Raw genomic sequence first — 498,063 nt, 5'->3', positions numbered from 1 at the left:
CCACTGAGGGACATCAGGTTGGCTGTTTAATTACAGCAATTAAAATATGTTCATATCAACTTGTTTGTGAATGATTTCCTGTGACTCATTGGTTTTGTTTCACTTAATTTTGAGTAAAATAAAGTAATATTTTACCTTAATCAGCTAAGATTTGTAGCCTAGTGCTCAGTTACTGTAATGTGCAAAAGACTGTTAGGCATTTAAACAAAATAGGATTTGAATTAGTGAGGCACTGAGCTTTAAAAAAGAAATTGCTCTGTGTGTGAGCTATCTCTGCTTCCATGAAGACATCTGGAATTTCTGCTTACTCTGCATATTTGGTGGTGTGGAACAACTCTAAGTGTATTATTTTTGAAATATGTCAGCTTCCAGTGGCACAGGAGAACATAATGACATTGGCTAACAGAATTTCCATCTGCAAATCATGTCTCAGGCAATGTTACCCTGCTGGTGGAGAAGCAGCTGTACTTTAGGATGTTTTAAAACCCTTATAATAAGGGCTGCTTGTGTAGATGGAGTCATTTCCCTGTGGTGCCAGTGGCTGAGGTGGGGATGGCTCAGTGCTGAGTGCTGGATGTTTCCTGTCACTTCTAAGGAAGAGCTGATTTTTTTTTTTCCCCAGTTGGATCCAAGTTCAGCTTGCTCAGACTTGGGGTGTTTGATGTAACTTGAAGCAAATCAGCTTCCATCAGCTCATCTGCTGAAAAAATGAGAATTTTAAGAGCTGCCTCAAATCTGACAATTGCCATCTCTGACAGGTTGTTCTGTCTCTGAAGTGAGCACAGTTTGTGCAATGCTGATATAATTCCTAGTTATGGGAGAGGCTGGGGAATGGTACCAGCAAAAATTCCCATCTCACATCCCCTATTTGTCTGGGGTTTTCCATGGTGTGTGCCCTCAGCTGCAGGGGATGGTGGAGATGATGCAAGCAGTGAAACTGGGGGGTCTGCAGGTGACTGCACAGTTTATTCTCCTTTTCCTCTTGGAAGGGAGATGACCTCGAGCTTGGCATCCCTCCAGTCCAGGTGTAGTGTTGCTTCAAAACCTTCCCATGGTATTTTTGCCTTCCTTTTATGCCTTTAAGAGGTGAGGGAAAAGCAGCAGCTGAAAAGCTGCTGAGCAGAACATTCTCTAAATTGCAATTCCAGAAGCTGTAAAGGAAAAAAGACCCTCAGGTGACCTCCCTGTGTTTGGTTCCTGCTTGTACAACTTATTGTGTGCTGTAGCATGAACACGTGCTTTTCTTGGAAAAGCAAAATAAGAACAAGAGAGGGAGTATTTACAGTAAACTCAAAACATGACCTGGGCTGCTTGTGGAAAAATTCCAGTGGGCTTCAAATCTGGAGATGCTTCCTGGCAAATTGTGCAGGTGCATTCTAGGGTAAGGGTGTTTTCAGAGGTGTAAGCTACTAAAACGACTGGAAACTGTGAAAAGCCAACTTAAAAGTTTGAGAGATACATTTAAAACAAATCTAGACCTGAAGGGGGAAAAAAATAACCGTGGCATTGACTGTCTTTGTGATAAGGTCTCTGAGATTTTTCTCAAATAATTAGTAGGATATAAATATATCAGTTCAAAGAAATGTGCAAATCTCTAACAAACATTATTATCTAGAGGCTTACTTTTTATCTGCATTGTTTCTTGTGCATCCATGGTTACTTACTCTCCCAAAAGGAGAAAAAAAACCTGGCTGTTCCAAGGTATCGTGTTTTACCTCTGGCTAGAGCTGTGCTATGGGTGAAAGTTTTTCTGCATAATCTATCCTGGGAAACGGTCAATAACTAAAGCAGAGTAAAAGTTAATTACCAGCCAGTTAGTAAGGCCATTAAAAAGGAGCCCGGGGGAAGAAGAGGCTCTGGAGATAAAAAGGAGGTGAGAAGTGAACACTTGGCAGTAGGATTGTGTGGAAAGGGAAGGGAGTAATTCATGTCCGTGAAATCAAGGAAGGCAGAAGTTTAACTCAGCGGTTAAATATCTGCTAAAGACCTTTTAGTTAAAAAAAAAAAAAAAAATAGATCAAAGTTCTGTTTGGGTTGAAAGGGACCTTAAACATCACCCCATATTCCCTCCCGTGCCTGGGCAGGGACAGATGGCACAGAGCAGGGCGCTCCAAGCCCTGTCCGACCTGCCCTTGGTGCCCTACAGCAGGAGCACACTTGGTATCTTTTTACTGAGCAATTCTGGGAGTGCCCGAGAAGATCCCAATTCCATCTTTTCCAATCCCTTTGTCAGGAATCCCCGTGGCACACAAAGCAGCGAGCATTGCCTGTTCTCCAGGAGGATTCCTGTGTCCCACTGGCTCGGTCACGGTGGGATGTCCCTGGCTGGTGGGACATGGGTGGGACACTGGGACACTGCCAGCTGGGAGCCTCTGCACATTACTTTTGCTGTGTTTAGCAGCAAAAACAACGGAATGGGGATGATGGGGCAAAAACTGGACTCGGAGATACTTGAGTTAATTTAGTGCTTTGCTAATGTGCTTTTTAGTATGAGTTTAAGTGCTTGAGAAGGATGCCTGGATCTTGTTCTGCCTAGGTAAGAACTAGCCCCATTCTGTCACATAGTCTGTATTTTAATAAGCCTTGTGCAAGGAGTTTGTGCTCCACAGCAGAGCAGAGGTGACCTAAGAGACTTGTGGGTAATAATTCATATTCTGTAATAATGAGCTTTCTCTTACTCTCCTTCCTGCTTCCCATCTGCTTTAGATTTTTCACTGAGTAGAAATTAGAGATTTTATAGACCAGAATTCAGGTTCTGCTTGGTGTCATAAAGAAAAAACATTTGCTGTGGGGTGTGACACTTGACCTGCTGCTGCACTGAAGGTGCACTCCAGGGAACTGAGGCTATCCTGAACAGGAACAAAATACTGAATTTAATTCTGGGTGTTTAGGTAGCTCCTCAAAGCTCCACTGGCTCACTAGACAATTGCAGTCTCAGTATGGGATGTGTGGGCAGCCCCTTCCTGCAAAGGGAGACATTTCATCCTGCAGCTCCAGTGGGATGAGATGCATGGAAATCACAACCACAGTGAGCTCTGACTGCTGATGGTGCTGCTGGGGTTGAACAGGGGGAACACAAAGCACTGGAGCCTTGGAATGGGCTCACTGTGGGCAGCTTTTCCAGATGTAAAGGCTGAGTGCTGCCAGAGCCTGAAGGGTGAGGAGGAAACAAAAATCTGGGAGAACTGGGATTTCCTCAGGCAGCAATCTGTAGGAGACCTGCAAAATAAGTTCAGGCTAGGAAGGGCTGCAGAGCCAGAGCTGGGCTGCTGTGGGACTTGAGGGACCAAGGAGAGAATTCATTTCAACATCTGCATGAAAAATGCTGTGGGTATTTCACTGATGCTTTATTCCCAAACCAAGTGAAGGTGGCACTTTGGGATGTGGTTTAGTGAACCTGGTGGGATTCAGTCAAACACTGGACTTGATCTTGGCAGCTTTTCCCAACACTTGTGAGTCTATGATTTTAATTTTTTGGAAAGAATCTATCAGCTGGCTGATAATTTAGACCTGAGCATTCTGGATGTGACAAAAAGAAATATGGAGCCTGAAAAGCAACAAGAGTTTTGCAATGAAGAAGATTTCCCTAAAACAGCTGATGTGAAACAAGTGTAGCTGAGAAATGGCATTAGGGAACAGCCATAACTTTTTTAAAGCATTCTCTAATACAAATTAGTCCAAAGAAGTAATTTTAGTTGCAAGAGCCCAATTAAGCCTTGTGATGTGAACAGAAATAGCCAGCATAGAGCAGTAAATGAGGCTGTTCTAGTCCTGAGCAGAGCTCAGGGGGTGCAGAGCCTGCCTGTGGCACTGTCCTGGGCTAAATCTTCACCCTGGGCTTCAGGCAGGAGGATTATGCACTTGCTACCTTTAACTAATGCAAAGGTGAGAATAACCAAGCAGCTTTTGGGTGTGCAGGTACAGCAACAGGTGTATCTTCAAGATTTAGACACTTCCAAGTTTGATTTCTATCCCACCACAGTTTTATTAGTTGATTTTATTAAAAGATAGTTCAGATATGATAACAGAAGTGAGATTTATGGGAAAGGATTGTAACCTTAGCACTACAGAATGTGGAATTTGTTGTACTGGTTTTCCTCTGCTTGCCCTTGATGCACTATGGGACTGGAGCTGAGTGAATTTCACCCAGAATTTGGGATTGAAGGTTTGTTTCTCCTTGTGGTCCATTGCTGTTATTGCCAGTGTTTGGGTTGAGAAGTCTCCTCTATAAAAAACGAGCTCCATGGCTGGAGGTGGCAGCAGTTGGATGCTGGTGGAGCTTTGGGAGGGGGGACCCTGCTGGGCTGGTGGCTCCTCTGGCCCAGGAGGTTCTGATCTCATTTCAGCTGCTTCTTTCCTCCCATGTTTGATGACAAACACAGAAGCAGATGCTGTGAGCATTTCAAACAGCTGCTGAGCTCTTTGTGGGTATCAGTGCTCTACCAGAGTGCAACTCAGCAAATTCATTCTTGAGAGAATAATTTTTTATGCTGTGATGATGAACAGGTTTTGTTGTTATGCTTCAGAAGCAAAAACACAATCCAGGAGTCTTTTTCATCTTCTTTTTGGGGCTTTGGGGTCCCTTTTGGTGCTGAATTATTTTAGTAAGGCTGGTAGACAGCTGAGCTTCAATCTGAGCTTTGGGCCATGTTTTGTGCTCTCCTCTGTGGGGAAGAAAAGCACAGTGCATGACTTTTCCAGGCTTCAGTTTTACTGTCCTACATGGAAACTCATGTTCCAGAATAAACACCAAAAAAATGAATTTCATTTGTGATAATGCATGCCCAGCACTCCTAATCCCAAGGGAGGGATTATTAAACTTGCATTTATTCATTGTTAATGCTTCTCCAAAGGTGATGAGATTAGTTATCTTAGGAGCATGAGGTAACTGTTGTTTTTATTAGTTCCTGGCAGATGGCAGCTGGGTAATGAATGTGGAGGGAGTGACAATTCACAATCCCAGGAGTTCAAAAGAGAATTTTTGGTCTCCAGAGGGTGGAAATGGGTCTGCTCAGCATCTGTGAGATTAGTTTCTGCTATCCATAGGAAATTCTTTTAGCCAGGAAACCACAGAGTGGTGAAAATTACTACTGAATTCTGCATTTCTGGCTTCTCTGGGCTTCACAGAAAATAAGTGTTCTTTCTTAAAAAGGGAAAATCGTGTTTATTAACTATGAAGTTTAGTGTGAGTTTTAGCTTTGTACCAGAGGAGCTTCTCTGGACAATGTTTGGAGTGATCAGCAATAATGGGTTTTTTTCCCCAGTCAAGTACTGAATTGGAAAAAATTCCACATATGGGAGGAAACTATCTGTGGTCATTCTATGGAAATAGGAAAACATTACCTTTTCCTTTCCTCAGCCTATGTAATTAGTTTAATATTAATTTAGTTAATTCTGTCCCTCCATCTCAGCTGTGCTGTGAATTTCTCCCTGGGCCAGTCACACTCTCAATACTTCACAGGAATTCCAGACACAACTTTTTTCCAACCACTTCCCTGTAATTAAGGTGAAACATTTTATTTTCTTGGTGAATGGGAAGCTCAAATCAATTTCTAAAACACTTTTCTGTATCTCTCAGTATTGTTTTTGGGGTAGCATTATAGTTTGGGAGAGTTTATGGTCACTGAATGCCAGTTCCACTTCTTCCAGGGATTTTTCTGTGTCTGAATCTGTAAAAACATGATGCAGATTTGCATTTATAAAGTGCAGTAAGGTCCTTTTAGAAGAACAATGTGTTGCAAAGCAGCATTATGATGATTAAAAAAGATTATAATCTTGAAAATACCTATCTAGAAATAAAATTGAAAATAAACCCTTTTGTGTGTGGGTTCAGAGAAGAGGATTTTTCTTAGTCTGGTGACTCCATTAGTTTAAAGCCCACTTCCATGTAGCCAGCCAAGATTATGCCCCCAGAGCAGATGTAGAGTTTGGAGTCCTGCTGAGGTGAATCATCTCTTCAGAGCTTGGGTTTGCTGGCAACAAAAGGAAGGAAACAGCTGGAGAAAGCTGTGAGAGGCTTTTGGGGGTAGGCTTCCTATAGATTATGCTCTTAATTGCTCCAGCTGAGCACACAAGAAGAAAGGCAGAGCCAGGGGAGGGGTCTGGATAAAACAGGTCCTTTCTGGAAGCTGATTATTGCCCTTCTGACTAGTGTGCTGCTAAGGGTGAGCTCTGCTTCTGCATTGCATCATTTAACAAATGAAAATATCACAGCAATCTGCCCTGGCCACCTTGCACTTTCTCAATATCTAATTGCTATCCAAACTCTAGGTATAAAACTCATTACAGATTTCTATTTCCCATCTCTTTTAGTGGGACTGGGCAGCAGTTCTTTGTCAGGCCAGAGATCCTGAACTTGGACTGGTTTGTGCTTGGTGTCCTTAACCCCCAAAGGCAGGAGGATTAATCAGATGTGCCTCATTATCTCTGAACACCTGGGGAAATAATGAAAGGCAGGGACTCTAGCTGTAGCTGTTGAGGGTACTCCTTGCAAATAAGAGAACACAACAATAATTCTCCAGGATGAAGTCCCTGTGATTTATTATGGCTGCATTTCTGTCTGACACAAAGCTTTCTCCTCCATGCTCAGCTCCATTTTGTGGTAGTTTTGATAGCAGCTTTAATTGCTTTCACTGAATGAAGTTTCTAGAAAAGTGTGTGGGGAGGTGGGGCTGGATCTGTGAGCCAGAACCCCGCAGCTGAGACCCCTGAGACAATTCTCAGGGCAGGGCAGGATCCTTGGGTGTGGGTTGGGAAGGTGCTTGATGGGCTCCATCTCTCAGCAGTGCCTCCCTGCCTGCATTTAGGAATTTGGGATGGGGTTCAGCCTCCTGTCTCATGGGGATGGTCAGGAATCTGGGACAATATATTTTGGGGAGCAGGACATCAGTGCTGCATTTCTGTATGTAACTGTGGTGGGTACAAATCCCTCTTCTCCTCCCCTCTGCTGTGTGTCTTTGGGACTGCTTTGTACAAACAGTTTACTCAGTGCTGAGAGTCCTGTATGCACATCATTAATTTCTTCTAGTATGGGATTTGTGCTCAATGCTTTATTTTCCTATAATAGCCAATAAATATTCTAAGCACTGTGCTAAGGAGTATTTTACAGAGTGATTTCTCAACCTTTTCCACTGAAGTTGTTCTAGTTATTAGGGAAAACTCAGTCTTTGAGAGAGAAGTGATGGAAAAGAGTGATAATAGCCAGTGGGGTAGAGGACTCCTGGGATGGACAGAGAGCCTGCATTCTAATTGTGTGTCTGGATATTTATTTATGCAAAAAAAGAACAGGTTCAGCAGGAGAAACAGAACAAGGTCTTCCTCTGAAGCATTTTGGAGATTCTTTGATGCTGAGTGATTGTGAGAGAAGCAGCTGGGGGGGTGTGACCCACCGAGGGCAGGGGTGGCACCAACCCTGGGCTGAGCCTGGGGAAAAGGGGCTGGGGGAGCTGGGGGCAGCAGCTCTGCCTGGGTGGGTCACCAAGAGCCCTGTCCCAGCCCACCCCAGGTGAGGGGTTCTCCTCTCTCACCTGTGCTGGGGGTGCCAAAGAAGGAACTGCCTCAGGTGTTGGCTTTGAGGTTTTACCTGGGGATTTAGATCAGGGGATCACAGAATCATTCAGGGAGGACCTGCAGGATCATCAAGTCCCAATACCAGTGTTGAATCAACCACATTGTCAACTTGCACATGTTCCTCTTGATTTATTGAACACCTCTAGGAATAATGACTCCACTGCTTCCCTGCAGAGCCAGTTTTCCTGGATTTCACAGCAGTGTGGTCAGAAGGTGCCTATGGATGAAATGGCTTTTTGGCCTAAGAATTCTTATTTCATCCAAACAATTCCAGTAGAACACAAGTTGCTTTTTTAAATCTACAGTTGGTCAATTTAGGTTTCAAAGCATTTGGCAAACCAAAATAACCTTATTCTTCTGACCTGAGCTCAGAGGTCATGTCCTGTAGGGAACAAATGCCCCTGAGTGTTCCCCTTGTACCTTGTCCCCTTGGGAAGCTGTTTGTGTGTGGGAAGAGCTGCAGGAGCAGTAAATCCATCCCTGTGGAGGTGTGGGGGGTGTTTGCAGGAGCACAGAGCATGGCTGAGTATTTCTGTGCTGAGCCAGAAATATGGCAGCCTCAGGGAAAGCAACAACAGGTTTTTAAATCCCAGCCTTTTTTAGAAGAGCCTGTAAGTATTCTCAGTTTGTCTGAAACCCTAAATCTGTGCCTCACTTAGCCCCAGCCCCCAGTGGGGGAATGGAGATCAGTTTACATAAGTTTTTGTCACTGAAATGTGAGATTTATGCACTGTAGTTAAATCAGATTTACGGGACACCATTAACTCTGAGAGAGTGACCCAGAGGATATAAAGAAACTTCAGCTGAAGAAATATTTTATTTTAGTGTCTGGAGGAGTTTTACACCTGACAGACACTTGCACCCTTGTGCTGCTGAGAGTTACAGCAGCATATTTCTGGCTGTGGAGTTAATGAGGTTGCTTGAGTGCATTTGAAATTCTGTGGCTGGAATTTGGCTGCAGACACCAGGTTAACACCTCCCCACTGGAGCTGGGGCTCCAGGGCTGGCAGGATTTGTTCCCTGGGCTGGGAACACCCAGGTGTCCTGCTCACAGGACCTTCACAGCCTGAATTTCACAACAGCACAGTTGGTTTCAACACAGTTTTTATCATCAGCAGACACCAAATAGTCTCAAAGTGTCCGTGGTCCTTGTGGTGATGTGTGCAATCAAGGAACCTGCTGTGATTTAACAATGGAATACTTGTGAGCTGCAAGGGGGGAAAATCCTTCCCCAGTTTTCCTGTAAACCAGGAGCTTGATGGATCCCATCATCTTTTGTCCTGACACCTGAAGCTGTGGGGGTTGATGAAAACTGTGATTATTTAGAAATACACCTGGAAAGAGCCTTTCTTCTTTCTGCCCCTTCTTGTAGGCCAGAGAGGTGCTGGTTATTCCCTTGTGCCAGCCAAGTCTGGCAGCTGTGCCCAGGGGCTGTGGAATATCCTGATCTCTGTGGCTTTTCGGGGCTGAGCTGCTGTGTGCATGATAACTGTGAATTAATTATTGTGCAGCATGCAATTCCCTGTTTATCAAGCAAACATCTTACCCTTTTATTTATTCTTCAAATTAGAAAGCAAGTTACTTAGGGCAATATCCTTCTTCTAGAGTAAAAATTGCATAATTCAGAGCAGAACGTCCTATGGAAGAATTGTGATCTATGGATATATGTATTCATTCAAGACAGATTTAAGTCAAATAGGGTAAATGATTAAATTGCATCAAAAGCAGCTGTGAAATTTTATGAGTAAAAGAATGTGTGTAGAATGATTATAATCATGAGACAATGACAGAATCTTTTGTCATGATATACTGATAGTGTCCATGAAAAGCTAAGAGAGATTAGAAAAGTTGCCAAAGCAGAAATTAGACTGCAATTATGGGTATATTGGCAGGGTTTGGGGCTGGAGATAAGGTTTTAAATCTTACAAACCTCTGGTATTTACAGCAAAATAAATAACCTCATCTGAAAAGGCAAAGCAAATCTTGATTAATCCTGCACAGTGAACAGGACATGATTCAAGATACTGCAATGAGGTTTGTCATCATTTTATTCAAATGTGACCTCCTGGGAGAAGCAATAAATCCAGCAGAGTAGAGCATTTAACTTCAAAAAGCACCTGAGAGGCTGTTTAGACACAATTTTAAAGGAACAACTGAGAGTATAATGTTTTCAAGCATAATGATTTGAAAAGGACACCAACAGCATCATTAGAAAAGGAATGGAAAGAGAATAGAAGGAAAATGTAACAAACACATATTCTGATTAATTTAAAACCATAAGAAAAGCTGAAAAATTTCAGGAATTCTCAGCCTTAATGAAAAAAGACAAAGAAATCACTCTGAAGACTAGGCTTTACCTGCCTGGCACTCCTGTTTTAACAGATAATGGATGCTCAAGTACCAAACAATCATCCAAGTCACATTCAAGGGAAGGAATGTGACAGTAGAAAGAGCAGGGCAGGATTTGCCTTGGCACACTGTGGGGAAGTTGGGGAGGTTCCCTCTCACTCCTGTTCCTGTGGGAATAGTCCCAGGAACTGACACAAATTGATGTGTCAGGAGGAGATGGTCAGAACAGTCAAGAAAGGAACCAAATGACAGCAACAGATGGCAGCAGCCTTGGAGAAAAAGGAACTTCAATGTGGGCTATTAAGTGTGGAGTGACCTGTCACTTAAATCAGCCTCAGTGCCACAGAGACAAACAGGATGTCCTTTATGAGAGAGTGGGAGAGGTGATGTGGGAACCACAGGTGTGGCTTCTGTACCAGCTCACTGAAAATAAAGATTATTGGACACATAGATAAGCATGAAATAGTAGGCAGACAAAACTTTCTCAGGGATTCATGCCTGGCAAATCAGATTTGTCTGAAGGAGTTAATGGGTGTGTGGCTAGGAGTGGTCTTGTCAATATGTGTACATTAATTTTTCACAGCACTTTCAGCAAAGTCCCTCCAAAAACAAAGGGTTTTTTTTTGTAGTGTGGAGTGGATTAATAACTTGCTAGTAGATGGGAAAGAAAATAAGAAGCAAAGTCTGCATTTGAATTGAGGAAGGTTTCTGTGTGTCAGACCCCTCAGTTTTTGGATTTGTGCTGGTCATTTTGTGGCTTGATCAGCTTCTTCCCTTACCTGCTCTGTCAGTTCCCAGGTGTTCATTTTAAGGCCTGGTGATGATATTTGGAAAATCTCTCTGGGTGAGATGATGTTAATTGCAAAGTGTATTTTCTGTCACGATGAGTTGCCAACTTTAAAACTATTTTTAAGTTGTTTGTGGGCAGAGGGTAAACTGCTTCCCACCATTTCAGGGGATGAGCAGCTCTGGATTTCTGGTGTGAGTGTTCTTGTCCCACACTCAAGTGTGTGTTTATTTGTGCAGTAGACAGATGTGGTCATGCCTGCTGCAGTGTCACTGCTCTATGGAGACATCTCCAGAAAAGGTTTCTTATTTGAGCATCAGGTATTTGCAGCAGCCAAACCAGTCTAAGTATTTTCACTGTGCTGGAAGAACACAAATGAGAAATTTGCTTTTATTAAAGGAAACTGCACTCTGCAGGAGCCAAGCATGTCCCAGCTGCTCCTGTTCCTCTCCTCCACCCCAGGCTGGCACAGCCTGCAGGGCTCAGCAGGCTCACACAGCCAGGAGTGAATTTCCTGGTGGTTCTGGCTGTGCTGTCCCTGTCCCCCTGCAGGGAAGGAAGGGTGGCAGTGCCACTCTGACAGGTGGGTGTTCTCTGAGCTGGGGCAGTGCTGCCCCTGCCCCCAGCCAGGGGTGCAAGGCTGCAGCTGGTTTGAGCAGGGACCTGCTTCTCCCCAAGCTGTGCACAGAGACATTTCCATGAAACTGCACACGCAGCACTGGGGGTGTCAGCAGAGCTGGGCAGGAAAATATGGAATATATGGAATGCACAGCTCCTTGCCTGGGTCACTGCACTGCTGCCTGCACTGTGGAACCATCACAAAATCAGCAGTGCTGCTGTCACCCCCTGGCCCTGGAAATGGGAATGTTGTGACAAACTGTGTGTTAAGGCGTGAAAAGTTATTTTTAGCTCTCCACCTGGAATAAAACACCTCGTTTGAGTGTGGCAGGCTAAATATTTTCTGACACTCTAATGAACAGCCTGGCTGACAGAAGGATTGTGCTGCTATTAATAGACCTGTACCTGTCTCAGTAAGTTCTAGGCACCTTTATTTGGAGCTGTGGGAATTTCTAACTGAACAGGCAGGAGGTTTGGATGAGCTGAGGAATCCTTGCCTGGGAGGGTGGGGAGACCCTGGCACAGGTTCCCAGAGAAGCTGTGGATCCCTGGCAGTGTCCCTGGACAGGGCTTGGAGCAGCTGGGCAGTGGGAGGTGTCCCTGGGATGGATTTAGGGGATGCTCTGAGCAGTGGAGCAGCAGCACCTGAGATGAGGCCACAGGACAGAAATCACACAGGTCCCTTGGAGGAACTCTGCCAAAGGTTTGTCCTTGAACATCTACATCTCCTCAGATGAACACTTCATTGTGCTACACACAGATGTTTTCTGGCTTTCAGGGTTTGTCCTTGGGGTTTCAGCAGCATGTTGAACAGAAATGTGAAAACTTGATTATCAGCAATGTCTCTTGGTCATTCTGTTGTCTTTACTTAGCTTTCTTTTCCTAATATGTTGCTAATATGTGTTTAATTTTAAAAAAATCTTATTTTTTTGTTGGCCACTTCAGCCACTGAATCCTACCATCCAGTTCTAGTTTATTGCTGTAAATTTTCATGCTTTTTCCCTTTTTTACCATTAAAAGAATTAGAAAACAGGATGTGTATTTTTTTTAGCTGAAGACATGTGTCTAGTCTTTTCAAGCTATCCAGCTTTTTTCCATACTAAAAAGTTGATAGTTAATCCTGTAATATTTCCAGATTTCCTGACCCCCTGCTCTGAAGCAGTGTAGCTCTGCACATCCATAGAATTAAACTTGGAACTGGGGAAACTTGGTGTTAAGTGAAGGAGACTCCAGCAGAGTGAAAGCTGAGGCAGTGTTCTCTGGAGCAATGGATTTTGTGTACAATCACTGCAAGCTGTTGTATTTTGTATTCCAGTTCTTTATTAAAATCATTTTCCTTGCTTGCTCAGGGCTATATTTGACTATCTCCACTTCATGGAGCCATGCTCCCAATGCAAGCTAAGCAGGGGAAAAGAAACCTGATGGTGCATGCTAAAAATTGGATATTAAGCCATAGGACTAATTTTAGTTTTGAAAATTTATTTTTTTGGTTTTGTCATAAGAGGCTTATTTTACCTGACTTCAGGCTTCCCACACAAACTAAGTGAGCACAGTGTGGAACAGCTTATTTTAAGGTGGAAAAAGTCATTAGCTGTCTCCTGCTGAGACCTTGCATTGAGAAAGCCAAATTATAACTCACTGAAGTTTAGCATGAAGGAGAGGTAAATGATTGTTTATGATTTCACTGTTTCCTGCTTGCAGCTCTCAGCCTTGTTAGCTGAGCATGGCCCATGACCTGATGGGGCAGGAGCTGAACTCAGGGAACACTCAAATTAAACACTGCATCCTCATTTCACTACAGAAAAACACAAAATGCCAACAGTTTCAGGGTCTCTGAAAGCATCTGTACCTGCCTGAGCAAATGAGGGGCTCCTGGGGGCCTCAGGAAATAGCTCAGGATGCAGTTTCAGGGATAATATCCCGTTGCAATTAATGGCTCGATTTTTAAAAAATTTTTTTTACAATCTCTCTCTAGTTATAAATGTTTCAGGGCTTCTGGGAATATTTCATAGGAGTAGTTTCCACAGATTTTTATTAGGTCAACTGTATATTTGTCCAGCATAGCAGAAGTAGGTAGAAAAAGATATTAAAAAAACCCCTACTTGTGACTCTTGAAGTTTTCATGCATGAAGGAAGATTTTATTCATAATTTAAATTGCAACTGAGTTTTTTCCACTGTCACTAAGTAAGGGCTCCTCACTGCTCTGAGAGCAGATTTCAAAATTCAGGTATTTATCCTCAGAGCCCCTGTTTGTTTCAGGGGGGGATTCAGGGATTCTGTTTGGGTTTCAGGTGCAAGTCCTGTGCTGCTTTTCCAGCCAGCCCTCTCTGTCCTGATGGGACATCCCTCTTCTGTGGGGCAGGCAAGAGGAGCTCTAGGATGTAAAGAGAGTTCTAGAATCACAGAATTAGTCATGGGATGTTAAGTGTTGCAAGAAACCTGAAAGCCCATCCAATCCCACCCCATGCCATGGGCAGGGACCCCTTCCCTGTCCACATTGCTGGAGCAGCCTGAGAGAGGATTTGGGAACCTGCAGCTGCTGGAAACCAAAACACAACTGCAGACAGAGCTGTGATTAAGCCCTAGTTTGGAAATGCCATTAAATTCAGCTCTGAGCTCCTCCTGTGTGGAGCACAGGCAGAAGTGCTGCTGCTGTTTCATCTCTTCAGGACAGACAGATGCACCCCAAGTTGGAAGAACAGCCAAAAATCTCTGAATCAGCACTTGTCATTTACATGGGGAACAGAATTGCTTTTGTTCACAGGGGTTCTGCCAAGGCTCTGTGCAGCACTGAGACACTGCATCCTGTAATACACAATATTTTCATAAAATGTATTCTTGGCTTCTTTAACTGTAACCTGAATAGGAATCACAGATGATTATGCCTTTTAAGCATTTCTTAACACTTTTTTTGTGCAGTCTCTGGAGCAGCAATTGGTGATATAAACGAGGGCATTAGCACTCAGACCACAGTAACAGTGTCATTAAAATGCAACTTCTGAGGTGCACCACTTTAAATTTGCCTCATTATATGTGCAATTAAGGAACAAACAATAAAATGGCCATAATTTTTCTGCAATTTCTTATCCTAACTGCCTTTTTTTAAAGCTTAATTAATGTTAAAGACAAAAAGGAGGGAGTGGTGGGCTGAGCCCAAGTTGAACAAGCAGAGCCATCCTTTGCAGTGATGGATGAGCCCTGCCTGCACACAGCCTGAGCTGCTGTTTGCTGTGGCAGGAAAAATGGGTTCCTCTTTTAGATCCTGCCTGTGCTTTATCCCCCTCACTGGAGAAGGAACTCCTTGGTGGAGTAAGGAGGGAGAGATCCTCACCAGAGCAACATTCCCACTCCTCCAGGGAAACAGGAGCAGAGCTCTGGAGTGGGTGCTGCACATGGTTCTGCTCAGACAAAATGTTAATTAACATAATAATCACACTGAAAGTCTGGTTGTGATATACACGTGCTGTTATTTGTGTGTAAATTTGTAATCTGTCATTTTGGGTTCAACCAAACACATCCACTGTGGGTTTGGCACTAAGGAAAACCTGCAGGAGGGTCTGGTCTGGAGCCAGAGCTGTTCCAGCAGGGATAAATGGGGAAATCATTTTTTTTAAATCCAGATCTGTTAATTCTCTTTAATATTCACTTAGAATGCCATTGCAGATTTCCAGTATAGACATTTTGAGGTTATTTATTGCTGATAACTATTGTTTGAATAGATATTGACTTGGCATTGGTTGAGGAGCAACTGGGAAAGAACAGGACAAGGATAATTGTGGCATCTAACAAGGAAAAATTCATGTGGGAAGTGGGACATCACTTAAAAGCTGGTGGCTCTGGAAATCATGTGGAATGATGCTGTGGTTTGGGAACAGGAAGCAAATGATATTGGGATAATTGGAACTGCAGAAAGGAATTTCAAGTAGGGCACAAACAATTGCCAAAGGTAAAACCAGGCCATAGGATGGTTAATGCTGCAGATGGAAAAGGCCTGAGGAAGATTGGATAGCTGGAAATACTTGAGAAATGTTCTCTGTGTAATTAAAAAGATGACCCAGGTGCATTCTTTTGAAGTTATGGAGAAACTTGGGTGATTGCTTTGCAGATAGCAAGGTAAATTTATTTTTCCAGCTAGTCATGTTTACAGGAGATTTTTATCTGGTAATTGTATTTGTCTGCAGTGTGCAGATTGATGGGGAACTGATCTGCTTTTCCTGGGAGCTTTGGCAGGTGCAAGGTGTGACTGACACACTGATTTTTCAGGTGTTGCCTTCAGGAGCTCCCCCTCCCCAAAACAAAGAAATGAGAGAGAAGAAATAGGTGAGTTTGCAATTATTATCAATACTGATAGCTGAGTATCAAATACTCAGAGCATCAAGCAGCATTGCAGTGGGGATATTGTCAGATATTTCCTGTGCTTGGTTAAATACCCAGACATATCTAAATATTCAGAAATGAATGTACTAAACTCTTTGTAACCCTTTAAGTGCAGAATGAGGACTGTGGAGAAGGAGCCATTAAAATTGCACAGACAAAAATACCTCCTTGTCATGGACAGGGTTTGATAATTTTGTTTCTTTGCTGAAGGGGAAAGAAATCAACCAACGGATGTAGGCTCAGGTACTAACTTTAAATTAGCTTAACTTGCTGATGCCTTAAGACTGGGGATTAGTGAATTTAATTATGGGAGCCAGGAAGCACATTAAGATAACATTGGGCCTTAAACTAAAACCCACAAAGCAATGAAATTAAAGTTGGTGGTTTGTGTTCCATCTTTATAATGTCCTTGCTGTGCTGTGTCACAGGAGGCCCTTCCTGCCCCTTGGTGAGGACTTTTGGGGACTTGTTTTAAATGAACAAGTGACCTTTGTGAGCTTTTCCTGTTGCTCTCTTAGTGTCACAATGGACTTAGAATAAAATCTGGTTTGCCCAGTGGTGCAGCTGCCATGGTCAGGTCATCTTCTCATTCTGCTTTGTGCTGTTACAGCCCAAATCAAACCTGAGTTTTGTGAGGGCTTCAGCAAAGCATGTTTGACTTTCTGGTGAGGACAGGTTGTTAGTGTTAGACAGAATGTGTGAGGAAAACCAGATTTTATTCCTGCTTTGCTTCTGCCTTCCTGCTCAACGTGGTTTGCTGTTTATTACTGGGGTTTGTATCTGGGCTTTGTTTACTTTATATATTTTTAAGAGGGACTCAAGATTAAACCACTTCAAGGCCACTTTTACAAAAAGTTCTGGTTCTGAGTCAGTTTGCTGATGAATTATGCAATATTGACCTTCTTCTCTCCAAAACAGGATGATGGTTTTTTCTTTCACTTGTCTGTATTGAAGTCACACACCCCAAAATCACATTTAGAGATCTCTTAAGTCTCACAAGGCTTCTGGTTTAAGATGTGATGTTAGAAATTAGAGCCTGAAGTTGACACTTGGGATTGTCCCAGCTTGTAAGATTGGAAATGGGACAGTGCCTGGACATTGACTTCTGAGTTCAGCAGAGGTTCAGCATTGGTTTCCATTGTCTTTCAATGAGAGATTATTCAAAAACCTCCTTTCCCCACGTTGTTTGTGCTAAAGTTGTCTTTTTATTCTCTGCTTAGCATCCATCTCTTTTTTTTTTTTTTTTTTTTAGTGTGTTTAAAAACTTCTAATGCCAATCAACATTTTATTCCCTTTCTGGCTGGTGGCTCTTCAAGGACCTTGTGGAAACTACAAAATATGCAACTTTATTCTCTTGGCATGCAAATTTATTCTGTTTTCACTGCTCGTTTCAGGGTAATTCACTTGATTTTTTTTTTTTGTTTCATTTTGTTCCAGATAATTAAAAAATGTAGAATAGTTTAGGCGGATGGGACAAAAAACACTTAGGTCATTCAAAAAACGAATTAGTCAGCCTGGCAGGGAGTGCAGGAGAGCAAAGGGATCATCCCCTGCTGGGCCAAATGGCTTTGATCCTTCTGGGTGTTCAACAGTGCAGCTCCAGCCTGAGCTTTCTGTGCTTCAGGCTGGTTTGGGATGCTCCTACTTCTGGGACAGTGCAATTTGGGAATGAAAACATTTTCCTTTCTAATTAACAGGTAATAATTAAAAATAGGAATTAACATTCAAAGCATAACTTACAGTATTTTACCATTCAAATGCAGAATTGAGTTTACAGTTCAATTTTAGAGTAGGTTTGGTGATCAGGCTCTTACCTGGTCCATTCACCTGCTGCTGGCAGGTTTGTGTCAGGATCTTTTTGGTGCCTGGTCCTTGGAATGTTTGGCAGTGTCTGCCTGAGGGGAATCTCATTTTGAACACTGCAGATGTTCCCTTGCTCTGTGCTGGTGGCTATTTTAGGGTTTGGTTTTTAGCTGTATCCCTTGGAAGTCTGCTGGTTAAAAGCTGGGCAATGAATCCCAGAGTGGTTTGGCTTGGAAGGGATGTTAAAGACAATTTTGTCCCAAGTCCCTGCCATGGGCAGGGACACCTTCCACCAGTCCAGGTTGCTCAAAGTGTTTCCCTGCTGCTGTGTGAACTTGGGGATCATCCTGAGCCTCAGAAATCCTTCAAAACTGGTTTAGTTTATTTGGTTATTTATTGATCTGCTTTTGGCACTTGGTAAAATGCCAGTTTTTAGTATTAGCTACTGGCCTTGTTTTATTGCAACCTTATAAAATTTTATTGTTCCTCTTCAATGTTGAGAATGTTTTGCCTAGAATGGTTTGGATATTTTATGTTCTGCCTTAACCCTTAAAACTCTCATTGTGGGAGATTCCCTCTTGCAGTGTTGGGAATCTTTTTAAAGCCTGTGGTGTGGCTGGAACAGTGCTGGCAGGAAAGGTGTGATGGCATTCAGAATTCCTGCAAATAAAAGTTTAATTAAAAGAAAAAGTATCAGCCCCAAAAATTCTCATCCAACTCTTGTTTTCTAAAGTGTTGTGACAAAATATTTTAGGAAGTAGAATATTTTTCCTATTAATATCTTGCTACTAATTAACCTTGTAGTGAGGAAAAAGATACAGGAGAACATCTGGCCTGGGAATTGTTGTCCTGGAGAGCACTGCAGGGTTTTTGTTAGAGCCAGATGTGGGGAGAGGTGCAGAACCCATGAATAAAGAGTCTCCTGGGTATTGATGTGCCATTGCCACATGCAGGTATTGATAAAAATCATCTGTATAAATATGAGTAACTTTGCAGACCCTCATTGCTATAAACAGGTTTGTTCTTAAGACATCTCTTGGAAGAATTCCAGCAGGATCACCCTCAGGGCTGGTACATGACTCAACAGTTCTCTCAGATGAGAGCTGTGAGAATATTTTGTGATTAGTTAAATATCACGTAATTTTAATTAGCCCAGCTATTCTCTATCCATTTTCTTGGTATTTAGTTTTCATTCTTTACCATGGAATTGTCATTTACATTTTTGTTGTCTCCTTGTTTCTCAGTGAGGTTGATTAATCCCTGTTCTGGTGAGAACACTCCAGCAGAGCTCTATAGAATTTTTCCTGTTGCAGCTTAGTCCTATTACTGCCAATTTCCCCCTCTTTAGCTTGACCTGTTCCTTGATGAAACAAAATATTTATGATTTTAAGACCATAGAAAGCAGTGGTGGTAATGGTGTGTGTGACCTCTGTGTCACAAAAGCTGTTACCTTTTACTGGCTGAAATAATTGCTTTGCTTATGTTCTGCTGGAAAACTGCCACGTTGTATGGATCAAAAATTACTAAAGAAATGAAAAAGAAAGGGCTTGAAAACAGCTATTTAGATAATGTAAGCTGTTATTCATTATTTAAAGTTTGGGTTAGAGTTTCCTGTCATTATATATGGAATAGTTGACTTTCATAATGCCAAATTGGGTAATAAAAGATTAATCACTTGGCAAGAGCATAAACTCTAGGAGACAGAAGTGGGTTGTGACAATGTTGAGAGGAAATGGTTTGCTTGAGTTTAGTTCTGATTGTGACTGACAACTTTTTGTAACCAGTTACAAAGTTTTAGTGTCAGCCAACTTAGAGAGCTGGGTTTAATTTTATTTAACTCCATGTAGATAACAGGAGACCTGGCTGCAATATCCAGAAATTCTCCGGAGTGGGTGTCATCCCAGAGTTAAAGAAGCTGACAGGATAACCCCATCCACATCCTTTCTGCCCTTGGAGCAGAGATAATATGGAGGACTTTTACTTTAATAAAGGATGTAATTATTATTTGTGGCGAGTTGCAGCTGCTATTAAAATTCCAGTCTAATTCAGCTTCCATTTATCAATGAGCAGAGAAAGTCAGCAGACTCTGTGCCCATTTTTCTGCCTTGTGATGCTCCATATTTCTCCTGGTGAAGTTAATTGGGAATTTCACGTGGGTTTTCCTGCTGAAAGCTGGCACTGCTTCCCTTGCACAGAGTGGCCTCAGCAGCACATTGGGAAAACAGAGGCTTCTGCTTCAGTTTTGTTTTAGGCATTTCTTATCTCCAACCCCTGCAGTCCTGCCACAATGGCTCTGGAATTCTTTGTGTAGCAAATCCTGGCACCAGATCTAACATCAGCTTTTTCATTGCTCACCTTCCATGGCATAATCAGGATCCCCAGAGCAGAGGGGTTGTCTCCTGCCCAGCAGCAGCTTTCAGCTGGCTCTGAGCAGATGGGAGCAGGAAATGAGGAGCATGGCAAAGATTGCATGTCTTGGATTCTTTGTCATAAATTCATCTGAATGCTGAGTTGCTGTGTGCATGCACAGAATCAGCCCTCATCTCATTTTAGGAGCATGATTTGTTTTATGTTTGGCATCTCTATGGCCTTTGGCTCGTCCCCTGTGGCAGTAGGGATGGAATTTAATTTTTTATAGAGCTTAGTTTGCTTTTGTGTATTTCTTTGCAGCAATTAGTTGGTTTAATTTCTTATCTCCTAAGAAGTTGTTACTGTTCTTAGTTCTCTCTTGTTTAATCCATGCTGCTCTGCTGCAAATGTTATCACTGCTATTCAGAGGCAAGAAAGGAGTTTCATTGGCACTGTGATATGAAGGGTCAGAGATCAAACTACTTAATTCACTTTTGCATTGTGTTACACCAGGATCAGGTAAAACACAAGTCTCAGGACCAGTGCTGCTGTGTGTCCTGAAGTTTGGGTTGATTCCCAGGGCTGTAACACAGGGCCACTCAAAATTCTTGTGGCTCCAACAACTACTTGGAGATGGAACAACTGGAATTCAGTAGTGCTAATCAAGGTCAAGAGAAAAGAGCTCTCTCTTTGCAAGCAGCAATTTATTAGAATTGGAAAGCAAAGTTGTGACCGTGGAAGAAGTGAAAAGAGAATATGACTTAGGGGTAGTGTCTGTTGGCAGCTTTGGGTGGAGTGGTCAGGCACTGGAAGGTGCCTGGTGGGGGCTGGAGTCTGAGTGTTTAATATGGATGTGGCACTGGGGACATGATTTAGGGGTGGTGGGATTGGATGATCCTGAAGGTCTCTTGCAGCCCTGATGGCTCTGTGATAATTACATAGAAGCAGTATTTGCCCAAATTCATCTCATTGTCCAAAGCAGCTTGTCTGAGTTATGCCCCACCTGAGCTGGCACTGGGGGTTGTGCTGATGGGGCACCTCTGCAAATGTCCCTTGTGTGACTTCTAGGAAAGCCCTTGGGGATCAAAGCCAGGGTTGGCACCCTGAGGCACCTTCAGGGCTCTGGGGACAGCAGTGGCCTGGAGTGACCAGCTGGCCAAGGTGCTGTGAGTGTCCTGCAGGGGCACACTGCCTCAGGAAATCCTGATCAACAAACACAGTTTGTTCAGAGCCTGTTAATTCTCCATTTGCTCAGTGCAGAGTGAAGAATATTACACAACGTGACCAAATATTCATACAAATAAGATCTTAAATTGTTTTTCTCCTCATGCCACCTGTTCTAGCAGCTAAACTAATGGAGAATTTGATCTTGTATTATTAGTTGGAAATGGAAACAAATGAGCTGGAGCTGTGTGGCAGTGTTTCCATCCCCTGCCATCCATCCCAGGCAGGTCTCTATTTCAGGAGCAGGGGCACTGCAGGCAGCACTGCTGCTTGTGGGCAAATGTTTGCCTTGGTGCTCATTGATCCTGGAAATGGTGATGGAACTGAGGCTGTGCCTATTCCTGTGACTATTTACTTACTTTAAGTTTGCAGAGGCTGATTGAACCTGAAGATAAATAGCATCATATTTCCAGTAGAACTATTGCATTCATAAATCCTTGGTTATTTTCTCTCTTAAATTTTCATGTTCTGTAAAGAAAAGATGGTGGATGGGGTAACTGAAATGTGGAACAACTTGTTCAATCATCAACAGCTTGTTCAATCAGTTTCCACTGATTTTCCTGGGGTGGAATAATCCTTTCTTCCAGTAATTCACATGCCTCCCTTGTCTGTGGCTCCCATGTACCAGCCTGGGGATATTACTTTAAGGTGCAGAATTACAGTCTGAATAATTTCAAGTACAAACAAGGCATTTCTTTTCCAATACAAGAATCAAGGCAGCTCCTTGCACTGAGGGGTTACTGGAGGTTTCATAGTGGATTTAATTACCAAGATGACAATTTTCATGCCTTTTGTTGATTTGCTGTTGCGTTCTTGACTCAGCACTGGGTGCAAAGTTATTTTAAGGCTGATGCTGGAAAAACCCTCTAAACATACACCTGTGTGTAACTGCTGAGTACTGAAGCATTTTGTTTCACCAACCCCTGTCACTGAGGGTTTGCCTGTTAACAGGGGTTAGTTACAGCCTTACAACAAGTTGGAGAGTTGGGTATGAACTCAGTGAGCAGCTGGGACTGATGATTGTAAAACTCAGCAATTAATTCCCATAGGACCACAAGGAGAGGAAGATCAGAACAGTTCTGTGTGAGAAGCTGAGGTTGGGTCACGTTTCCAGGTCAGTGTTTTGTAGGGCAGCTTGTAAGTGCAGCCAGCTTTAGAAATCCCCAGCCTGGTGTGGAGTGAGGTTTGAATTGCTCTGCTGCCTTTTATATATAGGAAGAGCCATAAATGTGAAATAGTTAGAGAAGAATGTGACAAGCAGCTTCATCACTCTGCCTGCTGAAAGGGAGCTGGACCAACAGTTCAATAATACATCCACTTTTGTAGTTATTAATGCTGTAATTACTCATGGTGTGAACTGTTTTCTTCTCTGTGGGTACAAGGAGAAGGACTGATGGTGTTCAGATGCTTTTGTTAAAAATGCAGCGTGCTGAGCATCATTTTGTACCTTCTTAAATCACTGCAATATCCTGGCAGTGTTTGTACTGGGATTTGTGCAAAACTGGAGATTTATCAGTGCTCTGTGAATACTTAATAAAAATAATGCTGCTGCCTGTACCTGTTTGGTGTCTTGGTCTGAAAAGTTCCTTGCAAAAAGAGACAAGTCCAAGACCAATATTTCTTGGAAATGTTCAGGCATATCCCTTTGGGCTGTGTTTTTATTGCCCCTTGTTAATACACTGAAATGGAAATGTTCTCCTGTCTTGCAGAGATCCTGTTCAGAAGAGCTGCAGCTGGGAAGTTTTGTGGATGATTAATAAAGGCACAGACTTGACTCATGTTTCACTCAGACTGTGCCAGAGAGGAGAGTGTGGAAGGGTAAAAATTAGAGAGCTTAATTATCAGAAGCTTCTGAAGAAGCTGTAGATTTGAAGGCCAAGTCTGAGCTGCTGATTTGCCATCAGCAAACCTGCATTCCTGCAGGAGCAGTGAGCCTGACCCTGCAGGTGTCCCCTCAGCCTGGCAGAGGCAGGACAGGGGGCTCAGGAGGGTGTTACTGGTGGCAGATTTTCCATCTCATCCCTGTGGCAGCTCTCTGGGTGTTTGCAAAGTTGTCAGCACTGTGGTGACCTTTTGTCCTGAGCCAGCAAAGCACAAACTTGCTTTGTACCAGTTCTCTGAAACACCTCACATGTTTGTTCCTCTAGGAAAAACACAACCCAACAATCTCCCTTTGAAAAGCTGGGGCTCTTTCCATGTGTTACACAGCCTTAAGAAGAGTGCATTGCTTTAAAATGCAATCCTTCAGCAATCTGAGGAGGTTGTCACCACTGCAGCCTCACTTTCTCTCATCAGATGGTAGCAAATGTTCTGTTGCTTTATTGTGGAGCTTGTCAAAAGGAAGTGCAATTTCTCTTGAAAATATTCTGCCTAGGAATAAACACTGCTTTTTCTGTTTCCCGTATTGAAACAATTGCTCAATAATCCCATTGTGTTCCATGTAAGTATCTGGTGAACTTAAAGAAATCAAAGGTGCATATAAAAATTGTCAAAGGTTATATTTTCACTTGTTTTAACTTTTCCAACCTGAAGTGGGACCCTTAAGGTTTAAGTCAACTATAGTGTAGATGATTTGGAATGGTTTCATGGGAATATCAACTATTTTGACTCATCTCCATGCCTTTGGTTTTACTATTTTTTTTTTCTTCCTGACAGTTTGCTAGAAATGAGAGTCTTTGTCATTTTTTTTTTTTGACAGGGGTTCTTTTTAATATTCCTGATCTAAATGATCTAGTGGAGAAAGTCATCTCATTGTAGAGAAGGAAACTTCTCTCATAATTTCACTGAATAAAGGTCAAGGATTGGTGGTTTTAATGGAAAAGAGAAAGGAATTGTGAAATCTCCTCTAATATTTGTGGTTGGTCTCCAAAAGGAAAGGTTTAAGCTACATATAATTATCCTTTCCAGGTTTTTGAGTGTGTTTCTTTCCTCTACTTTTCTGCTTTGTGATCTTTCCCTATTTATCTGCATTTGAACATCCACCAATAACTTTTTGTGCCTGGTGCAGAGAGTGGGATGATTTTCTCCTTCAAGCCCAGGACAAGGGGGATGGCCAAGGAAATTAAATGACTCCCTGAGAGGAAACAGCACACAAAAAAATACCATTTTTTGGTTCAGGACAATTGGGCCATGTCAGAATCTGTGAGGCTCCTGGGAAGATGTGAGAGCACAGAAAATGAGAGCAGAGGTTTTGTGTGGAATTCACTCGGGAGGGAAATGGTGGCACTGCCCTCGTGGCATCCCATAAACCTTGACTGGGATATTTGTCCCCAGGAGCAGGGGCTGTGTCACTCACCCATTGTCCCTGTGTGGGAGTGGAGTGTCTCCTGGAAAAGGACTTGTTATCTGAAGTGCCATCTGGATCCTCCCAGACCTTGTTAGAATGTCTGCCTGATTTTTATCTGTCACAGGAAGTTACAGGAACAGGGTTTTTAAAGCCAAAACCAGAATAATTTGAGTTGTGTTCAAAGCATGGGATGTTCTGAGATGTCAGCAGGAGCTGGTGCTGAGATTCAGGTGTCTCTGGAAGAGAGGCCCCTGGACAAGGGCAGAGCTGAGAAAGTGCCTTTAATCTCCTTTTCATCTCCCTGAAACTTGGAATTCTTTGTTTTCCTGCTGCCTGTGCTCCTCAGAGCTGCTCTAAGGCAGTGATGCTGCAGAGCTCCTGCACCTCTGGGCTCTGTCCCAGCCCAAATCCTGGGAATAATCTGCATTTCTCACATGAGCTCTGTGTTGACAGCAGTTATAATTTAATGGGAAAAATAATTTCCTCAAACAATTTCTTAATTATCTGGAGGACAAGATGCTGGTTACAGGTGATAATTTTTATTGAGCAGTAGCTGCAAAGTGTGAAATTACAGAAATGCTGATACTGTTTGATCTGTTCACATTCTGTGCACCTTGCTATGGACCAAATTCAATAAGTAGGGAAAAATTAGTGTTAAAACATTTTGGGCACTGCATGTTTAATAGGAAGAACATGCCTAAGGAAAATCTTAATTCAGTTATTAATTTGAATTTAGAGTACAACTAGAAATCCAGCAGAACAGTAAATACTGGGTTTGGAACTTCAGTGTGCTTAATTAATATTCTTGATAAACCTTTTTTTTTGAAAATCATCTAATTGTAAGAACAAAATTACTTAAAATTTCGCTGCCATTTTTCCTTTGAAAGCAACAGCAGAATGTGAGCGAGGTAGCAAACAGAAAATTGTTTTGACAGTGTCAAATACCAGAGTTGGTGCTGAAGTTAAATCAGATTTTAATTCCTCTCTCTGCTGAAAGTGAGCAGATCTGTTTGTTCACCAGCCACTTAGCACATGACCTTGAGCAAGGCTGTGCAAGGGCTACACTTTTGGAATAGTTGTGTCTAATTAGAAGAATTTTATTCTGTGCCTTGTGGGGACTTGAATCAGGATGCTGGAAAAACACATTGCTGGGGCTCTGTGTCTGAGAGGAGAGCCAGGATCTCATGAATAAAGAAACCCTGGCTGACCTTGGCCACTCACTTGGCAAGAAGCACAAATGCAAATTCCAGCAGATGAACTTGTGCTCGTGGGTTCCATCCCAGAGTTGCCCCAGGGCTGGCAGAGCACTGGGAGCATCTTCAGGGCTGGTGGAAATGTTTCTGGGAGAGGTTTGTGCTCTGCTGATGTTCCACAGCTCCTGGTTTTCTTTCCTCACCCTCACCTTTTTTACTGCTTTCCTGGCTATGTAAAATATTCTAATGCATTTCTTGCATGTCTCAAGGAGAACCTGTTACTACTATTTAAAACTTGCAACCAGTGCTTTTGCTGAACAATGACAAGTGTTGTATTTTGTTATTTTTGTTTTGCTTGCATGATTTTCAAACACAGCAATTCATTCTGGTTCTTAATTGCTCAAATAATCTCACCTCACTGATCTCCAACAAAGCCACCAGACTGACACTTCAACAAATTGGAAGTTCAGTGTGGAATAAAAGCTGGTGACAAAACCTGACTCCTTGTTTGGAGGCATGAGATTTGTGGTGAATGTAATTTAGCTGCTGTGAAAACCAGAGAAAAACAGAGCAGGACCTGTCAGAGCTGATTTTGGGCAGGAATTGTTCCCTGGAGGGTGGTCAGGGTGGCACAGGGTGCCCAGAGCAGCTGTGGATCCCTGGCAGTGTCCCAGGACAGGCTGGACACCCTGGGACATTGGAAGTGTCCCTGCCATGGCAGGGGTGGCACTGGGGGGGGGTTTAAGTCCCTTCCAACCCCAAACTATTCCATGATTTGCACACACAGGGATCAGGGTGAACCTGGCTGCTGCTCTCCCTGCTCTTTTGCACATGGAAGGAGCTGTTGGTGAAAAACCTTTTGGGAAGGTCCGAGAGGTAACTGGGGCTGACAAATCAATAGCAGAGCATTGCAAGGACACAACAGAATATGGCACAAAGGAGAGCCCTTCCTCCAGGGCCTCCAACCTAATTATGGAGCAAATATGGAACTGTAGCAGAGACTGCTGAGCTTCTAAAATTCTGTATAAAAGGTACTGTTTTCTGTTCAATTAATTAATAGCAGGTTTTGGGTTCTGTGTGGTTGCCACTTTTATTGCCAGGTTTATTAAATTCCTTGCTACCATAGTCATGGCTTTAACAGACCTTTTCTTTTTCCCCTCTTCAATGTGATTTTTGTTATTGTTGGGGATTGTTTTAATCAGCTTAACTACAGGTGCAGCACCTCAGAATCCTCATGGGGATCAGCACCCTGTTAGACCAAGTGCTGTCATTAAAGGAACAATGTGTTATGTAGTGAATAAATTTGCTTTAGTTATTTATAGAACTGAAACTTCTGGTTCCAGGGTCAGCATCTGTTTTGCTGTCTGTGCAGTGAGAACTTTAGACCTGTTTCAGTCAGGCAGTTACAGACAAACTAAGCAGGATAAAAATTCCACTGATATTTGAGGTAAGTGCTGACACAGGATTGCTGCTGTGCAAACCATGCACGAGCTGGGTTTGCAGGTAAATCTGGCAGGTGTTCTACACTTAGGACACACAACCTGAGCTCTCCATGTTTCCCATTACCAGCAAAATTCCCATGTACCCAGTGATGCACTTGTGGGATTTTTGGTGTGGGTTTAGGAGTGGGTATACAGTGCTGTGTTCACAAGCAGCAGGAGCCTGATCCATCTGAAAGATCAATAATGAAGATGTTCCCAGTGGAGCCTGTGTGCTCTGAGGAGCTGGTTGTGGTTTCACCTAAGAAAAGTGTAGCAGTTTTAGGAGGTACAAACAGTTTCAGTACCCTTGAAACAAGAGCAGAAAACAGCAGGAGCTGTCTGCCAGGCTCCCAGGAGCTGCTGGACTGTTTGCAAATGCAGACTGTGTTTTGTGGAATAGGGGCAGAGGGCTGGCAGGAGGCAAAGGTGTGGATGTCAAAATCAGTGATCACCCAGGCCAAGCCAGATCTCTAAAGCTTGCTGGACACCCTGCCTGTGCTATCCCTGCAGGGCAGGGGATCAGGATGGACACTGGACACCCTGCCTGTGCCATCTCCTGCAGGGGCTCAGGAGGGACACTGGACACCCTGCCTGTGCCATCCCCTGCAGGGGCTCAGGATGGACACTGGACACCCTGCCTGTGCCATGCAGGGGCTCAGGATGGACACTGGACACCCTGCCTGTGCCATCCCCTGCAGGGCAGGGGATCAGGATGGACACTGGGCACCCTGCCTCTGCATGCAGGGGCTCAGGATGGACACTGGGCACCCTGCCTGTGCCATTCCCTGCAGGGCAGGGGATCAGGATGGACACTGGACACCCTGCCTGTGCCATCCCCTGCAGGGGCTCAGGATGGACACTGGACACCCTGCCTGTGCCATTCCCATGCAGGGCAGGGGCTCAGGATGGACACTGGACACCCTGCCTGTGCCATCCCATGCAGGGCAGGGGATCAGGATGGACACTGGACACCCTGCCTGTGCCATCCCCTGCAGGGCAGGGGTTTCAGGATTTACATCATTTCACTCCCAATAAGCCACCCATGCTTCTCCCACTTGCTATCTGTGTGCAGGCTGCAGCAATTACACAATAAAATGATTTTTTCCTTACATAATGTTCTACCTTCCACAGGAGTGAGGGTGGATTTTATTTCTCCCCCCTTTTTTTAGCTTCTCTAGAACCTTTGTTCTCTGTAAGGAGAGGAGAAAGGGAGCAGCATTTCAGCAGAAGAAAGAGGAGAGGCTGGTGGAGAGTCTGTGGTTCAAGCAGCTGCAATTCTGGCTGTCTGCTTCCCAACATTTGGAAGCTGGGCTGCTTCTGTATGCAAATACTGTTTGAGTTAATAATGATTTCTGGGATCATAACCACTGCACTCAGTGGTAGCTAATTCTTTGCTTCTGAGAAGGATGTACAATCTTTTGTTACTGGCATTATGTGATTGGAACGCAGCAATTCATCTCCTGACAAACACAGCAGTGCTTGGAAATATTGCTTGTATGAGTGTTTGTATGTGTATTTGTTTTGCATTATTAATACATAACCTTTTTTCAGCAGCTTTTAGTGAATTACCAAGTCTTGACAGCAATAATCATATTTACTTGGCAAATCTTTCTTTTTCTTTTGAATCCTGCAGTGTCCTTCAGAGTTTTTGAGCTCTCATCTCTTTCAGTGCTGTTATATTTGTAGTGCTGCTTTTTAAAAATGCTGAGGTCTGAACTTCATTCTCTAAATGTAGAGAACACTACCAAAAGGGCTGGTTATTTTCTTTGTGAACTCTGGATGGAGTCAAAGCAGTGAGATGATTGATGTGCCCTTTTGGAGTGCTTACAGGTGCTCACTGCTCTATAACCCAGCTGCTGCCAAGTGAAGGTTGGGGCAGGGGTGAAGTCAGAGCCTTGTGCTTCTCCCCTTGCTCTGCTTCTGCTGAATCCTCTTTCCCCCTCCAAATACAAGGAAACAATTTCTCTTTTTTTCCTTGCATTAGCTGCTAATGAGTGGGCTCACTGCTGAAACCATCTGAGCATCTGTGGTCAGATGGAATAAAATAGATCAGGAGACCTTGAGCCCATCAAACACATTTCTACAGTAGATTCACAGAGGAACAAATTGGGTGCTTGCAAAAGCAATTCTTGACAATCAGAGTGCTGGTTTGGGTTATTTAGTAATTGATAAGCCAATGGCCTGAACTCTTGTTTGAGGATATTGAATTGTTGTTAAGGATCTCTGTGGAGCTCCTTGACACTCTCATCAGGATTCCCATAAAATACATTAATTAATCTGCAAAACCTGAAGTGTGCAGGTATTGACTGCCTGCTTATACATCCAGTCAAATAGGTGTTGCCAATTTAGGTGTCTCCAATTTATCTCCCTGAACTGCATGTGCAGAATTGCTGGTGTGTCACCCCTGAAGGATTTGTGGGGCATTGCTGGGTTTGTGGGGATCACCTCATCCCCCAGCACTGATCTCTTTTGTAGGCTGAACAAAAGGAAATGTTCCTTTGTGAGAAGAGCTCGCTGACAATGTGGGAACCTCCCACTCTGCTCTGGAAGCAGCCAGCTCTCCCCCCCAGTGTGGAGGGGACACAAAGGAGCCAGTCTCACTTGAGCACCTAAAACTGCCTTCCTAAAGTTCACAATTAGAGTTGTGATCTTTCATAAGATCTACAAAGACTGTTTTATTCTTCTGGAAACCCAAAACTCACTTGCTTTTGATGAGGGTATGTCAGGAGCAGCCTCAACCCCTCCATCATTTGTCTCTGCAGTTTTAGGAGCTCAAACCACATTTGGACAGAGTTCTTTAAAAGCAAATTTCCAGACTAGAATCTGATTTCAGATAATCTAGAAAGAAAAAATCATGAAGTTTTTCCCTCTGTCCATCCAGAGTAGCAGGGGAGGTCTGGTGTGGGCAGACCTCTGGGACTGCTTGTTTCTAGCTGGATAATTAATCCTTCTGCTCCTTCACCTGCACCATGGAGCCTTTTGGTCTGCCATGGAAATGTCTTTCTAGGGAATTGAATTACAGAGCAAATCCCCAGTCTGGATGTTTTTAGGGAGCTTTCCCTGGGGAGCACTCTGGGATTTTCCACCTGAACCTTGGGAATGGCTCCTGGGCTTTCTGATCAATGAGCAGAAATTATCTCCCTCTGGATGTGATGGAGAATGGCAAGGGAGGGTGTTGAGAAACCTTCCAAAAAATGTTACTGCAAAAATAAGGATGACCATGCTAATGAATAGTTTAATTTTTGCAATAACTCTAAAATGATGTATGATTTTTGGAATTATTTTAACAACAGCACACAACTAAATCAACACAATAATTAGACTTTTGTATAAAGATATTTTAACTGGAAGATTGCTGGGACAGCCCAGGCAGCATTCCCTCTGTATCTTGGAAAACTTTGGGAAGGGAATGAATTTGTACTTTTCTGGGTAGAACATGGTCATGATATTTAGATTATAATGCAGAACATGGTCATAAACTCATTGTAGATGAGTTTTTTTGAACTCTCATCATTATTATCAGGCCCTTTTGCAAATCTTATTTTCAAAGTGCTTCTACAAGTTTTGTTCCTGTATTTTTCTTTTTGTTCAGCTCTGACAGTTGGTAAACACCACAGATAGAAGATCCAGTAAAGAGACAGATGCTGACTTAGTGGGTTACACAGTTTGAATGACAAACCAAGATCAACAGATCATTATTTTTCACAGCAAGCAGAGAGGAATGGCTGATTTCAGTGCCAACCTGTGCTGATAGGAGCTCTTGTGCTCCAGAATGCAGCACAACAGGAGCAGCTCTCTGCACTATTCCAAGCTTTGCTCTGTTTGATTGCAATTACATTTTTGATATTCAGGCCACTTCCAGTTTGCCACTGCAAAAAGGAGGCTGATGACCTCATCTGCTCTCACTCGAATGAGAATAAATTGTTCCATGTTGTCAAGTAATTATTTTAATTTTCTGCATTCCTACAAATTTTTGGCTTTATTCCCAACTTATTTATCTGTTTAGAGCAGGTCAATTAAGTGTAGGCAACGTTGTCTTTTAATGTTATCCCTTATTTTTAAACACACCCTAAATCTTGATATAATTTAAAGTATTCTGCTGCAGTTGCACATCATTTCATGCCTTCAGAAATCCCACTGTGTCCCCAGCTCCTTAAGGAAAAAGGTATTTATTTATTAAAAGCATGTAATTCAGAACAAATCCAGGGACCATGGAGAGCAGCTCTGGAGACTTTTCCCAACTTTCCAGTGGCTCGAGGATGTGTCAGATGCTTTCCAGTGACCATCTTGTGATACATAAGGACACAGTGATGGTGTTCAAAATTTTGTGATTATGAGATGGATTAAAGAACCATGTGGAAATGCTAGATAATATTTATTTAACGTTTTTGCTTGACTTGTGAGGATTGAGTGGTAATTGGTTGAAGGAAATACTTATTTCTGTTTCATTGATCATATGTTACCATCATCAAATCTGTTCTTGTGAGTGTTTTTCACATCTCTCAGCCTGGTTTTCTCTTTGCCTTTGCTGGCCAGCTGATGAAATGCATACACTGGCTCAATTTTAAACCCAGTTTTTGACTTAATTCTTGCAGACAGGAGCTGAGAATTTAGCTCTGAGCAGCTGGTCCAGTGCAAGCTCCTGGAAAGCACAGCCACAACCTGCCAGTAACTCAGGGAGCTGCTGCTGCCTGTAAATCTGTGCTCTTCAGGAACTGCTCCATTGCTCTCCAGGAGAGCAGACACTGCCCTGTAAATCCTGTCACCCAGGAGGGGCTGTTTGACCTGGCTGCTCTCCTGTTCTGCTCATCCATTCTCAGCCCCTCGGGGTTCTGATCAAATGAGGCTGTGCCATGGGACTGTGTAAATTCAGCTGGCTCTTCTGGGACTGCCTGTTACCTTCCCTGGCCTTGGATGTTCCCTCTGTAAATGATATAACAAAACATTAATCTGGCTGTGGCACTGCAGGGTCAGTGCCCCAGCAGCTCCCAAATGCTGTGAACAGAGGGATTGTCCTGCCCTGACAGTGACACTGGAGTCATTTACTTGTGGTAGCAGAAAGGACTGGAACAGATGTCATTTCAGCACAGGTGCACCTGCTTTTCAGGCACAGACAATAAATTGTGTTGGCAGGTGAGGGATTTGAGCCCACACATTGCCATGTTGTGCCATCAGATGATTCTTGGCAGAATAAATCTGGATGTGGAGTGTGAAGCTCTGGCTGGGGAGCAGAGCTCCTGACACCTGAGGAATATCCCTGTGCCACTGCAGGCTGTACCCATGTGAATCCAACTGGCTTTCCCTCAATCTCATCTTGCTTTTATTCCTTCTAAGTAAATGACATTTAATTTAAAAATCCTTAATACTTGGAATTAACCATTAATTGGATGAGCTAGTTGGGTGTGTTGAGCACCAATCCCATCTAAAGTGAATGAGCAGTCACTCACCTTCTGTCTGTCGATCTTATACCATTGCTCTTAGAAAATTTCTTCTAATAAATAATAATGGCTTTCAGGCAGAAAAATGTGTTTGTTGATAGTGTAAGTGGGCAGGAGGATGGGCAGCCAAGCTGATTTCACTTTCACTGCTGAATCACTGCAGCCATCTTCAGAATGCTTAATTAAACCCCAGGAAAATGATTGAAAAAATTAATTCTCTATTGTAGTTTAGATGACAGATTATTGAAGATGTTTTGAAGAGGCCATAAATCTGGTGCTGATAATGAAACCTTTGAACCAGAGGGTTGGGGCACATCAATACTGATCAATGGCCAGCTGGACAAACCATAAACATCAAAAACCTTGGAACTGGGAGGTGGAACTTCTGAGCAGCTGCTGAAGTGTGTGTGCTCACATCAAACCATCCCCAAAGTCTGAGGCAGGAGGTTGCAGCCCAGCCTGCTGTGCCTGTTTCCCTTCATTTCTGGATCCAATCTTGTCCTGCTGCTGCTGCTCTTCCTCCTCCCTGGGCTCCAGGCACAGCTCAGAGTCTCCTCACTTGGCTTCCAAATCTGCTTTGCTCTGCTGCAGCCCCTCTGAGCAGAACTCTGTCTGCTGCAAGGAAAAAAGGAGAAACCAGTTGTTGGTGTCTCAGATACTGTGATTTCAGGCAAAGGCAGGGTGTAAGAAGGGCTTTTCCTGATGCTTGTGAGAGAAAACTTGTCTGCTTGTGCCTGCAATACTCTATTCCACAGGGAATTTTTCTGGTAGATTTGACAGCTTGTGAATCTGTGACATTAGTGCCAAATCATCCTGGTGACTGTGCACCTTCCCAGATTTCAGTGTGGGTACAACCAGCAGTGCTTCCACAGGCTGTGAGGGTTGGAAATCACTTCCCAAGTCAGCAGTTCAATAATTGCATGCTCTTTGAAGAGAGCAGAGTTTTTTAATAAGAAATAGTTGTAAGATAATATTGTATTTCAAGAGATGTTTTGTCAGATCTGAAATAATGTGACAAGTGGCCCAGGGACCTTTCAGTGGAAGGTGTTGGGAAGGGAGTTGGAACAACATGAGCTATAAGGTCCCTCCCAACCCAAACCATTTATAATTATCTGAAAGTACTCTGAAGGTGATGAAGAAACCAGCCCCTGGCTTTTGGAAGAAATCTTACTCAGTGTTGTGGGTTTCAAGATCAGGAGAGCCCTAATGCAAAATGAAGAGATGACTTCAAATGCTGTAGTGGGAATGAGGTGTTTTCTACTCTTTTGATTATGGTGCTGATCTGAATAGAAACACCCAAATCCATTTTGATGTGATGATTGGAAACAAAGCTAACTCACTTTCCAGAAGTGCCAATCATACCTGAGGCAAATTTATTTCCTTCTGTCATAAAACTGTACCACCCACTGGAATTAAGCCCTTTTTCCTTTGGTGTGTCAGGTAGGAGAGTTCTTGAGCTGAATTTCAAGGGATCTGTGTCCCTTTCAGTATTCAGCCTGAATTTTGGTGATATTAAGATGCACTGGGAGTTTGGCAGTGACTCCTCATTATAAATCTGTGCTCATGAGCCCTGGTGTGCACAGTGAGGGTCTGTACTTGCAGAGCATATTTGTTTTCTGTTTTTCAACCTGCTCAGATTCAAATGTAACTCTGTTCTTCTCGCTGTTTTAACTTGATTTCAAACAGTTGGAACAATCAAGCCTGTTGTAACACAGAATGCAAACCGTGGCTGGAATTTGCTGGAGGAAAACCCTGCTTGATGCTTGTCCTTTGAAGGCAAAACTTTTTAAGAGTTTTCAGAAGTTTGCTTTGATCTCAGGTTACAGAATCCCAGGATGAGTGAGGTTGGAAAAGCCCTCCCAGAGCACTGAGTGCCACGTCCTTGGGCACCTCCAGGGATGGGGACTCCAAATCCCCCTGGGCAACCCTTTTCAAAGCCTGATCATCCTTTCCATGGAGAAATTCCTCCTGGTTCAGCTCCAGCCTGAGCCTTCCCTGGCACTGAGGCCATTTACTCTTCTCCTGTCCCTTGTTCTCTGGGACATCTGAGTTTTCCCCCAAATCCCAGAATGGTTTGGGTTGGAAGGGACTTCAGGGATCACCTCATTCCACCCCCTACCATAAACAAGAACAGTTTCCATGCCTGATGCTCTGTGCTCCCTTTGAACACCTGGGCTTGCATTTGCTATTCAGTGAGAGCTGAAGGGTTTTAGGCTCTGCTCAGCTCAAGTTTAAGCTCAATAGCCAGGCTGAGCCCTGAGCACAGGGATTCTGGTGACCATCAGTGGCTCAGCTGGTGTGGAGGAGGATTTTCAGGGTGTGTGTCCTGGGGAGAAATCAGCCTGCTTAGTGTGGCTGTTCCTGCATGTCAGCCTAATAGAATCAGGAGACATGGCAGGGAAATAATTGCATTCTCTTTACTAATGAAAGAGCCCTTCAAGTCACCGATGGTTTTACTGCCTTAATTGCTTTGCAGTGGCAATATTCAGTGCCTTTGATTTGAGTTTTGTAATAAGTTACTTGGACTTATTAGTTCCTGTGTGAACCAGGCGAACTTTTATGCAATTACATTTGAAATGTGCTTAAATACATAAGGAAAAATAAAGAAAAAAGGAGGGAGGGGAAGTAATTAGTGGGCAGGATGGATGTGCTGTGGGGAGATCCCAAAGGAGCCCAGAGCTGGGGTTTCAGCTCCTGCTTGCTCCTCTCATGGTTTCAGTCCCATGGCGGCTTCAGCACCTTGAGGTCTTCTGAAAATTCATCCATTTATTGAAATAAAAGTTGATGTAGAAATGAACTCCCACTGGGTGAATAGAGGAAAATTAAAGAGCAAAAAGAAGTCACAACATTTTTAAACTTTGCTTTTTCAAACCCTTCTGTTGGTTTCCGAAATGTGATTTTTTTTTTGAACTGCTGTTCCTGTTCCATCACTGAATTCTCAGAAGTCAGTGCTAAGCCCGAGGTGTATGTTCAGCTTAACAAGCTGTGCAGTGTGTCTCACTAGGCTGTACCTTTCTGCCTTGGCCAGCTTGTCATTCCATATTCCCCCTGAGCCTGTTCCCCATACATCAGGAAGGATTCCATTCTGCTGGGTTTTGTTCAGCTCTGTGCAGAGCCCAGGAACAACTGCAGGCTCTGCATTTCCAATTGCTTCTCCTTTCTCCCAGTCTCAAGGCTCTTTGAGATATCCATGGGGTGCTACTGTGCCAGTGGTGAACTGCTGGGTTCAAAACTGAAGGCTGGCATTCCAGAACATTTTTATTTTTAGATCCTCCTTCTCTCACTCTTGGATGCTGTTCCTGCCCTCCTTCAGCACCATTGCTTGCCAAGCCGTGCGAGGCAGCTTCGAGCTGACATCCAACCACAGCTTGAAATGTGCCTTGAAATCTGTTTTAATTAGATATGAGCCATAATAATTTAATTACAGATCCACCCACTAAATTGTCTGTTTTGAATTGGAGCAGCCACTTTGTGTACAGAAACAGAAATGTTTGGAATCGACACCTCACTGACTTCATCAAGGGCGTTCAAGCTTGGAATCAAGTCCCAGGGTTCTGTGGCTGTTTAACCTCTAGCCACTAATTATCCACAGCACTTGGAAAATCTGCCAGATTTATCTCAATACCAGTCAGCTCTGCTTTAACTGTTTGCTCCTGAGGGAGGGGATGTCTGGGACATCTTGCTCTGAGGATGCTCCCAAGTGCAGGGATGCTGGTGAGGAATAATGGCTTGGGCTTGACAAGTGTCCCATTGCTTTGTGGGCCTTTCCAATAAGTATTTCCTGTTAGTTTGATTTAAATATCCATTTAAGAAGGAGTTCCACCCTCTAGTAGTGTAGATGGAGGCTGTGCCCATGTGGATTCTCTGCTGGGAGGGGTGTCTGGGTGGTTCAGTCACCTGCTATTGAGCTGAGTTATTGCTGGCAAATTGGCCATCCACAGAAAGACTGATGGAGGGATTATTGCATTCATATGAATTATACAGAGTGGGCTAAACCACTTGGAAACTCAGGATCACCAATGCTGTGTTGTTACCAGCAAGGAGTGAAGCCCTCACTGAGTTCAGAGCCAGGCAGGAGCAGCCAGGTCAGTTTATGTGAACTTCTGGTGTGATTTTGCTGCAAAACCCCACTTAGAATGCTCTGATTAAATCAGCCACTCAATCAGTGTCTCTGTGGTAGACACAGAGCTTGTTGGAGTTAGTGAGAGAGAAGTGGAATAGCCTTGGGGAAAACACCTGCAAGGTGGCCAAAGTGACTGCATGAGTGTCCCTAAAATAATGCAGTACAGGAAAGATTCATTTCATTTCTTCTGATTTACTTAAAACTGATTTTAGGTGAATTCTTGAAGGGCTTTGTATGTTGAAACTACAGTGTCTGATACAACCATAAAAACATTGTGGTTGATAGCACAACTTTTCTTTTTCTGGTTCCTGCTTGTTATCTTGTCAGCCTTGTGGTGTGGGTTCCTCTCACTTTAAAGGTAAAAGATTAAAGATAATCTTTACATTTGGAATGGTTTTTAATCTTCATATTTACAGATGAATAGGCTTTAGTTTGGTGATTTTTTATTTTTAACTCCTAAGTGCTTAGTTTTTCTAGAATTGTTGGACAGTTACTGTGATGAAATCCTGTTAATGGAATTTCTTAAGGGTTAGCAGTTAAAGAGGGAAAACTGTAAAACAACAACAAAAATCTCTGTCAGATACAAGCTCCAAAAGAGGATCACAGGATCCCAGGGTGGTTTGGGTTGAGAGGGACCCTAAATCCCCCCCAGTGCCACCCCTGCCCTGCAGGGACACTTCACTGTCCCAGGTGCTCCAAGCCCTGTCCAGACTGGCCTGGGACATTCCAGGGATCCAGGGGAGCCACAGCTGCTCTGGGCAAGTTGTTTTGTATTGTTTCAGCTGGTAGATGGAAAAAAATAATCTTTTTTCCTCACTTTTTAAAAATGAGCAATTCTTATTAAAAGCTCCTTTCCAATCAGCACTGTGGTGTTGGGAATCAGGATGATTTAATGATGCATTTGGTCATCAGCTGCTGCAGGATTGGCCCAAACTGTTCATGTCTGCTGCCTCTGAAGGAGGATGGGGATAACATCTGCCAGGTGCTTCTGTTGCCTTGGCTACCACATCACTGAAATGCCATCTCTTTTATTGGCATTAATGAAAATCTGCTGGGATACACAACTTTGCATGATCTGCACTGATGTCTTTGCAGTCATTCCCTGTGTTCAACATTAGCTGGAGGGATTTGGCATTTTGGGTGCCAGCACCTCTCCAACAGGATGAAAATGGTTAAAGATGACAAAAATGTTAATAGTATCTATTTCTATTAATAATCCTTGAGTGACATGTTTTATTGTTTGAATTTTTCCTTCCATGACACTAATGTGGCACCAAGGAATTTTTTTCTCTGAAAACTGAAGTGTGAGTTTCTTAGCAAACACCTATAATTAGGTCAGAGTTTTATAAAAGGCTTTTTATTTGCATAGAATAGCATTAATTTTGCATTCCTCTATCAGATAAAACACGGAGAAGGAACAAATAATTTATTCATGCAAAACTAACCCACATGAATCATTTATTTACCTCTTCTGGTAATTTCACAAGCTCACTTTTTATGCATCAAGCTGCAAATTAATCAACATTTTCTAGGAGTTGATTTTGTCCAGAAAAAAACCCCAAGGTAATAATGACATAAGAAGTTATTTATGTATGGGAAACCATCCAGTGAATTTGGGCAAAAAGTCTGTGTGGTTGTTTTAGGCTTTTTTGGTGCTGTTTTTTGTGGGTGTTTTTGTTATTTCATAAGGACAATTTGGACTCCAGCCCCTGTTGAATCTTCTTTTCTAGGTGTGCATGAAATTCATAAAATCTCTTGGTGAATTTGGCACTTGCAGGTCCCACTGTTTAAACACTATTGCAGAGATATTTTTTTTTAATTGAAGAAAACCCTGTACAGCCCAGGGGTGTTTTAAATACAGACTTATTTTCCTCCCCACTGTCAGAAATTTTGGCTCTGGTGGCTCCTGGATCTGCTGTGCTGCACTTCAGAGTTTTAGGGTTTATATGAAGTATTTTTGTTTAATGCTTTGAGAGTCTCTCACATGAGAGACTAGAGAACTATTGCAGATATTCAACAAGTTTTTTTGTTTATTTGAACTTTTATAACACAGGTTTTTGTATCATTCTCCACTATGATCAGAGTCATTTCCTTGCTCTTCTGTCCCAACCCTTGGACCCTCGATTGAGGGCAATGCAAACAATCTGATGTTCTTTATGATGGATAATTGGATTGGTGACAAAAGCACTTTAAAGTTTATTGCTCTTCACAAGGCCTAGTTTCAAGGGTAATTAAACATCTCATTATATCTGGTAATGTTAATTGCTGTTTTAATTTTATTTGTACACTGACATTTGCTTTGGCTAAAAATAGTGTTTGTAATTGGGACTGAAAGGGGGAACTGGGGAGAGAGATTTATGAGCTTGGGAGTTATTGGGAATTGGGGAGACACCTGTGTCAGAACAGAGCTGCCTGTTCTGACTGGTCCAAAGTGTTGATTATTCAAAAATGGGCATTTTAAATGATCCAAGCCACACTGTGGGTAATTAGATTGAAACATGGTTAACACCTTGCTTGTGTAGCTTTAAAAACATCACATTTAAATATCATATTTAAATCCACCAGTGTGCCTAAAACTGATATCAGCAGGTTCTTCTTCCTCCTCTGCAAAGGTGTTGTTTGTGTCATTGATGCCTTAGGGTTTTAGGTTTTATAAGTATGACTAAAATCTTGCAGCTCTTACAAGTGACACAGTGATTTCTGTTCCCATCCCATACTTCCATAGAAAGAGAGAACCAAGCTGAATTACCAGGGTTTGGTAGACTTGAGCTGAGAAAGGAAAAAATGTTAATATGTACTTGAAAGCCACAAGGACAACATGAAACAGAGGAAAATGCATGTTTGGAAATAATTTATTTGCTTTCTGAATAATTAAAAAGTCATTGTGAGGTATGTGATAATGTAAGTCTTCAGCTTGTTGACTATGCTAATTTATTCAGTGTATTAGAGTTGCCAATTAATGTTCTCCTAACAATGTGCCAATTAAACATTCTTGCATTTTATTAGCAATTCCTCTTAGTCAGTTCTCCTTGAGATAAACATTACAGAGCAGTTTTCACACGTACCCAGGTAACCCTGGGCAGGTTCATTTATGGGCACTGCTGTTTGTTCCCTGGCATGGGGCTGCCCCTGGATCCCAGGCCAGGCTGGGGTTTGGGGTTTGGGAGGTGTCCCTGTCCTGGATGGGGTGGCACTGGGTGCATTTAATGTCCCAACCCAGTCTGGGGTTCTGTGGCTGGAGGAAACACCTTTTGAAAGGTGAATGCTGATAATTCCCAGAGGAAATTGCAAATGGCCCAAGCCATCCCCTGTGTGTTCATTGGGATATTTGTAAATGACCTGGCTGCCCTCAGTGCTGCCACAGCTGCTGGAGGCCTTTGGATCACCTGCTGTGGTTTTGCAGAGTCTGTTCTTGCTTTGGACAAGTTATCCCAACTTCCAACATCCCCAGATACAGGATATTGTTGGATGGCACAGCAATTCCTTCTCAGATGTGTTTTGTAGCCTTTGCTGCTATCTGGGGGCTAATTCAAGCCTCTGAAAGTGGGAAATTTTTATCTGCAGAGGCACTAACAAAGAATTGGAAAAGGAGAGCTGAAGCGAGTTTCTTAACGAGGTGCCTGTAGCAGGAACAACAAGGTGCTTTTAATGATGGCTTTTCTGCCTTGACTTGCAAAATGATTCATCAATTGCCAGAAATATTCCTGAAGAGGTGCCTGCTAGGTGAAGGATGTATCAGCATCTCTCTCAGCAGAAGCAGCACAGTTTGTGCCTCCTGTTGTGACCTTTGGGTGTGGGAGCAGCTCAGCCCTGTGCATGCATCACACACACCTGTGCTTTAATGGCTTCATCTCTGCACATCTCCAATGAAAAATAACTTTAAGCTTTGTTTTTTGGGGGTTTTTTTAGTTTTTTTTTTTTTTTTTTGTTTTTTTTTTTTTTTTTTTTTTTTTTTTTTTTTAAGTGGTGTTGAATTTAATACACATTTCACTGGATAAACTTCAAATCAGGTTGTTCCTTTGTGGGAAATGGAATTGTGTGGCTCTGGGTTAGCAGCCCCCTCTTCAGAAGTGATGGAGTGAGAGGTGGTTTCATGAGAGCACAGGAATTATCTTAATTGACAGAAATCATTTGCAGGACTGTCAACAGAATATTGCTCTAATCTGCTTTTTCTCTTTCGTGTAGGGATTTCTATTTCTTTCTAAGGATTAATGCAAATCACACATAATTGCAGATTTTGGAGGTGGAGGAGAGTCCTTTTGAGACATTAAGCAGTGTCAGATTTGCTCCTTCACATAATCCTTAGGCTCCCTTCCATGGAACTGTGTGAAACAGATGCAGGGAACTCGTTCAAAACGAGTTTCAAAGTTCTTGCTCAACCAATTTCTACCACTGAGTGTATTTCCATTGTAACTGGGAGTGTGGCTCTCAATGGTAAGACTCACTAATCTCCTTAAATAACCTAATGCTTAATATGATTGTGTGAAAGAAATCCAGGAAAGCGAGCAGCAATTAAAGCTGAAATACATAAAATCAGCTTTGTCCTTAGAAGTCAATTAAAACATCACCAGGACAAAGGAAAATGCCTGGCTGGAAGATTTATCATCCCAACAAATCCTGTATTAGACACAAGCAGTTGATCTGCTATCAAACATGGCCACAGTGACAGGTGAGATGATTGGAGAGCAGCTAAGTGAAATTATTTCAGCCTCTCCACTCACTGTAATTCCTCAGCACAAACTCTGGATGAGGAGCTGTTGGTGTCCTCAGCAGGGCCAGGAGCTCTCCAGGGTTTGTGGGCTCAGGACACATTGCTGAGGAGCCTCTGCTGAAACTGGGGCACCTCAGATGTTCAGTGATTTACAGTCTTGTGAGGAGGATAAACTGCACCCTGCAATGGCTCCTGGCTATGTCTGTCTCCAACACTCCTATTTATAGCTGCAACTTTGAAGCTGATGCAGACTTAAAAAAATAAATTAAAAACCAGCTTTTTCACTGATTCTGAAAACTGCATTAATATTAAACAGCAATTAAAAATCTTTATATGGATGCAGAGGAACACCATGAAGACATTTAAAGAACAAAAAATGTCATCCAGAAGAGGATAGTGCTCAGTTAAGGAGTGGGATCTGCTGGCTGGGGGCCAAGGCAGGCAGCACATTCTACGGCAGAAATTCAACTGCAAACCCAAAAAGTGCATCTTGGGCCTTGTGATTGAGGGTAATACCACTGCTTTTTAACCTGACTTTTTTTTTTTTTTTTTAATAATGGGGAACAAGCTGTCTCTTAAAAGCATCCTTCAATTCATCCTTCATTATTTTCAACTATGGAAGGAGGGAGCTCATCATGCACATTCTTTAAGAGATGTTCCCAATTCCTGTGATGGAAATTTAGAATATATTCAGTAAATAAATAGAATAGCATTTAAAAGCTGTGGTCTCACAGCTAATTTATGGGAAAACAGTGGGATGAGGTGTAACTAAAGGGCTGATGGTTTTAATTGCTCTGCAGCAGTGATGCCTTGAGCTGGAGCCAGAGAATTCTGTCTCCCTCCAGTGTGAGAGAACTGAAGGAGTCACCATGAACTTCTGGCTGTTAGAGCAGCAAAATCTTTTATTTCAGAGGGGCAAACACCCACCTGAGTGTGTTACTTTGGGGTCTTTTATCTGGAAGTGTCATCTGTGCCTGTGTTCAGTTACCACATTTACTGCCCTTGAAAAAGAGAGCAGGGTTAGATGGAATATTGGGAAGGAATTCCTCCCTGTCAGGATGGGCAGCCCTGGATCCCTGGAATGTCCCAGGCCAGGCTGGACACTGGGGCTGGAGCAGCTGGGACAGTGGCACAGGGTGGGATTTAAGGTCCCTCCCAACCCCAAATTATTCTGGGATCCTGTGATTCTATGAATGCACAACTGCTTTGCTTTGTTAAATAGAGAAAACAGTTCTGTTCAGGGAGGATTTTTGAGGAAATGAAGGAGTTATGCTGCTTTACTACAAATTCATTGAGCCACAATTTGTAGCTTTTAGTGTGAGGTTAAACTGTAGGCAAGAAAAACTAAATTCTCTTTAAAACTTGAGTTAAGGCTAATTTCTTACTCTGAACTGGAACAATGTACTTAATACTATATAAATAAAACTAAATGAAAGATTTTATAGGGCATTAAATATTTATAGCACATCAGCTGCCCTAAAAATGCATTTCCTTTCTCTTCCTGGGCATTTCAGTCAGCTTTTCATTGCCTGTGACTGGTTTATTATGGGCTCTGATTTCTGAGCAGGCATTACAGATGCCCTTAAGTTTAAGTGAATGCATTTGTGGTGGTAGCTGTGTGATGACTGTTTTACTCTGTAAATAGACTATAAATTATGTATGGAGAATTTATGAATTAATCTATAGCATATATCTTGCACTCATAAATATTGTAGAGTACCTTGTAGCCTCTTTAGAGCTCTCTGGTGGAGATTTTAAGTGCAGGGTTTTCCTGCTGTTCTCCTGTATCAGGAATAAGTAGTTTTGATTTTTTGCAGGACTATTTTCGTTCATCTTTCACTCCTGCACTTTGCCAAGTGCACAGCAAAATTGTCCAGTGTGTCTAATGGAGCAAGGGCTATGCCTTGCTTCACCTTTCTGTTTTGAAAGGGAAATAAATCATGAGGTTCAGACCTCTGGAGCTGTTTTTCCATTCACCTGGCTCCTCTGAATAATAACAGGTTTTCCCCAGGCAGCTAATTATGGGGTGAGATTAATATGGCAGCAGATTGTAAGCACAACTGAAGAGCTCAGTAACTAACTATTAAAACACCCTTCATGTCTGTCAAGTGCAGCACTAAAACCTTCTGTTCACTGGGAATCAGCTTTTTGTGCAGTGCTGTGCACTGAAGGTAGTTTAGGTAGCTGGAGATGCCCCAAACCCACCAAGCACACCTCAGGTGCCTCTGTAATTTCCTTTTCTCTTCAGTTATCTGGGTAGAGAGCTGGGGGCTGTCACCTCCAGGGTGGAATCAGGAGCTCCAGAATGAGTTTGCAGCCTGGCTTAGCCCCTGCTGAGCTCTGCAGCCCTTGCAGGTGCCCAGGGTTGGGAATTCCAGCTGCCCTGAAAGAGCCCAGCAGGAAGATGCTTTCCCTGGAGGGATGTTGGTGTGGGTGCTGCTGCCCCAGGGCTGCTCTGGCTCAGGAAGTGCCAAGAGGGAATCAGGATTGGGGTGTGTGGCTCTGCAGGGACATTCTCTGTGCTGGCACAGAAAGGAGAGATTGGTGCCATTCCCTGATGGATGCTTGGAGCTCACTGGATGTGTTTCATTCCATCTCTTTCTACATTCCACTCCTCTGTTGCTCTGTAGCCTCCAGCTCTGTTAGACTCTCCTAATGCTTCCCACTCTGGAATTTGTCATCAGCCTGGCAGTGCTTTGCTAGAAGAATTTCCTTTATCCCATGCTCTGTGCCAGGAGTCCAGGGAGGCTGCTGAAGAGCAGGATGGGCCCCCAGCATCCAGCAAGAGTCAGCACAAGGACAAGGAGGGCAGGAGACTTGTTTGTGGGGAGCAGGAAAACCAAATGTGGCTGTCACTGTGCTCTTTGCAGCAATCAGGCACAGAATCCCTCCAGGGATGCATGGCAGAGTAAGTCTATTGATCCATCTGGGTTATAAATTCAGGAGTATCACTGGAAAGATTTATCATACCCTTGACTTACTCACAAAGATAGTTGAAAATGGAGCAAGGCAGGTATTAGCAGTACTACAGATTATTCTTTTTTGTATTGTAGTTCTAGATGATTTATGTTGGAGCAATAGGCATTGGAACAAGAATTAGATGCCAGAGGGATTTGGCTTGTCATATTGCTAGGAAAAGGGGATAGATTTGATTTATCTGTAGAGGTTGATGAGCATAGAAAAAGGCGCAAAGTGAAATTCTAGCTCCAGATTTCCTCAGAAAATGAGGAGTTGGGAGGAAATTGGAGCAGGGCAGGTGCCAGCAGAAGGAAACCCCAAAGTCAGAAAGCAGCTCTGGCTCTGTGCTCCTTTGCTGCCTTTCCACTGGTGCCAGGAGCCCATGGTGGGATTGACTTGGTGCATTTGTGCAGCACTGGCAGCTGAGCCTTTCAGAGGGCTGTGCTGTGAGCAAGGACTGTGCATGGAGTCCATTTATTCAGAACAGATTTCCTGGATGTGCAGAATGGGGAGTTTCTCTGGCCAGTTCATAATCCTTGGAATTCAGGGCTTTGCTAAATCCAACTCCTCGTTCTGCAACAATGCCTTGAATAGAGTGATTGTTCTTTATCCTGGTTTTCAATTCCAGCTGTAAAACTGATCTTTAAGTAGTGCTTTTCTTAGTGCATAATGGAGGAAAATGCTTCTTGAAATGCAGGATTTTTTAAAAATGGCCATTAAACAAGGAAAGAAAGTGCAAAGTGCAATTTTTGTGCTTTGGGGATGGATCTTCAGTTCTGCCCAAGGAGATGTGTTTGCAGGAGCTCAGCCCATTGTCAGCAGCCCCTTTGCTCCTGGCTGTGCAGGGAAGGGTGTGGGATTCACAAAGGACTCAGGTAAACTTCCCCAGAAACCCACATTTGTCTGTTTTGCTTTGAGCTTACTAAACAAACCCTCTATTTGCACAAAGCAGTAATTTTGCTTCCAGCTGTCTGTTTACTAAGGAATAACAAACACTCCTGGGTAGATTTATCTCACCACACAATTCTGCAGGTACCCTTGTTTTCATGTCTGGGGTCTTCTGAGATCATTACCTAATTTCTAGAATATTTTTCTTTATGCATCCTGAAAATCAATGTCTGCAATGGGTTGCATCACCAGCAGTGAAAAGTGGGAAGAAATGGCAAATCAGTGCTTGTTTTCCAGACCCAGGAGAAGGGGCTGGGTGCACCTTGGACAGATTTTCCTTGGAATTTATTCAATATGTTGGTGCAGAGATGGATGTGGTGAGGTGAGGGGCTGTTTGTAACTTTGTGCCTACAAGACTTGGGGAAAAGATGGCTGGATAAATGCATAGCCTCAAGCTAAAACATGGTTTTCTGTTATTTCCTTCAGTCAAGCTTTAAAATACATTTCCATCCTCCAGGATAAAAATCCATTTCATCTTTAAAGGAAAAGACTTCTAGTAAATACTCTAAAAATTGTGCATTTCCTTAGAGCTGTGGAGAGCAAAAATCAGGAGTTCAGTTGGATTCAGGATTCAAATTCCTACTGATTTTAATTGAACTATTGCTGTTTTCCAGAGTACAAGTCAAAACAGCCATCAGCTCTGTGTGTTGGTGTTAGAGACTAAAAAAAGGCAAAGTAGAAGACAGGGATTAGCTGGGAGAACATGAATCTGGATTTCTACCTCATGCCTAGGAATTTTCAGGAATTCTGGAAAAAATGCAGGAATTCACTATTAGAAAAATCTGTGGGATGAAAAGGGTCCATCCAGACTGCATGAGGATTTATCCACTGGGATAAGTGCACATAGCTCTGCACCTCAGACAGGATTGTGTGTTTGGAAATGGATCTGTTATTGGTCCATGAGAAAAGTGATTGCTGAACCTTGAAACCAAGTTTGGTGAAACTCCAGGAATGCTGAGTAAGGAAGATCTAAAAAGCAAAACAAATATTATTAGTCTAGTAATGATGAAATAGTTGAGTCTGTTTTCCTTGGCACCTTCATACACCAATCTTAGAGGAAAACCTTTCCATGAGCTGCAGTCCAGAGGGGAATATTGAGTTGCTCTCATTCTCCACTCACTCCATCAGTTCCCCTGCAGCTGGAAAGGGCTTGAAGGTTGGAATTAAAAAACAGGTGCACATTGAGGGAATAGGAGTTGGGAAAACAGCAAATAGGATGTTCTCAGGCTCTTTTCTGACCCTGGACTGAAGCAAAAGCAGCAATAAAACACAATTAAATCATGTATTGATTTGTGTATTGGAGAAGAGTTTTCTCTGGAGCTACAAGCATGATTTCAGATTCATTTCTCTTGTAATTCAGCACAGGCTAAAGGACACTGATGTTTTACAAACCGTGGCATTCCAGCATTAGTGCAATCAGACTTTAAAAATGTTATTTCATTAAATGGCGCTTTTGACTTTTAATAATAATAATGTCATGAATAATTTAAAAAGAGAGTCTTTCTCATTTGCAGGGAATATGGAGGAGAGTTATTCATATCCCAGGCTCTTGGGAAAATGCAGGGAATTACTGTGGGGATGACAAATTGCAGACAGCTCAGAAGGCTGAGGTTTTCTCTGTATTTACAGAAGAGAGGTGCAGAGGGGCTCAGGACTGCCCCAGGAAGGATGGGAGAGGGAGTTCCTCTGTAATATCAGAGATGAAACTGCAATTTTGCAGTGCCTGACAAACCAGCTTAAGCTGCTTCCCTGTCCAATTAACCAGCTCCTCACTCATCCATCACTCACTCCCTGCTCCTCGTGGCTGCAGGATTTGGTCACCTGCCAGCCAGCCTGGGGAGCACACCACTGCCTGAGCTGCACAACTATTTCTGGAGGTGAAACCTGGCTCCAAACTCGGTGCCAGTTCTAGTGAGGATGCCAAAAGCCTTCAGCTGGCCTCGGTGACAGGAACAGTGCAGCAAGGAGTGCAGGGCTCCTGGCTGTGCTCCAGTGTGGGACAGGCACTGGTGCTGCCTGTGGAGCTGGAAACCTGAGCTGGGGCAGGGTTTGACTCTGAGGGATGCTCCAAGGCCAGAGTTCCCCTGGGGTGATGCAGTGTGTTGTCAGGGGATCCTGGCTGCTGCAAAAACAGCTGCACTGGAGCTGGATGAGGTGTAGGATGTGCAGCTCCCTAATCTGAGCTTGGCAGCAGCAGATAAATTGTAAGAGAGCTGGACACGAGGTAACTCCTTTTCCTTCTGATAAAGCTTTTGAAAGAAGTTATCTTTCAGAGATTTATACTCTCTTGCAGAGGAAGAGGCAGTGCTGGGTTTAATCCTGTTTTCCCACTTACACAGAAATTTAAACTGCTTGATCTCTGCTTGATGGAGTCCTGCTCCCTGGCTGGAGCTGCTGCAGTTCCAGCCTCTCCAGCAGGGAATGATGGCCCTGCCCAGTGTCCCAGCTCTGGTGGCAGTGGGGAGGGATGTGGGGTGTTGGGGTGAGGGCTGGGAGGAATCCCTTCCCAGTATCCCATCCATCCCCACCCTCTGCACTGGGAACACACAAGTCCTGTTGGACTGCTCTGCTCTTGGGGTTACCCACAGCATGGAACAAATCCAGCCTGTTTCCTTCTCTTTTAGAGCTTCATCCTTTGGACAAATCCAGCCTATTCCATCCTTGCCATCATGAATTCCCAGATGATAAAGTTCCCCATAACACTCCCAGCCCTCTGTTTGGCAGCATGAAAACCTGAGGTTCAGTAATTATTTTTCAGGCTGCATTTAGACCTTTTTCTGCTTTGAAGGACATCAGTGTAATGAGGCTTGATGTGTTCCCCCTGTGAGGGGAAGGGTTTGGTTTATAGGCTGTAAAATGAGGGCTCTTTCAGGTGTGCTTTTAATCCACATCCCTCTACTCCAGGGAGAGACTTCTGCCATGGTTTTACCACCACTCTTCTTGCTGTTTAGCATATTATTTTCTGTAGCTCAAAAAGGGAAATGTGAAGGTGGCAGACAGAGAGGTTGCAGCATATGGTATCCAAATAAAATACTATTTAAGGGTGGTGTGAAACAGAGAGGACAGACAGCTGTCCTGGCATTCTAGCTCTTTTCTGTGGTGGGAATGCTATAAAATCCTCTCCTTTTGGCAAATTGATGACATAGGAATTTCTTTGTCTATTTTTATATATAATTTATGCATTGAGTATAAAAATATGGATTGGTAGGATATTGTCATATCTTACTGGTGATCTGCACTAGTACAAAAAAGGTGCATTGATGGAATGGAAGCAGAGGAACTGAAAAATATTTTTAGTCAGTTTAAAATCACACATTAAATTTTGTCCATTTTTTCTAATTATTTTTAATGAACTATGAAAAGTTCTCCACTGTAGCACTGTGGAAAGTATGAAAAGGGAATCCTTAGGCTCTTTCCTTACTAAGCTGTCAAGATATTTTTGCTGTAGGTGCTGCTGATTTTGCCTTCAGCCCCTGACATTTTGTAATTAATAGCTAAGTAGTTATTAGTTATTATTTAATATTTAAATTCAGTGGAGGTATGAGGAGTGCCAGGCAGATCCCATGGCTGGCCTGAGCTGAGCTGTGGTGCTGTTGCACAGACAATTGTTCAGCTCTGTGATGGGAAATTATTCCAGGTGCCCCCAGGGAGCACCAATGAGAGGATGAGCAGCTGCTCATGCAGATAATGCTGAAATTATGAAAATATTAAAATGCATGTGATAAAATCTTGGTGCCTTCTCTGTGAGATAAAAGCAGCCAGTACAATGCTGAGCCTGTTCAGCTTCTCCACAACTCATTTGAATTGTCACAAAGGAGAGGCAATAGTAGAACTTGGATTCCACTTGTGTTTTTTTAGAAATGGCACATTGTTCCACCCTTTTCTTCTAATATTTGTCTGCCCATTCAAGAGCTCTTCTTCTCTGATCTGAAGTAACCTTCTATTTCTCAGCTTCATTAGCTGCATTGTTATCACAATAACAAATATTTCGGGGTCTTCCATGATTTCTTTATACTTTGAAATTAGCTGTAACTCGTTATAATCTGAAATATTTGCAGATTGCTCCATGTGAAAGATGCTATTCCAATAATAATTTCCAGCCTGTTGCAGCTGCTCCTTTATGAGGGTGATGCTGAAGTTCAATTCCAGGCTGGACAGGACTTGGAACAAGCTGGGATAGTGGAAGGTGTCCCTGCCCAGGGCAGGGGTGGAACAAGATGAATTTCAGGGTCATCCCAACCCAAACCAGTCTGGGATCCTGTGATTTCCAGAATAACTGACTTTGCTTCATTCCATTGGTTTAACCTACTGCAAAATAGTCTGATCTCTGAAAAAATCTCAATTAACTGGAAGCCTTATTGTATTTGATCAAGATCTCAATCTCTTTTAATATGAGAATTTATTTTTTGTCTCATTTTTTATTAAATATACCTTTTTCCCTTATTTTTGCTGCTCTGCTCTATTGTGGAGGAAGATTAAACTTCCAGTCATCATCCTGACATTTGGCCTTTACTTATCTCTTGCTAATTCTGTCAGCTTTAACAAAATTGTCTTATTTCCCCCATGCTGATAGACAGTGGAGGTCCTTCAAATTATTTTTAAAAAGGGAGGGGGACGAAGAGGAAAAACCAATGACCTTTAATTAACTTTCTCTAAGTTTTCCATTGAAGTGATTCATGTGTACCACAGAAAATTTAACTGGCTAGAGATGTGGGAACTGGCTGTTAAATGTATTTCTGTGTGATCAAACAAAGCAACTTAAATAGAGCAGAGGTTTGAGGTGGGTGTCACAATGTCATAATAAAAATATGGGTGGTATTTCCTGGTTCACTTTCTGTGTGGGTAAACCCATTGAGTATTATAAACATTGAGTATTAAGGACTCTTATTATAAAGGTTATTGAAAGATAAAAATGCTGCATTCCAGCAGAGGAATGGTTTTATGGAAGGCCAGGGAGATGGAAGAGCAACCAAGAGCTAAAAGATGGAAGGGTTGTATTTTACCAGTGAAAAATCTGAGATGGGAAGGGAGCAGCAGGAATTGAGTGCAGGGCTGGGGCAGGGGCTGTTGTGCAGCTCTGCCTGGGAATATCGTGCACCATTAACTTGAACAAAGAAACGATTCCTGTAAAAACACTGGGTTGGTTAATTAAGTGGGGAGTCATTAGCTGCTCCTTTCCCCCAAGGACAGGAGCTGTTTGTGAGCTGGGGATGCTGGGCATCAAGGGCTGTTTGTTTTCCTGGCTTGGGTTCCTCTGATCCTTTCAAGTAAAAATAAAAAGATTAAACAATCGGGAGCGAGCTCTGAAGTCAAATAGAAGAATGAAGCCTGTAGTAATGAGAAGGATTAAATCTGCACAGAGCCTTCCTTGGGCTGTCATTCTGAGCATGGCCAGATGTTCCCAGTGGTGGGAGCTCCACTCTGAGCAGCAGAGTCAGAAACTTTTGCTGGGAGTTTGCTGGGAATGCTGCACCTGGGTGTACCTGGGGTTTACCTGGCTGTACCTGGGTTTTCTTGGCTGTACCTGGGTTTTCCTGGCTGCACCTGGGGTTTTCCTGGCTGTACCTGTGTTTACCTGGCTGTACCTGGGGTTTACCTGGCTGTACCTGGGTTTTCCTGGCTGTACCTGGCTGTACCTGGGGTTTACCTGGCTGTACCTGGGGTTTACCTGGCTGTACCTGGGTTTTCCTGGCTGTACCTGTGTTTTCTTGGCTGTACCTGGGTTTTCCTGGCTGTACCTGTGTTTACCTGGCTGTACCTGGGTTTTCCTGGCTGTACCTGTGTTTACCTGGCTGTACCTGGGTTTTCCTGCCTGCACCTGGCTGTACCTGGGTTTTCCTGGCTGTACCTGGCTGTACCTGGCTGTACCTGTGTTTTCCTGGCTGTACCTGGGTTTTCCTGGCTGTACCTGGGTTTTCCTGGCTGTACCTGGGTTTTCCTGGCTGTACCTGTGTTTACCTGGCTGTACCTGTGTTTACCTGGCTGTACCTGGGAGTCATTTTCTCCCAGCCCCAGCAGAGCCCAGCCTGCTGAACACTGAGCTGCCTCCTTGCACACTCCACTGCTCATTTTCATCTGCTTTTCTCTTTTGTTCTGTGCTCTCTGTGCATTGGGAGTGACTTTGGTATCGACCACATCAGCTCGGGTGAAATTTGTACTTTAAATTCCAGCTAAAAGTCTAAGGTGACTTCACTGGTTTTTAATGGGATTTTTGTCAATTATACTGAATTATTTATAGGACTGCTCAGACAATCAAGAATTCCCTGTGGGAATTTCGAGTGTTTTCAGCAGATTGGAAATCTGCTGTTTTATTAAGGCACATATCCAGTGGACAAACAAAAGGCTGTTGCTCCTTCATTAGGAAGCCCCTTGTTTAATGAAATTTTGCCTTTATTTCCTGTGGCCTGTTTTGCTGAGGCCCAAACTCCATGAGGCAGTGAGAGAACACCAGTTCTGTGTCTTCTGCTCCCTTCTAGGCCTTTAATCACTGAATTTCACCTGATTTGAGCATAATTCTCCCTTAATCTCATTTGATCTGAAAATGGATGTTTGGAAATCCTGATCCTGAAAGGTCTGTTATTAAAAATACCCAAATTGTGCAGCACATCCCAGAGATGTCCTCAGCACTCACTGGTGTTCCCAGCTCCTCAGCTGCTCCTTACAGGACTTGGGAGTGTTATTTCAGCACAATTTTCCATCTCTGTTCCTGAACTGCACAGCTCCTGAGGAATAATAATAATCTGATGAGGGTGTGCAAATGGAGTGATGAAAGCAAACAGATGAAGTCAGTGACAGCACATGGTGCAAGGTTGTGTCTCTGAGGTGTGAGATAATGGGGAGAGATGTGAAATACAAAAGCATTTGGAGGCTGGAGGAGAGAGAAATATCAGCCCTTGTTAATGAGCAGGCTCAGAGAACAGGGACAAAATCGCTGTTGGGAGGATCCACAAGCTGGAGATGTTTTATTCTGGGTTCCAGCCTCTCTAAACCAGCCCCAGCATCTCCCCAAAAGCCAAACAGAGGTTTTATCCAGGATCAAATATTTGAAATAAGGGTGGGCAGGGCTCCTGCTCAGCCTGGCTGAAGGGTCATTCCTGTGCATGTTATTAGAGTTACCTTTGAATGAATTTCAGGGACCTGTGGGCTTCATTTATCTCACACTGGGGTTTTGAACTCTTAGTACTCTTCATGCAACTTCTGTAAGTTGCTAATGATATTTTCTTTAGCACAAGAATGTCAATGAACTAATTAATCAAAATAATAATGTTTAGGAATAAGGGTTTTTTTCAGAAAGTATTGGCTGCAAGGAATGTCTCAGTTTGGCTGTATGGAATTGATGAATAGTCAGAATTTATTAATTTGGATGTTAAATGTTGCAGGAATCTGCACATAGAAATAATAAAATAATCCTGTCCCATAAATCAGCAAATCTTGGGCAAAGTCTTGCTACTCTGTTACAAAATCTGTACTTTTTTTTTTTAAAATTTTTTAATTTTCACTTACCTTAAACCTACAAAGACTCATTAAATGCACAATAACCTTTAGAGGCAGCCAGGGAGTCTCTCAGGCATCCAAAAACTTTAGTTACCCAGCTGAAAGGTAAATTTCCCAAATGATCACAATCCATGCTAGTCACTTTTATTCCCAATTACTGCTAAAAAAAATAAAAATCTCTTTATAGGATGGTTGCTCCCAATGCAGGGAACAGATGAAACGTCAGAGGATGTAAAGAGTGGAGTAGAACAGTGAGAACTCTGCTAATTAAATAAAACCTGAAGGGAGAGCAATTCCCTTGGCCTGGCTCTCATTCAGTCCAGTGCTCTCCAAAAAATATCCCAAATATCTGAACCCTACACTCAGGGCAGCTACAGAGCACAACCAGGTGTCATTTTGCCTTGACTTTTATAAAAAAATGGGATCATAAAACGACTGTCCCACCTAAGTTCAGGCTGTTACTGCAATAAATGTTTTCTGAAAATACCTGGAAAATTTTAGTGTTCAAATGCTCAGGTACTGGGAGCTTTAAGGTCATCACTGTGGAAAGGAGATTTGCTTCTTAAAAAAAAAGTTAAATTAGGACATTGCACACACCCCAAAAATCAAAATTGCTTTGGTGGTGCTGAACAGTGTTACATCTTATCCACAAGTTACAATACATGAAATATATTTAATTGGTGAAAAATGATCAAATGTTACTGGTGAAGGTGCCTCTTCACCCCAGCATCACTAAATTCCTGACTCTTACCTGCTTATTTACACCAAATAGGGGAGGTCTGGGCCATTTTCTTATCTGATTTTATTTGAAGCTAATGAATAATTTCAATAGGTTGAAGTCTGGAGACAGTTTTGAAGAATTCAGTTTTCAGGATTCCACTTAATCTGTTCATATTGTCCTAAAAATATTTTCCCACACCAGCCAGCCCCCAATATTAAATATGCATTTGTGCCAAGCAAGTGCTATTTCCCATTTATATTCAATAGAAAGTTTAATTTAGATGTTCAAATATGATTCAGGGCAGATTGAAGGTGTGACTGCAGAGAGAGCAGGGCTGTGTTGTGCTGTCCCAAAAGCAGCTCAGGGAAAGAGCTGGAAATTGCACCCTGGTTTTTCCTTCTCTGCATTCAAAAGAATCCCCCCAAACCATGGTGGTTCCTATCTGTAGAAATAAATAATTTCCTGTCTGTGTGCTAATTACACTGAGCCTGCCAGGGAGGGTCTCACTTCCATGGGAACAGCATTCCTGCTCCAAGGGGAACCTTCATCCTCCCTCTGGCTGCCCCCACAGATCCAGCCTGGGATTCCATAACACCAAGAAAAGATGGGAAAATTGAATTTTAGCAATTGGCTAATTACTGCCTTGCTTCTTGTGTGCATTTTATCTAATTGATTCAGAAAATGGAGATAGTTCACCATGAAACAGCATCAAGTGTTTGTTGAGCTGCTCCTGACAGTGACTGTGCTGGTGCAGTGGTGGTTCTGATGACAGATCCTTGCTCACTGACACTTCCCAGGAGAGGATGCCAGGAGATGGATAATTGGACATACTGGAACCACCTAGAAACTTTTATATCATTTTATATTGAAAAGATAATGACTATTTTTGTCTTGAAGTGACCTAAAACCTGTAGAGAGGCAATGTGCCAAAGCCCATGGAAGTTGGGACTTGTCTGCCTCCTGACAGACATTTGTCAGAGGATTCCACATCAATTTGGGATAAATTTAAATGTGCTCCTGGCTGCATACTAATTCTGGGTATTAGTGCCTGTGACAGCCTGGCTTGCATGCAGAATGAAAGCTTGTGCTTATATCTGGACAGCAGCATTGCATTTCATCAAAAATGCAATTAAAAAATTAAAGATTTTTAAAAAGTTGGGATCTGGAGTGGCTCAAGAGAGATCACTGCAAGCCCCACTCTGTGGGCACTGGGACATGGGCCAGTGATGAGTCACTGGTTGTCACTGGGTTGTATTTTGAACAGCCAGCCCCTTTCTCCCAGCTGTGAGACACAGAATTCCAGAATGTTTTGGGTTGCAGGGTCCTCCCAGCCCACCCTGGCGTGGGCAGGGGCACCTTCCACAGCCCAGGCTGCTCATTCTCCTCTGTTGTGGTTGCAGTTACTGATCAGGAGTTGTTTCCATCTGGTGTGTTTTCAATCCACTTGCTTGTGCCATTAATATTTTTAGCTGCCAAAAGCAGAATGATTTTTCTTTGTCAGTGGGAAGGGAAGAAAAAGGTGCTGCAGGACCAGGGGATGCTGAGGAAATGGGAGTGGAGGAGATCCCAGTGGATCTGCTCCAACACACTGGATCCAGTGCTTTGCTTTGCCTGCAGATTTTGGGACAGGTGGAAGTGGAACCTTTTGTGGGTAGGGGGTTGGAACTGGCTGTCCCTCAAGGTCCATAGAGTCCAAACCCTGCTGTGATTCCTGGAGTGTCATTCTGGGCAGCAGCAGGTGCTCTGGCATCCCCTCAGCCTCCAGGGGATGCTTTTCTGCCTCTCCAGAATGACATTTCCCTGGCAGGAGTTTGTGCAGGGTGTGGCACAGGGCAGCTCGACCACCCAGCTCAGGCTCACTGGGATCACACTGGAGTTTTGGGATCCAGCAGCCCGGGCTCCTGTCAGCCTCCCATAAATCTGAGAATTCCAGCAGGTTGTAAATCTGTCAGGGAGATTGTCCTCACAGATCCATCACAGTCACAATGTCCTGGTGTGTACCTCAGGCAGCTGAAAAAAATCCTGCAGGCAGTTCTTGGATATAAATCCCAATTTTGGCTGTTTCCAGAGCAGTGCAGCTCCTCCAGTCCTGGTGTGGAGGTGTGGCACACCCAATACTGGTTCCAGCTGGAATTTTTGTACATTTTTTAATTTATCTCTAGGGATTTTTTTATTTATACATTTAGAAGAATATAAATATTTTCTATTTATGTGTAGTTAAATGTCTTGTAGTGGTGTAACAAAGTTTTCTCACTCCAGCCAGGGCTTTACTTCTCCTTGTCCCCTGGAGATTTTAATTACTGATGGGATTTTCACTCATGTGAGGTTTGTCCATGTGTCCTATGAGCCAGTGTTAGCTCATTTTTATTCCCTATTTTTCTGTGTAATTGTAATGGATTTTTTTTTTTTTTCATAAAAAGTCATTTTATACCTGGGGCACTGAAGCTTGATGATATTTACACATTCTAGCTCTTTTTGAAATGGCAACTCCATATACAAAGCTCAATTCTTTTTGTTAGACTGGGTATCAGGAAAGGTTGTTGCCCCAGAGGTGCTGGGCATGACCCAAGCCTGCCAGAACTCCTTCCAGCTGATGATTTTCCATGATCCAAACTTCCTCAATTTTCCTTTTCAGTTCTCTCATAGTGTAAATGGCACTAAAAGAGAGGAGATAAAGAAATATATACAAAGTCAAACCAGAATTACTGTACTGAGAGCACTTTTCCACCTGCCTCACATGACAGGAATATGTATGTGATTTATTGCTGTTTTCCATGGAAGGACACCATTTTCCTGGGTAGAATTACAATTGAAGCAGCAAGAATCTCATCAGTCACCCAGCCATGTTTCTGTGACACGAACAACTTGCAAGTCAAACACTGAAATCTTTATTTGAGCAGAATTGTCCTTTGTCACAGTGCAAATTGTGTTTGAGTAAGGAGTTAATTGCACAGTTGCTAATTTTAACAAGGAATCGTATTAGGGTAGAAGCTGTCACAGGTGAACTGGAATCAGCAGGAATTTATATTTTGGTGGGTGTTTGGTTAATCTGTAGAAAACACTTTGGGATTCTTCACACCCAGATGTGCAGCCCACTCCAGCAGGTTCACCACGGCAAATTCAGAATTAATAAAAGTCTGAACAGTGGATAGACTTAGGAACATTGAAATTACAAAGGAGATTTGTTACTCGTGGGCATTAAATACAAACCAGAGAGCCTGGAGCTGCTCCACCTTCCTTCCCTCCCATCCCCAGCATTCCACAGCAGTTCTCTCAAATGCTGGAGTATTTTCAAGGTCTATCAACCTGGAAATTATCTCTGGTTTTTCTGAGATGCAGCTTTGCTCCCTAACAGCAGTTTGACTCCTCTCTCTCCTCCCCAGTGAGGTTTGTTCCCTGCTGAAGGGAGAGGAACCATCATTCCAACAAATCCTCACAGCAGGATTTGGGATCCTTCCTGCCCCCAGCCCTGACTCACTCACCTCCAGTGAAACGATAAGAAATCTGTTTAGCTCTGAGTAGCTGGAGTAAATCAGGGACATTGATGTGCTGATTGAGAGGCTGGAGCTTTTCCAGGCTTCATCTGCAGGAGGAATTGGTGAGCATTTATTTGCCCTTTTGTTCCTTGACAGCTTTGCTTTCACTCGTGGCAGAGGTTACAACAATCACACGGACTATTGGAAAAGAATTAAGATTAATGATTTCATGTGTAAACTACTTCTCCCCACTCAGAACGTTAAGGGATGAGAAAATGAAGCCTTGTCTTTGAGATGAGATTTCCAAGGCCCTGTCTCCTCAGAAGGGGAATGGAGATGCTTTCCAGGACTGAGGAGCTGGTGCTGGGAGTGCTGCAAAGGGCTGAGCTTTAGGAACCTCCCAAGGACAAGGATCTGGGGCATGGCAAGGAACATGCAGCAGAAGGAACTTTGGGCTTTAAAGTGTTGGAGAATATTTGGGCTCTTTAGATGACAAGACCTGAAATATTATTAACCTTTTAATTCTGTGTATTCAGTGGCTTCTGCCACCCAGTGCTGATGGTTTCTATGCTGACTTCCCTAGAGAGATAAGAAAACTTGGTATTAAATACTACAGTACCTTGTTTTGCATATGATTTGAATTATTAAATGGCTTTTAAATTATTTGCTGCGGGCAAAATAGTAAAAGTATCTATTTTATCTTCTATCTGTGCTGATCATTGGAGCTTGTGCTATTAGGCTCGTGTTTGCTGACTGGATAAATGTGAGGGGAGAATCCAGTGAGAGATTGTGAAGCTGCTCTGTTTTCTGTGTCAGGGGGATAAAAAGGCTCCTTGCCTGTATTGACACAGGTCCTGTTCTTTCTGCTGGGGGAACTGGAGTGTTTGTGTCTCTGATTTTTAATAGAAACAGGTGCCATCCTTCTTACCTCAGCAGAAGGAGGAAGGGCAGAGCTGTGTGTGGAATTTCTTTGCTCAGAGAATGAGTTTTTATTGTAATTGCATTTATAAAGTAGGCTGTAGGTGCATGAATGAGTTATAGATGAAGTTTAGGTTTAGCTTTTTGTTTCTACTTGGTAGCCAAAGGTCAGCAGAGATTCTGAGAGATCAAAAATGCTCAAATAAGAGAAATAAACAGGAAAGGCTTAGAAAGAAAGAACATGCCCTCATTACATGGTTTGTGACATCTTTTTTGGTCCATTTTTTCCTGCTTTTTCCCTGGTCTCTGTGTCTCAAGGCAGTTCCTAAATGAACTCAGAGGCAGCTCAAGAAGGCTGTGGAAATGAGCTGGTACCTCCAGCAGCAGTGCAGCTCTTATTGACTCTGGGAAGATAAGGATCAGGGCCCCTGTGCAAGTTCAATTCATACAATTACATGGAGGAGAATGAATCTCTGGGGAGAGCAAACTAACTGAGGATTCTTCCAAGATGGGATTTTCAAACTGGGCCAAAAGGAAATTAGGTGTCCAGATTCCATTAAAATATAACTGAAGCTGGAGCATAACTCTCCCAGTCTCTTCTGATAAACAGCTCAGCAAAAGTTCATTGTGGGTGATAACCTTGAAGGTTTGTAGCTCCACTATCAGCATTGATATGAAAGAATGTGGAAACCACAGACTCCACTTGTCTGAAGGGTCCCGAGGGATGTGTGACAGCAAAACTTCCCCCTGGGGGAGGACAGGCAGCAGTTCAATAACTGCTAATGGCACCATTTCCCACAAAAGCTGCTTTAAGCTGCTGTTTAGGGACCTGCAAACGGCCTTAAATAGCTGCTGCCATTGCAGGATCTCCTTGGGAGTGATGCATTAAACATCTGCACCTTGCTTTAACTGTGCCCCAGCCGGGCTGGCCGGGCTGAGGAGCTGCTGTGTCTGGTGTTGGAGTTTCTGCAGGGCCAGGAACAGCCGGCTTTTCTGGGCTGTGCTCTCAGCCTGAACCTTGATGTGGCACTGCAGATGCTCCTCCTGTCATCTCCCTCCTCCTCTGTGTATTTTGATCAACAGAATATTAGCCTGTGCTGGATTGTGGCACTGGGGTTCAACTCTGTTTCCTATAAAAGCTAAACATCTGGTTTTGCTAAACATCTGCTATGAGTCCAGCCAAGGGAGATGCTGTTGTCAGTACCAGATTCATTTATTTTTTTTTTTACAAACAGCCATGGTTTTGTTTCAACAAAGAAAAGAGATGCAGTAAAATTGATTATTATGGAATCATAGGTTGGTTTGGGTTAGGAGGGACCTTAAAGCTCATCCAGTGCCACCCCTGCCATGACAGGGACACTTCCACTGTCCCAGCCTGCCCCAATGTCCAGCCTGGCCCTGAGCACTGCCAGGGATCCAGGGGCAGCCATAGCTGCTCTGAACAACTTGGTTCAGTTATTATTTACTCTATGCATAATTCTGAATAATTATTATAATTCTGGGGAGACAGCACAAGGGAGGCACGGTGGGAGTAGAGCTGTACCCCCACCTGCTCTTTGGTTTTCCTGTTGTCAGGTTGGAGGTGAGTGGATGCAGCTCTCTATAAATGCATCCTGAGCTCCCACCACGAGGCCAATCAGAAAAACTTGGTAATTCTGAAAAAAAAGAATTATAGAATCATGGAATATCCTGAGTTGGAAGGGTCCCACAAGGATCACTGAAGTCCAACTCCTGCTCTTCTCCCTGGGTATGTAGAGGGTCATGGCATCTCTGTTGGAATGGAAAACTGGGGGCCAGAGAAAGGAAATTAGGCAGCAAACCTCTTCACCTTAACCATTCTGTATCTCTCCCTTCCCTGCAGTATTTTGGAGGTTGGATTTGGCTGAGTGCTCAGAGTGGTTTCATGGTGAGCACCAGCCCCAGGAGGGATTTATGGGTCCCTGTGAGGCACAGAGAGAGCCCAGCACTGAGGGATGGGCTCCTGAAGGGACCTGGAGCTCCCCAGCAAGGACAGGCCACACTAGGAAAAACTCCTCTTTAAAAAAACCTGCCTGGAACTTTTCCTCCAGTTGTGAGCAGAAAGCTGAAGTTTTTAAAGTTTTTGGTTTTTTTTTTTTTTTTAACCTCTAATCACTGCAAATCAGTGACTCCATTGAGGATTATATGATTTAAATTCCATTCCCCTACTCCCATAATGGAGATAAAAATTATGGTTTCAAGTGATTTTTGGGAAAAAATATCCATGGTTTAAAATCCCACATAAAATGTTTCCCAGCTGCTGAGAATTTAAGGTTAATGCTTCCAGATGCACCCAAGAAAAATCTCATTTACCTGATTTTGAACCTGTCACACCACTAAAGTTAATGAGATATAAGCTCTTAAGTAATTTAGTCATTCTGAATGTTTTACTTAATGATCAATTCCAGATTTTCCAAATTATTTATTTTCATGTATTTAAAAAAAAAAAAAAGTTATGATGCTTTTATTATGCTTCAACATTCCTTTGGTCTGCTTGGCATAACTCTCCAGCAATACAAATTTAATGGGAAATCTCCTGCACTGGGTGGTGTCCCTGCCCCTGTCCCACCCTCCTGTGAGCTTTTCCCCCTGTGCACACCCACCCTGATGCTTTGAGGGATGGTGAGATGGACACAGGTGTGCCCAAGGGACTCCTGTTCCAATGCAGGGCACAGCTCTGGTAGCCAGAACAGCCCTCACTTGTTCATCCCACTGATTTCAGAAATTTCACTGCAGTGGTTTGTCCTCACACTTATTTTCAAGGTTGGCAGCACAAAGCAAAAGGAGTTGCCTGATTTGAACTCAAATGCTTCTTTATCACTGTTGTCCCATATTGTCAGGGAATAGGGGGCAAGTTTCTGCCCTTCTCTCTGAATCTCAGAGTCCCTGTCCTATTTCCAATTTCCCCCTTTATGGATCCAGTGGTGCTCTTTTCTTTTACTGACTCAGGACAGGTTGTGAGAAAGCATTGGTGAGTTTGTGCTCTTCATTCCAAGAACATGTCCTGGGTCAGTCTTGAAAATACCTGCTCAATCCAATAAAATATGATTTAGGTGAGATGAAAAGTGGATTTAGCTAAAATACTGCATCCCACACTTGAGTGAGTTATTTACTCTTCAGGGGACTAAAATATTTTATTATTGGGCAACCAAGGAGAAGTAACAGTGTAGAAGTTTAGTTGGGTATGAAATATCTGCTCTTACACAGCTTCTCTGAACTGTTAACCAAAGGAAAGCTAACAGTGTCCAGTCTCAATTTTTGTCTTCAGTGAAGACTAGATGAAAACACATTTGGAAGGCAATTAGAGTATTTTTATTTTTGCTCACAATAAACTGCAAGCACAATAAAACTGCTAGCACAAGGTTGAAGGTTATTTACTACGATTATGTGCCACATGTGATTAATCTCTTCCCCACTTTTTATTCTTTTCTCAGCAAGATTTTAAATATCCAGGGGGATCCCTACAGAATTCTGCAGGGTCAGATTAAAAGGCTGAGAACAGTTAGCACAGGTGGCTGTGTGTGCAGAATTCACTGCCTTAACAAGGTGCTTCTTGTGAGCTGCATCTCCCTCCAGGACTGCCAGCAGCAATCCTGCACATCAGCACATCCCCAAGAATCTGTGGCTGTTTTTGAGCCATTTTCCCCTGCAGCCCTCCACCAGCATTGCTCTACAAAGATGACAAATGGCAGAAAAGAGAGGGAGCACAGGGCCTGCTATTCCCCAGTGGAAAGGAACATGTTAAATGTTCTTCCCAGCACCCTGGGCACTGCTGAGCTCCCTGTGGAACCTGCCTTTGTCCCCCTCCATGGCCATGTGTCCCTGTCCCCTTGGTTTTCAGCAGTGGCTGTGCTGCAGCTGCCCAGATTTGCAAAGACAGCCAGAAAACAGATCCACACCCAGCAGCTGGTGTGCTCTGTCCACCTGCACAGAGTGGGCAACAAGAGCTTGCCCAGCAGGGAAAGAGCCCCAGATTGTTTGGGATCAAGGATGGGAGGTGGGAACAGGGGGAGGGAGAACAGGATGGTTGTTGGAATAAGCACAGGTCAGTTTATGGTCACTGAGGAACCAACAGCTTGGACCCAAAGTGTTCTTCACCAGCTTGGTGGGAGGTTCAGGCAGAGCTGTGAGATCTGGGAAAGTGCTGCAGGGAACTGAGAAAGGGGCCTTGCTTTGCACCTTCTGCCACCTGCTCAGTTAATTATTTTCCAAAGACAATTTTATGATGTCATGCAAGCTGCAAGCCAACATTCTGCAGCCAACCTTGTCCTCAGTGTCCTTTTCTCTGGCTGGAGTGAATCTTTGCTGTAGAAGAGATCTTGGTTTAATTCATTGTGCCTGCAGCTTTAAGGCTAGAATAGAATACAGACAAGATGATAATTATTGCTCTGAAGCTCTTGTGGAGAAGGCAGCGTGAGGAAATGTCCCATTAACATTAAAAACAAATCCAGGAGAAGGTGATGAAGAAATGCTTTCACCCTGTTACTTCTCCATGATCAAAAGACACTTGCCTAACCCCAAAATCTAATTGTCTCATGATTAAAAATGTATGAGACCTCCAGAACATAGAAAAGATTGTTGTGTAGCAGCACAAATACTTGATTGAAATGCATAATTAATACCCTCACTCAGCCTCACGTGAAAGGCAGGCTGTCCAAGGGATGGACTCACATTTTTGTACCAAGGCAGCTGACTGGTGAAATAATGCTGGTGACTTTCCACTTCTAGACAAGCAAAAAGAAATTTGAAGCTCATCTGTAAATTTTCATGTGTCTTGGATATATTTGAGAAGCCAAGGAGTTAAAAAACTTCACACAGCCTCAGGCATATCCCTTATTCAAACAATTAACTTTGACTTACCAACAACTTCTTGGGTGTGTAAAAATGTGTCAAAATGGCACATTGAAAGTGGTCATGAAGTGTAGAAAATGCTGTGCCTGCTGCTGAGGGGTGAGGTGTGACCATGTGTTCACCAGAGCCCATCCTGCTCGTGCAGAACTTCAGGGATTCAGAAAAAACAACACTTCCATAGGGTCAACTGTAAATGATGCTTTATATTGTACCCAGTGCACACAGAACACTGCTGCTCTTTCACCACAGCAATCAGGAAAATACTCAGAATCCAGTTTAATTTTAAGCCTGTAAAAAATACAGTTCAGTATTGGACCCAATGTAACTGTCTTGGTAGTTTTAATCTTAATTTCTGCTTTTGGAGGAACATTAATTCAAATAACATTTTTTTTCAAGTATATTCCAAGATTCAACTGGTTTATTTTAGTTTGGTAGCACTGAGTTTTTTTTTTTTTTTGTCCTAACTGATGGTAATGACAGCTAAATGTCAGCTTCATTTCTGTCTTAGCTCAGAATATAAACAGAAAAGTATACAAAAAAAGAAATGTCCTGTTACTCTGTGAATTCTTCTTGCTGTGTACCCTATGAAACAGTTTTGATTCTGCATGTGACTCTCAGTCCAAAAGCCATGATGAGACATTTTTCTCAATAAATTATTTTCCACATTTTACCTCTAGTGCAGAGAAAACACTTCTATTAACATAAATGCATAAAAAACCTGAACCTGGAACTTCATTTAATCAAGAAAACCCCCCAGGATATTTTTATATAACATTTTGGATGTATATTATGTCAAAACATGATCACCAGTCAGACTAGTGATATCTAACCCCAATACATTATTGTGACTTCTAAAATAAAAAAATCAGAACAAAACTAAATTTATTATAGCTGTGCCTTCATTAAACACCGTGTGTTGGTGATTTAAACACAACAAAACTCTAGTAATTCTTCAAAAGTGTCTACTAAATAGAATAAAAAGAATAAGAGAACAATTAACATTTAGTCTGTTACATTAAAAAACTGGATGTACATACTCCTATTGCCTGTTAGCTTTACCTAAGCCTTCAACTACTACAAAAAAATAATAATAATAAAAAAAGGAAAACTCATTGTTGAAAATCAAAAACATTCAAATCAGTTGATACAACATTACAGTACAGTCAACTAACATCATTCAGGGTCTCCTTTTCTCAGGGTAGAGTCCTCAGACCAGGGTGACAAACCTAGTTCACTGCAGGTCCAAAACTGAGGGTTAGCTCGGTGCCATCCTCCCCTTGATGGCTCTGGGAGAACGGGGCTCACCAGCCTCTCCTTTTCATTCAGCACTGGAGTTAGGACAGTGTTAAATTTAGCACAATAACTAAAGAAAAGAAAGGGAAGATAAAAAAAAAAAGAATAAAATAGAGAAGTGGAAGCTAGGTGAAGCTGCCATTTGTGTCAACCCATTGCGATACGCTGTACTAAAAAATCCTGAAATATCCACCTGTCCTCACCGCTCTGCCACGGACTAGCAAAGTCAAAAATACAAAAGTCTTCAACTCGTCGTTTTTGCAGAATAAAGCAAAAAAGTCTTTGTGCTCCTTACTACCAGAAGCAAAATATCCTCTGAGTTACCACATGTAATAGCTTCTGGATGTGTCCACTTGGGTCGGCTTGGTCTCTGCAGAGCCATCCTTGTCCTTTTCACTGTCACCTTCCCAGAGATTAATAAGTGGAGGGTAGAGCTCGTTCAGGGGGATTGAAGAGGTCTTTTGCATATATTTTTTCAATGAGTGGTGGTAGTTTTTCCTCTTAAACCTTTTTGCAATGTAAACGGAGACGGAGGCGAGGCTGATGACAGCAAACATGGATCCCATCACCGCCGCCAGGGCTGTGCTGGTTTCCTGGTCGGAGATATCCAGCGCAAAAGCCGCGTTTTTGGTTGTGACGTTGACGCAGGATCTCTGTGTTTGCTGATGGATGTTGGACACTGTCAGACACACTTCGTAATCCGTGGAGGGTTGTAAATGCGTGAGGTTGTATTCGTGGACGTCCACCGGGACCCTGGCGGTGTAGGTGATGTGAGGGTTGTCAATCTTCATGGTGGCCGATGACCATTTCAAATTGGATGTCATGACGTTGGAATTGACTTTCCAAGAAACCAGGATGGAATGGGATTCAGCTTGTTTAACGTAGATCTTGAGGACCTGGGTGCCATCCAGGAGCGTTCCGTTCACCCGGATGGTAGCGACCCTCGTGTCAGCCCCTTCTATGTTTTGAGCGACACAGGTGTATCTCCCAGAGTCCTCAACCTGGATGTTGGAGATCTCCAAGGTGCCCTCACTGCTCAGCTTGTATTTGTCAGAGAGGCTTTCCACGGTGACTTTATTGCCCAGAGGAGTGACCCAGTAGATTTCTGGCTCGGGTTCTGCCATGGCCCTGCAATCTAAAAACACCGTCATACCGACGTCCAGGTTCAAGTGATTGGGAAAGGTCTCGTGAGAGATCATTGGAAGACATTGCTCGTTTGAGTCCTGTATCAGCACCTCCTTCACCTGCTGTCCCCGGTACTCCGGGGGCATGGCACAGAACATGGACAGGGGCTCCATGAAGCGGATGTTGGTTTTGTTGGAGTTGATCCAGTGGATGACGCAGTCACACCTCAGCGGGTTGCTGTGGATGCTGATCTCACGCAGGTTGGGGAGGGATTCCACTGTCTTTTGGTAGACTGCATTCAAGGCATTGTTGTTGAGCATCAGGCTCTCCAGGGCAGGGACGTTGCGGAAGGCCAGGCGATGGATGTAGGACAGCTTTGGGTTGTTGGTGGCTTCCAGCTTTGTCAGTTCAGGCAGGTTGTCCAGCGCGTACCTGTCCACAGACACGAGTTCTCCCATGTTGTTGATCCCAAGCTCTTTCAATCTGAGCATGTTTTTAAAATCCCCTTCTTGAATTTTATGAATTGGATTTTTGTTGAGATCCAGGAATTTTAAATTGGGGACTTTCTCAAGTGCAAGCTGAGGAACTTTTACCAATTTGTTGTCATAAAAAGAAAGACTTTCAAGACTATCCAAGCCTACCAAGGCGTTGCCTGGAATGTCTGTGAGGTACATACCTGCCAAAACTAGACTCCTTAAGTTTGAGAGTGGTTTGAAATTCATATCAAGTATTCCAATCACTGGGTTTTCTCCAATCATGAGAATCTCTAAGTTGGGAGTCGAATCAAACCAACGGCTGTCAATAACCTTTAATTTGTTGGAGTTGAGGTGTAATCTCAGAAGATTTTTCAGGCCAGAGAATGCGTTTGCAGAAATACTGCTGATCTGGTTGTGGTTTATGTAGAGCTCCTGCAGATTGCAGAGGTCTTGCAGGCAGTAGTCAGTCATCTCCGTGATCTGGTTCTCCTCCAGGTGCAAAGTCGTAAGCTGAGTGAGATTGGAGAGCCCAACATCTCTGATACTCGTGAAGTTATTTTGTGAAAAATCCAATTCTGTTAAATTAAAGAGCTGCTGGAGTTCGTCTGTGGTCTTGGCAATGTTGTTGCTTTGTAACAGAAGGACTTGAGTGTCACTGGAGAGGTTGCTGGGGATTTTTGTTAACCGCAGGTCGTTGCAGTCGACTGTGGTGGCTTCCCTGTAGGTTGACTGTGGTGTAAACCAGGGCCTGATTTCACAGACACAAAGCTGTGGACATTCATTGCTCTGTATGGAAGACTCAGTTAATGAATTCATTAACAATTCTAGCACCAACTGGCACACAGTTAAAACAACTCTAACCTTTGCCATGCTGGCCAGGAGGGGCTTCAGCTCCCCGGCCCCCTAAAATCCCCAGGGAGGAAGAGGGTGATCCCCTTTCAAGCAGAAAACGTAGAGCTTGACGTTTAAGGTGAAAGGCTTGGACATCCAGAAAGGTGAAGGATGATTTTCTGAGTTTACTGAAGTTAAGAGATGCTCTGAGGACCCTCAGCTGCTCCTCAGTGTTTTAGAATCTTCTGTAAATCACTGCCTGAAGATGGTCCTGAAAGCAGATTAGGGTATATGTTATGCTCAGCTCATATACAGCTCATCCATTATTTAGTTTCTCCAACCTTTGAAAGAAAATATCTGAAAATAAGCATTATTTTTACAGTATTCTCTAAAAAAAACCCCAATCCTGTGTAGATAAATTATGTAGGGTTTGGAACTCTCTCCTTCTTGGAGTTTACATGAGAAATCTCTCTGAGCGAATTATCTAAAATTAAAACTTTGGGATGGAAACCTTTCAGTTGTACCCTGCAGGAGCTGTTAGAATGGCTTGGGAAGGCTGAGGGTGGAGGATGTGCTGGTGACACAGCAGGGTCTCAGATGAGTGTCAACACCCAGTCCCTGTCCCCAAGGCTCAGATTTCAGGCAGGGGGAATTAAGGCTCAGGAAGCTGCTGGTTTAGAAGTTTGAGGCTAAATGTTTATGAACTTTGCCAAAATTTATCCCAGTTAATCAAATCAGTTCCAGATAACGGCTTAGATTTAATCCAGCTCAGCACCAAACAATAACAGTAAATTTGATTAAATGAATGTACTGCCCTTATTTCAGCTGTCTGTACTGCATTGTGATTGTATGAAGTGTTCACCACAGTTCCAAATTGCTGTGTAAGCCCCACATTTGTATTTGCTTAGCCTGAAGTTGTTCATGCAAGAGTGCATTTAAATTAACCCAGCTGTGTCCAGGCACCTCAGAACATCTGGTGTATTGTGAGGCTCTGAACACATATTCCAGGAAAATCTTGTAGTAAAATCTTTCTCCTTCTCACTTCAGAAAATCATTTTGGTGAGTGCAGCTGAGACTTCTCAAACAAAAGCTTTGGGTTTTTATGTAACTAAAATAATCAGGTTGTGCTGTTCCCTGGAAGTGTCCAGGGCCAAGCTGGATGGGCTTGGAGCACCCTGGAAGGTGGCAGGGGTGGAACTGGATGGGCTTTGAGGTCCCTCCCAACCCAAACCACTCTGTGGCTCTGGGATAGCTGAGAGAACACAGCAATGGAATCACATCTTTTTCAGTCAGAACATAGCAAAGCTTCAACCAAGTCACAGCCCTCAAAAGATGATGGTATATAAAATAATAAAACTAAATACAGCTTCTAAAATAGGTTTAAAATACTCCTCTGGATAGTGGTGACAGGAATCCCATTTGTACAACACTTACTTCTAAATCTGATCATATTAAAAACTGAAATTACTGTGTTTTATTTTAGATTGCTGTATAGTGCGGTAGGTAGAACACACCCAACAGAATTTTTATTATTTATTTTTATACTGTTATCCTGTGGCTGTGCTTTGGAGGAAGGGGAAGAGGAATGGGACCCAGAATACATTTGACCCTCTTGAGTCAGATTTTCTCTCTGGTGACTGAGACTTGAATGAGAGCTGAGCAGAGAGGGGAAAACCAACTGTAGGACCAACATTCCTTCCCAAATAACCTCCACCTGATGGAAGAATTGCCCAAAACTGTATTAAAAATAAATCCTAACAGCTGTAATAGTAGAAACTGTGTGAGCAGGGAGTGATGAGGGGCTGGCACAGCCTGAGCTCTGCTGACTCTGATGGATGCTTCCCTCCACAGCAACACATTTGTATCAGACCCAAACCAGCCAATTCCAGGAAAATTGATGGGATCTGAAGTTTAATTGATTTAATTGCAGCTTTTCAAATGGCAGGGTTTTGCAGTGAATAATGCAGGTGGTGCTTTCCCCCAGTCACAGTCCCAGGCAGGTACAGGAGGTGCCCTGAGCTGTCCCCTCACACAGGACATGTCCCTGCTCCAGCTCTCACCTGGCCCAGGGAGCATTGCTCCAACATTCCTGCCTGTGGAATTTCTCCTGCAGCTTCTCAGTGGATGAAGAAAAGAGACTTGGAGCCTTTCAAAGCTGAGGGCCCTAATGTTGTTTTACTACTGCTTTAGCCCTGATGTAGCTGTATGAATCATGTAGTGCTTTAAAAACCAATCTGCCTGAAAAACACTTCAAAGATTCTTTTAAAATATGTAGGAGCATGTCTAGATGCTGCAAAAAAGAAATCTAATTCGATCTTTTTTTGTTGAATATTTATATCCTCTTACTGTCACATTACAGTTATTGTTCATCCTTGCTAAGAAGGCATTTGTGGGTTTATTGACCAGAGTTCTGAGTTTATGATCACTGTAAATATATGACTTTACAAGTTCTTAGTGGCTTGTTCTCTTCTGTAGCTATTTTTCTACTGCAAATGGATTTAATTTTCTTTAACTGGAAATGTTCTTAAGAAACAACCTGCACATTGCTTTCCTCAGTCCCTCCCAGCCCAGGGCAGCTTGGATGAAGCTGGAGATGAAATTCCAGGTTAATCAGAGTGAATTCTGAGCAGCCCCAGCAGGAGGGACAACCCAAGTCATGGGGTTTTGGTTTTAGCTACTTGTGCTGTGTAAAACCCCATCCCCATCTGGATCAAAGCTCCAGAGCCAGCAGGGCAGCCACCAAAAGCCATCCCTCTGCCCCAGGATTCTCAGACACCTCCTCAGTGTTTGGTGTTGCAGATTCTGGGGGTGAGATGCAAAGCTTTTAGCATTCCCTGCCTTCCTTCCCTCTCATTTGTGAGATTCATCTTTTCTGCTGTTCCAACCCACAACAGCAGTTGTAACAGCTGGTAACTTGATATCAGCAGAAATAATGGTTAATTTAATGTGAGAGATATGGAGGGAATTATTTTATTCCAGGCTAATTAAATGCATTTTCCATGGCAGTGCTCAGTGCCCAGTGCAGCAGGAATCCACATTTCTGTCACCAGCAAACCCTCAGCAGCTGCTGGGGTGTTGGATTGTTCCTGCTCCCTGAGGGCAGAAACAGGAGCATCCTTCCTGTCTCCCACCCTGGAACTGCCATGGGGGGATCTAACTCTTCCCTCTCCACTAAGTTCTGAAAACTGGTTCATAGTGAGAATTTGAGTGAAATCACGAGGGTGGGTGTTTGGTGATGGAGTAGAAGATCCTTCATTTCAGCTTTCCTTGGAAAGAGGGGTGGGTGGGAAGAGGTGTGCCCTGGCAGCCATGGCCTTGCTGGTGGCTCCTAAAGAGTTTGGTTGTTTTTTTTTAATGGAAATAAAATCTACATTTAAACCTTCAGTGCAGGAAGAGGAGAATACAAAGGGACAAGCATGAAATAAACTGTTCATTAAAAGTGTTCACACTTAACCTGCCAACTAAAAAGAACAGACATTAAAATTTTTTGCTTGGTAATAGGAAAACAAAGTGTTGTCACTTCCCTGACAACTGTATTAATGGTCACTATTAAAATTCGCTGAAAAGAGCAACAATCTTGTTTGCACATGGATATCTGGATGCATTTTGAAACAGTGATGCTGCCACAGCAAATCCTCTCCACAGTTACGTGGTTCATTCTTGCAGAATTTCTTTTATACTGCAGTAACATCAGCCCAGATTTTGGTCAGCAGCCACCTGCACTGAGTGTGCCCAGGTAAAAGTTGGAAGGATCAGATACATGAAGAGATTACCTCAGGCTGAGACAAGCAATTTATTCTGCAGTTGCTCAGAGCCAAAAGCACACGCTGATTCCCCTCCCTCTGCAGAAACATTTTCCCAGGTTGAGCCTCAGCACCTGAGCTGTGTGCTGGAAAATTGTGTTGTGCTAATGTTCTGCTAATGACTCGTGCAGCTCCTGCATTCCCATCACCATCCTGGGGAAAGTGCTGCTATCCCTCAGGAAAACCTGCCTGCTGCACCTGCCTCAGGTGGGACAGCCCTGCCCAGGGACCTGGAGCAGGAGGAGAACTGGGGGGGTTCAGGTGGAACTGGGAATTCAGGCTGGGATCAGTACAGATCCAACTGTGCTGGAACTGGGAAGGGAATTCAGGCTGGGATCAGTACAGATCCAGCTCTGCTGGAACTGGGAAATGGAATTCAGGCTGGGATCAGTACAGATCCAGCTCTGCTGGAAATGGGTAGGGAATTCAGGCTGGGATCAGTACAGGTCCAGCTGTGCTGGAACTGGGAAGGGAATTCAGGCTGGGATCAGTACAGATCCAGCTGTGCTGGAACTGGGAAGGGAATTCAGGCTGGGATCAGTACAGGTCCAGCTGTGCTGGAACTGGGAAGGGAATTCAGGCTGGGATCAGTACAGATCCAGCTCTGCTGGAACTGGGAAATGGAATTCAGGCTGGGATCAGTACAGATCCAGCTGTGCTGGAACTGGGAAATGGAATTCAGGCTGGGATCAGTACAGATCCAACTGTGCTGGAACTGAGGAAGGGAATTCAGGCTGGGATCAGTACAGATCCAGCTCTGCTGGAACTGGGAAGGGAATTCAGGCTGGGATCAGTACAGATCCAGCTGTGCTGGAACTGGGGAAGGGAATTCAGGCTGGGATCAGTACAGATCCAGCTCTGCTGGAACTGGGAAGGGAATTCAGGCTGGGATCAGTACAGGTCTAGGCTTTACTGGAACTGAGGAAGGGAATTCAGGCTCCCTCAGGGAGCTCAGGCTGGTTAAGGCAGCTGGGCAAGTGCAAGGAAAGGGTTTTGTGTGAGATAAAACCTGCCCTGCTGTGCCTTTCAGCAGGGCCTCTGCAGTTCTGCATCCCCACTGTCCATGGATAAAACTGGGATTGGGGCTGTGCTCAGGTGAGCCAGCACCTCTGGCCAGGCTTTAGAGGCAGAGGAAATAGGAGCACCCTCTAAGCCACAGCAGTGAGCTCAACACTAAACCCAGCCTAAAACCAGCTTACTAAAGCCAGGCTTGCTCCAGCCAAGAGCATCAGTGACCTTGTACATCAAGAGAAAAGAGAGTTTAATAACCAGGACATTTCCAGCCAACCCACGGGATGGGCTCCTTTCCCAGGAATTAAATTTACAAGTGCAATCCTGTGTATTTAGAAAAACACTGAGGAATCATGCTTGATAACAAGCCTTTTATAGTGAGGTTTTTAAAGTCTCTAGTGTCATCAGGAAATAAGCTATTTACAGGTCTGAATTGTGGAAAATACAGAAAAAATCTGGCTGAAAATAATGACAGTTGAAAAGAGCTTGAAAAAATCTGAACGTGGGAGCTGGGTATTAAAAGGAAATACAGAAACAAGGGTCTATAAAACATGTAATAATGGCATAAAGCCTCAAAGCACATCCTCAGGGATTTATAATATTTAAGGTTTGGAGTTTATTTTCCCTGCAAATAATGCCTACTTTTTCTTGTCTGTACTCACATTCCATCAAAATAAAGTCTGTGTTTAATTTTGGGGAAAGCTCTGGTGAAAAGGTGATTTGCTGTATCTGGAGACAACCTTAGCATGCTTTATCTGTGTTCTTTTGAAAAATACTACTCTTATCTCCACCAAAGAACTGCAAAGAGCATCCTATTCATAACATCTATGCTGCAGAAGCAGCATATTACAGCTTGGAAATTTGTAATTTATTTGGGCTTATTCTTAAGACTTGCATCTGATACAGTATTTTTCATTAAAATACTGAAGCAAATTTGCAGGAGAGGGAAAAATGCTTTTCATTCATGGACTGCTCTGGAGTGCAAGGGGCTGGATCCCCTGCAGGGAGCAGCCATTGGGTATTGATGGCCCATCAAATCCACCATAGAATTGCACAGAATTGCTTCTGGCAACTGATGGGAAATCTCTCACAGATTACCATTAACCAGGCATATTAGAAACATCAGGAATAACAGGGGGGCTTGCCAAACAGTGGGTTGTCAAATTATAGAGGCTGTTTGCTTTAGGAAAGGAAAAACCTCATAAACCACTTCATAACCTTGAAACCTGCAAGGTGAGATGTGTTTGTGCAGCAGGAACACTCTTATGTTAGGAACACAAATTATTATCAGCTTCCTTACTGCATTTCCCTTCATGAATGAGTTTCACCCTGGGACAAGATGGGCTGTTGTGTTGTCCAGGACTTGCTTTCACATCCTGCTACAAGGGTTCAGTGGGAAAGCAAAGCTTTGATTGCATTTGATGGAGAAGAATCTCAGCTGTGACCATTGTTCTCGTTCCACACCATCAGCAGATAAATTGCTTGATTAGATCAGCATTTCTGAGAGTCTTCCCACTGCCAGGGTAAGACCCAGTTCCCTGAGACCTTCCTTGCAGCTCTTCCCTTCTGCCTGATGTGCAGGTGATGGAGAGCAAACCTCTGGGATGTGCTTTCCTTTCCCCTGCACTGCCCCATCCCATCCCCAGCCCTCTCTCTATTTTAAATGCAAGGGAGAATTGAAACCTGATTGGTTTTAGTACAGTATCTAAAATTTCCAGAGCATAACTAATTTGGGAAAACCTCTTCCAACTACTTTTTTGCATGTCATGTATCTGCTGGCTGATGAATGAAAAGGGACCAAAGGTAGAGAAATTCTGCTTTTGGCTTCTGACCATATTTGAAGAGGAGAAATGGATTGAGTTGTGGCATATTTGGATCTCAGAACCATGGGGAAGGATCTGAGCATGAGGGGGCACCTTCCCTCAGAGGATTTCAAACAGAGCAGCTCAGAAAATCTCTGCTTCTTACTATCTATCAAAATCAGCACAATTCAAACAAAAATATAAAAATAAAAAATGACAAATAGCATAAAGAGATTGGGTTGGATTTTGGAGTAGAATTCCCTTTTGTTTTTTGACCACTCTTAGAGCCAAGGAGTTTGGCCAGTGGAAGCAAAGTGTTAATAGTAACAAAAGGAGCACACGAGGAATATTTTTAACCAGGAGAAACAGGGATGCCAGAACTCCAGAGGATTTTCCTGAACTACCAGAAAATCCTTTTCCTCCTTTTGCTGACTGGCTCCTGGCAGTGTGATTATTTTGCTTCCTACACAGTTCTAGATCAAACTCCAGTTCTGTGAGTCACTCAGGATCCCCCACAGTTGGGAAAGACCCTGGTGTGTGTGGCTGTTACTACCATAGAGGATGCCAAAAAACCCAGTGCTGGAAGCAGTGCTGATAAACCCCAACCAGAGGCAGTCAGGAGCTCTGGAGGTGTTTATAAATCTGGCTGCAGGGAATGCATAAAGCTTGTTATTAAAAATTAGATGTGCGTGGAGCTTCAATTGCTTATCTTCAATCAAGGAAAAAGTTCTTTTTCTGGTCTTTGTTACATTCTGTTTTGATAATTCTGTTTCCTGGGGCTGTAGTATGTGTTAGCTTTTCACTTATTGGTGATGAAGTTTGAAACTGTATTTTACTATTAGCCTAGATCTATATCTACACAGTTTGTACATGTAATGTGCTGACACAGACTTCAGCCCTTAGAATAAAACAGACTTCTATTGATTTTCTTTTCTGAGTTTTATGCTTACAAAATCCAATTCTCTGTTTCTGAGCTATATATATTTAAATGTTAATAGACCCATATATTGAGTTGGCTGATATGGGAAGATCTGATAGGAAAGACTGTGAGCATACCACTAACAAAATAAATGGATTTAGCATGGGAGGTGCTGAGATCTAATAGAAAGGCTGTTAGCACCAAGACAAAGATCTGGAACTCAACCAAGCCAGGAAGGGACAGAACTAATTCCATTAAGTGGTCACAGATTTGGGTTTGGAACTGCTCTGAAGCAAGGCTTGCTCTGACCTGAGAAAAAGGCTCTTTTCTCTCCAGTTCCACTGCTGTACCCTGTGACCCTCTCCCTTTCCAGGAGTCTTTCTGCATTTCTGCCACATGAGATATGTGCTCCCTCCACTGTTTCATTCCAAAATCACTCAGGCAGCACTGCCTGATCAGGACAGGACACCCCAGAGCCTGCATTTAACCACTTCTCTTCCTCTCAATATCACCTGAATTCTGATGCTTTATTCCATGCAGAAAAGTTTTATTTTAGACATTCATGAGATTAAGAAAGAGAGAAAATCCATCCTAAGGAATGTAGTGTGTGTTTAAGAACCTTTAAACTGTTCCTTGAGCTTTAGTTCTCAGCCTGCCCATGGTCACATCCCAGATTTTCCATGGGTTGTTTCTTTCATCTGAGGTGCTAAAATTTCTGCCTATTGCAGGAAGGAAGCTTTTTCTTCTTAAAATTTTAAGTTATTGATGCTTTATAGATAAAATCTTTACCTAATTACAATGATTTATTTGGGCATGGTGATGTTTAATTTGTATAAACAGACTTGTTGCACTTAAAGGGGACAGAAAGAGAAAGGAAAACAGATTTGTCAATGAACTTAGAAAAAAACACTGACCTGGTTTTACTTGGTGCCTTTTACTACAGCGAGCCCATTTTAAAGACCCGTTTTCAAGCAGCAATTTAAAAACTTCATTTTTGCAACTGCTTGTTCACCTATGGCTAAGATAAGTTATTTTTCAATGCATTTACAAGTCACTGGTGGCTCTCTGGAACTATCAATATTTACTCTATTTCTGTTAGACTGATGGATCATTTGTAATTTATAAATTTAACAAGGCCAATCAGTAGCTCATCTGCATCCCAGTAATTGTATGCAGCACATTAGCAAGGTATGAATTTATTAGATAGTTTTGGACTTGCTTAATCACATAAGTGATATGATGCATGAAATAAGAGAAAATGAAGGATTCATTATATAAATGATAAACATTTTCAAATTATGAAAAGACAATCCAAGCTTTGATTGATATTTTATTAAAACAAGGTAAAATGTTATCCTACCAAACTTTGTTCGGATAAGCTCAGGGAATCTCTCTGAATAACTTTTAGGTGTTTTGTAGAAGTTCCTTAGGATGTGATCTGTCAGATGCAGGGTGGAGGAGGGACCCAGAGAACATGTCCCATGAATTAAACAGCCACATGGCTTCCCCAGCCCTTGAGGGTTCTCTTTGGGAAAGGATAAAATGAGAGCAGTGACCTCAGCTGGGATTCTCTGAGGGCTGGGCTCTGGCTCATCTGCATTGCCACAGGTGGAGCTTCTTTCTCCAGCTTGGAAAAGTGTTTGTTGGGCATGGAGGGACCTGGTTTTGGTTTCAATCAGCCTGTGGGGTGTGTGGGACTGAAATGGGTGTTTGGTCAGGAGAGCAGACACAGCCACACCTGCCTCTGACTCACCTGCCTGGCACAAACCAGCCCTTGGGGGGCCACCAGTGACTCCCAGCTGATCTCAGGGTGGATGTGCCCCTGCAGTCCTTTGGGAACTGGGCTGCACTGGGACAGTGGGACAGAGCTGGGGGTGTCCCTGGGTGTGGAGGGACCCCAAAGCCAACACCCCAACACCTGGCAGGGGTTCTGCTCCCTGCCAGCCCCAGAACAGCAGCAGGGTGGGGGCTGCACCTGCCCCAGCCCAGTGCTGGCTCACACTGAGGGGCAGCCAGGCAGACCCTGCCAGGCACCTTTGGGGGGCTTGGCTTCCAAAAGCCCTTGGCTCCCCTGTTCTAATCCAAACTGACAGATGCCCAAATTGCTGGAATCACCAGAGTTAGTTAAATTAAATACCTGCAAATGAGATGCTGACTGACAACCTCTGAAATTTCTCACCAAAACCCCCAAGTAAGGTTTGCCACTGTGTTCAGCTGCTTTGGGCTGGGAATTGTTCAGGGAAAATATTGCCCAGTGTGACCACTGAGGACTAAAGGGCAGCACCTCAGAAGAGAAAATTATGTAGTAAGGCTGTGTACCCAATAAAATAAGGGAAAGAGCTGTTTCCCTGTGGCACTTTTATAACTCCAGTGCATTCTCACTACAGCACCCTGTTAAATATTTCAGGCTTGTTACTTAAACTTGCTTTGCCTCATTGTTCTGTTAGTTAAAAAGGGAAGAAAAAGGAAATACTCCACTGCAAATACTCAATCTGTGCTCCAGGTAAAAACCAGGTCCTGTGCTTTTAATAATTCAGCCTGATGGAACATCAAGGAAATGCTGGCTTGTAACAGCAAATTAAGGTCTTATGAAATCGAAGGTGAAATTATAAATAATTTTTGCAGGGAAAGTTAAGAGCAGAGGCTAATTCTTGGCTCAGAGATAGCACAGACTTGTCCTGCCTTTACCAGGGGGAGAATTAGGCCAATCCAAAATAGGCCAATCCAGTATTTTTCTTCAGTGCCATATGTAGAAAAAGCAAAGAATAAGAGAGTGGGGTTCAGAAGAACTTTCAGCTGGGGAGCTCTCAGCCCTCCATGGAGGCATGTTCAGCTCTGACCTTCTGGAGCCCATTTAGTGAAGGACTTTAATTACTCAGCTGCAGGAAAAGAATCAGACTGGCAAAGTCTTTGAGCAACTCGAGCACATCTGCACTGATTGTTTCTTATCAAAGTGGTCCTGTGAGCTCAGACCCTCCAAATCTTAGAGAAACACCCTTATTATATTTAATAATTGACTACAAACCAACAAAACCAGTTCCTAAGCCAGCTCTGTGATTTTCTTGGTTCTTGCCCATCTTTCTTCCCACATGTTAACTGCAGAGACAAAAGAGAGTACAGGGATATTTGTAGTCCTGGATTTCTGTTCTGGCATGGGGCTCTGGCTCCATCCCACCTCTTCACCCTCCCAGGAGCCCCCCAGGCACTGCCAACCCTCCTGACACAATCAGCAGAAAAACCATCCCAGCTCCAAAGTCCCCTTTTGTGCAGAACTCACAAATTATTTTTGGGACAGATGTGCATAAGGCCTGACCCTGTTAATGACTTAACTGCTCTGGAGCCCAGCCTGGAATTCTCAATTCTGGGAGCATCAAGGGTCTCCAGGCTGGCAGCTGCAGCTGGAAGGGGATGCAACCCAGGCTCCCTGTCCATGAGCCTGATACAAACAGAGAGGAGCAGGGCTGGATTTATGTGCTTCCAAAAAAACTTTACATAGATTTTCTTCAGTTCTGTGTCTACAAAATGTCTGCCAGGGAAAAAAATCTGGAGCTTGGCAGGATGAAGCCTCACACGTGTATTGTTCGTGTAGCTATGGTAACCTACAAATGCCACCAGTGTTTCCATTTCATACACAAATGAGGGGACAGCTGTGGGGACCACATGTCTGCCAATGGAATAATATATGTGAACTAGGATGGCTTGGTCAGAAAATTGCAACTCATCTATATTAATCAGGGCTTCAAAGAACAGGCACCTCCGTGGAGGCAAAGTGCACAGGAAGACAGAGGGGATTTGTATTTTGGAAAATTTTGGCTCCTCTGTAAATATTTGCAGCATCTTGCTACTCTGCTGGTTGAAAAATAAACTAATATAAACACTGTTCAACCAGAGCTATTCTACAAACATCACTCAACTCTTTTCCTTGGATTTTGTTTGTTTGTTTGTTTTTATTGATGCCTGATCTGGACACAATGCTGAACCTGGGACCAGGCAAGTCACTCACCTGGGGGAGGAGTAGCTCCAAAAGAGACAATGTGGCTCAGAGCTTTGTGAACAAAGCCCCTATTTTCACTCATTGATATCATTAACAGAAATAACACCTTCAAAAAACTCATACGAGAAACTAAAACAATATTTTAAAATACTGCTTAAACATGGATGAGTCTCATCCCTAACAACACACAAAAAGAAACCTGCAGACCCACTAATGCAAATAAATCCCCTTTCCAGTGACTATTAAGCTCTGCAGGCTTCAGCAGCAGCAATACTTGACCGCTGTTATGATTCATCCAAGGTGTTTTAAGCGTCCCTACAAAAAGAGCCGAGGAAAGGGGATCTGCCGCCCTCCTGGCAGCAGCAGCAGCCGGATGCAGCAGCAATCCAGCAGGGCGAGCACGAAAAGTTTTCCTGCCTTCTGCAGTGCCACGTTACTGTATCGGAGCGAAACAAAGGCTGCAGCATCCCCTCCTCCGCCCGCGGCACCCGCGGAGTCAGGGATGGTGATGATGAGAGCTTTAACCACTGCTTGTTGAAATTATCCCATTTGCTCCACGGGCTGCAACCAATTACACACAGAGAATCATGGAATTATAGACTGGTTTGGGTTGGGAGGGACACCTTCCACTGTTTTCAGGTGTTCCAAGCTCCAGTGTCCAGCCAGTGCCAGGGATGGGGCAGCCACAGCTGCTCTGGGCACCCTGTGCCAGGGCTCTGTTCCCTTTGAGGTCAGGCTGAACAGAAGTTTCTTTTTTCAGCTTGAATTTGGATGGGCTCAGCATTATTTATGGCAGTAAAAAAAGGTCCTTCGCAGTTCACGTGAAAAGTTGTTATCCTTCTATAACTGTCCAATTTAATGCAAAATCCTATTTCCTTCGGTGATCAGTAATAGTGTTATCGTGTCTGTTCTAGGCAAATGGAAAAGGCTTTATGGTCATCACAGTAAGTGGTCTAATAATGTCCAAAATGCCTACTGGGAGAGATAATTTTATATGGACTACATAAAATGTTGTGCAGGTAACTTTTACCTGCCGAGGTAAAAGTTGAACTGAAGCTCCTGTCCTGGAGCAGTGGCACAACAGAGGCTGCAGAGCAGAGGGACAGGGACCCCAGGGGCTGTGCCCTGGCCCAGGGCTGAGCAGGCAGAACCCTCCTGGCCCTCTTCACTATTCCCATCTGGGGAGCTTTGTGCACTGCTTTGTCCCTCTCAGTGCGTCCGTGTTTTAAATTAATTCCATTCTGACTTGCAAGACTTTGGGATGCAGTTTGGTTGGATTCTTTGGACAACAACAGGACTGACACTGGGTGCCTTGGGTCATTCAGAGCTCTGTGATGTCCCTGTGGGTACATCTGGGCTATTGATCAGAACAGGTTTATGATCTTGTTCAGAAATACTGGGTTCCTTTTATGGGGACCCTTCAAGTCCGTAAGGAAAAGACTTAAAGGTTTCCAAACTAGTTTTTATTGAAGGGACTCATTACTCGGGAGCTATTGCACAGCTCCAGGACAAGAACAGAAGCATCCTCTGTTTGATCTCTCACCTTTGGACAACATCATTGTCTACTTTGAGCTTGTTACTTTCCTTTCCATCGCCTGGTGGGAAATGCGCACCGAGCCAGCACCGGGGGAGAGAATAACTTGGGGGAGAGCGAAAATCGCAGGCGAACATCTGTTGTGCGGCCCCGGCAGGGCTGAGGCGGCACAATGCGCCTCGCTGCTGTGCCCCCTCTCCCAGGGAACGGGGGCCGGCCCCGCGCTCAAAGGGCGCTTTGACACGGGCGACAAAGGGGCGGCAGCGGGGCCGGTGCCTTTGTCCGCCAGCCCCGGGGGCAGGGACCCCCATCCCGGGTAAGGGGCTGCCGCTGCCCCGCGCTGCTCCCCGCACCTTCTAGGGACCGCACTTCGCAAAGAGCCCCCGCGCAGCGCAGGTGCGTGAGCAGGACCCGGAGCATCCATCCATCCCTCCATCCATCCATCCCTCCATCCCTCCATCCCTCGCCCTGCGCTCTCCGGGGCCGGTCCCGCAGCGCCCCGCGCACAAAGCCGCGGCCGCGGGAGGAGGGCGGCGGAGCCGCGGCCCCGCTCACACTGCGCCTTTATGCCGCTTTCTGAAGGGCCATTGTCACACTGAAGGCTCCTTGTCTCCTCGCATTCCTCCGGGTGAATGGATGAGGCAGGACATCTGCCGGGATCCGCTCCCATTCGCATGCAAATGGGGGACGCGGGCAGCGCTGCCGCACCGCCGGCACCACCATTCCCCCCAGAATCCCCGATTTACCGCAAACCGGCCCGGGGAACAGCGGAGCACCCGACACAGAGAGCAGGAGGAGGAGAGCGATGCTGCAGCCGAAACCCCGCAGCCCCGGGGCGGTCCCGGCGCGGTGCGGAGCCACCGGAACCCCGCAGCCCGCGGGGACTCCGCCGGGGGCACCGGGGGCGCGTCCGCCACCGCAAACTTTGCTGTGTCCCCGGTCCGCAGCGCACATCGCCGCACCGCAGCGCACGCTCCGCAGCCCGAGCGCAGCCCTCGCACCTCCCGCAGCCTCCGCTCCCTCCCCCGAGCCCGGCGGACGCACTCACCGCCGGCCGGGCGATGCCGCGGGTGTCCCCCGGGGCTGCACATCCGCCGCTGCCGCCGCGGTGCCACCGCGCCGGGATGCGGGAGCGATGGACGGATGGATGGACGGATGGATGGACGGATGGATGGACGGATGGATGGATGGACGGATGGACGGATGGATGGACGGATGGACGGACCGGTCCCTCCGTGCCCGCTGCCCGCCCCCAGGACAGCGGAGCGGTGCCGGTAGCGGTGCCGGTGCCGGTACCGGAGCGCGGTGCCGCCCGCTCTGAGCCGCCGCCGGCGCGCACCTGGGAAGGCGCCGCGGGTCAGCTGACGGGCCGCGCTCCCATTGGCTGCAGCGCGCGCGGCACCGGCCGCGGGGCGGGGCGAGTCCTGGCCCCGCCCCCGCGCGGCCCCGCCCCCGGCCTCGGTGCGCGCCACGGGGCGGCCGCGAGCGTCGCTCGGGTCCGGGTGAGCATCCCTTCCTCGGGATGCAGGGATACCATCCCTTCCTTGGGATGCAGGGATAGCATCCCTTCCGGGGATAGCATCCCTTCCTTGGGATGCAGGGATAGCATCCCTTCCTTGGGATGCAGGGATAACATCCCTTCCGGGGATAGCATCCCTTCCTCGGGATCCGGGGATAACATCCCTTCCTTGGGATCCAGGGATAGCATCCCTTCCTTGGGACCCGGGGATACCATCCCTTCCTTGGGATCCAGGGATAGCATCCCTTCCTTGGGACCCGGGGATACCATCCCTTCCTTGGGATCCAGGGATAGCATCCCTTCCTTGGGACCCGGGGATACCATCCCTTCCTTGGGATCCAGGGATAGCATCCCTTCCTTGGGACCCGGGGATACCATCCCTTCCTCGGGATCCAGGGATAGCATCCCTTCCTCGGGATCCGGGGATAGCATCCCTTCCTTGGGATCCGGGGATAGCACCCCTTCCTCGGGATCCGGGGATAGCATCCCTTCCTTGGGATCCGGGGATAGCATCCCTTCCTTGGGATCCGGGGATAGCATCCCTTCCTTGGGATCCAGGGTGAACATCCCTTCCATCCTTTGGCTCGAGGGTTACAGCACCTTCCATTGTCCAGCTTTAGGGTTAACAGCCATCCTTCCCTAGGCTTTGGGGTTAACAGCCATCCTTCCCTAGGATTTAGGGTTAACAGCCCTTCCATGGCTCAGCTTGGTCATTAACAGCCCCCTCCAGTGGCACACGTGTCCCTGGCACTCTGCAGGTCACTGGGGCTGGCATGAGCAATGTCACCCTCACCATACATGACCTGTGTCTAAGACAGAGCATGGACCTGCTGAGTAACTTCCCACCTGCCCTTTGAATCCTGCTTATAAATTTTTTCAAACTTCGTTCACGGTGACACCAAGATACAGTGAGAAAGCACTGCAGCCTGTCAGGGTTCAAACATTTGGGTTTCTGTGCTCGAGTCCAGAGGTGCTGGCACTGCCCAGGCTCCCCAGGGAATGGGCCCCAAGGCTGCCAGAGCTCCAGGAGAGTTTGGAGAACCCTCCCAGGGATGCCCAGGGTGGGATTGTTGGGGGGTCTGTGCAGGCCAGGAGCTGCACTGGGTGATCCTGGTGGGTCCCTTCCCACTCAGGATATTCCATGATCCTGTGAGCCATAACAGTCATTTGAGCCTGAAATTCGAGGATTTAAAGCTGTGTGTGTCAGCCCCCTGATATGTTCTCTTGCCTGTTCTCTCCTGGTTTTGTCTTGTCTCTATTTCCACTTACCTTAGTTTGAATTTATTGACTTACACATTTCCCCACGTGTTCTTCTCCTGACCTTGGTCTTCACCCACTTCTCTGGCTGAGTTCCCAGGGTGCCCTGGCTGAATCCTCATGTCAGATCTTAGGTGCAGCTTTAGTCTGTGCTAGACAAGGACTTTGTGGCTGAAGCTGTGGCAGTGATATAAAAATCAGCTTTTTTTCATATCATAAAATCTTTATTTTCTGGCTTTTTATTATTCACTTAACCAACAGAAAGTAAACCCGTGGCAGGATGGTGCTGTGCTGCCTCATCCATGTGCCCTTTATTAAGATAATGAAAATTCTCTGTTCCTCAACAGGCACCTGTGATGCTTTTATTGACAGACACCCCAAAAATCACATGGGACATTCTTCACTCTCCTGCACAAAGCATTGTAATCCTATGGGCAGAGTTTACTGAGCACAACCTGGGTGAAAAAGGCCCTGCTGTCCATGACAGGCAGAGCTCAGCACCTCCTCCAGGCATGTCCTGAAGTGGTACCTTCTCAGGAAATTATTTTAAAGATTGCTTTAACACTTTTTAATATGAGTTAACAATAAGTTGAATATGCAGCAAATACGGTTTGCAGTTAATGCTTCAGATTTCCTCCTGGGGCTATGAATTTTTTTCTGAGAGCCCAGAAGGTCACTTGGGTAACAGTAAAAGTGAAGTTTTTCATACATAAGGAAATTGAATTTTCAGAAGGAACTCATCAATGTTGTCCAAAAAGACCCTTTTCCTTTCACAGGGGCTGTTCTGGATGTTCCTTTCCCATCAATCACTTACTCCTGATGAGCAAATAATGCAACAGCAAATGTGTCTTGGAAAACCCAGTGTTTTGAACAGCTTCAGGTCTTTGTTTCAGGGCAGGAAATTTATTTTCACTTTCTTAGCAGAGTAGCTCCATCCTTGAAAGGCATAAACCTGATGGACCTGAAACCTCCCTGCAAACAAAAAAGGAGGAGAAATACAGCAAGCATTAAAATTTTACAGTCTTAAGCTGGTGTCTTCATTTCTAGGCAGTTTTCACAACATCAAAACACCAGGAATGATAATAATGTTGAGATGGAAGTTAAAACATCTTTCATTCCTACAGGCTGCAAATGTGTTTTAGTGCAGGGAGGAGCCAGATGAGTGGATGGTTTGCCAGGGGTTCCCCCCAGGCTCTGAGGCTCCAGCAGCTCAGGAGGAGATGCTGAAGGACCTCCTGGTCTTAGGAAGGTTTGCACTGGGCTGAAGGGTGGTGGATTTTCCTCTCTGTGTCATCCCTCAGAAACTGCTCGAGGAACCATCTCTGCTGATGCTTTTCTGTCAGGCAGAACTGAGTACTCTTCCAAACATCCCTGCTCAAGCAGCCTTAAAAGAGAAGCTCCCAGGAAAACAGGAGATTTCCCACTGTTTGAGCTTGTTGATAACCTGTTTTGTTCTCCTCTCCTCCTGTGCCCTCTGGCTCCATCCCCTTATTCTTCCATTGTCTTTACATTCAGCTGCTTTCCTGGTTCATCTCTGTCCCAGAAGTGCTGTGAAAGGAGTGTGACATTTGCTGCTGTTCCTGTGCCCACTCCTGTTCCATCCCTGGACCTGTTTGCAGCTCTGGGACAGAGACTTGGTTTGGATCTGTGCAGTGCCTGGCATTTTGGGGAGCAGGCCTTTAAACCTTTAAGAGGGTCTAAGTAACTTAAATAATAGAACAATAGAGCCCTGAGTGACCTGTCACACACATCCCTGCCTTTTCTCTGGAGCAGACATCCTGCCATTAAGCTGCTTAACATCCTGAGTGTGTGCATAATCCATTTGCCTGAACTGTGCCACAGGATCCCAGTGTGCCATTCTGTCCAGAAATACAAACTGGGAAGTGATAGCAAGTGGCAATGACAGGTACAAGGGGCACCACTGGAAATAAAAGAGATTTGCTACTGGACAGGTGAAAATCCTGCTCTGTCCAGACAGCAGCAGGTCCTAATGGTTGGGAGAGACTCTGGCTGAAGACAGATGTGTGAGTTAAACAGAAAGAGGAATTGCAGCTTGTGTGTTGTGCCAGCAGTTTCTTGGTGAACCCAGTGAGGTTCCTCCTCACTCAGGTTTGGCTGTGGACACTGATTTTCAGAATTGCCTGAATGTGCTGGATTTATTCAGAAAGGTACCAGCACAGCACAAATTACCCACGAGGAACTGTGGAATGACCAATTACCTCAATAAGTGGCTCTTGGCATAATGCATTCCCAGTTATGCATGTGGGTGCAATAATTGCATGCACAACTGCTGTGAGTGGCTGGTGTGAGCAGCACCAGCAGCACAGGGCTGCTCCAGAGCCAGGGATTTCAGGCTTTGTTTGGTCCTGGGAAGATCCTCCCCCCTGGGTCACTCCTGGAATTGCCTGTGTGCTCCATGAGAGGTGAGCCAGCTCTTGAGCAGCAAAGGCTGGGGTGGTTCACCCTTCTGTTTGTGACAATATGGAGGCAGATGGGAAAATCTGGATGGTTTTATGTAGGGAATTCTGTAATAAGGAGCTGAAGCAACACCCAGCAGTGTTCCTAAAGCAGGTCAGTCATTTCACTCGCTATTCCATCTCACTTCTCTTATGTATTATTAATTGGGAAGCTTTTCCTTGTGGTTGATGTATCTTTCCCCAAATGATCTGTTATGTGAATGTTTCATTAGGAGGGACTCTAATCTCATTTCATCACTTTGCAAGGAACCCCCCCAAAGCTCCTTAGAAAGCCAAAGCTCCTTAAAGACAATTGAGGAGTTTCATTGCAAGCCCATCATTTGTGTTTATTGCAAGAGCCAATGTGATAGCACACAGAGCATGAAACTCCTGTCCACCCCAGTCCTGTGTGTGCTAATGGGTGAACGACCATGGGAACATTTCTTTGCCTTTACTGAGAGCAGAAGTGATGCCCTGTCTGCAGTCAGGCCCTGCTGTCCCAGCCTGCAGCAGAGGTGCTGCACAGCTCTCACACCTGTGCCTTAACTCGGGTTTAAGAGCTGGATTTGCAATTCTTTATGACATCTCTGGGCAGCAGAGAGTTCTTCCTTCCCACCCTCTCAGCTGCTGCTCCCCATATGCCCAGCTCAAACACCAGCTCCCTTTCTCACCCTTCGCTGTCCACTGTATTTTGACCATGCCAAAAAATTCAGTATTTCTTTTAAAGTATTTTTTTCCTGTTTCTGCTTTGTTGAAACCTTCTTAGTGTGAAATTAACTTGGGAATTCCTGGATCTGATGAGGAATTGAGCTGACATCTGTAGCTCTACAGATCTGCTCTGTAGAGAGAAATCCCTAATTGGGTGTTCCTTGGCAAACTAAGATTTTTTTAGCTCAGCAGTTCTGTGCATTAACATTGGATTTCACATCTCAATGATTGTGGTTTGAGGATTGTTTCCTGATTCGGTGTGAAATAAATGGAATTCCTCTTCAGTATGTAAACCCACATATTTAATATCTTGACTGTATGTTTGCTGCATAGTGACATGTTTTTAAAAAAAAAACAAACACACCAACCCCATCCTATCTACCTCTGAGACAAAGGTCTGTGCTCAGGAAAGAGCAGCATGAAGGGCAAAGGTTTGTGCTCAGGAAAATGCAGCATGAAGGTGAAGCAGGTAGAGCAGCTGCTTTGTCCTTCCCACATGTGGGGAAGGATCAGAGGCTGCTGTAAATCCATTTTACTCAAGGAACCAGTGATGTGCAACAAAAATCTTGTGCTCACGGTCAATGGATACAATGGGAATTTGGAGACTTGTATTAATGAATATATTGTGTGTGCATTGGGGGCTGGGCAGGTATAGTGGTAAGTCTGTTTTAACAGAAATAATTTTAACTGGAGGTTTGTCCCCTGTGTGTATGGGAGTAGCCCTGGGCTGGGATGCACACAGAGGGACCTGGAGCTTTTCTGGAGTTACAATTCAGGAGAAATGAGGGCTCCCAGGCTTTGAAATTCCCTCTCTTTTCTGGTGTGGATGGAATCTCAGTGCCCACAGCCCCATGGCCTTTCCCCCTGGAGGAAGCACAGCTCTGAGAACTGTATTTCACATGAACTGTAGCTCTATTAATACAAAGATAAACAGAATTTAAATTCAGTTTGACCTTCTGTGGCAGCTGTGACAAAGCGTGGCATGTTTGAAGTCTGGATACAATTATTTGGAATTGCTAAACACCACACTTCAATCATGACCTTTAGCTGGCACTGAGGCCAGAGGAGGGCCCTGATTTTAACTTCTGAACTGCAAATCACCCCCTTGGAAAGAGACTTCAGAAGCCATTATAATCACAGGCAAATGTTTGAAAGTGTGTGGAAGCTATAAGCAAAATATTTATTTTACACACTTGTCTGCATTTAAGCCATAAATCTGTCTACTATGGGAGTGTTTTACTGGTATAGAGAAGACAAGTAAGCTGAGATCATAGCAGACATGTCCTATAAGGCTTTACTGAAAATCATTGCTTTTTAATCCCTTTATCCCTGTTATTTCCTACCACTGTGAAAATCCAGCAGCAGGGAAAGCTGGCACAGTGTAGGACAGATGCATAATATGTAATGCTAAGCAGGGAAAAATCCCTCTGTTTGTCTAATGCTCCAAACACATTAGAAATGTCAGTGTTAGTGCTGGGTGTCCTACATAAACACAAATAAATTATCAATATCAGCTGAGTATTGCAAACCTTGTTGGATGTAGTGTCTTGATACCAATGAATAATTTTCTAATTAGTCAGAGGAAAATGTCCCTGCTCATGGCAGGGGGTTGGAACCAAAAAGTCCAACCCAAACCATTCTGCATGACAATTAAAATCACCCAGAAAAGTTGACCTGCATTGTTTCCATGAACTGCAGGTACACATGAGTGGTGGCATAAAGCTGACTTGTGTCCTTCAGGTGTACAACACCTTTGATTCTTTATTTTCCTTGCATTGTTTTTTCCCTGCACAAGCACTGAAAACCTGCTTAGGCAGTGGGATTGAGCTGGAATTTCCTGAGGGCATCTGGAAATGTTCAGGTGCACGATTGCCTCTGTGTCTCCACATTAAAGCCTCCTCCTGGCTGAGCACAAATTGAATCAGCTGAGCTGCATCCTCTCTGTCTGGAGGAGAGGCAGCCCTGGCAGTGGGCTGGGTTTGTACAAGGTGAGGATGGATGAGTGGAAGAGCTCAGGGAGGGCTCCTGGAGCAGCAAAGGCTCCTCAGGTTTGGGGAAAATCACTGTCTGCAGGAATTGTCTCTTCCTCAGCTGTGCCCTTTGAGAGGGGCTGTTTGGAGATGCACTCAGCAGTAAGTGCAGCTCTGTCTGGGAGAGATTGTGTGAGCAGCAGCCATGGTTTGATCCCAAAGGGAATCACAGAGATTCCAGCTCCTCCTGCCTGGCTGGGACTGAGCTCAGCCCAACCCAGCTGCTCCTCATTAGGGGCAGCCCAAGCCTTTGGCTTATGGAGTGTGGAATCAGAAGGATCAGAAATGGTGTGTTGGTCTCTTGCTGCCCAGAGAAGCTGTGGCTGCCCCATCCCTGGAGCTGCCCAAGGCCAGGCTGGGTGGGTTTGCAAATCTGGATGGTGGCAGGATGAGCTTTAGGGTCCTTCCAATCCAACCATTCAGGGATTTTATGATTCTGTGATTCTCCTGCTCTCCCAGGGAGGAGGTTGGATTGATGGGCTCTTCTGACATGCTGAGCATAACTCAGTTGCTGTTGGAATCAGAAGTTTTATTGTCCAGGCAGGAGAGGTGCAGCAGGGCCTGAGCTTTCCACCTGCAGGGACAGGCTGGTCCTTGCACACCCAGCCCAGTGCTCCCTGCATCCACCCCCTGCTCCCACCACTCCTCTCTCACCAGCCAAGCTTACCAAACTGCTGTTTATACAGTTCAGGCTGCAAATTGGAGCTAATTAACATGTGCACAGCCTCTTCCCATGTTATTGACCATGGGGGACAAAGCCTTTGAGCTGCCTCTTCCTCTCTCACCCTGCTAATGCTCCCTGTGATTTCCTGGCAGCTTTTCCAGAGCAGCTCCCAGGCTGGAGCACAGCTCTTCCAAAAGGGCAGCTGGAGGGACACAACCCCAACTGGATAAATTAGAATTTATCTGATCTTTTAATCTAGGGCAAGAGAACATATGGAGCGTTGTGGCAGAGTCAATTGAAGATTTTGACAACAAAAATATGGGTTCTTTCAGCCATAATAATTTAAAACAATGCTTCATTTTTGTGCTGCTCCTGACATACAGTAGAGACTGTGAGAGACTGACAGGTTCTGGGGCTGTTCTCATCCCACTTTAAAAACATGGGCCTTAGGAAATAACTTTGTACCCAACCAGCAAGAAGATTTCCAATTATTTTACTAAATAAATACAAGTATTCTATAAAAGCAGCTGTGACTCTCAGAAGGTATTTTTCCATGAGGTAAAGTCAATCAAAGGGAATGTGCTGCTTTCAGATAATGTTGCAGGAATAAATGCTCAGAGCAGAGCTGTGGAATCCTGGAGCAGAGAGCCCTTGGAGCCCCCTCTGCCCCTGGCTGCCCACAGCTTCCTGCAGCTCCTGCACTGCTCCAAGATTTATTGAAGTGTTTATTTCTTTATTCAAAGGGATAGTGGCACTTTACAGTCCATCAGTGACTGTTGTGTTGTGCTTCAGCATCTCACAGTCCCCATTCGTGGCAGAGGCTGATGTTGGATCATGTTGGAATGGTTTGGGCTGGGAGAGACCCTCAAAACCCATCTCAGCCCCCCTGCCATGGCAGGGACACCTCCCACCAGCCCAGGCTGCTCCAGCCCTGTCCAGCCTGGCCTGGGACACTGCCAGGGGTGGAGCAGCTTGTCTGGGCAGATCTATGGAGAACCAGCACCTCCAGAAAATATATTTTGCCAACTGCAGAAGTTTGTGGCAGGGCTGAAAGCTGAACCCAAAGATTTGGAGTTCCCAGTCCAAGCCTGGCTGATCACCCAACCCTGGGAGTAATCACAATCCATGGAAAGGTTCTTTGTGTTTGGGTGGAACTGTGGCCATGTGCTGCTGATGCTTTTGAGCAGAGCTGCCTCCCCTGGACCCTGTGTTGTGCTGGGCCATGGGGACTGTCCTTCCTCCCAGCAGGGTCACTGAGCACCCACACATCAGGTACTGTCACAATCCTACCCCAAACCCCTCCACTTCTGACCTGGAAATCCAGGCAGGGAAGCCCACAGGAGCCCTGGTTGAAGATGAGGAATGCCAGAGCCCAGGCCAAGGTGAAACCCAGCAGAATGGTAAAATATCAGTGAGTTTCCTGTGTGTTTTAAAGCATTTACTAGAATTTAACAGAGCATTATCCCTTGCTGAGGAATGATAAGATAGCTGCAAGAACAACTCCTATACACCCTACTCCTATAAAATTGAATTGGTTTCATATATACTAAATTTTAAAGGCCTTTTAGACTTATGGATTTATTAAAAAAAAGAAAAAAAAGGGTTTATTCTTGATGTCTTGAGCACATTATTGCAGTAACCTTGCTGCTGGACCACAGCTTTGGCACAACACACTCATCCATAATGAGGGACTGCCTGTTCTAGGGAGGTTTTATTACAAAAGAAAGTGCACAAGTATATTAGGAAGAAAGGGGGAAAACAGAGAAGTCTATTTTTTTTGGCAAAGCCTTGTATTATAGATCTCATTTCTCTGGTTGCAGCTGCCTTTAGGCACCCATTTCAGCAAGCTGCTCTGTTCTGCTTAGCTCTAGATGCTTCCCAAATTTCCTCTCTGGTGAAACAGGCATTTGTGCAGGTTCCCCATAAAAATGACTGATTTGGGTTTTACCAGGACCTCTGGCTCTTCTCCACTACAAGAAAGAATTGCATTTATAGAGAGGTTTATCAAGATGGGAATAGTGAAACAAACATTTTAAATGTCCAGCAGGATCCTCTGTCTCCCCCCAAACAAGCCTCCCTGGGCAGGAATTTCAGCCATTCTGGAATGAAAACCTCCTGGAAGGAATCTGTTTCCCTGTGGGACTGCCCAGCTTTCAGCCCTGCTTCTGGGGGAAGGTAAGAGAGCTCTGTTTTCATTTACTATTTATGAAATGTGCATTCCTATTGCCAAGTGACCACAGCATTCGGGGCTTTTAAGAATCTGCAAATGAGATGAAGCTCATTATTCTTTAATGTGAAAGGGATTATTGCAATGGGAGTGCAGGGATGTGTAACCTCAGAGATGCCTCTTGCTGGGGGATAGATTTTGAGGCTTTTGCTTCAGGAAGCCAATAAAGAACACAGAGTATTTCCCAGTCATTCTGCCCAGCATCTAAAAGCAGTATTTATTAGGAATAACATTAAAGGGGATGTTTTTTTTAATTGCAGACTGGGACTTGTAGGAAATTGCCCTCTCTGTGTGTGCATTTTACTGTGCAGTGTTGAGAGAGATGCAGGAGCACGTTTCCAAAACAAATCTTTTTATTCATAAGCAAAAATTCCTCATTATCCATCGCTGCCCCACACATCAGAGCTGATCTCAGGGTCCTGAGGGACAGCAAAGGCTGGAGGCACAAATGCAGTTTTTCCCTGGGATTGCTGGGTGCCAGGGCTGCCCTGCAGGTCACACACAAGGTTCATCCACACCCTGAGGATTTTTCAGTGTCTGTGTGAGACAGAGCTGTCAACAGGTGGCAAAGGCACTGCAGCTGCAGAGAGGGCACCTGATTTAACAACGTGTCTGAGGCAGCCCAGGCTATGGCACAACAGTGAATTTAAGGGAAATATCAGAACTTTGCTGCATGTGGGAAGGATCAAGGGACAATGAGCAATTGCTGAGCAGTTTCTGGAGCCTGGGAGTCACATCCCTGCTCCCCCAGCAGCCTGGGATGTGCAGGGAGCAGGCACAGGGCAAGAAAGGCAGCAATTAGCAGAATATCCCTGGGGATTTGCTGACCAGCTGCCAGGGAACACACACTTGCAGTCCTTAGGTGCCTTTTAAGACCCCAGACTAATTTCCTTCCCCGTGTTCCTGCTCTCCTGAGCTCATGCTCCACAAACACAGTAATTGCAGGCATTTGTTTTGAGCCACACAAGCCTGAGCTCCAGAGCAAGTTTTATTTACTGCAATTATATCTGGCAGGTAATTTCTAGTAAACCCAGGGAAATGATTAACCTCCCACTAAATTCATGAACAGAAAAATAGGGCAAATTGATCAAATGAGCTGTTTCCTACGTAATAATAATAAAAAAAAATATTACAAATATAACATCCTGGAACAGAAATAGCTCTGATGAAACCATAAAGACAAGCAGGAACCTGCTAGAGGCATCTGTGCAGAGTTTTTAGATGGGGATTCATTTCTAGCTTATCTCCTAACCACGAATTATTATTATTTTACCCATTGCTGGTGGTGGAGCTGCTTCAGCTGTGCCCATACCTTGTGTGACAGAGTGACCTGGCACTGGGCTGTCAGCACTGCTGTCAGGAGCTGAGCTGCTCCTTCCTTGGGCACTGAAATAAATTGAAGTTGCACTACAGAGGTTCAGGTTGGATATCAGGAAAAAAATTCTTCACTGGAAGAGTGGCTGAGCACTGGAATGGGCTGCTGGAGTCACCTCACTGGAAGTGTTCAAAAAGTAGATGCTGCACTTTGAGATGTGGTGTGAAGGTTAGATTTGATGATCTTCAAGGTCTTTTTCATCCTTAATGACTCTGTGGTCTTGGGTGATAAATAGCACACTGAAAGAAGCTTCCAGAACCTCCACCTTAACTCTGTCTTTTATGACTTTTAGGTACATTCCCTATTTCCCAGTATTTCCACATCATACAGAGTTGTATCTCTTCCCTCTCATCCAGGCTCCATCCCTTTGAGTGCTTGACCAAATTCATGATGAAATAAATTGTGTATATTTTTAAAGTTTATTCTGCTGCTGAAACATTGCACAGAAATCTTTTGTCTGTTCTGAAACTTCTGACAAATCTTTGCTTCTTTTAAAATAACCTTTGAAATGTTTTTCATCCAAACGAGTGAAATAGCAAGAATAATAGATGTTGTAGGATTTGTGGCCACTATAGTTTCCTGCCTCTCCAAATGCTTTTGGAAATGCTGATTGATTTGTAACAAAGCTTGAAATGTCACCAGGAGGAATGAATGAAAAATACACTGCTCTAATATATGTTCAAGTTGAAATTGGCTCAAAGTTTTAACCTTTGGATGTTCTTTTTTCCTTTTCTTCCCTTTTTTAACTTTTCACAGCAGTCAAGGAGTTGGAAAGATAACCAGGAACAAAATGCACAGAGAGGAAATGAATAAATTATGCTCTTATTTTTGGCACATTTACAAGAGAGACATTTTAAAACTCCACTTCAGTGACAAAAGAAAGGATTGCTCTACTTAAAATAAAGCCTGTTCCCTCTGGTGCAGAGGGATGCTGTGCTGGGGTGGATCCCTGGATCAATTCTGCAGGTGCTTGAGAGGGGGAAAAGCCCTGAGTGTGCCCCCAAACAGCCCAGGGGGCTCTGCTGGGGCTGCTGTGAGCAGGATGGGATCATTGCTGCTTGGTCAGTGCTGGGGATGTGCTGGGAGAGCAGGAGCCTCTCCTGGCAGAGTTTCCTCCCCAGCTGGGTTTGTTGGTTCAACTGGCAGTGCAGTGTCTCAGTGAGCTGGGCTGTGTTTGGGCAGCAATAATAACAAGGCTGTGCCTGCTCTGGGATTTGCAGTAATTGGAACTGCAGAATGAGGTAAACATGGTTTGGAACCCATTTCAGATCCAGCACTGTGACCCTTCAGGGACACTGAGGCTGCTCCAGGGCTCCTCTGAGTTTTGTCCCTGTTCTCCCTGGTTGTGCTCCAGTCCCCACAGTGCTCAGAGTTTGTCACTCAGGTTAGAAATGTCTGCTGCTTTCTAGGGTTTGCAGCTTTCCTTTTTCCTGATGGATTTACTCTCTGGAGTACAAAACATAACACCAAAAGCCCTGGGAGCTGTCTGACTGTGCTGGGAGATGTGCAGCAGCTGGAGCTGCAGTGCTGGATGTGACTCCTTGGGCCTCACTCTCCCACCTTCCTCCTCACTAACCACTGATATTTGGGTATTTGCTATTTAAACCCTTAAAGCCAAGCAGAGCTGGGCAGTAAGTGGGACCTGAGTGTATTTTGTTAACATGAGACCCAGAGGCAGCTGCTCCCTGCTGGCAGGAGCTCTGGGGTTCCAGCTCAGTGCTGCAGCAGAATGGTGCAAAACTGCTGACAAGTGTGGTGTTCCAGCTTTGGCCCAGGGTTTTGTGGGTGGAAATCAGGACCCTTTTCTTCCTCCAGCTCCTTCTCCCCCTGTACCAAGAGCTGTTTCCTGTGGTGATGCTGTGAGGAGAGATGAGAGGCAAGAGATGCTGAGCAAAACCAGGTAAGGCCAGGAATAAAAACTGCATGTTCTCAAGTTCCAGTTCACTCCAGTATCCTGAAGCTTGCTACCCACTGGAGGAGGGGTAACCCCAGCTGAAACTGGGGTGTGTCTGTGGAAGCCAGAGTTGGAGGAAGGTCAGGAGGGAGCTGCATTGCAAATGAATGAAATGAATCCTGGAGCAGTAATTACAGGGCTCTCTCACCTTGTTCCTAGACATGGTTTTTTTAGCAGAAAAAAGGCTCAAGATGAATCCACCTATCTCATTTCGGCCTCATGATGTGTTTGTTCAACATAAAAAATCGATGTTGAACTAAAATTTTGTGGGGAAGGAGAAGGTCTGTAGGGATTACATTCCTGTTCAGTGCAATTTCATGTTTTACTGCTGCATAGCCTGGCTGGTTAATAAGGTCTCCTTGAATGGGAGTCTGTATTATTGCTGTGCTGGTGTGTGAAAATCAATCCTTGCAAATTTATTGGTGGCCACGTGCTCTCTTTGCTATTGTTGTAATTGGAGCTGTTGTTGATTGACAGCAGCCAATAACCAAAAGCACTTTTGCAATTCTGATCCCCATCAAACAGCAAGGGCAGAGAGTGTCCCTGTGCCTCACTCTTCCCTGGAGCCTGGATCATTCCACAGATTACTGGGATGAAGAAATTTATCTGGAATTGAGGGGAAGCAGCTGGGATGGCAATGGAAGGGCTGTGCCTTTGGCTGAGATATCAGGATAAAATCCAAATCCATCCCTTTGGGTCAATGAAATCCTTTCTCCCTGGATCTAACACGAGCCCATTGAAGCACCTGGCAGGAATTCTTCCTCTGACTTTGTGTTGGGATAATGGAGAGTTAAATGATAGTTTTGTACTTGGCTGGGGAAGGGTGATAAGGAGAGGAAAATTTGCATCCTTTGGAAGCAGCACATCCATTCCCTGGATTCCTGTCTGGACTTTTTATCTGATCTGGAGAAGGAAAAGAAGATGACTGCAGAGAAATCAGTGTGCTAATGTTCTGGGAAGTCTGAGGCAGAAGCAGCCTGCTGGAAGGGGATCAGCCCTGGTGATCAGAGCTCTGGCTGAGGGATTTTAGGAGCAGCCAGGGAGCTCCTCTGGAGGCACCAGGCTGGCCCCAGGAGGCTCCATCCCCCCTGGCTCCAAACCCTGTCAGGTCACTCATGGCACCTCATTGCCTCTTTAGCTCCCAGCATCTGATTGGAAAGGTTTGATTACTGAATGTGAATTGGGATTAATTTGGTTAGGGCACCAAAACTAATGGCATTTATAGGAATTAGTTTTGGATATCAAAATGTAAGTCTGAGATAAAACCTCTGCCTTTCTTCTTGTAAGACACACCTGCTATGGATTTGACCTATAGGAACTCAGTTCAGTGTGTGGTGCTGATGAAAAACAAATTTACCTGCATACATTAAATTTTTCTTCCTTTGGCTGATAATCCTCTGCATGTTGGCATCCTGACTGCTCTAAAGATTTTTGAATTAATGTTGAAATTATTCATTTGGGTGGTAGGAGCATCTGTTCCAGTGTTATATCCGTGTCTGGTATTTCTTCATTATATATGGGATGGTACACTAGAAAGGCACTTGAGATGCAGGTTATAAAAATACCACAAAGGCAGGGAAGGCTTTTACTGGAGAGTGCTCTGTGAATTCAGATGCATTTCATTTAGGAACAGTCAGCTGGGGGTCAAATTGGGAACTTCCAAGGGACAAATGACCATCCCAGCTCCAGGCTTAGGAGCTGTTTTCAGGGCTGACCACAGAACCCTTCAGCTCAGATTAAACCCCAGCCCTCCAAAGACAAAAGGCTCATTCTGGGTGTTGTGAGCTGTAAATCACCAGGCTCTCCTCAGCTCTGGGGTCAGCTATCAGGTTAGGGTTAAATCAGCATCCTCAGGAACCCATTTTACTCTTGATCCTCTCAATCCCTGCTGGGGATAAAAGTCATATCTTTAGTTATCAAATGATGGCAATGGCTCCCTTGGCTGTGTTCAAGCCCAGGTTTGTGCAGATATTAGATGAATTTTCAGAGGAACAAAGTGCTCAAGAACTTGATTCATGGATGGATTTTGGCCTGTGTTTTATAGGTCTTCAAGGAACCACCAAAAAAACCTTTTTTTCCTGCTCTGTGCTTTGAAGTTTAACCCTGTGGTACAGGAACTGTTGGCAGAAACTCAACTCTGAAGGAAATATGAACCATTTGTCAAGGAAAGGAGCAGCACATATTTCAGCCCTCCAGCCCTGCAGGCTTTCAGATATTACCCAATAAAACAAGCTCATCCACTCCTTCTTCTTGAAACCCCAAACCTAATTTGAAGTCTGTTTTCTCTCTAGAACTCACCCTGTAACTTTTCTGCTCCTGGAAGGCATCCCAAGCCCAGCAGGTCTGGCTGGGTGACAGCCCTGCCCCTATTGCCCCTCTCTGAGCCCCAAATCCCCACCAGGAGCATCCCCTGCCCTGTCCCCACTGCTCCTCATCCTCATCATTCCAGGCTTGCTGCTGGTTTGGGGAGAGGCTCTCGGGGCTGGGAAGGGGAGAACAAAGGAGGAGGAAATGGAAGAAGTCTGAGGATGAAGACTGGAAGGGATTTTGGGGGAGGGTTTCTCATCTCTCTCCACCTCCATGTCTCCTGCAGGATGCAAAATGCACAGCTGAGAGCCACTGATCTCCACAGCCTGAGGTTTTCTTGGCTGGAAATCCTGATCTGGGCCAAATTCCAAGCATTTGCTCATTTAGATGAGTAAATCTAAGAGAAATTAAAGATGAAGATGTATTATCAGTCTTAACTTCTGTGTAATACTGCTGCATGCCTATGATTTTGTCATTACATCAGTTCTTGAGATGTAGGAATTGCTCACAGTAATTTAATTCTCACTCTGTTTTATTGCATTCTTGTGTTGCTTCCTTGACCCTGGGTCTCTTTGCTGAGGTATAATAAGTTTTTACAATTTCCCCTTGAATATCTGTGTCTTCAGGAATATCAAACATGGCATTTCCACTCCCTTTCACGTGGACCCAGCCATGAAAAGCCAGGACAGGGACAGTGCCTGGAGTGAGGCACAGGCAGGGTGGCTGTGGGGGTCACTCTTTGAAAGCATCTTTTAAAGTAAATGGAATTTTTTATCCAGCAAGCTCTAACTTTCATGCATTTGTTTTATCCCAAGCCAGTCTAAGTTGATTCAAAGCAAAATATTCTCACCATTTTTTTTGGTGGGGGATGTGAATTGATGTTTTAAAGATCTTGAGAGTTGTCAGGAAGTGGCAGAGTCCCCATTCCTGGAGGGATTTAAAAGCTGTGTGGATGTGGCACTTGGGGACAGGGGTGAGGGGTGGCTTGGCTGTGCTGGGGATGGTTGGGCTCACTGTGGGTGGATTTCTGAACCTGAATGACTCTGTGATTCTCTGTAATGGCTCTGGTTTCATGATATCCTTAAATATCCTTAAATGACCCCTCCTGTTGCCACTGGCAAAGGCAGGACAGGCTGCTGGGTGGCCACTGGGCTAATCCAGAAGGACTTTTCATACATTCTTATTTTAGCATCTGCAACTTGCATTCTAATAACTCTTCAGGCAGTGCTTTGGCCTCCTCCCCAACAGGGTGTCCCAGCCTGCCCAAGAACTGCAACATTTGCTCAAGGTTGTTTTGCATCCTGCCTTTCATCAAGTGATGCACTTAATTAAAATCTACACTCCACTGGCAGTGGTGGAGCAGAGCTGAGTTCACATCCTGAGTTCTGCTCCAAAGGAAAACACTGTGGGAAATTGTGTATTTTATATCATTGGTTAATAACTGTGGGTATTGGAGAGCAGCAAAATATCTCTGACACCCTGTCCTTTAAACAAAAGGATTTAAAGATTACCAGGCCATTAGGAACCCCCTAAATAAGAGAACAAATAGAGGCTCACAGCTCCTGCTGTGCAGCTCAGAATGGGATATTTGGCACTTTAGAGTTTTCCAGGCAGTGCTTCTGAAAGGTGTCACTGAGCTCCTCTCCACCAGGTGAGAGCACCAGAGCTCCCTGCAATCCCCAGGGATTGCACACATCCCAGCCAGGGGGAGGGATGCAGAGTGGGGGCAGCTGTGGGAAATGTTTGTGTTCCTGGAGAACCAGAGCCACCCCCAGAGCCCCCTCAGGGTCCCCCAGGGTCGCTGGCCACTGCACAGGGACATGTCCCCGAGGTGCTCAGTGACTCTGCACTGTCCATCTGTCCCCAGCACTGTGCAGGCACCTGGCACTGCAGCCAGTGCACAGCCAAAAGGATCCTGGGCTGGTTCTGGGATGGGGCTGATTCTCTGGGAGCTGCTCTGCATCCCTCAGCTGAGCTTCATCCCCTCCCTGGGGACAGCAAGGGCTGCCTGGGTGCAGCACCATCCCTGAGTGATCACACCTGCAGGATCCTCAGGGCATTCCAAAGGCTGTGTGCCTGTGAAAATTAACTTATTCCTGACTGTTCCCAGCTGATCTTTAGATGATCATAAGCCTAAGTGCAGTTTGTAAACCTGCTCCTGCTGGCACCTGCATGGATGCTGTCTGTGAGGTTCCTCCCAGGGGCTCTGACTGCTGTCTGGAGTTTTTTAGCCCAAAATATCTGAGGGCTGGATGGATTCTTTATTTCTCTCACTTGGCTGGGATGAAGCAAACGCTGAGAGCTGCCCAGGCTGAGCCCAGGGACAGCCCAGGAGCTGCTGGGCAGGGCAGACACTGGGGATATAACCCCAGAAATGATCCCTTCCTCCTCCAGCTTCAGCTGGGGCTTGGAGGGGCTTGGTTTTACTGTTTGCTGGCCCTGGCAATGCTGATGTGCTTGAGAGGCACCCTGGAGCCCTCTGTCCTTCCTTGGGGTGCTGAGTGCTGCCTCTGCAGGAGCAGGGAGCTGCTGCTGCACTCAGGTAAGGCTTGGAGCCCTGAAGGTCAATGTGATTTCTGGGAATAAGGAAAACAAGTTTGTATTTTGGCTGGCAGTGAGGGGGATGCCTAGAAAGACATTAAAAGCAGCTACAGGGAATCTGCTGTGCTCCTTGCAGCTTCTGAATTGTTGTGCTATTAATAATATCCATGGGGCTCCCACCCCTCCCTGCAGAGGATGTCAAGGAGCTGTAGATAACCCAGTGTTATCAAACTTGTGCTGCCATGCAGAACTTTATAGGGACCTGTGCATTGATATGCTGGAAGTAAGTACATTATTAGCAAGGATTTCATGCAAATGAAGGGTTATTGTGCTGTAACACTGTCAGATCATTACAATTTTCTGGTTTAATAACTCCTTGAAGGGACTTTAAGATCCCAAGTGGAATTTTAGATGAAAGGTGCCTGTTCTCTGCTCTCTGTGTCCCCCCTGCCTGGCTGGGCTGTCCCTAAATGTGGAATCTGTGCAGTCCCATCCATGCTCTGTGTGTACAGAATCATTTTGGTTAAATAGAGGCAGTGATATTCTATTCATTTAAATATTGTAACATCTGATACAGCTGCAATGCTCTGATATTAATGGCCCACTTGAGGCCAATCCTTCTTCTCAAAGGGCCTTTGGGTCACAAATTCATCATGCAGGTGTCAGGCAAAGACTTATCATTCACTTTTTTTTTTTTTTTCTGTGAAGGACAGATATTGATATTCTCCCAAGATGTGGAAATAGATCCCCTTATCAGCAGTGCTGAGATGCAGGCTGGGAGCAGAGGAATCTCCTCTGACCAACAGCCCTGTGTAGTTCAGGCAGCACTCAGGGAATGCTCAGATTCTACAGTTTCAGCTCAAAAATTTGTATTTTTGTTGAGTTTTGTGTTCTTCCTTGCCTGTATCCAGCAGGAGATGCAGTTTGATCTGGGGAATGTGAGTTCCCACGCCTTGCAATCCCCTGGATGTGAACTGGAAACAGGGACAGATGTCTTGGGCTGCTCCAGGAGGAGCAGAGCAGGGGCTGCTCCTGGGCTCTGAGCTGGGCTGGGCTCACATCTCTCCTCCCAGTGAGACTCTGAGTGAGTGCTGAGGCTCCTTGTGCCTCCTTTTCCCACCTTTCCTTCCATGTGCAAGCTTCTTATGCCAGCCAGGAGTGCAGTGGGACAGAAACCCTTTTTATTTACCACTGTGCCACATCCAGCCCTTCCCTGGTGACAGCAGGGATGTCCCATGGGTGTCACCTCCCCAGGACCTGCTCAACACCATGGATATCAGTGAAAACCCAGAATGAAATGCTCCTGCTCAGCTGGGTGCTGCAAAACCACAGGGAAGGTGGAAAGTTTCCAGGCTGGAAGCTCCTGAGAGCTGTGGCAGGGCTTGCTCCCCTCTTTGGGAGGCAGCAGTGCCAGGCTGATAGAAAATGCAAGGCAAGGGATCATTAAAAACCCCAGTCTGGGTGGTTTTTGGGAGGCCCAAGGATGTTCTCCTGCACTAGTGCTCCAGGTCTGCTTTAGAAAGTATCTAGTAAATGCCAGGAAAATTAATGCACTGCTTTTGGCTGCTGGGGCTGCAGTGATGGGTGACTTGGAGCAGCAATGAGCAGGTCCTGGTGCTGCCAGCTGAGGTCTGAGCATGATTCCATGGGGCAGGATTGATTGATTTTCCTTGTCTAAATTATTCACAAGCTTAGTCATTGCTTTTGGAGCTGATCATTTCACTGGGGCTCAGGACCTGCCATATCATGGCTTATAAGAAGTTTAACCATTAGTGAAGTTTTGGGCAATAAATCACCTTGGTGCTGTGCTGCTCCTAAATGTCACTGGAGCTCAGTGTGGCTGAAACAGGAGAAGCACAGGGGACTGGAGCAGCTTCCCAGAGAAGCTGTGGCTGCCCCATCCCTGCAAGGGGCAGCTCTTTCCCACCTTTCCCTTCCCAAAGCCATGAGCTCCCTGCAGGAAGTCCCATGAAATTATTTGAAATGTCTGAGACAGCAGAGCCTGGACTGGTCTCTAGGTGTTGTATTAATTTCAATACATATAGGAGTGTAATTCTGGTGACTTCACTGTGCTGTGAAACACATGCCTGTTGTGCTGGGCTTTGGAACTTTTGGGGGGAAGTTTGATTTAGTTCTGAGTCTTGGTTTCATGATCTCACCCAGGCTTTAGCAAGTGAAGGGTGAGGTTGTGTTCACCTGAACTCGAGGCATGCCTGGGTGTGGAGTCACCCACAGCAGCTTCCCCTGCTGTGACTGCAAGCTGCTCAGGGCTGGTTTCTGCACTAAACAGAAGGTCCCTTTAAAGGAATTTATCTACTTGGCAGCAAAAAGGACATTTAAAAATGCACTGAACAGTGTGTAAGTGGGATCCCTAATTTAGCAGGGCGCTGGGGGTGTGTGAATGTGCCCAGCCCTGCTGTCCTGCTGCTCATCAGTGGGATGCTCCTGAGTTATCCTGGGAGAACCTGGAGCACCCACAGCAGCCACCCTGCAGCAGGGAATTCTGGTGATGTGCAGCAATCAAACCCAGCCCCAGCCTGTGCTGCAGGCTGCCGTGCTCAGCTGCTGGGCTTGGCTATGCCTTTGCAAAGCTGCATTTTGGAGGTGGGTACCTCCAGAAATAGTCCAGGGAGGAGGTGCTGCTCTCAAGAAATGGGGTTTCCCTCTGACAGCTGCTCTGGGATCGGTGCCTCAGGCTGATGGAGCAGGAGGGGGGCTGCTCTGCTGCTCTTCCCCTCTGAAGTTGTTGCAGTTGTCAAAAAGTGCTATTTTTTTTCCCTGGCATACGGAGCAGAGCGTGCCTGCCTCCCAACGTGACCTATATAAAAACAGAGTCAAAGCTATTATTGTTCCCTGCTGGAGGTTCTGTGTTTCTAGGCTTAGTCAGAAAAAAACCAAATCCAGTTTTTTAATGGACAATGAGCACGGAGAGCAGAATGCAGCCCCACCAACCCTCCTGCCTCTGTCAGGATGCAGCTCTGGGAAATGCCCTGCAAATTCCTTTTCATGCCAAAGCTCTGAGCTGGGCTGTTTTTTTTTTTTTTTTTTTGAGTCTTTTTGGTTTTTTTCTCACAGTAAAAATAATAATTTTCAAAAAGAGAAGGCTCTGGGGAGACCTTAGAGCCCTTCCAGTGCCTAAAGGGGCTCCAGGAGAGCTGGAGAGGGACAGAACACAGGGAATGGCTTCAGGCTTGGGTGAGACACTAAAAAAAAATCCTCCCTGGGATGGTGGGCAGCCCTGGCACAGGTACCCAGATTTTCTGTGGCTGCCCTGGATCCCTGGCAGTGCCCAGACCAGGCTGGACACTGGGGCTGGAGCAGCTGGGACAGTGAAGTGTCCCTGCAGGGCAGGGGTGGGATCAAACGAGCTTTAATTCCCTCCCATCCCAAACCATCCCATGATTTTCCCCATTGCTGTGTTTGCAATTGCAATGTGTTTATTAGCACAGAGGATTTCTCCTGACAGTTTAATGGTGCTGATTCAGCTCTCTCATCAGAAGAAAACTGTTTGCTCTCCACCCAGAGCAGATGTGCTCGTCTGGATGTGAGGAACTTTTTGATGGACAAAAACTTTTTGATCAGGAGCTGATTCCCAGAGAGGTTTTCCAAACCCCAGAGAAATGAGCTAAAAGGGTAAAGGGCATTTCTACTAATTCATTTCTGTGTGTTCAAAGGGAGGGAAAATGAGGGGAAGGATGGAAGTGAGAACATTTCCTTAGCACCCATGGAATTGCTCTTTAATATTGGCGTTTATTGTGTCATCACAAGAGGGGAGTGGGGAACCTGCAGCAAAACTCCCTCACAAGCTTTGCTGTAAATCTCTTGTCCTCTCCCAGCTTGGGATGTGTTTGGAGCCCCTTAAGCCAGTTACACATTTACCTTAATTCCCTCTAATTTCCAGTTGCTCATTCTGTTTTATTATAAAAACACTTTTAATGTATATATATAATTACAGAGCACTCAGTAACCTCCACTCTGGTTCTGAGTGGATCAAATTCCCCTTGCACTGAGAAATCCAATCCTTCCTTTCTCATTCCTGATTCTCCTGTGATGTTATCATTTAACCAGAGGCTTCACACCAAGTTTGTCACAATTTCTCTGCCTTAACTCCTTCCCTTCCTTCATGGTCCCTGTCACAGTTTTGGAATTTATTCTGGCACAACATTTTCATCCAGAGCCTTGACATTCCTTCAGCTCTTCCTGTTGTCTCTGCATAATTAAAGAAGTTAAAATCTGCAAAGATGGACACTGAATCAACCCAGAGAGATAAAGATGTCTCCTCGTATTTATTTCTCCTGCAAGATATATTCTTTATAAATCCTTCATGGCACATTAAATATTGACTCTCCCTTGTCTCAGAGAACAAAATAATTGTGCATCCCCAAATTTCTCCTTCGAAAGCACACGATGGATGGCAGTGACACTTTACTCAATATTTAATTAAATCCAGTTACAAAAAAAAAAAAAAAAAAAAAAAAAAAAAAGAGAGAGAGAAACTGCCTGTGATATATGAGGAAGCAGGAAATTCAAATGTAGCAGTTTCCTCCAGGATGCTCTGTGGAGTGTGGCTAGCTCAGCTATTAGGGAACAGAGCTTGGGAATGCATCAGAATTTAGGAACTGGGAGTGAAGAATCAGATTTTTAACAAATCCTCCCTGTAGCCAATGCAGATGTGGTGTTTAACTGAACAAGCCTTGCTCTGATGGCCTGGGATGATCCATGCCTGCCTCTGGGAGCTCCTGGGAATTCCATCCTCTCTCAGCCTGGTGTTTGCTGAGCATGGAGTCTTCCAGCCCATGGGAAAGGTGAATTTTTCTGATGTTTGAAAGGAAATAGAGAAGCATAACTCATGCTGGAGCTCTAAGTCACCTTAAATTTTCAAATTCCAATAAATCAGCAGCAAGTGCAGCACACAGGGAGGAAAGTTTCCAGGAGCTGCAGTTGTTCTGGGAAGTTTGGCACTGCTGCCACCCTCTCCTTGGGCTGGATGTGCCCTGGGTGTTTGCCAGGGCTGATCCTGGAGCTGCCTTTTCCAGGGCTTTCCTTGCAGGAGAGCAGCCCAGAGTCCCACCCTTGGAGCAGAATATTTCAGCAGTGTTTACTGAGATGATTTTCCCCACCAGAAGCAGTTTGTATTCCACAGGGAATGGAGCTGGGATGCTGGAATGGTCTCTGGGTCTGTCTGTGCCAGGGGTGCAATGTCAGGGATTTTGGGCTCCCTTCCAACCCAAACCACTCTGGGTTTCATTTGGAAAAAAACTCAACCCAGGTGATTCCCATAAACCAGCAGCAAGGTGAGGCACTGAGGGGCTGCTCCAGGAATTCATGGGAGGGTGTGGAGACACAAAGGGCAGCTGAGAAATGCTTGGGATAAATCCCTGGAATTCCAGGCTGAGCTCTCATCTCACACAAATAAAACCAGGCTTTGTGTGGTAGGTGGAACACAAGATTGGCTAAAACTAACATTTCACTTCCTTTTCCATCACAACACCTTGCAGGGAGTGTTTAAACAGTGGAATAATGTGTAATATTGAATGGAATATTCTCCTATTCTTCTTCTCAAGTGGAAGTAATGAATTAAAATAGAATTAATAAAAAAAAAAAAAAAAGGAAGAAATATTCCCAGTGCTGCATCCTTCAAAAATCATATATTGGGACTTAACAAAACACAGGATTAACTTCAGTCTCAGTATTTTAGAATTTAATAAAATTTGGTTTCAGGAAAAGGTGGGGATCAGCCTCTGGAGCATAACCAGACATTAATTTGAAACTTTTCTTCCACTGCAAAAGCTTTAAATGTGTGTTTTCCACAGAATTTGTTTGGAAAAGACCTTTAAAGCTCATCCAGTTCCCCACCCCCGCCATGGGCAGGGACACCTTCCACTGTCCCAGCTGCTCCAGCCTGGATTTGGACATTTCCAGGGATGGAAATGTTTCATTTTAGGATAATTCTGTGATTAAACAGCTCCTGCTCCCAGCAGGGTGTCCCTGTGGCAGCTCCACCATTCCAGTGCAGTGGTTAAGGAGAGCAGGGATGCTGTTCCTAATAAATAATCCCACTTCCCTGATGTGTTAAATTGTTAAATGAGTGACCCAACTTCCTGCAAAGTGTGTTTTCAAACCACATTTTATTCCTGCAATAGTGGCATATGCTGAAATCTGTGGGGAGGAACTCAATAAAATGCTGCCAGCCTGGGAGTTTGTTATTTATGGCATTTTTGAAGGTTTTCATCTTTCTGGAGCCTGGAAGCAGATGGACTTCTAACATCTGATTTCCCTGGATCCTAATTAAAGCTGGAAATGTTGATGTTAAGAAATTAAGTGACCATTACTTAATTTTTCTCCCATTAAGATTTTTTTTAAAAACTCTTTTTGCTCTCTCCCAGACTGTGCTGACTTGTTTGAATTCCCAATATCTCCATCATGTTTTCTACATCTTTTTCCTGTTTTCTGCTGCCTTGTAACTGCTCAGGTCCTGTGAGCTGCTCCCAGTGCTTCCAGAGCAGATCTGCTGCCCTTTGAGAGCAGCTCTCCAAACAAGAGCTCGTGTCAGAACTCATGGAATCCACATCTTGAGCACTGGGAATGCAGCTGAAATCCTTAAAGTGAAGAAATTGAAATAAAAAATCTCCTCTTCCCAGTACTTAGCCTGGCTGTTTACCTTTGGCTGCCCAGTGCAGCTCTGGGCATTGTTTGTACAGTGGAATGTTAGAGGCTCAGGATAAATATTTAGAAGTTTTCAGGTGTGACTGGGAAAAATGGGAATCCTTTGGGATAAGCAGGCTCTGGGATGTGTCCCTGCTCTTGCATCCCTTTGAGATCTGGGTGCTGATATTCCCATCCCAGTCCTGCAAAAACACAGGCCCTGCAGGGAGGGGAAGGAAAACAACAAAGAAATTTGAATCTGCTAAGAATAATCCCAGTCTGGGTAGTTTGCAAACAGCCAGGGAAGTGTGGAATGAGTAGGAGCAGCATGGCTGCTGCTTGAGTGGATTTTTCCCTGCACTCCAGATGATTTTCCTGATTTCCTGTGGGTTTCTCATGCCCTGCTCCAGGTGCTGGCTGCTCCCAGGTGAGCTTCCCACCAGGATCTCACTCCAGAGATGGTTGAGCTCTGGAGATCCAGCACTGAGCCCAGCTTAACCCAGGAGCAGCAGATTAACTCCCACAGGCTCCTCCAAATCTCCCCTTGCTGGGATCTGCCAGCATCATTTACAGCCCCCAGTTTGTGTCCTCCAGGCTGACCTCTGAGCCTGCCTCACCTCAGCTGAACTCCCAGCATCTGACTGTGTTGATTTGGATTTTCCTGACTGAATTCTCACCATATGGCGTTTCCTCTGCAGCTCCAGCCTCTAGAAACTGCTCACAGGTGCAGGGAGCTCACTCTCAGCCTTTTCCCACCATTCCTGTGCCCCAGTGAATATTTTTATTGACTATTTTTATTTTTTCCTCCTCAGCTCTTGGTTGTTTGCTGACTTTCACTTTTTTTTTTTTTTTTTTTTTTTTTTTTTGTAGCAGCACACTCAGGGGCTCTCCCTGCTAACACAGAAAATCGAATAATGGCTCAGGTCAGAAATATTCCATTTTATGACCTTTGCAAATCCTCTTTGCTTGTGGGTTTTATGGGATAAGCTAATGCTTTACTGAGAAATGGTCTCAAAGCAGGGCCATTAAATGGTGCTTGTTTTTGACCTGTGCCATCCTTAAGTCAAGAGTTTCCCAGCTTTTCCTGCACACGTGTCGGGCTTTTCTTCAGCTCTGCAGCTGATACATTTCCATCAGTTTGGGTCTGTCAGGGAAGCAGCTGAAGGACTCTCAGGCATGAGATTCATCCTCTGTGTTCTGGCACAGCTGATCTGCAGCCTGGCATCACCTGGAGCAGGATCCAGCCCAAGGGTGGGCAGAGGGAGTGTGGGTTACTGGGGGCTGCATGTCTGGATTCCTTTTCTTCTCCAGACATGTTTGCACCTGGATTGGAGAGCCAGGTTGGACTGGTTTGCACCATTCCCCCTTGTCCTGATCCCATCCTTTACCCCCAGTCCCTCTCCAGCTCCCCTGGAGCCCCTTTAGTCTCTGGAAGGGGCTCTGGGCTCTCCCTGGATCCTTCTCCTCTCCAGGCTGGACAATCCAGCCCTCCCTGATCCCTGCTCCCCAGACAGGGACTGAGGACAGCTCTGAGCTCCTTAAGGAGGATGAGGCTGTGTGTGAGGATAAGGATCAGCTGCTCCATGGAAATGAGCTCAGGGCAATGGGAATTATGATACCCAGGGCAGGAGAAGGGCCTGGAGTGCTTAAAATGCCTTTATCCAGCTGCCCAGCAATCCCAGCTGTGGATTATTGAGAGTTGTCACGGGAATTTTAAGTGTAATTCCAGGGATTGTTAATGGATCCACATCTGTCAGAGGTGCTGCCCTGGGACTGGAGTCTTCCCACAGGGAACATTTCAAACTGGAGTCTCCCACAAGGAATTCTTTCATTTTCAGAAGGGGGCAGAGGCAGCTGCAGGTCAGGGCTGGACAGGCAGGAGAGAGGGGCTGGACTCTGAAATAAATATCTTATTGCTACTGTTGCATTGCAATAGGGTTTATAATTACTAGTAACTTCAGGGATAGGCTTTTAAATAAAAGTTCTGTTTTTTAACAGTGGTAATGTGGTGATTGCTAAGGAGCAAAGTAGCAGTGGGGAAGAGAGCAGAGCACAGCTGGGAGCACCAGCTCTGTCAGCTCCTCATCTCCACTGCCCAGGATCTGTGGCTGCCTCTCTGCCAGTTCCTGAGCACTTCTCATCTTCCATTCCCACTGGATTTATTCTTGCAGCATTTCTCCTATTCCCTTCCTTTCTGCCAAGCAGAATATAGATGCTACTATACTCTTAAATTGGAGTTTTGGTAAATGTGGAATTAAAGCAGAATTAATTCCTTTCCCCTTAAATGTTATGTTAGCATTTCATTTATTTATATATAATAGCAAATGGACTCATAGTAGAGATTTATGTGTTTCCTGGGAAGACTGTTTTGGTACAGTTTATTGACATAAACTGGAATCATTAGAGATGCCTCTTTTAACTTCTGTACTGAAATTAAAATTAAATGATCAGTGCATTGGCCAATTAAGAGAAGACATTTGCAACTTCAGTTTTCTTTTTCAGTGTAGCTGGAAGTCACAGGGCAGTGATGGTGGTTAAATATTGTGAGAAATGGACATTTTAATTCTGGTGATGAACTTGTGAAATGAACCCCCCAATCTGAAGTTTAATGAGGTTGCTGGGGGCTGGGGGGGATGTTCTCCTTTGGCCATGGAGCACCATCCAAGGGAAAGCTGCTCTAACAGGGGCTGATTTGGACTTTTATTCAGCAATTCAGTTGAAAGGGGCTATTATGTGTTATCACTTCAGCCTGAAATGAGTGCCAGTTCAACTAGCAGGGAGTGAATTAAATTGGATTGCAATAATGCACATAAAACACCCCTGTAAAACCCAAAGTTAAATGCCCTTTTATTGGGGTGTGGGCCATTAGGTTTGTGGAGAGAATTGTAAAATCCTGCAGAAAAGCATCCCATGGCACTGCTGGCTCTGGCTCCCCCACATTCTCTATTTTTGCCCAGGAAGGTGCCCTGTGCATGAGGATTGGATGGTTTGTGTTGGGCTGTGCCATGTCTGGCTGGCATCACAGAATCCCAGACTGGTTTGGGATGGAAGGGACATTAAAGCTTGTCCAGGGCAAGCACTGAAGTTTTCTCCTCAAATAAAACCATTAAAATTGGATTCCTTGGAGGGCTCCCCATCTTGGACTGGCAGGTTCCTTTCAGGGCTCTCCCACTCCATTGCTGGAGAAAACAGTGTAAAACTTCATTTTACAAGAATGAAGTTACTGAACTAAGTCAAATAACTGACAGGGAAACAAGGAAATCACAGCTTGTTTGTAAATTGTTTGTAATTAGATTGTGAGCATAGAAGGAGGCTCAGTTTCTTGAGTGAATTATTCACAATGAGTTATTTATTCAGCCCTTTTTAGTATCAGATTTATAATAATTTCTTTTTTTTCCTCTGTTGTTCTGTTCATTTAGATAGCTGCTTCCTTTGTGGTTTTTATATTAAAATTTCTAAGTATAATAAACAGTGTTTCTTATTGCAAACATCTATCTAGAAGGCAAAAATAAAAACAAAGAGGAGTTTAAAAAGAAAGGGAAAATGCACTATGTGTAGATTTATATTTATTGAGTTAAAACTTGCAGACACAAACTGAAACAGGGTCTCATTTATCACCAGACTTGGTTGCATCTTTAAATAACCTCCTTTTTATCAAAATATCTTCACAACATAATTCATGGAAGTAGCAATTTGGCAGATTGAACTATATTTTTTTGAATTGAATCTCTGTTCTCTCTGATTTAATATTTAATAACGAAAGCATATCTGCTCATGAACTAGATATAAATGACAACTCTTCTATGTGGGCTGATTAAGGGAAGAAAATTCTGCAGGCAAAAAGTATTTCTGTTTTCAAAGGATGCTCTTAAGCTATTCAATTCTTATTCCTCTTTGAAATTTTCATAATAGTTTGAACAACCCTGAATTAACAAATGTAAATGAGTGTTTTAAATCTTAGTTTTTAAATACTTACCTAGACAACTTCAGAGAAGGGAGTTCTGACTTCTTGCAAGGAGATGTTTCTAGAGAAGATCCACAACTCTTTTAGCACGGCAGGAAATGTGCAAAAATTTTAGTTTGGAATGAAATATTGTGGAATCATGGAATGGTTTGGGTTGGAAATGACTTTAAAGATCATCCCATCCCACCCCTGCCATGGCAGGGACATTTCCACTGTCCCAGGGTGTCCCAGCCCCAGTATCCAGCCTGGCCTTGGGCACTGCCAGGGATCAGGGGCCTGCCCACCCTCCCAGGCAGGATTTCTTCCCAAAATCCAACCTAAAACTGTCCTCTTTTAGCTTAAAATGGAGGGAACAAACAAGGAAAAAGATTTATTGCCTGGCTATGAAAGCACAGCCTGATATTTATGGTCGTTACCACCTTGTGCTTGTAAAAGAACATTTTGGATTTGTGATCATGCAAATCTGGGTAAACCTGGGGATGGGGGATCAGCCCATGTCCCCTCCTCAGCAGGGCAGGGGTGGCAGTGGCCAGGAGCTGCCTGTCCCTGTGCACACATGGAGCTGCTTTTCTCTGTCAGACAATCTGATGTCCTTCAGCCTTCTTGCAGCCCAGGTTTCTGCAGGGTGGCAGCAAGCACCCAGAGCTGCCCTGCTGGTTCCTGTGCACGTTCCTGGGAAAAGGGAATGAGCCACTGGGAGGGCTGGGACACCATTCCCTGCCTGCTTGGGCCCAGCTCAAACTGGGGGATTAAATGTGCTTGCTGATAGAATTACACATCATTTAAAATACAGCAGTGCAGTAGTAGTGGCAGTGTTAAAAAACAAAGAGCCCTTTGGCTTCTCCATTAAGCTGACAAAAAAATAACAGAATAACAACTGCAATTTGCTTAATGCACAGCTACCCCCTGCCCAAGGCTGGCACTGCCTGGTACCAGGTTCTGGTACCAAACTTGCTCTGCCCTTCTCTTGCTACTGCCTTGGCATCTCTGTTTGAATGCAGTTAGAATAAAGCAGTTAGAATAAAGGGATTGCTGCCTCTCCCTTCCCAAGCTGCTCCTGTTGCTCTCCTCCCCATCCTGGATGCAAAGTGCCCACTGCAGCCTGCTGGAACACCTCTGAATCTTTTTTGGGGGTTCTGTTCCCTGCACTTGTGGTTATTCCAGTCTTCCTTCAGCATTTAATTGTTTCCTGCATCTTGCAGCATCTTCTCCCAGGCCTGAAGGGCACTGTGGCATCATCTTCCCCTCTTCCATATCTGGATCACAGGGTTCCAGCAGTGACAGAGCTGGGAGTTGAAAAATGCACAGAACAATTACCTGGCAATTTATTGCATGTTAATTAAATGTAGTGATCACTTGGCACTGGTGCAATCTGCAATAAACTCCCTGCACTGATGGCACTGGGGGGATCCATGGGACCATTCCTGCTGCAGGAGGCTCCTGGGATGGGAATTTGCTTTCAAGAGCAGTGGTGAGGTTTGGGTTGGTGGGAAATTGGGAGATTCCCCCAGTGCTGGGCACTGAGATCAGGCCTTTGATCCTGGGATGGGGTTTGGGATTCTCATGGGAAGGACATGGAGGGGCTGGAGCCAGGGAAGGGGATGGAGAAAAGGGGCTCAGGGGGAATTTCTGGCTCTGCACAACTCCCTGACAGGAGGGGACAAACAGGGGGTCAGGCTCTGCTCCAGGGAACAGGGACAGGACAAGGAATGGCCTCAGTGGTGCTGGGGAGGATCAGGGTGGATACTGGGGAAATTCCTTCACTGAAAGGGTATTGCAAGGACTGCCCAGTCCAGTCCCCAAATCCCCAAATCCCCAAATCCCCATCCCTGGAGGGATTTAAAAGTCATATGGATGTGACTTTTGGGCACATATATAAACATATTTATATATCTCCAGACAGATATACATGGACATATTTATATTTCTAGATCAGTTCTACATCCATGGTATGAGCAGCACTGTGGCTCTGGCAGCTGACACCATCCCACAGCCTATTTTTGCATCCTCAGGCATGTGTTGTCTGTTAAAAAACCCTGAGAAAATAACAAATAGCTCTTCCCAATAATCCTGGGACAGGTGAACAATCTAATCCCCAGCCCAAATGGCCAAGGGAGATGTCTGGGGAAGGAAAGTTTAAAATGAAACTGTTGCTGGGGAGAAATGAAAGCTTTGGGTTGGGAAGTGTAACAAGACTTGTAATATGAAATGAAAATCAAATTTAGCAAGGCTAGCACTCATTTCATGGGGTTTGGGTTTTTTTTTTTTTTTTCCAAACTCCCAGAACCATGAAGTTCTTTGAGAACTTCAGTGATCAATAACCCATTAGAACACTGACACCAACTCTGAACCTAATTACCAGGGCAGCAGGGCTTACCTAATGAGTTCTTAGAGTTACTGGAAGGGGCAAAATGTGTGTGGGTTAATATCCTCTTTTAAAATATATTTTTCTCTATGCACCTTGATCTTTTGAGCACAACAAAATTCAGGCTAAAAAGGAGGATAATGAGACTTGTATCAAACCTCAAACTTCAAGTGCAGCATCTATTTTGCTCTGCTTGGAGAAAATTCTGGTTTTCTGGAGGATTTTGTTTTACTAAATCTCACTTCAATTTCTAAATGAAGCACATGGGTGTACAAATTTTTTATTTTCCTTTCTGTATATTACATATATATATTTACGTAATATTGTATATATACACTATAATATACATGTATAATACATATGTTAGGTGTGTATAATTGCATCCTATCTTCTCTTGCTTTCATTTTAAATACCTGTGCATAGAAATGCATTTCTTGTAGAGGAATGACAGGTCCAAAAATTGGAGGCATCCAGGCTTGATTCCAGCACACCCAGGGGTGGTGGAGTCTCTGCTCCTCAGCTTGCTGTTGTCTGTGCTGATTGAGTTCCCTTGGATGTTCTCATCTGAATTTTTCCAGCATCCAGCAATTTATTCCCCTTGCAACTTCCAGGGTGAGACTGGAGAACCCTCCAGTACTGATATTTTTTCCTAAAAAATAATCAAGCCCATATAATCAATTCCTGCTAAACTAGCTGGAGCATTTTTCAATGTTCAATTATTTTTGAGGCAGTTTTTCTCTGAACTAATTTTTTTAAAATTTAATTTAATTTAATTTAATTTAATTTAATTTAATTTAATTTTATTTTCAGTTGTTCTTCAGGGTTTCTTTTTAAGCAATGAGGAAGAGGAATCAATGCCATGCTGGTGTCCTTAATGCTCTGACAGGGTTTGCCTGGGAGAGGGGGAGGTCTCAGTGAATCCCAAAAGATCCCAAAGTGATTTGGGATGGAAGGGACCCCAACCCCATCCCATTGCAGCCCTGTCCAACCTGGCCTTGGACACTTCCAGATATTATCCCACATTTAGAGATGCAGCCATAAATTACCTCAGCACATGGATGAGCCCATGACAATGAATTTGTAACTGCCCCAAAATGCTAACCCAGGAAATTCTTCAATTCAGCTCTTCCTCCCAGGAAACTGCTTTGTATTTGTAAAGAAGCAAAAAATTCCCCCCAATTTCAGCTATCAAAGCTGAATTTGCCTTCTAAGGTTCATTTAATCACCACAATGGCTTAGTTAGAGAGAACACTGCAGAGGGGTAATTTATCTTTATTTGTCAGCTCCCTAGGGCTGAGTTCTTTTGAAGGGCAAAAGTGAATAGGAGGTAAGGATAAATTGTAAGCTGTCTAATTTTTGACCTGTGATTTTTTTTCCAGACATTCTGTTCAGGGAGTTTTTGAACAGTGGTGCCAGGAGACCATGGGTGAACCTGTAGGGTGTTGCCAGATTGGGATTTGGCTGAGCCTGTCGAGTGTTTTACACATTTTAACTGAGGAAAAATGTGTAGAGGGTTTAAGGAGGACAGGAAGGAATAGAGTTCTTTGCAGATTTTCATAGGCAAGGTGTGGTAAATGAATTTTAGCAATAAAAATTGGCTTGATGAGAGCCCATTTCCCTCAGTTTCAGTGTGGCAGAAGCACAAGCCCACCAAAGTCAATGGAAGGAATGAAATCCTATAGATTTCCAAAGGGTCTGAATCTTATCTAATGGAAATTTCACTGAAGACAACTTGCACATGGCCTGACTAATGTTGTTGTAAGGAAAAGTGCTTCCTGCTGTGTGTTTAAAACCATCTCTGTTGTGTGATTAATGCTGACCCCAAGGAAAGCTCTCCCTGCACTCACTCACCTGGATGTGTCCCAGCACTGCACCTCCAGGGGTGAAACCCCACCCAGAAATTGTCATTGCAGGAGGAAAAACAGCATTTGGGCACAGCTTGTTAATGTTTCTGTCAATTACTTTGCTCCTTTGTGGTGTTCTCCAGTTTTTTTTTGTGGTTGTGTTGTCCTATTCTGGTGCCTCTTTCCAGGTTCTGCTCCAAGCACTTCAATCAGAACCTTTTTCCTATTTGGTTTTTAAACTGAAACTTTCTGAATCTCAAATTTACAAGAGCAATTTCCAGTCCCACTGCAGGCAAAGCTAAAATTCAATTCAAGTCAGGCCCTGGTGGAAATCACCCAAGAAGGGTCACTCTCCATGGGGCTGGTTTGTGATTTCAGGAGATCCCTGATGGACAAGGGCTGGGAACTGGTCCTGTGGAGGTGAAATGAGGCAGGTTTCACCATCCTAAAGGTGAAATCAGGCAGGTTTGACCATCCTGGAGGTGAAACCAGGCAGGTTTACAATCCTGGAGGTGAAATCAGGCAGGTTTTACCATCCTGGAGGTGGAATCAGGCAGGTTTTACCATCCTGGAGATGAAATCAGGCAGGTTTTACAATCCTGGAGGTGAAATCAGGCAGGTTTTACAATCCTGAAGGTGAAATCAGGCAGGTTTTACCATCCTAGATGTGAAATCAGGGAAGTTTAACCATCCTGGAGGTGAAATCAGGCAGGTTTTACCACCCTGAAGGTGAAATCAGGGAAGTTTTACCATCCTGGAGATGAAATCAGGCAGGTTTGACCATCCTGGAGGTGAAATCAGGCAGGTTTACAATCCTGGATGTGGAATCAGGCAGGTTTTACAATCCTGGAGGTGAAATCAGGGAAGTTTTACCATCCTGGATGTGAAATCAGGGAAGTTTTACCATCCTGGAGGTTTTAGAATGCTGCTGGTTCCCAGCCAAGCTGCTGGGCTGTGTCCCAGTGGGATTTAGCAGTGAGGTGCTGGATGCAGTTCTGCTGTCTCACCCTAAAATTCCCTGCCTTTATTCACAGTAAGCCAGACAGCTCCAGATTTCTCATATGAACTCAAATGCCACCTAATTCCCATCTCCTGCAGGAATTGGAAGTCTACTTAGAGGATTAATTTGACTTGCATATAAAGCCTGTAAATTGCTGTCAGAGCTCTGTGTTTTAGGTAGCTCGTGTCTGTCTCTGTTTCATTATAAAATGAGGCCAACAGTAAATTTTTTTCATTCCCCATGAAGTGTATCTGGATATTTGTGTGGGAAAACTTCATCTTGAAATTCATCTTTATTGTGACTTGGCAAAATGCAGGGAATGATGCTTCCCAGTGATATGATTTTAAATCCAAACTCATGCTTAATTTTAATAAATTGTTGATCACATATGGCATTTTTGATTGTCCTTAGCAGAAATTGTTAAAAATCCATGAGAAGAAATGGTTTTTTGCCAAGACAGAAAGATAGCAATAATAATAATAGTAGCAATAATAATAGTTTGAATTAGAATATTAGGCTTTGATTAGAGGCAGTGCTTTGTAGTTAGGGCTCACAGGCTTGCTCTGCCATATTAGAGCATTTATTTTACATTTTCTCGTTGGTTTTTGAATTGTTCAGCTTGGTCAATGGGATTTTAAGAGGTAAAAATCATCCTGAGTGCTTCCTTGAAGAGGAATATTCAGAAGGCAAATCTAAATGCTTTTTAGGCATTATGATGGCTCTGGATTCTTTACTTCCCTTTTCCATTTTTCTCTCTGTATTTCATACTGTGTTAATTTGTTACCAAGGCATTTTGGTGAAATAGCAGGGATATCTAAGTTAGTTCCCCTTGTGTTTATGGGGAGGATTCAAGCAGAGAAGGGTGAGCAGCATTTGCTTCTGGCACATGGTAAATGCCAAATTTCTGGTGGATGCTTGGTTTTAAATTGCCCCTTAAAGCAGGTTTTATCCGTGATGGGCAGCAGGCAGCACCCCCAAATTTCCACTTTAACCAGTTTCATTCTCTTTATGTGAATTCTCAGTTTGCTCCCCTCTCCCAGATGTTCAGAGGGGTCTGAGCAGGGAGGGGAAGAGATTCCAGATGCCCTGGGAGCAGCTGGTGGCATAAAATGAGCTGCTCACCCTGGCATCAACCTGTCACAAAATAATGCAAATTGTCCTCCTTTTATTGGTTTCCTTCCTGCTCTTTGCCATGAAGTTTAGGAGAGGGTGAAAAGAGACAAACCTGGAGAGGAGCAGCAGCAAGAGGGGCTGTGCCATGCCCCAAAGCTCAGCCCTGCTGTTAAATGGTGCCAGAAATAAATATCTTTGTTCCAAGCCCTGTTTCAGGTTGCTAAGTGACAGCAGCGTGCTTGCCTTGCACATTGCTTACCTCCAGAGCAAGGCAAGCAATGGTTAAAGGCAGCATGGAACTGAGAGTGCAGGCATTAAAGAGATAATTAGATTTTTATTTATTTATTTATTTATATTAATATATATATATATTTAATTTATTTTTATTTTTATTTTTATTTTTATTTTTATTTTTTAATTTTTATTTTTATTTCTTTTTTTGTCCCATATCAAGGGCAGGAGCAGGAAGGGTGGTGAGTGCCTGACCATGTCCTTTTCCATATTCCAGAGCTGGGAGATCCCATTTTCACCAGGCCATGCTCTTGTCTCTTCCCTCTGAATGTACAGGTTGTGGTGGGAGTTACTCAAAGATGTTTTTCAATGTCTTGCTGCTGTTTTTCATCTTTTCTTCACTCCCAGAAATCCAGGTATCACTGTAAATGTTATTTTAAAATGCTGCACTTATTCCTCCCTCCAGAGTCTCTCTCAAAAATCAACATTTGGGTGTGTCTCATTTTCTTCACTCTGATTTTCTTGAATGGTAAAAAGATGAAAACAGAGATTTAAAAATACAATAATAATGAACTAATAATTATCCCCAAATGGTTTGTTAAAACCACTTGGGCTCATCCCAGTGATCTTTAGCAAGGAGAGCAGGAATTCAGGGCTGAGGGACAGTGGAAAGTGTCCCTGTCTGGAACTGGATGAGCTTTAAGGTCCCTTCCAACCCAAACTGGGATTCTCTTTGGAGATTTGCTTTTTGGGAGCATGCTGGGGGTAAAAAAAGCAAATCAAGGGGGTGATTCCTCAGCTCTTGCCTTGAATTTGGTTCAGTGATTTAATTCTCTGGGTGTGCAGGGGAAAATGAAATGTGCCAGATAAACATCTCAGGCCTCTCATGGTCCCCCTGGAGTGAAAAGGACTAAAATAGGATTTTTTTAATAAAAGCTCATTAACAGTTCCTATGTTAATTATGACAAATATACATATATTTCCTAATCACAGGAGAGTGCTATTCAAATATAAATAATTCCTTCTGTACAGCAAGCTTGGGAGAAAAAAAATAAAAATAAAATTGTCAGATATTTTCAGTCAACAGCAGTTGGCTCCACCAAGCTCCTCGTCAGCTGTGATGAGCTATTAGGGGAATGTTTATGGACACAGCAAAAATAAACTCCAAAAAGCATCCATCATCTTTATTGCCCCTTTCCAAAGTGAAAGGGGTTATTTTCTTGCTGGACAAGCTTGCAAGGGACTGATGGAACCTGGGAAGACAGAAATAATTGACAGGGTTTAGTGTTTTTCCAGACATGACATCAGGGTTTGATACAAGAAATGGGAGATAATTCATCTTCTTGCAGCACTCAAAATGCTTTGCAAAGGCTTCAAACCTCAGAATTCTCTGAATTGCAGGAATGCTTTGTGTTATTTGGGTTTAATATAGGTCTGAACACCCCACTCCTACCTAAAAAAAAGGAAATTTTAGCATCCCAAGGTCATAACTGTTTGCAAAGTCGAAGGGCTTTGTCATTTCTGTGACATTTGGGATGCTCTGGGTTGATTTCCAGAAGTTTCCAGAGGTTTTGTGCCTCTGAGGCAGAGAGCTCTGTGGTGAGGAGAACCCTCTGCTCTCACCTCACTCTCCACCATCAAAGTGTGCACAGGTGGGGCTGAATTGGATTAAATTTCATCCCTTGATCTATTAGAATTAATTCTCTTCAAAAGGCTGAAGTTTATCAAGATAAAAATCCCACTGCTCCAGGCTGGGGCTGTGCTGGACCCTGTTAAAAATCCCAGGCACAAGGAAGGTGCTTAAAATGCACAAGAATTGAGATGCAACTTGGAAATAATCATTATATTGCAGGTTTGTGCTGCCATCCATTGTGCCTCATCTGATGGGGTAATTACCACCATTACAGAACATTTTAATTACAACACTGACTCAAACTTCATGAAAGTGCCTGGCTACAAAAAGGATATTAAATATGCACAGATATACTTTTTTCTCCTCATATTTTCCTTCCTTTATGTTTTGCTGTTAACAGAAACCAATTGTGCTGTCACATCCCCTGCTTGTTTACAAGTTTCAAGGTTTTCCCAGCATTGTGTGGAAAAGAGAAATATTTTCTTTCCAGTCTTATTAGATTATCAACAGATGCTCGTTTTATAAAGTTGCTTTGAGAATCTGACTGGGCAGAGAAGCTGTTTGAGATGGTGATCCAGCAAACTGAAAGGGAAAAAAACTCCAAATTTGAGTCATTTATCAGATTTACAAGGGTTTGCTCAGGGTGAGGTTAGAAATGATGCTGGTCTGTAAAGGCAAAGAATGGTTCAGAGCTGTGAGTGTTAACCTGAAACAGCAGAGCTCAAATGGAATCCTGCACCCCCTCTGAGCTTGGGCTGCACCTGAAAACAACAGTGCAGGAGATAAATCAGCATGAATTTCCTGGCTCTGGGAAATCCTTGCTGGGGAGCTGTGCAAAGCTTTAAAGCTTTCAGCTTTGCTTTTTGCTGCACCTTTTGCTGAGGATTCAGGTGGAATTTGGCCATTTTTGATCATTGTCCTTTTGGTTTCAGGCTGGGTTCATGATCATTTTTGCTGTGTTGTGCTTTTGCTCACAGTGCCACACCCCCAGTGTTGCCTTTACAAACCATCACCCCTAAAATCCCACCTGCAGCCCAGCCCAGCCTGAGGGCAGGAGCACAACCAGGTGGGCACAGGGAGAACCCCTGGGGTGGAACCAGAACTGGACACTGAGCCTGGTGACTGGTGGTCCCAGGTGTGGATTGGGGTCCCAGGTGTGGACAGGTGGTCCCAGGTGTGGGTTTGGGGTCTCAGGTGTGAATTGAGGTCCCAGGTGTGGATTGGGGTCCCAGGTGTGGATTGGGGTCTCAGGTGTGGATTGGGGTCCCAGGTGTGGATTGGGGGCCCAGGTGTGGATTTGTGGTCCCAGGTGTGGATTGGGGTCCCAGGTGTGGATTGGGCTCTCAGGTAGGGATTGGGGTCCCAGGTGTGGATTGGGCTCTCAGGTGTGTTTTGGGCTCTCAGGTGTGTTTTGGGCTCTCAGGTGTCCCTGGGCTGCAGGGCAGGCTCAGGTGAGCTCTCAGTGGAAGCTGCAGACTCAGGTTCAATATTGACTCAGAATATTTATCAGTTGCTATTCATGAGCCCCTGCTTGCTCCAGGAGCACTGCTGCATACCCACAGGTATTTCCCTTTGATGTTTCTTTAGCCTTTATGATCAAAATCTGCCTTGTGCCTAAAACATTCCTTGCAGAAGGTGCTGAGCCCATTTGTGGAAAAGAGTTGGATTTTCTGATCTGCCACCCCCAAAGCAAGCTGGGTGAGCACCTCTCCCTGTGAACACTCTGCATAGGGAGGCCTGGCTGGAATTTTAAAAAGCTTTTTTTATTTTTTTTTTTAAATGAAAATCCAAGAGCTGGTGCTGCACTTGGCTCATTGGTGTTTGGGCTGGTCTGTAGAGAAGGTAACAGAGACCTTGGAGATGTTTTCCAACTTAAATGATTCTGGAATTCTGGTTCCAACCCCCTGCCATGGAATAATTCTCACTTTTGTGTCCTCACATACAGCCAGGCCAGTCATTCCAGCAGATTGCTGAAAAGCAGCAGCACCTCTGGGCAGTGTGTTATTATTTTATTGTTATTTATTTTTGATTTGCTCCTTTATTGACCTGGAAAACAATTTTGGAGAGCAGCTGGTACAGGTCTTGCCATTGAATTTGTAGCTGCATGGGGTTGGTGTGTGATGAGAACCTCACCTGATGTAAAAGATGCCTTTGATATTCTTTGTTATCTCTCTGGAAGGTTCAGATTGTTCTTAGGGAAATGAAGAACAAAAATATGCACAAAGACTCCATTGACTCCCTGGCAATTACACTCCAGCTCTTTTCAGGATCACTTGGAAAATTAATTCCTTAAGACATGCCTTAAACCCAGAAAAGGGTTTCCTAAGAAATTAAGGAACTGGTTGGCAAAAAGGAATTAAATCCATTATGCCAGCAGGAAATAAAGATTTATGGCCATGCAGTTTATGGCAACCATATTCTGTGTCTCACAGCTTTACTAGGGAAGGGGTTGTGTTCAAATTTGATGGATTTTTAAGGAGAATGATAGAGAACCTGTTTTCTGTGGGAATTCAGTGCAGTGTTGCCTTGAGAAGTGCCCATTTCCATTCAATGTCAGCATTGGCTTTGATGGAAAAGCAGCAAATAATTATTTTGATTTGAGTTTCACATTTCAGTTATTTTTAAAGAGTTTGGGGTCTTTAAAAGGAAAACTGTTTAGTGCAATCTGCTTTTCTTTTGTTCTTTGTATCCTCTGAGTTCCTCTGGCTGGAAGTTTCCAGGCTGTGTGAGGAGTTTGTCCAATTCCCATGGGTGCCTGTGGGAACCCAGAGTGAAAATGAAGGAGGCAATTTCTAAGAAATGGAGAGTAAATGGCTCCATACTTCAGATTCTGTATTATTCTAATCTTTTCCCAGTGTGAAATTCTCACTTCAAGTTTCATGGGAACATCTTTCCCTTAAATACAAGTCCTTACTTTAGCTTTTAGTGGGGGTATTAAAAATATGTGTAGGGAAGATAACACTTTGTAGCTGAGTAGTAGCTATTAGGGAGAGAAAAATCTGGATTTGAATGCTGATCGTTTGCAGATACAGAAATTGTACCACCTGCTGCTGGAAAACATGGAGCATCCATGAATATTATGGGAAGTGCTGTGGCAGCTGCTGCAAGGGGGAGGCTGGAGCAGCTGCTTACTAAGCAGAGTGGGGAGAATATCAGCTGAAGCTCTGGAGGAGACAGATCTTCAGTTTTGCACCTTTATTAAAAGTTTGTCCAAAATGCCATCCAAAAAAAAATGCAGAAAACAAATGTTAGTGTGCAGAGGACTTGCTGAGCTTTACCCACACACTGCTGCAAGCATTTCTCACTTTTCTCCAACTCTCCCTTTTAAACAACTGCCCAGAGGTCTCTGCACCTTTGCAGTGCCCACACAGTGTGTGGCTGTTTTCCAAACAGGAATTCCCAGGATGGAGACTCCCCTGGGTGCTCACCCTTTGCTCTCAGAGCTTCTGATCCTGCTCTGCAGCAGCCCTGAGCTGCAAATCCTGGGATGTGCTCAGGGCTTGTCAGGTGAGCTGCTCCTGAGAGCACCTGAATGCATTTCCAAAGTAATCCCCTGCTAATTAACACACAAACTCCTTCGCTGTTAATAAGATAAATCGGTGTTGTCTTGATCTTATGCACAGTTTATGGTAATTTTAAGCCCTACAGAAAGTGGCTGCTTCCATGAACAAATGGGGATAATTAGCTGGAGATAGTTATTATGCAAATTGAGCAAGCTGCACCTTTGAGTGGAAGTGGATGAGCAGGTTGAGCATAATGCCCCAAATTTGGATGCAAATGGAAAAGCTGTTATGGCATAACCTGCCCAGGTTGTCCATGCTCAGCATCAGCTGCAGAGATTAATTTGGGAAATGAGCCTCAGCCATGAGCCCAGGCTGTTCTCCCTCCCTGGGTGGGAGCGTGGCTGGGCTGAGCATCCCTGGCACTTTTTTTGACCAAAAAAATCTCATTTCAATTAAATCAAAAGGTTTGGGCAAGTATTGATCTTTTGAGGTTTATTTAGAAAATCTTTACTATCTGGATAATATTCAATTTGAATGTTTTTACTGTAATATCTTTTCATTTAGGTTTATTTAGATTTTTTTTTTAACAGCCACATAAATACTATCAATAGCTGAAATGGGTAGGAATATTGTAAAACTGAAACAATTAAAACCTAAATTAATTTTTTTCCTTGGTTTTTTTTTTGTTTTTTTCAGAGCTCACCTGGACATCTCATGTATCTGCTGATTTGGAATGAAGTGTGCCATCAAATGTAGGACTGCTGTGGGGCTGGAGGAGAATCTGAGCCAATTCCCTTCCCTGTGAGTGTGTTCTTAGACTCATTTCTTTGGGAGCAGTTGGAATTCTGTTCATCTGGGCTGTCTCAGCTTCATGGTTGCTCTGAGTAACCAGGAGCTGATGATTAATTAACACTGAACACAGTAATTGATGGCAACCTGCTTCAGACAGATCATTCCTGTGAGAGACTTCAGCTCTGCTCTTGCTGGCCCAGAGTTTGGGACTCCCAGAATCCCAAAGAATCCCAGGTTTGGGGTTGGGGTTGGGGTTGGAAGGGGCTCTGGCAGCTTCACCTGTGCAGGTCACACAGGATCCATGCAGGTGGGTGAGAATGTCTCAGGGAAGGACACTCCACAATCTGGGCATCTCCTCCAGGGCTCTGCCATCCACAAAATCATCTGGTTTTTTCCACATGTTCAGCTGGAACTTCCCATGTTTCGGGCTGTGCCCCTTGCCTTTTGAGATGTTGAGTCTTGCCCCTTCCTCTTGCCCTTAAAATATTTGTGTGCTGATAAAATCACCTCAGTCATCTCTTCTCCAGAATTTGGAGTTTCTGTTCCCACAATGGTTTGGGTTTTCTGTTCCCACAATGGTTTGGGTTTTCTATTCCCACAATGGTTTGGGTTTTCTATTCCCACAATGGTTTGGGTTTTCTGTACCTACAGTGATTTGGGTTTTCTATTCCCACAATGGTTTGGGTTTTCTGTTCCCACAATGGTTTGGGTTTTCTGTTCCCACAGTGATTTGGGATTTCTGTTCCCACATCTTGCCTGCGCCACTCAGCACTCCCTGATTCCCACTTGGGGCTGGTTCAGGCTCGGTTTCCCCCAGTGCAGGACCTGGGAATGCAGCACAGACCCAGCCCAGGATCCACAGGAGCTCCTGGATTGCTCCATCTCCATCCACAGCAGCTCCTCCACCCATGCCCCAACCCCATGCAAATCAGCACCAGCCTCATAAATGTGGAATAAAAATGCCTTAAGATGCTTTCTCTGCACAGGGAAGGCAATCAGAGGGATGGAGGGTACAAATGAGGGCAGGACATCCCAGGCTCTTGTTCCTCCTCCCTGGGGGGAGGACAGAGGAGTTGTATTTACATTGCACTGTGTGCCCTGACTGTCAATATTGTGAAGCTCCTCCACACACCGATGAAATCTCCACCTGAACTTGGTCAAACTCTTTCATCACTCAATCTTTTGATTATCAGTGCAGGAAAACCCTCCCCCCCCCCCCACATTTCCATAACAATAGCACTTAATGACAGGAGATGGTGAAAATCCAAGGTCTAATTTTATCCATGGAAATAAAGATACCAGACGTCTCTGGCAAAATATTTGAAACTTGTTTTAAGAAAAGATGTTGGTGGTGAACAGATGGCCCCGGCCTGCCATCCATATTCATGAGTGCATTGATTTCATTATGCCTTCCCCTAGGAAACTCAGCTTTTATAAGTCTGCCTGGCCATCAAATTGAGCAGTCAGGAGCCCTCTGTCACAGCTCTGTTGCTGTAGAAATTGGGGAGAGTATGTGAGAGGCTTTAGCACTTTTGTCTTGACTTTTATCACCCAGCACCTGTTGTTTGGGGCTGCAAAACTGAGATTTTTATCAGGTGGAGCACACGTTGGCTCTGGGTGCAGAAAGTGCCACGTTCATTTTAACTGAGTGACTTTAATTTTGTGACATCCTTGTGCTGTTTAATAACTTCCAGAGGGTTGAGACCTACGGGCAGTGAACCCTGAGCTGCCAAAATCTCTTTGGGGAAATCCCTCGTGCCATTCTCTGCTTGATACATTAATTGCCCAGGATAAATCTTGCAAAGCAGCGATCACTTAGATCACAAAGGGAAATAAAACATCCAGGCAGAACTGCAAATCCAATCTGAAGTGTCTTTTCACAGAGGGAAACACGTTGTTAAGCACTTGTGAAAGCTGGGAATGTTCTGAGAATTGTTTTTAATCGACTTTGAAGGCTTCTATGTGAAATTCAGGACTTTTAAAAGTTTTGTCCAAAGAGAATTTATTTTTTCCCTTAATTTTGTCCCTTTCCCAGTAACACCTAATTCCATTTGTGAGGATACACACTGCTCTCTGTAAACAGTGACATTTGGCTTTGTTTTTGGTACATTTGTGCATCCCTGCCTGGAGCTGAGCCACCTCTGCAGGGTGAAGCCCTCGAGGTTCCTCACAGAAAGTTGATTTTCCAGGCACTGATTCAGCGATGGCAGAGCATCCCTGGGCAGGGATTGGGGTCCAGGATGGGGAGATTCCCGGTGGGAGCAGGAGGACCCAGGGACTGATTGATGGATTCCCTGCATTCAGGACCCACCTCTTTTTTAAAGGCAAGTTTAGCAGCTGGTCCTTTGATTTGCAAAATGAGATTTAGTTCTAAAGAATAGACCAAGACTGAGGGGATTCTGTAGGTTTGGGACTTGGGATTGCTTTTATCTTCCTCTTTTTGTCACTTCATTCCTTTCATTTGGGCCAGAAGTATTTTTGTGTGCTCTTCAAAAGCCGGGCTGCTGTTGTACTTGGGCTCCAAAGAGCCTTAAAAGTGCCATTTAAATTCAGATCTTTTGCAAAGCTTGAAGGGAGAAGAGTTTTTAAAATGTTTCCCACTTGGACATAATCGATCAGTAGCAGGGTAAAACCCAGAGATGTTCTTTTGGGGCCTTGGATGAATGAAATTACAGCTGTGTGACACAGTTTAGGTGTCAGCTGAATGAAGAAAGCATTTGACCATGACAACAGAATGTCCAGGTTTTTATTTTACTCTTTTTCTAGAAATAAAAAAAATAGGGTTAATATTCTCCCACTTGGTTTGCTGGATCAAGAGTACAGTTTAATTAAATAAAATGAGCATAACCACCATTTTTTTTTTTGCATTATAGAACTGTCAGTTTAGCTTTCAGCTCCCAAAGGGTACTCAAAGGATCATTTAATTTTAAAATGATTGTATCCTTGAAATAGCTTAAAAGGCAGTAATATATTTAATCAAAGGAGGTAACTGGTAATAGAAGAATAAATCATTCATGCATATAAATAGCAGGGCTCCCACGGGGTGGGGAAGCCAACAGGGAAAATATTTGGGGGTAAATTGTTTTCTCTGGTCCTCTTCTGCCTGTATCTGTGGAGCTAAAACACCTGAGCTGGTCTGACACAGAGTTGTTTTATTTATATATTAGATGAAACAATAAGCCAAGCAAAAATATTATCTCTATTGTTATACATCAGTTATGTGTGCCTGTATTAATTAGTAAATAGAATATTTTGTCTATGATAAAATAATGCAGGAGAATTTCTCCCAGCAGTCTGTTGTGACCAGCTGGGGACTCTGCTCCCAGATATTCCCAGGCAATTGAAGTTAACATCAAGTGGCACTTATTTATATATTTTTATATTCTATATTAATTATTCTACACATGATAATACAATACAAGAGGTTTCTCCCTCAACCTCTGGGGCTCCTGCTGTGCTCCCAGCTCTTCCCAGGCAATTGAAGTTCCCATCAAGTGCAATTAAACACCTGAGCCACTCCAAACCTGTAAATCTTTTGACAAAACACCCACCACGAAGTTGTTCTTTGTGCATCATCTGTAATCTGCAGATCTCTGGGGGTGCCACTCCTGGGGTTGTCCCCTTTTGCTGTCACACCTTTCCTGTGACACCTCTACCTGTTTTTAATTAACACTCATGGTTATTACATCCATAGGAATTCCCAGAGACAAGGAAAACTCTATTTAACCAGAAGGGATAATGCCACACCTGGCCTGAGTGTTTTGTCCAAAATCCAGAGGGTCAATTTGCTTAATTGATTAAGCACAAATGCTAAAAACTGCCCTTTCTAGGTTATCTCCTTGAATGAAGTTACTTTGTCAATTCAAAGGTTTTTGCAAAGTGATTTAATGAAAAATTAATTTCTAGGGGAAAAAAAAAAAAAAAAAAGAAAGATGGCAGCTCATAAATATAAGATTGTCCCCATCTGTTCGTGGTGCATGACTCAGGGCTGTGTTCATGCACCTGGGTGAAAGATGAATAACTGCAGCTCGTGCCAGGAGAGCTCTTCAGCAGCCTGGCATCAGGCAGGTGCCTGAGCAAGGTCGTTTAGGATTCCCATACAATAGAAACTTGTTAGAAATGACATTTCAGAAGTGTCACTGCCTCCCTGGGAGCATTAATAGGAGAGGAAAAAACTCCAGTGGGCTGAAACACCTACGTGTGGAAAGCACTGGAAGTGAAGAACTTTAATGTTTTGTTGATGCTGAGATCTGGATTTGGTGTTCTGGGTGTGCCCCATCCCTGGCAGTGTCCCAAGCCAGGCTGGACACTGGGGTTGGAGCACCTGGGACAGTGAAGTGTCCCTGCCATGGTGGCATTGGGGGGGATTTGGGGTCCCTTCCAGTCCAAACCCTTCTGTGATAACAATAACAAGAACAAGAAGAGAATTGTGGTGGCAATTAGAGATCTGCAGAACAGGGATGGCAATTCAGGCTGAGGGTTCCTGGGTTTCAGCTTCCTCCTCTGTTTTTCCCCATCCTAATCTGTGTAGCTCCTTTAGAAGAGAGCTACATTTCTCCAGGCTCCTATTTTTAAATACACAGAAGTTGTCTTAATGAGAAAGTGATTTCATGGGTGAAAATCAAGCAATTCCATAAAAGAGCTGAAGAAAGTTGCTTCCTGCATATCCACCACATTTCTTAAAGCAACATCCCCAAATGTGGGGACGTTCTGTAAAATTCCAAGGCTGTGGATGCCACGCTCTGGGTGATCAGCCCATTTTCTGGGATCTCCAGTCCATATCTGCAGCCAACAGCCCCAGCCCAAAGCTGCCTGCCAAACCCTTTGCCAGAGCCTTCCCTGTGTGTGGAATGAGCTGTGGCAGCTCCTGTCCCTCCCAAGTGTGGGAGATGTTGTTCTCCCTGGCATATGTGAGTGGGAGAGTGGGAAAAACCAGCCAAAAAGCTGCAATGGCATTTCAAGTTAACAAAGCTTGCAGGAGCCATCTCTGATCAAGCAGATGTGGGTTAAATCATTTAAATTTGCTGCATCCCTTGCCATAGAAAAGGGTAAATTTTCTGCAAGTTGCTGTGAGGTGACTTTGGTTTGGTGGATTTTGGAATCTCTGGAGTTGGAAGGAGCCCATGAGGATGGAGGGATGTGGCTGTGCTGTGGGGTTGGACTGACAAGCAATGATTGATGTGTGCTGGCAGCCACCAGGAAAAAGTTCTGCTTTATGCATTCAAAGAGTTTTAAATTTAGGGTTTTTTTCAGTTTACCACTCCCACTCCCCTCTCTGGGGATAAAAAGGAAAAGCACATGGAGGGCAGGGACTTGTTGCATATGGGGGAATTGATTTGGAAGAAGTTTTGTCCATTTTTGATAATTTCTGGATGTCAGAGTGTTAAGCTGACACTTCTTGTAAGGGAAAAGGATTCTGGTGGCCACAGTTTCTTTGATTTTCTTGTCTGGCTCCTCCAAATCTGCAGCTCCCACAGCTCCTCAGGCAGATGGGATTTCACCAGTTTCTTGCTCCCTGGACTGGGAGGTTCTGCCAGTGGACTGTGATTTCTGCATCCTTTGAGGGAATGGCCTCTACAGACATCCCACATCCCATCCCAGGAAATCAGTAAATAAAATCATCTCTTAATTTAAAGTCTTCAGCAAGGAAAGCTTTTAAAGAGATGCTCTCAAGTGTTTCTCCATGGAAAATGAGAAAGGCTTTTCCTCTTGGCTTTATTCTCACTCAGCTCTGTCCCAGCAAAAATAAAAGCAGCTTTCTGCATTGCATCCTCATTTACAGAGCAATAAAATCCCAAGAAAAAGCAGCAATGCTTCATAAAAGTACAAACAAAGCAAATAGAAACCTCTCCTGGGATGTGTCCAGCCCTCAGATCATTTGGAAGGTGCTCAGGAGCTGTTTGGGATGGTTACATTCCAGCTGGTAAAACAAAAATCAATGGATGTGAAATGAGTTAATACAGGTGGAAGTTTTTCCCTCTGGGCACTGCCAAAGGTTTTCAGGGCAGAATTTTCCAAATCAACTTTGCATCTGAGGCTGATGATGGTTTTTCTTGTTCCATTAATGCAGAATTTGGTTCTGCCTGTGTGACATCTCTGATGTGCTGTGGGCACAAGGGCCCAGCCCAGGCTGCTGCCAGGGGGTGGTTCCTGATGGATCAGGTGTGGTTTGGCTGTTCCTGATGGATCAGGTGTGCTCAGGTGTAGTTTGATGGATCAGATGGTTCAGGTGTGGTTTGATGGATCAGGTGTGGTTTGATGGATCAGGTGGTTCAGGTGTGTTTTGGCTGATCCTGATGGATCAGGTGGTTCAGGTGTGGTTTGATGGATCAGGTGGTTCAGGTGTGGTTTGGCTGGTGATGGATCAGATGGTTCAGGTGTGGTTTGGTGGATCAGGTGGTTCAGGTGTGGTTTGGTGGATCAGGTGTGGTTTGATGGATCAGGTGGTTCAGGTGTGGTTTGATGGATCAGGTGTGGTTTGATGGATCAGGTGGTTCAGGTGTGTTTTGGCTGATCCTGATGGATCAGGTGGTTCAGGTGTGGTTTGGTGGATCAGGTGGTTCAGGTGTGGTTTGATGGATCAGGTGGTTCAGGTGTGGTTTGGTGGATCAGGTGGTTCAGGTGTGGTTTGATGGATCAGGTGGTTCAGGTGTGGTTTGGCTGTTCCTCCAAGCCCAGTGGGACCATTCCAAGGCCACACCTGGGCAGTGCTGGTGCTGCAGATGCTGCTGGGACAGGAGCTGACCCCAGGAATGCTCCTCCTTACCTGGATAAACCCTGGCTGCCTCCATCCCTGTAACTCATTTTGTGTTCCCAGCCCAGTGCAGTGTTTTGTGCTAGAGCTGCTCTTCCAGCACACTCTGCTCCTCATCTGGGGAGCCCTTGCAAATGATTGAACATTTTAATCTCTTTCCTGAATTTCCTCACATGGATTCCAGTGATGTGCATCCAGCAGCAAGTGGACTATGATCCAGAAGGGATTCAGGGCTGTGGAACAAAGCATCATTTCTTTTTCATCTTCATCTTCTCCTGCTGTATCCTCATGGAACTCCATGCTGGGCTGTTCTGAAGCATCATTTCCCCAGCTCTGTTGCTGGAGGCTCCAGCCCCAGCCCTGTGCTTCTGCAGGAGCTTCCTGAGAGGCACTGCTGGTGCTGCCAGAGGAAATCCTTCTCTCCAAATCAAATTTCTCAACATTTTTTTTCCCCCAGAGATACCAATTTCACCTTTGTATCACTTTGTCCTGCAGACAGCACCCCTGAGTCACCTTTGTGCAGGTGCGTGTGCTTAGAAAATGAATTTATTGTTGCATTATTGAACGTGGCAGTTGGGTTATTTCTCCCTCCAGCCAGGGTCAGGGTCAGGGTCAGGGTCAGGGTCAGGGTCAGGGTCAGGGTCAGGCAGGGTCCTGAGCCTCAGGACTGGAGCTTGCCTGGCCCTAATCCTGTGGTGTCCCAGTCTGAGGTTTCTCCTTTGCCCCCAGATCACCCCAGAGGGACATGAGATGGTTCAAACCCTGGTTCTCTCTGAAGCAGCCAAAGAGAGATTACCAAGATGGTTTTCTCTTGTTCCAATGATTGTTTATTATTTCTTATCTCAGGCACCTTTTGCCTGGCCAGCAGGGTCTGCTCAGCCTGGCATCCATGGTGGGATCTGCCTGCTGAGGGCAGGGCTGATCTTATATAGTTTGTACCATGTATTACATGTTTACAACAATTTTACCAATACAATACAATTTTATTAAATGATCCAGCCCTGACTCCATCCAATCCAAAAGTGCCAACGTGTCACCCAGCATGGATGACATGGAGAAGAAGGAGGAAAAGGTGTCCACCCCCAAATTCTCCATCTTGGCCACGTGTCCCTTATCATAAACATTCCAAAAAACCTATTTATATATGTACTCACAATCTAATTTACACTTTACTAATTTTGGTAGCTTGTTTCCATTCCCTCTGTGTTGGTAATTTCCCCCAGGGGTTGGAATTCAGTGCCTGTGACACCAGGGTCTCACTCAGAGTCTTTGAGACCCTCACCAGGGGGGTTTTGAGACCCCCAAGGAGGGCAGGGGTAGCCCTGGGCTCCCACGCTGTGGTTTCTGTTTTCTGTCCTCCCTCAGAGCCTGTCTCCTCAAAGCTGTGCTCACATTGCCAGCTCAGAGAGCTGCTGCCTCTCTTGGGCTGCTTCAGGCTGAGTTTGGGTTTCTTTTGAGTCACTCAGCAACAACAGCTCGTTCTGCACTAAACTCAGTGGATTTACTTCCCAAACCTCAGGTTTATGGAGTTTTACTTCCTAAAACTTGCTAAACCTGAGTGTTGCCCCATTGCTGATCCCTCCCTGCCCTGCCACTCCTGCTGGCCACTGCTCTTGGGCTTGTCCTTCTTTCCACCTTCATTTGCAGGGCCTGTGAGAATAACTTGTGGCTCTCTTCCTGCAAAATGACACTTTGCCAAAAGGAGAGACAAGAACTTGCTTAAAAATGCAAACCAGGAAACTTTCTCCAGTCCAACACAATGATTAACTATCCCAAATTTACATGGAATAATTGCAGCCTTTCCTCCACGCTCCCACCTTGGCATTGTTCTCCTGAATATCACCTGATACATCTTTACTATCACGACACTTTCTTAATGCACAATTAAAATTATAACAGCTTTTACAACATTCTCTATAATTAAAAAGCCAGGCTTCCTCTGAAATAACAACATTCTGGCAAGTGATGTGGCACAGATGAATTATTTTGAGGCAGATTATGCTGGCAGGTTGGGCTGTGCATCAGGCTGGAGAAACAGGACACATTCCTTATTTGTTATCACTTTTCCTTTGTGCTTAATGCAGATTTGTCTGATTCCAGCACTGCAGAGGGAAACCTTGATTTAGGAAAGTGTTTCAATAAAATGACAAATTCAAAGATAAAATCAAATTTCTGCTCCCTGCAGTTGTTGAGGTGGGAACAAATGTTGGCTCAGAATTCCAAAGACAGATAAAGACAATATAGCTAATTAAAAATGGCTGTGATTAAGGCAATCTTAGCATTTGTGAGGGCTGGGGGAAGCAGCCTCGTGCCTGGTTTCAGGGCTGGGCAATGCCTTGGGTGCTGTTTTCAGCTTCCCTCTGCATGTCAAAATCTTAGTGAAATGAATTTAGGTCCAGAAAATCTGTACAGTGAATAAAGCAGCATTTATAGGTGGTTCCATACTAACAGGGATTTTCCCAGTTCCACCCTGCTTTTACACCCCTTACAAATCTTTATTCACAAAATTCAATGTCCCTGGAATCCATTCAGGGTGATCAGCTGTCCTCATATCCATCTTTATATCCATCCTTATATCCATCTTTATATCCATCCTCATATCCATCCTTATATCCATCTGATCTGGGAGTCAAAATAAATGAAAATAGAATTGAGGCACCATTCATTTGCTGGATTTTTAAATTTTTTCTTTTCATACAAGGAATCAAATCCCATTTGACCATTCTGGCATAATGGATTAAAATAAACCACAACTTATTTTGCTCAGAAACCCACTCTGGTTCTTTTGCCTGATACAGACACTCAGCTTTTCTCTTAGGGTGGAGTTGATGAAGTATATTTTGCTGCCTGATAATTTAACTTCCCTTATTCCACGATGGTGCCAAGCAACATTTTAAAGGATTATGAGTTTCATTTTTGGTATGGGTGTCTGGAGAGCATGTAGAGCCTTTATAATAAGCTTTAAATCTAAATAAAAAGTTAAGTATATAGCACTTTGAGTCTTCAGAGCACTAGAATAGATTTATTTAATCATCCTTTATGAGCCAGGCCAGCAGTTACAGCCTCACTGGGGCTGAGGGGGGAATTTCTCAGGAGAAATGTCCCTGTCAGGAGGGACCCCATGAAATGACCCCATTTGCCATCAGAGCCAGCCCTGCTTTGGGCTGTTCCTCCTGAGCCTGGCAGAGATCTGCACCTTTCCCTCATCCCAGGCAGTTCTGTCAGGCTGAATGAGCTGCTGATTTATCAGCTGGCTCCCAGCAAGGTTTGGGGGTGCAGCTCCCACCCTGCCCAGAGTGCCAAGGACAGCAGCACCTGGGCTGGGCTGTTTAATCACCTCATGAGAGAATGGAAACAGATACTTAATGAATCAAAGTGCACTCAGATTAAATGATCAGAAATTCCTAGTTAATCACCAGAAAGGAAACTAATTAAATTACCATTCAGCTTTTATGGGGGCCTTGGGATGGTAAGCTGAAATAAGTCCCTTCAATCACTTTTTTCATTAGATGGGACAGGCATATTCAAGGTTAGTGAAGATAAATGCGATGTTCTTTGCTTGCTCTTGAAATTATAGTATTTAAATAGCATTTTATGCTTCATCACCTAATGCTAAACCCAAAGCAGGCTGCAAGGAGAGGCTGTGGCAGAGACAGCTTAGCAGGGAGGCACAGGGAAGGAAGGTGAAAATTTGGAATACACAAATCCAGATTTCAAAGGCTTTCATTCAGTTATCACTTAAATTTCTAATTGCATTTTACCTTCAGGAATAAGGTGGGTAAGTGGCACTGCCAGGTGATGGGATGCAATTCCAGCACTGCCCCTGGCCCTTGGGAAGCACAGAGTGTTAAAGGTGGTGTGTGATATCTGCTGACTCCAATGGCCACCAACCCTTTCCATAGCCAAAAAAGGAGGAATTATTAAAAATAAACGATATTAGCAGCAAAAGAGCAAATTCCTTTTTTTTATTTTGGCAGTTCTGTGTCCTTAGAATCTTCTCCAGTGTGGGGACAGAGCCTGGGCAGGTAGGGCAGGTCCTTGCTCCCCAACAGGTGCCTCCTGCTTTCCTCTGCATTCTGGGCTTGGCGTCCCTCCCAGATATTCCCACCCTGAAGGAAAAAACTCCTGGGAAACAAAAGCTGCTCCTCAGCCCCAGGAGGTGCTCCCTGAATGGGAGGGAAACCTCCCCATGCTTCAAAGGCAGAGGTAAATCCAGCCCTGGAACACAGAACAGCCCCTGGAGAGAGGGAGAAATCTTAGTTTAAGCACCAGTCTGTGTATTTTGGTATTCCTTTTTTATTTTCTTTTTGTTATGTTTCTTAAAGCAAACCTTTACAGGCTCACAAAAGTGACAAAAGATCCAGTGATATCCCTTCAGTTCCCTGAAAAGGAGGATTTTCAGCAGAAAGTGAAATCAGTGAAATCCTTTCACTTTCTTTCTTAGCTTTTTAACAACCATACCCGAGGTTTCTGACACCCAGAACTTGCTTGAAAAGTTAAGAAAAGAAAACACAGCTGCAGGTTTCAAAGCAGGGCACAACCAAGTCAAAATAATCTGACTATAAAATCTGGGGGCTTTGCATTCACATGGAGGTTTTCCCACTAAGGGAGATCCTGGGAGAAAAGGTCATTTAGGTTCCTGGTTAAATTGGTGGGGTTTTACTTCAAACCATAATAAATGTCCTTTTGTGGTGAATGATTGACTGTGACAATATTTGCCAGCTGAAGCCCACAGAGCCTTGAAGTGTTGCTGATTTTGTTTTCTATTAATTTGGGTAATTATGTTTACTTTGCCACTTGGGATCGTATCATCATTGAAATAATTAGTGCATTTCCAGATACTTTGATAGATCTAAAAATTTCCCCTAAAAGCCTTCAGATACAAACAGGGAGAACAAGAAAGGAGCATAATTATATTATTTTTCAATTTAAATATTTTTAGATCAGTATCAACACTGCAAGGGGGAGTGGCACGTGGGTTTGGAGTGGAGCTGAATATTCCTGGCTGAGTTACAGAGGAAAAGAATGACTTGTGTCCTTTGAGAGGGGATAAATGACCTGGAGGGTGTGGGAGCCTAGGGCATCCCCTGCCCTCCTTGGGGGTCTCAAAACCCCCCTGGTGAGGGTCTCAAAGACCCTGAGTGAGACCCTGGTGTCACAGGTGCTGAATTCCAACCCCTGAGGGAAGTTGTCAGCACAAGGAGAATGGAAACAAGCTGCCAAAATTAGTGAAGTGTAAATTAGATTGTTAGAACGTACATAAATAGGTTTTTTTGAATGTTTATGATAAGGGACACGTGGCCAAGATGGAGAATTTGGGGGTGGACACCTTTCCTCCTTCTTCTCCATGTCATCCATGTTGGGTGACACGTTGGCACTTTTGGATTGGATGGGGTCAGGGCTGGACCATTTAATAAAATTGTATTGTATTGGTAAAATTGTTGTAAACATGTAACACGTAATACAAACTATATAAGATCAGCCCTGCCCTCAGCAGGCAGATCCCACCATGGGTGCCAGGCTGAGCAGACCCTGCTGGCCAGGCAAAAGGTCCCTGAGATAAGAAATAATAAACAATCCCTGGAAAAAGAGAAAACCATCTTGGCAATCTCTCTTTGGTTGCTTCAGAGAGAACCAGGGTTTGAACCACTTCATGTCCCTCTGGGGTGATCTGGGGGCAAAGGAGGAACCCCAGAGTGGGACACTGGGAACCTCTGGAGCAGCACTGGCAGCTGGAGCCTCCCCCACTCCTTCCAGCTTGGCCCTTCCCACGAGCTCTGGAACCAGGGAATGGCTCCAGATGTTCCTCCAGCTGCTGGGGCTGGGAGAGGAACAGGAGCTGCATCTTGCTCACTGCTTCCTTTGGAGAGAATTGCTCTTTTTGTCTGCTTGGGAGGCATTCTGGAGGGTTTTTTTCCTCCATATCTTTTGCTTTGTAACCAGAGCAAAGTATTCCTGAAGAGTTTGAGTGAGATCATCACTCTGGTTCCCAAGAACTGAAGATATTTTTGGGTCATGAGGGGTTATCCATTATAATCCATTAAAGAAACTCCCCATACACTTGTTGCAGTGAGGGGGAGAAACTTTTTGGATGCAAATATCATCTTGGACTCACAAAGATGTGGCTGCAAACCAGGATTTGTGTGGCCACAGCCTGTGCCTTTAACGAGGGGGTTTGTGTGTCCTTCATCCACCCTCAGTAATGAGCAGGGAGCAATTAGCAGTGAGTTAACTCAGCACTTTGTGCTGACCCCGGGGGATGCTGCAGCTTTCTTCAGCATTTTCTCCTCTGGAACTTCCCAAGGAGAGCAGAGCCCTCAGGATTTGGGGAGAGGAGCTGCAGAGCATGTGCTGCTCCAGCTGCTCCAGCTGTTCCAGCTGTTCAGCCCCCAGCTGGGTGGGACATGGTGGGGGCTCCCTGAACCCCTTCCTGGGCTTCATGGAATTAGGGAATCAAAGGTGGAAACCTCCTTGGAACTTAAGAAATGAGGAGATCCCAGCTGAGGATCCCTCCCTTAGAGTCGTTCTGAGGACACAAAATCTCATGAGTTACTCATGAAGTTAAAGTGAAGCAGGATTGTTTTGCCTCATGATTGAATTCCTTACCTGGTTGGTTTTTCCCTGGATTGCTGAAGCTTTGTTTCAGTTTAGTTGGAAATCATACCAGCAGAACATCCCTGATGAGCTGAGTGCCTTTTCCCTGGTGTGCTCTTCATTTCAGAGCAGTGGTTGTTCATTATGGCAGAGGCTGAAAATGATGATTTCTGTGTTAATGACATTGTGGAGGTGCCAAAAATAATCAATGTCCAGGAACACACTGGTAAAATCCCAAAGCAAAAACCTGTTGGTTTAAAGAAAGTTAAAAAAACCCAACTTGGATCTTCATCTGATGGAGTTTGCATAATGAAAAAGAACAATTAATAAAAAGGAGCAACCCAAAGCAGGCAGAGTAACAGATCCACATCCCAGCAGGCCCTAAACCAGGCTGCTTAAAATGAACCTTCTAATCTGCATTGCAGCTCTCATGTTTAATATTCACAGGGGCCAAGGGGCAGTGCAGCCTCTCCTGCTAATCCCAAATAATCTCTTTCATGTTCACTGGGATCTTGCTCCCAGTTACTGAATTAATTGCAGCATGACTCCCAGTCTGATGGGTTTTGGAGCTGCCTCCCCCATAGCTGGAGGCTATGGCTCGTGTTTTAGGCTTTTGATCATGTAGTGATTATATTGTCATCATTTGGGGAACCTTCCAGGATCCTGCTGGAAGGCCTGATTAGTCTAAATTAAGATATATGGAATGAAAAGTGTGCAGGTAGCAGAAGTTTCCAAGGAAATGATGTTGGAAAGTGCTGGTGGTGTCAGTGCTGCTCTGGAGACTGTAATTCACTTGTTTTGTTTCAAGGCACCAAGTCAGCTTTGGGGAAAAAAATAATATTGCAAAAAAGGCATCAGAAGGTGGCTGTAGGTGCATTCTGCAGAGCTGTGGTACCTTATTTTGTTAATGATTGTTAATTATGCAGATGTAGGTGAAAACAATTGTACATTCTATGCAAATACACTCTGTCCCCCTGTTCTACAAGTGAAGTTTTAGTGGAGGCAAAAATAAAGAGACTGGAAAAAAGAATTAAAAAAAACCCAACAAAGCTAAATATTCCCTAAATAAATTGCAATAGCAAAACATTTTGAAGCAATCAAAATGTTGCTCTTTAAAACCTGGAGACTGGCAGTGACCCACAAACCCACATTTTGTGCAGAAAATCCTTGGGGTTCTGCCCCACCTGCTCTCAGGGGAGCTGGGGAGAGGAAGATGCTCTGGGCACTGAAGAGTTGCAGATGCTGATTGGAAAAGCAGATTTTTCCCTTGGGTTGCTGCTTCCAGCCAGGAACAATAAGGAAAATGGATGATCTTGAGCAGTTATATGCTGGAAGTGCCTCATTTTATTTTATTTCCCTGCAGGAAAAAAAAAAAAAAAAAGATATTTTCAGGGGAGTAAGTCTGTTTAGGAGTCAAATCCTCCTGGACAGAAGCCAGCTGGAATCTTCCCATGTGGTGAGGAGGGGTGGAAGCTGCAAGGCTCCCTGAGGTCCTGCTGCTGTCACTGTCACTGAAATTCCAGCTGAACTGCCAGGATCCTCTTGCTGTGTGAAGGAAACTGGAAATGCTTCAGCTGGAAAAGGATTCTGCAACTGGAGCCTGAGGGGGGTGAAGAGGGAGATGCCCAGAGGGAGCTGTGAGTGGAAATTAGAGAAATCAGAGAAACCCCCAGGCTGCAGGGGCTCTGTGACCCCTTCAAGGGGCTCCCAGGAAATGCTGGTTGGTGGGACCTGCAGAACTGAGCATTAATAGGTGACTTAAATCAGAGTTACTGGAGGGGTCTGTGTGTGGCAGGGTCTGTGAGCCCTGGGAGAGCACCAGGACACCAAGTTCATGGTGGTTCTAATTTCCATTCCTAGGGCTCTCCTAGAAGAAAACTTTCTATTCAGCAAACAGGACACTTGAATCCAGCTCCTAAAACACACCCAGTTCTTGCTTCATTAACTGGAGTGAAGTTTAAAGCAAAGTTTCCCCTTTCCTAACATATAAGGCAAGTAGGAAAAGCCTTTTCTTTGCACCTAAAATTTTAAATTGGCCCCAGACCTGGTGTGATTAATGGACCTGGAGGTTTTGGTGAGTGAATAAATCACAGAGCTGATGTTTGAGGAATTGCAGACAATCATAATGATGAGTTTCATAAATATCACTTTGCTTTTAGCAGCACAGGTGAAGGTGGTTTGGTTCTGAAGGGATTGATTGCAGCCTGGGTGTGCAGGATCCCATTGCTGAGCACTGAGTTTGGGGATTTTAATCCAAATGCCCCACTTGAAGCAGCTTTTCAGCTCTGCCTTCCCTCTGCTGCACCAGCCCTGGCTCACCCTGACCTTCAGAAGAGGGGCTGGAGGTGAGACCCTGCCTGTGAGACACCACAAAAAACAGCTTTTCCCTGCCCTGAACAGAGCCCTCCCTGAGCTCTGCTGAGGACAGACCCACGTGAAATATCCCAAGTCATTACATTAATTAGCTAATGCCTAAAAAGCTCTGAAGTGGAAAAGCATTAAATAAATAGGCAGCAGTGTTAATATTGTTTTTTAATAAATAGAAGAGCACATTCCATAATGAAGGCTTGTGAGATGAGTATGTTTCTTTGTGTAATATCCCATGGCCCTTCACTACAGGAGAATTAAATAATAACTCATTATGTCAAGCTTAGACTTAAGGCACTGTACAGAGGTCAGGCTTTTATTTTCCTCGAAAATAGGTTAAAAATTCAGGCATTTTTCTATTTTTCACTTCAGGAAGATGAAGGAGGGCAGCATGACAATGGTCTGCACCTCATACCCACTGCTCAGATACATAATGGGGCTGGGAAGCTTTTCTAAAAACCACTCTGGCCCTGCATTGAAATTCTGTCCAGCTCCCTTGGAATGAGATACAAAGGTGGATAAAGAAATCTGGATCACACAGATAAGCTCCCAAAGTAAAGCCCAGGCACAATAGAGTGAAAAGCAGGAATGTTATGTAAGTGCATGATTTTAATTGAAAAGGAAAATGTCCTCACCTTTTTTGGGAGCTGCTTCTGACATGGATTGTGAGGGAATGGGAAAACTGAGGGTTTGCCATTGTCTCCTGCAGAGATTATCTTGCTTCTTCCAGTCAATAGGATGTCTTGATTTACTGAACTGAAACTTTGGGGTGCACTGCTCAGCTTTGGGGTCTCAGGGGGTTCTGTTCCTGCACTGACTTGGGGTCCATCCCTGTGTTTGGGACAGGAATTGCAGCTCAGTCTTTGGAGAGAACTTCTTGAACTGAAGATCCACCAAAAACCTGTTTTGCTGGGAGGGTAAAGACTCCAGTGGGATTGGGATTCTCCATCCTCTCTCCTGACAAGCAGCACCCACTCAGCTCCAGCCTTACCCAAAAGATGAGACAAACTGAGCAGCAGCTCCATTTCCATCACTCCAGTGACCTTTAGTGACCATCCCAGAGAGCCAAGGCTCAGCTGCAGGTCACCTTCCCAAACCCAGGCCCCTGAGGAATTGCTGTGTCTGAACCTGTGTCTGACCTGAGGGAGGCAATCAGCACCTGGAACTGCTCCCCCACAGCCCCAAAGATCACAGTTATTTCAAACTATGCCCCATAAATTCAGTAAGGTGACCCAGGAGTGTTCATTAGAATTTATTTTAGCCACACTTATTGTCACTTAAGAGCCCAAACAAGGAGTGATGGTTCTTGGAGCAGTAACAGTAAATTCTGGTTACTGCAAACACAAATGCCTCATTACATCCAGTCAAGGTCTATTTCCCCTTTACAGCCATAACTGCAGGAAAGCATTGTTTTTAATTTATGGAGAAGGATGCACAGGAATCTTGGCTTCCCTATTTACATAAACACCAGAGCCAATTAATCTCCTGAAAAGGCTCCAGAGGGGTGGGTGGAACATCCAGGCTCATTGCAGGATGCTCAGGGCATCTCCCTGGGGACAGCCCATCCCTGGGTGCTGCCATGAAAATCTGCTACAGAGACAGGCACAAACAGCAGGAAAATGCTCCATTCCCTCCTTGAAGTGGATTTTTATGCTCTATGATCCTTTCAGTAAAAGCTCATGCGTGGATTTTCATTTGCCAAAGGATTGGGGTGAAACTCGTGTCAGAGAAAGAGGAACAGCCCAGGTAGCAAAACCTGCTGCATTTTTATTGCAGGATTATTTGTCTCATCTCCCCCCCACCCTGTGAAATGCTCTGTGATTTACCACAAAATCTTTCAGCCCAACCCTGCAGCACCCAGGAGGGAGCTCAGGATGGGAAATGAGCTCCAGTGTCAGGATGAGCCCTGCTGGATAAGCACCTTTTGCCTTTCATAGTTTATTGTGCTCCTGATAAATTACCCACCTCTATTCTGCTGAGCAGCCTCCTGACCTCCAGGTTTTGATGTGCTGTGGACAGAAGAGAGGGAGCTGCAGCCTGCATGGGCACAGAGCAAATACTGATAACCAGGGAACAGCAATTTTTTTTTTTTTTTTTTGTTTCATTCCTCTCAAAAAAAAACCTAATTGTGCTCCACAGATAATTAATTACATCAAGTGAGCAACCAGGCAGGTCAGCAGAGAAAAGGAGCCAATTAAAGAATATTTAGATGCTGTAAATATTTGGAAAGCAGTGGCTGTTCTGTAAATCTTTGCAGATACAGCAACTTTTGGCCAAAAATCCTTTTTCTCAAGCTGTTGCCTGAGCAGGGAGGAAATGCTGGTGGTTTTCAGAGCTCAAAGCAGGACTCATGTTCCTGAGCAGGGGGAAGATATTTTTCTGTCCATTGATTGAATTTCACCTTGAAGTCCTTGAGCAATAACAGGAACAAACTCCAGGATGTTACAGCCAAACCTCCTCTTTGCACATGCTGACTCTGTCTTCTGAAGGAACTAATTCTTGCAATAATTCCATTTTTTCCTGCTGTCCCCTAAAGGTTTTTTCAGCTCAATCCCATCCACATCTCAACCTCTTTTATTGTTGCTGCAAGAGATAAATTTTGGGTATTGCAGATATGAAATATCTGATGCTATTTTTTGATTCCTTGCACATGGCACAGCTGTTCTTTGCCCTCTCTAGGATTTTCAAGATCAGGAATTCAATGTATCTTTCAGGGCACAGCTATTTTTTAAGAGGAATTTTCCCCATAAAAAGTGATGGCACTAAAAAGTGAGGAGTTCTTGCCACCTCCTTGGAGAATCAGAGGGGAAAAAAAAAAGACTTTTGGATTTTTGTGTCCAAATTTGAATGTGTGATTTTGCAATGATGTTCTGTTTGCCTGGAGAAATGAAATCAATGGAAAGCAGCCTTTGGAAATCAAAATGAAAGGAGAAATATATTTTTTTTTAAATCTCAAGAGTTCTTCAAATTGTTGTTATTTTAGAACTTGTTTATTTTTTAGAATTTTACAGATTGCTGGTTTTATTCTGTACAGCAAACTTGTTATTTGGGGGCTATTGAAGTGACAAATTCTTGTTTTTTCAACAAACTGTAACGTTTTAAAAGGCTCTGTTTCCAAAGGATTTGTGTTGTAAAAAGGATTTTGCATCTTGTCCAACTATTTGTGGTGTCATTCCCAAAAATCTTCATCCCCGCCCTGACCCCATTCCAGCTCAGTCAGTGGCAACTTCTCTGTGCACACAGGGCTGGGGTTTGCTTCTAATTTTTAATTTGATTTATGAAAAAAAAAAAAACCCAACAACAAAACAAACAGTGAAATGGATTTTTTTTTAGAAAAAAAAATATTTTCTTTAATGGTTATCAATAAAAGTAAACAATCAATAGCAGGAAAAAAAAAAAAGTGGAGGAAATACATGGAAAAGATTGAATTTCCTTGTTCTACTTGCCAGTTCCAGGAGTGTTGTGTGCAGGTGCAAAATTAACAAATGTCACTTTGTCCTGAAAACAGTGCCCTGGAAATGAGCAGGAACACATTCAGTGCAGCAGGGAAGATTCCCAAAATCCTCTTAAATCACCAACAAAACTCCAACTTTTGGCACTTCTTGAGTCTTTGCCTCCTGAACTGAGTGGATGCAAATGATTATTTTGCTTTTTTTAGTCCCTGTAAATAATTGCAGTGAATGCAGATCATTGCTCTGCTCTGGGGGGTGGGTGCATCACACACCAGAACCATCAACCTCCTATTGATTGATTCTTTGCAGTGGACCTTAAAAATCCATTAAGGAAGAAATTAGATGATGTGAATTAATTCTAAATCCTTCGTTGGGAGGAGCAGCTGAAAAAAAAACCCAAAAAAACCTTTTCAAAACCATTAATCATAACTGCAAATAGACTGCTAACTTTAAAATAAACTTTACAGTAAATTGGAGGACAAATCCAAGGGAGGTGTTTAAACTCCTGTCCCAACATGCACTGAGGGTTTTCTCCAGTGTTTTACTGGATCTCTTTTTAATTTTTTTTTCAGTTTGCATTGTTCTGATAAGAATATGCTGATGAGCAGCCATCTGTGCCAACACTGGAGCAGCTGATTGCTGTTTAATAGATAAGAAATGGCAGCACTTTGGAATAAAATAAAATAATAAAAAGAATAAAATAAATAAAGCTTGTTGTCTCCTCCCAGGTAACACCATTAATCAGGCAAAACTTTGTTTGGAACAGAAAAAAATGCTCTTTTTGAACTCCTCAGCCATTATTAATCATTAAAATTAATTTTTCTTGAGCAGGTTGGACACCCCCTGCTCCCAACAACATCTCAATCTTAGCAAGTTAATGATTGGACTTGATGTTCTTCCATTCCCTTTCCAACCTAAACTTTTTATCAGCTGTGGATCACTGTGGACTATTTCCCCTAAAATTCTAAGTTCTTTCCCAGTGAGGAAAACCAGGAATTTTCTAAAACATGAAGGTGAACTTGAAAAAAAACCAAAACAACCCACTGCAAATATTTTCTTTGTTCCCCCAGGTCCCATAGCCAGTAAATTCATCATTGCAATGAGTGAAATAAAGATTAATCCTTCCCCAGGCCAGAACTCCCCGTGCCTGAGACAATCTGGAACTCCCCCCTTCATTTCCAGGTGCTTGCTAAATTCATTAGTGCTTGGTGGAGAATAAAATTCCATGTTGATTTTATGTACAATGGTAGGAGCCTGCAGTTTGAATCCCCTAACAGTGTTCTACACTGATCATTAATTAGAATTATTTATATAGAGAAATTTGGAATGTCATTCTGTGGACTGCCTCAAAATCTAGATTTTCTAGATTTTAATTTATTTTTTTTAGATTTACATTCTTGCTTTTGCCACAAGCTTTGAAGGACTGCATATAGCAGCAATTATAACACAGCACCCATAGCAGTGATACAGGAAAAAGGATAGGACTATTAAGGCAGAATTTTATTCCTTTAGAGATTTGCTTTCCTTAATTTGCATGGAGCTGTCTTTGATTAAAAATTGCCTGTCACAGAAGTAGCTCAGTGATTTTTTTGTTAGCAGTCATCATTTCTCCTAATGAGAATATATTTTATTCAAAGGTATGTTTTTATTCATTCGAAATGTTCTCTTTATTTTATTTATTGCTTGTAACTGAGTGTATTCAATTAGAAAACTGTACATCCTGCTGTGCTTTAACTGTTGGTAATTGAGCTGCTCTGCTGCATTTCTGTGCTGCAGGTCTGCTTGGCCAAGGAAGATGGGTGGGTTCTTTATCTGGAATATTTTTGTGCAGTTTTACCCTAGAGAAGCTGAATTCCAGTCTCAGAGTCCTTCCAGCCAAAGGACAGCATTGCTGTGCAATGGGCAGAGCTGGAAATGGATTTTTTTTCCCCGGTGTTTGGGTGAGGTTTAAACTTTTCCTATCAACTGTTGTCAATAGCATTCAGTTATAGCAACAATTAAATGGAAAATGTAGGGGATGGTCTGGGAGGGGTCAAGCAGAATTAACAGAACTCTGTGAAATCCAGGACCCTGCTGGTTCAGAACTCTGCTCTTCTCTGGGGTTTTAATCCTCTTAGTAAACAGATGAGAAATGAGGCAGTTCCAGCAAAGGCCACCTTTACTCACAGCTAATTTTGGGTCTCCAAACTGCCTGCCTGGGTGCCACCCTTCTTTCTTTGTGTGCTGCCCTTGAATAAATGGCCAATCTCTCTTCTCAACTGGACATTTGCACTGGGAGTGGGAGCTGTGGGTCAGAGAATCCCAGAATGGTTTGAGTTGGGAGGGACCTTAAATCCCACCCAGTGCCACCCCTGCCCTGCAGGGACACTTCACTGTCCCAGGGTCCAAACCCCAGTGTCCAGCCTGGCCTGGGCACTGACAGGGACCCAGGGGAGCCACAGCTGCTCCAGGGCTGCCCACCCTCCTAAAATCCTTCCCTGTGTCACCAGTATCACTCCTCAGGACCTTGATTTTCCTGCTGTTATTGGAGGTTTTTTAGTATTAGACCATCAAGAGGCCAAATGGCTCTGCTGTGGTCACAGCTCTGAGTCCTCCTGCACACCCAGCCCCAGGAGCTGTGGAACATCTCCATGAAATGGGAGTGTCCAGGGAATGGCTGGGATCATTCCCTTCCCACCCAGCCTCTGTCCTTCCCTCCCTGTGTGGGAGCTGCTGCCCAGCCCCAGCAGAGGGAGGTTACACAAGAGCTGCACTGCAGCACCTGGGCCTCACCCTTCCCTCCCCATCCCTTCATTCCCCATCCCTTCATTCCTCATCCCTTCATTCCTCATCCCTTCATTCCTCATCCTTTCCCTCCCCATCCCTTCATTCCCCATCCCTTCATTCCTCATCCCTTCATTCCTCATCCTTTCCCTCCCCATCCCTTCATTCCCCATCCCTTTATTCCTCATCCCTTCATTCCTCATCCCTTTATTCCTCATCCCTTCATTCCTCATCCTTTCCCTCCTCATCCCTTTATTCCTCATCCCTTCATTCCTCATCCCTTCATTCCTCATCCCTTCATTCCTCATCCCTTCATTCCCCATCCCTTTATTCCTCATCCCTTCATTCCCCATCCCTTCATTCCTCATCCCTTCATTCCTCATCCCTTCATTCCCCATCCATTCCCTCCCCATCCCTTCATTCCTCATCCCTTTATTCCTCATCCATTCCTTCCTCATCCCTTCATTCCCCATCCCTTCATTCCCCATCCCTTTATTCCTCATCCCTTCATTTCTCATCCCTTCATTCCTCATCCCTTCATTCCTCATCCATTCCTTCCTCATCCCTTCATTCCCCATCCCTTCATTCCCCATCCCTTCATTCCTCATCCCTTTATTCCTCATCCCTTCATTCCTCATCCTTTCCCTCCTCATCCCTTCATTCCCCATCCCTTCCCCATCCCTTCCCCATCCCTTCCCCATCCCTTCCCTCCTCCCATTCCCCCTGCAGCAGTTCCTGGCAAAGGCACTGCCCAACATCCCCCCTGCAACAGGTTGTTTGCACCAGCAGGGCTGTGTTTTGGTGGTTTATTTTAACTTGGCTATAAATACTCCGATGAATTTTTAATGCAAGTGCAGAATTTAAAGCAGCAGCCACTGGATTTGTTCTCCAAGTTCTCTGAATTCTCTGATGGGTTTCTTAGCACAGCCACCAGCAGCAATTTGTCGAGCTGTTTTTGCAGGATCTGTTTTTGTGGTTGGTAATGGCTATTGACTACTTCCTACACTTTTTTGTTTATTAGCTCCCAGTCATAAAATTTGTACAGACAGTTGCTTATGGCTCGACCTTTACAAGCTCATCCCAGAGCTCTGCCCAGCGTCCTAGAAAACTGTCCCTGCTAAAGCTCTGGAGTTGTTATTTAAACAGAGCTTTTTATAGACTTGCAATCTGCATTTCCCAATGCTGAGTGCATTTCAAACATGCTCTGTGTCAGGCAAATTGCCTTGATTTGGGAGCTTGGGGAAGCTCCCTGAAGCCTCACAAGGCTTTGTTCTCCCCAATCCCAAGAGATCTCAGCAGATCAGGCTCTTCCCTGGATTCCTGCTGGATTCCTGCTGGATCCAGCTGCAGATCTGTTCACAGATATATTTCTCCCATAAGCTTTGCTGCCTCCCAACCCTGATGGGGTTCACTGAAGGAAGTGGCCAGAGCAGCATCTGCCCAGGCTGCCCCAGCAGCTGCCCACAGCTGGCCAGATGTGCTGAGAAGAGGTGGCACCACACCAGGTGAGCTTCAGCCCCCAGCTCAGTGCCAGCAGCAAACCCTCAGGGACACCTGTGGAGAGCCTCCCCTGGCTCCTGAGCACACTGAGCACTTCTCTCAGGGAATTCAGAGCTCTGGCATTTCATGCTTTTGGGCTTTTTTAAAGGCTAAAATGAAAGTTTTAAAACAATGTTCTCATGCTTGATGTTTAAACCTCACTTTTTTAGTGCAATTGTTCCCACTAACATCTAAAATTCATTATAAAAGAGAAAAACAGACAAGTGGAATTGAGCAGAGCAGCCTGATTATTGATATTCTGACATGTGTCAGTTTGAAGCCTTTTCGAACACGTTTTTGGTTCTGCTCCAAGTGCAGTCATCCCAGTGTTTCTTAAATGTCCAGAAATACAAAACAGGAGCACAGAGAGCAAAATAAACCCATTGCAGGCTTTAACCTCCGAGTTCTTCTGAGAAATATGGGAAATGCAAAGGAAAATGTGTAGAATTGTATTGGCAAAGTATAAATAATCACAAGATGCAGAGAGATCTGAAAGAAATAACTTGCATGATTTTCTGTCAAGTTTTGAAGGTTATTGTGACAAATTGGACGAGTTCTTTGGACACTTGCATTGATCAGTAGGAGATTTTGGAATGCAGATGGCACTATGAATATAGGATGTTATTTCATCTCACTGCTCTGACAGCTGAAGGGAAATGGTGAAGGCAGAAAAAACCCAGGATGAATTTTTCCAGGGCCAAATTTCCATTTTGTGGAGTTTGGATCATTGCTTGGATAGTTTCATTTTCTCACATGCTGAGAGGGAAGAGAGGCTCATCACTCCTCCTATTTTTCATGAATCATTAAACAATTAAGAGGTGAAATTAGCAGTGGGAAGTGATGGGAAACTGGGGACACCAATTGCTGGGTTTATGCAGAGCATGGAATGTTGGTGCTGCATGTGCTGGGCTGCATTTTTACTGTCTTGGATCTCTCTCCAAGCTGAACAAGTAAAATCATTGAATCAATAGGGCTGGAAAAGAGCTCCAAGGTCACCAATTCCAGTCTTTGACCATCTTGTCACCTGAGTTAAATCAACAAGTGCCACTTCTTGGTTTTTTGGAACACTTCATGATGACTCCACTACCTCCCTGGGGAGCCCATCCCAATGTTTCACCATTCTTGCAGTGAATAATTTTTATCCAAGCTGCACCTTCCCTGGCCCATCTGGAGACCCTGTCCCTTGTCATCAGCTGCATGAAGCAGAAATCCCCATTTTCTGTCATGGTTAGGGGCACATGTGTCCCCTGCCCATACCCATTGTTTGTAGAGCAAGAATCTTCCACTGGTTGGTGTCCTAAGCATTTCTGAATCTAAATTCTGGTTTGTTGGGGTTTTTTTTGGTTTGGTTTGGTTTTTCTGTTTTTTTTCTCTCTGTGCCCCCACAGTCTCTCAGCCTTTTGTTGTTCCATTTTGTTCCTTATGTAAAAGAGGAGCCAGTGTGGGTTCCCTGCCCACGTTCTGCTGGAGGCTCAGTGCTGACCCTCTGAGTGGAGCTCTCCTCTCCCTGGTGCAAAGCTTTGCTGGGAATTGGTTAAGCCTCTGAGTCAGAGGAGTAATGAGTGCTTCTCCACAGCATTAAAAGGCAGAGAGTTCCCAGGGCAGCCAGCATCAAGGAGCTTGCTTTGCTCTAAAGAGCTGGATTTGCCTTTTCCTGAGATGCTCCCTCATTCAGCTGCCTCAGAATGGATTTCACTCACAAGTGCTCCCTCTTGATCCATCTGTGATTGCCTCCTGCTCCAGAGCAGGGCTGCAGCTCCAGCTGCTTTAACCCAGCCACTCTCACTCGTGGTCATCTCCAACTGCCCTGGAATCCTGGAATCTCCATCTCTGCCTTGGAATCCCCCCCTGCCATCCCAGGGATGCCAGCTGGGATTTCTGGGCTCCCTTTGGTAACCCTGGGCTCCTTCCCAAATCCCTCTGGGACACCCCAGAGCTCCAAGGCAGTGCTGGCTGCAGGGGTGACACCAGGGCATTGCAGTAATTGGCACAAAATCCCCCAAATGCCAGCGTGGAATTGATGCCACTCTTTGTCAACTGAGAACTAAGCATGGCTTAACTTTTATGTTTAATCCATAATGAGGTATTGATCTCGTGACAGGAGCTGCTCCCCAGGTGCTGCCCCCAAAGTTTTTATGTCTTGATAGACACCAATCAGGTACAGGATAATTCACATGTGCTAAAAAATCAGGATTGTCTCCAGGAAGAAACACAGCCTCTCTCTTCCTGGAGATTAAGGACATGGGGATTTAACTGCAGTAAAATTGACTTGGTTTTTTTTTTTTTTTTTTAATTTTATGTGGCTTCTGGAGAACTAAGCACAGATGATATTTAAATGATCTTAAAAATAGGATTATATCTCTAAAAAAAATTCAAAAGCAGAACAAAATGAGCTGCCTTCCCTCTGAAGGCTCTGTCTGCAAAGGTCCCCAAAGCTGTGCCAGCCCACGGCTGCTGAAGGCTCACAGTGAACTCCAGCTATTTATAACTGGGAAATTGTAACTGGACCCTTGCTGGATAAACCCTGAACTTGAGGATTGGGACATTTTGTGGTTTTTCTCTGGGCTTTGCACAGCCCATCACAGCAGCTCCTTGGGGCTGGAGATGGTGTGGGGGGCTCCCATCACATCTCTTGTGCTGCTGCAGGGGGGCTGATGTGACCTTGGAGTTGTCTGTGCACCACCACTGATCCCAGAAGCTTCTCTGAGGCTGAATCTCAGCTTTTCCTTGAGCACAGTTTGTGCCTGAATTGTCCACTGTGTTTAATAATCCAGAAAAAATTTGGGACTATGTGAGCAGTTGTTTATTTCTTTATTTCTAACAAAAAGTCTGCAGTGCTGCTTGGGAAGGTCAAGGCTGTTTGACACTGCCAGGATGCTGGTATTCTTGGAACAACCATCTGTTCAGAGCATGCTGAAAAATCGGTTTGTGACTGCCCAAAGTCACTTCAGCTCATGAATAAAATTAAACAGAAAAAAAAAAATGTACAGCAGTGTTTTACCATCAACAACAGAGAAATTTCCATCTGGAAAAATCAGTGTTCCTGTCCATGACTGCCCATTTTTGTCTGTGAGTGGATGAGTGAGGGTTTGTTCATGGATTCAGGTGTTCTTGGCCAAAAGAAGGACATGGATATTAAACCCCTGGGACTGTCAGTGTGTGACCAGAAGGAATTGCCCACCTGAGCTGGAATGAATTGCACAATGGCAGGACAGCCCCAGAGGTGGCCCCAGGCTGGGAATTCCCTGTGTGCTGCACCCCCAGCCCAGCCAGCAGCTCTTTCCCTTCCCCTCTGCTGCATTTGTACATTTTATGAAATTGTGTAAACTTTGGCAGACTCAGAGTCTTTTTTCCATGTCTTTGTTCCTTTTCATTTTTCTCCTGGCAGTTTCAGTATTTCCTCATCTCTGCTTTATTCTTTCTAATGATTTTTTATCAGCTGCCTCATTTTCATCTCTCACTCTGTTCTTCATCCCTTAAGTCAGGATCCAAAAATATGATCCAGTGACTTCTGTGGGTTTTGTGTTTTGCTGGTTGGCCCCAGAATGGGCCACATTTTGTAAATTATATTTTCCAAAGCAAACTGGACCAGGCAGGGATGGGTCTCTGCTCCCTGGGAACAAAGACAGGACAAGAGTTGCACAAGGGGAGGTTTGGATTGGAAATTAGGGAAAATTCCTTCCCTGAAAGGGTGGTCAGCCCCTGGACAGGCTGCTTGGGGAGGTGGTGGGATCTCCATCCCTGGAGGTGTCCAAAGGATGTGTGGATGTGGTTCTTTGGGGCTTGGCAGGTTGGAATTGGTGGGACTCATTATCTTGAAGGACTTTTCCATTGTTCTACTCACACACCAGCTTTTCTCTGTTTTCGCTTTGACAATTTGAGATTTTCTTGCTGCTTAAATTAGTGAAAATATTTTTCCCTTGAATCTAGTGTTGATTAATCTGTGTTTTCCAGGTGTGACCTGTGGGATATTCAGAGCTGCTTTTTGGACAAACTTCCTGATCCAGTGAGAAAATCCCAGCTAAAATATTGGAGGCTTTGTGTAATGGTGTGGCTTAGAAAGGCCTGGAAGTGTCAAGGCCAGGCTGGATGGAGCTTGGAGCAGCCTGGGATAGAGGCAGGGCTGGAATGTGAAAATCATAAGCTCTGGTGAGATTTTGTATATGGCAGGCTGCTGGAAATTATTAACATTACAAAAAAGCTTTCTAGTGTGGGAAGTTTCATTAAGAGTTACATCTCTGAGTTCAGTCCCAATTTAATAAGAGATAACATCTCCAGCTTCTTAAAATTTAATTTGATAGTTTATGAAGAAAATAATTAAAGCATATTGTGGCATCAGTCACTTTTTATTTCATAGAAAGCCTGCATGAAAAAAGAATCATTCGTAGAGCAGAGTTTATATTGGCCTGGAATTTCATTAGTCCTTATTGACAGAACATCCACTAATCCAAAGTAAATGGGAAGGAAATGATGGAAAAAATAATAAAGAGTAATCTTGACCTCGAGGCTATGGAAAATGGAAGTTGGTGGAAAGTTTGGAGATGTTGCAGCTCTGTGGGGAAAGATGTTTCCAGTTCCTGATAATGAACTGTGCTCCCATCTCTGGGAGATAAAGAGATAAACCAAGAGTTCTGGGGTTCTCCAGTCACACCAAACAGTGCACGTGGCAGTCAGAGAATCCTGGGCTCAGTGCAGTTGGAAAAGATCCCTCAGGCCATCAAGTCCAACCATGTCACACCTGGGGGCAGGTGAAACACACAGAACCTGTGGGATGTTCTCCAGAGCCCTGATTCCTGGAGCAGGACAAGCTGCTTATCCCCTCTTGGCAGACCCTGTTAGCTTTTCCCACTGACTTTCCCTGCACAGTTCTGCTTTGGGAATCCAAAATTAGAGCACCTTTAATTTTTTTTTTTTTTTTTGACATGAAACTTTTTGTGGCTGTCCCCAGGTCTCTGTTCACAAGTGCCTCACCTGCAGGCTGCACCAATAGTTTTCAGAGAGTGTCTTGAGGGCTGGATTTGCTTCTGGAATGCTTTTAATCAAACTATTTTTCCCTGTCACTTTTTTGGACACTTTACAGCTTTCAGTGACTGCCTTGAATCAGGTCCATAAGAACGTCTGACAAGCCAAAAATAGATTAATCTCAAGCCTCTGCTACAATTACCACTTGGATTTCTGTATCACTTACTGCCTAAGTGGTTTACAAGCAATTAGAGGCTGAGCCTTGGAAGGAGCTGAGCAGGGGGAAGCAGAGCAGGAGAGATCAGAGGCAGCACCCAGCCCTGTGCTCAGCTTTGGGAGACTTGTCCCAGGGAATTTAGGCACCAAAGGCACTCCAGCCCTGTCCTAGAATGGGAGTTGGGTTTAGCTGGGCTGGAGCTCTGCTGCTGGCAGCCCTGTGTCTGTCCTCACTGCTGGGCTTAGGCCAGGTAGGTGGGAGGACAGAGATGCTCGAGGCATTACTCAAGTAAAACCAGCACCTGATAAAGATTGAGGATGTGTTGGGAAGTTTCTTGGATAAATCAGTTAATCCCCTCCCTTGTGCCCAGCAGATCCAGTGGGAGTGACAGAGCCTGGTGCTGTCACATCCATGGCCTTTCCTGGGGTGTTACCCTGAGAGCTGATAATGGGAACATGAAATTAAGCATCACCTGAGGATTGTGTGCAATAAAGCAGCTGGGAGGCTGCCAGCACTCACAAAGAGATCCTCAGCTCTTTACATCCAAGTTTTCATAACCAGTTTTATTTTTGGATTTCCATGGGTACTTTGTTTAAATACCTGGAAATTATTTTGGTGAGTGATCTCCTGTTAAATCAGGATTCTTTAGAATTGGGGGGCTGATGGGTCCCAGTGGCCTGTGGTTATTTTAGCTGGATGCAGGAAGGGCAGTGCTGGAATTTCATGTCCCCTAAGGTGTGTGACCAAGTGAGAGCTGCTCAGTGGGATGGGATGGATGAACAACTTCCCACCAGGGATGTGCCTGGAGAGGCCACAGGTGAATTCCTGAGTGGTGCTGGTGGGATTCAATCAGAATTTGGGATAGGAGAGCTGCATTAGTGAGGCTGGGCTGGCTGGAGGAGCACACAGAGGGGAGTGGGAATGTGCCCTGAAGAGTGCAGCCCATGGAAAATCCTGATCCCAGCTGGAAAACTGGAACCCAGCCCTGCAGTGCCACGTGTGGCTGCTGGGCAAAACCTGGACACTGCTTGTTTAAACCCCCTTGAACAACAGAGACTTTTAAAAAGCAGGATTTTGTTCACTTGATAAGATGAAATTAAATGTGACATAATCTCTGCCCCCAACTTTGGATGGTAAAAGGCAGGAAGAGGATCAGAAACCTCCAATTCCTTCTGGGGGAGGTGCCAGCAATAATATATGAGCAAATATATATTTATATATGTATATATTGCATGCTATTCAGAGAAAATCTTCAACAGAAAACTTCTTTATCACCAGTGATGCTCCAAATGTGCTGTTTCACAGTTGAGCAGGGTCACACCATTATCCTGCCTTTTCTTCCCAGAAAATTGCACTGTGCAGCACTATAAACCTGAATAATGCAATAATGTTGGAAAGACATGTTATTTTTCCTTCTAGGTTGCTTAATTAATTTCTTTCACTTCTTTTATACTGTTTGATGAATATTATTTCAAAGTACTGTCAAAGGGAATGTGAGGAAGGAAAAATGAGCCACCTACACACTGCTTCTAATACAACTGTATCACTCTTTGAAAAACAGGGATTTAATAAAAAATAGGTGTTAGCCCATCTGCTTGACAGGGAGTATTTGGAATTGTCAGGCATGTTTCTACCCTAATTATCTTTGTTGGGCCATTTTGTAAACTGAGAAATTCCCCAAGTTAAATAAAAACTCAGAGACAGGCCAGGATATTAAAAAACTCCACTTCAAACACCAGAATAAAATTGTTCTTGTTTGGGTTATTCCCTCCCACCCAGAGACCTCTCACAGCATTTTACCATGAAAAGCAAAATGGGCACTTCTAGGGGTTTGTTTGGAGGTTATTGGGCATCTCTGGGGGAAATCCAACAAAAGTGGACAAGTGTGCAATGTTTCAGTGTGGGGAAAAAGCCTCCAGGTGGAATCACTGAGAGGTTTTCATGTCCCTTCATTGTGGTGATTAAACTGAAAGGGTAAATTGGGGATGATGCTGATGGTTTGGGTTCTGTGGGTTTGGGGTGTGTTCTCAGAGACACTGACACAACAACAAATCCTCTGCAGTGGTTTGGAAGGGGCAAAGGGGTGGTTGTGGGTTTTTAACACAAGGATGGAGCTCCCTCAGCCAGAGGTGGCACCAGGGTGGGTGCAGGAGGACCCAGGACCCAGGCTGCACACAGAGATGAAGGCTGGGTTATTAAAATTTAATTTGGCAGATTCCTGAGCTGGGGGTTCCAAGTCAGAGCTTTCAGGCAGGTCAGCACACCCAGCCTGCACACAGTTAACAGCACTCTTGACTTAGGGTAGCTGCTGCTCCCAGCCTGGCTGGAGGGGGCATTCCCTCCCTCAGAATTCTGAGGGAATAATTTATGGGAAAAGTTTGTCTTTTTTCTCATGTTTGTATTTCCCATTTCAAAAATCTGTGATGAAAAATTTATCAAAATAAGCCTTTTTCTTTAGTTCTTTCCTGAGACCATAGGAAAAGCTGCTGCTGCCTAATTGGAGGTTCCCAGAACCATCTTTCTCCTGTGAATACACACAATATTCATGTTGTACATATTTGCTGTAGATTGAGTGGATTTCTTCTTCAAAACTTGCTGTGCTGATGAATGCTTCTCCTAGGAGAGTTCCCCTTTCAATATTTGTGGAAAACGCACAAAGGACAAGGACACAGTTGAAGTCTCTTAATTTGCAAATGTATCTGAATATTCATGATGCCTATTTTCATATTCATCCATTTTTCTCCTCTTGTTTTAAGGTAGAACACATCTGTAACAGCTTGTTATGGCATCAGAAATGTCAATGCTGGGGAAAGCAGTGCAAGATTGATCACAGAATTATTGAATGGGCTGGGTTGGGTTGGGTTGGGCTGGAAGGGACCTTAGAGATGATCTTGTTCCACCCTGAATTTGCCAGCAGAAATCCTGCTGTCTGCCTTAATAAACTCCTGGTTCCTGGAGGGTGATCCCTGCTCCAAGTGAAGGGCAGAACAGTGACAATTGTGGTCAAGCACAGATGTTGGAGGGTCACTGTGACCCCACAGCTGCCCCAGGAGCTCCCTTGGAGATCTCCCTCCTTTAGAGATTCCTTCTCATCCCTCACTGAGCTCAGCAAAATTAAATCACCAAGTGTTCAAAGAAAGGACAGCATGAAAAGCACTTTGGATCCCCTCAGAATGAAATTAATTTTCCTTTGGACCCTGAGCTGCTGGAGGCACTGCCTATCCTCCCTGCACAGCCTGTGGCACCCAGCACCCCTCTCCTTTCATCTGCTGCCTCTCAACAGCTCCTCAGATTGGGAAATTCCCTCCCACATCTTATTTGAACAGTTCATTCCCTGAGAAATTTTGCCAGCACAGATTACTTCTCTTCAGGACTGGCAAACACTATTTCTTACCTGGTGGCTTATTGGGAATACAATTGGGAAAAAAAACATGATAAGGTTTTGCAAACAGCAGGATGAATAAAGGGAGGAGGGAGATTTTTTATCTCCCACCCATTAGCTGCAGACAGAGGCAGTTCCTGCTCTGATTATCTCCAGTGTGCAGTTTTTCTCAGGGGAGCTGCTGATTTAGCTGGAAAGCATCGAGTGTCACGGGCTGGTGGCTGCACAAGGTCACAGTGCTGGCACGTGTGAGGTCCCCACTGTCCCCTGTGCACAGCAGGACACACCTCAGACTTTGTTCTCCATGCTCTGTGTGTTCTTTCCTCCTTGAAGGCACAGATGCTCTTCCCCCAGAGTGTCCCCATGTGTCTGGGGTGACCCAGAGGGATTCCCTGGGGCTGCTTTAGTGCAGCAGCTCTGGGACCTGCTCTGGCAGTGCAGGAAGGACATTCTGCATCCCTGAGATCCTTCCAGATCCTCTCCAGAACAAGAGGCCTCTCTGGACTTGCAGCCAGTGTTTATTCTCCCTCTCTATTTCAATTATCTAAATGTTTGTATAATTCAAAAATTGGTTTCAGCCCAGCAAAGCTCCCGACCTCACTCTGAGTTTTGTTTGCTGCAGAGCCCTTTTCTAGTTGTTTCTAACAAAGAAACAACTTCCTTATTGCAGGATAAAAGCCCATCTAAGAGATAAGCTGTCAGGAGGAATGTGGCACTCTGCACCATTTCTGGGCATTCAAACTTCCATCTATTTTCAAATATTTTGCAGAGCAGCCAGCACCTGGTGTATTGATTGTGCCATTAAATCACACTGAGCTCATGTCTGAGAGAATTTTGGGATTACTGTGCCACCCAAACCCTGGCTGTCACTGCAAGGCAAAAGAAGAAACATTCACTATTAACATTTTCCCTCCAGGTTCACTTGCCCATGCCCTGTCTGTGTGGCACTTGCTCTGGTGGGTGAAGCCTGGGCTGCTCTGCCTGGCACTGAAACTGCCCTTAAGGCTCCCTGAGATATAGAAGAAGACAGGGATAACAAACCCTTCCTGAGCAGCCAGAACAGAACCCATTAAGCTATTGCAAGCCATGCAATTCAATGGCCCTGAAAGTATAATTTGATTGTAATTCAGGAGGTTACTAAAAGGAAATCCATACCAGGCTGAAAGATAAGCAAAAGCGAGGAGTGTATTTAGTGGAGTGGTGAAATGTGAGGTGTGGAGTCCCTTATCTCCTTTGTCTGCACTTTATCACCACTGAAGGCAAGTAAAAGGGGAATAATATCTGCTTCACAAGAGAAGATTGGATTAAGTTTTCCCAATGGTCTTGTGGGAGCTGTTTCCATTTTGCTCCTGCCTGGATTAGCCCAACTCCTTCAGGCTGTTCCACATCTCTACAAAAGGTCCTGGCAGGTGGAGGGGAGCATGGTTTGTGTGCTGGAGGAATTTGCCTTTGACCTCTAAAAAGGAATTAGGAGACCTACAACCTCCTCCCTGACTCTTACTGTGAGATTTCTTTCTCAGATCCCTTTTTGTAAGGGCAACTTTTTGTTCAGCAGTGTTATCTCTTGCAGGTGTTTGTTAGAATCATTATTTGTGAGAAGAAACCTGGGTATGCTCATTTCTTGCTGATATTCCCCTCTCTGCAAAGACCTGCCTGACTCACTGCATGACTTGGAAACACCCCCAGGTATTTTATCTCTCTATTTTATCTCTCTATTTTATCTCCTGCTCCTGCTCTGAGCACTGAAAGGATGCTGCTGCTTCTGCATGGTGGGATCCAGTTCCCATCTACCTGAATTCCATTGGAGTGGGAATGATGGAGTCTGGCTGAAAGGGGGCTCTCAGCCACCAGAGTTTGTTTCCTTAAGTTTGTTGAGTTGCCCAGGCAAAGGCTGATAATGCTCAGGAGATGATTTTATAGTTCACACACATTTACTGCCCAGATATTTCCATTTTTTCCTTAGCCTTTTTCACATATAACTTGCTTTACAAGCACATGGGTGATAAAGAGAATGCACTTATGGAAGGTTCTGTGTTCATTCCAGGGATGGCTCAGCTCAGAAGAAACGATCACAGACAGACACTCATCACTTCCACCCAATTCCACACTGCTTGCAAATGGATCAGGGGAAAAACTCTGCAGCCTGTGGGCTCTGACAGGTACCTCCAGGAAGTTTATAACTGAAATGAAGGGCTGATTTCCCTGGTTTTCATTTGGAGGAGGCAGACAATGATTTTTTGCTCACTCATGGCCAGTGCTGACCAGCACAAGTGCCCATTCCTGCCAGAGCTTTGATTTTCAAGGATCACGTGTTTCTTTTTCTATCACTTTTCTTATTTCTCTCTGGTTGCTGTTGTAACTGCTGCATCTTCTTTGAGCTCCTGGGCACTACAAGACATCTCCTAGATGTTGAATCTTGTCATTTTTGATAAATCTCTGTGAAGCACAGAGCTCAACTGAAACTGCAGCTCAGCATCCTGAAGTGCCAGTTCAATCTATTTCTAGCCTTGGAAAAAAAAATAGAAAAGGGGGGCAGCAAAAACCTCACAGCTTTATAGCAGTAATAATGGTGGGAATGAGTTGGTTTTCAGAAAATAATTTAATCCCTGGAGTACTGAAGATGGGTTTTGAGTGTCAGAGCCTAAGGTAAGGCAATGTCCTCTTGTTGTGGCTTCTATTAAAACAAAGAAACTTTTTCCCTCTGAAAGTTCATTAAAGTTCAGTTTTATTTTACCATTTTCCAGACTGAAACCACAAGTGGAGGAGCCTTCTGGAAATCTGGGGATTGGTCTTGCCTCAGCACACCTGGGCACTGCCCTTCCATTGTTTTATGTGACTTTGGGATCCAGAGAGATTCCTTGTGCTGCAGGAGAGGCCAGATGATTTAAGAGATGATTGATTACACACCAGGAGAGCTGGAGAGGGATTTTAAACACAGAAATGGGGGCTGGCTGCCTCTTTGCAGCCCACAAAACCAGGAGTTTATGTCTTAGACTTTGAAATTTCTTTTTGGTTTCACCTAAAGAGGACAAATCTCACTCCTGCTTTCACAAGAATGCAGCAGCTGGCACCACATTAAATGTCAGGTGAATGGCACGGACAATGAGAATTAGAATTTGGCAGCAGTGTGTGCCTGGTGCTGGGGAGCAGAGTTATTTCTCACAGATGCTGATCAGCAGCTCCCTGAGAGGCTGATGTGAGGCAGGGCAGAGTGTGCCAGGGTAAAACCCATCCTTCTGCTCCTGCCTCTCCATCTCAGGCACATTCCAGACTCTGCTTGAGCTGTTTCACTGCAAACACCTTCTTTTCACCTGTTCTTGCCCGTGGGTTGCCTCTGTGCCTGCACATCTCTTTTGTGTCTTTGGGAATCCCAAACTGTTCAGTTTGATGTCTTGTCAAGGTTCAGGCCCTTCAAAACATATTTTAATATTTGGGTTGTTTCAGGTTTCTTTCCAAATACCTTTAATTGCTAGAAAATCTGCAACCATATCTTTAATTATGTAGGATATCCAGATTTACAGATAAGTGTGTCTAAGTGCATTTAAGGCAGGAATTAGGAATAAATAGGATGCCCACCTCTTTAGCATTCAACTTCACTCTTCCTAACTGCCATCTTCATTTGTACTCTGGTTGTGACATAGAAATCAATGCCCCCCCAAATGAAATTGCTTTGTCTAATAATCCTTTGTGCCAGGGTTATCAATAGTTCATTAGTCTTACTTTGCATCTGTCAATAAAAGGTGGAATTGAGAAAGAGAGCTCAAGGAAAGAAGTGAGTTCATTCTCTGTGGAAGTGTCTCCCACTCTTTGGCCCACTTGATTCCAGGCTCAGGGGTGTAGTTGTACACCCAATTTTTGTTCACTTGAAACACCTTGGAAGCTTTCACAGCTTTTCATTTATTCCTGAGAGCCCCAGAGGGGTTTAGAGTCTCTGAGCAATCCTCACACCATGAAAAGCCACGAGTGAAAACCTCCCACAGCAGCACCAGGAATGATTTCAGCTCTTCTCTTTCAGCTGTCCCTTGGGTTCTGCCATTCCTGCCAAGGCCAGTTGTCCCTTGCTGCTCAGGACTTGGTGTGGCCCTGCCCAGGTGACAGCAGAGCCCTGCCTGGCCCAGCCAGGTGCTTCTCACTCCTCACCCTGATTTATGGAGCTTGACAGGAGTCAGTGGATGTTATCCCAGCAAGGTGGAACAGCTTCAGGCCATGGCATTTTATTCCCAGAACCTTGCCAAGTTCATCTGAGCAGCATTTTGTGTTGTGGTGCCTCTCACCCTGTGTCACTGAGCTCTAACAACGTGCCAGGGTCAGTGTAGGAGCCACTCTGGGTCCAAGTTGACCAAAAACATCCCAAACCCTTGTACTGCCAGTTTTTTATTAATTAGTTACAACTCTGACAAGGTTAACAAGCGAATTGTGTCATTCATTAGGTACCAAATAATTAGTGATGGCTCCTGGGATGCCACCTGATTTCCTTCATCCCAAATTTTACCTTGTTACAGCAGGTTTTCCAATGATCAGCATGCAATCATTTCACAACTCACCAAACCAGTAGATGTGGAGCAAAACCCAGGTCTGGCAGGTCTGTGGAGCAGAAGGAGATGGGGCTGGAGCTTGGCTGGGGGCACTGGGCTGGCTCCAAATGGGATTTGTGGTCTGGGGGGGTTCTCATGAAACCTGGGGGCTGAGCAGCTCCTGCCATTGTCCTTCAGCTCAGGAGCCTCCTGGGGCTGTGCTGGGATGGGAGTTGAGTCAGCACATCCAGGAGAAGCAGAGAGTTTATTCAGCTCCATCCAGTGACCTCAAGGGAATTGTGGAGTTAGTTTGGAAAAAAACCCAGCTGGAAGAGCTAAACCCCTCTGGCCTTCTGGTGCTCCAGAAATGAGTTCCTGAACTCACACAGGCCATGTTAAGTAGAGCCAGGGAAAAGTTTTGGCTGAGAAACTATTTGTCAGCATATTGTTCCCATGAATGTTTCATGAAGCCTTTGATTCCTTCAGATTTTCCTGCTTGGAGAACATTGATCATGGTTTTGGGTAACTCTGCTGCAAGAAAATTCTTCTTCCAATTTATTTTATGTCCTTTTCCTTTTTGCCAAAGGATAAGGAAGGGAGGATTGCTAAGTTATAATGTCTACATTATAAGAAAAAGAAACTATTTTTATTCCACTACTGCTGAAAATGACAATGAATTTTAAAAATTACAAGTTGAAAACAATAATTTATTTTGAAATTCCCTATGAGGTATATTTGCCTTTTTTAAAAAAAGTCAGTTTTCTTCATATGTAGCTTAGAAAGGTGATCTGATAGCATTGGGTTGCAGTTGGAAAAAAAAAATTGTACATAAAAACAGGGTGATTTAGAGCTGCTTCTTGTGTGACAGAGTTTTGGATCAATATTTCATCACAGGAAGTCGGTGCTGTGACTTTGAGTCTGGCTTTGGTGGCACAGGGAAGCTGCTCTGCTCAGGTGCCACTCCTGCCTGCTTTCCTCTGCTGATAAAAGTGAGCAGGGAGAACCAAAGGGAACAAAAAACACTCACAGCTCTCCAGAAAAACATGAGAGGATGAAAAGACTGTGGTTCTGTTTGAAAGGACTGTGGTTCTGTTTGAAAGGACTGTGGTTCTGTTTGAAAGAACTGTGGTTCTGTTTGAAAGAACTGTGGTTCTTTGTGCAAGGATTGTGGTTCTTTGTGCAAGGATTGTGGGTTTTTTGCAAGGATTGTGGTTCTTTGTGCAAGGATGTCTCTTCCCTCCTGGCTGCCCCCATCGTGTGCCTGGATCCCAATGCTGGGATGTTTCCCCAAGGGCAAACATTCCCTGTGATCAGCTTCTCCTGCACTTTGCCAGCTGCAGAGTGGCTGCAGGGACAGAGCAGTGTCACAGGCAGGTGGGGCTCTGGGTGATGCTTGTGATGAATGCAAGGAAATCTGCATTCAGGAGAATCAGAGATGGGGGAATTTCTAATCTTTGCTCTGCTCCAGGCCAAGTGCAGATGAGATTCTCAAAGATGATTCAGTGAGTCAGCTCAAAGTGAGATTTCCTCAAGTGTGGTGGATTTTTTTTGAGTAGAACCTCTCCAGAGCAGTGGCTGGAGTGGCCTCTGGGGCTGCAGAGCTGTGTGCTGGGGCAGCCACAGGCAGGACAGAGCCATGGGAAACAGGACAGTTGGAAGGTCAGAGGATATTTGGCACATTTATCACTGTCTGCTCCTTGCCAAGCTCTTCCAAACCCTGACTGCAGCTCTGACTGTCACACTGTGTTTGGAGACAGACCCAAGAAATGACTCAGGGCCCATCTGTGTTGCCAAATAACTTCACTGTTTGCTGCTGGTGTCTGGCTGTCCATGCTGGCTGCTGCTTTGGACTGAGACAGCTCCTTCCCCCCAGCAGGGACTGCTGGCCCAGCTGCAGAGTCTGTCCCCATCCTGCCACCATCTCAGCTGCCCTGCAGCCACCCCACATCCCCATCCTGCTGCAGGGGGCTGGACTGCTCAGGCTCCAGCAGGGAGGTTTGGCTGCCTGTGCAGCTTTGGGCATGGAGTGACAGGACAAAGGGGAGTGGATTTTGGGCAGGAATTGTTCCCTGTCAGGGTGGGCAGGGTGGCACAGTGCCCAGAGCAGCCCCTGGATCCCTGGCAGTGCCCAGAGCCAGGATGGACATTGGGGCTGGAGCACCTGGACAGTGAAGTGTCCCTGCCATGGCAGGGGTGGCACTGGGTGATATTTAAGATCCCTTCCCACCCAAACCATTCTGGTTTTTCAGGCCCCACTTTAGTTCTGAGTTACACAGTTTTAGTAGCAATTTAAAATTTACAGCACCCACTGAAAGTAACTTTGGATGGGAGCACACAGCTTTATTACTTTTTTCATAGTTTTATCAACAAATATAGCCTTTCCTAACAGCCTTTCTACCCTCTTGCCTCACAATTTATTTTTGAAAGGGCTATAAATAGGCAATGCTCTGGATTGGGTTAGTTCCCCAGGGAAATAAGTGCATGCCACTTTTATATTGGAGGTTAAATTCTGCCAGCCTTATACTCACTGAGGAGAGCATTAGGGGAGGTGTAAGGCAGGGAAGAGCTTGCTACTGTGTACAAATGTAATTTCACAAAGTACACCAATTGCATTTTTAGAAAGCTGATTATAGGGTCAATTTATTTTGTCAAGTGAGCAGTAATTAATTTTATAGATCTTAAAGGGAGTAAACTCTAAACTCTGCTCTGACTTGGACCTTGACATGAAAATAGAAGACTTGTGTGTGCTGAGCTTTCAGAGATGCTCTCAGTGTTGGCTGAGTGATGTGATGGTGAAAACCTGTGACCATTTTTGGGTGTAGCCACTGGAGGGGCTTTATCTTCCCTAACTGTACCTGAAGGCTCTTAAAAAAAAAAAAAAAATTGCTTTTTATTCCCTTAATTCTGTCTGGCCTCTGTTTTTAGGTAAGCCCATCAAGGTTTACCCATCAAGTGTGACTCCCTTCTCTCTGCTGCTCTGGGGGCTGTGCAGAGGGATTCTCCAGGCAGGGGGACAGGGTGTGTGCAGTGGCAGGGCTGTTGTTCCCAGGGATGCTGACAGCTTGTCATGCAGCACGAGCCACTGGCTGCTGCTTCAGCTCTGCCATCTGCTGAGGTTGCCCTCTTCCCTGCCTACTCCCCGTGCAGGATTTGGGTTTTTCTCCATCCTGCTGAGCTCCCTGCACAGCCCAGCCCCTCTGCTGGGGCAGCATCAGGAGGCTGCTGAGCAGCCTGGACAAGGTGGTTGTTACCCACCCACTCCTCACTGGGAAATCTCTCTTGTTACAATAAAGAAAACAAAGTGAGATGTGAGGAAAGTGGCATCCAGTCTCATGTGCTGGTGAGACAAAAATCCCTCTTCTCCCTGGCTGTGGGAATTGGACTCAAAAATTCAAGCAGACTTTCAGCCTGCTGTTGTGTGTAATGTAATTTATTCCTCTTTCATAACGAAAAAATGTTTGGATAAAGGTGAAAAAACCTATTTTAACCTGTTTTGATGGTTGGTTAAATGACTTCAAAAGTCTCTTCCAACCCAAACTATTCTATGACCCTGCAGAAGGTCGAAAGAAAAGCCTGGCAGATTGAATATTTTGAAGGATGCTATTCCTACTTCGGTTTAGCAATCCAGCAAAGGAGAGAACAGCATGACTGGAGCTGAGGAGAAGAGTGGGGAGAGTGAGTAATGAGCAGGAATGAGCAGCAGCACCTGCACAGCCAGCCTGAGGCCATGGCACTGGGCACAGCATGGGGAGCACCATATGCACTGCCAGGCTGAGAGCAGCAGCTCACACTGCCCTGCAGGTGGGGGGACAGCCCTGCCCTTGAGGAAGGTCAGAGAGAAGAGCTTTGCAAGATGGGCAGCTCCAGAGTGCAGGGTTTTATTTAAAGCACAGTGGGTTTGTGGTGGGGAGGCACTGAGGGCATTCCCAGGGTGCAGGAAGGGCTCTGGCACAGCCATGGGATTTCTTCAGGGGACAAATGGGGATTGGTAGGGTTGCAGGAAATTTGTAATAAAAAGAAACCCAGCAAATGAAGCACTTGGGGTACAGATTTTGGATAGCTCCTGTTTTCCTCTGGTCACTATATTCATATTTTAGATAGTGTTTGAGGGAATGATTTCAAGCAGGGATGTGGTTGTAAACATGCTGTTGCCATGTTTACAAGCTATGTAATGCTAGTTTTATACTACTAAATGGATCTTCTTCCTAATTTTGAGTTTCCCTGATTGGCTGGGTCTGTTCCACTCTGCATAAAATAGAAGAAGACACAGTGTGTGATAGATTTAACAACCTGTGGGATGCAGGGGTGAAATCCCCTCTCCAAGCCAGGCAGACAGGACATTATTGTCATTTCTGTGTTTTGTTTTCCTTTGTTTCAATTGAATACCTCTGGAGGATGAAGGATGGGTCACTTCCCTGACTTGCTTTCCTGCCTAAGTCAGGGGAAGAATTCAAGGGAGAATTCAGAGTGCCCTGAGATGTTGGACAGATCATCCCCTGCAGGATGCCCCTTCCCAGGATTTCAGCCTGGTGAACTTGCTTCCCCCTTCAGGTCTCTGCCTTTAATAGAAACATATTGAGGGTTTTTGGATTCCCCAAGCATGTTAATTTTATTTTTGCTTGGTCAATACATTGGAAGTGCTCAATGCCAGGTTGGATGGGGCTTGGAGCAATCTGGGAGGTGACAAGGGGTGACAAGACCTTTAAGGACCTTTCCAACCCAAATAATTCCATGTTTTGTGGCTATATTGAGAGCTGAGAGCTGGAAGTCAGCAGGAATTTGCTGCTGGCACTGGGGGGTGGAAACAGCCCCTGACATGAAGGACATCAGCACCCCAAACTCAGGTAGGACATGAGGGCTCAGCTGAAAAAGCTCCACCAGAATCACAAATCTTTAAAACCCATTTAGTGGTGACTGCAAAATGTTTTGCATAAACTCCTTTTCTTCCTGCCTAAATGTGAACACATCCAGATCAATCACTGAGCTCGAAAATCTTCCTGGTTCTTTTGTGAACATCCTGCTTTGTTATTCCTTTCATTTGTCTTGCACAGAACGAGCCAGCACCGAGAAAATAACTTATTGTGGATGATCAGAAAGACCTTTTTTCCCTTGCTTTTCAAACTAATACACAGAAATTGAATGTTGTCTGTACACAGAGCTGCTGTTTTCCATATATAACCAAGGTGTCACACAGCTCATTATTTCAGGGAAAAAAATCAGTGTCAACAACCAAGGCTTGTGGCTGTCGTTGGGCTTTTTAAAAGCAAAAACGTTTGATCTCTTGAAGAAAGAAAAGGAATCAACTCCTGGATTTTAGATTTTCTTTTCTGTACTTGGTCTTCTCAAAAAGCATCAAAAATTGAAAAATCTAAGGTGACATCCTCCGTTCTCGTGGCCCCTAATAGCCAGTCACTCCACCAATTTCCCTAAGTTTATCTTTAATCTACTTTTCCCAAACTAATTAGGGACTGAATGTCTTTGGACTGATTTTCATTTTGTCTTGAGTTATTGTGACATCTTTACTACAAATTCTTTCTCAGTCTAATTAAATTCCTGCAGCATAAGTGTCATTATTCATATCATCACCTGTGGTAGCCTCAGTCTCCTGAGGAGGGACTGACTCCCTTTTCCTGCTTCATATTTGAAAAGTTTGGCTTGAAGTAAGAACATCTCCAGGCTTAGCACAGGCAGGGAATCCATTAATATCTAGGAATTCAAATTGATGGGGTTTTATTAGAAACATCCAAGAGTTGTGCTCTTGTATTAGTGTTCAGAAGAATATTTGAAACTCTGCCTTGCTGTGTGCCCTGGGGTGCAGAGGCTGAGCTGTGCTCTGAGCCCTGAGTGCCAGGGCAGCCCCAGCACACCCACTCAGCCCAGAAATCCTCTGCTCTGCAACACCCTGCAAGGGCTTATCTGCTAAATAAAACCCAAATGAGGAATGGTGATACTTAATGAAATATAAGTTTGAGGATTTCACAAAAGAAATCTGCTGTCAGTGCTTTAATTTATTAGGGGAGAGCTATGTGCAGATGGTATATACAGAGTTATTTCCTGACTGTACTCCAGAGTAAGTTGATTTGTGGTTTAATGACTTTTATCAAAATGAAATAAGCGTTTGATCTTTGGATTTGATCTGGCTATATCTGCAGCTGCTACACCACTCCAGCAATTACTCCAAACTGGGCTTTGTGCCCAGGCAAATGGAGTTTGTCCTTGTTTCATGTCTCATTGACTGTCCTGATAATACACACAGTGCTACTGTAGGTTTTTTTCTTCCTCTAAATTTGATAGGTGTGAAACTAAGAGAGTAATTCCCTTTTTATTTTAGTATCAGTGTTGTTTTATTATAATCCGTTCACTACTCTGGTTAATTTTATCTCGAAGCTGCTCCTAACTGAAATTCAATACAAGAATGTGTAATTTTCTCCACATAATCCTGCTATGCCCTTCTACAGAGAAACAAGAAATTCATTTATGAATTCTAAATCTCAGACCCCTCGTGGTAATCTTCACATCTGTCCATGTGGTTCAGGGATGAGTTTGTAGTGATGTGTTGTGCACCCACGCTGGGCTAAATCCACTCCTAATGCATTTCAGTGGAAGGCAATAGAATTTATACTTGGAATCAATTTACCCCCATGTATCCATTTCTGAAATAGTGGGATTTTTTTTTTTTTTGCTGTTGGCTAATTAATTCCTGTCAGATTGAAGCTGTTAAGGTTAGCAATTCTTCTTCCAGGATGATACTTTTACTGCTCAGGACACGATTTGTCCAAGTTCAGCCTCAACAACTCCTGGTGGGAGATGGTTGTTCTGATGAAGAGTTCTCAGGGCTCTCTGCTGCCAGCTGTGACTTGCTGAGCAGCATTTGTGAGCTGCTGGGGTGGCTCAGCCAGCTCACCTGGGCACAGCAGCAGGAGGGAGCTGCAGGTTTCAGGTGCATTCCCTGCATCAGGGATGCTGGATGAAGATGTTCTGGGAGCAGCTTTGGTTTGGAGCCAGCAGCTCTGAAATCTGTGATTCTCAATGGTGAGGGAGAAGCAGGCAGAAGGAATTATAAAACCAGGGAAGGATTTTTGTTCTCGCCCTTTTCTTTTTCTTGCAGTCACTTCGGGATAAGGCGCTTCACGCTTTGCGTGGCTGGAAGGTAGATTTTAAATTGTCTCTTTTTTTTTTTTTTTGGCTGGATATTTCTTAGAGATAAGCAATAAAAATGGCAATAACTGGGAAGTGACTGGTGGATGAGTTGCCTGGAGATCTGCAGTGCTACCAGAAGCTCTGTGAGAAGGCAGCTCAGCCTCAGATCTGGGGAAGGTTTTCCTGTGCCAGGGTTGCTGCTGCATCTTTAGCAAATCAAACTCCTTGCACAGTACTTGCTCCTTAATCCAGGAAAATTAAACCACCAGCCATAGCTACATTGTCCAGCCATCTGCTCTCCCAGGTGCTCCCATGCCTGAGCAGAGATGGAGGGATGTGACCTAGAATCCCTCTGCAGAGCTGGGATCATTCCCAGCACAGTCCCAGCCTTCAATCTTCTGCATGACATCAGATAAAGTAAACACCAAGATTTGATGTGAGAGCATATGTCCATTGCATAATTCATTAGAATTCTTCTCCACAACTATTTTTAGATATTTTTCAATCAGAAGTAGAGAGTGAGGATTATTCAGGAACAGAAAAAGATAAGAAAATGATGAAGGGGCTTAGGAAGATGTCTAGGTACTTCTGGGACTGAGATCTGGACATTTAGCTGTGTGTGTTTGGTTTTTAAATAATTATTTCTGTCCTGGACAATTCCAGTCTTTCACGACAGCTTGGTAGTGGGATGGTGTAAATCCAACAGCAGAACAGGAAACCTGCTCCTTTTCTATTCAGCACTGCTGCTAAAACCCTGTCAGGCCAGACACCACCCCCAACACTTCAGACTGTATCACTCCATCACCTTGAATGAGGTTATTCCAAATTTCCAAACACTAAACACCTCCAAAACCATTTCCCCTCTGTTTTGAAAAGCATCCACGGAGTGTTGGTGGGACACAGAGAGCAGAGCTGGTGGTTTCCCTGCTCAGGCTGTGCAAAACACATAACACACTCCTAACTGCAAATCATCACAGCTGCCACAGCTTCTCCTCATGTGTCAGAGGCTGTGAGAGCATCCAGGGGGTGTGAACACCTGGGCTGCTCCTGGGTTCTCAAATTCAGGCAGAACCTGCATCCTTTGCCCAGCCTCACTTCACCCCACACGTGCAAGAAAGGAAGAAAAAATCCTAGGAGAATCCAAAGGCCACGTTGTACAGTGAGTCACTGATGAGGAGGGGAAGGAGGAGTTATTTTGAGGCTTTCCCATCTTGCCTATTGCTAGGAGACAGTTCTGGGCACACAGAGCTCCTCAAGCTCCCACAGCTGCCTCCTCGTGCCACAGGGTCCAGGGGGAGACAGGGGGAAGGAAATTGGGAAATTGGGGTGGGAGCTTCTCTTCGTTTTTAAATCCTCCCGAGACAAATGCAGAGTGCAGTGGAGGCAGGTGCAGGTGCCAAGGAGAGCAGGGTGCCTGGAATGTCACCTCAGGCTGAGCTGGGTCACTCAGCTTTCATGGCCTGCTCTCTGCAGGGAGTGGGGAGTGATGTGGTTCCACCCATTCCCAATTTTTGTAGTGCTTGGGAAGGTGCAAAATGCAGCAGTGCCAGCCATGTGTGGGCTTGTCCCTGGTGATCCATGCACAGCATCCCCTGCCAGCACTCCAAAGGGCAGCCCATAATCAGCACCAGCCTCACCACCCCTGACACCAGTGTTTAAATTCTCAGTTCTGACCAAAATTATTCCCTGGACTCCCAGTTTTCAAAAGACACCTAAGTCTGGGCTGCTTGAGGCTGGGGTTGTAAATGGACAGATCTCCTGGGGTTGTCTCATGGGCAGGCAGAGCCTGCAAAAAGCCAAAGCTGTCATGAGAACATGGGAATTTGTCATGCAGAAGGGAACTGCTGAGACAACTGTGGGATATCTCACACTGTATTTGTCACACTAATGCCAGATGGCCAGGAATGGGATCCCCCACGTTCTCCTCCCAGTCTGAGAAGACAAGAAAATAAACAAGGAAAATGTCTGTGCTGGTGGCATCTGTGGGCTCCCTCGTAAGGTGAATCACTGCTTTTGATTGCTGAAATAATTAGGATTTCTTTCTAATTGGATTCCCATGTTAACCCTTCCTGTGCCACAGATCCCAATCATCCTTTTAGTTCCTGGTTCCTTGGAATTGCATGATCTTTAAGGTCCCTCCCAACCCAAACCATTGTGGGATTCTGTGATTTTGTGGAAAATGAGACTTGGCAGCAATTCCAGGCAAGGACATTTGACACCAGCTGGGCTGTTGGTGTGGATCCCATCCCTGTGCTGCTCCCATCACCTACAGGACCATCCTGGGGGTGATCAAGGCTCAGCTTCCTTCCAACTACAGCACAAGAGTGTAGGAATTACAGGAGAAGAAGCAGAGCAGAAATCTGTGGAAATATTTGAGTGTGGGGTGCTCTGCAGTAGGTTTTATCCCTGAGATCCCTGCACTCCTGCCATACATATGAGCACATGCATTTATTTTAAAACTCTTACATGCAGCATTTCCTACCTGGCTGGTGCACCAAAGCAGATTTTTTCCTTAGCAAATAAGGGAAAGAGCTGGGTAAGTATAAATGTGTGTCTTAACAGCCTCGTTTGTGCCAAAATTGCCAAGTAAATCAGATGACAGGGGGCTGTGAGTACTCATGTCACATTTGGGCAGCAAAGCCCACTGCACACAGCTTTCATTACAATATTTCTCTCAAGCACAGCCTGTCTCTCATGTTTTTCTGAACATTGTTTAAAGAACTGATGAAAGGGCTGAAAACTTTTCCAACTTTCCTTTTCTTGGGTCTCTTCAGCTCGAGTCTTTCATCACTCAGTCAATAAACAGTGGAGGACTCTTCTGAACTGCAGAGGGAGCGAGGAGGAGAAGGGGAAATTAATGATATCACCAAATTGAAACTCTTTCAAGTTCCCTTTAATTGCAGAGGGCACGGGGAGCTCATTCAGTTTTAATTCTCTGATCTCTTGCTGTCCCCAAGGGACTGATCTGCCTCTCCTCCCACGCGATTTTCCCAGCTCGGGTTCCTGCTCCTTGCTCAAGGCCCTTCCCTGAGGGATTTTGGAACAGCAGCCACAGCTGAGGTGACCACACTGAGGTGGTCACACTGCCCTTGGGCACCACACAGAGCTGATCCTGCTCCTTCAGGCCCCTGGTGTGCACTGGGGATCACAGGATCCCACACTGATTTTAGCTGGAAGGACCTTAAAGCTCATCCAGTGCCACCCCTGCCCAGGCAGGGACACCTTCACTGTCCCAGGGTGATCCAAGCCTTGGACACTTCCAGGGATCCAGGGGCAGCCACAACTCCTCTGAGCATCTGAGAATATCCAAGAATATCCAATATATCCAAGCAGTCCAAAGTTCAAAGAGAAAACAATAAAACCTCCAAGAACATCTCAAAAAATTGCTGCTGTCCAGGCTGAAGGCACCAAGCATTCCCTGGCTGTCTTTGTCTCATGGGAAATATCAGTGCAAGGGGCTGGAAACTGCTCAGAGAGCCATTCCCACCGTGGAAAAGCCTGAGGATTATCATCACAACAGGTCCCTGGGCAGAAACATGAAGCATAAAGCTTTAAATTCAAGTCACACTGATAAGAATAACAAATAAAGAGACCAAATTCCCTTAAAAAATGGGATTACAGAGGCCGTGGGGAAGAAATATTTTAAAGGAAGTTAAAGAGAAGTTAATCTGCTTTTATGTAATTTGTTTTTCTATTCTTCCTGAACTGGCTTGCTTTGGAGGCAGCTGCTTTCAAGGTTTACAGCCATGCATATGGCTGGGAGGGCTGGAATTGGCAGCCCCTGGCCTGACAGAATAATGGCTAACTGGAAAAATGGCTGGGGAGATAATTTACAGATGATAGGACCACATCAAACCCAGTGAAACACAACCCATTCATTTTTACAGCCTCCAGATTGCTGCCTGTTGTGATCCATCCCTCCCAACAGCTCTCCTGTCACACAGCCCATCCCTCCCCTCCCATGGGACAGGATCCCATGGAAATCCTCATTCCTGGAGAGTTGGACATGGGCAGGATCCCATGGAAATCCTCATTCCTGGAGGGTTGGACATGGACAGGATCCCATGGAAATCCTCATTCTGGAGGGTTGGACATGGACAGGATCCCATGGAAATCCTCATTCCTGAAGGGATGGACATGGACAGGATCCCATGGAAATCCTCATTCCTGGAGGGTTGGACATGGACAGGATCCCATGGAAATCCTCATTCCTGGAGGGATGGACATGGACAGGATCCCATGGAAATCCTCATTCCTGGAGGGATGGACATGGACAGGATCCCATGGAAATCCTCATTCCTGGAGGGTTGGACATGGGCAGGATCCCATGGAAATCCTCATTCCTGAAGGGATGGACATGGACAGGATCCCATGGAAATCCTCATTCCTGGAGAGTTGAGGTACCTCCAGCCCCCCCAGCTGGGGGGGGGGGAGAGCAGGAAAGCACTGCCCAGATGTGGGCAGCTGTGTGGGCATGGACAGAGATGGACACTGGAGCCTTGGATTACTGTGACAGGGACAGAGCTGGGTGCAGACTGGAGACAAGGTTTGCACAGCTCTAATTTCAGTGGGATGAAAGTATTTTATAACTGAAAATTCAGGTGGAAAAAGGTGTAAATTAAGTCCTAGAACCTGTCCAATCCCTGTGTCACTGATGAGTAGGACCACAGGTTTGAGTTCCACTTCCTTTCTGTTTTCTCTGTTTAAACTGGGAACAAGGATTAATGTTTGAGATTTTACTATTAAATACCAAATGCTATCAAAATCTCTGAATCGAGCCCTAAATCCTAAAAGCTTTATACTTTTCCCCAGAATTACACCAGAGTGTCACCTTTGGAGCTGTGCTGTTCTTTGTTCAGCAGTAAATGAGCAATTCCTGGAGAAATCCCAGTTGGGGCAGTCCTGGCCCTCCCTTGGCCAAGCCCTGAGTGAAAGGAGGATTCTCATGGCTGAATTACAGAGCCACTAAACAAAATGGAAATGTTGATGTTCACTATTGATTTTATCCTTTGCTGCTCTGGAATGGTGCTAGTGGGAGCTGTTGTAATCAGATTACCTTAAAATTTACAGAATGAAGTGCTTAATTTATCCCCCCTTTTTCCTTTCCCAAAGCAGTACAACAGGAAGGGATCAGCTGTGCTTCTTGTAGAGCAGCTCTTCTCTTTTTGCTTTTCTTGCTGTGTTTGTGCAATTCATCTTTTATCACTTTCAAAACCTTTTTTTAGAACATTTTGCATTTGTTATATCTCCTCAAGTAATCGCTGATATTGGTTATGGAATAGAATAGACTGTGATTGTTGGAGATATAACTGCAAAATGTTCCCAATTTCTGGGAATATCTATTGAAAACCACATTTACTAAACATCCATCTGCAGCTGCCTGTGCAGTCAGGTCTCAGCCCCATATCTGGATGTCTTTGGGATTCAAGGCAGCCAGGCTGATTCCAGTTTAACTGAGGATCTGGGAAGTGCTGCATTTTGAGTGATATATCCTCTCATAATCTGAGAGGTTAAATGGTTTTTCTGATTTGATTCTTTACTGCCTTCCCCATTTCCCATCAGATGAAACGGGCTGTGAAATGACAGCAAATGCAAGTGGCACATTTGTGTGACTGCAGCAGGGGAAGAGGAACTGGGCTTTAATTGCCCTCATTAGCCATATGCTGTGTGCAATATCAGTGGCAATTTCAGGGGCAGAGTGGCTGAGAAGTCCAGCCCCTGTTGTTATCCCTGTTATCCCAGGCTGCCTGTGGGGCTCTGACTCAGGACACAGCAGGTCCTGCCAGGAAAATGGACCTGCAAGCTCTGTCCCTTGGCTGGGCTCAGGGAGGATGGATGAGCATGAGCAGACAATCCCAGACTGGTTTGGGTTGGGAGGGACCCTAAATCCCACCAGTGCCACCCCTGCATGGCAGGGACACTTCACTGTCCCAGGTGATCCAGCCAGGGAACAATTCCTGCCCAAAATCCCATCCAGCCCTAAATTCTCTCTGGTCCTTCTCCAGCTGAACCACTTGTTCTTGCTGTGTGCTGTGTTCACACCCATGTGGACTCTGGCTCTTCGTCCTCTTGAGCCCCTGGTGAGCACCTGATCCTGAGCAAAGCACTCAGACCAGGCCACCCCTTGTGAAAACACGGAATTCTTTAGGTTGGAAAAGGTCTTTGGCATCATTGAGCCCCACCACAAAGCAGCACTGCTCCAACTGTGCTGCCACCCAGGGATGATCAGCCTGTGGCCCTGCCATGATCCCCTCCAAGTGCCACTCAGCAGAGGAACCTGCCTTTCAAAGGAACAAGACTTTCAATCTCTCTATTTATCACATTTAACCCTCTCCTTGCTGTGTCCTGCTGGCATTCCCTGCCATTCCTGCAGCCTGATCCCAGCTCTCCCCATCATTCCTCTCCCTGGCCACCACTTTGGAAGGAGGATGGAGATTTTTGTGGTTTAACAGATGGCAGCAAATCTTGATACCTGCATTTCATAGCCTGGCCCGTGGGGTTAGAGTGATGTATTTACTCCAGCACCTCAAGTCAATGAATTACATCCAACCCTGCAAATGGTCATAAATATGATAGTCTGTGTGAGCTGAGGTAATTGCCTGCTTTATATATGTGTTTATCTTCCCTGCATTGCATACACAATGTGCATTATGTCAGGGAGATGACAAAGAGCAGCCATAATGCTCCTCAACTGCATATTTCTTCTTTCTTTATGGCTGAGGCTTGGAGTTATCTTATGCATAGTTGGCTGCAGTGCTTTAATATAAATTAACATACTTAGAAAATGTCAAGGAGCATTAATTGACAATTTCAGAGGCCTACCTTGCTAAATAGCAGTTCAGTTCTGAAGCCTGTCCCTGCAAGCTTCATCTGTGGAAAATAATGCTTGTTCATGAATGGCTTCTGTAAGCTGGCATTAATTACATGGCAGTGAGTGCTGCTGTCACAGATGGTCTCTCTGTAAAACCAGGTGCCAAAAATAAAGTTTCAAGTCCCAGGAGGGAACTTCTGAGCTGGCTACTCAGCACTTTGGAAAAGCAGGGCACATCATTTTGTGTGGAAATAGCGACTTACTAACCTAATTCTGGACCCACTTCTGGCAGAGGATTGGCCTAGATAAAAATATTTCACATCAGCACCTTCCCCTGCACCTCAAACAAGGGGATCCATGGCAGAACCTGGTGTGGCTCTAACAGGGATGACACTGAATATTCCTGTAGACAAAAAGTGAAACAAGCTGAGGTTTTTTTATCCAAACAATTAGAACAGTGCTGGTGGTTGCTCTGCTGCCCTCCAGCTGTGTCACAGCTGGGAGCAGCTGGTTGGTGTGGAGGTGCTCAGCTGAATGTTAATTGTTGATTAATATAGCCCTGGGCTATAAAACCCCAGTTTTTATTTTTTTTTTCATGCATCAGGAAGGTGCTGCTCTCTCTCCAAGGTTCCCTGCTCCTCTTCCCAGCTGGGATCAGGGCCAGCTCCACAGCTCCTGGGAGCTTCCCTGCCTCCCTAAACAAAGTTAAGCAAGGCTGAAAGATGAGATTTGAAGGCATTTATTGATTTGGCTTTAATATTCTGTTATTCCTTTCCCATCAATAGACTATTTGCTTTATGCAGTGCACTGTGGTGTAAGTATATTCCCAGAAAATGATGCACATAACGTTATCTCCAATGAGAGCATATGGATATGAGATGAAAGCTGGGCTGTAAATCACTGCAGATCAGGAGTGGAAGCAGCATGCAGGCACTCTGAGCTCTCCCTGCTCTGCTCCTGGGCTGGGGTGGGAAGGGCAGCCCCTGCTGAGCACACAGGGCTGGGTTTCCCTGGCACCACTGGATGCTGCAGTGTTTGGGGCCCAGAGCTCTGCAGTGATGGGTTTCTCTGGAAACTGGCTGGGAAAGCCAGGACTGGGGGGGACCTGCCCTGTGCCCCCTGATTTTACCTAGCTGGGGGTTATTTTGGCCAAATACACCCTTCTTTCATGATTTCCCTCTTCTTTTTTTTTTTTTTTTTTTTTTTTTTTTTTTTTTTTTTTTTTTTTTTTTGTGCATTGTTGCTGTTGAAATACTTCCTGTGGTCCCCAAGTTAAGTCCTCCCCTGGGATCAGGGCAAAGCTGAGCCTAGAACTGCCCTCCTGGACTAACAGCAGGTGCTCATTGCCCTGACCCCCCTGCCCTCCTCTTCCTGCTGCTTTTCCTTGCCCTCCTCCCATCCCTGTGGGGATACAACCTCTCTCTTCAGATCCCACACTGGTTTGGGGTGGGAGGGACCTTCAACCCCACCCAGGGCCACCCCTGCCATGGCAGGGACACTTCACTGTCCCTGGACACTCCAGGGACCCAGGGGCAGCCCCTCTTCCCTGGACAGCCCATCCCATGCCTGAGCACCCCTGTGGGGATTCCCATTACACTTGTAAACACAATCCCAAGGATCATCTTTTAGTTCTCTTGTTTGAAACCTAAAATAGATATTAAAAATAGCTTTAAACCACCTGCAAAGCAACTGCTTCAAATTAAATTCTGTGATAACCCCAAAGGGGATTTAATTGAGAACAGACCAGAGCAGGGAGATGAGGAATTCCCTGGGATGGAGCTGCCTCTGTTCCTCTGTGTCACCCCAAATGTTGGACAGTTGGACAGTTGTTGCTGTTCTTGTCAACCTTTCATTTGTGTCATTCCCCTTCCTCCAAGATCTCACCCATGGCAATGACAGAACTTCAGCCCAGCCCTGAATTAAGGAAAAAATCCTTCCCTGTGTTCCCAGAGAGCACAGCCTGGCTCTGCTGGGCTGCTTGGCCATGAAATTGCCCATGAAATGGGAATCTATTGGTTATCATGCTAATTAGTAACCCCACAAGTTTATTTAAAGGTCACTGGAAAGCCATGAGATGGGAAAAAAAGAAAAGTCAAGAAGCCATAGGGGGTTTGTGTAATTTAGTAGAATGTTATTGCTAATATTTAAGATGCTTTCTGATGTGCATTAAATTAATAAGGGAGATGAAGGAGTGTTTTAATATAACTTAGTGTGAAAGTAGCCCTCAGAATTTATTTTATTCATAGTTTTTTGCATCAAAGGCCCTATAATGATTAATTTTCCAACTTACAGGTTTAAACAGCAAAATAAGAAATAATAGCTCCAAAGTTGCTTTGAAATACTTAATAAAATGGTGTTTTTAAAGCACTAAATGGCTTCCTAGTGCCACTAGAACTTCAAAGAACAGTATCCTCTACAGTATTTCTATTCACTTTTCTGCACTTTGCAAAGCTGACTCACTGTACAGGACATGGAAATATTTTCAAGTGGCCAAAATCAAGGTATTGTTATATCCCAACAAAAGCCTGGGCTGAAAACCTGCACTGAGGGCCTGGCAGGGCAGGAGTTAATTTGATGGTGCAGAAGGGTCTTTGCCCTTCCAGACCCCAGGACAAACCCAAAATGCAGCCAGTTGTTAAGGGATGGCTGCTGCAGGGGCACAGAGGGACTGACACAGCCCCAAATCCAAATTTTGGTGGGTTTTTTTTGGTGGAAAATACATGTTTTTCCATGGACAAAAAGCATCTTCATGTCAAAGCCAAGGGGTGTAAAATCAGATGTTCCAACCTGGAGAGTGCCCAAGTCTCCCCTCAGTGGGTATTGGAGGGAGAGAAATTCCTCCTGAGATGCTCCAGAGAGAAATTCTCCTTAAATACTGTAAAATAAGAGCAGGATTTGGCCCCTTTAGCTCCTGGGGAGGCAGAGGGCAGCTGGATCCAGGGCTCAATCCTGCTACAGGAGGGATCCTAATTGTAAATTCAGGCGTGCACAGGATTAATTGCCAGCAGGTGCCAAAGATAAGAAATTCCTCTCTGATCTGAGCAGGGGGTAACTGAATATTTCCCTGTATTGTTCTGTTCTTACCATTGTTCAGGGGGACAGAAAGTGAAAATCTACGTGAGGAAATGGGAAAAACAATTTTGCTGCTGTCAGAAAAGGAGAAAATGCAGCACAAGGCTTCAAAGGGGAGAAATTGTTAATTAGGAAATTAGTGCTTGAAAAAAAATAAATATATAAATGGGGAGGTCAGAGAGCTGGGAAAAGCCAGCCTGTAGATTCCTGCCCTGCCCTGAGCCAAGGGTTACACAAAACCCCAGCAGTTTCCTCCTGGTGTTGTGGGAAATTGAGAGATCAGCAATTAGTGGAGGTGCTGATTGACTGGTGGCCATGCCCAGCTCCTGAGCCCTGCCAGGACATCCTGAGCTCTCTCCTCAGGAGAGCCTGAGCAAGCCTTGAATGAGGGGCTGGCCCCTGTGGGCAGCAAAAAAACCCAAGGAGGGTCTTTAGAAGGTGATTCCTGCAGCCCCCAGGGCTGGATTGTCTGGTTTTGTGTTTTTAGGTGGCAGGGAAAGGGATTCCTGTTGTAGGAGCAGGGCATGGACTGAGGGAAGGACCCTGCTGTCCCTGGGGAGCATCCAGAAGGGGAATTGCTGCAAATGCAGGTTTCTGTCTGCTCTCCATGCACACAAACAAACCCAGGGAGGGCACTGAGGAGTCAGCCCAGGTGTGGAGCTGTGTCAGGGAGGCTCAGCCTGGAGATCAGGAGGTCAGGAAAAGGCACTGCCCAGGGAATGGGAATTCCCAAAGCTCCAGGAGCCTTTGGGCAGCACTGCCAGGGATGCCCAGGGTGGGATTGTTGGGGGTCTTGATGGTCCTTGTGGGTCCCTCCCTGCTCAGGATATTCCCTGACTCTGAAGGAACTCACCTGAGCAGTCTGGTCAGTTTGGAGAATTGAACCCATCACAGCAGGAACAGCCAATTAGAGAGGAATGGATTAAAATCATGGAATGGTTTGGGTTGGAAAGGACATTAAATATCATCTCATTCCAGCTCCCTGCCGTGGCTCTTGCAGATCCTCAGGACACACAGAGTGCAGCGTTTCAATCATCATTTCACATGTGACAGAAAAGTCATGGCACCCCTGTAATGAAGCAGAGCAGGGCTTGGAATAATTAACTGCAGTCAGAAATAATTAATGATATGGTAAGTGCCACAGTTGGGGCTGTTCCAGTGGCCTGGGGTGCCTGAGGCAATGGTGATGCCCTGGGATGTGCTTTGGTACATAAATCACAAACCAACGTGGCTTTAGGAGTTTTGCTGGCACAGTCATTATTTGGGATCCTCTCTGCTGATTTACCTGGTTGAAAATGGCCAGTGGGTCTTTGGGGCTTAGTTAAAATAGGAGAAAAGTGTTGTTGAAGGCTCCTGGCCCATGTTAAAAAAGGTGTCCTTGTCCATGGCAGGGGATGGAATAAAATAAACTTTAAGGTCTTATCTGACCAAAACCATTCTGGGATTTATATGACCATGCTTGTCCATCCTCCCTGAGCCCAACCTGGTAATTCCTGTAGTGCAAAGCTTGTAGGGTTCATTTTCCTGAGCACAGGAGGCAGATTCCCATCTGGGAAAGTTTCTTTTCCTTTCTTGCTGTAAGAGGAACGTGCACTCAAGCAGAATTTGAAGTCACTGGCAGAAAATAAGGCAGAGAGAGCACAGGAGGGAAACTGGAGGGACTGTGCAGGTGTGAGGAGTGGATGGAATAGCAATGAAAGAGTTCCAGTAAAGACTGGGAATATGTACCACTGAAGAGTAAAAGATAAGCAAAGCAGAACATGCAGGGCTGACAATATTCCAGCCACAATAAACTGTGTGTGATAGGGCTGGGGGAGAGCTGGGGACTGACAGCTCCCTAATCCTCTGCCAAAATCCTGCACAAGGCCAGGGGGAAGCACACCCAGCACTGGGGCTCTGAGCAGGGGCTGCTCCAGGAGCATCCCAGGGGGGCAGGTGACACCCAGAGCCAGGACTGGCAGCAGAATGAGAATTAACTCCACTTCCAGCTCAGCTCAGCACCTCTGGTGCTCTAGGTGCTAACTTGGTCAGGTTATTTTAAATAAGCAAAGTAGGTTATAGTTGCTAAAAGGTTATTTATTGCAAAGCAGTTTTAAAAGGCATGCAGAAAAGCAATGGCAGAAGCAATGGTAAAAGTAAAAAGCAAAAGCTTTGGCAAAAGTATTAACTTTTTTCAGTATATACTTTTATATAGGATCTTTTCAACAAGCTAAGACACAAGCTCAGACTACTATTTATAACTTATCAGAATTTTAGTTTCTTAACACGCCAAGTTTTGTATAAACTACACTTACAACTTATCTTGTTCTATCTGAAAAATGTGAGCAATATTCTTACTACAGCTCTATTATGTTTAAGTCCTGTCTACAACCATGGAGCATCTACTGAAAACATTAATATGTAGAATTTGCACTTCTACTCTGACATCTAAAACTTTTACTTACTAAAAGCATTAGAGCTCACCCTAAAACTTACTGACTTAAACTTAAACTTGTGAGAGGCTTATTGTACTTCAGCCTATCCAAAGGCTTTAATTCAATCCCTGCACTCTGACTCTCCCTGAAGGATTCAGAGAATCCCCCAACCCACTGACTCCTACAAGGTGGAAGTGCTGACACTGCTGATGGACAATTTTGGGTTTTGTTTTCTGCCCAGAGTGATGTTGGCCTCAGCCCATCTGCTCCCAAGGAATAGCAATGGTTGCTTGCCACAGGGATCAGTTTATCAATATAACAGGGTCTCTGTGGGCTCAAATAAATGAGAATTTCCTGTGGGTGAGCATGTGAGTGGCAGTAAATGGCATCTAAGAGAAGATCTGCACTTTTTTTTCTTGAGGAAGAGGAGACAGGAGGCTCTTGCAGGTGGACTTAGGCAAGCTGCCAGTGCCAGGAAGGAAAGTGATAAATGGATGTCCTGGAAAAGCCTGAATGGAGGAATAATAACCATCAGCAGCAGAAGACATTGAATGAGATGGATTCTCACCTCTAGAAGCTTCCTATGTTTATTATTGATGGCACTGCAGGTTTTATTTCTTTGCTTTTTGTACTTCTCAGTACAATCTGGTCAGGAATTTAACATGGCAAGGCAGGTGATGGAAGAGTTCTGGAAGGAAAGTGAAAAATGACATAAATGAGCTGCAACAACAGCCCATTTCTGGCAAGGACTACAAGGAACTGGAGGTAATCCTGAATGACAAAGGCTTTGTTTTCCACATTATCACTAAAACATCATGGAAAGAGTCTCAGGACAGGGTTTCCATGGGATTTCTGGTTAACTGACCCTTTTTTCCCCTTCTCCAATATCCTAGACCTGATTTTAAAGGTAACTGAACACCAAGAAGTTTGGATTAGCACATTAAAATTTCACTGCTCCCCTCTTCCAACTCTTCACTCTCTTCAAACTCCTTGCAAACTCTTGCACATCTTTTCAACTGGGAATTTCTCTCCTGCTGAAGTGGGTGCAGTGGGATCTCAGAGAGGGAGGCAATGTGCTGCTGAGTAATGGTGATTTTTTCAGGAAATGAATAATTTTGGAACTTTCTAAAGGTCACTTTAAGTTCCCCTGAACTTTAATAGTTGGTTATATGAAATGAAAAGAGAGAACTCTTAGTCTAGATAACTGTCAGTCGGGTGAGATAACCTGAGAAAGGCTCTGGCAGGTCAAGGCACTTCAGTGACAGTTTTTGGGAAGAGAGCAGCCAGCAGAGCTGCCTCCCCTGATGGCTGTCTGAAATAGAAATTCCACCTCTCCCTCTTGCAGCATATTTAAGTGGAAGTTCGCTGCCCTGCTGGGCACCTGGGTGTTTAAACTGACCTCTGAGCCACACCTGAGCCACCCATGGCACAAAGCATCCCACGGAAAACCAGGGACACCTGCAGCCCTGCCTACCCAAGACTGCAACTCAAAGCAGCGCCATGATGTTTCCTTTTGTTACAATCATTCCAATTCCAGCTATGCAGATTATTTTTTTTTTTCTAATTCTGCTCCAAATCTGCACTGATTGCCAGGGATGAGAAATGGATTGGGTTTTCCACGGTGCTGTGCTCCAGGTCAGCTTGAAAGCACGGGAAATGGCAGGTTAATGGCAGTTTAACACCAATTAACAGGCCACTTTATAATAGATTAGCATTCGAAGTCTGTTCAATGGGTAATTACAATAATTAACTCTCTGCACTGTGAACAGAAATTTGGTGCCTCTGTTTTCTGTGTTTACTCTGGAGAAGGCAGTGCTGGAGCAGCCAGCGTGGCAGGGACACTAAATTTGGGCTTCATCTGGAAATGTGACATCCCCAGGTGCAGGGGACTCTGTCAGGGATGATTTTTGGCTGAGCAGAGCTGAGATTTATTGTGCTGCTGGGAGAGGCACCTGTGCTGCACATCCTCTGATGGATTCCTCACCTCCTTGGGCCAGTTCTCAGCATTCAGCACTTGTAGCCAAAGTCAGAGTCCCAAATAAATCCCCTCCTGTTGGCAGCACTGATGTGAGGAGTGTTTGGTAAGAGGAAAATCCATCCTGACCCTCAAAAGGTCTCAACATGCAGCAGAATGGTGTCCTAAATTCTTTGGGAAAGCTCTGAACCCTTCAGGGAATGCAGTGTTTTCCTGTGGGGCTGGAATCAGGGCATGGAGGCAGAAGGAAGGAGCTGCTGGCTCTGGGTTAAAGGTTGTAAAATCTCCTTTGTATTTCTCGAGTTCCTGTTGAGTTGATGCATCTCATTTAATTTCATTGACCTTATCTCTTAAATACTGTGAAATCTGCTGAGAAATGCTAAAGGTGAGCTCTACTTGTGGTTGTTTCTTAAATATTCAGGCAGGGGCAGAGCTAACACAGCAAATGTAGCCTGTGTGTGTATGGCTTCACTGCTGCATTAATTAAATGAATTAATAAAACCACTGGATTGTGAGGCACCAACCCTGGGAGCCACAACCCAAATCCCACTGCCTCTGGGGAATGGATTCCAGCATCATTCAGGAACCAGGATCTGTTCTGGCTATGGGGAAAAAGGGATTCAACATCAAAACTGGGATTTGAAGGTAGAATTGTGTTGCTCAGGTTGTGTGGCTGTTCCAGGTACAGTGATCAGCCAGGCCAAAAGCAATTTAGGGAAAAAGGATTTGGTAAAGGGTTCAAAATTCCTCAGTCCAGAGGGAGAGCCACTGTTCTGAGAAATCTCAGCCTTGTTCAGAAAATTAGAAATTTAGTTCCCTTCAACACTAATAAGAATTTTTTTTCCATCTCCTGCCTGTTCCTTTGGTGCTCAGCAGAAGGGGAACCCTCTGCAGAGCCTCTTCAAACACCAATAAATCCTGCCAGGCACTCTGGGGGTGTGGAGCAGCTGTTTGAGAGCACAGCTGCTCACCAGCCCCACTGTTACTCACTCCTGGATTTTTAGAGCCAATCTCTCCCCGTGCCTGTGTTAAAGAACATTTTCAATGCCCTGGGTGAGCTGGGGATGTCTCCTGCCCTCAGCATCCCTGAGTCCTGGGGAGGAGCTGCTGCTCTGGGACTCTGAGGTGTGTCCCTGGTGGAGGAGGGTTTGATGGGCTGGAAAAGAGCCAATTGTAGCTGCTTGGTATGGCAAAGATAATAATGTTATTTAATTTTAGCTGTTCTCATCACCAGGATGGGTGTGTGGCACTGGGGTGATAAAGCAGTTTGTGACCAGGGAGATGTTGGTGATGGTCAGCACCTGCAGAGGAGCAGGTGAGCAAATGCCAGGGGCAGGTATTAACCCTTAATAACCAATAACTCATTGCTGCTGGCTGATATTCCAGTGGGTGTGGGTGCTGTCAACACCTCACACCTCCGAGCCCTGCTGTGATGAAAAGCTGCAGAGAAAACTCCCCAGCAAATATCTTCATAATACTTAACATTCAATGGAGCAAAAGGAGAGTAATGAGCACTGCAGCCATCCCAGGTTAGTAATTACCGCCGTCATTATTAATTTTCCAGAGCAATCTCGTCAAATGAGTCATTATTATCTCAATTCCTTAGCCAGGACTGATTGATTCTTTCTCCCTGTTGTGACTAATTCCATATAATGTCTGAGTACAATATAGAACCATAGAGCCAGTGGAATTAGAAGGCAGGATAATTCTAAATAACCAAATCCTTTGCCTTCAGCTCTGTTTAGATCTGATGCTTTACACTACTCAATGGAAATAAACACCCCAGTCCTGGCACTGCCTACTCTCCCCAGCCACTGGAATTCACTGGAACAGGGATTCCTGTCAGCCTGGGCTCTGCCCTGTGTGTCCCAGGGCTGGATCTGTGCTGGCACCAAGCAGGAGCTTCCCAGACACAGGAGCAGCTCTGGAGGAAGTGTTGGTCACCCTCAGCTCTTCCTGATGCCAGTTTGGACCATTTTAAAGGAAATTTTTGTTGGTTTGTCTGTCTGTGCAGGGTTTTTTGTTTTTGGTTTTTTTTTTTTTTTTTTTGGAGGAGGAGAGGCTGTAAGTGATGTTTTTAGCTCTGTCCTTTGTTTCTGTTTGCAGTTGAGTGTCAGCAGACCTGAGCATGAAGAAGTTCAGTGCAGGACAAGGAGAGGGGTAGCTGTGGGGATGGGAATGGGGCTCCTGCCTCTCTGGCAGGGGTGAGGCAGAATTACCTTTCAGACTGGGAAAGGAGGAGGCTGCAGAGCCAGGAAGAGCAGCAGAGGAGCTGGCAGGGGAACCCTCAGCACTGGAAGTTTCCTTTCAGGCCAGGAAGATGTGATGGTTTAATGCTGAGCCATGGGGAGGGGTCCCTGTCCCTGCTCTCAGCCTTGGCTTTGCCTCCCTAAAACCCTTCTTTGCCAGCAGGGATTGTGGCTCTGCTGACACTTGAAGATATTGGTGTAGGTTGCTCTGGATTGAATTGAGGGAATTAAAAATATTGAATTGGACAGTAAATAAAGAAGGAGAGGTCATTGCCATCCAGCACTCCTTTTTTTCCTGGTTATTTATTGAGGCAGATCCACTTGAGTCCATTAGTGCTGAATTCAAAATTCACTTCACAGCCCCAGGAGGCAGAACTTGCCTGTGCCCTGACAGCCTCTTCCCTGGTGGGTGTCAGGATTGAAATCCAGTGGATTTCCAGTGGGATTCTGTGTTTGATGCTGTCCATGGCATTCAGCCAGGTCCAGCCAGCCCAGTGTCACCACCTCCCCTAATGGCTGTGCCCTGTCCTGTTCCTCCAGCTGTTAAAATTTCAGGATTTTCATATTTTAATAGGTGCCACCTTCTTAGAGATTTCTCTGCTGTAAATTCCTGCTTATTCTGATGTTCCTCCCTGTGTTCAGCCAGCAAAACAAACTGGGAGGGTAATTTATGTATTATTTCTCTTATTTACAGTAAAAACAGCACCCTGTTTATAGTTATTAATTAGATATTTGCTAGGCTTGAGATGCTGAAATTAAAGTTGAAATTGAAGTGATGGGAGGCTCCTTTTGGGCACAGTGCTGTAGTCAGAGGTGGCACCTCCTGTTAGTCACAGATGGGCCCAGAGAGGAGCTGAGCTCTGCCCAAACCCTTCCTGCATCCAGGGATGGGATGGAATCAGAGAAAACAGTCTGCTAAAGCATGGATTTATGGGAAAAACAAGCTGAGGTTTGGCTTGGTACAACATGCCCCCCAGTTCTGGTATTATAATAATTGGAATATCAGCTAAAGTAAATGCAACTTCTTGCATCCAGCCACGCTGGGAGATAAATCTCTGTGTTTTTATAATAAATGTTGCTTTATGGCAATCACCATATGCCACCTCTGGTCCTGTTTGGAGTGTAAATCATAACAAGTGTGGATCCTAAAATGCTTTATTGTCTTTTTATGGCCACATACGGCTGCTGCTCCTTCCATTTGTGATTAATTTTTTTTAATGGTTCCCCCTAGAACCTAAAAAATAATTAAAGCTAATGAATACTGTGTGGTGACAGTAAAGGAAGGAGCATATTGCATCTCTTCTCAGTGCTCAGATCTGATCAAAAGCAGGCTGGAGCTGTGAAGTTGTGACACTGACATTTTGTACTGAGCTGCCGACCACCTCCTGAGACCAAAGGATGACTTTGGGCAAGAGCAGGAATTAGAGTTTTCATTGTTTCACAGCAATAGTGCTGAGAGGGTGGAATTAAAAGCACTTGAAGTCACAATGTTTATTTCTTAACAAATCCTCTTTAAAGAAATCCATCCAAGATGTAAAGGATTTTAAGACAGATTTTTTTTCTTCCCTTTGTCCTTGCCCTTGGGTGCACAAAGTGAGATATTCTATGCACTGGGACTGGCCAAAATACTGATTTTAACCCAAGACAGAGCACATCCCCTTTTCCTTCCCAACCTTCAGGTGTGTGTCCATGCAGGCTGGGTCTGCACCTCAGGGAAATGCCCAGCTGTGGCACATCTGCCCTGCCAGAGCCTCCCCAGAGCTTTAATGCCACCACAGCTGGGACTGCTGCCTCCCAGCCAGGGCTTTTATCCCCACAATCTCTGCACTCTGATTTTTATTTTTCCCCTCCCAAGTGCATTTGGGTGTTGAACTTCTGTGTGTTCTGCAAGGGAAGCACAGCCAGCGTTGAGCACTCCTTAAAAACCTTGAAAATTCACTCCTCAAAACTAATATTTGTCCTTAAAGGCTGTAATTGGAGTGTGGGGGGTGTTGCTGTGCACGTTTCTGCCTCTCTCCAGGCTTCCTGCAGCTCACAGGGGCTTTGAAATGAGACTTGAGGGGAATAATTGACAAGCAAGTGCTGGGCTGGGGTCAGAGTGTCAGTGCTGCAGGAGAAACCTCAAAGGTCCCGTTCTGTGGGGGACTGGCCAGGGCTGCAGCTGTGGGGGCAGATGGAAAACAAAGTCCCCAGGCAGCTCCTGGCATGGTGTCACCTCCCCCTTCTCTGCTGGCTGTGAGCACACAGGCTTGGGATTCACTGGGAAATTTCCATGTCTGATTTGCAGGTCCTGGGTGACATTGGATCCTTCATCCTCCTTTCTTCTCCTTCTTTTTTTCATCTTTTTCCTCCTTCTCCTGTTTCAGCTTCAAACTTTCTACCTTCCCATTTCATGGCCAGTTCCCAGTTACATCAATTAAGAATTTTCTTCTAGAACAGCTTTAATTACCAGAGCAAATAAAGGATAATTAAGAATTCCCATCATCTGAAGAACTGCTGGGAGAATGAGTTGCCTTGGAGTAAAGTCACTGGTGGAGCCCTAAAATTGAATTCCACCTTCTGAATTCCAGTTTGACATCTTAAGCTGGATTCTCTTGCTTCCATTTTATGATTTATATTGATTAATTTCTAAGTTATATGAGTTTTAATTGGTTAAATCAATTTGTTTTGCAAGATAAAACCAGAACTTTAAGAAATAACTTTTTAATTTATAAATGTTCATTCCAAAGGGAGAACCATTTATAGTCAAAACCTGAAATGTGTAAGGAAAAGGGTCACTGAAGTCATTGTCAAGGTAATGCCAGCTGGTCAAACTTTACTGTCCTGGTTTTTTTAAAAAAAAACTTTGATGACCACAGAGTTGCCATTTTCTGTAGTAGGTTGCCCATGAGCTTCCCCCTGTACAGTTGTACAGTATCATGAGTTAAAGTGAGCCAAATTAAACTGTTGTGGCATATCAAAACAGCCAACAAAGGCAGGCAGCTTTTTTCCTGAACCCCCTGAGATTTATTCTGACAGTTTGCAACTCGATGAAATGGATAATGGAAGTCCCTTGTCACAATAACTCAGCTTAAATGTATTGTTGGATTAATAGACTCAGTTATCCACTCTTCCAAGGAGAAAAATGACTTGTGGTTTCAAATCAGGCCCTCACTCGTGGCATCCCATCAAATTAACCAAACAGGCCAAATTTAAACTCCTGGCAGAAGGCAGGCACTCTATGAGTTGTGTCCTAAAAACCAGTTTATTTATTTTTAATAGTTTCCAATTGCCATGGCAACAGCTGTGGGTGACACACACAGAGGTGGTCCCAGGGTGATGGATGTCCCTGTGCCTGCAGGAAAAAGCCACCCTGGTCTTGTCACTCCATCCTCTCTGCTCCCTGAGTAAAGAACCTGGTGCAGCCTGGACAGGGGAGGGGTCCCTGACAGGGAGGGTGAGGTGATGCCTGCAGAGGCTGACCTGGAGCAGAGGCTGGGCAGAGTTAAAGGAATAAATCAGGGATTTATTACAAACCCTTCAAAGGATTCCCCTTGGGCAGTGCAAGAGCCTGGCCATGGCTACACCCAGGATGGACCCTTAATCACGAGTTTCACACTTTTATCAGTTTTGCTCCATTTCCCCATTGGGGTTCATTGTCCAATCCCAGCTCCAGGCTCTGCAGTCCCACCCTCCCAGATTCTCTCCTCAATTCTCTGTTTGCACTTTTTGGGGCTGGAGCTGCAGCGTGTCCTTGGTTCTGGGGCTGGGGAAGGATTGTTGTGTGACTGAGCTGGGAGGAGAACTTGGGACACTTTCTATGGAGTGCAGAGTCACTAATGCAGTGCAGAATTGGGAAATACAAAAGCTCAGACTGAAGGCACCACTGGATGGGCTTTAAAGCCCAACCCAAACCAGCCTGGGATTTGTGTGCAGGGCCCAGCTGTCCCTCACTGCACCAAGATGGATGTGATGGATATTTATATAGGTCAGCTGTGGGTTTTCAGAGGAGTTTTGATTCTGTTCTGTTCTCCAACCCCAGTGTGAACCCACAGGTGAGCAGCAGCCCTTCAGGCACATCTGCAGGGTGCATTACCTGCACATCTGGAGAGGGACACACTGGCTTGCACAGCTGTGGGGCTGCTCTGATGTGCCATCAGTCCCTGTGGGGCTGCTCTGATGTGCATCAGCTGCAGGTTTGAGCTGTGGGAGTCTGCCAGGGCTCCTTCCCCAGCCTCCCCAGGGGAACCTGGCTGTGAAATGTGGGATTTTGAAGTGGAAACCTCTGAGAGCTCCAAGGCAGCAGTTTCCCTTCAAAGCCCCTCTCTGCCTGTGCTCAGCACCTCTTGTGATGTAGCACACATTGTCTCCGCAGAAAGTCAGAAAGCTTCCTAAAAATCTCATTTTCTTCTCTTAATTAGGCAGTTTCCCCAATGAGCCGTGTGGGAGTCGATGGGGAGGGTGGGGATGTTGGCCCAGCCCAGCCCCACGGATGCTGATTGATGAAGCTTCAGCTTTGAACTCTGGATTTCCCCTCTGAAACATGGAATAAATAAGAGACACAGAAGAACTGAAGGCAGGGAGGATGTGTGGCACACCTTGCTCAGGTCAGTGGGGTTTCCACCTCCATGTTCCCTTCCTTGTGATTCCTTTCAAGCCTATTTTAATAAATACCATCTGCTACCTGCCCCTAAATCTGGCTGAATGTAAGGGGCTGGCCCTGAGGGGATAAAACCATGCCCAGCATGAACACAAAGCCAAGCCACTCATCTCCAGGTGCTGGTTGTCCATAAACCCCTCCAGACAGAAAGGGAATGAAGCACAAGAGTTCCTCAAGGGGGATGCTTTGAACTAAAAAAGGGCAGATTTGGAGTTGTTAGAAGGAAGAAATTTTTTACAGTGAGGGTGGGGAGGTCTGGCACAGAGCAGCTGTGGCTGCCCCTGGATCCCTGGAAGTGTCCAAGGCCAGGTTTGCACAAACTGGGACAGTGGAAGGTGTCCTGTGGTCTGCCCAGAAGGTCTGGCAGGGTTCTCCAGGTGGCTGGGTGGAAATTGGAGCCCCCAGCAGAAATGGTGATGGGAGCATTCAGAGGAGCCTCCTTGGAGCAGCAAAACTGCTGAGCACAGCACATCCCTGAAGCACAGGGAAGAGCTTTTATTTTAAACTGTGACCATGAAACAGGAAAAAGCTTCTGCCTTTTGATTTTTGCCTTTAACATGTTAAAATAGAAGCACCTGCTGGGCTCATTAAATATGTCTTTTTATTCTCTTAAATCACCAGGGTAGAATTTGAATTATTTACTCGGTAAACTCCAAGCTGCATTCATTTGCATTCTCCAAGGTTTTTGTGCATTAGCTTTGGAACCTTTTTCTTGCCACCTTTTGTTCAGTGCCCACCTTGGCTCCCTGAGCAGGATCCCTCCCCTTGGTGACTGCAGGGGTTTTGTGAACTTCAGAAGCAGTGAAATGTCAGCCAGTGAATTATGGATCAGAATACAGCACATCAACCACCCAGCATTGTTCACTTGTGGGTCTTTGCTTGGGAAAGCAGTAAAAAATCCCTGCATTTCTCCTCTGCTGAGATGTGGGGTGGTTGTTTTACATGCTCCAGAGTAATGTTAGCAGGGCTGTGGGGGGATGTGGAATATTTTTGTTTAAGCAAGGCACTTCAATCAAAGCTTCATTCTCCTGTAAACCCAATTAGCTGCAGTCTGCCAAGTCAGCTTGGCTGTCTGCAGGAACTGTGTGAGGCTATGAATAATTGCTAAACTCAGCTCTATGCTCTCCAGGAAATGCCAGGGGGCTTTTGCTACCCCCAGACTTGGCTCAGAGGTTCCAGCTGGAGACACTCAGAGCCCATCAGTGAGCTGGAGCAGGGCTGTGTGTGCAGAGGCTCATGAGAGGCACTGCTGCCTTTGCTCTGCAGCACAACCCAAATCTGGGCTCTCCCAACACTCAGGGGTGGCTCCAGGAGGGGCAGGATGAGCTGTTCCATGGCTGCAGAACAAACCCATTTCTGTAGGAAAACAGTCACTGTGCCCTCCAGGAGGAAAATGAAATAAATGCTCTGAGAAAACACGAGGAAAATGGGTCACCTGCTTTGGGTGAGGAAGTGCACAGGTGTTCAGCTGGATTCCAGGTGCTGCTTTGGGTCACTTTGGACACAGCTCCAGCTGGGATGGTGCCACTGGAGTTGAGGGGACTGGGCTCTTTGGGATCCTGTAGGAGGGAGGAAACAGCCCCATGCTGTCCCAGGGGGGCTCAGATTGGGTATTAGGGGGAATTTCTTCATGGAAAGAAGGAATTGTTCATTGTCAGGCATTGAACAGGGCAGTGGTGCAATCACCATCCTTGGGAATGGTTTAAAAACCTGAATGTGGGATTTGAGGTGTGAGCATGGAGCTGCTGGGTTGAGCTCAGAGGTTTTTTCCAGCCTGGGTGACTCTGGTGACACCAGAGGTGTCCCCCAACCCCACACAGGCAGGGAGGGCACAGAATTGCCTCCAGGGCTCCTTCCATGGATATTCCAGTCCTGAGGAATGTGCTGTGACCAGCTGGCACACAGTGTGGTGGTTTCAGCTTGAAACCAGGCAGAAACACCAATTTTGTTTAGTGGTTTTTGGTTCACTAAGTCGAGATTTCTCAAATTAACTGTTAAATAAAAAGTTTTTTCCACTTAAAAACAAAAAGCAGGTATGTGTAAAATTAGAATATAGATTACTTTTGTAGTTAGCTGACAATATGGGAATAAAGGGGGGAATGTCCTGGGGTGACTTTATGATGCCTGTGTCCCTAATTGTCTGTTCTACTTGTGCTGCATGTTAAATTCTGCAACTTTAAGAATATTTCCTTTCCTCTATAGCAAAAAATAAATTAACACAAACCAGCAAATACAGGCTGCATTTCCTCAGGTGAGAAAGGCTGAGATTTTTGGTTGTTTCCTTCCTCAACTGCAATGGGCTTTTCCTTGGATATTTACTTGTCTTTCTACCATGCATGCAAAATTTTTCCCATTTTTCCCATTTTTCCATTCCCATCTGTGGAGAGAGTCACCCATCTCACTTGGGCTCAACTTTGATGGACTGTTAATGTCCCTCAAGGATGTCACATTCCAGTGACATCTTCAAGACTCTCCCACTGTTTTCTTCCTAAAATTTACTTCTAAATTTAATTTACTTGAAGCCTAAGGTCCATCAAGTGATGCAATACTCCGTGTGATTGGTGAGATGTGTGACAAGATTTCAACATCTCCAGAAACAGGCTGGGTGCTTTGCAAGGTTTTTATAAGCTCAGTGTTAAAAGCTGTTTGCACTGACACGCATTTAGGCAGAGGATTTTTCCCCCAGATATGGCACTGTATAAACTATCACAACATTATCCCCTTCTTCTGCAACGTCTGCCAAAAATAACTCTCGAAAAACCGAAAAAACTTGGATATGAAAATATTTTTACTGCAGGGAAAGGAGTGATTTGGGCTGATTTGATGGCAGCAGGTACAAGAACAAATTCCTGTTTTGACAAGAATGCACCAGGAGGGATCCCAGGGATGCAGCAGCTGCAGTGGGTGCCACCCTGGCTGGGGACACCCAGCTGCCCTTCCCACTCACACCCCCTCCCCACCCACTCTCTGAGCAGCAGGTGACACCTGAGAATAGAACATCACCCACAGGGAGAGGCTTTTCTTGAAATAGGAATGTCTGGAGAGCTGTGAGACTCCCAGAAATCTAGAGGGGGGGTTTTAATCTTAGCTCGTGCTGTGGGATAATCTAAAAAAAACAGGCACAGCCCAGTTCTTCTGAAAAATGCATTGAGGGATCACTCCTGCTCCTAAATCTGGGTGTGAGCAACCCCCCAGAGCCCAGGCAGAGTGGGTGGGAATGCAGGGACAGCCCCAGAAACAGAAGGAATTTCCAATACTACTTGTGTTAATTAGAATTTCCAATACTAATAGAAGGAATTTCCAATACTACTGGTATTAATTAAAATTTCCAATACTAATAGAAGGAATTTCCAATACTACTGGTATTAATCAGAATTTCCAATACTAGTGGTATTAATCAGAATTTCCAATACTAATATAAGGAATTACTAATATTACTGGTATTAATTAAAATTTCCAATACTAATAGAAGGAATTTCCAATACTACTGGTATTAATCAGAATTTCCAATACTAGTGGTATTAATCAGAATTTCCAATACTAATAGAAGGAATTTCCAATACTACTGGTATTAATCAGAATTTCCAATACTAATAGAAGGAATTACTAATATTACTGGTATTAATTAGAATTTCCAAATACTAATAAAAGGAATTTCCAATACTACTGGTATTAATCAGAATTTCCAATACTAATAGAAGGAATTACTAATACTACTGGTATTAATTAAAATTTTCAATACTAATAGAAGGAATTTCCAATACTACTGGTATTAATTAGGTGTAAGAGAAGTTTTCCTTCCATTTGTTGGAATTCCTGGCAGATTCTGGAGTGTCTGTGTGTCAGCTCCAGCTGGGATGTTCTGGACAGATCCAGGGAAGTTGAAGGGAGCCCATCCAGGGCAGGAGCTGCTGCTCCTCTCCTGCAGCAGCTCCCTGAGGCCTTTTACCCATTTTCTGTTTTTATGGCACTGCTTAGGGTGAGTTTTTTTGAAAGGACACTCAGAGCCTAATTCAGGTTGGGTTTTGTGTGGGGACTGGATTTAATGCACTGAGCTCTGGAATGGGAGAACATGTGGAAGCTATTTCAGATTTGCATGTACAGAAACACAGAGTGCTTTAAATGCAATTACAGGGACTCAGCTCCAGGTTCTGCATTGGGGTGTTTGAGTGTGGCAGCTGGAAGGGATCCTGCAGGGGGAAAAATGGAAAAGCTCTGCCCTGTCCCTTCCTGGAGTACCCCAGGAGCAGACAGGCTCCTGCAAGGAATGCCAGGCATCTCCTCATGGATTTTACAGGATTTGATGGGATCAGAGCAGGGAGCATTGTTTGCTGGGCTGGAGCAGGGGGAGCACAGCACAGACATGGGGCTGTGCACAGGAATCCTGGCAGCTGGGCTGACCCTGTGCCCAAATGAAGTGTGGTTTGCCCTTTGCTGGGCAGAGCTGGGATTTTGGGCTCTCTGCAGGCTGCAGAACCTGCAGGTGCTGCCCCAGGCTTTGGCTGCAGCATCCCTGCCCCTTTTGGGAGGCAGAGCTCCTGTGGGGCTGCATGAATGGGGACAAGTGGAGCTCTTGGAGAGCGTGGCAGTGGTGCCAGGGCTCTGCTGGAGCCAGCCCTGAGTGCTCCTGCTGTCCCCAGGGCTGCCCCAGGGGAAGGACACTGTGCCCACTTGTCACTTTTAATGGCTCCACTCTGCTGCAGCTTACAGCCAATTAATTTTATGAATCCTATTTGTAGCTCCCCTTCCTCCTTATATAATCCTCATTTGTTTCAAATGAGCAGAGAGTGTGCCCCTGAGATTCTAAACATACTTCTTTATTAGTTCAAACAGAAACTGTTACCTACAGAAGCTAAACTTAGCACTAATGTATGAAATGAGATGAAGAGTTCCTTTTAAATCCCCTAGCAGGTGTTAGATAACAGGGCTGGGAGGGGAGCACAGTGAACAGAACTTTAATGGTCCTTTGGGTTTATTTCTCCAGAAAGAAACAGATCAAACCCCAAAATGCAGGCACTGGGGGGTGGGTGCACAGCAATCAGTCCCACTCACCAAGGCTGGGCTCCCTCTGCCTCAGGAGCAGTTTTACAGCTGATAACCCCTCCTGAATTGTCTTTATCCTGTCACACCCCAGTGTCTCACCTGCTGGTGCCCCAGGTGGGATATCAGTCTCCCATCTCCAAAATTCCCTTCACAGGAATTTTGGGGGTTCATCTCCCAAGGATATCAGGATTTGTGCAGCCCAAAGTGTGACAGCCCAATTGTTGAAGGTATGGAAGGTTTCAACGAGCCAAGCTGGAAAACGTTCAGCTTTTCTGAGGATCAGAGTTAGGGAGCAGGAGGAGGAGGAGAGGGAGGAACCATGGCACAGTGCAGGGAATTCTGGCTTTGCTTTTACACCCTCCAAAATCCACATCCACAACTCCTGCCACAGGGTGACATCGCTTGGACTTCTCAGAAGGATTTTCATCCAGATAATTTTCTGTGCCATGAGCAGAAAGGAGAAAGAGCAGAGATTCTCTGTGGGATTTCTGCCCTGGGAGGAGCAGGGCTGGGAAAAACTGGGAGTGTGGGAGAGCTGGGACTGCCCCAGGAACAGGCTGGGAGGAAGGGGCTTTTTGGGGAGCATTTAACAAGGTGATTTTTGCCATTCTCCAGCCCAATTTACAGCTGGCTCTGTGTGTGTGTCTAAGGCAAATTCCTGACTCCATGAGCAGCTCTTCCTGCAAAAGCTGTTACTGGAATTAAGCTGCAGGAGGGTAGATGAGAAAAAAATTGCTTTTCCTCATAGGAATATGAGGGTGTTTGTCAATTGCTCTGCATTATGAGCCCAGCACACTCCAGGCAGGGCTGAAAAGTGAGGACCAGATGAAAGGATGGAAATGATCACTCAGGTAGCTCGGGGATGTGGCACACACTGTCACCATGGAGATCCCCCAGCATCTCCTCCCAGCAGGGCTGGGAGCACTGGGACACATTTGGCTTCTCATTGCTCTGGGAATGCCAAACCTGCCCCTGCAGTGATGCCCAGCAGGCCTGCAGTGGTTCTGGATACCTGGCAGCCATGTATTGATCAGGTGTTGGATATTTAGATTTTGGTGTTTCCAGGGGGTGGGGTTCAGTGTTCAGGGGTTTGTGGCTGCTCAGGAAGATGGGTTTGGCTGCTGGATGAAGCAGGATAATGTTTGCTGTGGCTCACCCTACATTCCTTGTGTTTTCAGGTATCTGTACACTCATTTTCCTGGATTTCTGACCTGGAAAGCCTCTCTGCACTGCAGTACCTGCTCCCCAGGTGTGTCAGCCCAGCCTTAACAAAGCTTTAAGCCAAGGAATCCAATCAGATGGAGCTTTTTAGCTTGTCTGTACAATCACCCACTTGTTTGGATATGGCTGGAATTTTCCAGGAGTTGGATGGATCCAGTCTCTGATGGATTCAGGATTTCCTCCTTCTCCCATCAGCTCAGGGTTGGCAGCAGAAAGATGACTGTGGCTTTAAATGACATCAAAATGTGGCTCTCATCCTCCTGTGCCCCTAAAACAATTTAGTGCCACTGTAATTATTAGCATTCTCATTAAGAAGAGTTTAGCTGAAAACCAAGACACAAAGATGCAGTGACTTCATCAAATCCAGATAAAGCAGGTTCCTAATTCACTTCCATGCTCTGAAATAAATCCTCAGAGCATCAATTACTGTATCTCTTGTAAAGCAATTACTATCAGCCTCCATTGCTCCCCTTTACACATTTTAATTTAATCATTATTTTTGCTTTAAAATACAGGGTAAGGAATTTCACAGTTCCTCAGGAAGAACTAAAGCAGACAACAACAAAAAAACCCTGTAAAAAGCAGAAATTACTTTCTTTTGTAATCAGGTTGATTAGACTCGTGTATAATCATACACAGCAGGTGGGAAGATTAACATTTCACTAATTCCTAGTGGTCATTACTGCAAGGAAATTTAATCTGCAGAGTTCACAAGGATTGCAGTTGCATGCTGGTAAAGCTCATTTAAAAGACAGAGCAAAAACAACACAACTTTGTATTCTGGAATCCAGTTTTCCTCTGAACTCTTTTGGCCTGCAGGCAGTACACATACACCAGGATCTTCTACTTAATTGAGAAAAAGATTTGTATTGATCAGGCCCACTTAACAAGCACATTCAGACTGCTCCTGCTCTCAGTTACTTGGTGGGGAATGCAGGCAGACCCCAGAGGCTTGAGCTACCTGACCAAATAGATATTTTTACAGCAAATGCACTTTTCTCTGTGGGGGTTGCACTGGTACAGAACACTGAGACTCAGTTCTCATATTTGGATCAATTCAGAGTAATTCTGCTGAAGTTGAACAACTTATTAATTTCTTCCTATGAAAACAAAATGTGACATAATTATTACAATCAGGTTCTGCTTCACTAACCTGGATGAGGGTTACTCCAAAATGAAATGCCCAGCAGCTCACAGTGAGCAGGTTCTGGTCACCTGCCCCTCTAATTCCCAGCAGGAGCTTTTCCAAGCACATCCAGAGCTGCAGCTCAGGTGCTCTGGGACTAAGCTGGGAATGCTCCAGGGGATTTTGGATGGGAAAATCAGGGTGACTGCTCTGCTCCCCACCTGTGTGGGGTCAGGCTGGTTCTGTCTCCCACGAGGGAGATGAAAGGGCAGAGGGAAGGCAGGGCTGAGCCTGAACTGGGCAGGAATTCTGAGTGGGAGGTGAAGCAGCTCCCAGGGAAGCAGGAGCTGATTCCTTGTGCTGCAGATCCCAGTGCACACACCTGCAGGAGGCTGGAGAAGATGGGATGGAGGAATTCAGCCTGGGCACTCTGTGCTCCCTGTGGCTGGAGTTGGGTGCTGTTCCCACAGATAAAAACATCTCCCTCCAAACTGAGCAAGAGGCCACTGAGCATATCTCTGATTGAACACTGAATTTACACCCCACAGAAGAGCAGGAGCTGCCCCTCCCCATCTGTGGGTCCCAGAGATGCCCAGGAGCCTGGGGGGGCTGCAGCAGCACAGGACAACGTCAAGGAGCTGACACTAACGAGGATAACAAAGTTAATGAGCAAACAATGAGGCAAGTTAGGCCATCAATATGCAGAGTAACTGCACCCCTGAATCACTGGGGATCTGCTGCTTTAATGATGCTCCTCTGAAAGCCGTGGCCCTGAGCTATTTCAGACCACTACACTGAATTCTGGCTGACGCTTATCAGTTTATATGCAAGGAAATTTATAGCACAGAACTGAAATGAAACAGTGCCTTGGACAGGGAAAAATGGATTGCAGGTGCAAACAAGCATGAAATGAAAATCTACTAATGAGTTTCCATTAGCAGCTAAATACATAATCGAATAATTTTTAGCCAACATAGAGCAATGAGAAAATCAATTTATTCCTCCTAAGTACTTCTCTATGGATTGATGCTCTAGCACAGCTCAGGCTGGTTTTGTTAAGTGAGAGCTGAGCTTGGGATTCAGCTAAAGCAGAGCATGGCTTTGCTTCTGCTGGGTGTGAATGGAATGCATTTTCCTTGGAAACCCTAAATAATATAAAGTAAAATAGATATAGTTATCTATCTGAAAGCTAAAGAATAAAACATTCCAGGAAAATGGAGCAGCACTGGCACATAATTAACTCAGAAATATCCATTAGTGCAGTAAGGCTTGTTCTTCACTGCTCTTGAAGCAACAGGATCCTCAATTTCCTTTTTTTTTTTTTTTTTTTGTCTTAAACAGCCTCTGGCCTGGGTTCTCTTTGCCTGGTGTTTCACACCTGTTTCAATTACAGGAATATTTTTCTTGAGGTCCAGCTGTGGCTGCCCCTGGATCCCTGGCAGTGCCCAAGACCAGGCTGGACACTGGGGCTGGAGCACCTGGGACAGTGGAAATGTCCCTGCAGGGCAGGGGTGGCACTGGATGAGCTTTAAAGTCATTCTGGGATTTGTGTACAAATTCAATATAAAGCACACCTCAAAACCCCTTGTTTTTCCTAAGAACCTGTTTTATATCTGGGAACTTGAAGCCAAAATGAGCTGTAAATTGTCTGGATATGGCTGGAATTTCAAAAGCTTGCTTAACTCACTTTGTCTAAGAAAATGCCCATATTTTGGACCCATCTAAAGGCAATTTCTCATTTCCAGCTGGCTTTGTGTCAAACCTTAGCATGCTCTACAGCAGGCAAATGAGAAAATCAGTATTTCCACATCTTTCTGCAGAGCTGGGAGTGCTGGGGGAGCCTGGAGATCCCCACGAGGTGTCCCTGAGTGCACCCCTGGATGCCCTGTGCAGGTGAGTGGGGACAGGTGAGAGACCAGCGACACAAAAAGCCAAATATTCATTAGGATAAACCCTCTCTCCACAGCCTCTTCAGCTGAAGGAAGTGTATCTTCCTTCCCATCTCCCTCTAAAACTCTAAATGAGAAACAAATAAAAATTTTATCCCCTTCCATAACCCCTGTATCAGGCACCATCCTTTATCTGCCACCAGCTGGAAATCTCACATTTTCATTGCCTGAATCACCAGATGCATTCATCAACCCTGACAAATGCCTCCAAACCACTAAATCACACCACTCCATCTCAATGGGCTACATAATCATTGTCAGGCTGGCAATAAATCTGGGAATATCTCTGTTCCACACTCCAATATCTCCAGAGCTTCTAGCAGGCCTGAGAAACTGCTGCAGGAAAACTGATCCTAAGTTAAGTTCAAGAGTTTAAGAGTTTTTCAGTCCCTTAAGAATTTGATAATGAATATCTATCAGGCTGGTTTATTTTTAAGGAAAAAAAAATATTCTTTTCTACCCACAAGAAAAACTCATGAACTAAGATTTTTTTTTTCCAAGAATAAGGCTGTATCTTAATAAGTACAAAAAATATAGGAGGGGAAAATTATTCCCTGCTCTCCTGGGGAGCTGCCAGTTCTGTGGCCTAGTATTCCAAAGGCAGGGATGCAGCACAGGAATATTCCTGCAGCTCCCAGGGGCAGGGATGCAGCACAGGAATATTCCTGCAGCTCCCAGGGGCAGGAATGCAGCACAGGAATATTCCTGCAGCTCCCAGGGGCAGGAATGCAGCACAGGAATATTCCTGCAGCTTCCAGAGGCAGGAATGCAGCACAGGAATATTCCTGCAACTTCCAGGAGCCGGGATGCAGCACAGGAATATTCCTGCAGCTTCCAGGGGCAGGGATGCAGCACAGGAATATTCCTGCAGCTTCCAGAGGCAGGGATGCAGCACAGGAATATCCCTGCAGCTTCCAGGGGCAGGGATGCAGCAGAACATCCCTTCCTGGCTCTGTCTGACAGGACCTGCACCCCAGGGCAGTGCCAGGACAATGCTGAGGCCATCACAGGTCAAACTTCAGGATTGCTTAAAGAAGGGAAAAGTTGGGCTATGGACACATGAGCAAAATGCCCTGAGGATCCCATAAATCAGCTGAGCTGGGAGAGCCTGAATTGATAACTTTAATTAACGAGCTCCTTGTTCTGTGCCTGCATTCTGGGGAGGTTATCTGCTGCCTCAGATAACCTGGGTTTATCCAGGGCCACACACACACATCTTCCCCACTGGGCCATACACTGATTTTACTTCCAGGGAGCTGCTGCTCCACAGACAGAGTTTAAATACAGATTTAAATCACAGAATCCCAGGATGGTTTGGGTTGGAAGGGACATTAAAAACCACCCAGGGTCACCCCTGCCATGGCAGGGACATTTCCACTGTCCCAGGTGCTCCAACCTGGCCCTGGCACTGCCAGGGATCCACAGCAGTGCCAGGGCTGCCCACCCTCCCAGGGAACAATCCCTGCCCAAAATCCCACCTAACCCTGTCTTCTGGCAGTTTGAAGCCATTCCTCTCGTCCTGTCACTCCATCCCTTGTAAAAAGACCCTCTCCACCCTTCTTGTTTCATTTTAAAACAGAAAATGCAGGAATATAAACATTTCCTCTTCAATGATTCTAACCACAATTCAGAAGCCTCGTGTCTGTGTGGAGGATTGTTATGTGGGTATGTAGGAAATCTTTGTTTTCAGTTTATACATGAATCTTGATGGTTTTAAAGTGTATTTACATGCAGCTCTTTTCCTACACATTGTGCCCAAAGCAAGGATCCCACTCACTGCTCTTACAGCATTTCCTTAGCTCTCTGCTGAGTGCTATTTATTGCATTTTTAATTTTGAGTCTGGTCAAAAAAGGAGACTTGCCTGAGATTTTCACTGGGGTTTTGGCACCCAGCTCCCCTTGAAGCAAACAAAACCAAACAAAACAACCCAAAAGATGCTGATTTTGCAAGGATGCAAAAAGCTGTGCTGGTATCAGTTGTGTCTCTGGAGTGATTAAAGAGCAAAGGCAGTGCTGTGGAACCAGCCTGGGGTCTGGGCTGATCTTCCAGAGGGATTCCCTGGCTCAGGATCTCTCCATTGCCTGTAGATAACTTCCTCTCCTATTTCCCCCACACCATCTGATTTACTCCAGTGATAAATCCAAGGTGCTGTATAAACATTTATTTCTTTGTCAACCCCTGTTTGCTGTTAGAATAATGCCCAAAGCTGGGGCCTGCTGTGGCAGGTGACAGGTGAGAAGGCAGTGTGCTTTCCTGGCTGTGCAGCATCTGTGAGAGCAGTGACAAGTCACAGCCCATGGCCAGCTCCTCACACTCTGGGGCTGGGATTAAACTCTGAAATGCTCCTCAGTGCTAAGGACTCAGGGTAATGATCCTTAATTTCAGAGGAATTTTTAAACTTCTTTTTTTTTTTTTTTTTTTTTTTTGGTCCAGGTTTACCTGTCAGGCTGAAGAGAGACAAAGTGACAGCTGAGCAAGAGGCTCCCTTGGTGTGAGGAGCTGGGCAGGAGGGGATTTTCCTGAGGATTATGCAAGAACATCTTCATTTCCCAGGCAGATCCTTAGGTAAGGGTGCAAAACTGCTGCTTTACTGCTGTTTTTTCCTGTTTTCCTGTGTTTTCCTGGCATCAGGTGGGATTCTCCTCTTCAGTGAAGCCTTTGGCTGATGGAGGGAGAAGGATGGAGTCACATTTCTCTCTGGCTTCCAGGAGAAAAGGAGGGAACAATCCCAAACTCTTCTCCAAAACTCAGAGAGCTCAGTAGGTTGAAATGACCTGATGAAAACCCACAGCTCACCCAACAAAATCAAGTAAAGAACTTTCAGCTTACTCAAAATGATCCATGGATTTAGACAAAATTTGTTGAAGTCTCAACAAAAAGGAAAGAAAATTACCAGAAAAACCAACAGCTTTGAGATGTTTCTGATTTTTGTTTGAAAATGGTGCTTCCATTTCAGAGGTAGCACCAGCAGTTCAGAATTTACTCCCAATTTAACCAGTCACTGTGGTGCTGAAATTCAATAAAAAGGTAAAACTGGCTTAGAAGCTGCTTTTAAAAATCCTGCTCCCTCTTTTTTGGAAGCCTGGAAGGAACATAAAGTGCAGTTCTCAGCAGAAGGATGTAATTGGGAGGAACTGTAATGGATGGGGCCGTGTTCCTCTTTGAAGTTCCCATTGATCAGTGCTGCTGAGACAGTTTTTCTAATCCATAACTCAGGAACATGAAGGAATTGTCACTTAATTCTTTGGGTGTTTGTGTTTCACCTCCTAAGAAAACAGATTCTGGCCTTGATTCAAGTAGTTTTGTGTAAAGTGGGGAAGAATCACCCAGTTCTAGTGGAGTTTTTTTAATATAAATTTTCCTCCTGTTAACCAAAACAGTTCTGTGATTTCTTTTTTACGTCTGACTTTGGTGTAAGAAAACTCCAACTAATACCTTCTGCTCCAAGAATGTGCTTTCAGCCAGTGGAGCAGTAATTAAGAGATGATTTCCTCCCTCTTCTCCACTGGAGAGGCAGCTTGTGTTGAAAAACCAACCCTTCACAAGGAGGCAAAGCCATCTGTCCTCTCTCAGAGGGAAGAAATAATTTTTTTTTATGCTCACATTAGTCAAACCTGTGTGTAATAACTCATTTCCATAAGGAAGGCACCCACTGGGATGAATTCCCATGGCCCTGATGGACACAGCTCTGATGGCAAAGCTGCTGGGAAGATCAGTTTGTTCCAGCCAGATGCTTGACCATGGGCACAGAATCCCTCTGGAATTGTGGAAAATAAAAAAAGATAAAGTGTCCTCGTGGTTAAAGTGCCACTTGTACTGACAAAACACCTTCCTGCATGGCCAGGTCATGATCTCTCTGAATTTCATTATCTCAGCTGAAACCAAACACCCTTAGCAGCAATTTCTAAAGAGAAAACATTGAAGACTTTGAGGATTTCACAGGAATTCCTGCTGGATCCATGTCAGTTCTGGATATGAGGGATCCTGGCTTGGAGAAAAGGGGGAACACTCAAACCCTGGGGGCAGGTACTTGAATTCCTGACTCTGTTTTGATAAGAGAAGGAAAAATTATGCTCCTGCTTGAGGAAATGATGGTGATCCAGAATTCAGAATAACAGTCATTAATAAATAATGAGGGAATTTGTGAAGAAAATGAATTTTTCAAGGACTCTGAAGAACATATTTGGAGCTGAGGTGTGGAACCTGCAGGCAGAGAACTACAACCTCCATCCCACTGCACATTGATCAGAGGTTTGGTAATTAGCTGCTTCTAAAATGGCTTTTGCAGATGATCTGATATTAATGAAGTGGTTTGGAGCAATACTTTCCACTGGTTTGTCCTGGTTTGAAGAAAAAGAAGGAAAATGGTGATTTGTTCTACCAGACTGTCTGCAAGCAGCAGTTTTGTAAGGCTGATGCATTTGTAATGTGGGTTTGTCCTGCTGCTTTTGCATCTCTTTATCAAGGACTGACTAATAATTCTTCCTAACAGCCTTTTGGGTAGTTTTGGCATCTATTTTTGCTCAGAAATCTCCTCATCCTTCTCCCTTTCAGAATCCTCTCAAATCCCTCTCCATGCTCAGACACTTGAGGACAAGCTGTGGCCATTGTGTAAGTGCAGAGCACAATCCAAATGGAAATGGAAACAATTAAATATACATGACAAGCAGGTATTTAGACAAGCCTGGATTTCTTAATGGTTCATTTCCACCTTTCAACTAAATGAAATGTTGCTTTCATCTATTTTTAAAGGAATGCCTATTTTCAGTCAGGAGCTGCTCTGCTCCATCTGCTCCTTAGATGGTTTTGCTCCATCCCAAGGACAGCCCCACTGGCTGTGTCAAAACCACGAGATTTTCATGGCACCAGGGATGAAGATTCACACAAACCAGGGCTCTGCTGCCTCCAGGACCCTTTGGAAAGTCAAGTCCTCTGTAATTAACAGTTGTTAATTCCTGTTAATGACATGGTCCTGGCATTTATGGCATTATTTTGGGACCTGCTTCTCCCAGTGCCCCTCAGCAGCTGGAAGCTTTGAGGGCTTTGAGAGCTGCCTGTATCAAACCCATTCCTGGTAATCCCAGACCCTGTGCCTGCTGAAATTCCCATACCTATGGCTGGAATTCCACTTTCATTCCCATATCTATGGCTGGAATTCTGCTTCTATTCCCATATCTGTGGCTGGAATTCTGCTTCTATTCCCAGATCTGTGGCTGAGCAAGATGACAGGAACTTCTTGGCAGTTGTTCTGCTCCCATCTCATTCTCATGAAAAATCAGGGACTGGGACAACAAAAATTTAAGGGTTTTTGCTTCTTAATGATAGGTAAAATGATGGGAATAATGAGAGAAAAAATTGCTGCAAAATGCAGCACTTGAAGAAGATATTTGCATATCCCTGTCTCTTTTGGGTGGTTGATGTGGATCAGGGATGTGTGTCCTGTGATGTAACAGGTACTAGGGTTGGAATTCTGAGGGAGATTTCATGGATCAAAGCCTCACAGGCAGGATGGGTGCAGGTGCCCTGCTGCCCTTGGGCATTCCTGGCTCCACAGCCCCTCCAGAGGCAGAACCTCTGCTGGAATTCCCAGGCTGGGAGATGAATATTCCTTGGCAGCTTCCCACCAGTCCCTATTGATCAGGGCAGCTCTGCCCTTTTGTTTTGTGCTGAACAACCCTTGGAACTGAGACCTGTCAGGAGCTGAGGGACTGAACAGAGCAGGGTGGAAGGAGCAGGGCCATAAATTCCCAGGAATTCATGGTGTGGTTGAGGCTGGGGAGGAACAGGCTGCACACAAACAGCCCTGCCATGCACATCCTGATCAATGTGCTGACAAATATCCTGCTGTCCCACTCAATAATTCTGCAAACAGGCAGAATTTAGGAGGCAAGGCAAGGCAGAGGGCTCCACCTGAAGTGATGTACAGATGGGAGGTATTGTGGAACTAATCAGGAGTGAATGGATGAGCTGTGTGGCTGCCTCACTGTTTATTCCATATATCTGCTGCTAAACTGCATTCAAAGGGCTCTAATTGAAAATAGGGCTGCTTGACATTTCTCCAGTGTGTGCTCTGAAAAGACAGTGCAATATCTTTTCCTAGGGATAAATGCAGGAATTGACAGGAATCCAGGTCAGTACATTGGTGCAGGAAATAAGGAACCCCCTGCAGCCCCACGACTCCACCAGGCACTGCCCAGCACCTTGCACAGGGCTCTTGTGCCCTGCAGTGCCAACCAAACCCTGCCTGAGGATCCCCCTCAGCTCCCCAGGTGTCCCCAGCTCTGTCCTCAACACCCCCTGCTCCTCCATGCTGGAGCAGGGGGTGTCTGCAGAGGGGCAGAGGTGATGGCCAAAGGGTTTTAATGTTGCTGGTAGTGTTGGACAGGAAATTCAGGGAAAAGGAGATGTTTGAGGGAGCTATAAATTTGGGTGCCCCATCCCTGGACTGTCCAGGGCCAGGTTGGATGAGACTTGGAACAGCCTGGGATGCTGGAAGGAGTCAGGGTGAGCTGTAGGTGGAGGGGATTTTCCCACTTTGGGACACTGCAGAGGGAACTGGCTTTGCTGGGGAGGGATTCTCACTGAGCTGCCTCTGCTGGGTGAGCTGGGAATTTGGGGGAGGTTTGGGGGGGTGACAAACACACTGTAAGGAGAAACTCGGAGTGACACTTGACAACTCCTCTGTTTTGTGCATTCCAGAGGAATTTGAATTGCATGGCATTTTTTCACTTGCAAATGTTGCAGACTTGTTATTTTTCCTTTTTCCACATATTTTAAGCTTATAGCATTGCATAATTTTTTATAACTCTGTCCTTGTGGAGGAACAAGCAGAGAGCAATATCTCAGGAATAATTCCCTTGCAACAGCAATCTGCTTTTGCTTGCAGACAAAATAATCCAAACCATGTTAATAGTTTTAATTTCCAGTGGTGTAAAAAGCTGGTGCTTCTGGAAAGGTGATCTTTAAACCTGTGGTAAACTCAGATGCCTCCAGAAGAGCTCTGTGGGAGCTCCAGGTTTGTTTAGTGGAGCAAAATATTGGAGCTACAAGATGGTTTGGGAATACTTTATGGAAGAGCAACTGAGGGAACCAAAGCAGATGTTAAACTGAAAGGACTGAACTGGGATTTGGTCCTGGGCTGGCTGAAGCTAAGGAAGGGCAGGAGAAGCCAAATATTTGAGGAGGGCTGGAAGGGAATATCAAGCAATGGCAGGAGATGTTTAGATTAACAATAAACAATTGCTGAAGGCAGGGATTAAGAGATCAGCAGGAGAGAGATGTACAAAGAAATGAAAGGGGGAGAAACAAGGTTGTAATGAAATGCTGAGAGGATGTGGCCAGCCTGTGCCAGTGGGATTAATCTCTGTGCACCAGGGATCAGGGGCTCAGGGACTGTCCCCAGCTCCTGGGGCAGGTGACATGCTCAGGGCAAGCAACAAGCTGCTCCAAACTGGTGGTGGAAAACACAAGTAAAATTGAAACTCATAAATGTTTTGGTGGGGAGGAGGAGAGAAGAAAATGTGGGTTTTTTTCTTAATGCCAGCTGGCACCTTGTCTTTCATGGAAGAGGAGGAGGAGGCAAAAGAGGAGAGGGGGAGGAGGTTGATTCTCCCATGGGAGAGGAGGAGGATGGAAAGTTGCTGAGGAAACCATTGGATTTCCTGGCATGATGTGATGGGGGAATTTGACCATCCCTCGATTGCAACAAAAATGTCTCTGCACAAAATTCCATTTAATCCTGGCTCAGAATAAGTCAGGAGAGCTGAGGGAGTTCTGTGCCCTCAGAGAGGAGTGGGAATAACACAAGAGTGGCCTTTGAGGTCCTTGGGGGCAAGAGAAGGTGAACAGAGCATCCCTGCATCCAGTGGGACGTGGCAGTGACACAGGGGGGACAGCACAGGAACAACTCTCTGGAATTGTTTTCCTTCTCTTGTCACTGCCCTCTATTTCCACTGCAGGAAATGGACACTGAAAATAATCAGCATCTCTTTTCCTACCATTTCCAAACAAGATTTCCAATTTCTGGGAGCCTCTGCCCTTCTGGAGGTGCCCCCACACCATCTGCTGGTGCCTGGCTTTGGCATTCTGGGCTCCTGGCAACCCCCCTGAAGCATTTCAGTGGGAAAAGCCCCATTTCCCCCCTTCCCTGACTGTTAATGGCCCCATTCCCATCTCTGCTGTGTGCAGTATAAATCCCACTTTAGCTCTGTGAGATCTTCACTGGGCTCTGTGGGCTATTGTGCAGTCATTCCACTGCTGCTGGGAGCACTTGCAGCCTTTCCTATTATTTGTCTTTATTCTAGGGAATAAATGCTCAGCATTTGCTGCAGATGTGCCTCTCTTACAGAAAAAAAATCCCCCTCAGCATCAGAAATTAGCACAGGCACAACAGGCAGAGGTGGAAACACTCTGAGAATGCCACACTGGCTTTTCCCAAACTCCAGTGGTGATGCTTTGGATTGACATGATCCAAACCACTGTGGGGGCACAGTGAGGGATGGGGTGTCCCTGCTCCTCAGCTTCCCAGCACTTGTTTTTCTGGACCTTCTGTGTCCAGGAGATCCCCCCATTGCCACTCTGGCTCCTCTCTGGTGTTTTATGTAGAAAATGAAGTTGCTGTGCAGTGTCCAGTGATGGGTTTAACGTGCCCTGGGATAACACTGAAATGTGGAACAGCAAAGCAAGCTGGGAGGAACCTCTCACAGTGAGGGGAGAGCACACTCATTTACTAAAGTACTTCAACAGGAATTAAAATAAAATTTCCATTTTCCACACTCTCATTCTGATCCTTATTGTCATTAACTTACTCCAAAGCCCACTTGGTATTTCAAACTGGAGTAAATCATTGTGTCTTCCAATTAACTTCCATCCTCCAGACAAGATAATGGGACTGATTTCATTCAACTCTGTTGTTTAATAAACATCCAAACAATTCTTTATCTCTGAGCCACGCAGAAATGTGCACTTCTGGTGTACTGAGCAAGGTAATGGGCAAAAGGAAAATTACTGGAGAGAATTCATCTTGGGTTTGGTTTCTCAGCTCACCCTGGGAGTGATGGGCAAGGCCAGGGAACAAGCTGCTCTCCCAGCAATATTCCCATGGAGAAAGTATTGCTGTATTACAGCTCCAAATGCTGGGATTTTTGGCTGCCTAAGCAAAGGCACCACAGGGGTCAGCTGGAGGCTCAGCAGCCCAGAGGAGGCAGGGATGTAGCAGTGAGTATGAAATATGATTATTTCCATGCAGGAGAGGAGGCAGGGATGCTGGGACAGGAGCACTCGTTGTTCTGGGATCAGCCATGGGCATGTGCAGAGGGCCCAGCTACATTTAAGGCATAAGAGGCATCAAAAAGTGATGTGAGCTGAACAGAACTGCAGCCACAGAATCATGCTGTTAAATTTTTCAGTGTTTAAAAACTGAGGATGTGAAGGGGCAGAGCTCTGCTGCCAGTGCAGAAGGACAGTGACCCCCAGGGAGGGTTTGTACAACTGGCCCTGCTTACAAGGCAGGCAGCACCTTGTAAACAGTGAATTATTTTGCTGCTGTCACTGCAGGGACACTGGCCTGAGTGCTGCTAGATGACCTGGAAAGGGACATTAACAGAGAGGAAATGTCATTGTGCCTGACCTTGCCTTTTGGATATTCTCTCCAGGAGAGTTTGAGCAGGTGTGTAATGAGGGAGAAGGACTGTGGTGTCACTTAGCACAGAACCAGAGCCTGGTTTGTGTTGAGAGGGACATTAAAACTCATCCCATCACCCCTGCCATGGCAGGGACACCTAACACTGTCCCAGGCTGCTCCAGCCCCAGTGTCCAGCCTGGCCTTGGGTCCAGGGGCAGCCACAGCTGCTCCAAACCTGTTATCAAACTCTTGACTCTGCAATTTCAGCCTCTGTGGCCTTTTCCAGCTGAGCCTTTGAAATGAAATGGGCTCCATCCTTTCCAATATCAGTGTCTTTGAGGAACACAATCTCCTCAAAGGATTCCTGCAGCATGGAAGAAAAAAGACTGGATTCCTTGAAAGCTTTTCTAATTTCTGGCCTGGAGCTGGGCTGTGGTGTGTGCACCCCAAGCTCTGAGATGGAATGTTCTGGTTGGCATCACCCACAATCAGCAGCATTGGGCTGAGCACTGTGGAAATCCTTCTGCTCCCTTTTATGCCTGACAGCAAAAATGAGAGTTTATTCCTGAACTAAGGAACTCCAGCCCTGCCTGAGCTGAAGGAGGCATCTGCAGAGGCCAGGCTGCAGTGGAATGCAAACAGGGCCATATTGGCAAAAATGAGGAGTTAATTTAGTGGTGAATGCTCTGATGTTTTTCTCCCAGATGTGTTTGCAGAGCCATTAAGAGCTGTGTTTAATCTCAGCTCCATTTGCAATCTGATGCACATTAATGGCACTGGATGGCTCTGCCCCTCCAGGAGAGGCTGGCTGAGCTCTCCTGGCCAGGGCTGCCCTTGCAGGGACTCTGGAGGCAGCTCTGACCCAGCCCAGGGCTGAGGGCTCTTCATGGCTCTGGGTACCACACCTGCACTCCAGCATTTGGGACTGAATGAAAACGTCCCTGAATTAGTAATGCTGTTTTTATTTTTAAGGTCAGGCAGGGTTTTAAAAAATGAATCATGATTTTAGGTGATTTCTTTCTGCTTGGATGCTCAGAGCTGCCTGAATATTGTCTGTTAAAGCTGCTGCAACTTCTGTCTCTAATGGAGGTGCTCACACTCACTAAACTGTTTGGCAAACACTGGCTGTCGTGGCTCATCCTCCTGATTAAATCCCATATTTGCATTTCCTTGGCTATACAAAGGAAAAGCAAATCAGCAATGAATAGCACAGTTAGAGCAGGAATAACCAAACAGGGATGGAGGAATAACTGCTGGTCTGGAGATGCCACACTGCAGAGCCAGCCATGCACACAGGGCCTGTGCAGCAGAGCATCCTGCATCCCTGCATCCCACAGAGCATCCTGTATCCCACAGAGCATCCTGCATCCCTGCATCCCAGAGAGCATCCTGCATGCCTCAGAGCATCCTGCATCCCACAGAGCATCCTGTATCCCACAGAGCATCCTGCATCCCTGCATCCCACAGAGCATCCTGTATCCCACAGAGCATCCTGCATCCCTGCATCCCACAGAGCATCCTGCATCCCTCAGAGCATCCTGCATCCCTGCATCCCACAGAGCATCCTGTATCCCACAGAGCATCCTGCATCCCTGCATCCCACAGAGCATCCTGCATCCCAGAGAGCATCCTGCATCCTGTATCCCACAGAGCATCCTGCATCCCTGCATCCCACAGAGCATCCTGCATCCCACAGAGCATCCTGCATCCCAGAGAGCATCCTGCATCCTGTATCCCACAGAGCATCCTGCATCCTGCATGCCTCAGAGCATCCTGTATCCCTGCATCCCTCAGAGCATCCTGCATCCCACAGAGCATCCTACATCCCTGCATCCCAGAGAGCATCCTGCATCCCTCAGAGCATCCTGTATCCCTGCATCCCACAGGGCATCCTGCATCCCTCAGAGCATCCTGCATCCCTGCATCCCAGAGAGCATCCTGCATCCCACAGAGCATCCTGCATCCCTGCATCCCAGAGAGCATCCTGCATCCCTCAGAGCATCCTGAGCCACCTGGGGAGCAGGGTGGCCCTGCCCATCCCTGCCAGGTGTCCCTGGGGCTGCACTGATGACAGGAGCACTGCAGCTCAGCACAGCCTGACCTTCTTGAGTGGGGTTTCTGTTTTTGTCCTTTTCCTTCATTTCATCACAAGGATGTGAGGGACAGTTTGCTGTTTTAACACTTGGCCCACTATTAGCTAGGGAAATCTAGCAGATGTACTTCATCATCTCAAAGATATGAGCAATCTCCAGCACTCTGGTTAATGTGGGGAGATTGACTCAAAGCGTTTTGCTTCAATGGCTCTTAAGAAATTCACAGTTCATTTCCAGTCATTAAAATAATTAGTGCTGTGCTCTGCCTCCTCTGAGGACAGAGCTGTAGGGCCAGCTGCCCTGGCTGGGACTGAGGGGCTGAGCTCCCTCCTCAGCCTGGGGAGACCCAGGGGAAGGCCCAGCTTAAAGCAGGACTTGGGGGCTTAAATGGCTTTGAGGGAGCACATGAAAAACTGCCCCATTTGTTTTAATGAGGCTGCTCCTGTGATGGAGAGGGTTCCATAAATAAGGGATTACAGGACTGAGCCAAAACCAATGGTGAAGGATTAGATGTGACTCATGGGATGGTGAAAAGTTTTACTGGAGGCAAGGGAAAAAAGTCTGTTCTTTGCTGGATCCCATTATGTATCACCTTCACCCCACAAAGAGATCTTGGAAAATAGGAGTTAACCCAGTGATGCTGCTCAGGACAGGGAGCTCCAGAACTGCACTTCTCTCTCAATGTTGTTTCTGTAACCAGTTCTTATCTAAAAGTCTTTAATCTTTTTGGAAAAAGCAGAGGTATTATTGCAGTTCTGGTGTCTGGTAGCAAGATCTGGCAGGTGTTTCTGTAAATAGGTTTGAAATGGATGGAATTTGGCTCAGGAGAGGGTGAGCAAAGATTTTCTGTTCATGTGCAGTTTGGGGAGGTGAGGTTTGTAGGGATGGAGGTCTGGACAGTGTGGGATGGCAGAAATGGGATATCAGAGCCAGGGCAAAGGGGCTGCAGGAGCATCCTTGGGGGCTGGAAACCTGCCAGCTGTTCAGGCTGAACTCAAAGCAAATGTGAATCAAAGTGAAAACCTCTCTGTTTGCTCCGTGACAGGGCAGGATGTGAGGGGCAGGACAAGGGGAATGGCTTTAAACTGAAGGAGGGTGGAATTCCATTGGATACAGGAGGAATTCCTCCCCTGGCAGGGTGGGCAGGTTGTGGAAAAACAAGAAGTAATAAAAAAGGCTGTTGAGACACTTATCCAACACTGAGGGAATTTTCAGAACAGCTGTAGTTGAGTAATTATGAGCAGAACCCTTGTTTCCACCGAAAAAAAATGAATATTAGATTATTCCCTAATGATAAGGATTATTAAAAAGACAAAAGCTATAGAATAATAGACATTAGCAGGTGGATCTATTTCCAAAATCCCTGAAACCAGACTTAAATCTTGGGAGTTATTCCTCACCTTTAGCAGAGCTCTCATCAGTGCAGTGTAAGCCCCTGGGCTGACACTCCAGATAAGTACATGATATAGCTGAGCCCTAAAACTCTTAACAGAAAATACATCAGGACTTACTGTAAAATTTCATGGAGGATTAGAGAAAATATTAAGTCAATAGTTCTTTAGTTATTAGGGGCTTTTAAGGTAATCAATACTTTCCAGCCATGTTAGTGCCTATAATGATAAAAGATGACATTAATATCTAACTTTTCCTTTTTTTTTTTTTTTTTGGTATATTTATGTATATCCTTCCTTTAGACACTCCTGCTAGAATCAATAGCTATACAAAGAATATGGTTATTTTTAAATGGCATTGATATTGATTCACCTGTAACTGCCAGTTTCAACTGGAACTTGATTTCAGGTAAAAAACCCTCACTTTTTCATACAACCTCCCTAAATCTTTGGAGTACCCCTGCCTTTGCTTCTAGTGATTTTCACATTTAGCAGTGTGCTAATGCAGCAGAAACTATTTTAGGATTAATAAAATCCTAAAAATAGGATTAATAGGATTAATTCTAATGTTTCTTTGGAGTTACATGACATTTTATGTCCTCAAAGCATTGTGCAGATGTTAATTGAATTTAATTGATATCATTCAGTCCCCAAAGTTATATGCATGCAGTTATTAATGGTTTAATTATTTTGTCAATGGAATAGATTCTTTGCTTTTGATTCTGCTTTAGGAGATCCAGACAGTCCTTAGGCTGAGTCCTTTTTATTCAGGTGACTCAGGAATGTTGGTCCAATGATAAAATTTTGGCCAGGGCATCCTCAGGAAGGGATTTTCCCCTGGTCAGCCCCAGCCTGAGCTCTGAAAGGAATTATTCCTCCCCAATCACTGGGCTGTGCACATGAAGTGTTTGGTAAATCCATGGCCAGGCTGTTCCTGCAGCCTGGGGAGAGCTCTCAGGGAGCCATGGGATGGTTTGGGTTGAAGGGAGATGAGAAATCATCTCATTCCAGCTCCCTGGGACTGTCCCAGCCCTGTCCAGCCTGCCCTGGACACTTCCAGGGATCCAGGGGCAGCCACAGCTTCTCCCCACCCTCACACTCACGGATTACAATTTAATTAGCACTCAAATTAAAGAATAAAAGGATCTCTGAACAAGAAGCACACAGACCAGTCCTCCCAGTGGGAAGCCCTGGCCCCAGTGCCTGCTCCAGGCTGCTGCTGATTCATGTCTGCCCTGAATGGCAGCAGCCTTTAGTTCTTTCCTAATTAACCAAATCATGAACATCACCTCCATTTCAGTCAGGAGGGATCTCTGCTGTGTTCCCTGGGTGCTGCTGACAGCCAGGGGGTGTCAGGGATGCCACAATTCCAGCTGTGGAGTTCCAGCAGGGCTGCTGGATGGGCTCCTGGCTGAACCTGCCTTTTGCCACTCCCAGGGAAGTGCAGGTTTGTTCCATGCAGTGTTTGCTCAGCTCCCAGGGGCTGAGGAGAGGATATATTGAATTATGGCACCCAGAACTGCATTCTTTTGGCTAAATTTAAATAACACTGGACTACCATTTTCATCTTGTTTTCGACCCAGCTGTATGTCTGCACCCAGACTCTTCCAGCAGGAATTTCCCTGGGAAATCAGCTGCCAGATACCTTAAGATCAGCAAAGCTGTTCCATTCTGACCCCTTCTAAGAAGATGGAAGGAGACCTCTCAGGTTTGAAAATGAAAGAAACTCATATTTAAAAATATCCCTGAATTCACTGCATTTAGAAGCTTTATTGAGAGATGCTGCAAAACTATTCCCAAAAATGGTTAGAAAGAGCAAGAGGGTGGATGCAGCAGGAAACCACTGGACCATTGATGCTCAAACCAGTTTCCCCAGTGGCTCTTAGGGCACCAAGCCCTGGATATGGAGCAAATTAACCACAGCACACTCAGGGAGTTTCCAGCAGAGAAACCTGTGAGTGACCCCCAACTTCCTGGAGCAGCATTCCTGGATGCCAGGGTTAAAATCCCACTGTGACTTTGCCAAAGTGCCTTTTCCCTGGCACTGTGAAGGGTCAGGGTGGGGCAGGGAGGGTGGCTCTGCTCTGGTGTCCCTCCTGGTCCCTCTGCCTGCCAGGGCACACCAGGCTCCTTCTCAACTCAGCCTTCTCCAATTCCCACTTAATAGGGCATTAAAAGGGAATTACTGTGTTTTGCATCTGTGAAAATGGCTGGTCTTCTTCCAGTGGAGTGTCAGGCCCTAATGATGGAGTCAGGGAAAACATGTCAGGTCAGGCCTCTTTTCATTTCAATCCCAGCTTATCAGGGGCAAGAACAAACCATAAAGAAACCACAGAAAACATTGAGCTGCCCTCCCACAATAGATCATTTGTAAAGCTTTCACTCCAGCTTTCCAAAAGGCCATTTAGCTTAATAGTCTGTCCCATTTTTCATTTCCTTATGCTGCAGGTGCTGGGGGGATGATTTACAAAAGAACAATGGAATGACATTTTACCTGACTTTGGAAATTAATTCCCAGCAGTCTCACGCCTTTTGTGCTTCAGATTTGCCTTCCATAACACAGAATGGGTGGTGAGATTTTGTAACAAAACAATAGGAGATTTCAAATGACAGAATACATCCAATTTTCCATCCAGCCATCATCTTCTAGAACCATTAGTAAATTGTTTGTATGGCCATGTTAGTAATAAAAGATTAATCGACTGATTGAATTTTCAGAAATTTAGGCAAAGGCCAGATGAATTGGCCTCCATTCTGGTGTAATTAAATGCCAAAAAAATTACATGTGCAAAATACATTATTTAAAAAACACTCTGAAGAAAAATGCCTAGCTTTATAAGACATATTTAGATAATCTGTATATTTAAACCTACAATATCTGAATTATATGAAACAGAATGAAAAGGGGGAAAATCTATATCTCAGTTTGGTTGTTCCTGTTCTTATTTCCACTGATCATGACAGGTCATTAAATGAAGGTCAGATCCTTGTGGGAATAGTTTGTTGGCTTCTTCAGGATCTTAAAACTTGTGAGGCATGAAATCAATGACAAATTTTAGGGCAGTATTAGTGTTGTAAAATGCAGAGCATCCAGTGATTCAGAACATTGTAGGAAATCACCTGTTGGGTGAATGGCCCACAAAATATGATCTATCGCTGAAAATCTCCTTAAACACCCAGCCAGTGGAGGAAATTAACTTTAAGTGGGACTTCTGTAGTAGAACTTCTGCTTTGATGAATTTGTCATGCTTGGTGGGTAGTGATACTCAACTAATAGCTTAATAACCTCACTATTTACAGGCAATTACCCCCAAGAAGGAGCTCAGATGGGATGAAAACATCTGTTTCCTTCTGGAATCCGTGCACATCTGCCCTTAAACAAAGTGAAAATTTGGTGTGAGAACTCTTAAGGACTGAATTACCAAGGTTTTTCTGCAGTTCTGCCTTCTCTGCAATTAGATAACAGCTTAAAATCTGATTACTGAGTTCTTTTTCACCTCTCAGAATGCACAGGCACAAGCGAGCTCTGTGTTGAGAGCTGATTTGATGCCAGTTAAATATTCAGGTAGTCCTCTGCAGGCACTGGAAATCAAATACCTGAAACATCTTGTGCAGAGTGAGAATTTCCATGTTTCTGTATCTCCCTGCCATTCCCAGTGGAGGTTCTCACTGTTGCTTTTTCCAAAGCCCTTTAAAGCTGTTAGTGAGTTCAGAGTTTCACTGGGACGTTCTCTCAGGTAGGGGAATCCTCTTGATGTGCTGGTTATGCTGGTAAAGAGAAAATACAACCCTGTGAGTAGTTTTGTACCTGACAGAGGCTGCCTCACAGCAAGATCCTTTTTTCCTTCCAGCAGAGACAAAACTGGCAGCTGGAAGGATTTGAAACGAGGGGGAGCTGAGGAATCTGAGCACCTCCGAGGTTTTCCTGAGCTCCCAAAGGGATTGGGATGTTCCAAAGGGATGGAGACTCAGGTTCTCCTGCTGGGAAAGGCCACAGAGAAAACTGGGAAAGTCCTGGATCTGCATGGCTGCAATGTGTGTGACAGCAGGGCCAGGCTGGACAGGGCTTGGTGGAATTAGAGAATTTTTAAAGTTCCTTCCAACCAAACCATTTTATGCTTCTATAAAAATGAGAACTGCAAAAGTATAAGAACACATCTAGAGAGTGCATTCCTCAGCTGCCTGAGGCAGAAATCCAGCAGACTTTGCTATTTATGACCATTACATGCAGGTTATGTCCATTACATTTTAACATGTATTTTTTTCCCCCCATCTTTGCAGTGCACCCACCTTTGGATCAGAGTGATGCAATACTTTTAAAAATAGATGAGAATGATGCTAACAATATATTTCAGTCCAAGAAATGGAGAAACTCTAAGTAAGCAGCCTGCAAACAGAGTGTGCTCAGTCTCTACTATAAATTTCAGTAAGTTATGATGTTAAAAACCCAAAAAGGTCTTGATTTGCAAGCCTTTGTGTTCTTTCTCTCCCTGACTCAGTGATAGGTTTTCACTGCCATCATCTGCAGAGGTTACTGGACTTCCTCCCAAGACAAACTGCAGGCAAACTTCCAGGGTAAATTCCCAAGATTCAGGACAATTGTTAAATGTGGCTGTATTAACTTTCCTCAAGCTCCCTGAGTTCCCAGTGCTTTTCCTGCATGTTTAATGGAAGGAGCCTGCTCTAAATCCACAGTGAAAGAAAAAACAGTACTTTAAACTCATACTTAGTGCTCTGTGTTGGAAACTGAAGTGAGATTTATGAGCAAGCTCCCTCTATCTAAATGCATACACACCCATTTACATGATTTTACATAATATATGGGAACAGTTTGTTGGGTAATATACACAGGGATAAAACCAACACTCTGTGCACTGTGAGAAGGGATCACTGCAGTGAGCTCTGCAGAAACTCCTGCTCAGACAGGGCTGCTTGCATCTTCTTGGGAAATAATGTCCAGAATTGGATATACATTGAACTATAAATACAATGAACTTGCTGGCAGGCCCAGCAGGAACAACGGAGAAGGAAGAAGCAGTGTTATAGTTTGTAAAACTCACTGAAATCACTCTTGTTTATGCTGGTTAAAATTTTGGGCCCCCATTAACACAAAAATGACTGAAATTTTGTCATCAAAAAATTAAAGGAAATACCAAACCCTTATCTCTGACAAATCTTTGCAATGGATGCATGAGGTCTGTGCTAACCTGCACCTCAAAGCTGCAGACACATCTCAGGTGATCTGGGAGCAGAGTCTGGCAGCTCTGGATTTACAGAAATATTCCTCAAGGGCCCCTTTGCCATGACGTCCCTTTCCAGAAAGTGTAACAGAGTTTTCCCCTCACTTTTCATTCCCTTTATTGAACCACATTTGTGTTTATAGCCCCATTTGCTTTCCCTGCCATGCTGTCTGTCACTTGTGTGCAATATGGGTTTTGCACACTTGCCAAATAGTTTTGCTGCTTGGCTGAGGGTTCTCTGGCAGGAGAATTTGCCTCTCTGCATAGTAATGGGCATGTTTGGCTAATGGGCCCTTTGTCTGGAGCCTCCTGCATATTCAGAGCTGCTCCTTTGTCACCAGCCTGACCCAGGCAGCAAATATTAAAAGGAATTGTAAATATGCCCTGTTCTCACTGGGATGCTGGCTGAAGCAAGGATCAGCTTGCTGGGATAAACTGGTGCTGGGCTGCTCTGCAGCTTCCCAGCAGCTGCCCAGGCTCTCTTATTCTAGAACAGCTCTGCCCATCACTGATTCTGATGCTTTTGGAGTCACTTTTCTCCGTGGTTTGTGCCCTCTTAGAGTACATTTAATACTGGCGTGGCCAGCTGTGCTGATGTGATTTTGGGATGGCACAGCTGGTAACGGGGTGTGAGCAGAACTGGGCTGCTCGTACAGTTAGAGAAGGAATTCTTCCTTTCCCCTGTTTGCTGGGGACTGGCAGGTAACACATCTCCTTAATTTGTGCAACAAAGTGCTGACAAAGAGAGCAGCAAGTCCAACTGGTCACTGGAAAAAAACAGGAATTTCCATGGCCATGTGGAAGTTTCAGTGCTGGGGCTATTGGTAAGAAAGTGGCTTCATGGATTTTTTGTAACTGGTTTGTTTTTTTTTCATGTCTGGAGTATAGATTTTCTTTTTGTCCTATAGCTGCTTGCTACTGTCAGTGTTTAATAAATTGTCTAAAGGTGGGGAGTCACATTTTATTTCAGAATACCTGCAGGAATTGCTTGGTTCTGCCTGGAATAGCAGGTTTGGGTGGACAATGAGCCAATATATTGGCAGGGCAGAAATCAATGGCACAAGTACACAGAACTTTTACCAGTTTAATTAGACTCTCCACACTCCTTTTTAAACAGCCTGGTCAAAGCACCATGTTGCAAAAAAACAAACCCTCATTTAAAAGGATAACATTGTAAGACTTTTCCATTGTTTGCAGTGAACTCTCTAAAAACAGAAGCCCCAAAGCTCGCCGAGCAGCCCAGCTGAATAATTCTGCCAGAGAAAGCTGCAAAAGGGGATGCTACAGCACCATCTAGTGCCTCTTCTTCCAGCAATTTCGGGAAGTTTTGAATTTTCCACTTCATTCAAGGATGTAGGTGGGGACGAGGGAGTATATTGGCTGCTTAGGCATTGACAACTTCTTTTCTCGACCAGTGTGGAGAGAGAAGGGAGCTGAGGGATGGAAAGGAGCTTTGGAATTTCACACAGGGAAGATTTCAGCGGCAGAGCTTGCCAGAGTTTGGAGAAGGGGCTCATAATTTATAAATTCTTCAGTTGTTCAGCCTAACAAAATTTTTTTTTTTTTTTTTTTTTTTTTTTTTTTTTTTTTTTTTATTGTGGTAAATAATCAGATACAATACCCTGCAATAATGTGTATTACACTGAGACAATGCAGAAAAAGTTATGGAATAATAACTTAATCGTTTAAGTGATTACTGTATTTTATATATGCTTAATGTATCATCAGGGGCATGTTCATGCTCGTTTGGCAAATGTGGTATTGATTGTTGCTCTAAAGGCCCATTCAGGTCAGTATGGATAATGATTGTTTGGGAATTTTCCACCCACAATGGTAAGGAAATTATAGTGCTATTTGTATTTTAAATGTGATTCTCTAAGCCACTTTAATTCTGATCTTAAAAAGTCTAAAAAATTAGTGTTTTGCTTTCTGGCTAATCGTTGGTTTGTTCTGTCACTGATGCAGGGAGAACATTATTGCTGACCTGAAATGGGAGATACTGAAGAGAAATGCAGAAAGTGCAGAATTTTTTTCCCTTAAAAAATAGAAAAGCCTTTTTAGGGAGAAAACAACAGGGCTAAGATAGAGGAATTGTGAAATGCTCAGGAGCATCGTATGGGTTTAGTAATTTGTAACAAAGAATGCAATAAAAAATTCAGCAATAAAAAAGTAACATTTTAATGGAGAAACCCCAGGGCCCCGATATGGCTTTTTGGAGGGTTTTTAAAGGGGAAGGAAATGGCAATAAATAATGAGACAGTGTTTGTGTGAGGGCTGGGCAGTGCAGAGGTGTTTGTGGGGTGCACCAGCCGGGTTTGAATAATTTCTGGTGATGCCACCAAACAGGACACCAGGACAGGACACCAGGACAGGACTCTGCTGACAATCTCCACGGGCACAGGGCACAGGATTGTGTCCAGACAGGGAGGGGACCCCACACCATCTCTGAGCATTTTTTATAGGGCAGGAAAGAAATTTGTCCTCATGTCCAAGTGAACTCCTGGGCATCAGTTTGTGCCCCTTCCTCCTGAGCCACTGCTGGGCACCAGCAAGAGGAGCCTAGCTCCATCCTCTTGGCATTAAATTACTCAATTTAATAACTAAATTACTAAAATTTGTGTGATAAAATCTCCTTCCAGCCATCTCAGAGTCAAAGAACTCAGACTCTGCTGACAGCGGAGATGCTCCGGTGTCCTCAGCACCTCCCCGGCCTTTCTCTGCACCCTCTCCAAGTCTTTGTTGTGCTGATAGATTTTAATTTTGAGTTTAGTTTCCTTTCAGGTAAAGCAGGAGCTTTACCCCGCCGCGGATTTTATTTATTTATTTTATTTATTTTATTTTTATTTCACTCCCAGCCCCTTTCCCCCACAGCCGTGAGGCGCTCCGGGGACCCGCCGCAGATGTCACCCGGGATGGTTCTGTTGTCCCCATCGGGCACGGCAGAAATGAGAGACAAACTCTCATTATTCAGCAAAATTTAGATGGTTTATTTTATATAGACAGAGCAAGGAGCGCTGGGGAAAACGCGAGGGGTCACCCCCACTCCATACTTTCACCCAACTTGGTTGGCAGCTCCCTTTTTATAGGATGGTTTTCCATCCTATAATTTATAGTAATCAATAATTGTTATTGTTTTGTTGTAGTAATTCTGCAGGGTAAGCAGTGGTGCTCAAAGAAACTTTCAAACTTCGTGGGACGGCTCTTGGGACAATTGGTCATGGAACCATCGGGTCTTGGTAGATAAAAAACAGAAGTGGGAATTCTGATCTTTAGCAGATAGTTTGCGATTGATTACACAAAGGCAGGAAATCTGATTCTGCAAAAAAACCCTTTCAGACTATGGAAAACCCTTTTCTTTTTCTTTTACAAACTGGTATGCACAATATTCATAATAGGGAGATTTAAACAGAGTGGGTTGAATCATCTGTTACCCTTTAACTAGGTCCATGTTGTTTTCTTATTTTACGTATTCTGGTTTATACAAACTCCAAAACTTTTATGTTTAACACGAATCATTTATAATTTATCATTTTTTCATTATCACGGCAGCCGCCGCACCGGGGGCTGAGGGGGAACCATGGGCCGGTTTGGGCGCCGCTCGGCCCCGCTCGGGCCCCGCTCGGGCCCCGCTCGGCTCCGCTCGGCCCCGCTCGGGCCCTGCTCCGGCCCCGCTCCGGCCCCGCTCGGCCCCGCTCCGGCCCCGCTCGGCCCCGCTCGGGCTCGCTCGGGCCCCGCTCGGCCCCGCTCCGGCCCCGCTCCGGCCCCGCTCGGCCCCGCTCCGGCCCCGCTCGGCTCCGCTCGGCTCCGCTCCGGCCCCGCTCGGGCCCCGCTCGGGCCCCGCTCCGGCCCCGCTCGGCCCCGCTCGGCCCCGCTCCTGCCCCGCTCCGGCCCCGCTCGGGCCCCGCTCCGGCCCCGCTCCGGCCCCGCTCGGCCCCGCTCCGGCCCCGCTCGGCCCCGCTCCTGCCCCGCTCCGGCCCCGCTCGGCCCCGCTCCGGCCCCGCTCGGCTCCGCTCCTGCCCCGCTCCGGCCCCGCTCCGGCCCCGCTCCGGCTCCTCCTCCGCCCGCCTCCTGCCCCCGCCCCGCCGCTTCCCAGGCTGCTCTCCGGGTAAACAGCGATGGCCGCCGAGGAGCGAGGCGGAGAGCCCCGAGAGAACATGGGCAACCACCTCCAGCTGGTGCCCGGTGAGGGCCGCGCCGCGCCGGGGGCACCGCGGGGGAGGCGCCGGGCCGGGAGGGAACGGGGAAGAGAGAAGGGAAAGGAAGGAAGGAAGCGGAGGCGGAGAGAAGAGGAAGGAAGGGGAAAAGAGAAGGGAAGCGAAGCGAATCGGGGTCGGGGAGGGCCCCCGGGCGGAGCGGGCAGCGCTGCGGGCCCACGGGGCTGAGGGCGCTCCCGGCCGGCGCAGGGCGAGCGAGGGGCCGCGGGCTCTGCCGGGGCTGCTGCCGGTCCATGCGGGCCGGGGATGTTCCATGGAGTTCGTGGATATTCCCTGCAGGCCATGGGTGTTCCATGGAGGCCGGGGATGCTCCATGGAGGCCATGGGTGTTCCATGCAGGCCATGGGTGTTCCCTGCAGGCCATGGGTGTTCCATGGAGGCCGGGGATGCTCCATGGAGGCCGGGGATGTTCCATGGAGGCCATGGGTGTTTCCTGCAGGCCATGGGTGTTCCCCGAAGGCCGGGGATGCTCTCTGCAGGCCGGGGATGCTCTCTGCAGGCCGGGGATGCTCTCTGCAGGCCGGGGATGCTCTCTGCAGGCCGGGGTGTTCCCTGGAATTCGTGGATATTCCCTGGAGGCCGTGGGATGTTCCCTGGAGAAAGGGACAGGCGATCACGGATCCCTGGGTGAAAAGCACGGTGAGGTTTCCACCAGAGCGAGCAAAGCAGGCACTTCTGTGCACAGTGAAACCCCCAGGCTGAGAAAAACCCAGTTCTGGGAAGTGTCAGCGCTGTTTTCCAGGGAAAATAAGCCAGGAAAGCCGAGGTGCTCGGGGTTGCAGGGCTGGCTCCGTGTGCTGCCCGGCTTATCTGTCACACACAGCCGTGTGATTCCTCACAGGGAATTATTATCATTATTGCATAATAACGGGGTTCTCTGCATGCCTCTGACAGCAGATCGAATGGTTTGGGAAGCAGAATATTTCAGAATAAGCATGCAGGGGAGAAAGGAGCAGGAAATGCTGCCAGCAACCAGCATCATTTCCCATGGCAGGAAATTCTGTGACCTCTCTAGGCTTGGATGTTTTCAATAATAAGAAAATATTTCCTGAATATTTTAGGAAATACAGCCTTAATATCACTGCAACATAAGCAATTTTGGCTGAATATTTGAGGAAATACAGCTTTAATATCACCTTAATAAGTTATTTCCTGAATATTTTAGGAAGCACGGCCTCAATATAACCTTAATATGATGTATGTGTAACCTTGTCCCTTCTCCTTAAATGAGTGTCATATTTCCTCATTTCTGCACAAAGGCATTGAGAGTGGGTTGGGCTGTGTTACTGAACCAACACAAGGGAAATGTGATTTTTATTATGCAGGGGAGCCTTCAACTCTCACTTTTCACTTCTTCCTGTGTGCTGGAGGTGCTGCTAATCCTGGAATTTGAAGATAAATAAAACCCAGTAGCTGGGGGTGTAAAAGCTTTGGCTTGTTTTGCCAGCTGAGAGGGAAGAGGAGGAGAGGGAAGGTTTGCTGTGTTTTGGGCTGGCTGGTGCTGCTGCAGTGAAATGAGTCATCATCCCTCAGCCAGCACCACACAGCAGCCACTGTGAGTTTTTTGGCAGCAGCCAGCAAAAGTTTGCAGGGCACAAATTCTTTCCAATCAACTGCTGCTAATTCCTTCTGTGTTCAGAAAAACAAGTGGGACAGCCTCTGCCTGTTAAAACTGCTCATGATGGATGCAGGCCGATGGGAGCACGTGGAAAAATCAAAATATTTTTTATTCCCATCTTGCAGTGATGCCCCAGAACCGAATAAAAACTTCTTGCCCTCCCCCTCCATCCAACTAAGCAAAATAAAGGCTGTTTTGGACATCTTAAACATTTTGTAATTGTTCGTGGTTAGGGTTGCTAATTGAATATAAGAAATTTCATATAGATGTGGGGTATTTTTAACAGTCATTAGGCAGATGGTGTGTCACTGCTGGAAGGACTGTAATTAGGAGAGTCTGTAACCTCCTTTCTTGCTGAAATAAATGCAATATAGGATGGATCTGTAAGAGCAGGTTCTATAAACTATGAACTGTTTAAAACATAAGTGAGGTGAAGCAGAGGTAAGAGCAGTGACTAAACATTTTGTGGGAGCATTTAACAAATGTGTCTGGAGGCCAAAGAGGGGAAAAAAGGTTCTCTAAAATCAGCCTTTAATGTCTTCTTCACTGTTCTCTTGTCCTCCCACTTAGAAATAGTGAAAGTAGTTGTGCTCCCATTTCTGAAGGAAAATTCTTTGCTTCTGCAACATCTTTCTTTCTTTGAGATTTCCCTGCAGAGCCCTTCAGGATGAGAGAACCCCTCCACTTTTTACATTTTCAATTCTGGATTATATTTTAAGAAGATATTAATTGCAAAGGCAGGCAACTAGACAAACTATTGTAAAAGTGTTTTTTTTCCATCTTGCAGTAGCTTTCAAGGTCTAAATGATGTTTTTCAGCACCCCTGGGATTATCCATTACCCAGCAATTCTTGGTGTAAGAATCTTGGAGATTGGTTTATGTTAACATGTAGTTTAGACATAACATGGTGTATAAATAATGTTTGTGTTCAAAGAAATAGAGTCAGTTAATTCAGTGACTGATAATTTAATTGTCCTCTTGCCTGAAAATTGCTTTAGAATTGGCTAAGAAATGGGAAGGAAGCAGTAGTTTTCAAATACTATTTTATATGTGAAATCACTTGGTGATTTGCTCCCTCAGGAGTTCCTTTCTGGGTTTGTGTTTGGTGTACACACAGCAGAGGCTGACAGCAATTAAATTGTCTAAAATAGCAGCAGGAGTCTCTGCATGAATACAGAATTTCCCACTGCTTCTTACTCACTTGCAGTTTGATTGTTGAGGTTTGTGCAGCCTCAGACACTTTACTCAGCATCCTACAAGGAATGAATTTATCTGGATCCTGGTGTGCAGACAGAAAACCTTTAGAGCTGAGATAAGGAAGTACCACTGCAGTGCAAACCTGAACTGACAGCCTTTGTTTATTGTTTGCTTCCAAAGGAAGTTGTTCTTTAGCCTTTCAGAAATAAATTACCAGCTTTTGACTCTTTCTATAGAATAATGATTTTCCTGTAACAACAAGAAAATTCTTTTCCTCTGGTTTATTTCCCTGTGCAAGGCTGTAGCCTGGGAATGCTGAATGCATTTCCCTGATTCTCAGGTTTTTCTCATTATCTCAGTCTTTGCTGATTGACTTCTACTCAATATTCTGTATGTGCTTTTCAGTAGAGAGCGAGGAAGAGGATGACAATGAAATGGAAGTGGAAGACCAAGATGGTAAAGAAGCTGAGAAGCCAAACATCATTAATTTTGATACCAGTTTGCCCACATCACATATGGTATGTTTTTATATATTATCTCTTAAATATATCCTGAAGGGATTTTAATGGGTTTTGTATAGTTTTGCTATATTGTTGTTAAGCCTCAAGCTTTCATAGAAGGTTGGAAAAAACTTAAAGGGATGCCTGGGCAGTGATGCCTGGGCAGGGATACCTGGGCAGGGATACCTTCCCCTATCCCAAGGAGCTCCCAATATGCAGCCTGGCCTTGGGCACTGCCAGGGATCCAGGGGCTGCCACAGCTTCCCAAAATCCCATCCAGCCCTGCCCTCTGGCAGTGGGAGCCATTCCCTGTGTCCTGGGCACGGAGTCTCTCCATCTGTCCCGTAGCTCCTTGCGCTACTGGAATTGCATCAGCCTGCAGCTTCCTCCAGGCTGCAGAAGCTGTGGCAGCAGAGCAGCTCCGTGTGTCCCTGTCCCCCTGAGCCCCAGCCCATCCTGAGTGTGCCTCCTTGCAGTACCTGGGCTCGGACATGGAGGAGTTCCACGGCAGGACGGTGCACGATGACGACAGCTGCCAGCTGATGCCGGTGCTGCCGCGCGCCATGGTGATGCTGATCCCCGGGCAGACGCTGCCGCTGCAGCTCTTCCGCCCCCAGGAGGTCAGCATGGTGAGGACTTTGATCCAGAGGGACAGAACCTTTGCTGTGCTGGCATACAGGTAACAGCCAGGCCTTGCTGGCATGTGCAGAGTCTTGGTGGCACGGTGTCTGTGGATGCCAGAGCGAAAGCAGATGTTGCATCAGTTCCGTGCTTGGAGCTGAAATGGTTTAACAGAGATTGTTCCAATGTGTGATGGCAGTGTAGTCATCTCTTTGTGGGGAGAGACAGCAAGTGCTGATCTGCTTCCCTGCTGGAGCATCAGTAACTGTTTGTTCCAGCTTGTTAAAGAATAAGCCTTGACCTGAAATGTAAAAGTCACATTCTTGTTTTGAGAGCTGTATTGTTGCTTGTTTTGTGTGTGAATTAACAAGCACTGGTAAATGTTTCACTGTGGAGTTGGGAGACAGGAGGTGATAGAAAAGTGGAAAAGAGAGAAGCTGATCAGGGAATGTTCCTGTCTCTTCCCCCTGCTATTTACTATGGATTAATTGTGTGGGAGGTGGGAAGAGTTCCTGTTATGAAGTAAATCTGAAGAATGTTGGTGCTTTCAGTGTCTGCACTTGAAATGCTGACGCACTGGTGTCATCCCTGTGCTCCCAGAATGTCTCACCTGGACCCTAAAATAAAACCAAGTCACCTGGCAAAAAAAAGCCAACCAACCAAATCAATAGAAGCTGCTTTATAATGGAAGAATTATTATTGTGATGAGTTAAGTGTATTTCCCCAAAAATTGCTTTTTTGTTCAGAGCAGTCATGTACAGTCAGTGCAGGCAGACTGGAGTCTGAATTAGCTGTTTGGAGGGGGGGTAATTAATTTAATTCATCTTTAATTCTTTACTTTTAGTAATGCACATGAGAGGGAAGCACATTTTGGAACCACAGCAGAAATCTATGCCTACAGAGAAGAGCAGGAATATGGAGTGGAAACAGTCAAGGTGAAAGCAATAGGAAGACAGAGGTTCAAGGTGCTTGAAATACGAACACAGTCTGATGGGTAAGGAAATAATGCAGTTAATTCTATACTCAAGTCAACTTTGATAGCATATTCCCTTATTTTTTATATTCCAGTTTGATAACTGATATTTAGAGGCTCTTCTCACTAGTTTTAACATATTAGGTAATTAATGCCTTTTTCCATTTCTAAAAGTGATCAAGATCCTGAACATGCAGTAGGAATATGCTGAGTGTTCCCTCATTTTCAAGTCCTTGGCATTGTGCTCTGCTCCACTGTCACTGGCCAGAGCTCCAGGCTCCTGCACTGATCTGGGAGCATGTGACAATTCTTAGCACAATTGCTGGAGCTTCTGTAATATTTCCTGCAAAGCTTGTGAAGCATTACTCTGGAGCTACTCACCTGTACCCTGCATTCAGCATTGCTTTGGAAAGAGGCCTGGGAGCAGCATTTCTGTGACCTGCAGCTGAAGAAATGAGGAATTGCTGTGCTGTTTACTCTCTGTTAGGCTCCAAATAACAGGCTGGATGTTACAGCTTAGGAAAAGCCCAGCTTGGACACATGGTGGCAGTGCTTGGACAGCAGCAGCAGCACCTTTGATACTGGGAATTCACTGTCCAGAGCTCCTTAGCAAGAATAGCATTTCCATAATTCTTGGTATTTCTGATCCCTGAGTGCTTCTGGCACAACATAATCTTATAATTTATTGTAAGTTACCAGTTCAGTGCTGTCTCTGTGAGAAAATTGTAAATTTGTAATGACACACCCCTCCATATTTCAGGATTTCTGCTGCATAATCCTGATAAAACATGAAGTCTTTCCTGCTGGACATTATTCTTAATAGCCACATAACATATGCTGAGGTCTTTGTGGAAGAGGTGACCTTTGATGCTGGGATATTAAAATTTGATCAGAGTCTGTATCCTGTTTCTGCTGATTCTGACCTCTAGCTGAGCACAGCTTTTGTGGTTTGAAGATAGCAAAGTGCATTTCAGCTGAACTGAGGCATTGAGATGGAAGAGCTGGTGATTTATGCCAAAAGTAACTTGAGGAGACAAAAACTTAAATCCATAGTGCTGAGATTGTGGAACATTCAGCTGTGTTGCCACTGCCAATCTCCCTGTACTTCTGTCCACCACAATTCCAACAGATCTGTAGTGCTCTAAAATAAAAAGAACTTGAGGTGGAATGGGTTGTTGTTTACATTCTCTAGTACTGTGGAGTGATTCATCCATTGCACCAGCCTGTTTTCCTATAAGCAGTAAAATCCATATTTTAAAGTGAATATATTTGAGAAAGCATTTAGAAAATGAGTGTACACCTGATTTTTTTGTTTCCATTTCAGAATCCAGCAGGCTAAAGTGCAAATCCTGCCTGAGAGAGTGCTGCCTCCCACCATGGCAGCAGTGCAGCTGCAGTCCCTCAGCAGGTGCCACGTGCTTCCCTCTTCCAAACCCTCCTGGCAGGACAGAGCCATCAGGCAGTGGTGGCAGAAGTACCAGAAGGTGAGAAGTTGTTCTACAGCTTTGCTTAGTTTGTTTTTGTGTATTTTGTCTTAATTTTTGATGGCATCTTGAGAATCAGTGTTCAGTTCCATTTGTAGAGGAGGAGGCACAGCAGGGAAGGCAAATTCCAGGCTCCTGCTTGGAATCACACAATGGTTTGGGTTGGAAAGGTCCTTAAAGCTCATCCATCCCATGGGCAGGGACACTTCCACTATCCCAGGTGTCTCCAAGTCCTGGCCTGGGGCACTTCCAGGTTTGAGGAGTCCACAGCCTCTCTGGGACACCTCTGCCAGTTTCTAACTATTATTTATTCCATTGTTTTGGTCACTGAAACAGAAAAGTTACCTTGAAATCTTCCATCTCTGTACAGATCTTTGGAACTGCCTCCAGAAATTAATACAGAGTCCTGGTAACTTAACTCATGTTTGGATTTGCTTTTTTTTTTCAATGGTTTTGAACTCTTGCACCCTCAAAATCAAATAAAAACCCCCATTGATAACAAAGAGCTCTTGATTCTCAGAGTTCCTGCCCAAGTTCATGTGAGTTAATGAGCTCAGAAACACTGGGCTGTGGGGCTGGAATCCCTTTCCAAGGCTGATTCTGTCAGGTGAAGCTGAAATGAAAAACCTGGGATGCAGATCCAGAGCAGGGAAATTGTCCTGTTGACCTCCATCTCTCTACTGGTGTAATTTGTAAATGAGGAGAGTTGTCCTCCAGGGGGAGATTAAAATTCAATTTGTACATATTTGCAGTGCAATATGATCTCCCTTTTTGAAAAGCAATGTAGTTGTGTTGTGTGCAGCTTTTTAGACTTTTATTAACTAAAGCTGTAAAGTTCTGTGTTCAGAAATCACTGGAGAAAATTGGTTAATTAAGGAAATGACATTACACTGGTGGAAGTTTGGTGGTTCCAGAGACAGCTGGTGAAGACTTAGGAACAGATGCACTGTAAATAGCACTTAAATTTTGAACTGTCTCCATTTCAGATAGATACCCTTCTGAAAGACATAAGTTTTTATTAGGAAACATCAGAAATACCCTAATGCAGAGACAGGTTTAGTGACACAATCCATGTGTGGTCCTGTTCAGAAGGCTTAGCCCTCAGTACATCTGAAAATGGGTTTGGAAGTTTCACAGTGAAGTGCTGGTCCTGATGGGGATAATTTCTTGTATCTTTAAATCAGGTCTGTCTCCCCTGTTTCATTTTTTTTTTTTTAAACCAAACTTGTCCCTAAAATCTGATTTTTTAAAAGAATAAATATTTGTGGGTTTGGTTTCAGAGGAAGTTCCACTGTGCAAGTTTGACATCTTGGCCCCCCTGGCTCTACTCTCTCTATGATGCTGTAAGTTCTCCTTTGAATCAAATAACCTCCAGTGAGCTTTATAGCTGTAATAATGAAGTATGGGATAACATAAAAGCTTACATTTTGTTGGCTCATAATTTCCATTTTGAAGCATTTTATATTCAGTGTGATAGGAAAAGATCAGAAAGGGCTTCCCTCTCTGTGGTTCCCTCCTTCTTAGAGCAGATGTCTGGGAGGGATAGCAGAGATTCTGTTTCCTTCTGTGTTGTCTCAGAACAAAACCAGTTAAAATATATTGGTACAAAGTGATTCTTTAATTATTCTTCAATTAAAAGATGCTGTCCACTTAGGGAAAAGAGCTTACTCTACATTTTGCTTCCCTTTTGGTTTTTTCCTAAGAAGAAAACAGCAATACCTATATATTTAAATTAGGCTTTTCTTCTAACAAAAGGAAACCTTGATGGAAAGAGTCAAGAGGCAACTCCACGAGTGGGATGAAAACCTCAAAGATGAATCTCTTCCATCAAACCCAGTAGGTACGAGATTCTATGAACCCACATTTCATTTTTTTTTAACTTCCTTAAGAAACCTGTGGTGAACAGGAACAGCTGGATTATTTCTCTGTGAATTCTAACAGACCTGCTGCTTTCTCATTTCTAGATTTTTCTTACAGAGTTGCTGCCTGCCTGCCCATTGATGATGCTTTACGTATCCAGTTGCTCCAAATAGGCAGTGCTGTGCAGAGGCTCCGCTGTGAGCTGGATATCATGAACAAAGTGAGTAGCTCTTCTTTGCTGCCCATCAAATTGCCAAAAAAAAAAGGGGGGTTGCTGTTACAATCTCCTCCAGAAAGTATGGAATTGCCAGCTAATCCTTCCAGATTAATTTGGGTGTTCTGTTATTTCTTCAAAAGTTTGCTCGAAAGGAAAATGGTTTCTCAGTGCTGGATTATGTTTGGGAGCAAGCAAGAAACATAATTCAGTGGAATGGAAAAGAATTAGAATTAGAATTAGAATTGGAATAGAATGGAATGGAATGGAATGGAATAGAATAGAATAGAATAGAATAGAATAGAATAGAATAGAATAGAATAGAATAGAATAGAATAGAATAGAATAGAATAGAATAGAATAGAATAGAATAGAATAGAATAAGGATAGAATAGAATAACAATAATTTCTTTTGTTGGAAGTGTTTCAGTGTGGCACAGCACTTTCTTAGCCAGGAGATGGTGCTAGAAGTGCAGTGTTGTTAACAACCATCACAGCCCCACACTGACACCACAATTTAGCATCATTTTGCCATGGAAACTTGTGGATTTTGTAGCAAAATCTTCATAGTATTGAGCATAAATGTAAAGATTGGACTAAACTGATCTTTTTTGTAAAAGACACATTTATTTCTTAGGCAATTCCTTGTTAAGATGTTCAAAAACTTGTTTCCCTTCCCTTCTTTCCATTGCCATGGCCTTGTAATATTCTAAATGTTCTATTTTTGTGTAACACAGTTCTTAATAATAATTGGTATTTTCTAAATAACAATATTGTGTTTGTCTAATGGGTACAGAGCAGTGGAAATGTTGCCTGTTTGCCTGAAAAGTACTGTCATTAAATTCTTGCCTGTTTCTGGGGAAAAGTGACCTGAGGGTCATTTTTATAGTGATCATCTTTCCAAAGCTCATGTACCAGAAATTTAAAGAAAGGAGACAGAAACCTTCTCTTCCAAATTCTGAGGCAGAAGTAGACAGTTTTTTGCCTGAGGCTGTAATCAGGCTCAATTTCACTTATCTTTTCTGAGTTGAAACTCTGGAAACACCCTGATACTCAAGTGCTGCTGACAACTGTTCATGTTCAGTAATTATATATTTTCTATAAATTCCAAAGAGACAGAAAAACTGAATTTACCCTCATAAATTTAAGCTTTTAACCTGTACCCAGAAGGTGTTTTCTTCATCATCATGTGATGTTTTGGTCTGTAAATTTAACTGTTCTGTATTAGTGTCAGAATGGAGAGTGCATTATATACTCCTATATACAGTTTATTTAGCTTTTTACAATTTATTTAGCAGCATTTTGATCCAATCCAGTTTTTTTTTTTAGCCAGGGTTCTTTAAGGTACCCTGTTTTGTTCAGAGTGCAATTTCCAATAATAAAACTGATCCACTTTCCTTTGTGATACCAACTAATGATATTGTACTTTTATCAGCTTTCCCTGCTGTTAATTCAGTTATTTTAAGGAGTGTTCCTGACTCCAGGTGTTACACTGTGAATTGGGAGTGCTAATTTCAATCATTAGAGAGTTTGGAAGTGGAGCCATGGAATAAAATAGTGGCTCATTTTGGGGGGAATTTCACAGCATTACCCTTAAAAAATACAAAGTACAAGTAATGCACATCCTGCAAATGAATGGGAGTGTTCTGCTGAGCTGATTTAAATACTGCTTTTCTGGGCAGTGTCAGTGATGAATTGTTTAGTTTGTACTTTGTAGAAATTGTTGAAGATGGATGAATCTGTGATAATCTCCAGGAGAGAGATCAATATGTTTTACCTGTTTTTGTGAGGAAATTGAACCCATTGATCTACAGTACCCTCAAATTTAAGAAAGACTTAATGATTGCATTTGTCTCATCTGCCTTTTCTGTGCTGTGCTGCAGAAGAGCAAAGGTTGTTTTTTTCTAAATTAGCCTTTAGAGACCTTAAAAGGTTGGCTCATTTATTATCTTTGTGGAGTCAGATCCAATTCTCTGTGTGTGGATCTTTTTGTGAGGGGATGATAGGAAAATTAGGTCTTTTAGATAATAATTAATGTTTAAATAAGTAAAATGCACAGAAAAAATATCCCACATCAGATGAACAAAACAATTGCTCCAAAGTCTGTTCTGATGGGCAGAGAGAGATGTTTTTCATTATTTCCCACTGCTGACATACATCTGGAAATTAATAAAATTATCCTTTGTTTCTCTTTCCCAGTGTACATCTCTCTGCTGTAAGCAATGCCAAGACACAGAAATAACTACCAAGAATGAAATATTCAGGTGAGTTTATTACTCTTCATCTTGAGCAGCTCCTTTTGGTCACAAACATGGGCACAGCAAAGCAGATTAAATCTTAAAACTGCTGGGTTGGCCATGGCTCCAATACAATTGAAGTAAATATTTATAGAGAGTTTATATTTGATAACTTTTATTTTTTAATACAAAGTTAGGAAATCTCAGCATTTCCAGGTATATTGGAACAGAAATTGGTGTTGTGCCACACCCCCAGCACCTTGCACTAAACAATTGGAAATCTAAATCACATAAAGACTTTTTCATATTTCTGAATAAAGTTTTTAATATCCCAGATTTGACTTCTCAACACTTCATTTCTATGTCAGCAGGCCACAAGAGCAGATGGAAATGCACTAATTAGGGGATGTGAACAGGCTCCCAGGATGTTGGCATGCAGGGAATGTTCCTATTTAAACCATGAAATGTTGGGATCCCTTTTTACTTCTTAGAATTTAAGGATTTTCCTGATAAGTGGCCCCATTCTCTATTTGCCCTATACAATATCTCCCATATTTAACTACAATTACATTTCCCAAATAATTGCTGCTGCTGTCAGCTTGTCACTGCTTTTCATCCTGGTGAACTCCCATCAGCCCATCCCCTCTGATAGTGGCAAGGTTAAAAGATGCTTTGGGTTAACAAAGACTCCCCACAGTTTTTCTTTATGATAAGGAGCTGATGGGGTAATTAAAAGCCATTTCTTATCTTCTAATCAAATAAAGACACCACAATTCCTGCTGTGTCAATATGATCAACTTTGAGAAGATGCTGAGATGTTGGTGCAATAAATGAACATTTTTTTCTTACTAATAAAGTTGCATTTTCCTTGCTTTTCTTGGAACTTGCTGGTTAAAGTGATACACAGGATGAGTCTCTCTGTACTTTCCTGCAATTCTGAGCAAATTTGAGCAATGATATTTTAAATTAGCATCTATTTCCTTTCAGTTTTTCATACTATAATTCAAGGTATTTTTTTCCTCTACTAAAAGTGGTTTTTTGTTGTTGTTGAAATACTTTAAGCTTATCTGGCAGTTTTTCCTCTGTTGATATTTGCCATCTTTTGGGGCTGGATTTTTTTTTATTATTATTATTATTTTTATTTTTCTTTGCTCTCTGACCAAATTCCTTGTGTTGCAGCTTATCCTTGTGTGGGCCCATGGCAGCCTATGTGAATCCCCATGGATACATCCATGAAACCCTCACTGTATATAAAGCTTCCAACCTGAGTCTCAGTGGAAGGCCCTCCACAGAGCACAGCTGGTTCCCTGGGTAAGAGCAGCACTTTTTTTATTAGAAAATGACCTAAATTGGCTTTTTCTGGCAGGGTGGAATAGTAAATATTGAGTTTTTCAGGCACGTGTCATCATTTTGCTGCTAAAAAGTAAGGAAGTAAATTTAGATTTATTCAAAATGCAGGATAAAATGGAAAAGAAAATCACATAAAATATTGCAGAATTTAATATTTTTTAAATGGGGAAATACTTAGAGTCTAAACTATTTAAACCATGTTGTCTGGAAATTTCTTTATATGTAGTTTTATTTAAAGTGCAGCTGTTTTCAGAACTGTTTTCATACAGCTTTAGTGCAAATGAAAACCAGAATACATAAATGCATTTAGTCTACTGAATTACATTTTTATATCTAAAACCTGAATAAATGTTACATGAAATGAAAAGCTAATAACATTTCTATTGATCTGATTATCTTGGATGTTATTTTAATAAGAAATAATTAATAATGAGTCTGCCTCTGTGAGACAGTAACAGAATTAAGTGTTTAGATTTAGAAGTTTGACTAATAATAACAACAGGATTTTTTTTCCTGGAATATCACACAGAACTAAACAGTGACTTGTAGGATGTCTGGCATTTCTGTCACACATTTTAACTTTTCCCTAAAGAAAATTGGAGACTTTTAATATCTGGAGTTAATATTGCTCATCCTTTTGTGTTTTCTCAGCTGTTTTATGATGGCTTTGAAATATTCATGTTCTACCTCATAAAACTGTTAGAGAAAAGCTCTGCTGCTGTGGAAGTGCAGCAGTCCCTGTTATTTGAGAAGGGCAAAAATCACTTTCATTCCCATTAAATAATTTACTCTGAGAAGTTTTCTGAGCCCTCTTTAGGGTTCTCAGCATTTTTCACTGCTGGAACCTGGGACAACAAAAAGATTTGGTTGCTTCCTCTCTTCAGAGAGACAGGAGAAGCCTTTGGGGTGGGATGTTTGTGGGTTTTTTGCTTTATTTTTTGAAGTTTGCAGGGTTTTAGATGGGAGCTGGGCACTGGATTCCTGAGGATTCTTTGCAATGAATTGGTGCCCAAATTCAGTTTGGGGATTGTCACCCAAATTCTGTTTGGGGATTGTCACCCAAACTCAATTTGGGGGTTGTCTCCCAAACTCAATTTTGACACTGCCACCCAAACTTAGTTTTGGCACTGTCACCCAAACCCATTTTTTGGTTGTCACCTGAACCCATGCTGTGTTGTGCTGTCCCCATGTTGTGCTGTCCCCCATGCTGTGCTGTCCCCATGCTGTGCTGTCCCCATGTTGTGCTGTCCCCATGCTGTGCTGTCCCCATGCTGTGCTGTCCCCCATGCTGTGCTGTCCCCCATGCTGTGCTGTCCCCATGCTGTGCTGTGCTGTCCCCCATGCTGTGCTGTCCCCATGCTGTGCTGTCCCCATGCTGTGCTGTCCCCATGCTGTGCTGTGCTGTCCCCCATGCTGTGCTGTCCCCATGCTGTGCTGTCCCCATGCTGTGCTGTCCCCATGCTGTGCTGTGCTGTCCCCCATGCTGTGCTGTCCCCATGCTGTGCTGTCCCCATGCTGTGCTGTCCCCATGCTGTGCTGTGCTGTCCCCCAGCCCATGCTGTCCTGTCCCCATGCTGTGCTGTCCCCATGTTGTGCTGTCCCCATGCTGTCCTGTCCCCATGTTGTGCTGTGCTGTCCCCATGCTGTGCTGTGCTGTCCCCCATGCTGTGCTGTCCCCATGCTGTGCTGTCCCCATGCTGTGCTGTGCTGTCCCCCAGCCCATGCTGTCCTGTCCCCATGCTGTGCTGTCCCCATGTTGTGCTGTCCCCATGCTGTGCTGTCCCCATGTTGTGCTGTCCCTATGCTGTGCTGTGCTGTCCCCATGCTGTCCTGTCCCCATGCTGTGCTGTGCTGTCCCCCATGCTGTGCTGTCCCCCAGCCCATGCTGTGCTGTCCCCATGCTGTGCTGTCCCCATGCTGTCCTGTCCCCATGCTGTGCTGTGCTGTCCCCCATGCTGTGCTGTCCCCCAGCCCATGCTGTGCTGTCACCCATGCTGTCCTGTGTTGTCCCCCACACCCATGGGTGCTCTGCAGCCGCTGATCCGTGCTGTCCCCCACACCCATGGGTGCTCCGCAGCCGCTGATCCGTGCTGTCCCCAGGTACGCCTGGACCATCGCGCAGTGCCGGCTGTGTGGCAGCCATGTGGGCTGGCGCTTCACGGCGGCGCGCAGGGATCTGGCCCCGCCGCGCTTCTGGGGCCTGACGCGCTCGGCGCTGCTGCCGCGCATCCCCGGCAACGACGAGGAGACGGAGCCGGAGCCGGGCTCGGGCTCGGGGCGCGGCCGCTCGCCGCGGCTGTGCCTGTGACACCCCGGGACAGCCCGGGACACCCCGGGACAGCCCGGGACACCCCGGGACGGCCCTGCCCGCGCTGCTGCCGCGCATCCCCGGCAACGACGAGGAGACGGAGCCGGGCTCGGGGCGCGGCCGCTCGCCGCTGCTGTGCCTGTGACAGCCCGGGACAGCCCGGGACAGCCCTGCCCACCCTGCTCAGCCAGAGCCCCGTGAGACCCCGGAGCCGGCGCAGGCAGCGCCCTGAGCTCCTCCTGGATCTGCAGGCGACACCTGGAACCTCCGGACACGTTGGGACTGGACTTGTGTCGTTCCCGCTTGCAGAGAGGAAGGGGGATGGAAAGTGAACTGCAGCCGAAATCCCCATAGGCAGAGTCTGGCCGATGCAGAGGTGCCAGGATGGTAGAGAGCAGTGAGCTGCTGTGGAGTGTTTGCCATAACACACTGACACCTGCTGTGCTGACAATCCCCCTTCTAACTCTGTCAAATCCTTCAGGTTTGCTGCTTGTGCTGTTTCTCAGCTTTTTGCTGAATAACCATGGAAGAGAGAAGCAGCCTGAGAGTTTCTGGGTGCTGGAATTGCAGCTGCCTCCCAGCATGGAACCCGTGGGGAAGTGTCTGTTCCTTACAAGTTGTCTCATCTGTTTAGTCCATTTGACTTCAGAAGTCTTGAAATTTTAAATTATTGATAAGAAGTGCACAGGTCAGTCCCAGAGGGTAAACAGCATTGTCATGTTCTGTTCAATGTGCTTCAATTGCTTCCCCAAATTATTGCTGGTTATTTTTCCAGGGGAGATGTCCAGGGGTTTGGGAAGGACTCTGAAACACCCCACTGAGGTGATTTTTAAGTACTGCTTGTTGTGACAAAGGGAAGGAAAAATCTCTTTTAATTAATTTTGTTTTAACTTTCAGATCACAAAGCAAAATTTCACATTATCACCTTAAAAAGAGCAAAAATTTCCAAATAAAACAGAAATAAAGGCAGTGCTTTTTTATGGGGAGGTCTCCTGGTAGATCTTTGGTTTGGTTTTTATTTTGTCTGTGCTCCACAAATTGGTTGCAAACTGGGACAGCTTTTCCCACTGATTTATTATTTTTTTCCTCTCAGAATGCACTTTGATGATGGAAATGAAGATTTTTTTTTTTCAGTGGTTTTGCACATAAACACTTTGTTTTTCGTGAGAGCTTTTATCACTCACTCTTAATTTCTTCACAGTGATGTAAAAGTAGTCAGGGGTAAGACAAGAGCCAGTGGTTGTTCTCTGCCAGGCTCCAGGCAGGTGGAGCAGGGACAGATCAGCTGAGGGCCAAGGCCAAGGCTGGCACAGCAGGAGCTCATTCCTGATTCCCAAGGCACTGAGGAACCTCCAGCTGGAAAAACCCCAAACCATGGACTTGCTGCTGGGTATTTGTCATGCCGGGTATGTAGAGATTAATTGTGTAACTCAGGTTTAGTTCTTTGAAACTTTCTACCTCTGTGCTGCTTCTGTTCTTCTCAGACACATTTAATTCCCTGTGCAGTGCCCTGACTTGGCAGTGACCTGTGCAAAGCAATATTTGGGATGTGGCTCTGAGCAAACAGAGGGTGATGATGGCTCATTTTCATCCAGAAAAGCTCTGGGTGTTGATAATGATTGATTGCAGGCTTGGAAAGCCAAGCAGGGTGTGAGAAGGAAACTCTGAACTCTGGAGCCAGGCCTGGCTTTCCCTCAGCCCTGCACACACAGCACACCTGGGCTGTACCTTTGGCTGGTTTTGTTACTTTTCCCTCCAAGTCCCTCCTGCCTGTTGTTCTGTGACCCTCAGTGGTGGCAGAAGTTGGACCTTCTGCTGCCTTGGTGTGACCATTCACTGGGGGCTGGGGAAGGGAAATTACAAAATGATTTTCTTAAGCTGTCACTGAACTTCTAAAGCTTCAGTTCTTTGGGGTTTTGGCTGATTCTTTTGCATTCTCAATTAAAAATGGCAATGATTTAATCCAGAATAAGCATGTTTTTGGTGTTTTGCCTATACAGTCAAATGTAAACTGATACAATTGAGGTAAGTCAGGAGTAAATTGACACTAAATTTTATTGATGATGCTGTTCCATGTTAAGCTGTGTGGTGTTTGCTGTATTGGGATCCATGACACTTCCCAGGTTGAATCCAGTCCTTACAGGAGGCATCAGAGTATCCAGCACTCCAGGCTGTGCACTTGGGGAGGTTCCTTCCATTGGTTCATATTCTCCATGCTTTTCCCTGTTTGAAGAGAAAAAACATTGCTGGGAATTTGGGAAAATTAGGAACATCACTATGGAAAAATACAGCAACAGCTTAGGAGAGCTAATTAAAGGGAAGAGATTTTATGAATGTTTACTACATTCACCCCATTGATTGGCTGATGCAGGAGTTAATTAATGCAGTGGGCAGGACTGAGGGATCACAGGATTTCCAGCACAGACTTGCTCATTTTCAAGCATCACCAACACATCCAGTCAGAGCCTGTAACTTGGCAAGTTTTCATTTATTTTACTTTCATTTTGACAGATGGGTAGAACCACTTGTACACTGGGTCTGAAACATTTCAGATACTCATTTGTTTTTAATTAATGCTGTTTTTGGATGTGCTGCAGTTCATTTGTTCCTCTCTCTGTCACCTTTAATTGCTCTGTAAACTGCTCCAGGGGTAGCCCAGTCTCTGCTTTAACTCTTCCTTCTCTCTGCCTTTTGGCACAACTTTTCTGACCAATCTTGTGGCTTGCAAATACTTGCAAAGAATAAAATTCAATTTGTTTCAAAACTCACCTGGTTTTGCTGATTGTCAGGGTGGGAAAAGGAAACATTTGGCTTTATGATGTGTTTTAAACAGGTTGGCTCCAAAAAGTCAAAGTTTCACTTCCAAGTTTCAACTGGCCCAGGACAGGGAAGGTGAGGAATGACAGGGGAGAGAGGGGAGGTTGTCAAGTCATTAATTGTGAGTATCATTTAATTAGTCAAGTAATCTGCTGGAGAGCTTTACTTGACCATGTCTGTATCAAACTTCATCTCTTCCCTCCCCCTTTGCTATTTTAATACCCATACTCTATAAAGGAGTGTTTATTTAAACCCAGCATTTCTCCAGATCCCAAACTTCCACTGCTTGCCTGAAATCCTGACTATTTTTTATTTCATGCCTTTCATTTTCCTAGGAATTAATTTTAGTGGAAAAAGAACCAGAGATAGTGGACAAATGAGAAACCTCAAACCTTTCAAGAGGTGTTGGAACACAGGTGCTCCCTGTGCTGAATTCCAAGGACTGTTCAGGGAGGTGCTTGTGGAATCATCAGGTTTTGCTGGTTTTTTGTGAGCCCTGGAGATTTGTAGCAGGATCCTCTGTGTCATCAGTGAGGGATCCTTTTACTGACCAGCTTGGCCAAATAATCTCCATTTAATTTCTACTTACTAATAATTAAATTGGCTTTGAAATGATTGATTTAATAATGCACTCTACAGCAGCTGTAACTCTCTATCCTGTGTAGTAAATAATCCTGATTAAATTCTTTTCAGGCTAATCATTACCAGCATCAATTAAAATAAACCATTCCTTGCTGTTCCCATGCATGATTTGGATTTTCATCCTTAATCCTGGGGGACAAAGTTGTGCAGGGGTTCCCTGACAGCAGAACAATCCTTTAGACTTGAGGCAGGGATTAAATCTGGGAGCAGGACTGGATCCAGGCACACCCAGCCCCTCTCAGGGCTGGAAATTTCAACTCTGCACTCATGGGAAGATCTCCCTGCTAAACTTTGGACACAGTATCCATCTGGTAGATGCCAAGATCATAAATTTCAAGCTTTTGTCCTTAAAAATCTTCTCTCTAAGGGGAGTTGGACCCTGACAGCAAATTTGGGTAAAAATTAAGAGTTATTATTTTACCACCTCCACAGCCCTTGCCCTAAAGCTGATTTTCACTTTGGTGAAGTCTTTAAAAGACTCTCTTACAACCCTGAATTTTGTCACTCTCCCTCCCAAGATTTCAGTAGTTGCACAAATGACACAAAGGAGGTTTCCCATTAATCACCTCATTAAATTAAGCACCATCCTGTCCTTGTGAGATTTGCCTTCCTAACAAACAGCCCTTCCCTCTTCCCTTGCTGGCTCCCACAAATTCCCAGGCACCTTCAGGATAATTTATTTAAAGAACCAGACATCCCAGGAAAATCAAAGGCAGCTGGGAAGTTGTGTGAAAACCCAAAATACTGATTTTTTTTTTTCCAGCATTGTTCCAGTGTTGCCACCTAGTGTTGCAAAATGATATCCAAGGAAAATGAAATCCAGAGGAGTTTATTTGTTATCATGGTTCTGTAGGAAAACTTCAACCTGCAACAAGATTTATACACACAAGAGCTGCTCTCAGATTTTTTTTAACAGCACACCAAAAACCCCAAGGATAGGAAGACATTCATAAAGACCAGGAATAGCTCTGCTCCAAATCCCCAAATTCCCAAGGCAAGGAGCTGGATCTCCCCTTGGTAATGTTAATTAACATTAATCATCTGTCTCACACCTGAAGTTGAAAATCCAATGTAGAACCTTCAGCAGCTTGCTGTGGATTTAGTTACTCAGTGATAAACTACTGGAAATTCATGATACTCACTCAGCCAAGTCATCCTTTAAATCTAAAATTGATTCTAGAGTTCTGAAAAATAAAAATAGTCCTAGAAAAGAGCCTGGTTTTCCAAGGCAAGGCTGTTGGGAACTGCTGGAGTGAGTATTTTCATCTGTTATCCAGCTTTAAGTACAAAAAGAGTTAAGGTAGAGCCCATTATTTCCTAGGCACATAAAAACCTCTCCATGATTTTTGATTTGCATCTAGAGGATGCAAACAACCTTTTGGGGGGAATTTTGTGATTTTTTTTTCTTGGATACAGAAAGAAGGAGAAAAATTTTGCCATCACCTCTCATGCCCTAAGTCATGACAAAGCAGTAAATATTTATCAGTAAAAACAGCAAAGAGAGGTTGAGAAGGTGGACTTTGGCAAACAGTGCTTGCCACTATTACAAAATGAGACCTGTCCTTGCAGGAGTCAGGAACTGGCAATGAGAATGTTCAATGTGACAAATGCTCAGCTGGCTGGGAGAGGCTCAGTTCCACTGGGATCAGGGCACACTCAGTCCTGTTGTTATTCCCTTCACACCTTCTTCAGGCAGCTCAGCAGTTCCTCTTTATCCATGTGGTAGCCACTCTTCTTCCACTCATCCCTCAGCTGCTGCAGTGCTGTCCCAATGTCCTTCCCTGAGGACACCCCCATCTTCCTCAGGTCGTGGCCACTGACAGGGAAGGAGGGCACAGTCCAGGCCTGCATTTCTCTCAAGAGCTGCTCCTCTCCTTGGTACTTCAGGAGCTCAAAGATCTTGGAGTTGGTGTTAGCTTCCCTAGACTAAGAGAAAAAAGGAAAAAAAAAAGATGTGAAACAGCAGAAACAGCTCCAAGTGTGCTCAGCACTGTGCTATTCCCTTTAGGCAGGATCTTGGAGAAGCTGGGACTATGGAAGCAAGGCCTTGTCCTGTCTCACAGGGGGTAAAACTGAGTCTTGCAGGCTCTGGGAGATCCTTGGATACTCTCCTGGATCCCAGCAGTAGCTGCAATCCTTCTCCATCACCTTTCCTGTGGCACACAGGGGACTGGCTCTTGCCCTCACTATCAGGTGCTGCTCTAGAAGTGCAGAATTCACCTGGAACTGACCTGATTTTGCTGTGGAAGAACATCCCAGGCTGCCTAAGGAACACCAAATTGTACTGATTTTCCATGCAGAGCTGAATTTCACAGAAAAAAAGCCAAATTCTCCTTGAGGTCCAGCTCCTGGTTCATATTTCAGCACAGCAAACTGCCAGTCCCAGGTAAGGTCACAAGAAACTGAATTTTACATCAATCCAAAAATTGCTCCAGAGCACAGGGTGCTCAGAGCTGCTAAAATACAGTAGGTTTGTTCTTTAGAAATGTCTTAAATGGAGTTCAGCTCACTGTGAAGCCCCAAATGAAGCAATGTGAACTACACTCACATCCATCAGGAAGTCCTGGTATGGTCTAAGTGCTTCTGGCCCTGAGGCTTTGGTTAACTCCTGCCTGTGCTTCACCAAAAAAAGGCCAAGGTTTTTCTCCTCCTTGGAGATTTTCAGCCTCAGGTCCAGGTTTGTGACATCATCCTTGCCCTTGAACAAGGATGTCAGGACAGTCATGGGTTTTGGAGATAGGTTTTGGATGTTTTTAGTGACTCTGGCAAATTCCTCTAAATTCCCATCAAGTGGTAACCCTAAAAACACAAACAGTGCAAAGAAGTGTTAATAAGAGAAGCTGGTGTTGGCACAGGATAAAAATAAAATCTCATTTCTGTGTAAACCCAAGTTTGATCTCAATTTGCCACAAAATTCTTTCTGTATAAGAGACAGGAGTAGGAAATCAAACTTCATTCCACTTTACCTATGTACTGGGCAATATCCAGCTCATACATAAGTTGAACCAAATGATTGACATGGTTTCCAGTAAGAATTTTTTTCAGTTCCACCCAAATCCTTTCTCCTGATATTCCAGCCAAGCCTTTGGCATTTTCTCTAATTGCTTGCAGTGTAATAGGCTCATGATCTCCAGGTTTCTCTGCAATTCTTCCATAAAATCTGTCAAATGAAACCCCTGGATGTTAGATTAGAAAACTGTTCCACTTACAATCATGAAATCTTTTAGGTTGGAAAGGAAATATGACAACTTTAACTCTTTTTACATCACTGATGTCTTTCTGCATATTATGTATCAAGGAAAAGCAAAATCTCTCACCTGAAGTATCTCAGGATTCTTAAATAATCTTCTTGTATTCTCTCAGCTGCCTTCCCCACAAATCTGATTTTCTTGTTTTGCAAGTCTTCATAACCATTAAAGAAATCATAGAGAGTCCCATCCAAACCTAGAAAAAAATGAGAATTTCCAAATGTGACTGACACAATAAAAAAACCACTCTCATTTGGAAATGAGTTGTGTGAGTTATCAGATCATCTCAGGTATTTATACAGAGCTTTGACACAGAGACAGAACTCACTGGCAAAACTCAAATTCACTGCTTCACCTACAAAAAAGAGTTTTTGAACTGTACCTAAGAACATGGAGTTGACAGTGAGATCCCTCCTCTCAGCATCCTTGTGCCAGTCTGTGGTGAACTCCACCTCTGCGTGCCTCCCGTCGGTGACAACGTCTATTCGCAGAGTGGTAATTTCAAAATTCTCTTCGTGGAGCTGCAAATCCCAGACACTGTCACTCAACACAACCAGGAAATGAAATGAAGGGCAAAAAATGAAATGCTCATTTTTTCAGCTCTGTTTGTGTGCTGTGAGTGCACGCATGCACAGCAATGTGTGCAGTGTTTTCATACAGAGTTGAGAAATAGGAATTTCTGAGAATAAATTTGTCATTATTTATTCTATAGAGAGCCTGGAGGAGATGGACTAAGAGCAAAGTAGAGGAAACAGAACTTGAGAGGAAATCAGGAGCAGGAAACATTAGGATCATGTGTGGGCAGCCAACATTATCTTTTCTGGTGATGACACAGCAGCATGAATGGGTTACATGCATTAAAATATAATGACTTGAATTCCACAATGAATAATCAAAAAACCACTCCAGGCTTTAAAACAGGGTCTCATTTAAACTCTTGCTGTGATACTTTAACAAATAAGAACCAAATTTTCTACTGGACATGCTGCACATCCACAGACAGGTAGAAAAGATCCCCACAAATCCCAAACCAACCCTGGCAGTGATGGTTCCGTGTTTTTCTCCTTTGTTATTGATCAGACGAACCCCAGCTGCTGTGAACATTTCCTTCATCTCTGCTGGTGTAGCTGTGGTGGCAAAATCGATGTCTTGTGGTGTCACCCCGCTCAGTAAATCCCTCACTGCCCCTCCTGCTATTCTCAGCTCATAGCTCTTCTTCTCAAACAGTTCTGGGAAGGGAAACCAAGCAGAAATAAACCCATGGCACAATCGGCTGCCTTCTCACAAAATTATTGTCACAGATGTAGCAATAAACACTCAAATATGCAGGAAGCAGCAAATAACTCGCAGCTTCATGCAAAACGCACTAGTTGGGCACCCATAGGTATTTCCCCTGTCATTGGGATTTATTTTTCTGAAAACATAACCCTTGGCAGGTCCTGGGGACTCTGGGCTGGAGATCATCTTGAACACTCACGGAAAAGAATTCAGATTATTTACGGCAGAACATATTGAACCGTGAACCCAGATTTCTCAAGAGAGCATGATGGAATCGGCCTCCAAAGGGGAAAAGGAGCTCGGGGACACTTTTTACCAGGGGATGGAGTCACAGGGCAAGGGGAAAAGGCGATAAGGTGGGGAAGGTTTGGGAGTGAGGATCCCAACCGAGGGCCCGGGATGGAATTCCCAGAGCAGCCTGGCACTGTGGAAAGTGTCCCTGCCATGGCAGGGGTGTCCCTGGCTGGGTTTGCGGTGCTTCCCGAGCCGAACCAGCTCTCGGTGCCGCTCTCGGTCCCGCTCTCCCCTCAGGGCCATTCTCGGTCCCGCTCTCCCCTCGGGGCCATTCTCGGTCCCGCTCTCCCCTCGGGGCCGCTCTCGGTCCCGCTCTCCCCTCGGGGCCATTCTCGGTCCCGCTCTCCCCTCGGTGCCATTCTCGGTCCCGCTCTCCCCTCGGGGCCGCTCTCGGTCCCGCTCTCCCCTCGGTGCCATTCTCGGTCCCGCTCTCCCCTCGGGGCCGCTCTCGGTCCCGCTCTCCCCTCGGGGCCGCTCTCGGTCCCGCTCTCCCCTCGGTCCCGCTCTCCCCTCAGGGCCATTCTCGGTCCCGCTCTTCCCTCGGTGCCGCGCTCGGTCCCGCTCTCCCCTCAGGGCCATTCTCGGTCCCGCTCTCCCCTCGGGGCCATTCTCGGTGCCGCTCTCCCCTCGGTCCCGCTCTCCCCTCAGGGCCATTCTCGGTCCCGCTCTCCCCTCGGTGCCGCGCTCGGTCCCGCTCTCCCCTCAGGGCCATTCTCGGTCCCGCTCTCCCCTCAGGGCCATTCTCGGTGCCGCTCTCCCCTCGGTGCCGCTCTCCGCCCGCCCTCCCGCACTCACCGGCCACGCTGCGCAGCCCCGGCGTGAAGAGCGCCTGGAACTGCGGCGCCTGCAGCCTCATGGCGCCGCCGCCGCTCCCGCCGAGCCGCCGCCGCAGCAGCCGCAGCCCGGCCCTGCGGGGCACAACCAACAGCTCAGCCCACATGGGCGGCACGGCCCGGCCCGGCCCGGCCCCGCGCCCGCACTCACCCACAAACACACACACGGAACCGGGACAGCGCCGGAGCGGCGGCGCCGGGAGATGAGCTCAGAGCAGCGCCGGGAGATGATGAGCTCAGAGCAGCGCCGGGCTGGGAGCGGCTCCGCCTCCGGGCCGGGTTCCGTGAGCGGCTCCGCCCCCGCTCCCTCAGCGGGGCCGGGAATGATTTATAAAAACCCTCCCAAAATCACAGAATCACCATCATGATCATCGAATTCAGCCCGTGCCTAACACCTCAACGAAAGCACAGCACCAAAAAACCCTCCCAGAATCACAGAATCACCGTCAAGATCCTCGAGTCCAACCCATCCCAACACCTCAACCAAACCGTGACACCCAGTGCCACAGCCAGTCTTGTCTTTTTTTAAATCATACCCAGGGATGCTGGGTATGATTACTGCCTCCCCAGGCAAAGCATTCCAATACTATGTTATTTTTTCTGTGTAAAACTTTTCCTAATATCCAACCTGTATTTCCCTTGGCACAACTTAAGGCTTTGTCTGGTTCTGTCAGTGCTGCCTGGAGAAAGGGACCAACCCCCCTGACCAAATCACCTTTCAGGGAGTTGTGAGGAGTGATAAGGTCACTCCCGAGTCTCCTTTTCTCCAGGATAAATCCCAGCACCCTCATTCATTCCTCACAGGGTTTGTGTTCTAAGCCCCTCACCAACCTTGGTGCCTCCTTTACCATGGCTTAATCTCGGTTTAGAGAAAGGATTTACAATAGGTAAATTATATTAAATTATAGCAGGGGGAAAACCTATAGTTTGGTAATGGCGAAATAACTGGGATGGAATTGATGGGTTTCTTCTCCCCGATGAGAAGGAATTTGGCAGCATTTAAGTGCTTGAATCATTGAAATCACAAAGGCATCATTTTGGAAAAAGCCTCTAAGATCACCAAGTCCAGCTGGTCCCCAGCCCTGCCAGGTTTGCCACCAAACCCTGTCCCCAAGTGCCACATCCACACAGCTTTAAATCTGCCCAGGGATGGGGACTCCCCCACTGACCCAAAACCCCATCCTGTTCTGTGAGATGAGTGATAATCAATTATTTACAGCTATTAATGTGCACTTGATAATGTGTAAATGCAGCTGAGACCGTGCCCATATTGGATTACACCCATTTTCACCAATTTGGCAGGAGCTTTAATTGTATCCTGAGCCCCTCCAAGCTTGTGTCACCTGCACATTAATAACTTTGGTTCCAGGTTGTTAATGAGGGTGAGTCATTACACTTCTTCTCCTCCTTTCTCTAACTCCATCACATACAGCTTCACTTTCTGCTTGGTCTCCCTTTGGGTTGGGTCCTGTTCCCTCTCCTGTTTGTGAGCCTGCATTACCATCATAGAGTCATGGAATGGGTTGGGCTGGAAGGAACCTTGAAGATCATCTTGTTCCAACAGCCTGCCATGGGCAGGGACACCTTCCACAAGCCCCTTCCATCCCTGAACACTTCCAGGGCTGGGGCATCCCCATCCCAGCCCCTCTGGGCAGCACAGAAATTATCCAACCCGAGGGATCACAGCTCAAAGCTCTCAGCACAATATTAGGAAGCTGTTTTTGCTCTGATACCCAAAATGCTACTGCTGTCTGCATGGCTGTATGGCCAGAGCTGTGGACAAGATGGCATAAAAAACTCTGGACAAAACATGCACACTTGTCCAGCAATGCCTGGGTTTGATTTTCTAGGAGTAGAACAAATTTGGATATCAGCAGTGTGGCTGTGGGTTATTTCTTTGTGATCAGTCATCACATTCCTGCTCTTGAAAACTCATCAGAGAACTCTCAGACCATTGCATATAATTAATACCCAATAAATAAAATAAACCCATTTATTGTGCTTGCATGGAGCCTCCCACCCTGTGGTTAAGTCCACAGTTCCCTTTTTCGAGGCGTGCTTATCTCTCTTCTCCCCTGCCATCCCCTCTGAGGTTCAGCCCTGCTGGCACTGGAGAGGCAGAGCTATAAAAGAAACCCCCAGGAGAGGAGGGGAACAAGCAGAGCCAGCTGCTGCCAGGACTCTGAGATCCCCAGGTAATCCCCAGATAACCCCCCCTGCTTTGGCTCTGCCTGCTGCTCGCTCTGAAGGCTGCAAAGCTCCTGCTTTTAAAGTGGGGAAAGCACCTGGAATCTGCTGCTCCTTCCTGGCTTGTGAGGAATTGGGATGTGTCAATGTAAGGGAGGAAATCGTTCCTGTTAGGAGGCTGGTTTTTGTGCTCTGGGTTTCTGCTGTCCTTTTAAAAGGAGTATATCCCTTTTACCCTCAGTTTATTATTTATATAACCAAAACATAGTCAAAACTTTGTCCTGAGAACTTATCATATCCATTTTTGTGAAGAGCACAATCCTCTTGTAGCCTTCCAGTTACCATCTTTACTTGCATACACTCATTTTGCTTCTCTTTTCAGCAATTTCTCCTGTGACACAGGATATCACAGACTGCAGCCTGTTCTCAGGGGTTCTGGTCTTACAGGTGCAGCTTCCAAAAGCTGTGCTTTCAATCTTAGTCTGGCAGCAAGAAAAACAGCATTTTGGAAAATGAAGCAAGAAGAAATAAACTGAAAAGAACAGGATAATAATTTAGGATTTGTATGAATTGCAGTAATGTTTTATATCCAGGTTCAGGTCAATAACGTGCTGCACAGAAAATGTAAGATCTATTATGCATGCTTTTAGAAGGACAAAAAAAAGATCTTTAGGATCTTTTTGCAAGTGTAGGGAAAAGAAAAAGCAGAATCCTTAACTTTTTGTAGACAAAAACCAAAAAAATCCACAGGTAGCCAAACCCACTTTAAATAAAACCAAGTGAGAGTCAACTGTTGCAGTTGTGATAATGCCTGAAACCAACACACTGACATTATTCACTCAGATGTGAATGCTGAGCACTAACAGATCATGAGGCTTTAAAAAGATTTTTTAAAAAACAATGTACTGAAGTAATTGTTTTGGTTTTTTTTTAAAGAAATAATGAATGAATGCTCTCAGCGGTGAAACTAATGAAGCTTCTTTCCCAAAGTTGCCTTTTATTTTCATGGATGTGAGGATAATGAATTTTTACTTCTAAACAGAGAGAAAAGTTATTAGAATATTTAATAGTCTCATCAGGTAAATGAAAGGATGTTTCTTGAAGCAGCAAAGAAAGTCTGATGCCAGTAATTTGTGCAGGCATAAATGTGTGCTGTAAAGAATATTTGTCCCATTGTCTGTGATTTGCTACATTTTGGGAGAACCAAAATACCTGGCCAGGATGTCATTCCATAGCCCAATGTACAAAAAATCAAACTCTGGCTCCTCAGGAATAATCCATTAGCAAACTTCTGAGTTTTCAGCTGGCCTTGTGCACATTTGGGCTGTCAGGAAAGCAGAGAGGCACAAAATGTGAATATAGATAATGAGGGGACTTGGACATTAAAAACACACTCTACTGTAGATGATGTGTCATTTTAATGAACTCAGCACTCAGACTGCATTTTGAAAAATAGTTACTGTACAGCAGAATTATTCCAACTGTGATCAGTGGGAGTGCTTCCAGTCCCTGGGTTATTCCTGCTCATTACCATTGGAAAATATTATGTTTGCCATGTGAGCAATTGCTGCAGTGCCCCAGGGAGGTGGGAGATTGGGCTGGGAGGGTGCATTTCTCTTCAGCAAGAACATTTTGGAAAGCTGCTGTTCTGAATGCCCATATTTATATGAGGTTGTACATGAATGATTACACAGAGATTTTTATATCTTTTTTCCTCCCACTAATTCATGAAACAATCCATAGGAAAATGCTGGGTTTAAGCATTAAAAATTGTTGTTCATTTAAATTAGAAACAAACAAAGCAGTTTCTCTTACACCCGATAATTAACAGTGGAGAATTAGCCTTGAGGTGAGCAGTGACTGTGCCTAGAGAGCTTTATTGGAGGAATAACTAGAAAGCAGCTACTTTATATAGAGTGGGAGCTAAAAATATAGTTATTTCTGTTCTTGGAGGGAATGGGACTGTCCCCAAAGTCTGCACAAACCTGACTCACTTTCCATGGAGAAATGCTTTAATTCCATGGATGCTCTGAACATCCCTACGTGAAGGTTTGAACCAGCAGCTTTCCAGAGAGGGCTTGCAAAGGGAGCAAGATGAACTGTGCTCAGGGGTACCTATATTAAATTTAGCTCCCACAAGAAGCATTTTCCTGCAAGAAAAGAAGAGTTTACCCGTGCAAGGCAGCAGTTTGATCATGGGCATGGATCATGAACCATGGTTGGGTGTTTAACCCTTGGGCTTGTGTTCATTTTTAGCTGCTGTAAAATGCTGAGCAGGCTCGTGTGCTGATGCCTGGCAGTGCCCACCCATCACCCAGAGATGTTGGCCAGTGGGATGCAAGTTTTCCTGCTCCTCCTCTGGACAGCAGCCACCCCTCAGGGTGCAGGAGGTGAGGAGGGGGCTGTGCTGGCTGCCCAAGGTCCCTGTTAGTGCTGGGCACTGTTCCACATGTGCCAAAGTCCCTGGATGCCATTTGGCAAGCACCAGGGATGGCCACTGCCCTCCTGGCCCAGACTGTCCCCTCAGCTGCTGCCTGGTTTGCTTTGGGAGGAAAGAATCTCAGCTCATGGGGACACAGCTTGTGCTGGGGGTTTCTGAGCCTTTATGGGGCAGTTTCCTGCTGCAGTGTGTGTGCTTGAAAACTCAACTCCTGGGCATCCAAGGCTGGAATCACAGGAGAAGGGAAGTGGGGGCTGATCATGGAATCCCAGAATGGTCTGGGTTGGAAGGGACCTTAAAGCCCATCCAGTGCCACCCCTGCCATGGGCAGGGACACCTCCCACTGTCTCAGGGTGCTCAGAGTCACATCCAGCCTGCCCTGGGACACTCCCAGGGTGCTGGTGACCCTCAACTGCCTTGGATTTGGCAAATAAAGGAGGGCAGGCTCTGAAGGACTGGGGAGGGGAGCAGATTGATTATTTCACTGCCCTGCTATTTATGTGCTAACATTCCCCCAGCATGAGATCCTCCTCATTTCCATGGGAGCCCCAGGAATCCTTTTTGCCCTGTCATTTTAAATTATCATTCCCATCCTTTTATGCTTTCTTCCATTTGTGCTTAATTCCTCTGTTCATCATTTTGGTTCTACTCTCAGATACAACTTCTTGTGGCTGTCAGCCCTCCCACTGAAAGCCCCCCACGTTGCCCCCTCCTGCAAGATGATGTGGGTGAGAATTGCCCATGCAGTTGATCACTCCATCAGCTCCATTTCTTATGTCTCTGTGACAATGAGGACCAAGATGAAAACTCTAATTAACAATCCAAATCTAGTACATCATAGTAACTTTCAAGTTGAAATTGTTGTAAAAGCTTGATTTTTTAAGCTAAGTTTTAACAAAATCTTATTTGATGGGGTTTGGTTATTTAAATTGTTTTTTTTAAATATTAGCAACATTTGACAAGGAGCTGTTGAGATAATATAATATTGAAATTAAATGATTTGCTTGTACTGCTCACTGCTTGCAAAGAGGTATTGCTCTAAACAATTCACTGGATTGGACATTCATGGATATTTCTATTTTCTCCCTTCCAGTTCAGGTTTTGCCACCTGTTAACTTCACCCTCACAGTCTCTGCATTAGCACAGGTGCTGTTACACTGGGAACCAAACCCTGCTCAGGAACAAAACAACTCCACCATCAGATATGATGTGGAAATCCTGAGCCCTGTGCAGGAAGAGGTAAGAGAAAAAGTAAATCAAGGATCCTAAGAAGTCTAAATCCCTGCTATTCTCTTTTATCTAAACACATTTGGGAACTGCAGAGATTCCCTCCCAGCCATCCTTGTGGACACAGCTCTGCTGGGACGAGCCTTGGGAATTGCAGTGTTCATCATTTCAGTACTGTCCCTCCATTCAGCTCAACTCACTGAACTCTCCCCAGTGTCTGGCTCAGTCTTTGCAGGTCCCTTATGTTGCCTCCCATGCCCTGTGGTGTTTATTTGCTGTTTCTCTTTTCAAGTATGACACCAAGAGGACTCGCAGTGTCCGAACAGCAGCGCTGCACAACGGCTTCTCTGCACGGGTGAGGAGCCTGCTGCTCCAGGGGCACCTCCAGAGGAGCAGTGCCTGGGTGGAGGGAAACCTCCCACCTCTGCCAGGTGAGGAAACAACCAGAGAAGGGCTGGATCTTGTGTTCTGAGACCAGAGAAGAGCTGGATCTTGTGTTCTGAAACCAGAGAAGGGCTGGATGAGTTCTGAGACCCAGGGCAGGGCTGGATCTTGTGTTCTGAAACTCAGGGCTGGATGTGTTCTGAAACTCAGGACAGTACTGGATGTTGTGTTCTGCCCCAGCCCATGCACTAAACATAAAAAGGTGATGGGTTTAGTTCTTTAAAATAAAAAATACAGTGTTTTCTGCTCTACCTGCTACTAAAAGATTGAGTCCAGCCCTTTCTCTGCTGCAGCAGAGCCTGGGGTGCAATCTGGAGGTGCAAAGTGTCAATAATTCCTATAAAATGTTTAACAATGCCTTGCTAAGGCTGAGCTAACCCAGCATGCTGCACCTGAGGATGTTGTTGCCTTGTTATACATGAAATTTGTGGTTCTGTGTGAGCTCTTCCCCCCCTGCTCAGGAACCTGCATCCCTCCCCACCCTGCCTGAAAAAGGGGAGAACAGCCCCACCTGTAATAGCCCAAACTGGAACCCAGGTGTTTTAGCAGCAGGAACTCTGATCCTTGCAGGGAATCATTCCTGCTCTGTCATTCCTTGTCTCCCCAGGTGCTGCAGACACCTCTGCCACCAACGTGTCCTGTGTCACCCATGTCACCACCCCTGGCAAAGTCTCTCTCTGCTGCACTTGGCTCCCTGGCCGAGGGGCACCAGAAGACACCAAATACTTTCTGTTTTACAGGTTGGTGTTTGCTCCTTTTGCAGCCCAGCAGTGAATTTCTTTCAGAAATGTCTCACCAGCATTTGAATTTAGGTATGAGGCCCACACTGAGGAATGCCCCACTCACAGCAAAGACAAGAGGAACAGGAATACTGAGTGCAGATTTGCAAATACTCAAATTAAAGCTGGAGGGATTGGTAAACTCATTGTCATTCACATTAATGGCTCCAGCCAACGTGCTGCAATCAAACCCTTCCAGCAGTTATTTAACCAAAATGCCATTGGTGAGTAGGAATACATTAAAAAAAATATCAAAAATGTCTAGCAGGATTGTCAAAATGTGAGGAAAGTCTGTTGGACTGAGTGGTTCTTGATGCAGGTGAAAGGAAGTGTTGGTTTTGTATTGCCACCTTAAGGAAATTGGAAGGAAAAGTTGGATTGTTTTAGCTAAATTTGATTTTAATAATCTCTTTTAAATTATAGAATGGCAAAACTAAAAGCTAATAAAGGCAATTATTTATTCTGTTTGTTAGCCAAAGCATTATTTCCAATATTAATTTTCAGTTGATTTAGTCAATATACCTTAAAACACAAATTTTATTACCTTTAATTTTGCAGCCTTTCTTTAAGAGGAGTAAGAGATGGGCTGTTCAAGTTAATCCTGTCCTGTAAAGGAAGGCATTAGAGTATGCAATAAAATGATTGTCTATCATCTTTCATCCACACAAATAATTTAATTTCCCTCATTAGTTCATGCCTTTTTCTTTTTTGGTAAACAGATAACAGATCTCTTTTTCATGACTTCACTAAGAGAAAAGATCACATATCTTCTTCTTAGAAATCATCCCCATAACAGCAGCTGAATTCCTTTGGATTTCCTTCATTTTTCAATAACTTTCCTGGCTACATCTGCATTTTATTTTTCCTGGAAATGAAGTTTTTTCTAACTGTTCTATCATTAATTTAATACTTCTGTGAAAAATTCATTTAATAAATTCCTCTTTCCTCTGTAATGTAATTTTCCAAAACTTTTAAATGGATTTGCCAAACTGTTTTCCTATAACTATTACCAGCAATGTAGTTATTCCTCCTAAATCCTTATCATTTCAGTCCAAAAAGGGAAATAAATTCAATAATTATAGGTCCTAGCTGAAAACACTATCAGGCTATAAAATGCCGCAGTTTTTAGTATTTAAACTTGTCTCTATAAATACCTCACCAGTAAAGTTTTCTTTTTGCAGAGAAAGCAAATATTCCCAGAAATATCAGCATATCCCTGGAGCAAAATGATCTCCTGGCCATGTGGGAAAAGCCAATTTCTCCTTTCCATGAGGAATGTTTTGAATATGAATTTTCTCTCATCAACCTAAAGTCAGGTAACAAGCAGGTAATTGCTCTCCCAGCATCCAGAATTATCCAGAATTATCCAGAATTATCCAGAATTATCCAGAATTCCTGTCCTCTACAGCTGGAATTTCCTTCCTTTTGTCCTCAATACATTTTAGATCTGCAACCAACCATCCCCAAGGAGCTTGGGAAAGCAGGACAAAATTGGATTTATTCAGTTTATGCATCTGAGTTCAGAACAGTTTTTTACCATCTTGAAAATGCTGCATTGAGAATCTGGAGGGGAAAATGAGGCATTTCCCAGGAATTTTTCTGGGAATATTGGTGTGTTAGAGAAAATGGAGCTGTAAAAATGGAGCACTTACCTCCAGAGCAAGGCCAGCTGCTCACAGTTAATAAAAGCAATAAAAAAGATTAATAAAAAGAAAAAAAAAGATGGTTTAAATTTGTTTGGGTTTTTTTGTTTTGTTTTGTTTGTTTGTTTGGGTTTTTTTATTTTGGGGTTTTGTTTGGGGTTTTTTTTTTTGGTTGTTGTTTGGTTGGTTGGTTTTGGTGGAGTTTTTTTTGGGGTTTTTTTTGTTTTTTTTTTTTTTTTCTGAATGACTGGGACCTAACCAATGTCTAGCAGCACAATTTTTTTTTCCTGACAGATGCTGAAAATCTCCTCTAACAGCTTCCAGCTCCGTGTGGATGGCAGCAGCAGCTACTCCATCAGGGTCAGGGCCAACCACAACCACCTCTGTCGTGCCAGAGGCTTCTGGAGTGACTGGAGTGAAACTTTTTATGTTGGTAAGAAAGAATTCCCATTTTCCCATTTCTGGGGAGCTGCCTGACCAGGAGGGTGTGCAGCATCCTGGAATTCTAATAGGAAACAGGAAAACTGGGATTTGAAGGAAAAATCTGACTTTAAATCCATTCTATTAAAAATAAATTACTTGCAAGAATATTTGTTTTGGGGATATTTCCAGAGATTGTTTTAAATTCAAGGCTTTTTCTTGCATCTCTTCACTTTTTTTTCAGGTGTTTCTCTGCCCTCATTGTGATGTTCATGCTGGAAATAGATATGAGAGACTGTGCCAGCCATTAATTCACTGAAATTATCTCACCCCTTCAATGCTGAGGGAACAAAAAGAGCATAAAAAGATCTTTTTTTGTCATCCCCATTGCTGGGGAGCAAATTCTGCCTAATCAGGAGCGTGCCCAAAATCCCAGAATTTTAACAGGAAACAGGCAAACAGGGTTTTAAATTTAATTTACAGAAATTATCTCACCCCTTAAATGCTGGGGGGGAAAAGGAACATGATTTGAACATTTTTGGAGCCTGATCATTTGCCCCAGTGTGTTTTGCATTTTCTCCTTGCTGAACCAGTTGTTCTGGAAATAACAGTTCCTTTATCACTGCACGTTATCAACTGTTTGTGCTTAGACATCCTCCTTTGCTCTTATCTTTGGAGTTTCTTAACTTCCTTGTTTTCACTTAAAAAATACTCTCTTACACACTCCTGTTTACTACATTTCCCCTCTTGTATCATGAATTCAAATTTTCAGTGGTTTGGCTCCTTTCTCCAACACATCCCCTTGACCTCCCCACCTGGCACAAAGAGCAAACATGGAAAATTCATTGTGATGGCAAAACAAAGTTGCTCTTCCCTAAAAAATTATTTAAATCTTAATAATATCCAAAGACAGGACCACTTAATTCAGTTTCATTCATGGGAAGGAGTTTCCCAGCCACTTTTCTGTCATTTACATCAAAATAAAAGAAAATTGTTGTTGAAATCAGAAATTCAGTGCCATGAAAACTCTTTCTTCTTCTAGGTATTAAGTCTTCAAAATCTGCATTATAATTTGTAATCTGAATACAAGCACATTAAACTGATGAAAGAGTTACAATATTTAAATTCCAAACAGATTTCAAATGATCCCTACTAAAATAATACATTTAATATCCTTTTTTTTTTTTTTTTTTTTTTTTCCTTGAAATTCAGGGCAAAATAAACTGGAGAATTCCATAGCCTGGATTCTCACCCTGCTCTGTGTGTCCATGTCCTGCACATTGCTGCTTGTTGCTGTTCTATGCAAAATGTAAGTATTGGCATTTTTAAAATCAGAATGTAACTCAGCACTGGCTATTCAACAAGTGTGGGGGGATGTCACAAGGTTTTGCTTAATTCTGAGAAAATTTTTGCAAAGCAAAAATCAGACATAAATTATCAGTAATAACATTCAGCAAAATGGGTGGGGGTAATAGATTTATTCAATTTAATCTTATACAACAAACCTATATATTGAGTGAGGTGAATTTGTTAAAATTTGTTAAAAATCTGTTTTTCCCTTATCTCATTTCTTCACTTAAAAGCACCTGATTGGGTCAGTGATTTCCCCAGAAATCTTCATTTATCCCTGGTCAAAGCTGCTCAGAGAGTCCCTCATGGCCAAAATACCCAGACCCCTGGTGTTTGCTTTGAATATTTGAAATATTGAATTTATTTTTAATTACACTGAGGCTCTGGATGCTATATAGTAAAGGCCAAAACTCCCCAAAAGTGCAGTGAGGAAGGCCAGCTACACTTTGGATTTGTGTCTGTGACAGCCAAATCATAAATGATGAATGAAAGGATCCAATTAATTAGAAGTTTCTCCCTGAAACATGCAGCAATTAGCAGTCCACAATAAACACAGCTCCCCTTAATGGAACTGCTAATTCCTCATTCATTTCTTTGTTTTTTTTTATTTATTGGTCATCCTGATGCATCCTTGGCTGATTTCCTCTCTGTGCTGTGTTTCCTTTATCCAATAAAGGTTTTGTGTGCAGGGATGTTCTGAGATAACTGGGATGAGCTCTGATAACTGGTATGGACTGGGATGAGCTCTGATAACTGGTGTGAACTGGGATGAGCTCTGATAACTGGTATAGACTGGGATGAGCTCTGATAACTGGTATGGACTGGGATGAGCTCTGGTAACTGGTGTGGACTGGGATGAGCTCTGATAACTGGTGTGAACTGGGATGAGCTCTGCTAACTGGTATAGACTGGGATGAGCTCTGCTAACTGGTATGGACTGGGATGAGCTCTGCCTGTGTGGGCTGTTCTTAGGGCAGCTGAATTAGCAGAGCTCTGCTCAGGAAGGCTCAGATGGAGCCCCCAGCAGTTTATTCCTTGTCCCCAGCTATGCAGCCTTGATGTCTTGCTGAAAATCCCCAAGTTTGTTTTCCTTCCCTGATTCTTTTCTGGATTGCCCTGGAGCTGGAGGCCTCCCCTGCTCCAGCATCTTCTCCAGCTCTCTCCTCTCTCTTTGGGACAGCAGAACCAACACCATTTAGCAGCAGTCACACTGCTCCATGTTTTCCTGTGCAGTTCTGCAAGCATTTGAATATGGATCACATACAGGTGGAGAAATAAATCCAGGGTACAATTCTACTCAATTTGGAGATGCTGTACTAAAGCATTTTATGATTTTAATCCAAATTTCAGGGAGCTTTTCCAGGTTCAGTTGCTTGCTGCTGCCTTGGCTGCTTCCAGGAGTTTCTCTCCAGTATAAAATTCCCCAACACCCAAAGGTTCATTACTTTCTGTCTTTGCCAATGTGATGAAAATTTTACCTCCCTGTTACACTGAATTTCATGGAGCTGCTCACCTTATTCCACCCTTCCCTGCTGCTCCTTCTCCTTCTCTGATCCTCAGCCTGCCCTGGGAGGATGGGGGGAGTGTAAGAAGATGAAACACAGGCTTGTACCTGCAGATATTAAAAAAAGAAAAATCGAGCAGGTTTCCTAGATCACAGTTTCATTAGTACTCTCTGTTTTTACTGCTCTTGAAAATTCATGAAGTGCACTCTGCAATTCAAGCCACGGAATGGTTTCAGATTTCCTGCCATTTGCAGCCATTATAAGGAATTTCATTACAGCAAAGAGGTCTATAAATTTTTCTGTGTACTTGCAGGCACCAGGGATAAAGCCCAACATTTGGGAGGAGTGCTGCAAGGCAAAGGGCCCCTCTGGGACTGTTTGGGCTGGTTTTTCCCTTCACTCACTTGCAGAGGCTGATGGGGTTAGAGTCTTGATAAAAACCACAATTGAATGTTCTCCTGGTTTGCTCTCTGCCTTTAGGAGTGAGCAGCTTCTGTCCTTCCCTGGGAATAGCATTTGCTCCTGGAGGTGAGCCCAGAGGAGGATGGAGTCACTGACTTGCTCCCCTTAGCTGGCCTGAGGGCACTCAGTGCCCTCCACACCCCAAAATCAGTGTGGCCATCCGGGGACCCCCCTCTTCTGCACCCTCAGCAGTCCAGGAGCAGAGCCCCAAATTTGGAAAACCCCACAGGGAATCTCAGGGGAGGGACCCTGACACAGAGCTAAAACAAACACCCAATCTCAGAGCAAGGAGAGCTGCTTCTCCTGCTGGTTTCTCTTTGTTCATCTCTGGTTTTTTCATGTCACAGCCTGTGGGAAGGGTGGAAATGTCAGAAAGACACAGCACAGAACCTGGAGACCCTGAAATGCTGATTTAAGGCACAAGGGGTGTGTGCAAGGCCTGAAGGTCCATTCAGTGGTAAAGGAAAGGCTGTGCCTTCACCTGTGCAGACACAGAGATAGCTGGGATGCTTTTTGACAAGATCTTTAATGACATCACTGTGACTTTTCAGTAACCTCCAAAAAAGAGCAGAATCATTCTGAGGGCACCACCCCAGCAACTCCTCCCTGCAAGGACCTGTGGGGCAAAGCAGCCCCCATGGACACACTTCTGCCTCATTTCTCATGGGAATTTCTGCACCCTTCCTTAAGTGCTGCCCTTCCAAAAGTGATGTGGAATTCATGCTTTTTGCTGCCTCAATAAATAATTTTGATATGGCTCCATCAAAATGGTTTATTGGCAAACAGCACGACGAGGAACACACCAATTCCAAGTAGAACCAACTCTTGTTGGGTGCTTTGCACAGCAGTGGCATAAATCAGAGCTGGAATGAGCTGCAGGTGGAATGATGGGGTTTTGGTCAGTTTGTGGGAGCTGGTGAAGTGTTGGAGGTGTGAAGACAGCAGTGCAAAGCTGCTCTGGGTGAGGCTCAAAGGGCTGTGACCTTAGGAGGAGAGCTGGGAGCAGTGGAGATGATGGAGGGGATGCCAGGGGCTGCAGTGGCAATATTGTCACTCATCCTGCCCCACTCTGAGCTCCAGCAGCCCCTTTCCTGCCCCAGCCCAGTGTGGGAGCAAACAGCCTGGCTGCTCCTTTGTGGCTCTGCTGAGACCAACAAAAAAAAAAAAAATGCAAATATCTCCCCAAAAACACTTCACACCCTGTTCTCTCTCCCCATATTCCCATTTATGGCTGTACAGTTGCCTCACAAAGCCTCATCCCACAGCAGGGGGACATCCCATAGCTCGTGTCTGTGGGGTGAGCAGTGTGTGCCCATCATTGTAACCTTCAAATCAGCAGCAGCTCAGCCAGGAAGGTTCAGCTCCAAGCTGACAGAAAATATTGTTCCTCCTCACCAGGAGAACAGTAATAGGATAAAGGTAAACTTGGCAGAACTCAGGAAGCTTCTGGAAGCAGAATAGTCCTAAGAACATAAGCACTGAACTAGCAGAATCAGCCAGGGGGTTGTCACCAAATAAAGGGGCAGAGGAGCAGATCTGCCCTGGGTCCCCACCCTGAACACATCCCTGCTTCTCCAGAACAGACCTGGACACCAATTCTGGGCTGAGTCTGCACTCAGGCCAAGTTCCCACTAAAACCTGCCCCTTTGGACAGGCTCTGTCCAGGGCTGGAGAGCTTTGGCACTGGGATGTGAGGGCTGAGCTCTGCATCCAGGTTCCCTCTGCAGCAGCTGCAGTCACAATCCCTGTGCTGTGAGCCCAGCCAGGCAGGGCAGGGAGGGCTCTCAGGGTGCTGGCAGGATGAGTTATTACAGCTCTGAGCAGAGCCATTTGCTGCCAGCCATCCTTGGTGCCTCCCCTGCCTGCTCCCAGCTCCCAAGGCACACAATTATTTGTGGTTGCTCTCCCACCACGAGGCACTGGCAGTTTGTGTCCAGAAAGCAAAGCCTGAGCAGGAGGCAGCTTGTCTTGGCTGTCCAAAGCAGGAACATGACAGCAGAGCCCTTGGGAAGAGCAGGAGCATGAACAGACAGCTCAGAGCAATTCCCTTCTCTGCAGACAGCCCCAAAACCCTGGCAGTGGTTGGGATGCAGAGGGAGAGGCTGGGGACAACCTCACCCACCTGCTCCTTGTCACCTGCCTGTCCCCAGGGCCCAGGGGTGTCCTGTGGGCAGCAGCACACTGCCCAGCCCCAGTGCTGCCTGGAAAGGCTGACCTGGAACAGGGACTAGGCAGAGCAAAAGGAATAAAATATTATTGAAAGGGTATTATTTATTGAAAGGGTAAAATAGGGATTTATTGAAAGGGTTAAATAGGGATTTATTGAAAGGATCCACCTCGGGCAGTGCAAGAGCCTGGTTGGGGCTACATCCAAATCAAATCCAAAATAGATCCTGGTCATGAGTTTTACACTTTTATAAGTTTTGGTTCATCTACACATTGGGATCATTTATCCAACCACAGCCCCAGGCTATGAAGTCTCAGCCCCCTTTCCCTCACCATTGTTTCTGATTTTTGGGTACCAGTTATCCTTAATTCTCTGTCTAGAAAGGAATTATTTTGTCCAACTCCCCTGTGAAGAGAACTCACCAACACCTAACATGAAGTTTCAGAGTTACAGACCAAGCAGCAGAGATTCTGAAAAATATAACAGCTAAACCCCAAGGCATCACCAGTGAGGACCATTATTCCTGACTGGAGGTGCTGCAGGCAGAGCTGGCTGCTCCTGGGGCTGAGCTGTGCTGCTGCTGATTTATTTCCCTGGGTCACTCATCCCCCAGCAACTCTCACATCCTTCCTCTGCTGTTTCTTACAGAAATCACGTTTGGAGTAAACTGTTCCCACCAATCCCAACACCCAGCAACAAATTCCGAGACCCTTTCCCAATTGACTATGAGGTAAAGTAGCATTTTATGTATTTAAATTTATTTTTTACTAAAACGAATGCTTGTGCTTGTGTGTTGCTTTTTTCCTGTAAGACTGAAGAGCAAAGAGAGTCAGAGAATCATTAAATCTCAAAAAGATCTCCAAGACCATTAAGTCCAACCTCATGCCCACTAAATAATTTGAATTTAGCAATTCCTGAGGCTGTTTTTTCCATCCTCACTGCTGGGATGGATTCTCACCTCCCTTCCTTTGCCCAGCACAGGTCCCAGTGTGCTGCAGCTCTGGATCTGGCTGTGTTTGCAGATGTTGTGTTTTGGGAAGGGTTAAAATGAGCAGGAGGATTGAGTGCTGTGCTATGTACCCTGAATTCCAGGCACACCTGGGGCTCTGCCTTGTGCAGGGAAATGCAGTTTCTCCCCAGCCCAGCAGAGAGCTCTGCCTTGGCAGACACTGATGCAACTCCTGGAGAGCTGATTTTGTTCAGCCTGACAATTCAGAATGTTTTGCTCCTGCTGTTAAGCTGGACTTAAGCCTTTCTACATTGGTGTTACTTCTGATAAATACCTTTATCTTACAGATGAGATAAACCCCTCATTTTCTGCTCAGGGGAGGGGATGCTCAGCACTTTGATTTTCATTTGTCCTCTTGGAACAGGGGTTTGATTTTTTGCATATTGTTCTTACTCCATGGTCTGGTTGAGGAAACAGGCTTAAAAGATTATCATATAATGTTTGTTTTTAATTCAATGGTGTAAAATAACAAGACTTGGGGCATCACAACTAAGAATATGAGAAACAGCAAACATTAATGCTGCAGCTAGAAAATGTGAGCTTGCAGAGGCAGGTTCACATTCTGAGAAGCAGCTCTGCCTTGTTTTCAGTCCCTTTACTCAAAGTGAGCAGGCTGGGCAGTGGCAAGGAGAGGTGAGGATGTGACCCAGGTCCCTGCTGAGGTCACAGGGAAGATGTTTGCTGGTGACACTGAGTTCCTAAATTTGGTGTAAACAGGGTGATGAAAGCCCTGCAGGGTGCTGGCCCGTGGGAACCTGCTGGTCCTGCTGTCACCTGGCTCCCTGCAGGGCTTCAGCCACTGCTGCTGCTTCCTCCTGAGCCTGCACCCTGCTCTGGGCAGCTCGGGCAGGGTGTGCCCCAGAAAGGGCTTTGCTGCCTTGTGTCCAGAAAATTCCCCAAACCTGATCCCTCACTGAAACAGTGGCCAGGCCCTGGTCAGGCTCCCCAGGGAAGTGGTGGAGTCACCATCCCTGGAAGTGTTAAAAAACCTCTTGGATTTTGGATGTGGCTCTTTGTGACAAGATTTTGTGGGTGTGGTGGGATCTGATTGAAGGTTGGACTTGATGATCTTGGAGGTGTTTTCCAGCCTTAATGATTCCATGGTTCTGTGCCCTCCAGCTCCTCCTGGGCTCTTTGTCCTTGGCCACAGAGGGGTGGCCACTGTGGTAAAATGTGGCAAATGGGGAATGTGGGGGTGCAGGGCTGGAGGGACAGAGGATGAGCAGCTCTGAGAGTTCAGCCAGAGGGTGAATCCTCCAATGCTTCTGAGCTCCTAAACCATGAACCATTTTGGGTTAATCCCTCTCTAAATGCCCCAGTTTGAGCTCCTAACTCTCCCCCAGCCCAAGCCTCCCTGCCAGCCCCAGCCCCAGCTCCAAGGGGTGTTTGCTTTGCAGAGAGCACGGACCTGCACCAGCTCCACAGAGACCGAGGTGTGCAGCCTGCCTGAAGAGCTCTCCTGCAGTGTCCTGGATGACTCCGTGTTCTGAGAGGTTCCACAGCATCCCCACCAACTCTGGAGAGCTCTGTGCCACCTCTCTGTGTCCCTGTCCCCAGTGGGGAGGAGAATTTGCCTCCACCAGGTGCCTGTTACCAAACAGAAAGTGCCAGCTCAAGCAGGATTTAAGTTCATGGCACAAGGAGGACAAAAAAAAAGCTTGGAAAAGAATGGATTCATTTTTTTTCTGGTTGGCAGCTCAATCTTTTGGGTGTTTGCTTTACCTTGCTCTGACACCTGGAGATGCAAACTGGGCTTGGCACAGCCCTGTAGATGCAGCAAGGTGATTCTGGCAGTGACCAAGAGGGGCCAAACACTGGGAAAAGAAGAAAAATGTTTTTCAGCACCCAATTCTGTCACCCCAGTGCTGCACAACAAGGCCACCATGAGAGCAGGGACACTCACCTGGCCTTTGCTGCTACACTTTGTAATGAAACTGTGAATTTCCACCTGGAAAACATCCTTGGAAATGCAATTCCTGGGCCAAGGCAGGTGTGAGTGTGCAGCCAGAGCACCCTGTGTGTGCCTGGCCAGTGTCCTGTGCAGAGTTTTGGGATGCAGGGAAGCACCTGGGCTCAGCTGAGCTCAGCTGGCCAGAGCATGGTGCTGATCACACCAAGGTTGTGTTTGATCCCTGTAGGGACCACTGGACTCAACCCCTGTGGGTCCTGTCCAACTCAGAATATTCTGTGATTCTCTGTCTGTCTCAGGACTTCACAAAACACCAAAAACTTTTGGATTTTGTAGGTTAAGACAAAAGTTAGTTTGCTTGTGCACCTGCTGTGCAGTTAGAGCCTGGCTACTCCTGGGAGCAAAACTGTGCCTGCTCCTTCTGTGCACCCAGGTACCACATTTATATTTCAGTATAAAACAGTTTCACCTGTGTCCTTACACTCCTGATGAGGGAATCCTGCTGGGGTGGCTGGGATCCCCTGCCCAGTGGCTCCTTTCCCATCCAAGGCTCTTTTCCAGGCTCTGACATCAGCTGGCAGCATCTGCAGGAGGACAGCAAGGGATTGTTTGTGCTTCCTGCCACGAGAGATTAAAGCTTAAGTGGGGGAAGAAAGGGAAAAAAAAAGAGAGAAATGGCATAAACAATAAACTTCCTCAATTGCACAGACAAAACAAACCAGCCTGGGAACAGAGAGTTTGCAAATGTAAAGAAATGTGCCAAGGACTCCTGAGCCTGAGAGCTGGGCTCCCCCTGGGTGTGCAGTCCAGTCATTCTGAAAATCCAAGCTCAATATTGCAGCCTGGGTTTCTTTGCTCTCTGTTGTTCCATCTTGGATGAGCTGGGGTTGAGGCAGCCTCATTTCTGATTTATTTCCCTGTGTTCTGTGATCCTGTGGGGGAATTCCCAAATAAACCTGTCCCAGACCCCAGGCTTTGACCTCCCTGGCTGAAGTCCTGGTCTTGCAGAATTCCTTCTAATTCCAAGAAACCTGCTGTCCATGGAGCTGGCTTAAACATGTTAACAAAGAATAAAAATAAAGATTTGATCCAGCCAGTAGGTTCTTTGGAAGGTGCCTAAAGAAATGGAGTTCCCAGGTACTACAGACTAAAAATAATTATAACAAATGAGCCAGTTCTCATCTGGGTGAAGTAGCATTGCTCCATCAAAATTAATGCAGCTCATTAATATAACATTTGTGCCTCCAATGTCTCTCCTTCATGTGCTTTTAATGGATTTGAGGGCCCCAACTTCAACACTCTAAAATCAGAATTTCATTAGCAAATTCCTAAAAATGAGACTGAAGAGAATTCACTTATTGGAATATATTTTATGGCATGCCTTCAAGTGGCCTAATAAATAAAGTTTCTATGTAAAACTCCATTCCCATTAATGGCAAGCTATCGCAGGGATGAATGCAATATATTTCAATATATTTTTGCATGTCAGGTCCTTGGATGGCTTGTACTGGTGCTAGTAAATAAATCCAAGCTGGTGGAAAGCAGGAGGAGCTGCATTTCCCTGCTCACCTTTAGTGGCAGGGCTGTGCTGGGATCTCACATCCAGCCCTTAAATCCCACAGGACAGAATTATTCATTGCTCATTTCTTTCCCTTCAAACCCAGCTCCCAACCCCTCATCCCTGCTGCCTCCAGGAGAGCAGCCCCAGGAGCTGCTGCTCTGCTGCCTCTGGAAATGGCAATTTTACTTTTCCTCTTCAAAATGGAATGGTGCTACTGGGCTGGTTTCTTTTTGTGCAAAGTGCAGAGAGCACCATTCAACTCCTGCCCCTGAGAGGATCAGAAATGGGGCTTGGGTGGATTTAGTGGTTTCAGGCTTGCTCCTAAAATCCTCAGGGATGCCCAGGATAAGCAGAAGCAGTGCCTGGAAGGGTCAGAGATGCTCCTGCAGCACCATCCCCATGAGCTTGGACAGCTCCCAAAACAACCTCAAAACTCTACTAAACAAACCTCAAATTCACCTGCTCATAGTTTGTGATCAGTTTGGGGAGCTGAATTAGACCAGAGGTCTATAAATAGATTTTTTCCCTGTGTTTTTATGTAGTTTTGATTTATACCAACCCTTGTATCTTCACATCAGTGACAGTCGCAGCAGGCTCTGAAGGGAAAATTCTCACTCAGCAGAACAAAAAGTGGAGGAAAAAGGCTCCTGGAAGACAGGTATCTTTACAAATGACAGAATATTTATTACCAATACCTTTAAAAAAAGATTACATCTGCTAGATCACTGATAAATATCATTTACACCGGGGAGAAAACTACAGAAGCTTTTATTTTTTTATTTCATTTTTCTTGGTTTTGTGAAATTTTTTTTTAAGGTTTTTCTTATTTTATTTTTTTTTTTACATAGAAGTAACCATATCAAACTAAGAAAGGAACACAGCTTGAAATACTGACAATATTTCTCTGGTCAACACCCCTGACTTTTACACAAGTGGAATCCTGATTATGAGTTACTGAATAAATATATTTAGAAGGTCTAAAAGTTAACTGTATTATTTTGTAAGCAAAAAAGACAAATTACAGGCAAATTCAAGCTATCAGGAGAGGAAAAAAAAAAAAAAAAACCAAACCAAACCACTGCAGAGCATTGAAAGTTGAAAATTGTATAGAAAATTCCGTTGCCTTTTCCAGCGTTATCCCGTCTGAACTTACAAAATTCCCTGTAGTAACAAACAGTCCTTCTCTTGAGAAGAATGGTTCCAGTGTGGATATTGTCATTTTCTGGTGACTCTGTTCTGCCTCCAGGTCTGGGAAGAGTTTCTGAGGAAAGGCAAACTTCCAGCAGGGATCTCTGGGGATTTTCCCACTTTCCCCTGATTTCCCACTTTTCCAGGCTCCCAAGCGTCGTGTGGAGAGTGGAGTGACCAGGGATGAGCAGTTGTGTCCCCAAGAACGAGCCCAGAGCAGCTCAGAGTGTTCTGATTTCCTTGGAATTGATCCCCAAACGTGGGGGATTTCCTTGGAATTAGATCTCCAGAGGGTTGGGCTGGGAGCACACCCAGGGTGGGACCGGTGGCCGTCCCCTGGCAAGGTCACAGCTTTGCAGGATCTTCATCTCCCACCCAATTTGTTGCTAATTATGATCAACACAAAGCAATTCCCTCCTCGCTGCACCGTGCTGGAATATTGGCTACGTGTCCTGTAGTCCGCAACCAACCAAAAAACCACGTGGTTTTCCAAAATTCTGCTCTTCTGGAGTGTTTGGAGTTTGTGCTGCTCAGAGCTCTGGTAAAAGGTGTGTGACAAGCACTGGGTTCAGCACAGGAGTAGCCAGTGAAACTCAGCCTGTTACAATCTGGGTCTGGATCAGTTCTGCCCTGTAAAACTCTACAGTCAACTCCAATTTGCCAAGAACAACTTGGAACTCTCCGTTGGAAAGGAAAAAATCCCAAACAATATTTTCGTGATAATGTCGTCCGTAGCATTTTATAGCAGAGGAGAAAAATTAATATCTACATCATATGTTAACTTTAAAAAATTCTATAAAACACTAAATATATAATAAAAAATATGCATATAAGGACATATGTAAACTGCTTTGGTAACATCATATTACAGATGTTTTCAGTGCATTGCAGAGTTTCCAAGGAAACTTCAGACAAAGCTATATTTGCTTTGAGGAAGTACTGTATAATGCCATTCCTAAAGAAGCATAAACATTATTTTTTTTTTTTCCAGTAGTAAGATGTACTCAAACCACAATATTACTTAGTACTGGGTGTCTCCAAAACAACTAGCTAAATGTTGCTTATATTATAAAGAAGAAGTCCTGGCTGTCACTGTTGTCATAAACTGGAGCGGGCTGTGAGGGAGATCATGATTGTGCTGAGGGCTGACAGGGTGCAGGCGCTGGAGGTGGACGAGCCCGAGCCTCTGGCATAGGCATCTGACAGGAGAGAGGGAAAAGGAGACAGAGGTGAGCACAGAACAGTCCCTCAGCTCTTCCTGAGCCCACCTCCCCCCAGGTTTAAATTCCCTTTCTCAGATAAAGCACAGCCCCCATGCACAGCCCTCTCCTCCTCTGCATGGGCTGAATTTTTGGTTTCATTTCAATTCCTGCCCCCTTGTGTTGAGGCTCCTCTTGCAGTTCTATTATTTCCCACGCTGCCTGTTGATCATTATTTGGTATTTTTTCTCAATTGTACCATATTCCAGCTGTTTTGTGTGACTCCCATCCCAGAGGAGCTGTGTACCTGCTCTGTGCCCCCTGTCCTGGAGCCAAATGGGAGCTGGCATTTTCCAGCTCCCCTTCCCTGCCCTGTGCTGCTGATTCAATTCCTCTGCATGGTTTGCACAGCCATGGTAGGAAGAACTCTGCTCTCACCCAGGGCTTTTTTACATCACTGATTTTAATGCCATATTCCTGCATTGCAGAGGCTCCTGATTTAATGCAGCTTATAAAATGAGACATTATTAATGGAAGATGGGACATGGAGATTTTGTAAAAGCAATGTTGTGTAATAAAATACTCGTGGTGTTTGTTCTTCTACACCACCTCATTTCCCTAAATAAATATTTATGGACCCAGCACACAATGGGATATGGCTGTAGCCTTACAGATTTAGAAGCCTCTGCATCCTGTGTTTGGTTAAAGTGAATTGCAGTGAAACAATATTTCTGGAAACCCTAAATACAAATAGAACTACTGAGGATGGCATTTCTTATGGCTGAATCTTGCTATTTGGGGTTAAATCAGAACAGGGGGCTGGAATACCTTCTGTGGAACCCCATGGCACAGAGCCCAGCCCCTCCCATCCATACTGGATATCTTTGAGGTTGGGATTTACCCTCCTATCCTTACTGGATATCTTTGGGATTGGGATTTGCCCCTCCCATCCTTACTGGATATCTTTGGGATTCAGATTTGCCCTCCCATCCTTACTGGATATCTTTGGGATTGGGATTTCCCCTCCCATCCATACTGAATATCTTTGGGATTGGGATTTGCCCCTCCCATCCTTACTGGATATCTTTGGGATTCAGATTTGCCCTCCCATCCTTACTGGATATCTTTGGGATTCAGATTTGCCCTCCCACCCTTACTGGATATCTTTGGGATTCGGATTTGCCCTCCCACCCTTACTGGATATCTTTGGGATTGGGATTTGCCCTCCCATCCTTACTGGATATCTTTGGGATTCGGATTTGCTCGCTGCTGCTGCCGTCGCCGCCGTCGCTGAAGGGTTTGATCTGGATGATGTAATCCTCCTCAAAAGGCAGGGACAGCTCCACAGAGGTTTTGTTTGTCTCTATGACAGAGGTGCTGCCCTGCCTGTTCCACCTGTACAAAACCTGCAGTCGAGGGAGTAAAAACTTTATAGAGGTCAGGAACTCCTCATTATGCTTTTTCTGGAAACTGAGTTGGGATATTTCATGCAGTGCCAACAATGGTTTCCCAGAATAAATGACTTTTGTGAATGACCTTGTGAGCTGTGGGAGTTGTACTAATTTGTATCATAAATTGTGACATAAAATTCAAGATTTCTAGGCAAAAAGAAGAAAAATAGGCAGAAAATAAATCCATGTGGTTGTGCTACCCTTAGAGTAAGTTAAAGGAGAATGTTTTAGAAACCGTCTAGATGCTTTTCCAGGGTGATGAGTCTCCCTCTTTCAGCTGACTCCTTAATTTGCATTTCAAACCTAAAATATGTAGTGAAAAGCTGGTCCAGATTGCTGAGGTTCATCTGAGGCTTGGGCTAAAAACCCCGAGGAATTACTTATTTTTGATGAGCCCATGCAGAGCACCAAAGACACTTAAAAGTTGGTGAGGAATTGAGGGGAGCTGGCACAGGCTCTGCTGGCATTCCACCTGGGAATAAAGCATGGAGCAGGGCCAGGTCCTTCCCTGCCTCAGGCTCTGGTGGGAAATGTTTGCACAACTCCAGCCCCAGGGCAAGGTCTTTTTGGGCTAAATGAAACCCTTGTGGAAGGTGATGGAGCTGAATTCTTCCCAAGGTTTCTCTCTAGTTAAATTATGTCCTATTAAAACTGCTTCTAATGAGGATTCTCTTTCTTCTCCTCTTGGCTTGGCTTTCTGAAGGAAATGGGAGCTCTTAAAAAAGCATTTTATTTATCTGCAATCAAGGAGCCAACTACAGGCTTTGGGAGGGCAGGAGTGAAATCCTGCAGGTGGGAGCTGCAGGAAAAATGTGCTCATGTACACAGGGCATGGCTCTGGTTCTAGAGGAGTGCCCCAGCTCTGAGCTGGGAAATCATGGAAACACTCACTTTGTAGCCTCTCACTTCTGACTCGTTGTCCAAGGCTTTCACCTGGTCCCAGTTCAGGATGATCTTGGAGTCGGATGAATTCCACACGATGTTCCCAGGGGGCTGACTCGGTGCTGCACCAAAAAACAGACAGCACCACGTTAATGGGGAGAATCAATTCCCAGCTGGATCCCCTCCAGTGCCTGGGGAGCTTCCAGCAGCACAGCTGAGCCTGCCCAGAGCCCTGTCCCTCTGGAAAGCCAAGGAGCTGCTTCACTGATCTGTGTCCTCACGGTCACGGCAGGTGTGACACAACACAAGGCTTTACATGAAAAAAGGATTCAGTCAGTTGCTCAACATGCCTGAGACCAGAGCAAAAAAAGCCCTCTTGAACACTGAGATAAATATTTAATTTCCCTGCACAGCTGCGATTTCAGTTTTGCATGCTCTGCTTGCTTAACACGGGGAAGAACCTCACGAAAAAAAATTAAATAAAAACAACTGAGCCTGGCAAATCTACACAAAAACCTGGCAAGGAGAAGTCTGAGAGCTCCTCCAGCCTCAGGGGAGCTGGGGGACGAGAGAGGGGAGCAGAGTCTGGACTGTGCCAGGGCATCCCTGCCCACACTCACGTGGCTTTTTGGTGGTGACGTTGACAGCGGCGCTGGAGGGGCCGGTGCCGGCCGTGTTGTACGCCCTGACTGCCAGGTGGTAGAGGGCATTGCCCCTCAGGTTGCTGATTCTGGTGGAAGTTTGGTTCCCCACCGTCCGGATCCTTTTGGCGTTCTCCTCCTTCTCGTCGTGCCGCCAGCAGCGCACCTGGGGGCAGAGCAGGGCTGGGGCACTGCCCGGCACCCCTTGGTGTCACCAACCCAGACCTGCTCCTGGGGACACCTCCTGCTCCCTGGCACAGTGCCCTGCCCTGCTGCAGACATCCCTCCCCAAGCCTGGCACCTCCAATCTCCAGCCACATCCACACGGAAAGGTGGAATTTTCAGCTTTGTGGGAGAATGGTGGGATTTTTAACCTTCTGAGAAAAGGGAGATTTTCAACCTTGGGAGGGGGAGGTGGAATTTTTAACCTTCTGAGAAAAAGGTGAGATTTTCAACCTTGTGAGAGAAAGGTGGAATTTTTGACCATGTGAGAGAATGGTGGAATTTTCAACCTTGTGAGAGAATGGTGGAATTTTCAACCTTGTGAGAAAAAGGTGGAATTTTTGACCATGTGAGAGAATGGTGGAATTTTCAGCCTTGTGAGAAAAAGGTGGAATTTTTAACCATGTGAGAGGAAGATGGGATTTTCAACCTTGTTGCAGAATAGTGGAATTTTTAACCATGTGAGAGAATGGTGGAATTTTCAATCTTGTGAGAAAAAGGTGGAATTTTTAACCATGTGAGAGGAAGATGGGATTTTCAACCTTGTGGCAGAATGGTGGAATTTTCAGCCTTGTGGCAGAATGGTGGAATTTTTAACCATGTGAGAAGAAAATGGGATTTTCAACCTTGTGAGAGAAATCTCTGTGCGCTAAAGAGGCAAATCCACTTCAGGAGCACACCCATGGCAGGAGGAGAAGCACGAGGACAGCTCAGTGTCCCCTCAAGGCTTGCTGCTGGAAGAATCCTGTTTTCCATACCTCATATCCCTGTATTCTTCCTTTGTGCTGGTTCTCCCACGGGGGAGCCCAAGAAACTTCGACGTCTGAGGCAGAAAGGCTTCTTGCCAGAACAGTGGTTGGGGCTCTCGTTGGCTCTGGGCAGTTAGAAATAGAAGTAAGACTTTTCAATTCTACATTCAATTAGTCCCAGACATCAGGGGATTTATTTTCCTCATTGCATAAGGAAGGAAGCAAACAAACGTCCACGTTTCAAACCGATGGCCTGTCAGGCTGTGCTGGGCCTCTCCCTCAGAAATAATAAGATGTCATTACTAAACTCAGCCCAGGATACCATGTACTGTAATTAGGACAAGAGGGAACATTTTCTAATCAGTGGGCATTAATTCATACTAAAATCTCTGCGGAATTCTTCCCAGATTACACATCACTTTTCCATTAATATCAAAAGATTTCATTACGATTAATGGTATTTTAATGACTATGAAAAGAACTAACCACAGTTCTCCAATTCATTACAAATCAGAGCAAGGCCAAGGCACCAAAGGATGTGTCAAGGTGTGTTGGAGTCAGTGAGTTGGGGGATTCTCTGAATCCATCAGGGAGGAATCAGAGTGCAGGAATTGAATTAAAGCCTTTGGATAGATTGAAGTACATTAAGCCTCTCACACATAAAGCAGAAATTTAAGTTTTAGTGTAAGCTTAAATTTTAGGATAAGTAAGTTAGTAAGTTTTAGTGTGAGCTCTAATGCTTTTAGTAAGTAAAAGGTTTAGATGCCAGAGTAGCAGTGTGAGTTCTAGTGAAGGTTGAAAAACATATTAATGTTTTCAGTAGAAGCTCTGGGACCATGGTTGTAGATATAATGGTTGTACAACCACGGTTGCACTTAGACATAATAGAGCTGTAGTAAGAATATTGCTGGCATTTTTCAGATAGAACAAGACAGGTTGTATGTGTAGTCTATGTGTAACCTTGCTACAAACTGTAACTTCTTCCTATTGTATCCATAAGAAGGAGCTGGGTCTAGCATGTGAGACAAGCACGAGGTTCAAAAGAGGCTCCTTGCCTTTTCTTTATTGCATGGTGGTGGCAGGGCAAAAGAGAGAGAGCATCTCAGGTCTTGCCTTTTTCTAGGAAAGAGTCAGGGAGGGGATTTCTGGCTGTCTGCCAATCGGATAGGGACAGGAGGGGACAGGTAAGACCTTCCTTATACCTCTGGTATCGGATTACAACATCACTGGTGTGGAATTTTAATAGGTCAAGGAGTGGTGGTCCGAGTTGGTGTCTTAGCTTGTTGGAAAGATTCTATATGAGTTGGTACTTGGGAGAGTTTGTCCTTTTCTGCTTTCCTGCCAACACCCGAGAAGAAGACAGGAGCTACTGCAGCAACACCAGCCCCACCGGGACCTCCAGCAACATTCTGAGACTCCAAACTAAAACCTCCCAAAGGTGGAGGCCCAAACCCTTCCAGGAGCAAGGAGGGCAGAGGAGGTGCTCTCTACCTTCCTCCGCCGAGTAGACGACGGCGACGGGGCTGAAGGAACCTTCTCCCTTGTTGTTGTAGACGCCCACCTTGACCTCGTAGGGCGAGAAGGGCGGCAGGCTCTCGTTGCGGAACACGTAGCGCGCGGCGTCGGGCGAGGCCACCACGGTCTGCATCCAGCTGAGCGCGCCCAGCGGCCGGAACGCCACCACGTAGCCAAAGCCTCCCCCGTTCTGCAGCTCCTCGGGCACCGTCTGCGGGCACACACACCCTCAGCTGCGCCTCCGGGTCTGACTCGGCTCCGCCGGACGCGCCCCAACGCTGCTCTTGGGAAATCTGGAATTTAGCTAGCCCGACGGAAGCAATTCTGGCTTTGAACTTAAAGGGAGTGGTTATCTGAAACTTAAATAATTGATTTCATGTTTGCTCGGCTGTGCTTGCAATGGGAAAGGATGAAACGAGGGAGCAGAACCAAAGGAACGTGGACAATGCAACCAGAAACCCATTCTTTGGAAAATTGGACTATCCCCAGAAATTGTTTGTATTGTCTTTAATAGAAGAGGTCAAGAGTTTAGGGTTACTTCCTCCTTTTAAGACCCCTCCCCACAAAAACTTAATTTAAGAAGTCAATCAATGCTTATTAGCTATTCAAGCTAATTATCATAGGAAGCAAGGGATGGGAGGGGCTATTATGAATATGTATTTGTTTGAATCCTTTGCTAATAAATCGACTTTGTGATCACCTGTGATTTTGCAGTGTGTATGAGGATTACCTCACATAAACATTCACTTTCTAACTTTAAATAGTTAGAGAGTCTTTTGTCTGTCACAGTTGAGTATCAGTGTTAAACCAATACTCATATTTCGATAATTCAGCACGAGAAATTCTGTTTCTTGTTTGGACTTGGATGTTTATTAATTCTTGTCTATGTTACAGTGAGTTCTACAGCACTTCTAGTTAGCAAGCTAAAATTGGAGACGTGTCTCTCTACAAGGTCTTTAAAGGGCCAATCTGTCCAATTAAGAACTAACACCTAAATTATTTTTACTTTTAACTCAATAACCAATCACCTGTGACCTGCAATGCAGAATTTTTTATCCAATTACAGAAGTACCACCTGGACCTATGAAGAAGAAGGTGAGCAAGAAAGAAACCTCTGCCCTAAAACCTCTATCTTACTTTCTATTGCTATATTCCCAAACCTTAAATCCTAAGTTTTCCACCATGTGATATTACACACTCCTATTCAAACTACACACCCACAATTCCAGTTCTATCACTCAGTTTTGGAAGCCTCATGTCAAAACCAGTGTTTTCTTGGGGTCAGCACAGAAAGTTTAATCCTCCCAGTTTCCAGGGTTCCAACAGTAGAGATTTTATAAAATAAAAGCCTTATAAAATATGGTTTGGGCCCTGCTACTTTAGCTAAGCTAGAAATAGCTAGTAAGTTCCCATAAGGAAAAATCATAAGAATGAAGGCAGTTAACACAACAACCTATCCTAGTAAGAAAAATAAGTTTGCACCTGCATAAAGTATAAATCTATTCCATGAGAATCAGTGTAGAAGATAGGTAAACAATCCAAAAATAAGGAGTTTTGACAGGCAGAATGCCATTTACTGACCAATGAATTGAGTAGCAAGAAAACTACCAACTGGAGTTAAACATGAGGTCTATTAAAACTATATAAAAATGAGTCCTGTGAATAAAGAATTGGCTTTTCTGCATGAAGAAACTGAGTCTTGTCTGCACCTAGGGGATTTTTCTTGGTCTCTTTGTTCATAGGCTGGACTTTATCTAAGAGGTCTTTTCCAGCCTTGCTAATTCTGTGATTCCCTGATTCTGTGATTCTGTGAGCTCAGCACTGGAGATGGAGGTGCAGGAGGTCCCACATCACATCCAGCCTGCATCCACCCCATCCTGCCTGCTCCAGAGCCTTTCTGCTCCATGAAACAGGAGGCAGCACCTCCAGAAGACACTTCTCCTAAAGCTTATTTCCTTTCCCTCCCTGGCTGGATGGGGTCTCCCATAAATTACTGATGTAATTTTAGGCTTTGTGAAGAGCCTGAGGTTTGCTGGGGAGAAGCAGGGACACAGTTCCTGCTTTCCCAATACACCTGCAGCTGCTGTCACACCTTTGGGATCACACATGAAGCCCCAAAGAACACACCTGGACACACTGGCACTTCCTACTCTGAGCCATAAAAAAGCTGCACTAAACCCAAAGGTTCCAGTATGAAAATAAATCCATAATTACAGGTCCCACTCCCTGAGATGTGCATGGAGCTTCAGCACTGGTCACTAGTGGTGACTGCATCCTACTCTGTATTGTAAGGCTCACACAAAAAGGCCTCTGGACATTTAAAAGAGTAAAACCACTCTTCTATCAACATATAAATTCTATTTTGTGCAAATTACATCTCGAACCAATGGCTGATGTTCTGGCCATGTGTGTTTTTGAAACATATTGCACTATCTTCAGGAGACACGGCGTAACTAATTAGTCCAACAGAGGAGGAAATTTAGCACATTGAGCTGTGTGGTGAGGACAAAAACCCATTTATAGGTTTTTAATAACCTCAGAAATATCTCTGGTGATTCATTCTGCCAGCTGGGTCAGACACAGTGCTAAATGGCAGCGTTAGCATGTCTGGGGGAGCTCATTATTGGCAGAAATGTGCCAGCTGCATCACATCACAACACGGAATAACCAGCAGACAGTGGCTGAAGTTCTAACCCTGTCTGCCTTAAGGAATATTGAACATTTCTCATCCCTGCATCTCCTCTCACTGGCTGCAGTGAAAGGCAGAGTGCCTCGTGCTGGCTCTGAGCTGTTTGCTGCTGATATCCCAGAGAGGAGGAGGGAGGAGCTGGGAGCCAGCACAGCAATTCTCCACCAGGTCAGGACATCCCAAGCCTGTTTTATCCCTCAGGAGGCTCCTGGCCATCCACATTTTGCCATGTGCGTGAGCTGGGACTCAGGAGGAGCTCAGCTGGTGGCAAATCCTGCTGCCCACTTCCCTGGGGCTGGGGTGAGCCCATCCTTCAGCTCCATCTGATCAGCTGGGCTGTTTCTATCACACTGTCTGTGCTTTTTTACTGCCAACCCTTTGAAATCCACACAAGGCTGGAGTCAGACTCACCTCCCAGGTAATGACCAGCTCAGACTTGCTGCCTCCACCTCCGCTGACATTAGCTGGGGTCACCTCAGGGACTGCAAAAAAAAAGAAAGAAATGCAGAAGATGGATGTGACAGCTTTGAAACCCAAAGCCCACATGGAGATGGAACAGCAGAGCACTGCTGGCCTTCCCCTGCTGGTGCCAGAACTGTTAAAATGACTAATTAGCCATGGCAAACAGCACATTGAAAGTATGTCAATAATAGTATGTTGGTGAAGGAATAGCAAAGACTTATGAATGCCTAGCAAGTAGTTCTGAAACAACAGATGAAATAGAGATGTTAGCAGTATTTGACATAGATACTGAAAATAGTTATGTTAAGGTTTGAGGCCTCTTTGTTTAAATAATGCCAAATGCCACACATGCCAAAGAAGCAGCAGACATCCTGTCCCAAGCCTGGCAGGAAAGGTCTGAAGATAAGGGCAAAGCCATAAAACATGATAATTTAGTTGTTCCTATAGGCTACATGCAAATATTAGGAAATTAATATATTGTATTAGATTGGTTATTAGAAATTAGAATATTCATCATGGAAAAATACTTATTGTATTGCAAATGGAAAATCCTTCTTCTTGTCTCTTGTCTCTTGCCTCTCTCTTCTCTCATGGCTCTCTTACTTCTTACCTCTGATCTCTAACCTCTCTCTAAGCTCTCTCTTATACCCATGCCTTATAATAAAATACAACCCTGAAGAACAGAAAATAATAAGCTCCTGAGTCTGTCCAGCAACCCCCCCACAACAGCATATTAAAAGTATGCCACTACCTTGTGCATTGTTTAATTTAAACATTTGTCCTCCATTCAAAAAGGAGTTTTATATGGGCTCCACCAACAGAGGAGCCACCTGGCAGCATTTCCCCAGCACAGAGGGATCTCCTGGCAGGATTTCCCAGCACAGAGGGATCCCCTGGCAGGATTTCCCAGCACAGAGGGATCCCCTGGCAGGATTTCCCAGCACAGAGGGATCCCCTGGCAGCATTTCCCAGCACAGAGAGATCTCCTGGCAGCATTTCCCCAGCACAGAGGGATCTCCTGGCAGGATTTCCCAGCACAGAGGGATCTCCTGGCAGGGTTTCCCCAGCACAGAGAGATCTCCTGGCAGGATTTCCCAGCACAGAGGGATCTCCTGGCAGGGCATTCCCAGCACAGAGGCATCTCCTGGCAGCATTATCCAGCACAGAGGGATCTCCTGGCAGCATCTCCCCAGCACAGAGAGATCTCCTGGCAGTATTTCCCAGCACAGAGAGATCTCCTGGCAGTATTTCCCAGCACAGAGGCATCTCCTGGCAGCATTTCCCAGCACAGAGAGATCTCCTGGCAGCATTTCCCCAGCACAGAGGGATCTCCTGGCAGGATTTCCCAGCACAGAGGGATCCCCTGGCAGGATTTCCCAGCACAGAGGGATCCCCTGGCAGGATTTCCCAGCACAGAGGGATCCCCTGGCAGCATTTCCCAGCACAGAGAGATCTCCTGGCAGCATTTCCCCAGCACAGAGGGATCTCCTGGCAGCATTTCCCAGCACAGAGGGATCTCCTGGCAGGATTTCCCCAGCACAGAGGGATCTCCTGGCAGCATTTCCCAGCACAGAGGGATCTCCTGGCAGGATTTCCCAGCACAGAGGGATCTCCTGGCAGGATTTCCCCAGCACAGAGGGATCTCCTGGCAGCATCTCCCCCTGGCCAGCAGCACTCACGAGCTTCCTCAGTCCTCCTCTTGTCCGAGGGGCTGCTGGGCTCCCCGATGCCGATCAGGTTGGCGGCCACCACGCGGAACTCGTACTCCACCCAGGGGTTCAGCCCCACCACCGTGGCCGTCAGCGTCCTGCCATCCACCAGCTGGGGCACTGGGGGGACAAGCAAACCCTGCCCTGTTCAAGGCAGCTGGGGGGAGGCACAGGGAAATCTCACTGCCTCAAAGGGGAGGGTTAATGCAAATATCAAGGTTTGATAAGTTTTCGGTCTTGCTAACATTTTGCTGGTTGTAAAGAAGTGGAAGAGGCAGTATTAAAACCCTTTGCTTTTAGCCCAGAAATTCCAGCCATCAAAGGGTTTCCCCAAAATTGCCACAGTTTGGAAACACAGTGTCAAGACAACGGGTTTGGAGGGCCTTTATTTTTCTCTTTTTAAAATACACTGTTGTCTCTGTTTGGCCACTGGAACAAAATTAACCTCTGATGGAATGAGCAATTACATCATGGGACTTTTCCCTCTATCAGGAAAATAATTCTCCTTAAAGATAGGCTGGATGACACGGGCTGTCCCTGAGGGATGTCTTTATAGACCACAATTACTGCTGTATATCTCCAGCACAGCAACAAGAGATAGGAATTCATTCTGTTTTCCCTTAAACATTCATGAGAAAAATGGGTGAGTAATGGCACTGCTTGCACCCTAAATCTCTGGCTTGCCAAACCTAAAACTAGTTAATAAAAGCAGTGCTGTGCAGCCAGGGAAATTGCTTTTCACATCAGAGCAGCCCCATGTGGGTGCTGAGGGTGGGTTTTCCATCCCTGCAGCTCCAGGTGAGCTTTACCTGTGCCTGCCAGCCCAGTGTGGGTTAGTGGAAAAACACACAATCACAGGATGGTTATGTGCAGGTGCTTTTATTGAGGAGCTCTGGAATCAGGGTACAAACCCAAATCTGAATCTGACATGGATTCCAGATGGATGTGTTTTTATACCCTTTTTGTTGCATAACTGTATATTAATTATTAAACCCATATTGCTCTATTGTATACATTGATCTTATCCAACCATGAATTCTTCTAATTTTCATCAGGACCCCCAAACATCCTTTCTCATGATTCTTGTTAAGATTTCACAGTTTCTCACAATTCTTATTACAACTAAACACTAATTATATCCAATTACCAAACAATCATTATATTTTACAATCACATTATTTATCATGTGATGAATACACAGGTGCAGACAAAGCTCAGTGTTTGTTCCCAGGGCCTGGTTCCCTTTCCCAGCCCTACCACACCCAACCTTTCTTTCCACCCCCTGAATCTATTGTACACAATTCCCATGTTTATAAAAATTTTAACCCTCTGCTGTCATGGGTGCTGAGTGTGGGTTTGCCATCCCTGCAGCCCCAGGTGAGCCTTACCTGTGCTCAGCCAGCCCAGTTTGGATGCTGAGGGTGATTTTTCCATCCCTGCAGCCCCAGGTGAGCCTTACCTGTGCTCAGCCAGCCCTGTGTGGATGCTGAGGGTGATTTTTCCATCCCTGCAGCCCCAGGTGAGCCTTACCTGTGCTCACTGCCTGCCACCCCACCGAGAAGGGCGTGCGTGCCTGCACCACGTACATGGTGATGGGGCTGTGGTTGTCTGCCCCCGGCCTCCAGGACAGCTGGGCTGTGGTGTCAGTGACCTCATCGATGGTCACAGCCTCAGGGGGACCTGGGGGACCTGTGGGATTGCAGGAAAAGCTGAGTGACTCGGGGAAGAAGCCCCGGGTTCATCTTCTCCTCCTGAGGACAGAGGTGAGGGGTCCCTGGGGCAGCTCCAGCTCTCCCTGCCTGCCTGGGAGCACCATGGTGGGAGAGACCAGCATCTTCTGCCCCACTGCTGGGGTGGTTTTAACCAGCAGACCCCTCTGCTGCCTGCCATGGTGCAGGGCTGCCTGGGGATCACAGTGCTCCCATCTCAGAGTCACAGAAGGGTTGGGGTTGGGAGGGACCTTAAATCCCATCCTGTCCCATGGCAGGGACACCTTCCACCATCCCAGGCTGCTCCAGCCCCAGTGTCCAGCCTGGCCTTGGACACTGTCAGGGATGCTCCTCTGGGCACTTTGTGCCAGTGTTTTAACACCCCTGATGTTTTTATAGAAGCCAAGGGTAGCAGGGACAGAGCAGCACCCAAGTTTGCCTTCCCCACAGTTAACAAGCAGGAAAGCATAAATCATATTTCTCAGAAGGACACAGACTCAGGATAATTAATTACAGCTCTGTTAAAGTCAAGCTGACACATCACCTCTGCATGGTAATGAAGAGATCTCAATATATCAGAGAAATCACTAAATCATGTTTATTCTAAAAAAGAATAACATTGCTTGGCAGAAATGCTGCCAGTGTCTGGATGCTGCTCATGGCACAGATGAGCCCAGTGGGTGCAGGGCTGGCATCCAGGGCTGTGCCAGGGCTGTGTGGGCTGGGTCTGTTCTGGGAGCTGTGAAACTCTTCACAGCTCTGGTTGATGCTGTGAACCCCAACATGCACTCTGAGCTTTTTTTCTCTGATTAATTACAAGATGCTGGGCTGCCTCTGAGCCCAGGGACTGCACAAGGCAGGAAAAAAAAATTAAAAAAATTCTACAACAACACCAACAACAGTAGCAAAATTCAAATACCTCTTACAATCAGGTCTGCAGCAGCTGAGAGCTTGTCCACACTTGTTTGCACCATGCAGACGTATTTCCCTGCGTGCTTCAGCTGGATGCTCCTGATCATCAAATCACCAGCTGAATCCTGCTGATAAAGTAGGGAAAAGTGGTTACAATTACTTTTTAATGAGCCCTAAACATCATTATCACATGAAGGACACTGTGACTAATGGATTTACTTTATGCTGGCTGATGAAAACATCAGCAATGTGAGCCATGGTCTGTTAAAATAACGGGAATCTGCCTGGAAGGTGAGAGAAGGAGCATCCCTGAAATTCTGGCTCCTCCAAGGAGCAGGGCTGGGGTTGTTAAGCACTTTCCCCACTAAAACCACCTGACAATGTAGGACAGGTTCACTCTGATTCCTCCTTTTCCTCTCTGGATATCCAATTTTTACCCTCTCAGGTTGTGTCTCTGTCTCTTCTGCAAGAGACACAGATTTGGAGATATCAGCAGTGGATTCATGGCTTTGTGTCCCAGCCAGCATTTTGATTGCCCAGCATTTTTCTGCTAAAAATCACAAGAACAGCACTCTCTGAGGAAATCTTGCATCACACACCAGCAGTAATTTGTTTTCCAAGTGCATGTCTGATTAACTGTTGAATTGAACTAATTAGGTTTCTGGATGTATTGGATGCTGAGAACCTCTCTCAGTTTCTCTCCAGACACAAAACATTCAATACATTGGAAATCTCAGGGTAACCTCGTGGTTGTGGCCTTTGGGCTGAGGAATGTTAATAAAGTTTGTAATTTTAGCTCTGTGGGCCAAAACAGGAGCAGTCACCCTGAAATCCATGGCTGCTGCTGGGAGCCCTGGGCATCAATCTGTGAGCTCATCTTTTAATGATTTTTTTAAAAAAAGGAATAATAGCAAGGCTTGGAAATTGTATCTCCTTTTCCTTTCAGCAGTAAAATTCACTCCTGACAAAAGTAAATATGGAAACTGTCACTATGCCTGAGACCTAAAACCCTTCCCAGTTTTCTACCTCTACTGAAAATTTTCCATTTCTTTCCTGCTTTTTCTTGCTGCCTTCATCCATTTCCTTCTCATAGCACCCTTTTTCTACATCACCCACTTTGTCAGAGTTAATACTTACTCCTCCAACCCTTTCAAAGTGATCCCCATCCTTCTCAAAGTCTATCAGGTGCCCATTGAAGGTCCAGGTGAACACAATGTCCAGGGAGTGGTCGTGGGACACCTGGCAAGGCAGGACAATGCTCTCTCCAACTGTGACATCCATGCTGAAAGGGGACACCATGACCCGGGTTGGATCTGCAAACAACAAAGAAAGGAGGGAAAAGAAAGGATTATTCTTGTTCTCCTGAGGAACAGGAGGGCTGAGAGATCCTAAACAGTGATCACTTAGGGAGGTCCTTAAATCAAAAAGTGAATTATTCCATAATTGGGTTGATCTTTATCTAGCTGTTGGATTAAAACACTTAATAAACCCTCCAGAATCCTCTTCCAGCCACCAGCCTGATGAAGAAGGAGGAAAAGAAAAAGCTGGAAAATAATGCAGCAGATGTGAAAGGCTCAATTAAAACTTTTTATCAGAGATTCTCTTACTTGAATCTTCTCACTTCAAAGAGTTGTTTCTCACTTATACATTGCTCACCAAAAAGCTATTCTGTTGTTCCTAAATTAAATGTCAGATTTCCAAAACTGGGATAGAAAGGGGGATTAAAAGCAGGATTTTTTAATCTGGCCATGCCTGGAAAGGCAATGATCAGGCTGACATGGTTGTTATGGTGTTTATTGAGAACTGGTCAAAAAAAAGGGGAATTAAAAGCAGGATTTTTTAATCTGGCCATGCCTGGAAAGGCAATGATCAGGCTGAGATGGTTGTTATGGTGTTTATTGAGAACTGGTCAATAAAAAGGGGAATTAAAAGCAGGATTTTTTAATCTGGCCATGCCTGGAAAGGCAATGATCAGGCTGAGATGGTTGTTATGGTGTTTATTGAGAACTGGTCAATAAAAAGGGGAATTAAAAGCAGGATTTTTTAATCTGGCCATGCCTGGAAAGGCAATGATCAGGCTGAGATGGTTGTTATGGTGTTTATTGAGAACTGGTCAATAAAAAGGGGAATTAAAAGCAGGATTTTTTAATCTGGCCATGCCTGGAAAGGCAATGATCAGGCTGAGATGGTTGTTATGGTGTTTATTGAGAAATGGCCATGCTCTGATGGATGGTTTCACATCTCCAACCCTTTCCTTGGGCAAGGAGAGCCCCATGAAGGATAAATGTAAATAATGAGTGATACCAACAGAGCCTTCCACAGCCCAGAACCAGAGCCTGGGTGGTGCCAGCAGGGCCATGCCAGGGAGGGTCCCAGGCAGGACATTCCCAAAGGGAAACCCCAAACCTGGATCTGTCAAACACAAAGCTCCCCTCTGACTCAGACTGATCCCTCCCTCCAGCTGGAGCTCCACAGTTCCTTTAATTCTCTATTTTTCACTCCATGTGAGCAGAGTGGTGGCACAGAAAGATGAGCCATGGCACATTATGCAGACTCCAGCTCCTCATCTGTGCCTGTGAATTCCCTCTGCCTCCAAAGTTAACATTTCTCTTCCATTTCTGTTGACAAAAATGCAGCAATTTTTTTTCTACAGGGCCTCAGAGGAAATGAAAAGGAGAAAAAAAATATTGCTTAACAATGAGACCAAAAGTCTGAAAATCATACAGAGATAGATATTTTTGCTTATTCCAAAAATCTACTTTGCACTGCTGTCATGCTAAAATAATACCAGCATTACTCAGCTCTGGTGCACAACACCAAAATCTAAACTACTTCTTCCTGAGCCTATTGCCCAACTGTTGAATGCTCTGCTAAAATAATAAAGATACAGCAACACAGAAATGGACTGGCAGAACTACTCACAGAAATCCAGGGGATGCAAAGCTGTTCCTGGATTTTCAACCTTATCAAAAGTCTACAGGAGGTGGTGAGAAAGATTTTGTTGCTGTCTATAGAGATTTCAGATCAAGTCCTCAGGGACTTGGCTGCATTATCTTGGACAAGTTTAATTTGTCTCCGTTTTGTGTTCACTTCTGACCAAACAGAGGAACTCTTAGAACAGCTGCCATGACACTTGATTAATCAATTAATTAATACATTAAATATTTCTATGGTGTGTATAAACATGAAAAGAATGAAGAATATAAAGACTATAAATATACAGAATATATCATTATATGGAATTTTAGAATATAGAATAGATTCTAGAATGTAGAATCCTAGTATGTAATTTGTATTCTAAAATTCCATATGATTACGTTGTAGAATATATTAGATACATAATATATATAAAATATTTTTCATATGATAATTATATTCTAGAATATGGTCAGAATATTATAGGTTTATGTATTAGAGGTTTATATAAATGTAGAGAATATGAAATATAATGGAATTCTGTGATTTATATAAATGGTATCAAGAAAAGGGTGTTTGCTGAGGGCCAGAGCAGCTCAGCACAGCTCCTGCAGGTGCTGTAGGAACTGTGAGTGCCTGGTGCTTCCAGAAATTCCTGCAGGTTTCATGGAATCATGGAATCATTTGGGTGGGAAGGATTTTTTAAGGTCACCAAGACCAACCATTCCTCAGCCCTGTCCCCTGTCCCCAAGTGCCACATCCAGGGATCTGTTAAACCCTCTGGGCAGCTGTGCCAGGGCTGGAGAAACCTTTCCAAGGGGAATTCCTCCTGCAATCCATGAGGAATTCCTCCTGCAATTAATGGGGAATTCTTCCTGCAATCCAAAGGGAATTCCTCCTGCAATTAATGGGGATTCCTCCTGAAATCCACTGGGAATTCCTCCTGAAATTAATGGGGAATTCCTCCTTCAATCTACTGGGAATTCCTCCTGCAATTAATGGGGAATTCCTCCTTCAATCCAAGTGGAATTCCTCCTGCAATTAATGGGGAATTCCTCCTGCAATCCACTGGGAATTACTCCTGCAATCCAAAGGGAATTCCTCCTGCACTTAATGGGGAATTCCTCCTGCAATTAATGGGGAATTCCTCCTTCAATCCAAGGGGAATTCCTCCTTCAATCCAAGGGGAATTCCTCCTTCAATCCACTGGGAATTCCTCCTGCAATCCAAAGGGAATTCTTTCTACAATCCACTGGGAATTCCTCCTGCACCCCCAGCTCAGCCTGGCCCCAGCAGGAGCCTCCCTGGGGTGGCAGGGGCTCAGTGGTGTCCCTGTGTCCCTGCACACAGCAGGAATGTCCCTAGGTGTCACTGGAGGCTCAGGAACAGCAGGGCTCTTCCCTGGAGGATGCTCTCTGCCACTTCCATGGTTTTTCAAGAGGCTCTGAGGTTAGCTCTGGGGATGGAGCAAACCCCCCAGCAGGGCTCTGGATGCTCAGCCCTCCCTGCTGGGGAGCACCAGGGTCACCCCAGCTCATCTCACCTCCCTCAGTCCTGCCTGAAATCCCAAATTTCCTGTGTCACCTCCCTGGGCTTTACACTTGGGGTCTTTCTGCCTGATTAAATGGATTGGTTTATCCTACAGGAGATTTTAGCAAAGTTTCCTTTCTTCCCATCTGTGGGAAGGCTGGAACTGCTTCTCTTCTTTATCAGCTGCCCATCATCAGCCATGAGTGCACCTTCTGACTCTTTGGGGATGCTGGGATGCATTTTGGGGATGCTGGGATGCATTTTGGGGATGCTAGGATGCATTTTGGGGATGCTAGTATGCATTTTGGGGATGCTGGGATGCATTTTGGGGATGCATTTCCAATTGCACCCCCCAGGCTGCAGGACTGGGGGGGTCACAATGAGCCAATGTGCCTGGGAACAGCCCAGGGTGTCCCTTGGGAGGGAGGATTTGTTGAGGGAAAGCAGCTCTGTGTGGGTCACATGGATCTGCAGGATGTGACACGGGCTGCAGTGGCACCACACGAGTGACACAAACCTCAGCAGAGGCTGACACTCACAGAAAATGCTTTTTATATATTTTTTTTTCTCCTTAAAAAAATAGGTCAGAGCAGAGCAGCTTTGGAATAATAAGGGAGAGCAGGACACAGTGGCACAGATTGTGTCTCCCACTGAGCACAGGGGTTTTTCCAGACCCCCCATCCCATTCCCAGCCTGGGGGCTGTGAGCCTCTCCAGGGGATGGATCCAGGGGGGTTTGCAGGGAATGATGCCCCAAACCCCCAGCACACCCTGGATCTGTGGTGCTGAGGAGCTCAGGGTGTCTGACTCTCACAAAGAACTGGGAGGTGCCCAGGAGATGCAGCTCCTGCTGGAATTGGTGCCATTGAGCACCCAGAGCAGATTAAAGAGGGGAGGGGGAATATCAGCATTTCCAAGGCTGGCTGCAGCTAATACCTAAATGCTTATTTTCTATCCCAGCATACAGGAGGAGGTCAAAGGAAAAGGAGCAGAAGGGAATCCTCAGCTTTTTTCACATTTAAAACCCTGAAGAAATCAACACTCCCCTCCACAGCCCCCAAATTAGCAATTCTTTCAGGCTGTCCTAGTTCCAAAGGAAATTTTCCAGAGATTTATTCCTTCCTTTCTTCTTCCAGCCTTGCCCTCACCCAAGTTTGCACTTCCATGCTGCTGGGAAGTGAAGGGGAATGTTGTACAAGATCCTACAGCCATGGAATTGAGTGCAAACTTCAGCCAGCTTTGAGGTCTGCAGTTCATGTCCCTTCCCTATTTTGCCTGGGTAGGGGAGGTCTGTTGGAAATGCTCCTGGCTGCTGATATTCCTTATGAGGACCTGGGCAGATAAGCAGCAATTTCCAGTTTGATTAACCAGCTAATTACCCAATTCTCTCAGATTAGTGTTACAGTGTTAAAGATCCAGATATATTTTTCCTTATCTGCATAAACCATTTCCTGTACAAGATTTTAAGATGTGGTTTTTTTGTAGATGAACTCTAACTCAAGCATTTGGGACTAATTTATCCTGTTTTTTTGTTTTTGGTTTTTTTTTTCAATACAAGCATGTTTACCAATTCCATTTTGGCTTTTATCAGCAGGAGTTAATAAATGCATCTCAGATCAATGTCCTCTATTTGCAATGACATTTCACATTATTGTATTGATTCCAAGGCAAATCATGTCTGGAGATAATAAAAATCAATCCTGGAGGATCTGGTTTCTATGAGCAACCAAAGACTCAAAGTCCAATACATGAAAATACTCAAATGTGCTCTATTTTTTTTTTTTTCCTGTTTGTGAATGAAATATTTACCCAGGACCATAAAGTCAAAACCTCTGAGAGCTGACTGGTGAAACTTCTGGGAGCTCTGAGTTCTCTGCCATCAGACACTGAGATGTGCAGGAGAGAGGAAAATACAACTCTGAATTAAAGAGATTAAAGCCCAGTGAATGACTGCACACATGGAGGAATTAGCAGAGCAAGTTACAGCTGAATAGATTGAGTACTTCATGGGGCATGACCAAAATTGAGATGAAAAAGAAATGGGGAAAAGGTTAAGTATTTACAGCAATTGGCCTTTAAAATATCCCACCTGTGAGCTGTGATGAGTCACACAGACACTTTCAGGAGCAGGCATTTGGCTTTTGTGCCAATATATCTCTTTTTTCCCTACAATCAGCTATTACACACATCCTTAACAGAGGATTCTGCAGCATTTCCACCCTCTGGTGTGTACTGTGGCAGTTCAGCCTAATAAAATATAATCCTATTAAAAGGAGACACTATCAGTTTTGAAAAGGGACTTTAGGCCTGGGACTAAAGTCACTTAGCTCTGATTTTAGAAATATTTGTGATTAGTGATGAGAGCTTTCCATGTCATCAGGCAGCACTGATGTCTGCAGTGAGACAGGGAGGGAGGGATGAACATCTGAGCAGAGCACAGCCTCAATCCAGCAGCACACAGGGCTGAGCTGAGCAGGATCCTCATCTTGTCTGCCTTAAATCCCCCCACAGCAGCGTGGGGATGTGGGATTATCCCAGCTGGGAGCCTGAGCCCCTTTGCCAGGAATTTCCTGGAGGAGGCTTTGGCTGTTGCTCCCTGTGATCTGTCCCTTCCAAGAGCAGCAGTTCCCTCCTCAGCTCCACTTCTCACAGATGGAAAACTCTCCCAAAAATTGGTGGCAGAGTCTCTGTGCCAGGAAGGAATGTCCCCAGTGCCCAGAAGGGAGCAGGCACTCATCAGGGGATTGCCCTTTCACACCCCATCTGCATCCTTGGGGTGGCTGAATGATGAATAAATGAACAATAACCAATAGATGAAAGTTAATTTCCATCTGGAAACAAGGATGGAAGTGCACAGGAGGATGCTGGGGAGGGCTGTGCCATTAGAGCAAATTCAAAGACAAAATACCTGAAAATACTCCAGTGAGAGTGCAGGGAGTGAGGAGAGCACCCAGTACTCCACTTTAACCTCCATTTTACCCAGTGTAATGCAATCTGATCAAATCAAGCTCTCTCCTTACAATTGTCACAAAGCAAATCACATGTAATGGGCTCTGGAGATGACAATCAAATCTGTCACTCAGGGAAATTTCTTCTTGCTCCTGATTGCACCAGGAACCTCAAACATCCTTCTCCAGACTAAAATAAAACCCCCTTCACTCCAGAGCTGCCTCAATGACATCTCTGTGTTTGACAAACGATGCAGGGCTGGTGACAATCCCTGTGGATAACCCAGGGAATTCAAGGTGTCACCTTTTGTGGGCTATGGATTGCCACGAGCTGATATCAGTCTTCTCAAGTATGGAATAATCTACTGTCATTGCAGGCATGATGGCAGAGAAGGTTAATCAGATACAGCAGAAATCATATCTAATCTGTGACAAATTGCAAGTCACCCAGGGATCAATCACTGTGATTGTACCACAAACCAGGGGAATTGTGCAGATGGGAGCCCATGGACACTGTGCCCAACAACATTTTGCCCCTTGGAACAGTTCACCCCCTGGAGTTTGTTTGTTTGTGGTGTTTTTACATGTTTTTAATAGTGATGATCATAAATCAAAAAGCAAAAATACATCCAGGCACTCAAACTGCAAAATCATGGAGTGGCTGTCACAGCCTTTGCATTTTTAAGGCACAAATGTGTATTTTTCCTTTCCCACGTGAATTCTATGCCTCTTACCCACCCTCCTCATCAGCACCAAGATGTTTGGAATAAGCTGCTGTGCCAGAATAAATCCCAAATTAAGAGTCATTAGGAGCAGATGCCTCTTGGGCTGTCAAACTCACTGAACAGCCAGAAAATCCCTGGCTGGGCTGTCCCAGTGAATGCTTAACCATCCTTAATGTCACACAGATCAAGGCTTGGCTGTGTCATCCCTGCCTTGGGATAAGCCAGGCTTTGTGTCCAGGACATTTATCAAGCCCAAGACATTCATCTTCCCACTGTGGAAAGGGAACTGGAGGAGAGCACCTTCAGATACCTCTAAAAACAGGACAAGTTTTACTATATTTTTACTTTTTTTTTAACAACTATCCGTTTTAACCTGTGGCAAATACACATTATCAAAAAGTACCTGCAAGTTTAACTCAAAGAAAGCACAAGAGCTGCAAATCTCAGGATGTTCCAAGTATCCAAGGAACAGAACCAGGCACCAGGGAGACACAGAAAGCAAAAGCAGGAGGTGATTTCAGCTCTTATTCCCATGGGGAGCCCAGCAGGGACCCAGCCCCTCAAACACCACTCTGAACATCGAGTCACAGCCAAATGGGAACAATTAAAATCAGCAATTCCATCAGAAAGAGAATTAGATAAGCAAAAGAGGAGGAGTGCCAAATGAAGAGGAAGGTTGCTGCAGTGTGGGCACAGACTTGGAGGAATTGGGAATAAAATGAATTCTCCTCCTCACTTTCTGTCTGACCTTGAGCAAGTCATTAAAAGTCTCTGCTGCCTTATTTGCCCAGCCTGTAAAATGGATCAGGCCTTCATTAGAAACTGTTTTGTCTCTGCACCACTGTGCACAGCAGATATTTTCATTTAAGATGAACTTTTTCTTGCATCCCCATCGAGACCTCGTGTGACGCCCAGACACCCATTACTGAACAAACCCTGTGACAGGGACCTGCCAAACAAACACTGGAACAAAACTCCCTGGGCTGGAAAGGTCTCATTTGTTTCCTGGTGGAGATGAGATTGGCTCAGGGTGCCCTGTGCTCCCTCCTAAGGAAGTGACTCATTCTAATTAGTGGCACACAGAGAAGACAAACCTCCCATTCTGGGGGCTCTGCTCCTGCTTTGCTGCTGATGTCAGGGGCAGGGTGGAGGCAGGAAGGATCACAGGTGAAATGAAAATAACAACCCCCAAGACCATTCCTCATTAGAACTTGCTCAGAATCCTCAGTGCCTTCTCTGCTGAAGAACTCTTCCCCACAGAGCATCATTAAAAAGTGTCCCTGACATTTCTGCTGTTCCCTGGCATTCTGCCTCAAATTAGCCACGAGTTTTTTTCTTATGTAAATAATTCCAAGGCCAGGATCAAGATGCAGATTGCAAAGACACACACAGGGAAGGGGAGAACAGCAGCTCCACCTCTCCTGTCAGCCTGGAGTCAGTGCTGGGGTCAGTCACAGTCTGGAGTTTCCTCCCAGACACTCCCACTGGGGCTCTCTCCTGCAGGCACTGATTTCATTGTCAGCTGCTCAGTTCAGCTCCCAGGACTAATGGATTTTTACAGAGACTTTTTACTGTGCCCCTAGGATGGGAACTGAAATTTTCACTGCTGAAATACTGCTGATTTCCTAAATAAACCCTATATTCACAACGAGCCTGGAAGAAAACACAGTGCTGCAGCCTACAAATTGGATTGGTTCTTCATGGCCCACTTAATAACTTCAAATGAAAGCAAAAATTCATATTCCAAGTGTGTGGGTGACTGACAGAGACAAAGCCAACCAAGCCAAGCCAGTTCAGTGATGGAACTCCATGCATGTCAGAGTCCACCTGCTTCTGAGTCAGGAACATTTGTATTTTGGGATGAAGACAAGAGACTCCTGTCTCCATGTCATCTCTGATGGGATTGCTCATAATCTTGCACTATAAAAAAGGGAAAACCAGGTTGCAGGAGTCCTGAATATTGAAGCAGCTCCTCCCTTTCATTCAGCAGTGCTGTAGACACCCCCAGATGTCAGTCCCAGGTTTATCTGGCTGCCACTTGGCTTTTATCATCTGATAAGGAACTCTGGGCAGCCTGCTGGCAATCCAGGCTCAGGGAGAAACACTCCCATCAGCTCAAATCCTCGGGTGCTTGGCTCTGCTAAGCTGCTTCCAAAAAATGCACAAAAGGGATTTCCCCAAACCCTGTCCCAGATTCTTGTCTGCATCACTCTCACACTTCCTCCTCCTGGCACAGAAAATGTGCTCTCTAAACTCTTCCTCTGCCTCTTTGATGTTAAACACATCGCCCTCAGGCCAGTCTGCTCTGAGTTCAGGGATATAAAATTCACTTTTTTGTTCTGCCACTCTGCTTCCTCCATCCTCACCTGGACAGGGACCTGCAGTCAGTGCCCAGTGCAGCTCATGCTTGGAGCATCTCCCCATCCCAGCACACTGAATTCCTGGGGAATTGGGGACACCTTCCCCCACTGCCACTGCACTGCTACCATCACCTCACTTCTCTGCTTCAGTGCTTTCCCTCTGAGCATCCCCCTCATTCACCCAGGACTGCTGGAATTCCCATGGAGCTCCTGCCTGGAGGTTCATTCACTGCTCTGGAGGAAGGACAAGCCCCCTGTCCCCTCCTCTGGGATCAAGACCAAGCTTATCCATCAGTGCACTAAGCCAGGCTCAGAGCCCAGGATCAGCCAGGATCAGCCAGGATCCCATGAAATGCCAAGCACAACTTTAAATGTGAAGTGCAGCTTCACATTTCCATGTCATGTTCCATTTGCTGTGAACCAGGGCAGTTCCACAGAAATAAAAGCTCAAGGAGAGAGAGAGACTTTCCACTGTGGAAATTCCAAAGCTGCAGGGGCTGAGATCTGATCCTGGGGATGGTGCAGCAACTTGAATTGTCAAACAGCAGGTTGGGCATGAGAGAGAACATCCTGAGCTGGATGGAATCACCTTCCCCTGTCCCAGTTTGCTCCAAGCCCTGTCCAGCCTGGCCTTGGACACCCCCAGGGGTGGAGCAGCCACAGCTCTGCCAGAGCCTCACTGCAAAATCATTAGTTAATTATGATTGATGTCCAATCACACACATAAACACACTCTCACTGCATTGACTTGGATTTAAATGTGATCTGTGGCTTTGTTTTAACCAGGCTGGGATTTCATTTGTATTCAAAAGCTGACAAATATTTTAACCTTTTTGAAATGCAGCGTGTTAAAATAAATGGAGGAGAGTTGATGAAAACTGTTAATTAACCTGCTTTTGTCTCATTAAGGGGCTGTGTTTAACCTATAGGTCATCTCCTCTTGCAGCTGATGTATGGATCAGATCTTCAGTGATGAGCTGAACAATCCAGCCTTTTACTAACAATGGAAAACTCCTGAACCTCCTGCTTTTTTTGGGAAAGGTCAGAAAAATTCCTAAAACAAATGTGCTGAGCTTTTAAAGGCATTATTCTGACCTTTTTTTTTTCTGTGGTGGGGGAGGTTGCAATAATGCTGACCCTGCAATACATGCTGGGTTTAAGGTAAAAATACAGAACAAAAATACTTTTTATTTCCCCCCTCTACAGGTTATTCAGACATAATGGTTGAACTTCTCTAAAAATATAATTTTTTTCCACTCTATGTGCTGAATCAGGTGTATCTATAAGCACCAGCACTTGCTGCAGTGTTGATTCCATTATTTACCCTTTAGCAAATATCAGTTTTTAGACCCTTGATGTGCCTGAAGGTTGGCTGGGGCTTGGAAGGACAGTGAGGAGAAATGAGAATGTGATGGGAGGGAAGAATCTGTGGCATTTCCCAAATCCAGAGGCAACATTTCCCACCAGCTGCACCTCCACACAACCACACAGGAACCTGGGGAAGCTGCTCCAGGGGAGTCAATCTATTTGTATTTCTGCTTTGAAAAATATCACTCCAATAATGCTGGGGATTAGTCCAAAACTGGCACCAGAGCAAGGCAGGAGATCTATGCTTTTTAATATCAAGCTCTTCACCAAGATGACTTTTATCATGTTAATGGCTAAATCACACTGATTGTGGAAGAGCCAAAATGAGGCAATTAGTAAGGTCTGTGACAGACACACGAGGTTTGCACTGGGAGCCAGATGGATATCTTCAATATATTTCTTATTGTCTGCTTGTGGTAATATGTTCAATTAAACTAAATCAGTACTACAGAAGAACCTCTGAATTGCCTGAAAAAAAAAATTAATTGTCTGCTGCAAATTTAATGAAGCTTAACACTTGTGTTATGTTTACAAGTTTTATTTGTTATGAGCAGTAAGTGCTTACAAGAGAAAAAGAAACTCTGGACTTACTTCATTCAGCCAGCCCTGAGAGCTGGTGTTTGATTTGATTCTATTTACATCTCTCTGCCATTCACTGGTTTTGTCCTCAGCAGCTCACTGGGGTTTTTCTTTCCCCAGTAAGAGACTGAGAGCTCTGGCTGTGCTGCTCATTCACAGTTCTGTGATCCAAGCCCTGCTCAGATGTTTGGCCACAAACCTGTGACAGGACATGTCCCCAGAGGGCTGCTCACCCTGACCCTCAGCATCATCCTCATCCTCAGGGTGCCCCAGCCCCTCCCTGCTCACAGATCCAGGGAACCTCCTCAGCTGGAAGGGGCACACAGGATCACCCAGCTCCTGTTCCTACAGACACCCCAAACCCCACCCTGGGAGGGTTCTCCAAACTCTCCTGGAGCCTGGGCAGTGCTCAGCATCCTCTGGGGGAAGAACCTTTCCCAAAAATCCAACCTAACCCTCCCTGGCACAGCTCCAGCCATTCCCTGGTGCTGTCCCTGTCCCAGAGCAGGGATCAGTTGTGTTTGACACATTCACACTCAGAAAATCAGAAGCCAAAATTGCTTCTGAGCAGCCCAGGGAGGGGAGGCTTTGGGGAAAGCTCAAGAGCACAGGAGGCATCTGCTGCTCATTTTGCCACCTCAGAATAACCACAACCACTTTGCTTCAATGGAATGTCAGGAAAACAGGGATGCTGAGAGGATCCACAGCAATTTCACCTCCCTTGGGATGCTCTGATTTGGGTAATGACCTCAGATCCTCACCTGAACACAGCTGGGAGGGAAAGCAGATTTTGGGAGGATGCACCTGCCAGTGCTGAGACACCTCACACCTGCACAGGGGATGTGGGTCAGCACCAACAGCAACCTTGGGGCTGCAGTCAACAGGGAACTTGCCTGAAACTCAAAAAACCCTCGATTAAACCTCGTGTTCCAAGTGCCACATGGAGAAGAGCTCCTGGAATCCTGAGATTCCAGCTGGATTCCAGCTCCACCAGCAGCTTCTGCTGCAGGATTCCCCTCCAGGGCTGGTGGAGATGAGCAAAGTGCAGCTCAGGGGCTGCAGGGCACAGGGAGGGAGGGACAGCCCTGCAGGATGCTCAGCTCTCATTTATACTCATTAATCCTCGTGCCTTCACACACTGCTCTGGGTCATCATTTTACTTAAACCCAGCAAAAGAGCCTTAATTGTGTCCTAGAAATAATTGGTGTCAGTGGAAATTGTCCAATTAGAGAGGAATATTTTCCTTTGCAATTTCACGGCCAAAGATTATGGCTTTCCTTGTCAATTGTGAAAATCAAGCCTGTGCTGCTGGTTGTGACTCAGAAGTCAAGAAAGGTTTTTTCCTAACTCAGAAATAAGTTTTATTTCTTAAACATGAGAATTTATAACATGTTCTCATGAATAAATCAGAGCCTGCATGACTCCATGGCACTCTCTGAGCTTTTTTTGCCTACAAATCCCTGATTTGGAGATTCTGGAATATAAGTTCATACCCTAAATTGACTTTTCCTCCATGACATTTAAAAAAACCCCATATTAGACTTGTTAAGGAATATTCATTCATGGCTGCACTACATATAAAAATTGTGTTCAGCACATGCTAAAACAACATTTAAGAATAAGGAAACTTCTTTTGACGGTTTCAGAGTTGAGTCTTTATCTTGGTTTTGACACCAGCTGAACACAAACCTCATGTGCTATCCAGGAAAATTACAAAAAGCCAGAAAATATGGACAACCCTCCAGTGCTGCTCTGGGATTATTCCCATAAACTCTGCCTCTCTTTTTTTTCAAAATATATTTTGTGCTTTCAACAGCAGGTGTCACTTAACCAGATCCCTTTTTTAAGGGCTGACACACAATCAACATTAATTTAAGATTATGCTGAACAATGAGAAGAGAAAAATAAAGACTTTGCACCACCTTAAGCACTGCAGGAACAGAGAGGCCACTCATGTTGCAAAATGACAACCACTAAACCCAGAATATGGATGGGTGGGGTGGAAAATGCCTGCAGCACCTTCCTGGGACAGCTTTTCCATAGGAGCAAAGGGGGAAAAATCAGGGAGGTCTGGAGAGGGCTCCTGGGAATGTGGGCAGGGCTGAAACAGGTCAATGGATTTCAGCAGCTGCTGTAATTTTCCCTTGGTTCATGTTAAAAAAAAACCTACAACATCTTAATGTGTGGTTAATTCTTCCTGTTGGAGAAAAAGTCCCACTCCAAGGAATTGATAACCCAGTTACCCCAAAATCACTTCAATCTCAACAGAGCTGAGGACAGCTGGTACAATTCACAGTTACTGGAATTCACTGATTAAAAAAACCCCAAAATTTAAACCAAACCCCACGGACACGAGGCAAGCACAACACAAATTCCAAACAATGGAGTTTCAATTCTGATCAAGTGATGTTGAAACAGAGACAACCATGGGGGGCAGGAGGGGACCATCACATCCCACTGCCACTTTCTGCAGAAGGCAAATGCTGTGTCCTAAAGGGCTGGAACAAGCTCAGCAAGAATTCCAGGTTTAAAGGCAGCAACATCTGAAGTCTCTGAAAAGTTACTCGATAATGGGCCAGAATTTACAGTATTTAATCAATTTTAACTGCAATGCAGCACTTCAACGTTCACACAGAGGAATAGGCTGGGAATGAAAAATGTGCTATTTTATAAGAAATAATTTGAATCACTGTGCTGGACAAAATCAAGACTATCAGTCTATTCAAGCGTGAGGAAAAAAATAACCTCCTGACATTATCTTTGTGTTTTTTCCTGCTAAAGTGACACTGATTCCAGCCAGGAAAGTTCTGCTTTTGCTGCCTTGAGCCCTCCTGTGACAGCCCAAACGAGAGGAGCTCACAGCAGCAGGAAAATGTTAAAGGTGCATCATAATTAAACAGGCAAATGAAGCCATTGGAAGTTGCCCTTGTCAGGGAAGCACCAACGTGAGCAGAATTGCTGCACCCCCACAGGAACAGGCAGGCACCAACTCTACCAAGCAGTCAGAGATAAAGTTCAGTTAAAATGTACTTAAATAGATGTGTTTAGATGCAGAGATGGATTTACAGCTGAGCCCTAAGCAGATTTTGGGAAGCAGCCACAGGTGTGAGTGGTGGGACCATGATCCATTCACCTCCAATGTCCTCGAGCAAAGCTGATCACAGCTTCAATAAAAGTGATCTGCTGCATCCCCTCCCAGCTTGTCTGGGATGTGCTCCCACATCCACCTCTGTGGGTCCCTGTGTTGGGTTGATGTGGCCAGAAATGTGAATTCTGTCCCCATCTGTTGAATCCAGGCGGGGCAGTGACCCTTATCTCTGTGGGAGATATCTCCTGCTAATGGGCCATCTTTAATCCAGCTGGGGCAATCATCTTTATCTTCCCACAGCCCATCCTCCCTCCAGGAGATATCTCCTGTTCATGGCCAGTGAGTCCCAGTGCATGACTGATAAAATTCCATCATCCCACTGGGAGATGCTCCAGCCAGGGGAGGAGCCAAGCCTTTCCTACCCAGAGAAAAACTGAGATTTTGGACACCAAGGCACCTTCTTTCCACTGGATTCCAGAGGAAAACCAGACCCTTCCACATCATCCCTGGAGCTTCAGAGGAAACTGCACCTTCTCCAGGAGCACTGCTCCAGCTGAACCACATCTGCCCCTGCAGGAGGATGCAGCACCATGGAATGGGACTGTGCCACCACCCTGACTGACTGACTGTGTCAGCTTGGATTCTGACTCTGGCAGGGTTGGGATTGTTCTTTGTAATACTGCATTTCTATTTTAATTTTCCTAGTAAAGAACTGTTATTCCTAATTCCCATCTCTTTTCCTGAGAGCCCCTTAATTTCAAAATTATAATAATAATTTGGAGGGAGGGGGTTTACATTCTCCATTTCAAAGAGAAGCTTCTGGCTTTATTGGCAGACACCTGTCCTCCAAACCAGGACAGTCCCACTGCTGCTCCAGCTGGGATTTCAGCACAGGAGTCTCTCCTGGTGCTCCCCACATCCCCAGCTTTCATTACAGCTCCTTGAAATCATCTTCCTCCTTCAGCCAGCTGATATCACTGCATTAAATACAAATAAACTCATATTGTACAGGCTGTGCCTGTTTATTCTATTTGTCATTTAATCCCCTGGTACTCAGACAGCCTCTAATCTTTCTGTGTGTTGGAAGAATTGAACATTTAGCCTCAAGTACAGGAAAAATTGAGGGAACAAGATGGAAAATTAATATTTATATAATACATGGAAACACACACCATGTTTTACAGAGCTCTGAACACTGCCTTAGAAAGAGCTGCTTCTTCAGCCTTACAAACTCAATCCTGCTTTTTAATTTAAAGGTCAAACTGTACAAGCAAGTTTCTCAGATTTCAGGTCTTGGAGGCCAAGAGGTTCTCATTTAGCACCAGCCAACAGAAGAAACCCAAAGCACAACTGCACTGCTTCAGAAAAACCACTGGGGCTCACCCAGCCTGACAACAGAATGTTAATACCCAGCCCTATGGGCACCTGTCAGGATTTGAAATTTTTAAACTGTCTACTCATGCATAAAATGAATATTTATTCATCTTTCTCTGGTTGTTTGCCAGGGAGTTATTTTAAGCTCCTTGCTCCTGGTGTAACATATTCCCTTCCTCCTCTCCCATCCTTGCCCACACTGTCCCTGACATTGTCAGCATCTCTCCCTGAGAAAGGAAATAAAAAAACCCAGAAGGACAGCCTGCAGTATTATTGGAAGAACACAGGGAGGTTAGAAAAAATGTCTTGACCTTCACAGTTTTTCACTCAATGACATAAGAGGAGTTAGAAAAGAATGCAAGCATATCTTAAGGTCAAAAACCACATCAGCTGTTAAATTAGTCTTTTTGTACACCACAAAACTGACTTAAAATAAGGAATTCACTCCTATTTCTGGCCAAGCTCACACATGTTTTACTTAGGGCAGAGAAACTCAAGCATTTCACTCTGTAATACAATATTTTACACAGTTCATTTGGAGTTCAGAATAGTTTCTGCTCTTTTATACTTTTTATGGGCCACACTTTGAAATTGCGTTTCTCAGTTTGCTGTTAATATCCACATCTCGGGCTTAAGAGTTGATTCTCTGCTTCATGCACATGTGTCACTGCCATTAATGCAAATGGAATGGAGTCAAAACAGAGCACTGAGGGGGAAAAAAACCCTCACTAATCCTTTATAACCTCAGTGGGAACAAAAGTGATTTGTGGAGCACGGGGAGGCAGAGATCAGGTACAACTGCTGAGGTTTCCCTGGGAGTCCCAGGGTATTCCTTGGGCAGTGGGAGGGAGGAAGGATGAGCCAGGAGATAAAACCATGGCTTTGGAATAACAACACCCAGCCACTCCTGTTTCCTCAGGAAAAAAAATAAAAGTTTTTTTTATGGTGGGAGAAGCAGTCCCTGAACTGCAGCTCCTGATTCTCCACCTTGGGGTCTTGCAGCACAAGGAAAACAAGGAGAGCTCAGATGTGAAACCCTCCCCTGCTTCTGTCCCTGGGGATTGGGACTGGGGCTGGAACCTCACCCTAGGAATGGGAATTGGGGCTGGATTTGCTGTTTGGCCCCCCAGTTTTGCTCTGGGACAGACAGAAGGCTGCCCAGGGAATGCCCCACTTGGAAATTGGGGTTGGAGCAGCCTGGGACAGTGGAAGTGTCCCTGCCCATGGCAGGGGGGCACTGGATGGGATTTAAGGTTCATTCCATAATTTTGATAATGGATAAAGTAGTTTGTTTGTCCTCCCTGAGCAGCCCTTTCCTGGCTGTTTGCTGCAGGTGCCTCTTAGGACAACCTAGATTAGGAAAAGGGAGAAACATCTACAGAGACCTAACTCTGGTCTTCACTTCTCTCTGTTCTTGTTTTCAGTGGCCAATGTGGGCAAATGCCACACAAAGGACTCAACCCCAAATTTATTGGGGTCCACTACATGGTTCAGAAAATCCCAGACTGGTTTGGGTTAGAAGAAACCTCTGGATGTGATCCAGCTCTAAAACACATGGATTAAAACCTGCATTGAAACACTTGAAGTGTTTCCTATATACCACAGAAAGAGCTGACAAGGAGTGCCTCTGAGTATGATCCATCACTGCCAATGTGTGGGAGAATTAAAACTGACAGCATTAGAGCTTTTTGATTGATTTATCACTTTGTAATCAATGTTTCCTGATTTGCTATCCAATATAGGTTTTTCCCCAAATGAGAAGGAGATAGAGAGTGATTTCAAGGGTAATAACCTCAGTGTTCATGGCCTATAATAATTAATCAGACACTGGACTACTCATCAGCAGGGCGAAAATTAATTCAACACATTTGTCAGTGCCTCTCACTGTTTATCAAATTATTCCTTTAAATATCTTTGTCCAATTATTCCTTTAAATATCTTGGTCACATCACAGCTTTCACTTTTGAAAACAACATTTGACAGAACACGAATGAACGCTGGGAATTCCCGAAAGGCAGAAATGCAGCCCTGGAGGAGGAATAAAGACAATAAATGGGATTTTGTGGCCCAGGCAGGCACAGTACCAGTGGTTTTAGTCACCTTTGACCAGCAGGCTGCCCGTGCTGCTGGCTGTCCCAAAGTGGTTGGTGGCCACACAGGTGTAGCTCCCCGCGTCCGATTTGGTGACGTTGACGATGCGCAGGCTCCCGTCATCCAGCACAGTGATTCTGCAAAGACAGCACACACACCACCTTTAGTTTTCTGGTTTTTTAAAACCTCCATGAAGCCCTTTTGGGTGTGCACTAATTGTGGGTGGTGTGAGCAGCAGCCAGCCCTGCCCTGCCCTGCCCAGGAGCTGAGCTTGGGTCCCTCCGGCCGCGCTCCATAAACACTGAATGCATCATTTACAGGATTTTTCCGTGTCTTTACCCCAGGGTAATTTTCATTTACACATCAGCAGCTCCTGTAGGTTTTCCATGGCTCTGTGCTTCCATACCCAGCCCTCTCTCCATGGCAGCACATGGTGTCCTGGCTCCATGGCAAATCTGCACTTCTGCGGGGCCAGATGTGCTGGGGCCAGATGTTTCATTCCTGAGGTTTTTCCAGCAGGATCAGGGTTTTTCCAGCAGGATCAGGGCTTTTCCAGCAGGATCAGGGCTTTGCACTGAGGGCACCACACTGCCTAGCTCCCTCCCCACCCCTCTGTCCGTGTGTCACTCAGATAAATTCGGGTTTATCTGCACTGGTGCTTGCAGGTTCCATGCCCTGTGTCCCTGCCATGCTCTGCTCACCTGCACATTCCCCACCTGGACAGGGGGGTTATCTGCAGTCTCTGGAGGGCAGCAGGCAGGCGAGGATGGAATGTTAATTCCTGGGTGATCCCAATCCCCTCCAACTGCTCAAGAGCACTTCAGGCTCCCCCTGTTCTCCCTGTGAGATTTGCCTCTTGTTATGGTTTGTTGGTTTTTTCCTGCTCTAAGTCAGTGAACACAGAAAACCTGATTTTGCCCAGTAAATCCCATTGGAACATGAATAACTTGTGCCCTGTGGAGGCATCACCTAAGGAAACTCCAGAAAAACCTTTTCCCACCCTAAAATCTTTTTTACCTCCTCAGAATCACATCCTGCAGCACAATCTGCTTTCTCACCTTCAGCCATAGAAAATCTTGTATTAATTCTTGCTTGTCCTGCTCAATTATTTCCCCATTTCACTGAAATGAAGAAACCTTCCTGCATCCTTAATGCCAACCAAGTGGTCTGAGAAATTGGGAGGAAAGAACCTCAGCAACAGCACAGGCAGAGCTCAGGAGGGTCAGGGGGCCTCTCCCTCCTGAGGAAGATTTAGGGAATCAGCTGAGTAAAGTCCCAGCCTGAGCCAAGGCACAAAGTCAAGCACCAGGGTCACCCTGGGGCTCCTGCCAGCTGCAGCCACAGGGCTGGGCAAGGTCTCCAGTGGCACTGAGGAGTCCTCAGCTCACCCAGGGAGTGCTGAGGGTGCCCTGTGCCATCCCACAGGTGGGCACACACCAGCTGCAGAGCCCCATTCTCAGAGCTGCTCCCACAGTGTGGGTGAAGAAGGCACAGGGTGCTCTGAGAGCATCACCCATCTCTGTCCTGCCCCTGCAGCCCCCAAAGCCCAGGGCACTGGCAGAGAGCAGGGACAGAGGTGACATTTCCAGCAGGAGTGATATCAGTGGGAGCCCCTCAGCTGCCTCATGCTCTCCAAATTGTTGCAGTCAGCAATTCTCACTGCTGTCATTAATTTCTGAGGGATCCCAGTGTCACTGGCTTTGCTCCTGTGGCAGTTTGGGCAGCTCAGTAATTGGAGGGGAGCAGGGGGAGCCTTGTGTCACCCCTGGGCACAGCTCAGTGCCTGCTGCATCACACCTGGGCTGCAGGGGCCACCAGCAGCTCCCCAGGAATCATCTGCTGCTCTTAGCAATCCCAGCTCTTCAGGAGCCTTTCTGAGAGCTGAAGGTGCCCTTGGCAAACATTAACACTCCAGTCAATGTCAGCCAGGGCAGGCTCAGCACTGTGCCCCACCAGGCTCTGCCCTCCTTCCCTCCCTCCACACTTCTGCCACCCCAGGAAACTCAGGAAAAAGTGGAGGTTTCGATTATTTCTTTACACTTGAGGTTTTATTTTTAGTTTTTTAGGCTTTATTTTCAGCCATATGGCTGAAAGCTATTTACTGGCTAATCTCTTCCATAGATCATTTTAATTGTGTCTGTTGATGAGGCCAGATTTAATTTCAAATTCTAATGCCTTTTCTGTCTCTGTCTTTCTCCTGCTATTGGTTTCCTCCTCAGCTGCCTTGATTCCCAGTGTCAGGCTGGTTTTTGGCTGATGTGGGTTGCCCTGGAGGATCAGGACAGACAATCCTTTGCACATCTCAGGGAGCTTGTGCTGGGTTTATTTTCTTCCACTAAGCTGAGCCTGTGCTCCCAGCTTTGCAGCCTTTAACATCTTTTAACCCCAGGATTATTACCTGGCAAAGAGCTCAGACCTGCCCTGAGTTCCCCAAACCCCTTCCCCAGAGAGCCCCCACAATGTTTAATTCTCATCTGGTCCCTCAGTAACTCCCTGCACACTCCTGCCAAGGAGCAGCATTAAAAGTGACAGATAACTGTACAAGTTAACTGATTTTTTCCAAATAAATCAGACCATTAAAACCTCTCTGACTCATTGATTAGGAGGCCTCATGGTTATGTGGCTCTTTTTGCTGAAGCTGCTTTTCTGCAGTGAATGTTTTGTCCTCTAATCTGAATCCAATGTGTTAAAAGTTAACAAATAATTATTTGAACACTTGGAAATTTGTTACAGTTAGTTGAGAAAGGAGGAAGGTCTCTCACTGATACTGCTAATTCCCAAAGTTTCTTTGCAGACTTATCTGCATTAAACCAGATGAGAGGCTAATTTCAGGCCACTGAGGTTCTCAAACTGCTAATTGGCTCGAGAGCAAACAACCCTTCAGCCACAACTTTCAGCAGTTTGGGTGAAAAAGTTCTTCCAAGACACAAAGTTCAAGCTGAATGAAGCCCTGCTTAGTGCTCTCTCTGCTCTGAAATACACCCTCAACATGTTTTTTAAACAGACATAAAAGCAAACCCCATTTCCCATAAACACACACATCAGAACAAAGTGCTGGCTGCTGAGTGTGCACCTCTTTAAACCACTGCAGACTTGAAAAAGGAGCTACTGACTTGCCATTAAATGTTCTGGGTTCCCTGACTCTACTAACAGCAGTGTTAACAATAAATAAAAATATAAATCTCTTCTTGCACAGGTTAATGAACTGTTCTGATGTTAACCTGGCTCGTGGTCACTGCTAATCAGAGAAAAATCAAAGAAGATAAAAATATCCATTTGGGAAAAAAAAAAAAAAAAGAAAAGACAATTTAAGATAGTTTAGCATCCTTATAGGATGAAAGGTCATCTATTTTAAACACTGCATTTGTAAGAAAAATCTGGGGGTCTATGTTGTCAGCTGAGATTTCAGGTCCACAGGGAGCAAAGATGGGTCTGAAATTAGGAGATAAAAGCATTGCTTGCTTCCTAAACTGAACACTGGCTCTACTGCAGCAAGAGCTGACCTTGTCAGTGTTTTGATCAAAACTCTTCTGGGGATAAAGGACCTTTAAAAATGCTGCAAACATCCCTCCCAGCCTCCCTCAGCTCCATTCTGCCACTGCAGCAGCAAAGGGAAGAAATTGCTGAAGCCTTGGCAGCACCCTAAAGGATCTGAGAGGCACAGGGACCCCAGAGCAGCTGCTGGGACAAGGACAGGGGAGCAGCTCCCAGTGCCAGGGATGGCTGGGATACCATCCCACAGGGATCACAGAACAGTGGGATATTGGGATATCCATCCCACAGGGATCACAGCACTGTGGGATATCAGGATATCCATCCCATAGGGATCACAGAACTGTGGGATATCAGGATATCCATCCCACAGGGATCACAGAACTGTGGGATATTGGGATATCCATCCCATAGGGATCACAGAACTGTGGGATATTGGGATATCCATCCCACAGGGAACACAGCTCTCTGGGATATCAGGATATCCATCCCACAGGGATCACAGAACTGTGGGATATTGGGATATCCATCCCATAGGGATCACAGAACTGTGGGATATCAGGATATCCATCCTACAGGGATCACAGCACTGTGGGATATCAGGATATCCATCCCACAGGGATCACAGAACTGTGGGATATCAGGATATCCATCCCACAGGGATCACAGAACTGTGGGATATCAGGATATCCATCCCACAGGGATCACAGAACTGTGGGATATTGGGATATCCATCCCACAGGGATCACAGAACTGTGGGATATTGGGATATCCATCCCATAGGGATCACAGAACTGTGGGATATCAGGATATCCATCCCATAGGGATCACAGCTCTCTGGGATATCAGGATATCCATCCCACAGGGATCACAGAACTGTGGGATATTGGGATATCCATCCCACAGGGATCACAGCTCTCTGGGATATCCCATAGGGATCCCACCTCTCTGGCTCAGGCAGCCACACTCACTCACCCTGAGTGTCCAGGAGCAGCTGGAGAGGGATGGGAGAGCTCAGGCAGACCTGGAACAGTGGCAGCAGCAGCAGCAGTGCAGAATCACTGCTCTGATCCACTGGTGCCTGTTCCCAGCTCAGGATCCTCCTGCCAGCTCTGCAAATCCCTGAGTTACCTCAGCCTGGATGGAGCAGGGCAGCTCTGATTCATGGGGCTCACTGCAGCATTCCCAGGAGCAGAGAAATATTCCTCAGGCAGCAACATATGCATTTAGAGACAGAAATTGTCCTGTCGAGCTCAGGAGGAGTTTTATCACTGAATTTCCAAAACAGAGATCAAGCCTTTACTTGGAAGATAAATGAGAGCAGAAATCTGCCCAAGTCCTGGAGCACATCTTGACCCTGAGTGTCAGTGCCCACCTCCATGGGAATCTGACCTCTGCCTCCCAAAACGTGCCTGCTGCTCAGCTTGGGCTCCTGCTTTGCCTGAATATTCCCCTAAAACCCCAGACTCACAGGATCCATCAGAACATCTCTCTGGAGCTGAATTAAGAAAACCTTGTGGCTCCAGGAGGCAAAGCAGCAGCAGTGCAGAGCCAGGCACTGACCTTCCCGTGGGAATTACTCCCCAATTCCCATTACTCCCCAATTCCCATTATTCCCCAGGTCCCACAGCACAGCCAGCTGCCACAGCAGGTACCCCTCAATCTGTCCCTCTCAGCTCACTCTCTATTTTCCTGTTCAGCAGGTGGAAACGTGGGATCTGGCTGGAATAGGAATGGAGTACAATCAGTGCACAGGGCAGCCTGGCTGTGTGTCCCCTTCCCTTGGGACACAGCACAGCTCCAGCACTGCAGATCAGAGCTCAGCACTCCTTGGGAGAAAAAGTGCCCAGAATTACAAAATGTCTTCTTTTTTTTTTTTTCCTTTTTTTTTTTTTTTTTTTTTTTTAATGGTTTCATTAGCCCTGCTGCAATGGAATAAGGTATTTTGTTTTCATATCTGATCATTTTAGCATTTTAATTTATGGAATACAAGCATAACTACCCTTGCTTTCACTCTTGATTAAACACAGGCAGCTGAGATATTTCATGCTCAGCCGAGTGAATATTTTAAATATTTTTTTCCCCCCACGAAACAATGCTTAGGATGTCCGATCCTTTTTTCTATTACAGGGAGAAAAGATGTCTTAGAGCAAGCATTTAAATGAATGTCAGCTGGAAGAAACACACACTGAGTGCAATTTGAGATAAAACTACCATTGATCCCTTCATGTACAGCCTTTGTGGCAGTGGTGACGTGGCTATTGAAAAGAGACACTGGTGCCAGAGTTCTTCTGAGAGATAATCCATCTTCTGAGAGAGGATTTGGGTTAAATGTACCTGTGAAAAACAGTGTATTTCAGCTGGCATGATGAATGGTCTATTGTTCATCCTCCTGCCTGGGCTGGGGGCTGGAACAGAGGAGAAAGCAGAAGCACCAGGCAGCCCTGACTGCAGTCTCAGCACTGTATTTGTTCCCTCTCTTCCCAGAGTTCCTAGGCAGGAATATCTAGAGCAATTTTTAGCCTAACAGCAACTTTGCCTCATGCCACAACTCCAGGCAATTGCATTATTTATCAAATTATTTCTGTTTCTATCAGACGTCTCTGTAGCTGTTTATTACCTTTTAAATAATGCTTGCCATGCAGTGGGGGTTATTAAAATGATCTCATGGATGTGGTACTGGCCATTAGGCTATTTTGGGCAAACAGTGAAGTTTATAAATCCTGGATCTGTTCTACAGTCAGGATAAACCTAAGGGATGGGCAGGATGATCCTGTGTGCTGGAGCACCATGAATTTTCCATCTAAACTCCCACTGAGTGACTCTCCTACAGCACCCACCCTCCCACACACCTGCAGCTTCTTGTCCTGGAGCCCCCCAGAGCTGCTCCAGTGTTTATTTGTCTGTAAGGACCTGTCTTTTCATGGTTCACAGAAGAGCCTGAGATAATTTAGAGCCTCTGTCAAAGCCCATTTAATTTAGTGCACGTCTCTCTCTCAGTGAAGGCAGCAGCAGATAAGTCCTGCCTTATCCATGACAGCTGACAGGCCTCTTAACACCAAACCCCTGATAATTAATTTTCAGGTAAGGACTATATTTGCTCTGAATAAACTCAGGTAAAATCCTGTTGCATCGAGTTCAGTAGAACATCTCCCACTCCCCAACATGGGGAGCCATTCCCCTTTGTCCTGGCACTGTCTGTCCATGGAAAAAGTCACTCTCCCTCTTATCATAAAAACCTCTAAATAATATTCTGAAGAGAAAGAAAAAATAGGACATATTTTGCTCAGATGACTATTTTTGATATTATAGTAGTGGAAACATCAAACAGCACACCACCACTGAATTCAGCATCAGCTTGAAGCACTCATGGATCTGGCATCCTGAGCTTTCCACAATTTTCTTTTTCCACCAATTGTTTATCTGCAGTGATGGAGCAGTCTAAAGCAAAAATGCTGCACCCAACCATTATTAATATCTATAAACACAAAACTTGTGGTTTGTCATCATCTTCCCTTTGGTCTGTACATTGTGAAGACAAGTCTGGAAGTGACAGAACCTCGTCCCAATGGAGCAGGGAGGCAGAAGGAAAGGAAAAAGCATTTATAGCTATTAGAGACTTCATGTAGATTGTTCAGAGATGCCTGGAGTTATAATTCAAATACAAAAATATCCCTAGGTTATCTAAGAAGAACAGTTCTCTGGAAAATATCTTCCTTAAGGGATGCTGATAAGGAGGAAACAAATGAAAACCAAACACAAGAACTGGGAGGGACCCTGAAGGGAGTGAGGGGACTGTGAGAATCTCAAATAATAGAAACCTTTCTGCCTTCTCTCCCCAATCACTCTTCTTTTTTCTCTACACACAAAATTAAAATAAATACAGTCAGAAAGCCCATGCCATCAAAATAAATATTTGAGCAAGCAGATTTGAGTAAAGCAAAGGCAAGCTTTGTTTTTACAGCAGATTTCATTCCTGAGACGTGGCAGTGATAATTTGATACGGGAAGGTTCTGCAAGTCTAGAAGGGTCTGATGGTGCAAAGAGCCAATTTTCTGTGGATTTTGGTGGGAAATGAAGACCACCCCCATGGGAAATGGCCCTTTTGACACAGCCCATCCAGCTGAAGTTTATTTCACACACAAATCTGACTTTTTGCTATAAACCATATGATGGCACCAGAAGGGACAGGCACACTCCACACAAAAGGCTCAGGACCTGGACCAGCTCTTGCTGGTGGCATGGAGGGGAAAAGAACACTAAAAAGCACCTCATGAAAAGCTAAACCCTCCCTTTCTGCACAATTAGCCAGCAGAGACAGCTCTCCACATCCTCCTGTGCTCACAAGGGAGGAAAATCCTGCCCAGGCAGCAGCAGGTGCTGCAAAGCCACTCCTGCTTTCACTCTGCCTAATGTTCAGTGGAATATTTGCTGTGCTCATTGTTCCAGGGCACTGGCTATAGCCCAAGGCATGGAAATTAAATGACTTCCAGTCCGTGGAGAGGGACAGTGGAAATCCAAGGAATCGTGTTTGGAGTGCAGCATCCAAAAACTCCTTCCTGAAAAGGAAAAGCCTTTACCCTCCACCTACAGCCAGCAGCATGGAGGTTTGGAGAGCATGACAATCAGAGGGAACCCCACTGGAGCTTGTAAAAATTATTCTCTTATGAGGGAAAAAAAAAAAAAAAAAAATCCATGCAGGATTTTCAGTGCATCAGCTGCTGACACAAAGCGTTTCTGGGAGCGTGCGTGAGATCACAGCAGAGGCAGCAAATGCACTCTCAGCTCATTTGTTCCAGCTGATACCACCCGAATTCAAGCCCAAAGGCACAGTCTTTCAAAGATAACACATCTTTCCCTCTGGTTCCAACAAAAAGTGCCCAAAGTACAAAGAGAAATTACACACTCAGCTTGTGATGGACATTAACAGGTTTGTGAGATCCGAGGCCACATTTACATCACTTCAAAATGATGTCTGAATGGCCATCAAGAATGTCACCAAGTCTGAAATGTTCATTGGGAATCTTTCTGCCCTTTTTAGAATTTCCCTGGATTCTAAAAGTGCATCTCAAAGTATGGCCCTAACTGCAAAATCATTACCTGCTTGCTCTCCACCATAAAAACACCCAAGAGAAGAAACATTTGATAATCATTTTTTTCCCCTCAAAATGCTACAGACATACTAAAATCATTATCACTGCTTTCCTCAGCTGGAGGACGAGCAGGAAGTTGCACATCAATTCCAAAGTGCTTTCAGGAGAGTGGTGAAAGGCATTTCTTTGGCAAGCAGAGGCTGCAGGGTGTGCTCACCATGGAGCAAACCCCATCCTGCTCCCTCCAACAGCAGCACTGTGGGCAGGGACCAGCTCCCTCCTGGAGCAGATTTACACAGGAGGAACAATCTGTGTGTTCAGCACTCAGAGATGAATTCAATAATCATAAAATCATCAGAGACCTCAAGCAGGAACAGCAGTAGGTGACACATTTCTTTTAAGGGCATCAATATGGGGCATGTCTGGCTGCTCTCCAGAGTTTGGATTCCTCTGGGACACAGCTCTGGATCATTTACCTCCTTCACCTCTGCAAGAGAATTCTGCTTTTAAAATTAATTCACAAGCACTGATGATTTCTCTTGACCCCCTGTGACAGGTTTCTCTTAAGGATATCTTCATCCTACATTTAGCAGATCACAACTGGCTGCTATCCAGAGGTCAGATGCCTCTGGAATAGATTTCTGGATCCTTCACTCTCTCCACCTCTGCACAGCTCTGCTTTTAAAATCAATCCACTGAGGTAAAAGGCCTTTGACTTCTCTTGACCCCCTGTGACAGGTTTCTCTTAAGGATATCTTCATTCTGCTTTTAAGGATGTCAACACAGGACATGTCTCACTGCTGTCCAGAGGTCAGATGCCTCTGGGACAGAGCTCTGGATCCTTCACTCTCTCCACCTCTGCAAGCAGAATTCTGCTTTTAAAATTAATCCACAAGCACTAATACAAAATCCTGATGATTTCTCTTGACTCCCTGTGACATCCTACATTTACCAGGTCACATCTGGCTGCTATCCAGAGGTCAGATGCCTCTGGATAAGAGCTCTGGATCCTTCTTCACCTTTTCACAGCTCTGCTTTTAAAATCAATCCACAAGCACTGAGGTGAAGCCTTTTTGCTTCTCCTGCCCCCTGGGGCACAGCAGCCCTCTGGGTTTGGTCTGAGCAGGGCTCTGAGCTGCTCCAGCAGCAGCACAGGCTGCAGTGATGCCCTACACGTGTTTCACTGAGCACTACAGCCACAGCAGGCTGCAGATCTGCTGGGGAAGCAGGAACAGGTTGCAGGAGGCTGTCACTGCACAAGGGACAGGCTCATTCCAGGAGTGCCAGCTGAAACCTGGCAGAGGCTGGGGCTGCACTGTCAGAGCACTCAGCCACAGTTTGTGCCTGGAAACGGGAAATCTTTTCCTGCTTCTGCAGCAGCAGATGGAAGAAATGGAAATTTTAGGGATCAGCCTAATTGTTGATGCATGCAAAATAAACCAGCACCAAAGCCAGAGTCTACACAAATCTCTAACCCTTCTCAGGTAACCTTTAGCTGGAAACATTCATAGAATCATTAAATCAATTTTAGGTCAAGCCCTCTAAGAACACTGAGTCCAACTGTTAAGCTGGCACTGCCAAGGCCACCACTGACCCATGTCCCCAAGTGCCACCAATGGGGGACATTAAAAGGATCTTTTAAATCCTCCAGGGGTGGGGACTCCACCATTGCCCTGGGCTGGACAAGCCTTTCAGTGCCAAAACCTGCTGTGATCATAGAACCACAGGATGGTCTGGGCTGGGAGGGACCCTAAATCTCATCCATGGGCAGGGACACCTTCCTCAGAGCAGGCTGCTCCAAATCCCAATCCAGCCTGGCCTTGGTCTCCCAGAACAACACAGAGCCAAAACCACCTTCTGCTGCCAACAGCCCATGAACAGGGGGCCATCAAGGACAGCTTTCCAAGACTCCTGACCACCAAATCCAGTGGTTCATTTTATTCTCTTTCTGCAGGAGATTGGTTGGACTAAGTGGAGAAGTCAGTTATTTCAGGTGTTGCAATGAAGCAGAGCCATCTCGTGCCAAAGGAAGATGAATGCTGGGCTGTCAATCCAAACTTCAGAAAGCCATTTGCAGGGTGTCATTTTTCATTTCACCTGGGCAGGATGTAATGCAAACCCCACAAGTTATTGATGGTTTGGTTACCTGTCTGCCTTCAACAAATTGCACAGGTGCTTTATTAAAAAAAAAATAAAAATGCAAAGAGTCAACACAATTAATGCAGAGCAATGATGGGAAACATCCTTTGAGGTTTTCTTTTCTGCTGAAGTGTCACTGGGCTGTGTGTCCAAAAGACACTGCTGGCAATTCATCTCTCAAGTAATCAGGATAAAAATATCACCATGGTTTGTACCCTGGCAGCAGCCTGGGAAAGATGTGCTGTCTGTCCTCTTGCCATTTTCTTTCTGGCTGTTTAAAGTAATTAAGCACTAATTAGGAAGTTTGAGGCAACAAATATAAAACTGGATTTTATACAACTTTTTGTACTCCAGACACGCTGGAAGAATGGGACAGAAGCTTTTCTTATTCCATTTTAACACTTTTCCTCCTCAAAATGATGTAACATCCACATGGATAGGTTAAAATTCCTGTGCTAAAAGAATATCCAAATGAGGGGCTCCATAACTGGACAGCCTTTGTGAGGATGTGAACTCTGGAGGAAACCATGGCTCAGTGGACAGTTCTGAAGTGCAGAGGACAGAAAAAAAAAAAAAAATCAGGTGAGAGCTTTCTGCTTTTCCTTAACAGAACCACTCCAGCTCCAGCTTTTCCTGGGCATTCCCAGTGCTCTGTGCCAGCCAGGGCACCAACTGTGGCTGCCCCATCCCTGGAAATGTCCAGGCTGGATGTGGCTTGGAGCACTTGGGATGGTGAAAGGTGTCCCTGCCCTGGCATCCACACCAGGATGAGTTTTAAGGTCTCTTCCAACCCAAACCATTCTGGATTCGTGACTTTGCAAACTGAATTACCCTCCTAGACTGTGCTGGCTCTGGGCTATGGTGCAGAGAACAGTGAAATACCTGGGGAAATCTGGAGCCAAATGACTGAAACCTTGGGGCAGACCAGCAGGTTTGGGTGCCAAATCCCAGCAGCTGTCTGGAGGAGCAGCTCTCTCCCCTCAGAGCTGAGTTACCCAGGCACTTCCAAACCCTCCTGTGGCTGAACTCTGGGAAAATGCCACCATGTGCTGCTTCCCTGTGCTTTTGTGGGTTTGCAGCTACAAAACAAATGACAATTTTTGGTGCTGTAAGTGCTGGGGTTGTGTGTGTGAGCTCACACATCACAGAGCTTGTCAGCACTGTGAGATAATGGGAGAATTTCCAGGAGGATGGTGAGCCTGCCTGGAGTATCTGGGTCAGATCCTGCTCTAACAAAGTGCACCAAGAGGGTCCCTTCATACAGAAACTTGGTTAATTAAGATAACAGATGTTGCTATTACACAAGTTAGAGGGAATGCTTGTTAATTGGACACTTCCATATTCTTTGTTACCAGCACAGAACATCATTTGGGGTTTTTTTATGCATTTCTTTCCTAACAATTAAACTGTATAAACAATGCAGGCACTGGAAAAGAAACAGCTCTAATGATGTAGGGGCTTTACACGAAGAAGAATGAGAAAAGAGCAATTTGTTTTGGGGCTTAAAAGCACAATTGTTTTTCTGTCCCAGCCTGAGAATTTGTCCTGGTGGCACGGTAAATATGACTTCCAATAGCTCTAGGAGAACATGAGGAATTAAGACTGTTGTGTACATATTTTAAATAAAAGTTGTCTTGCTTTTCCTGCACTCTTTCTTTTTGGGGAGCCAAGGAGAAGGGGAAAAGTGGGAAAAGAAGAGAAACATGAATCTGCTCTTGAACCACACAAAGCTATAGCTTCACCTCTGGGAAAAGCAAATTCTCACTCTGTGAGGAATAAATAAATGGAGTTATTGCCATCAGGGCATGAAAAATGAAAATCCTTTTGCCCAAGTCCAAAACCAGACCTGAGGAAAGAGGGAAGACTTGCAGGGGAAGAGATGCAGACCCTCCAAAACCCCTCCCAGAATGGGTCAGGCTGGAAAGGATCCCTGCAGGTCATCACATCCAACCTCCCTGCCCAGGCACATCCCCTGCAGCACAGCATTCAGGATTATTTACTCCAGACCAACAAGTAAAATACATCCCTCGACCAATCCCAGGAGAAATATCCTTAATATGCTCCAACTGAGCAGCCTCTGGTGCTGAGTTATTAAATTCAGTTCCCTCTGTGCAGTGCAGGGACAAAAAGCCCCAGTTTGTTTCCCCAGGAGCATCTCAGCCCTGGTGTGAAACCCCTGTCCCATTGACCAGCACCTGTGGGTTTGTTGGGACACCAACCTTGTTTATTGGGCTGTGGAAAACTCAGGAACCATTCCCACCAGAAAGGCACCCCCTGCTCCTGAGCCAGCTGCCCTGGGAATGGGAGGATTTTAATCCTGCCTCACCTGCTCCTACTCTCCCAGTGATCCTGGGACGAGCAGCATCACCTGGATAAAGATATTTCCCACACAGGGTAACACTGGCTTTGCACTGGAATGGGAAGATCAAAGATGGAAAATGTTCCCTGAAATAATCTTTATTTCCAAACAGCATTTGCAATACATTTATATCTGTGCTAGAGCAGTTCCTATATAAAATTTACCTTCTGGAGTCAGGCCCCCAACATCATTCTGGCTCAGTTAGGCCTCCAAGGCAGGATTTCCATTATTATGGAGATGAAGTGCCTTTAATGACTGCAATAATATAATTGTACCCCAGGGCAGAATTCCTAATAACACAATTGCACAGTTCTCAACCACCAGTAAGAGATGCCCTCAGGCCATGTGATTCATTAGGTACAGCACACACTACCTCAGCCTCCAGAGAAGAATATGAAACCTAAACTGATAAAGCTCTTTTCTTTTTTTTTAACTCTTTTCTCTGGGCAAACATTGAAGAACACTCTTTGTTTTGCCTCCTGGACAGCAGGAGCCTCCAGAACCAGAGTCTCAGCAGCAAAAACCAAATGTCTCCAGCAAGGAATTTACCATCCCACAGCAGCTGGAAAGCCAGAAAAGCCCCAGGAGGAACTCTGGAGTGATTTCCATGGCAGCACCAGGCTGAGCATCAGCATTCAGAGGCAGCAGTGGCACAGGAATGCTGCTTTACCTCCCCCTGGACCATCCCCACTGATGAACCTGCAGCCTGCAGAAGGACCCAGATGCTCAGTTGTCTCTCTGCTACTCCCAGCACCCTTTAACATCACTTTAAGCAAAGATTTCATTGAAGTTTCTTCTCCCATTCCTGCCTAAAAGTTGTTTCCTGTCCTAGAAGAAGAGATTGCAACAACAGCTTTTCCTGGCATCCTCCTCCCCAGATTTCAACAGATTTTTTTCCCTAACACCACAGAGGAGGATTTGAAAAGCTGACTTTTGAATTAAAAAAAAAAAGAAAAAACAATTATTTGGCCAGGCTGAGAAAGCCACCTTCAAGTCAGGAATTGTCAAATTCATTATTTACCCCAAATAATTCCTGTTTGCAGGACACTGAGTAATGTACCTGAGCTGTGCCATTTGCACTGGAGGCTTTTATCTCCTGGGAATATATATATATTTTTTTAAACAACAATTATTTAGAGCACTGCAGAGGCAAAATATTTGGGTTTTTTTTGGAGTGCACCTATATCAGGTTCTTGGCAGGGAAGCTTTAATAGCAGACAGAGATGGGATGGGCACCATGGGAACAGGAATCTCACCCCCAGCTCCCTGGGATTGAACACAGGCTGTTTCCTCATGTATTTGCAAGTCAATTTTGCAAAGCTATTAATGACAAATTTAACTTTGATTGCTGGAAGTCCCTGGGTTAGTTAATGAAAGAAATGGTTACTTTAAGGCATTACCTCTCATTTTCTCTCAGGATGTCTTTTCCTTTCTTCCAAGAATAAGTAGGTCTGGGGGAGGCTTTGGGCTTGCACTCAATGATGACTTCACCTCCCACTTTAACAAGGGTGAACTTCTTCAGCAGAGTTTTGGAAAAGTCTGGGCCGATGGCTGGAAGCAAAATTGACACAAATCAGATCAGAATTTCCTCAGGAAAAAAAACCAAATCAGACTTATTTGAACATGGTGAAATTTCAGGGTGTTTCTTGCTTACAATTCCTAAATTATTGGACTTTATGAAGGGATGTCTGGATGGGGCAAACAGACACCTGGGTGCTTCTTTCACTGCAAAAAACACTTGATTTGTTTAAAAATGTGTGTTGAGTTAAAAACCTGAGAAACCAGTAACCCCACCATGCACTTCTTACTGGGACAGCTCCCCTAGAACCCCTCATGCCTGAGGAGTATAAAATATAAAATATATTTCCTTTTTCTGTCTCAGGATCACCCTTTTGTCAGGCAGGGAAGCTCCCACCAGCACAGAACCCATACAATTAATCAGCAATGCTATTATTTCCAGAAAAATTGACACTTTAATGATTTCTATTCAGAATTACTGCCTCAACTGGGTTATTTATTTAAATTCTATAAAGGTGGGAGACAATGACACAGCCACGTCCTGAACCAAGCAAGACCAGGCAGGACTTGTTGGCTCCAGGGCACAAAAATCATCTTTTGCTGTGTTTGTGACAAACACTCAGATTTCCACTGAGGTGACTCCAAAGCCCTGCAGCCTCAGGGATGTCTTGGCTTCTGATTCTGCCTCAAAGGGGCTTTTTATGGTCCCTTTCTGGGCTCTGAGGCAGCTCTGGCATTGAAATCCCCCAAGACAACCAGGAGTTTCATGGTATCAAACAGGTCAATTTAATTATTTTAACATAGCTCAGAGCAAAAGGCCCATATTTCATTTTTTTCATTTTGTTTTTTTAAACATTTAGCCTAAAAATTCTGTAAGACAAGACTGCACCTCAAAATACCTATTTTACCATGTCCAGGACCACTGGATTCTGCTTTTATTTAAAGACTCCAGGCAAGAGAATTGGCAACAATAATTGAGAAGAATCACTCTGAGAAAAGCTCAGCCTGTAATTTTCCATTTCTCTCTTTCATTTAATTTTGCTGTAAGTCTCACTTGAGATGATTAAACACCACTAGTAGCAAGTGCTTAACTTCAGGACCTTTTAAAACAACCATTTTAACACTCAGATCTGGTTAAAAGCTCCAATTTCCCAGGGAGGGCTCAGGATGTTGCCTTGCTTTGAAACTCTGGTGAAAAGGCAAACCTGCTGCTTTCCTTTCAAAATGTGCCAAGTTAAATCACAGATGCACAGGAATTTATCTGCAGGACACCATTTGGGTGCTTTTCCTGTGACAGACAGAAACAGAGCTGCAGAACCCAAGTGAGAAGTTGGCCAAATAAATATTCCCTGACAGGTTTATCTGACCTGACTTCAAAATCTGTTTTGGTTTTTTGTTTTTAATTTTTTTGTGTGGACACAGGGACACCCAACACCAAGGATTAAACTTCTCTCCTCTGGAAACATCTCCCTTCTTCCCAAAGGTCCATTTTTACCAGGTTTTAAATAGACAAGAAAAGCATCAGTGGGTTTATTTCGATTTCTTTCATGTCCAATAAATCTCAGCATTGTGAAGTCTAATTTATTGAGCATTATCTTACCTTTCTCCAACAGCAACACAGACAATCCTTCAAATGAATTTTTTTTTTTTTTCTATGCAGGCATCTATCACTGATGATAAAAAATGACCAATAATTGAAAATCCCATAGCTGGAAAAAAACCTCATGCTTCATTCTTTAGCATAAATCAGGGAATCTGCTACTGAACATTTGGTTTGAGAGGAACTAAAGTGTTATTTTGTAATCAGAAATTGTGTTTAACCCTTTGTAACTACATCCCTATGCTGCCCAGGGCTGCTGCTCATGAAAGAACATGGTTTGGGATTGAGTTGCACCTCTGGGATGGTCCCACCCCAGCCCTGCTCAACCAGGAGCAGCTTCAGGAGGTTGCCCAGGGCTGTGGCCAGTTGGATGTTGAATATCTCCAAGGACAGGGATTCCACAATATCTCTGAATAATTTGTTCTAGTGCCAAACCAACTTCAAAGTATAAAAATACTTAAAATAGAAAAATATTTAAAATAGAGAAAATATTTAAAATATAAATAATATAATAATATAATATAAAAAATAGGTTAAAAAATAAGTTTTTTCTTATTTTAAGTGGCATTTCCAGGGTTTCAGTTTGTGGTCATCACCTCCTGTCCCAGCACTGGCACTTCTGAGAAGATCCTGGCTCTGATATTTCTGCTCCCTCCCCTCAGGTATTTCCCCACTTGGATTCACATGATTCTCCTGGTTTTCTCTGGGAGGAGCAGGGCAGCAGTGCCCAGCACTGTGGGGTGGAAGGTGTTTTTCTCTGGAGCATCCTGGTTGCTGTTAGCTTGCTGGAAGGTCCCTCCAGCCAGGAGGTTTTTCACCATGAGCAGAGTCACCTCTGCAGCCAGGACAGGGCACTGATGGTCCTGGATGCTCTGAATGAAATGCTCAAGTTTCTCCATAAATAGTTTAACCTGCAGGAGGGTGGATGCACCTGCCAGCTCCTGGAGGAATATGGGAATAAATATGGGATGAAGTAAAAACCATCTGCTCTCTGCTGTCCACTGCCTCAAGTTTTCCTTTCACACCTTCCTTAAAAACAAATCCTCAGTGATCCCATTTTACTTAAGATGCTGCAGCTGGGCAGAGTTTGCTGAGGTTTTGTGTTGGATCCAAAAAATCTGGGGTTTTCTGGCACTGATTCCCTGGGGAACACTGCTTTTGACCTGAGGCCTTGGAGAAGCTCCAAATTTGAGTGATGGAGTTAAAATCATGAGTGTGCAGGCAAATAGAGGTGTGTGATTTCACATGGTGAAGGGTTTAAATTTGAGGTTTTTATAATACAGTGATAGGTATGGGGCAAGATGGAGGATTTTGGGTGCTCATCTTCTTCATGGTTTCAGGCAGTAGTTTCTGGTTGGTCAGTCAGTGCCACACTGAGGGTCCTGGGAATTTAATTATTGGGTTAAAAGTGTAAATAATATAGGTGTTAATTCTCTATTGGACTCAGCTATTGGACTCTCTATTGTTCAGGAGCCCTTGTAGCAGCTGGATCTTTGCTTCCAGAGGAGGCTGGAAGTGCTGCTGAACACTCTGTACTTTAGCTAAAATTTACAAAACAACCAAGCCCGAACATGAGAAAATCCACTTCCATCGTGCATTTGTCAAGCCTGGCAGTGAGAGAGACTGAGACAGAGCAGTGCTGGGGTGGGGCAGAGCTGCTGTGTGCAGGGGATGCACTCACCCACCACGCTGAGCTCGGCGCTGGCCAGGATGGCGCCGTGCCGGTTCTCGGCCACGCACTGGTACATCCCCGCATCCGACAGGCTGACGTTGGCAATGGTGAGAGAGCCCTGCTCCAGCTGCAGCCTGCCCTGGGGAACGGCACAGCAAACTCCAAAATGAGCCAGGAAATGCCTCCTCAGAGCACACGGCCCGAGGATGGTGTGCTGTGTTTCATGGGCAATGCCAATTATCGACAGTGGGAGGGATTTGAAGGCTCCGATTTATCTGTCTGCCAGCCAGGTTTATGTCAGGCTAGAGACTAAATGGCAAAACCAATATGGGAGTTGGTAAATGCAATTTAAATTAGAGGACTTTCCCTTGACCCCCCTCATTGATTTAATACCCAAAGCATTTAGATTAATATTCCTTTCAAGGAGGTAAGCTTGAAGGAAGAAATTCACTTCTGTTCCACAGTGGTGCATCACTGCCACCCCATCCTCAGAACCATTTAAAACAATGGCATTTCCATGGAATCACAGTCATTAAGGCTGGAAAGGACCTCCAGGATTAGTGTCCAACCTTTGCCCAAACACCACCATAGCAACAGAACTATAGCACATACAGGTATTTCTTGGACACTTCCAGGGATGGGGACACCACACCGCCCTGGGCAGCTCCAATGGAGAAATTCACTTTTTCCATGGAGAAATTCCTCCTGATGTCCAAGCTGCCCTTCCCCTGGCACAGCCTGAGGCCCTTTTGGGTGTATATGGCACTGCAGGCTGATTGCCATCTCAGCCAGCACAGACAGAAACACTTAACATCTTCTGCAGTTTACTGAAAACAATGCAAATGCTAATAATTTAATGATGCTTTACTTCATATCAGGCCCTAACATGATTGAAGAACAAGACCATCTGCCAGTGACCAGCGTGAAGCAAGCAGAATTAGTCTGTGGAGTGAAAGACCAGGCTGTCATTTGTCCGCCTGAGGATATGGAGCTCAAGTTATCAATTCTAATAAATACACCAAAGTGTTCCCTCCCTCCCCAGGAGTTTGACATTTAAAAAAAAAAAAAAATTCTAAAATAAAGAGCTATTGGTTTTCTCCTTGGCCTCAGGGCAGAAATTTAATGTTTGTGCAATTTTTATCAGGGTTTGATCAAATCGGGGCTGCCATGTCCTTTCACAGTAAGTGAAGGGGAAAAAGTGCTGGTTCCTGTGAGATCAAAGCTCTGGTGACTTGGCGAGTTTGTGGTGACAAGGTGGGATCATGGGCTAGGTGATGACCCTCCAGGAGAGGCTGGGAACACCATTAACCACCAGCAGGAGCACCAAGGTTTCATTATCACTTGAAGTTCACCTAAACATCATAAATTAAAATAATTATTTTGGGGTGACATATTCCAAAACCCCATTCAGCCCATTCCTTCTTCTTCTTTCCAGCCTTAGGTTTGCATCATGGATGCTTCATTTTGGGATGAGGAGCTCTGAGTGCAGAGCTGTGTCCCTGCAGGGAGTAACAGGAAGGAACAGGGGATTTTCTGTGAGGATGGGGTGCCCAGAGCAGCTGTGGATCCCTGGAAATGTCCAAGGCCAGACTGGACAAGGCTCAGAGCAGCCTGGGATAGTGGAAGGTGGCACAGGTTGGAACAAGATTGTTGAATCCCAGAAAACCTGGGGATTTTGAGCTTTCTGTGCTTTCTGGCATTGACCCCCTGGAGAACACTGCTTTAGACCTGAGGCCTTGGAGAAGCTTCAAATTTGAGTGATGGAGTTAAAATCATGGGTGTGCAGGCAAATAGAGGTGTGTGATTTCACATGGTGAAGGGTTTAAATTTGAGGTTTTGATAATACAGTGATAGGTATGGGGCAAGATGGAGGATTTTGGGTGGTGACTCTTTGGGTGCTCATCTTCCTCCTTCATGGTTTCAGGCAGTAGTTTCTGGTTGGTCAGTCAGTGCCACACTGAGGGTCCTGGGAATTTAATTATTGGGTTAAAAGTGTAAATAATATAGGTGTTAATTCTCTATTGGACTGTGTAGTTTTAAGAGATCTTGTAGCAGCTGGATCTGTCTCCATTTTGCTCACTTCTAGCTGGTGGCTGGAGCTGCTGCTGAACTTTCTGTACTTTAGATAAGATTTACTAAACAACCAAGGCCAAGCAGGATAAATCAGTTTCCTTTGTGTATTTTTTAACCCTGGCTGTGAGTGAAGGCAGAAGAGATTCCAGACAAACCACTGATGAAGTGGTGCAAACACCTCCCACCCCTGTTACACACCATGACCGTGACGATCCCTTCCACCCCGAACCACTGGCGATTCCGGCGCGCCTCCACCCTGGCCACCCCCAAAGCAACACAGGCAGCCTGAGGCGAGGCAGGGCACCCCCAGTGCTGCCCCAGGGGCTCCAGCAGTGCCTACCTGTGGCAGCAGGGGCTCCCCATCCTTGAGCCAGCGGTAGGAGGGCTTGGGGCGGCCGCTGGCGCGGCACTCCCAGGCCACGCGCTCCTCCACGGCCGCGCGCACGTCGGCGATGCGCTGGGTCCAGCTGGGCTGGGCTGCAAGGCAAGGCAGGGGCTTGGGGGGACTGCTCTGGGCTGCCCTTGCCAGAACGTGCACAGGCTGGGCTCCATAACCTCAGCACTTCGTATTCTCATATCTTTGTATCCTGCAGTTCTTTAGCGTATCGCCCCAAACTCCATATCCAGTCACTGCTACTCTCCCATCTCACTCAGACACAACAATTCCTCTCCAGGCTGGAATCAAGGACACCTCACTGCCTCAGGGCCAGAGATGGGAACAAAAGTGAGCTGGGGAAGCAAACCTGGGGTAAATCACTTCATTACCTGCAGCTGTAATTGGGAGATTAACCCCCAAAATGCAAATAGACCAAACTTATAAAAGTGTGAAGACCCATGACCCATCATCCATTTTGGGTGTTGCCCCTGCCCTAAGTGTACCTCCCATCATCCATTTTGGGTGTTGCCCCTGCCCTAAATGTACCTGAAGGCCCTTCCAAAAATATAACAGCTTTTTATTCCCTTAATTCTGTCTGGCCTATGTTTTCAGGTAGCCACAAAAAGGCATCAGGAGCACTGCTAAATATTGCTGTTCTTCCTTGAGCCCAGTGCTGCTTTCTGGAGGTGGCACAGGCAAGATCAGAAGCTGCTTTTATTTATTTTGTTTTTTTTAGTAAAAACCTTTAAAGAAAAAGAGTGGATTCAGAAATCCTACTCATCCTACAAAAACAAAGCTGTAGTTACACACCTGGTCCTTCAAATAGAGATCTTCCTCCTCAGGGTCTGTATAACTTGGGCTTCAAACCTCTAAAATAAAATTTAGTTCCTGACTTCAAAACCTGTTATTTAGAACTAGTTCTGTACTGAAATTGAGGATATTCCAGTAACTCTGCATGGTTACAGGCACTGCTTCAGGCCCAGGCTCTCAGCCTTGTCTTGATTGTGGCCAGATCTCCACGTCTTGTCAGGAATTAAGAATCTTTGGACCAATAATTGTACTAATGACACTGAATAAATCTAGGAAGGCCACAAGCAGATACTGGAGACAGATTTTGGTAGAATTTGGTGAAAACGAGCACTGGCAGTTTGCAGCCACTTGTGAGATTGTATTTTTTACATAATTTTATCAGTTTGTTCTTTTTAATTTTTAATAGAGTTTAAGTTGAGCCAGATTCCACCAAATTCCACTAAACTTGCCATGTGGTTTTGAAGACCACACATAACCTTAAACTTTTTAAAGTCACCTTGTGTTCAGATATAGCTGCAATATACAATACTATCTATTTAAGATCTTATTATTAATAGTATATTATTATATTATGTCTATATACTTTTCAGAAAGTCCCATTGAACAACAGAGTTCTGTTTTTTTTATGGGCATTTGCCCTGTTTTGATATAAGATCATCTGCCTTAGCAGGATGGTGTTACCAGCAGAGGTCTCCAAGAACCTGATTAATACTTTTCCTTGTGTAATCAGATTAAAGTAAAAAATAAGATTCCTCAAAGCCAGGTAACAACTTTACACATCTCCTTTGGAGAGGGACAGGGGGCTAAAAAGGATAAATTTGAAAATATCCCATGAAAATGGCAAATTGGGATGATTATACCCAAAACAGGGCTATGCCTGTGATGATGGGATGCTGGAAATACAAATTCAGAGATCTCAGGTTGTGTTTAACCTCACCCCTGGCAGCCTGAACGTGCCTACAAAGCAGAGATGGGAGAGTTTTCCACAGCACCTCAGCTCCAAGGGACTTCCAAAAAGAAAACAAAAAAAAACAAAACAAAACAAAAAAAACCCCCAAAAACCCCCAAAACCACAACAAAAGGTGAACTGAGAATCATGGCAATGCAGAAGCAAAAGGAGAAGTGAGTGGTGTTTATTTCTCTGGCTGCCCCTCCTGCCCCTGTAATATTTTAAGCTTGTTTATTGTCTGTCTCTAAAGAGAGAGGAAAAGGAAAAACCTTTAAATGTAGGAAGATGAAAGTCAATTCTGTCATCTGGAGTAAGAACTTGAACAATTCCATTGAGCTGAGCAATTGCAACGGGTTCAGTGGCTCAAGGACATTTGCAAATTACTCATGAATTTACATATTTACTATTCTAACAGCATCCAGCTCATCATTTGGAAGGGAATTTTATGATCCCATGAAAGGAGCTCTATAAAACCCACACACATCCATTTGCCTTTTTTTTTTTTTTTCATTTTTGCTGCGCTGTTTTACAGATTTCCCACATGAAAACAAAACTTAAAAAAAAAAAGAAACAAAACAAACCTAGACAAAACAATTGGAATTAATCTGCAAATCAAGAGAAGCCATGAATGGTAAGCTGTGCTCTACAATCTAAGTGTGTGCTGTGGAAAAACAGAGATAACTCCTGTGGAGAGGAGGACAGAAAATTCAGAATTCGTCCTCGTTTCATCCAGACTCCCCAAATAAAGGAAATAATTTTCCCCAAATAAGAGAATTTCTCTCCAAAAGGCATTTTTTTGGGGTGGTCTGTGGGCTGCTCATCCCAACTCCTGCCCTGAGTGCTGAGATGGAAACGTGCAGTGCTGGAAGCTGCCACCCCCAAATTCACATCACCCTTTGGTGCAGCACCCACCGGCCACACCCCACCCTAACCCCCTCCAATTTTAATTTGCATGCTGAAATTTTCAATCCCAAAGCCATTTATGGTGCAGGCAACTCCAGAAGGAGCAGCACAGGTCAAAAAATCCTCTCGGGGAGAAGCTCTGAGTCGTTTGTTTGGCAGGAGTTCGTTCTCTGCTGCTCTTTGGGAGCTTTTTCTAATTAGGTCAAGCTCTGCTCTCAACAGTTCAGTGCAGAGAAAAGCTCTTGGCTTCATCTTGGGGAATACTCAGGGGTTGGCTCACGCTGCAAATATGTGTGAGCCACCAAAGGAGAGTGGCCACAACCTAATGGAATTTGACAGGAGCCCACTGGGGATCAGAGCGAGGGAACACGACACGAGATTTCAGGCATGATAATTAAAATAATTCAAATAAGGGAATGAAACCAGCTCCTCTCTGCAACATTTTCTGGTATAGTGATGTTCTTGGAGATAATGACAAGATTTAATTTGTGACTGGGGGAGAAAAAAAAGGTCCTTTGGATCGTTTCAGCAGCGATGAACAAAGAGGAATTATTTTAAAGGGAATATTTTGGCCCTGCTTGGAGTACTTAAGAGAGAACTGGCCTTGGAAACATCCTGGAGGAAAAATCTGGAAGCTGATTAAGAATTCATCTGAGTTGCAAGCAAAATTCATATGCTAAATCTATAAAGTGAAAGAAAAAGCTTAGAGATATAAGCACAACTCTTACATAAGGATTGCTTTAAAGAGAAATCTCCCCCTCCTAGGAGATGAGAGCTGTCTGGAGTTTGGACTCAGGGGGACAGAAGAAAAGTGATGGAAATAGTGAGAAAAAAACCTGTTTACCTTTGATCACCTTTCAGTGTTCACCAGCACAAAGTGGGACAGTTAAAACCAGGTGAATAGGAAAATATAGACAAATATATTCTTACTTCTCTAAGACAAAAAAGGCCAAGGGCAGCCTGTCCTTCACTGTAATAATTTAAAAGGCAAAAATAGGAACTGGAAATCATGTCCTAAAAGCTATTTGAAAATGAAATGACGTGGCAGGTGATGATGCATCACCTCAGAAATGAGTAACAAACCCCCATAAGAGAGGGAGAAATATGAGAAATAAACCTGTAGGACTCTGCAATCATCTGTGAGTTCAAAACAACCAAAAAGACTCAAGCAAATGAGGTGCTAATACATATCCAGAATCCAATTCTCTGCTGGTGTGTATTGATTTCAGTGTTCCTAAGCCAATTTCTAGCAGCTGATGACCTGGTGCAGGCTGTGTAATTCATCATTAATGGCAGATGAAAGGCTGAATGACTTGTCCATTACCATCTCTATTCTAAGGAGATTGAGACTGAGCCCAGGATCAGAGCAGTCTAAAGACCTACAGAAAGCCAAGTGTAAAAAGTAAAAAACAACAACAACAACAACAAAAAGACAACCAGATGGGAAAAATAGATGAGTAACTGGAAATAAAGAGTGCAGGCAGTGTGTAAGGCTTGTGCAGATAAATTTCTCCCCAGTTTTTGTGGGTGTTTCTGGCACATCCACAGGGATCCATCCTCATGGGGTTATTATTTATTTTTCATGCTGCCACTGAACTGCAGCTGCTCAGGGGTGTAAGGGAGGTGGGGGGTGTTCTGTGAGCAGCCTTCACATTTTATTTCTATTTCTGTTTCACCCTATTTGTATTTTTGCTTCTCCTGATGGAGAGATGTTTCTCCAAGAAACAATGATAATAATACTTGGACTTGTTCTGAATCTCCAAAAATTGGATTTCTCTGTAGGCAGGGTTCCAGCAATCCCTTGAAAAGGAGAAGTTGATAAGAACACATCTGTGCTCTGTGCAGGAAGTTGTTCTGGGTGTAAGACTTCCCCTGGGCAGCAAAGGATTCAAATCTCAGAGTTATTCCTCCCTGTATTAACTTTTACCTGTTTAAAAGGTGACAACAGGGTTTTCTAGTGAGTGATGCAAAAGATTAATAATAATTTAGTAATAATACAATAACATACTTGCCCTATTTACAGGAATTGTCTTGTATTTTTATCAGTCCAGAAACTCATTTTATTCAAATTTTCAGCAAATTATTTGTGATTTGGGACCTAAACTGAGCAGACATAAAACTGCCTGATTTTCACTTGTGCAAATTTCCTTTTACACCTCTGGCCATAATGAGGAGCATAATCTGATTTACACCTGAGGCTGTTTTACAGAGTGGCATAAAGTGGCTTTTGCCCAAACAAAACACAGGCCAGCTGATGAAAGGGGGACTCTTTCCACTGCAGAATTAAGGAGCCTCACAAATTCCTGGTGGGACTTGGATTTGAGAAGGATTTAATCTGAAAAGGGGCCCAGGCAATTAAATGGGTTCTGCTGAATATCTCAGAAAATGCTGCACAGGGCTGTAATTAGTGACAGAGAAGTCTGTCTGTCTGCTGATGCAGATGCTGCTGTGCTGACACTTTTGGAAAACATTTGAGCTGCAATTTTCTCCTGCTCTCCTTGGCTTGCCAGAGCAGGAGAGGATGGGAGATGCTGGAGCAGCACAGGTGATGCTGAGCCAGCACCTGCATCCCTGCTGGCTCAGACTGAGCTGCTTTGGAGCTGGGATATTTCCCAGCATGGATCTGACTGCAAAGCCAGGGACAAAATCCACATTTTGTGTCCAAATCCTGGCAAACAAACATCCCCAGTGGTGGTGCAGCTCCTCAGCCCTCCCCTGTGCTGCCACTCCCAGCCCCACTGAACACATTTACATTTGGATCACCTCCACCAGCAGATAGTTTTCATGTTTTCTGTTATCCAGGCTAAATATTTTGTTGGGTAGGGGGATCTCAAGATGTTGCATTGACTCATCAGAGAAGGGAAGCAGAGCTCAAGGAGTTCAGACCCAGGGATGAGCAGCCTTGGGGTCACCAATATCAACAAAAGAAGATTGGGCTGAAACAGCATCTAAACTTACAATGAATTAAACATCAATAATAAATAAGCATCTCCTTGATGCTGGTTTTATGAACAAGAAGGCAATTTCTTTTTAAATTAGCTGGTTAAGGTAATCTGTTTACTGTACTTCTGCCAGGAAAGAAAATAATTGTTGGCATTGCTGTTTGCTCAGGATATAAATCTTAGCCCTGCGGAGGGTTAGCAAATGTAAAATTTATGAGCAGCCAGATTAAAAATACAATCAGGTCAATGGGAGTGCATCCCAAAACACACAGCTGAGGGGGTGGAGGGGCCTCACTGCAGGGAGGAACTGGAGAAACTGGGAGGAACTGGGAGGACACTGGTCCTGAGAACACTCAGCCAGGCAGCACCAGCAGTTAGAATTGCAAAAAGCTGGAAAAGAAGAAGCTGTGCAGACAGAAATGATAAATCAGGATCAGGGAATATCCTGAGCTGGAGGAAACCCACAAGGATCAAATGCAACTGCTGGCCCTGCATGGATAACCCCAAGAATCCCACCTGGTGCCTTTGCCAGGAATTAACCTGAGGCAGGGACAGCAGGGAGAACAAAAAGATTCAGCAAGGAAATGTGTCATTGAGAGTTCCATCAGCCAAGGAAACAGAAGTAAGAGCTGTAATTGCATTAGCAGGAGCATGTTTCCATGGGAAGGTCGATCCATCAAGGGGGACTCAGCCCTGGAACAAATGTTAGTGGAGTTAGTGAAACACAGCCTGGTGCAGGGGCTCAGAGCACAGAGGATGCGCCCAGAATGGATTCTGCATGTTTAATTAACCTTTTCTGCTGCTACCAGGATGTCAAACAACTCCAGTGTCACTGATATGCCAAGAGAGGAGAAAGTAAACACTGATACAAGAGTGGAACACAGCAGAAGTCAACCTGCCCTGACTGACTCCAGCAGCACAGAGAAGCTGACAGTGCTGGGTTATCTACACTCACCAGGCTAATCTCAATTTCTTTTTCTTCTCTTCTTTTATTTTATGCCATGCACAGAGGCTGATAGCTGGGTTTAAAGGGGTGCTGCTATTAGAGACCTGCAGAGCACCTGAACCCCCCCTGCTTTGGGCTGCAAGGACCTTAAATCCCATCTAATCCCACCCCATCCATGGCAGGGACACCTCCCACTGTCCCAGCTGCTCCAGCCCCAGTGTCCAGCCTGGCCTGGGACAATTCCAGGGATCCAGGGGCAGCCCCAGCTGCTCTGGGCACCCTGTGCCACCCTGCCCACCCTGATATAAAAAATTTCTTCCTCAAATCCATCCACACCAGAACCTTTCAGCACCTCCAGAACATTTCCCTCTGCAGACACCTTGACTTGGACCAGCCTTGACCTTCCAAAAGCAACTTGAAAGCTCAGCCACCATTACAGGTGTAGTTCAACAATGAAGTAACACTTCTCAACTTAAAAAAAAACCCCAAATTATTAAGGAAAGCTATGTTCTTTCTCCCAGGTTTTGTATAAACTTTTGTATAAAAGTTTACAAGAAGTTACCTTCCCCTAAAAAAATTTAGTGCCATGCAAAACTCCAGAGCCCAGAGTACAGAATGAGAGTTGTTTCTTTTTTTAGAGATCTATTTTCAGTACTGGCTTCAAAACACAAGTTATCCTAAAAAAACAACTATTTCCCTGGAAAACCACCACCCTGAGGACAACGAGGTTGATATTTTAGTGAATTATCTTTAAAACCTGCAACAGGGGAGGTGTCTGGCTGGGAATTCCTCCACTCCCAGGGAAGAGATGGAAAAACTTCCCAGCATGACAGACTGAGAGCAGGACACTCCTCTTCCCAGAAAACCCGAGTTTCTCTGCTGAAATGCCACCATGGGTGTGAAAAGCAGCACGAGCCACAGTGGCAGCTTTTGTGTAGGATCCAGAGCAGTAAATTCATTACAGCAATGAGATTATAACTCAATATATGCCATGGTGGGAGTGTTCCAAAGCTCCATTTGCTGCTTTCCAAGGAAGGCAGCCTTAGCCGTGGGTAGAGCAAAAAAAAAAACTGTACAACTGATGAGTTTTTAATTTACTCCCCACATGGGAAAAATCAGGAGAAACAGCACAGAAAAAGGAATCTTTAAATCATCTAATTAAAAAAATTAAAACCCGTTCAAGTCAACCCCAGATTTTTTTCCTTAACATGAAAGATTTCACTTTGTTCTTGCTCTTTCGCTGCTTTTGAATGTTTTCTCATTTTATACTTCCCTCAGTTTTAAAAGGAGAAATGTTCGTTTGAAATTGAAGCCCCCAAAGTTCTGATTTCTAAATGAAATGTCTTTCAGAAAAATTTTCAATTTGAAAACATCCCTACTTTTTTTAAAAAAAGTTACATTAGCCACCAAATTCAATTCAGTTTTGCCAGAAGGGTTGGTTCCCAAACTCTTTTTCTGTGGCAAAATTATTACAAATCAAAAACCATTCTCCTCGTCTCTGGAGTTCAACCCAATCTTCCCTGCTGACAGGAGCTGGGCCCTCAGGAGCATTTGGGGGAGAAAACTCTGAAATTTTGTCCATATTTTCTATAAAGAACAACAACATGAGATGGGAAGAAGGCAGCAACAAAAACAGGATTTTTTTGATGCCCTGGAGGTCTCTGCACACCTTTGGAGGGTGGAACCTGCAGCTTCTCTTTTCTAAAATATCTCAAACAGAACCTGGGTACCAAACCCAGCCCCTTGTGCCTCTAAATCCCCTCCCTGCAGCCCCCACTCAGGTAAAGCCACACCTGGAGTTTGTGGGGCTGCTCCCAGCAGGAATTTGGGGATGAGCACCAGGATCAGAGGGATTAATGCACCTTCTATTTGACAGAGCAGCCCCAGGAAGCTGCAATTTGACATTTGATATTTGACAGTGCCTGGCTCAAGGATTCTGGTTTCAGTGAGGGAAGGGCAGGTGCAGAAATCCTTTGAGGGGAGAGAGCTCTGCCCTGAAAAGGTTAAATCCCAAATCTCCCTGTTGTTCAATCACTGATCCTCTTCAAAGCAGTTTTTAATTGGTTATGAGCAATTAACATTTATCCAGGAAAGCTGGGGCAGCCCATACATCATAAATCCCAAGCTGTAACACGAGGATGCTCCCCCAGATTTCCTGCCTTGCCCTCCCCAGCCACCAGAAGGCAAAAAAACCCCTTTCCAAGCATTTCCAGCACGTTTTCATGCCAATGTCCTTCTGGGGATGTGTTTTGTTCCAGCTGCTCTGATTCTCAATTAATATGCACCACCCAGCCAGGTTTTATTTCCAATTCCACCCTTCTCGAGACGTGAAAAGAAAGTCGCATCAGAAACCTCCACAAAATTCCATCCTCACCGGCCGCAGATCGCACAGGTCATGCTCACCATAAAATGTCAGCTGTCCTCGTGCCACGTTCCTGCCCCTCACATTTTCAGCCAGGCACTCGTAGAGCCCAGCATCCTCCTGCTGGAAGTTGGGGATCTCCAGCAGCGCGCTGGAGCGGTGCCGCCGCGCCTTCCTGGGCAGCTGCTTCCCATCCGCCCTCCTCCAGCTGATGGTGGGCACTGGGCTGAGGGAAACAGGGCAAAAAAAAGAGACTGGCAGAGGATGGAGAGCCTGCTCAGTGTGAGAGCCCTGGCACAGCACCCAGAGGGTCTCTGATGTGGGTGGGTTATGTGTTATGGGGATATTAATACATTTATTGTGGTGTATAAGCTGGAGGTGTTTTATTATTAAAATGCTGTTTTGACCCTTTGGGGTTCTGCTGTAAAAACATGTGTATTTTAGGGTGGGGAGGGCTTGCCCAGAGCAGCTGTGGCTGCTCTAAAAATGCCCAAGGCCATTGGGGTTGGAGCAGCCTGGGATGGTGGAAGGTTTCCCTGCTGTGACAGGGATGGGATTTAAGGTCCCTTCCAACCCAACCCATCCATTTTGTGATGGTTTTTCCTACCAGTCCCAAATTTTGGAAGTGTTGCCAGTGTTTACTCCAACTCCCAAGCCCTGTGGCTGCCACAAAAACTGGCCACAAGTCACTCCTGCTGAGGGAAGTTGGTCATTAGGAACTGCTGCAAACTGCACAAATCCAGCACCACGAATGTGAGAAGCTGCAGGAACAATAATTAACAATAATAATGGATCCAAACTTACTTGCCCAAGGCAAAGCACTCCAGTTTCACCGTGGTTCCTTTCGCAGATGGAACAGTTTCTGGGAACTGCACTTCTATTTTGGGCTCATACTCTCCCATCACCCCTGGGAACATAAAGGAGATGCTAAGGCTTGGTTGAATTTCAGCAGTAAATTCACAAGTGTTCCCGTGCTAGCACAGAGCTGTTCTATACATCATTACTTGCCCAATTAATCCATTCATTTTAAACATGGCCTGTTCCTAACAGCCGTGGAGTGTGGGCTCTTCTCCCATTTACTGCCAGAGGAGGAGCTGAACCAACTCTCCACACCATCTGCCAAAGATTAAAATCTCTTCATGGCTCTGTTGCTTCCTGCTTTTGAATATTTAGGGTTTTTGCAGGTAACTTGTGAAAATAAGGGGAGCAATAATCAGGGAGGTTCAGCATCTTCTAGGCAAACAGCCATCAGGAAAAAAACTTTTAAAACCCCTGGTGTTAACAGAGATATTTCCACTCACTTCCAGGTTTTCAGTGTACAGAGATCATCTACTCCTCGGGTAATTTCTCTATTTTTTTACTGCCCCAGTAAATCACGGAGCGTGGCAGCCTCTTTATGAAATTGTGTTTAAAAATTTGTGCACATAAAAAGGCCATTATAGCCCTGACAAATGGCTCCATTTCCAGCCACTGCACTGTCTTAAACCCAGCACATATAATCCCACCAACAGTGATTATCAGCTAATTGATGATTGCAGCTCAAACCTCAACAGTCCTGGATGGGGGCCAGGGAGGAAAGGAGCTGAGGAATCCCAAAAATACAGAATTGAGCCTGCAGGGACACTGGGGCACATCAGAGCTGCTCATGCTGGCCTGTGATTGCTGCCTGCTCTTGCTTTTCACACTGGATGCAAGAAAATCTTGGTTTTTCCTTGAATTTTCCAGTAATAAAGCTGGAAATGCTCAGTGTGAGGCTTGCACCACATCTACCTCTGCTTGCTGACCTGAATGTTCTCTGTTCTGATGCAACAGCAGGTTATGGCATCTCTCTTCCAACACATTAATTTATAATAAATTATTCATAATTATATTAATAATATATTTATAATTATTTAAAATATACCATAGAATATTATATAGATAAGAGATTAATAGATAATATCTTATATATTAAAATTGTTTATAATATGAAATATCGTATAAATATATTGTCTTTTATCTATTATATAATATGTATTATATAGTATATATATTATGTAATATATAATATGGAATATTGAATATATAATTACATATATAACACTATAAATTTATAATAAATTATAGTCGTGGCTGCACAGCCTCAGTTGTAAAAAATCAAATGCATTTATTAAAAATATGGATACTCTCCCCATATTCATGTCCTGCCCAGCACATGAAACAGGCAATCTGTGATTCTGTGGTGACATTCCAATATTTACAAACCAAAGAAGAATTAAGTGGCACATCACTCATTGGCCTCCTGCATATCAACACTGAACCCTCCAAAAGCTAAAAATCCTGTTTTCCCAAACAGGACCTGCCAAATCTCTGTAATCTTGCTGAAATTTCTCCAATATCTGTGTTAAATATTTCCTGGGTGAGCTTTAATCAAGCCAAGAAGTGCCCTGTGGTCTCCCCATCAGCTGATATTAACTTGTTGAGATATTTTCCCCTTTCTCTTCACTCCTTTTATCATTTATTCCCATTTCTTTGCCTTGGGCTGGGTGTGGAGAGCTGAAATCCCAGGGGGTGGGAATGGTTCCCTGGGACAGCAGCTCCAGCCACCACCCCCCTCAGCCCTCACTCCAACCACTGGAAAATTGGGATTTGTACCTGGAGAAGTCAGGATTTGCACCTGGAGAAATCAGGGGTTGTACCTGGAAAAATCAGGATTTGCACCTGGAGAAATCACAAGGCTCCTGCTGAAAGGACACTCTGCCTATCCCCATAAATATGTACAAGGCATGAAGTGAGTCCTGCTGTCTCCTCTTTACTGGAGCAACATCAGAGCAGCTGAGACATTTCCATCCTGAATCCAAGAGCATTTCCATGCAGAAAATCCTCATTTTCCCTGCTGTTCCTGAGTGATTTAACATCTGTGCAGGTGGCAGGGATGGAGGAGGAAATAAAGAACTAAAGCAGACCCTGGGCTGTGGCTTGGAGAACATTCCCAGGTCACAGCACAGCAGATGCTCCATGTGTTGGCATTCCAGAGGCTTCTGCATCTTTCTTCCAATTTCAAGGCTTAAAAACGTTCTTTGGGATGAAATTCAGGATTCCAGGGGGAGGTTAATTTGTCTGAGGATTTGATCTGCATTTCCTGACACCTGTGAAATGCTACAGTTTAATTGGCCCATACAGCTGCTGCTGATGGCAATTTCATTCTATCTTGGTCCTTTCCCACTGTTACTGTTTCAATCCTGCTATTAAAAATCCCAAATTTTACAGAGAAATAGGGAAGCACTGGAGGAGCAGCAGCTCTCAACACCTGGATGCTCCCAGCAGGTTTTGGAGTGGGATGGGGCAGCCACAGCTGTGCCAGAGCCTCCCCACCCTCACAGGGAGGAAATGGGATTGGGAATTCCTTCCTGATCCCTCCCTGCCTCAGCAGTTTAAAGCCATTCTTCTTATTCTAGAGTTTGCAAAAAAACCCAAAACCAACCAAACAAAAAAACCAAAAGACCACATTATTGGACTATTTAAAAATATTATGCCCTTTGTCATCCATGCCATGACTCCCTGTGGACTCAGAGGGATGGATTTGCTGCTGTGTTTGTAGGAACACAGAATTCCCTGCAAGGGAGGGCAGATAATGGAGCAGAGCTGGAAAAGCAGCAGCTCCACCCTTCCCATTCCAGCTGTGACAATTCCACATCACCAGCAGCATCTCCCACTCCATCCCAGGGGTTGTGTCAACCTGATGGGCAGGAGGTGCAGCAAGAGCCTGCATTTTCCAAGCAAGGAATTTTTGTCAAATCCCACGAGGTGACAGTGGATCTCCTTGCAGGAGAAGTTGCTAACATTGCATTTCTATTCCTGGAACAAATGTCCCAACTGTTAGCTTTTAAACAGAGACATTTTAATTAATTTTAATTGGAAATTAACATGCAAATGTATTTTTCTTATCTGCTCCAAAATGACGATGATACAGATCAATTGTCTGTGTAAATTTAGAAATCCTCTTTTGCTTTCTTCTCCCCTTTTCTGTATTATTCCACAGACCACTAAAAATAGCACTAATTCTGCTGGGAAACACAGGCTGAGCTAACAGTTCCCGAAACAACAAAGTGCCTTTGTTCACTTTTGGGCTGCATAAAATGAGAAAAACTGGTATATCCAGACTCTAAAATCTATTTTGTTTCCTGTCTTTGGCCAACTCCCAGTGGGTTTTCCCTTTGTAATTATTGCCTGACTCTGAGAGTCGCTCCAGCAGTGGGAAGAGCAATTTCAGCTGTCCATGAGTTTAAACCACAGCTCCAGCATCACTGTGAGGGTACAAAACCATGAGTGGGGAAAAACCCTGAAGTCCAATATAAACATCTCAGTGTGCTTTTTAATTTCTGGGTGACATCTGTCACTGCCTGTGAGATCTTCTGAGCCTGAGATCCTCACACCAGGACATGAAGGTGGTTTAAAGTTCAGATTTTTCCAGCTGGTCACTGAAGAAGTTTCAGGAGGCTGTTCTCTGAGATTTTCAAGGTTGTTTGTTTCTTATCTAAGAATTTCTTTCTCTAGCTAACAGTTTGAGATCCAGGGCAGACTGTCTGCCAGAGGGCAGGACTTTTATACTACAAATTACGTACCTAATATTTACAATTACTTTCCAACACATGACAATTTTATTACACTGTCCAAATCTGTCTCAGACCAACCAAAGAATTCCAGGCTGGCACTCAACATGGATGGCATGAAGAAGAAGAAAGAAAATCCACACCCCAAACCTCTCCATCTTAGCTCAAACTGCCAATATAAAAATCCAAATCTGTCTCAGACCAACCAAAGAATGCCAGGCTGGCACTCAACATGGATGGCATGAAGAAGAAGAAAGAAAATCCACACCCCAAACCTCTCCATCTTAGCTCAAACCGCAAATATAAAAATCCAAATCTGTCTCAGACCAACCAAAGAATTTCAGGCTGGCACTCAACATGGATGGCATGAAGAAGGAAAAAAATCCACTCCCAAAAATCTTCCATCTTAGCTCAAACCTCCAATATAAAAATCCAAATCTGTCTCAGACCAACCAAAGAATTCCAGGCTGGCACTCAACATGGATGGCATGAAGAAGGAAAAAAATCCATGCCCAAACACCCTCCATCTTAGCTCAAACCACCAACATAAATATCCACTTTCCTACCTCCTAACAACCTAATTTACACTCCACTCATTTTTTATGACTTGCAATTCTTCCTGTAACATTGGTAATTTTATCTAATGACTTAAACTGAGTTTCCACGCGTTCACGCCAGCCTCCTGCACCCAACCCAAGGAGCAGCCCCAGGGGTTGGGAGGGTCGTACCGTCGTTCCTGAGCACCAGGGGCGTGGGTGGCCCCAGCACCCTGCCCTTGGTCACCGTGCTGGTCACCACGCAGGTGTAGTTGCCCGCGTCCGAGCTCTCCACCTTGGCAATGTACAGGTTGCCGGTCTCCTGCGACACGAAGCGCCGGCTGTCCTGCTGCACGAAGATGGGGAACTCGTTGAAGATCCAGGCGTAGGTCAGCTCTGCAAGCAAGGGAGAGGCTGTGAGCAGGGAGGCTGCAGAGGGCAGGGAACTGCTGCTGCCGCCCCTCTGATTCTTACCTTTCAACCTTCTCCGTGTTCTCTGCTGCCGTTTTGGTTTTTACCTGGTTTTTTCACATATTTCGTGATGCCGTATTGGTTTTTACCTTTTTATCATCTCTGTATTTTCTGCTGCCCCTCTGCTTCTTACCTTTCAACCTTCTCCGTGTTCTCTGCTGCTGTTTTGGTTTTTACCTGGTTTTTTCACATATTTCGTGATGCCGTATTGGTTTTTACCTTTTTATCATCTCTCTATTTTCTGAAGCTCTTCTGGTTCTTACCTTTCAACCTTCTCCGTGTTCTCTGCTGCCGTTTTGGTTTTTACCTGTTTTTTTCACATATTTCGTGATGCCGTATTGGTTTTAACCTTTTTATCATCTCTGTATTTTCTGATGCTCTTCATATTCCCTGTGTTCTCTCATTTTGGTTTTTACCTATTTTTTTCATATATTTTGTGATACTGTTTTGGTTTTTTACCTTTTTATCATCTCTGTATTTTCTGATGCCCCTCTGCTTCTTACCTTCTAACCTTCTCCATGTTCTCTGCTGCTGTTTTGGTTTCTACCTGGTTTTTTCACATATTTCGTGATAACGTTTTGGTTTTTACCTTTTAATTATCTCTCTATTTTCTGATGCTCTTCTGGTTCTTACCTTTTAACCTTCTCTGTGTTCTCTGCTGCCATTTTGGTTTTTACCTTTTTTTTTTTAATATATTTTGTGATACTGTTTTGGTTTTTACCTTTTTTCTTTCCTATATTCTCTGCTACCATTTTGGTTTTTACCTTTTTATCATCTCTATATTCTCTCTATTCTTTACACACCTACTTGTAGCTTTTTATCATAGTTTAACATCTATGTTTTCCTAGGCATAAAGACAAAACAAATTCCAATATTCTCATTAACTGGGCAGGTTCCTAATTGGGGCGTTCTTGTCAGACATGCTCATTTGCAGAATCTATAAAAATTGTACATAAATCATGAGCAGGGTGCTTCCTCAGCCTTTTCCACCTGATGAATTTGTGCACTTAAGGATCCTGACATGAAGGTGCCTCTTTTATCACCCTATCTGTGTCTGGCTCATTTTTTTAGGACCAGAGAAAAAGGAATCATTACAAATGCAAATTTCCAGCTGTGACACCTCCCAGCCCGCACACAAATCTGATATTCCTGCTACCCTCCAACTTCCTCCAGAATAAAATGCATTTCACCTTTTTGTCATGAACATTCCAGCCTGCCCGTGGCTTTGCTTTCATCCTCCCTAATTAATTTTTTTTCCCCCCTAAAGCCAGTTGTGAGGAGGATCTGCCGAGTTGTGTTATCACCCACTGGATGTTTTATTCCTCGGGAATTTCTGACTCAGCAGAAAACTCAACACTGAATTAAGCAGCTGTAATCTTCTCTGTGACTAATTAGACAGGGCTCTGTGTTTTATAAGGCACCTTTGGAAGTTATTTGAGCCATAAAGAAGAAGTGAGAGGTGCTGCAGAGGCTGTGAGGGAGGTTAATGCAGCCTAACCCTGTTACATCTGCCTGAGCCAAATACCCAAACACACTCTAAGAGCCTGAAGTGGATGCAAGACTGCTGCAGTTTTCTAAGGGAACACTAATTATGCTAAAAATCATATTCTTATTTTAATACTCTAATGACTCATGGCTGTAATTGACCTCAACTACCATTAGGTACTTTGGAAAATATATTCTGCCCTCACATCCCACTGCTCCCAGCCAGAAGAGGCTGAATGCAGACTTTTGGCCTTTATTTATTTATTTGTAACAACAGGACTTGAAAATGCCTGCTTAGACTTTTAGGAAGAGATGGTAATTCTGTTTATGAGGGAATATCTAATCATCATATTTACACATGTGCATCTCATTAGAAGGAACCTCATGCTGATGTCAAGAGGATACTCAGAGCAAACAAGGTACCACTTCTCAACCAGCTCATTATTTTCTGCAAGTAGTTAAGTTTGTTTCTTTTTTTTTTTTTTTTAGATTTACTCTCACTGAACAATTATCTTGCTACTCCAGCAGCAGCCAGCACCAGGCAAATAAACATCCCTGCCCTGGGATGCACAGAGGTGATAAAGTTGGAGTGACTCTTCACACACAAGGTTTGCAGCAGAGCCCCCCTGAGCCCTGCAATTCTCTACTCACTGTGGGAATGGAGAACTGACCACAGAAAAACAGGGAATTTCTGGATCAATCCTGATCCTCCCATCCTCCCCCTGGAGGTTTCATGGGTATAATCACACCCCACACTGGCTTTTCCCTGTGAGCCAGGATCACTTTAATTACTAAACCCCCTCTAATTTCAAGGTTAAATATTTCCATTGCAGTCCATGGTTCTGTGCTTGTGGGCTAATGATCCCTTTGGCTGAAGGAGTTCTCATCTCTGCTGGTGAGAGCCATGGAGAGCCCTTGTGCTGGCATTTTCAAGACTTTCCAACCCTTTCATCACTGTAGGAGCTTTTCCTGGGCTCTGCCTCAGTGACAAAGTCTGGGATAATCCTGTCACTGGAGCTGGGGCCAGGCTGGAAGCCCTGGGTAAGCAGGGCACAGGAGGCTGAGCAGGGGGAGGAGGCTGGGACCCCTCCAAAAAGGTGGAAGGAGATAAAGGAGACTCATTCCTAGAGGGAAAATACGAAAAAATATCAAAACCTCCCCCCAAGACACCTTGAAACTGTTAATTTGGCTGTATAGTGCTGAGGAGCACAGCAAAGAGCTGAAGGTGCAGCTCTGCCTTCCTATTAATGCCAGGAAGATCCAGCTGCACAAATGACACAGAACTGGACATTAAGAGCAGTCCACTATTGCTTTATATATATTTAAAGATCTTTAGAACAGATTGCTGTCTAATATTTAAGGGTTGGAAGCCCTGGGTAAGCAGGAGACTGTGCAGGAGGAGGAGATCTGATCAAAGGCAGAAACAAATGGGATCCCTCAAAAATGAGGAACCCAGTGCAGGGGGAACTAAAGAAGACCCATTCCTAGAGGGAAAAAAAATTGAAATCTCCCCCAAACTTGAAACTCTGTTAATTTGGCTGCATAAAACTGAGGAGCACAGCAAAGATCTGATGGTGCAGCTCTCCCTATCAATGCCAGGAAGATCCAGCTGCACAAATGACACAGAACTGGATATTAGGAGCAGCCCATTATTGCTCTAAAGCATTTAAATTCCCTCTCTCTCTCTCTCCACCACCATGGGACTCATGGAATATCAAGCCCACGGACTGGAGCATCCCTGACTGCAGCTGCTTGTGCAGCAACATGTAAATAAAGACTCTCTCCAACTGCCTTTGATTTCCTGAGAGATCCTGCTGCAATATTTATGGCTTCTCCAGCTTGACAAGCTGCTTTTGATAAGGTCTGCCTCCCTAATTGCTGTGGAAGTGGCAGGCAGCTCCCATCCCAGAGGCAGTTTGTAACTCCTGTGCACACAGGCACTGCAGACACAGCCCCAGGTGGCTCCTGCTGATGCTCCCCAAGTCACCAACAGGGAGCTGGGAGCACAAGGAATCAGCAGCAACAGGCACTCCCTGGTTTCCTAATCACACATCAGGCTCTAGTTCCTTGAGGGATTTATTACAAACTTCTCCTGTCTAATTTGGGGTCCTATTAATATGATTTTTGTCCATTTTCCCACGCTTTTCATCTCCCCTTTCAAGCAGATTCAAGCAGCTCTCTCAAACAAAGTTACTCAATTTCTGACCTGCATTTGCTGTTTTTTAAGGAAGGGAGAAGCTCCATGAGCTGCAATCCCACTGAGCACCTCCCTGCACAGACCCAGGACATGTAATCTTATTTTTCTTCATTCCCATTATCAACTCTATAGTGAAAACTGCACAAAAATTCTGAGTAATTATTAACTCAGGCCTGTGATTTGCCAAAATATTTTTTGCATGTCTTGAGACATGCATATATTTTACCTCTGCCTTTAAGTAAAAGAAACTCTTCTTGATTTTTTTTTTAAAGTCTCTTCCATAAAGTTAGGGCTGCCACTTAAAAAGGTCTCTGTGGCTATTATGGGAAAAGCTATTAAAATATCAAGATTATGGCAGCCATAAAGCTGAGTAGAAGAATGAAATTTTGGGATCAGTATTAGCCAAAGAATGGGGGTCATTTATCATTTTTAATAAGAACAGTGTGGGTACAGTACACTATTATTTTTTATAGGCTTTACTGAAAGTTACAGAGATTAATCCAATCTTTAATGATTGCTGTAATTTCTGCTCTGTCACTCTCAACCTGGACAGGTGGGAATTGATTTCCAGTGTAAAACCAAAATTCCAAATTTCACAATTCCAAATTTCACTGTGATTTGATTGATCTGTCAACACCCAGAGCCCCATAAATGACAAAATGTGAGCAGGGAAGAAAGTTCCAAGTGCCACAAGACCCTGAGAGTGCCCTGGGGAAAGGAAAAGGGAATTAACTGGGAAAAACAAATCCCTGGCACAAAACTCCATGGTCATGGCCCTACCCAGGCTCCTCTGCACACTCACCAATCCTCTGCAATTTTGATCATTTTTCTCTTTCACAGTTTTATATTAATGTTAAAGCTACATGAATTATGCACTGCTCCCCTTTTTGGGTTTTTTTTTTTTTTTTTTTTTTTTTTTGACCCTGCAGATTGTTGCATTGCCCTGCCAGCACCACTGGATCAATTTTTCATCTTCCAGTCTTAAATAATTGCAGAACAATTTAAGGAAATCAGCCTGGACAAAAGTATCCCCTGGTTAATTCTCCCTTTGAGCCTGAGCTACATCACACCACAGCTCTCAAATGCAGGTTTTAATAAAGAGAGTGATAAATAATGAACAAGATTAATCTGAGGTTAATAAAACACATTTGGATGAACCCTCAGCTATGCCAGATCTGAGGGCACAGTTACTCAGCAGCCAGGCAGCAGAAAAATGTGCTGCCACAAGTTTATAAGAATGAGAAAAATACACAAATTACCCAATTTCTGTGTTGGATTCATTCTCACAGCAATTCTCAGGGCTGTGTTTGCCTCCCAGCCCCTCCACTGCCCAGGTCTGGGTAATTAAAAGGGCAAAAATCTTCATTACCTGCAGCCTGATCAATAACCCTACATCTGCTGCAGCTGTGGAAAGCAGTGAAATATCTGCTGCACAGCTGGCCTGGCTCATCTGAGCTCTGACCATGATTGCACTGTGCCATCAGCCCAAAAGGACAAAAATCAACACAAATCTTTACCTGGGCTGAAGAGAAAACCTTGTGAGATGAGCTCCTGCACTGGGGCATTCACTCCAGTTAAATAATTTCAACAAAAACTATTTCAACAGCAGCTGCTGGGCACAGACACCCTCCCACCTAGCACAGCCTGGCTGGTTTGGGGAGAAACTTGATGGTTTTGTGTCTGAAAATCCTTTAAAACTTGTCTTACAGATATTTACAGCTCAGGAAAGAAAATTCACCCCCCAGCCCAAGCTGTGTTTATGACTCTGATACTCCTGAAGTTTGGTGTTCACTGGAAATGTGAACCAGGACTGGATTTGATGCCACTTTCAAGCCCTTCTGGTTCAAACTGAAGTTTTTTGAGTCAGGCTCATCCCAGCAGTGATCAGCTGGGTGAAACTCTGTCTTTTTAACTTCATTTCAATGAGGAAATTCTGGTAATAAAAAAGAGAATAATGGCTTGATATGGTCCAGAGAGTGGCATCAACATCTTTGTAAAGAAAAATTCATCTTCCCCTGCCAGGCAGAGATAACATGGAAGAGGAGACACCAGGCAGAGGAAAAGATCAAAAGGAGGCTGGGCTGAACTGCTAATTGCTTACAAGCAATCATCAAAAGAGGATAAAAACACGGGAAGCTGGGCACGAGTGATGCCTGCACTGAATTGGAATTCTGCTCTGGCTTTGTGCTGTGATTCAGTCACTGCTGATATTCTCCAGGCTTGTGTTACATAAAGTGCTCCACACATCACCTGAAGGAATGACTCACAGATTTAATCCATCAGTTTGTTTTCTGTTTAAAGTCAGAAAGAGTTAGCCTAAAAATCTTTTTTTTTTTTTTTTTAGTGTGTGCACTTGCTTCAAAAAAGCTAAAGGTCCCTGGGCTTGTTTTAAAACATATTTCAATGTGACCTAGCTAATCCTTTAATACCAGCTTTCACTACCTTTGATCTGTAGTTGTAACAGATTAGATCAAACCTCTTAAAAAAAAAAAAATAAAAGTTGGTTGCAGAGGAATTTTCTTACTGCAATGAATTAAAATTATGATTAATTCCAAGGCTGAAATATCTGCCCAAACAGCCTGAGGGGGGAATGGCCTGTAGGGCACTTGCCTGTAGCACACAGGAAAAAAAACATTCTCCTAATTTATTTGATAGATAATCAGTGCTTAGATAAAGTGTTTTGATATCTACCAGCTGAAAACATCATCATGGTTGCACATATATTATATTTAAACACATCATGGTTGCATTTTTAGGCACTTCACATGAGGTTACAGAAAATGCCCAAACCAATACCCCCATTGATTTTTAACAACAAAACATCAGCCCATGGCAATGGGGGGTCCCACAACCAGGACTGTGATTTGAGCACAGCAGAATGTGCACCCAGGGATGAGGAGCCCCAGACTGGATCCATCAGTGCTGGGATTGCACACTCTGCATCCCTGGCAGCCTCCCAGGGCTGGGTCTGGAGGGAAGGGGTCAGCAGAGCCTGGGGCAGGACTCTGATCTCCCCCTCAGCTCATAGAGACATCACAGGCTGTTACAAGTCCTGATAAATGCTATTGACTGGGCTCTGCCAGATTTCACTCATCCCCAGCCAAACCCTGCTGGCCCTACCCCCCCTCAATCCCATCTCAATCTTCATTTAGTGCTGACTGCAACCAAACAGGGAATAAACCACACCACTGGCTCGCAGATGATTTCTTTTTAAAGATGTCACGAGCTGTCACTGATAAATAAAAAATCCATTAACGTCATGTCCCTCATTATTTCGCTGTTTCCAAGGTCTTTAGTGGAGGGCTGAGACTCTTCCCTTGCACCCCCTGGGGCACAGAAAAAGAATTTTGGTCGCTGCAGGTGACAAGGGACAGGTGCCAGCTCAAAATCTGGGTCTAAACTCCATGGCCAGTGTCTGTTCTTGAACCTGCCCCTCATTTTTACACCCCAAAATCCACCCCAGCTGAAATGAGGCAGATCACATTCACCACCTCAGGTGCTCAAATGAGTGAAAATCGATGATGAGCTTGGCATTTGTGCTGTGAGAAATATTTATAATTTCATAAATCTCTCAATTACAAGAGCACTGCGTGCTCCCTGTGCTGTCAGAAATATCAAGCCAAAGCACTCCCAAATTAGAGGAGAATTTATCCTTATCCCTCATCCTCAAATATGTTGATAAACTTGTGCACAAACTGAATCAGCAGTTTTTGGAGAAAGGATTATGTCAGATTAATTTTAATCTAATCCATTTCTATCTCCTGAGAAGCTTTTTACTTCTTGCTTTTAATAATTTAAACGGTGACTGTGGCAGAGCATAAAAAATAAATGATGGGAGATGCACTTTAAATGGAAGTTACCATTCTCAATCACTTTTTATTTAAATGAGAGTTTCATATGCCTGGTTTTAAGTTTAATGAACCCCATTTTTTGCTGAACTGTAATAATCCCCATCACGTGGAGCCAGGCACAGATGAATTACAGAAACCCAATGTGTGACCCTGTGATGGAAAGAGACACCTGGAGGGAAATTTGGGCTGAATTTTGAGGGAATTTTTTGGCAGAAATGCTGGCAGGCTGCTCAGATCCAGCTTTCAGGAGCAGGAGATGAACTGCAGGAGTTGGGAACTTTGGGAAGTTGTTTTCTGGATCTTGGCCTGGGATCAATCACTCAGAGGTTTTTGAGTTCAAGTGTTCCCACTCTGGAAAACACTCTGAGGATGTTGACACTTTGGACATGGGAATTTTCCTGCTGTTTGGGGTCACTATTGAGAGGAAAAACTGGTGACAGGTTCAGGTATTTTTGATGCTGCATCCTTTGCTCCTCTCATGGTCTCCATCTCCAGCACATCCTGCATCCACCTCCTGGGAATTCCTGGGAAATCCTGCTGGGATTTCACCTGTTCCCATTCCAGGAAAGTCAGCTGTGAGCTCTGCATGGCAACACCACCTTGCTGGGGTATTTTCCTGCTGGGAACTGAGCCTCCCCTCTGTCCTTCCCTACATCCTCCAAGCAGAATTATCCATGGAAAACAAGATTCAACACCTGCCCCACAACCCAGGGGTGTTTGCAACCCCTCCTGATGCTGCCAACACCACAGCTAAATACATCAAATCCATCACTGACTGTCCCAATGGGGAAAAAAAATATCCCTGCCTCTTTTTTCTTTGCTTTTCAGAGTTTATCTGCTCACATTTTCCCTCCAGCCTCAGGAGTGATCCCTGACAGGCTGCTCAATGACCCTGCAGCCTTCTGACAAATAGCTCAACCAACTTCCTACCATCTTAGCAGATTTTTTGCTTGGTTTCCTGGAGAAATGGGACTTTTACAGCCATGGTGCCCACCCATGTGTGTGAGGCTCTTCTCTTAATTGGCTTCTCACTAATTGGAACCAAATCTGACCAAGCAGCAAAGGCTTCCAAAGGCATTAAGGCAGGAGAGGAAGAGGAGAAGCCATCAATCCCTTAATAAGGAGTAACAGGGGTAGCTCAGCCCTTTGACAACCTGCCTGGCAAGGGCAAACTGGGAATACAGGTTCTGTAAAATTCAAATTTCTGAAAAGCTCTGGGCATCCCACGCTGAAAGAAACAGGAAGATAAAGGCTGAATATTGAGTGGAGCAAAGACATTAAACAGTCCAGGGTTCCTGCTATGCTCCACTTGCTGATCATGGTATAAAAATGCCTGATAATTGCCTTTTTCCTCCTGCACTGATTTTTCCCAGGTTTGATCCCTTTCCTCCTTGTACAAGCATGAGGGAACATGAAACACGATTTGTGGGATGAATTATTTACAAGCCAAACCCCTCAAACCATTCATCCCACCAGAGGCCATCAACCACCCCAAAAGCAAAAGATCCTCACCATTCCCAGCCTATGAAGTGCCTAGCATCCCTTAAAAAAAAAAAAAAAACAACCAAAAAAACCAAGAAACAATAAAAGGAGAGAAAAAGTGAGCAGGCAGTAATGATTTCTGTGCCCAGGAGTGGTTTTAGCAGTGCTGGAATCAGTGAAGTGCTTTCTGCAAACACCTTGGGTGTCCACACCTCACTACTGCCCGTGCAGCATAAAAGGCTGAGATTGAGATGGAATCACAATTGCCATCTCCTCTGTCAAATGCTAAAATTTCCTTAGTTCTACTTGATTTAGCTGTGCAACAGAACTAAAAGTTTTCCTGGATACCAGCAGGGAAAAAAAAAGGCAGGAGAGAATGAGAAAACCTGAATGCATCCAATCTGTGAAGAGATGTGGGAATAATTCTGTGTCAAAGCTCAGCTCACAGACAGGAATGTGTTTCCATCCATGGCTGTTTCCATCAGGAGTGATGGCATCAGATAGGAAAGAATTATGGAACAACTGAGCTCTAATGAATCTCCTCCTCTTGGGGAAGATGGAATTTTCCAAGTGCATTGAGAATCACAGAAAAGTGATTTTCCTTGAAATCCTGCCTTTGTTCACTCAAGGGGCCACAGCTCCCAGATGCCCAGGAAGGTCAGAAAGGAGCAGAGGGACAAAGTGTCAGAGGAACTGAGGTTCAGAGAGAGGAATTGCTGGGGAGATTCAGTTCCAGGGTCAGCAGGAACCTTAAGGCACATCCTGTAGGAACACCAGCAGGTTTCCACCTGCCCAGCTGAGCACTTTGTTAGCTAAAAAAGCCATCAGCTGGTTTATTTCCTTCCCAGCTAGTTAGGGGTGAGAATAAATGTGCTCCAGCTGTGGTGAGTGGTGGAATGAGTGAAGGACAGAGCAGTCTCAGAACTGGACACTCCAGGGAATGCAATGAGAACAGGGAATTCAAACAATCAAGTGATTGAGAGATCATTTCCAGCAGCCCTCTGTGTGCACTCAGCATTTCTCACAGCACTTGGAGAGCTCCATCTCCACAGGCATTTCCCACGAGGGCTGGAAGGCAAATGTCATGAGAACATGATTATAGATCTTCCTAAAGATGAACCACAGGGAGGGGGGGGGGGAGAGAAATCCTCAGGACAAGTTCATTTATCTTCCCACAGAAGGGAGGGAAGGATTTCCAGACCTGCATGTTCTGCATGAGGAAGGGTCTGCTACCAGCCTGTCAAGTAGAAAATCCTTTCCAGGACTGTATTTTTTCAGCCTCTGGACTCTCAATGAAATGAGATGCCAGGGATGCTAAAAGGAATTTGAAAACTGTAGTTGTTAAAATATTAACTAACCCTGCTCTGACTATCAAATAAATCTAATAAAAGTGGCAGCTAAATGACTCAGCTCCCACGAAATTAAATGAAAAGAACTATTCGGCACAAAGAATATTTTATCTTAAAATTTGGAGATAAAGTTAAAAGGACAGTGACCTCCAAATACTTCCCAGGCATATCCCCTCTAGAACACAACTTAGATTCAGAGCCCTGAGAAACACAAGTGACTGTTTGCTCTGGCTTTTGGATCTTTTTGTTTGTTTGTTTCAATTAAGTTTATCTCAGCAAGAAATGTATCCTGCCAAATTTGATTAACACCACTGAAAAAAGCAAACAAGGAAAGGTGTTTCCCTGTGCCACATTCCTACAGCAATATTTACTCTCCAGTGAAACCTTCTGTGGAGTTTCAGGGTAGAATGGTCAACACAAGACCCTTGTTGGGCTTTTGATTAAAGAAGCTGCAGAAATAATGAGGGAACACCCTTCACACGTGGGGTAATTACCTCAGAAAAATCCTAACAACGAGGGCAGGTTTCTGCCAGACCTTTAGGAACAAATGAAAAGGGCAAACAAGAAAGGAGAGGAAAAGAGATGGAAGTTGTAAGAGACAAAGGGGTCACCAGTATGGCAGGACTGGCCTCGGGGGTGGGAATCAGAGAATGCAGCAGAGCAAATGTTTGATTTGCATTATTCTGCTCCTCAGCCACTGCCTGAGCTGCAGATGAACATTTATTTTCCAAATCTCCAGCACTCAGCATGCACTTCATCAGAGGAGGCCATCACATCATTATGCTGCTTAACAGAATGTACCAGCACAAGGCAGTGACCTGGCAAACAGCAGCTCCCAGCACGCTCTCCATTTCCATTTGGGGTCTGGGGGGGATCCATGTGCTTGAATTTCCAGCTCATTTCCAACCAGAAATTGGGACAGTGCATGGCAATGCCCAAATTGTTCTGTGTGAGCTGTACACAGCCCATTTGTTGATGCTGAAAGGGTTTGTTCATCATTTGGGCTCATTTTCGGGATGAATTTCCTGTAACGTTTGAACAGTAGGAATGCTCTTTATTGGGCATCATTAACAAGAAAAAATAAAAAGAAAGCCTCAACAACTAATGTATGTAGGCCAACATAACTTCACTTTTAGCTGACAGCTCCTCAAAAATGGGTATTTCCTAGTGGCAAAGTACTGGAGTGAACTACAGCTGAAAGGTTAATGGTCTGGATGCTGATCAGCATCTTTTTAATAAAGTCACAATTTTTAAGCCCAAGACAACCAGTGACACAATGGCTGGCAGGAAATAATTCCCTTCTCATTTACTATTTTTCTTTTCCCAAATCTCAGCACTTGGCCAGGATGATGTTTTCAGGTTTCTACAATTCCAATGAATACCCTCATCAGATTGAAAAATCTTGCTTTTAAAATTTTTTTTTTCAGATTTAATTTTCAATGCACATATGAAAATAATGTAAACAAAATATATATATGAAAGTGAATTTTTCCCCACAATTAATCCTATGTTTCAGCAGTGGTCATTAAAGCCATCAGGGACTTTTTGCAAGGATGATGAAGTTGGGTTCGCTGCCCTAATCAGATTCTAAAATAAGTAATTGCATTTTCTCCTCTTATTACCACTCACACTTCCAAAGAGCTGGATTATTTTTCACTCTGAAGCTGGAGAGTTTTTTCCTGTGGCACCACAGCATTAAAAACTTGCAGGGTTATCCTGGGGAAGGTGATTCCTAGAGCTCTGCTTTGCCCTGGGGATGGGGCTGCCCAGGAAATTCCAGATGAGCACCTGACATTCCTTCTGAACCTCCCTCTGCCCAGGGCTGGGCTGCAGAAGGCTCTGGGGCTGTGGAAACGTGATGATCACCAAAAAGCATTAATTGGCAGTTGGGATGTTCAAAACTCATCTTATTTCTAACCTTGGGAGGGAGGAAAAGCAAAAGCAAATGTTGGCAGAGAGCAGATTAATTCCTGCAGAACAAGTGCTCTGAATTAACCTGTTTTGAGTTTGCTGTAAACACTTTGTGTGCAGGCTGTGATACAGGCAGCTCAGACTAACTGAGACAGAGCTCTGATAGTGTCACTGCAGACTAATTGTGGCTCTGGCTGCAATTAGGATAATTTTCTGCCTGCAGCAGAGCAGGTCATGGATGGTGGTCACAGGGGAAGTCCTCTCTCCCCCAAATGATTGAGGGAAATTATTGCCAGAAACGTTCTCACCTCCTGGTCAGCACACAAGGCTCTGTCCCTCTTACTGAACCAAAGCTGGAAATAACACCAGCACCTTCTGGAAATTTAGTTTTTTTATATCAGCAGTAAATAAACTCAGGCCAAACCTTCTCCTGAACCACCTGAACAACCATTCCCTTCTCAGTGCTCACATCCCCACCAGCTGCTCCATCTCCACACAAGGAGGAGATTTCTTATGGCAAAACAGGGAACTGAGCCATGACAGAGCAGGGCTTTGCTGAGGAGATAAATGTGCACAATTCCTGTGTCCCTCTGGGGCTCCTGCCTTGGAGGAAGGGAGGCAGCACTGCTGGGCAGGGAATGGGCAGTGCCCTGGCTCAGTCCTGCTGGACAGAGGGACAGAGGGACAGAGGGACACAGCCCATGGCAGCTGAGCCCAGGAGCCCCCCAAGCCTCTCCTGTCTCCGCAATAAGCTCAGCCTAACAGCACAGACAATCCCCATCCAGCTGATGAGGCTGGACAGAGCTCAAAGCAGGATTGCAAATCTCTTTAAAAGGGACACAGAAGATTTCTGTGGTTCTGACAGAGGAGCAGCCCCTGATGGAGGAGCCAGCTGCACACACATGGGGCTTGTCAGGCACACCAGGGGCATCCAGCAGCAATTCTGACAGAGCCACCCCCTCCCCAAGACATTTTGAACAGAACAGTGCAACACACACCCTCAAGAAGCCACAAGTTGGAACATTTAGAATAAGTTTGCGCTGAACTGAAAGAATTGTTTGGTATTTTCTATTTGAAGCAAACAGCACTCTGTGAGATCTGGACATATCCTGAGTCCCAGGAAACAAAATATAGTGCCAGTAGTGTTTGAAAAAGAAAACGATGAAAAAACGACACACAAAAGTGGCTCTGCCAGCAAGCTTCAACTTTTTAGCAGGAGCCACACCCAGGCCACAGAACAGACAGGCTGCACAAGAAGACCTTGGTCAGCTCTTCAGCATATGCAGACACTGCTTTAGTTTCCACGAGTTCATCTCTGAATTTTACACTCAGATTAACAACGTGCATTTCCCTGCATTTACCCCCCACCGGAGCCTCCCCAATCACCACCACAACCCCTTTTACCATGACCAGGACCCTTTTCCTGAAAACCCTGATAGCTCATCTCCCTGGGAAGGAGCCCAGAGAGAAGGATGAGAGAAGGATGAGAGAAGGATGAGAGAAGGATGAGAGAAGGATAAGAGAAGGATGAGAGAAGGATGAGAGAAGGATAAGAGAAGGATGAGAGAAGGATGAGAGAAGGATGAGAGAAGGATAAGAGAAGGATGAGAGAAGGATGAGAGAAGGATAAGAGAAGGATAAGAGAAGGATGAGAGAAGGATGAGAGAAGGATAAGAGAAGGATAAGAGAAGGATAAGAGAAGGATGAGAGAAGGATGAGAGAAGGATGAGAGAAGGGTAAGAGAAGGATGAGAGAAGGATGAGAGAAGGATGAGAGAAGGATGAGAGAAGGATAAGAGAAGGATAAGAGAAGGATGAGAGAAGGATAAGAGAAGGATAAGAGAAGGATGAGAGAAGGATAAGAGAAGGATAAGAGAAGGATGAGAGAAGGATAAGAGAAGGATAAGAGAAGGATAAGAGAAGGATGCTCGTACCTCCAGCGTGGGGCGGGGGCCCGCAGAGCAGCACCACGCCCTGGCCCGGGCGCACCGACACCGCGCTCCTCGCCCGCGTCTTGAAGCTCTCCAGATCTGCCAGGAGACAAAGGAAAGGCTGTTAAAGGGTGCCCAGAGGCTTCTCCTCATGGGGAGCATGAAAGGAAAAATGGAGAAATGTCGCATTTTTGGCCGTAGGTGAAAATGGATAAAGGGTAATGCAACAATCCCTCGTGCAGTGGAGAAGCAGAAGAGAAAGAGTGTTGAGTCAGTGAGTCAGGGGTCTCTGAATTCTTCAGAGAGAAATCAGAGTGCAGGGATGGAATTAAAACCTCTGGATGAAGGATATTAAACCACTCACACATAAAGCAGACGTTTAAGTAGGAGTTAGTAAGTTTTAGGGTGAACTCTAATGCTTTTAGTAAGTGAAAGGTTTCAAATGCCAAAGTTGCAATGTGAGTTCTAGTGAAGGCTGAAAAACATATTAATGTTTTCAGTAGAGGCTCCAGGACCATGGCTGTAGACAGTACTTAGACATAATAGAGCTGTAGTGAGAATATTGCTCACATTTTTCAGATAGAACAAGACAAGTTGTAGGCATAGTCTGTACATAACCTGGCATGTTAAGAAACTGGAATTCTAATAGCTTAAGGAGTGGTGGTGTGAGTTTGTGTCTCAGCTTGTTGGGAAAATCCTACATAAGAGTTGGTGCTTATTGCCATTTGCCTTTGTGCTTTTTGCTTTTGCCATTGTTTTTCTGCTTGCCTTTTGAGGCTGATGTGCTTTGTAATAAGTAACATTTTTAACTATTAGCTGCTTCACTTATTTAAGATAACCCGACAAAGTTGGTGCCAGGAGCATGGGTGGTCAATAACCTCACAAAAGAGCTTTATTTAAAGAAACACCACACTTATATAGGGTAGTTTGTGAAAACAGAAAAGACTCATTGATCCAAGAAGGTAACATCTCTTTGAAAACATGATTTCTGCAAAACATCACATCTCTCACACACCCTGCAGGTGCATAAATTGTCATAATTTCATGTCCTTGAGCAGCCTGAGAAACTCAAGGCTTCAAGGCTGCTTTTTCCCTGGTTCCCAGCAGCATCCAACAACAATTAAATAAATCAAATATCATATTGGAGGGTGGGCTGGGGGATGTGGGTGGGATGTGAGGCAGCAGGAGGCTGAGGAGCATCAACAGGAGGATCAGGAAATGCTGGAAATGCTGGGAAGGGGGAGAAGCTGCTGATTTACCCACAGCAGCAGACACAACTGGAGAAAACCCCAGCACCAGGTTTGTGGAATGAATTTAGGAAGGATTACTGCCTCAAAGCAGCAATTCCACCCCAAGCCAGGCTGTTTCCCCCTGGAGCCCAAGTGTGGAGACCCTTCCCTCCCCACAAGGAAGCCTCTTGCACCAGCTGCTTGTCAAGCCACAGAGGGCTTTAATTAAATTAAATTCCTCCTTCCACCTCTCTTTTTTTCCCTCTCTTCAGGGCCCATGAACAGCAGAAATACAAAAACTCCCTCTGCTCACTGAATTCAGGAGGCTTGCAGTGAGGTGAGGAGGTGACTGAGCTCAGCAGTGGCACCAGGATTTGTCACCAGCAGCTGCTTTGTGGGAGCACCAAGACATGGAATCACTTTGGCAGCCTCTGATCCTTAACAATTCCCTGCATTTCAATTTTCAGCCTTTTTCCCCCCTTGTTTCCAGTGTAGCTGAGCCTTGGTTTAGCAATTACAAACCTGTTGTCAGTGCAGTTGGGAACCAGAGAAAACACAGAGGTGATAAATATTTATCAGCAGGAACTGCTAGGAACCTCATTATAGGGTTACAAGGATGGAAAACTGAGCCTTGATTTTTATCCTCTCTTAAAAATGTTTTCTGCACACATACTTAGAAAAAAAATTAAATAAATCAAATCCCATGTTGTCACTGCTTCATTTCCCTTTTTAGAAGGGGCATTTTTCTCTTTCTTTTCTGGTTTAGGACAAAAGGAAGACAGAAAAAAAAAAAATCAATTAAAGAGATATAGTTTTTCATTCTTAAATTCTGTAAAATATACAATTTTTAAAATTTTTCTCTTTAATTTTTTCTTTTATTTTGTATTTTACAGGAACCACTGTAACATTTCTGTGGCCACCTGCCAGTGCCCAGATTTTTATATATTTTGACTGCACATGGGCACAAGTCTGGATCCCATCCTCTCTGAGGACAGCTGCAGGAAAAGTAACAGCCTAAAGCCCAAATAATGCCTGCAGGAATAAATGTGCTATTTTTCACATCACTATTGACAAGAAAAGGATTGCTACCAGGAAAGGCACACTCTGCTTGGATGAACATCTAGGAAATGCTGCAAGAATGGTCGAAATCAGCAAATGAAGCAGAGCATTCATCACTAGTGCTTGTGCTGCAAACCATCAGGAGGCAGCTCTGAAAAGCCTCATGCAAGCTTCAAATCTGGCTCTGAGTAAAATAACAAGATTAAGATAATTATAAGAAAGGCTAATGCCTCATCAAAGCCATCAGGATGATTGTGCCTGTGCCTTCTGAAAGCCACAGATTTGTTTTACACCACCTAAATGGGAACGAACAATAATATAATGAAGATTTTATTATTTATTAGAGGAGCTTCATTTGGGATCCACCTTGCAATCTTTGAATTGCAGATGGTGGTTCAGCTTTGTGGTGACAACACCATCACTTTGTCCTCAAACCTAAAAACCCTGGGTAGCAGAGGAGCATCTTTGTTTTTATTTGCCCCATTAAAAACCCCCAAATTCAACAAATAAACCCACAGACCCATCAGATTAAAAGGAAAAACTGAAGAAGAAAATATGAACACTTGCAATTCTGGAGATTAATGTGCTGCCAACAATTCTCACAATACCAAACCAAGAACTCCAAAGAGCACAGAAAAATATTGTGTGAGCTCCAGTAAGCCCAGCATTAGAGAAGGATAAGTAATTAGCAATTAGTAATGATTTCAAGAGGAGAATACAACAGGAATAGGAATGCAGAGAGGTTATTGTGTATACAGCTACTCACATCTTATTTAATGAGTGAGTTAAGGTGCCTTTTCAACACTTTCTGGACAGTATCAATTCTAAATCAAGCTGAACAGACCCACAGAAGCAGAAAGTTGCATGCATTATTTAATTTCAACTGGATGTATTTAAAAGCAGCTGCATGACTTTGGGAAAGTCACTTCACTTTGGTGACAAAGTCTGCACATCTCAGAGGATGAGTGCTTCACTGTACCCTCAGAAGAGTTTTAATTAGCCAATATTTGCTCACAGCCTTGACATCTGCTTCTGAAATGCACTGGAGTGCAATGCACACACCAACACCCAGCCCTTAATGGGGACTTGAATGCCTTGCCTGGAATAATGAGATTTTTCTGTCGCCCCCATTAAAATTCTGCCTTAATGTTCAGTGCCACAACTTCAGCAGGTACTGGGAAGTGATGCCAGGCTGACACAGATCCCCAAAAATGCTCCAAAGCCCAGGAGGGGCTGTCAGCCCACCAGCCTCTCACTTTGGGCAGGGTATTACTGCATGGAATGACCCTTTGGGGGGTTTAATAAATGATCCACAGCCCCTCAAGACTGGGCAGTTCATCTCAGTAAATGGCATTTGGAAACTTTAATCAAACTCATATGGCTTTGCACAGCAACAATTACCCAAGTTGTCCAGGGTAATGAAAAATTTCCCCAAATTTTGCCTACAAAAATCAGTCCTTATAGCAAAGATGATTCAATTATAAGCAAAACAAAAGAAACTGCAGCCTGTTCTCCTTTCTTAGGACTTGGGTTTGGGCTTTGTGAAATGTGCTAATTCTTTTTCTGAGTGACTCCTAGGCAAGCAAAGTTTTAAAGAAATATTTTCTAGATGACATCAAAAGATGGGCACACAAACAAGGTCACATCAGGTGAGGTCAGTGCAAAATTTGGCCTCAGATTTCTGTATTTACAGCCCTCATCATTCCCAGCTCCACTGATTATCCTGTGGTGCGACTCCTACCCCAGCAGAGCAGCTCCACAGACCCCCTTGGCTCCCATTACTGGCTGCAACAAAAGCAGAAATAATGGAAAAAACAGAAAAAATGGAAATAACAGAAATAATGGAAATACCAAAAAAAAAAAAAAATGGAAATATCAGAAATAATGGAAATACCAGAAATAATGGAAATACCAGAACTCCTGAACTCAGCATGCCCTGGAACACCCAGACTTCCCTCAGGAGCCTGCCAGGCTCAGGGCACTGGGGATGTGACAGAGATCCCTATTTTCTGTAAAAGCTGAGCTCTGTTTTGCTGGCTTTGTTTGCCTGAGGAGCCTTTCCATGCTTTGCTTTGATTTTTTTTCCACATGTGCCTATTTATAGAACACAAAACGCTTCGTAATTACCCCGGTGCTGCAATTAGGAGAGACCCCTCTGTGCAGGAGCTATTAAAATACCACCCCAAAAATATGATAGCAAATGAGATGAAGAGTCAATGATGCAAATTGGTGGTGGCAGGTGTCTGCATGTCCTTTAGAAAGCCAATTTCTGTGACTGTACCATGTGGGAGGCAGCTCTGCTGTGCAGAGCCTTGAATGACACACTGTCAAAAATTCACATTACTGAGCCCTTTGTCATTACAGTTCAGCTTTTGATTTTTTTTCCTAAGCAGTGTCAGTGCTGTTTTCACCTATTATTCCTGTTTAACTGGTATAAAACGATTTCTGCTTTTATTACATCCCGACAAAAACGTACACACATCAATCACTGCTTTATACATCAATGGGTTTTAATTGTCAACGAAAAACAAGGCTAATAGGCTTGGAAAAATAAAAAATGTTAGTGGATTTTACTTTAAAATCCTTCCCTGGAGAGTTTTTTAAAGCAAGTTTGATAGCACATTGTTGATATCACTCAAGTGAGTTGATGTTAACAGGAGCTGCATCCCCTGGGATCATTATTCCCACAAAATGAGATATCCAATGAGCCTGGACATGACTGGAATGAGCATTGCCTTAGTGCCATTGCCACTAAAAATAAGTTTTGGGTTTGGTTAGGACACTGCTGCTTCAAAGATGAGCAGCAAATCCTTGGATCAACACTTCAGGTGTTCTTTTAGCCTGTTTGTATTTTATGGGGGGTTGTGGTTGGTATTTCACCCTTGAGACTTGGCTGTACTTTGAGCACAGGAAAATAGAATGGTTAAAAATGGAGCTGGTAATTTAGGAACTGATAAATTAGAAAGCTAACACAAGTTCACTGGCAATTTCGAGTATTCTGGAGTGGAGAAAACCCCACCTTCACTAATATTAAATGAACTTTAAAGCACCCACACAATAGGAAATAATGATAAAGGTAAGGTGTGATTACCTTTTTATATGTGAAATCTCTTTGGATATCCAGATACAGCCAAGACACCCAAAGCCAATTTTTAAGCATGACTTAAAGTGATTTACAGATCATAATGGGCTTTGCCTTCTCAAACTCCTTCTATAAGTTTAAGATAATCCCAGCAATTTTAAATTTAGGGTGATGTTTAAGGTCATATCCAGTCCTGGAATTGAAGACAATGAGATTATTCCTTTTATTAAAGAGCACATGACTCATCCCAGTGGAATCTGATTAGGCTGGCAGTGACACCTCCAACAAAAAAAACTGATGGAAGGGTTGGTGAAACCCTCCTGGTTCAGACTGAGCAAAGAACCTGCTCCTCAGGGATATCTGGATGCCCTCTCCCAAATTATTCTCACCCTGTTTGCACAAGTTTCCACATCCAACAGATCCCAGGTTCATGTCCTGGACACAACTCACAACCTGGACAGGGGAGGCACTGGATGATAATCCCACTCCACTGGCTACAAATGGTGGGAATTTAAGAATATATATATAAAAAAATAAAACCATATAAATATAAAACCAGTCTTGGAGATCCTAGTGCACCTCAATCCCTTTGGGATGTGGTTGGAAGAAGCCACAGGGAGGAAGGCTGGAAGCTCCTGACTGGAACCCACAACAAACAAGATTTTCCTCCTGATATTTCCCCCACCACCCCCAAACTCTATAAAACTGCACCTGATTTTCAGAGCTGGCTTTTCTGCCATCCCTTTCAGAGATGAAGCTCTTCAGGCTGTGTCCTTGCTGGTGAGGCAGGACCACACAAGAGAGCTGTGGGGCTTGGAATAAAACCCCTTTGATACACAGCTTAATAGAATTTTAGTTTAAGAGCTGGTGTTCTAATGAATAATTTCGAGAGTCACTGATTTGAGAAATAGTTTACAAGTCTGGGGATGAAAGCTTTCTCATTTGACCTTTAGAGCAGAAATTGCACTGGGATTTCTACTTTGCTGGGGAGAAAAGAAAGGAAAAAGAAGTTTTAGAGGTAAATATCTTGGCATTTCCCCCACCCATATCCCTGCTGGAAAATATTTTTCTGAGGGCATTAACTCACACCTCTGACCTCTCCATCATCTTAGACTTGGACATCTCTGTGTTCTCAGAATCCAAAATTTTGGATTTTTCCAAAAAATTTGGATTTCTTGGATTTTCCCAAGTCTTTGGCCCCCAGCTGTTAAATCCAGTCTGATTTTTCACCCCCCATGGCTGAAATTTCCCCTCTGGTCTGATCCCAGGCAGCCCCTGCCCTCCTCACACTGCTCTTACAGCCAAACTGAAATCCCTGCAAGGAACACATTTTCCTTCTCCAAAAAATCAAACCACTCTTCTCTGTGATGTTATGAAAAAAAGAAATCCTCTTTGTCTTCATGTTCCACTTCATAAAAACTGCCTGTTTGCCTTCTTCTGACAGGAAATATTTCAAACATTTATTTTGAAGCAGCTCCTCTGCTTGAGACAAAATGCTGAGGACTCTGAAAATTTTATTACTTTAATCTAGAAAATCTGGGCAGACATTTCCCCTTGGGTTGACTTGAATGGGGTTATTTCACTCTCAGAAGTTTTTTATCTTTCCCTACATTAAAAAACAAAACCAAAAAATATATATATATATTAAAAAAAGCTCTGTTTGCACTTTTTTAGCACAGATGACTTTGGCAGAACCTGCATGGGCACATCCTTTTCCAGGGGACACCTGAGCACTGAAAGTGTTTCCTTCTGCACCTCCCCACTCTGGGCAGTGACAGGAATGCAAATTCAGACCCCAAATCATGTGAAATACAATCACTGAGTCACAGAATTCATGGAAGCCCATCCAGTCCCAGGGCAGGGACACCTCCCACTGTCCCAGGCTGTTCCCAATGCCCAGCCTGACCTGGGCACTGCCAGGGATCCAGGGGCAGCCACAGATTTTCTGGATAATATGATCAACTCACTCAGGAAGTTTTATATTTTAAAGGAGAATTTCCCTTTACTTAATAAAACCCAAACAAACCCATTCCCTCAGATCCCCAGGGGTGTCTGGAAGTTCAGCTCCCTGTTGAAATTCACATTTTGGTGCTCAGAGTGTTGATATTTCTCCATTCTGTTCCTCTCAGGCCTAAGGAATAAGGAAATTCCACTCCTGTTTGCTGCAGACAGGGAAACCAGCACAGGACAACTCTGCACAAACACATTTAAAGCTCCTCCATCCTCCACATCCTCCTGGCTTTGCTTTCCACAGGGAAAGAAAAAAACAAAATAAAGATAAAGCAGCCACTGGGATAAAGTTGTTCTGCACTGCTCTTGCATCCCATCAAATGAAACAGGAATTTTTCTGCAGAATCCAACTCAAGTTTTGGGTCCTGGAACTGCCATTTCCAGGAATTTAGGGAAAACACAGATTTGAATTGATACAGAGCCCCTGAGGATCATCTAAGGACCATCATTATTTCTTCAGCTAGGTCAAGAGCATTATTTCATTCACACAGCAGGAGGTGTCACCAGGAGTTTCCTAATAACAGAGCAAATACCAAAACCTCCTGATTTCTTGTCCTGTTCTCCAGCCAATGGCCATACAAACCAAGAAAACTGATTAGAAAATGCCATGAAAACAAACCTACAGCTCTGCAGATGTTGACTGCCCTAAAATCAGATTTTACAAGATGTTTGGGGGTTCATTTAAAAAAAAACCCCAAACTTACATCACAATTTAATTTTTAAGAATAAAGCCCCTAGATAGAAGAAAATCAATATCTGCATTTTGAATAGATTTTTTTTTTATATTAAAGGCAAAATGAATAAATAGGAAGAAAGGTGGGGGGAAATGCCAAGGCTGTGCTTTGCTTTTCCCTGAATTTCTGAAGCAGAAGAGGAGCTGTGGTGTTGTGAGTGACCTGTGACCCTCAGCTGGCTCCAACACCTCCCTGCCCTCCTTCCAGACAGAAACCAAAATAACTTCCCAAATAACTGCAGGCTTAGGAGATTCCCAGACAACGTGCACTGATAATTTCCAAGTGCCACTGCTTGAAGTAATAATGGATTAATCTTATTTATAACCCTGAGAGGGGAAACAAAGCAGGTAAAAATCCTCCATTTCTGCTCTGACTTAAGGGTCCTTCTATCCCAGATGAAAGTAAAGTAGGTTATAGATCCATCCTCTGCTGCAAACTCCCTCTTGGGCCTATTCATAAAAAAAAAAAAAATAAAAGAAAAAAAGGAAAAAAAAGGAAAAAAAAAGGAGAAAAGAGGAGCTTACATGAGGCTTAGCCTAGTTTCCCACCCATCAGGGACTGTGGGAAGGAGCAGAGGTTGGAGCTCATCTCTCACACTGCTGTGCCCTGTGCAGGGTCAGCCAGGATTTCAGCAAAGGGAAATATTGAGATGTGGGAACAAATGGGAAAAATGTAGATAAATCTACCCTGGCTCCTGAATTTCCAGCCCAAACCCTCTGGATTCTGCATTTCCAGAAGGTTTAAAACACATCATCTCTTATCAACCCCCAGATTTTAGTGATCCCTGTGGAAATTCCTCCCTGGGATTTTGGGTTTGTTTGTTTGGAATTCAGTAAATCCCTCCCCCCCAGATGTTTTCATTATTAATTGTTTTTGAAAGAGTGACTTCCTTGGCAATTTAGTCACCAGAAGATAAAAAGATAAAATGAATGCACTGGAGGGCAATGAGGGTTCAGCAGTAAAGACTTGAGCAGCCATTACAATGTGTTCCTTAGCAACTAACACTGAAAATTATGGGATTTACTCCTGTAAAAAGATATAACAGCAAACATTCTGGCAATGGGAATGTTGAAAAAAAAAAAAAAACCTCTTTTCAGTAGGATGCTGGGAGCAATTTTCTCTTTCTACCACCACAGTGAAATTATTTTGGGATGGTAGGTCAAAGCCCCAATGGATTCTCATTGCAACCACATTATTACTGGATTTTCTGCCACTCTTTGCACTGTGCAGTGCTGGGTCCTGGCTGCCAGTTCATGTTGAACAATTATTTTTGGAAAAAAAATATATAAAATGAATTCTTTTAATAAAGTGTGTGTGGGGAACAGTTTTTAGAAACAACAGTGTGATTCCCTTCACTTCTGAGGATGTTCATGGTAACAAGGAAGAAAGAAAAGAGTTCCTATAATTGAATCAATATCCTGAACAGGAAGGGACCCCCAAGGATGATCCCCATGAATAATCAGGTGGAAAAGCCACAAAAAGGCAGGTGGAGGCTGCCAACCTCCAACCCTGCTCTTCATGCACTGAGGACACAGTGAAACAGCCCAGGCTCAATTCCACCCAGAAAATCAGAGATTTCACCTGTCTGGGGACAGGAGGAAGAGAACAAGGAGATCTTTCCCCTTTCTTTTAACCTCCTGGGGCAGTTCAGTGATGCTCCAGCATCCTCAGAGGAGCCCTCCCTCCAAACTCATCATCCTCCTCTCCCCTGGGGCCTCATTTCTTGTCTGGGATTGTTCCCTCAGCCTCCTGCACATCTCAAAACATCCACAGCACCAGCATGGAGCTGCTGAATTAGAGATTCAAGGGAATCTCCTTCCTGGGAAGTGGCCCTGGGCTGGGAAGGGGATTTCAGAGCACAGAGCAGAGGGAAGGACATCAACATCCCCCCCCTGGGCTCCCACAAATAAACCCCCCTGAAAAGTGGATCCCATTTCTCCAACAGCTCCTGCTTCGCAGACATTGCTTTCAGGCAGTTTTTGTAACAACAGGGGGCAAAACAATGATATGACTGAAAACCAGCTCTGATTCAAAGTTGATTTTCCTCTTTGGATGCCCATTTCCAAATCAACAGCATGTGACAAACATCAGTGCTGGTGGGAAAGGCAGCAGCTCCTGCCCAGCTCCTCCCTGAGGCTTTATTGCCAAACCAGCAGGCTGCAGCTCTCTGAATTGTCAGGTTAAACTGCAAATCCTGCTGAGCAGTTTAGGGCCAAAATGAGTCAAGTTATCCCAGCAGGGAGAGAATATTTCATCTGTGAGCACTGGGGCTGGCTCCAGGGGAGAGGAGAGGGGTCATTGCTGGTCCTGTGCTTGGGATGGTTCAGCTGCTGCTGGTGGAGGTGGAGATGGAACAAACACAGCCTGGACACCCCTGAGGTGGGGGACATGTGTAAAACTGTCTGGCTTCAAAACCTGGGCAGTAAAACACAAACTGCAGCCTCAGCAAGGTAAAGTAAATTCAAAGTTGTCTCTAATTAGAGATGCTGCCCTGTAGGAGCTGGTAAATCAGCAGGAACTGTCCCATCAACAGCTTGGGATCCCTTAGCAGGGAGCTGGAACAGAAGGGAAACCTTGTGCTGTCCCATTGCCTCTGAACCCACCTGCAGCAGTGCTGCCCTTCTGGGACAGGCAGCACCAGAGGAAAATGAAATAAACTCAATTCACAGCTCTCCAAATGCACAGCCCTGAGAGGGTCTGCAAGGGCTGGGCAGAGCAGGAGCTTCTGCAGGGGGGGTTGGAGAAGAATTTCCCATGGTGTGGGTATAAATAAATAAGTCAGACACTGAAACTACCCCCAAGATCAAACCCAACCTTGGAGCAAACAGCAGGGCCACTAAACCCCATCACAAAGTGCCACATCTGCTCACTGGCTGAGCAATTCCAGGGGTGGTGACTCCACCACTGCCCTGGGCAGCCTTTTCCAATTTAACCACACTTCAGGCAGGAAATTTTTCCTGATATCTCCCCTGGGCACAACTTGAGGTCATTTCCTCTCATCCTGTCATTTGTTCCCTCAAAGAGATTGACCCTCACCTTCCACCAGCTCCTTCCAGGGAATTTTAGAGTGACTGAGCACTCCCAGCCCCTGAGAATGTTCCATTCTGAGCATTTCTCTGTGGGCAGCAGGAATAATTTGGCAAGGACACTCTGGGAGCTCATCCTGTGCCCAGGGGAGGGAGCTGAGCAGGCAGAACCAGCAGTGAATTCATCACTTTGGGGGTGTTTGGGCCAACTCTGGTGCCACCAGAAAACAATGGGAGCTTTATGTCCATCCTCAAGGGGAGCAGAATCCTGGCCACAGTTCTGAAGGGTGGGCTCACCCCCAAGTGCCTCCTCCCAGCCACAACTCCTGACTGATCCTGGGTTATTTCCCAGCACAAACCACAGAATAGTGAGTAAAATCACCAAGCTAAACCCCAGCCCCTAAAATAAAAAGCACATCATTTAATCTAGTTCAGCTGTGTTTCCTTAGATCTTTGTGGAAAAGCCATTATTAGATCCCTACTCAAGAGTTTAAAGCTTTTTTATTTTCTGAAAGCCTGTGTTGCTGTAAGCACAGGGCTTAGGGTATCATTAATCCATATTCTGTTACTGTGGCACAGCAGATTCCTCACTCAGTGAAAATATGTTCAATTTCAGAGACAACTAAGGTGGGGAAAAAATAAATAAAAAAGGGGGGAGGAGAAAGGGGAAAAGAAGGAGGAAGAAAAAAGAGAAAAAGGACAAATCTGAAATGAAAAGGACATATCAAAAGCAACTTTTTGAGGGAAATATTAGCACTTTTATCATAATGAGTTTGTAACCTAAATACATATTTCAAGGATGAAATTGCTGACCCTGCCTGCCCTCCACAGGAGGCTGAATGGCTCCATTGCAGTTTAATCTTCCCTGAAATGGTACAGAGGAATAACACAGCCCTTGAAGAACAACACACATTACTGATGCCCCAAGATTCACAATTTAACTCTTCAAAGGAGGGGAAAAAACTCTCAAATCCCAACCATTGTTCTCAAAACACCCAGCAGTCATTTCCTCAGAAATAAAAATGAGATAAAACAAAAACCACACAGCACATGATGAGGCTGGAAAAGAAGGGATTGCTCAGATGAAGGGTGAAGCTTCACATGCCCATTTTTATTCTTAAAGCAGAGCCTTTGTAATAAACTTAAATCATTCTGTATTTCCTAATTCAGCCAATTCTCATTGCAATCCTTTTGATTAGAGAAGACAAAAAAGCTGTTCTGTCAAAGCCCACCTTGAGAAACCTCAATGTTTTTTACTTTAATCCAAATGTTTCTAGGATGATTATAATGTTTTAGCCAACTAAAATATAACCCAGGGGTCAAAAATGTGTCCATTTATCCCAGTTCCCCACCATGACTGGAAAAGAACAAGGTTTGTTTTTAAAATAATTGTTTTTAAATCCACTTTTCTCAGGTAGGAACCAGTCAGAGCAGATCTGGGAGAGGAGGATGAGTTTCTACTCAGGTAATCCCTGGCTACTGCACTTGTCAGGACCAGAGTAACACAATGGTTTGGGCTGGGAGTTAAAACTCATCTCATTGCCACCTCCTGTCCTGGGAATTTGGGGATTTTGGGAAGCTGTGACCCTGCCAAGGGGCTGTGCTGGGAGTGGGAATGGCCATGAGCTGGAAGGCAGAGCCTGCTGGACAGGGGGTGTGTGTGAAGCAATCACCTCAACATCTGAGATCTGGAGTGATGGGAATGGTCCTGAGGCAGGGAAAATGCTCCTCCAGCCATGGACAAACTCCAGCAGGTCACAGGGGGAGGATAATTTAATTTATTGTCAGCTACATGGGGAGACACAGGACCTGACTTCACCCTCTGCATTATTCCTCGTTACAAATCATCTCCCTAAAGTGTGTGAACCTGTTATTGCCATTTTTATCTTCTCATTTCTGTAGCTAGAGCACATCAGCTTCTCTCCCCAGTCAGTCAGAAGCACTTTTCATTTCATCATTCCCATTTCTGGGAGCTCCATGCCTGGGAAGGCTTCTGCAAGATCTTCCTGCAGGAATTCCTGCACACAACTCCCAGTTGAATCACAGGGAATCACACAGGTGAGGGATGAACCAGCCCCTGTGTTTATTCTCTGCCTTCATCTTCACAACCACAAGAGCAAAAAGATGGCTCGTGGTCCTGTGTCATCATTTGCCACACTCTCACACTTTATAAAGGGTTTGCATAATTTCATATAATGTTAATTAAACCAAAATCCTGCCTTTTCTTATCCTCAGCTTCTGATGAGAAGCTGAAACTGTGCTTTAACCCAAAATAAACACAGAGCTGCCCATTCTCCCCTTTTACCCTCAGAGTGCCCACACCTGATTCACCCCTGAAACCAGGACTTGTGAAATCTGTCACTGTGAATTCACCTCTTGTGGAGATTTATGCTCCTCTTGAACATTTTGAAGCTTTAATTCTCCAAGGAAAGGTAAAAACCGAGGCTGAGATCTCATTTGCTAGGCAATGTCTTCCTCAAGAAATAAGGAATTTTACCTGGATGCTCCTTTTGAACATTTTCAAATTCAATTCCCCAAGGAAAGGAAAAGATCCCATTTGCCAGCTCCTTTGCTAGCTAACCTCATCCTCAAGAAATAAGCCATTTTACCCTGTATAACCCACACAATTCCAGCTATATAATTCAAGATTAGTCCTCATTCACATTTCCCCTTTTCCTCCCTCCACAAATTAACACAACACCCCACAACCCAGCAGGAAAAACTGGGAAAACACACCCAGCTCCCAATTTTCCCATCACACTCCTTACTTACAGGCAAACTGCAGCTTTGCCTCTCTGCTGACGATGGTGCCAAAGGGGTTTGTTGCTACACACTGGTAGGTCCCAGCATCTTGGCTTTTATTGGGATTATTGATCAGCAGGCTGCCCTCCAGCAGGCTGTAGTGGTAATCCATGCCCACCTCAATGCTGCTGCCATTTAACTTCCACCTGCAGCACACAAAGCCAAAGTTAAACTCTGCCCTTGGCTCTTTAAAAAAACACAGCCTGGAGTGAGCAAAGGAAGATTTAGAATGGCTCTGATTACTTATTAAAATTAAAATATAAAAATAAAGACAGCACAAAAAAAAAAAAAAAAAAAAAAAAAAGCATATTTCTTGAGTGGTATTGAAATATTCCAGTGTTTAACTGAAAGAGCAATATCCTTGACATATATTTCAGTCTCTGAAATGATTAATGCTTCTGGAGTTGCTGGTGGTGCTGCTCTTTGGAATTAATCACTTGGCAAGGGGAAGTCCCTGAGACAGGGTCTCTAACCCATCAAACCCACTAAGGATATTTTTTTTTTCCCCTCTCCCAACTTTCTGGTTGTTTGTTGATAAATTTAAGAAAATTGGGCTCTGAGGAATTCCAGCCCTGGATGGAGCAAGGAGGGGACAGGGGACAGAGCCCCTGCTGAGTGCAGGGAGACACTCTGAGATGTGTTTGCAGCATGAACCCGTGGGTCTGATGGCCTGGGACAGCAGCAGGCAGGGGCTGGTGGCTCTGATTGCTTTCAGTGGCATTTGCTGTGAGCAGAGCAGCACCAGGGATTTACAGCAGCAGCAGCCCTGCAGGAGCACAGCACCTTCCTGCAAGGCAGCTACTAAAGATGAAAAGAATGAGGAGTTTTGTTCTTTTTTATGGAAAAGGATGGTTAACCTGAGAGCCACGACTGTTTATAATCCTTTTGTAACCTTTTGCTGTCCAAATTTCATGGTTGAGTGGCAATACTGGGATTTCCTGGTGTTCATTCCCTCTCTTCCTAATGCTCCAGGATCACAGAACATCCTCAGCTGGAAGGGACCCACAAGGACCATCAAAGTCCAGCTCCTGACCAGGACACCCCAAATCCCACCCTGGGCATCCCTGGGAGGGTTTTCCAAACTCTCCTGGAGCTCTGGCAGCCTTGGGGCTGAGCCTGGGTATCCTCTGGGGCAAAATTTTCCCTAAAATCCACCCTAACCCTCCCTGCAGAGGGTCCTGCCCCTGCTCACAAAGCTGCCCCTTGGGATTTTTTGGGGTCAGCACTGTGACATCACTGGTACACACAGGAGAAAGGCTCAGTGTGATGGTTCTAAGAGCAGGAAAACATTGAACAAACCCAATGGTTGGTCTGGGGTTTCCTTTCACTTCACAGCTCATCTTCACTTTCTTCTCCTCCGAGTCCAAGGGGAAGATGAGGCTGTTGGGCTCCTGCAGGAAAACTGGCCCGTGCAGGGTGTTGTCATCTGGACAGGGAAAATGGGACAGGTCACTCATGGAGCCTCCATCTTCCAGGCTTCAATATAAAATAGAGTCTCAGCAGTGACAGGCTGTGTGTTTCACCTTGGAAAAGATCTGGTGACATTTTATTTAGTTTACAACAGCAGATTTCTTTTTTCCCCAAAAGCCACCGAACCTCACTCTGCACTTGTGGCCTTCAGAGCATTAAAAACTCACACTGGATAAAGGTAGAAGAGGGAAAATATTTTGGCAAAACAACCTGACATGAACTTCAAGGAGCTCAGGAAAAATTTCCCAGAATCCAGAACTCTGAGGTTGGGGATTTCTGATGGGAGCCTCCTTCGTGCTGACTTCCCTTCTTCATTTCAAAAACACACTTTGATTTTTTTTTTTAGCTCTTAACACCTTCCTATCTCCTCCATCCTCAACAACTTTCTGCTCTCACCTTCTCAATTCATCCTCTCACACCTGGAGCTCAGGCCCATCCCTGAGGTGCAGCTCTTCCCCTTGTGCAGCACAAAATTTCAGCAAATTCACTGACACTGCACAAAACACCCACAGAAAGCCCTGACTAAATTCCCTGCTCTCCATCCTGCTTGTATCAGGCACTTTTATCTCCACAGTGGCTGTTCAGAACACAAAAGAAACCAACTTTTCCTGCCTGAAAAGATCAGCTCTCCTGATTTCACCAAGACTTTTCCTCTCATCAGTGTCAATGTCTGCCTGCTCCTCCAAGTTCAGTGCAAGTAAGGACACAGTGGAACTGCCCACAGCCAGAAAGTCTTTCAGCTGACTGGAAGGAACCTTGATTTAACATCTTAAAATCATTTTCTTATCTTTTGCTGCCCTGTCTTTACAGTAGACTCTGTTCTGTCAGTGTGCAGGATGTGAACATGGAATTCACTTTAGTCAGGCTGCTGGAAGAGCACCTGGATGAGGATACAGGAAATTTATGGCTACAGGAGGTCAGGGGAAAATAAATAAGTAAAATATAAAGATGATGGGATGCACAAAAAATATATTAAAATCTGAACAGAAGATGATGGATCTTCCAGATGGAAGGAAGGTGAGAATAAATGGGAATAACCCTGATATTCCCTGACACTGGGAAATCAGCTGGAGTTACTGAGGACAGAACAACAGCCCTTCACTCCAGGGAGAGCAAACTCTGCCATCTCCACAGAAGCATTTCAGAGAGACTCTGCCAGGAAGATTAGAAAGGAGCCACCTCTCCCCCACCACAACAGAGGATGCACCCAGCTCACAGCCACAGGCCTTGTATTTATCTCTATTTTTAATTACATGCTAACAATACCTGCCTGAAACTCATCTATTATTCAAAACACATTTCACATTGTCTCTAGCTTTAAATTGCACCTGTGTGCAACTCGTGGTGGGAAAAGATAATAATAGCCATAAAGCATAAGGGACTGGATTATGGATACAGACTTGTCCCTGAGCAGCCTCATTCACCCTAAGAAAGAATATTATAGCCTGGCCCATAAAGATTAAAGCTCTGAGAACTCTTTGAGTGGCTTTGAGAGCAAGAGAATTAAAATCCATTTGAATGTATCCAGTTTTCTCACTGGAAAATGCAGAAGTGCTCAGTGTAAGAGTTGCCTCAAATCCCAGGAACTCAGAGTTGGATGGTGGCACAAGCCAGAGCATCCCAGCTAATCCAGTTAGGGACCTGCTGACTCAGGGATTGCTGTCACCTGGATCACACCCCTCCCTGGGCTGTCACCTGCTGTTATTTCAATTAGAGACTGTCAATTTATATCTCATCACACCAAAGGTCAGACTCTGGTCCTCCTGCCATCACAGGAAAGCACAGCTTGCATTAAAAGTGGAACAGCTCATCCACTTGAGGAGGGAAACAGGAACAAATCTGAGGATCCAAAAGTGTCCCCACACATCCAGGACATCACCTGGCTGCAGGAGCATCCTGGCCTGCAAGGGTTAATGGAGCTGGGCCACAGCAGGCACTGGGAGCTGCATGTGCAAGAACCACCACATTAATTAGTAATTAATTAGTGGGCCATTTACAATTTCAAAAACATAGACTCAAGATACAGAACTAAAGGTAGAAATAGTCATCAGTAGGTGAAAATGCTGGATCTGTCTAAGTAACTTAATTTACTCAAGCTGAAGTAGAAGCTCATGAGAGATCAAATGAAAACACTTTTAAATATTCCACCTGCTGGTGACAGTGTTCAACATTTAGCTTTTATATGGAGGAAAAAAAAAATTAAAAAAAAGCCTGCCCTTCCTGTTGGGCAGCATGAGGAAAAATCCTGGTGTGATTTTCAAGCAAAGGGAGCTGGGCATGGCAGGGAGAAGCTCTGAGAGCAGAACAGAGGGGCAGGAAAAAAAAAACCTCCCAACACTGGCTAGATAAAATTATTTTGAGTGCCTTTCTTCTTCCTCTTATTGCTTCCTGTGTGTAACCAAGATAAGCAAGTCCAAACTATTTAATCTTCAGCCTGTGGAGTTGCTTTGCTGGAGCCTTAATGTGTGATTGAAATCACTGCAGCCCAGATCCCAGCACGGGGTGATAAGGGCTGAGCCACAGCACCTGGCACAGGAGGAGGATTTGCTTCACAGAGCACTGAAGAGTCACTAATAAATAAAACAAGCTGCCATCTAGATTCCAGCAGACAGGAAACTACAAGTGCCTGCACCAGAAAAAGCCCATTTTTTACTAAATTGTGTTACTCAGATGTTCACTGCCAGCACAGCCAAAGGCATTTGCTCTGCTGAAGTGTCTGCTGTTGTGGGAGCAAAGTTTTGCTGTTTGGATAACTCTGAAATACAAATTCTACACTTTCTTTTACAAATTCCAAGTGGTGAGTTTATTTCTGTCACAGTAATGTCCAGGGACTTGCACTCCAAGAGTGATAACACATTTTTGGCTTATCACTGGTGAGCACTATGAGCAGCTCAATCCACAGAAACCACTGAGGCCAGGAGGAAGCTCTCTGCTGTGCTTGGAGGCTTTTTCCCTCACCCTTCTCATCAGATTGTGTTTAATAGACTCCTTTTTGGTCATTTCATAAAAAAAAAAGAACAAGAAGCAGTGCATATCTGTGTGCACACACCTGCAACCTCAGTTATTTTACCACTTCCCCTTTACACCATTCAACAGCTGCTCACACATTTCCCAGTGTCCCAGGACAATAAAAGAAATAAAATAAATAACCTTCCCAGCCAAACTAACTGGTGAGACACTCCCAGGGGCAGATTTTATTTTTCTGAGTTACATTTCTTTTCAAGAGCCCAAAATGAGTTAACCCAGCACTGACACAAGCCACGCTCAGCTCAAGACAACCTGCAAACAAGATTGGGTTCCAAAAAACATTTTTCCCCCTCCTTGTCAGATAAAAGAAATGTACTCCTGCTCTGGGTCTGCCTCCTCTGACAGAAGAGTGTTTCTTGCAGTAAGAGGCGGGAGCTAGGAAATTTCAGTGGATTTCACAATAAAAGAAGCATTTTAACCACAGGAGGAGGTGTGTGTCCATATGGTGTTGGATGGAAAGTGATAGATCATTTAGAAGAACATTCTGCTCAATATATATTTTTCTCCCTAGTGAATCACAAAACCTATTAAAAAAAAAAAAAAAAAAAAAAAAGAAAGCCAGATTAATTGGAATACATTCCAAATGAAGAGTATATTTGCTGTGTCCCTCCAGCACCCCAAAGCTGGGAGCCAGCACGTGCAGTTGGATGCTAAATTCTGTCATCTTCCCCTGCTTTTGAGGAATTGAGACATGAGGAATGTCAGCTGAGGTTAATTCACACCAAACAGGTGGAACCACTCCTATTCTCTCTGAACATTAAGGCTGGTGACAGATACTGGTACCTAAATAGAAGTGCTTTAATTTCCATTGAAAGTTATGGCCAATTTGAGAGAAAGTTTAATTGAATATTCCACACCGTGGGGAAAGATAATAACTGAACTGAACAGAGAATTCTTGGAGTATATCCAGGATAAATGAGAAAAATCCTTTCCTTGTTTGCTGCTGAGGGAATTGCTCTGTGTGCTGGGCTGTTTTTATACAGTGCTACAAGCCAGTATTTCTTCAAGACAAAACTGCACCTTGGGAAGAACAGCTCTTCAGAGAAGTGGGAAGTGGAATGGATAGGACAGCTCAAGGGCAGGGCTGATGAGCACAGCTCTTCAAGGTGAGCAGCTGCACTCCATCCTCAGCTGCAAAGGCTCCACTGGTGCCTCACTCCTGAATTTTCTGCCTGTCACTTCTGTTAACATCCACTGCACTTGGCTTTGGAATTAAGCAAAGAATATTTTACACCGTATAGTCTTACTGTGATTAATTCTGTGGACTTCTCAGTGAACAAGAGCCACTAAAGGTGCTTCCTGCTCAAAGAAAAAAATAAAAAAAAGATAAAACCCAGATATTTTAAAAGTGTGAGAAGTGATGTTTTTCAGGGAAGGGCTTTGTAGCTCTGCATCTTTGGGGACAGCCCCTTGAGATGAGACTGGGCTTCTTTTGTGGCATCTGCAGATCTCCAACAAGTACTGTGAGCCTTCTGCTGTCCCCTCTCCCCTCTGCTGTCCCCTCTCCCCTCCTGTCCCCTTTTCTCTGCTATCCCCTTTTCTCTGCTATCCCATTTTCTCTGCTATCCCCTTTTCTCTGCTGTCCCCTCTTTCCTTCCCTGTCCCAGCTCATGCTGTCCTGCCTGAGAGGGGACATCTGACACACAGGTCTGACACCTGAGCTCCAAAGCAGAGCCAGAAACTCCTCAGAGACACAAAACCCCAGGAGACAATCTCCCCTCTGCCTCCTGATCACACACAAATGGGGATATTCATGTGGGGGTATCACACACAAATTGTGGATATTCATATATGGAGATCACACACACAAATATGGATATTCATATGTGGATATCACACACAAATGTGGTTATTCATGTGTGGATATCACAAATGTGGATATCACACACAAATCTGGATATTCCCTGTGCCTCCTCTCCTGGCTCCAGACATCCAGGAGAGCCATTCCCACCACAGCACAAGGACTGACCTGTCCTCCAACAAATCCCTTGTTTAACAGGGTGCAATTTGTGTTCTCTTAGCAACTCGACAGCCTGATAATCATCACACACATCCCCTTCAGGATCCCACAAAAACACATTGCTCCAGTGCTGCAGAAAATCACAATTTTCCTCACCAGGCAGCCTCTTCCTTGAGTCACCACAGCCAAAAGCAGGAAAACAAACAGAGGAACTCACAGTGCTGTGATGAGGACAATATCAGCCCACAACTATAAAACAATAGTAAAAATCAGATTAATACAGTGCTAAAGGTGCTGCCAGCAGTGCTGGGTGCTCTTGCATAGATCTGCTTGGGAATAAAGTGTTTCCAAGGCCTGTGCTAATTATCTGTTGATTTATTAGTAAGATGTAAGGTGTTGATATAATTGCTGTCTGCCAAGAACACACATCATTACTGTAAAACTTTCAGCTGTCTTGAGTATGACAGGGACTGTAAAGTAGATATATTAAAAAAGCAGAAGTAGTTAGTTACATGTACGTATTTTAAATCCACATATTTCATTTCCACAATACCTCCCTGAAATTCAATTGATTTTAATCTTTGATGCAATCAGGAGGGTGTGCAAAAGCCAGGTTAACAAATGCCATCCTCCCCACCCCAGCAGCAGACAGGCAAAGTTATGAAACACTTGTAATGAAAAAAACCCTCTTTCCTTTAAAATCATGAAACCTCAGAAAAGACAAGTCCCTGGGGGAATAACCTATAATCTCTGTCTCATCTCTTGCTGGAAAAACAAAGACAACTCTGGCAATGTGTGCAGGCTCTGAATTGATTGAGGAGCCAAACCCTGCAGAAAAATTCAAGGTGAAAGGAGCTCTCTGTGCTTGGCTTCAAGGTGAAGCTCTCTGCTCTCTGCAGGTTTAAGTACATCAGCCACTGTCAGAAGGAAAGCTGATCCCTGCCAACATTTATCCAGCTATTTACACAGTGGTTTAGGCCATTCTCAAATGTTTGTGAATAAGCAGAGGGAATTGGCAGGGAGGGAATGATCAGCCTGGCACACCCAGAGCCCAACACCTGGAATTGGATTGGCACCATGGCAAAGGAAAATGCCCATGGGGGGTTCAGCCTCCCAAGGGACACTGGAAATCTGCTGCTCTGGGTCACACAAGCTGCAATTAGGGCAAGGAAACACAATTCCCAGTTCTGCTGGGCACCCTGGAATCCATCAGGCACAGAGCCTTCAAACCATGCACAAAGCAGAGAATAAAACTCTTTGTTAACTCAGAGGGAACTTTTCTCCTTGGCTGTTTTGGCAGTTCTGGAATGTTTCCATGTCCCTGAGACAACACAGCAACAGGATATATGTGAATAAACTTCATCATCTCCACCTGCTGGAGGTTTGTTTTCTCCCTATTTTGGGAAAAAAAACAAACCAAACAAAACCCAAGAAGAATCAAACTCTAAACACATTCCTTTCTGCCACAGAGCACTGGCACAGGCAAGCTTTAAATATCTGCCCCATTACAAATACAACCCTCTGCAATTTTCTTCCTAATTCTAAATTGCCTTCAGAAGAAAGGACAATATTTCAATATAAGAAATTAAAAGGTAACTGAAAGAAGGGTGAGAAAGGGAAATCTTATTTCAGCATCAGCTTCCAGTGGTCTGATGCAAGACTGATGGCATCCTCAGGTTTAAAAAATAATCAAGATATTTAGGAAAAGAGAAGAAGTTCAGCTTTGGAGTTACACAGAGAGGTAAATCCCTTCTTTGCCAGGCACTGCACACCCCAGTGCTGGCAGGAAAACCTCCCTCACTTTCACTGCTGCAAAAGCCAGAAAATGTTTAATCCTGTAAACAGGATCCAAGGCTGTAATCTCCAGGTGCTTCTGTCCCATAAATGGATTTAAGGCATTGCAAGTCTGCTGTTGGGCTGGAGCTCAGCTGCTCTAACTCCCTGTAACTTTGTTGGGATTGCTCCAATTCAGGGCACATTTGAGGAGTTACCCTTCAATTTTTTATGTTATTGTTTTCCAAATTGTTTCTGCGACCCTCAGCGGGGCAGGAACAAAAGGCAATCTCAGTATCCAGTGGGAAATCTGGGGACACAGAGGGTTCCTGCTGTGGCTCTGGAAGCTGGGACACCCCACCATGGGCTCTCCCCAGCCCTAAAATCACCATTTATCCCCAATTTTTCTGCAAACACAAACTCCAGACCTCACACAAACCCAGCCTTAAAATTAACACCACTAAATGCCAGACTGAGGGAGGCTTAAACAAAGTTCTCAGAGTTCAATCAGCAGAAGATCAAAGAGCAGCCAGGAGTACAATTTGTACAATCTGCCCACGGATAACATGGATCCCTTTAATTTTTTAAAATGTTATGAACTTTCAAGCAACACAGCAGGGAACAGATATCAGTAATAGCTGTCAAAACCCTGACTTGTGACTTCTTACACTGCAATTTAGCACTCTCCAAGCTGCTCAGATGGATGGCATTTGTGAGGACATCCTTTCTTCCCTCTGCTGTCAAATACTCCTTGCTTGTTGGAATTATTAATCATATTAATATATAATTAATCATATGAATATGATGCCATATACATTATATATACAGCAATCACAGGATGGGGCTGCAGGTCTCAGAGCTAAAATTCCATCAGTGTCATCAGCCTCATTTTACAGAGTGAGACACAGGAGATGGTGAAAGCTCTCCCTGTGATAACAGCCCAAATTCTCTTTGTTCCAAAGTCTTTTAACAACTTTCTAGCCAATACCACAATGTTAAAAGCTGACAAATGTTTGCTCAGGCCAATTAATAAAGCTACAGGTACATCTTGCTTTGCTTGAATAGTTTAAAACAATTTATAAAGGTTCATTATTAAACTTATATATTTTTACTATCTTGCTTAACATTTTCCTGAGGCTTCTCTCTACACAGCTCACAGCTCTGCTGTTTCTTGTCCTTGATCTTCAGCATTTCTCCATCCTGAAATTTGCTTTCACACAGCTTTGGAGAGTTTTCTACCTTCTCCACTTCCCACACTCACTCACCTCTAAGGAGCAGCACTCTGGATGCCCCAGAGACAGAATTCACCTGCAGTGACAGCAAATCAAGAGTTAAATTGAGGGGGATCAGGTGTATTTTCTTCATCTGATCAAGGCCTATTACTTTATAATTAAATTTATTTCATTGTTCAGCAAGAAATTATTTACTGTGTTGATGTGATCAACATGAAATGAAATAAAGTGAAATAAATCACTTGCTATGCAAAATCCATTTATGCCAAGCCAATATAATGCCAAAACCTTACAGAAGTCATAGATCAGAACTATGCAGATATATATAATATATAATATATAATATATAATACATGTATATATATGTATGCATATATATAATATGTATGCATATATATAATATATATAATATGCAAAATAAATGTGACTCCTGCCTGTGTTTTATTATAAGAAGCCAAAATTATCAGAAAAATGCCAAAAAGAGGAGCTGACTGCTCTTGGGAGTAATAGGAGACAAGCAGAGTTGTAGTGGTTTGTTTTTCTCTTTTGGTAAATTACAACTCAGAAGTTAAAAGTAAGAAAATTAACGAAAATCGTGTAATTTCATTCTAGAGCAGAGAAGGCTTAATGGGTAATCGAAATAATGTGCACTGCTTCAGCAATTTTTTCATTACAATTGCAAAAAAAAAAATAATGGCTTTCTGTGTTTTGAAAATTAAGGATTATACTGGATTGAGAACACACTACAAAAAACCTAATTTTTTTTCTTTTCTTTTTTTTTTTTTTTTTTTTTTCAGAAGCCTCAAAGACAAATAAGAATTTCTGTAAGCAGCCTTTTATCTTGGACAGAGAGCTTGGGCTTGAACTTTTCTCCAGTAAGAGAAATGAGAAATGTGCAGGCACAGTGATTAAACAGGGAATAACTGCTGCCTGGGTTTTTGAACTTTTCTCTAAACTTTTCCTCCACTCTTTACTCAGCACAAACGTCCCTTTGGCTTCTCCCCAGTAAGAAAAATCCTGCTGGGCTCCTGCTGCAGCAGCATTGCTTTGTTTACCTCTAGAAGAGAATTAAAGGCATTTTCCCAGTAAAGAACAAATGTTTGCAGTGCAGAGTGAGTGTTTGCACTGTGCAGTAATGCAGGGAATATATCCCTTAAATATTTCTCTAATCCCACTGATGATTTGTCATTTTGCTGGGCTGGGTCAATGAGCACACAGCCAGCTCCTGCTTAAACAAAGTGAGTTTTCCCTCCTGAAGGAGCTCTGAGCACACGACCCACAGCCCATAATGTTCCCTGTATCCCAAACAGGGACCAACACTTTGCCTGGAAAATCTCATTTCCCCCCAAAACCCCCCTGGCAGCTCCCACCTCCTCTCCTACAGCTGCTCCAACTTGCAATTCACAAAATAAGAACCTCTTTAGAACCCAAATAAATACTGATCTTATATTCAATGTACCCTGACAGCAAATAAGTTTGCTGTGCTTACTTCAGCATGAATAAAAACCCGGGAGGAGACTCCTACATAAGAGTATATTTACAATTTCCATTACCCACTGGAGAGACTGATGTAATAAACCTATAATAAAAAGCCTCATGTTATGGATTTCTCTAATGTTTCTTATCAAACAGCCTGTATTATCCTGGCTTGTGTGCTCAATTTAAAATGAGTTTGCAGTAAGTGCCTGAGAGCTGGAGGTCACTTCCCCACTTTCCTGACACGTTGGGATGTGCAGGGTCTTTTCCTGCCCTAAAAACAGTTTGGAGCTGGGTGTGGAACAGGAGCAGGTAGGTGATGAATGGAGGGGAAAAGGAGTGGGAATGCATCACCTGAACTGCTCCCAGCTCCCAGCAGAGCTCTGGGGCACAGCACCCTGCACAGTCCATTTTTCTGGCTAAACACAGGAGATGAAACCCCTCCACAGGAATTGTTCTGTCACCACTTGTCACCTCATTTGTGTTTCACCCTGTCCAGCAGCACAGCCCAGGTGTTCTCTGGGACCTGCTGCCCACCTGGCACCTGCTGCAGTCCCTTCAGCTTTTGGGCAAAAATAGCCCAAAATTGGTTCAACAGCTGTGGTGGTTGGAGGGGGGAGCACTAGCTGAGCACTTGGACCTGTTTATTTCTTCCCTGGCACTGGATTTAGCTAATAACCATTAGTTGCTAATTAGGATTCAAAGCAATTTTCCTTAGGACCTGTTTCCAATCATTGCAACACAATTATGCAACGCATTTGCCTCGTTTATTAAATCTTTAAAAGACACTGTTGTTTTAATTTTCACTTCTTAACCTCTCCCTCTGCAGTGTGCTCTGCTCACTCTGCTCTGCTCCATGGACCTGCAGGAGAACTGAAATTTTCCATTTTTCTTTCCCTGACACCATTTTTGTTAAAGCCTCCTGCAGGAACCCTCCAGCCCCTGTAAAATCCATCCCCTAGACCCACATTGTGGTTTTGCCAAATTCAGTGAACCCAGGATGTGCATCCACTGATGCCAGACACGAGGAAACCATGAAGATTTTTAGGATTTCTGTGCCAACCACTTATTATCACTTTTTCCCACCCTTGTAATCAAATTTTGCTTCCATTAACCCAATAGCAGCAACAAAAGTTTGTAACTCAAATGTCTTCTTCCACAAAAAAGAATAAATCAGTGTTTTTCTGGTAACAATTACAATTTTACAAAACAAGTTGATCAAAATATTGGTCCCAAATAAAAGCAGAGATGCATTTGGCAAAGATGTAATGGAGCAGTTGGAGATTAAAGTGAAATCAAGCCCTTTTAATTAATTTTAGGAGATCAGCAATCTCATTGTGACAAGGGTGAAGGGTCCTCAGAGGTGAGCAGGGAGTTTGCCAGGGGAAAAAATTAAAAACAGGGAGCTTATTTCACATCAGACATCCTCCTGTAGCCACCAGGAAGAACTTTCCATCCCTTGGGAACACATCAAAATCATCTTCAAAATAGAAGGGACACATTGGAAATAAAATAAAATAAAATAAAATAAAATAAAATAAAATATAAAAATAAATAAAAAATATAAAAATAAATAAAACTAATAAAATTGAGATGAAATTAAATGAAATGACTAATATAAAACATGCACTTTCCCTATCCTGAAATCTCACTTTAAATTCAGGTTACCATGCACCTGCTCCATCCTTTTCTAGTGATTCCTCAACCCCTTTTTGTTTTTATCTCCATGGATAAAAGATCTCTGCTCCCAAACTCCAAAAGAGCTGTGAGGGGAGCTGGCACCTGTGTGTCTCACACCTGCTGGGAACAAATTGAAATAGATAGATTGATTTTAAAAGCCAAATACATAAATAAATAGATAAATAAATAAATAAATTGAAAGAAACAAATATATAACTGGATCATCTTTAAGGTCCCTTCCCACCCAGACTATTCTGGGATAAAACAATTTTTGAAAACTCTGAATTCACACTGCACTTCCCTGATCAGCTTAAAGAGACCCTTAATGTTTTTACAACCCACACAAGTGTGCTGAGGTTTTTTTTAATGGCCTTTTCCCCCATCTATTAAACAGCTTTTAAAAGGAAGAGGATGCCCAGGATCAGATTTTAATGGAAGACCTTGAACAAATGATGGCAAAAGAAAATTTGAATGCTCGATAATTTAAGTGTTATTTTTTTTTACTACCAATGTGAATCCAAGCCTAGCAAATTAAAACAGGAAGAATTAATTGGATATGCAAATAAGATTATTCACTATATAAATCTAATTACATACCAATTTGCTTTAACAGCATGAAAAAGACAAAAAAGCCTCTTTGTAAATGGTTTCCAAAAGCACCTGTAGCACAACAAAGGGGAAGTTGTTCATTCCAGCCCATCAAAGAGGAGTTTGAGATTTTATCCAGATCCCTCTGTTCCCTCATTTCCCAAATTCCACTGTTGGTTTTCAACCACTGCCTGTGTTTTTATCCCAGGAACAGACAGAACAGGCTGGATCTGGGGGACTTGAGGTGATTCTGGTCACAAATCCTGATTTTTTGCAGCTGCTCCAGATTTGTTTTCGTGCTGGGCTGGCACTGGGAGCTGCTGCTGCACATCCTCAGCCCTTCAGAAAACAAAAAGGGACAAAGGAATAATTACCAGAGCCCAGCAGTGGATGAGGGAGATCTCTCCAGGGGGAAAACCCTGTTAATTTGGGAGCTTTTTGTGTCCAAGCAGCAAATGACACTGATGGCAAATTTATTTCTTTGAGTAGCTCCTTGTCAGGAAGAATAAAAATTACAAACAAGATCACTGGAATTGATTAAGATACAGAATAGCTGAGACCATAATTAGTTCCCTGTGCCAGCCCTGATAAAGGATCCCAATCACTCATTTTCTCTGACTGTACATTGAATTTCGTCATCTAAATCTGGTTCCTTGGCTCACATTGGGTATCTAAAACAGCCCAGAGTAAAAAAGCATGAAAAATATGTTCCAAAAATAGGAAAGTCATATTTACACCTGGACAGCAAGCAAGTATTGAGGTCACCTTATGGAAAGCAAGGTGGTGTTATTATAAAATGAATTATTATAAAATAAAATTTGACCTGCACGAAAAAAACTGCAAAACACTGAAGAGAAGTTAAACAATTAAATGTGCACCAGAGGCAGAAATTTGGTGAACACAGAGGAGGTTTTTTGTCACTTAAAATCTGTCTATAAAAGGGTTTTGCAGCCTTTACTGTCTATTTTAGATTATATTAATAAAAGGGTGCATTGCCCTTGCACTTTAAACATTAAAATATCTACTGAAAAGAAATGCAGAAATTTGCTGCACACAGGTTTTCTGTCACTTAAACTCCATATATAGGAGTTTTACAGTCTTTATTGTCTATTTTAGATTACATTAATAAAAAAAGGGTGCATTGCCCTTACACTGTAATATTGAAATATATACTGAAAAGCAATACAGAAATTTGCTGAACACGGAGAAGGTTTTTTTTTGTCACTTCAACTCTGTATATGGGCTTTGTTTGTATATTTTAGATTGCATGAATAATGGGGGATAGCTCAGGATGAGAATTGCACATCTCCACAGTCACTGGTGACACAATTCTGTGGTTTAGCAAACCTGTTTTTCCTTTCAGCTGCCAATACATTTGTACATTCACACTGATACATTTTTTTTTTTTTTTTTTTTTTGCTTTAAATGCTTTGTGGGCAGCTGGCAGGAACTCATGAATTTACATGAGATCTGAAGTCTTCAGGAATAACTTAAAAAAGGTTTTAAACTCCTGCTTGCTCAAAAAAAAAAAAAAAAAGCCCAAAAAAAACCCCCAAAACAAACCAAGGATTGGAATGGACAAATCCTGCAGGGAACATCAGTAGGTTGTGGGTTTTTTTAATTTTTTTTTTTTTTTGGTTGGGTCTTTTTGTTTTGTTTTGGTTTGGGTTTTTTGTGTGTCCTCAAGCACCACTGAGCAACTGGTGAGAAATTTTGTGTTGTTTTCTATAAATTTCTCAAAATTTTGCCTCTTTTCCTCTGCCAGGAGCACTCTCAGGTGTGCAGACCAGTGCATGGGAAGGGATTTTTCTTGCTGGAATTTATCCTTATGTGAACCCTCACCTCACTGATTGAGACTGACACCTTTTACCAGCTGACAAGCCTTAAAAATGGGCTTTAAAAAAAAAAAAAAAAAGAAAAAAAAAAGCTGTTTTGACATCTCTTCAATGCTAAAACCCTTGCTAACTGCTGCATTTTCATGCATCCCCTAAATACTTTTAAAAGACAGCAGCAGAATGCCAGAGAATGCCTCCACCATAAATAAGAAGGGGTGATGAAGTTTCAGGGGTAATGGGATGTCACATTGGAGAAAGTCACAATAAAGAAGGTGTGGGAGCTCAAATCCATCCTGCCAAACTCTGACAGGCACATTTGGGCCCCCAGAAAATCCCACCCCATCATCATTTCCTACTTTGCAAACCAGCACGGCCACACCTGAGCTCAAACACTGAGTTTGTGTTGGAACAAACCCAGATTGGATATGATTTTAAAAGTTTGATTCAATATTACTAAAAAAAAAAAAATATTTAAAAATGCAGCAGTCAATCATTATTGCAGTGACATGGGTTCTTTCTCTTCATATTCATGTGTGTGTGTTTAAAAATGGAAACATCACCCATGTGTTTAACAGGGATCTGGATCCTGAATCAGTGCAGAACCAATCCTGAATGGGAAGGGACTCACAAGGATCACTGAATTCCAGCTCCTCTTGGATTTTTTTAGCACTTTGCAGCCATGGATTCAACTTTAAATGGTTCTACACATTCCCACCTGCTTTGTACAACACTCCTGATAAAATATTGGAATTGTGTGCTTGGGGAAGTGATGGATTCACCATTCCTGATGTGTTTAAAAACAGACTGGATGTGGCTCTGAGTGCCATGGTTTAGTTGAGGTGTTAGGGCTGGGTTGGACTCGAGGATCTTAAAAATTTCTTCCAACCTGGTGAATCTGTGATGGTGTGATTGTTTGTGTGAGTGATTGTGTGATTCTGTGATTATGTGATGCTGTGATTGTTCAATTCTGTGATTCTATGATTGTGTGATTGTTTGATCCTGTCATTGTGTGATTCTATGATTGTTTGATTCTATGATTGTGTGATTCTATGATGATGTGATTATGTGATGCTGTGATTGATTCTTTCTGTGATTTTGTGTTTGAGTGATTGTGTGATTGTGTAATTGTGTGATTCAGTGATGCTGTGATTGTGTGATTGTGTAATTGTGTGATTCAGTGATGCTGTGATTGTGTGATTGTGTAATTGTGTGACTCAGTGATGCTGTGATTGTGTGATTATATGATTGTGTGACTCTATGATGATGTGATTATGTGATGCTGGATTGTTTGATTTTGTGATTCTGTGATTGTGTGATTCTATGATTGTGTGATTATTTGATGCTGTGATTGTTTGATTCTGTGATTGTGTGTTTGAGTGATTGTGTGATTCAGTGATGCTGTAATTATGGGATCCTGTGATTCCTGGAGTGGTTCAAGCCCCACTTTTCCCCTGCCCTGCCCTTCCCAGCAGGGGATTGCAGCATTCCCAGGAGCAGGGAGCAGCTCTGTCCCCAGAGCCCCTGATGCAAGCCAGGCTCTCTCTTACAGGTCCCTCCTCCCAGGGGGAGAGCTCCAGCAATTCACCATCCCCAGGAGAAGGTGTTGGAACACAAACACCCATCACAGCTGCTCCTCCTGCTCCCTGCACCTCCCTCTGCCCTGTGATTTTTGATAAATGCAGCTCTGGGTGTGCAACCATCCCCCAGTGCCTGGCTGCAATTAGCACCCAGAGGCTGGGAACCAATTATGAGATTATTTAATGAGTCATAAGAGTGTCTGAGGCAACAGTGAGAGAGAGGAAAGCAGAAACAGGGCAGGAGAAGAGGGGAATCCCATGTCATTAAAAAAACTCATGGATCCAACTCCTTGGCTGATTTAAATGGAGATTTTGGACAGAAGTCAATAAATGTGATTTAAAACAGGGGGCCCAGAGCAGCTCCTGGATCCTGGAATGTCCAAGGCCAGGTTGGACATTGGGGCTTGGAGCAGCCTGGGACACCTGTGCTGACCCCTCACCTGTACTGACCCCACACCTGTGCTGACCCACACCTGTACTGACCCACACCTGTACTGACCCCACACCTGCACTGACCCCTCACCTGCACTAACCCCTCACCTGTACTGACCCCACACCTGTGCTGACCCACACCTGTGCTGACCCCTCACCTGTGCTGACCCCTCACCTGTACTGACCCACACCTGTATTGACCCCTCACCTGCACTGACCCCTCACCTGTACTGACCCCTCACCTGCACTAACCCCTCACCTGTACTGACCCCACACCTGTGCTGACCCACACCTGTGCTGACCCCTCACCTGTGCTGACCCCTCACCTGTACTGACCCACACCTGTGCTGACCCCTCACCTGCACTGACCCCTCACCTGCGCTGACCCCTCACCTGTGCTGACCCCTCACCTGTGCTGACCCACACCTGCGCTGACCCCTCACCTGTGCTGACCCACACCTGTACTGACCCACACCTGTACTGACCCCACACCTGCGCTGACCCCTCACCTGCACTGACCCCTCACCTGCGCTGACCCCACACCTGCGCTGACCCACACCTGTGCTGACCCCACACCTGTACTGACCCCACACCTGCGCTGACCCCTCACCTGTACTGACCCACACCTGCACTGACCCCACACCTGCACTGACCCCTCACCTGCACTGACCCCTCACCTGCACTGACCCACACCTGTACTGACCCACACCTGTACTGACCCACACCTGTACTGACCCCTCACCTGTACTGACCCCTCACCTGCGCTGACCCCTCACCTGTGCTGACCCCTCACCTGCACTGACCCACACCTGCACTGACCCCTCACCTGCACTGACCCCTCACCTGTACTGACCCCTCACCTGCACTGACCCCACACCTGTGCTGACCCCACACCTGTGCTGACCCACACCTGCACTGACCCCTCACCTGCACTGACCCCTCACCTGTACTGACCCCTCACCTGCACTAACCCCTCACCTGTACTGACCCCACACCTGTGCTGACCCACACCTGTGCTGACCCCTCACCTGTGCTGACCCACACCTGTACTGACCCACACCTGTGCTGACCCACACCTGTACTGACCCACACCTGTACTGACCCACACCTGTACTGACCCCTCACCTGTACTGACCCACACCTGTACTGACCCACACCTGTACTGACCCACACCTGTACTGACCCCTCACCTGTACTGACCCCTCACCTGCACTGACCCCTCACCTGTGCTGACCCCTCACCTGCACTGACCCACACCTGCACTGACCCCTCACCTGCACTGACCCCTCACCTGTACTGACCCCTCACCTGCACTGACCCCACACCTGTGCTGACCCCACACCTGTGCTGACCCACACCTGCACTGACCCCTCACCTGCACTGACCCCTCACCTGTACTGACCCCACACCTGTGCTGACCCCTCACCTGTACTGACCCCACACCTGTGCTGACCCTCACCTGTACTGACCCCTCACCTGTGCTGACCCTCACCTGTACTGACCCCACACCTGTGCTGACCCCACACCTGCACTGACCCCTCACCTGCACTGACCCCACACCTGTAGTGACCCCTCACCTGCACTGACCCCTCACCTGTACTGACCCCACACCTGTGCTGACCCCTCAGTGCTCACCTGCAGCAGTGGCTGCAGCTTTGAGGAACCCAAATCTCACCTTCCAGAGCCTCTTCCCAGTCCTGGGAGCTCGTGAGACAGGCGGATTAAATGAGCAATAAAATGCAACTTAATGGGGTCGATGTTCAATTAGTTTCAATTATCAAACCCCATTTTAACAAAATGAATGCCTGGCTCCCTTCCAGGACTCACATAATTTACATGGGAAAGCACTGGGTTCTCCCTCCTCCCACTGACTGATGGCATCTCTCCCTTGCTTTCATTAGGGGATAAATTCCATATTCCATCCTAATATACCAACAAATTCCAAAAAAAAAAAAAAAGAAAAGAAAAGAGAACATTCAAGTTTGCTCAGGAATGCAGCAGAGGTCAACAAATGTTACTGTTAAACTTAATAAAGCAAAGTCAGTGTGAATAAATAGTGGGAAATTCAATGCAGATTATTTACCAAAGAGTTGTCTCTCTCTAAGCCTTTCTTCCTGCTTTTTTAACTGGCAGGAAGTGCCATCCATTCCAACAATATTTACAGTTTCAGACTTGCCTATACTGACTTTTTCTTTTATTCTTTTTGAATTTGGTTCACAAACCAACCAAAAAAAGCAGGATGGAAGGCTGTATGCACAAGATGGGCATCAGATCAGTGTTAGGCATTCAAAGGGATCACAAAATCCACACAGAGAGAAAAAAAACAAAAAATTACTTTTGCCAAATCACCACAACCTTCAGCTGCAAAGCTCAAAAATTCCCCCATCCTGTGATATTTTGCCACATATAATCCCACTTTTCAGGAATGTTATAAAAGACAATTTAAGTTACTCAGCACAGAGAATTTGGAGGTGATTTTTGATTTTTCCATCCCTGATGAAGTGCACAGTTCTCCTCTCCCTCCCAGCTGTGCATCCAGCTGTTCCCAGCCCCTTTTCATCTCTGTCCCCTGCACCTTTCCCTTTTCATACCCCACAAAGCACATCCAGTCTGAGGCTGGAGAAAATGGCATTTCCAGATAAACATGGGAGGAGAGGGAATGCTCCAGGAGTAAAGCCTGAGCTCTCAGGGAGCATTTCACAGCATCATCTGAGCTGGAAGGACACAAATAATTAATTTTCTTCCAAGTCTCACTGATCATCCACTGCACTATCCCTGTTTCACAAATAAAAACAATGATCATATTCAGGATTCTGTCTGGGATCTATTTTGCAGATTGCAAATGGAATGAACATAAAAATCAGAAAATTCCACCCAAAGTATCAAGGGCAAGGCAGAAGGTACAAATTAAAAGTTGGGATAAAAGGAATTTCAGACACATCTAAGTTCATGCTGTTCCCAACATGCACTGGACAAACTCAAAACTTTCCCACACAAACTGCCTATTTTCTTTTCAGCTGTGCAAGACAGCCATGGGAAGCTTTATAAATGACAAGACCCCTTAAAACAGATGCAATCTTCAGACATTTCAACTCAGAAAATTGGAATTAAGACACATCAACCTATTAAGATAGCTGCATTTTTCATACTTTCCCCAACACCTGGAAAGTTTAATGAAGTTTAAAGTCACTAGCTTCAGCTGGAGATGCTGACTGCTGGCTGGCTAATTAGTTACCTGTCTAATTGATTAGCAACTTCTCCAGTAGTTGATTATAAATGCTTGTGATGCTTGCCTTGCTTTACAGAGTAATTAATATGATCCAGACTATTTAACAATTGCATCGGGGCTTGATTTATGAAGCTGAGTGTGTGTATTTTACAGCAAAACAAAAAATCCAAACTCATCAAGAAAACCAGGCTGAAGTACTGAAGGGACAACAGGCAAGTTTTGCTTTTTCACTGCAATACACAGGAAATCTTTCCTAAAACTTGCAATAATGAGTCAGTGCAGCCTGTCAGCAGCATATTCTTAATTTCAGAGCACAGGCTGTCACAGCATTTGACAAATGCTTCCATAAAGCAGCATTTGACAATGCCCAGCTGAGCTGCAGCACTCTGTGCTCTATTCATTACAGGAAGAACTTATTGGGAGCAGCCATTGATCTGCCACGGGCTGACTCTGAGCAGGAATTGCAAAAATGCATCAGCATCTCTTCTATTCAATGACCCCAAGCCTGGAAAAAATGGAGCAATTGTGACAGGCCTGGCTGAAGGAGGGGATTTTTGGGAGAGACCCTACAAAAACTCACTTTCTGTGTGGCCAGTGGAGCTGGCAGTAGTTCTGTGTTCACATTTCTGCACTCCATAATCCAAGCTGGATTTTGTTTTTGGATGATCCCCCTTCACTGAGGGACCTTTCCCAAGTGAACATGATCCCTCCAACAGCATTTCCAGCCCCTCCATCTCCAGGGGCTGCAGCAAATCCCAAAGATTTCACCCCAAAGGGCTCAGTGGGAACTGCTGGGTGCTAAATGATGAAAATCCCCCCCAAAGCCTGGAGAAAAGGAGCAGAGATTCTGTACCCAGGCAGGGAGGAAATCCCCACAGGTGGGTTTTTGACTAGCTAAGCCAGGCTTTGCCCAGCACCAAACACAAGCTCCAACCCAGCAGGTTCCCCCTGCTCCTTCACCTCCTGTTCCCCTCCCTGACCACACAAGCATTACAAAATTAAACCCCTTTCCAATAATATTTAGATTTTCTAAGAATCACAAAGTATTTCACCTATAAAACACCTGACTAATCACCTCAAATTTTGCCATAAAACCCATTTTTACTGGCAATAAATAATCACTTTGGGTCTATATCCTCCCTAATTTGATAGATGTGTGGAAAAGCAGGTATTTCCGTAAGTCCCTAAATGAGATTTAATTTCAATACCTACACACTAATTCAAATGCAAAGGAGCTAAATTGAAAAGGGGCATCATATAAAACACACAGGGGATCAATACACAGCCAGAGAGTTGGAACATCTGCTTAGAAAAGTGTCTGTCTGCTCCCTGCTTTATTTAAAGTGCACCATCTCATCTTCTTAACTTTTGAGAAAGAGGCAATTAAACTTGCCCAGATGGACTTGAGAAAAACATCATATAGCTAATCATCTGTGTGTAAAAGTGATGGCATTGATATGGCCTCTGATTACAGAATTTGGGAAATGATGGCCTAAATCAATCAGGTCACATCCAGCAAGGGCTCTGCTGCTGGCAGGAACAGAAATGGGATCAAACTTCTGCAGCCACAGAAAAACTCACCACATAACCCCTAAATAAACAAAAATTACATTTTCTTAGCTCTCCTTTCCACCCATGCACAGCTGGGTGATGCTGTAGAACCCACCTTGGGCAGCTGAAATTCTTCTGTTTAAAGGAATTTTTGTCCAGCTGAGGTTTAATCATTATCCCAACCAGGAGAGGTGGATCCAGCACCTGCCTGCCAGAGGATGCTGCTGGGGGATTTCCAAATACAGGAATTGGGAATGAACATGAAAACCCCCTAAATAATCAGGAAAAAAACCCACTCAAAATATTAAGACAGGCAGATGTGATTTGCAAACACAAATTGGGGGGTGTTTGGGGAGCACCAGGAATCCCTCCCTGCCTCTTCTGCTGTGCAAACATTCATGAACCAGCCAGATCCAGAAATGCAAAGTGCTGCAGAACTGACCAAAATATCAATGAATTAATTATGGGGCTGCAGAAATGAATCATTTCCCCCTTACATCAAAGAGCTACACAGAATCAGGAAAAAAAAAAAAAAACCCAACAAAAAAACCCAAATAAACACTGAACAAATTGAACTGCAGCCTGGTTTAGAAGAGACCATAATTTAAAATGTACAACAGGGCTCCCAGCTTTCATTATTTATATTCAGACATGAAATTAGCTGAATTTCTTTGCTGTGGAACCTGCAGCTGCATGGATTGGAATCCTCATCTCTCTGTGAGTTCTGAGCTTTGATTTCAAACAGAGCTGGGTGCCTGATTTAACTGCAATATATTGATATAAATTATGGGGGGTTTGCCTCACAATGGAGAACATTTGACTCTAGATTGATATTTTTCCCTCCCATGAGTTGCACAGTGCTCTGAACAGGTTTGAACCACTCTGGGTATTGCTGTGCTGGATCAGCATGAGAAAAAAAGAGAAAGAATGCCTGGACAGACATTTCTGAGAATATTTTCCTGCAAAAAAAAAAAAAAGTTTTTTGAAAAAACCTCAAAGCACCACTAAAAAAACTCAAAAAAATCAACAACAACTACAAGAAAAAAACCAAAACCAAAACAACCAAAACAACCAAAAAACCCCCAAACAACCACACAAAAACCCCAAAACAAACCAAAACAACCACAATCAAAACAAAACAAGAGCTCTTAAAACTCCTGTATTTATGTGGTGCTTGAGGCTGGAAGGGGCTGCTGAACAATTCTATTGTGCATCACTTTTTTTTTTTTTTACTTTATATTATTATTTACTATTATTATTATTATTATTATAAAGTAAATAACACTATGATTTATTATATTACTATTTACTATTATTATTATAAAGTAAATAATACTATTAGTTAGTGTACTACTATTATTATTATTATTATTATTATTATTATTATTATTATTATTATTATTATTACATTTCAATTATTAAATCGTTCCAATCCCAACCTACAAGTTTTCATTTTGATTTAATTTGATATTTTGCCCTGGGCTGGAGGGAGGTGAGTGTGAGGCTGGGTCAGAAGGTGAATAGTTAAATCCCACTATAAAATATGCATATGCACACTCAGACATTAATGTGTCTGTGCCACTGCAGCTCATTAACATGCAAATACAACTTCAGCACAGAAACTGCTCCAGGAGGTTAATGAGGCAAAGGATGGCACAGAAGTCACAGAAAAATAGAAAATTTCCTTGCAGGAAATTTCCTTTCAGACTGGCCCAGCAGACTGCAGACACACAGTGCCACATCTCCTGCTTTGGCTCACCCCAGGCAATGCCATTTGTTTCCACTGATGCCTTTTGTATTTCCAGATTCTGCACTGCATTAGTGACTCTGAACTCCATATCAAGGGTTCCAAGTTACAAGAGAATTTGAGATCTGAGGAAATTCAGTGCACTGTAAAGAGGAGGGAAAGTGCTGCAGCAGAATAATGGGGGGAAAACCTGTGCTGGAGAAATGTATTTTCATAATTTTCATTAAACACAGATTTTTTGATAAAGGTAACCTCCCCAAACAAATCCCCCTGAAACTTTATTTTGCTGACCTCAAGCAGTTTGCAGCAGGCATTTCAAGTGGAGAAATTACAGTAAAAATATTTTCCATGCTTTTGTTTTCCCCCTCTTCTATTTATTTGCTTGAAATAAAGGCTCATCCTCTCTGTATTCCCACAGCCCAACTTCCCTGGGGTTGCAATTCCTGACACATGTGGGGGCTCTGCATTGCAGAATCTCTCTGCATCCAATTTTCTGCCAGCTCAGAAACTGTCAAAGCACATTTAGAAAGACTTGGAACCAAATTTCAAAAATAGGTAGCCCTAAATACCGGAAGAAAAGTCTCTTTATGTTCAGTAGAGCTAAGCAGAAAATAAATAAACACTGCTCTAAGTACTTTGTTATTATCTAAAATGCTGGGAAAATAACCTGCCAGTGAACACAAAGGGAAGGGGAGAAATCAAAAGTCAATAAATAAAGCAGTAAAACAGTCTGATGAGCAGCAGGTAAATGAGAGCAATCCAGGTTAACACCAGGGTGACATAAACATTAATTAAAGCCTGACACCCTCCCTCAGAACCAAACACAGAATCATAATGGCAGTGCAAGAGGAGTTAATCAAGGACAGGGCAGGGACAGGCTCAGGACAGCCCTGGTGGGATCCTACCAGTGACAAAGCCACTGGCAAATCTCTGGGAATTTCTCTGGGAATGCTCTGATTGATGCAGCCTGGGCTGGAAAGGTTAAACAAGGGCACTTGCAGGGGATGGTTGTGTGGCTGGAATATGTTATTCTAATTATTTGTTAAATGGAGCGAGGGCTCAGCTGTAACACAACACCACTTTAATGGGATTTAAACTCCACTCCACGCAGGTTTAATTGAGCAGGGAAACACTTAACACAGAATGAGGGAAAACAACTTCCATCACCAGCAGCTCTGAGGAGGAAAGGGGCAGAGTAGACCTTTGAGAAATTGGGCTGGGCTGGGCTGGGAGACTCTGAGCAGCAGGAAAATGAGTTTCATCTTCATCCATTCAGCCACAAACTTGCTTTGGGCATTTCATCCCTGACACAGGAACATGAACTTTTATTTTTCAGAATCTCTGCTGCTTGGTGTGTAACTGAAACTTCATGTTGGATGTGAGTTCTCTTCACAGGGGACAAAACAATTCCTTTCTAGACAGAGAATCAAGGATAACTGGTACCCAAAAATCAGAAACAGCAGCAAGGGAAAGGGGGCTGAGACTTCATAGCCTGGGGCTGTGGTTGGATAAATGACTCCAATGTGTAGATGAACCAAAACTTATAAAAGTGTAAAACTCATGACCAGGATCTATTTTGGATTTGATTTGGGTGCAGCCCCAACCAGGCTCTTGCACTGCCCAAGGTGGATCCTTTCAATAAATCCCTATTTAACCCTGTCAATAAATCCCTATTTTATCCTTCCAATAAACCCCTATTTAACCCTTTCAATAAATCCCTATCAAACCCCTTCAATAAATCCCTATCAAACCCCTTCAATAAATCCCTCTTTAACCCTTTCAATAAATCCCTATTTTCTGCCTTTAGCTGAGCCCAGTCTCTGCTCCAGCTCAGCCTTCCCAGGCAGCTGAAGCATGGGGCACTCCAGTGGGACAAGCAGGGGTGATTTAACTCCAGAATGGAGAGAGGACAGCTCACCTGCCAGGCACAGCAGGACAGAGTGCAGCACCAGCAGCTCCCATAACAACCTCATCTTCAGCTCCAGGGGCAGAGACCAGCCCAGGAATCACAGAGCAGAGCAGGGCTCCTTGGAAACCTCAGGCAAGCTTTAATCTGTAAAACAAAAAGAGATCCATCAAGGAAATTTAAGGATTTTTGCTCCTATTTGCTGACAGTTTGTTCTTCCTTTCCAGGAAAGTTGTGTCTGAGGATCATGAAAGAAACTTTGGTAAATATTGACTTTCAGATCATGCTGATTTGTGAGTGTTGCAGGTGTCTGGGTGGCAGGTGAGGGTGAGGAATTGGAAGCTGCAGCTGTGAAATTTCTGCTGTCTCTTAGTTTTGCCCTCAGGAGATTCACTCCCTGCCCCTCTGGGGTGAGCTGGTGTAATTAGTGAGCTCTGTAGATTAGAATGAAAATGAGAGTAATTCTCTAACTCTGTAACTTTTTTCTGCAGCACACAAAGGACAAGGCAGCACGGTGCAGGAAAGGCTCCCACACTGCTCAAAAATGGGATATCATTTTTCCCATTCCATCTCCATCCTCACTGCTCTAAGATTCTGTTTAAAAATCAACCTTCAAACATCTCCAGGTGAAAACTGATCTTCCCCTCTCCCCCTATTACAATAATAATGAATAATTAGAATTTGAGAGCAATTTGAGGCTTTCTCAGCTGATCACTTCAAACTTCCACATGCCCCTTCTCCAAGCAACCCAAGGAGGGAAAAATGCCTTCATTTATGAAAGGAACCACTCCAGAGCAAGCATTTAAATATTAAAAATAAATAAATCAAGCCAGACACACATTCTTATAATTTATTCATCTCAGTGAAGTCTGGAAGTTCAGGGGCCTCCGTGCTTACAAGACAAACTGCATGAGTAATAACAAGAGAGGTCCCTGCCTGCTTTTGTGAGCTAAAACTGGGAAAATTCTTCTAATAAAGTCAGGTTCAGTGCACTGGGAAGGTTGAGAATCTTCACCCTCTGATCTGAGGATGCAGGGAGGGATTAATTGCATAAATTCATCTATTCTCACACAGACTGATGAGGCGTGCTGGGGGAGCAGGAGTGACCAATCAATGAATGCTGACAACTATTGCAGGCAATGATTAGAGTATTAATTATTAATTTGGGAAGGAAACTATCTATATTGATTGACATAGTGAACTGCAGAATTTTATTTTTCCCCTAAATAGTCTCCTGACCTGTGGGAAAATATTAGTTTTCTTCCAAGTAGTAAATTCTGTTGAGCAGCACCTACACAAGAGATTTCTACCAGAGAGAGTCACTCTTGGTTTTACACCAATTTAAGTGAAATTTGAGATAAATCCTGGATTTCAGCAGCTGCTGAAGTACTCTGTTCTTGAACTATCCTCACCAATAAACCCCTACAAAGTTTCTCTTCATTCATCTGCCCAGAGATGTTTTTTTTTGCAATTATTCTCCTCTCTCCCTGCAATGAGAAGAGCAATCACTCACAGCATTTGATACCTAATTAAAACCACAAGAGGTTGATAAGCACTTATCAACTTAACCCACTGTCAGGAGCCCGTGGGAAGCACCCAAAGTGCAAAGGGCTCACACAAAAAAACCCCAAAACCATTCCTCACTTTTTCATAAATTGAAAAAAAAATCCTGCATAGTCCTGCATTTATTGCTCCTCCTCATTGTAACTTCAGCTGCCCTGACCCTGCATCCATTTGGGGAAATTCTGGCTACTGTCAGGGTTTGCAAACTCTTTTTACTTTATTTTTTTCCTACTCAGGAAATAATGTTTTTCTCAACATTTTAAACACTAATACAAAACATTTCCAAGTTTCTAATATAAATTAGTTTCCAGCTGATAAAGATATTCAAAGTAGCAGGCTCTGTCCTTCCTCCCATTGAGTTCTGACACAACCCCTGGATCTCAATTTCAGCCAAAGACAAAAATTATGTTAAAAATACAGAATTATAGAATGATTTGGGTTGGAAGGGATTTTAAATCCCACCCAGTGCCATGGCAGGGACACTTGACTGTCCCAGGTGCTCCAGCCCCAGTGTCCATCCCTTGGGCACTGCCAGGGATCCACAGCTGCTCTGGACAATAAATATATTTTGAGTCCAATGGAAAAGCTGACAGTTTTCCATTATTCAGTGATTCATCAGAGAACACACAGACACCAGAGGGTTGTGCAGTGCTTGCAAGCAAATCTCCAGCTCCCTGATGCCTTCACAGGGAAATGCACCACAGAAAGTTTCCCCCAAGAGAAACGATTCCTGTCTTGGCATAAACAGCACTGAAAAGTAAATTAGATGATTACCACTAAAAAATATTTTCCTGCAGTTAAATTATGGAGGTTCTCAAGCCATGGCTGCAATTCCATTTCTGGTGATAGTTCCCTATTTCACATGTGAATGAGTCCAATTCTCAAAATGTTTCCCTGTAAATATTTCTGCTGTTCACATCAGCAGGGCCTTTGTTGAGAGCTCTGCCAGAACTGCTCAAACACATCAAACACATCAACTTTTTATGGCAGCAACTTTAGGAAAAGCAACATTTGTGCACGAGCAAAAGGTGGATAATTGAAAAGATCCTTCCCATTCCTAAATGTTTGCTGACTATGAAATCCCAGGGGAGACTGTGCTGCTGCTGAAGGCCTGAAAACTCAAAAAGTTTAATATTTCATTTCCAGAAGGAAGCTGAGGCAGTTTCAGCACTACACAAGTTTATTTTTTTTCGAGATGAAAATGAGATTGCTGAGCTTCAGTCTGGAAGTGCAGCCCATTAGAAGCCCCAGTGCCACCACACGTGTGCAGATGTCTTTTTAACTTTACTTCTGGCAATGCAGCCATTGCAAATTCTTTTGAAAGGCACCTTTGCTCCTAATTGGATTCTGCCAAAGAAAACTTGACTCTAAGGTCTGAATGCAGGCAGGTAGGAGGGGGGGAAAAAGGTGTGGAATAGAAATATTTGTGGTGAATTTTTCAGTGTTTGTGGGCATGGCTGTGTGAGTGATTTTGTTTGGATGTGTCATGATAAGCATTTCTGTAAAAGCAAAATAAAAATTCAAATCCTGAGGCTAATATATCTATGGATGCATTCAGAATGTGAAAAAATTATTTTTAAGATAAATTTGCATTATGTGACCTCTCAGTTTTCTGAATATTCTGAAGGAAAACCTTCAGAACACACCTAAGACTGATGCCTTAGGATTTCAACTTTTGTATTTTTCCTATGTTTGTAATCCTGCAGTTCTTTAGTGTATCACTCCAAACTCCATATCCAGTGTCGCTGCTGCTCTCCCATTTTGTGCAGACACAACAATTCCTCTCCAGGCTGGAATCAAGGACACCTCACTGCCTCAGGCCAGAGATGGGAACAAAAGTGATTGAGGGGAGCAAACTTGGGGTAAATGACTTTATTGGAAGATTAACCCTCAAAATGCAAATGGACCAAACTTATAAAAGTGTGAAAACCTGTGTTCCTTTTTGGGTGTATCCCCTGAGGGGCTTTGTCTGCCCTAAATGTACCTGCAGGTTCTTCAATAAACACAACAGCTTTTTATCCCTTAATTCTTTTTATTCTCTTAATTCTTAATTTTTATTCTCTTAATTCCCTGTACACCTCACCACTGAAAGCTCCTAGGAAGCAACAATCCACCCTAAACACAGATTTTCCCAGCTGACTCCCAAACCCTTGAAGCACTGAACAGTTTTCCACAAGAAAAAAAACAAACAAACAAACAAACAAAAAAAAACAAAAAAAAGGGTAATTAAATGTTTTTAATCACCAGCCACTAACTGCACCCTCACATCCCTCACTCTGTGTGTTCCACCCTCAAGAAACCCAGAATTGCCCTGGAAAACCTGGATAATGCAAAGATAAACCATCTCCAGGGAAGGAGAGCGGGGGAGCAGGAGACAAATCTGAATTAAGGCTGTGGGTGTTAATTAGGGCTCACTGTTTATTGTTCTACCTTTTCCATTAAGGCGAGAATTGGGAAATGCTCACCTGAGGCAGCAGCTCTCAGAGAACATCCACACACAAACAGCCCACAAATTCTGAGGTGCTTTATTCCAGGAAGGAGTAACATTATCTTAATAAAAAGCTACAAGCAGTGAAACCTCCTAGCCTGGCATTTTCTACAAATTAGAATTTATCCTCTTTTAGAGAGACTTTTACTAAAGATTGTCTGGATCAGTTACCTTAAAACTCACCAATTTAAAGCCAATTTCCACCTTCACACCGAGTGACATTTTCAGAGCAGTGTTTTGGGAGATTAAAGTGAGGGGCTATATCATAGAGCCAAGCAATAAATTATAAACCTCCAAAGATGCCAGCTTCAGGCAGAGTAAAATAACTCCAAAGAGCAAAAGATATTTGAGTTGGTATTCCCTAAGTCCACTAAGCTTCCCTCCTACCTATATCACTGGTCCAGAAGTGCTCTGTAAGGATCATTACATGTCCAATTTTGCTTTTTTTCTTCTTCTTCTTTTATTTTTTTTTCCTGATGGCAAAGCTCTCAGTGAATTAGAACTCACTGAATTAGAGCTCAGCCAGCCCAGCCCCTCCTGGTCTCCAACAGCTTCTTCCCACCAGAGCCACACTGGCAAACCCCTGCATTCAAAAATAAGTTGTCAGACTGGAATATGAAACTCCAGCTGACTTTTGAGCAGAAATTTCCTCCAAAAAAGATTTAGTGCTGTCTCAGTTGGACAGAGTGCTGCACCACAGGAACAAAGCTCCCAGGACTCTGCTGCCAAGGAAGTTCTTGTTATCCCTAAATCTGCTTTGAGATAAGGAATCAAGGCAGTTCCACTCTCTGAACAAATTTAGATAAGCAACATTCAAAGTTATCATTCCCATTTGGATAGGCCCGTTCCCAAAATCCACATTATCAGACAGCATCATCTTGTCCAGGAGACAAAAAAAATTTATGGGAAAATATTGAAGATATTTCTGTATCATCTCCAAAATCAGCATCTTAATGACATCTACTTTTCACTTCTGGAGCTTACAGAAAAACCCCTTTGATTTCAAAGACAAAAGGAGAGTTTTCTCCACAGGAGCTCCAGTCCAGTGGACACACACACACACTCGTGCCTTCCTTCAGAAGGACAAGCAGCAGCTTTCCAAAGAGAACAAAATGGAACTTGCAGAACAAAAACAACAAGCAGGTTTATTATCTTTGCAAAGCTGGTGAGAAGCCAGTTCTGTGTGTTCCTGGGAACTGAGGCTATCAAAACAACAATTCCCTCATCACCTATTACTGGCAGAATGCTCCCAACCCAGATAATTGAGATGCTTGGACCTCAAATGCTTTTAACTGTTTTGTTAAATCCAAAAATCATCTAGGGAAGGGAAAAAATAGCCCTCACCAACTGATATCCCTGTTTTGTGATTATTTAGTGTTTTGTTCCCCCTTCAAAGTTTATTTTAAGGTTTGCCTGGAATTGAGGGAGTTGGGGATGCTGAGTGAGGAGGGGAGAAGAGTCTGGGAGATCTGAGGGCAGGGAGAGCAGACCTGAGGGCAGAAAAAAAGAAAAAAAATCACCTCCACACTTTGCACATTTTATATGAAAATAAGAAAATGCTGCACATCTGGAATTGGAGCTGGAATTTGCTTCCCAGAGGGGCCAGGCTGGAGCTGGGGCTGCTCTGCTCATGTTCCAGGCTGGGCAGGAGCTGCTGCCAGCCCCAGCCCAGAGGATTTCTGTGCTCCAGAGGTTTCTGTGTGAGCACTGGACCTGCCTCTGCTGCCAGGTGATTTGTGAGAGACACAAACCATCCCAGGGAGCTGAGGATGGCCAAAAGCTGGATGGGAGGTGACACAAAGCATTCCCAGCTCTGCTGCCAGGCTCCCTCACAGCCACTCCTCCCACTCTCCTGCCATCCTCTTTACAATTAAATCCCTTTTTTTTTTGTCTCAGACAGTCCCTCCCTGCTGCTCTCAGCAGTTCTCCTGCCCACAGCCTGCTCCTGGTGCTCATCTGGAGCAGCTCATGGTGCAAAGCCCAACAGCTCAGCTGCTGCTGTGAAACTACAGAACCCACCCAGGGACACAGCACAGCCAAACACAGAGTTTACAGGCTCCCAGCCTGCTTTTCCTCCCTTATCTGTGGATTATTTCCAGGATTACTCCTGGGATATCAAGTGGAGGCACAGCACCACTCTTGAGCATCCTCTGGGATTTTTCTGACTGCAGAAATGGTGAGGTCACTGTTTCCTTGTAAATCTAAAGACACAGCTGAGTCAAGATCCAGCTGGTGATATTTTGCTATGGAATAGTCTGGGTTCACTTAAATTTGTTATTTTGATTAAAAATTGAGCTTCTAAAAAAAACCCAACTGGTAGTGAATCAAAGATCTAGCCTTGGCCATGGCCCTGCAGAACAGATTAATTCAGCCTGACATCAGTTCACTGACACTGCTCAAGTCTTCAGCATGGCCTGAACACAAAGTTTTCCCTCCCACTGGGAGAGCAAATCCCCCCAAATGAAGCCAAGCAGCCAACAGAGAGCAGAGGAGGATCTGTTCCCTGGATGCAGCTCAGACACAGCAGCAGGTTCCTGGGGCTTTGGTGAGAAAGAGGAGCTGCTCAGGCAGTGATGAGGTTTGGGTTATTCTGGGCTGGAATTCAGGAATAAAGAGGCTCCAACAGAAAACAAATTGGTGTCTCAGCACACAGGACCTTTGTTAGGAACTGCAAACCTCAGAACTGGAAATTGCCACAGATTTTGGCCACCAAAAGCCACCTGCCCATGGCCACCTGGGCTTTGCACCTGGGACAACAAATCTGTGAGGAATGATTTAAAAACTGTGGCTGAAGCCTCTGAGATGAGGTGTGACCCATGCCATGGGCTGGCAGACTGACCACTGCAGTGACCTGTGACCCCTCCCTGCAACCCCTGCACCCACACCAGCACCCTCCCATTCCATCACTGAACATTAAAGGAAATAAAAATTCAGAAGGAAAACAAAGGAATTGTGCTGGGTGTAATTTATGGGAGCTGTTCTCAGCAGAGCACCATAAAGTGAGTGTTTATGATCCCTATTAGAGGGCTGCAAACACTCAGGCATTTCCCTGCACTGACTATGCAGATTACATGGAATTACTGCCTTTCCCTGCCTCTGCCATCTTTTACAGAACCACTGCACTTTTTTTAAAGACATCCTTGCACTAAGCATGGGAAAAATAAATAAATAAGGCTCCTGTGAGCTCCCCCATTGCCAGAGGCTCTCAAGCTGGAATGTGCTGAGCAGCTGGCAGAGGTAGCCAAGGAAGGAGTGCTGCACACAGCTTTGTTTTCAATCTGGAATATCAATTATTGAAGGAATCAAGCCCCTGGCCAGACAAAACAAGGATCATCTCCGTGGTGGATAACGAGCAGAGCTCCAGGCATTTCAGGAGGGCTGCAGGATTTATTGAGAGATCACACTGAGCCCTTGGCTTGCTTGTCGTGGGCAGCAGATGAAAGGAAACAGGGTTTGCAAACATTGATTGGTGTGTAACAGCTTCAAAAGGTGTGAACAGGAATGTTTGCTCCTGTTATCCCTGGCTCAGGGCTCTGCCTGTCCCTGCACCCTGTGAGCAGGATGGGCTGGGATGGGATAATGGGATAATGGGATGGGATGAACCTGGAGCTCTCCCTGGGGCTGCCAAAAACTCCTCCAAGGGCACAGGAGGAGAGCAGAGGAGTCAGGAGGGAACTGGGGTTGCCTCTGGATGCACATTCTGCCCTCTGGCACCAAAGCCACCTGCAGATTTTAAATCATTTCCCTGCTTAAAGCCCTTCTCTGAGCTGCAGATCCTTCCCCCACCTTGCATGGACTGAGTCTGGGTGAATAGAGAGGGGAGTTCACACCAAATTCAGCCTGTTCTCCAAAACTGAGCAGGAATTCTTTACTCCAAGGGAGGCACAGGGTGCCCAGAGAAGTTTTGGATGATCCTGGAAGAGGCCAAGGTTGGAGCAACCAGGTCAAGGGAAGCTGGAAGGAATTGAGTTTAAGGTCCCTTCCAGCCCAAACCATTCTGTGATTTTGGGAATTCATCCCCATCCAGGCTGCAGAGAGGCAGCAGCTGCACCCCATAAAAGCCACACATCCCAGTGCTGTGCCAACCATCCAACCCCATTTTAATACCTCTTAAAATGCTAATTGCCAACATTTCAACCTCTCTCTGCATCTTAACTTGAGGTGCCAACTTATTTCCAGGCATGTTGAGTATTTTCTATTTTTCCTTCTGCATAGATTGAGCTGTCAGCTCAAATTTAATACATCCAATATTTGGCAAAATTTCTTCACGATGTCTGGGTGATTCTGGGACAATTTCTTAAAAAAAAAAAAAAATGGAACATCTTGAATTGAGGATAAAATAAGAGCTCAAAACCAGGAAACAGAGTATGGAATTAGAACATTAAGACTGAGAAAGGGATGAGTAAAAAATGTCACAGTGGGTTTGAAGTTTGGGGTGGGAGAGAGGAGCCTGAGCAGGCACTGGAGGCAAAGCTGCCAGGAGATTCCAAAAGCACCAGAGGGTGGGTTGAAATTCCAGCTGGGATCAAGTCACAGTTCTCCCCTGCCACAGGATTAAAGGGGATTTTTGGCTGGCTAGATAAGAATTTACAGCATGCAGTAAAACTCCAGTTGTACAAGGGAAGTTACAGGAGCAGTGTTTTAATTTATGTCCTGTTCACATAGTTAAAGCAATGGCTGGGAGCAGCAATCTCCCACTTTATGGCCCCTATTAGTTCCAAGGGGTTTTGGATAAGAGCATACTGGAAATAATAGAAATATCAGCAGATGGTAGAAAAAAAATAAATTATCAATATCTGCATCATCAAATTTATCAGTTAAATCAATTCTAGGTATAGGATACCCATTGAAAAAGAGCTATAGACCTTATAAACCTCAGCCAACATTTCACCAAAAGCCCTTATTTGAGTTTATTTTAATTAAAGCACAATCAGTACATTCCCCTGTATTTTATGACTGTCACTTTACCAAGGGGAACTCCATAAAATACCCAAAGTAAGCAAGAAGTTATAGATAAAAAAAGGAAAAATAAGTATTTCAAATGAGGGAATTATTTCTTCCTCTTAATTTTCTTTTTAGATCACTGCACACAAGAGAAAATCCCAACGAAGGCACAGCAGGAACTGAAAGCTGAATTGTTTTGAGTGGGGTGATATAAAAATGTTTAATTTCAGCTTACAGAGTTGCTGGTTTTTAAATGTCCCTTAGTTTATCTGTCTGTTCCTTCTGCACAAGTTCTCAAGCCCAGCAGCCCTCAGACTTCAAGTTTGCAGAGATATTAAACTTTCTGCCAAGATCAATTACTTTTATAAAGCTCAGCTTGCCTTTAAACCCAGATGTGAAATAATTCCATTTTATTCTGATGGAGATGTGGCCATTGGTTATTTCCACATTTTCCTTCAGAGAAATGTTCATCCAGCTAATCAGGAAGTTCAGAGAAACTATTAAAATTTAAAAAAACCCCAAACAATTAATTTGAATGCAGTTAAAAATCCAGGTGAATTCCATGAATCCTGACCTACCTTTGAACACACTTTTCCAACAGGAAGGAACTGAACACAATCATTGTGAGAATCTGCCTGGCTGCACTTCCCAAAATGTTGATTTTCAGAGGACAAGCCCAGAGCAGCCCCACTAAAAATCTGTCACAACACTCAGTTATAATCACCAACCTCAGCCTGGGGACAGATCAAAATAATTTGCTATAAAAGGAGAGGAAATACAAGTTTTTGGTTGTAGTGCCAGAGGAAAAAGGCTTCAAAGATGTTTGCTGACATCCTGGCTGCTGCTCTGAGTGATGCTGCACAGCAGCTGGTGATGAAAACCAACAGGGATGGGGCTGACACAACTTTACACGTGTAACACCCAGGCAGTGTGGCAAAAACCAGCACTGCAGGCAAGAGCAGGCTGCAAGGGAACTGTAACAGCAAGAACAGAGATCCCCTGGAGACCCCATGTGGGAAAACTACACTCAACCCCAGTATTGACATCAGGTTAAAAGATATTCTCAATCAATTGACATTTAAGGCTGCAGCAGTGTTGGCATGTCTGGAAAATGCAAAAACCTTGTTAACCCCCTTGTATCAGTGTTTCACTTGGAAGTGCTGCCTCCCTTTGATACTGGGAAGATGTTCAGTAAAATCAGAAGGTTTTAACCTACAGAGAACCAGCCAGGCAGTGAATCCTCATGTTGAGCAGCACAGGCTGGAATCCCAACTCTCATAATCCAGCTGGGGCTTTCTCCCTGGCCTTCCTGCCTTTCTTGCTCACCCAGGGGAAGTTGGAAGGAGACAAATGAGGAATAACCCCAATATTCCTCATTTCTGTGTTCTGTTTTCTCTGGGGCTGCAGCACATCCCTGCATCACGAGCTGGTGTTCAGCCCTCCCAGCTCTGCAGAGGCTTTAAACTGTTCCCTGTTCCTTCCATCTGGGATGTGGTCACCAAGCTGCCTCTGCTGTTTCCACCCCACTGAGCCCCAGGATGGTTTAGTGACCCTCCCTCTCCTGGGAGCAGATGGTGAGCACACACACACACACACACAAAACTCCATCAAATCTGCTCAAATCCATAATTTATGGGCAGGGAAGTTCATCAGCCACCTGACCTCATTAGCTTCTCATGCCTGGCTTGCAGAACTTCAGGGATCCTCCCAGAATTATTTAGAAAATCCCTGAGAGGTGAAGTAAATTCTAAACAAGTTGTGTTTTAAACTGGTGCCCAGGAACTGAACCTGAACCCAAACTGTGCCAAACCTGGGAGAGCCAGCACTGAGTGCAGCCTTTGGCTCTTTAATAGATTATTTTTTTCAAATCTCAGCTTTGGAAAAAAAAAAAAAAAAAAAGAAAAAGTCAAATAATCTTTTTAGAAACCATTGCTTCACTTTCAGGAAGACTGGGCAAATTGTTGAACCTCCCAGTTTAAGGGCTATAGCAAATAAACTCAGCATTCAAAAGCATAATTAATTAGCATGTAGCATATAACAAGCATCATAACAATTCACTAAGCCACATCCCCTGACCTTTTAGCTAAAAATAGAAGCTTTCTGCCCAAATCAGTGCACCTGTCAAGTCAGGAAGATAAATGAAATTGTGTTTAAATACACATGTGACACAGCACAGTTTTAACTCCCACACTGCCTAAATTCCACAGCTCACAGCAATTTCAGCCCAGCCTTTTAACACATGAAGAATTATCATTGTAGCCTAATCCAGGCTGGTTTATGGTTTGAATTTCCTTTTCTTTTCCTTCCAAAGCAGAGAGCCCTGCAGGGTGCTCCAGGGCAGGAGGTGCTGCAGTCCCAATGCCACCAACACTCCCAGACACTTGTGGGACAAACCCAGAGCTTTTTAAGAACTGCAGCTGCTTGCTTTTACCAGAGAACGGAGGGAGCTGCAGATTCCATCCAGCAGGACACCAGTGCTGCTCTGTCACAGCAATATCTGCACTCCAGTTTGTGAATTTTGTCACAAACCTCACACAGCAATCCACAGAGATGGAAGCTGCAGAGTGCCAGAGTAATTTGATGACATCTCTTAGCACAAATGCAGCAGGACACGTGCACTCAGAGCTGTTTGTTGGGATGTAGCTGGGGTGGTTTTTCATTACTTTAATGGCTTTTCCCCTCCCTAGCACGATTTCACCTGTAATATGTGTTTGTTTTGAGGGGTTTGGCACTGCCTGAGCTTGGCACAGCAGCTGTTTCCTTTGCAAAAAGCCCTGAAACAACAACAGGCTGTGTTTCCCTGAGGGAGCAGGGCTCAGAATGCCTGCCCAGCATCCCCAGAGCATCCCAGTAACACCAGAGCTGGCACAAACAGCTCCTCAGCACGTCTGCATCCCCAGCAGGGCTGCCAGGGGGATGCTTCATCAGCTCACTGCTACCTGGATTAGGAGAACCTTGACTTAAACACATTTTACTGCCTGCAGCTCACAGAGAGATGATTTGGGCTCTACTGAAGCACCAGGTCTCATCACTAAAGATTTCTGCCCCAATCTGAGAGGGCATCATCCCCACACCACCAAGCCCTTCTCTCCTAAAAGGACTCTACCCATCCCTCACATTGACATTTTGCTGTCTGCTCCATGTACATCATTTTTTCTCACTGATATCCACCAAAACCTGCCCAGAAAACAGCCAAGGTCCTGCCTTTTCCCCAGGCAAATCCCCACACCCCTCTGGCATGGCACCACCCATCACCAGGCTGCAGGATCTACCTTTTATTCTCTTTCAGCTCATACAGACATTTCTAAACACATTTAAGCAGCTAAAGGCAATTAATTTCCCCTTGAACATCTCGCTATAAACCAGTGAAGTTTCAGAATCCTTTCCACAGTAACTCACCAGTGCATGTGGCAGCTGTTCCCAAATTCCTCCAGTGGCCTCTCACTCAATATTTCCCCACACACATCCCCATCCCCATCCTGAAGCTGTTCCTGTGCTCTTCATTTCCCCACAGCCCTCCTGGACCCAGATTGCCTTATTTGCATTTCCTTTGCAGAGCACTTGAATTCCCATCCCCTGATACAGGATTTCCTTCTGGCAAATCTTCAATTTGCCTTCTTGAGTCCATTTGCCAAGTGCCTGGGACACTCAGCTTCTGGAAAGTCTTAAAAATCTGCACTGCTGCATTTTATATCTTGCCATGAGACACTTTGGTCTCCTCCTGATGCTTCTCTCTGAGTTTAAATCATTTTTTTTTTTCCATGCTCAAATCCAGGTTGATAATGGTGAAGCCCTTTGCTGTGTAAAGGAACTGCTTTATATGGGTTCCTTGAAATATGGAGTTTTTAATTGTGGTAACAGAGCTCCAGCAAAGCTTTCCAGGGCAATAAATTCAGGCAAATCTTACCTGGGATGCAGAGCTGGGCTCCTCCTGTACCACAGAACTTCTGCTGCACCACTGGCAGAGCTGAACAGTCCCAATTCCTGATTTATCCCTGATTTATTCCTGATTTATTCCTGGTTCCAAGCCAAATGCACAACGTTGCTGAAGCCAAGAGGTAAAACTGCAGCTCAGGAATTGACAGCTTCAAGAAATCCAAGATCCCACCATGACCCCAGAGCCTGGGTGGCTGCAAAGATGCAAAGCTGCTTTTTAAATTTAATTTAATTTTATTTTAAATCAACCTACATGGTTGGAGAAGATGGAAAAAAAACACCACAAAAAAGGGAAAATCCTGCCCTGGTGCTTCCTGGGAATGAGCCTGACTTGTTCAGCTCAGGCTATTGATACTCTGAAACCCAAAAGCAATAGGATTCTCAACACTCTCATAAAAAATTTAACTATTTCATGGTCCAATACATGACACCCTCCATGTTTAATCAGAAATGACATTACCCAAACTAAAGCAGGGAATATCTGAGATGGTAACTATTGCTTTCAGCAGTAAAGAACTCCAAATGATGTGCAATAAAGCATTTAAAGCATACAGAAAATACTGTTTTCTGCTACATTCCTCAGGGGTTTCAGAATACCAGGGATTTCTTTATGAAATTGGTAAAAAAAATCCCTTTCATTTAATAATTATTACAGCTTTATGAGTGTAAAGCTGATAATCTCCTGTTTTATTCCACCTGGGGAATAAAAAATAAAAAAACAGAGCTGGGGGCTCCTCTCCCCACCTTTCCCCTTTTCTATTGGAAAAGAAGAAAGATGGAGAGAGACTATTTAAGGGTCTGGAGTGAAAGGAAAAGGGAGAATGGGTTATAATAATAATAATGTTTCAGATATTGGAAAAAAAATTCCTCCAGAGAAGCTGTGGCTGCCCCTGGATCCTGGAAGTGTCCAAGTCTGGGTTGTGGCAAGCATAAAAATATTTAGGAAATTCACATTTTAGTGGTCAAGTTTTGCTTAGTTGTGCTAGGAAAGTTTGGCAATGGGGTCAAGTTGCAGCAAAAAGATTTTAAAAAACTCTCTTAATTTAAAAGTTTTGGACCTCTTAGTGTAGAAGCAAGACCTCAGTGTGGGTTTATTTATTATTTTCAGGGAAAATATGGATGTATATTTAAATATACAGATATTTATCATTTGAAAGGAGAATGTGTGTATTTGCAGAAGCCTTACTGAAAAAAAAACCCTGGGTTTTGGTAGCATGAGTTGTGCTGAAGCCTTACCCCCTGCTCATTACAGAAACTCTGAAATTACAACATTCCTAAGAAAATTAATTATTTCCATAATCCCTTTCACTGGGGATGCCTTTTATTCTGAAATGAGGGCAAGTCCTGCTTTCCATGAGGGGAAAAATGCTGGGAATAAGAAACCTGTCCCTGATGGCTCAGACAGTCCTGGCTGTTCTTCTTCTGCTGGGATGTTCTCCCCAAAATCCAAGGAGAACATTCCCTCTCCTCACCCTGGGATATCTCCATGCTGTGCTTTTCTCTGCTTTCACCTAGAGCCTGGCCAGGACAGAAATTGTCTGCAGAAAAAAACAAAATCATCTGCAGAATTTCCTGCACTTTGTGCATCTCCCCTCAAACCAAACCAATTCCAGCTCCAAGGTTTTGAGCTTTAGCCAGAAGCACCCAAAATTCAGGGACAGAGCATTAAACCCAACGTGTGACAGGCACATGGAGCTGCAGGGTGGCATCTCCTAGTGCCACACAATGTCCCCAAATCCCATTGCCCTGAACAAGCACCATTGTCAATCCTCAATGTCACCCCAAGCACTCAGGAACTGCCAGGCTTTGCAAAAACCAGTTCTGGGCAAGACCCAAAATGTGAGGTTGGTTTTAGAGCTATTGACTGCCAGAAGGGATCCAGGAGGATGCAGAAGGATCAGCACATGGATCAAGGGAGAAGGGAGTGGTGCAGCTCTCACCATTGATTTTTAAGTATTTTTTTTAGCAATAAAAGCAAATATTTAAAGATTTCAACCATTTATCCCACAACTCTGATTTCTGCTTTCATAACACTCCAAGGAACCAATGTGAAAAATCTTCCTGGGCAAAGCACATCCTTCTCTTAACTCACTTCTCAACATTTAAATGAAATAAATTAGTATTAAAGCCACAAAGCTCAGAAGTTTGAAGCACAGTGAAAGGCATTAGGCATTGCACTGTCCCACCCCTGCACCCCAACAACTCCAATGAAAGCTGCTCTCTCCACAAATCATTTCTATATTCTACCAGAGAATGCAACAGCCAGAAAAATTCTACTTATTCCAGGTAATTCCTCCTCTTTTTGTACCTGGCTGAGCTGCTCCTGAGGAGTTTAATTGCTGCTTGGCTCTGAGGTGATGCAGATCCTGCACGAGCAGATCCTGAACTCTGCAAAACTGGTCCTGAGCTGGGGCAGCTTCCTTCAGGAATCAAAGCTGTGCCTCTGAAAGGAGAGCCCAGAACTGCTGAGCTCTGAGCAGAGGATTCTGCAAGGAGCAGATCAGAGCCAGGAGCAGCCAGGGGAGGAGAACTGGGGTGCCAGGGATGCTCTGTGAGCAGCAGCAGCAGCTTCTCCCTGCCCTGCATCCCTGGGGAGCAGCAGCAGCTGGAGGGAGGGAGCAACAGCTCAGCCAAGATGCTGCAGCAGAGAAAAAGGAATAAAGTAGGGGTTTATTACAAACCCTTCAAAGGATTCCCCTTGGGCAGTGCAAGAGCCTGGCCATGGCTTCACCCAGGATGGATCCCAGTCAGGAGTTTCACACTTTTGTAATTTTGGGTCCATTTCCCCATTGGGGTTCATTGTCCCATCCCAGCTCCAGGCTCTGCAGTCCCACCCTCCCAGATTCTCTCCTCAATTCTCTGTTTGCACTTTTTGGGGCTGGAGCTGCAGCGTGTCCTTGGTTCTGGGGCTGGGAAAGGATTGTTGTGTGACTGAGCTGGGAGGAGAACTTGGGACACTTTCTATGGAGTGCAGAGTCACTAATGCAGTGCAGAATCTGGAAATATAAAAACAAAAATTTAAGGCATCAGAGCCATCCTCATTTCCAACTCACTGACACCCAGGGGAGAAGGCAAAGTGCAGAATCAACCCTGCTCATGCTGTCTCCACAAAAGATGATCAAGAATCTCTGTAATTAAGCAGGATGCTGCTGTGCTGAGGGCTGATGGGGCTCTACAGCCCTGCTGGAAGCAGGGGATGGAACTGAAGCTCCACCTTGCTTCCCTCTACCTCAACCTTTACTCCATCCCTGTTTAAACTTTGTGGAGCAGACTCTTCTCAGAGTCTCCACTTCAAAAACCCAACAGAAAACAAATTCTCAGGATTTTCTTGCAGTGAGAGCAGCTGCACAGATGTTTTCTCCTCCTCCACCTGCAGATTTATTACTTTACACATATTTTATTTAAGCATTGCATTCACCAATCCTAAGGTCAACATAACAAATGTTCAATTGCCACTTTAAGCAAACATATTCTTTCCCTTGTGAATCCTTGTGAGACCCCTGCACAGCCCCAGCAGTGACACTGGGAGTGCAGGGGCTGAATTTACACCCCTGGATGTCCCCAAACAGCTGCATCAGACAGGGAGAATGGGCAAGGAAAGGTCTGGAAGGGGATTTGCTGAAGGAAATAGCTGCAGAATTCAGCCCCAGTCCAGAGGATGCCCAAGGACACAGATCCCAGACTCAGCACAGGGAAATGGGAGCCATCCCTGCTTTAGGGCCTTCAGCAAAAACTATATTTACTTTATGCAGGATAGACTGGAATAAAGCAGAGACAGGAAGGGACTGGGTGTGATGGACAAACAGACCAACATCCCAATCCACAAGGGCTGCCTGGGATTCTTGCAGATGAACTTTTTTGTAATTGAGAGCAAAATACCTATTTCAATTCTGTTCCCACATTTAGGTATTTCTGTATATGGCTATTACAAAATAAAAAATTATATTATTCCATTTTTAATGTAAGATTCCAAAACTGTAGCTTTTACAAAGATAACCACACTCTTATTATAACTTTATGCAAATTGCCATAGATCCACTGAATTCAATTAACTGAATTGAATTCCAATTTGCAGAGAAGCTTGGTCCAATAATTCAAAAACTGCATTTCTTGAACAGTTTTTAGTTGGCCAATGCTTACCAATCTGTCATTTTCTATTTGGACTATTGTTCCAGAGCTGTCAGCACACATATTTCATAGAAACCACGAGATGCCCACAAAAACAGGTTAATTAAGGAGTTCTCATACATCCCAGTCACATTAACAAGCAGACCCCATGAGCAAACAAAAAGTGAAGCAAATGAAAATATCCTGGAGTATTTGTTCCATAATAAAATGGAAATAAAGGCTTGAATTGCCTTCAAGTTCTATTCAGTCTTCATTTCCTTAGCAATTACATAGAGTCAGATTTTATTGTTCCTTGGGTTGGGCTCACTGTGGTGCCCTGTGACTCAGATTTGTTTCTAAATGGTGGCAGTAATTAGCAAACAGATTTTTTTTCCAGCTCTGCCTGTCCCTGGTGGGATGCATCCCCCTGGAAACAGCCAGCAAAAGCAAGAGAAGTTGTAACTTGAAATCGTTTGATGTCTCAATGACTCCTTTGAGGTGGAATTCAGTGCAATAAAAGAGATATCATTGCAAAGAGAGCAGAGATTCACCATTAAATCATTTCATGTGTGTGAGAACCATCACCAAAACAGCAACTGATGGATCCTGTGATAGAGAACACTGTGAGAGGAGGGAAAAAACCAGGAAAAAACTGCACTAAGAGATGCAAAAGGAGGTGCTGAGGCCACTGAACAAACCACAGCAATCTCATCTAACAATGTTTTAAAGTCCTTATTTTGTACGGCTGGATAGAGCAATGGATGTTCTCAATATTGGCAATGCCTGGGGAGGCTGAGTGGGAGACAGGAATCATTTATATTAACAAAAAGCATAATGAAACAGGGGACAGCTCTCCAGGAGCTGCTTCTTTCTCTGGGCAGCATCACCCTGGCTGTGCTCCCTCCCACAAAGCAAAATAATTCCTTTCCTCCCCTAAAAAACAACTTTACACCCAGCAAACTTTGCTAAAACTGTCATGTTTTTCAAAATTCATGTTTTTCAGTGTTTGTCTCTCTGATCAAGGGTAGATTTTCCTGTTGGGAGCAAATCAGCTTTGCAGTGACATTTCTGTCCTTGCCTGGAGGAGCCTCTACTCTCAGTGTTAGAGTGAGAAAATGAAAACAAAAATAATTAAGGAGTCCAGGTGAGGAGAGGCTGATCCTGTGATTAATAAATGACACCAGTTTGGAACTTGGTGTATATCCACTTGGAACTCAATGATCTTTAAGGTCCCTTCCAACTCAAACCCTTCTGACAGTCAGGAAAAATAAGTGAGGAATAAAGTGAGGGAAAAAAACCACCAACATTTCTGTGATTAATAAACTACACAGAGCATCACAATCTGTGGCTCTGTTTTTTTAAATGGCTTAACATCCTCCAGTCTGAGCTCACAGAAAACTGATTTTTCACAGAAGTTCACTGGAGAGAAAATAACTTGGTTGCCACCTCAACCAAAATGAGGGGGGCAGCTTGGTGGGAGGTCACTGCAGGACAGTAATTTTTTTTTTCTTTTTTAAATTTGGTCATCCATAATTGTGAATTTAATTTCTTTTCATATATGCCACCCCAGGGAATGACTGCAAAAGATGGGAAGGTGAAGTTGTGGAGTGCACAAAAAAAGAGGATGAGGTGATTGCAAAACTCTATTTTTATGACACTAATAGATTTTAAATAATATTTAGAAAGCCAAATACATGGAGAAGGTTTGGACAGCACCCTGGTACAGCAGCATTTCCTTGGTGTGCATCCACCAGGGATCACTGCAGGAAATGAAGAGCACAAGTCAAGTGTCAGATTCCATTCCAGAACATTTGTTGTTGTTGTTGTTGTGGATTTGCCATTAAGGAATTACTTGCTAGGAGCAAAGTATCCAGGAAACCATTCAAAGTACAATCCTCAGTCTTTTATGATTCAGCTCAGCCGTTTCCAGTAAATAAGAGAAGTCAAGAATAACTTTAATTACTCAGCTTCAGCAATTTCTGCCATAAAAGATGAGAGCTATCAGCTCCAAGTATGTACTGCAAGAGTGAAAAACTCAGGCTGGAGATCCACAAAAAAGCACTTAGCTTCAGAAAAAAGAAGGAAAATTACCCTATGTGTTATTTTAGGCTGTATAAAGATGGCCATGGAAGGGGAGATTTATTCTCTCTTCCATCTTTGTTGACTTCCCAAATGGATCACAGTCATCAGAGGCAGAGCAGGGATGCTCAGTGCAGCTCATCCTCCTAATGCTGCCTGTATTTCTCTGCCATTAAAACCCCAACAAAAAACATTCCTGAGATGAGCACAAAATATTGAACTGTCGAGAGAACTGGCTCATCACTCCACCAAACCAAGCAGTGCAGTTTGTCAATCTGCAAATGTTTCAGACCATAGAAGAATCACCTGTGCAAAGCCAAAGCTGCATGCCCAGAACAGCTCCTGCAAGTCAGCAGACCTCAAAAGGTGAAGTTGAATGATTTGGCCCTTTTCTATTATTTATTGTGCCTCTTTATCCAAGAATCCCAAGCCATCAATTCCCAGAGATGGTGCCCACACTCCATTCTTTAATACTGTGACAGATGTTTCCCTTGTCCCCCAGAGCCCCTTCAGGGAAGCTGCTGCTGAAGCTCTGGGATCTCATCAGGATTGCTGTAGTGGCTGTAACTATTCCATGGTGGAATCACTTCTCACTTTTCCATCAAACAAGACCTTGGATAAGGAATGTTCAGCCTCTGCACCTGGTGTAATTGCTGGCTGCAGTGTTTGGGTGGTTGCTGGATGTGCTGGCTGATGTAGTATTAAGGATAATTACACAAATTTCAGTCCCATCAGGTTTTGAATTTCTAGGGATGAGGAGGGGCAGGAGGGACCTGAGGCTCTGCTGAGCAAGGGAAGACTCCAAAATTCCATGTCACAAGTGGCCTCTTTGTGTTTTGGGGTCATTCCTTAAGGACCAAAATAGGATAAAAGGAGGAGACATCATTTTCCAAAGACCTCACCTGTCCCATCTCCACAGCTGAGGAGAAATTCCTGGAGAAGCTTCCTGCAGAGGTGAATTCCTGCAGGGACATTGTCCCTGAGCTTGTCACCCCCTCTGGCCCCTGCCTTGCTTCCCTGGGAGGGAAAGTCCCAGAATATGGGTTGGAGTCAGGGCAGTGACTGACCTGCAGAGCATCCACACCTCAAAATTTTCCTACAATTTCTGAGTAAAAATTACAATTTGGCTCCTGAAGCAAGTCCAGACAGGAGCTGGAGCTGCCTCTGTCATTGATTCAGACAACTCTCTCCTAGCACTCATGAAAATCCACAAATCTCCCATGCCCAGAAGTTATTAGAGATATTTAAAGCTCCTGAAATAAGTCAGACTGGCAGATGTGAAACATGAATCCTCCTTTTACCCACAGAGAGGGAACCATGCAGAAATCCCTCTCCCTTCTGAGCTTTCCTCTCCAGTGGCTAAAGGGAGAGGAAATAAAATAAATAAATACAATTCTGCTGATGAAATACATCACTGGACTTGCTGCAAAGTAACTTTTTATCACCCAGAGCACAAACTGGGCACTGAAGGATCTCATGAAAAATGTCAGCATTTAAAAAACATATCAGCTAATAATTTCAATTTATAAATATTTTTCCAGGATCCATTTTTTTTTGTTTCTCTCTTTGCCAGACAGAGACACACATAAGAAAACTAATTATGGTGCTAATTTGCATTGTAATACTGAGATTTGTCATGAAGGAACACATTCAGGGCTGATGACAATACTGCAAAGTGCATGTTCAGTTCTCCTGATTTTATCCCAGTGGGGTGATGCAAAACTGCAGGAATTAGAGCTGGAGGTAAATTGTGCTGAATTACTAGGATGGGACAGAGAGCTATAACTTAGGATTTATCCTGCTGCACTTCTGATGAGCTGCAGGAATGTGGGAAAATCCTGTGGGAACATCAAAGACAAGGGAACAAAGATCCATCCAATTTTTTAAAAAAGGTAAAATTCAAATGCAGTAAATCTCCAATCACTGCTCCCCAAATGCCTCAATTATCTCCAATATGATGAATGGCAACTCCTTACCACTCTTTCCCTGAAAATATAAAATATCCAAGCACTGCCTCACCTCCCTGAGATACCATCCTGTGGTTCTGTATGTCTCATTCTCCAGAACTCTCTCCACTGTCATGTTTTGCTAATGCTCACAGAATCACAGAATCATTTAGGGTGGAAAAGACTTTAAAGATCATTGAGTCCAACCACAGCCAAGCCCCCCATTAAACCACATCCCCAAATCCACATCCCCAAATCTCCTGAACACCCAGCTTGGGGTGGTGGAACAATCCCAACCCAGAGTTTGTCCAGTTTGTGCTTTGTTCTCCTCTTTGTCCCAGCCTGCAGCTCCTCCTGCCCTGTCTCAGGAGCTGCCTGGAAATTCCTGGGACATCAGGGAGTTCACAGGTGGAGGTGGGAGAGGGGTTTGTCCTGTGGGTTCCTTATTGCTGATGGAAATGGAGACACTGAGAGCTCCCAGCTGGAGCCTCAGAGCCCATGGAGCAGGAGAGTGAAAAGTCCTTTTCCCCTGGAAACTGAACAGATTGAGGAAGAATAAAGCATGAAATCACACTCACAGACATTCCCTTTTGATATCAAACACAATACAGTGATTTCTCACTTGTCCTGCCTGGATATTTTGTTTGCAGCCAACGACTCAGAAAAGATTTTGAGCTTTGGTCACTTGGAGGCAAAGCTGAAATTCTCACCTTGAAGCTGTGGAAGGATCAGTGGTTTAAACCTGGTAACACAAAACCAGGCTATGAAAAGATGCTGAAAATATTATTTGGGGGGTGAAATGATGGCAGTTCATGTCACAGGCTTAGGTCAAGCTTCACCTGCCTGGCTCTGAGCTTCAGAGGCAGATGAAGCTCCCTGAGTGTGGATTTGAGCCCTGAGCCACACCAGGATCAGCAGCTTTGGCTTCACAGCCACACAGCTCCAGTGTGGATTTCTGGCACCTCCAGGCTGCTCCTGCTGTGAATTTTCACAGCTTTTCTCCCAGCTCCACTCACCCCTCCAGAGCTCATCTCCCCCCTCAGGTTGTGAGTGACACCTCAGAGGCTCCAAGGAAAACAGGAGTTCTGCTGGGAATGTTGGTGGGTGGCTAAGAGCCAGCAATGCTCTCTGGAAAATTAACCCTTCCAGAGGCTCAGAAAGCTCTGTAAAACCTGGTTTAGATCTTGCCCTGTCCTCAGTTTCTCCAACCCAAAATAAAGTCTATTAATGAGTTACAAACAGAGCCAGAGCTGTTGCTACATTAAGGACACTTAGAATGTTCTAATACTGCACTACAAAGCATTTAAAATTGTTTGATTACATGTGTGAATATCAAACACAGAGAAACCAAATTATCTCAGGTCAAACTGTGTCACCCCTGTGGCAGGGAGCTGGGAGCCCTTGGAACATCTGGAAACCACATTTAAACCTGGATCAGCTGAGGCACCAACACAAATCCCACCCAAACACAACCCTGTGCTTGCACAGAGGACAAAGCACAAAATCTCCTTGTCCCTAATTGCTGCACTGTGCAAAGGTCTCTTTATTTCATGTTCTACCTCTAAAAGAAGAATTCAAAGATGCAAAGTCACAGTTAATGAATATTTTTTTCAGGTAACAGAGCTGGTGAACATGACAATCTCAGGACAGCAGTTCCAGTTCATCAACTAACACTGGTTTGTCTGAAAATAGGAATAAAAAACTAAGACCTCTGAACAAGTTGCATCACCTAAATAGATTACAACTGATTTCCTCTTTATGATCCATTACATGAAGAAAATACAGCATTAATTTATGCCTGGGATGGAGAGAATTTGCAATGATTCAATAGAACTCGATGGAATTGATAGTGTCATCTGTAGGAAGGAAAGAGGGGTATTAGCAGAGTATCAAATGCAAAGTACTCTGAAAAATAGAAACAATGGTTTGAGGGAAGAGATTTCACCCAGGAAATAATGGCTAGCAAATTAAAAATTAATCTCAGGGACAATGCTGTGCCTTGGCTTGCCTCTCTTCCTCATGCAGCAAAATCTGAATTCTCTGGCATTTAACTTTCTCAGGAGCAATCATTTCTATCACCAGAGTGAAAGTGACTCCTTATTTCAAACCACACAAATTCCAAGCAATTAAAACTCTGGATTTCCAGCTGCCCACATCTTTATTTCCCTGCTCCCACCGACAAGATAAGAGCACAACTGCCCTGAACAAAACCTGACACATTTCAGGCAGTTTTGCTGGAATTATCCCCAAATCCCAAGAACATCACTGATTATCAGCATAACTTCCTGAGATTTTCCTACCTATCCCTCCCCTAGTGTCACACCAAGTCTCCGAATGTCAAAAAGTGATTTATTAATAGGGAAAAAAGCCATTAGCAACATTTAAGTTCATCAAGTGCCGAGTGTCCCCTCTGATAGGAGCAGGGCACACGTGCAATAATTACTGCAGAGAGATTAGCAACCTTTCCATGCTCCAGTGCCTGCCTGGATGTTGGTTTAGTTCAGCCAAGTGCAGGGAATAGATTGAATTCCCTGCTGCTTTCTGCAGACAGCCAATTACAAACTACCTGCACACTTTGTGCTCCTGACCTTGCCCAGAAGAATATTGGAGCTGATGGACTGAGTCACTCTCAAATGGTGAAACTTTGCAGCAAAAAAGACAAACAGCTCCTCCCTCCCAGAGCATTAGGAAGTTTACAGTAGGATTATTGTAATTAGCCTCTTAAACCTGTGCTATTTGCTTTAAATCCTTCTGTCCCACTCACTCTGGCTCTGTTGGAAATGAGGGACAGTATCACAAATAATTTCTTTAAATGCACCCAAAAAAATCCCCTCAAAAACCCCAAACAAACATACAAAACAAGACAAGCAAACAAACAAACAAAACCAAAAAAAAAACCTATGCAAAACAAAATTTACTTTTCACCCCCCAGAATTTTTAGCTTTTCCAAATAACCAAATTCACACTCAGTGCCAAATGAAGCCACAGTTTCAGCCTAAACTGGCCCAAAATATTCTCATTTCTCCCCCCAGCTAAACATTGTCATTAATGTCTGATGCAGGCTGTTCCAAGCAGATGGGAGCTGTGTGGGCTGCTGGAATTTCTTTGAGCAAATAATCTCCACAAGTCCTTCATTAGCTTCAGGACTGAGTATTTAATGCCAGGCATTCAGAAAAAGCAGTCCAAGAAAACATTGCTATTTCTGGTTTACACAGTTGCTGTGTTTTGTTTATGAAAATGAGCTGGAATAACTTTCTGTGGAAACATTCTCTCCTCATTTTTCATTTCTCTCCTGTCAAAAGCCTTCTAAATGGAAGTTATTACAGCTTTTGTAATTTGGAACTTCCAAAAATCCCTCAAGGTGAACGCAGAAAATTTGTTTTCCGTTTAACATGACACTGCCTTTTGTGAACAGCTTTTCCTAAAATAAATAAAAACAGCACCAAAAAAGTCCTTCAGCAGATGATCCAATTACACCTGAAGTTATTGTGCTCAGGTTTTATGTAAAAATAGCTTTATAATCCCTCATGGGGTTTCTTAGATTCCTCAAAATCACACAGAGGAAGGAGGGGGATTATTTCCATATCCACATGTCTTGATTTTAGGGTTAATATTCCAGATTCTGTGCTCCAAACCTGCATTCCTTGTCCAGCAGAGGCAGGAGAGCAGGGCTGGGGCTCAGCAGAAGGCACTGCTCTCTCCTTGGGCAAAAACATCCCAAAATCTGCACAGGGGCAGTGGGGACATGCCTAGGGGGCACAGGGAGCTACTGCAGTGCTGCCAAACCCCAGAACATCAGGGATGTTGGGGATTTGGGACAGCAGAGCCAAGCTCTGGGCAAGGCAGCACTCACAGCCTGGGCTGCTCTTCCCAGGGGTTCCTCACTCCCAGGAGAGGGATGGGTGGGATTTGGGCAGGAATTGTTCCCTGGCAGGGTGGGCAGCCCTGGCACAGGCTGCCCCTGGATCCCTGGAGTGTCCCAGGCCAGGCTGGACAGGACTGGGAGCACCTGGGACAGTGGAAGTGTCTCTGCCATGGATGGGGTTGGAAATAAAAGATCTTTAGAGACCCTTCCAACACAAACCATTCTGATTCTGGGATTCCCTGATTCTTCCCACAGCCATTAACACCCAACATGAAATCCCCAGATAGAGCCAAGTGATTAAGTTTGGCTTTTTAAACTTTACTATTAAATTTTGAAGATTGTTAAATTAAAACCAAATTAATATTCCTGGCAAGAACCACTTCTCTACCTCTGCCACTGTATAAAACCTTAAGGGTGAAATAGAAATACAGATATAAACAGGCACAGGTGCCCAGAGCAGCCCCTGGATCCCTGGAATGTTCCAGACCAGGCTAGACATTGGGTCTGGGACAAACTGGGACAGTGGGAGGTGTCCCTGATCTTTAAATTCCCTTCCAACCCAAACCACTCTGTGAATTCCATGATCCAAATTTTCCCTTGAAGCCACATGAACAAATAAAGCTCGACTCCATGAATTCCTACAAATAAAAATATTCCTGAAATCCACACCAAAAATCACCTCATGCAAGGTTTTGACCCCCCATAAAGGCACTGAAGACAATTCCCTCCCCCAGAGCTACAAGGAAAGTGTTAATCTCCTTTTTTTCCTTAAATGATAATCCTGCTCCTTGTGGATTCTTTTGCTGAGATTAAATCTCACTTGCCTGAGGTGTTAAACCAATGTAATTTTCTTGCCCATGGGGTATCCATCCATCAGATTTGGTGCTGATACCTTTCAGTTGCTTCACTTGGAGACAAAAAGCTTCTTTTAGGAAAGAATTCTTAAAATGTGACCATAAATAACCAGGAAAAAAAAACAAAAAAGCCACCTGAAGGTATCAATAGGTCAAATATAACAAAATTCAGTGATGTGTGGAAAGAAAATTAGGGTAAATCAGCAACCTAAATCCAAAATTAAATCCAGCAATTTCTGCTTTCCCCCATTCCTTTATTTCCTAAAATTATTCTATCCAGTAACCCCTGCTTTCCTCCATTTCTTTATTTTCTAAAATTCCTATGTCCAGCAATCCCTGCTTTATCCCATTCCTTTATTTCCTAAAATTTCTGTACCCAGCACTTTCTGCTTTTCTCCTTTCCTTGATTTGCAATCATTTAGAAGAGCCCCTAATGAAAAAAGGCCAAAAAGAGAAGTACTTTTAATTCCACAAACTAAAGTCCAATAAGTTGTTATTCTCTCTTTAATTCCTGGTCCACATAAAATAATTGCATATGTTTATTGAGTGGTAATGGAGAAAATGAATTTGTGGAAAATTCATTAAAAACTGCTTTGCTGGGCTGGCATGGCCACCTCAAATGACCACCACAGACTGCCAGGGAGAGGGGAAGAAAGATAATAGCCAAATAAAATCCTAATTTTAATGAATCCAGCACATTAAGGCCTCTATTTGACTACTAAGGGGCTTTTTTTATATTTTAAAAATAAAGAGAATGCTGAAATAAAAAGGGGAAATCAGCCCATAATGAGACACAGGAATTATTGGGCAGCTCAGCCCTGGTTTAATTCCAATGTAATTCCTGCACTTTACTGAAATAAACACATGCACTTAGCAATATATTATGCAAATCTACTTCTTGATATTAAGAGTGTTGCATTTGCTGGCACAGGTTAATTATCTTTATATCATTTATAGAGTGAGATCATCACTTGGATAAAAAAAGAACTGCAAATTCCCAGGACAACTGGATTTCATCAGTTGTTTTTCTTAAATGAACACTGGGTCTTCCTCAGCAGGAGGAAGGTTTTTCCAAGGCAGCAAAGCTTTGGACAAAAGGAATTTTTAATCAATTTTTAGTATTTCTTCTTGCCAGAAGCTTGTTCCTTATTTATTTTTTTAACTGGATTTGTGATTTCTCAATTAGCAGGGAAATAAAAAATGATAACCAATAGAAATTGTGCACTGCTATGAGAAATTGAATCAGGAATAAGTGATCTAGAAAGGGAGGTCACCAAGTCATTTTGAATAAGTACATTTGAGATAATTGTTATGTGCTTTGAAGACATTCTGAGAAAAAGAGGCAAAATTAATCAGATACATTAAATTATGAATTATTAACTCAGCTCTATTAAACATCAAATAAAAAAGCTCTTTAGGATTAACCATGTTTTTGGAAATTCTACTAACTACAGAGAAGTTTTCTTTGATTTAAAAATGATTTTTATTTACATTTGAGATGCAGGAAAGGCCCCTGGGGTGAGGGACATAGTGAGGGATATAGTAATATATAAAAGCAAGATGGAAGTTTTAGGGCAGAGGCCACTCCTTCTTCACCTTCTTCATGGGTTTAAGTAGAATTTTGTAATTGGATAGAAAAGTTGGCATTGCAAGTCATGTGTGGTTGGTTTTTAGGTTAAAATTAAAAATAATTTAGGTGTCATTTCTTCATTTGACAGTTTATCCTTAAAAGGCCTTGTAGAATAAAAGATACAACTCATTATTTAGTTTGTTAGCTTACTGTAGAATTCAGTTAGTGAGGCTGTAATATAAATAAAAACTAACAAACATCTGAGTCCAAACAAAAAATTCCATTTTTCCTTATTTCTTTTCATTTCTACAAGTGTGTGGCTCAGAGAGCAGCACCAGGGGCTCTCAGGTATCTTCTCCCCCCAAACCCATCCCTGCTCCACAGGCTCCTTTCATTTGTTTTTTTTTTTTTTTCTCCTTTTTTGTGTTTTTTTTTTCTCCTTTTCAGGGTTTGGAGAGAATTCCTGATGTGCCAGAAACTCTCCCCTCTCCTCTCTGCTGGTTGACTCTGCCATTCAGCAATGGGGATGGATTTGGATCCTCATTCCCAGCTCTGTGTGCACAGCACAGCAATTCCTGCAGGTTTTTGATTTCTGACAGCAATTCCTGCTGGCTTTGGATGATTCTGACAGGATTGGTTTTGTTCTTGGCCAGATCATCCTATAATTACAAATTAGTGAATTGCTTGATACAAGAGGATTGGTTCATAAATTAGGTCACTGCCATTCATCATTATAATTTTTTTTACCCAACACATCTCACCCTTTGATCCATTCACATCTCCACCCTGATATGATAAATACTAAAACACAACATTTCCCAAGCCAGAAAAATTCACTTTCTTCATTCTCCTCATTAACAGTTAGATGTTAATAGGCAAGACCAGCAAACCTTCCAAAAATTCTCCTTTTAGAGAGAGGTTTTTGCTTTTCACTGAAGCTCACCCTGGATGAGACACCTCTTTCCTACACTAAGATAATCCCAGTGGTTTATCCTCCACACTTTCCCCCTAGACATGTTTTTCAGATATTCTGCATCATCTCCTGCCTTAGAAATTCTCAAACACTTCCAGAAAAACTGCTCTGAAAGCTGCTCTCAGGTAACCAAAGCAGAGTGAAAGTGATGCTGGAAGGATGGAGGAGCCCAACCAGCCACCTCTGAAGTTCCTCACACAAACCAGGACAATTTCCAGCCCCAAACCCAATCCCAGGCAAGACTTCAGAAGTTCACTGGTGGATAATCCCAAACCTGATGGAACTGGGGAGGTTTCCAGCTCTTCTCTGGGTGACACAAACAATTCCTGACTCTGGGGAAGCTGCACGTGCAGATGAGAACCAAACACAGAACTGAACATTTTAAAATTATTTCTTATTGCTTTTCCATGCCTGGATTGTCATCCTGGCACCTCCAGGGGGAGGGAAGGTTGGGAGGAGGATGATCCAGCCCAGCTCTGAGCAGAGAGCCTGGGAAATGCTGGGAAATGTCAAATTCCCATCCCAGCCTCTGCCCTGCTGCCCTGGCACCTCTCCAGGCTGACTCTGCTTCACCTGAGCTACACCAGGTGATGTGTCAGCTCTCAGCTTTTTAATTGAGATTTGTCTCATTGCCTGAACTCTAAAACCTTTTCTCCAGGAGCCACAAAAATGCACATCCTGCTGCATTTCTATCTTATTTATACTTTTGGTGGACAGAACAATAAAACAAAAAAAAAAAAAAAAAATTCCACACAACTGCTTTTTTCACTTTTTTCATTTGATTACATTCCATTTATCCCTGCCTTGTGTTTACTTAAAAATGGGCTTATTCCAAGTTATTATCACTGACTCTGAATCCTGGTCTACCAAAAAGCAAGAAACAGACCTCCAAAGTCTAAAAATCCTTTCATAATATTTCCCAGCCAGCCTTTTTCTCTCTCTGTGGTTTAGTGTGTTATCCATCCCCTGCTGTGCAAGGATAAAATAAATGCAATTTCAATGGCTTGTTATGAGAAAGACTCAGGAATTCAGGGTAGTTTTGTGGACAAAAAACCTCATTTCAGCTTCTTCTGAGTCTAATGAAATGGCTGAAGTTTTCTGACACTGCTCCTGAATGATATAATCCTAGAGAAGACATTAACAGCTGCTCTAAAAATCTAATTAAATTTTAGAGCACTGGTAATGCAGCCATAAGGCCCATGTAAGCCATTATCTACGTTAATAAAAATTAAAGTCAAACAGTGTCTATACAGTAATAACATACCTGCATTCAAGGTCACTTTAATTCCCTTACTCTCAGTTTTTTTCTTTATTCTTGCTGTAACTATTATTAATATTTATTCAAAATTTCAAATCTATGTACATTCGTTCCCCTGAACTGTTTTCCTATTACACAGTATTGAGACAGGAATGAATTCATTTGTCTTAATTGCTTATTTTCTCCCCTTCTCCATAATATAACTCCTGTTATTAGCACAGAAAAGGGCAAGAAACTGGAACAACCTACAGGGATTTTATGGGGTACCTAAATGAAAACCTAGAATGGAACAACACAGGCACAACTCATCTTCAATCAAATTCTTCTCTTGCATGGAAGACCAGAAAAAGAAAAATTTGGATGCTATGGAAGGGGAAAAGGAAAAAAAAAATCAGAAAAAATATCCAGTCCAAGCTCTCCATGAAGAAAAAGGGAACTTTCCTTTCCCAACAGCTGTGCAGGTGCTAAAGAGTGGAAATAACTCCTAAATGTGAATAAAATATTCCAAAACTCCCAGATTTCCCTTAAACTTCTCATCACTGAGACAAACCAATTGTTTGTGGAGTGCCTGATTAAAACCTCAAGTGTTTTCCATAAAAATATTGGTGAATGAGGTGAATCAATTATTCAGTGGTCATTACTGAGATTAAACCTTCTCCCAGAATATTCTCTCTGCAGCTCATTCTTCTCACTGATTATTTCAGGGCTGGCACATCACTCCAAGCTCCCAAATTCTGTTTGGCTCACAGAGCTCCAGCCTTCACCTCCTCAATATTCCTGGGGAATACACAATCCTGAGGTTAAATCCCTCTAAAGACCATCAGACCTTCAATTCCTTTTTCTCCTGTCCAAAACCATTCACCAGCAGCTCTAGAAAAAGATCAAGGTGGCTTCTGTGCTTGTGTCACCTCTCTTAATGACCTCCAAATTCTCAGATCTTTTGCCTGAAGTGATAAAGGAGATTTCAAACACAGGTTAAGGATTGGGAGGATGGGGGTGGCTCTGATTTTCCTCCCCTAATCCAGCTCAGGGAGCAGGATGTTAGCCAGATGCTGCAGCCAAGAATGAATAATTCCCATTTATTTTTTAATGAGGTTCACACTCCTGGGTGCAAGTTCAACACAACTCTCCATTCAGAGTAGGATGAGCAGGGCAGCTCTTGGGGTATTTGGGGATTTGCTGGGGTCTGGCAAGAGGATGGAGAATGGTTTCACCCAGGATAAACTTTGTGACAGTCGGGTCTTTTACCGTCCACTGATTTCCAATTTTAATCCCTGCTGGCACCTGGGGAAATAAAAATCCCTCCCTCACTTGTTCACCATGAGAACCTCACTTTGTGCTGCTGCAGGGAGGAGGGAAATGCTCCAGGGATGGAGCAAAGAGCAGGGAAGAGAAAGAGCTCAAGGATGGCTTTTTTTATTGTTTTTTTGGTTGTTGTTTTTTTGGGTTTTTTTTGTTTTTTCTGGGATAGTTCATTCAGCCCTAGCAAAAATGCCACTTCCCACACTGGCTTACAATTATTTTTAGGCCCTGTACAAAATGCACTTTACACACTCAGTGATCTCTGCTCCCTTGCATCTCCTCCTCCTGTTTTCCTTTCCTGAAGTGACAATTTGCAGGAGCTCATAAACAACCCCAAATATCAGCTCACCAGGGAAAATACATCCTCTGCTTTGCTGTTCCTGTCAGCTTAAAGGAAATTAGTTAAACCACACAACAGCTTTTACAGCCCCAAGACTTTCTGCACTTGGAGAGAAAAAATCTGCCAGCTTTATTTCCTCCAGGCAGTCATTTCACCTCTGGGCATGTTAGGGAAACAATTTTTATGCCATCAGTGAAAAACTGTTTGTTTTAAGCAGCACTTCACAGGAAAGATGCCATGAACTGCATTTAACAATGTTAAAACTGATTTATTCACTCAAAACTTTTGACAGCCAGGCATAAGGAAGCTTAATTTTTTTTTTTATTCCCTTTGATTTATCGTTTCTCTTGAAGCCAACTCCATTTCATTGTGAAGCACCACCTAAGCATCACACAGGGAGTTTGTAAAATCATCACTGAGCTCTGAATTTTGTCTCTCCAAATTCCTTCCCTGCTTCAGAAACTCAGTGGAGGGGAGAGAAGGACGGATGGGGAGCAGGGGATCACTGAGGCTGACAGAAACCTCAGGCTCCAGTTACAAATTCAACCATTTCTTGCACCATTTCCTCCTGTCTTTAGGATGGGCCACCCCACTAGCCAGAAAGGAGCCCATAAATCAACTCTTGGAAGTGGACAGGACTCCAAAATAACATTTTTGTCTGTGCTGTACCAATAGTTTGTCATTTATATTTTCACTGTTTTATAAGTTAGGTAAATAAATTGCTTCAGCAGCTCATTGGAGGAAAACATTTAAATAAAAATTGTATTTCACGTGGTGCCTGCACTTGTGACTCAGCTTAACTGAGGGTCAGCTTTTAATTCCTTTAGGATTTAGGGAGAAAATCAAACAGAAAATAAACTTTGTGTTGTGAATTTCAGCCCTGAACACCCGGGAGGACACCCCAAATCTTATTTACACTTCAGTGCTCTCTCAGCCCTCTGTTAGTTGGGTAAGAAATGAAACATGGAAAATCTTACACACAGACACATCATTTGGGCAATTTGCTCCCCAGCTTTCCCTGAGACTCCTGAAATTCCCAGCAAGGCAAGGAAAAAGTGGGAATTTCTCTTTTTTAAGGCCCTGGCTGTGGTGCTGCTCAGGCCAGCTGAGCTCACCTGCATTCTGCCAGCCCCAGCCACAACAGCTGAGCAGCATTTTGGAAGGAAAATGTGATTTCAGTCCTCATGAATCAAATATTAAATATTTGAGTGGGCTTTATTATGTACTTTATTGATAAATTTTATTTACCTGCTGCTAGAGGATCTTCCTAAAGTCCTTTTCCCCTCTGGCAAAAGGCACAGAAATTCAAGGAAAGAGAAAAGGAGGGTTCTCCCTCTCCACAGGCTCTTTTCCCAACATGTTTGCTGCAAAAGACTACAAGGCATTAAAAAAAATGCACTCAGGGTCTGAGACCTCTTTGGGCTACAGAAGAACTGGGAGCCCCAGGGTGCAGAAATCAAAGATTTTTAAGCAGAAACTTTCAAGAATGACAATATTTTAGCAGTTTTGTGTGTTTTATTGCTTCTCAGTTGCTCTGACAGTCTCATCTACCCAGTGCCACAGGTCATCTTTATCAATGATTGATCTCTGCCTCCCTTCCAACCTTCTGGGGAAACCTGGAGAGCTGGGCAGAATATTTACTTTTATTTTATATAATAACAAGGCTTTCTCTCAAAATCTGTGTTGAACACCACAGATGTGAGCCAGCTCATTTATTGATGGTTAATATTCTCCTCTCTCTCTGAATATAACCAGGGGATGAGCACACAAGTGCAGAGGAGCAAAACACAAAACAACCCCAGCCCTGTCAGACTGAGCCCCAGGGGTTTTTGGGGATGACAAAACCCTGAATCATCTCCACCTCAGCAGGAGACAAAAATCCATCCACCTCCTCCTCCTCTCCTGGCTGCCCACTCAGGGACATCCTGCTTCAAGCAGTACCAAATTAAATATCAGTTAAATTACAAAAACAGTCAAATTAAATATCTGTTAATTATCAGTTCTGAAGGATCATCTGAATTTGGAAATCCCAGGGTGAGAGAGGCTGAAGTGATTGTTGTGCTCGTGATTTGTAGGGAAACACAGGGAGGTTGTGGGCAATTCTCCTTTAAAACATCAGTTCCACCTGGATCATCAAAAAGACCTTTTCATAAATCTGCCCCCAAAGGGGAAGGACAGCTTGTTATTATAGCAGCAAAGAAAAAAAAGTACAAAAATAAAGATTTTTGTGCCAGAATTGAAAAGCTGTGGATTTGGTTGGTCATCCTCAGGGATCAGATGTGGATAATCACTACTGGAGGAGATTTTCATGGGACTTTTGTCCCTTTTGTGTGAGAGGGTGCTGAAGCCATTCAGGAATTATTATGAAACAAAGGGAAACCAGGAGAAGAATCTGCTGAGTCCCCAGGAGCAAACCAAAGGCTTTGAAGCAGGACAAGATTTCCACACAATTCCACAACATTCCAAGGGAATATTCCCCACCCCAGAACAGCTTTATCCTGCTTTTTCCATCAGCAATGGAAACCCAAAAAAACCCCCACACAACAACAGTTCAGAGCTAAGGAAGGGCTGAACTTCCATTTGATGAACTTTTTGGAAGGATTCTTTGGAAAAATCCCAAAGATCTGGCTATCACATCCCAAACTGACCCCACTGCACAACAGTGAAAAGAAGAGAATATCTGTGGGCAAACCATCAAGTCTTATAACCACAAGCATCTCAGAAATATTTATTCTCACTTAAAAGTTGGCAAGGATTTTCACTGCATTAATTATTTGCTGGTTTACTCTCGAGGGAGCAGGTGTGCTCACAAGGAAAAAAAAAAAAAAAAAGATTAAAATAAGTTCTTCAAAGGAAAATGACAACACTTATCAAATTACTGATAATAATAATTCTGCTCCTAACAGACTAAAAATACAGCAGATGCTACAAGTGAAAGGTTGGTTAAGTAGGATTATCACCTGACTGCTCTTCTTTGATATTCCCTGTCTTCCACACATCCCAGAGTCAAAGGGTTATTGTTAAAATAATTGAAAAAGGAAAATGAGGAGGAAAAAAAGCCAAGCTGAGAGTCTCTTACATTGTATTCTCAGTCCCTGGAGGAATGGAACCACCTGTTTTGTGAGGTTTCTGCCTTCAAATGCACAATTAAATTGTAAAGCTCAGCACCTTCCAAGATCATTATGTAAACAACATTTAAGAGTGACTCCTAGGCTAATATTAGCTTTATTCTTGCAGAAATGACCTATGGATTTCTTTCTTTTTACTCTGCTCACCACAAATGCAGAGCCTGCAGATCAATTTATTTGCTTGCAGACTTCACTGGAGTCTTTGCTTTAAGTTAAACATCATGAAGTTTTTACTACAATAAAAATACACAGTATTTTCCTCCTTCTGCAATAATTTCTTTCAGTTAGGAAACTTGCACTGAATTTGGTTAGAGGGATTTTATTTAAAGGTTTTTGTCTCAGGGCTGCAATAAAATAAGGCTTTTAAGGCACAACTGTAACCAGCTCTATTTTAGCTACTTTCACCCAAAGAGAAGCAGAAATGGACATTGAATGAAATGAAACCCAAAACTGACGTGGCAGTTTTACACCACACAATGCATTTCTTCTCCTTGGGACTCCCAAAAAATCATTTCTTGTCTCTGAGTTTCCCAAAATCTCCATGGTCCCAGCCTGGGGTCACTCTGTCCTTCCCAGGGGACACCTGGAGCCAACTGAGCCCAGCCAAGGAGGGAGCAGCTCCTGGGGCTGGACCTGCTGGGCATTAAATGGGCTCCATCTGTGCTCCCAGGGCTCAGCTCTGCAGAGCCATCCCTCACAGCAGGAATTTGGCAGCCCAGAAATCCTCCATCTCACATTTTCCATCACCTACAACAGCAGGAGGAGTCTGGTGGGTCAGGCTGTGCAGCCAAGCAAAGAGATAAAGGTTATTTCCCCAAATTATGTAACCCAGTTTTGCATAAATAACCAGAGCTGTTTTCCCAAAGGGAATATTTAAAGATAGTTTGAAACTACTAGGGTTTTTTAAACTAATTAAAAGTCTTGGTCTTGATCTTGGAGGTCTTTTCCAACCTTAATAATTCTCTCTGTAAAAGTAAATATAAATACACAGTGTCCTGAAAAATTACTTTAAATTATAAATGAACCTTCCAAGATGTCCAAATTGAATGTGCAGATCCTCTCTCATCCAGCAATAAACTTCTCAAAGCTGGGATGATTTTTTTTCTTTTTTCAGGCTCATCCTAAACACTCTACACAACAAAAAAAACTTCACACTGAGCTTTTAAACATGACTTTCCATCCACTTGGTTCAAATCAACGTCTGGCTGAACATGATCAATGTTCATTAAAAGCTGTAGAGTGACAGGTACAGGAGCAGCCCTGGGTGTGAGCACAGCCAGGCTCCCACAGCTGGAATGAATAAATGCAGCCTGAGTTTCCACAAGCAGCTGACACCATCCACAACTCTGCCTTTAACACTTGGCTGCCCTTCGGAAGGAGCTGTTTTTTAAAAATAGTTTATTTGCAGGAAAAAAAAATAAATAAAAAAAAGAAATTACCAGAATAACCTTCTCAGTAAAGGCACAATTATGAAAGAAATGCCAGGGAGGAAATTCTTCCAAGTGGGAATGTTTGTGTGAGCTGGAACAGTGCTTAACCTCCCAGATTCAGCAGAAATCTGATATAAAATCACATTTCTTTTCTTCAGTGAGTAGATGAAGAGACAGGCACTGCTTTGGTGGGACAGCATCCCTGGGGAAACTCACCTGGACCCAGCCCCCAGTTCTAGAACAGGAAAGAAAATGCAGGTTCTGCTCACCCCCTGCCAAAATCCCATCAAATCCTAGAAAAGCCCAGCACTCAGGACAGAATATACTCTCTAGGCCATGATTTCCTGAATTCTTTACAGATGTGTGGATGTGATGCCCTTCTCCACCAGAGAAGGATCAATGCAGGCATTAGGATTGGTCTCAAAGAGACAAATCCTCCTGGAGGGATTCTCCAAAGGATTTCAGGCTATCCCACAACCTCCCTCCCTGGATGATCCCTGCCCTAAATTCCTCTAATAAACCACTTAAAAGGTTTTCATGTAATTTTATAAAATTTACCACTGACGGAGATTTTAGGGTGACAGGTTTTCTCAGAGACCATTTTTCTCTGTTCTGACATCAAAAACATGAGGAAACCCTGGCAGGAAATTCCTCACAATGGATTAGAAGAACCAGAAGGAATTTCTTTCCCATCAGCTCCAAATATCACATTGCCAAGTTTCATTTCAGGGAGGAAGCAAAGCAGATCAAAACAAGCACCAACAAGTTTCCTCTCACTACTCCTACATGAAAAACCAACTCAAACTGCCATGACATCCCAAAACATCTTCTAATTGCAAAATAAAAAAAAGAAAAAAAAAAAAAAAGAAAAAAGTGTTTGGGATTGGGGAAGGAATTTGAGAAGGAAAGCAGCTGTAATTTAGATTTAGCAGGTGGGGTCGTGGACACAGCAGTGGGAAATATCTCCCCCTCTCTGCACTAGCTGAAGGGAGAAGGTTGGATTTGTTATTTTCAGCCTTTCTGAAGTCTGGCTGTCCATTTCATTAATCAGATTCCTTTGAGGCAGGGCTTGAAGGCTTTGCCTTCCCTCCCAGCTGAGCTTGGGATGCTCTCAGCTGTCTCCCACCTCATTACCTTGATCAGCAGCTGCAGACAGTGATGGCTCTGATGGACCAGCCCTGTGGCTCTGCTTGGGCTCCTGTCAACTGCTCAAACCCTTCTGGCCTGGAATTTTGGGCATTTCACTGCTTGGGGGTGTTTGGGAGAGCATGAGACAGACAAACCTCTGTCCATCCTCGTGCTGCAGCTCCCAGCAAGGAAAGGATGAATCCTGCCCTGGACAGACACTGAACAGGATTCTCTTCAGCCCTGGGCTCTAAAATAAATAAAAATGATTTCCTTGGGTTTCATTTCATATCTTCATTTGGTTGATATATGACAAATACTGGCAGCAATAAAGAAATAAGAAGAAATAATCAGCTGTGGACTGTATTTCTTCTTTTCCCTTGCTGGAAATACTTTACAATGTTTTTGATAAACTCCAAAATATGTGAGGTGGGTGATAACTGTGCAGATTAAACTCTGCAATTACCACATGCTCAACTATAAACTGTAATCACATGTAAGGACCAAGTTGAAAAAAGCCATTTGCTGACTTTTAATGATTTTTATTTCATTTTGAGCTGAATATGAAGGGATTTTCACAACCCAGCCTCAGCTTGGAGGGGGAGCATGTTCTCCCACCAAGGAGATACCCACACACAGATACACCCACAAACAGGGGTAAATCCATTTCTAATTCATTTCACTAGATACATAATTCATGATGTGCAACTTTTTTGTTGTATTTACAAGACCACCATGGCGGGGGGCTGAGTTAAACTGATTCCCCAAGGTGGAGAAAGCCAATCTTCCCTAGGCTGAGGATAAAAGGTGGTGCAGCAGCTGCTATAAATACCACCAGGCATTATTCTAAATCTTAAAGCAAGAACACCCTGAAATATTTCACATCACAGAGTAAATGGTTTGAAGATTGCAGACAAAGTAGTCAGGCTATGAATAACTGACAAGAAAGTCTCCAGATAAGCACGGGGAGTTAATTATGCCATACCCAGAAATAAATAAAACCACCAGCTCCAATGTTCATGAAGCAGCTGGTAATAAATAACAACTTGTAAACATTTTAATGCACTTATTCTGGTAAAATTAAAATCAATGTTCATGCAGCAATAGCTATTAAATAATACTTACTGGGGGAAAAATCTGAGAAGCTTAAAATCCAGTACCTTGTGTGTCAGAAAATAAACCACACAATGAGAAACAGCTGGGGCTCATCATTTATACCATTTTGAGGTCTTAAGGAAAAAGGCTGCCAAAAAAATACCATGTACAGATATTTGGGGCAAATTGATCTCATAAAAAAAGGATTAGTGCATGCGAGGAGTAATCAAATGCTTCATGTTGGATTACAATTCCACTTAATAAATCAAGCCACTTCTGCTCCTGAAAAGGTTCATTCTGCACTCATTTGATTAGTTACACTGCAAATAAATCCCACACAGCAGAAGCAAAAGAGAAATGCCTCCTCAAATAAAGGCCACGAGTCCCTGGGAGCCCCTGACAGTGGAGGAGATGCCAGCCCCAAATCTCTGAAGAGTTTGGGGAGATCCCAGCCCCAGGCTGGACTTTTTATAGGGACATCCACTTGAGCAGCCAGTCCTTGCTTTAACTTCAAGCTCAGCACCTTGGATAGGGGTTTGGAAAATCACAGAGTGCTTGGGTTGGAAGGGACCTTAAAAACAAAAAGTTCCAACCCCCTGCTTCAAGCAGGGGCTCCACATCCACATCCATCATCATCCTCATCAGGGAGCAGAGGAGATACAACAGGACATCTTCCAGATGTGGCTCAAGGGAGTCACTACAAAGAGAATAAACCACCCAGAAAGGATTAATTTAATTCCTTTTCTGTTTTCACTGCCTGATGCAGTGAGCTCACATGCATGTGACACCACACTCTCCTCACAGGATGAAATCTGAGGACAGTTTGCTGTTGCCAGCCTTGTCTGGAGAATGGGAAACTGCTCTGGAACATGAGAAACTGCTCTGGAATGTGGGAAACTGCTCTGGAACATGAGAAACTGCTCTGGAACATGGGAAACGGCTCTGGAACATGGATAAACTGCTCTGGAACATGGGAAACTGCTCTGGAGAATGGGAAACTGCTCTGGAACATGGATAAACTGCTCTGGAACATGGAAAACAGCTCTGGAACATGGATAAATAAACTGCTCTGGAACATGGAAAACTGCTCTGGAACATGGAAAACTGCTCTGGAGAATGGGAAACTGCTCTGGAGCATGGATAAATAAATTGCTCTGGACCATGGGAAACTGCTCTGGAGCATGTTCCCCTTGCAGCTTTACCTCAGTATCATTAGGGACCTCTCTGTTTTTTCCTCACAAGAGATATCAGCTACTCATTCTTATTTTCCTTTGGACAACATCCCTGGGTAAGAACATGAGTACAGTGAAAAGGACAGGAAAAAGCAGGAAGCAATGTTCTTTTGGAAAAATGAAGATGAGTCTGCTGTGCCCTGTGAGCTGAACCCAGCCTCTGCTGTGAATCATGGCAGCTCCCTGTTGCACGTTGACCTTTTCATCATTATGCAGCTTGATTAGCTCTCTGAGCTGACTGCTTTCATGCAAGAATGAAATCAGCTACTTAAAAGACAAAAGATGAAAGCCACCAAAGTTGTGTCTCACATTCTCAGAGCAGGCAGGTTTCAGACAAGTGCCACCAGCCTGCCAGCCCTGGGAAAGTAAACACCTTTCAGTGCAGCAGGAAAGGACAAGTGAGGAGGAAAAAGCCTGGGAAGGCTTTCTGGAGGGATGATGTAGCTGAGAGCCAGCAAATTCACAGCTGAGTTCCCAAGGGATGAGCCAGTGCCAGGTCACACCCACGGGAGGACTCAGCAGACACTCCAAGGGTGGAATGAGAGGAAGGAGCTGCATTAGCAGCACAAAAGTGGTTGGAAGCACAGATGCAAATTCAAGAAATGCAGCAAAAATCTGTTTCAGAGACATTTAGAAAGATGCTGAGCAAGCACTTTCTACACCCCTGTCCTTGGAGCACTCACAACCAGAGGAATCCAAACATAGGATTGAAATTACTCCTTGAATAACTGCTCACCTGTGCTCACCTTCCACCCCTGTTCTGAGCCACCAGAGCAGGGAGAGGGCCAGGACCTCACCAAGATTTCCACCCCAACAGGGGCAAACAAAGAGAAACAATGAGAGACCTGCCCCAGACACAAACCTGCCAGAAATGCATCAGTTACTACAGCAAATTTTGGATTGATGCACAAATCCACACACACAGATACAGAGGAGCTTTACCAGTGTATCCATTTATTCCCCCCCAAAAAACTACCAGAGATGTGAAAGCTGTGCCAGCACTGAAAGGAGATGAAGCCCCTGGATATCATCAGACATCAACCACACAGCTCACCTGGAGAAGAGAAAATGCCAGGAGTTCTACAAAAAAAAAAACCCCAAAAGACCCCACCCCTCCAAAAAACCCAATCAAACACCAAAAAACTCAAACCAAACCCAGATTTGCATCTGGTCACTGCAAACCTCACTCCCAATCTGGCACCAGAGCTGGAAGAGCAGGAGAGGTTCTCCAAAGCCTGGTGAAAACAGCCTGGTTTCCCACAAGGATTTAAAATCAGAATTTAAAGCAAGCAGCCTTTGCCAATATGAGCAAGCAGTACACAGCTAAAATTCAGAGATAAAATTCACCATCTTTAGGCAATTGTGGAATTTGTTCTTGACTGGGTGTTGCTAAAGCAGTGTCCCCACAGAGCGTGGTGGAGACTCCACACAGGCTCTGCCACTCACAATAATTTGGTTTTTAAGCTTGATTAGCTGGTGCTGGTGATTAGAGAATATCTGGTGGCATGATGAAGAAGATCAGTGCAGCAGCAGAGGGAAGTGCAGGGCAGGAGCTGCTGCTGGCAGCAACCATCCCAGGGGATGCTGTGGGCACCAGGATGTGGCAGGGCTGGAGCAGAGCAGAACAGTCTTTTAAAATTACTTTTTTTCCATCCTTCAGATTCTCTCACACCAACCCACAAGCCCAGAGACGAGCACTGAGAACTCCATGCATCTATCAGCTCTATTTATTACCCAAAACCACAAGGATGCTTTAACAGTCCCTTTCACTCTGCTTCCATTAGCAAAATATTGGCACCACTTCCTCTCCCACTCCTCCAATGACAATTACAAGATATCCCCCTCCAAGTAGCTCTGTTTTTTAAAAGTACATTTTGCTAATATTTAATTTATACATCATTTCCCACATGTATTAGTAATAAATGTTTGGAGGCGGCAGACAGGAATCCAACAGGAAAGCATAATGCTTGCTGTTTACTAGGAGGCCTCATTAAAAAGACATCAAGAGCAAGGAAAATAAAAACAACCTTGTGAACCTTTGTAATTGGTCTCCAGAGAAACCTAACTCTGAGGACATTGATGCAGAAATGCCCCAGTGAGTGGGAAAAAAAAAAAAAATCCAGTTCAATCAGCCTTTTGCACCCCTCAGTTCTTAATTTTTTTTTTTTTTCAATTATTGTAACACACACTTTTTGTATTTTCTTACAGCTGTAACAGCTCTATCAGGTGTTTGATGTGGTGATATCAAATACTTAAATAATTATTAATCTCTCCCACCATTAATTATTTGCAAGGGCAGAATAACAAGAGGCATTTTCATAGAGTTTAACTTTTTTGCAGGGTCTCCTTTGGGGAAACTCTCCAATATTGGAGCCAGTTGTGTATTTTTATCACCTCTCCTGTACTAAAATAAAGAGAACAAGTGCAATTACAGTGGATAAATTTGTTATTTTAACTCGCTGTTTGCAGAACAAGAGCTGTTACATCAGACACATTTTTAACACAATAATGGCTCCATCCCCCTTTGAAATGAAAGTTAATTTGACTGGCTTTGCCCCCAGTTAGGCCCAGCTGTCACTGGCAAAGCTGAGTTTTTAAATCAAGCCCAGCCTAACCCCCCTAGTACCAAGCAGCCTTCCAAATTCATATTTAAAGCCAACAGGTCCCAGTGGCTCCTTTCAGATCCTTCTGGGCTTCCCAGAAGACTCATGAAAGTTGATTAAACTAAAAATTGCATTTCATTTTCCTGTTTTGTTTGCATTTAAATGGAGAAACTTGCAGCTGGATAATGGCCATATATTTCCTGTTGTACTTCCACTCCCAGCAATAAGTGTTTTGTCATGTTTTCTGCTGCTTGAAATATGAACTTCTTGCTCCAAATGCAGAATAGGACTGTGCAAACCTGAGCCTACAGCAAGACTTGCTAGAAATATTTGAGTGGTGGGATTTAACATCCAGCTAAGCACAATTATTTGTCATGTTTTCACTTGCAGGTGCACTTGGTGACCCCCCAAACATCCATTCCTCCCCCCCTCCCCATCTCCCAGATTATAAACCCTGTCAGAGGGCAGATTTTACAGGAAAACTTCAAAACCATTTCTCAGCCAAAACTGGATAAGATAGAGAATAGAATATGAAAAGCAGCAAGGATTTGCTCCATCACTGCTGAGCTCCAGCTGGGATCTGACTCATTAAGGCTGGAAAGGACCCCCAAAATAATGAAATCCATCCTTTGAATCCCCTGTGCCCACTAAACCACACTGGCAAGTGCCACAGCCACTCATTTTTCCACCACTTCCCTGGGCAGCCCATTCCATGTCTGCTCTTTCTGTGATGAAACTTTTCCCAAAACCCAACCTGAACCTCCCCTGGCACACCCTGAGGCTGTTTCCCCTTGCTCAGTCTGTCCAGCCCATCCCAAAAAAGCCTTGGAGCAGCAGCACCTCCAATCCCAGCTCTGAGCAATCCCCTCTCCTCCTCCTCAGCTCCCAGGGGGTGTGAGGAGTGTGTGACATCCCTTAAATTCAGTTTTTAAAGGGGGAAAAAAATGGAACCCCTGAAAGCAGTGATGAGATAAAGACACCCAAATTTGCTTCCATCCTTTTAAGAACCCATCAACTTTGGAGTTATTTATTGGCAGCTCTGGCTCTGCAGGAGCTCAGTGACACAAGGTGCTCCCCTGGAGAAGATTTCCATTGCATTTTGGCACATTTTGGGCCACTTCTGCCACACCATTTCTTCCCAGTAAAGACCTGGATCTTTAATCTCCCTACTCTCCTTGCCTTAAAAGGGCTTTTCCAGGTTTTTGAGGCTCCAGCTCTGTCCCAGGTGCTGCCAGGTATATCCCAGCTCTTGCCAAACCCAAGCAGGAGCAGCCCCTCTCCATCTCCCTGTGCTCTCATCCCATCTAGCACAGTGCAGCCAAAGCAGGAGTAAGGAAATGAGTTTAAGTTCATCAGAAATTTAATTTTTAGTGGTTTTTGTGACATTATCTTGGGTAATGAGCGTGGCTCCTGGGAAGGGCTGGGGAATTCATGCACTCCTTCTCTCCACAGGGCAGAGATGGAGGCAGTGCCATGATTATTTTCTCATGTTAAGCATCACCACAACATGATTATGCAGTTAACAATGAAAGAAAATCTATTTTCCATTCCAAATTAAACTGGGCAGCCTCTCCTGCTCTGCTCCCTCATGTTTTACACCTGGCATTAAGGTGACACCACAAGCAGCACAATTCCCACCACAGCCCCCAGTCCAGACCTTCTCACAAGTCTCTTTAAAAAAGAAAAATCACTCTAAAAACTTCCCTGACTATGCCAAATAATATGGAACAGGGATAGGAAAGCTGTGACAGCTCCCCACACCAACCCTGGACTCACAAGTGCTTCCCCAAACCAAGTTGTTAAATCTGTCAGTGCACAACTGCATTTATGGCTTCATAAAACCACACAGAGATAAGATAATTAATTATTTCCCACTAGAAATTGGTGATTGGCATGCATATGGTACCAAAAAATTAAGGTTAAATGACAACAAAAAGGAATAAGAAAATTAAGAGAAGCTTTCTAACTTTGTTTTGCAGCATCACCAAGAACATTCCTCGCCTTTGGCACTAAAAAAAAAAAAAGAACCAGGGTGGGAATTGCCACATTTAATCTGACTTTTTTTTAGACTAATTACTTTCCTGCAAGCAGAGTCACTGAAGTGCTCCCTCCTAACCCTGCCTTGTCTGGCACATCAACAGATGGGAGCAAAATGACTTCTGTAAATCAGAGCCCAGTGACAGCAGCGAGATTATCTCAGTTCTGGGAAACAATCTCAGGTACAGCTCACATTAGAATCTCGTTAGGATTTCTCCCTGAAATATTGCTTCACATCTATTTTGCAGTGTAATGGTTCCTAAAAACTTCCATGCAAAACGAGATCTAATCACTTCCTTCACACCTTCCCCTCGTTTGTTTAGAGGTCTAAAAATATCTTTAAAAATAGATGATGATCTATTGCAAGAGAGACTCCTCATTTTAATAACTTATCTTTAGAGACAGAGAACAGCAGCGACATACTAAAAACGTTCCAGCGAAATTTCAGAATTAGCAAAGCCCTGAAATATTTCAACTTTCCATTACATACCCTTAAATTTTGCAAGATGGGATTCAATTAAATCAGCTGCCACCCTCGACTCTGTAGTTGCCAAAGGCAGATTAAATCAGAGAAGGCAAAGTTGTGAAAAGAACCTTTAGGACTACGTCAAACATGAGAGAAAAGAGACAAAAGACCCTTTTTATTTGGAGTGCGAAGCTAAATTAGGGGACAAGATGAGGGTCATCAAATAAATTAAAAGCTGGTTTAAGTGGTGCTGCAATAATTACCTGGAGAGCTCTGTTATTTAGGAAATAAATTCTACTTACAATCCAAGCTTCCTTTGTGTTTGGCCAGTGCTACCTTGCATCCATTTGAGTTTAATTTCAAGGCACCACAGATTCCTTCTGTTCTTCTACCACCAGCAGTTCAAACCTTTCCTTCTCAAGCTCTCTGAGCTTGTGATGCAGCTTCAACATCCCCAGCAGCCCAAACCCCTGAGAAATCCACGTGTATTCACTGCTTTGAAATTATCAGAGGCCAAAAAAAAAAAAAAAAAAAGGAGAAAAAACCAATCCACTTCCTTGCTTTGTGTTGTATTTCAGAGAGTTTAAATGATCTAATATCCAGTTCCTTCTAAACGTACCACAAAGTGCTAAATGGGAAGAATTGCATTACTGCCACTGCTTAGATCTTGGCTGATAAGGTGAGCCTTGTACATTTAAAGTGACTTCTGAAAAAGCTGGTGCTATCCTGGCTCTGCTAATTAATAATTCATGGAGCCAAATTACAGCTAGAGAAGGATCCAACCCTTTTTACCAGCTCTTTCAAATTCCTCTGATTTATGTATGACTAAGTAGGAGACTGAGCAAAGGGGAAAAAAAAATTAAAACTTAACACTTCAGGTTGCAAATTAAACTGTTCTGTACTCAGAAAGGATGGATGGAGCAGGATATAAAAATGCTTCTTGGGAGAAGAGCACATGGAGAAAATTTTTGAACATACATTCATTTTATGAGATAAAAATAGCTTTTTGCAGCTACTAAAATTGGAGATATTTAAAACTGGCAATATTTATCACTAATGGGACTTGAGTGCCCTGGGAGTGCAAGACAACACATTAATATTTGTAACATCTTTATAACAACCCTCCTTCCATGTTGGCCTTGATGAATGGACTCATTTTTCCGCCCCTTGTAGCTTTATCCTCTCATTGTTAAAGACATTTTTATTGATCCATGTGCAGAACAAGATTCACCTAAAGACAAGGATCAGTAAAGGAATCCAATTTTGTTATTTTATTTCTTCCAGAGGAAAAAAAAAAAAAAAAAAGATGATTCAGAAAACGATTTCTTTCTCCATTTACCAAGCACACCCTAAGCTGACATTTTCAAAAGAGCCTAAAACTGTTCCATAGGCCCAAAAAAAACCCAAATAGAGGAGAAATCTACAGATCCAGGAGTATCCAGGGGCTTTCAGAAGTTTTTAGTCCAATGTGCCCTTTAATAGTATTTTTATTTAGAGCATTTTCTCCTGAGACACCAGCTGAGGAGATGCTCATACTCAGAGGAGCTGTGGAATTCCTGACTATTGCATAACCCAAATAAAAACCTCAGAAAACCTTAATTAATGCAGCTAGACCGTTTAATCTTTTTTAAGAATAAAAACTTTTATTTTTTTTTTTAAATGGTGCCAAGAAGAAAGAAACTTATTGCTTTGGTTTTCAGGGAAATGTGTAAGGGCACAATTTTCATAACTGTGGAAGTAATTAGGTCTTAAATTGAAGTTGAGCTTCCTAAAAGCCTAAGTTACTTTGAAAATTGTTCATTCCATATCACACATGATAATCTAGCATTTTTCATTACCACTATCTAATTATATCTTACTTGAGCTCCAACATCTCATGATAGGAAGTTATTTAAGCAGATAATTCAGGATTTTGGAGCTGCCCATGGTTGGCCACGTTACACAGAAATATTTACACCCACAAGTTTCCTTCAATGCAAACAGCAGCTAAAAGGTATCACAGCAGATTGTTCTGCTGCAAAACAAAATGATCCAAAATACCCCAAAATGATCTTTTGGAAAACAGCTCTAAGGATCTCCCAGAGGCAACTGCTCCATGTGTTAACCCTGATATTATTTTACTCCAATTTACACTGAAGGTGAGAGCATGAGAATGTTATTGGGAGAATTATGGAATCTTTAAATCCCACCCAGGGCCACCCCTGCCATGGCAGGGACACCTCCCACTGTCCCAGCTGCTCCAGCCCCAGTGTCCGACCTGGATTTGGGATCCAGGGGCAGCCACAGCTGCTTTGGGAATTCCATCCCAGCCCCTCCCAACCCTCACAGAAAAAATTTATTCCCAATATCCCATCTAACCCTGCCATTCCCTCCTGTCCTGGCACTCTCCATGTTTCCTGCCACCTCCCTTAAAATTCTGGAAAAGCTGCAATAATTGACTCCAAAGCTCCTCTTCTCCAGGCTGAACAATCCCAATCTTTGAATCCTTCCAATGTTGATTAATTACTGCACAAGACTGATTAATATTTTTACTTTTGTTTTTTATTTTCCACAGTGGATGTTAAAATCCTACAGTGTGTTGTCCACAGAGGTTGTGGAGTCCTTGAAGATGCTCAAAACTCAAAAGGGAAAAGTGTCTGAACAACCTGTCCTGCTTGGAACAGAAAGATGGAGCAGATGACCTCCAGATTCCCTCCAGCTACATTGTTTTATCATCCTAACAGCAAAACAGGCATGAAAATACCAAATGTTAGAGTCTGGAAGTGGAAATGAGCAGGAGAAGAGGTGGATGTACACAGACACTGTTCTGTGCTACAAGCAAACCAGTGAGACTTACTGTGAGCAGTTCATTCAAAGAACTTGAGCTCCCTCTCAGAGCTATTATTTTGATAGCAAATCATTTGATTTGTCACTAAAAGGTACATTTCAAATGGAAATTGTTTGTTGACACTAAGAGGAATCAACAACTTCCAGCACATGGAAATTTTCAGCAGCCTGGGGCACTTCAGTGAACTCAGATCCAGCTGTTGAATGAAATCCCCACTTTGTGTTTGGCCAGTTCTGCTCACACCAGAGAGCCACTGCAGAGAGCTGCAGGCTGAGCACACACAGCAGTTTGAGCATCAGGCTGATGGTTTGTTCCTGAGGGATGTGTGGGTGTCTCTGGAGAGGCTGGGAGTGCAGTTTAATTGCAGACAGAGCTGGGATGGAGAGGGGAGCTGCCACACTCCTTAGCACAAAGACATGGCAGAGACCCCTCCTCACTGAGCCCAGCACCTCAGCCTCACTCAAACCCTGGTGAATTTCGATGTAGAACTGTATCAAAAGCTGTTTGGTTTTTTTTTTTTCACTCACAGTTTGGTTTGTGCCCTGTTTTCCCTGCGGGTCTCAGGGCACCCAGCACACACCAGGGCGTCTCTCACAGCCCTAATTAGAAACTCTGCAATTGCACTTAGCCCCACTCAGTGGGATGGGAGATGCAGAAAAGATCACTGGGAAGATGCAGGTGTGTGGTTTAAGAGCCTCTCTACAGCCTTCCATTTGATCAGCCTGCACAAACACACCCTGCAGCTTGGGCTGTGCAGGATTTCTCACCCCAACAGTCACATAAAAGAACCCTCTCCTCAAGCTGAGCTTTCCTAGGCCAGACACACGGACTGCGTGTTCAAAACAAATGTTTCAATAGCAAAATCACTTTTTCCAAAGCTGTTAGGTCCTCAGTGAGCTCCCAGAAGAACCTGAGCAGCCCAAAAATCACTTGCCAGCATCCTCTGCTGTGCTGAAGCACCTCTGAACATTTCTGGTGTCATCCAGTTATTTTAATTTATCCCAAAGTCCTAAAAGCCAGCACTAAAAACGAGCAAGGCTCTCAGCATGAAAAAGTACATCCTAAACAACAAATACAATGTATGTAAATACCAATCCCCTAAACCAATTTCAGCAGCTTAAAGGTATTGCCATCAATCACACCATTACAACTGCAGTTTAAAATACCATCAGAAACTTCTGGAAATAGAGTTCTGTACTTTCTGCAACTGCTGCAACAAATTTCTGATCATTTTAAAATGAGTTATTATTTAAGCCTAATAAAAATCCTGCTCTAACACAATTGTCTTTTGAACTGGCTAAATCAGCACACAGGCCAGGGCAATAATATTTGTTTTCAGTAAGAAGTTGAAAGCAAAGTCAGAAGAGGGAATGCAAAAAACAAGCACATGCAAATTTTAAAACACAGCTGACACTCCCCAAACTATTTAAATGTGTTTTTTGTCTTTTCCGTATGAAAACAGAATTGTGCAGAAAAAATGAAGAAGACAGGAGGAAACCCATAAGGCCCATTAACTTCTCCACACACCTTCCATGAGGCCAGGCTGCTCAAAACTCCCTCAAATCTCCAGCTTTAATAAAATTTAGCTCTTTTAGAGTGAGGATATACCAAGGGGCACATCTTTCCCAGCCACAGCATCTGGCAGAGGTGCAGCTGCACTGCTGTAACTTTTCTTCCTAAGCCCAGATATTTTTTTCATGTGTAACAATTGTTAAAAGTCACTGATAACTTCCAGTTTTTTCTTTGCTCCAAGTCTGAGAAGCCTCCAGTAACATCCTGAGTATAAACTCTAAAAATCCAGGTAGAGCTGTCCGTCAGTTGACCCTGCTATTTCTCAGAGAGCATTAGGCAGACTGGCAAAAAGCCACATCCAGTTTGAAATGTGCACTGAAAATTTCCTCTGTCAGATGAATCTTTAATCTATTTATAATCTCCAATGCTTCCTCTAAACAGCACTCCATGTCTTACCTTGTATCATTTTCCACATAAATGCCATGCCACAGAGCTGAAACATATGTCCAAAGAGAAAAGTGGATTTCATTTTGATTTTTTTAAAGTGAAATGGTTGAGAGATTGACCTTATTATAATTTGATCTCCAGTCATTATTACCAGAACAACTCAAAAGCAATTCCTGTCATCGTCCCTGCTGCAGAGTGTTTTGGAAACCAGGGCCCTGCTACAGGAAAACAATTCCTCCCTTTCTGTGCACTTGATCAGAAACTCAGGATACTGACAGAAATTAGTGCAGATCTTCTGATGCTTCTTTTAAACATTAAGGGTTTTCAACTCATGTTCTTGTTTGGGTAATTAACATCATTATCTGGAAATGCTTCAGACAGTAATGGTTTATCTGAACCAGAATCACAGAGTGTTGGGAGGGATCTTAAAGCCCATCTCATTCCCATTTCCCATGGCAGGGACATTTCCACTGTCCCAGGTGCTCCAACCCCAATATCCAGCCTGGGCACTGCCAGGGATCCAGGGCAGCCACAACTGCTCTGGAATTCCATCCCAACTCCTCACACACTCACAGGGAGCAATTTCATCCCAATATCCCACCCAACCCTGCCAGTGGAAACCAACATTGGGGCAATTCCCATTCCCATCCCTCCCCAAGGACAGCAGACACACAGAAATTGGATTTCCTTGCACAAACCCCCCTCGTGTCTGGTGGTGTCAAAACGAAGTAAATTAACAACAAACAAGTTCCCAATGACAAAGAGCTTTTCAACAGCCCACAATAGCACTTATGTTCTTTCAGAAGCTACAGAAACTAACAAAGGCAATACGTGCTGAACTCCCCCATGATTATTTATGACCTGTTTTATCTATCTGATTATTCACCATTCACAGGAACCAGATTTTCACGGGGCTCCTTACACTGGGTGCTCATTCAGCAAACTGCTGTGGGTTTAATTCTCATTTCTTCAAACTCCACAGGATCACAGCCGGTCCTGGAGTGGAACTTTGAGCAAAACCCTCACCTCAAACCTCTGCAAACACAGCAGGACCCACAGCAGGCAGGCTCTGAACAAACTCAGCATCCCATTAGTGTCCTTTGTGTTCCTCACACCGTGCTGCTGTCCCTGATGCTCTGATAAGGGCAGCAGCTCCATTTGGTGCCTATCAGATAACACAGATATCAGGGGGATCTTTATCTGCTCTGTGTAATCTTTATCTGCTCTGCAATGCCTGGGATAGGGCAGATCTGGAATTTGAGAGTTCTGCTGCTACTTTGGCAATTTTAGTTACTTAGCTCACAAGGATGAAAAACACTGACATGAAAATGCCTGACATCTCCTTTTAGGGTGCTTTAAAGGAGAATTTTTTATTATTATTGTTTTTTAAACTATTGAATCACTTAATATGGGCTTGCAAATAGCAATAAACTTACTATAGACTATACATCAAATTCTTGGAGTAGAGCATGTTATAAAAATGGGCAGCTGGGGGTTGAACACCTTTGATGTCCTTTCCAACCCTGGGCCATTCCATGATTTTTTTATGATTTTTGAGGAGGCAGCAGCTCCTCCTGTGTAGGACAGGAGAGTGAGGCATTTCCCCGTGTTGGAAATGTAAAAATCCTGGCAATGACACTTGACTGGAGAGGGTTGGGTTTGGGATTTTTAAATTTACCCCAATTTGCTCCCTGCCCACTAAACCAGAGCACAAAATCCACTCATGTTTTGAACTCTTTTGAACATTTTTTTTGCTCTGAGCTTTTGGACAACCACTAAAAAGGAGGCAGTGAATGGAATAATACTGATCATCTCCTCCCTGGCCCCTTCCCTCATTTCATATTTTCTAAAAATGGTGAAGTTTAGTCTGCTGAGGACTGTAAGGTCTAAGTTTCCCTCACTTGGACAAAGTTTGGGACAGCAGGATTGTCTGAAGGAGACACAAGGGCAAAACTACTCAAATATGAAAAGAAACTCAAAGAAAAACTGATTTACTTCTCACTTTGATATTCTTATGGAGACACACAAATGGATCTCAGTTTTTATAGGCTTTAAGGGTAACACATCATGAAATTCAGTCTTTCAAACTGAATTTAAATGCATCCCTAAATTATAGAAAAAAGGCTTTTGTTCCCATAAGATGGCAATCAAAACCAGACTCACTAAATAATGTGGCTGCTATGAGACTGGGCAATTTTATTTCCAATACAAAAGAATCCTTCTTATGCAAAAACTTTGATTAATTATTTTGCATCAGGAAGAACGAATCTCTTTAATTGTAGCAAAAAAAAAAAAATCATTATAGATTAAAATGTCATTTTAAGTAAGACATTATGGAACCAAAAGATCATTTCTGCTCTTTCCAAATTAAGAATAGAAAACTAAAAATTAAACTGTAAGTAAAATGCCATATATTGCCTTGGAATGAGTTTCCAATAATAGTATCTACTTTATATTGGTACAAACAAACTTTGTCTTAATTAGATTGACCTTTCAAAAGCTTCTCAGGCATTTGAGAATTGTAAATACTTTTAGTCTGATTCATTCACATTCCTGTTTGCTGAAAGCTTCCAAACACAGAACTGGGGCCAATTCCCTGGGTCCTGCAGCTCTGCTGGGACCAGGCCAGCCAGGCCTTGCAGGAATTTCATCCCTTCTGCCTCCACCAGGCCTGGGGAGGGGATTTGGGGCTTGGCTGCACTTTGGAAGGGTTGGGAAATCCAGCAGGAGCTGTTCACAGAATGGCAAAATAGTTTGGGATGGAAAGGAGCTTAAATCCCACCCAATGCCATGGCAGGGACACTTCACTGTCCCAGGTGCTCCAGCCAAAATGTCCAAGCTGGGCAGTGCCAGGGATCCAGGGGCAGCCACAGCTGCTCTGGGAATTCCATCCCAGCCCCTGCCCACCCTCACAGGGAAGAATTTCATCCCAACATCCAATCTCACCCTGCAGAACACTAACACATCCACATGGATGAGCTGCAGATTGTCTCTCAGAGCAATTTCCTTTTATTGATGCTGAGCTTGTCCTTGCTGGAACAAGGATGTGAATTTGATCTAAGGGAATTTATTTCAGCAGTTTATGATGCTGTTTCACAGTGTGGACCTCCCACGTCAGAGGATAAGAGAGCTCATGTTTCAATGCTCAGAGCTGCCATCTCTGCCTCCACCTCTTCTTCCAAGTGACCACTGCACAATCCCTGTGACCAGCCAGACAATAAATAATTGATCTTCAGCAAATGACTGTGTCCAGAAAGGCTGTAGAATTTGGAATAAAATGAACAACACTCAGTAACAAACACCAGACTTTTTCTGCAATGAAGAACAAGAAAACAAGAGGCTGAGCCTTAAAAATATTCCTTGAACACACAGCTCCAGCCTTATAAACCCAACACAGCCCTGGCCAGGCTGACACCTACATGCAGATATGTGCAACCTTCCCTTCCAAAAGTCACTCTTCTCATCCCAAGGAATCCTCCCTGCCAGCTGTGCTCACCTGCACAGGTAGCAACCCCTCACTCTCTTTCACCACAGAAAACCTCCTCCAGCTCCTGGCTGTTCATTTGAAACTGCCAATTTAAAACCTCTCTCTTACCAACTTGAGCTCTAACTGGACTACAGAGACTGTGAGTGTTCCTGGCAATAAAGGAAGATTAAGGCTGGGAAGGACAAGCAAGTATCATAAAAATAACAGTGTGTAATTGGGCAGCCTCCCATGGTTGGGTAAGAGAAATGAGCAGGTCAAGCAATTGAGAACCAGGAGAAATGACCTTAAAAAGTTCTGTCTGGGGACAGGCTGCCAATGGTCTCATCAGCATTCAGCTCCACTGCCACAGTCTGGAGGAGGAAACATAATGCAGAAAATGGAAAGGAGGGAGATAGAGGAGCAGTGGGGAGAAAAACATCTTTCTTCATTCAGCCAGGGAGGGGATGGGAACCAGCCGGCCGCAGCCGTTCCCCCTTTTCCTCCTTTTTAACGAGTCCTCTGCTCTGTGACCCACCCACTAATATGTTTTCACTATCACATATAATCTTTAAGAAGGCAGATTAGTGACTTATAAAGAAAACAGCTGGGGGAAAAGGAGCTGTCAGGTCTTTTACTGCCCATTTCAGTTGTTTCACACCAACTGAGAGGGGTTTTGGGTGGGATTTTCAACAATCCAGGAGCTCAATGATTTTCAGCAAGAGCAGAACACCAATTTACCTTTTATGTCTTTGAAAAAAAAAAATCCCCTTTTGCTTGTAAGCTCTTCAAGACAGATTGTGCTTTTGGAGGTGTTTATACAGCTCCTTTGGCATCTGGGTGTTACAGCAACATAAAGTGATATTGAGAATTGGTTATTTGCTGTCATCCAGCTTTTCCATCAGCTTTTTTACAGCTTTTTATAATGGAAAAAGATGTGGGGGGGAAGGGCCAATTTTGGAAATGTATACATAGACACAGTTTTCATACGTGTTTACAGCTTATCACTGAGAAACTAAAAGCTTCCAGAATTTATGTTTTCCTCAGGATTCTGTTCTTCAGCCATGATATTTTTGCCAGGAGCTGAAATCCTCCTGATCCCCCTTCCACACACAGAGTAGCACACCTTCCTCAACAGACTCAGGTGTAATTAGGATCTCTGAGGTACCACCTCCAGTTTCCAATTTCCATTACTTCATTAAAATGAGCTCATAATTAGACAATGATATTAATATTGGAGGCTGGGCTAGCTGAATGTTAAAGGATGCATCCCTGGAATTGTCCCAGGCCAGGCTGGACAGGGATTGGAGCAGCCTGGGATAGTGGAAGTGTCCCTGCCCAAGGCAGGGGGTGGAACAGGATGGGATTTAAGGTTCCTTCCAACCCAAACCATTCTGGGATTCTCTGATTCTTCCAACAGAATCCATTCTGGTATTCTACATATGAATAAAGACACCAGCTCAAATTTCCTCATGGCTTCCATCTCTTATTGTGTAAGGGGTAAATATCAACAGAAACACTGGCAGAGCTTCTTGCCTTCAAATCCACTCATGTTCTGGCCAGAGTTTGGATTCAAACCTCCAGATAAGGACTGGTGCTGAGCCTCTCATGCACTGACTTATTCACACCCTGAGGTTTATTCCCCACACTGTTGCTCCAATGACATTAAAAAATGATTAATTTTCAGCAGGGATCAGCACTCAAAGAAAACACTATCCCCAGATGAAATAAAAATGCAAAAAGCCAGAATCAAATATTCCTCCCAGGCAGGTTCCCTGCTCCTCTGCTCAGGTCAAAGACGAAGACAAGCTGTGGGAGGTAAAACCATATCTGCTGTGCCATATGTCACCCCACCGTGTCCTCAGACCACTTATCTCTTTCAAATGTCATTAAAAGTGACTATATTGGAATAGATCTGAACATCACAGCATCTGCTGTGCTCCTGACCCGTGATATTCAGGGCTGCAAGACTTTCACTGATGTGCTTGGAAAGAGCTCACTCGTGGGTGCACAGGACTGAGAGATGACAACAGCCCTCAGCTCTCATCAGAGAGGAAGACACTCAGGAATTCACAGAAATCTAAATAAAAAGTTACATATTTCACTCCAGATGCTGCACGAGTCTCTCCCATGCCACTCATCCAACGCCTGCCTGCAGCTAACTCAGGTTGTGAATTGTTAGCAGCATTTCTGCACTGGTTTCATATTAATAAACCACAATCACATGAGGCATTTGCTCCCAGCACACTGATATACCTGTGTTTAATTTTTCACAAGGATTTCAACCAAGTTTATGGCTGGAATTGGTGCAAAATCTAAAGAGAAACAGCTGGGCTATTTTTCCTGTGTTACATCCTAAACCTATTGTGCCCTACATGTCAGTGCTGCCATGGTGGGCACTTAGTCCTCACCTCCCACATTTTCCTGGCATTTTATTCTTTTCTTTTTTTCTCCTTACACTCACAACACACCATTTTTTTTGGAAGTCTGGCCACAATGTAAGAGGCATGAGATGATCAAGCAAAATACTTTGCTTTTAATGTTTTTAATGTTTTCAGCTCTACAGGTGAAGGGTGAGTAGCAATTTCTAAGGTCTCTCCATTTGCTCCCAAAAACCTCAAAACACCCCATTAGATTTTGGAAGGGCTCTAAGCTCAAGTGGTTGGGGAAGCAAAACTGTTTACATTTGAAAAATGACCAGGTTGAAAAGCAAGAAAAAAGAATTGCCAAAGTTCAAATATGAAAACATTACAGCATGAAAGGAGGTTTCTTACTACTGATCTCTGCTTCAGTTACATCAAAACATTAATTCAGGCTGAATTTTCAGCCAGTGCAAACAAGTAGGAAAAACAAAAAAAAAACCCCACAAGGCCAGATTAAATTCTTCATTGCAATGAAATCTGCAGCCAGGATTCATCCAGGCCCATTTCATCCCAACATGATTCAAAACACTTTACATCTATACAGGAGGGTTTGTCCACAAGCTTAGGAAGCAATATATGAAGTATAACCTACATTAGTTTGAACTTCAGACCAGACTAATAAAAAGTCCATCCTAAGTTTATTGGCATCATCTTATCCTTGCCAAAAACACACAGTAGGCACTTGATAGCAAAATTCTCACCACTGACCTTCCTAAATTCAGCCAGAAGAGGCTCCATTTCATTAGGATTCCTATTAAGGCAATAGAGCCCAGCTGTAAATTACTGGTTATTACCAAATTAAATGGTACAGAACGGATTGTTTCTGGGAGCTCTGCTCCACTGCTCCAACTCCCTCCCCTCCTTGTCAGGCCAGGCTGGAAGGGATTGATCACCCAGCACTGCAAAGAATTAATCTGTTGTGGTGTTACCCAGCTTGAGAGCTCAAATACAGAATTAAGAACAAATATATTTGCTGTTTGCAGGAGGTGCTGATCACCAGGATGTACCTCACCCTGCTATGCTGCTATTTATTGGTGCCAATTGTTCTGGGCATCTTCCCATCAGAGGAGCTTGGATAGGTTTGGAAAAATAAAACTCTGAGGTCAAGGCATTGCTGCTGTCTGCTGGGGATGCTGTAACTCATCTGGGATATGGGAATTCCCACACCAAAACTGGGACCATCAGACCAGGATGCTGTGATGGCACAAAATGGCACCAGGATGGGCATTGCCAGGCACAAAGCCAGAAAGATCAGAAGTCAGCTGGGGGTTTGGACCTAAAGGAAAAGACTCTACAAAGGACTATGAAAGCACCCAGAAAACTGCCAGGGTGGTTTGGTGACAGCTGAGAGAGCACCAAGCCAGGGGAACATCATTGTGATGCTACTCAATGTTTTATTGGGGCTCTGGACCTTCCAGTTTCTGAAATCATCCCCAATTACTTCATTGTTTAACCCAATTTGTCTGTATGACACCCCCAAATCACACTGCATGACTTTTGAGGTTTGCAAACTCTCTGCTGTGGGTCAAGGCCACGTGCAAGGAAAAAAAGGGAAACCATCATTAAGGATTCCATTCCATGTTCTATTCCATAAGGATGCATTTCCTATTCATCAAATAAAAATAATAAACCCCCTCCCAATCCTGGTAAGTAAAACATTACTTTACTCAGAGAGAAGATTTCAGGAGGGGCTATAAATATTGGAATATTTTTATATGACAGCATTATTTCCCTGGCTGACTTTTCCCTTCAGATACATCTTTTCTTTTATCTTCCCTTGGTCCTTTATCATACTATAAAGATTAATTTTGAATTTCTGCTGATTGTATGATCTTGGACTTGACGAACAAAAACCTCTTTTATGGGAGATATTAATATTCACAGTGACAGCCCTGAACTTCCACTTGCAGAAAGGTTTAATAATTTTCTAAAACCTCTTGATTTTGTCACAATGACTTGTATTCAGCCTAACTTTTCTCCTTGTCTTGAGCTACGTCATTTACCTTGAACCTTGTCTGGGTAATAAGCACGAGCCAAATCCCTCATTCATCTTGTCACTAATTGCAATTTCTTTCCCTATTTTTCATAACAGATAAGTTTTGTGCAGAGCAGAATCTGGGGAGAGACGTGGTGTGAGAGCACAGTCCATGCAATCCCACTGTCCAAACTCAGCATCTTTAAAAGTGGGAAAGGTGAGCTAGGAGCATTCCAGGTTTTCCCAATTTGGGATTTTACCCTCCTTCTAGGGATAGCCAGGAACTCCTCTGGGGTATCAGCCAGGGAAAGCTCAGCTCTGAATAAAATTTCAAGCAGCAGCTGCCTTTGAAGTCTGACTCTTTTTGCCAGACCAAGCAGAGCTTCAAACTGAAGCTCCTTCCCCCAAACACCTGGGGGCAGGTAACCCCCCTTCCAGAGAGGGCTCCTCACAGCAGGAACCCAAGGTTCAAAAAAATCCAGTGAACAGTTTCTCTGATTAAAATGTCCCACTTAAATAGGTCGTGAGCTTTTGAAGGGAGATGAAAAGCCGATGGGAACAAGTGTCATTGACAGCTCTCCTCCACTGGAGTCAGAAAATGGCATTTCTTTCTTGAGGTGAAGTAATTTGTTGGCAAAGATTAGGGGAAAAAAAATTATTTGGGCTTGGAGGGAAGAAACTGGCACAAGCCCAGCAGTGTTCTATATTAAGGGAATCAGCTTAAAACTGGATTTGTTTGGCAGTGCCAGATCCAGAGTGGGTGAGGATGTGCTGCCTGCAGGGACCCAGGGGTGCATCCAGCCAGGGCTGAGAGCCCAGGGTGCTCTTCCCCCACTGCCCCAAAGGGTCCTGCTGATGGCACAACACCCCACCAGACACTAAACCCAGATTCTTTCCCAAGCCACATTTATCCTGGGTGTTTATCCCAGGCAGAAAGCAGGGCTAGAATTCCACTCAGCATGACAAATCACACTCTGAACTTCTAGTCTCTGCTGATGTAGCACTGATAAAAAAGCTTTGAAGCACTGTCTAAATATTTTGTTCCTTAAAATATTTAATAATCTGCTCATTTCTTATTCTGTCCTGATCAAGAGATTCTCTCAGTAAATTGCAGGAGTGGAGCTGCTTGCACTGGGCACAGCCAACTTCCAGCTTCAGCTCCAGTGGCTTTGATCTCTTTTTGTTCCATTGCCATTGGTAACACTGGTTTTTCTCCCCCCAGCCCTCATTTGTGCCTTGGGTGAGTATTGATGAGGGTAAGAGGATTATTCCCCAGCTGCATCCCCCCACCTGCTCTCCCAACACTTGGCTTTCAGGGCTTTGTGCACCTACCCTGGGCTCAGTCCTTACAAACAGGGATAATCTGCTTCCTCAAGGCTTGTTTCTGTCTTATTTGAAGACAGCTGTAATTAATAATCTCCTTTTAAGGGCCTAATTTCTTTTTAGTTAAAGCCAACTTTCATCTCATTACTAATCTTCCTTTTATTTTAAAGTCAACTTTCATCTCATTACTAATCTCTCTTTTATTTCAAAGGAGGCTCTAAAGTTAGAGAGTGAGCAGACATCTGTAGAAAATAATGACATCTGTGGAAATATTTAATTGCAATTTTTATATGAAAAGTTTTTGTCTGACTTCCAAATAACTACAGATCTATGCAGATATTAATGTTCAGCAGACCCTTCACCCCTCCTCACCATTTCTCTGTGCTTGCTGACAAAAAAGCCTCTATATTGTGGGGTTTTTTTGCCATTTTATTTCACTCAGATATTTTTTTACCACTTCCCCATACTGGGATAAGTATTTATTTCACCCTGCAACATTTGTGGGATTGAAACAGGAATTTCTTAGGTTGGGAAAGATCTCCAAGACCATTGAGTCCATGCCCCATCCCCACCTTGCCCCCAGCCCAGAGCTCTGAGTGTCACCTCCAGGTGTTTTTGGGACACCTCCAGGGATGGAATCCAAACATCCCTGAGCATTTCCAATCCCTGAGCACCCTTTCCATGGGGAAATTCCAGCCTGAGGCCATTCCCTCTCCTCCTGTCCCTATTCCCTGTTCCCAGACCCCAAATCCCCCCAGCTGCCCCCTCCTATCAGGATGTGCAGAGCCACAAGGTCCCTCCTGAGTCTCCTTCTGGCAGACTAAAATACAATATTCTACATCTATCTAATATTAAAAACCTGTTCCACCACTTGGTGAAGTTGTAGGGTATTTTGTCATGAAGAGACACAACAACCCCCTCTCCTCCCCCCACCCCAGAAATTGCTCCTGTAATTTCTTACATTTCAATTTCTGTAAGATTAAATGTGTCGCATCAAAATTGTCATTGACCTGAAGCTGGCTGGTTATCTGCTATGAAGGTGGTATTTTAATTACCAAAGTTAATTACCATCTCCATGGAATGCAATCTCCTAACTTCATGCAGTTGTAAAATAGGAAATGGAAAGTACAAGCGATGCAAAATCCACAGAAGGTCTACACAAAAGCTTCTGTATGACTAATTGGTCTGAAATTTAATCAGTTAAATTTCTGTTTCATGTTCCTTTGATAAGATTATCTTAATTACTTTTTACAGTATCTAAGTAGGAAAGATAAAGAAAAAACAATCTGCTGAAGGGGAAAACTAATTCATAAATCTAAAGGGAGAGAGGAAAATAAGGGGAGGGGGAATACACAGCTGTTGATTAGGCCACAAAAGCTCCAATCTTGTACTTCCAACACTTGATGTTTCAGAGTAGTCAGGAATATATAAAAGCCTCAGAAAGCTGAGCTTCTACTCAATCAACTTGCACAGTGGTTTTGGTCCTCATCTTCTTTCAAAGGTTCCATATGTAAACTGGTTGTAGACAAATATGAGAAAATCAGGGCAGGGATCATACAGCCCATCAAGGCTGCCCTTGTGAGGTGCTAATACTGCTCTGACATTTTATGTACTTTATATGGTGGTTTTACAGTCTTTACCATCCAGAGCAAAACCATTGCAGAATTAGAGACTCAAAAATTGAAGAGAAATTTCCTCTGCAATATCAAAGGTCTGGAGGGACTTAACCTCACAAGTGGAGAACTCAAAGGCATTTTGATTTTTACCTAATCTGAGGCTAAACCAAGATTCCTCACAGATTGGTTTGGGTTGGGAGGATCTTAAATCCCATCCCATTTCACCCCCTGCCACGCAGGGACACTTCCCACTGTCCCAGCTCCCAGCCCCAATGTCCAACCCTGGACAATTCCAGGGGCAGCCACAGCTTCTCTGGGAATTCCCACCCCTCCCCACCCTCACAGGGAAAGATTCCTTCCAAAATCCCATCTGTCCCCTGTCACTCCAGGCCTTGTCAAACCTCCCTCCCTCCCTTTCCCCATGAGTCACACTTAAGTCCAGCAGGACCCAAATCACTCCAGGGATGCCTTTCCTACCAACAGCCAAAGTCAGCCCAGAGCAGGCTCAGGAAAATCATCTTTGCATGTGTCTCTAGAACTCTTCATACATTGAAATGCCACATCAATTCTCATGCTGCTGTAACATCCCCCAAACTGCAGCAGGGAGGAGGCAGCAGCACAAAGCCAGGGCAGGGCACTGGGAGGCTGAGTGCCAGGAGAGCTGAAAAACTGGGGATAACATCATAACTGGGGATAACATCATAACTGGGGATGGCAAGACTGGGGATGGCAAGACTGGGGAAACTCCCTGTCCCTGCCCCGCAGGAGCAGCCACAGCTTCATTTTCACCCCTCACTGCTCCTTGCTCCCCTCTCCATCATTCCCCTGCTGGATGCAGAGGTGACAGGTTTGGGGAGCTCTCTGAGCACCCATCTCCCAACCCTCCTGATACCTGCTGGGAATGAGTGGGTGTGGCACAGGGAAGGGAGGTGCCCCCACACCTGGAGGAGCTGCACCATCCTCCCTGCCTGTGGAACAGCCATGGATGATCCCAGTACCTGCTCAAGGGAAGGTGTCCTCACCCATGGGGGTGGGACAGGATGGTCTTTAGGGTCCCTTCCCACCCCAGCCATTCCAGAACTCAATGATTACATCATTCCAGTGCTATTTTAAAGGAGATTTGGGATCATTTGCCCCCCAGTTCACCTCACCAAGCCAGCAGGCACTGTGCTCACAGGGTGCTTTAACACATCTCTATGGATTCATTCCCTTCTCCATAAAAATCCAACTGTGGATTAATTCCCCTCTCCATAAAAATCCCTGCAAGCTTCTGATTTTAAAAATACATTGTTTTCTCCTCCCTTCAGCTATGAACTCTTGTGCTGCAGCCAAATCAAGTGACTTAGTGCTATGTAAAAGCTGTTCATTTTTAATTTGATAGAAGAGGTTCATTGTTTCAAAATGTATGGTTTTGATAAGTGTGATTTCTGTGAAATTAAAACAGAGTAAAATTAATGTCTGCAGTTATTTCACTTCAATTATGTCAGCTTTACATCTGCATAAAATATTGTTTTCATTCCTCTTTAGCACAACACATAATAAGGCTTTGTATTTTTAATTTATCTGGAGGAAAAAATATGAAGGTTCTGCAGCCATGTGGAGAACTCTGTTAAGAGTAATTTCAGATTTGCATTCATTTAGCTGAAACACAAGAATGTGGACTGCCAGAATTTGTCTTACAATGGAAGTCTGCTTCTTTTTCAAATAATACTTAATTTATAGGATTTTAAACCTACACTCCTTGGGGAAACAGCCACTTGAAGTCTGTTCAGTATTGCTGTAGGTCTCATCCTGTTATTCCTTTTCTTCTGTGGTAGAAATAAGAGTAGGATATACTTTAAATTTAAAAGATTAGACAAAAAATAACCCCCCTAAGATGTCTTATCCAATCTCTGAACTCCAAGGGCTGTTTTCACCCATACTCAAGGATATGGAGCAAAGTCCTCTCTCTCTAAAATTAGATGAAGAGACCCTGAAAGAACTCGAGTCTAATTACACTGCAGACCTCAAGTGCCAACTGGAAGTGACAAGAGACACACTGTGATCCCAAACTTTTGCTCTGCCAGTACTAGAAACTACAGAGAGAAGAGCTTGTTGAAGTGTTGCATTATAATATTTATTTAAGAAAGAAATTGAATCCTGGAGACCTTCGAGCTGCCTCGCCCTCCTGGGATTTCTGCTCCCTGTGATAATTAACAGAGATGGACTTAACCAATGGACCCCTGTCCTGCTGCTGTCCACAGGCAATTTAGGAGTGGGATAAATTGCTAAAACTCCATGTGAGCTGGCACTGCCACTGACTCCCAGCACTGCTCTCAGCTGCTTTGATTCTCCAGACACGTAAAAGACAGGAGTTATGCATTAATTACCATCCAATATTCTTAATCAACATCAACTATCAAATTCTTCGTCAGGCTCTTGATCACAAACTTAATCATGCCTAGCCCAAACTGCTTCACTCTGTTAAGTGGCATTCATTAAAAGTCTCTGCTACCACATCATCAGGCACTTCCCAAGCCTGAGACTCTGTGACAAACAAGGAGCAGCTGAAGCAATCACTGTTGGGCAAAGATGGCATTAATTAAAGAGGATGGACATTGAACTTCACATGAGCCAAGCAGCTCAAGAAAAGGGAATCTGAAGCTCCAGCTGCATCATTTATCCATTATGAGATGTTTTGGAAGACTCTTGTGATTCCTCCTGCTCTAGCAGAGAGAGGATAAAACTGATGAAGATGGAAGGTAGCAGTGAAAAACTAAAATATCTCTTTGTTCAGTTATGAAAGGTAACAAGTCCTTCTCAGAGTAGGGAATAATTGGAAGAGCAATTAGAGCTCCCTTGGGATGTTTAGGCACATCTCATTTTAAACACTGAGTTTTGTTCCAGTGTGTTCCCACTTCAGCACACGACAGCTCTGAGCAGAGCTGAGGGTGGCTGGGAGCTCCTCTCCCAACCCACACAACTGGAATTGTGTCTCCTGCTGCTGGAACAGTCACTGTTCCCTCTCCACATCCCAGCTGAACTCCCTGGATCCCAACAGGATCCGTGGCATGGCAGCATCCTGCAAGAAATAAAGTTTTATTTCTCCCCAGAGTTTTATGGGAAGAGGACAGGGCAAACACATTTCGTTGATCATTTGGTATTTCCAAACAAAAGGCACAAATAGATGCAATCCTAACCCATCAAAATGTACAATGAGGTAGGAAGAAAATCAGGCATTTTTTTCTTCTATCAAATGCAAGTAGAGAAGTCTCAAACAGACAGTTTGGAAATCCAAGCTGACTGTTCTGTAAATCCTCCCAAGTCTATAAAACAACACCAGGATAAGGTGTCCATTATGACACATAAGTATTTAATAAAACTTTGAATCAGTTTTTCTACAAATTGATAAATAAATAAATAAATAAATAAATAAATAAATCCAGTGGGAAAAATACCAAAAAAAATGTTGACAACTGAGAAATTTCCATTAATCCAACACATGATATGTTCTAAACACAAGTGAATTCCTTGGACAATTATGAATGAGTCCTTACTACCCAAGTAACAATTCTTTCAACATTCATTAAAAGATTTCTGTCACTCAGAAGTTGTAGAACAAACGGAATCTGCAGGCTTTGAAAATTAAATGCAAACTTGTACCTGCTTTATTAGAGAGATGTTGTAATCAATAATAGAATTGAAGTTTAAAAGCACAAGGTCTCCTCTGACAGCAGAGCAGCTTCTTCCTCCCCCTCCCTGCCCCAGCTGATGTCTGATCCACGACATCTCTGGTAATAAGAACCCCTGTCTGCCAAAGGACAGACATCTCCAACTATTGATTTCTTTTTTATTCTTTTTTTTTTTTTTTTTTTACATATCAAGTACCTGGGTAGGTTTAACAGTGCTCCCTCCCCCCGTTTTGTACGTGCAGAGTCTGATCTCCCTTTCAAAGCTGAGTCTTTTATCAAAGGAAAGCTGGTTTGAGTTGGTTCTGGAGAGGTGTTATCTCCAAAGATCACCCATCCCTGATCACCCTGGCTCATTAACTAATGCATAGTGATGACACAGCCTAGTGACACTGATCTTTCTGCTCCCAATCACATGGCCAGTCGTTATTTTTGTCATTAAAGTTCTCACTGGGGAGGATCTTCAAGCTAAAATTCACCTTTTCTGGTTGTGCTTTTATTTCCACCCCTTCCCACCAGCACAGGAGTTCCTTTTCAAACAACATATGGATAACCTTGCCTGCTACATCCCATAAACCTTCCCCCTCCAGCATCACAGTAACATTTTTTGGGATCCAGGGTTTTCCAAGCAACACTTGAGGCCCAGGTGTGTATCAGAAGTCCCAACTCAGCACAGAATGTGCTGCTTCAGCAAAAAGAGAAGCCAAAAAATGATGTTGGAGAGAAGAGTTAACCTCTTTTTCCCAGATAATGTGACAAAAACTGTGGTTACTTTATGTCCCCAGATCTGGACATCAAACTTCGTGTTGAGAACAGAAAAAAAAAAAAGCCAAAAACCCCCAAAAGACAAAACGGAATAACAATTAAAAGGTGATATTTTGAGGGAAATTATAAAATCAGGCACAGAATGCTTCTACTGGAATGAATAAAAATTCTGTTTAGTGCAATGAGGAAAATGAAATGACTGCTGCAATTTTCTCCTTCAAAGAAACTTCTTTAAGTAACTGAAATTTCATCACATCAGTGCTTGTGTTGCACAAATACATCTACATTTGTTGTACAAATAGCTCTACCCACTTTATATTGACACAGAGCACAAAACAGAGATATGAGTGTCCCAAACTCAAACTTCCTGCACTAAAACCTCTCTGACCCCACTAAAAATGAACATATTAACCCTCCATGCACTCCTCTGCAGCATTAGCATATTTATGGCTATTCAAAAGCATTAATAATTTATTGCATCAACACATCACTGCTGCTGTTTCTATATACATGTATATGCTTGAAAATACATTGCACTTCATTTACTGTCACCACCAATTGCTGCATAAATTTCACAACTTTTTTTCCATCTTTTTCTCTAAAAAAGAACTTTGGCTTTCTCCAGCATATCCCCAAATTTCCACACTGCTGACCACTGCATTTTTGTGCTTTGCCAAGCACTGTGTATCCACCCTTAAACTGAGCTTAATTCTTTAATATTAAAAATAAATGTTCATCATAAAGTAATTAATGCACTGTCATTAGTCACAGCCTGCTTAGTGAGACCCAAATTTTCTCAGAGATAATCTGGAAGTGCAATTAATTACTCAAGTACACAACTTTTCATGTTGTTGAAGCTCTACTGTCACCTCAATTCCAGGAACCTTCAGGAAATCCAGTGCCACAAAGATTTAAAAGAACCAACCTAAGTTTTCAAGGGGAAGGAGAAATTTGGGTAAAAAAAAATAATAATTGTTTGCTTTCAGAATTCCTGCCTCATTCCACCTGCACCCTGGGAGTTACAAGCTGAAGGATTTTAAATTCACTCCCTTTTCTTCAATACCTGCTAAAAGGTGTTTGGGGTTTTAATGCAGCTGCCTGATACCTACAAGGAAATGGTCACTCTTATTCCTTCACTGCCACAATAAAAATCAACCTCAGGACTGAGACTGCCTGCCCTGGGAGGGAACAGAGCTGAGAGGTATCAGGAGAGAATCACATCCTCAGGACATTTATCGTGTGAGATCAGAGCCACTGGCAGAATATGATTATCTGCTGATAACAAAACCCTGGAGTTTGCACTCTGCTGCAGGAAACTCATTATGGGCATGAAAACCTGTGATTATTGCTCCTGAAGGGGGAATTGGCAGCTGCAGGGGACAGTGCATGACACCTGGACACTGAAGTGACCCCCCCCAAGCCAAAACTGCCCAGGACACAGATAAATGAGAATTAAGTTGTATCAGATCATCAAAAAGAAAAAAATCCAGCAGAAAAAGAATGATAGGAATATAAGATGGCCTTCTGGATAAGGAAAAATAAAGTCCTCACAAATTCTATCACCATATTTGACCCAGGGTGTAATTACCCCAGCCTCCTACAATAAGGATATAAATAAGTCTGGGTGTGGAATGGTTTTCCTGTCCTGTCAATGCCTCAGCTCCAAAATGAGCCCAACTCCTGCCAAGACACCCCAGGCTCCAAAAATAAACCCAGTCTGCCTTGGGGCAAGAAAACTTCCAGCCAGTGGATGAAGGTCACCTGCTCCAGAATGGCCATTCCCTCAGATGCTTCAAACCACATTAATGTTCTTAATTAACCCAAAACACTCTGCATGAGGGTGTAGACAGTGGATCCAGCCCAGCAGAGAGCCTGACCAGGGCTGCACAACCCTGGGAAAAGGCCCAGAGGGATCGTGGCTCTCCAGCCTTGGAGATGCTCAAACCTCAGCTGGACACAGCCCTGGCTGCCCCAGCTCTGCTCAGGGTGCACTGGAAGGTCTCTGAGGGTTTTCACCAGCTTTAGTCACTCTTTGATGATATTTTTCCCAACAAAAACCAAAATGTGTGGTGAGGGAGTGGAGGAAGCAATTTCATTTTGATTCATTTATTTTTTTTCTAAATGAAAAACCCTTCCAGAGAACTCTGAATCCCAGACATCCAAGCATAACTTGAGGAGTTCAGTCAGGCCTTTTCTCCCCTCTCCTGATTCCAGGCTCAGCACAGACAGAAAATGACCTAATTCAGTGCCTTCAGTTCCTTGCCTGACTCAAAATCAAATTTAAGGATTGGATAACTCCGACACAGTCAGTGCTATTTTGTCCTACCAGCTCTATTTCACTCAGCAAAATGTCAAGTGTGTCTATCTGGACAAGAGGCTTGTGCTTCATAATCTCTGCTCAGCTCTTGAAAGCTCTTGGGCTCCTGGCTCTTTGCTCCCTGCAGGAATTCCCTGCTGCCCTCCTCTCCTCATTCCCTCCCCACAGCTCTGCTCACTCCTCTGCTGCCAATAAAGTGGATTTGCTTTTAGTTACAACTGCTTCACTTTGTTTGCATTAATTCCTCTGACAGTAAACACAACACCCAGACATCCCCTTCTGTAGCTGCACAGAAAACAATTTATTTTTTTTTATTAAATGCGAAAGAAAAGCAAAACCTGATTCTGTTCACTAGCAGAACCTCTCTAAATAAGAGTCCTTTAATCCTGTTTTCTCCCACACTTTTTTGTCACATCACTGCTGGTTAAGGCATTACAATTAAAGAGATGTTTTAATCGGGGATGAGAAAAATAATAATATAACAAAAAACTAGCTTGATTTCTTTCAACAGGTAGCAAGCAAATTTAAATAAACCCCAAATTTCTCCTAAGGATCACTGGCCAGATTATCACTCAATGCTCTGTTATTACAGATTCTTTTTCTTTCCTCAAATTTAGGCTTCCAAAGATTAAGTCCTAAAAATAATTTTTAAAAAAATTTAAAAAGGAGAAATTTGGTACAACATCAAATAAACTGATTTTTTAATCTCTTCCTAAAAGGAATCTTTTTCTAGCCCTACACATTTACTTTCAGCACTTCTTTCACCCCCCTTTCAAAAAAAAATGTAAACAGTGTTATGTTTTAGGACTGGAACATGATTTATACTTCAGGCACAGCTAGACATTTCTATAATTTCACAAATCACATCCAAAAGGGGCCTGATGCTGGTTGTACTGCAGGAACATCAGCTGAAAGAATAAACAGCCTTATTTTTATCATCCCACATTACTGTAAATATTGCAGCCTAGTGCATGTTGAAAACATGCCCACCATCTGAAATCCTTGACAGTCCAATTAGGAGAACATAAAATACTCCTCAGGAAAAGAAAAGCATGTAAAGGTCTGGTTTGATGTCAAAGATTTGAGATACAGCCACGCAGGACAGCGATTTCAGAAATGGAAATGGGAGAAGTTGGCTTGTTCCCTGCTCCTGGAAAGTGTTTTTCTGATTCCAAGTGAATTATTGCTAATTACTGCCATGAAGAACACAGAGAGGCAGAGCTCTCTGCCTGTGTTTAGAGAAAGCTCACTGCACTAATCCAAATGACAAATGGAAGTTTTCCACAATATTTTAGGAAGATAATTGTGCCATCTGGGAAGCCGTGTCACAGCTGTAACACAGTGAGCAGGCCCAGGGTGTGCAACAACTCCTTCTGTGCTGAATTCATTTCACTTAATAGATTCATCTTGGAGTTTATATATTTATTTATTTTGTTTGGAACATCCTGGGACTTGGGGCATTGTTAGAAGGCTGCCTGGAAATGCAGCAAATGAGTTCTTCCTTGGAGTTTTTATTGTAGATATTATACTAGAAGTATATCAGTGGCTCTTCATGAGATCATTATCAGGGAATTACAAATTAAAACTTATTTCATCAGGACCAGTCCCTTTATCCTGCAACCCTGTGTTATCACTTCTCTCCTTTGGAAAAAAAAAAAAAAAGGCTCAAGAGAAGAAGAACAGACAATATTTCCTGAATATATAGACCTTAATATTGTGTGTTAGAAGTGAGAATGCACAAAAAGCTCCCATGGTGGCAGGAGATGATGAGCAGCATTCCATGGAGGAATGTGTGAGGATCTGGGGACATTAAGGCACAAACAGCACAAAGAAATCCATGTAAATGCCAAGATTAAACCCCAGCAGCAATCCGTGCCCCACGACAACTTAACGCATGTGAGAGTGGGAGGATTACATGTCACACTGGGACCACCAAATTTCCATATGGGGACCTTTCAACTTCCCTCTCAGCAGCTGAGCTCATATCCCAAGGTTCCTTTTAATCCTTTAATCCATGCTGTGCAAAGCCAGGGGCCTGGGAGCAGCCTGCTGCCATCCTCCTATGGCCACCCATGGAAAAAACCTTTTTGGAAGTGCTGAAAGGAGCAGGGGGCAGCAGCAGAGCCCTCTGCAAACCCTCAGTCACACTGAGTTATTCCTCAGGGCAGGGGGGCAGCACAGCAGCCTCACTCACACACTCTGAATTTCCTTCTGTGCTCACTCTGCCCCTTCCTGCCCAGACCTGGGGTCCTGCCAATGCTCCTGGGGCTGCTCTCAGCTCCAGACCCTCAGCTGCAATCACCTCAGCTTGATGTCAGATCAGAACAGAAATTTTGATTTCCCCTGATCACAGCCACAGGAGCTTCCAGAGGTGCTGCCCTGCCCAGGAGCATCATCCCTGCCCCTCCTCAGCCTCAAAAACAGCATCCCTGCTCTCCCCAGCCTCAAAAACAGCACCCCTGCTCTCCCCAGCCTCAAAAACAGCACCCCTGCCCCTCCTCAGCCTCAAAAACAACATCCCTGCCCCTCCTCAGCCTCAAAAACAGCATCCCAGCTGGAGTGACCCTTGCAAGAACATGAACACAACCAGAGCTTGCACAGGAGGAATATCCAAAGTGGCAAGTCCATAGAAAACATGTAATTAAAGACTGGTTTACGTGGCAAAAATATACTGTAACCTTAACAGGAAAAAGCTCTGATCTATCTGGCTTTGTAAAGGTTTCAAAGTTATTCTGACCCTTCTTGGTGCCCATGGGGGGGAATCTCCCATTCATGCAGTACTAGTCAGTAGATCCTGTTGTTGTCTAGTCAATGGAGTGTTGGGTGCCTTTTAATAAAAGCACAGCCAGAATATCCTGCAAAAAGGGCAAATTAAGTGCCAATTTCTGTATTAACAATTTGAAAACACTTGTGTGAGCAGAGCTGAATTCCTACTGTTAATTGCTTTGGTGTGATTTGTGCCAGTAGGTGCTACAGGGGGAGCAAGATACTAACAGATATTAATAGTGCAAATCAAAAATAGAATTTGCATCACACTAACGAGCCACTAAACTTAGGGACACCAACAGAAGTGCAATGGGAAGGTCAGCAAGACCCAGAAATCCCTGGATCCACACAGTTTCAGACACATGAAGTCACCTGGAAACAGCAGTGGGGAAGTTTCAGAGCCAAGACAAGCGAGGGGTCAGAGAGAGGGAGCAGCAGTGAGATCCTGACCTGGGTAATTCCATTAACTTCAGGGAAATTGCATCAGCCTCCACCAGAGATGCTGAATCTGGCACCAGCTCTGTGCAATGTACACTGAATAAATGCACAGCATTTACTGCTTGCTGCTGCCTTGGTTTTACTGCATTTTTACTGAGTTGTTGCAAAAGTCACTTTTATTTGGATTTGGAAGAACAAGAAAAATAATACTAAACAGTGTTTAAGGTAAAGCAGGTTTATTAATTATTCTAAAAAGCAACCAAGTGTTTCCTAAAATACAAACCACTATCTATATAATATACACCTATTCCTCTATTATTTAATCACTGACTTTTCTTTAAAATATAGGCAAGTCCCCCAAAACACCATCTGAAAATCCTATTTCTCTTTGAAATCACAAGGCCATGAGTGGCCATCACACCTCCCTGCTGAAGTCACTTCACACTTCCACAGAGAAATCATTTTTGGTTCACTGAGTTGTTTTTTAGAGAAAGAGACCAAGAAATAAATATTCTGTTAAGAGATATTCTCATCTGTGGGATAAAATCCCTTCAGGATCATGGAAGGAGGCAGCTCCTTGCCACAGAGAATTTGCTGTTACTCAGAAATATTTTAAGGGCTCAATCCAGACATCAGGAATATTTCCATCATCAATGAAGGCAGCTGGATTTGAGGCTGTACACACAGAGGAGTTTGATTTGTGATTTTATCCAAACCAGAATGGTTTGGGATGGAGAAGACCTTAAAGCCCACCCAGTTTCACCCCTGCCATGGACAGTGACACCTCCCAAAGATCAGGATGCTCAAAAATCACAACGTGGAGATCATGAAGAACCATTAAAAACACAGAGCAGTGAATCATTAAAAAACAAACAAAACCTGGGGAAAAGCTCCAGGACCTGCAGAGTATATTTAACAGGCAGCACCAAAACAAATTAAAAAGAAGGAAGCAGACAATGGTGACAGCTCCCCAGGATGGGGAACAGCCGTGCTGGAACAGCAGCGATTTTCAAGGAATTACTGGCGTGCTGTGTTTGGTTTGCTGTCTCCCACCTTGCTTTTCCCAGACTGTATCAAAGCACAGACTATAACAGCTCCAATTTCTCTCACAGCAGCTACACCATGTGAGAAAAATTGACAGATTAAATAGAATGTAGCTGCCAAAGCAACTGTGAACTATGGCTGCCCAAGAGAAGAAAATGATGTTCCTGAGTATCATGTTAAGAAGCACTTTTGTGATCAAATGCAACAAGAGTCCATTTCATTATAACACACTTTAAAAAAAAAAGGCAAAAAAAGCAATTTTTTTTCCCCTCAACCCAAAGCATTCCTGCAGCTCACAACCCTCCTGTCTCCTCACCCACAGCACAAGTGCCACACGCAGAACAAACACATGCCCTGAATTTCTCTGGGCTGTGGGCGCTTCTATTTTGATGAATTCACAAGTCCAACCAGCTTCAAGAAGGCAAAAAAATAAACCAAAAAAACCCCACCAAACACAACCCATATCTGGCCTAACAAAAATTGATGATGCTGTGCTAAATGAGCCCTTGCTCTGCTGAGGAGACGAGATCCAGCCCGGGATGTTCAGTGCTTTATCAACGCTGACATGCACATGCCTAAGTGCCAGTGACATCTGCATACATGCCTTATTTATCTTGCTCTGCCTTCATTAAAAGGACAAATTGATGTCTCAAACATTTTAAACTCGTCCCAGGATTCTTCCAGGCTCAGCAGAACGTGCCCCACTGCTGTTCCATGTGTGCTCGGGTGGGTGGGCAAGGGATGGAGAGATTGAGGGGAGTTTATGGTTTGTTTGGGAAAAAACAAACACATGGCCACACCCCACAGCAAAAATCCAGAATGGGAGAGGAGAGAATCCCTGGAGGATTTGGCTTGGGAAGGATCTTTAAGCTCATCTCATTTCACTCTATTTTGGCAGGGACACCTTCCACCATTCCAGGCTGCTCCCAGCCCCAGTGTCCAGCCTGGCCTTGGGCACTGCCAGGGATCCAGGGGCACCCTGTGCCAGGGCCTCCCCACCCTCCCAGGGAAGGAATTCATCCCCAAATCCCATCCAACCTGCTCTCTGTCAGAGGAAAGCCATCCCCACTTGTCCTGTCACTACATGCCTCTGTAAACAGCTCTCTCCACCAAGATTTGCAAGTTCAGCCTGCATTAAATTGAACATAACATAAAAAGGTATTTTTTTTTTTTTAAACAGCTCATAATTTAGTCATTAGGATAAAACTTGTAATAATCCATTTGTAAGCTCCATTCCTGTGAAATCAGCCAATAAGTGCGATTTCATCAGCTCTTTAGAAAAAAGCAGTAAATAAATCAGTGATTTTTGGGAGCTCTGACAGAGGCAGGTGGAGAAAGCTCTGATGTGCTCTGGAGATGGGTAGGACAAGAGCTCCAGAGCCATTGCAGGAGCCTGGCAGGGCAGCAGAGCTATTCCCAGCCCAGGGAAATTGGGGTGTTTTAATAATGCATTTCTACAGCTTCACACTGAGCCCCAGCTCCTGGTGACTCAGATCCCCAGATTGCCCTTCATTAGCAGAGTAAATGCCAGAGCCAAACCACAGCATCTCTCAAGGGAAGAGATGCCCAAACCCCTCGGGGATTTGCCATTTAGGTGACTTTTACAAGGCAGCAGAAAGAGGAGAAACCATCCAAACTTCAGCCAGCAGAGAAACTCCTGAGCTCAGCCCTCCCTTTTCCCCACAGTCCCTCTGAGCTACTCACTGAGACAGGATCCCAACCCCAAATCCCAAACAAATATTAATCCAACAACTGACTCGAGGTTCTCTCTTCTGCCTGGATTTTTCACATTTTTTTCCAACTAGTGTGATTTCTTAATTGTAAAGAAAAGATTAATTTCTGCATTGTAAATAAGGGCCAGGTGAGGAAGCAGAACAGCATTTGGTAGTTCACTTGCACCTCACAAAGGATCAGCAACCTGTAGGATGTTCAACTGCTTCAATTATGCATTAGATAGAGCACCCTGGTCAGTACAAACTGAATACTCAAAGTGATTTTAAGCAGCTGATTTTAGATGAGAAAGGCAAGAGTGGTTCAAATCAAAGCAGACAATTTATAATTTAAAAAAACCTGAGTTATCTCTGGTTTCAAGCACCGCTTGTGGCTCCTGCAAGCAGGAACAGAGGGGAAGGCAGGAGAAATTCCTGTTTCTCCTGAATTCTAGTCAGACTTTCATTTTAGAAGCAATGCTGCATCTTGGTTTCATTCTGAAAATTCTGCTCACATCACTGCTGTGCACACCCTCTGCCAGGAGTGGTCACCTGCCATGGTCACAGTGCCACCAGAGTATTCCAGCACTTCCCATGGTCTGGATGGGGTTTATGGAGCCCTTTGGGTGGTGAAAGCAATCACACAACACTTTTGTGCATATTTTCAGCTCATATTTTAACCTGCAACCACCTTATTTCCAGCTTGTTGTTTTATCATCACAGCATGGTTTGGGTTGGAAAGGACCTTAAAGCTCATCTCATTCACCCCTGCCATGGCAGGGACACCTTCCCTATCCCAGGTTGTTCTGTCCAACCTGCCTGGGACATTTCCAGAGCAGCCCCAGCTTCTCTGAGAGCTCCTTACCCCCAAGTGATGCACAGTGAGGGATTCAAGCACTGCACACCTGTGAAATCCAGCAGAGTCAGCTGCAAACAATCAGAGACCTGCCGTGCTTCAGGCAATAATTCCTGCAGACCTGAAGTGGCTGCTGGAATCAGTCACCATTTCCTGCTGCTTTCAGGGCTCCAAACAAACCCATGAGATGGGGCTGAGCCAGCCTGCACTGGGCCCAGCACTCACACCAACAGCTCTGCTAATGAGGGTGCAGCTCAATAAATGCTGTTCCACAGGCTGAAGGACTAAAGGAACAGCTGTACACTTGTACTCGTCTTGGTACAAATTTTCTGTTTCAAAACATAATTATAGACCGGGGGAGTAAGGAAGATAGAATAAGAGCATGATGAACGTTACAAAAACTACCAGGAAAGCAATTATTTCCAACCAGAGTGTGTTGGATTAGCCCAGAAGCAGTTTTGTTTTTAAGATTTACAAGTGTTTGAGGGAGCTGAAGCATTTTGTGAGCTCAGCTGTTGTGTACAGGGCAGGGGGGACACCTGGGCACAGGTGGGGAGGGGTCTCTGCCCCTCAGAGAAGGCTGGGGATGATCCTGCATCCCTCCCTCTGCTCTCTCTCCCAGCATCAGCACTCCAGACAGGCAGCACATTTTACAGAAGGGAAATGATTTCGGATTACAGTGATCAATGCTAGAAAACAGTGACCCGGGGATACAAAGCTACAGTTCATAAAATACCAGTGGAGATTATCACACTCAAAGTACTTCCATTTCAGTTGTTCTGACCTTCAATTGGAGCTGATTTTTTTTTTTTTTTTTTTCCTTAAGCCCTTTAAATCTTCTGTTGAAAATACCATGGTGTTGAAGACTGGCCTGCAGCAGCATTTAGAGGATTTCCCTCCTGCATGGCTCCATCCAAGGCAGGTGCTGGGATTCCTCCCACAAGGGGTGTCTGGTTCAGAGCCAAAAGAACTCTTTGAAAATCCCCTGAGCAATCTCATTTCAAGACTAGCACGTGCATCCATAAAGCAAACTTCACTCACACTGCCTCTGCTCTATTCTCCCTCTGAATCAATCCTGGAACATGAAAATGCTCAGAGGAGAGGCTGCTGAGTGTTACCAACACCACAGGCAGGAGAAAAAAAAGGAATGGGAAATGTTAGAGAGGTCCTGCCAGTCATTTCTCTTTAAAAAAAAAATAAAAAATAAACCAATAAAACAGAGTCTGACAAGACCATTCAGCTGTTGTTTGGTTTCTGGGGCAATGCAGTATGCAAGTGGTCAATGGCTGATATTCCTGGGGAGAAATGTGCCCATAAAAGCATTTTAAATCATCGAGGACATTACTCACAGCAATGCTGAGTGATGGACGTGCCACGTTCTGCCAGGAACGAAGGTGATTTCTCTGCTGAACTGCTCTGCAGAGCAGCAGAAGTGCTCAAACCAAAATAAGCTCCTCACACCTACAACACTTCTGAGAAGACTCATAAAATAAGACAAGATAAACCACGTTTTAGGCTAAGGAGTTCATGTGTGCTCCCCAGAACTGAGATGACAGATGTGTCTGTCTCCAGCCAGCCTCCTCCTCAGCCAGAAATAAAACACACAGCAAACACACCCGGGCTGCTTGCTGCCATCTCTCATTGTTCAGATCTTTGAGAGATCTTCAAAGAAGAAAAAGAGTCCAAAAACCACCCTGGAGATGCAGTGCTTTTATGTAATGGCCTGGAGGAGACTTTGTATTTTGTGTTTTTTCCATGCAAATACTCTAAATAAATGGGGAAGATTCCCTGGGGAAAGGCACCAATATTGAGAGCTCTGGGCATTCTAAGGAGGGTCTTTATTCCCTCCTGATCTCCAAACCCAACCCCCTCTCCAGCACATTTCATCAAAATATCACATGAGATAATTTTATGGGCTGGCTTCACCAGCTCACATTTCCCCAGCTGCCAGGGCCACCCCTGCAAGAGTTAAATCCTGCTGTAATAAAAATCAAGAAATTATTTCCAACCCTTGGCTTCCAGCTCAGGAAAAGGCAGGGAAAGGATTTAATGCAAATAAACTGCATTTGACCATTCCTAACCAACAGAATAACCCAGTGGAGCCTCCACCTCCTCCCTCTCCCAGGATGTTCAGCACTGACCCTGCTGCTCAATTCATGATTTCTCTCTCATCCATGGGGAATTACAGGTAAGGAAGGATTTATAAATGAATGAGGTGGTCAGTGCCTCCTCAGATGAGACCTTTAAGTCAATACAAACAAATGGTGTGGCCTTTCTGCACTTCAGAGACAGAGACAAATATATAAATGAATGAGTAGAGATGGTTTTATTCTGAGCCCTTGCCTCTCCCATCCTCCTGCCTGCCTCATTGCCTGCAGTTTGTGTTTATGAACTTGCAGATCAGGGGGGTTGTTCTGGTTTACTGGAGCTGCAGAGGCTCCTGGGATCTGGGCAAAAAAAAAAGTGGATTTTTCACTAATATAATCTCCTAAAGTGCTTTCCACTCTGCATTTTGGGCCCTGCATCACAAATTCACCTGAACACACTTTATTCCTCTTTCTGTTGAGCTGATGCTTGAGGCTGATCTGGTCTCTGAGTGGTACCCAGAGCCTGAGCATCCTCCAGCTGCACCTGGAAGCAGCAGGGATACCAAAAAAATCACCCTGAACCACTGGGGAACACTTTTAGAACAAACAGTCACAATTCTGCTCTCAGCTGCATGGAGCTCCTCAACTCCACCAGCCTAACCCAGAGGAAAAAGGTGTTTTAGCCATGTAATTAAACCCAAGGAGTGATCATGGAACCAAAAGTTAACCCAGAATTAGTTAAATTGGTGTCTTCACAAAGAAAGATGCTCCACTAATTTTAATTACAACTCAGGCACTGGTTTTGCTACCCTAAAAATGAAGTGGCTTTCTGAAATAATGAGGTTATTGTACTTCATTAGCTGAGAAAAAATTAATTGGGTTCACAAGAAAAGCCACACTGTGGGTAAATCCTGCTTTGCCTTTCTGATATACAAATATTTGGGGAAAAAAATGCACTTAAGGAAGGGAACACCATCCCTAGAAGGGAAGAGCATGGGGGTCATGTAAATAAACAGTACAAGCTCAGAGTTGGGCAGGAGATGTAAAAAAGGAGGATAAATAGGAAAGGATGAACTTCAGCAAGCACAGAAGAAATCAGAAAAACTTCACCCAGAAAAAAATTTAGTTTGGTGCATCCCCTGCAAAGTGCTCAAATTACCAATTTATTCAGCAAATGAAGGGGAAGGGTCTCATCTGGAAGAAATTCAACTTTTGGGATCAGATATTGTCTCCTCCTCACGTTTTGGGGACAATTCGTGCCTGTTTTGAGATGTTTTGCACCATCACCTAAAGGGTTTCACATCTGCTGGGACACTGCTCGAGGCAGAAAATCAAATTACTCCAGAATCAGAGAGAATAAGACAGAGGTGAAGCTGTTAAAAACCACCCATCAACCCAAAGGTCAGGGCCTCTGGCAACAAAGAAAGAGAATTATTCCTGTAGTCCTCAAACAGATTTATCCTGGATATAAAGCAGGACCATTTACAGCTCAGCAAAATTTGAAAACTGGTAGTAAAGCACATTACAAGCTTTCTTAATTCAATTTTCCCTGGCATTTATTGTGGTTAATAAAATACCCAAATGTCATCGAGATTTATAAAAATGTATTTATAGATTCATAAATGCGGAAAATGGATTATTCAGAAAAAACAGCTTAGAGAAAGCCAGGCATCCTCAATGGATCCAGATTTGGGGGTTGCTGCCTGTCAGAGGGGTAATTAGTGCTTATTTACACAGATTTGCCTTCCCTGTGAAGATACAGCCCTGAATTCAGAGCTCAGGCTCAGTGTTGTCTCCACTGTGAACTTTGATGCACCAAAATGAAAGAATAAAAGATCCCAAATTCCCTTGCAGCAGATTTTTTTTTTTGGGAATACAACCCTGCTACTCAGCAAAAAAATGCCATAAATACCAAAATTCAGGATGAAGATTTACCTGGGCTGGAATGGTGATAAATAGGGCAAAGAGGCTCTGGTTTGAATTCAAGGAAATAATTTTAAATAAGAAAAATGCAGATTATGGAAGCACTGATGGGAGTGACAGTCTCTATTTCCACATTTTTATGAATATTTCCAGAGAGTCACTCAGGCTTTTCTGCTAAATAGGCACAAAATTTAAACTATTTATTGGCTTTTTCCAGCTGTGTCAATAAACTGCTTTGGAGGGTTCAGTGTTTGGTCTGTGTGCACATACACACACAAAAACCTGGATTATTTCCTTTCCTCACCTCCTAACATGCCAGATTACAAACATTCTCTGCTATCCAAGCAAAATTCTAGAGTATAGAGAGGAAAAATATTTTAAAATTAAAAATATATAAAAATACAAAATAATGTAAATAGATATATAGAAAAAAACTTCAAGCCTCATACTCATCCCACAAAATTTTTATCGTTTTTGTCTCATTTTTAACAAACCCTCCTGAAAAAGTCCTGTCAAATATTACATTTTTTTTTTTCTCCCAGCTCTTCATTCTGAATAATTAAAGTTCAGCCTTTTCATTGCTTTTTCCAGATCTTTGTCTTACCCTGAGCCAGACCTTCCTTGAAATAAACTTTAATGTGCTTTAATAATATCCCTGCTAATGCTGGTGATTGGCAATGCTCTGGTTTTAACAACTGCTCCAGCATTGAGTGTAACCAAAGCTTTTACTTGTAATTACTGCTCTGAGCTGAATTCTGGTACAATCCCATTTATATCCAAATTATTTCTAATGAATGTTGGGCTGTACCAGACTGGAGGGCTACAGGTTTAAAAGAAAATGGATTAATATTTTATTTTCAAGCCATTTCAAATGCATTTCTGGAACTAATAAAGAAACAAAAAAAAAAAAAAAAAAAAGAAAAAAAAAACACCAAGCAGTTGCTACAATAATTGACTGAAAAGGGGATTTTCTAACTCTGAGCACTGCATGAAGTTTTCTGTTCATTAGAGCACAAGTGCAGCAGAGATTTATGGACACAAATAGTCACAATTTCAGGAAAAGCAGAGAGAGGGGATGCACACACACAAATAACATAAAACAGCAACTTGTGGGATGTGCTGAGCCTTTTAAGCACCAAGAGGACAAACACTGAGGCACTCATCCCTTCTAAAAGGTATTTAATAGAATGGAAAAGCCTCACGTTTCCCAGAAAGCTTTCACATACAGCTCATCATTTTTATGCTTTCTCAGCCCTCACTAATACAGTAAGTTCTAAAAATTCTTGGCAATTCTCATTCCAGAAGCTGCCATTTTTTAATTGACACTTCTGCATTATACAATTCTGCATTTCCTTTTTTTTTTTTTTCCCCCTTAAAACTTATCAGGGAATTACAGACATTTCCAGGTTTAGTCTTAAAAGACATTAGCAAAGAAACATTTCAGGTCCTTAACACCACAAGTTTTAGCAGGCACTGAGCTTTTCCAAAGCCAAGCTAAAACTCAAAATCTCCTATTTTAACTTGCAAACCAAATATTACAGAGAGGCCAGGTGGAAATTTTGCTGCTTTCAGCAAGGCTCCAGTCCGTGAACACAGCCCCAGAATTTTTTTATTTCAGAAATTTATTATTTCTGTTCAGAACTGAAAACTTCCACTTCCTTTCAAAACCTTGCAAGAGACAGAAACATCCAGGCACTGCCAAATATCTTTTTTTTCCAAACTAAAATGGAGATTGCTGGGATGGACAATGGTCATCATTCCCACACTTCTTATCATAACCAGCACAATTACTTTAATTATTTTAATTTTTAAAACAGTGCCACAGAGAGATGTGGGGGTGGGAGCCCTTCCCTTGTTGGGATTTTGAGCTACACAACCCCAAATTTTAACTTCCCTTCTTTCCTCCATTAGCAGTCCCACTCTCTAATTAGCTTTAATTATGATTTGCATCATTAGCCTTTGTCTTGTCCATGGGTGCTCACCCATCCCTTGGGGCTGATGGGGAGGAATGGGAGATTCACTCCAGAAGAACTCCCAGGAAATGTCACAATCACAAAAATTTCATTGTCAGAAAAAACTAAGGTTTATTCAAAGCCCTTTTTGAGACAAGAAAAAAAAAAAAAAAAAGTGAGACTGGAGATTCCACAAACTTTTCTTGGCAGCTTCTGGGCCTTTTCTAAGGTAGTCAAACAAGAAAGTGCTCACTGCAGCCTCCCTATCCCTGTGTCACGTTTTGCCTCCAGACTGAATTAAATATTCTGCAAACTCTACTTTTTTTGGAATGGCTTTCAAGAAAATGGGGTAAATTTTTAGATGATCCAATTAATTTAGTCAGAACATGGCTATCCTAATTAATCCTGCATGATTCAAAGGCTATTTATGAAGTACAGCTGCAAGCACACAAAAATGTATTTATCCTAAAAAAAAAAAACAAACCAAAAAAAACCCTTAGAAACTAAAGTTTCCTGTCTTGGTCCTAAGTCCATTTGACCCACTGGAAAAATACAACCAATTTGGAAGGAGGTTTTTACAGCAATTTGCATTATTTTTAGGAAAGATTATTTTAAAGCCAAGATTCTGAAAGACTCTTCAGAAGTCTAAAGCACCACTCGAGACCAAGTCACAAAAGCTTTCTGCAGACAAAATTCTCATTACAATCAGCAGGGGTTTGCTCTCCTAATGAATATTTGAGTGAACTGATTGGAGTGCTCAGCTTTGGAGGTGGTTGGTGCACAAGATCTTCTTGACTGGATGATTTCCCTGCAATACTCTGCACTGATCTCTTGGAAAACAGCAATTGTGGCACGGCTGAAAAGGGTGGAAATGGGTGAAGTTCTACCCAGAGGAGCTCTCTGAAGTACAAATTGTTCTTACTTCAATGACACCGCTCAAAGCTCCCATCAAATAAATGATCCAACTGTTCTAACTCCTTCAAATAATACAGACAGGCTGGAATTCTCACCCTCTTGTGCAAATAAACTCAGAGAAAAAGAAATTAAGGAGTTCTTGTCCTCTTAAAGTCTGCCTTGATTCACAGCACGATAAAAGTCGTGAACGTGGCGACATCCAGAGCAGCAATAAAGGGAAGTGGAGTTACAGTTTGCAATAACCAGATCCTACAATGGAAGCTCTTCACAGTTGCTGTCATTCTCTGTGGATCACAACATCCATCCTTGGGTTTTAATGAATAAAGGGCAAATTGCAGCTGTCCAATAAAAGCATTTATGTCCATGCACCACCCAAAGCCTCGGCAAGCAAATGTCAGCATGGTTTTTATTGGCTCCAACAAAACCCTGAACTGATCTGGGGAGATTTTGGGACCCTTCAGACACTTGCACTTCAGCAGTGGGACTTTGTGTCAGTCCATCCACTCCCATGGAGTTTGAGCAGTGTGAAAAATTGGGATGGGGCTGCAGAGGTTGCTACCAGCCTTTAACCCTGCTCAGACCCTGGGGGAAGCTCCATAAGCATCATCCCCTCACCCAAATTCCTGCTGAGTGGTTTCAGCTCTGGCACTCTGGAATCTCTCAACACAAAGTGCCAGAGGAACTTCTCCATGGGACATTCCAAGTGGCACAGGACAGTTTGAGTCCTTCCCATCCCACCCTTCTACACTCCAGTTCCACCAAAACAAAACAAAACCCTTCTGTCTCCACTCCCCCTCTTCATTCTTCCCCACATTCCAATTTATATCCTGTTCTACAGCAGCTTTTGCTGACTCGTTTCATCAAGTGGATCATTAAAAACAACATTTCTTTGATTATATTTATTTAGTTTTACTTATTTAAATGGGTTGCTTCTCCAGAAAGGTCACTTACTTTTATTTCTCCTTTTTTCCTCCATGAAACAGAAAATATTTTAGTACATTCTTCTATTTAAACAAGCACAGTAGATTAATTAATGTATTTAGTCTCTGGAAAGCTTCTAAGTTCTGTCTAGCAGAAAGTGGCCATGAAATTTTCTAGTTTTTTTCCCTGTAATTAGGCATAATAATTAGCACAATAATGCCCTTGTTAACATCCTTAATTATATGCAACTAGTGCATCAATAGCTCCTAGAAGGAAGCTGGTTACCTTTCCCATCTCCTGTGGGCACAGCAAACCAGGATCCTGTGCTGAGCAAGGACAGGCTGCGGAGCCAAAAAAATCAAACAGCAAAACTCCTTATTCTAAACCAGCCCCAACATCAAAACCACTCCTCGGAAAAGTTGTAAAATAGCTCCCAGTCAGGCAATACAAAAAAAAAAAGTAAAAGTTCAATAAACCCTTTACATGAAAAGCAGCACCAGGTTCTCCCAGCACTCAAGTTTTGCCACTTCTTTTGGACTCATTAATCAACTCCGGCCACGGGTTCTGCCTCGGCTCTGACGACACCAACCCAGGGACCTCTTACATCTCCACATTTTCACGTTTTCAGTGTGTCCTGCCCTGTCACCAAGCTGCTCAGGTTAGCTCTGCTGGGAGGCTGGCTCGTTCCAGGAATAGAAATTAATTAATCAGTGTATTTTCCACCCCCGTGCCAGGAAAAACATCCCTGATTAAAACGCGGCGCTCGAGTTTTCGCAATCACTGCCGACACCGCTATTGATTAAATGGAAGCTTTGTGAGCACTTACTCATTCTAGAGGTGGATTTATTTCCTTCTTCTCAAGCTCCTTTGTTTTAATTAAAGGGTGTATTCTCGACACACTATTATTATATATTGAGAACAGCTCTGTAAGCCTAAACTATCTTTTGGATAAAAAGAGTGCTCACAAACGATGGAAGTGTTAATTCACCAGCTGAAATCAGACTAGAGAACAGCATGCCTTGCAGGCAGCCACTGAAACTTGGTGTGGAGGCTCCAAATCCATCTACAAGTAGGCTTGCAGAGAGAAAAAAATATGCTTCAAATACGAGGAGTTGGGGGACCCTAAATAAATCCCACTGAGAATGCAAAGCTGGCAATCTTGGCATCTTGCTTGGCTGATATTAAATGGGAATAAAGAAAGATCCCAGTCTCTATTAGCAATTGTCCTCACACACTTGGTGATTCCACAGAACAGGACATCACACTTGCCCCTGCACCTTTTCACATCTCACTGCTTTCTTTTGTATCTTTATGGAGATAAATGTTCACCAAAATTCCTTTTGAAAATACAAGATATTAATCCTCACACATTCCATTATAAGGAAATCATGCTAAATTAGCCTAATAATTACAAATTGTGAATTATCCAGTCATGTCTGATAGATGAGAGCTTGAAACACTCTTGACCTTAAATATTTCATATAGTTCTCACTATTTTACTTACAGCACAATTTCATGGAATCCTCTGGGAAGAAGATTCCTATAAATGTACATTCTTGAGTTATTTTGCGATTTTTTTAACTTAGCAAAACCACACAACTCTCCTCAAGATGTCTAGAACATTTTCAAGTCTCCTTGTGCATAAATTAGTGGTGCTGCATAAGGCAGCTCTAATTTATGCACTCACTATGGACCCAATTAGTTTCCCTGTACCAGAATGCCAAACAGATTTCCTTAATAAGGCAGAACAGATCACATCTAATATTTCTATAGAACACCAAGCTTTGACTCTGTCACTTTGTGTCACCAACTCCAGACTTGGAGAAAGGAATTTTGAATCAGCAGGGACAATTCCCATAGTCCCAGGTGCTCCAGCCCCAGTTTCCAGCCTGGCCTTGGGCACTGCCAGGGATCCAGGGGCAGCCACAGCAAATCTGGGAGTTCCAGCCCAGCCCTTCCCTACCCTCACAGGGAAGAATTTCATGACAAAATCCAGTCTGAGTCTCTCCCTCCTCCTGCCCAGATCAGCCCCATCCCCTCTGCTGGCAGGAGGTGATGACCTGGCACCAGACAGCTGTCAGCAACTCAATATCTTGATTATTCTCTTGTTAATATTTACATCTCTCCCAGCCCAGCTGGTTTCATTCCTTGGGAAGGGCTGAGCCATGCCTGAGCACTCACAAGCTGAGGCTCCACCAAGGGAGCTGAGAGTGATGTGGTGAACTGGGAGGAAAAACCAGCCCAAAAGTGCTGCTGACATTGGTGCCTTTGATATTTATCACTCATGTTGGGAAGCAGAAACCCTGGCAGACATCTCCATGCTCTGGTGATTCTGCTTCATCCTCTCTCTCTGCATTTACATCCTGCTTGAAGGATCTCCAATCTATTTATTTTGTCAAGTTTTGGCTGCCTCAGGTGCTGAGAGCATCACAGAAAGCACCAGGGATGTCAAGGTGGTCAGATCCTGGGCTCAGGTTTGCACAGTTAAATCTCAACCAAAATATTGACATAAAGCAGTGCTGTGTAGATAACCAAGATCAGTGTAAACCAGCTTTTGTCTGTGAAGTGGACCATAAACTGATAAAGAAATCAAGTGAAATGGGGAACTGCTTCCCTGCATCCTCTGTGAGAAGAGTAATTTCAGATACTGCTGTCCCACAGGAAATATGCTCACAGGGGCTGTGAGCAAAGCCATGGCTGATGTACAGTGGCAGGATGAAGTGCACTAAGTCACTTCACATGACAAGCAAATCATTTTTCACCTTTCAGGCATTTATTTCAAGCAGATTAATCAAAATGAGCCATTTTGATTTTCATGGACACATAAATTAGTTTAACTCCTTTACTGAACAGTCTCTATTCAAGACTTAATAATAAAGTTAAATTAATATAAACATTTTACAGCAGAATGACAAAAAAAAACCCCACATTATTTTTATAGCTCTAATGAGAACCCTGTACCACCAGAAATGATGTAAAATGATCCACCTGCAATAGACCTGATCCAGTGAATGCTCACACTTCCCATCCCACAAATCCCTTCCAGCCCCAAATGATGCAAAATCCTGGATAGAAACCACACGTATTTTTGGTCAGGTATGTTTTGATTTAAGTGTACATCTCTGCAATGAAGTTTGGCATTCTTTAAGCAGAGGGCAGTATTACATCAGGAAATGGTTATTAAAGTTACCTGCTGCACAGCATGTGAGATTACAGCACTGCAATTGAGCAGACATATTCCAGGTAACTGATTTTATGGATATATAAAGTTTCAGAAACTACAGCCATATTCAATTATGACAGAAAATTATAGACAGGAGAGCACTGCAGCCTCCTCCTACATTTTGCTAAGAATAAAAAAAACCCCTTCTTGTTTTACTTTGACCAAGTGCCTTTAATCCCAGAGGGTTCACCCTTCTCTCCTCAAATCAGCAGTTTATGAAATATAAATACACCAGCCACTCTGCCCATTTATCCTCTGGATCCACATGTTCTGCCATCCCTCCTGGCCCTGGCAATCCTCTAACAGGAATAACCCCTCTGAGCATCCTTTGATGCTCTGGTCCTTTTGGCTCCTGCCATCCCCAGTCCTGCTGCCCCTCAAATTGGCAGAGCCAGAGCTGAAAACTCAGCCAGGAGATAAAATTCCCCAGCACAGGCTCAGCCTCAGAACTTCTCCTCCTGCTCTGACATTTGTGTAACATTCAGAGGCCTCTTGCTCACACAGAGATGTTCCTCTCCACCAGCCAAGCACTTCAGATGGGAAGAATTATCTATTCCTCACTGACATCTTCCACTAAATGGAACATTTAATTAATTTGGTCCTAGGCCAGTCTGATCCCTTTTGCTCGCATGAAGACGAACACGACTTGTAACTCCCTGGCACCGTTTCTTCTCCTCCTCCTCCCCCTCAAAAGGAACTTTAGTTGTTTACAGAATAGATACAAGAAAATCCAAGCTGGTACAGTGACACATCATTAGTTAAAAATACACCACAGCATAAAGAGCTTTAGTGGCGAGAGCGCGTCGGAATGCAGAATTACACAAAAATGGCTTAGGAAGGAAAATGAAAGTCATCTGCAAAGTGGTGATTCTTCCCTGCTACAGGCTGGAACAGAACAAAAAGACTGCAAGCACTTTGTGTTACTGCAGAAAGCCAACTTTAGTGCAAGTAACCAAGTTGAAAATATGGTATAAAGGGTTATAAAAATACTTGAAATGCATTATCATCTCTAAAATGCAGATGGTAAACAGAGGGTGTGAGGAGGGGGGAAAGGGCTCAAAAGCAAACCCAAAGTGCAGGTCCCTGGCCAGAGCCAGCACAAACAGCAAAAACAATGTGGGATTTGCAGGAAGCACTGAAGACAGAGCTGGAAATGCAGCAGAGCTGAGAGCAGCTCCTGAGAGATTCCTGTGCAGAGCCCAAAGCCAGCGAGCCCCACGCTGGGTCTGAGAGCCACAAAGAGCTGGGACTGCACACAGAGCACAGCACAGGGAGCCAGGCTGAGCTCAGGCTGAGCCCAGCTCCACAGCTCAGCCCAAATCCACTGCAAAGAGCTCTCAGTGACTGACAAACAGCTCAGCTCCTGCCTCAGGCTGCTGGTGATGCTGCCCTGAGCTGCTGGGGGCTCAGAGAGAGCCCAGCTTCACATCTCAGAACAGAAACATGGGCAGAGACCCTCTGAAATAAGCCACTTACACCTTGGTTTGAAATAGAGTTCAGACTAAAAGAATTCCCTGAAAGCCAGCAGGTGAAGTGTCAGCAGGTGAGAGCAGCTGCAGAAAGGTTTGGGTGGAAGGGAGCTCAAAGCTCATCCAGTGCCATCCCTGCCATGGCAGGGACATTTCCACTGCCCCAGGACACCAGTGTCCAACCTGGACACTGCCAGGGGGCCAGGGACAGCCACACTCCCTCTGTGCCAGCATCTCACCATCCTCACAAAGAAGAATTTCTCCCTAATTGACCAACCTGACATGGCAGTGAGGCAGTCCCAAGCACACTCAAGGCATTTGGGATGCTGGAGAGCTGAAGATCAGACAGTTTAAGACCTTGATGCATAAAAAGAAATGATGAACAATACATTCCTGTATCAAAAGGAATTACCAATATGACTGTCAAAAGTGGGGGTTCAAGATGCAGGGGTGTAACAAAGCACAGCCCACTGCAGCTTCAGTGCTGCCAAAGAAGTCACCAAAAAAAGTGAAAGAGATGCTCCAGTGACATTTTAAAGGGGGGAAAAAAACAAAGGTAGCTCTAATCATCATCCTCTGACGAGGTGTTTTAATTCTAGGATAACAGACTGTGGCAAAACCTAAATAAAAACAAAGAAAATCAGGACACATCTGTTCAGAATGAAAACGGTTTTTTTTCCCCCGTCTGCTTCCTGTGGAAGAAAAAAGACTTCAAGGAGTGAAGATAAGATCTCCTGTATCAAAGCTGGTGATACAGTAGAATTGTGATAATTCTTGTGGAATGAGAGGAACGAAGATTAAGAGGAAAATGAGGAAATAGGGATCTTTGAACTGCTTTGAAGTAGGGCACCAAAAAGCTGATCCAAATTCCCATTAACTTCAGCAGTGCATGAAATGCACTTTACTGCCTGCATGGCTCCATGGTCTGCAAATTCCAATAGTGGGCAGTTAAACTCTGGAAATACACGGATTACAGGCAGCACAACTCTGCATGCTCACAGCTGGCAGTGAGTCAGCAGCACAAAGGAAAACACTGATCTAATAGGAACAGGGACACGGGGAGGAACTGATGGCCAGGAACTGCTGGGTGTGAAGAGGAATGAAAATAGTGGCTGTGAGACTGAAGTGATAACTCCTGAAAGATTTAGAGGTGATGAGAAAAAAACAGAAGGAATTACAGGCTGGAGACAAAAAGTGAGTCAGATTCCTTCTCTGTGCCACATGGTGTATTGGGGACAGCTGCCACTCAATAACTCCTAAAATAACATTTTACTAGGAAATTTTGAGAAGGGCACTTGCACTATTTCACCTCTATAGATCTCTTCCAAATTCAACAAGAACCATTAGAATTTGCAGCATGGTATAGGCAGATTAAATTAAATAGATCATTAAGAGAAATCAAACAAAATATGTATTTCTAAGTCAGGACATAAAGATGATGTTCTTAAAATGGTATAAATAGGAACAATGATCAATTTGAATGAATTAAACAATTTTTTTTTTCTCAATAATGAAAACTACAATCCTGAGAAACGAAAATGCAAAATTCAAAGGAAAAAAGCTCATAATTGACCCTAAGGAATATTTCTCCTCCCTTCAGTTGGCAGATAAAGTAATGAATCCATTTGTCAAATACTTCCAGGGGTGCAAGGGATGCAAATTTTCACCCAAGACCAACATAAAGACAGAGAAACCAGGGAAACATTTCTTGAGTGACTTACACTCCACCACCTTGATACAGAATCACAGCTATAATATCTTTATTGACAATTAAAAGGGTGACAAAATCAGTTGTAGCAAAGATTAGACTGAATATTTTAAACTGCAAAGCAAAGGTTAATGATCCACATCATAGATTTCCTGAAGAACCTTTGTTTCTGGGTTGTTTATTTTGAGGCATCAAATCTTTTTAAAAAGGAGGAGTAAATCCAAGTGTGCCACAGTGAACTATGAGGCAGTATTGCTTTAGTTTGGGGTTTCCTTATTTTTAGCCACATTTCTCAGTATCTCAGAATCCCAGACTGGTTTGGGTTGGAAAAGCTCATCCAGTTCCACCCCTGACACCTTCTACTACCCCAGCCTGTCCAACCTGGCCTTGAATCTGAGCAAAGAATTTAATGCCACTGGTGCAGCACCAAACCTGGCAGCAATAATTCCACAACTCCAGCACCAAACCAGACCTCTGTGGTTGCCAATTTAGCATTTTTTTGTTTTGCCTTGTGAGGATGTGGGTTAAAAGGGGCACGAGAGATGCACAGTCAGTACACCTCATTTCCATCTGCAAAGTAAATGTTTAATATTCCAGGAGTCGGAAATTAATTTCCTAAATGTTAATTGATGCTATTTCAAATCGCTGAGGGCACATTGAAGGCATTTCAAATGATTAACACAAGATTTGATAGCAAAGAAGCCATTGGAGTAATGGTCAGAGCCACAGCCATTCCTCCTGTCCCACCTGCAGCAAGAAACACTCACTGAAAACCAAGTGAAATTCAAGGGAATTAAACCTGATTTAAATCCAACCATGTCCAAGCTGAGTTTGTGTCCATCAGCTGAGTGCAGAGCTGCTTTAGGGGAGTTTTGGGTTTTTTTTGGATTTGTACCATGGACATCACTGATGATGGAGGCTGTTCAAGCCACTCAGCTCCTCATGAGCACATCCTTAAATAACTAAAATCATGAAATCATCCAAATAACTAAAAGAAAATAAAATCATACCCCCCCCCCAAGTGATCTGCAGCCCCACAGGGTGCTCCTCTCCCAGCCTGTGGGACAAACTGCAGCTCCCACCTCAGATAAACCATCAACAAGTGTCAGTGTTGAGGAGTGAGCAGCAATCCAGACTCTGAGGTGTGCTGGGGAAAACTCAGCCTGGAGGAAATGGGCACTCTCCTGGCTGCAGCTCTGCCACTCCAGCACTTTTCAGGACTCACTTTAGCACCCCTGAGGCAGCAGCCACCACCAGATCTGGGATGACAGATGCTCCATCTCCAACTTCAAATCCTACTGTGATTTTAATTGAATTCCAGCAGCCATTTTATTTATTTATTTTTTCCCAGAGCCTCTCCACTCTCTATTTCCTCCTTGCTCCCAGTGATTCAGCAGTTTATTCCTCACTACACTAATCCCTCCATAAGACAGCTTCTCATCCCTTTCCGGCAGTGCTCATGACAGCAGCTACCCAGAAATGCTGGTGTTTGGGGCTCTCTGTTTTTTGTTAAATACGAATTTATTTCAGACTTGCTTTGGCTTTCAGGCTCCACCACTTCTCCAGCCATGAGAACTGTACTGGTCCATTCTCTCAGCTCAGCTGATGAATGTGTTCCAGGACTTTAAAAAAAATCAAAAGACAAAAATGGAAACATGGAGCTCAGAGGATCAGTATCTCCTGGAACCTAAACCAGTAAAATGCTCTTCAGAATACCTGGAAAATAGGTGTTTGCTATTTACAGGGGATTCCACAGAACTGCCAGCTGGCTGTTTGAGTTACTCACTTGAAAGTTGCAGAAATTCAGTTAATAGGGGCAAAAAAGAAATAGGGAAGGCAAATTGCCAGCACCCACCTGTGCCAGAAGTCCCAGCAACTCCTATCATTCAATAACACCTTGGAACCCAGGCTGACACTTCTTGACCCAGCTATTTAAACAGGGGCTTAAAACTCAGTCTAGTGACTCTTTATTCTAGTAATGAGCAGTTTAAAAACACCATAATTGCTTCTGACCATAATCATCCAACAGCCATGAGCTGTTTATCTCAGAAAAATTAATCCTCAAAGGGTGACCCTCATGTCCACAACGTGTTCTCAGTCATGGAGAGTGATTGATAAGTTATTCCAAGCCAGTCCACAGAACCACTGGTAGTGGCATTTTATCATCAAAGCTCCTTTGCCCTTAATCAAAGGCTAATTCAACATGAAATCCTTAAATATGGGCTGCACCACAAGATAAAGTTAGCAACCTTGAAAGGGCTGGGAAATGGCAATTTGCACACACAAACACAGGATTGAGAGCTCCCATCATAACCTGCCTCATCAATCACGAGCTGCAGTGCCTCTAACAGGACTATTTCCAGAGTATATTAAACTTCACAACATCTTAACCTTCTTGTAAGGCCACAACAATCTCTTCTATAATATCAAACAAGTGCAGAAGGGCAGACTTGCTTTGTGCCAAAGTATGCCTTGTGTCAGATTGCAGAATTAACAGCCTTGCTGCCTTCCCAGACATTCCTCAGTGTCATTTCAGCCCCATATTCCCTCTCAGGGAGCACAGACAACACACCTCACACATATTCTGAGAGAAAATACTCTGAATGAGGCACATCCCTTGAGCTATCACCTGGTAATTACCTGCTCTTCCAAAAATCTCTTGGCAAAGAAAAGATCTGGCCAGGCACCTGTGGCTGAACAGTTTATCCCAAATTTTGTTCAGGTATTTACCATGAACTTGGGGTGAAAAGTCAAGTCATGAGGACACAGAGTTTGTAAAAGAACTCCACCAAACCCAAATGCTCCAAATCTCAAGCAAAATGCAGACTCTGCAATAATTAATTACAATCAGGGTTCTATCAAAAAGCTGCCAGTTCACTCTGCTGCAAAGTCAGGATGTTCCCTCCCAGCTCATCCTCTAAAAAACACAACTGAATCCACCATAAAGTGGCAGTTTTGGTGATTCAGTTTATCAAATCACTTTGAACAGAGTTTTAATTTTGGGGTGGTTTTTGGGTGGCACAAGGAGCACAAAGGATAAATCCTCTCACACACTGACCCAGCACTTCCAGCTGAGCCTGGTCCCACTGGAATGGGGGACAGAGCCAAGAGCTGCCAGACACAAAGAGTCACACACCAGGCAAAGGGGAAGCTGCCAGTGAACAAACCCAGTCCCAATCTTGTCACACCATGCCCTAAAACCAGCTGCTTTCCAGACTCTGCTCATCAGAACTTCCTTTTCCAGAGCTCTTACCCAGTACATTCCATTTTAGGATATTTCTCCAGCACAACTGTGCATTGTCTGCTGGTAATAATCCTAATTAAAGTTATACACTCTAAGCCTGTTTGTGGAATACAAAGCACAGATGCTACAAACTCTAAGAGGACTGCTGGCCTGTCACTGTTTTAATTAGCCTGACAGGTAATCAAGCAGAATTCTGTAATTATACCACTACAGCACACAAATGTTTCCTTTCAAATCCCTGCTTTGGAGTCACTCTGGTCAGCCACAGCCAGTTTTGAGCCCCAAGACCAGAAGGAAAATCCCAGACTTGGCTTCCTCAGGGCCTGGCTTTGACTCAGAGTCCCACATGCTGCTGAGGAATGTGAGACAAACTCCTGCCTCCCCTAGAGATGAAATGTGTATAAAAACTGAACCTGCAGTCCCCAAAAATGCCATTTTGTCAAGTACAGCAGAGTGTGTGACCACTTCTCCCTAAAGAACACTCTGTGCTTGCTCTGGGAGAGCCCCATGCTGGATCCCAAGGCCCTCTGCCACCAGGGCAGACTTGGGGCACACAAAGTTCATTTTTTTGGGATAACTCAGCACCACTCCATGAGTGACATTGCTGTTCCCACTCCCCACATGCCCCTGGATCCCAATTCTGCCATTCTCAGAGATCAACACCCCACAGGGCACCCCATACCTTTTCATGGCTCACATTCACCAAGGGCTGCCCACAACAGCTTGGATTTCAAATATTCCTTTTTTAAATGCCACTGATGCCTTTGGGATTATCTAAAAACAGACAGAATTAAGGGAATAAAAAGCTGTTCTATTTACTGAAAGGCCTTCAGGTAGATTCAGGGCAGACAAAGCCCCCCAGGGGCTACACCCAAAAATGGGTGATGGGTCACAGTTTTCATACTTTTATAAGTTTTGGTTCATTTGTATTTTGGGGGTTAATCTCCCAATGAAGTCATTTACCCCAAGTTTGCTCCCCAAACTCACTTTTGTTCCCATCTCTGGGCCTGAGGCAGTGAGGTGTCCTTGATTCCAGCCTGGAGAGGAATTGTTGTGTCTGCCCAAAATGGGAGAGCAGCAGTGACACTGAATATGGAGTTTGGGGTTATACACTAAAGAACTGCAGGATTACAAATATATGAAAAAATATAAAAGCTGAAATCCTGAGGCATCACCAGCATGAAGGCATTTAACCCAAATTCCAGTCACATCCTCATTAATGAGGAGTGTTTACCCAGGAGTTCAGGGCTCTGTAAACAGAAAGCAATTTCCATCCTCCTGGCTGGGGTGGTGTCAGCATTTGCAAACCATTACCAACTGTCTGCTCCAGTCCTCCACACCTCCTATCAAACTGGCATTTAAGGATTTGGAATGCAGAACACAAGGCTGCAGCCTAAAAATAATATCCTGAGATTTGATCCTGCACTTCTTATTCAGGCTCAATTAATCAAGGTTGCCTAACTCTTCAGAAGTACTTTTCATCAGCAGATTGAAAACACTTCCCACATGAAATGGGGATCAGCCTCTCCTCTTTACTGTGGGGAACCTGAAAATGAGATTTCACCTGAGAAGGAGCTCTGGGGCTAATTTAGCAGTACTGTCCAAAGGGATGAGGAGTCCATTATTCAAAGTTATCTTTTATATTAAGAAAGAAGCTTTTCCTTTCAGACCACTAGAAAGACTAGAAAGTGATCTATCACAGGATTTCTCATGCTGCCTTTGAAAACCTCACACCAAGATAGCACATTCCAAAAGAGCCAGGCCAAAGGAGAATATTTACTTGATCTCCATCCTCAGTTTTCACTGTGAACACTACCCAGGAACAAGGAAAAACTCTCAAGAATTAAAAAACTCAATATTTTTGTCAGAAGCCATCTGTAATCTCTCTGAACAGATACAGTAATAACATCTAAAACTAAGACAACATTTATTTTTCAAATAATTGCAAACTCTGAAAACATCTTGTTCTTTCTTTGGAAACAACATAATTCAGACTTAAAAGCATGCTAGAAAAAAAACCCCTCAAGATAATTTCAGGTTCTATAGAACAAAATCCACCTCTCCACTAACAAGATTGATTCCCTTTGACATTCAAACTGAGAGGCCATTAAGAAAATTTGAGTTTCAGGAACACCACAGGTTTTTTTGACTAACTCAATTGCAGAGTCAAACATGCAATGATTAATTAAACAGCAATTTTGAAAATCTCTTGACAAGAACAATAATAGTCTAACCAGAAAAAAAAAAAAAAACAAACCCTGAAACATTATTGATAACAAGATATCAATATCCTTCTGAAAATTATTCATTCTATAACTTCCATACATTCTGTTAAATAGATATAATTTACAATTTTCCATTTACAATAATACCTGAAGGCAAACTGTTTCACATTTTCCATAAACCTTCTAATGTAAAATTGCATAAATGCCACATGCACACCCCTAAGAACTTAAATGCAGATTTAGATATTCTTTTTAAAAGGGAAATCAAAACCTCCTGTCAGGGCACAGAGAAACTCCAGGGCAAATTCTTTAAAGCACAAACAACACAAAGGAGACTCTGACATTCAATGCAATGATATTAAGAATAAAGAGAAATTAACACCAACACATCAGAATTAGCATTAAAGAACTGTTACCTTCTCCAGTGCATGATATGTAGCCTTCAGTCAAATTTCCAATACCTGAAAGAAGAAATTCAAATGGAATGTTGGTTATACTGATATTTTAAGACACTAAATTAATCCTTGTTATTGTTAATTTCTTTTGCAGAGAAAGATTGTCTTGGATTACTTTTATTTGCTATTTTCAAAGTGCCACCAGACAACAGCAGTAACCTGCTCAGATCCTGATTCAGTTCCCCCCATCCATGAGGTCTCTTCTCCAAAACCCCCAGCCCTGCACACAACCCTGGGCTTCAACCTTTCCCCCTGGGGTGACTCAAATCTTGATTTTCCCACCTCTGACTTCACCTCCACTGATAATTCAGTGCAGCTCTCAGCTGACAACACACCAACCTCAATCCCACAGAGAAGACTGAAGCAGAGCCATTTCCCATTAGCTCATCCAAACCACATGCTAATAAAATTTGAAGAAATAGGAAAAAAAAACAGGGAACTTATGCAATGCACGCTTTAAACCTTGAGCTTCACGTGTTTGGTAGCTGGGTATGGGTCACACAGAGAACATATGGCAAATGGAGATGATGTTTATGAAACTAGAATTCAGTGGGCACCAGAAATGCAGCAGAAGTGATATAATATAAGGAAATATAAGCTTTTTATTTTTTTTTTCCACTATCAACACATCCCAGATAGGAGAGGCAAAAAAAGAAGCCTGACATTTTGCCTGGAGATAAGCTCCCATTCCCTGGGTTGTTGCTTGAATTCCAATTTGCTGTGAGGAAGTCACAACCAGAGGACACCCCTGCTCCTGTAATGGGACTGCCACTGGAGCCCCTGAAAAATTAGATATTGAGAAGAAATTCCTCCCTGTGAGGGTGGGGAGGGCTGGGCTGGGATTCCCAGAGCAGCTGTGGCTGCCTCTGCATCCCTGGGAATGCCCAAGGCCAGGCTGGACACTGGGGCTGGAGCAGCTGGGACAGTGGAGGTGGGATTTAAAATCCCTTCCAACCTTTCTGGGATTCTGTGGCTCTAAAATCCTCCTACACCCCATTCTAGGCTACTCCTGGTAGCCCAAATGGATATTTTGCCTTTGTTTATCATGGATACACCACTCCCACCCATCAGCAGCTTCTAGACAGGACTGACATCTCCCAGACTCAGAGTTCCATCATGGCCCAGCTCATTCCCCACCTGGATTTACTGGGGTGAAGAGCAGATTTACTGGGGTGAAGAGCAGATTTACTGGGGGGATCCAGCAGCAGCCCCAGGTCTGGAAAAGCTTTTCCAAGAGGAGCAGGCTGGAGACAGGCAGAGCCAGATGGAGCCCACCAAAGTGAGCACAGCACTGGGGAGAGCAGGGAAATATTTGACATTCAGAGCTGCACTAATTAGACACGGAGAAGAAACGAAAGGTTTTGTACCAATCAAAATATTACTCTGTTTACTGTAACTGTTCAACTCATCACTTCACTCAGGGAAAGTTTGGGAGAACAACTTGCTCAAGTTAAGCGAGGCTCCAACACCAACGTCTCTGTGTATTTTTAGGCACTTCCAGAGCTGAAAACAAAGAGGAAAAACGCTGCAGTTTGGATTTAGCCAAGCCTGCTCTCCTCAGCACAGCCAGAATTCCAGCCCATGTGGCTCCCAAGCAGGAGCCAGGGCACAAGAGATGTCTCACAGGGCTGCACTCACCACACTCTGGGTTTTTGTTCCTCTACCCTTGTCATGCCTGTGTGCATGGGCAGCTTTTTTTGGAACCTACGTGGGAGATTCTGGATGAAATCTGAGTTTTTTCTCTTCCCCCCCTCAAAGCAAATGCAGTTACTACAAAGCTCATTGCTGCTTTCTCCTGCTCACGTTGGGTGGGCACTCAAACCTCATCTCCCATCTGCCCATCCAGCATTTTGGATGCTTCAGCATTTTGGGGTAGAAGGAGCAGGTGACTGGTTGAAAATCCTCTGCATTCTGATCAAGCCAGCAGCATGTATCCACTCAAATCCTCCACAAATTGCAGGTTCCAACAACAGGAACACTTATGGACAATTTCTTGAAACACTCTGCCTTGGCAGAAAGATATTGACTCAAACCAAGGAGGAGGCACATTCAGAATATTCTGTTTTCAGCACAGGATTTCATCCCACAGGAATGGCAAGATACTCTTGATAAAACCTGCAGATTTGGTGCTTGGGTGGGGAGTGCTGGGTTTGGATTCCTCTCAGAGTGCTTCTCCCACCTTCAAAATTCAGGGCTGGAGATGGTGATTAAATTAATTGTACATTATCCTCACCAGCAGCACTGAACCTGAACTTCCAGGCTGGAAAACCTAAAGCTTTTAAATTATATTCCCCTCAAACAATTTTGCTAAATAATAAAGAAACCTCCCCTAGTCTGGAGGGCTTGGCCACAACTTCCCAGGAATTCAAACCCACACCTTCATCCCCAATGGAAAACAATGTGGAACAGGTACAGAGGGGCACAGACACTGTGAAAGACAGCACACTAAAATCTGAATTTAGCAGGTTCAGTGTTTTCTGCATCCCTTGCCAACAGAAGGCTTTGAAAAAAAAAAAAGCTTCAGAACACAGAGAGGAAGTTGTCTCCAAAGGAAAAGGCAACAACACTCTTTTAGTGCAGCTCCCCAGTCACCACTGCAGTCGTTCTTGAAGCTGTAACTTCCAAAAAAACCTGAGAAGAAACTCTGTTTTGTGCAAGCCTCATTTTGTGTAAAGGAACAGCACATCCTTCAAGAGGAGAAAAAAAAACGACTTAAGGAAAGAAAATAAAAATAGAGAGGATTCATTTCACAGTAATACTGTGTATTTGCACAGCAAAATTCCACTTTTTCTGTGGAGGCAGCTCTTTGGGAGCTGGCAGGAGGGAGCCCTGATGAGAGCCTGGAGAAGTGCTGAAATCCACACAGAAATCCACCCATTCCACCCGAGTTTATATTGGCACAAAGGAATGCAGACAGGGCTGGGAGCAGCATTCCCACAGAAACCTGAGTACATTTCCCACCTGGGAGTTTTTCAGTGCTGCCATTCCTGATTTCCCCTCAGCACCTGGAGGTGCATCAGGGAAGGGCTATTGGTGTTTCCTGGGGAGGGAAATCAAGCCTGGCCCAGGACAGGGACATGACTGAGCATCAGGTTGGGATTCCTCCACCCAAAATTCTCCCTTGGTCACTCCAAGCACACAACAACTCATTTGCTGATTATTTTCACTGTCCCTGGCTGTGCTGTGGGTTTAGGTTTATGAATCAGCCTCCTCTGGCAGTGCTTGCATTGCCTGCCAAACCATAGACTTGTCCCATCTTTCAAATTCAGTTTTTAACCAAGATGAAATCATGAGATTTTTGCATCTCTGCTTCACTCCAGGAGCCTTCAGACTGCAGATTTGTCTTTATCTCAACCCCCTGTACACTATAAAAACCTTTTCCTGCTCCTGTTTTCTAATATGAACTTCCAAACCTTCCACATAATATTCCTCATTTAGGCTAAAGGAACATGAGAACCACAATCCTGTAGACTGTGGGCTCAGTAATAAATGTTATTAAATAATCAAGTGCATCTGAACCTGTTCTGGCTTATCTTGATTTCCAGCAGCCCTGAGGAGGAAATCTGCTGTGCTGCCATCCCTATTCCTGCTCCAACAGGACATTCCTCACACAAAATCCATTCCCACCCAGCTCTGCCCTAATCCTGGCTCAGCTGCATCTCAAAACAAAGCCAGAGCATGTGAACTCTGAATTTTCACCCTCCATCCACAGCCCAGCCCTTCCCCAGCATCCCTGGTGCTCCTCCTGCTCCCCAGTTCCAGCAGTGGATTGATTGTGGGAGCTCAAAGGAACAGGCAGAGTTTTCTGGAGCTGAAATATAAATCCCAAGTGCAGAAGCATTTCCTGTGCATTTAAACACTGTTTAGTGAGTCAGCCAAAATCATTCTGCAAGTGCCATCTATCTCCTGAAGGAAAGACTCCAGCAGCTAATCCCCAGCACAGCTCTCCCAGGGACTGAGGGCTTTAACTCCCAAGCAAAATGCTGTCAGAATAGAGATCTCATGTGATTTATTCTAACAAAAAAAAAAAAAAAAAAATTCAGACTCTTATTTGATCTCATCAAGTGGGGATGAGCGTTACAAATTTATATTGGATTTTCAGGCTTTACAATTCCATTTGTTCTTTGTCATTTGCTTCACAAATGAAAAGAATGCTGAGATTCCTCTGACAATCTCTCCAAACAATTGTGGTGTCTGTATTTATTATTAATATGCAGCCATGCAGGTCAAAGGCATTCACCAGCTGATTCCTAAATTGAACTTGTAAGGTGCATAACCCTTAAAATTGTCTCTACTACTTCAGATGGGTTTTCCTACTCCATACAAAAAAAAAACAAAAAACAAAACAAAAAAAAAAAAACCAAAAAAACAAAAACCCAAAAAACCAAAACTTTTATTGATTGCAAAGAGGAGAAGCACCTGATGCTCTCCCAAAGCTGTTCTCACACAGACATTCAGGTGGAGAGTCCAAAAAACCCAGGACAACTCCAGGAGCTGCACTCAGAGAGGATGATGTGCTCATCACCTTCCTACTTGAAATGCAGATCAGTGACAAATTAAACTGGTTTGCATTGCCTGAGTGATGCCTCTGTCTCCCAAAGTGCTGATGAAGAGATCCTCCTCTCATTTGCACAGAGCCCAAAATCTTCCCTGAGGTTGCTGCAGCTGAGCTTGTCAGGCTTTGGTGACAAAGGGACAACTCTGATACTGGCACATTTGGGGCTTGTGGCTTTTCCCAACAAAAAACATAATTTCATTCTCCAGGCAGCAGAAGGGGGGTGGGCTGTACCAGCTCCTCTTAAGGAAACAACCACATTTTATACACTATAAACTGCAGTTTATAATCCTAATTCTGGTGGAGTGTCAGTGTGGCAGCTCTAAAGCTGCACAGGACCCAAGTTCCCTCCCTGTCCCCAGGGAGATGAGGCTGTGTGAGCACCCCAGCCCATGCCCTGAGACAATCCCACCACAGCTGGACAAAAACCAATGGGATCTCCTAAAACTTCTGCATTTCTGCACTTTCTATTGGGCCAAAGCCTCTCTCAGCTGCTGGCACAGAGCAGGAGAATCCAATATCATATTTTATGAACTCAATCCTGCTCCCATCACTCCATTTTATTAAAATGTTTTCTTACTGGGATTGCAGTGCCAGAAGCAAGAACTGTGCGTGATCAGAAATCTCTCCCAATCACAAAGCACCAAACAGGAAAGGTCACTGACAAAAAAACCAAACCAGGCACTGAGTAAATTAATTACACAGCACATAATAATTAGCAGCCCTGACAGCTCATTTCCCAGGTTTTACCATTGGGTTTTTAGCTGAGGTGACAATTAGGGGCTTATTTGCCAAGCTAAGGTTTGTACTCACAGTCCCCTGATTGCTGTAAACGAGGGCCTTTATATTGACTGCTAATAAAACATTTCCAACTTTTAGCAAAATTATCTTCCAGCACTCAGCAGTGAGATTTTTTTTTTTTTTTATGACCTTCTGTGGTGAGGAATCATCTTGTGCAGGGAGATAAAATGGATGTACGCCCACAGCCTCTCCTTGCTGGAGCTACAGCTCCATCACCATTAAATTGTTTGTTTTGCTTCTTCTTAATTTGTTCCTTGTCCTTGCAAACCCCAAGACATTTCAGATCGCCCACGTCCTCCCTCAGCACCATGTTCTCCAAAAAAAAAAAAAAAAAAAAAAAAAAAAAACCAAACCAAAAAACCAAGGTCTACTGCCTCCCAAGTTGGTTTCTTTGGAGAATTGCTGAGAAATTACACAAGTAGGTCAGGCAGTGCAGAGATATGGGCAGGATGCTGAGGGGTTTGGAGTTTTCTGTGGCCACATCAGCAAAAAAAAAACCAAAAAAAAAGACCAACAAAAAAAAAATTCCAGGTGCTCCCCCCATTCTTTCACATGGAAAAGCACCAGGATGAGGAAGATGTAACTTGGTGCTCTGTTCCTCCAGCATGGATCAAAGTTGGATGGGCAGAGATGTGACAACACCAAAAAATGAAAATCAAAGCTGGAGAGAAAATCCCAAAGATCTGCAGGTTCTCAATAAAACCTGGGGGGTTTTTGGTCAGGGCCAGGTGAGCCTGCTCACCCAACAGTGCCTCAACACAAGCAGCATTTTTCTTTTTAAATTTCATCTTTTTTAATCCATCATCTTGGGGGAACTGTTGTATTCCCATTTATCAATGCTCTGAAAATCAGCAGAGCCACATCAGCACTTGGGGTCTCACCAAGAGCTCAGGATCAAGCCAGGAGAGGAAATGTCCCACTTGGATACTAGTGAACATCCAAGAAAACCTCTACTCCAACTTAAGAACAAATTCCTTTTAAAATTCTGAATTTTAACTGAATAGAACTGTTGCATTATCAATTTTTAAGAGATTTATTTAGGAAGTCCTGGATGCCACTAAGGAAATCTGGAAAAAAGCCACCTTGGCATTAACAGCCAGCTGGAAAAGGTGATTAAAAACCAGGATTTTGAAAGCAGGAAGATCATACATGAACTTCCAAAAAAAAAAAAAAAAAAAAAAAAAATCAATATTTTTACCTTATTCAGCTGCTCTGAGCAGTGAGCACAAAGGAAAGCAAATAAGTGTAATAAAATTGACACAGGATCAGCAAAAGCCTCCCAAAACCCTTCCCAAAAGCAGGAGAATGTCAGTAGTGACTGGGGCACAATAAACTTCCCTTGCCTGCAAAAAGCATCCAGGATTTCCTGGGCACAGCAATTCCATCACATGTCAGCAATCCATGCTGGCAAATTGTGTCTCAGTCAAACACTTCCTACAGAGCATTCATAAAATAACCCCAAATATTGAAAAATCAAAAATAAAACACAACCTTTTCTAAGGTAAGTTCCTTCTGAATTATGGCTTATAAATGAGGTCATTGATATATCAAAAAAATTCATTATTTAGGAGTAACAGACAGCAGCTAAAACCCACAAGGAAAATAAAATCCAGAAAGGATTTTTTTTTCCCCTGTTTTTTGATCTTTCCTTGTGAGTAACAGTTTTGTTGCATCTAAATAAATCTTTAAAAAGAAAAAATCTAAAATGGCTTTAGGTCTGAAATCTCTATTACTGCAACAAAGCTGGCTAGAAATTGTCCAAGAGAAAAAAAAAACCCAGGACAATTCAATATATTTCTACAAATGTCTCAAGGAGAACGAAGATCTATAAAAGTGTTGATTTTTACAAGTGGTTTTGCTTTTCCTGGGAGGGAAAAAAAAAAAAAAAAAAAAAAAAAAAAGTTCATTTTGCAAAACTAAAGTAATTTTTTTTTTTCCTCTCTAGGATTTTGGGGTCTTTTAACCAGTTCTTCTAAAAACCCTGTACCACATTAAGGATGCTGCTCAATCCTCAGAGGCAGAGCAGCTCATGATTTAGGTTGGGCCATCTTTTGGGAAAAGCTCCTGGCTGCTCATCCCCAGAGCTCTGAGCAATGGCCCAAAGTCTAAAAGATTTTGTTATTTAAGACAGAGAAACTTCTCCTTTTTCTTTTCAGTGTTCTTGTCACAGTCTTAATATAATGCATGAAAACAGAAATGCAAAAATATAACTATAATACATAAAGAAATGGAATAGAATGGAAGGAATTAACCTGTAAATGCCAGAAAAAGGATGCAGGAACAACACACAAAGCTCCAGTGACAAACACTGCAAAGCTGCATGGCATGGAGTAAATGTTTTGTTTGTGCAGCTTCTACAGCCCAGTAATGGAAAGAAAACACCTCATTGTGATTTTGTGTAGTTTGTCAGGAGTTAAATAAAATATCCTCCAAGGTTCTGACCAGCTTTAAAACTCAGCTGACCTCTATGGGCTGCTCATGGTTTGCAAATAAATCCTAAAGCAGCTCCCACTGAGCCAGACCCAGCTCCAAGATGGTTCTCAATACAAAATAAATTGATTATTTCCAACCACAAGAAAACCAGGAGACATTAGACACACTTTTCTGGGAGCAACAGCACCCAAAGGTGCTCACAGGAGCCCCATTTCCAATAAAGCAAAGTGTTATCTACACAACAATATCAGTTTTACCAAGGGAGGTAAAGCACAGGAGGTATTGGGTAGGGAAAATAAAGTTCTGTGAGACAGAACTCAGCAGAGCACCAACAAACACAGAGCCTGACCCAGCCCTAATCCTCAGAGATGCTTCCTTCAAGCAGAATTCTCACTCCATCACCTTCCTCAGTTCCCTAAAGACCCCAAGAGAACTCCCCCAACTCACCAAGGCTGGGACAGGTGCTGGGAGCTCCTTCTGCTCTGCCCAGAGCTCAAGTTTGGGGTTTTGCACCCTCTAGAAGGAGTTCCTGCCCCATCTCCTCCCCCTGCTCCAGGTGAGGCTCATCTCACCCAACCCTGCCCACTCATTCCTGCCTCAGCCCTGGCACAGGGAAATGCTCCATGAAAAAACTGAGTGGAAAGGTGGCTTTGATTCCCACTGGTGGCTCGGGTGGGACAGGAGAGGAATCTCCCAGAGCTGCTCCCTCAGCTCCACAGATGATCCCACAGCATCAGCACAAATGTGACAGTGCTGAGAGCAGGAGCAGCAGTGAGCAGAGAAAGGATGCTCTGCTCTGATCAGGGAGAGAATCCTCTTCAACTCAGGGGTCTCTTCTGAAGCAAAGCCAAGCCCAGCAGCTCCAGCCCATCAGGAGACAGGGACTATCCCATGAGAGCTCCTTGGTGCTTCTCAGAATCCCAAATATTCTCCCAGATCTTCAGATCAGAGAGCCCCAAGTTTCAATGAAGTGTCCTTGAGCCAGCAGCAGCATGGGGCATCTCACTTCTCTGATGCCATTTTTCCAAAAAACAGAGGCCAGGCAGAATTAAGGGAATAAAAAGCTGTTATATTTATTGAAGGGCCTTCAGGTCATGGGTATTCACACTTTTATAAGTTTGGTTTATTTGCATTTTGGGGGTTAATCTCTCAATTTCAGCTCCAGGTAATAAAGTCATTTACCCCAAGTTTGCTCCCCCAGCTCACTTTTGTTCCCATCTCTGGCCCTGAGGCAGTGAGGTGTCCTTGATTCCAGCCTGGAGAGGAATTGTTGTGTCTGCCCAAAATGGGAGAGCAGCAGTGACACTGGATATGGAGTTTGGAGTTACACACTAAAGAACTTCAGGATTACAAATATATGAAAAATATCAAAGTTAAAATCCTAAAGCATCATCTCCATCACAGCACTTCCCAGTTAGGACAGAACCCTCAGCTGGAAATGCTAACACTCAGAAAACACTGGATTTCTCTCCAAAGAACAAGCTCTGGAGGTTGAGAAGTGGCTGTAAAGCTGAGCCTAACAGGGGTGATGGAGGGCTGAGGATGGCAGCAAGGGGAATAAAATCATCATCACTAGCACTGGACATGAAAGCCCCCATTGCCCTTGATGGCATTCATAAAGCAGAGCCCAGCAGGAATTACTGTGCTGGGTGATATTTTGTGCTGGGGATGCTCCTCGGGGAGCGTTCATCCATGCCAGGCACCGAGGTCACCAGCTCACCGGGATTTATCCTCCACACCCCCAGCCCTGCCACAAATCCCTTCTCCAGCAAGGGCAGGGTGCCGCTGGGAGGCAGAGAAAAGATTTTTAAACGGAAAAAGAAATTTAACCAAAGGCATCCCAGCTTTGCCCAGACAACAGTTTTGGCCAGACAAACTGTTAGACACATCCAAAAGGAGGAAAAGTCAATAGATTTGCTGTCAAAAGACTGCAATTATTTTAACTGCACATAAATGCAGCCCTTTCTTGGCTATAAATAACCCTCTGCATTACGTGCTAATTACTCACAATCAAATCTCAGCGTAAATACAGCGGGCACACAGATAATCAGATATTTCTTTGTACAATGTAAATTAATTGATAAGGGGAGGTTTACAATTGCAAATTAGAGCGATTACACTTGGAATGCTGCATTGGCTGGGAGTTAATCCCTGAGTTTTCCCTCCATATCCCTGGGTAAAATGATGTGTTACAGGTGGCACTGGGTGACACAGGCAGGCAGGTGACATGTCCTGAGTCAGCACATTCCTTTGCTGTGATTTCTGACAGAATTATCGTGATATTCCCATCCTGGAACGCTGTCCCTGCTGCTGGCAATAGGACACTCAGTTCTTGTTGCATCTGGGCTATGGGAAAGGACATAGCAACAAACTTCTTTGTGCAATGGAGAAACAAAAAGCTCTTTATTTAAAGAAGCACTACACTTATATAGAGTAGTTTGTGCCAGCGAGGGTAGCAATGATTCCATTGGTCCAACAGAGGTGACAGCCCTGGTTACACAGCTCACACATCCAGCAGGTGCATAATCATTATAATTATTTTCTCTTATTCCTGAGCAGCATAAAACAATCCAAATTGCTTCCCTGGTTCCCAACAGCATCCAACAACAAGTTCTGATGAGCTCTGGGGAGAGGAATGTCCTGATCTCCCCCCTCATTTTGGATTTTGCCTCCCCTTAGCTCCATCCCCACTCCATTTACCAGCTATCAGCAGAAATTGGTGCAATTTTACCCCTCCCAAATCCCGGGATATTTTTCATTATTTGTCCAACACGCAGAAGGCAAATCCAGCGTGTGTTCATGGCACACCATGTGTGTGCTGATTGCTGGGCTGTGTCTGTCCTTTCCTGGAAGGTTGTGCGTGCCCGGGGCTGTTTGTGTCATCCCAGACTGAATGGGAGGATGTGGCAGCGGCTCTTGGCTGATTTTCTATTGACTCCTCTCGGAGGCTGAAGGTGTTTCTCATTACTTTCTGATAATACAGCGAGGACAGCAATTTAGCAGCGCTGACCTTGTAATGATGTTTATTTCTTCTCGCTGAGGATGGGTTTTATTACTCATTCTGCAGCAGCTCCTAGGCTCGGCTTTGCGGTCACTAATCCTCACTCAAGGTTTGGTTTTAGCTCTGCTGTCACCACTGAGGAGGGGGAAATTCGGCTTAAATGCACCTGACCTAAAAGCCAAAACTCCTGCAGATAATTTAACACTTAATTAATGCCAAATTAGGCAGTTATGTGGTGGTACAATGCAGGAAGGGAGCAGCAACCTGTCCTTTCATATAATCCCTCAGAACATCGTGGCCAACCTCAACCATTTACAACATAAATCTGCAAGACTTGAGATTTATTTTTTTTTTTTTTTTGCTTCATGACCCTTTCTTTTTCATTCTATAATTAAACTTTTCAAACTTTATCCCTGCAAATGGCAAGAAATGCAGTCTAAGTGGAAGGAGAAAGGACACCATGCTGTGGCTGCAGAAATAATGAATTCCTTCTGGGGTTGTTAAGGCATGTACTGATTAAAACTACAACTGCACCGTGCAAAAAGAGGCCAATTTTGGAGCCTAAATGGCTAATTTTTTATTATTTCCTCGACAAAAGTCAAAAATGGTGCCAGAAGAAACTGAAGTCTTAATTGTTTCTGAGGTTTTTATACCTCACAATGACACACAAATGTTTCACAGATTTAAAACATGAAAAGATCCAATGCAAAGTGCTCAAAGACTGGACAATGTGGAGGAATGTCTCTCTTAAGCAGCACTGACATGAGATTTGTAGGATTTTCAAGGTGTTCAGAGACTGAATTTCAAGCAGAGTGGTAATTTTGTGAGTATTTTTTTTCCTGCTGGGAGCCACAATGGTTCAGGATTATCGTGGCCTGACATAACATGCCATTTTGCTAGGAGAAAAGTTGTTATTTCAAACTTATAACCGTGTCACTCTTGGTTTTGTTTTGGTTCTTTTGGGGTTTTTTGGTGGGGTTTTTTTTTTGGTGTTTTTTTTTGTTTTGGTTTGGTTTTTGTGGGTGGTTTTTTTTTTTTTTTTTTTTTGTCAATAATTTATAAATCCAAACCAAAGGCTCCAATAGCTTTAAAAATCAGTGGAATGCCATGGCAGGAGTGCCACTGGATGGGATTTAAGGTCCCTCTAAACCCAAACCATTCCATTCCTACAGTGCTGTCCCTGTGCAGTTTGTTAAATCCAGGAGGAACCTGAGTGCACAAGACAGGGCCACTCAACTGGAAATCTCTATTAATATTACATTTTTTTGCTTACAAAATACAGCAGTGCCCTGGGACCTGCAGGTCACTCAGGTGGCTGGGCTGTGTCACCTGGGGGTTAACCAGGTGAGATAAGCCATGGCTCGTTAGGGGTGACTGCACTAATTGATGGGAAGCTGCTGCTGCAGCCAGGTGACATTCCTGGTGCTGGGATGAAGCAAAGGTCCCTGAGACTGGGACAGCAGGAGCCTCCCAGATCCCACCCTGCAACACACTGGGGGTGACACAGCAGGCAGCACCCTGCAGGGGACAGAGGGGACACAGAGGAGACACAAAGGGGACACAGAGGGGACCCTGCCACCCATCTGGGACACAGCCAGGTGAGCAGGGAGAGCTGAGTGCTGGCAGGGACAGGGGCTGGTGGCAGAGCATGGCAGCCAGCCCTGGGACTGGGACAGAGATCTGGGACAGGGACAGACATCTGGGATAGGGACAGGGCTCTGAGAGGGGACAGAGCTCTGAGAGGGGACAGGGACAGAGCTCTGGGACAGAGACAGAGCTCTGGGACAGGGGACACCAATCTGGGACAGGGGACACCAGTTCTAGGACAGGGGACATCAGCTCTGGGACAGGGGACACCAATTCTGGGACAGGGGACACTAGTTCTGGGACAGGGTACACCAGTTGTAGGACAGGGGACACCTGGCTCCCAGCTCATGTGGGACACCCTGATGTCACACAGGGGGAGGGCTGTGTGCCCAGGTGTCCCTGTGCTGGCAGTGGCACAAGGACAGGGGACACAGAAACACCCAAACCCCTCCCAGCAAGGCCAGCTGGGAAATGAGGGGCTGATTTTCAGTTTGCATATGATGAGCATGAGAAGAGAAAGGCTCCCTTACAAAAGGGAGAGAGAGAGAGAAACAGAGAACATTTTACTTATTCTTCAGTTCTATTATATCTCTCTGTGGGAGGTGAAAACTGGCAATTACTCTGGGAGATGCACAGGTAGGAAGATAGAACATAAATCAAAATACAAAGAATCTGGATGCATTCTGCAGTTATTCAATGGGCATTTATTCAGCCAGGTTGCTTGGGAAAGCTGCTACAGCACATCAGGAGAAGTTTCTGGGACCTGCCTGGCGTTACTTGGCAGCCAGAAGAAAAGGAGATCAAGAGAAGTGAGGATCCCACAGGCAGCACACAATCCAAACAAAGCCATTTGGAGGGGGAAAGGTTGGCACAGGTCATGTTGACACAAAAAAACCCCCCAATATTTCTGAGAGATGTGAGTGGTTTGTAAGAGACACACGGATGAATTTTGGAGCACTTAAAGCAGTTTTATTCCTGCACTCCATGGGGGTTTCATGGGAACAGGAGACAGCATTCATGTGGAGAACATATAATTTTAGAGCCCATCTTCTTGCTTCAGAACCCCCAGACTTTTGTGAAGGTCAGAATTCAGATGAACTCACTGGAATTCATATTCAGGAAGAAACAAAGTAAGTCCTGGGAAGCCCATTAAAAAAATATAATGTGCTTTTTTTTTTTCTCAGGAATTACTGTGAAATTGGGTGTCAGGTATCTGACTTAATGCTCTAATGGTGGGACTGGAACACTGGGGAGGGTTTACAGGAAATATCTGCTCCTTATCTGATCAGAGAAGGAAACCAAAGTCTCAGCCTGACACTCCAAGGTGGCTTTGCTGTCAACTCAAACCTCCAAAATTAACTATTTATCACTGGATTAAAACCCAGCTCAGATCAGTCACATTGTTCAAGCTCAAAGACTCTGGGACCCCAAAGGAATAGACCAAAAAAAACTCTCAAAGGCAGGCAAGAAACTACAGAGATACACAAAAAATGAGGTGACCTGAGCAAGAAATCCAACACCAGCCCTCAGGCTGGAAATGGTGACAAAGCTGCTCCAGGGCTGCTGTCACCAGAGCAAAACACCTCCAACAACCATTTCTGTATGAGAAATGATTCAGGAGATTGCCAGCTATCAAGAAATCATTCAGGGAAAAAAAGAAATCTTTTTGGAAGTTTCTCCTGATGGAAAATGCAGGAGCTCATCATGGAAACTTTGTTTTTTGGGAAGAGCCACATAGGGGAATGAACAAGGCTGGGAGGGCTTTGCAGAGGGGATTTGAGCTGAAAACCCCAAGGATTTACACCCCATGCTACATTTGTTTGGATCATATTCCATGGAATTAATTATACTCTTACATATCATTAATTACACACCAATGTTATCCAATGTATGAAAACAGCAACATCAGCAAACCACGTGCATCATCACACCATCTATCCTCCTTTACACAAACTACACACTTTGATTTTACACAGATTATTTACACCCCCTTCACAAAATCTGCTGGTGTTAACTCAAAGGAATTGTGCTGAAAGACCAAGAGAAATCCAGGAAAATAATAATAATAAAAAAAATAATCACAAGGCAGTGGCACATTTGCATGGAAACCTTCAGCAGCAGACTTAGGGCAAAGAGGGAAAGGAGCAAGGGCAAAGTTTCAAAAGCTGGTTTTAAATAATAAAAGATGTGTAAATATCCATCGCAGTGGCTGTGAGGAGATCTGTGCTGTCTCCAGGGCAGACCCTGGGGCTGGAGTGATGCCTGCAGGGATGGAGCCCCAGGCACAGGCTGGAGATGGGAACCCGGGGGGAGGGCAGGAAATAATGGATGTTTTCATGCATGCACAGCTCCTCTGGTGGGATATTTCCAATGTAAATGTCTGGCAGACTGGGAACCACAGCTTTAAAAAAAAATATGAGATTGTTTATGCATTAATGAGATATCAAAGCACCAAAAAAGCTGAGAGTGAATGAATTCCCCTGCACCCCCGTTAAAGGATGAGGTCCCAGCTGAGGGTTGCCCTTCAGACAGCTCAGACAAACCCCTAATTCCTCCTTCCTGCCCTAATTCCTCCTCAGCCCCACTGGGCCAGCCTGGAGGATGCAGATACCCCCTGGACCAGGAGAATTTCAACCACTGAATCATCTGATTCCTCCTCAGAATCTGCTGCTCAAAGCTCATCTCTGCTTCCATCAGCACAGGAGTTCAGGATGCTCTGTTACACACCCTACAACCATTAAATAATCCAGAAATTCCCCACTTGCACATGGGGAAAATCAAATATCACAATGCATCTATCATCTTAAAAATGACCAAGCTGCCACACCAAAGATGGTTTTTTTTTAAATAATCTTAATTATTGGGCTTTTCCAGCTTTATTTTAAGAGCTTTATTTCAAGGCACTCCATCTAGGATGGAGAAGGAATGTGCCTTTGCCCAAAACAATATGCAGCGTGAAGGAAATTCAAACTGACACCATTTCAAGACAGCAAAGACAAACTGATTTAGCAGCTCTGACAGGCATTTATAAGCAAAATAAAATGTGAATCTAATTTTGGCCTGCTGCACCGAAATAATGTACAGCATGGTTTGATGTCATAACATGAATATTTCATACATGAGCAGCATTTTGTTGGGGAGGTTTTTCCAGACACCTGTGGGAGATGGAAGAGGCTTCACAGCTGCTCCTCATGAGTCACCTGAGAGAAACTTTTAGACCCTTAATGACTTTTTAACCGTTTTGCCAGATGTCAATACGTGAGAGTAAAAAATCATGGCTGAGCCTTTAATTCTAATTAATGGCCTTATTGATCAGCCAAGCTCTGCCTTGCCTCACGTCACAAAACCTGCTGGATTTCACAAGATCCTCTCCAAAAAGGGCTTTATCCTGCTGGCTGGGAGTAAAAAGCAAAGGCTGAGCTCTGCAGCTGGTTCTTTATCAAAGCACATGGATAAGGAGCAGAGCAGAGAGCTGGGGCAAAGTTGGGTATTTACAGTCTCCAGAGCATTTTGGTTTGATTTGCATCGAGTTTCAAGGTTCAGCAGTTTAACAGCCAGCACTGCCACGTTTTCATTCCCTTCATTTGCAATTTCCAGCAAAAAGCATCACAAGGTTCCATCTCCAGGAGGAAATCAATCCCAAATTCCACCTGGCAGTTCACCAGGGTGTGGAGGGAACCAGCCCTGCAGTTGTGCTGAGTTTTGGCACTAAACATTTGCACAGCCCTTGAAGTTGCTCAGTTTGCAGCCTGAAAAATAAGCAATGAAAAAGATGCACATAATTTAAATGACACTGAATATTCAATAATGGTAATGACTTCAATATTAGGAGCTCTTTGATGCTGTTTCTGGGGGAACTGTGTTTGTCCTTGACCTTTGCTTACTCGCTATTTTGTCTACGCATAATTAACACATTCATAATATCCCATAAATGCCACTTATTGATACTGTCCCAAGGGCAACTGGTTATCTGGGAAGAACATGGCCACATTAACATTTACTAACTCATTTAGCTCCTCTTCCACATTAAAGTGAAGAAAGCCATTTGTCAAATCACCCCGAGATGTGTTTGAAGCAGGCAATATTTAACGAGGTGATGGTTTAAGGGTGACAGTCATTGACAGGGACAGCTCTAACGAGGGCACAGAACACTCTGCAGGAGCCACCTGGACATCAAACAGCTTGGGAATATCATTTCCTTCCTGATTTTTCACTCTTGTTCCTTATTCAGCCACAGCAAGTGGTGGTGATGGAACTGGATAAAAGTCTCCTGTGTGGTCAGTGACCTGTGCCCACCCCAGGGGTGACATCCCCCAGGTGCCAGCTCAGCAAAGGTGTGAGGTCAGCCAGGAGCTGAGCTGTTTATTCCAGCTGACTGCTGGAATAGAGCAGATCCTGCAGCAAAACCTGCATTTTAGTATTAAAAAATAAAAAAAATCCCACCTCACACCTCACTGCTTTGAGAGAAGCAGCAAGGCCAAACCCAAGAGATTGAAGGGAAATTATTATTAATAATAATAATCTTGCATCCTGTTTCCCTCCATTATTCATCTACATAAACTAAATATTCAGGGACACTTCAGATTTTTTTGAGCATTTCGTTCACTGCACTTTTATCTGGGAATTATTTTTAAAGACTTCCCTAACAAATCTCTGGTAAAGCACATGTCAGCACTTTGGCAAGGGCTGGCAAATTGAAATTTAAAAATGGAAATTGGACTAATTAATTACTTCAGATGGAAGAAGAGAGCAGGATTTCAGCAGGGAACATCTCCTACCATCCCAGGGTGCTCCAAGCTTGGCTTTGGGCACTTCCATGGATGGAACATCCTCTGGACAAAGCTTAGCTACAAGTATGGCCCCATATTATTAAATTATTAATGTAATCTCTATTAAAACTTCAGTGTTTCCAAGTCAGAATCTTCTTGTTAAAAAAAAAAAAATTAAAAAAAAGCAGAGAAAAAGTGCTCAGTAAACAGACAAGGAATGTAATCCATGAGGCTCCACCAGGGAAAAGGAAAATGAATAAAGCCAGAAACTGCTACCAGGTTTTCATTTTGTACTTCTACAAAAGAAGAAGGAGCAGAAATGAAATATAATCAGTGAGTAAGGAGCAGGTGATGTAAGGAATCATTACCTGAGTTATCAAATAACACAGCTGACTGCTAGAATAGAGCAGATCCTGCAGCATAACCTGCATTTCAGTATTAAAAAATAAAAAAAAATCATAACAGCCCAAGGCAAAGAATGGATTTTTCCTTGCTAATGTTGATTTAAAATATGCAAATTTATTCTCAAGCTCCAAGGTGTGGGGAGTGACTGCTAAACCTGCAGAACAGTGACCATTAACCACAACAGCAGCAAATACACAAAGGGAAACAGTTTTCCTTGGAAACCTCTCCTGAGCTTGATCATCAAGTTCAAGGAAGAAGTGGGCAAAGTTTCACCCTCCTTTTATTTGGATAATGGGGGGCAGAGTTCTCTCTGACATGTTTTTTAAAAGTGTGAGACAGGAGTGGCTGCCAATCCATAGGAATATACCCACAAACTCCTCACAAATCCAAAATTATCCACTACAAATTCTCAGCTTCTCTTTTGAGGGAAAAGTGCTGAAAAAGGTTAATTTGAAGATGAAGTGCAGCAAAAACACAGCAAGTGTGTGGTTTGCCTAACCCTCCCTGTTTAATATTTCTCTCCTTTGCAGGACCTGCACAGAAAATGCATCTGGGAGTGTCCAGGGTCTCACTGACAGATCAAATCCAACAGCTGGAACACAGAATGGAAAGGTTCAGGAATGAAGGGATGAGGGACAGTGGCCAAGGAGATGAACAGTCCTGGGGACCTTCACAGCATCACCCATTCCTTCATGAAGAGGATAATGAATGAGGTGACAGCAGCAGGAATTCATTGCCAGCCAGGAATATTGGGCTTACAAAACCCTCCCAGGGATCTGTGTTTGTGTTCTGAGCATGGGGAGGGTTTGGAGGCTCCATGGACTCGGTGTGACTGAGGATTCTCCCAATTTCCCATCAGGTTTGGGGGCTGGAAATGCTCCCCTGGACCAGCCACCCATCCCACCAGCAGAGCTTCACTCCCACAGCCTTGCCAAAGGCATCAGAGCCACCTCAGAGACAGGTTTTTGTGGTTTCTAAACCAGTTTTATGATTTCTAAACAAGGTTTATGATTTCTAAACAAGTCCCGATTCAGAAAAGGATAAGGGAGTGTTTAAACTTGCAATATGACCTAAAGAGCAAAAGGATTATAAAAAATAGAGAAAAGGGGGAAAAAGCATTTGTGATCCAAGCATATTTACTGCTCTGATCCCTTCTGTAGCTCTGAGAATTTTCAAGAATTCAGTATCTTGTGTCATTAGTGAAAACAAACAGTGCCATAAGTGAATTCTCAGGAGTGCCCTGTTTCACTGATATTCCACCAATGAAAGGAACTCCAGGGGAAGTTTGCAGAGAGCAGAAAGTTCCTCTGAGCCCCAGCACATCCCTCCTCTCCTCAGCTCCTCCCTGCTAAGCCCAGCCTAACTCTGGCCTGGCTGCCACCCTGCTATTTCCAGCTAATGGATGGAGCCATTGCAATCTGAGCAGCTCCAGCACAGACACATTTCCTGCTCCTTCTGCAGGGAGCTGATCCCACTTCCCTGCACATCCTGCCTGTCCAAAGGACATCCTTCCTCCAGAGCAGCCTCCAGACCACAGCCCCATTAAGCAATCAAACCATGGATGCTCATTAGCTGCTTCTATTCCTGCTCTTTGCTTGCTTGGTCTCTGATTGCCTTTCCTTCTCAATTTACACAATATTTGGGTCAGGAACCTGGAATTCTTTGCCTCTTGCATTGCCTCACCCTGGCAGGTGTTAGGGGAAATGCAGTTATTCCACTTGTGTGATTTATTTATAAAAATGTACAAAAAATTACACAAAAGTCAAAACAGCCTTGGGGTACTTGGCCAACTTCGGCTCACAAATAGCAATGACAACTTTCCTGCTTTCTCCTTTGCAGGTTATGTTTTGTTTTGTTTTTTGTTTTTTTTTTTTTTTTTTTTTTTTTTGCCTACAAGAGAATCCAAAGAGCCTGAACAGAATAAAAAGGGCTTGGATTGGCAGGACAAGGGGGAAATGGTTTCCCACTGCTGGAGGGCAGGGTTAGGTGGGATTTTGGGATGAAATCCTTCCCTGGGAGGGTGGGGAGGGGCTGGGATGGAATTCCCAGAGCAGCTGTGGCTGCCCCTGGATCCCTGGCAGTGTCCAGGGCCAGGCTGGACACTGGGGCTGGAGCACCTGGGACAGTGAAATGTCCCTGCCCTGTCCCTGTCCCTGAATTCAGATGATCTTTAAGGTTCCTTCCAACCCAAACCATTCTGTGATCCTCTCAAGCTGTTTTTCCTAGTGCTGAGTTAATCCTGGGGGAAATCAGTGGAATTCAAAGGGCTTTTTTCCCCCCAACTAAACACCTAACTCAGCTCCTGTTCATCTGAAAATCTGTTTACTTTAGCAAGGCTAAAGAAATCAAGCTGTCCATCAATTATTTAAAGTGTTTGGCCCTGATCCTGGGTCCACACTTCATTTCACCACAGCCTTGAAGCTGGAATCTTCCAGAGGCTGGGGCAGGGAAATGGCTGGGAAAAAAAAAAATGTCTGAATTGACTTTAGGGGTGAAATGAATTATTCTGGATCCTCTGAGCAGATGTGGGGCTGGATCCAGACCTGGCTGGGCAGGGAATTGTCCCTTCCACTCCCTGAGCTCAACCACCTCCATCACAGAAGGGTCTGAGCTGCACTTTGGGCAGAGATCCTAAATACAGATGTAGAAATTAAAAAAAAAAAAAAATCACAAAACCCAAACAAACTGGTACATAATTTTATCTATATTAAAGTCTACTCAATGATATAAAAATAGAAATACAGCTAACACTCCAAATCTCTGTCCTTACAAGAAGGGGAGAGATGCATTCTTCTGTTCCATGGAATTTAATTAGTTCCTAAATTTAGGTTCTGTCAGTAAAGTTACAGAGGATTCACTGCAGTTGGATTTAAATACTGGATGATGTTTTATATTTCACACAATGCTAATGGATGGCATTACCTTCATATAGATGTTGTCAAGTATTTCTGAGGGAATGCTTGGGTCTATTCATAACGTTTTAGTCAGCTAAATCATATTTGATTGCATTTTTAAAAAAACATTTTCATTCTCAGATATTTGTTATTTGAAAGCAAGAATTCATTGATACCCTGGATCCCATGAGCTGGGAAAGAATGATCTAAAGCAAAACCACAGGTGCAAAAATAATTAAATCTTTTAAGCATCAGGCAGAGTCATGATGCAATCCACAGGGGAGAAGGAAAGAAGTCAGTGCTGAAA

General features: G+C 44.2%; 5 protein-coding genes and 1 long non-coding RNA gene across 11 annotated transcripts; 3 read left to right on the top strand and 3 right to left on the bottom strand.

Moving 5' to 3' along the window:
• Positions 1 to 63,550: 63,550 nt before the first annotated feature.
• LRRN1 (leucine rich repeat neuronal 1) lies at positions 63,551 to 80,800 on the bottom strand. Its single transcript, XM_079317351.1, has 2 exons — positions 80,530 to 80,800; positions 63,551 to 66,689 (listed from the first exon to the last, which is right to left on the bottom strand). The coding sequence occupies exon 2, from the start codon at positions 66,455 to 66,457 to the stop codon at positions 64,307 to 64,309; it is 2,151 nt and encodes a 716-aa protein (XP_079173477.1). The 5' UTR covers positions 66,458 to 66,689; positions 80,530 to 80,800; the 3' UTR covers positions 63,551 to 64,306.
• A 74,359-nt stretch (positions 80,801 to 155,159) lies between these two features.
• On the top strand, positions 155,160 to 156,481 carry LOC306807663. Its single transcript, XR_013775773.1, has 3 exons — positions 155,160 to 155,325; positions 155,684 to 155,798; positions 156,384 to 156,481. It is a non-coding gene; the product is annotated as an uncharacterized lncRNA (long non-coding RNA).
• A 61,689-nt stretch (positions 156,482 to 218,170) lies between these two features.
• On the top strand, positions 218,171 to 237,355 carry CRBN (cereblon). Of its 3 annotated transcripts, none has more exons than XM_079317357.1 (12): positions 218,171 to 218,321; positions 221,574 to 221,686; positions 222,145 to 222,347; positions 223,134 to 223,283; positions 224,587 to 224,746; positions 226,027 to 226,089; positions 226,502 to 226,586; positions 226,711 to 226,826; positions 229,020 to 229,084; positions 230,237 to 230,368; positions 232,508 to 232,778; positions 232,874 to 237,355. In XM_079317357.1, the coding sequence occupies exons 1-11, from the start codon at positions 218,255 to 218,257 to the stop codon at positions 232,713 to 232,715; spliced, it is 1,362 nt and encodes a 453-aa protein (XP_079173483.1). In that variant the 5' UTR covers positions 218,171 to 218,254; the 3' UTR covers positions 232,716 to 232,778; positions 232,874 to 237,355. The 3 variants fall into 3 exon arrangements, with proteins under 3 accessions (XP_079173483.1, XP_079173485.1, XP_079173484.1); XM_079317359.1 differs by having other exon boundaries at positions 221,577 to 221,686; positions 232,508 to 232,776; positions 232,907 to 235,483; XM_079317358.1 differs by having other exon boundaries at positions 232,508 to 232,776; positions 232,907 to 235,483.
• Positions 236,988 to 242,058, bottom strand: TRNT1 (tRNA nucleotidyl transferase 1). The gene is made up of 7 exons (XM_079317360.1): positions 241,790 to 242,058; positions 240,458 to 240,651; positions 239,805 to 239,943; positions 239,492 to 239,618; positions 239,141 to 239,334; positions 238,723 to 238,973; positions 236,988 to 238,100 (listed from the first exon to the last, which is right to left on the bottom strand). Exons 1-7 carry the CDS (start codon positions 241,932 to 241,934, stop codon positions 237,852 to 237,854), a joined length of 1,299 nt encoding a protein of 432 aa, XP_079173486.1. The 5' UTR covers positions 241,935 to 242,058; the 3' UTR covers positions 236,988 to 237,851.
• Positions 242,059 to 246,274: 4,216 nt separating this feature from the next.
• IL5RA (interleukin 5 receptor subunit alpha) lies at positions 246,275 to 259,440 on the top strand. The gene is made up of 10 exons (XM_079317167.1): positions 246,275 to 246,404; positions 247,548 to 247,693; positions 247,974 to 248,112; positions 248,733 to 248,865; positions 248,938 to 249,128; positions 250,086 to 250,231; positions 250,842 to 250,980; positions 252,180 to 252,276; positions 257,100 to 257,181; positions 258,858 to 259,440. The coding sequence occupies exons 1-10, from the start codon at positions 246,335 to 246,337 to the stop codon at positions 258,948 to 258,950; spliced, it is 1,236 nt and encodes a 411-aa protein (XP_079173293.1). The 5' UTR covers positions 246,275 to 246,334; the 3' UTR covers positions 258,951 to 259,440.
• A 2,151-nt stretch (positions 259,441 to 261,591) lies between these two features.
• Positions 261,592 to 477,317, bottom strand: LOC306807616 (contactin-4). Of its 4 annotated transcripts, XM_079317348.1 has the most exons (24): positions 477,273 to 477,317; positions 398,939 to 399,073; positions 383,712 to 383,846; positions 359,516 to 359,642; positions 358,187 to 358,362; positions 344,278 to 344,373; positions 329,791 to 329,994; positions 325,275 to 325,377; positions 324,512 to 324,696; positions 315,523 to 315,659; positions 313,119 to 313,248; positions 309,720 to 309,870; positions 295,246 to 295,373; positions 277,396 to 277,571; positions 276,266 to 276,386; positions 275,168 to 275,326; positions 273,608 to 273,757; positions 271,878 to 271,948; positions 268,754 to 268,988; positions 267,272 to 267,387; positions 266,271 to 266,457; positions 265,660 to 265,772; positions 264,555 to 264,723; positions 261,592 to 263,317 (listed from the first exon to the last, which is right to left on the bottom strand). In XM_079317348.1, exons 3-24 carry the CDS (start codon positions 383,764 to 383,766, stop codon positions 263,217 to 263,219), a joined length of 3,090 nt encoding a protein of 1,029 aa, XP_079173474.1. In that variant the 5' UTR covers positions 383,767 to 383,846; positions 398,939 to 399,073; positions 477,273 to 477,317; the 3' UTR covers positions 261,592 to 263,216. The 4 variants fall into 4 exon arrangements, with proteins under 4 accessions (XP_079173474.1, XP_079173473.1, XP_079173475.1 ...); XM_079317347.1 differs by lacking the exon at positions 398,939 to 399,073; XM_079317349.1 differs by lacking the exon at positions 398,939 to 399,073 and having other exon boundaries at positions 276,266 to 276,383.
• Between the last annotated feature and the right edge of the window lie 20,746 nt (positions 477,318 to 498,063).

This window comes from Erithacus rubecula (genome assembly GCF_903797595.1).
Source record: "Erithacus rubecula genome assembly, chromosome: 13".
Classification (NCBI taxonomy): domain Eukaryota; kingdom Metazoa; phylum Chordata; class Aves; order Passeriformes; family Muscicapidae; genus Erithacus; species Erithacus rubecula.
Note: the sequence above shows the minus strand (reverse complement) of the source record. Positions and strands in the feature narration are given on the sequence as shown.

Excerpts from the sequence above, each read along its gene's own strand:
- LRRN1 (XM_079317351.1), bottom strand. The coding sequence starts at position 66,457 with ATGGCAAAGGTTAGAGTTGTTTTAACTGTGTGCCAGTTGGTGCTAGAA.
- CRBN (XM_079317357.1), top strand. The coding sequence starts at position 218,255 with ATGGCCGCCGAGGAGCGAGGCGGAGAGCCCCGAGAGAACATGGGCAAC. Across the intron at positions 218,322-221,573 it reads CCACCTCCAGCTGGTGCCCG|TAGAGAGCGAGGAAGAGGAT; the intron begins GTGAGGGCCGCG and ends TGTGCTTTTCAG. Across the intron at positions 224,747-226,026 it reads GGTGGCAGAAGTACCAGAAG|AGGAAGTTCCACTGTGCAAG; the intron begins GTGAGAAGTTGT and ends GTTTGGTTTCAG.
- TRNT1 (XM_079317360.1), bottom strand. The coding sequence starts at position 241,934 with ATGTGGGCTGAGCTGTTGGTTGTGCCCCGCAGGGCCGGGCTGCGGCTG. Across the intron at positions 239,335-239,491 it reads AGAATCCTGAGATACTTCAG|ATTTTATGGAAGAATTGCAG; the intron begins GTGAGAGATTTT and ends TTCATTTGACAG. Across the intron at positions 238,101-238,722 it reads ACCAGGACTTCCTGATGGAT|TCTAGGGAAGCTAACACCAA; the intron begins GTGAGTGTAGTT and ends TTTTTCTCTTAG.
- IL5RA (XM_079317167.1), top strand. The coding sequence starts at position 246,335 with ATGTTGGCCAGTGGGATGCAAGTTTTCCTGCTCCTCCTCTGGACAGCA. Across the intron at positions 249,129-250,085 it reads ATTTAACCAAAATGCCATTG|AGAAAGCAAATATTCCCAGA; the intron begins GTGAGTAGGAAT and ends TTCTTTTTGCAG. Across the intron at positions 250,981-252,179 it reads GAGTGAAACTTTTTATGTTG|GGCAAAATAAACTGGAGAAT; the intron begins GTAAGAAAGAAT and ends CTTGAAATTCAG.
- LOC306807616 (XM_079317348.1), bottom strand. The coding sequence starts at position 383,766 with ATGAGGTTGTTATGGGAGCTGCTGGTGCTGCACTCTGTCCTGCTGTGC. Across the intron at positions 271,949-273,607 it reads GAGGAGGACTGAGGAAGCTC|TCCCTGAGGTGACCCCAGCT; the intron begins GTGAGTGCTGCT and ends TTTTTTTTGCAG. Across the intron at positions 263,318-264,554 it reads CCGAATCCCAAAGATATCCA|ATGCCTATGCCAGAGGCTCG; the intron begins GTAAGGATGGGA and ends CTCTCCTGTCAG.